At 39.0% G+C, this 576716-nt stretch overlaps 2 protein-coding genes and 1 pseudogene across 2 annotated transcripts; 2 read left to right on the top strand and 1 right to left on the bottom strand.

Moving 5' to 3' along the window:
- Nucleotides 1-68405: 68405 nt before the first annotated feature.
- Nucleotides 68406-73975, top strand: SCG2 (secretogranin II). The gene is made up of 2 exons (XM_065880747.1): nucleotides 68406-68503; nucleotides 71689-73975. Exon 2 carries the CDS (start codon nucleotides 71703-71705, stop codon nucleotides 73551-73553), a length of 1851 nt encoding a protein of 616 aa, XP_065736819.1. The 5' UTR covers nucleotides 68406-68503; nucleotides 71689-71702; the 3' UTR covers nucleotides 73554-73975.
- Nucleotides 73976-309416: 235441 nt separating this feature from the next.
- Nucleotides 309417-309537, top strand: LOC136126156 (small nucleolar RNA SNORA70; annotated as a pseudogene).
- Nucleotides 309538-534175: 224638 nt separating this feature from the next.
- On the bottom strand, nucleotides 534176-537352 carry KCNE4 (potassium voltage-gated channel subfamily E regulatory subunit 4). The gene is made up of 2 exons (XM_065880858.1): nucleotides 537297-537352; nucleotides 534176-536748 (listed from the first exon to the last, which is right to left on the bottom strand). The coding sequence occupies exon 2, from the start codon at nucleotides 536720-536722 to the stop codon at nucleotides 536198-536200; it is 525 nt and encodes a 174-aa protein (XP_065736930.1). The 5' UTR covers nucleotides 536723-536748; nucleotides 537297-537352; the 3' UTR covers nucleotides 534176-536197.
- Nucleotides 537353-576716: the final 39364 nt, after the last annotated feature.

The raw sequence follows: 576716 nt of genomic DNA, 5'->3' as shown, positions 1-576716 counted from the left end.
TGCACTGAATCTGTAGGTTGCTGTAGGTAGTATAGACATTTTCACAATATTGATTCTTCCAATCCAAGAACGTGGTATATTTCTCCATCTATTTATGTCATCTTTGATTTCTTTCATCAGTGTTTTATAGTTTTCTGAGTAGAAGTCTTTCACCTCCTTAGGCAGATTTATTCCTAGGTATTTTATTCTTTTTGTTGCAATGGTGAATGGGAGTGTTTCTTTAATTTCTCTTTCTGATTTTTCATTGTTGGTGTATAGGAATGCCAGGGATTTCTGTGCATTAATTTTGTATCCTGCAACCTTATGAAATATACTGATTAGTTCTAGTAGTTTTCTGGTGGCATCTTTAGGATTCTGTATGTATAGTATCATGTCATTGCCAAATAGTGACAGTTTTACTTCTTCTTTTGCAATTCGTATTCCTTTTATTTCTTTTTCTTCTCTGATTGCTGTGTCTAGGACGTCCAAAACTATGTTGAATAAGAGTGGTGAGAGTGGACATCCTTGCCTTTTCCTGATTCTAGTGTAAATGCTTTCAGTTTTTCACCATTGAGAATGATGTTTGCTGTGGGTTTGTCATATACAGCCTTTATTATGTTGAGGTAGGTCCCCTCTATGCCCACGTTCTGGAGAGTTTTTATCATAAATGGGTGTTGAATTTTGTCAAAAGCTTTTTCTGCATCTATTGAGATGATCATATGGTTTTTCTTCTTCGATTTGTTAATATGGTGCATCACATTGGTTGATTTGTATATATTGAAGAATCCTTGTGTCCCTGGGATAAATCCCACTTGATCATGGTGTATGATCCTTTTAATGTGTTGCTGGTTTCTGTTTGCTAGTATTTTGTTGAGAATTTTTTCATCCATATTCATCAGTGATATTGGTCTGTAATTTTCTTTTTTTGTAGTATCTTTGTCTGGTTTTGGTATCAGGGTGATTGTGGCCTCATAGAATGAATTTAGGAGTGTTCCTTCCTCTGCAATTTTTTGGAAGCATTTGAGAAGGATGGGTGTTAGCTCTTCTCTAAATGTTTGATAGAATTCACCTGTGAAGCCATCTGATCCTGGACTTTTGTTTGTTGGAAGATTTTTAATCACAGTTTCAATTTCATTACTTGTGATTGGTCTGTTCATATTTTCTATTTCTTCCTGTTTCAGTCTTGGAAGGTTATACCTTTCTAAGAATTTGTCCATTTCTTCCAGGTTTTCCATTTTACTGGCATAGAGTTGCTTGTAGTAGTCTATTAAGATGGTTTGTATTTCTGCGGTGTTTGTTTTAACTTCTCCTTTTTCATTTCTAATTTTATTGACATGAGTCCTCTCCCTCTTTTTCTTGATGAGTCTGGCTAATGGTTTATCAATTTTGTTTATCTTCTCAAAGAACCAGCTTTTACTTTTAGTGATCTTTACTATTGTTTTATTTGTTTCTATTTCATTTATTTCTGCTCTGATCTTTATGATTTCTTTTATTCTGCTAACTTTGGGTTTTGTTTGCTCTTCTTTCTCTAACTGCTTTAGGTGTAAGGTTAGATTGTTTATTTGAGATTTTTCTTGTTTCTTGAGGTAGGCTTGTATAGCTATAAACTTCCCTCTTAGAACTGCTTTTGCTGCATGTCTTAGGTTTTGGATCGTCATGTTTTCATTGTCATTTGTCTCTAGGTATTTTTTGATTTCCTCTTTGATTTCTTCAGTGATCTCTTGGTTATTTGGTAACGTATTATTTAGCCTCCATGTGTTTGTGTTTTTTACATTTTTTTCCCCTGTAGTTCACCTCTAATCTCATAGCATTGTGGTTAGTAAAGATGCTGGATATGATTTCAATTTTCTTAAATTTACTGAGGCTTGATTTGTGACCCAAGATGTGATCTATCCTAGAGAATGTTCCGTGTGCACTTGAGAAGAAATTGTAATCTGCTGTTTTTGGATGGAATGTCCTATAAATATCAATTAAATCTGTCTGGTCTATTGTGTCATCTAAAGCTTCTGTTTCCTTATTTTGGATGATCTGTCCATTGGTGTAACAGAGGTGTTAAAGTCCCCCACTATTAATGTGTTACTGTCAATTTCCTCTTTTATAGCTGTTAGCACTTGCCTTATGTATTGAGGTGCTCCTATGTTGGGTGCATATATATTTATAATTGTTATATCTTCTTGGATTGATCCCTTGATCATTATGTAGTGTCCTTCCTTGTCTCTTGTAACATTCTTTATTTTAATGTCTATTTTATCTGATATGAATATTGCTACTCTAGCTTTCTTTTGATTTCCATTTGTATGGAATATCTTTTTCCATTCCCTCATTTTCAGTCTGTATGTGTCCCTAGGTCTGAAGTGGGTGTCTTGTAGACAGCATATATATGGGTCTTGTTTTTGTATCCATTCAGCAAGCCTGTGTCTTTTGGTTGGAGCATTTAATCCATTCATGTTTAAGGTAATTATCGATATATATGTTTCTATGACCATTTTCTTAATTGTTTTGGGTTTGCTTTGTAGGTCCTTTTCTTCTGTTGTGTTTCCCACTTAGAGAAGTTCCTTTAGCATTTGTTGTAGAGCTGGTTTGGTGGTGCTGAATTCTCTTAGCTTTTGCTTGTATGTAAAGCTTTTGATTTCTCCATCAAATCTGAATGAGATCCTTGCTGGCTAGAGTAATCTTGGTTGTAGGTTCTTCCCTTTCATCACTTTAAGTATATTGTGCCACTCCCTTCTGGCTTGTAGATTTTCTGCTGAGAAATCAGCAATTAACATTATGGGAGTCCTCTTGCATGTTATTTGTCATTTTTTCCTTGCTACTTTCAATAATTTTTCTTTGTCTTTAATTTTTGCCAGTTTGATTACTATGTGTCTTGGTGTGTTTCTCTTTGGGTTTATCCTGTATGGGACTCTCTGAACTTCCTGGACTTGGGTGGCTGTTTCCTTTCCCATGTTAGGGAAATTTTCGACTCTAATCTATCCAAGTATTTTCTCAGGCCCTTTCTCTCTCTCTTCTCCTTCTGGGACCCCTGTAATGTGAATGTTGTTGCGTTTAATGTTGTCCCAGTGGTCTCTTAGACTGTCTTCATTTCTTTTCATTCCTTTTTCTTTATTCTGTTCTGCAGCAGTGAATTCCACCATTCTGTTTTCCAGGTCACTTATCCGTTCTTCTGCCTCAGTTATTCTGCTATTGATTCCTTCTATGTAGTTTTCATTTCAGTTATTGTATTGCTCATCTCTGTTTGTTTGTTCTTTAATTCTTCTAGGTCTTTGTTAAACATTTCTTGCATCTTCTCAATCTTTGCCTCCATTCTTTTTCTGAGGTCCTGGATCATCTTCACTATCATTATTCTGAATTCTTTTTCTGGAAGGTTGCCTATCTCCACTTCATTTAGTTGTTTTTCTGGGGTTTTATCTTGTTCCTTCATCTGGTACATAGCCCTCTGCCTTTTCATCTTGTCTATCTTTCTGTGAATGTGGTCTTTGTTCCACAGGCTGCAGGATTGTAATTCTTCTTGCTTCTGTTATCTGACCTCTGGTGGATGAGTCTATCTAAGAGGCTTGTGCAAGTTTCCTGATAGGAGGGACTGGTGGTGGGTAGAGCTGACTGTTGCTCTAGTGGGCAGAGTTCAGTAAAACTTTAATCCACTTGACTGTTGATGGGTGGGGCTGTTTTTCCTCCCTGTTGATTGTTTGGCCTGAGGCAACCCAACACTGGAGCCTACCAGGTCTCTTTGGTGGGGCTAATGGCGGACTCTGGGAGGGCTCATGCCAAGGAGTACTTCCCAGAACTTCTGCTGCCAGTGTCCTTGTCCCTACGGTGAGCAACATCCACCACCCGCCTCTGCAGGAGCCCCTCCAACACTAGCAGGTAGGTCTGGTTCAGTCTCCCTTGGGGTCACTGCTCCTTCTCCTGGGTCCTGATGCACACACTACTTTGTGTGTGCCCTCCAAGAGTGGAGTCTCTGTTTCCCCCATTCCTGTCGAAGTCCTGCAGTCAAATCCCGCTAGTCTTCAAAGTCTGATTCTCTAGAATTCCTCCTCCCGTTGCCGGACCCCCAGGTTGGGCACCTGACGTGGGGCCTAGAACCTTCACTCCAGTGGGTGGACTTCTGTGGTATAAGTGTTCTCCCATCTGTGAGTCACCCACCCAGCATTTATGGGATTTGATTTTACTGTGATTGCGCCCCTTGTACCGTCTCATTGTGGTTTCTCCTTTGTCTTTGGATGTGGGGTGTCTTTTTTGGTGAGTTCCAGTGTCTTCCTGTTGATGATTGTCCAGCAGCTAGTTGTGATTCTGGTGTTGTCACAAGAGGAAGTAAGAGCACGTCCTTCTACTCTGCCATCTTGGTTCCTAATCCATACTCTCATTTCTTATAATAAATGTTGTGTTCTTAAAAGAATTGCCACCATAATTCACAAACAGTTGTTGAACTCATACTGTGTGAGAAGAAAGATGATATGTATGCAATGAGAATGCAAACATTTCTAAGGCAAGTCTTGGCTTTTAACGAGCTCACAGCCAGATAATCACAGAAACAAATATTGAAATACAAGTCTACCAGGAGATTAGTAGAGGTGCTGATAATACCATCTGGACTGAATACCTGGCTGAACCCCATTAAGGCCTCTCTATAAAGTCCTAGGATTCTGTAGAACAGGTGCAGAGTTCTACTTGTGTTGCAGCTGCCCAAGACAAGATTCATATATAAGTTCCCTTGTTTATTAAATCTGCCACCTACCAGTCGGGAGCTGTCTGCCTCTTTCTTTGGTCTCTCCTTGCCCTCTGTGTGCAGGGGCCAGTTTTGAATTTCACCTGGGGAACTCTTGAGGGTGCAAACCAACAGTGTGCTGAGAGAATAATAATAATAATTGATAATAATAATATATAATGTATATTATAATATATAATAATAATAATGTCTGAGCAGAGTCTTGAAGAAAGTGAAGTTTGCCAAGCAAAAGAAGGGACCAGGGACACACAGAGCAAAGGGAACTACGTGTGTACCAAATTAATTATTTCTGTGGGGTGTCTTGCCTAATACTGAGAAGCATTTTGCAAGCCAAAGAATTCCAGGGGTATATCTCTCAACATTACCTGTGTTTTTTTTGTTTGTTTTTGTTTTTGTTTTGCAGTTCACGGGCCTCTCACTGTTGTGGCCTCTCCCGTTGCGGAGCACAGGCTCAGCGGCCATGGCTCATGGGCCCAGCTGCTCCGCGGCATGTGGGATCTTCCCAGACCGGGGCACGAACCCGTGTCCCCTGTATCGGCAGGTGGACTCTCAACCACTGTGCCACCAGGGAAGCCCCTGTTTGTTTTTATCAGATTATTTCCTCCTCTTCATTAATTTTCCTTCCCTCCCCCCCCATTATGGTAGCAAGTACTTTACACAAAAACTCTTTAAAATGTTTTTCCCCATGCATTTCATTTTTTTGCTGTGTGAATCTTTACAGGTAAAATGTCCCCTGATGTCTTCTGTCCTTGGAAAAGGAAAAGACTGGTGGTACTTTATATCTACAGCCTCCAGGACTGACATTTTCTTAATCTCTCTTCTCATTGTCTCAGGCTCCCTCTTTTCTAATACTATCATGTTCTTATTCTGGTTGTTTGACCACACTCAGTGCCTGCAATATTGAGTATGTTGTCTGTGATCCCTGTGGCACATGAACTTTTTAGTGTCTACCAATGCCATGCACTGAGCTTGGATGATTAAAAAAATGGTTTTTGCCTTTTTGGGGAATATTTTCTCCCATTTGGTAGAGTTGTGCTCATTCAATCAACATGCAAATTTATTCTGTTTGTTCTTCAGATCCCTGGCATTGCAGGCAAATCTTTTGTTAATTAGAGGTTAGATTGCATTTCTTCTTTATAGGCACTCAACTTTCTGTTTTAAAGAAATGTGATTCCATTCCCACAATAAATGCAACCAAGAACTCTGAGTCAGTCTCAACCAGCTGTACAGTGACAGGGGTGAAGTGTTGCTGATGTTTTTCAAAGACCATAGAAAGATTAGCTGAATATGTTTTCCAAGTTGTTCTCTTTTCTCCCATGGATCTCTGAATTATCTGCACTTACTTGAATGAGGGAGAAAGATTGTTTACTTCCCTTGAAGGCTTTTACATTCTTGGTCCTTTATTCAGTTACAACTATATCACATTTTTTTTTTTTTATAGCAAATGCACCTAAAGGTGAGGAGGGCTACACAATTTTCTCAAGGTGTCACATCTTATGTAAAGTAAGCAAGTTATGACTTTGGGAAAGATACTTAACCCTCCTTGCATGTTTCCTCATCAGTAACATGGGGATAAAAATAGTACCTAACTCAGATGTTCATTCAGCTTAAAATGGCTATATCTATCTGAAAAATCCAGATTGTTCTCTGAGATTTGCTCACACTGTTCTGAAACTATTAGGAAATTTGTCTTGTAAGCTATAGTGCTTTGCAAAGACCTGTTAGAACATGTTGGATAATCCTGTGTTCAAACAAATGTGCCCCATATTCTTAACTAGCTTGCTTGGGAAAAAGGTTAATTAGATAAATGTTTGGAATAATGTTGCGTCATGCTAATCTTCTTCTAGAGAGTGACTGGAACTTTTAATCAATGCCAGAATGGATTTTGTTATTAAAATGGTTGGAAAGGAAGGTGTGCTTTTGCACTTGAGCAGAGGAGACACTCAACAGATGTATACTGAACTGAAGTGGAGACTTCATGGAGTCATTGGCTTCTCTGCCCATTGCAGAGACATTGCAGAATGAGAGTCTAGCCCAGGGCTGTGTACCTACCAACCACTTAGCAAGGGTTGATTATATGATGGATTTGTATTTGGTTATTTGTTTATTTTTAAATTTTTATTTTATATTGGAATATAGTTGATTAACAATGTTGTGTTAGTTTCAGGTGTACAGCAAAGTGATTCAGTTATACATATACATGTATCTATTCTTTTTCAAGTTCTTTTCCTATTTAAGTTATTACAGAATATTGATGTATTTGGTTATTAAATCAGCATGCATAGGGTTTCTGAGACAGTTCTCACCTTTATCATTCATATATAGCAAATTGTATACACTTACGCCTTTTACATTTTGGCCCAAACATTTTATTTTATTTTTCTCAATCTAAGTTTTCTGGTTTTATTGAGATATAATTAACATACAGCACTGTATAAGCTTAAGATGTACAGTATAATGATTTGACTAACATTTATTGTGGAATGATGGCCACAATATGTTTAGTGAACATCCATCATCTCATTTAGGTGCCAAAAAACAGAAAAAAAGTTTTTTTCCTTGTGATGAGAACTCTTAGGATTGAGCCTCTTAACAACTTTCAAATGTACCATCCAATGATGTTAACTATAGTTATCACATTGTACATTACACCCCTAGCAATTATTTATGCTATAATTGGAAGTTTGTACCTTTGACCACCTTCATTTAATTTCCCCACCCCACCCCTGCCTCCAGTAAGCACAAATCTGCTCTCTTTTTCTATGAGTTTGCTTATTTGTTTTTTGGAGTTCATGTGTAGGTAAGATCTGTCTGACTTGTTTCATTTAGCATACTGTTCTCAAGATCCAACCATGTTGTCCCAAGTGGCAAATGGCAGGGCGTCCTTTTTTAATGGTTGAATAATACTCCATTGTGTAAATATCACAACTTCTTTACCTATTTATTCGTCCATGGACTCTTAGTTTATTTCCATGTGTTGGCTATTGTAAATAATGCTGCTATGAACATGGAGGTGTGGATATCTCTTCAACATAGTGTTTTTGTTTCCTTTGGCTATGTTCCTGGAAGTGGAATTGCTGGATCATACGATAGTTCTGTTTTTAATTTTTTGAGGATCCTCCATACTATTTTCCATAGTGGCTGCACCAATTTACAATCCCATCAATGGTGCACAAGGATTCCCTTTTCTCCACATATTTGCCAGCATTTGTTATCTCTCGTCTTTTTTATGAGTTGGCTTAAACATTTTAAAGTGGAAATTTAAGGTAATTCCCTGGTGGTCCAGTGGGTAGAGCTCCTCATGTCCACTGCAGGGGGCGTGGGTTTGATCCCTGGTTGGGGAACTAAGATCCTTCAAGCCACGTGGCGTGGCCAATAATAAATAAATAAATAACATAAATAATAAAGTGGAAACTTAAAGTATGCTCAGGTCAAGTTATTCAGGTTCATTACTAATTTTCTACTGAGATTAAATAGACACTAGTAGCAGAGTTGTAATCAGATCTACTGAGATGATTCAGTTTGAAGTAATCAGCATCTCTACCTAAAGTTAGATCTTTAAAAATGACCCATATTCCATATTTTGTGTGTGAGCATGTGTGAACTTTTCACTCTAAGGATTAGAGTATATGATAATGAAAGACATTCTTTCATTGTTAATTGCAAAAAAACAAAAAAAATCACCTACCTAGTGTAAAAAACTAGGCTATAGTGAGCATTTTTATCCTTAGGTGTCTTAGTGCACATCCACTAGAGCAGCCTAAAAGAGGGATAAGTTCCATAACTTCCAAAAAGAAAGCGAAGTGTTATTAATTTTTGTCTTTGTTCAGAGAAAACAAAAGTTATGTTTGACTCATAACTTCAGTAATTATATCTGTTACCACTAGAATAATAGTCTCTGGCTCGGAGCGTCAACAGTTAAGCTCTATAGTAATCAATTCCAATGTCCTCTTTAGGGAAACATTGAACAGTTTGGTTTTGACTGATTGAAAATTTCTCTAAGAATTCTTAAAACACCAATCCATTATTTCATTTTCTTACCTGTTTTCTCAACCCTAGTTCAGATCTTGACTGTCTAGTAGGTAAACCATTGCAATGATCTGCTCAGTAATCCTAGTGTTTACCTCCTCCAAGCTAGAGTTCCTGATATACTCTGTAATGTAACAGGCATTTTGTCTTGTTCATCACCACTGGCTCAATACCTAGAGTAATGTCGTACATAGCTGGCACTCAACATGTTTTGCTGAGTAAAAAAATATCTGATTACAATAGCCCCATATTTACCCCTACCCCTCAAAACACCAAATTTTAATGTTTCCCCATTGCATTTACAGAATTAAGTCCTTGGTTCAGCATTCAAGGCCCACCCTAATCTAACTCCAATCTAACTATCTCATCTCATTTCCCATCTGTTATAGACTGCATTCCACGTCACACCCACTCCTTCCTCCATGTTCCAGTTAGATCTAGAAGTTCCCTATTTCCTGAACATGCTCTTCTACTGCCCTGACCTTTGTTCATGTCCTTATTATTGCCTCGAATACTCTTTATCCTAAATCCACATATTAAGTACTACCTACCTTTCAAGGCTCAGCCCAAATAGCACTTCTGTGTTCCATGGCGGTTTCATACTTCTTCTGGTCTTTTCATCATAGAGCATACCTGCCCATGTACATGTCACTGTCCTCCCCCTACAATGTAAACTCCACACCTTGTATATTTCTATTTCTGACTGACTGGCTCAGAAATAAAGACACCAGAGTTGCTCAGATAAATATTGTTGAGTGTAATAATATCCACCAACCTGCCCCAAAATATCTCCATTAAATTTAGATTTTGAGGGGCTTTCAGAAACAGTGGCTTTAATTAGAATAAAGCACTATGTTGTTTTAGATTCCCTGGGAAAGATATCACACTAATTCTTTAGTATCTCACTTTGGATTAGTTAGTCTGACTAAGCAATTCTATGTCCAGAAACACTCATCTATAAGCCAGGCCTTATTGAAATTATATACAGAAGGGGTTCTCAATACCGGGTAGTCATCAAAATCACCTGGGATATTTTAAAACTCTAACATCCTGAAGGTTCTGATTGGGTAGGTCTATGAGCAGGACCAGGAAAGATTGTTTGTGAACAGCTCTGTGATGATTCTAGTGTTAGACTGGTTTGGGAACTAAAAGGTTAGAGAATTTGATGAAAGAAATATTTCTAGGAAGTATGTGGGTAGGAATAACATAAAAGAACTGAGTATTCTGGGTTTGAGGAATGAAAAGGAGGCAGGATGAAAATTAAAGAAAAGGTGAAGGAAAATACACTCACTCATTGAACAAGTTCTCTGAATTGCCCAACCCAGTGGTAGATGGCGGGGATGTCATGGTGAGCAAGGACTTTGCTCTCACTGATGTTTCCTAGTAAGGAAGTTAAATGATCCATGCCTTGAAAAGGAAGAATACTTGGTAATTTTGTGGCAAATGGCAGGACCATCTGACTCAGGGTGTGTATAGTCAGGGGGTGGGGGTGAGGGAGGCCATCCAGAGGAAATGGGAGTTAAGTGGAGATGTGAAGTAAGAGTAGGCATAAGATAGGGGCTGAGGAAGACAAAGAGTGTCATGTGAGTTGAGGAGGCCATAACAAACACAGAATACCTGAGAAACAAAAAACCTCATAAAGGCTGGAAGGTGAGGGCAGAGCAGGGAAGGGCTAAGGAGGAAGGGGATGTGAGACACTCACATCAGAGTGATGTTAGAAGATGAACATTCTGACTTCAAAGTGAAGAATGGATTTTTACAAGGCTCTGCAGCAGTCACCCAAGTGAGAGATAATGGTTTGAGCCAGGGTGGTGGCAGTGATGATGGGAAAGGTGGAGAGGGACTCAGGAGGTGGATTGCAGAGGATTTGGAATAGGTCAAAGAGTAGGAGGACTCAGGGATGCATCTCACACCTCTGACTTGGACAATCCCAAGGATGAGGTTGCCATTCTCAAGGAACGTGAAGAGGTACATATTTGGCAATGGGAAGGAAGATGATTATTTTAAATCACATGATTTTTTTAAGGCTTTTTCAAAATTATTTTTATTTTATTTATATATTTTTTATTTTTTAAAATACAAAAACTTATGATTTCAATCCCACTACTGGGCACATACCCTGAGAAAACCATAATTGAAAAAGAGACGTATCACAATGTTCATTGCAGCACTATTTGCAGTAGCCAGGACATGGAACCAACCTAAGTGTCCATCGACAGATGAATGGATAAAGAAGATGTGGCACATATAAACAATGGAATATTACTCAACCATAAAAAGAAATGAAATTGAGTTATTTGTAGTGAGGTGGATGGACCTAGAGTCATCATACAGAGTGAAGTAAAGCAGAAAGAGAAAAACAAATACCGTATGCTAATGCATATATATGGAACCTTAAAAAAAAATGGCACCGATGAACCTAGTTGCAGGGCAGGAATAAAGAGATAGACATAGAAAATGGACTTGAGGAGACGGGGTGGAAGGGGGAGGCTGTGGTGAAGTGAGAGTAGCATCGACATATATACACCACCAATGTAACATAGCTAGTGGGAAGCAGCAGAGCACAGGGAGATCAACTCGGTGCTTTGCGATGACCTAGAGGGGTGGGATAGGGAGGATGGGAGGGAGGCTCAAGAGGGAGGGGATATGGGGACATGTGTATACATATGGCTGATTCACTTTGGTGTACAACAGAAACTAACACAGTGTTGTGAAGCAATTATATTCCAATAAAAATCTATTAAAGAAAATTATGATCATTTTAGTTTCTGATATCTTGAGTTAGAGTGGCCCATGAGACACTGTCAAGTTACTGAATATGCTATTGAATAAATGGTCCTGAATTTTAGAAGACATTTGGATCAAACAAGCAGTTTGAAAGTCATCAGCATAATTAAATTAATAATAAAAATTACCATTGGAGGGCTTACTACATACAAGCATTGTTAAGTGCTTTATATTCGTTATCTCTTTTTTCATAACAGCTCTACAAGGTAAATGCTATTATCCCTTTCAAACAAATATGGAAATTGAGGCTTACAGAGGTTAAGTAACTTGCCTAAGTTACATAAATAATGCTTACCATAAATAATGGTAAAATCTAGAATTAAGCCCAGATAGTCTATTCCGTAATGCACTCAGCTACATACCACCCAGATGATCACTGAGAGCATTAGAATAAGTGGTATCTCCCAGGAAGTTTATAATATAACAAGAGAACTCTGCAAGAAGCCTGAGATCCCCCAGTACCACAGGGATGGACAGAGGATGTAGGAACAACCTGTGAAGCAGAAAGGAAGCGACAGTGGAGTGAACAATAGTGTGGCCAATGCTGCCAAGATGTCAAGTGGGAAATGGCCTGGAGGGTGACTTGGGTTAAGTGATGAGGGGGTTGTTAGTAAGCACGGTGAGGCTGTTTTAGAGGCATGGTGAGAGTAGATGCCAGGTTTAATGGTTTGGGGTGTGATTGGAGACAAGGAAGAAGAGACGGGAAGTGGAGACTACTCTTTCAGGAAGTTTGTCTGTGACGGAGAGAACACAGAAAGCATGAAAGTGGGTAGGGATGTAGGGTAAAGGGAGAATTTTTCTTTTAAAGAAAATAGCTAGAGATGAGCATGCTGATGGAATCACATATTATTAGGATTAAGTTGGTAGTGAAGGAGAGATTGAAAATAGGGTAGCAAGGGGGCATACCGGCAGACGGATAAAGAGAGAAAGGACAGGATCGGTAATAGAGGTAAAAGGGTTTACTGTATTTAGGATCAGGAACAACTTTTCCATCATCACAGGAAGGAAGAACAGCTGGGGGCAGATGTAAGTACGTTTGCAGAATCGGTTTAGAAAATTCATGGAGCTCTTGTCTGACGGTACCAATTTCCCCTGTAATTTTCAGAGAGTGAGAGGGAGATGTGAGCGTTAGGGTATGGAATGCCATGGAAGATTAGACTATCCCCTCTGGGAAGACATGACTGAATGAACTGTCAGGAGGTATTAGTGCCCAACCTGTCAAAATGGCATGAATGAGCATTCCTCATGCATGCTGCACGGTTCTGTCAGCAGAGCCTAGTGGTCAGGCTGCAGGAGAGGTGAACGGTGAGACTGCACTAAAATTCAGGCATGATTACCTGCTTCTATCATACTCACGATTCTCCCTTCCTCCTTGCTAACAGAGCCCCGTTTTTGTTTAGGTGACCACTCTCCTCACTTTAGGCATATTCTTCAAGGGAGGCTGGTCCTGATTCGTCTCAACCAACCATGGTGGTCCTTGTCAATGACTGATTTGGGCAAAGGCATGAGCGTGTGATGAAGTCTAAGCAATGAGGTGGATTCCACAGACAGGAAAATGTTTTCTTCTAAAAAGAGAGAGAAGGAAGAGATGGTCACTTTTCTACCTTGGGATGCTGTCTTGCCTGCAGGTGCTGCTTGGAAGTAGCCTGAAAGCAAGGTGACGTATGAGGATGCAGGGTTCAAAGGTAGAACTGGGTCCTCGTTAACATAATTGAACTAGTGGCCTTCTTTTTATGTGAGATAATTACCTTACTGCTTATGTCATTTTGAATAGGAGTTTTGCTATTTGAATCTGATACACAAGATGAGCACATTGGAAAGGTAGTGGTACAAAAGACATTGAGGATATTGGCTAGATCCTGCTTGAGGTGATGGACCCTGCAGTCTAAGATGGAGAGGGAAGGAAGTGATGACAGGAGAGGGCTGAGAGAATGTAAGGGCTCTTGGCCTGGAAGTCACAAAGAAGTCAAAGAGATAATGCCTTAGGAGTAGTGGAGTGAGAAAGATGGAGAAACTGGAGAGAGGAGAAGAACTGAACTTATTCAGATACTTTGGGATGTTCCTAACATTGTCATATTTGAAGATCCATTTGTTTCTTTATTTTAGTGACTGTGAGTATCCCCACAAAAGATTTAGTATGGAATCTTGTCAGCAGAAGTGAGAGAGGCAAGAGTGTCTTGTCACCTTTCATATGTTTTGGAAATAAAGAAGAAAATGGTATCTTTTAGAAAACATTTGTGGGGAGAAGAGCTTTTAATAGGGAGCTACGAACTGTATATTTCCACCCAGACTCCAAGCCAACTGGACAAGATGGTAATTAGCAAGACACACTATTGTTCACTCTTACACACTTCATAGCCCAAGCTTGATTCACAGAAACTACAAAACAGAATAGTTACTTGCTTTTAACTTCCTTTTAACTTCAATCTAACTACTTCAATTAACTAACTTCAATTAACTACTATCCTTTTAACTTCAAATCCTTTGCATTTCTTAAAACAAAGAAACCAACATTTTTAATTAAATACACAACTCATATAAAAGGTAAAATAGCCTATGAAAGATATATAAGAAGAGATATTTAAGGTATAATTTGTTTGGAAAACAAAAGTAAAATTAAATAAAAAAGGTCAACTCTGAGCACCCTCGATTTCTACCACAAGTAACTTGGAGCAGCCTCACTTGATTTATCTTCAGTAGTCTTCTCATTTTATTTTAGGGATGTCCTCTGAGACCATTTGGTCTTTCTCAGTGAGGTTTTCTTAGAACAAGCCTCCAGGCTCAGTGTAAAAGCTGAAAACTGCTGGCCCCTAGTGCAGCCCTCTCAACAATTTTGTTTGGCCACCACTGAAAAGTAAATATTTTACAGTTGAATGTCCTTAGGCAGGAAAGGCCAGTGACATTTGACCACATTTGTCAAAACTCCTTTATCTGTGAGAACCCAGAGACACTTGAGTCTGAGACCTCTGTTTCCCAGTAAGGGATAAGCTGTTTTCTGGCACATCTTAAAATATAGAACATGTGGAATATTAGAGGTGAAAGAGATCTTGTCAGAGATATGGGATATGTTGGGGTATTTGGTGAAAAGGGAAATGAGACCCAGAGGGATTAAGCAAATTAATCCCAGAGCTGTTTGGAAACTTGGGTTTCACAAGGAAGAGACTCATTACCCCCCATGTAGCTTCCATTCCTAAGACTATACATATAGTCATTACTCCATGGACACAAGTGTCAGTGTCATGGTGCACAGGCAGTACATTATGGTGGTTAAGAACATGGATTTTTGTGCCAGATTAAAACATCATCCCATTACCTACTATGTGTGTGAGCTTCCTGATCTGACAAATGGGAGTAATAGCTGTATCTGCCTCATAAGCTTTTTGCAAATACTGACTGAGTTAATAAATATAAAGCTCTTAGAATAGTTTCTGGCACTCAGTAAGTACTGAGTGTTGATTATTATCATTCATTCATTTATTAAGCATTGAAAGAACATTTTCTACGTTCAAGGCACTGTAGTAGGTCCTGAATATTCAACTGTGGACTAGACAGTGCCATTCTTCAAGGAGCTAACAATCTAGTAGTGTGGGTACTCTGACACTACCAAAGCTTAATGCAAAGGCTAGCTTTCAACATTAGGTGGGAGCCTCATCTCTTCATATCAGGTGTCATTTCTTTTAAAAAAAAAACTACTGTAAAGAAAAAGGTAAAATTGGCAAACATGTTTTAGTAATGAAATGCATTTTTCTGTGTGTCTGATAAGGCAGTTGAAATTGAAGTCTTTTGAGAAAATCACCTAAAAACTGCACATACTGACTTGATAAAGCTCCTATTTCTAGGGATATGGCCTATTTCACATTGGAAATGTGAAGGATAGTGAGTGCCCAGTATTTTTTTTTAAAAGATATATCCCTTCTTTAATGCAAACTGAAATCCTCTTAATTCCAGGTTGTCTTATTAAGTTAGGAAATGTGGGGTGGAGTAGGGGAAGTGGTTATCAAGGCCTTAGAGCCTGAGGTCCCTGTTACTTCATACAGCAGACAGTGTGCTCTCAAACCTAACATCCTGTTTGGTCCAAGCAGGTCACATGACTCCAGGAAGGCCAATCAGGGCTAATGAGATTCATTCCTGGCAAGTGGTTTGTATTATCAGGAGAGCCTTGGGACTGTAAAGCTAACAGATGGATCCTACTAACATGCTCTGAGTCCTGAATTAAGCCACACTTGAAACCACAGCACTGTTCTGTTATGTGAGTCAATATATTCCCTCTCTGTAAACCTATTAGGCTTGGGTTTGATGTTTTTGTAAGCAACTTTGGCGGACTCCCTGAACTTAATAGTTTTAAACAAATGTTTTAAAAGTAAACATATAGTGGCCTGAATGTATCAATAGAAACCTGTCCATTTGTAAATAATCAGACTTATTTGCATACAGCTGGATGGACTCTACCCTATCCAGAGAGTAATCTGAACCATTGGCTTTGACTTGAGATAAGGAGAATAAAGAACATAGGTTCCATGTTCAGGCCGACTGCGCCAAAAACTTGAGAATTCCTGAAGGTACAGCAAGAAATTAAACTTGAAAGTATACAACGTGGCATTATAAGACATTCTTTTATGGAAGCAACTTGCTGTGGCAATTTTGGACTGGCATAATTGACTCTGGAGACAGACCTCCTGGGCGTGGATCCTGTTTGGCCACTTATTAGTAGTGAGATCTTGCACAGGTTATTTCATTTTTCTGTGCCTCAGTTTCCTCATCTGTAAAAAGGGATAATAATAGCACCTATTTAAAGGAGGTTTTACGAACCACATTTGCAAAATATATTATAGATGCCATATAATTTTTTTTAATTACAGATATATAAGGTAATAAACCAGACCTATGAATACTGACACATCTTCTCCCCAACATGACACTATTTGGCCTGAAATAGAATACAAAGCAGTGACCCCAAAGTTCAGTGCAACTCTGATTCTTCCTTCAGACCACCTGGGCTATTGAGACACCGAACTTTGGGTTTCTATGATGAACAATGATGGATTCAAGAGCCCAATCAACTCACACTACTACATTTCTGGAAGCTTAGGCCCATCTTTTGCAAGGTCTGCTTGCTGGTTCATGACTAAGACATGATGAAAAAAATTCACTTGAGGCCAGTGGTCATTTTCACCTGGCCAGTCTTGGTGACCTGTTGACTCAAAAGTAATAGAGTCATTGCTCAAAAAGATATTGACAATAATATTTTAATAAGTACTAAAGAAAATTTTTTGGCTAATTCTGCCTCATGTGACCACGGAATAAGTAGATGTTTTCATTACCATGTGCACCTTTTCAACATGTTTTGAGACATTTCAATTCATTCCAAGATCCCTGAAACCATTTGACATTTATAGTTAGGTTCACTTATCTTTATCTTTACCTGTGTCATTTTCCCTTGTGGATGTCAAATCCCACTTTGTTTTAGCCTTTGAAAGGGAACAAAGCTTTGATAACCCAGAAAAACAGCCTAAAACTATTTTCTTTTTTTTTTTAATTTATTTTTATTTATTTCTTTGTGGCTGCATTTGGTCTTGGTTGCTGCGCGCAGGCTTTCTATAGTTGTGGCGAGCTGGGGCTACTCTTTGTTGCAGTGCACGGGCTTCTTATTGCTGTGGCTTCTCTTGTTGCGGAGCATGGGCTCTAGGTGCGCAGGCTTCAGTAGTTGTGGCACATGGGCTCAGTAGTTGTGGCCCGTGGGCTCTAGAGTGCAGGTTCAGTAGTTGTGGCACACGGGCTTAGTTACTCCGTGGCCTGTGGGATCTTCCCAGACCAGGGCTTGAACCCATGTTTCCTGCATTGGCAGGCAGATTCTTAACCACTGTGCCACCAGGGAAGCCCCTAAAACTACTTTCAATAGTGTTGCTTCATTACTATATTATAGGTAAGGTAAACAAGATTCAACAGGTACAATAGTATTAAAAAGTATCTAATAAGATCAACTTCTTTTCGTGCAGCATACTGAATTGCACCCTTTTTAATAAAGTTCACAGAAATAAGCAAATATCTTTTTTTTTTTTTTTTTTTTTTTTTTTTTTTTTTTTTTTGCGGTACGCGGGCCTCTCACTGTTGTGGCCTCTCCCGTTGCGGAGCACAGGCTCCGGACGCGCAGGCTCAGTGGCCATGGCTCACGGGCCCAGCCGCTCCGCGGCATGTGGGATCCTCCCAGACCGGGGCACGAACCCGTGTCCCCTGCATCGGCAGGCGGACTCTCAACCACTGCGCCACCAGGGAAGCCCAGCAAATATCTTTTAAATTGTGTTTTTGTATTAGACTTCTACAATCCATACTAATATTTAAAAGAGCTATCAGTTTATAAACTGAGAAACTGTCAAATAAAATGGAAAGAGATAAAATGTTTTATTGCTAATATATGACTTCACATGTTGAGTCAATTATTCTCTTTGCTAATTTGAGTAGCTTTAGCTTTTCTGGTTACTTAGATTGACTTTCTCTGTCTTCATTTTACCCTCCTTCTATTTAGAGAAGTTAGAAAGCTAGGATTATGCTTCAATATGGCAGAGGAGTAAGACATGGACATCACCTTCCTCCCCACAAATACCTCAAAAATACATCTACATGTGGAACAACTCCTACAAAACACCTACTGAAAGCTGGCAGAAGACCTCAGACTTCCCAAAAGGCAAGAAACTCCCCATGTACCTAAGTAGGGCAAAAGAAAAAACAAAAAACAGAGACAAAAGAATAGGGATGGGACCTGCACCTCTGGGAGGGAGCCGTGAAGGAGGAAAAGTTTCCACACACTAGGAAGCCCCTTCACTGGTGGAGACGTGGGGTGGGTGGGGGTAAGCTTTGGAGCCACGGAGGAGAGTGCAGCAACAGGGGTGCAGAGGGCAAAGTGGAGAGATTCCTGCACAGAGGATGGGTGCTGACCAGCACTCACCAGCCTGAGGGGCTTGTCTGCTCACCCACTGGGGAAGGTGGGGGCTGGGAGCTGAGGCTTGGGCTTTGGAGATCAGATCCCAGGGAGAGGACTGTGGTTGGCTGTGTGAACACAGCCTGAAGGGGTCTAGTACATCACAGCTAACAGGGAGGGAGTCTGGGAAAAGGTCTGGAACTGTCTAAGAATCAAGACACCATTGTTTTAGGATGCGTGAGGAGAGGAGATTCAGAACACTGCCTAAACGAGCTTCAGAGATGGGCACGAGCCACAGCTATCACCATGGACACCAGAGATGGGCATGAAATGCTAAGGCTGCTGCTGCAGCAACTAAGAATCCTGTGTGCAAGCACAGGTCACGATCCACACCTCCACTCCCAGGAGACTGTGCAGCCTGCCATTTCCAAGGTCCCATGATCCAGGGACAACTTCCCCAGGAGAACTCACACTGCGCCTCAGGCTGGTACAAAGTCACACCAGCCTCTGTCACCGCAGGCTCACTCTGCATTCTGTACCCCTCCCTCCCCCCAGCCTGAGTGGGCCAGAGTCCCCTAATAAGCCGCTCCTTTAGCCCCCTCCTGTCTTGGCTAAGAACAGACTCCAGAGGGCGACTTACATGCAGAGGCAGGGCCAAACCCAAAGCTGAACCCCAGGAGCCGTGTGAACAAAGAAAAGAAAGGGAAATTTCTCTGTGCAGCCTCAGGAGCAGTGGATAAAATCAGTACACTCAACCTGATGTACCCGGCATCTGAGAAATACATGAATAGACAATGAATCATCCCAAAATTGAGGCGGTGGACTTTGGGAGCAACTGTACACTTGGGGTTTGCTCTATGCAACAGACTAGTTTCTGATTTTTATGTTTATCTTAGTATAGCTTTTAGTGCTTGATATCATTGGTAGATTTGTTTATTGGTTTGGTTGCTCTCTTCTTTTTTTATTACTTTTAATTTTTTTATTTTAATATTTATTTTAATAATGTTATTTATATAATTTTATTAATTTTTTTTTTGTTCTTTCTTTTTTTCTCCCTTTTCTTCTGAGCTGTGTGGCTGACAGGATTTTGATGCTCCAGCAGGGTGTCAGGCCTGAGCCTCTGAGGTGGGAGAGCCGAGTTCAGGACACCAGACCACCAGAGACCTCCCAGCCCCAAGTAATATCAATCAGTGAGAGGTCTCCCAGAGAACTCCAACTCAATGCTAAGACCCATCTCCACTCAACAACTAGCAAGCTCCAGTGCTGGACACCCCATATGAAACAACTAGCAAGTCAGAGACACAACCCCACCTGTTAGCAGAGAGGCTGCCTAAAATCATAATAAGTTCACAGACCCCCAAAACACACCATTGGATGTGGTTCTGCCCACCAGAGATATAAGATCCAGCCTCATCCACCAGAACACAGGCACCAGACCCCTCCACCAGGAAGCCTACACAACTCACTGAAGCAACGTTACCCACTGGGGGCAGACACCAAAAACAATGGAAACTACAAACCTGCAGCCTGTGAAAAGGAGACCCCAAACACAGTAGGTTAAGCAAAATGAGAAGACAGAAAACTATGCAGCAGATGAAGGAGCAAAGTAAAAGCCCACCAGATCAAACAAATGAAGAGGAAATAGGCAGTCTACCTGAAAAAGAGTTCAGAGTATGATAATAAAGTTGATCCAAAATCTTGGAAATAGAATGGAGAAAATTCAAAAAATGTTTAACAAGGACCTAGAAGAATTAAGAGCAAACAATGATGAACAACACAATAAATGGAATTAAAATTTTTCTAGAAGGAATCAATAGCAGAATAACAGAGACAGAAAACAGATAAGTGACCTGGAAGATAAAATAGTGGAAATAACTACTGCAGAGGAGAATAAAGAAAAAAGAATGAAAAGAATTGAGGACAGTCTCAGAGACCTCTGGGACAACATTAAACACACCAACATTCAAATTATAGGGGTCCCAGAAGAAAAGAAAAAGAAAGGGACTGAGAATATATTTGAAGAAATTATAGTTGAAAACTTCTCTAATATGGGAAAGGAAATAGTCAAATCCAGGAAGCACAGAGAGTCCCATACAGAATAAATCCAAGGAGAAACACTCCACGACACATATCAAACTATCAAAAATTAAATACAAGCAAAAATATTAAAAGCAGCAAGGGAAAAACAACAAATAACATAAAAGGGAATCCCCATAAGGTTAACAGCTGATCTTTCAGAAGAAACTCTGCAAGCCAGAAGGGAGTGGCAGGGCATATTTAAAGTGATGAAAGGGAAAAACCTACAACCAAGATTACTCTACTCAGGAAAGATCTCATTCAGATTTGATGGAGAAATCAAAACATTTACAAACAAGACATGCAAAAGCTAAGAGAATTCAGCACCACCAAACCAGCCTTACAACAAATGCTAAAGAACTTCTCCAGGCAGGAAACACAAGAGAAGGAAAAGACCTACAAAAACAAACCCAAAACAATTAAGAAACTAGTAATAGGAACATACATATTGATAATTACTTTAAATGTAAATGGATTAAAGGCTCCAATCAAAAGACATAGACTGGCTGAATGGATACAAAAATAAGACCCGTATATATGCTGTCTACAAGAGACCCACTTCAGACCTAGGGACATTAGAGACTGAAAGTGAGGGGATGGAAAAAGATATTCCATGCAAATGGAAATCAAAGGAAAGCTGGAGTAGCAATTCTCATATCAGATAAAATCGACTTTAAAATAAAGACTATAATAAGAGACCAAGAAGGACACTACATAATGATAAAGGGATCAATCCAAGAAGAAGATATAACAATTGGAAATATTTATGCACCCAACATAGGAGCACCTCAATACATAAGGCAAATGCTAACAGCCATAAAAGGGGAAATCAACAGTAACACAATCATAGTAGGTGACTTTAACACCTCACTTTCACCAATGGAGAGATCATCCAAAATAAAAATAAATAAGGAAACACAAGCTTTAAATGATACATTAAACAAGATGGACTGAATTGATATTTATAGGACATTCCATCCCCAAACAGCAGAATACATTTTCTTCTCAAGTGCTCATGGAACATTCTCCAGGATAGATCATAGCTTGGGTCATAAATCAAGCCTTCGTAAATTTAAGAAAATTGAAATTGTATCAAGTATCTTTTCCGACTACAACACTATGAGACTAGATATCAATTACAGGAAAAAAAACTGTAAAAAATACAAACACATGGAGGCTAAACAATGCACTACTAAATAACCAAGAGATCACTGAAGAAATCAAAGTGGAAATTTAAAAATGCCTAGAAACAAATGACAATGAAAACACGACGACCCAAAACCTATGGGATGTAGTAAAAGCAGTTCTAAGAGGGAAGTTTATTGCAATACATTCCTACCTCAAGAATAAAGAAATATCTCAAATAAAAAACCTAACCTTACACCAGAAGCAACTAAGAAAGAGCAAAAAACCCCAAAATTAGCATAAGGAAAGAAATTATAAAGATCAGATCAGAAATAAATGAAAAACAAATGAAGGAAATGATAGCAAAGATCAATAAAACTAAAAGCTGGTTCTTTGAGAAGATAAACAAAATTGATAAACCATTAGCCAGACTCATCAAGAAAAAAAGGGAGAAGGCTCAAATCAACAGAATTTGAAATGAAAAAGAAGAAACAACTGACACTGCAGAAATAAAAAAGGCTCATGAGAGATTATTACAAGCAACTATATGCCAATAAAATAGACAACCAGGAAGAAATGGACAGATTCTTAGAAAAGCACAACTTTCCGAGACTGAACCAGGAAGAAATAAAAAATATAAACTAACCAATCACAAGCACTGATATTGAAACTGTGATTAAAAATCTTCCAACAAACAAAAGCCCAGGACCAGATGGCTTCACAGGGGAATTCTATCAAACATTTAGAGAAGAGCTAACACCTATACCTCTCAAACTCTTCCAAGATATAGCAGAGGGAGGAACAGTTCCAAACTCATTCTATGAGGCCACCATCACCCTAATACTAAAACCAGACAAAGATGTCACAAAAAAAGAAAACTACAGACCAATATCACTGATGAACATAGATGCAAATATCCTCAACAAAATACTAGCAAACAGAATCCAACAGCACTATAAAAGGTTCATACACCATAATCAAGTGGGGTCTAGCCCAGGAATGCAAGGATACTTCAATATACACAAATCAATCAATGTGATACACCATATTAACAAACTGAAGGATAAAAAACATACAATAATCTCAATAGATGCAGAAAAAGCTCTGGACAAATTTCAACACCCATTTATGATTAAACCCTTCAGAAAGTAGGCATAGAGGGAACTTACTTCAACATGATAAAGGCCATATATGACACAGCCACAGCCAACATCATTTTCAGTGGTGAAAAACTGAAACCATTTCCACTAAGATCAGGATAAAGACAAGGTTGCCCACTCTCACCACTATTATTCAACATAGTTATGGAAGTTTTAGCTAAAGCAAGCAGGGAAGAAAAAGAAATAAAAGAAATCCAAATCAGGAAAGAAGATTTAAAACTGTCACTGTTTGCAGATGACATGATACTATGCATAGAGAATTCTAAAGATGCTACCAGAAAACTACTAGAGCTAATCAATGAATTTGGTAAAGTAGCAGGATAGGAAATTAATACATAGAAATCTCTTGCATTTGTATACACTAATGATGAAAAATCTGAAAGAGAAATTAAGGAGACACTCCCATTTACCACTGCAACAATAAAAATAATATACCTAGGAATAAACCTACCAAAGGAGACAAAAGACCTGTATGCAGAAATTAAAGATGATACAAACAGATGGAGGGATAGACCATGTTCTTGGATTGGAAGAATCAGCATTGTGAAAATGATTACACTACCCAAAGCAATCTACAGATTTAATACAATCCCTAGCAAACTAACAATGTCATTTTTCACAGAACTAGAACAAAAAATTTCACAATTTGTACAGAAACATAAAAGACCCCAAATAGCCAAAACAATCTTGAGAAAGAAAAATGGAGCTGGAGGAATCAGTCTCCCTGACTATACTACAAAGCTACAGTAATCAAGACAGTATGGTACTGGCAGAAAAAGAGAAATATGGATCAATGGAACAGGATAGAAAGCCCAGAGATAAACCCAGGCACATTTGGTCACTTTATCTTTGATAAAGGAGGCAAAATATACAATGGAGAAAAGACAGCCTCTTCAATAAGTGGTGCTGGGAAAACTGGACAGCTACATGTAAAAGAATGAAATAAGAGTACTCCCTAACACCATACACAAAAATAAACTCAAAATGGATTAAATACCTAAATGTACGGCCAGACACTATCAAACTCTTAGAGGAAAACATAGGCAGAACACTCTATGACATAAATCACAGCAAGATCCTTTTTGACCCACCTCCTAGAGAAATGGAAATAAAAGTAAAAATAAACAAATAGGACCTAATGAAACCAAAAGCTTTGCACAGCAAAATTAACCATAAACAAGATGAAAAGACATCCCTCAGAGTGGGAGAAAATATTTGCAAACAATGCAACTGACAAAAGATTAATCTCCAAAATATACAAGCAGTTCATGCAGCTTAATATCTAAAAAGAAACAACCAATCCAAAAATGGGCAGAAGACCTAAATAGACATTTCTCCAAAGAAGATATACAGATTTCCAACAAATACATGAAAGGATGCTCAACATCACTAATCATTAGAGAAACGCAAGTCAAAACTACAATGAGGTATCTCCACACACCGGTCAGAATGGCCATCATCAAAAAATCTACAAACAATAAATGCTGGAGTGGGTGTGGAGAAAAGGGAACCCTGTTGCACTGCTGGTGGGAAGGTAAATTGATACAGCCACTATGGAGAACAGTATGGAGATTCCTTAAAAATCTAAAAATAGAACTACCATATGACTCAGCAATCCCACTACTGGGCATATACCCTGAGAAAACCATAACTCAAAAGGAGTCATGTACCACAATGTTCATTGCAGCTCTATTTACAATAGGCAGGACATGGAAGCAACCTAAGTGTCCATGGACAGATGATTGGATAAAGGAGATGTGGCACACTTATACAATTGAATATTATTTAACCAGAAAAAAACCCGAAACTGAGTTATTTGTAGTGAGGTGAATGGACCTAGAGACTGTCACACAGAGTGAAGTAAGTCAAAAGAGAAAAACAAATACTGTATGCTAACACATACATATGGAATCTAAAGAACAACAAAAAAAGGTTCTGAAGAACCTAAGGAGAAGACAGGATTAAAGACGCTGACATAGAGAGTGGACTTGAGTACACGAGGAGGGGGAAGTGTAAGCTGGGACAAAGTGAGAGAGTGCCATTGACCTATATACATTGCCAAATGTTAAATTGATAGCTAGTAGGAAGCAGCCGCATAGCACAGGGAGATCAGCTCAGTGCTCTGTGACCACCTAGAAGGAGGGTGGTTGGGAGACACAAGAGGGAGAGGATATGAGGATATATGTATATGTATAGCTGATTCACTTTGTTATACAGCAGAAACTAACACAACATTGTAAAGCAATTATGTTCTAACAGATGTTAAAAAAACAAAAAGAAAGCTAAAAATGTGACATTACCTTGACTCTTTTGCAGTTAGGGTCCTGAACACCGAATAGATTCAGTTATTCGATAAAATTTTGTGAGCTCTAAAAGGCAGAAATATGGGGTTTGTCATCTTGCAGTAGAGTATAGATGGACATAATTGCTAAATCAATATTAGCAATGGCTGGATTCTACATCTCACCCTGGTCACTAGCTTTGTGGATGCAAGTAGCTTTGAAATTAGCAGCAGTTGAGATGGCTGTAGCAGTATCTGACCTCTGCATCACATTTACAATGATGGGAACCTGGAACCAAACTTCTCCAGTCTTTAAACTGATTTTTTAAGTATTTAATCTTCCTTATTACCTATAGTAATTTCATAGTTGATTCTCATATTAAATATTAAATATTTATTAAATATTTTATTAAATATTTATTAAATATTAGTAAAGCTTAATGTATTTCCTATTTTTAAAATAACATATAAATAGTGGTTCTACTGTTTCCTCTAGTTCCTAATTGATTGTCTTATGCACAGTCCTTGATGTGTCCACCCATGTTTGGAAACCTATGGCTTAGAGGACAATCTTTGTTGGCCAACTATTTTACCTTTTATATAAAAATTTATGGCATTTATTGACACAGAATATTCCATTATTGGATAAAGAAGATGTGGTATATATGTACAATGGAATATTACTCAGCCATAGAAAGAATGAAATAATGCCATTTGCAGCAACATGGATGGACCTAGAGATTATCATACTAAGTGAAGTGAGCCAGACAGAGAAAGGTAAATATCATATGATACGACTTATATGTGGAATCTGAAAAAAAAAAGATGCAAATGAACTTATTCACAAAACAGAGATAGACCCACAGGCATAGAAAACAAACTTATGGTTACCAAAGGGGAAGGGGTGGGAGAGATAAATTAGGAGGATGGGATTAACATATACACACTACTATATATAAAATAGATAACCAACAAGGACCTACCATATAGCACAGGGAACTATACTCAAAATACTGTAATAACCTATAAGGGAAAAGAATCTGAAAAAGAATATATATATATGTGTATATCTATATATATTATATCTATATAATATATATATAGCTGAATCACTGTACTATACACCTGAAACTAACACAACATTGGAAATCAACTACAATAAAAACAAAAATAAAACAAAAAGAATATTTTAATTCTCACCTCTAAGAACCATGGTTGCTCTCACATTTATTCATTTAATAAATATGTATTAATAAATATGTAAATAAATAAATATGTATTCATTAAATAAATATGTAATAAATATACTATGAGTAATTTTAGGCTCTGAAGATATGTGAGTGAAGAAAACAAAATTCCTGTCCTCATAGAGCTTGCATTCTGGTCTGTATGTGAGCAAACAGACCAGAAACAAAGAAGCAAATATTTAATATGTCAGATAAGTGCTAGAGGGTAAAATAAAGCAGGTTAAGGGGGAAGCGAGTGCCAAGTACAGAAATGTGCTGGAGCCGCTCACGTGGGCTCTCAAGAGCCCATTGTGTGCATGTCTTCCCAAGTCAGCACTCAGTGATGTCATGTTGGCAGACTGAAATTGGCCACGATGGGGGTATTTATAGCATGGAAATGAACAAATGTAGAAATCAGGACTTTTTTTCCCAGAGAACTAATAGTTAAACATTTACCAGCACATTACTGGATAAGAGTGAGTGGTTCTATGTTATATAGGCTGATTAGAGCAGCCATCATTGGGCAGAGATAAGAAGGCAGTGAGGGAGTGAGTCATATTGATATCAGAGGTCAGGATGAACAGCATTCTTGGAAGAGGGAACAACAAGACCTTTGATAGTATAATTGGAGAAAGAAAAAAAATCTTCCACACTGGAGCAGTGTGAAATGGAGGCAACAATTGTGGGAGGTGTTGTAGGAAATGTAGACGGGGCGGGATCATGTCAAGTCAGAGTTTGCTGCTTCATAGCAACCATGGGCTGAAGTTGAATAGCACAATCTGCTTTGAGAAAGATATGTGCTCTGCAGGTTGCAAGAATCCCATTACTTGTATTTCACCAAGCTCACCTGCTTCCCTGGTTTAAGTTTTCTACCTGGCCCCTCTAGGTGTATTGACCCTATTCAATAGCATTTTCTTCCCTCTATATTATAGCACATATTTTATGCTGCCTTGTGTGTGTGTGTGTTTTCAGTCAGTGCAAACAGTTTCCTTAACTCAACTAAAACAAGGACTGTCTTTTTAGTACTTGGAACAATGCCCTTCATGCAGTTGGTGTTTAATACATGTTTGTTGAATAAAATAGGACTAAGGCTCTGTATTTATACTGGTACCTTCTCAGGATGTGCTAACCAATTTTCCTCTATTTAGTGAAATCCTTATTTTCTCCCAAAATTCTGAGCCTGAACTTATGATCCAGGTTTCATTAACATTTATAGTATATATTTTAAGCTATTAAAGTTTACCTTCAAGTGATAATTATACCACTTTACATATAGTATTAGGATCTCAAAATAGCATAAATCTTTTCCCCTCCTAACCTCTGTGCTATTATATTATATGTTACTTTCACATGTATTATAAACCACACTACATTGTTATTTTTGTTTTTATAGTCAATTATCTTTTAAGGAGACAATAATAAACTATATCTTATATATTTACCCATGTAGTTACCATATCTGAACTCTTCATTCTTTTGTGTAGATTCATATTTATACATTTCCATCTGGTATCATTTTTCTTCTGCCTGAAGGACTTTCTTTAATATTTCTTATAGTGAGCGTTTGCTGATGAAAAATTATGTCAGCTTTTGTACGTGTGCAAAAAATCTTTATCTTGTCTTTGCTATTTTTTTTCTTAACATCTCTGACCTTGAATCTCTCACATTGTACTTAATTATCCCATATTTGTTCAGAGCATCCTTCCTCCAAACTGTCTCCAGTATCTTAATTTCCTTGCCTTTGAAGCAGAACAAATCATATTTTCCACTTATCACGCTGAAGTGTTCAGAGAGTTAAGAAAATTATGTGAAAATGTGGAAATAGAAAAAAGGCATTTGTTATGAACAGAATGTTCACCCCCCACCCCCAGTTTGTATGTTGAAGCCTTAACTCCCAATGTGATGGTATTTGGAGATAGGGCCTTTGTGAGGTAATTAGGGTTAGAGGAGGTTATGAAGGTGGGGCCCTCATGATAGGATTAATGTCCTTATAAGAAGAGGTACTGGGAGCTTGCTCCCTCTTTCTCTCACTGAGTGCACAGAAAGGGCTCAGTGATGGCTGCCTGCAAGTCAAATCAAGTTAAGAGAAGAGGCTTCAGAATGAAACCGACCTTTGCTGGCACTTTCACCTTGGACTTCTAGCCTCTAGAACTCTAAGGAATAAATTTCTGTAGTTTAAACTACTCAGACTATGGCATTTTGTTATGGCTGTGAAGCTAAGATAGCATTACTGTTTTTTTCAGTGCAATATTGCATATTTCTAGCAGACCCACCTCTCCTGGGGACTATCTAATTATCCAGGGGGGTATATCTTTGTTAAACTTCCTATTTCCTATTAATTAGGGATTTTCACAACCTTGTAAAAGTAGATATTAACTGATAGCGTTGCAGATTAGTGTTCGGGGCAAAGCAAGTAATTCCTACCCATAAAGTAGAGCAACCATTGGGTTACCATTTATTGCCTAGTAGGACATTTAGAGTTTTGAAACTATTGGCAAATTTATTTTAGCTTTCTATGGAGTGTCTGACTCTGCTTCCCTATTTATTTATTTAACATCTTTATTGGAGTATAATTGCTTTACAATGGTGTGTTAGTTTCTGCTTTATAACAAAGTGAATCAGCTATACATATACATATATCCCCATATCCCATCCCTCTTGCCTCTCCCTTCCACCCTCCTTATCCCACCCCTCTAGGTGGTCACAAAGCACTGAACTGATCTCCCTGTGCTATGCAGCTGCTTCCCACTAGCTATCTATTTTACATTTGGTAGTGTGTATATGTCAATGCTACTCTCACTTCACCCCAGCTTACCCTTCCCCCTCCCTGTGTCCTCAAATCCATTCTCTATGTTGGCATCTTTATTCCTGTTGTGCCCCTAGGTTCTTCTGAACCTTCTTTTTTTTTTTTTTAGATTCCATGTATATGGGTTAGCATACAATATTTGTTTTTCTCTTTCTGACTTACTTCACTCTGTATGACAGTCTCTAGGTCCATCCACCTCACTACAAATAACTCATCTTTGTTTCTTTTTATGGTTGAGTAGTATTCCATTGTATATAAGTGCCACATCTTCTATACACATTCGTCTGTCGATGGACACTCAGGTTGCTTCTATGTCCTGGCTATTGTAAATAGAGCTGCAATGAACATTGTGGTACATGACTCTTTTTGAATTATGGTTTTCTCAAGGTATATGCCCAGTAGTGGGATTGCTGGTTCATATAGTAGTTTTATTTTTAGTTTTTTAAGGAACCTCCATACTGTTCTCCATAGTGGCTGTGCCAAGTTACATTCCCACTAACAGTGCAAGAGGGTTTCCTTTTCTCCACACCCTCTCCAGCATTTACTGTTTGTACATTGTTTGATGATGGCCATTCTGACCAGTGTGAAGTGATATCTCATTGTAGTTTTGATTTGCATTTCTCTAATGATTAGTGATGTTGAGCATCCTTTCATGTATTTGTTGGAAATCTGTATATCTTCTTTGGAGAAATGTCTATTTAGGTCTTCTGCCCATTTTTGGATTGGGTTGTTTGTTTTTTTGAAACTGAGCTGCATGAGCACCTTGTATATTTTGGAGATTAATCTGTTGTTAGTTGCTTCCTTTGCAAGTATTTACTCCCATTCTGAGGGTTGTCTTTTCATCTTGTTTATGGTTTCCTTTGCTGTGCAAAAGCTTTTGTTTCATTAGGTCCCATTTGTTTATTTTTGTTTTTATTTCCATTTCTCTAGGAGATGGGTCAAAAAGGATCTTGCTGTGATTTATGTAACAGAGTGTTCTGCCTATGTTTTCCTCTAAGAGTTTGATAGTGTCTGGCCTTACATTTAGGTCTTTAATCCATTTTGAGTTTATTTTTGTGTATGGTGTTAGGGAGTGTGCTAATTTCATTCTTTTACATGTAGCTGTCCAGTTTCCTAACACCACTTATTGAAGAGGCTATCTTTTCTCCATTGTATATCTTGCCTCCTTTATCAAAGATAGAGTGACCAAATGTGCCTGGGTTTATCTCTGGGCTTTCTATCCTGTTCCACTGATCTATATTTCTGTTTTCCTGCCAGTACCATACTGTCTTGATTACTGTAGCTTTGTAGTACAGTCTAAAGTCAGGGAGCCTGAATCCTCTTCTCCATTTTTCTTCTCAAGATTGCTTTGGCTATCGGGGGTTATTGTGTTTCCATACAAATTGTGAAAATTTTTGTTCTAGTTCTGTGAAAAATGCCATTGGTAGCTTGATAGGGATTGCTTTGAATCTGAAGATTGCTTTGGGTAGTATAATCATTTTCACAATGTTGATTCTTCCAATCCAAGAGCATAGGTATATATCTCCATCTGTTTGGATCATCTTTAATTTGTTTCATCAGTGTCTTATTGTTTTCTGCATACAGGTCTTTTGTCTCCTTAGGTAGGTTTATTCCTAGATATTTTATTATTTTTGTTGCAGTGGTAAATGGGAGTGTTTCCTTAATTTCTCTTTCAAATTTTTCATTATTTGTGTATAGGCATGCAAGAGATTTCTGTGCATTAATTTTGTATCCTGTTACTTTACCAAATTAATTGATTAGCTCTAGTAGTTTTCTGGTAGCATCTTTAGGATTCTCTATGTATAGTATCATGTCATCTACATTGACAGTTCTTCTTTTCTGATTTGTATTCCTTTTATTTCTTTTTCTTCTCTGATTGTTGTAGCTAAAACTTCCAGTACTATGTTGAATAATAGTGGTGAGAGTGGGCATCCTTGTCCTGTTCCTGATTTTTGAGGAAAAGTTTTCTGTTTTTCACCATTGAGAATGCTGTCATATATGGCCTTTATTGCTGAGGTAAGTTCCCTCTATGCCTACCCTCTGAAGGGTTTTATCATAAATGGGTGTTGAATTTTATCAAAAGATTTTTCTGCATCTACTGGGATGATCATAAGTTTTTTCTCCTTTAACTTGTTCATATGGTTTATCACCCTGATTGATTTGTGTATATTGAAGAATCCTTGCATTCCTGGATAAACTCCACTTCATCATGGTGTATGATCCTTTTAATGTGCTGTTGGATTCTGTTTGCTAGTATTTTGTTGAGGATTTTTGCATCTATGTTCATCAGTGATATTGGCTGCTAGTTTTCTTTTTTTGTGACATCTTTGTCTGGTTTTGGCATTAGGGTGATGGTGGCCTCGTAGAATGAGTTTGGGGGTATTCCTTCCTCTGCTGTATTTTGGAAGAGTTTGAGAAGGATAGTTGTTAGTGCTTCTCTAAATGTTTCATAGAATACGTTTGTGAAGCAATCTGGTCCTGGGCTTTTGTTTGTTGGAAGGTTTTTAACCACAGTTTCAATTTCAGTGCTTCTGATTGGTCTGTTTATATTTCTTCCTGGTTCAGTCTCAGAAGGTTGTGCTTTTCTAAGAATTTGTCCATTTCTTCCAGGTTGTCCATTTTATTGTCATAAAGTTGCTTGTAGTAATCTTTCATGAGCCTTTGTATTTCTGCAGGGTCAGTTGTTACTTCACATTTTTCATTTCTAATTCTGTTGATTTGAGTCCTCTCCCTTTTTTTTCTTGATTAGTCTGGCTAATGTTTTATAAATTTTGTTTATCTTCTCAAAGAACCAGCTTTAAGTTTTATTGATCTTTGCTATCATTTCCGTCATTTGTTTTTCATTTATTTCTGATCTAATCTTTATGATTTCTTTCCTTCTGCTAACTTTGGGGGTTTTTTGTTCTTCTTTCTCTAATTGCTTTAAGTGTAAGTTTAGGTTGTTTATTTGAGATGTTTCTTGTTTCTTGAGGTAGGATTGTATGGTGATAAACTTGACTCTTAGAACTTCTTTTGCTACATTCCAGAGGTTTTGGGTCATCGTGTTTTCATTGTCATTTGTTTTTAGGCATTTTTTGATTTCCTCTTTGATTTCTTCAGTGATTTCTTGATTATTAGTAGTGTATTGTTGGGGCTTCCCTCGTGGCGCAGTGGTTGAGAGTCTGCCTGCCGATGCAGGGGACACGGGTTCATGCCCCGGTCTGGGAAGATCCCACATGCCGCGGAGCTGCTAGGCCATGGCCATTGAGCCTGCGCGTCTGGAGCCTGTGCTCCGCAATGGGAGAGGTCACAACAGTGAGAGGCCTGCGTACCGCAAAAAAAAAAAAAAAAAAAAAAGAGTAGTGTATTGTTTAGTCTCCATGTTTTTGTATTTTTTACAGATTTTTTCCTGTGCTTGATTTGTAGTCTCATAGCGTTGTGGTTGGAAAAGATACTTTATACGATTTCAATTTTCTTAAATTTCCCAGGCTTGATTTGTGACCCAAGCTATGATCTATCCTGGAGAATGTTCCATGAGCACTTGAGAAGAAAGTGTATTCTGTTGTTTTTGGGTGGAATGTCCTATAAATATCAATTAAGTCCATCTTGTTTGATGCATCATTTAAAGCTTGTGTTTCCTTATTTATTTTTATTTTGGATGATCTGTCCATTGGTGTACGTGGGGTGTTAAAGTCCCCTACTATGATTGTTTTACTGTCGATTTCCCCTTTTATGGCTGTTAGCATTTGCCTTATGCATTGAGGTGCTCCTATGTTGGGTGCATAAATATTTACAATTGTTATATCTTCTTCTTGGATCGATCCCTGTATCATTATGTAGTGTCTTTCTTGGTCTCTTATAATAGTCTTTATTTTAAAGTCTATTTTATCTGATATGAGAATTGCTACTCCAGCTTTCCTTTGATTTCCATTTGCATGGAATATCTTTTTCCATCCCCTCACTTTCAGTCTGTATGTGTCCCTAGGTCTGAAGTGGGTCTCTTGTAGACAACATATATACATGTCTTTTTTTTGTATCCATTCAGCCAGTCTATGTCTTTTGTTGGAGTGTTTAATTCATTTACATTTAAGGTAGTTATCGATATGTATGTTCCTATTACCATTTTCTTAATTGTTTTGGGTTTGTTTTTGTAGGTCTTTTCCTTCTCTTGTGTTTCCTGCCTAGAGAAGATCTTTTAGCATTTGTTGTAAAGCTGGTTTGGTGGTGCTGAATTCTCTTAGCTTTTGCTTGTCTGTAAAGGTTTTGACTTCTCAGTCAAATCTGAATGAGATGCTTGCTGGGTAGAGCAAATTTGGTTTTAGGTTTTTCCCTTTCATTACTTTAAATATGTCCTGCCACTCCTTTCTGGTTTGCAGAATTTCTACTGAAAGAACAGCATTAAACTTTTGGGGATTTGCTTGTATGTTATTTGTTGCTTTTCCCTTGCTGCTTTTAATATTTTTTGTTTTTGTTTAATTTTTGATTGTTTGATTAATATGTGTCTTGGTGTGTTTCCCTTTGGATTTATCCGGTATGGCACTCTGCACTACCTGCACTTGATTGCCTATTTTCTTACCCATTTTATGTACATTTCCAACTATAATCTCTTAAAATATCTTCTAAGTCCTTTTTTTTCTCTTCTTCTTCTGGAACCCCTATAATTCGAATGTTGGTGTGTTTAATGTTGTCCTAGAAGTCTCTGAGACTGTCCTCAGTTCTTTTCATTCTTTTTTCTTCATTCCGCTCTGCAGTAGTTATTTCCACTATTTTATCTTCCAGGTTACGTATCTGTTCTTCTGCCTCAGTAATTCTGCTATCGATTCCTTCTAGAGTATTTCTAATTTCATTTATTGTGTTGTTCATCATTGTTTGTTTGCCCTTTAGTTCTTCTAGGTCCTTGTTAAACATTTCTTGTATTTTCCTCATTCTATTTCTAAGATTTTGGGTCATCTTTACTACCATCACTCTGAATTCTTTTTCAGGTAGACGGCCTATTTCTTCTTCATTTGTTTGGCCTGGTTGGTTTTACCTTGCTGCTTCATCTGCTGCTTATTTCTCTGTCTTCTCATTTTCCTTAACTTACTGTGTTTGGGGTCTCCTTTTCACAGGCTGCAGGTTCGTAGTTTCCATTGTTTTTGGTGTCTGCCCCCAGTGGGTAATGTTGGTTCAGTGAGTTATGGAGGCTTCCTGGTGGATGGGACTGGTGCCTGTGTTCTGGTGGATAAGGCTGTATCTTGTCTTTCTGATGGGCAGGACCATGTCCGGTGGTGTGTTTTCAGGAGTGTGTGAACTTATGGTTTTAGGCAGCCTCTCTGCTGATGGGTGGGTTTGTGTTCCTATCTTACTAGTTGTTTGGCATAGGTTGTCCAGCACTGTAGCTTGCTGGTTGTTGAGTGGAGCTGGGTCTTAACGTTGAGATGGAGATATCTGGAAGAGCTTTCGCCATTTGATATTACATGGGGCCGGGAAGTCTCTGGTGGGCCAATGTCCTGAACTCGGCTCTCCCAACTCAGAGGCTCAGGTCAGACACCTGGCCAAGCATGAAGCCTCTATCAGCCACATGGCTCAGAAGAAAAGGGAGAAAAAAAAAAAAGAGAGAAAGAAAATAAATATATAAAAATAAAAATTATTAAAATAAAAATATTATTTAAAAAAAGTAATTAAGAAAAAGAGAAAAAGGAAGAAGAGAGCAAGCAAACCAAAAAACAAATCCTCCAGTGATAAGTGCTAAAATCTATGCAAAATAAATAAATAATTGAAATACTGACAGACAGATCCCTAGGATAAATGGTAAAAGCAAAGCTATACAGTCCAAATCAGACAAAGAACCATACACATACACACTCACAAAGAGAGAAAAAGGAAAAAAAATATGTATATATATTTTTTTAAAAAAAGGAAGAGAGCAACCTAATCAATAAACAAATCTACCAATGATAATAAGCTCTAAATACTAAACTAAGATAAACTTAAAACCAGAAACAAATTAGATGCAGAAAGCAAACCCCAAGTCTACAGTTGCTCCCAAAGTCCACTGCCTCAATTTTGGGGTGATTCATTGTCTATTCAGTTATTCCACAGAAGCAGGGTACATCAAGTTGACTATGGAGATTCAGTCTGCTGCTCCTGAGGCTGCTGGGGGAGAGTTCCCTTTCTCTTCTTTGTTTGCACAGCTCCTGGGGTTCAGCTTTGGATTTGGCCCCGGCTCTGCATGTAGGTCGCCTGAGGGCATCTGTTCTTAGCCCAGGCACGATGAGGTTAAAGGAGCAGCTGATTGGGGGGCTCTGGCTCACTCAGGCTGGGGGGAGGGAGGGGTACGGATGCGGGGCGAGCCTGAGGCGGCAGAGGCCAGCGTGACGTTGCACCAGCCTGAGACACATGGTGTGTTCTCCCGGGGAAGTTGTCCCTGGATCACGGGACCCTGGCAATGGCAGCCTGCACAGGCTCCAGGAGGGGAGGTGTAGATAGTGACCTGTGCTTGCACACAGGCTTCTTGGTGGCGGCAGCAGCAGCCTTAGCATCTCATGCCCGTCTCTGGGGTCCGCGCTGTTAGCCACGGCTCGTGCCCGTCTCTGGAGCTCCTTTAAGCAGCGCTCTTAATCCCCTCTCCTCGCACACCACGAAACAATGGTCTCTTGCCCCCTTCAGGCTGTGTTCACGCCGCCAACCCCAGTCCTCTCCCAGCATTCCGACCGAAGCCCGAGCCTCAGCTCCCAGCCCTGCCCGCCCCGGCGGGTGAGCAGACAAGCCTCTCGGCCTGGTGAGTGCCAGTCGGCACCGATCCTCTGTGCAGGAATCTCTCCGTTTTGCCCTCCGCACCCCTGTTGCCATGCTCTCCTCCACGGCTCCGAAGCTTCCCCCTCCGCCATCCCAAGTCTCTGCCCCCGAAGGGGCTTCTAGTGTGTGAAAACCTTTCCTCCTTCACAGCTTCCTCCCACTGGTGCAGGTTCCGTCCCTATTCTTTTGTCTCTGTTTTTTCTTCTGCCCTACCCATGTACGTGGGGAGTTAGTTTCTTGCGTTTTGGGAAGTCTGAGATCTTCTGCCAGCATTCAGTAGTTGTTCTGTAGGAGTTATTCCACATGTAGATGTATTTTTAATGTATTTGTAGGGATACAGGGGATCTCCATGTCTTACTCCTCCGCCATCTTGAAGGTCCCTCTACTTCCTTTTTTACTGAGTCAGTATCTTATTGGCTCACTCATTTATTAATGAGTGAATGGAAAATTTGACATGTGTTCATTTTGTGTTTATATGAGAATCAGGTTTTTAACTTTTTTGAAAATTATACTTTATTAGGAACATTAATGAACTCGTGTTTAGAGAAATCTCTGGCTGAAATATGTTGCCTCGTTGATATTCATTATAAGAAGGGCACTTGTAAGAGTCACGATTCCTTCCTGAATGGTCTCTAACCTTCTATTTCATAGTTTAGTGTCTTTCATGTACCTTGGTAGCCATTCTAGAGATTATCTTTTTAGTAGCATACAAGGAAAATCTGGGGCATTAAGGTCTGCTCTCTGACAGACCATGACATGCTTCAGCTGCTTTTTGACTTCTGAAAAATAAACTTTTCACTAATGGTTATCTTTCTTTACAGGGCAAATGAGGTGTTTTAAATTGAGTGTACTGAAATAGGACATTCTATTCACTGCCAATCTGCCAAAATGTTTAAAACAGATAAAATGTCACCAGAGTGATTTGGGGTTGTTAAATTTGTTATTTCTTTAGTTTCACAAATTAATGGAAACAAATCAAATGTCAATCACTCTTAAGGTAGCTTATTCTACCCCAGTCAAACTATGAGATGCCTGTCAGGGTAAATTGTAGAGACAAAGAGTGCTTGGTGACATGGTAAATTATGATGATTTTAGTTTTTTTTCTTTCATTCTTGTTTCAACACTGAACTGAATTTATAGATTTCTTCTATGGGTTAGAAAAGAAACAAACTCATGAAGTTAAGGTAGAACAGTCAATTCCTTAATGCTGAATTTCAGGTCTAAGTTATTAAAAGTCTTTGGAGTTGAACAATAGGCTGTGGGTAATTTATTAATCCTGTGTAAATAGTTCTCTTTTCTTTGCACAAATCTAACTGAAGTGACTCTTGGTGATTAATAATAAATTACTAAATCTTCTCACACTCAGGCTATTCTGTGTCATCACATATATCATAACTGCCCACGACTGGAAGCATTATCCGAGTGATAGCCACATACTTACAGTTAAGAATCATAGGTACAGTGGAAATGCATTCCCTATAATATTGATTCCCAAGTAACTGTAGACATGATCTTCACCTTTCCAGAGGTTACATTCTAGAAGAGGATATAATCATTAAACAAGTAATTAAATTGTGAGGAAGGCTATGATCTGAGAGTGCAGAGGGCTAGGGAGCATGACCTGTTCTCTCAGGCTCAGTGCTTCTTACATTGTTCTGTCATAATCTTTTTCGTTTTCTCTTTTCTTTCGCCCAACTACTGAAACAGATTAATCACTAGTTACCTAATGCCTACTACATACTTAGCACTGGGCCGGCTGAGAATTATGAATGCCCTGATCTTTGATGATTAGTAGAATAGAAACAAAGTCCATCAACACCCAAGGGTGCCTACCCCAGGAGGAAGGACAAATGAGTAGAAGACATAATGAATATAGTAGATGCATACCAGTGAAGGAACAGAACTCCATCAATTTCATGTGCTATTTGCAGCTGAGAAAGAGAGGGACCACTGTGTGCTTATGTGATAAAGAAGAGATTCATGGGGGAGGTAGGACATGAAACAGGCAAAGAAAGGTGGAGAGAAGATCGTTATCAGAGCCATTCGGGGGAAGAGGGACAGCATTTTATTTAACTAACACTTTTAGAATGCCTATTATGTTCCAGGATCTGGTCTAAGTGATTTAGAAATGCTACCTCATTTTTTTAAAATATTTTTTCTTATTTTTAAAAAAACTTTTATTTTATTTTTGGCTTCATTGGGTTTTCCTTGCTGCGTGTGGGCTTTCTCTAGTTGTGGAAAGTTGGGGCTACTCTTTGTTGCAGTGCACGGGCTTTTCATTGCGGTGGCTTCTCTTGTTGCGGAGCGCGGGCTCTAGGCGCGTGGGCTTCAGTAGTTGTGGCTCACGGGCTCAGTAGTTGTGGCTCGGGGGCTTAGTTAATCCATGGCATGTGGATCTTTCTGGACCAGGGCTCGAACCCAAGTCCCCTGCATTGGCAAGTGGACTCTGAACCACTGCGCCACCAGGGAAGTCCCTAGAAATGCTAACTCATTTAATCCTCATAATAACCCTATGAAATATAATCACGTTCATCTTACAGATGAGAATATCTGAAGCATAGAGAGGTTAAGAAGACTGTTCAGGTTATGTAGCTGTAAGTGGCAAGGTAGACTTTACAGCTGGGAATTACAACTGCTGTGCTTTTAACCACTGTACCCTGTTGCCTCCCCAGCATTAAACAAGACACAGTGTTTGGGAAAAAACCTTAGCTATAGGGAATCGGTTAAATTGTGGGTGTGTTGAGATGATGAGACATCCAGGTGGACTATCAGGTGCCACTTGGGCATGCAAGCTGGGGCTTGTTTTGAAGACAGAAACCTGGAATAACAGATTGGGAAGTGAGTCATCTGCCAAGTAGTATACAGGTGAAGCAAGGAATATTCTGTATAGTTAGCGATCCTTCATTGTGCTCAGATGGAACACTTGCTAAATTCTGCCTACTGGACAGTCCTTAAGCAGAAAGGGGCATTTCCATTGTCTTTTAGGGCATGCCACTTATAGAGAGACTGCAAATCAAAATGAGGGAGAATGCAAAGATATTTGTAGCTGTGGAAAATACCCATCGGGTGATATCAATCTGTACTGTATTACTGTGTCCGAGGTCAACATAAACATAGTCACTACTGGGGAGAGGCTGTCTGAGGAGCCGAGAAGCTTCTATTTTAGCTATTTCTTGTTTTGCTTTGAGAGCAGAGCCTCAGGTTGTTGAAGGAAATGGTTTCCGGACCTTTTTCAAAGTCACTGCAAGTGAAATTGTTAGAGTGTTGAACTGCTGCTATCATTATTCTGATTAACAATTCAAAACCTGAATTTGAATTATTCATGGTGTTTAAATAACTTATCAACATGAACAAAAGTGATGTGAAACTGTTGCAATTAGAAAAGCTTACTTAAAGCTTGTAGGCAAATATCGTTAATTAAGTAATATTGCCTGCTGGAGATGGAGTTTCCAGGAACCAAAGAGAAATTGGAGAAATGGAAGTCCAAGAGGGTGAAAAAGAGTCGGTGGAAGGGCCCTTTGTGTTATCTCATGGTTTAGAATGCTTGAGGAGGTATTAGCAGGGGTCTTAGCAGGCCTACTACTGCCTTAGGAGAATCTAGTTAATTAGCAAAACAAAAGTTAGAACAGAATTCATTCAACTTTCAGTTACTTGCTGGAAGACTGACGGGAATGGTGGTGCTGACACAAAAATAAAAGTAGCAGAGGGAACATCCGCCCCGCAGGCAGGAGAACTAGGCTAAGGGTGGACGGGACCAGAGCTCAAGAGTGTGGCGTCTGAGCACTTAGAGAAATCCTGAAGATCCCTTGTTGTATTTCATATGCTGTTTCTCCGTTTCCTTTGGGAACCATATTATTCTGAAGTCCTCCAAAGTGAGGAAGAGGTTTAGGGGAGATAGGAGACAACTCCATGAATAAGCATGATCAAAAAAAGCCAGGGCTTCCCTGGTGGCGCAGTGGTTGGGAATCCGCCTGCCAATGCAGGGGACTCGGGTTCGAGCCCTGGTCCGGGAAGATCCCACATGCCGCGGAGCAACTAAGCCCGTGTGCCACAACTACTGAGCCTGCGCTCTAGAGCCTGCGTGCCACAACTACTGAAGCCTGTGCGCCTAGAGCCCGTGCTCTGCAACAAGAGAAGCCACCGCCATGAGAAGCCCGCGCACCACGATGAAGAGTAGCCCCGCTCTCTGCAACCGGAGAAAGCCAGTGCGCAGCAACGAAGACCCAATGCGGCCAAAGATAAATAAATAAATGTATGTAAAAAAACAAAAAAACAAACGGTTAGGATAGTAACTTTAAAAAAAAAAAAAAAAGCCAAAAACAAAAAAAATTTATCATGTGCTACTAAGATTGAGTCTGAAGCTCCAAAGCCAAATATTACTTATTCCTTGTTTCTTAAAGAGCTCACAGTCATGCTGGGCAGGCAGAAAAGCAGATGGAGGGTCATGGGTGGGGCAGTAGAGGCATGAACGAGGTGCTGAGAAAGCACAGCAGAGGGGTACAGCTGTCTGAGGGCCCAGAGTCTGAAGAAACTCAAGGTTACCAGTGTTGGGGGCCCACATGGATTGAATAGATAAGTGGCTAGACCAGTCAGTGTTCTTGGTTTCCAGCAACACATACCAATGCTGGTTAACTTAAGCAGCAATTAATGGAAGGCAGCTCCTTTAAACAATGGGAATTGTAGCGATAAGCTTGGCAAACTGGCAAAACCAGGGGATATTGGAAGATAAGGTCAAGGTGAAGTCACTTCACCACACTAGTCAGTGTGGGTAGCCACCACTGTCTCTTCCCAAATACGATGCTTGTCACCATGCCACTGACTTGCACTCCACATCCTTGAAAACCTTTAACTGTTCCTGCTTCACTGAAACTGTCACCAAGATTCAAAGTGCTCAGTGCTGCTTGGCTAAATTCAGTCAAATGCCCCAAACCCAGATGCCATGGGAAAAGTTGAAAATGTCTCATCCCCCTTGTTTTACTGGTGTGGCTCCTTTCCAAGCCTGCCTCCCACCTATTTGGGAATTCTCTCACATGCTAAGGATGTTTGATTCCTGGGTGGCCAACGTTTTCACCAGCATCCTCTTCCAGCCCAGTGTCTTGTCCTTCAGCTATGGAGCATTAAGGCTGGCTGAACAGACAATAGGACACTTGTATGCACCCTACTTCTTGGGAGATACCTTCTTTCTCTCCTGAACAAGCTTCTATTATATCCAGGAGTTGAGAAGAAACATGTCCTCCATGAAACATTGTCATATGCAGACATTTTGAACTTCTCAGCTAAAATTCTAACATGAATCTCCTAACCTGAGCTAATTCTACAAGGACCAGCAAAGGAGCCAGACTGTCACTCCTCCTTCCTTGTGTTGCTGCTTTACTGCTCTGATTCACTCTTGCCCTTCCGACAGAGCCAAGGTAGTGCAAAGTTGTGAACCAACTGTATTAGTTTGCTGGGGCTGCTGTAACAAAGTACTGAAAACTGAGTGGCATAAACAACAGAAATTTGTCTCACTGTTCTGAAGGCTAGAAGTCCAAGGTCAAGATGTCAGCAAGGTTGGTTTCTTCTGAGGACTGTGAAGGAGAAGTTTCTTCCATGCTTCCCTCCTAGTTTCCTGTGGTTTCATGACAGTCTTTGGTGTTCCTTGGCTGATAAATGCATCACCCTTATCTCTGCCCTCATGTTCATTTAGCCTCTTTCCTGTGCACGTCTTTCTCCAAATTCCCCCCTTTTAAAGCACACTCGTCATAATGGATTATGGGTGGACTCTGTTCCAGTATGACCTCATCTTAACTAATTATATCTGCAATAACCCTATTTCCGAATAAGTTCTCATTCTGAGGTATGGGAAGTTAGGACTTCAACATATGAATTTTTAGGGACACAATTCTACCCATAACTCCAGCCATCTAATCTACCAGTCAAATAAATAAGCTGCTCTGTTTAGAAAAATTTAGCCAGAGTTTAGTCAAGAATGCAGTTAATGAGTAAGCCTATTGTCTGGTCAGCAAGAATGGAAAGTTCTATGGTGTGTAAAGCATGGCTAAATCAAAAACCCTTGAGTAAGATCTAAGTGATTTATTGTACATGGACATGCTAAATTAAAACTTGAAACAAAACAACCAACAAGCAAGCAAACAAGCAAGCGAGTAGAAGTAATAAAACTAAATAGCTCTTGGGAGGGTCTGGTCTATGGTCTAAACAGAACATTTTAGCTGAATCTTTTTTATTTTTAAATTAATTAATTAATTAATTAATTAATTTTTGGCTGTGTTGGGTCTTCGTTTCTGTGCGAGGGCTTTCTCTAGTTGTGGCAAGTGGGGGCCACTCTTCATCGCGATGCACAGGCCTCTCACTGTCGCGGCCTCTCTTGTTGCGGAGCACAAGCTCCAGACGCACAGGCTCAGTAGTTATGGCTCATGGGCCTAGCTGCTCCGCGGTATGTGGGATCTTCCCAGAACAGGGCTCAAACCTGTGTCACCTGCATTGGCAGGCAGACTCTCAACCACTGCGCCACCAGGGAAGCACTAGCTGAATCTTAGACTCTAGATCTTCTACCCTATCAGTGCCTGACTTCACTAATACCTATTGAGTGGATCTGTGCTAAAAAGGTTGCGTATATATATTTCTAATAGAATTAGAAAATTATAATTTTTAAAACACTCCTTCTATTATGTTAATCTCCAGTCAAACACCTCTAGTTTTCACCATTTTAATACTAAGTTGTTCTGTTGACTTTCAAGACTTCACTTTCTGGCCTCACCAAGGCTATTCAACCTTATTTCGTATTTGTCAACTATTTTCTGCTCTAGTCAGATGCCTTCCTTATACCAAACACTAATCATTGGCTTTCTTCAGCCTCTATTCTTTCCCTTTCCCTGTTAGAATCTTTCCATACTCTTAAGGCCCCATTCAAGAATATGCAGCCTTTCTTCTTCCCATTATGTTATTGTTGGTGGACTTTTCCACTGAAATCCAAATGGCATTCTAAACCTCCAAATATCTCAACTGTGTTGTGAACTAAAATCTGTCAAGTGCTCCAGTCATGACACCATAGAGAGTTTATAAGCTCTTCAACTGAAAGGAGATGGCTTTATACCCACCTCTTGAATTTCCCTCAATTTCAACTTAGCATTGAACACAATCAACCATCAATGGGTCCTTAGTTGGAAGTCATTTTTTGGTTAAAACCTGACCTTTCCTCCCAAATACCATGAATGGGGAAGCATGACTGAAGTAGCTACCATGGTGTCTTTGAGAAAACTCTATATGATAGATATCTAGCAGATTATGCACTCCAATAATAATAATGCAATAATATGAGAAATGAAAGATTTAAAAATAAGTGAGCCAAGCATTATGACATTGAAAAAAAGAGTAGAAGAGAATGAAATTTCCTTAACTTGATTAAATTTGGAAAAAGCCTATGGTGATATTATATATAATAGAGAAGCTATAATGTATTACATCTAAGACCAGAAAAAAGACAAAGATCCTTATACCAGCACTTGTGTTTTCAGAGCACTGGAAGTCCTTCCCCATGTGAAAGTGATATAAGGTCTTAGGAAAAGAAATAAAATTGTTGTTATTTGCAGGTGATATACACTAATCTAACATAATGCAATCACATCAACATACAAACTTTTTGAACTAACAAAGGGATTCAGTAAGTTTAAGGATATAAAATTAAACTCCAAATAGCAATCAGTTTTCTTCTATACTACTACCAAATATAATATAATGAAAATTTAAATACCGTTTATAATAGCAACAAAACCCATAAAGTATTTAGGAATTAACTTTTGCAAAAAGACATAAACTTTTAAACTAAGTACACTGAAAATTATATACATAAATGAAGAGACATTTATTTGGATGTAATGACTTAAATTCTCACAAATTAATCTTTAAATTTAATGAATACGATTCAACTTTCCATTTGGACATTAAAAAGAACTTGATAAACCTCTAAAATTGATCTTGGAGAAGGAGAATCCAAGAATACCTAAGTTAACCTTTAAAACATTGAGTGCATACTAGCCTTTCCAGAAATCAGAATATCCTACAGTGCTGTTACAATTAAAATGTATGGCATATATTCAAGAATAGATATATAGAGCAGTGAAATACAATGAAAAGCTGAGAAAGAGTCCCATGAATGTATAGAACTTCATATACTACAATAAATGTGGTACCATAAACCAAAGGGGAATTGACAGATGGTTTAGTAGGTGAGATTGGGAAAAGTGGCTCATTAAATGGAGAAAAATAAAACTGGATTTTTACTAATACCACAACTAAAGGTGAACCTTAAAGGGATTAAAGACCTAGACATAAGTGGGAAAACTATAAACTTAAGAGTAAAAAAAAAAAAAAAAAGCAAACCAACTTTGTGACACAGGGGTAAAGGAAATCTTTTAAAATAAAACCTTGAATGACTACCTTAGGATAAAAAATGTTAAATTCAATGACATCCAAATTAAGGATTTATGTTCAGCAAAGAACACTATAGACAAAGGTTATAGTTGGCAGAAGGGGATAAGACAGTTGCAGTGTTTAACACTGACAAGGGATTAATATCCATACTCTACAAGGCAACTCTACAACCACAAAAGAAAAAGAGGTAAAAGATATAAATAGAAAATTTAACCAGAAGAGGAAATCCAAAAGCCCATCAAACACATGGAAGATTGTTCAAATTCATTAGTAATCAGATAAATGCAAATTAACTTAATGAGATAACACTTTACACATATTAGTTTGGCAAAAAGTGGGAAGCTGGAAGATGCCAAAGGCTTGGCTAGGATGGGAATGTGAAGATAGAGGAGTTCTTAGCCTCTGGAGAGCAATCTGGCCATCAGAAAAATAAGAATATGCACAGATATAAAGGGCTATGCACAGGGATGTCTTCTGTGGCATTGTTTGCAATGATGGAGAGTTGAAAGCAATCAGAGGACCCATCACTAAGTCAGTGGCCAGGTAAGGTGTGGGCATTTATACTGCACGGATTAGATGCATGCGTAGCAACTAAACCATAGAGGTACAGTGATGAGTGAAAAAAAAAAGTGCAAGAAATGCAAGGAGGCATCTAACACAATAACATGCACGTAAATTAAAAATACATGCATATAAAACAATAAGCCCATTTTGTAAGAATACAAACAAACAAAAAGATAAACATTAAACATATTAGTATGCTTGCCAATGGGAAGGTGGCAGGAGTTGGGGAATGGGAATGGAGAACGGGGATAAAAGGGAATTAAAAAAAAAAACAAACTTGCCTTCTAGGAGAGGCAAGCTACTTAATTGGGTTTGGAGAGAGGATCATTTGATGTTATGCTCTCAGGCTGTCAATTAGGAGACAACAAGAGAGGTGTTTGGATGCGTCATCTCCCTGGGCTCATCATCTCTGAGGCTGGAAATAGAATCCGGAGCTTGGGAGCCTGCGTCTCACAGATGGGGTCAGAGGTGCTGGATGTTGGGCTTCTAATTGGACATGCTGTGTCAGAGAGCAGAGCAGGGGCTTCCAAAGAAATGCACAGGATGTATGTTTAGCCTCTGTGACGCATTTTAAAGAGAAAGCAAGAATCAACAGTGACACTCTTGCATCCTGTGATTAAGCCCTGGGAGTTGGCTATCAGCACTGTTATTTTATAGTTACAGTTATGTCAACCATCACTCAGACTGTGTTCTGAAATGCCCTTGGGCATCAACGGAATGGCCATATTTCCCAAAACACTCTGCAATGTCCTAAGGGCTTGCTGAGAACACAGATGCCTTCTTTCAGACAAATATTAAAAGTAAGCTCCTATTATAATCAACAGTGCTGTATTACATACTTGAAAGTTGCTAAGAGACCTGATCTTAAATGTTCTCACCACAGAAAAGAAATGATAATTACGTGATGTGACAGAGGTGTTTTAATGTTATGGTTGTAATCATGTTGCCATAGATAAATGTATCAAATCAACACTTTGTATACCTTAAACTTATACAATGTTATATCTCAATTATATTGCAATAATAATTAAATAAATAATAAAAAATAAACACACACACATACACACACAAAGGAAGTTCCTGACTACTTATGACTTTCTCCTTGGCAAAGTGGAGCCCCCATGTCCTGCCCCCTCATTCATGCATAATTTTACCATCCTCATGTTGCCCCAGTGGTAGAAACCCTCAGGTGAGGTTAGTGGCTATGGAGGCTCACTCAGGGTAGAGCATACTAAAATGTTGATTCAACTGTCAGTTTGACTATGCCTCTCCAAGCCCCCAGACCCTCTCAACAAGTCATTGATGCCTTTAACCTACAGACCAGTGAGCCAAACCTAACTGGAATTAGGCTTATCTCACCTAAGCCTAATTGATGGGCTAGTTGATGGGCTTTGAGGCTGGTCCTACTGCCGCTCACCTGGAAGCCTCTCTGTCTTGGAGGAGCTCTGCGTAACTTTCTGCTTCATTCTTCCTGTGTAGTTTTGCAAGTTCTTTTCCTGGGACTGGGATATTGGTTCTTTTTCTTAGAGCATCTCTCAAAAGCTAGGCACTGGGAAACAAAAGGAAGCACAGACAGATATAGAACTTTCTCTTAGGAAGCTTACAATCTAGTGGAGGAATCACAGGAATGACCAAGAAAAGTCCTATGACAGTAAGTGTGTTGAAGTATACCCAAGGATATGTTTTCATCAGGTATGGTAAGACAGCAGACTTGGAAAAGATTGTCTTGAAAGAAGGTTTTTTTCTCCCCCAGTTTTATTGAGATATTTCTGACATATAGCAGTGTATAGGTGTAAGGCGTACAGCATAACGATTTGACTTACATCTACCACAAAATTATTATCACAATAAGTTTCATTTACATCCATCATCTCATATAGATATTAAAAAAAACAGAAAAAATCTTTTCATAAGTATAAGAAGTTTATACTCACAGATCCCTAAAACCAGAGACACCACATACCAGGAAGGGCCACATGGGGAAGGATTAGGGTCAGTCAGGAGGCAGAGAAGGGGAAAGGGCAGAGCATGGCCCAGAGACTTTATTGGGGTTTTGATTGGAAGGAATGGGGTGAGGCAACGTAGATATTCTGAGCAAGTTTAGGGTTGAACAATTTGAATAATTTTGGTGAGCTTTGGATGGTAGGTCCCAAATTGCCCAGTACCTGGTTATAGGGTGATTATTAAATTACCCCAGTGCAGGGGGAATACTGATTTGGTATGTGAAAGTTTGATGAGGGAGACAGTAGGGTATAGGCTCTGGATTGGTTGGTTTCTATATCAAAGGCACACTTCCAAGGGGAGTCATTTACTGTCTCTAGGAGCTAGCTATCCCTGAAAGGGGCAGTCTCTCTAGGACCAAAAATGTCAGAGCATCAATAATACAGAAAATAAGAAAATATAGCTAATACAATAGGAAACTGGATTCTTTGAGAGTCTGTGAAACAACAACCTATTTTAACCTGGGGTGTCAGGGATGGCTTCTGATAAGAAATGATGAGTAAAGGGAAAGCTACATACTGAATGGAAGTTAATTAGGAGGGCTTAGGAGATATGCTCCATATTTAGGAAATGGCATGTGCAAAGGTCCTGGGGTGGTAGAAAGCCCTGAATGATTGAGGAACAGAAAGGTAAGACTGGAGTGAAAAGAGATGGATCTTGGGAGACGAGCAGGGGCAGGCTGCACAGGAACTGGTGAGCAGTGTTAGGAGTTAGGATATTAATTTGAGAGCAGTGGCTAGCCACTGAAGGATTTTCAGTAGGCGATGGTCAAGAATTCATACTCCACCTGCTTGGTTGGTCTCTCATACTTCCCCTGGATATGAGCAGAGCCCTCCTCTGTGTAAGTTGATCCTGTTGCTCTCCCTCTAGATACGAGGATCACCATCAGCTCTGGCACATTCCTGATTTGGAATATCACTGACTTACCCCTACCTCATCCAGCAGATGGAAATTCCTTAGACAAACAGCTGACCAACCATGCCTGTGTTTGCTCTTCCTGGCCACCTTTACAGCAGCGGCCCCCGATATTTTCGGCACCAGGGACTGGTTTCATAGAAGACAATTTTTCCATGGAAGGGAGGAATGATTTGGGGATGATTCAAGCACATAACATTGACTGTGCACTTTATTTCTATTACACTGTAATACAAAATGAAATAATTATACAACTCGCCATAATGCTGACGGGAGGTGGAGCTCAGGCGGTAATGACGGCAATGGGGAGCGGCTGTAAATACAGATGAGGCTTTGCCTGCTTGCTGCTCACCTCCTGCTGTACAGCCCACTTCCCCCTGCTTTACAGCACAGCCTGGGCCAGTGCCCCAGCTCCCTCTGCACAGCTCTGGTCTTCCTGTCTTAGTCCATGTAGCTGCCATCCCAGCAAACAGAGGGGCATTCTAGTGGGGTTACTTTAGTCAAATTTGCAAAATGTTGAATGACTTGTTGAAAAGCAGCCCTTCTGTCTGGAAGCACTCTCTCCTCCTAAGACACCCCAGCTAATGAATGAGAGATTGGTATGCAGGGGAGCACAGAGCTGAAATCAGACTGGCTTTTCTCCATTAAAAATGCATAAATAATAAATCAGCAAGGCTTTCATGCAATTAGATGTGAAACCTAATTTGGACCAGTAAGGTGTAAGGCCAATAGCTCCATGTGTCCAATCATAAAATTGCAGAAGGGTAAGTCCCACAGTGGTCTTGAGATTCATTTCTCATTCTTAAGAGTCCTGTGCCTACAGTACAGAAGGAACTTGATCTTCTGTATCTGGTTCACCTGCCATCCCAACCTGATTTGCTTTAACTCTTCTCTGGGTACTTCTAGATTATTTGCTCTGGTCTAACCTTTGAAGAAAACACATGAGTGGGTGAGAGTGGGAGGCACCCAGGCAGTGGAGGAGTGCACCCTGAAGTAGCCCAGGGGGCAAGAGGGGCAGTTGACAGTCTCCCCTGTGCTGGAACAGCAACATCACCTGGGCTGGTGGTGGTGTCTCTTGGCCTGGAGGCACCTGGCAGAGGTTGGAAGCTCAGCTCCCACTAGAGGGCTCTTCCTAGTTAAAGTATTGGGAAGCTTAAATGCGAGTCATGCAATGGAAAGAACACAGGACTTGGAGAGAGAAGACCCATGTTTGGATCTCTGTTCTGCCACATTCCACTTCTGTAACTCTGGTAAAAACAACAGAGATTTTCTCTCTCCTTATAGAACGAGAAGGGTGGGGTGGGTTCCTCTCCAGTGGAGAGCTACCTTCACTGGACGTGCGGAGAGTCTCTTTCTGCCGACTTTGCCCCCGCCCTGGCTCCAGCTGGAGGTCTCTCAGCTCTTAGGCTACTCCAGAGTCTGAACTTCCCTTAGTTAAAAGCTGGAGGCTGTAAACATTCTCATTAGAATGCAAATTAATTCTCTACACAGCTGCCCAAGTTGTTTTCCTGTGTTGTCATTTATTTCCTTTCTCTCCTTAGAAAGTGTGACAATAGGGCTTCCCTGGTGGCGAAGTGGTTAAGAATCCGCCTGCCAATGCAGGGAACACGGGTTCGAGCCCTAGTCTGGGAAGATCCCACATGTTGCAGAGCAACTAAGCCCGTGCGCCAGAACTACTGAGCCTCCACTCTAAAGCCCGCGAGCCACAACTACTGAGCCCATGTGCCACAACTACTGAAGCCTGCGTGCCGAAAGGGGGTGCTTCACAACAAGGGAAGCCACTGCAATGAGAAGCCCATGCACCACAGCAAAGAGTAGTCCCCGCTCGCCCCAACTAGAGAAAAGCCCGGGTGCAGAAACAAAGACCCAGTGCAGCCAAAAATAAAATAAATAAATTAATTAATTTAAAAAAACACCATTCACTTTATTTAAAAAAAGAAAGTGTGACAATAATGAAGCCCAAGCCCTTTCACCTGGCATTCCAAGGGTGGGAGGTCTCTGTCAAGACGCTAGACTTGCATAGCATGCCAGGCAGTTTAGGGATGTGGTTAGGAGGCAGGCAGCTCCTCCCCTTAGTAAATTCCCGAGCCTGGGAACACTGCTGGATTTGTTCCCCTTTATGTTTCTTCTCTGTAAAGTGAGAATAAGGATACGTATCTCATGAGTTTATTATAAGGATTAAATATTATAACTTATTTTTAAAAACTTCCTGTGGTTGGAACAGGAAAACATTTAATAAATGTTAGTTTTCGTGGTGACAAACAAAATCTATTTTTTCCTACAGACCTGTTTTCTCCCCATTCTGTATCTTGCTCATATCTCTGTCTTTCTTCAAAGCCCTGTTCAAATGCCAACATATACGTGAAGCCTTTCTTGAATTTTGGGAGAATTAATAACTCCTACTCCTCTTGGCCCTTTCCTTGTGACTCTCTTGAGAATGTATTTTTATTCTGTTTTTTTCTGACAATGATTTATGCATGTGCCTTTGTCATCCACCTTCATGCACCCACCCTCTCTCCCACCCACTAGACTGTGAGCTATAAGAGGGCAGGGAACACAGCTCATTCCTTCCTGAATAATTCAGTCAGTTCAATAAACATTTGATGAATGAGCAAGTGACTGAATGAATGCATGAGTGGAAGGTTACTCAAATGACACTTTCTGTCATTATCACAGATTAGTTTAATCAGGGAGCAGGGCTTCAAGAAACTCAAATTTCAAAGTGATTGGTACTCATGGGAAGCTAAGGTCTGAGGTTCGCAATGCAGCCATGGAGGGACAGGCCTGTGTCAGACCAAGGAAAGTATAGGGTGCCCAAACAAGTACTACTTCATTTTTTTTTAACTTAAAGAAATATGCTCTGTGGCCTTGGTTTGTGTTGATGGTGACAAGTAATCCCAAGAGAAATGATGACAAGCACAGCCTGATGAAAATCTGATCCATCTAGTTGGATTTGGCACCCCTGAGTAATGGTGGCTCTTGAAGGAGGGAATTGCTTCTATCAAAGATTCATGGGGTGAAGTGGGAGGATGTGGGAGAACACATTCACTGTGTAGGCTATGTAAGATCCAGTTATACAAAACCGGGTTCCAGCAATCCCCAATTAGATTTAAATTTGTTCAGTGGGAATTCCACTTTAATTTAAAAGACGGTCACCAAATTCTCAAGCAAATTTATTTCGCTTAAATAATCACATTTTTGGGTGGGATAAAATAGTGAGACTGTGAGGGTGAAAACTGTAATCTCAGTTCTGATAGGGGGTTGAGAGTTCTTATCGCTGTCTGGCATAATTGCAAGGTGCCAGCTCTCATCTACAGCTCTAGCTCCAGGGCAGCAAACAGCAGCTAGTCGTAGGGGAAGTTTTTTGAGAATCTTTGGAGAGCTTTTCCATTTCCATGGCTTCTGGGAAATCACCATCAGTGACGCCACCAATGGGATGCTCTTGACATTTTAACTCTTTTACTATGTTCTTTTCATGCTCCATTCCAGTAGTTTTTGTCAACTTCTCAGCATTCACTTTAATCAGACCTGGCAGACTCATCCCAAGTCTCCAGAAACTCAACAAAAGGCCTCCCTCTCCAGTTTCCTGACCTTGAACTCACTGATTTCTCCAGGTTCTACTCACCACTGAATCCCCTCCTTCAGAGTCTGCTCCTTTAACTTCTAACTCAAACCCTTCCTCTCGTCCTGTTCCCTGGTGTTCATGGTTGATGTAGGATGATTTTTCTTGGCTCCAATCTAGCCTTGTGCTGAAATGCTACCTGCACATGCTTCTGTATTTCCAGATTCTGGGACCCAGGGCAAGGAGGGTCAGACGTGGTGTTCAGCCCAGGGTACCAGGAAGCCCAGTCCCCAATCCCAGTCCCCTGATTGCCTAGGAAATGGGGTCAGTCTACTTCTTATCTTTTTCTCCCTTAAGCAGGGGCTGGTTGTTATAGAAGAAAAAAGCATTAAGATCTCATAATATGCCAGACACTTTGCATTTATTACAGTTTTCCACTTAATCCTCCCGGCGTCCTTGTAAGGATAGGAAACATTAAGTTGTAAAGCCAGATATATAGCCCAGGTAGAATGATCACAGGTCACTTGTGTCTCTTCATGACACCCTCTGAGCCTCATTGTCCTCATCAACAAGATAGTGATGACATTAGTTTGAATCACATAATATTGTCTACATTCAACAATTTTTTATGGAAAAATGACAATTTCAGAGAGTTCAACATATAAGATTCCCTACCTTACAGGTTAGTTGTAAAGATACAGTGATTGTCAAGTGTGTGGCACATAGTAAACTTAATAAACATTAGCTATTCTCACTACACCATACCCTTCATTTTCCTAGTTTATCATTTTGTGTACGTTTCTATGGCTTTCTGCCCCCTTTATCACAGTTATAGCAGTATCCCTAGTATTTGGCATATAGTAGGAATTCAATAAATACTTATTGGATTGGATTTGATCGAATTTGCGAAGAAAAACAAAGCAAAACCTGTGCTGTATTCTATGAATTCCAGAGTAGATGTCATTTGCAACCAATAATTGTATCCATCAAATTCTGAGCCATCCATATTGGTGTATGGTATGTACTTTACCTTTTCTCGTCCAAGAATACCTGAAAAGTGGTTATCTCAGTGTTCTATTGTGGCTACTTGATAAAAACTGCGAGATCACGATTCCAAGGCCCAACGAGGAGGATATTCTGATAAGCAGAGGAAATCTTGGCTTCTGGCAATCCCTTTCTTACTCTTAAAATACATTCATTCTTGTACTGGGTTTATTATCTTTGGGTTTGGGAGACAAAGCTAATCCCTGGAACTTGCAGGGTCTTCTGGAGAAGCACAGGTGTGGGGAAAGAGACCCTGGACACAGAGACGAGGCTCCAGAATGGCCACATACCCTGTGGGTCATGTGCAGAGTATGGGACCAGCCTGCTCTTTAGACAATTGAAGAAAGCTCTGTGTAAAGATCCAGCCTGCTTGGGAGGCTGAGGCGAAGCAAATGCTTTGATTCTCCTGGCAGCTTCAAACCGTCTTAGACAACTTCACACTTCCTGCTATCTGAAATCTTCTCCAGCCCTCCTATACAGAGCTAACTGTGGTCTCTCTCCACCCACTGCTTCTTGTGTGTACATTTACCCCAGCCCATTACATTTAGCTATGTATAGATGTTTCCCCAAAAGCCATTTTCGCCACTAGACGCCATGTGGGCAGCCCCTGCATCTTGTTCATGTTCTATCCTCGATACCTAATGCAGTGCTCGGCAACAAGAAAATATACAGTAAATGTTTGCTAATAATGACAGTACTACTACCACTAATAGTACTATGTTTATTAAATGCTTACGGTTCTGGTCGAATTTGCACAAAACCCTACGAGGTGCCTAATATCATGATTTCTGTTTTATGAAGGAGGAAGCAGAGGCGCAAAGAGAACAGCCTGATCAGGCCTCCACAGCTGGTAAGTGGCAGAAGCAGGGCTCAAACCCAGGAGGTCTGGCGCCAGAACTTGCCCGTTAACTGCCTCTCCCTCCTTTTAACAGATGAATGATTCTTGACTTTTAGCTAAGATGAAGAGTAATGAAGCATAGTTCAGAAGGAAGGAATTCACCGTGGTAGGAGAAAAGCAGGATTTTATCTACTTGCCTTTCGACTGCTGCTGTCAAAAGACCCCCCAAGCCCTACTTCGGTTGATGGATACTAGCGAGACAAACACAGGCAATTTAGAGATTTCAGAGTTGAGGTCAGGAAATAAAAGCCCAAAAGGGACTCTGAAGCCTCTCATTCCCTCAGAACACTCTAATTGCCTCAGCCACCAAGATGGCCGGGAGCCTTCGGGACAGCAGTCATTTCGGGGTTTGTGGGTGAAGCACCATCCCTGGTTCCTCTGAAACGCAGCTGCTGCGTTGTCTGCCCCATCAGCATCATGCAGTTCTCCCATCAGGAAAAGGCACCGAAGTGTCATGACCTTTCAGCCTCGTTCCTGAGTCTCATTAGGACAGAGCCCGGGGATGAATGTAATGAACGGCCGCGCCTCTATGAAGGCATAATGGGAAAATTGCTTCCACTGTGCCCCTTCGTGCTGGGCTGTGCGGAGATGCTGATGATTAAACCGTGAACCTGGCCTTGGGCTGAGGCAGCGGCAGCCTGGGCCTGAAAAGAAGTGTTCGCTTTCATTCATGTCTGCCTCTCAGCCCCAGCAAAGCATGACTCACGTCTTATTCCCTATAGCCGTGTGTGTTTTGACTTTCGATTCATCTGTCCGAGGCCACGCCGGGCTTGGCTGCCTGTGCCAGCAGTAGTCTCCCAGAAGAAACTCCACCTCCGCCGGCTGGAGAGCGGAACTTCCTGCCAGCATTTACGAAAACACTTGCGTTTCTTCTCTTCGCTCTAATTGAGGCGAGGTAGCAAAATGACTTGCCTTGAAGCAGGGTCCAAAAATCAATTCTAATCGCATTGGTATGAAGGAAATGATTTCTTTGCTTGGTTACCATCTTAAAATTCAGGGATCGGAAGCTCGGTTTCAGTGAATTCCCAGGGATTGGGAGGTGAATAATAATTAGGCAGCCTGACCGCAGAATGCCTCAAACTTTCCAGAGCATTTCTACAACTATTACGTAACTGGATTCTTGCAGCAACTGTCTGAGGCCCTCAGCCTAGGTCATAGTACCCTCATTTGACAAATGAAGAAGCCGGGGCCCAGAGAGGTTGAGTGATTTGCCTGAAGCCACACAGTTAGACAGAAGCCCAGCATTCTATCTCCTGCCATATGTAACTGCTGCCTGTTGAATCTGTTCTGAGTCAAGTTTTACTGTGGAACTGAAATATTTTTAAAATTAAAATCAAATATTTTGGTCACCGAGTATAGCATTCTCAGAGGTGGGAAGTGGAGGAGGGCAATGCAACGATACCACCAAAAGTTCTGGACCCCAAAATGAGGACTAAACCTCACTGAAGGTTAAATTACAGAGTAACACAAAATTTCCCAAAATAATTGTCAATCGAAGAATTGTTCTTGTCTCTAAGCATTATCAGTACTATTATTTTCTTAATATTATATTTTCTATATTTAAGAAAAAAATATAGAAAATTTTGTTCTATAATTTCTTCTTTTGTTAAGCTTAAATATAAGGAGGTATCACTGCTTCAATTTGAAAATTTTATCACCTACATAAATAGGAGGCAACCCAAACCATAAAGTCAATAAAAATATAAAGTTGTTAATAAATGTCTTGTTAGACCCTACAACCTACAGAGAACTCTGAGCCTAAGACCAAAAAGGGAAGATTACCAAGTATTAGAAACGTGGTAAAAACAGACTAGTCCTCAACTGAAATCTTCTTTATATAACCAAGAAATTTGTGCAACGAATACATTTCAGGCTATGACATTCAGCATTACTTGATGCTATGCCTACACGTGGCATAAAATCACTTCCAATAGTGCTGTGGATATGCTTTCCATACATTGGGAAACATAGATGCATCTAATTGGCTCCTTTGAGAACAGGAGTCCCAGGAAAAAGAAGGACAAGATCCTCACTGCAAATTCATCTCATCATTCTTCTCTGGGTAAGTCTATGACAGCAAGGTTATAGACATTCAAGTTACAATATGTCCCAAACCAGTTGATTTCAATATTTGTATCAGTCAGGACAGGCTAAGTTATAGATGGTAACAAACAACACTCCCAAAACCAATAAAACAACTTTATTTCTTGCTCACACTACATGGCCATGAAAGGTCTGGAAGGCAACTCTGAACATTGCTGACTGTCACTCAGGGACCAGGCTATGTCTCAAACTTTGCCTGTTGCTGTGGTGAGGGAAAGTGAACTCTGTCATATGTCCTTTCTGGCTCACAGGCTAGGACTTTCATAGGGTCTCACCCCATCATTAGAGTCCAAGAAGTTTAATTCTAAATATGCTCAGAAGAAGGAAGAATCAGAAATATTTTGTGAAGAGTACTAAGAGCTACAATAATAAAAAAATTAAAGTCGCATATTCACTTGAGCATCTGTATATGGCTCTGGAGCTGCCTGATTAAAAAACACACTATAATATACATATAAATATTTGTATTCCCTTTCATGGGATTCAATGGACCTCAAGTTAAAAATCTATGCTCTAATAAATGAAGTAACTGCAAACATTATTTTTAAAGAACCAAAATAGTAGCGAAGAGGGGTAGAACATTTTCCGAGCAAGGAGAGTGATGTGAATGAAAATGGGTCTGAAGAGATTAAGTATATCTTCTGGTAGAAAGGTTTACACAACTGAAACAGAAAACCTAAGGATGTGAGACTGGAGAGATTTGGGGGAACATTAAGAAAAAAAATCAGTGAGAAACCTTGGACTATGGAAAGTTAACTTATTTGGTATCAGTTGAGCAGGGGAGACTCATAATGGAAAAATGTTGAAAGATAATTTGCTACTGTGTTTTTAAGGATTAAGCCCCATGGTTTGTACTTAGTAGGCAATTAATATAAACTGGCTGTTTGATTTTGTTTTAAATCAAACACACCTGTCATTCAGTCAACAGTATTTCTTGAGTGCTGGCTCAGATTAGAAACAGAAATTATTTTCCTTAAGATGCAAACACCTAAGTTCCTGGAGGAAAAGGACATGTGTGGAAGGAGATTAGTGATAAACCTAATCTCCTGCTGGGGAGAGATTCTTAGAAAAACCAGATATAAGAGGATGTGAAAATGGATGGATGAATAAGAAAGGAGCAACTGGGAAGACTTATCAATGGTTGGGGAAAGGAGAGGGGCAAGGGAGTGGAGAGGGAGAAAGTGCAGGAATGAGCTGAGGACATAATGATTCCATGGTTGAAACCAAGGGGCAGAGATGATAATTAATCAGGTGATACCATTGAGAAGGAGATAAGAGATCGGAGAGAATTTGGTTGGCTTGATATGTTTATTTGTAGATGTTATTATTTTTAAGGTTGGTTTGGATGGCTTTTGGGTATAGGGTAAGAGAAAAAAGGATCCTTGGCTTCATGTCCTCAAAGAGATTATTGTCAGCTGGGAAGAGAGTAATCTAAGAATTTCCCAAACAAATGTTGCATTTCAACTGTAATAAGTACTAACCAGGAGAGATAATGTGGTCCATGAGAGAATATTTTGCTAAGAGGTTCCCAGATGATGCTGATATTCTGATCTGGGACCACACTTTGAGGATCTCTACTCTAACATGTACTTTACATCACTCCACTTATAGTTCAAACAGCTTCAGTGTCAAAGTAGTTAGATGATTTGACTTGTGCACTAAATTCTGGACCAAAAAATCCTAGAAAAATATTGACTGTGATGTGGAATACAGACACAATGGCTGGATTTGGGGGAGAAGGTTTTAGGTTTTAGGAGATTATTTTCAGCTCTGTACCTTATATTATATATGCAAGTGCCCTATCTCTAGAACTGATATATTGATTTTATCAAAACAACACTCTAAAATCTATGCAAAGGCTAAGTGAACTGTAAAAGTCATCTGGTAAGGCAGTGGGAGCCCCGGACACAAAATGCTAAACTTAACTGTAATAATGCTAAACTTTGATCTTAAAGACTCTCCTACATCTTACTGGGCTTCTTATTAAAAGGAAGGGTAGGAGTATGTAGTTGGGTTGTTTCCAAACAGAAAATATCCCTATTAAAACATTTACATGTAAATCCTTAAAGTGTTGATTCACAAAACAATTATGCCAGGAGAACTTGAAAGATTGAGACATTCAGTGTTGTTTTAGGTAAAGTAATTAACTTCTAGTGCACAAACTTCATTCTCCCAAAGCCCACTAAAGGAGCAGATGCTCAAACATGCGTGGTATTAGATTAAGAGAATGGTACTTTCTCTTCCTCCAAGCACCAGCTGGTTCCAGAATCCAAAGGCAATGGAGAAGAAAGCCTAAATTTATTTGGTTTAAGTGGTTCTCACTGAGGGTTTATGAGAAAGATCATACTTTAGTACCTAGAAGACAAATGCAAAAATAATTTCACAGCTGATCCTCATTTCACAAAGAAAAGAGGCGCAGGGTCCAAGGGTTAGAAGGGCCTTAAATGTTATCTAGTCCATATAGGGCCACCAGTAATGTGGTATCTTGATAAGAAGAGCAAAAAAATTACAAAGAATAAACAAATACTAGAATTATAAGTAGCTTACTTTTCTTTATGTATAATTTAAAATTTTAATTCAAATACTAGAAAATGTTTTACAAAATAAGGGAAAGAGTAGAAAAACATAGAGTGCCCCTATAATGAAAGAAAATTTTTCTTAAAAAAATTTTAAACATAATTTGCTAGCAGTACCTGAAGCTCAAACAAATAAAGGCAGTTCATTTGCATAAGGACACTTTGAAAGGATTAAAAAAATCCAAAATGGAGTGTGTGAAGCTTTGACAGTAGAAATAATAAAAGGTTAACTCAATTGAACACAATATGTTTTCGGCCAGCCATTGTCCAAGGCCTCTTAGAAACTAATGATTTTGTCTGGAAAACTAGGTAGTTACAGTATTAAGTATACCAGTTACTGATTTATACGTTCTCTGACAGGCTCTGCTTTTGCAAGAGAAGTGAAAAAACATTTTACTCTTCTTTGATAGTGAGTTTTTTTGCGGTACGCGGGCCTCTCACTGTTGTGACTTCTCCTGTTGTGGAGCACAGGCTCCGGACGCGCAGGCTCAGCGGCTATGGCTCACGGGTCCAGCCGCTGTGCGGCATGTGGGATCTTCCTGGATCGGAGCACGAACCTGTGTCCCCTGCATTGGCAGGCGGACTCTCAACCACTGCGCCACCAGGGAAGCCCTGATAGTGAGTTTTTTAAAAAAATCATCTATGTTAGGAAAGAACATTTATTAGTAAAAAATTGTACTCTAAAAGAAAGGAGTTTAAGTAAATTTTAGAAGCAACGCATCAGGATGGTAAAGAGTCAACAAGGAGTATAACGAAGAAAAATAAAAATAAGGGAAGAGAGGAAAACAGGTGAGGAATGAGCAATGAAAAGTAACCCAGTGCAGACCACCCCTATCCCCTGGCAAGTGCTGGAGGACCTTAGGTCACATATGCTGCAGACATGATCCTCCATGAAAGTCTTGTCTTCCAAGGGAGAGAAAGATGAGGGAGGAGGTTAGAGTCAGAGAAGAGGGGAGAGAAAGAGGAGAAGGCAGATGTATAGGCCTTCTGGATCTTAATAGCTTTCATATAAATTGAAACAAAATGAGAAGTGTAATGGAGTGGAAGAGAGATATTTTCAAACTGAAGGAATACTAAGGCAGAAGACTGCATGTAAAAATGATAGGAACATCAGAATCTGGTCTAAATGAAATATGAAATTGAATAACAAAGGACAAAATGATTAAGATTTAAGAAAATCTGATCATAAAATGAAATTTAGTCCATTCTAATTATTTAGATTTAAGTTGTGAATGATTAGCTTGATATTAGCACCACGGTGAGGATGCAAGCTAATTTAGTAAAAACCATTATCATAACACAGGACATAATTACTTTGAAAATGTCCAAGATATAGAGCTTTGCTTCTTGGAGGCAATGATAATTGCCAGTTTAGACCTACCAGAAAATTAAAATTTTGTGAAGAACGTTTAAAAAGATCTTACCTCAAGCTTAGTGATAAAAAGATTTATGTTATCTTTAATATACATACTCTAAAAGATTTCACATCAACATGAAGTTTGCTTTCTCTATGCATATTGCACTTTAACTTCTTCTCCAAATAAATTTCTATTAGAGAAAATAGTTCCCTTTAGAGCAAATAAGTACTGGCAAAAAATTAATGACTTCTAGAGATATGCTAAATATAACTCACTGAAAAATCTGTAAAACACAGGCCACTGAATAGAATTTCCAAATTCAAGAACTACTCTCTTATTTGGAACACATTATAATATGCCCCATAGCATCAAGGAAGTGATCTGATGTCGACTCTTGTTTTCCATTTTTGCTGCCACAGATAGGAGTCTAAGCCTGTGCCATCTGAGCAGTGACCAGGAGAAACAATTGGGACAACCCCTGAGGAATTTTGTCAAAGTGACTATATTCTAGACTTGGATCTTTAATTATTGGATCCATGCCATGGTCATTTCTGTATTCCTATCACCTAGCAGAGTGCCTAAATCATAGTCTTTATTATGGAAACACCTTTGGAAAGAACTAGGTTCAAATCTTACCTCTATCAATTATGAGGGAGGAAACAGTAGCCAATTTAGTTATTTCTGAGTTTCAGTTTCTTCAACTGCAGAATGGAGACAAAAATAACTATATATTAGAGTTGACATGAGGGCTAAATTAGGTTGCTGAAGCTCCAAGTACAGTGCCTGGAATGTAATGGAACTCAGTAAATTATAGGTGTTTATCATAGTCTATAGTAGGCAAGAATTCAGTTACTCACATATGGCTCATAGTTCTCCAACTCCTTTAGCTGATGGAGCCAGTGCATCCCAGTGGCTGCCTCCTGACATCTCACTTCTACTTGGAGCTTTTGAATGAGGTTTTATATGGATTTTGGGTGATTAAAGACATTCTCAGGAAAGAGGTTGACTATGGGACCTTGGAAGAACTATAGCTTCTAGTCCTTGCCAGAAAGCTTAGTTCCACATATATGCACTAGCCTGATCAAGAGTGACTTCCTTACAGAACAAAGATGGCAGAGTAGAAGGACGTGCTCTCACACCCTCTTGCAAGAACACCAGAATCACAACTAACTGCCGAACAATCATTGACAGGAAGACACTGGAACTCACCAAAAAAGATACCCCACATCCAAATACAAAGAAGCCTCAATGAGATGGTAAGAGGGGTGCAATCACAATAAAATCAAATCGCATAACTGCTGGGTGGGTGACTCACAAACTGGAGAACATTTATACCACAGAAGTCCACACATTGGAGTGAAGGTTCTGAGCCAAACATCAGGCTTCTGAATCTGGGGGTCTGGCAAAAGGAGGAGGAATTCCTAGAGAATCAGACTTTGAAGGCTAGTGGGATTTCAATGCAGGACTCTGACAGGACTGGAGGAAACATAGACTCCACTCTTGGAGGGCACACACAAAGCAGTGTGCACATTGGGACCAAGGGGAAGGAGCAGTGACCCCCTAGGAGACTGAACCAGACCTGCCTTCTAGTGTTGGAGGGTCTCCTGCAGAGGTGGGGGATGGCTGTGTCTCACCATGAGGACAAGGACACTGGCAGCAGAAGTTCTGGGAAATACTCCTTGGCATAAGCCCTCCCAGAGTCTGCCATTTGCCCCACCAAAGAGCCCCGGTAGACTCCAGTGTTTGGTTGCCTCAAGCCAAACAACCAACAGGGAGAGAACCCAGCCCCACCCATCAGCAGTCAAGCAAATTAAAGTTTTACTGAGCTCTGCCCACTAGAGCCAGCTCTATCCACCACCAGTCCCTCCATCAGGAAACTTGCAAAGCCATCTTAGATAGCCTCATCCACCAGAGAGCAGACAACAGCAAGAAGAACTACAATCCTGCAGCCAGTGGAACAAAAAGCACATTCACAGAAAGGTAGACAAGATGAAAAGGCAGAGGGCTATGTACCAGATGAAGGAACAAGACAAAACTCAAGAAAAACAACTAAATGAAGTGGAGATAGGCATCCTTCCAGAAAAAGAATTCAGAATAATGATAGTGAAGATGATCCAGGACCTCAGAAAAAGAATGGAGGCAAAGATTGAGAAGACGCAAGAAATGTTTAACAAAGACCTAGAAGAATTAAAGAACAAACAAACAGAGATGAACAATACAATAAGTGAAATGAAAACTACACTAGAAGGAATCAATAGCAGAATAACTGAGGCAGAAGAACGGATAAGTGACCTGGAAGACAGAAGGGTGGAATTCACTGTTGCGGAACAGAATAAAGGAAAAAGAATTGAAAGAAATAAAGACAGCCTAAGAGACCTCTGGGACAACATTAAACAGAACAACATTTGCATTGTAGGGGTCCCAGAAGGAGAAGAGGGAGAGAAAGGACGAGAGAAAATATTTGAAGAGGTTATACTCGAAAATTTCCCTAGCATGGGAAAAGAAATAGCCATCCAAGTCCAGGAAGTGCAGAGAGTCCCATACAGGAAAAACCCAAGGAGAAATGTGCCAAGATATGTAATATTCAAATTGGCAAAAAATTAAGACAAAGGAAACTTATTGAGGGCAGCATGGGAAAAACGACAAGTAATATACAAGGGAACTCCCATAAGGTTAACAGCTGATTTCTCAACAGAAACTCTACAAGCCAGAAGAGAGTGGCATCATATACTTAAAGTGATGAAAGGGAAGAATGTACAACCAAGATTACTCTACCCAGCAAGGATCTCATTCAGATTCAATGGAGAAATCAAAAGCTTTACAGACAAGTAAAAGCTAAGAGAATTCAGCACCAACAAATTAGCTCTATAACAAATGCTAAAGGAACTTCTCTAAGTGGGAAACAGAGACAAGAAAAGGACCTACAAAAACACACCCAAAACAATTCAGAAAATGGTCATAGGAACATACATATCGATAATTACCTTAAGCGTGAATGGATTAAATGTTCCAACCAAAAGACACAGGCTTGCTGAATGGATACAAAAACAAGACCCATCTATACGCTGTTTCCAAGAGACTCACTTCTGCCCTAGGAACACATACAGGCTGAAAGTGAGGAGATGGAAAAAGATATTCCATGCAAATGGAAATCAAAAGAAAGCTAGAGTAGCAATACTCGTATCAGATAAAATAGACTTTAAAATAAAGAATGTTACAAGAAACAAGGAAGGACACTATGGAATGATCAAGGGATCAATCCAAGAAGAAGATAAAACAATTACAAATATATATGTACCCTCCATAGGAGCACCTCAATACATAAGGCAACTGCAAACAGCTAAAAAAGAGGAAATCGACAGTAACACAATAATAGTAGGGGACTTTAACACCTCACTTACACCAATGGACAGATCATCCAAAATGAAAATAAATAAGGAAAGAGAAGCTTTAAATGACATAATAGACCAGATAGATTTAATGGATATTTATAGGACTTTCCAACCAAAAACAGCCTATTACACTTTCTTCTCAAGTGCACATGGAACATTCTCCAGGATAGGTCATACCCTGGGTCACAAATCAAGCCTCAGTAAATTTAAGAAAATTGAAATCCTATCAAGCATTTTTTCTGACCACAACGTTATGAGATTAGAAATGAATTACAGGGGATAAAATGTAAAAAACCACAAACACATGGAGGCTAAAAAATACGTTACTATATAACCAAGAGATCACTGAAGAAATCAAAGAGGAAATCAAAAAATACCTAGAGACAAATGACAATGAAAACACGTCAATCCAAAGCCTATGGCATGCGGCAAAAGCAGTTCTAAGCGGGAAGTTTATAGCTATACAAGCTTATCTCAAGAAACAAGAAAAATTTCAAACAATCTAACGTTACGCCTAAAGCAATTAGAGAAAGAACAAACAAAACCCAAAGTTAGCAGAAGGAAAGAAATCATAAAGATCAGAGCAGAAATAAATGAAATAGAAACAAAGAAAACAATAGCAAAGATCAATAAAACTAAAAGCTGGTTCTTTGAGAAGTTAAACAAAATTGATAAACCATTAGCCAGACTCATCAAGAAAAAGAGGGAGAGGACTCATACCAATAAAATTAGAAATGAAAAAGAAGTTACCACACACTCCACAGAAATACAAAGCATTCTAAGAGACTACTACAAGCAACTCTATGTGAATAAAATGGACAACCTGGAAGAAATGGACAAATTCTTAGAAAGGTATAACCTTCCAAGACTGAACCAGGAAGAAATAGAAAATATGAACAGAACAATCACAAGTAATGAAATTGAAACTGTGATTAAAAATCTTCCCACAAACAAAAGTCCAGGACCAGATGGCTTCACAGGTGAATTCTATCAAACATTTAGAGAAGAGCTAACACCCATCCTTCACAAACTCTTTCAAAAAATTGCAGAGGAAGGAACATTCCCAAACTCATTCTATGAGGCCACCATCACCCTGATATCAAAACCAGACAAAGATACTACAAAAAAAGAAAATTACAGACCAATATCACTGATGACTATAGATGCAAAAATCCTCAACAGAATACTAGCAAAAAGAATCCAACAACACATTAAAAGGATCACACACCATGATCAAGTGTGATTTATTCCAGGGATGCAGGGATTCTTCAATATGCTGAAATCAATCAATATGATACACCATATTAACAAATTGAAGAATAAAAACCATGTGATCATCTCAAGAGATGCAGAAAAAGCTTTTGACAAAATTCAACACCCATTTATCATAAAATCTCTCCAGAGAGTAGGCATAGAGGGAACATACCTCAACATAATAAAGGCCATATATGACAAACCCACAGCAAACATCATTCTCAATGGTGAAAAACTGAAAGCATTTCCTCTAAGATCAGGAACGAGATAAGGATGTACACTCTCACCACTATTTTTCAACATAGTTTTGGAAGTCCTAGCCATGGCAATCAGAGAGGAAAAAGAAATAAAAGGAATACAAATTGGAAAAGAAGTAAAACTGTCACTGTTGGCAGATGACATGGTACTATACATATATAATCCTAAAGATGCCATCAGAAAAGTACTAGAACTAATCAATGAATTTGGTAAAATGGCAGGATACAAAATTAATGCACAGAAATCTCTGGCATTCATAAATACTAATGATGAATAATCTGAAAGAGAAATTAAGGAAACACTCCCATTTACCATTGCAACAAAAAGAATAATACCTAGAAATAAATTTACCTAGAGAGACAAAAGACCTGTATGCAGAAAACTATAAGACACTGATGAAAGAAATTAAAGATGATACCAACCAATGGAGAGATATACCATGTTCTTGGATTGGAAGAATCAATATTGTGAAAATGACTATACCACCCAAAGCAATCTACAGATTTAATGCAATCCCTATCAAATTACTAATGGAATTTTTTACAGAACCAGAACAAAAAATCTTAAAATTTGTACAGAGACACAAAGGACCCTGAATAGCCAAAGCAGTATTGAGGGAAAAAAGTGGAGCTGGAGGAATCAGACTCCCTGTCTTCAGACTATACTACAAAGCTACATTAATCAAGACAATATGGTTCTGGCACAAAAACAGAAATATAGATCAGTGGAAGAAGATAGAAAGCCCAGAGAGAAACCCACGCACCTATGGTCAACTAATCTACAACAAAGGAGGCAAGGATATACAGTGGAGAAAAGACAATCTCTTCAATAAGTGGTGCTGGGAAAACTGGACAGCTACATGTAAAAGAATGAAATTAGAACACTCCCTAAAACCGTACACAAAAATAAATGCAAAATGGATTCGAGACCTAAATGTAAGACTGGACACTATAAAACTCTTAGAGGAAAACATAGGAAGAACACTCTTTGATATAAATCACAGCAAGATCTTTTTTGATCTACCTCCTAGAGTAATAGAAATAAAAACTAAAATAAACACATGTGACCTAATGAAACTTAAAAGCTTTTGCACAGCAAAGGAAATCATAAACAAGACAAAAAGACAACCATCAGAATGGGAGAAAATATTTGCAAATGAATCAACAGATAAAGGATTAATCTCCAAAATATATTAACAGCTCATGCAGCTCAATATTAAAAAAAAAAAACAACCCAATCCAAAAATGGGCAGAAGACCTAAATAGACATTTCTCCAAAGAAGACAAACAGATGGCCAAGAGACACATGAAAAGCTGCTCAAAATCACTAATTATTAGAGAAATGCAAATCAAAACTACAATGAGGTATCACCTCACACCAGTTAGAATGGGCATCATCAGAAAATCTACAAACAACAAAAATCTACAAACAAACAAATCTACAAACAACCCCTGGAGAGGGTGTGGAGAAATGGGAACCCTCTTGTACTGTTGGTGGCAATGTAAATTGATATAGCTACTATGGAGAACAGTATGGAGGTTCCTTCAAAAACTAAAAATAGAACTACCATATGATCCAGCAATCCCACTACTTGGCATATACCCAGAGAAAACCATAATTCAAAAAGACACATGCACCACAATGTTCATTGTAGCACTATTTACAATAGCCAGGTCTTGGAAGCAACCTAAATGCACATCGACAGACGAATGGATAAAGAAGATATGGTACATATATACAATGATATATTACTCAGCCATAAAAAGGAACGAATCTGGGTCATTTGTGGAGACGTGGATGGATCTAGAGACCATCGTACAGCATGAAATAAGTCAGAAAGAGAAAACAAATATCGTATATTAACACATATATGTGGAATCTAGAAAAATGGTGCAGATGAACCAGTTTGCAGGGCAGAAATTGAGACACAGAGGTAGAGAAAAAACGTATGGACACCAAGGGGAGAAAGCTGGGTGGTGGGGGTGTGATGAACTGGGCGATTGGGATTGACATGTATATAATGATGTGTATAAACTGGAGAACTAATAAGAACCTGCTGTATAAAAAAATAAATAAAATAAAATTGAAAAATTAAAAAAAAAACCTACTCTCTTAGCAACTTTCAAGTATACAATATTGTTAATTTTGGTCATTACACTGTGCATTACATCCCCAGAATCTATTCATCTTGTTAAAAAAAAAAAAAAAAGAGCGACTTCCTTGAGTGTTGTTGAGACCTCTGCTGAACCTACTCAACCCTCTAAGAGTAACCTTGTGGAATTTTCTGAGGCTGTGTTGATACTGGTTGGTTCCACTGGCCACACAGAACTACTGGAAAGCAAGTCAGGTGAAACTCAGAGTGGCTTATCTTTGTCAAGATTTAAAAAAATATTATCATGTGTGTAAACTAACAAAGATGTCTGCAAATGAGCTGATTTCATTGAGGTAGTGCTTGAGAAATGAGATTTGTTAACTCAGGTCTCTTCAACTTGGTGCTTAACCTTGCTCGAAAATCCCATCATGAGGCATAAATAGATTAGACAAATTGGCCACAGGACTCCAGTTTAAGCCTGTATGAGTTCCATGTCAATCCACAAATGATGGTCTACCACTCATTAGGAATCAAATAGATTTACCAGGAGATCAAAGAGAGAGAATGAAGGGCTACTTTTCCCAAGATTATTTTTTTTCCTAAGGTTTTAAACGATCTCTATTTCCTTGAGGAGTCCAAGAGTATTGTGGTTTACCTAGCATCGTTAGATATCATTAAGTAAAACCTGGTAATGAGAAATCTCAGCTCAGGCTTCTTTTCCCAGGACCCCCACCGAATTTCTAGATTGAGCCGTGCTCCCTGCTGTCTGTTCTGGCTGACATCTTTCTTAGTACTTTCCAATTTATAAAAGTCAAAATAATCTGTTTGTCTCTCATCCCCACCAGGCCAAAGGATCCTCAAAAGAAAAAAAGAGCATATATATATGTATATATATACATATAAATATGTATGTCGTCATCTTTATATCTGGCAGTTAGTAGGCATTACAACTTACTGAATGGATAAATCAGTGGCTGATTATTCATTTAACAGAGACAAAAGGGATCTCTTATACAGCAAGATTCTTTTGTATACTTAAATTATATTTCAAAATATACTGTTATTAGGAGAATCATATCTTTAATGAAATGAAGTTAAAAATTTAGACTTATATAAATTATTAAAATATATAATCAGGTTACCTGGTAAAGCACAGGAATGATTATGAACTGCAAGTCTGAAAGGTTGGAGTTGGAAGTATTATATTATTCCCTAAACTGGTCCCATTTATGGAAGGTATTCAATTCATCTGATTCAACTGGAGAAGGAAAATATTCATAGTATAACTTTAGTTACAAATGAATTACAGTTACATATGTGTCACACTTTCCTCAAACAGTGAATGTTTTTTTTTCTTATTGGAAGTATTTTCAACTTCTGAACTTCCCTTTTTGAGATCAAATGTTGTAAAAGATGCCGACAGATTCATATAAAATTATTAATTACTAGACCTGAGACCTTAAAAATACTTCAAAATTATATTGAGGCTCTAAAGCAAAATTCCAACTCATTAGAGCCTTAAAGGTAACTCACATAAAAAAGAGAAAACTTTTTTATTCAAATAAATATGGTTTTAAAAACAATGCTCCTTGTGGTTATGATATAAAATATGATTTCATATTCATAATGTGTCTTCTGTTCCTCTTGGAGCATACTGAGGAATGGTAATGTAATTTCTTTGTGACCACTGAAGGAAAAAAAAAAATAGTCCTTGTCTGTAAAACTTTCTTATAACGATGATTACAACAGCAACAGCAATAGGAAACACTTATCACAAGCTATTAGAACATAGACGAGATTATATTGCAATTAGCCATGTCTACCTGATGGATTTTTCTTTCTAAGGGAAATTGTGCAAAGCATTTTATTTCAAGCCTCAAAGATTTTGATAAAAGAAAAAAAAGGAAACTGCAGTTTTTGCCACAAAAAGACAGGTGGCGTAAGCATGCAACATTTTTTTTTTTTTTTTTTTTTTTTTAAGATATATAAAGTGCTTATTTTGTCTCTGAAGAAGCTCGCCTATGCTCGGGTTTGTGGCTGAGCCGGTGACGTCAGTGTGGCAGTGCGGTGTCAGGCGCGGCGGCTCCCTATAAGCCGAGGAGCTGTCCGGGTGCTGAAACGGTCCGAGCAGCTCACGCAGCGGGCCACGAGGAACGTGCTGTGGACGTTCTCTGCCATATAAAAAAGAGGTAAGACTGCCTTTCCCTTTGATTTACTTGAAAGTTCTAAATTGCGTGTTCTCTCCTTAATTCTTAGCTAAGAAGAAAAAGACCAATTGGCAAGCTTGTGTCTATAGAATAGCTGAACAGCGACCTGCTGCTCATCAGCCAATGTAAGGACACTATGTATGTGTACGTACATATGATTGAATCTGTGATTTACACCACTTGCTGTTAGGCATTTACTAACCATAGTGCTATTTACATAATCATATATAAGAAGCATGAAAAAGTTTAGGATATTTGTGTCAATACACATTATTAATGTAAAGTTAACCAAGCCTGATATTTTGTTTCTTTCCTTAATTTATTGTTTCTTCCCCTAAGAACCAGATACAAGGCCAAGGATATAATTTATATGCTTAATATTCTTAACAGTAGGTTTCCAATGATTCAAAGGCTGTTAAACACGTTAGTGATAGAAGTAACCAATTTTGGAATTAGGTTTTTTTTTCCCTTTGACATTTACCTTGCAAGAGCTCAAAGTTAACTAACTATATAAAATTATTTGCCCAATTGGTATACTCTGAAAAGGCTTACGTTATTATTTCCTAGTTTTAGTCCTAGGAAGGTAAGATTAGAATGGGCTTCCTTGTTTATTCAGGGTGCAATATTATCTTGGGTTACAGGTTGGATATGACCATGGATTACAGAGAGATCATAATTTGGAATGTATGAGGAAACCATTGATAACTGTAAAAACTATTATTATTATGCTTTGGTTGAAAGAGGTTGTGCAATATTTTGCTAAATATTTTGAATGGGACAAATGTTTCTTTTTTCTGCATCCTAACTAGTTGAATTGCTCAAATTTGATATATCCAACTGCATTTAATGCTCTAGTCTAATTTCAATAGAAAAGACAGTTTAACTTACAAGGCTTTAGTTCAAACTCTATAAAATATTAGAGCTGTTGAAACCACCGTCACTACTTAGATGAGCTGCTACCTGGGAAAGAAATCCCTTGGGTCTTACTCAAAGGCAATAACTATGTCATCCAAACTGAATCTGAATAAATGACCAAACAGTAGCTCTTGTTAGGCTGTGGTTTAAATAGCTGCATTGGGTATTTTGCCCCAACTCCACAGCGAAGCCCACCTACAAGATAATGATTTTAAAGACCAGCACATAACCCATCTGTTAAATATACTTCAGGTTAATGGTCTCAAAGAAAATAAGTTCACTAAGATTCTTAAAACTACTAGTCCAAATGCCAATGTTGAAAATTGATTTCCAAATCTAAATTAATCCTGAAATAGTATAAAGAAGAATGCATAATGTACTTTTACTCAAACCTAAGAATTTATGAATACAATTTCCTTTAGTAAACATTGATTCATAGCAAATATTTTAGAAATTTTCTCTGACATGCCTTTAAAGATTTTCCTTTCAGTAAATTAAGTAGTCAAGTTAATGGGGATCTTTGAAATAAATGTATATATTTACTAACTAATTTTAATAATCATTTTAATAAATAAATATGTGCTAAAGAAATTTCTATAATTACAACTTTTTTTTAGGTTCTAAAAACTGAGAACATTATTTAAATACCAATATAATCCAGTGAACAATGATATTTTCTACAATTGATGTCTAAGCTAGTAGATAATTGTACCTACATAACTTAGCTTATATATCACAAAACCATAATTCAGGTAAAATATCATGAACAAACATAAAATTCTTTTACATTTACTTTATTTGTAACAAAAATTGCAACCTAAACCTATTAAAATAGGTTTAAATGCTATCAATGCCAAAAGTAATACATGTAAAAACTAATCCTTTTGCTAATTCATACGTGAGACTATCAGGGCTTGGAGGAAAAAAATGAATGAAAAATTTTAAGTAGGAAGAATTCAACACATTGTCTGTATTTATCTAAATTGGGAGTTTCATAGTGGTTATTTTAAGATATTCTAACAGTATGAGTCATTTAAGATTTCATAGGTCCACACCCAAATAGACACAGACATAAGTCAAGCTGAATCGGAACACTCAGAAGTTCAGAAATAGACTGGTTAAGAAAGCTTATGTTCTCTCTGTAGCATCTGTTATTATTTACTATACACTCTTGAGGGCTGAGGAAAAATATAACCACGATTGCATTTTACAAGACAGTCACAATAAAATTATTAGAAGAAATATGGAGTGCAGATATTTTTAAACAGTTTATATTTTAGTACATTTACACTGAAATAAACTTCACTGGATATCATGGATTTATTACTTTTTGTAACTCTGGCTATTGTGCTTGTGTGTCCTGACAATACTCTGTGTGTTATTACATGTCAATCAAGATGAGTAATTATAAAATACCAGACTTCTAAATTAAATATTTTGGAATTCAATGGGTAAATAAATACTGCTTTGGGGATATTTAAAGAAAAACTTCATTAGGTTTACCTACTAGCTGGAACTTGAGATGACCCATATTCTGGAGGTCATTAAGGTATAGACCTTCCAAAATTAATAGTATGATTCAGTGGCAGAGTGAGAACAAGTTATTTCTGAAAATGTATGTGAATGGGACTCATCCACAAGATAATTCAGTATGATTAACATTAACATGGTGTATCACTTCATCATATATAGTAATGTCACTGCTGCTTTCTGTGTTTCTACAACAAATTAGATGGACAATTCAGGAAGTAAATCACATGCTTTTTGATAAGGAGATAACTCTGTGTGTGTGTGTGTGTGTGTGTGTGTGTGTGTACATGCATGTTTTAAGTTAAGCCAGCTAATTTTTTTGCCAGTGATTTCAGAAGGAATGCTATACAAGATAACTAAGACTCATCTTGGAAAGTCTTTATTTAACAGAAACAATGCATACTACAAAACAAACAACATGTTTTATAAATTAAAAAATAAAATTTGAGAAACTTCCTATCAGTGATTTTGCTATTATTTAAACCAAGAGAATGCCATACAAATTTGATGCAAATGGCTAACAATTTTGCTAAAGATTCCTGTGGTTAGCTTGCGAGGATTGTGTAGGAAATATTTATAGATTTTAAAAAGAGTCATCCTAAATTAATGTGGAATAATGTCTACTATGGTTTCTTTTTCCCTTCAATGGTCAATAACCTCTTTTGCTATAGCGTCTATTAGTCTGTTTCATTTGTGTTAACTCCTGTTTTCTGTGCTTTAAGGAAATCTTTCAAACATGGCAGAAGCTAAGACTCACTGGCTTGGAGCAGCCCTGTCTCTCATCTCTTTAATTTTCCTCCTCTCTGAGGCTGAAGCAGCTTCATTTCAGAGAAACAAGCTGCTTCAGAAGGAACCAGATATCAAATTGGAAAATGTCCAAAGGTTTCCCAGTCCTGAAATGATCAGGGCTTTGGAGTACATAGAAAAGCTCCGACAACAAGCTCACAAAGAAGAAAGCAGCCTAGACTACAATCCCTACCAAGGTGTCTCTGTTCCCCTTCAACAAAAAGAAAATGGTGACTTGCCAGAAAGTTCAAGGGATTCCCTGAGTGAAGATGAGTGGATGAAGATAATACTTGAAGCTTTGAGACAGGCTGAAAATGAGCCCCAGTCTGCACCAAAAGAAAACAAGCCCTATACCTTGAATTCAGAAAAGAACTTTCCAATGGACATGCCTGATGATTATGAGACTCAACAGTGGCCGGAGAGAAAGCTCAAGCACATGAGATTCCCTCCTACATATGAAGAGAATTCCAGGGACAACCCCTTTAAACGCACAAATGAAATAGTAGAGGAACAATATACTCCTCAAAGCCTTGCTACGTTGGAATCTGTCTTCCAAGAGCTGGGGAAACTGACGGGACCAAACAACCAAAAGCGTGAGAGGGTTGATGAGGAGCAAAAACTTTACACAGATGATGAAGATGATATCTACAAGGCTAATAACATTGCCTATGAAGACGTGGTTGGGGGAGAAGATTGGAACCCAGTAGAGGAAAAAATAGAGAGTCAAACCCAGGAAGAGGTAAGAGACAGCAAAGAGAATATAGAAAAAAATGAACAAATCAATGATGAAATGAAGCGTTCAGGGCAGCTGGGCCTCCAGGATGAAGATTTCCAGAAAGAGAATAAAGACCAACTCTCAGATGATGTCTCCAAAGTAATTGCCTATCTGAAAAGGTTAGTGAATGTTGCGGGAAGTGGGAGGTCACAGAATGGGGAAAACGGGGAAAGAGCAACCAGGCTTTTTGAGAAAGCACTTGATTCCCAATCTATTTATCAGCTGATTGAAATCTCAAGGAATTTACAAATACCCCCTGAAGACTTAATTGACATGCTCAAAACTGGAGAGAAGCCAAATGTATCAGTGGAACCAGAGCAGGAGCTTGAAATTCCCCTTGACCCTCAAGACATCTCAGAGGTCGACTTAGACCATCCAGATCTGTTCCAAAATAAGATGCTCTCCAAGAATGGCTACCCCAAAACACCTGGTCGTGCTGTGGCAGAGGCTCTACCAGATGGGCTCAGTGTTGAGGACATTTTAAATCTTTTAGGGATGGAAAATGCAGCAAATCAAAAGCCTCCATATTTTCCTAATCAGTATAACCGAGAGAAGGTTCTGTCAAGACTCCCCTATGGTCCTGGAAGGTCTAAAGCAAACCAACTTCCCAAAGCTGTCTGGATGCCAGATGTTGAAAACAGACAAATGGCATATGAAAAGCTGAACGACAAGGATCAAGAATTAGGAGAGTACTTGGCCAAGATGCTAGTTAAATATCCTGAGATCATGAATTCAAACCAAGTGAAGCGAGTTCCTAGTCAAGGCTCATCTGAAGATGATCTACAGGAAGAGAACCAAATCGAGCAGGCCCTCAAAGAGCGTTTGAATCAACACAGCTCACAGGAGACTGACAAACTGGCCTTGGTAAGCAAAAGGCTCCCTGTGGGGTCCCCGAAGAGTGACGATACCCCCAACAGACAGTACTTGGATGAAGATCTGCTAATGAAAGTGCTGGAATACCTCAACCAAGAAAAGGCAGAAAAGGGAAGGGAGCATATTGCTAAGAGAGCAATGGAAAATATGTAAGCAGCTTTCATTAATTACCCTACTTTCACCCCTCCCACCCCAAGCAAACACCAACATTTCTCTTTAGTGTGTTGACTTCTATCTTGTTCACACTGTTATACCTTTAAATGATGTACAGGCAGGTGATTCCATTTCACTGGGGTGTCTACTTCACTAGCTCTGAGCTGTTCTCTTGTGTATGGATATGTGTAAATGTTATGACTTCTGAGTAAAAATACTAATCATATCCCTTATTCAAGAAAGATATCTATGATAGTGTTTAATAGTGTATCTAATGGCTGTGGCATTGTTGATGCTCACATATGACAAAGAGTGTCCTATAATTCTCTTGAAAGTTTTTAATACTTATTGAATTATTTTGTTACTGTCTGTAGTGTTTTGTGGAGTATTGGAGCAAAAAAAAATAAAGCATTATAAATATATAGTTTTATTTATAAGGCCTTTTCTATTGTGTGTTTTGTTGTTGATTAATAAATGTTATTTCTGGACAACTGTGGGTTATTCATTCTGGAAAACCAGAGACGGTGACTATGGAGCAAGCAGCATGGAGCTAAAAGAGAAAATCATCACCTTCCACAGTCTATCCAGGTAAGAAATAAGGAATTTAAACATATGGCCATACTACACATTTGTAGAATGCAACATCCTCTAGCAGCCCACTACCTAATGCTTGCCTGTAGTTTTTCTCATATTTATGATTATGGAATAAGACTTTTGGTATCATATTTATACCTTTTACCCTTGATTTATATAAATGCAAACATTTAAGTCTTCCATAACCAGCACTGAAAAAGAAGAGATATGTACGGGGCAGTCAGAAACAGTTATAGCAATCTACTATATTGGAAGCAATCTACCTATTCTCACGTCACCCTGGTCCCCAGAAGACAAGGCAGCTACTATTTTGTATGGTTTGAGAGGGGCCAAAGGATCCCCAAACTGACTGTCAGGTAAGTGAATGGCTTAGGCACAGGGGGAATACCTCAGCTGCCCTCTCTCTTGTCCACGTGTTAGAGAGAATCCTGAGTGGGCTAAGCAGTACATAATTGTCATGATGTGCGTCACTTCAGGGGTAGATGCTATCAGCATCCTGACATATCAACAGGGAATCGACAACAACAGCAGCAAGAAAATATATAGAGCAACAAAGCAACAGTGGTCGTAAAAAACCAAGGAAATAAATCAGAGTTGCTATTTACTGAATATTTATTTTGCACCAGGCACGATACTAAACACTTTATCTCATTCAGTTTGTACTGTATCACTGTCAAGCGTCACTTATTATCACCCTTTTACATCAGAAAAAGCAAAACTCAGAAAGTTTAAATAACTTCTCCCAAGTCACCCATTATTATAAATTGCCAAAGCCTGTGTTCTTAACCACTTTACTACACTGCCTCTCTGGGGAGGGCCGTTTCAGCTGAGGGATGGGGCATTGGATGTGGGGTGGTGGGAGGCTTATGTAGTCTCAGTATGGGTCACTTCCAAGGGAGGCCAGTGTGTGTGTGTGTGTGTGTGTGTGTGTCATAGGTGGGGGGGGGGGGGGGAGGGACAATCCTGGAATGATTAAAAGGCAATGAAAAGGCCCTGCACACCTTGGGGAAAACACTGAATGTAGGGTTTCCTATTTTGTAATTTTGCCCAGACTCTTTTCTGTCCAATTATCATACACTTTCGTGGAATTCTAGAATCTATAATCTAAGGCCTTAGAGGGGAATTGTCTCTACAGTGTTTCTGATAAGTGGTTTTTACTCAAATGCCTCATGGGGCAGTACTATGGATTCAAGATTATGGAAAGATCCAGGATATTTGTACAGCTTAAAGTCTAAGTACATATTTATATGCCATGCTTTGCAGATGTTCACATACACCACCTGCCCATTACATTTTCTCTTTGATTTTCTGTTTCATGCAGCCAGCCACACCTAGTACCCTAAATCAGTCACGTGACTCTCTCCACGCTTGCCCTAAGCAAAATGAGACCTTGACACATGTCCACCCAACAGACACTTGCCTTCACTGTGATGTGTGAATGTTCTACGGGGAGGTCAGAAAGTGAGAGCAAGTTAATTGACACAACACAGCTGATGAGGCCCCAGGCTAGGATTTGCACACACATTAGTGGGCTGGCAAACCCTGCACTCATTCTGCTACACTGTGCTGCTTTTTCTCAAAGTCTCAGTTACAGTTGAAATTCCCTGATTCTCTAACAGTGACATTTCTGGCATCAGGATTGGCAGTTGGGGAAATATATTAATTTGGGATATATATTCTTTACCTGACTTCTCTCAGACACTAGTCAGCAAGCATCTTTGCCTTTTTGCAGCATCACCATATACCCAGCTATTGAGTCATCAGATTTATTTATTTCTGATCTAAAGGTATTTTTTCATAAGTGTTTTAGTACATTGCTTACTAGCATAAGAAATTAAGCTCTAAGTATCATTCAAGGATGTGGATGACAAACTAGTTGGGATTAGGGCAACACTGCCCTTTTCCCTGGCAAGAAGCCTCCTTCAGCAGAAGTCAGGAAGTAGCTTGAGCCCTCCTCACAAATGCCCCCTACAGGCCACCGTTGGAAGGGTGCACTACAACTGTACCCCTTTGTAGGAGTCCATGCCTTGACAGGAGTCAGATGGCCTAGCACTCTGTATGCTTTCGGCAAGACCACCACCTACCAACCCTTCCCTTCCTTCAACACTCCCAGCCTTTTGACCCTACCTATTTTGGGCACAGTTAGGACTAAGCTGATGGTGTCCTTTATAACAAGACTTCCAAGTCATCCCTCATTTCCCATACTGACACCTCCAAACTTTGTATATCACTTCTTTGGACCCCAATTCCCACTCTGTCCCATATCCTATATCTTTTTTCATTTGTCTTTGATACTCAAGGTCAGTCATCAGCAAAATCCCCTGCATCCTCAAACTCTTCTGTGAATGTTTTTTTTAACCTTCTTTCTCTGGGGAAAACCTACCTCTCCTCTGAGGTTCCTGTTTCCCCTGAAACTCTCTTTCTCCTCTTTGCTGCTTACAGTACATCTTCTCTCTTACATAAAAACATCCGACTTTGAATCTCATGCCATCACTTACTACCCACCCTTTACCCCCCACTGTTGCAGACATCTACTGCCCCAGGTCACTTACCCTCACGCATTAAATATAGGTCCTAATCACTGTCACTTTTTCTAGCACTGCTACTGTGTTCATACTTGTTGTTTTCAATATTCATAAAGATGATCTTTCCAATATTTTCCAGGCTCCATCCTCCATCAGCTATTCACTTGCATGGTTATGCCCTTGCTCTTTTTCTTACTAATAACTGCAACGTATCCTAAAACTGAATTCCAAACATTTTACTCTAACAACCACCTTCTATATTTCCATGGTACTGCCTCTAGTACCTTAATACCAGTAATCCCCCACACCCACCAAAAATGTAACCTATGGATCCTACCATCTTTCCACTCTCTCTTATCCCCTTTATTCTTCACCACCCACGTTGCCAAGTTTAAATTTCATGGTTCATCATTATAGTCATTCCTTTGTAAACATTAACTCCCTTCTGTCTCTTGTGTTTCATTGTAACTTCTTTGCTAAACATTCTAGCAAAGTCCAATTCTAGTAAAGTCCAATTCTCCACCCACTCTTACCTTCTCTCCTACAACTGCATGATCTGGCTCTGAGTTTCCTAGCACTCTCTTCATTACTCTCTTTTCTGCCTGCACTGGCTTTCTCACTGTTCCTTGAATATGCTTCAAGAGTTTTGCAATTGCTGTTTCCTCCTTCAGAAGTGCTATTTCCCCAAATATCTGCATGGTTTTCCCTCTTACTTCCTTCAAGTTTTCTGTACAAATATTGACTTCTTGATGCCACTCTTTCTAAAATTTCAACTCCTACACACTTTTCCTGTCTCCATTCATTGCCTGGTTTTTTATCCTTAGCACTTTTATCTACCATTCTTAATTTTCACTTTTATTTTTTTTATTGTCTACTCCTCAACCACTAGCATGTAATCTCCCTGAGGGTAGGTATTGTTTGTTTTATTCATTGTGGTATCTCTAGCTTCCTAGAACAGTTACTGGAATATAAAAAATGTACAGAAAATAGATATTGACCAAATGAATGAATTGAGAATGAAGAAATAAGGGAGAAAAGATAGGGGAGAAGGAAGAATGGAACTTGACTTTAAATTTAGAATAGTGGGACTAGGAACCAAGATGGCAGAGTAGAAGGACGTGCTCTCACTCCCTCTTGTGAGAACACCAGAAGCACAACTAGCTGTTGGACAATCATTGACAGGAAGACACCGGAACTCACCAAAAAAGATACCCCACATCCAAAAACAAAGGAGAAGCCACAATGAGACGGTAGGATTGGCGCAATCACAGTAAAATCAAACCTCATAACTGCTGGGTGGGTGACTCACAGATGGGAGAACACTTATACCACAGAAGTCCACCCACTGGAATGAAGGTGCTGAGCCCCACAACAGGCTTCCCAACCTGGCGGTCTGGCAACAGGAGGAAGAATTTCTAGAGAATCAGACTTTGAAGCCTGGTGGGATTTGATTGCAGGACTTCAACAGGACTGGGGAAAACAGAGACTCCACTCTTGGAGGGCACACACATAGTAGTATGCACATTGGGATCCAGCGGAAGGAGCAGTGACCCCAGGGGAGACTGAACCAGACCTACCTGCTAGTGTTGGAGGGTCTCCTGCAGAGGTGGGGGGTGGCTGTGACTCACTGTGGGGACAAGGACACTGGCAGCAGAAGTTCTGGGAAATACTCCTTGGCATGAGCCCTCGCAGAGTCTGTCATTAGACCCAACAAAGAGCCCAAGTAGACTCCAGTGTTGGGTTGCCTCAGACCAAACAACCAACAGGGAAGGAACCCAGCCCCACCCATCAGCAGTCAAGTGGATTAAAGTTTTACTGAGCACAACCCAACAGAGCAACAGTCAGCTCTACCCACCACCAGTCCCTCCCATTAGGAAACTTACACAAGCCTCTTAGAGAGCCTCATCCACCAGAGGGCAGACAACAGAAGCAAGAACTACAACCCTGCAGCCCGTGGAACAAAAACACATTCACAGAAAGATAGACAAGATGAAAAGGCAGAGAGCTATGTACCAGATGAAGGAACAAGATAAAACCCCAGAAAAACAACTAAATGAAGTGGAGATAGGCAACCTTCCAGGAAAAAAATTCAGAATAATGATAGTGAAGATGATCCAGGACCTCAGAAAAAGAATGGAGGCAAAGATTGGGAAGATGCAAGAAATGTTTAACAAAGACCTAGAAGAATTAAAGAACAAACAAACAGAGATGAGCAATACAATAACTGAAATGAAAACTACACTAGAAGGAATCAATAGCAGAATAACTGAGGCAGAAGAACGGATAAGTGACCTGGAAAACAGAATGGTGGAATTCACTGTTGCTGAACAGAATAAAGAAAAAAGAATGAAAAGAAATGAAGACAGCCTAAGAGACCTCTGGGACAACATTAAACAGAACAGCATTCACATTGTAGGGGTCCCAGAAGGAGAAGAGGGAGAGAAAGGACGAGAGAAAATATTTGAAGAGGTTATACTCGAAAATTTCCCTAGCATGGGAAAAGAAATCGCCACCCAAGTCCAGGAAGTGCAGTGAGTCACATACAGGATAAACCCAAGGAGAAACACAATGAGACACATAGTAATCAAATTGGCAAGAATTAAAGACAAAGAAAAATTATTGAAAGCAGCAAGGAAAAAAATGACAAATAACATGCAAGAGAACTCCCATAAGTTAACAGCTGATTTCTCAGCAAAAAAGCTACAAGCCAGAAGAGAGTGGCATGATATACTTAAAGTGATGAAAGGGAAGAAACTACAACCAAGATTACTCTACCCAGCAAGGATCTCATTCAGATTCGATGGAGAAATCAAAAGCTTTACAGACAAGTAAAAGCTAAGAGAATTCAGCACCAACAAATTAGCTCTATAACAAATGTTAAAGGAACTTCTCTAAGTGCGAACCACAAGAGAAGAAAAGGACCTACAAAAACAAACCCAGGACAATTAAGAAAATGGTCATAGGAACATACATATCGATAACTACCTTAAACGTGAATGGATTAAATGCTCCAAGTAAAAGACATAGGCTTGCTGAATGGATACAAAAACAAGACCCAGGGCTTCCCTGGTGGCACAGTGGTTGAGAGTCTGCCTGTCGATGCAGGGGACACGGGTTTGTGCCCAGGTCTGGGAAGATCCCACACGCCATGGAGTGGCTGGGCCCGTGAGCCATGGCCACTGAGCCTCTGCATCCGGAGCCTGTGCTCTGCAACGGGAGAGGCCACAACAGTGAGAGACCCGCATACTGCAAAAAAAAAAAAGAAATGAAGTACAGGGAAGAAAACGTAAAAAACACAAACACATGGAAGCTAAACAATATGTTACTAAATAACTAAGAGATCACTGAAGAAATCAAAGAGGAAATCAAAATATACCTAGATACAAATGACAATGAAAACACGATGATCCAAAACCTATGGGATGCAGCAAAGGCAGTTCTAAGAGGGAAGATTATAGCTATACAAGCCTACCTCAAGAAACAAGAAAAATCTCAAATAAAAAATCTAACCTTACACTTAAAGGAACTAGAGAAAGAAGAACAAACAAAACCCAAAGTTAGCAGAAGGAAAGAAATCAAAAAAATCAAGCAGAAATAAATGAAATACAAACAAAGAAAACAATAGCAAATATCAATACAACTAAAAGCTGGTTCTTTGAGAAGATAAACAAAATTGATTAGCCAGACTCATCAAGAAAAAGAGGGAGAGGAGTCAAATCAATAAATTAGGAATGAAAAAGGAGAAGTTACAACAGACACTGCAGAAATACAAAACATCCTAAGAGACTACTACAAACAACTTTATGCGAATAAAATGGACAACCTGGAAGAAATGGACAAATTCTTAGAAAGGTATAACCTTCCAAGACTGAACCAGGAAGAAATAGAAAATATGAACAGAACAATCACAAGTAATGAAATTGAAACTGTGATTAAAAAATCTTCCCACAAACAGAAGTCCAGGACCAGATGGCTTCACAGGTGAATTCTATCAAACATTTAGAAAAGAGCTAGCACCCATCCTTCTCAAACTCTTCTAAAATATTGTGGAGGAAGGGACATTCCCAAACTCATTCTATGAGTCCACCATCACCCTGATACCAAAACCAGACAAAGATACTACAAAAAAACCATACAGACCAACATCACTGATGAATATAGATGCAAAAATCTTCAACAAAATACTAGCAAACAGAATCCAACAACACATTAAAGGAATCATACACCATGATCAAGTGGGATTTATCCCAGGGATGCAAGGATTCTTCAATATACGCAAATCAGTTAATGTGATACACCATATTAACAAATTGAAGAAGAAAAACCATATGATTATCTCAATAGATGCAGAAAAAGCTTTTGACAAAATTCAACACCCATTTATGATAAAAACTCTCCAGAAAGTGGGCATAGAGGGAACCTACCTCAACATAATAAAGACCATATATGACAAACCCACAGCAAACATCATTCTCAATGGTGAAAAAGTGAAAGCATTTCCTCTAAGATCAGGAATGAGACAAGGATGTCCACTCTCACCACTGTTTTTCAACATAGTTTTGGAAGTCCTAGCCATGGCAATCAGAGAAGAAAAAGAAATAAAAGGAATACAAATTGGAAAAGAAGAAGTAAAACTGTCACTGTCTGCAGATGGCGTGATACTATACATAGATAATCCTTAAGATGCCACCAGAAAACTTCTAGAGCTAATCAATGAATTTGGTAAAGTGACAGGATACAAAATTAATGTACAGAAATCTCTTGCATTTCTATACACTAATGATGAAAAATCTGAAAGAGAAATTAAGGAAACACTCCCATTTACCATTGTAACAATAACAATCAAACACCTAGGAATAAACCTACCTAGAGAGACAAAAGACCTGTATGCAGAAAACTATAAGACACTGGTAAAAGAAATTAAAGATGATACCAACAGATTGAGAGATATACCATGTTCCTGGATTGCAAGAATGAATATTGTGAAAATGACTATACTACCCAAATCAACCTACAGATTCAATGCAATCCCTATCAAATTACTAATGGAATTTTTTACAGAACTAGAACAAAATATCTTAAAATTTGTATGGAGACACAAAAGACCCCGAATAGCCAAAGCAGTACTGAGGGAGAAAAGTGGAGCTGGAGGAATCAGACTCCCTGTCTTCAGACTATGCTACAAAGCCACAGTCATCAGTACAATATGGTAGTGGCACAAAAACAGAATTATAGATCAATGGAACAAGATAGAAAACCCAGAGATAAACCCATGCACCTATGGTCAACTAATCTACAACAAAGGAGGCAAGGATATACAATGGAGAAAGGAGAGTCTCTTCAATAAGTGGTGCTGAGAAAACTGGACAGCTACATGTAAAAGAATGAAATTAGAACACTTCCTAAAACCATACACAAAAATAAACTCAAAATGGATTCAAGACCTAAATGTAAGCCTGGACACTATAAAACACTTAGAGGAAAACAGGAAGAACACTCTTTGACCTAAGTCACAGCAAGATCTTTTTTGATCCACTTCCTAGAGTAATGGCAATAAAAACAAAAATAACAAATGGGACCTACTGAAACTTAAAACCTTTTGCTCAGCAAAGGAAATCATAAACAAGATGAAAAGACAACCCTTAGAATGAGAGAAAATATTTGCAGATGAATCAATGGACAAAGGAGATTAATCTCCAAAATATATAAACAGCTCATGCAGCTCAATATTAAAGAAACAAGCAACCCCGTCCAAAAATGGGCAGAAGACCTAAATAGACATTTCTCCAAAGAAGACATACAGTTGGCCAAGAAATACATGAAAAAGTGCTTAACATAACTAATTATTAGAGAAATGCAAATCAAAACTACAATGAGGTATCACCTCACAGCAGCTAGAATGGGCATTATCAGAATATCTACAAACAACAAATGCTGGAGAGGCTGTGGAGAAAAGGGAACCCTCTTGCACTGTTGGTGGGAATGTAAATTGATACAGCCATTATGGAGAACAGTATGGAGGTTCCTTAGAAAACTAAAAATAGAATTACCATATGATCCAGCAATCCCACTACTGGGCATATATCCATAGAAAACCATAATTCAAAAAGACACATGCACCCCAATTTTCATTGCAGCACTATTTACAATAGCCAGGTCATGGAAGCAACCTAAATGCCCATCGGCAGACGAATGGTTAAAGAAGATGTGGTACATATATACAATGGAATATTACTCAGCTGTAAAAGGAAGGAAATTGGGTCATTTGTTGAGACATGGATGGATCTAGAGACTGTCATACAGAGTGACATAAGTCAGAAAGTGAAAAACAAATAACGTATATTGACACATGTATGTGGAACCTAGAAAAATAGTACAGATGAACTGGTTTGCAGGGCAGAATTTGAGACACAGATGTAGAGAAGAAACGTATAGACACCAAGGGGGGAAAGCAGCAGGGTGGGGATGGTTGTGTGATGAATTGGGAGATTGGGATTGACATGTATACACTGATGTGTATAAAATTGATGACTAATAAGAACCTACTGTATAAAAAAGTAAATAAATTAAAATTAAAAAGAACAAAAAACTAATACTAAACTTTCTTTGGGTTATTTGTATGGAAATATGTTAATATAATCATTTCAGACATTGCATGAAATTCCTAAAAATCTTATATGTTCTGGTATAATGTTAAAGTCATAATTCTAGTTATTATTTTAAAATGTATATCTCAGAAATAACTAAATTTCCTTGTCAATTGCATTATTATGAACTTTCATCAAATCTTTAACTGTGGTCATTTTTAAGTCTTTTGTCATTTACAGACAATTTTGGGTATACTCTGATGCTTTTGCAAAAATGTTCCTATAAAAGGGTTTCATCTTCAAGGAATTCATGGAAAAGACTCTGACAAGTACAGGTTTCTGGTAACTGACTATACTGCTGAACTGAATGAATAAGCATTTTCAGAACTCTAATGGAAAACTGATGAATTCGTTAAAGTGCTAACAAAAGATCAAGATGAAAAAAAATTAATTACATGGGACTGAGTGAACTGATGAGGATGATTATAATTTTTGTGACTTTCTCTTTGAATAAAAAAAAATTTAAAAAAAATTTAGAACAGAGAAACAAGGTAAATCTTTGTTGAAAAAATAAATATCAAATTTATTATATCAATACAAATTTGATTAGACTCATTTTAAATTTTTCAGAGTGAAATTAATGAAAATTAATAACATCAGTAAAGTAAATTTTTACAGAATAAAATTAATGAAATAAAACTTTTTGATCCAGATTTCAATATCTTTCTTTGCCAAGTCTTTTACCTTTGCCTAAAGGAAACGTAGCAGCAGCTTTGGAACTCAATTACCTCTGTACCTTAGCATTCACAGAAACGGGATAGGTAAGAGCTGTCAGCTTGTGACAACCGGCCCCAGATATCTTTTTCAGTTTAACTTATGCATTATCAGAAGGGCTGATGCCATGATTAGGCAATCCTCTAAAATGCCATAGTTCTCTACCATTACAAAATTATAGTTATTTTGGTATTTTTATCAATATAGGTGAGAATTATAGTTATTTTACCCCATACAAGAAAAAAAATCACTGCTATTATAAATGCTATGGAAATTGGTCACATGCTGATATAAGTTATGCTAGCCCAAATACGTAGCTATTACGGCTAATGATATTTATGCTGCAACTATTCTTCCTGACGGTTGGAAGGCTAGGAAGTCCCATGGGCTTTGATGAGGGAACTTCTGAAGGGTGAAAAGAACCAGGGACTGAAAAGCCAGTGGAGTTTTCCTGGCAGATTTAAGCCTTTTGATTTGGAACAAAGATGACAATCTGTCTGCAAGTGTTCAGACAGTGTCTACCTTCTAAGGGGTTTATTACAGCAATCATTAGCAAGTTTCTTTTTCTGGAGGGCCAAAGCCACATGTGTATTTATAGTTAATTTCCATATCATTTACATATGGCTACATCCACTCCACTTTCCATTCTCAAGACCTTTTCAAGTAAGAATGTATTGTTTTGGTAGTGTATATATGTCCATGCCACTCTCTCACTTTGTCCCAGCTTACCCTTCCCCCTCCCTGTGTCCTCAAGTCCATTCTCTATGTCTGTGTCTTTATTCCTGTCCTGCCCCTAGGTTCTTCAAAACCATTTTTTTGTTTGTTTTAGATTCCATATATATGTGTTAGCATATGGTATTTGTTTTTCTCTTTCTGACTTCACTCTGTATGACAGTCTCTAGGCCCATCCACTCACTACAAATAACTCAATTTGTTTCTTTTTATGACTGAGTAATATTCTATTGTATATATGTGCCACATCTTCTTTACCCATTCCTCTGTCGATGGACAGTTAGGTTGCTTCCATGTCTTGGCTGTTGTAAACAGAGATGCAACGAACCTTGTGGTACATGACTCTTTGAATTATGGTTTTCTCAGGGTATATGCCCAGTAGTGGGATTGCTGGGTCGTATGGTAGTACTAGTTTTAGTTTTTTAAGGAACCTTCATACTGTTCTCCATAGTGGCTGTATCACTTTACATTCCCACCAACAGTGCAAGAGGGTTCCCTTTTCTCCACACCCTATCCAGAATTTATTGTTTGTAGAGTTTTTGATGATGGCCATTCTGACCGGTGTGAGGTGATACCTCATTGTAGTTTTGATTTGCATTTCTCTAATGATTAGTGATGTTGAGCATCCTTTCATATGTTTGCTGGCAATCTGTATATCTTCTCTGGAGAAATGTATAGCTAGTGGGAAGCAGCCACATAGCACAGGGAGATCAGCTCAGTGCTTTGTGACCACCTAGAGGGATGAGATAGGGAGGGTGGGAGGGAGACACAAGACGGAAGAGAAATGGGGATATATGTATGTGTATAGCTGATTCACTTTGTTATAAAGCAGAAACTGACACACTATTGTAAAGCAATTATACTCCAATAAAGATGTTTAAAAATGTATTGTTTATGCCTTGAGGTTTGTTATTTTATCAGATTCCTTTTTTTTTCTTGATGACCTTTTATTAAATCATTATCATTGTTGTGACTTCTAAATGTCATCGGGGAACACTGGGTGGTAGGGTAGAAGGTCTTGGTGAAGATGGGCTATAAGGTTCATGCTAAGACAAAATGATGTAAGAGCCGCGTTGGTACTTCCTGTTGCTCCAGCACATATTTATATCTTGATGCTTTTGCTTCCTCAGCCTGCTGGAGTCTTCCAACATTTTAGTCATTTTTCAAGGCTTAGTGTACATGCTGCCACCTCCATTAAGAGTGCACTGACTGCTCCTTTTTCTTAGCTCTCACGGTGATTTTCTTTTACCCTTGTTGCAATATTTCTTTTTCTCTTGGTCTTGCTACATAGCGATGGCTAGTCATGTTGACCTCTCTGTTTCACCTGTTAAATTATAAGCTCTCTGAAGTCAGAGGCTTGCTCTGAATCCCCTCTCTATATCCTCTACGATGCCCAACCCATGGCTCTTTCATGTGAGTCGCTCAGTGTACATGTGTTGAATGAATGAGAAGATGTTATCTAGCATACCTTCCTCTTTGCTGTCTTGTGTTTTTTGGAGTCTGTGCATGGACCTCTGTAACTTCAGCTCAATTTAATAGAAAAGAAAAACGTGCCTACTGTGCATCCCACATGGTCATCTGAAGGGCTTTTTAGCCTTGGTGTTTTCAGAACATCTGAAATCCCAGAATAGTACCATGGTTTATGCTTCAAACAGTATCAAATTTAATATTTACCTTAGTTTGAGTTTGAACCCGACTGTAGCTCCCCACACTGGTATCCCTTTTTAACTGGCAGTTTTCTAATCCTGAGGTCTAGAAACACAAGTTTGCTATTTTAAACAATTAAGTTTTTACACATGTTTTACAGGGTGAGTTTGGCCCACCACGTAATAGTAGCCTTTCTAATGTTGGCTGGCATATCAATTCCTGTATCATACCTCAAAGAGCATTCAGACTTCAGTTCCAGAAAGTCCCTCTGACCTGATAGATTGGAACATTTACTTGGAGAAGAGGCTTTGGATCTAATAAATGAAACAAAACAAAGCTGAGTAAAATTCTGGCCTTGTGATTTATTTGATCAGACACTTAATCTAGCTGGATCTGAGGAAGGGATAATACTTACCTTACAAGGTTATTGTGAGGATTTATCAGCAATGTGTGCGAAGTGGCTTTGCAGTGCCCAGACCAAAGTAATTGCTAAATATACAAGGTAGAATTTCCCAGTCAATTAATCAACAACTATTATTAACCATTTGCAATGTGTAAATCCTAGTATTAGACATTATGTAGAGAGAGGGATATAAAGGATACATATAATGTATTTCCACAAAAACAGACCACACTCTGAAGGCACTTTTACTCCATTTACAAACAGGATTATTTCTCATGCTGTGGCTATTTTGAGAAAGTGATTTGTGATTAAGCAACAAGTTCTGATTCCATCTGTCATGAGTTCCAATTTAACTGGGGCCATTTCACGGGAATTGGAATATTCAGAAGTCTGTGGGTGGTATGAACCAACACTTCAGGTTTATTTTAAGCTTAAAATTGCAAATCATGCTAAAGTTCCCCAATATGGGCAGGGAAAACTGACAGATCAAGTTCCAATTTCATATATTGTCCTTTCTGCACACTGCCCAAATCTTTTTTTTAAACAAATTTTCAATGAGATAACGAAGACTTTAATCTGATTTTATTTGTTCTCTACATTCCAATGATGATACAATGATAAACTAACCCCTATAGGTTTAACATGAATAGTTAATAACCACGGTGTGTTTAAAAAGCCACATACATTTTAAAGGAAACAACAGAATTATTTCTTCTTGGTCTTCCCATTCATAGGCATTACACAGTAAGCTGACTTAAAAAATAAATAAAGCAGAAGCCCCTTCCCCGTTCCCCTTTTTGGTAACCCCACAATTCAATTCATTCTGAACCAACAGGTTGCTATGGTAGCAGGAGAGTCAGGGTTACAGCACCACTCTGCAGTGTGAAATAAGCACCGCTAGCGCTGGAGTCGCTTCAAAATTCATGAGACTGGTGGAAGCAATTTTGTGCTTTAACCTTCAGGCTTCTTGCATCTCTAGGAAAATAAAAATAAGAAGGCTGCAGTGCCAACCTGAGCCTCTTTGGCGGTTTAGCGGCCTTTCCAGAGTGTTGGATGGAGTAAGCCACGATGTGTGCTTTCTATTTACTGAGTTTAAGATCTGATCCTGATGAGACTCACATTATTATAGGAAAGTTACATGTGACAAAACATAATGAGAAGAGTTTCTAATTTTGTGTTCTATACTTCTATTCATTACCAGCCAGAGCTAAACTAAAGGTTTTATTTTTAAAATGCGTATGTTCAACAGATACACTGCGACTGTATTATAATTGGAATGGTTGGAGCACAGAATTCAATATAATATAAAGTGCTCACTTTTGAGTCTGCCCATTATGTGAAAACTGCCTTCTTAATATATGTAAATCTATGTGATATATATAATATATGTGATAAGAGATGTGAATATATATTATGTACAGGCACATAATATATGCGCATTTAAAAGGCATTTTTCACATAATGAACAGACTCATGCGATAAACTCCACATATGTTAATCTTACATGTACACATATGCAAATATACATAAGTATATTGTTTATTTATTTTGCTTCTTTAAAGTCTTAACAAGTTTAATAATTGCTAATATCACTTAATATACTCTCCCCATTCTCTCCTCATAAGGAATTGTTGTCTCTCCTTTACCCAGCTGAAATCCTAACCTCTCCTGTGAATGCAGCTGTGACTATAAAATTAAAGAAAAATAGCTATAAAAAGATAGGTAAGCCAAGAGACCAGCCTGATTTCTTAAATGCACTGTTTATTCTTACTTGCCAAGAATTGGAAGTATCTTGGGACTAAGGGTGCCTTGGAGCTAGAGATATGTTGTGTCTAGTCCATTAGACTACCTCTGTGGAAGTGCTCAAATAGGGACTTCAGGGGAGGAGATGTACCACCGTGATGCTCTATACCTCAGTGACCTGGCATATTCCATTCCCTCCATCTGGATGGTCCTCCATTTTGTCTTTCTACCAACCTTCTGTTCATTCTTTAAGATGTGACCTTGTGAAGCCTTTTCAGACACGGCTTTGTCCTACTTCCCTCCCTGTGTACCCTGCCTTCACTGTCTTCCCAGATTTAGTCTTTTCCTTCTTTGTAGTAACTGCTCCTTCACCAGCACCTACTGTATTCTACTGTAATTATCTATTTCTATGTAACTTGATGATAAAATATTGAGCTTCTTAAAAACAGGGAACATGTAGTAAGGAACTGTGTATTTTTTGTTTGTTTGTTTTTGTATGCTCAGCACCCCACTCCTTCTTTCTTCTGGTCACACCACCACACCTTGCCTCTCCCCATTTCATATGTATGTGTTGGGGCTGGTAACTGTGGTACCTCCCCACCTGCAACCACACAACCACACGGCATCCGGAGTTTGTTCAATCATGCTACTCCATCGTCTTAGTTATGGCTTAGGGATGGGCATGTGATCCCAGCTGGGCTAATCAGGGTTCTTCCCTAAGAATTTATATATGATGCTATGAGAGAGAATTATTAGGACTTTGAATATTTTATGCCTGCATATGTCTATTGCCTTGTCGGACTCCCAAGCCTGAGGCTGATGAAAGACATGGCAGAAAGAGGAATGTGTCCAGGGGAAATTGAAATGAGACTTAATTGACCAGGGACTACTACCAATCACTGACAAAACTTAGAGAGATCAGATTATGAGTGAGATCAGCCTGGAAAACCAGCAAGGCAAGCAGCCATTGGTTGGACAAGCGCCATTGTCCCAGGGTGTCAGTAAAGTTCTCCAGGAAGCAGGCCCTGAGATGGAGGTAAGGGTTCAAAATATTTATTGAGGGGTAATACTCCTGAGAGAAAAAGGGAGTGTTGGTTTGTGCCCTTAGGAGCTGCCCAGGTGAAATCTGAAACTGGCCCCCATACACAGAGGGCAAGGAAGGACCAAAGAAAGAGGCAAACCACACCAGGTTTGTAGGTGGCAGTTTTAATAAGCTAGGGAAAGTTGTCTCGAGAGCTGCAAGATGGGTAGATCTCCACCCCAACCTGCCAGAATCTTAAAAGTCTATATAGAGGCCTTAATTGTGCTCAGTCATGTCGTAAGTCCAGATGGGCTCACAATGCCCTACTCTTTCAAGGTTACATGCTTGGAAAACTCCCACTGTGGGAATGGTGGGCAGAAAGTATGTTCCAAGGACAGTCCCGCACTCAGACATTGATCAAGACCACCCAAAAAAAGCAGGACCCCAGCCTGAAAGTTGAGTCTGACACCTGAAGGAGTTAACATCTGGAGGCTGTCAGCTAATGTCTTGCAAATAGGCAGAAAGTTGTTTCTTGCAGTGAGATCTGGGAGCTGCACCTCTGTGTCTGAAACACTTGAAAACAAGAGGGAGATGATGACACTGCAGAGGATTCTAATTATTTCCTGGGGTTTCTAGGGGTTCCTAGGACACATATGTCTTCCTCTGACCCTACAGACACCATCTTAAGGAGAAAATCTGATGAGGTAGGAGATGATCTAAGAGACCTAGTTTTTTTTTTTTTTTTTTTTTTTAAACAGGATTTTTTTAGATAGTAATTTTTGGGTTAGGGTCTGTTACTGCCCTTTTTCAAGGGGTGGGAGGCTTGTTTGTTTGTTCGTTTGTTTTTTGCGGTACGCGGGCCTCTCACTGTTGTGGCCTCTCCCGTTGAGGAGCACAGGCTCCCGACACGCAGGCCCAGCAGCCATGGCTCATGGGCCCAGCCGCTCCATGGCATGTGGGATCTTCCCGGACCGGGTCACGAACCCGTGTCCCCTGCATCGGCAGGCGGACTCTCAACCACTGCAGCACCAGGGAAGCCCAGAGACCTAGTATTTTTAACAACTGGAAGGTTATTTCCTGAAGAGACTGTTCAAATGATTGTATTGGATATTAGGTTAATTTGTTTTTCTGGTAATCCAGTAACGAGGGCTCAGGAGAATGACTGAATTAGTTATAGCAAAATAAAGATTTTTATTCTTTCTCATCACAAAGAAATAGCAATTGAATTTTGTGACCCTATCATCAGTGTTATTTTTACTGTCAGATTCATAATGTAGTGCTAGCAAATGGTTACAGAGAAGACCATCTTAGCTGTGAGTGTGTGCAAAGTACTTTCAGGGGATGGTTAATTTTAAGATTTTACATAATTTTAACTTTTTTTTTTTTGGTTGGGAGTGTTGTGGGAAAGAAAAAAAATTGCTACTTCTTGTTCCTTTCCTCTGATAATGTGTTTCTTCCCCTGTATATATATTGTAAATCAACAACAGAGCGTAACAAAGAAAATTGGGTCCTTGCAGTGAAAGCATGTTGGAGGGTAACTCTCACCTGAGGGTGTCAAAGTGACTTATTGATGACATGTTACGTGTTGTATTTCGTGTGCTCTGACTGCATCCCAGGACACAGCAAAAAATTAGTCTGGCTGACTTCTCTGTAATGGATGCAACAACTGAAGTCATGTGACGAGGTCAAACTGCAAGAGAAATAATAGCAGAGTGTTGGAGCTGAAACCAGGAGAATGAGAACTTTACTTTCTGCTTCATTCAATTCATTCATTTTACAATCATTCATTATTGTTTGTTTATTAAATGTAGGGCACTAACTGTTAGGATGACAAAGACAAAACATACAGTTTTGCCTTTGAGGGGCTCACAATCCAGTTATGTCAACTGCCCTATGAAAGTGTTTATTTGGAAAAAATTATAAAATAGAGCTATGTGTAAATTACTATAGAGCAAGAAGAATTAGACATTTAGGGGATAGTCTGTGAAACAGTTTCAAATTTGTCTGGTTCATGAAGTAAATACAATAACTTGATGTGGACAAACGAAACAAAACAAACACATGAAATCAAATCAAACAAAATAAAAGAAAGCTGACCTAGGTTATAGGCACACCTGTAAAGTCCTAGTCACTTGTATCCAAACTGCTGAGGCACTTTTTGGTGTCCTCCCCAGCCTTCATGCGTCATGACTCTCCCTTTATCCTCTTTGAGGATTCTGGGTCTATATAAAAAATCCTGGGAATTGGGGTCTTGAAATAACAAGGTGCTGTGTTAGCCAAGAAGCTGGTCCTGTTTTCTGCAGGAGGAGAGTCTGCAAGGTGGATATGAGTTGCTGCCTCTGGACCTTTACCTCTTCCTGTGTCTTAGCCCAGTGCTTCTCATACTTTAATGTACACACAAATCACCTGGGTATCTTGTACAAATGCAAGCTCTGGTTCAGAAGGTCTGGGGTGGGGCCTGAGATTTTACATTCTAACAGGCTCCTCCATGGGGCTGATGTGGCTGGTCTGAGTTCTATAGTTTGAATAGCAAGCCCAGAATCATACTGACCCTATAAGTAGTCTGGGGAAACAGAGACATAATGGATTTTCTTGGGCATCATGAGATTTCCTATTTTCTGCCCTTTCTCTTCCTGGGACCCCTTTCTGGCTTTTATTTGTACCTAGTGTCTTCTATACACACCTTTATCTTCTTCCTCTAAGAACAATGGTGAGGAATTGGAAGGTCTGAGTCCATGTCTCGATCACAATTACCTGTGTAATTTTTTAGGTTGCTCCAGTCTCAGTTTCCTCAATTGTAAAAAATAATCAGGCATCAGATAATTTATAGACTCATCCACTTTGCATATTTATGGATCTGTGAATGCCTTGCCTTTGAGGACACTATTGTCATTTTATACTGTTGTATCAATTCTTCTCCAGGAGGATCGCATTGGATTTACTCTTATCTCTAATGGTAGAATGAGGTTGAAATCCCTGATAATGGATTGCCCCTAACAGCAAATATGTGGTGAGTGGGATGGATGCCCTTCTTAATGTATCTGAACTTTTAGTATAGAAGCTGTCTCTTCTTCCAAACGGTGCAGCTGGTGGTTTTGGATGGGAATAAGAAAAGAGGAAGTGGTGCTACTGTTTTTTTGAGGAATAGCATCATTCAGGCTTCTCTCCTTAAGAGTGATAGGGAGGCTGTGGATGTGAAAGTGCAAAAGTCCTGAAGGCATATATTCATGGTTCTAGAATGATATCCTGACTCTGTGGGAATCATATCTACTTAGTGTAAAAGGAACAAATAAGTGACTCATGAAATCTTCAATAGGTCATTGAGAATCAGGAAGCACAGCATCTTCTGCTATTAAGTTCACAGAATTGAGTCATCCAATCACACATGCTGCAAGTTGAATATGTTCTCTGTCCCCAGTCTGTCTACCTCATTCGGATGAGCAACTTCCTGCGATCACTGGGGACAAAGAATTCTTCCAGTGATGAGAAGGTTGATAAGAACATGGAGCTATCCAACCCAAAGGGACATTAAGAAGGAAATAAAGGAGGATGGATATTTCCCATACTTTTCCCATCTGTCGCACACATATTGCCTCCACAAGACTGAGGACAATGTCTGTGCCTTATATGTATGTGTCTTTGACCATATTCAGTCCTTAAACATTTTATATGCAGTGGAATATTAACAGGGATACCTTGGGGTTGAGGGCTTATACCCTTTGTAACCAACACACTAGTCTTCAAAGGGAAGGAAATTGTAGCTGCTGGGACAGAAAGCCTAAGTCTGAAAGCCACAAGTGAGTCTCATCCCAGTGGCTTTCATGGTAATTTATGCCTAGTTCTGTTCCCTGCCACTAGACCCTGAGTCCTTGATCTCTGCTAATGGGTCAAGAGCTGAGAATGAGCTATCAGGGTGGGGGTGAGGGGCACAAAATAGAAGACCCTATGTCCCAGTTTACCCAGAGCAGTGCAGGTTTGAGCCTATTGTCCTCGTGTCTTACCTGTTTAACATTTCCTTGAGTTTTCCATTTTTAATGAAGCTTTCTAATGAGAACTTACATTTAAATATGCTGGGGTGAGTTTTGCAGACCCTCCGCTGTGTGCTTCCAACTGCTGTCACGGTCACATAGTTGTGAGATTCCTGTGTAGAGAACAGAGTTCTTTAACACGTGGTTAAATCTGAAAGACAATCGGAAGTTAACTCGTTTCTCCTTTCCCAACCGTTTCTAGATGCAGTGTAACAAACACTTTTCTTTCAAAGACAGCATGGAGGATGCTTCCTGATAACAAAGTACATTCGAACACAAGAGATTCGGGGAGGCTAACTCTTCCCAGTGTCAGATGGTGGTGGGAGAAGGATTCGAAGCTGTTGCACTTGCCAGCTTTGTTGTGCCACCCAGTGATGCTATGACCTTAGCTGTGATCTGGGCAATTCAAATGGTTGCCGGACTGCCATTTGGTGCGGGTTCGGGTCAGTGGAAAAACTCCAAAAACTATAGGTTATGTGACCATGAAATATACACGAGGAAGAGATACTAATCTATTCTGCCATAGAATGCTTGGAAAGTTACTGGAACATTCTTATTATGGTGGTTTTATAACTTATCCTATGTTGCAAGTCAACAACTGCTTTCTTCTGATGAGTTAAAAAATTTCTATAATAAGCCTTAAAAACAGAAATGAGCTAATGAATGAGGAGTGCATGCTTAATAATAAATTAGCCGCTAAGTTTCTATTTCTCAAGAAAGTTGTGATGATCTTTTAATTTGCTTAAAATGTTGCCCATGTTTTTCACTTACCACGGGAACTCTCATAATAAAACTGACCATAAGAGAGCCAGGAGGCACAAATCTTTTGAGGTAACATCAGCAACTATTTTATTTTTATTTTTGTTTTTTGAATTTTTATTGAAACATAGTTGATTTACAATGTTGTGTTAGTTTCAGGCCTACAGCAAAGTGATTCAGTTATACGCACACATATATATATGTGTGTGTATGTATATAATTTGTTTTTAGATTCTTTTTCCACTATAGGCTAGTAGAAGATATTGAATAGAGTTCCCTGTGTCCTTATTCATTATCTATGCCATATATAGTAGTGTGTATATTTTTATCCCAAACTCCTAATTTATCCCTCCCTCCCTTCCCCCCTTTGTTAACCATAAGTTTGTTTTCTATGTCTTAGAGTCTATTTCTGTTTGGTAAATAAGTTCATTTGCATCCTTTTTTTTTTTAGATTCCACATACAAGCGATATCATATGACATTTGTCCTTTTCTGTCCGACTTACTTCACTCAGTGTGATAATCTCTAGATCTGTTCATGGTCTGCAACTATTTTAAAAATCAGTAATTATTTTTTGGGAACTGTGTCCCAGATCAATGTCTTTATATGTGTAGCTGAAGATTTAGGCACATATCATGATTTTTCATTTAGATCAAGTTACTGCATTTTTAAATTAATCTAACTCATTTTAAATTCCAGGTAATAGTTGCCAATGTGTTGGCTTCATGAGCAGAAGGACATTGCAAATAATTTATTACAGTATAATATCAGTATTATTAAGTATTTTGATAGAAAACAGTTAATTTAATCCCAATATTTTGGTATTTCTGATATCTTTTCCCCTCTGAAGCCATGGGTATTTAAGCCTTTAAATACACTTCCCTCACTGCAGTTTAGTGAATTTTCAGGAAGGAACAGAGTTTAGCACAGTTTCCAGAGCAACAAGGCCTAGGTTGGGAAGTGGCACAGTGTCACATCTGCCTCCTTCTCTTGGTCAGACCAAAGCATGAAGCCAGCTCAGAGGCCAGGGGTGGAAAGAGAGGCTCCACATTCTGATGGAAGGGGTTGCAAAGCCACATTGCAGAGGGACCTAGATGTAGAGAAGGCACTATTTGTTGCCATTTTATCAAACTGCCACAATCTCCTCTTGAAAGTTATACCCACGAATATTATAGATTCTATGTCCTAAATGTGTCTTAAATGAATATTCTTTCCACTCCCATGGCATGGTCATGGATTAGGGAAGCCTCATCCTCTCTCTCTTTAACAGATTCTTTGCTGCTCTCTTTGCATCCAATTTGACTCTGCTCCATACCATCATCTCTAGCCTGATTTACACCTAATCTGAATATGTCACTCCACTGTTTAAAAGTTTTTAATAGTTCCTCACAATCTATGAGACAGAGTCCAGAATTATTTTGGCATTGTAAAGTGCTTCATGGTCTTATACCTGTCTCTGTTTCCAGACTTCTCTTCTGCCACTCTCTAAAACGCATCTTTACACTACTGCTGATTTCCCTACTAACTCTCCAAATATGCTATGATTTCTTATTGTATTTGGACTTTACAGATACTGTACCATTGCATGAAAAAAACCCCTCACTACCCCCAACTCCTTAACCCAATAATTTTCCTGTTTGCAAACACTTATCCTTCAAGGTCTAGCTTATGTGTCATCTCTTCCAGGAAGCCTTCCATATACCCTCAGATTTTGAGGACCCTCTTCTGTGTGCTCAATACTCTTTGGAATAATTCTGTGATAGCAGTTATCATGCTGTATCACAATTAATGAGTTACTTCTCTGACTTGCCTGCTGGACTATGAGATCACGGAGGGCAAGAACTATGTCTTAGATTTCTGATTATCTAGTTCTTAATACAGTTGACTAACCTGCAGTTATTTTTGTTGTGTTTTCTTCCAAGAGAAATGAAATTAGAATAAATGTAATTACACAGAGGGTAGACAATTTAAATTAACTGCTTTGAATTATACCTACTCTCTCCCTTGTAATTAATTATTGCTTCTAGAAATCCATTTAAAATTTATCAAACAAGGTGATAATGCAATTTTTCAGCAAAGGAGATGATTACTTGTGCTTGTAAGTAGAACAGTAGCTCAACTATTAGTTCAAGTTTTATTCTACAGCATTTAAAATTCAGGTCAGTTCTTTGATTTGTGCACTGACGGTTTTCTTCTATGAAACAAAATGTGGGTTCTCTAAAGATTTTTTTTTCTGATTCTAGTGGGAGGGAGGTGGTAATTCTTTTATATCCAATATAAGAAAAAAGTGTTACAAATATGTTTTTAAAATTTTAATATTATATCATGTATTATTTCAAAAAATGAAAACTCATCACCCAGACTTAATTGATGATATCATTTTGTTATATGTGAATCTTAACTCTTTTATAAAGGAAATGTTACAAACATATCCAAAAGCCTCCCCCATTCAATTCTTTTCATTCTCCCCTAGATATAATAATTTATTCATTCATTTGTTTATTCAAAGATAATTATTGAGTACCTACAATTTGTCAGGAACTCTTCTAGGCATGGGGAATACCTGTAAATAAGTCCCTGTCCTCGTGAAATGTATAGTCTAATTTTTTATTGTAGCCTTCACTTAGCAAATTGATGCATGTCATACCAATGTGTGTGTTTATATATATTTACCATGTGCATATATATGTTAATAAATGATATATGTTATATCTTGTATACATTAAAAGTCATGTAGTTAATTAACATATAAAGTTAACATTCATTATATTAAATGACATATTCTATAAGTGATATACTACCTGAATATCTTTTTCAACTTTTTCCATCGTAATTATATAGTGTGATTTTCCTTCTTGATTCTACTTAGTTCATTCATTTCGTAGTATTTCATAATATGCTCAGACCAGAGCATATAATGTCTCCATTCCCCCCCGGTGGATAATAAGGTTGTTTTCACTGTTTTGGTATCACAAATGGTACATGCACATCTCTGAATATGTCTCTTTGTCATATGAGTGAGTTTCTCTTGGACAGCAGCATAGACATGAATTGCTGGGTCGAAAGGCATGTACAACCTCAACTTCTAGAGCTTGCCTTACAAAATGGCTGGAACAATTCACAGTCTTATCGACAATGCATGATTCTGCTTTCCTCACATCACTACCAACACCCTACTGATTTTTTCCCCCAATGTTACGGGTGACTTGAAAATATTTACATTGTTTACTGGTCACTTAATTTTCTCTTCTGAGAAATTCCTGTTTATATTTTCGTTCAGTTTCCTATAGAACTATTTGTCTTTTTCATATTGATTTGTATGCTTTGTTTTACTTTATTTTAAAAATAAATTATGGATTTTCATAATTAATGGTTATAAATGTTTAAAATACCTTTGTTCTTTTAATTTATCTTTTAACTTTATGATGTTTTATGTTGTGCATAGGTTTTTAATTTTTAAAGTAGTTTAATTTTAGTGTTTTCTTCTTTATGGTTTGTACATTTTGCTTTTTGTTTATTAAATTTCCTAATTTTTATGAAAATTCCCTAATTTTTCCCTAAAATTTCTATATTTTTTCTTAAAAGTGTTGCTTACATTTAGGTTTTTAGCATATCTGGATTTTTAAAAATAATATATTAGATAAGGATCTAACATTATCCTTTACATGTAGAGATCTACTTATCCCAACATTTTACTTTGGCAAATCCATATTTTCTCCTGTGCTTTGCAATGCCACATCGAATTTTCTTAGGTTTCCCTTTCCCTTTAATGATCCAAGGTCTTGATGGTTCAATCTTGAGTCATTGTATTTGTGTTTGAAGTACAGTCATCCCTTGGTATCCATGTGGGATTGGTTTCAGACTACCCTACAAATACCAAAATCCACAGATGCTCTAATCCCTTATATTAAATGGAGTAGTATTTGCATATAACCTATGCACATCCTCTCATATACTTTAAATCATCTCTAGATTACTTATAGTACCTAATACAATGTAAATGTTATGTAAATAGTTGCTGGTACATGACAATTCAAGTTTTGCTTTATGGGAATTTCTGGAATTTTAAAAAATTATTTTTGATCTGTGGTTGGTTGACTCCACAAATGTGGAACTCAGGAATACACAACACAGGTGGTATTGTAGAACTTCCTCTACTCTGAATATAACTTGGGTCTTTTTTGCTTCTTAGAGGTTTGAGTAAACTTGGCTGAAATCCTCTTAACTTGGGTGAATTTTCCATCCTCTTGATTTATTCTTTTTTATTCATACAAGCTAGTTCGTTTCTTTTCTTATCAGTTGTAAATTCTCTTCCCAAGTGTCCCATGTTCCTTGCTATTTTTACTAGTGGCTTGAGTTGTTGAGTAGAGGGATCATTCCATCTATGTCACAGCACCCCACATCCATGGAGATGGGCCCATTCATTCTGTGATAATGCATTCATACTCCCTTCCCTTTCAAAGTCGGTGATTTAGACTTGTGACACACAGCTCTGGGACATGTAGTTCAGTCCCCTGCTTTACCTGCTTTACTCTCAGATGCCTCCCTTAGAATCTTGGTGAATAATGTTTCAGAATATTGCATTACAAACTCTTATTTTAAGTTATTAATATGCTCCTCTAGAAACTGCTGTTGCACTCAAAGGAACTGACTTAGAAGTTTTTTGGATACAACTCTCTGAATGGAGTGGTTAATATTCAATGGCTGTGTTAGTTTTATATTGCTACATAAAAATTACCACAAATTTAGTAGAGTAAAATGACATGTTTTTTATGTTACACTTTCCATGGCATAGTTGGGTTCTCTGTTCAGGGTCTCACCAGCTGAAATCAAAGTGTCAGCAGAGCTAACATCCCATCTGGAGCTTGAGGTCCTCTTCTGCACTCCTTCAGATTGTTTTTAGAATTAAGTTCTTTGTGGTTGTAGGACTGAGGTCCCAGTTTTCTTGGTCATTGTTGACCGGGGGTTGTTCTCAGCTCCTTGAGGTTTCCCTCAGTTTCTAAATATGTAGCCTCTCCATAGACTATTTACAACACAGCTATCTGTTTTCTTCGAAGCCAGTAGTAGCACATCTCTTGGAGCTTCATCTTCTTTTAGAGAGCACACTTGAATAGTTAGACCCACCAGGATAACCTCCTTTTAATTAACTTATCGCCCATTTATTAGTAACCTAATCACAGCAGCAATAGTCTACACTGTTCAATACATCACTCATACTCAAGGGGAGGGAATTATGCAAGTGAGAACTCCAAGGAGTGGGAACCTTGAGGGCCATCTTGAAATTTGGTTTACCAAAATAGGCTTGCATTCTAAATCCAGTTTCCTTATATTTTGAACACTTGAGTAAGGTTTACTCTCCCTGGCAGGGTTTTTGAGGAAAGACCATTAGATATCACCCTTCCTCCCTGCTCGATTTCTTTTCCAACACATTGAGAAAGCAAACAAAAGAGCCAGCATATGTAGAAACAACGTCACCTTCATTACTTGTAAGTTTAATCGTAAGAATGTAGCTTAGTGACAGAACCAAATAAACTTTTTATCTCCTTTCCTCACCCAATTTAGACTTTGGGACTACTTGTCCAAGGGCAGATTTTGATCTGGAAAGAAATCATTGCCTCACACCAGTCTAGGATGGAAGAAGAAGGGGAAAGAGACACAAATCCCCACGCTTATGGTTTTTGGTAGATTAATTCCACCCAAGACCTATAATTATTACTCACCAACAAGTAACTGGATCTATTTCCAGAGAAAGTTTTGTGACAGAGGCTTAAAGTGTTTGAGAAAAATTCTTCCTCATGGAAACCAGAGCACAGGGGAGAGAAGTTTCGCTCTAATACTTATTTATGCTTTCAGTGTGTTTCTAAGGATCAGATTTTCCTAAGCTGAATAATTTGAAAATAATAATACATACCTTTTCTCTTCCAACTAAAACCCTAGAAGAACTTGCTGCTTATTGCTGATCAAGTGAGACAAAGAAAACTATTTGGGAAATGTTTACTTCAAAGAGCATAAAAATTTCACAGAAGAATGGGCAACATAAATATTAGATGACATCAATCCAGGATGCATTGAAGCATGGCCAGGATTTCTTAGAATGTGCAGGAGGTGCTCTTTGGGTCCATATTTGAATGCTGAGGGGAGAACTAGCTCATTAGAACTCAAGGTAGAGGAATTATTGTTTCATCCTCACTGCTCTCCCATCTCTGAGCAAGAGGAACAATCTATTTTCTCTGTATAGAAACTTACTTCTGTAGTCCAAAGTGATTTTAACTTATCACCAAACTGAATTAAAATGACATTGGCAAAAATAGTGATTATTTTGCTCTGCTCCAGACTGCCAACAAGAGGAAAATTAGATTTCTTTGGACTTAGAAATGGAAAGAGAGAAAATACTTATATAACTCTGGTCCACTCACTTCACTTTCCTGTCTAATTCTCAGTCTCTTTATTTGTGAAATAGTAAAAATATCCTCACTATTCAACAGGTTTATTACCAGGGCAAAGTTAATAAATATGAAAGTTATATAATTATAATTTATTATCAATTAATATGTGAATCCACATTTCTAAAATCTTTCTTAAAACATTGATGTTTGAAGGGTATATTAATTCTATAAAACTTTGATTTAGATCATTTTTAACTTCCATCTGACAAGGTATGAAAATTTCTCTTGAACTTCGCAAGGGATTAAAAAGATTTTTTAGTGCTTAAGCTAAACTTGTAATTTGGACTTTTACATTTCTTTATGATTTCCTTCCTTCAATTTTAGTAGTGCATGACACAGTTATCTATATGCCACTTTCTCCTAAATTCAACAGATTTTAAAATTTTCAATTCGAGTCTGTGGCATGAGAAACAAAGACAGCTTGGACCTGAAGACTCCCAAAAGACTGACGCCTTCTGGATAAGAAAGGAAACCTATTTGCAAAACTCCTATTGATATTGATGTCAATATTCACCTTTGTAGTTTAGGGTTAAGTGTTTTCCATTCCATTATCCATCTCTCAAACTTTGAAAATTTAATTCAGATCCCTTAAGGATGAGTTTATTTGGTTTACTGCCTTCCCTTTGGCATAATTTGAATTCTTGAGTCATGACTCAGAAGGTGTCCAGAATGTTAACAAAATTCAATAATCTTTGATTAACCAATTTTCTTGAGGATTTCAGAAAATCAAGGACAGGCTGGAAATATTATTCACAAAACAAATACTCTGGGATGTTTACACAAGAGCCTCAAGAAGAGAGAACAAAATGGTATTCAGGATTTCAAAGTTCCTTCCACCTTCTGAACTGATAAAGGAAATAAAGAGGCAAGCAATTCATCAGACTAGGCAAGACCATAGACCTAATGCTTTACTTGTCTACCTAACTGCCAAAGCATCCAGGAGAAAATAATTAAAACTAATTGAAAACTGTAATTAAGGCATTATGTATTTACTATAAAACACACATGCAAACGTAAAAAATAATTTAAAAAACTACATTAAATTGGCTGTTAAATCAAATAAGTCATGTAAATCAAGCCCTTGGGTATCTGCTTGCTTGATAACTTCCAAGCTAAACTTGCAAGTTTGTCTCAATTTGTTCAGTTTTCTTGACCTATGGGTGAGTACTTCATAGGTGTATGCTAATTTTACTAGCAAAGTGTTTTCCTGAGCAAGATTTATTTTGTGCTTTCATTCATTTAGCCAGCATTTATTAAGTACCTGTGGTGTATAAGGTACCGCACTAAAAGCTTTGTGATGATTTCCATGTGAAAATGGATAGGCCCTTTTAAACAACAGTTTTTACAGAAGGCACATTACTTTATTAACACCATATCCTGCAATAGTATAAAGAATTACTTTTTAGCTTCCAGGACAATCTTCAAGTGATACCTACAACATGTCAAAATAAATAGCCTATCTCTTAAAGCAGAATATCTCAGGTGAGAAATGAAATATTTAGAATCCTTTAAGCGTGAGAATTTCTGTTAGCAGGGATCATTCAGAACCACCCACCAAGACCAGGCCATCCATTCAATCATTCATTCATTGATTAACTTAATAAATATAAATGGATACAGAGTATATGGCAGGAACTGTTGCTTCTGAGATACAACCGTGACCCAGGCACAGCCCCTGTCTTCAGATAGTCCAGGTAAATGGGCATTTGTAAGGATTTTATAATGCAGTCTGGCAAGTGGTACAACAGTGGTGGGTATAAGGTATCACAGAGGTTCCCAGGTGTGATGTGGACCACAGTCTTGGGTCTCAGGGTAAGCTTCCTGAAGAATATTTAAGTAATAATAAGGAATATCTAAGTCAAGTCAATAGTGGTGTAATCCAGGTGATGGGGAGGAAAAGTGTAGCTCTAAGAAGGAATAGGGCTTCCCTGGTGGTGCAGTGGTTGAGAGTCCGCCTGCCCATGCAGGGGACACAGGTTCGAGCCCCGGTCCGGGAAGATCCCACATGCTGCGGAGCGGCTGGGCCCATGCGCCATGGCCGCTGAGCCTGCGTGTTCCGCAACGGGAGAGGCCACAACAGTGAGAGGCCCGCATACCGAAAAAAAAAAAAAAGAAAGAATAACATGCAGAAAGTCCTAAATTGAGAGAGAATATGATGCATATTCAGACTCTGCCAGAAATTCAGTACGCTTGAGCATAGTATTGGTGAGGCAGGTACTGGCAATGTTGAGAAATGAAGCTGAAGAGTTGGCAGTGTAGGATGAAGGGCCCCTTTTGAGCAGGCTAAGCTATTTGACTTTTATCCTGAGAGCAAAAGGGAGCAACACTCTGAATACTGGAGCTGATCACCTCTTTTGTGCCCGGCACTGTCCAGGCACTGCTGGAAATTCTAATAACGTGAAAGATCTATTCTGTGGCCCCTGAAGAGCCTCTGAGTTAGCTGGGGTGATAGGAGAAACAAACAAAATAATTAGTGAACAGTTTCCAACATTAACCAAATACTGGGCCAGCTATGTGGCTCCGACCACCAAGAGTTGCATTGTGGGTGAAAATTGAAGAGGGAGAGGTCAGTGGGGCTGAATGAGGTGGTGGGACACCCATATTTAGAGAATTAATTTCCATGTGGGTTCATACTGTTTACTGTTCTTCAAGCCAAAGAACTTAGTATCCTCCAGTTTTTTTTGGTCTGCATAAGACATCATACAAGCTCTGGCCCTTCCACTTGCAATGGTTGCCCCTCCAACTGCCTTCTCTAACTAGCCTAACCAGCTTGAACTTTGTGAAGTGTTAAAACATGTGTTTAGTGTTGTTGTTGCTGGTTTTCTTTTTTAAGTTTTCATTTCCTTTTCATAGAAGGGTGTCCAGATCATACAGCTAGAAAATAATTGGATTTGGGTTAAATTCTTACCCCAAGAGTCAGGGTGAAGAACACAGGGTTTAGGAGACCCCATATTATGAAAGCAGCTGTTGAGTTCCTCATTATGGCCCATTGTTTTCTTTTCCCCATGATTCACCAGATTTCTATACTATTTTTAAGCCTTTGACTCAGTAGCAGCTATTTTCTGATCAAAGTAGTCCTCATTCTCACTGCGTGATTACCTAATAAAATAGAATACAAGGAAAGTAATTAATCAAAGTCATAGTGGTTGCCTGGAATGCCCCCAGCCACGGTTGCAATGCAGAAACAACCTTCCAGTAAGAGGGCTATCTCTTATGGATGGTGTGTGCTCTTATGTCCTTGGATTATTATTCTGTGCTGTTCAGTAAAAACCACCAAATTGCCTTCTTCGCAATCACTCTGAAAAAAAAATTGTTCCATTAGAGGACATTCCCACAAGCCCTGATTCAACTGCATTGTTGAATCTATTATTTTTGAGGAGGACCTGAAACACAGGTCTCATTTAAAAGATTCTCCATGGTTTGCATTTTACCTTCATTGGTTACTTTGGCTTCCTATAATCTGTCTGAATATTAACACATTGTTTCATTTATATTTTTTTCCTTCATGTACAATTTCTTGGTATTTCTCTAAGAAATGTCAATATCTAATCCTGCTTGATCTATGAAAAGTTTTCTTTCACTTGTGTTAGTCAATGGTCTGAAATGACTGGACTCATGGAACATAACTCTAGTGATAAACTCTAACGATAGCTTGGGTTCATAAGGAGAATCTTCTAGGTGATTACAGCCAGGCTGCTTATTAATTCATCTTTGCAACATTACAAGTCAAATAATTATATATTGGCAAAATTGTTTGTATAAGTTATTCAATATTCCTAATTCTAAGTTAGAGATGAGTGTGTATGTATTAGAGGCATAGAGTCCTTAAACTCAGTTCCTCCCTTCCCAATTCTAGGTGTAATACGTGCTTGCAAGAACCTGAAAGCCCAGTGGGAATGTTTATAAATGGCCAGGTGAGTCTCTTTTATTCACTAAAGTGCAGGGTTTCTGGTTGTATTAAAAAAGGTGGAGTATTCTCTTTTCTGCCTTCCACCTGAAATTGAAAACAGCCAGACAAATGGGGCAGGGACAGACTGATTTACTCACCAGTGTATGGGCAGAGAAGTGAAGAGGAGAGGAGAGGGAGGGAGAGGGGAAGGGAGGGAGGGAAGAGAGAGGGAGAGAGAGGAAAAAGAGAGAGAGAGAAAGCAGATGGAAAGACACAAAATCTCCCTTTTGTCCTTGATTTTCTCTAAACCATTAGGTGAGTCACTCCTCCTCCCACACATGGAAGCAGTAAGTGATCAGTAAACACTGATGATGGAAATGGCCACTCCAAGATGCAAACTGCAGAGAGAAGAGAGGAAGCTCTATCACCTTTAAAATGAGAGGTCTAGCACTTCATGACCCACAATAAGAGAATAAAGGAGTCAATTCCGCTCCTCTTGGACCCTGCAGGTTTTCCTTCTTCTTGCGTGCATGGCAAGCAAAAGCAACAATCCTAACCCTCTCTCACTCAGGCAGGAGATTTATTACTCTTACCCAAAGGATGTATATTACAAACAAATACTATATGCATTACCAAGGTGATATTACCAAACTTGATTTTGAATTTTATTTGAATAGAACATAATTCCTTACTCTAATGGGTGACTCTCATGCAGCGTCAATATATTGCTGAAGAAGACTGTGGAATGTGATGATCCTGGCATTTTCCAGTTTTAATCTGTCTCCTCCGGCTGACTTGCTGAGGGCCCGCAGGTGAAAATTCCAGAAAGAAAAAAGGAACAATGATTCAAGGGGAACATGACCTACATCACCAAACAAAGTCTATGGCAGGATGGGATGGAGAGAAAGGTGCTGATTGCTAATTGTGGTCTAACTAAATAATAGGTATGGATTCAAAAATAGGCAGAGAAGGGGGATACCCACAAACATAATTTTAGGACTTTTGCAAAGGCCTCTCTGTTCCCCAGATACTACATCCATCTGTTCACTGGTATTCTACTAGCAACAAAAGGAGCAACAAAGACTTATATGGTGCTTACTTTATGTCAGGCAGCATTCTAGCAGCATATATATATATATATATATATATATATAAAATATACTTAATTATCATAACAACCTTTTAAATGGTTATGATAATTCCCATTTTATGAATGAGGCAACTGAGACACACAGCTAGTAAGGGGCAGAAGCAAAATTTAAACCCACATGACTAGCCCATTGTATTGTCTAGGCTTTCACCACCTTGATGTACTCTAAATGGAAATTTCCCCAGGGCAGGGAGCTTATTGTCTGAGATTCACACCAAAGGGTAAATGACTTATATTGGCTTCTCACCAAAAAGGAGGTATGAATGCAAGGGAGATAGACCCTTGGGACATTTACACTTTGGTTTCTGGTATTTTCAAATTTCTATTAGGGCAACTTTGAGTCATGTTATTTAGAAATGTGTTTTTAAATTTCTAAATATTTAAAGGTTTTTAAAAAGTTATTTAAAAAAATAGATTTCAAACTTTATTGCCTTGTGTTGAAAATGCACTTCTTGGGTGTTTATTGGGACTTATTTTGTGACTGAGAATTTTATTTTTTAGTGGTTTTTGCAAGGTTCCATGTATGTTCTTTATTTTTATTATTTATTTATTTAACATCTTTATTGGAGCATAATTGCTTTACAATGTTGCATTAGTTTCTGCTGTATAACAAAGTGAATCAGCTATATGTATACATATATCCCCATATCCCCTCTCTCTTACATCTCCCTCCCATCTTCCCTATCCCACTCCTCTAGGTGGTTACAAAGCACTGAGTTGATCTCCCTGTGCTATGAGGCTTCATGTATGTTCCTTAGATCAAGCTTGTCAATTGTGTTATGTTAATTGGGTGTTATGGATAACAATATACATGTTAACCTGTAATTTTGGAAGATACATTAAATAACTGGTTTTGTTTGTTAGCCAGAAGAATTTGGAATTTACTTCTTCTCCCTTTATGCATAAAGATGAAATATTCTGATCTCTGATAGAATCATTATTCTAAAACAATATGTATGAATTATATTTTTCATGTCAGTATGGAATTATTTTTACTTATCCTCCTTGAGATTTAGTCTATTCTGAATCTGAATCTTCCCTTTATGTCTTTTAATACAGTAGTTAAAATTGTAGACTTCAGGGCTTCCCTGGTGGTGCAGTGGTTGAGAGTCCACCTGCCGATGCAGGGGACACAGGTTCGTGCCCCGGACCAGGAAGATCCCACATGCCTTGGAGCAGCTGGGCCCGTGAGCCATGGCCGCTGAGCCTGCGCGTCTGGAGCCTGTGCTCCGCAACGGGAGAGGCCACAACAGTGAGAGGCCTGCGTACCGCAAAATAATAATAATAATAATAAAATATTAAAACAAACAGATATAAATGGGAAAAATATCTATAACAAAACAAAATGCATTCAAGAAATTTCACAATTTCTTGAATTTCTCATTGTGCTATATGAGATCTCGTTTTCAGAGCCCGTGTTGCTTCTCTGCCGTTAGGACTTTTCTTTGCCCTGTTAAGCCTTCATATTGCCATTGGATTGACATCTACTGAGAAAATCAGCAGTGTGTCTGTGGTCCCGGAACTGTTACTTCCCTTGATGGCCAAATGATTTGCAGAAACTCGGTGGAGGATACTGCTTCTTGAAATTTTGAAATCCCTGGCCTATATCTCGTTAATGTTTACTTGTTTTCTGTGAGACTTTGGCCATGCATCATTGACATTTTATGTTATGTCATTTCAATTAATAGAACAACTGGCATTCTTCTTTTGGCAACGGGGGATCAACTTTAAATCACTCAGCCCACGTGGACAGTCAAGTATGACAGGATCCCGGGGTATGAAGCTCTCTGGTGTCTGTTGTATAAACACTCAGCAAACAGATAATAATGGGGGAATAATTAACTTGGGAGCTGCCAGAATTCACTGTTGTTTAAAAGCTCTGCACAAGGGCCTGTGTAGGAGGCAACATGATGAAATGGAAAGAAATTGGAGCAGATAGGTCAGATTTTAAATCCTGGTCCCTTCCTTAACTGATGTATGTCCTCAGGGAAATGAAGTATGTATATTATCCAAACTTTACTTTCCTCATCTGTAAAATAGATATATCATGTATCTCTTGTAGGATTGAAGTAAAGAATAAATGTTAAAAAATATAAGAAGGCACCTGGATTATATTAGATTTTTATTAATTTAGTTCTTCTTGTAGGCTGCTCTCGTAGGAAGCTGCATTTCTTGAGGTGTGTTATTCTTCTTTCTCGACCATTGGATGCTCATTTGTAAAATTTAAAGGTGGAACTAAAAAATTTGTAAGGTTTCTTTTGGCTTTAATATCAGTTATCAAAGTTACAGTTCTCGAAAAACTCAAATATAAATGAATATTCAGAATAAAGTTATAATTGAAATATAAGGCTACACATTTTTAGTTATTTTTAAAACTTCAAAAATAACATGTGAAAGGCCTTTAAAAATTAAAACAATTTGAAAGTAAAAAGAGAGAGAGAGAGAAAGGAAATTCCTCATAACCCATATTACTGGACTCGTCTCACCATGGGAAAACAGCTGTACCAGTTATGTTGGGGTAGAACATTAAATTTTTTTTTCTGTATAGCTTCTCTCACATACACATAGACACACACAAGCATATATATAGTATTATATACTACATACAAACATAATTTTAAGAAAACACAAATCAGATTATTTTATACATATTATTCCCCAGCTCCTTCCATTTTCTGTTACACATTTTTTTTTAGCATATGGCTTTTATCCTCAAGTTCACTACATCATCTAAGAAAGCTACTGGAGCTCTAGCCATTGCATCCCTATTGCAGAGAAGAAGAAAGAGATGGGAAGAATGTAAAAACAAGTTAAGAGACTGAGCCAGTCCCCTTTAACTTTTGTATATACAGCTTTGGCTATCTCTCTTGCAAGGAAGACTAATAGAGTACATTTCTATTTCAAGTGAAATAGAAGTTCAATCAGTAAAGAAAAAGAAGAGAATGGATGTTGGTTAGCTCATATAATAGTCATGATTGGAGATGCTTTAATCAGTCTTCCTCTCTATATATCTTTCTCATTCTTTTGCCTGATGCAGAGTATTCCATAGAATGGATCTACCACACATTATACAACCATTAGACTATTATAGATTATTAGGTTGTTTCCAGTTTTCTATTGCAAATAATACTAACATTGACATCTTCAAACAAATATCTGTATGCATGTGTCTTGGGCAATTTTGTAGGTTAGATATCTAAAATTGGAATTTCTAGGTTGAAAGATAATGTGTACTTTAATTTTGTTATATAACACCAAACTATAGTAGCAATGTTTAGTTTATATTTTCTATCAGAATCTACAATTTCCTATTTGCCTGTATATGTGCCTATGCTGGGTATTATCAGCCTGTTCTATTTTTGCCAGTCTGATGGTATCTGTTGTTTTAATTTGCATTTACCTGATTACTTGCTAGGTTAAACCCGAGTTACTTGGGTTTTGTATTTTATCTTCTGGGAATTACCTATTCATCTGTTTTGCCCATTTTTCTATTAGCTTGTTGACCTTCTTCTTACTAGGAGCTCTTTATATATCCTAGATATCATTATTGTGTCTCCTCCTTATGTTGCCTGTTTTTCCTTTCAGTCATCAGTTGGTTACTACATTTGCTTATCATTTTTCTGTGTGTGAATAATTTTTAAAATTTTATATAATCAAATATTTCAGTCCTTTCTTATATGACATTTTTGGCAGTTATTCTGGTAACCTTTCTTATCTCCACAGTTTTAAATGTGTTCTCTGATATTTTCTTCTAGTATTCTTATGGTATTCATTCTTTTTTTTTACTTTTAGTTCTTTGATTCATCTAGAAATTCTTTGTTTGCAGTGTGATGTAAGAAATCTCATTTTTTCTATATATCTATATCTCATCAATATCTACATGTGTGTATATATGAGTGTGTGTGTATACACACACACATTTCCAAGTAGATGGCTAATGGCTACAACACCATTTAGTATAGAAGACTTTCTTTTCCTAGAGATTTGAAATATAGCTATTTGTATATTAGCATGCATATGTGGGTTTGTTTCTATTAGTTTACTTCTGAGTCAAAACTCTATTTTAAAAATTACCATAGTCTTATCATTTGCTTTGGTATATGTTAGAGCAAGTGGCTACATGTATTTGTTGCTCCTTGACAAAATTTTCATGCCCATTTTTGCACGTTTTTCTCTTCTAGATGAATTTGAGAAACTGCTTACCAAGTTTTATACCCTATTTATAAACATAATGTGTCTCCTCAGAATATCTTTCATGCTCTTCATAAAAGTAATGCACAAGTTTACTGGGATCATTTTCTGGGTGTTTCATAGTTTTTGTTACTATTATTATTGTAATCTTTTTGTTCCATTACATTTTCTAACTGATTATTGCTAATATAATAAAAAGCAATAAATTCTGTCCAGTTCTTTCTTTTTTAATTGAGGTATAGTTGTTTTACAATGTTGTGTTAGTTTCTACTGTACAGTGAAGTGAATTAGCTATATGTATACGTATATCCTCTCTTCTTTGGATCTCCTTCCCATTTAGGTCACCACAGAGCACTGAGTAGAGTTCCCTGTACTATATAGCAGGTTCTCATTAGTTATCTATTTTAGACCTATTGGTGTATATATGTCAATCTCAATCTCCCAATTCATCTCACTTCTGTACAGTTTTAAAACTTTCTTATTAGTTCTTATAGGATTTTTTTTCTCATTAAATTCACTTGGGTCTTCTAGGTAGACAGTCATATCATCTAAATAATGAGCTTTTGATTCATTGTTTCTAAAGTGAATAAATACCCTTATATTTTTTCTTCTCTTTTCCATTGGCCAGGACTGCCAACAGAATGTCAAAGAGCAATAGTGATGGTGGGCATTCTTATCATCTTTCTGATTTTGATGAACATGCTTCACATGTTTTACCAATAGGTAAAACATTTGCTCTCAATTTCTCTTAGGCATTGTTTATACAATAAGTAAGTTTCTTTTTTTTTTTTTTTTTTGCAGTACACGGGAGTCTCACCGCTGCGGCCCCTCCCGTTGCGGAGCACAGGCTCCGGACGCGCAGGCCCAGCGCCCACGGCCCACGGGCCCAGCTGCTCCGCGGCACGTGGGATCCTCCCGGACCGGGGCACGAACCCGCGTTCCCTGCATCTGCAGGCGGACTCCCAACCACTGCGCCACCAGGGAAGCCCAGTAAGTTTCTTTTTATTTCTCATTTGTTAATATCAATTTCAAAAATAGAAACATGTTGAATTTTATCAAATACTGAGTAGAATCTAGTAAGATCTTTTAGAATGATTATATGGATATCTATATCCATATAATAACATATATGTTAATTTGTTAATGAATGTAATGTAATTGCTCCATAATTTTCTTTTTTTTTTTCTTTCTATTTTTGTGGTTTTTGTATCAGGGTTACAGTAGTTTTGTTGAATAAGTTGGAAAATAGTCTATCAATTTTTAAAATTCTGGATCAGAATATAGAAATTTATACAATATGGGTATTATGTTTTCCATGAAGATTTGGGAAAATCTGGGTATGAAATTATGAGTCTGATGCCTTTAACAAAATTTAGTTGTCATTTGACCAACTTTCCATTTTCTCCAGCGTCTATTCATCTATCCATGATTTCTATACTTCTTATTGAGTTAAGTATATATTTACTTATATATATTAATTTATATATAATACATGTATATTTATATATAAACTTTCTGAGAAAATCATCCTTTTTGTATATATTTTCAAAAATTTCAGCATAACTCTGTATAGAGTATTCTCTTATGACTTAAGGAGTCTTACCTGTATCTGCAGATGGGTTCCCCAAGACCTTAGTTATTCTGTGATTCTGTTGGGAAAACTTCCCTTTCCTGGTGAACCTCTTTGTTTGCCTGCATGGAGTTCCTTCGAATGTGAACCACTCCCTTAGAATACGAGCTGTCTCCCACAGGAAGCAGGTTCCTTTTTTTTTTTTTTTAATAAATTTATTTATTTTTTACTTTTATTTTTTCCTGTGTTGGGTCTTTGTTGCTGCGTGCGGGCTTTCTCTGGTTGCCGCGAGCAGGGGTTACTCTTTGTTGCGGTGCGCGGGCTTCTCATTGCAGTGGCTTCTCTTGTTGCGGAGCAGGGGCTCTAGGCATGCAGGCTTCAGTAGTTGTGGCATGCGGGCTCAGTAGTTGTGGCACGCGCGCTCTAGAGCACAGGCTCAGTAGTTGTGGTGCACAGGCTTAGTTGCTCCGTGGCATGTGGGATATTCCCGGGCCAGGGCTCAAACCCGTGTCCCCTGCACTGGAAGGTGGATCCTTAACCACTGTGCCACCAGGGAAGCCCCAAGAAACAGGTTCTTAAGAGCAGGGACTTCTGCCTGCTTGGCACACAGTACACACTCATTAGTATTTGTTGGTGAGTAAATGTTGCAGATCATTGCCAACTGTTCCATCTTCTGACAACTTTTCTGCCTTTTTTGGAGCTGCAGCAACTATGTTTTTATATTTCTTTTGTGACTGTAATGGGATTTGGGATAGAGGAGCACATGTTCTCAACTATCACACAGCAGTGCATGGTGCAGGGCACCATGCAATCTTTCTGGTGGTTTAATGCCTAGCAATAAAGACACACTGTTCCCTTAGGAACAGTGTTTGCCTTTCCTTTTCATTTTATCCCTCCCCCTCCCACAATTCTCAGAAGAGTCATATATTAAAAGATAACTCCATTGAGAGATTATCTTAATGCTCCTTATCAACTTAATTCTTTATCAATAGTCCCTGGTGATCTTAACTGTTCTTAATGATCATTCCCTCACTCTTTTGAAGTAGAACTCTGTTTATTCCTTTCTTTCAAAATTCTCGCACCATTTCTTCAAATACCACGCTTCCTTTACAGTGTGACAAGATCTGGCTTCCAAATTGAAAAGTGCATATTCTTGGTTAACCAGGCCTCCCTTGTAGCTCTATTCTGATCATTAATGAAGAAAACAAAAATTCCCACATTAGAGAATGTGTGAAGCTAAAGGCCACATTATTCAAAAAGAAACAGGCAGCCAAGAAAGTAAGCAAACAAACAGACCAAATTCACAAAAATATAAATGGTTAATGAATTTGGGTATGGTGTATACGTGATCTCTATGTCAGGGGTCCCCCCACCTGTTAGGAACAGGGCTTCACAGCAGGAGGTGAGTGGCAGGCTAGTAAGAGAAGCTTCATCTGCCGTTCCCCATCGCTCACATTCCCGCCTGAACCATCAACCCCCCAACCCCACCCCACGGTGCAAGGAAAAATTGTCTTCCATGAAACCTGTCCCTGGTGCCAAAAATGTTGGGGACTGCTGCTCTATGCAATTTTTGCAACTTTTCTGTACATGTGAAATTACATCACAATGAAAAGTTACTAAAAACAGCAAGCAAACATCATCTAAACACCATATATAGGAAACCACCAGAGTTTATCAATTAGGTTGGAAGAACTTTTCTTCTTCGCCATCCCCTGGCATTTATAACCAGCTGTTACGCTGTAGACTGGAGCTTAGTCCCAGGCTTCAGAGGTGGAGGGAGTTAGGTGTCACTACTCGGGAAGATACCAGGCAAACACAGAAAAATCTGGGAGATAACAAGGGTAATCCTCTTTGACACTCTCTGCCCGACCTCAGAAATCCTTCTCTCCATTACAAGTTAGACTCTAGGAATTCCTTGGTAGTCCAGTGGTTAGGACTCCGTGCTTCCACTGCGGGGGGCCCGGGTTTGATCCATGCTTGGGGAACTAAGATCCTGAATGCCGTGTGGTGTGGCCAAAAAATTGAAAAAAGAAAAGATACGTTCTGTGATTAAATGAGAATCATCTGAAATGAAAGAATGTAGTCTTGTTTCCCTGCTAATTGTCATTTTTGTATTATAGTTCCCTGGGTATCAGAGTAATTCCCAATTCTTCCCACTTAGTCTTCTTATTTTAAAGCCATGGGACTAAGAGTGAAGGCTAATGGCTCCATATGAAGTGCTGCAGCCGGCCACAGCTTCTTCAGAGACAAAACTGCTGGTAGAAGATAGTACATATATTGTGAACTTTTAGCTGCATGGGGAGAAGATGGAGGTATCCAGCTTCCAAAACACTCCAAATGTGCTCTATATGTGCTCACAGAGCCTGAGAGGTTGCTAGATGTGAAGAATAATCTTACAAAAGGGTCTTACGCGAAAGGTAAAAAAGAGGGAAGACTTTTAAGGAACCTCGATACTGCTCTCCATAGTGGCTGTATCAATTTACATTCCCACCAACAGTGCAAAAGGGTTCCCTTTTCTCCACACCCTCTCCAGCATTTATTGTTTGTAGACTTTTTGATGATGGCCATTCTGACTGGTGTGGGGTGATACCTCATTGTAGTTTTGATTTGCATTTCTCTGATAATTAGTGATGGTGAGCATTTTTTCATGTGCCTCTTGGCCATCTGTATGTCTTCTTCGGTGAAATGTTTCTTCAGGTCTTCTGCCCATTTCTTAATTGGGTTGTTTGTTTATTGAGCTCCATGGACCTAGAGTCTGTCATACAGAGTGAAGTAAGCCAGAAAGAGAAAAACAAATATCGTATGTTAATGCATATATGTGGAATCTAGAAAAATGGTGCAGAAGAACCTATTCGTAGGGCAGGAGTAGAGACGTTGACATAGAGAATGGACATGTGGACCCAGGGGGGGAAGGGGAGGGTGGGATGAATTGGGAGATTAGATTTGGCATAAATACACTACCATGTGTAAAGCAGATGGCTAGTGGGAACCTGCTGTATAGCACGGGGAACTCACCTCGGTGCTCTGTGGTGACCTAGATGGGTGGGATGGGGGGCGGAGGGAGGTCCAAGAGGGAGGGGATATAGGTATACATATAGCTGATTCACTTCATTGTACAGCAGAAAGTAATAACATTGTAAAGCAATTTTACTGCAATTAAAAAAAAAAAGAGGGGAGAGCCATCACTGGCTGCTGGGTGGCCTCATTCGGGCAGCTGCTCCATATTAAGCCACTGGAAAGGGGAAACAGACACAACTACACCATCCGTAGAGGGGGCTAGCATGAAAGAGAAATGAAATAAATGGATGATGGCTCAGTTTCCATATGCACAAAGCTGCCCTTCTCTGAGGCTAAGCCTAGCCCTCCAGTTCCCCTGTCACATCCTGAAGGGGAGGTGTGAGCTGGAGACAACCATTGAAGCAGAGCCATATCCTGCTTTGAGCACACTGCCTTTCCATCAAATTCCATGGAAATACTGACAGTAGGGCACAGGGTGAATATTGTTTCGAAGATTGCTTTCCGGAGGAAATCAGGCTCCAAAAGAAAGTTTGATGGAAAAAAACATTATTCTTTGAAGCCAGGCTGAATACTGATGCTCTGTTGAGAGTTTTATTTTGACATTTTAAGATGATGAAAGATGATCCATCAACGGTAAAGAGCTTTCTTTTCCATGGCAAAAGCAATCTGATAAACAGGACTTGAGATGAAGAAAACGATCAGTTGAATGCATATCACTTACAGAAATAGCAAAACAAAACAAAAAGCAAGTACTTGAAGCTATTTTTTTTTTTTACAGGAGTTTTGGAATCTGGTTCCTCTGGTGCCTCAGCTGCATAGATTTACCTGGAATTCACTTGGTATGTCCCTCCAGTCTAATCCTTGTGAATGAATGATCAACGTATAAAATTGAATTGAATAGCTGAACTGTGATTCTGTTCACAGGACACTGTAAGTTCTGTAATGTGACATCTCCTGTGCCTTCTTTCACTGCTGTATCTCCACCTCTGAGTACAACAGTGACTTGCACAGCTCAACGAATATGTTGAATAAGTGACTCGGCTCTGAGGTTCCTACTGAAGCTCTACTCTCCAGACCTAAGGTCAGAGGCTGGGACACCCCCTCCTCCTGGTCTTCTGAGGAGTGGAGCTCAGCAAACCAACAGCTTTCAAAAACATTCTTCCCAAATTCTCCCTCAATTTCCAGCGTTCTAACCTTTCCCCTCCACCTCCTTATTACAGATGAAAGGTTTAAGAGTTGGCTGATCGTGATCACTTAATTAGAAATTTTAACTTTGTAGTCTCCCTTGAATCTACTGTTTTCACGCGTCACCTAACACGGAGACAGAAACAATCTCATTATAATACAGCATACGGTGTCGTAGAAATTTAATTTGCATTTCACTAACTATGGGTAGATTCAACATTTAAAAATATCGACAGGTCTCATGTGTTTTTTTCTGTGTGTGCGCCTGTGTTTGAGAACTATCTTTTCGTATCCTTAGCCAAATTTTGTGTTTGACCTTTCCTTACTGACTTGTAAAAGCTCTTTGTGTGTTAGAGAATAAGTTCTTTGTACTATGTCCAGGAGGAACAGAATCTATATTTTATTCATGTATCCCTTGACATGTAATAGGTAAATATTTGTTAAATGAATGAATTAATATGTATTGCAAATATTGTCCACAGGGAAATTTTCACTTGTAATTCTCTTCATTTGCATCATGAAACCAGGGTAATAGGGCTACTAGCAACATGAAAATAGAGATAAAGACTGTGTACATTTGAATCAATAATCATTTCCAATACTCCTAAGGTAAACATGGACCTTCTGCTTACCTTTATTAACAATAAAATATTCAACTGACCTATGAGCATATAGATTTTTGATTATCTGGTCCACTCTGAAAAAGCTTGGTGGTATTTTCCTGTAAACAAATATAGAGCATTATTAGTAATAGCTGGAATTACTGAGTACATGTTCTGTGCCAGACCCAGTGCTAAATGCTTTACACATATAGCAAAGAAACTCTATTTTGGAGCTTCCCTTATCAGTAAACTGATTTCTTTTCCTGATCTCCTTTTACCTTTATGGTCCCAGAGAGGTGGGCAAGTTGAATGCCACTTCCAAAAGGAAGATATGACATTGCAATGTTCCTTCCAGACAAAGAAAAGAGGTAAAGAGCCTGTGTGAAGAGAGCATTGTTGGAGGATGACATATGCTTTAATAGCTCTCTCCGGACCAAAGTTCCAAGGAGGACAAGGGTGAGAAGGGTATTATATGGGTTGAGATACATTTGAAACAAGGACTCTGATCCCATTCTCTCTTTGAAACCGTGGGAGGAAGCTGCTACGCAAGTGGCCCTATATGTTCAAGGGAATGATGGCATAAAATGGAGTAGAGTGCTAGCCAGACAAGCTAGCTTTCTTTCTTTCTTTTTTTTCTGGCTGTGCTGTGTGGCATGTGGAATCTTAGTACCCCAACCAGGGATCAAACCCATGCCCTCTGCAATGGAAGTGAGGAGTCTTAACCACTGGACCACCAGGGAAGTCCCCAAGTTAACTTTCTCGAGCTGTACTTACCTCCAGTGGAGCATGCAAGGGACCCATAAGTTCCTAGAAGTGAAGGTGAATCTGGCCTCTGTACCCTGACACTAAATAAATCTCAGAGACAGAGTTTTGGTTGAAGTAGAAAAGAATAACTTTATTGCTTTGCCAGGCAAAAGGGGCCCTCAAAACTGTGTGTCTCAATGTGGAGGGGTTAGTGAGAAGTTTCATGGTAATGGTTCAGAGAGGATGTGATCAGCTCGTGGACATTCTCCTGACTGGTTGGTGGTGAGGTAAGTGGGAGTCAGCGTCATCAACCTTCTGGCTCCAGCCAGTCTGGGGTCTACTTCTCCCACCTGGTGGGGGCTTCAGTATCTGCAAAACAGCTCAAAGATATTGTTACGTGTATCTTTTGAGGGGGAACAAAGACGCTGCCCCAAGGCTGCACTGTTGTCTCTCGACTCCTCCTCCTTTGTCACCCACATCCCCTCCCTTCCCTAATTAGCAACTGTTTGAACCTGCCCTTTGGAACTCAGGGACTGTCACGGAGGTTGAATGATGCCTATTTCCTGTAATCAAGAAATGGGGGACACAGAAAGGCTTTTGTGCCCAGGAGCCCCACAGGATCCTGCTTGGAATCAGGAGCCCTTATCTGGTGGTAAGGAGAAGAGCTAAGAGTTTTCTAGAGTAGCCAGAGACAGAAAAATATGGGAGTCACAACCAGGTGTCGTAGCAAACCTGCACACTGAAGCAGGGCTCGGGAAGCAAAGCACGTCTTGACTGAATCAAAGAAATAGATCACAACTGTGTCAGTTTCAGATGCGCAGCGGACGCAGTAAAGGATGCCCCCAACCAGGGACCCTAATGAAACAGGAGGGAAGGGGGAAGCACAACGTTTAAAAGAATGACATAGCCCTAGGACATAACATAAACTGATTAGAACCAAATAGGTCCAAGATGGCAGACGAGTCGACTTCCACGAGACTTTGAGCCTCAGTATACGCTCACTGTAACACATCAGCACACTAAGTGACACGCCCACAGGCGCCATGACAGTTCCAAGGCCGACAATAAAAGATCAAAAAGTGGGCAGTGGCCCTATTTCTGGAAATCCCCGTCCCTTCCTCAAAATAGCTGGAATACTCCTCCCACTCATTAGCCTATGAAATTACCCACCCCTATAAAAACTGACAACCCCATACCCTGGTGCCACTCTCGCCTTCTGAGATGGCCCACACTCTGTCTGTGAAGTGTCTTTCTCCCTAAATAAATCCACTTCTTACCCATCACTTTGTCTCTCACTGAATTCTTTCTTCAATGAGACATCAAGAACCTGAGCTTCATTAAGTCCTGAGACCAGGTGTGTGATCTCAGTTAAAAGACCGTGGGTTCAAGTCCCAATATGGGTTTTGGCCAGGTTCAAGTCTCAGCACGTGGGTTCAAGTTCCATCTGAGTTACATGGTTTCACTATCACTGGTACCTCCACCAGAGCCCAAGCCTGGGCAAGACCAGCTCAACCACTATGCAATAGAGAGAGATCAGGAAATACCACAGCTAAGCATTTTCTCCATCTTCCCCGCAAATGTAAGTCTCCCTGGAAATCCATCTTGCAAAAGAGAAGGAGGGTGGGAAGATTCAACAATGTTTACATGAAATATGCTGTGTTATTCAAGAGACTCTTAAACTGGAAAGAATTGAGATCTTTGAGAGCAGAGTTTAGTGTTTTATTATGCTGCAGTTGTTTCTTTAAGCCCCCCCCCCCACCCCGTACTCATGGTGGATTAGGCGTGGGGATCCTTAGGGAAGAAGATTTCAATCAGTTATGGAAATAAGAGCTTACTTTGCTCAGCTCATCGAGTAGTGCTGCCTGAATGCTTATTTGCAACCCTGGTCCACCAAGCATCTCTAATTCTTACCAAAAGTCTGTTACTTGGGTGTTTTACAAATGAAGATACTGAGATTTAGAGAGATTAAGTGATTTTATATGTCTACTCAGCAAGCCAAATGGCTAAATCTACAGTCAAACAAAAATTGGTAGACTTGTAATCCCTACAGCATTTTGTGAACTGTTATGTGAACTATTGCAACAGTAGGCAATCATGTTCCCAGGGCTTCGGGTGCTTTCAGATTTAGCGCCGTGGCAGCAGAGTAACCTGGAAATGGTCTGTTCAGCTTAGAGGGAATGTTTTGAGTTTGAGCTCTGTTGCTGATGTAGCTTGGTGCTGTGGAGTTAGGAACTGTTTTTGGCCAGCCATCAGGGCGGAAACGCGTGGGAACACACGGCGTGTTTGTTGGGCTCCTACCCTGGCTGAATGTGGTGCACGTGCTCCTATTGAGGATGAAACGCCTGCTGGAGAGATAGCCAATGGGTTAATTGTGCACATTCACGGGTGAGTCAGCCCATAATTGCTGACACCAATATGTTTGCTGTTGCTGCCTCAGGGGCTTGGTGTGTGAGTCAGATGATGGCTATGAGGAGAAAGTTGGCCTTATTTCCTGAAATCTTAGCAACTGTATAATAAATTATTGAACTTGGTCTGAGATCAAAATCACTTTAGGGAAAAAATGTAAAAGCCAGAATGAAAAACTTGTGATTAATATCTCTCTATGCCTTGTGAGGTAACTGAATTGAACAGCTAACCGTAATATAACCAGCTATTAGTTTTTATGAAGGTGAATGCAATCAGCTTAACCTAATTTAAAATCTCAGTTTTCCTTCCCCAAGCATATATTTTTTATTTACAGCCTCAGAATGAACCTTAGGAAACCAGTGAAGCCCTCAAGCCTGCAGTAATTGCATAGGTCACCCATGGCAAAACAGGTGGTTCTATTCAGCCTGCTGGTATCTTGTGGATTTCTTCATCCTTTTTTTTAAAAATATTTATTTATTTATGTGGTTGTACCAGGTCTTAGTTGTGGCAGGTGGGCTCCTTTACTTGTGGCAGGTGGGCTCCTTAGTTGTGGCATATGAACTCTTAGTAGCGGCATGCATGTGGGCTCTAGTTCCCTGACCAGGGATCAAACCTGGACCCCCCCAGGGATCAAACCTGGACTCCCTGCATTGGGAGTGCGGAGTCTTATCCACTTATCCACTGCACCACCAGGGAAGTCCCTCTGCATCCTTTTTGATTTACTTTTATTTTTTGAATATGTAAAGCACTTAGGTGATTCAAAAGGCCTTTGAAAAGGTATATCCATAGAATTATCATTTTCAGTCCTAGCCCTCACACCCTTATCCCACTCACTCCCATAGGTAGCCATGTTCATTTGTTTTATCAATGTTTTTGTTTTATAACACACAAAAGCAACATGGAAACAAAGCGTCCATCAACAGATGAATGGGTAAAAAAGAAAAAAAACTGGTATATATAAACAATGGACTATTATTAGATCTTAAGAAAGAAGGAAACCCTGCCCTTTACACAACACAGATGAACCCGGAGGACATCATGCCAAGTGTAGTAAGTCAGTCACAGAAGTACAAATACTGCATGATTCCACTTATATGAGGTATCTAAATAGTAAAACTCAGGAATTCCCTGGCGGTCCAGTGGTTCGGACTCCGTGCTTTCACTGCTGAGGACCTGAGTTCGATCCGTGGTAGAGGAACTAAGATCCCACAAGCCATGTGGAGTGGCCAATAAAATAAAATAATCAAACTCACAGAAGCAGAGAATACAATAGTGATTGCCAGAAGCTGGGGGTGGGGATGGGGGAAGCAGGGAGTTTTTGTTCAGTGGGTGTGAAGTTTTAGTTTGCTAGATGAATAAACTCTAGAGATCCGCTCTACAACATAGTGGTTAAGGTTGACAATATGTATTGTGCATTTCAAAATTTAAGAGGGTAGATGGCATGCTAACTGTTCTTATCAAAGCAAACAAAACAAAACAAAAACAAATGGATACATGGAAACTTTGGGAGGTGCTGGATATGTCAATGAGTTTGACTGTGGTGTTGGTATTAAGGTTGTTTGCATACGCCCAAACTCTTAGAATTGTATGTATTAAATATGATCAGTTCTTTGTATATCAGTTATATCTCAATAAAACTGATTTTAAAAAAAAAAAGTAGCATAGGCATTATTTTGTATCTTGCCTTTTTTTTTTTTTTTTTTTTTTTGCTGTACGCGGGCCTCTCACTGTTGTGGCCTCTTCCGTTGCGGAGCACAGGCTCCGGACACGCAGGCTCAGCGGTTACGGCTCACAGGCCCAGCCGCTCCGCAGCATGTGGGATTTTCCCGGACCGGGGCACGAACCCGCGTCCGCTGCATCGGCAGGCGGACTCCCAACCACTGCGCCACCAGGGAGGCCTGTATCTTGCCTTTTTAACCTTACAATATATATCGGAATCCACTTTGTACCCATCCTTAAAGTTCTTCCTCTTTTTTTTTTTTTTTTTAACAGCTGCAAAGTACTTCATTGTGTGGATGTACCATATTTAATTCAACAGGTCCCCAGTTATTGCATATTTGGATTGTTTTCAATTTTTTTGTAACTGTACACGATACCTCAATGAATAACCTTATTTTTGTTGTTTCCTTTTGTGGAGGTATGCCCTCAGGTAGATTCCTAGCATTGGGATTGCTAGGTCATAGGGTAAATGCACGTGATTTTGTAAAAATCTGCTGGCTGCCCAGCTTAGGTTAGTACCATTTTATATAGAGTTCAGCAACATATCAGCAACATATGACAATACTGTCTGTCACCTCAAACCTGGCCAGGAGGGTGTCTCTCACCCTTTTGCTTTTTGCTAATCTGAGAGGAGAGATGTGGTATCTCAGTATTGTGTTGTGCATTTATTTTACCATAAGCAAAATTGGGCATCTTTTCTGGTTTACATGTTCATTTGTGTCTTTTTTTATGGAGCTATATATTTATGTCTTCTGTTCATTTTTGTACCTTAGTCCCTTTGCACCGGCTCTTCCCTCTGCTTAGATCACACATGAATAGACCTTCACTCATCAAGTTACCCAAATTACCCCCACCTACTCTCCTTTCATATTATTTAGCTTGATTTTTTCATAGCACCTATTAGTATCTGAGATTGTTCACTTATTGATTCATATCTAATATATGTACGAATGGATTATGGATCACGGATGAATGAATGGATTGATTTACTATCTTTACTTACCGGCATGCAAGTTTCATGAAAATTGGAATCCTATCTCGTTCGCTACTGCATCGTCAGCCCACAGCTAAATGCCTGACATTGGTTGGTGCTCAATGAATAGTTGTTGAAGGAATGAATGCGTTGTTTCAGAAACTGGATGGGACTGAGTTGGCTTCTTGCAGGTTACTGTACCTGAAACTGGCAAGGCTAAGCAGGAAAACTTACAAGCTTCAATAATTCTTTTCCAGCTGGTGTGTATTTACAGATCGAGTTGAGCATTTTTATTCCGGCTTTCTTTGCTGAAAACCAAGGATGATGGCGAAAAGCTGGCATAGGGTTTGATCCCAGTGGGCTCCTGTTTATGTAACCAGTACTTGTTTCCCCAGTGTTTCACCACAGAAGTTTTTCCTCTCAAGACTAGGGGTGTTTTGCAGAGGTGCATCTGTCCTTTCAAATATTTGCTCGTCTTCCTGCTGGTGCCCATCTCAGTTGCTAAGACAGTTTCTATGGGAAAGGCCCGCCAGCCAAGTGAGGATTACATACAGTAAATATTTTAAACAGATGAACTTGACATAGGAGCATCTGCTTTTCACCAAGCAGAAGGCGTGAGTGTACTGGGATCAGATTGGCAACTTCAGCAGCATTTTGAACCCTTGCTATGGGCTGCAATGACTGGCTTTGGGGTTTTTGCCATTGGCCTTTGTGGTGAAAAAGTCCATTCATAGTGTGTGTGCATTTAAGAACATTCCAACTTACTGAAAGGATATATAGAAGCTATTTTACAAAGTGAAAGGTTGGCAGACATTTTACAATAAAAAGATGATGTAAAACCAGCTGGAATCCTGCTACTGATTGCTTGAAAAGTGAGATTCCTGTTAGACTTTAGATGTTAAGAAAAAAAGGCTGTTACAGAGAAGAAATGCAGAAAGGCTTGGTTTGGCTTGATGGTTTATCATGCAGATCAAAGGTTAGGTTCTTTCCATGATCTAGCATAGGGACCCTGAAGAGTTTTCAGCCACTTTCACTGACAGCTATGGTCATCAGACATTCTCCAGAGCCACAGATGTACTTACCTAGTTTTCTCTGTAAAGTGGTTATTGCAGTCTTTCCCTGCCAGTTCCACATATTCCTTCCACCAATGCTAGAAGCCATTTATACACTAGCCAGATAACACTTTTTTGTACAGAAAGTGAAGCTAATCTCAATTAACAATTGAAAATTTGCAGCTTGGTGATACTCAAGTACTAAGACCTTATAAATACCCTTAACCGCAGCTTATACATGTGAAGCCAGCTCTCACCTCTTCTTCAATTTTCTTTCTTTCTTTCTTTCTTTTTTTTTTTACAGTATTGAGATAAGAGTTGCTTTCTTTATATATCTTACAGTTCCTTTTGGAATCTCCTAGAGATTTCTGGGACCTCCAGTCACCCTCTTTTACCTTTATTCCAAAGAGTTATATTTTGACCCCAGTTGTATGAGGACTTAAAGAGCAGTGGCTTAAGTTCAGAGTTCTCCAGCTCATGGCAAGGATCATGTATGCTCTGCTCTCCTTTATTCCTTTTCAATCAACAAATATTTTTTGATCACTGTCATGTGCAAAATAACCGTGGCGGGTGTTACAGCAGACAAAGACAGCTAAGGTGGCTGACGATGAACTCATGCTCCAGCAAGTTTTGAAAAATACTTCCAGCACTCAGTGTACTTTTTCATCCTTCTAGGATTTCTGCCGTTTCCCAGGTTCGCTGCAGCCTTCTCTAGTATTATGTTATGACACAATACACATGCCTGTGTGTACATGAATAAGTGTCAAATTGTATTTTGAGTAGAGTATCCAGGGAAGTTGGGAATCATAGTTATATCAGTCATGCGTCTGACTTTATTTCTGATCCTGGTCTGATCCTGGATTTAAATGAATTATAGGACATCTATACCACAAAATACAATGTAGCTATCTGGAATGAAAATTCAACCTTATATTTAATAATGTGAAATATATACACGCTTTACTGTTGATTGAAGAATAGTAAATTATAAAATATGTTTCAGGATGACACCTTTTGTAAAAAGAATATATATATATGTGTGTGTGTGTACATATGTACATGTATGCACATGAAGAGGATGTAGTTCATTTACATGTTTATATGTACCTATTTATATTTCCTAAGATAAGTCTAGAATGTTATAGATAAAATGTTAATGATGGCTATCACTGACAGGTAGCATCACAGAAGATTAAGACTTTTCCTAACATTTTCCTCCAAGAAATTTCCACAATGGATGTGCATTTTGTGTAATGGAGGCATAAGTAGGTAATCGGGTTAAAGATATGGGGACATAGGGACATATAAGAGTTTGAGGAGAGTTCCATGTCTCAGTGAATCTTCTCATGTACATATCTGAGTCCTCTTTAGGACCTACTCCCCAGAGGAAGGAAAGAGATGGCATCTCAGAACTCAGCTCTCTTTAATGAAACAGTGATATATCCAGTCATTTTCCAGCAGTTAACCTTTCCTCTCTAAAATTGACTTTTTAAATTCAGAGAGTACCTACAGTTCTTTCATACTGAAATCTATGCAGGAAAACACACACACACACACACACACACACACACATACACGCACAGTAGAGTGTGAAATGGATAAGACAGGGAAATATCTCTGAAGCTCTTCTTGCAAAGTTTTGTCAAGAGAGAGTGTCTGTCGCACTCTGCCTTGGTCTCGGCTAGGTTTGCTGTTCGAGTAAACGCCGGCAGTTACTCTCCTTTTCTGCAGTATCCCCAGGTTGCCAAAGGGCTTTGAAAGCTGGGAGAGACTCACCAGTTACAATGGTGTTCACAGTAGCAATGTTTATTTTCCCCCAAGACGATATTCCTGGCTTTGCATAGATTTGCCCTTTTCAATGAACCATGTCCTCTAAATGTCACCTTGCTTCCATTCAGCATGGCCAGTGTTCTGACTGTCCAGGGGCCTCCAGGAACAGCCAGCAGATTGATGGCTTGTTGAAATCTCCCTCATTACCTTTCACTGTACGTTCCTTTCATGAGGGATCTCTTGTGTGCTGAACGCAGAGCTCCTTTGTGTGCGTGCTGTGAAATAAAATCTCAGATAACGTGTGAGGTGATTTTCTAATATTCTCTCTCCCACCCCATTATCCCTGCAATGTGACCTCGGAGTTAACTGTTTATTTAATTAGAAAAGCTCAGCTTAGGGACACTAATTGGTGAAGGATGAAAAGTAAAGGACGTTAGCATGTTTAAACAAAGAAAAAGGTGTGCGTGTGTGGTGGGTGTGTATCAGGAAAGAACACTCTTGAAAAACTAGTACTGGAAAGTATATATTTTTATGTTGTAAGAGATTGCTTTTATTATCATTTACCTTAAAAAAAAAGAAGGAAAATTGCTTCTCTGCTATAATTTTTTACCCCAAAGATGCTCCTAAGACATTTGCCAAATTTTTAAAAATATAAATATACAGGTTAGAGTCAGCTTCTCTAGAGCAACTCCTATTTAAATCGAATTCAGTATACTCTTCTCCAGTTACATATGCAAAAACCTCGAGCTCACACCAACTCCTTTTCCTTTAAACATCAGCCATTTTTTGCAGTAGCACTTGAAGAACTCTGCATTCAAAATTCTCACCTTAAAGAAGGTTCTGGGTTCCTCTATTATTGTTGTCCTGATCTCCTCACCTGCCCCCATCTCTCTGTGGGGATGAGCCGTAGTTGAGTGAGGGAGCATTTTCATGGGCCATGTTGTTTGGGAGAAGAATGTTGACCGTCACAAACAAAGGAGTTGGGACCTGGGGCCGTCAAGACTGTGGCTGCTTCAGCTCTCGCCTCCTTTCTCTGTGGATGCTCTCTCTATGTCTCTCTCACAAGGATTCAGTGCTAAGGAGACCGGGAGCAGGATAAGCAAAGTGCGATGCATACATGCAATAGGATACCATTCAGCAATTAAAAGGAATAAAATACTGGTACATGCTACAACATGGATGAACCAGCACCATGCTAAGCGAGAGAAGCCAGCCACAAAAGACCACATATTGTATAATATGAATCCATTTACATGAAATATCTAGAAAAGACAAATCTATAGAGACAGAAAGTAGATTAGTGCACTCTTGGGACTTCACCGGGACAGAAGTGTGGCCATAAACAGGCATAAGAGATCTTTTGAGGTTTATGGAAATGTTCTAAAATTGGATTATAATGATGGCTGCACAAATCTGTAGGTTTACTAAAAATCATTGAATTGTACACTGAATATGAATAAATTTTAGGGTATATAAATTACACCTTCAACAAAGCTGATTCAAGAAATTAGAAGTGGGCTTCCCTCATGGTGCAGTGGTGAAGAATCCGCCTGCCAATGCGGGGGACACGGGTTTGAGCCCTGGTCTGGGAAGATCCCACATGCCGCAGAGCAACTAAGCCCATGAGCCACAACTACTGAGCCCCCATGCCACAACTACTGAAGTCCGCGTGCCTAGAGCCTGTGCTCCGCAACAAGAGAAGCCACCGTAGTGAGAAGCCTACACCGCAATGAAGAGTGGCCCCCCACTCGCCGCAACTAGAGAAAGCCCATGCACAGCAACAAAGACCCAGCGCAGCCAAAAAGAAGAAAAGAAGAAAGAAAAAAATTAGAAGTAAATTTCTAATGGAAAAAGAGAAGACCTGGAGGCCGTCCACTCTGGGGACAGTTCCACGGGGGGTGCTTGGATGGTCCACCTAGACCTGCTGTGCTCTGGCTGGGGGCCAAACCCCAGATGTTGCTGCTTCTTGCTAAATGGTGCTTATTTTTCATCTTGGCTTTACGAGAAAATCAAGACAGGGGGTCCCAAGGTACTAAGTGCTCAAGGTACAAAGATAAATTTGATATCTTTGGCTTGTTTCTTATCCTTACGGAGATCTGTGGTATGGGAGTCAGATATGTAAACATTCTTTCTGAAGAGTAACCAGTGCTCAGGAGCGGCTGTCCTGCAGGATGGAATTCTGAAAGGCCTCTTACAGGCACTGGGGGAAAGGGGAAAGGATTCATTAGAAATTCATTTAAGGTCCAGTTGATTTGTGTATTTTCTTATCATTTAATTTGTAATTTTTGTTTCAGAAGCAAATATTCATGTTGTCCAAATTTCTGATTGACCTTGATGTAGAGAGACTGATGGGGAAAGTATGATGGGTTCGATTTTTATATCAAATCATCAGACATGGAGAAATATCTTTTAGAAGTGTTAAAATAAATGTTCCTACTGTATATTTAAAATACCAAACATACAGTAGGAATACTCATTTGAGCTGTCAGTGAATGAGAAGTAAGTGGCCAGGTGGAAAAGGCAGAAGTGAGAAAAGTAGAGTAGATACATTTTTGTTCTTTCTGCATGCCACCTTCCCACTCTTTTTACTCCTTGCCATCTCACCCCCTCTCCCTCAACTCACCCCCAATATCTCCTATCAAGGTTGGGTCCTGATTCACGGTAGATAATCAGGGAACTCTTACCTCTGGCACAGAGGTGGATTCAGGGGTAGGTGCAGGGCTCAAGCTGTGCTAATCGGAGTTCTCATTGAAATTTAACATAATTGGCTCTCTTTTTTAGTATCGGGAGCCATAATCATGTAGTTTTATGGCTACCAGCAGCCATATTTTCCTTTGCATGGAGAAAGGCTGTCTGTGGAGTGGTGCTTACTGATGGAGAGAAGCAGGGCAGAGACATGTGATGAGGTAACAGAAAGGGGGGTGGCTGTTGGCTTGTGACATCATTCAAAGCCCTGCGCACCAAGCAATAAGCACCACTGCCCACTCACCTTTATTTTAAACCTTCTCTACTTTTGGTTGAGCTTCTGTTACCTATGATTTGGAAATCTTAACTAATTTGAAAGGCTTATAAATGGAAAGAATGCCCTTCCCTGAGCCTGCCAGCATGAATGGTCATGGGCTCCTTAGGGAACGGGAAGAGCAGGTGATGAGAGGCAGCATGGCAATTGCTTCAACCGGGGTATGGTTGTGAGGGGCTCTGATATGTCCCATCACTCTTATTCTGTTTAGCTTCTCTTGAGCCTTCCGCTGCAAGATACCTTGCAGTCTCGAGTCACCGGGAAAGGGAAGGACCTCATTGCTTTGGGAAGCAGTGGGGAAGGATACACGATCCTCTCCTGTCTAAGAGGTGGCTCTCCATGGTTATGGTGGCAGCACCCATGGTAGAAACAGAACTACGTTCTCTGAGTGGTATTTAGATGCACATGTTTCTTTCCCTTCATAAGGAAGCTGCCAGGGTTTGTCTTCTCCACAAGCAAGGTGAGAGAAGTGAAGTTTTCTTCTTTCCGACTGGCCTTAGAGGGGCTCATGGCGGGAGTTGGAAGAACAAAGTATCTTTCGCTCTTGAAATCAATGCAGGAAGGCATTGCATATTCCAACAAGGTCATATGGAAACTAGGAACCCCTAGAACAAGGTGGTGAGAAAGTAGCTCTTTAGGAGACCTGAGGGTAGGACATTCACTCCTTGTACAATCTGAGGTGAAGGTGTCTTAGTGTTGTTGATTAAGTGTTGACTAAGAAGTGGGTCATCTTATTTTGTCAAAGGACTGGGACTGACCAGTGCTTTTCAACGTTTGAACTACAGATTGCCTTCATCGGAATCACCAATATCCTTATTAACTATAGATTCCTGGGCTTTACCCAAAAACTACTGGGGGATGTGTGATATTATGATTTATAAGAAATCTCCCCAAACCCTTGGAACTTCCTGCGTGATAAGAGCAATGCAAGCATCTTTTGTCATAATATTTGGTCTCTTGTCCTCAATTCCCGGAATTGCTTCAGATGAATTAGGTGTCATTATTCATAACAAGCCACTTTCTACTGCAACGGGGCTTATGATAATAAGGTGACTCTTGGAAAGTACCTAAGGATGGGGGCTTGTTGCCAGGGGGAAGCAACCATAAATAGTGTTGGAACTCTCAGTCCTACTTCCCTGACCTCCAGGAAGGAGAGAAGGGCTGGAGGTTGAACCAGTTATTGATGGCCAATGACTTAATCAATCGTGCCTATGTTGTAATGAAGCCTCCATTAAAAACCTAAAGGATGAGCTTCAAAGAGCTTCAGGGTTGTTAAACAAGGGGGGAGAACAGTGCACCTGGAGAGGGCATAGAAGCTCCATGTCCTTTCCCCATACCTTGTTCTGTGCATCTCTTCCATCTGACTGTTTCTTAGTTACATCCTACTATAATAAACTGATAATGTAAGTAAAATGATTCTTTGAGTTCTGTGAGCCACTCTGGCAAATTAATCAAGTCCAAGGGGGTTCTTGGACTCTGCAATCTACAGCCAGTGGAAGCACAAGTGATAACCTAGGCTTGAAGCTGGCTTCTGAAGTTGGGGAAGGGGTACAGTCTTGTCGGGCTGAGCCCTTAACCTGTGAAATCTGATGCTGTCTTCATGTAGACAGTGTCAGAGTTGAGTTGAATTGTAGGACACCAAGCTGGTGTCAGAGCTTTGCTTGGTGGGGTGGGAATCAATTCCCTCTGCACATCAAAATTAGTGACTAGAATCTGTAGGGTGTGTCTTGAAAATGTGGGCTGTTAACAAGCTCTCCAGGTGATTCTATTATGTACATGAACATTTGAGAACAACTAGCAGAGACTCTGGTATGGGTTCATGATTCAGGTTAGGGAACTCAAGAGGTATTGCTCTCTGAGTAAAAATTTCCCCTGTTTACTCACAAAGGGGGCTCTCTAGAACCACACCCCTTTTAGTCTGAAAAGCACAGGAAGTATAGCAAATTGAAAAGTCTCCACCACACACGTGCAGTGGATAGGCAATGCTTGTATGTTTCAGATAAGATGATCGGACTTGATTGTTCAGCAAGCTCACTGGCTTGGGAGCCAGTTCTTAAAAATGCACCAGGGACATGACAGCTGGGGAGCTTTGCAGGCAGTGAGGATGCCACTATTCTAATTCTTAGGCTTCACACCTTGGATTTTGTGTAGACATTGTATAATGAAATTCATTACGCTAAACACAAACGCTTCACTTTATTTTTTTCTCCTTTTCATATCAGGGCATGCAGATATAAGCAAAATCCAGGAACCAGAAAAACAAAAAGTACTGAAATATTATGTAACTCTCTGCCCTCTTATGATTAAACAGGTTCACAGAGTTCAAGCTCTGGAGGTGTTTTCTGTCCATCAGACAAATAAAGCTCTCTCTATCAAGGTAGTATCTAATACAATTATTTTCAGCTTCTCAAACAAACACACAAGACAAAGAAACAAATAACTCCTGTCCCCATGAAGCAGCGGCCAAGGTCTGATCGTGAAAATGACAACTGAATGGCTGTCGACACTGCCTTTTCCCCTGAGTTTGCCTGGTAATTTCTTTTCTCATGAATGACAAATGGAGAGGCAGCTGATGCAGCAAATAGGATTCAAAACCCCATTAATACCGGTGACTCATCGGCCAGATTCTTTTCCCATATCTGAAAATGTCAGGAAATTAAAAAGACACCGTGGCATCTCCCAGAGACAAGTCCCATGTCAGAGCCGTAATCACTTCTAAATATTCTTGGCCTCATTTGGAAATTGGCTGTCACCTGGGACATGGCCTAGTTTGTAGTCCTATCCACGGGAGCAGGAGAGACTACCCATCTCACCGAATAAACCACCAATCAGCCCTCCCGCAGAGCTGACATTGTGAGCCTGGGGGTGTTGACACTTACTATGAGATAAAATGGATAGGACAACTACACGTGTTCTGGGTACCCGGCTTGGCTTCTTTAAGGGCATCAGGAAAGAGAGTAATAGGTGAGGGCTGAAGTTACATGAACCCCTCGTTTAACTGAACACATTTTTTTTGTTCCTTGTATAAAATATAGGTAGAGAGGGATTTTTTTATTATTATTTTTTTAATTAATTGATTAATTTTATAGTTAAGTCCTTGTTGGTTATCTATTTAAATATAACAGTGTGTACATGTCAATAGAGAGGGATATTTAGAAACGTCTGGATAATTTTGTTTTGATTTTTAGTCTTTCCCTGAAGAGTTAATGCTAACCATTGTCTTCCCAATTGCTTGAAACTCTATAATCTTATTTTAATTCAACTACCCTTTCAGCCTACAATAGCGGGGAGCAGTCACTTTGTGTGTATAGGATGAACAAAAATAAATCTTTGGAAAACAAAATTTCAAATCCTTATTGCAAAACTGGAATGATAAGGATATCTAGAATGGTAATGTGGCTCACATAGTTGTTAGGTTCTTTGGCTATAACTCATTTAATAAACTTATTTTTTGATTGGCATCCCAAACCAGGAACTTGAATGACATGAATCACTACGGGAAGTCCCTGTTCAGGAGGAAAAAAGATATGTATATGAACATCTGTACCAGAGCATGGGCTGTGGGAATCAGGGAAAGTGTAGGGGAATTTGTAGCATTTGAGCCATACTTTGATGAAGCGGCAGCATGGGGGCATGTGGGGATGGTGAGTAAAGCCCTTCTGGGGGCAGTGCAGGAGGAGAGGCTTACAAGTTGGAAAACAGTCAGGCTGAGAGGTTTGGGATCTCATGGGGAAGTGTAATTGGAATGGTGAATTATAGAAAGTGTCTGGGGGGTGGAAATTTACCTCTCTACCCCTCTTGCGTTCTTGAGGCAGGACTAATAATAAAATTGACATAAGACAGATTAACAGGAGAAAAAGAAACACATTTTAATTTGTGTGCATGGAGGTCTCAGGTAAATGGAACCTTCAGAAGCGGCCAAATCAGGCAGCTTTTCTACTTTTTAGACAAAGAGGCGATAAATTTGTGAGCGATTGGCAAGACAAAGAAACTCAGGTTTTCAGGTGCTCAATTAATGAAGAATCCAAACAAGTTTGTAATTGGGGCAGTAAATTAAAGAAGTAACAAGGTTTGTTTATATTGGGTTCTTGGTTTGAATTACCTATCTGTAGTGATAAGAGTGTCCTTCTACCTCCAGATGCAGGGAGTAAGTACATCTTTCACATGAGAGATTTATTTCCTGCTTGTAGGGAGACAGAAAGGAGGGTCAGAGTGTCCCTTTTTCATTGGCCTTTTCTTAAGTAACTCTAATTCCTACTGTATAGCACAAGGAACTCTGCTCAGTATTCTGTAATAACCTAAATGGGAAAAGAATTTGAAAAAGAATAGATACATGTATATGTAAATATAACTGAATCACTTTGCTGTATACCTGAAACTAACACATTGTTAATCAGCTATACTCCAATATAAAATAAAAATTAAAAAACCCCAAATAATCAGTATGTCATTGTGGCATATTTTGGAGTGACCCTCTCTGAGCCCCAACAAAAGACCCTAAAGCTGAAGGGAGCAATTTATGTGTCATTTCACAGTCAATGAAACATCATTGAAAGTTTCTCATCAGAGATAAGAGGGTTCTCTTATTTGTTCATTCATTTGCCTGATATTTGTTGAGCTCCTACTATATGCATTCATAGTCATTGTTGATAAAGAAGTGAAAAACAGGATGCCCTATCTATCTCAGATTTGGGGAAAGAGTAGAGAAGACAGATAAGAAGCAAACAGAAAATACACACAATCCAGGAGAGTATGTAAGTGCTATTTAGGTAAGAGGTCAGGGGAGACTTTTGGGAGTTGATTCTTTCCATCAAAGTCCTGAAAAAAGTGAGGGAGTGAGTAAGTCATATATGTCTTAAGGAAGGTCATTTCAGCAAATGCTAAGGCCCTGAGGTGGGAGCTTATGCTTGAGGAAGAGCAAGGAAACTGCTACGTCTAGAATAGAATGAACAGGAATAAACAGAAGGAAATAATGTCCAAGACAACTGGGGGGGGGGGTGTCAGATCTTTCTGCTATTTAATGGGCTCTGGCTTTACCCTGGAGTAAAGCCAGGAGTCACTGGAAGATTTTGAGTACAAAAGCCAATATGTCTGAGTTGTTTCTAAAGCATCCCTCTAGCTTGTCTCTTGAGAATAGATTTTAGAAAGACAAGGACAGGATGATGAAGAGCAGTTAGGAGACTACTGCAATAATTCAAAAGAGAGGTCCTGGTGGGTTAAACCCGGGTAGCAGGGAGAAGGCAATGAGAAGTGGTCAGATTCTGGATACAATTTGAAGGAAGAGCCAACAAGACCTGCTGATACATTGAATGCGTGAAGTGAGAGGAAGAAAATGGTCAATAATTACTCCACAGTTTTGTCTTGAATAAAAACTAAACGAATGTAGTTGGGATAACTGAGTTGAGAAAAACTGTGCAAGGATAGGTTTGGGGGGGTCAGGAATTTGGCCTGGGCAAGTGGGGTACAAGAAAACTATTAACCACCCAAGTGGAGACATGGATGGAGCAGGGAGTTTAGGGGGAGAAGCAAAGGCTGTGTATATACATTCAGGAGTTAACAGTGTATACATGACATTTCAAACATGGGTGTGTGTGCTCATTTGTGGATTGAGAAAAGATGTAGAAGCTTCCAAAACTGAACTGATGATATTTCAAACTTTAAGAGCCAAGGAAACGAGGACTATCCATCCATAGATCCTGAAAAGGAGAAATATTTGGATAAAGGAGGAACTAAGAATAGAGTGGGGTTCCTACCAATTCCAATGAGAGAATCATTATCATCGTCACCCTTTAAGAAGTGGTCCTAAGTTTACACAGCTTGTAAAGGGCAGTGCCCATACTCCTAACCATTATCCTATTCTGCTTCTAATAGAGTTAAGAGTTACCTGTACTGAGTGGAAACACACAAAAGCATTTTGTTTTATAACTAAGTTTTTGAGTTCCAAAGTCAAAAGCTATGCTTGGTTAGTGAGTCTGCTCCACTATTGCTGGAAATCCAGGTGGAAACTCAATAATCCTGGCACTGCATCAAAGAGTGAAGAGCTCACCTTGAGGTTCCAGAATAAGATTTTTTAAAAAATTTTATTTTATACTGGAGCATAATTGATTAACAATGTTGTATTCATTTCAGGTGTACAGCAAAGTGATTCAGTTATACATATATATGTATCTATTCTTTTTAAAAGTATTTTCCCATTTAGGTTATTACAGAATATTGAGCACCTTTCCCTGTGCTATTCAGTAGGACCTTGCTGGTTATCTATTTTATATTTTTGGTTATCTATTTTAAATATAGCAGTGTGTACATGTCAATCCCAAACTCCCGATCTATCTCTTCCCAGAACCCTTCCCTCCTGGTAGCCATAAGTTCATTCTCTAAGTCTTGTGAGTCTGTTTCTGTTTTGTTAATAAGTTCATTTGTATCATTTTTTTTTAGATTCCACATATAAGTGATATCATATGATATTTGTCTTTCTCTGACTTTCTTCACTTAGTATGATAATCTCCAGGTCCATCAATGTTGCTGCGAATGGCATTATTTCATTCTTTTTAATGGCTGAGTAATATTCCATTGTATATATGTACCACATCCTCTTTATCCATTCATCTGTCAATGGACATTTAGGTTGCTTCCATGTCTTGGCTATTGTAAACAGTGCTGCAATGAACTTTGGGGTGCATGTATCCTTAACTAGATTTTAACAGTAAAATACATTGTACTATTTTTATATATATATAAAACTAGTCTTCTATTAATTATTGGTCAATTGAAACCACTATAGTACGAAACTAAGATTCATTTTATTCCATTGGGACAGTGAAGACATTGGGCTGCTAATTATATTGAGGCGTAAATAGATATAGTGTCCTGCTTTTACCATCTGGAATGTTCATCTCCATGTCTTGTTTTTCCAACAACCTGAGCTGACTTGTCTCCAGTTTGGTCCTGCACTGCTGGACCCACTGAATGACCTGGGGCAAGTCACTAAACATCTTTGGGCTGCAATATACTCCTCTAAAAATTAGGGGTCATATAAATGAGATCATTTTCAAGACCCCATTCCATCTCTAGCATCCACATCTCACTATTTCTGGCAAATTTATTCATGTATCGAATTCCTGCAATACGGTGCATGATTCCCCAGTGCTGTGTCTGTCAAACCCTGTATTACTTTAAAATATGAATGCTGAAGATATCAGCTTTGCAGATAATTTTAAATGCTCCAAATCAGATTGAACAATTTCTGAAACCTGATGATCTTTCTAAATTTCCTTCTGGCTTTAATTTTCTAGGCACAGGAAAAATACCAACCTCTCCCTCCTTGAGACACTCAGAACACGTTATCTCTGTTTTGCTTAGGACATTAAAAAAAATTCTTTGCACCTACACACGTTAAGTATTTGCATCAGGAAAGTGTGGCTGAACGACAATCTCCTTATATCTTCCAAACCCAGTGTATCAGATTGCTATGGCTGCCATAACAAAGTGCCAAACCACAGACTGGCAGCTTAGACAACAAAGATTCATCTTCTCACAATTCTGGAGGCTAAAAGTCTGAGATCAAGGTGTTGGCAGTATTGGTTTCTTTTGAGGACTTTCTCCTTGGCTAGTAGATCGCCACATTTTCCCTGTGTCTTTTCCTGGTTTTCCATCTGTAGGTTTATGTCCTAATCTCTTTTAATAAGGACACCAGTCATACTGAATTAGAGTCCACCCTAAAGACCTCATTTTAATTTGATTACCTCTTTAAAGACCCCACCTCCAAATATAGTCAGATTCTGAGGTATTGGGGATAAGGGCTGCAACACGTAAATTTTGGGGGGACACAGTTCAACCCATAAGACCCAATTCCCTACATGATCCTGCGTCTGTCTACCACAGTGCCAACTGTTCAGCTTCCATCTCTGAGAAGTTGCACGTGTGCTCCAGCTGATCTATAGGTAAGGCAGCACTCATAAATAACATTAGAAATAAAAGAAATTAAAAACTGACCATTATAATTGAGTCAGTACTCATACTCATCTACCAAGATGTGCTTCATTCTGACTTCTGGTCTTTATGGAGCTTTGCGGCTCTCACCTAAAAGCAGATGGTATATTTTTCATGAGAAAAATTATGGTCTGCTTTAGGGCACCATTTTGCCCTGAAAGGAGTTCTGCTGCTTTGAAACACAGCATTTCATTTGCTCTTTTGGAAGTATATGCCATATCACTTACCTGATGCTTAAAGGTAAACCCATAAAAATCATGACCCTTTTCATACCTGGTGAAAGCTATAATCCATTTAACATGGTACCTAATTTCTGGAAACCATACCAAAACTTGGCTGATTACATTGCCTTAAAAACTGTGTTCCCTTAAAAAACCATTACAGCTCTCCCATCTGAAATTCTCTAAAACACTTTGGAGCCTCTTAGAGAACTTTAAGCCTGAGGAAACTGTTAAGAAGAGTGTTTCCATATTTTGAACTAAAGGTGTTATTTTAATGGCATTTGGGGTACAGCAAATGAGTATAGTTGTATTCATGTTTCAGTTTATGTCCCGTTCTTGGAGTAAGAAGATCAGAGCTTAAGTAGCAGCTAGGCTTGGACCTCAGGAAATAAGCTCAACCACTTTTGAGCCTTAATTCCTGAAATCAGAATTGTGTCACTCCTACCTCTTGGATGGCTGAATAACAAAGCGACACAATTTTTTATTGTTTATGAGCTGATGAATTGGCTGGTTCAGCTGATCTCATCTAGACTTGCTTGTGTGTCCGTGGTCAGCTGTTACAGTTCTAGGAGAGCCACAGCTGGGCAACTCAGCCCTGTTCTCTGTGTTATCTCATCTTCTTTTCTCAGACAAAGGTGGAGGAACTAGAGGGAGAGCAGAGAATGCAAGGTCTTTCGATGCGTTGGCCCAGAACTGGCACCTCGTCCCTTCTACCTTCTATTGTCCAAGCAGGTTAAAAGCCAGCCCAATTCTGCAGCCATGTTATGTTGATGATCTCAACACTAACCCTAATCCTGACTCTACCCCTTTCTGGGCATCATCATTTCCACTTCTGGCTGCATCCTGTATCAACCTCCACTGCCAAAATTCAAATTCAGATATGGCTCATGAACTTCTGCTACATCACTTCCCCTTCCTTACCCCTCTCACGTCTCCACAGACACCTGCTCCCTCCCATACCTCTCCCACTTGCCCTGGGAAGAGGAACAGGAGAGAAGACTCTAGCTCTCGACTGGAGGAACTTCAAAGTCATCTGACAATGGGCGTGGATACAGGGAGGAATTAGAATTGGGACCATTTTTGCGATCTACCACAGAGAATAATTGCATAGTAAAGCCCATTTTGCCCTATGACTTATGACCACTATTCTTCTTATGATCTCGATGTACATAGTAAAAATATTTCTCATGATTTGATTCTAGTTTCTTGCCTTTATTAGATTTGGAAACCACGTAGAAAAGTTTTTACTCTACAAAGTTTCTATTTGGTGTTTTTGGTCACTTCTAATTGAAAAAAATACTGCATTAAAAAAAATTGTGAGGTTTGGGATGACCCAGGGGAAATTTTAAAAGATTTACTAGGCACTTCATGGAACATACTTTATAGCTGCAACATAAACATAGTGAAAAGTGTACACTTTATTCTTTCTCTTCTTGGGAAGTTCGTTATTATTTCCATTTCATTGTATTTGAATTGAAATTGTAAACTTCATATTCCTCTAATAGTAAACATACTGAGTGGAAAATTTCAAGTTTAGCCATTTCTCCTGCTTGATAGCATAATTTGTATTGTAAGTCATTGATAGTTAATGAACTGCTTGGACTATTAAACCAGAGGATCACAGAATACATGTATTTGCCACATATGATTTAAATCCCAGCTCTTTTCAAGAGCTCCTAGTTATTTACAATGAAATAAATCTATAGTTAAGTCCTTTAAATAATTATAGAAGCAAGAATAGGGGCCAAAAGTGAAAATGGAAAAAAATCTGAACCAATGGAATTACTGTAAATTAGCATTAAATTAGCTTTATGCTTCATAATTAGAAAGTTCAATTTATTCTCTAGAACAATGAGTGATCTTATCCAAGGGTTACTAATATAGTAGATTTTCAAGTAATTTGCTGTTAACAACTGTTAACGTTGTTGAATTATTTCCGTTTAAAAATATAAATAGGAAGGAATTGCTTTCACCCACTTACTCTCTTGGGTGGGAAAGAAAAGCATGGTATACAATTAGGTTGCTATTATTTATCTGTTGGAGTTGGGCTACATTTAAAATTTTAAAAAGTCATCTTATACAATTGTCACAGTGGTAGAAAGATTGAAAGCTGCTACTCCAAATGGTGGAGATTCTTTGTGCATGAACAGTTAACGCATATTTGTTCTTTGCGTTAATTTGAGATTGCAGGAGAATATCATAAATTTTCAGGATGTCACAGCTGTGCAAGGATCACCCATAAGAGATGATATAATGGCCAGCAGCAGCAGATAGAATACTAATGATATCACCACCACCTGGAATAGAACACTTAAAAAAATACACTGTTTTTTTAGAGCAGTTTTAGGTTCACAGAAAAATTAAGAGGAAGGTACAGAGGTTTCCGATATACACCATGCCCACCCCCACATGCATAGCCTGGTCCATTATCAATGTACCCCACCAGAGTGGCACATTTGTTAAAACTGATAAAATTATATTGACCCAAATTATCACCCAGAGTCCATAGTTTCCATTAGGATTCACTCTCAGTGTTGTACAGCCTATGAGTTTGGAAAATTTTATAGTGATATGTATTTACCATTATAATGTCATCTGGCATAGTTTCACTGCCCTAAAAATCCTCTATAAGCCACCTATTCATGTCTCCCTATCCCCTGGTAATTCTGATTCTTTTTTTTACTGCCTCCATAGTTTTGACTTTCCAGAATATCATATAATTGGAATCCTACAGTATGTAGCTTTTTAATTGGCTTCTTTCACCTTGCAATATGCATTTAAGATTCCTCCATGTCTTTTCATGGCTTGATAGCTCATTTCTTTTTAGTATTGAATAATATTTAATTACCTAGATGTACCACAGTTTATCCATCACCTACTGAAGGATATCTTAGCTGCTTCCAAGTTTTGGTAATTGTGAATAAAAATGCTATATACATCTGTGTGCAGATTTTGGTGTGGATGGAAGTTTTCAACTCCTTTGTGTAAATACCAAAGGGCACGATTTCTGGATAGTATGGTAAAAGTATGTTTAATTTTGTAGCAAACCACCCCACTGTCTTCTGAAGTGACTGCATCATTTTGTGTTTCCATCAGCAATGAATGAGAGTTCCTGCTGCTCCGATTCCTTGCCAGCATTTGGTGTTGTCACTGGATTTTGGCCGTTCTAATAAATGCATAGGTGTATATCTCATTGTTTTAATTCCCATTTCCCTAATGACATGTGATGTGGGACCTCTTTTAATATGCTGTTTGCCATCTGTATATCTTCTTTGGTGAGGTGTCTACTGAGGTTTTTGCCCCATTTTTTAATAAGGTTGTTTGTTTTCTTACTGTTGAGTTTTAAGTGTTCTTTGCGTATTTTAAATAACAGTCCTTTGTCAAATGTGTCACTTGCAAATATTTTCTCCCAGTATATAGCTTTTCATTCTCTTGACAGGGTCTTTTGCAAAGAAATTTTTAATTTTCATCAAGTCCAGCTTATCAATTCTTTCTTTCATGGCTATGTTTGGTGTTTTATCTAAAATGTCATTTGCCAAACTCAGGGTCATCCAGATTTTCTTCTAAGCTATATTCTTGGAGTTTTAGACTTTTACATTTTACATTAGGTCTGTCATCCATTCTGAGTTAATTTTTGTGAAGTCTGTGTCTAGATTCATTGTCTTTGCATGTCAATACCCAGTTGTTACAGCACCATTTGTTGGAAAGACTACATTGCTCCATTGTATTGCTTTTCTCTTTTGTCAAAGATCAGTTGGATATATTTACATGGGTTTATTTCTGGGTTCTTTTTTCTGTTCCATTGATCTACTTATCTGGTCTTTCTCCAGCACAGTACCACAGTGACTTAGTTGCTGTAGCTTTATAGTAAGTCTTGAAGTTGGCTAGTGTCAGTTCTCCAACTTTGTTCTTCTACTTCAATATTGTATTGGCCATTCTGGGTCTTCTCCTTCTCCATATAAATTTTAGAAGCAGTTTGTCAATTTCCACAAAATAACTTGCTGGGATTCTGATTTGGATTGCATTGAATTTATAGATCAAGTTGGGAAGTACTGTTATCTTGATGATATTGAGTCTTTTTATCCATAAACATGGAATCTCTCTATATTTCATTTAGTTCTTTGATTTCTTTCATCAGAATTTAGTAGTTTTCTTCATATAGATCTTGTACATATTTTGTTAGATAAGTACCTAACTATTTCATTTTTGGGGGTGCTAATGTACATGGTACTTTGGTTTTAATTTCAAATTCCACTTATTCATTGCTGTTATATAGGAAGGTGATTGACTTTTGTATGTTAACCTTGTATCCTGCAACCTTGCTGCATAGATGATCATGTCATATGTAAACAAAGAGTTTTATTTCTTCCTTCCCAACTTATTACCTTTTCTTTTCTCTTCTCTTCTCTTCTCTTTTCTGTTCTTATTGCATTAGCTAGGACTTCTACCATGATGTTGAAAATCAGTGGTGAGAGGGAACATCCTTGACTGATCCTTACATTAGTGGGAAAGCTTGGAGTTTCTCACCATTAATTATGATGGTCACTGTAGGTTTTTTGTAGATATTTATCAAGTTGAAGAAATTCTTCTCTATTCCTAGTTTACTGAGAGTTTTTATCATGAATGGGTATTGAATTTCATTAAATATTTCTCTGCCAACTGTTGATATGATCATGTGATTTTTCTCCTTTAGCTTGTTGATATGATGAATTACATTATCTTTGAATGTCGATCCAGGCTTGCACACCTGGGATAAATTCCACTTGGTCATGGTATATAATTATATATTCCATGGTATGTAATTATATATACCATGGTATATCATTCTTTTAATACATTGTTGGATTTGATTTGCTAATATTTTGTTGAGGATTTTTGCATCTATGTCCATGAGAGCTATCGGTCTGTAATGTTCTTATACTATTTTTATCTGGTTTTAGTATTCAGGCAATACTGGCTTCATAAAATGAGTCTGGAAGTATTTTCCCTGCTTCTATTTTCAGGAAGAGATTTTAAAGAATTGGTATAATTTCTTCTCTAAAAGTTAGGTAGAATTCACCAGTGAACCCATCTGAGTCTGTACTTTCTCTTTTGTAAGGTTATTAATTATCTTTAAAAATTAACTAATTAATTAATTAATTTTGGCTGTGTTGGGTCTGCGCTGCTGTGCGTGGGCTTTTCTATGTTTGTGGTGAGAGGGGGCTACTCTTCGTTGTGGTGCATGGCCTTCTCATTTTGGTGGCTTCTCTTTTGCAGAGCATCGGCTCTAGGCACACAGGCTTCAGTAGTTGTGGTATGTGTGAGCACAGTAGTTGTGGCTTGCAGGCTCTAGAATGCAGGCTCAGTAGTTGTGGTGCAAGGGCTTAGTTGCTCCATGGCATGTGGGATCTTCCCAGAGCAGGGATTGAACCTGTGTCCCCTGCATTGGCAGTTGGATTCTTAACCACTGTGCCACCAGGGAAGTCCTGGAAGGTTATTAATTATTGATTCAATTTTTTTAATAGACATAGACCTTTTCAGATTATCCATTACTTCTTTTTATTTATTTATTTATTTATTTATTTATTTATTTATTTATGGTGTGTTAGGTCTTCGTTTCTGTGCGAGGGCTTTCTCCAGTTGCAGCAAGCGGGGGCCACTCTTCATTGCGGTGCACAGCCCTCTCACTGTCGCAGCCTCTCTTGTTGCGGAGCACAGGCTCCAGACGCACAGGCTCAGTAGTTGTGGCTCACGGGCCTAGTTGCTCTGCGGCATGTGGGATCTTCCCAGACCAGGGCTCGAACCCGTGTCCCCTGAATCGGCACGCAGATTCTCAACCACTGTGCCACCAGGGAAGCCCCAATCCATTACTTCTTGTATGAGTTTTGGCAGATTGTGTCTTTCAAGGGATTGTTCCTTTTCATCTAAGTTATCAAATTTGTGTCCTTAGAGTCATTCATAATATTCTTTTTGAGGCTTTTAATGTCCAAGGGGTCTGTAGTGATGTCTCTTCCTTTATTTCTAATTTTACCAATTTGTATCCTTTCCCCGTTTTTCTTTGTTAGCCCAGCTAGAAGCTTATTGATTTTACTGATATGTTCAAAACACCAGATTTTGGTTTCATTGATTTTCTCTATTGATTTCCCTTTTTCAGTTTTATTGATTTCTGCTTTAATTTTTATTATTTATCTTCCTCTGCTTACTATGGATTTAATTTGCTCTTTTTTCTAGTTTCTGAATGTAGAAACTTAGATTATTTATTATAGATATTTCTTCTTTTTCCAACATATGCATTCAATTCTGTAAAATTTCCTCTAAACCCTGCTTTTGCTACATCCCACAAATTTTGGTACGTTGTGCTTTTATTTTCATTTAGTCAAAAATATTTAAAAATTTCTCTTGGGATTTCTTCTTTGACTCACATATTATCTTAAAATGTATTGTTTAGTCTCCAGTATTTGGGATTTGTCCAGATATCTTTCTGCTATTGATTTCTAGTTTAATTCCATTGTGGTATGATTTCTATTTTAAAATATTTGCTAACATATGTTTTATGGCTCAGAAGGCAATTTATCTTGGTGAATGTTCTTTATAAGCTTGAGAAGAATATGTAGTCTCCTGTTGGATGAAGTAGTCTATAGATGTCCATTATTATTAGTTGATTGATAGTTGTTGAGTTCAGTTATATCTGTACTGTCTTTCTGCCTGCTGGATCTGTCCATTTATGATAAAGGGGATGTTGAAGTCTCCAACTATAATAGTGGATTCATCTATTTCTCCTTAAAGTTCTATTAGTTTTTGTTTCATGTGTTCTGATGATTTGTTTTTGGTGCATACACATGCACCTAGAAGACATGGTGTTATGTCTTTTTTGGAGAGTAGACCTTTTTATTATTATGTGATGTTTCTCTTTATCCCTGACAACTTTCTGTATTCTGAAGTCTGCTTTGTCTGAAATTCATATAGCTACTCCCAATTTCTTTTGATTTAATATTAGCATGGCACATCCCTTTCCATATATTTACTTTTAATTTATATGCGTCTATATTTAAAGTGCTTTTTTTGTAGTGAGTTTCTTGTAAAGTGATATGTCTTATAAACATAGAGTGGAATTTCTTTTTTGATTCACTCTTGGTGCCTTTACACTATTGATGTTCAAAGTTATTATTGACATAGATTAATATCTGCCATAATTGTTACTGTTTTCTATTTTTTGCTCTTGTTCTTGTCTTTCCCTTGTTTTTGGCTTTTGTGGTTTTGATCAAGCATTTTATATAATTCCATTTTCTTATCTTTCTTAGCATATTAGTATACTTCCTTTTCAACTTTTTTTGGTCTTGGAGTTTACAATAGACATTTAAAATTAATTCAAGTTTACTTTCAAATAATACTATGCCAATTCATGGGTAGTGTGTATGCCTTATAGTGATAAAATAATCCTAACTTCTTCTGTCCATTGTAACATTGCTGTCTTTTATTTCACTAATGAATAAGTGTACACACACACACACACTCAAATAAAATGTTGCTATTATCATTTTGAACAAACTTATATCTTAGATCAATTAAGAATAAGAGAAATAGAAGTTTTGTTTTACCTTCACTTATTCTTTCTTCAATGCTCTTCCTTTCTTTATGTAGATCTGAGGTTCTGACCTATGTCATTTTCCTTCTCTTTGCAGAACTTCTTTTAACATTTTTTGCAAAGCAGTTCTACTGGTAAAAAATTCCCTCACTTTTTGTTTGCCTGAGAGATTCCTCTTCATCACATTTTAAGGATAATTTCACAGGGCACATAATGCTAGATTTTTTTTCTTTCTTTCTTCTTTGCGGTACGCGGACCTCTCACTGCTGTGGCCTCTCCCGTTGTGGAACACAGGCTCCGGACGCTCAGGCTCAGCGGCCATGGCTCACGGGCCCAGCCGCTCCGCAGCATGTGGGATCTTCCCGGACTGGGGCACGAACCCGCGTCCCCTGAATCAGCAGGCGGACTCTCAACCACTGCACCACCAGGGAAGCCCTATAATACTAGATTGATGGGTTTTTTTTCTCTCAACATTTTAGATATTTCACTCCCCTCTTCTTTCTGAGAAGTCAAATATAATTTTTATCTTTGTTCCTCTATAGTTAAGAAATTTTTTCCTCTGGCTTCTTTCAGGATTTTTTCTTTATCTTTGATTTTCTGTAGTTTGAAAATATCCCCGGGTATAGCTTTTTTTTGGCATTTATTCTCCTTGATGCTCTCTGAGCTTCCTGGATCTGTAATTTGGTGTGGCATTTATTTGGGGAAATTCTTAGTCATTATTTTTTCAAGCATTTCTTCTGTTCCTTTCTCTATTTCTTTTCCTTCTGGTATTCCCATTATGTGTATGTTACACATTTTGTAGTTGTCTCACAGTTCTTGAATATTCTGTGTCTTTTCTCAGTTTTCTGCTCTTTGCATTTCAGTTTTGGAGGTTTCTGTTGTGATATCTTCAAGCTTGAAAATTCTTTCTTCAGCTGTGTTCAGTCTACTAATAAGCTTGTCAAAGGCATTCTTTATTTCTGCAACAGTATTTTTGATTTCTAGCATTTCTTTGGGTCCTTTCTTAGTATTTCTATCTCTGCTTATATTGCCCATCTGATATTTCTTGCTGTCTACTTTAAATATTAGTGCCCTTAGCATATTAATCATAGTTGTTTTAAATTCCTAGTTTGATAATTCTAACATCCCTACTATATCTGGGGCAGGTTCTCATACTTTCACTGTTTTTGTAAACTGTGCTTTTAAAAGTACATTTTGTCATTTTTGTCTTGATAGCTGGACACTGTGTACTAGGTAAAAAGAACTACTGTAAATAGACCTTTAGTAATGTGGTGGTATATTCTGGGGGGAAGGAAAGTGTTCTATAGGTCTATAAGTAGGTCTTAATCTTTTAGTGAAACCCTGTGTGTTTCTGGGCTGTAAATTTTATATGTGCATCTCAGTTACCCCTCCCTCTTAGCTGGAACACGTTGGCTAGAGTAGGGCTGGAGTTGGCTATTTCCCTTCTCCCACACGAAAGACCAGAGGGAACTAGAGTTCGATGTTCCTCAACATCGAAGGCTACAGCCAGCTAGAGTTGGCTATTTTTCTTTCCCCAAGTCAGTTTGGCTCTGATAAAACCCCGGTAGGTTGGCCTCTGGATAAATAGTTTCTTCTAAGGGCAGACTTTGGTAAAAGAATAGGATGGTCTGGCATATTTCAAAATCATTGCTTTTCCCTTCCCACTGCCAAAAGTATGAGAAGATTTTTCTCCAGTTTTCTCTGAGAAAACATGGTACAGCCCCAGGAGGTAAAATTCACAAGAACTTGGGGTCTCCCTGATGACTGAAACCCTATAGAGTTTTTATCTGTTGGACTTGTCCACACTGAGCCTCCGGCAATTCATCAATTACAGTTTAGGTTTTCCTTCCCCAGCATTGGTTCCTGTGGAGGTTTCAGCTAGAAGGTTTCTGCTCCAGTAAGCTGGGATTCTTCGTATTTGACTGTGAGTCATTCCAATTTTGGAGGCGGTGGTTTGCCCTCTGACCTATTTTTCTTACAGGTCTAAGAAGAGTTGATGGTTTTTCAGTTTGTTCCGCTTTTTACTTGTTGCTAGGACAGAGTGGTGACTTCTAAGCCGTTCCAGAAACCAGAGTATGTAAAATATGTTTCAAAAGAGTTTTCTCCTCCTTACTTCACCTGAACCTCACAAATCTGTAAGCATTCTAACAAGGTATTTTCTTCACTTCACCAACAAGGAATACAAACCCAGAGATATGAAATACCTTGCAGAAAGTAATGCTGTCTCTCAAGCTTTCAGGAATGGGAACCAGTCTGACTATTTTGGCTCAGGAAATTTCTGGACTGCTTGAAATGAGTTTTGTTTTATCTTGGTGGAGACCGAAGCCCTTCATCTGAGACTCTTCTTGATTGGCTCAAACCAGCTGTGGTCTGGGAGAGTTGTTCATACCCATTTTAAATGGTGAGCCATAAGCTTCATCTGTCAGCAGCAGCTGATCATGGCAGAGACTCTCACGGCCCAAGCTGTCTCTCTGCCCAGGTCATTAATATTCTGAGAAGGTATTCTGAGGAGGTTCCCAGGGCTGGACTGAAAGAGATAAGGTATTTCCCCCAAATGGTCAAAGTTTTGCCAGAATGACTGACTCTAAAAGCTGACTGATAATTAAAAGGGATGTCCTACCATGTCACAATGTATCTGGACCTCATTACTAAGATGTCACTAGCTGGAAGAAACTAGAGAACAAAGAATTATGGTTTCTCTAACTTGTTTTTTCTAATGATTCACTGGACAGATAATTATTGAATTTAAAGCATTTTTAAGGCCTAAAATGAAAAACTTCATCTAAAGCAAGAGAAAGCAGATGATGTTCATGTAGAAGAGAAGCAGCTCAGAGTCATACACAGCTGTATTGCTTTCTCTCCTGCCACAGGTGGAATTTGATTATGTCTGTGATTCATTTTTCAAATGACACATCCTTAACATCATGGTGTAACTCCAAGCTTTTGGTGACAATGATGCTGTTTTTTTTTTTGTCCTAGAAATAATGCTGCCTTCTACTTACTCAGGAAACTAATTCAATGACAAACTAAAGTGTAAGGTTCTGAATTGGTACCAAGAATTTACTTAAGAACTAGGGAAAAGCCATGAGAATAATAAAAGTATTTATAAAAGTAATGAAATGATGCCAGAAGGTAATAATTCTTAGATTATGTCAATATCAGATCTGTTTTTGGATAGAGGTATAGTGTGTTAGTTTAAATAATCACCTTTGGCACCAGCCACATGTGAATTTAAATTCTTAATTACTGTGTGAGATCAGGAATTATTTTACTTTTTCTTTTTTAAACTCAGATAATAGTATTTATCTTAAGGGACTGTTGTAGGGATTAGATGAGATTATATAAAGATGATAGAAGTAAATCTCTCACCACAGTCCTAGGCATGCAGTAAGTACTTAATAACTGATAAGAAAAAAACAAGCAATCATATGCAATGAAGGATGTGGGCCTCGTATTAGGATTTTCTGATTATCACGTGCATGATTTTGAAGATATTAAATGAAATACAAGACATCCAGAAATATTGGTACTTAAACTTGGAAATTACTGTATGATACTCTTAACATCAACATATGCTTCCCTCCATTTTTACCTTCTCTGGTGCTTTCTTCAGCTGCCGATAAATGGTAGGAAATGTAAATGATAAGGTCAAAAGTGGCAATTCTTTCTCTCTCTCTCATGACAAATGGCATATAATCTACTAGGGCTATTTGAACAAAATGTACTATCTTCAAGCTCTCAACAGGCAAAAACTAAAAGTAAAAGGAGGGGAGTAAGCAGCTGGGTTTAGAATTTAAAGTGTGGACAAAAATTCATAAGGCTTGGAAATTATTAGTGCTTCAGTATCATGGTATTTTTTTAAGGTTGTTTATATGAGGGTAGAAGGCTGGTATTTCAACCTATGACTTCATAGCAAGATTTTTTTTTTTTTTTTTTTTTTTTTTTGCGGTACGTGGGCCTCTCACTGTTGTGGCCTCTCCCGTTGCGGAGCACAGGCTCCGGACACGCAGGCTCAGCAGCCATGGCTCACGGGCCCAGCCGCTCTGCGGCATGTGGGATCTTCCCGGACTGGGGCACGAACCTGCATCCCCTGCATCGGCAGGCGGACTCTCAACCACTGCGCCACCAGGGAAGCCCCATAACAAGATTTTGTCTTTCTGTCCTTCCTCTGTTAGGGATTGCTCTTCCCCTGTGCCAGAGGTGGTGTTTTAAATGATTACCAGGCAGTTAACAGAGGAAACACTGGCACCTGATATTTGCCTGATTCACTGCTTTATAAGAGGTAAATATTAGGCAATAAGCAAGCTGGGAAATGTTTATGGGAAAAGCAAGCACAGATACGGAAGTCAGGAGTCCTGGTTTATGTATTGGGCCCTGCTTTGTCACTCCAGCTTTGTCACTTCCCATCTTTGAGTAACAATAACTAGAGGCTCCTTTCTGAGAAACATTTCTTATCACAAATTAGCGATGCAACGTGAGCTGAGCTTTGCTAGAAAATTGGAGTCTTGGCAGGAAATCCACGGAAGGGGAACACCTGAATTGAGGATGGGGGAGGAAGTCTTCAGACCTCTGTCAACCTTGTGACAGACACCAAAAGTCAGCGGGTAGTGAACTTCATATCCACTTTAGGATTCAGTAGACTTTTCACTGAGGGACAAGGCCAGACAGTATGACCTCTTTAATTGTCAGAGAAGGTCAGATGGATGGGTCAGTTGGGTGCCCTGTCTTCACAGTGCTTCCCCCTTTGACTGGCACAATTCTGTCACTCTGAGAGTGTGTTAGAATTTTAAACATGGTTCTTGCTGTACTACCTATTAACATTCTTGGACTGTGTTGGCTGTTGAACTTTCCAAGCAACCCCAGATCTAATGACAACTTCACATTATGGGATTTTTAGGCTAAACAAGGTAAACTAATTGTACTTTATTAATTGTCTGTACTGACAAGGTGTAACCATTATAGTAAGCTGAATTAGCCATCAGCTGATGGCCTGGAATAGATTATAATTTTATTTTAAAAAATCCTCCATTCATAACATATGTAAGTCTATGAAAAATATTAATTAAATTTATTTATTTATTTATTTTTTGTGGTACATGGGCCTCTCACTGTTGTGGCCTCTCCCATTGCGGAGCACAGGCTCCGGACGCGCAGGCTCAGCAGCCATGGCTCACAGGCCCAGCCGCTCCGCGGCATGTGAGATCGTCCCGGACCAGGGCACGAACCTGTGTCCCCTGCATCGGCAGGCGGACTCTCAACCACTGCGCCACCAGGGAAGCCCTAAATTTAATTTATTTATTTATTTATTTTTTTTGCGGTACGCGGGCCTCTCACTGTTGTGGCCTCTCCCGTTGCGGAGCACAGGCTCCGGACGCGCAGGCTCAGCGGCCATGGCTCACGGGCCCAGCCGCTCCGCGGCATGTGGGATCTTCCCGGACCGGGGCACGAACCCGTGTCCCCTGCATCGGCAGGCGGACTCTCAACCACTGCGCCACCAGGGAAGCCCTTAATTTATTTTTAAATAAAGTATTGGGAACCACCACAGTCTATTCTCTGGTATCTATATACTTCCTAAAACAAAGCAGTTCTTTCCCACAAGTGTTGAAGTGGATTGAGAGATTCCATGCATGTGAATCTCCTTTGCCAAGATCTTACCGTCTTAATAATTTTCAAACACTTTAAGGAGATCCCTGTATGGAACATTAGTATTAAGGAATACCAGTCTTATAAACCAAATGCAGTATGTCATAGCTTTTCTGTATGCACATGCTAGGATTCAGGGGATCTAATTTTAGCTATTATATATCAGAGTATTGGCCATATCTAATAGAATTATGCATTAGGTTTTGTAATTGTTCTTGATGTGGATATAACCAGTGAAGCATTCCAAAATCCAAAAGTTATACATATAAAAAATAAACTAGCTACATGGACAATATACTCCTGGGATTGAGAAGGGCTGAGATTGAGAATAAATTTCTAATTACCTGCCAGTTCCCAAGCGTTGCGGTTATTTAAAATTTTTGTAAATTTTCTCTTGTTCTGTTTTTAATGATGTTTCTTACCTTTAATTAGCTGGTGTCTGCTAGTGTTTGCTTAAGTCCCCACATTTCCAATGACCCCTATGGACAGGATACTTCAGAATAATGAGTCAGGGATGTGTTGTTATTCCGTGCAAAATGATGACATTTTTGGTGCTTAGGGTAGCCTTTCTGGATTCAACTGAATGTACAAATAGATGTTCTCAGCTGAAATGAAGGTGGGGTTCCTTAACGCCAAGCCACTTTAGCATCTTGTGTGCGACGTCCTTCCTCTGATCTAGAAATCTATATTCTTTCTGTCATTCTGTCTTCCTGTACCAGAGCAAAAATGAGATCAACCCAGCCAGAATTGGCAGATAGATTTGAAGGACCACCTCCATTTCTGATTACAGCACCTCTTGTTGAATCTGGAAAGAATATATCTTTATCTCCATCTCTGGAAATTATAAAGTAATATTCAGATACTCGTTGTTTCCAAAAACAACATCAATGGTTCCAGTCATGCTTCCTATATGAGGATCCTGATCATTAGTTATAGCCACAGAGGTACTATCAATACTTTCTGGGATGAAGACAGATATAAACAAACCAAAAAACCAAGGAGTGTAACATTTCCTTGATTCTTGCACTCACTCTACATAGGAATAGAAACCATTCCTTCCTTCAAAATAGATTCACTGAAATTACAAATGATTTCTGATGTGGAAACATCTATTGAATTCCTATTGGTTCAGGATAGCAAGCTAAATCAAAAAGCAGCACTGAGGAGACTATTGCTAAACCTAATCAAATTCAACCCCCAACTGTAACTCTTCAGAGAGGTAAATGCTGATTGAACCAATTGAAATAATCAGCCATCTTCCTCTGATTAGAGAGAAAAGAGAGAGCTGACAAAAACGGTGATTATATTGGCCTTAGATTAGGTTGGTGCTTAGATCCTTTACTCAGATAAACTCTATTGAACAACTTGTACTTTCTTAAGGAATCACAAAGACAAGAGACGAGTTATAGTCCTGTGTGATGCTGAACAAACTGGCGTTAAGTCATGATTCATGAGACTTTAGCTTTGGGAATTGCAAAGTCTTTTTTCATATTCAGAAATTAAAGGTAAAGACATTTTAATAGTTGTGATCCTAAGGAACAACAAAAAAAGTACTTTTATACTATGTTGATTTTTTTATGTTCTAAATTATATGGAATAAATGATTAAAATTTATAAACTATTTGCTTTAAATCTAAAGGAAGTAATTTTCTAGCAGCTTTAACCCTGAGCTAGAAATTAGAAGTATGGAAAGACTTATTTATTTGATTTAAAAAATAACTGCCATAGTGAGGTGGATGGACTTAGAGTCTGTCATATAGAGTGAAGTTAAGTCAGAAAGAGAAAAACAAATACCGTATGCTAACATATGTACATGGAATCTAAAAAAAAAAAAAAAAGGTTCTGAAGAACCTAGGGGCAGGACAGGACTAAAGATGCAGATGTGGAGAGTGGATCTGAGGACACAGGGAGCGGGAGGGGTGGGCTGGGATGAGGTGAGAGAGTGGCATGGACATATACACACTACCAAATGTAGAATGGATGGCTGCTGGGAAGCAGCTGCATAGCACAGGGAGATCAGCTCGGTGCTTTGTGACCACCTAGAGGGGTGGGATAGGGAGGGTGGGAAGGAGACACAAGAGGGAGGGGATATGGGGATAAATGTATACATACGGCTGATTCACTTAGTTATACAGCAGAAGCTAATGTACCATTGTAGAGTAATTATACTCCAATAAAGATGTTGAAAAAAAAAGAACTGCCTTTGTTAAAAAGCCTAGGATACAAGCACTAAGGCATCATTAAGTATAAAAAATATTTAGGCCAAGAGATGACAGTGGTAATGCAAAGAAGAAACCAGGGCAGTTGAAAAACAGCACTCAAATAATGGTGCCTCATTAGTACATCGAAACAGTCAGATTTTTAAATAATGGTCTAAAGCAGAAACTAGGCCGCTTGATTCACACTGGGGCAAGGGTTATAAAGATGAGGCTCTTCCACAAGAGAAACATTTTTAGAGCAAAAACCTTGGCTCTGTTTTCTTGTATTATGAACAAACGAACAAAAAATGGGTGGCACAGTGCCACAACTAGAGAAAAGTGTGATTTCTGAGGCTGCCAGGATTAAAATTATAGCAAGCCTTAAATAAATTCAACAAATATATTGTATGTATAGAGTATTGGGCAGTTTTTGACTGATGCTCAACATTTAAATCCAATAGTATCCCAATGTCTTTAGGGAAGGGGTGGTTACATTTCCTTCCTTCTGTGTCTTTGAGTGGAAGGATAATTGCTTCTGCATGCCTTGATCTGTAAAGCTGAGAGACCTGTAGCATTCATCTTCTCCTTGCTTCCAAAGGAGTGGGTATATGACCTAACTTTGACTGATTGGATACTTTCTTCCAGGACTTTGAATTTTGAGAGTGTGAATCAAGGGCAGAAGAAACAGCGGAATAGACTTCTTTTTGGTGACAATGATGGAGAAATCATCATACAGATTTTGCTATGAGCAACTATATATTTCAAAGGCCTAACCCTCTCATGCTCCCTTACAATCTGGTCCTTCTACTTCCATCAATTCTGTGAGACCCTGAATTCTTTCCAATCACTTCCCTTTTGCCTAAGAGTCCACTTCTGTTTCTTGTGCTGTGGAACCATAACTATTCCACTGTGGGAGTGAAACGTCGCCAAACTGCAGGGTTAAGCCCCAATGCAATGAGCTCCAAGTTTCCCTGAGGAGTAGGGGTTATTGCATTTTGAAAGCTCATGGAGATGTTTTAAGAATGAAAGCACTTTGAAAGGAGATGCATAATATTAGTATACATGGACCTTTGATGCCTGATAGTGGTTCTTAACAGGGGATGAACTGCTCCTGGAAAATTTAAAACCTCCTGAAACACAAATAGCCTAGTCCCTACAGGATAGAGAATAGAAACCTATCTTTATACCCAAAGACATATACAGAAGAACACTGTAGTCTTGCTTTATTAGGTAGGAGCTCTTACTGATCCTTTCCACATCTCTTTACTTAAATGTTTACATAATATCTGTCAGAGCAGGGCAGAATGAAATGACAGCATGCATCCAAAATCGGAAAATGTCTAGAAATCATGCAGCCCACCCTATTCTCTTTCTTTTTTTTGTAAAATTAATTAATTAATTATTTTTGGCTGGTTTGCGTCTTTGTTGCTGTGTGCGGGCTTTCTCTAGTGGCGATGAGTGGAGGCTACCTTCGTTGCAGTGCACGGGCTTGTCGTTGCGGTGGCTTCTCTTGTTGAGGAGCACAGGCTCTAGGCACACGGGCTTCCGTAGTTCTGGCACACGGCTTCAGTAGTTGTGGCTCACACGTTCTAGAGCACAGGCTCAGTAGTTGTGGTGCACGGGCTTAGTTGTTCTGCAGCATGTGGGATCTTCCTGGGCCAGGGCTTGAACCCGTGTCCCCTGCCTTGGCAGGTGGATTCTAACCACTGCACCACCAGGGAAGCCCAGTCCACCCCATTTTCTGATGTTGTAATTCCCTCTATAACACATTCTGAGCAGTTGTGTTGTTGATTTAACACCTACCTTTAGTTATTGAATGTTCACTACCTCACAAGGCAGACTGCTGTGCTACATAACAGCTGTATTTATTAGAATGTTTCTTTTGACTTTGAGCCTGAATATATTTTCTTTCAAATTTTATGTATTTTTTTATCATAAAATTTATCTCTGGAGATACAAAAAATAGTTTACTTCAAATACTTGCTCATGACCTTGTAAATCCTTTTTTCTTTTTATATCTGTATCACTATTGATTAGAGATTAAAAATTAAAATTGGGGCAGCACAGATGACATAATCTAATACACAGAAAATCCTAAGAAAGCCACTAAAAATGATTAAAACTAATAAACAAATTCAGCAAGATTGCAGGATATAAGATCAATATTAAAAAATCAGTTCTATTTCTATATAGTAGCAAGGAGCAATCCAGAAATTAAATTAAGAAAACGATTCCACTTATAATATCATCAAAAATAATAAAAAGCTAAGGATAAATTTAATAAAAGAAGGGGAAATCTTGTACATTGAAAATTACAAAAGATTGTTGAAATAAATGAAAGAATATCTAAATATGTCTATGAAGTCTTTTGACATCTCAGTTTAATGGATCAGAAGACTTAAGTTGTTAAAGTGGCAATGCTCCTTGAATTGATCTATAAATTCAACACAATCTTTATTAAAATGCTAGTTGATTTTTTGCAGAAATTGACATGCAGATCCTAAAACTTATTTGGAATGTAAGGGACCCAAGATAACCAGAACTATATTGGAAACAGAAGAAAGTTGTAAGGTTCCCCCTTCCTGATATAAAAATGTAATATGAAGCTACAGTAATAAAGACAGAGTGGTACTGGCATAAAGATAGACATTTAAATCAATGAAATAAAATTGGCAGTACAGAAATAAACACCTACATTTTTGGTCCATTGATTTTCAATAGGAGTGCTAAGACAATTCAATGGGGGAAAAAAAATCTTTTCAACAAACAGTACTGGTATAAATGAATAACCACTTGCAAAATGATGAAGTTGGACCCCTACGTTACTTACACACAAAAGTTAACTCAAAATGGATTATAAACCTAAATGTTAAATTTTAAAATATAAAATTCTTAAAAGAAAATATAATATTAAATTTCTGTGACCTTTGGTGAAGCCATGCTTCTTTAGATATGACACCAAAAACAGTGTGAAAAAGCAAAAATAGATACATTGGACTTTGTTAATATTGAAAACTTTGTGCTGCAAATGACAGCATCAAAAAAGTGAAAAGGCAATTATGGAATGGGAGAAAATATTTTCAAGTCATATATCTGATAATGGACTCATATTCAGGATATATGAAGAACTCTTACAACCCAATGATAAAAACAAAAGTAGTTCAATTTCAAAAATGGGAAAAGGATACCTGTTCTCCAAAAGACATTATACAAATATGAAAAGTGCTTATTAGCCAGTAGGGAAATTCAAATCAAAACCACAATGAGATACCATTTCACACCCACTAGGATGGCTGTTATTAAAAAGACAGTGTAGCAAGTGTTAGAATGTGGAGAAATTTTGGAACTCTCATACACTGCTTGTGGGTGTAACTGCTGTGGAAAACAATTTAGCAGGTTCTCAAAATCTTAAACGTGGAGTTTTATGACTTAACCATTCCACTAACAAGTATATATCCAAAAAAAATATGCCCCCACAAAAATTTGTACACGAATGTTCATAGTGGCAATATTCACAGTAGTCCAAAGGTCAAATGACCCGCTGTCTATCAACTGATGAATAGATAAATTAAATGTGGTATATCCACGTACCCATGTGATGGAATATTATTCAACCATAAAAAGGAATGAAAATATTCATACACCAGTGTTCAGAAACAACATTATTCAAGACAGCAAAAAGTGGAAACAACCCAATATTTTTTGGAGCAAGAGATGAATGGATAAACAAAAGAGGCATATATATTCAATGGAATATTTTTCAGCCTTAAAAATGAACACCAGGGCTTCCCTGATGGCGCAGTGGTTGAGAGTCCGCCTGCCGATGCAGGGGACACGGGTTCGTGCCCCGGTCTGGGAAGATCCCACATGCCGCGGAGCAGCTGGGCCCGTGAGCCATGGCAGCTGAGCCTGCGCATCCGGAGCCTGTGCTCCGCAACGGGAGAGGCCACAGCAGTGAGAGGCCCGCGTACCGCAAAAAAAAAAAAAAAAAGAACACCATTCTGATACATGCTACATCATAGACGAACCTTGAACACATTATGCTAATGGAATAAGCCAGACACAAAAGACCGTATATTGTATGATTCCATTTATATGAAATGTTCAGAATAGCTAATTCTATGAAGAAAATTAGAATGGTGGTTTCCTGGGGGAGCTGAGGGAGGAAATGGGGAGTGGATGCTAACGGGTATGGGATTTTCTTTTTGGAGTGGTCCAATGCTCTTAGATTAGATTTTGGGGTTGCACGACTCTGTGAATACACCAAAAACTGTTGAGTCAACTCAATACTTCAAATACTCAATACTTTAAATCGGTGAATTTTAGGTATGTGAATTATATCTTATTTAAAATATATTAAAAACAAAAAGCAAACAAAAATGGGGCAGGACCAAGAACAGATCTTTCAATAGGCTAGATACAGAAAAAGGCTATCTCCATCACCCTGTGTCATTTCTTTGCAGCCTCACCACATTTTGTAATTACTTTGCTTGTTTGCTTATTATTGCCTCTTTTGTTCACTAACCTCTGAGTTCCTTGAGGACAGGGATTATTTATGTCCTGTTTATCATTGTTTCCTCAGCATAAATACAGTGCTGGAACTTATAGGTACCCAATAAAGATCTGTTATTGTTGGTAGGTCAACTGAAAGCTACTTCTAAGCTGAAATGAATACAGTAAGCAACTTACGCAGGAATGTTTTCCAAGTGGTTGAGAACCCACTTTGCCAGTCTAAACTTCTCTATGCTGCTCATGAAAATATTTCGAGAGCCCACATTAACAGCCATGTAAATATTTGCTATCCACAATATCGTACTGCAACAATAATAAAGTGAAATGAGCTGAGTTAACCTAATGTTCTCAATGAGCCTGAAACAGCATAAGAGTTTCACATGATTGAATGGCTGAATTTATTAAAGCGTTCAAGAGGCTAAGAGAACAGTACATCTGAAAAGAGTTTTTCACACAGTCCCTAGACCAGATTCCCATAGTATTGACATGCTAATAATGAGAACGTTATCTTAAACACGCACAGTGTTGTTCATTTTACAAAAATCTTTCACATATATCTTCATTTGGCCAATAGTCAAGTGAGTATAAGTCCAACCAGAAATCTAAACAACAGACTAGAGCTCCCCTCCTAGGAAAGAGTCTAAAGATTCTAATCACTGTATAAAAATGGGATAATGCTATCAGACGTCAGTAATGGGAACCCTGCATTAACCGCCCATTTTTTAAACTTCTCAGGGACACTGCAAACCCTGGAATAAAGATCCATGCTTCTCTCTTTTGTCTTATACTTTTCTGGATTCTTATGGCATCCTTTGATATAGATCATCTATACATCATCATCTTCTGTCAAAGCCTTCTTTTAGAATCCATGTATTACTCAACATTCTTTGATAATAGGAGTATCTCCAGGTGGTTCTCTTCTCCTGTCCAGTTACACATCACCCATGGTTGACTCACCATTATTGTGGCTACAGTTTCCTAGTGGTGGGACATTATTGCCATTTGGAATGAACAAATATGTGAAATGATTAATTGACTCCAACCTCTAAGTGCGACAGACCAAATGCTGCTCATTCTCAAGACCATTTGATTGGCTGGTAAACGTTTCCTAAGCCTGTAGCTTGACAGGTACAGCTGTATTTATAAGGAATTCCACAGAAACCTCGACACTGTCTAGAAAGAATAAGATTTACTAAAGTCTTCACTTCTACATGAATAAATGCCCAAGATCTATAACTGAGACAGACCTCATGCTGGTTTCCTCATAGTTATTTTAAAAATTAAAGAAGTGCTTTGAATCCCTTGAACAGTGAAGGTGGGGGTCAGAATTGAATCTCTTCAACACTTTGTTGTTTTGATGGTCATTACTTGACTTGTGTTTGGCAGGAAAGGGATACAAGAAGTTAGAATGACTTCTTCTTGATCATAAACCTAAGAGGTTATAAAGAATAAAGCTTTAATTCAACCTAGATTTTCCTTCCCAAACACACAATAATCAAGTCCCCCCCACCCCTTGGCCCTTGTAGAATGACTACCATAGGAAAAGGAATCAATGAAATCTCCTGCTGAACAGAATTATTTTGGGGGTAAAATTTTTTATTAAACAATTCAACCAAATAGTGTTCTTTGCACCATCCCTTTAGATGTGAAAATTGCTCTGTTCTACAGAATACTTCTTTGCAATGGTATTTGACTGTACTGGCATTCTGATATTCTATTTCTGTTTCATGGTATTAATAACTCTTTCTTCCTAGAGAAAATGTTAACAAGGATGAAATTACTTTAAGTTGCTCTGTGATCTCTGAGTACAATATTAAAAGGGATATGACTATTTTATGACTTGGTTTTGGTATGTTACTGTTTCTTTTCCCAAGTTGATTATTATATAGTAGTGGGGAAATTGTTCACTCTTTTCTTTCATAGCAAATAAAGTGATGATATAAGCTGTGGAAATGAGCACTGGATTTGAGGTCAGAAAAGCAGAAGTCAAATCCTACCTCTGGCACCTACTAACTGTGCAAGCTTGAAAAATCCACTTAAATTCCATGGGTTCTGATTTCTTCATCTGGAGACCATAGACCCCGCCTAATAGAGAGAGGTGCTATTAGAAACTTAAATGCCATAATGAAAGTGAAAACTCTGGAAACTAGAAAGCACAAATAAGTATTATGTGGCTTTATTATTATGAACAGGTTACCTTCTAAAGGTTCATTTTTCAGTTAGTTATTTGGAACACAAAAGATATTATTTCATAGAAAGTGTACTATACAGAAGAGATTTTCATGTCTATTCAGGTGGTGGAGACCTGAAAGGCATAGTGCTTTTTGAAAGACACCACGAAGTACTGACGTATTTAGTTCCATCATAGGAAACAGTAATGTTCAATAATGGAAGATGTGAATTAAGTATATGTATGTAATATCAAATCTCAATCACGAGCACGTGCTTCCATGAAAGGAGCTTTATCCATGTACATCGTGAGTTCCTTGTCTAATCATCATCGGTGCCTTATTATCTGCTAGGCTAATTGCAGATAGGAAGCAATGGTTGGCAAAGATTTAAAAAATATCAATGGAAAATTTTTAATCAACAATATATTCCAAGTATATGGATTCTACTTAAACTCCCTCCCCCATCTCTCCACACCACTGTGTCTGAGCCAGGACTAACTTGTGAATCATCATTAAGTGGGAGCAGAGATTGAGAAGTACCATCATAAAGGGTGATTATGTACCCAGGCCAGCTCACAGACATCTATTTAATACATAACGTGGCTGTTCTAACAGCAATAACAGTTATTTTATAACTGTATAAAACCAGAGTTTTCAGATTAGAAAATGCTGGTTTTTGAAACGATGATGAGGATAAATTCTAATCATCTTTATGGGTGCTTTTAGGATTAAAGAAAAGCAGCTTATAAAGTCTTTCCTTACATAATAATGAAAACCACTGAGATTGAAAGCCCTAAGAAAGTTACTATTGTTGCTCTTGTTAGAAAGAAATATTCTTGTTAGTCCAGTGAAGACTTGGTTAATGTAAAAATTATACTGTTTCTTTTCTTCCCTCTCTCCTACTACCTCATCATCTAACACTTAAACATATATATTATTCCTTAAATCTGTGGGCCTTTCAGTCAAATAATTCACTGGAATGGAAGAGTCAGACTCCAAAACATGCCTTTCATTTAGGACAATTTAAGAATCTAGCTTCCATCTCTTACTGACACTCACCAATTAATTACTAAGCCATGGAGGTGAGAAGTCAAATTGTTTTCTTTGGGAATGTTTCAGTTTCCATGGCTTGTGCATGAGTTTTTCATCAAGCTTTGCCTTCCTCTCCTCATGACCACAAGCCATCATGGCATAAAACATCTCATGGTCACGTAAAGGTCACAAAAATGGTGTCAGGAGACTAAATTCGGATCCCAGTACTGCCTCATTAAACTTGTAACTCCACTTATGAGGACGTTGGCCTCCTTATATTTAATATAAGAGGACAAGACTTAGGGATGCTCTCATACTGATCCAGATCTGTGCTCCATCCTGCATAAGCACTGGGACCCTGGGCCTTGAAGAGCTTAGCTCTCCTCCTATCTATTGTACTCAAAGGCTCAGATGCATATCAAGATGTCCTAAGTTCTTTAAATATTCTGAAATACATGTGTCATTCATGGATTTCTCTAATTACAACAGACACAAGGCTTTAGTGTGAGATAGCCAATCACACTGATAATGTCAAAATTTGCCAAAAGATGAGCTCTCCTAGGGTGGTGCTGAAAAGAGGGAGAACAATAAAAGTGGTAACTTAGGGACAAAAATAGTAACGGTAACTTACGCAGGAAAAAGAATGGTCATGAAATCATGGTCTAATGAAGGATAAAGTGTGCTATGTGTTGCCCTTCTCTTTTTTTTTTTTTTTTTTTGTGCGGTACGCGGGCCTCTCACTGTTGTGGCCTCTCCCGTTGCGGAGCACAGGCCCTGCACGCGCAGGCCCAGCGGCCATGGCTCACGGGCCCAGCCGCTCCGCGGCATGTGGGATCTTCCCGGACCGGGTCACGAACACGTGTCCCCTGCATCGGCAGGCGGACCCTCAACCACTGCGCCACCAGGGAAGCCCGTTGCCCTTCTCTTAATCAAACTACTTAGGGTCCTGTGACTTTCTGCAGATGGAAACAAAAGGCAACTAAGACATGTACTTTTAAAATGTAAGTATGACATAGTAAGAAGCTGTGTTAAAGACTGAATTACTTTTGAAATTCTTCATGTCCTCTCTGTATCAGAATTAATATCAATGCCCTTTGCCATGTGACTCTGAAGTACCACCAGTAGAGTGGTTGGAATCCTTTTTCCAACCCCGTGATGTTGGAGTGGACTTTGTGATTTACTTCAACTAATAGAATGTGAGTGGAAGTGTCAGTGCCAGTTCAAGACTGAGCCCTGCATTCTGTGATTTGTCATGGGAATATGCCCTTCATTGCTACTGGTCCAAGGAGAATAAGAGCCAAGTGGAACAGAAGTGAACCCGATCTATAATTTTCAATCAAGCCCAGACTACCTGAAGCCCAATACAAAGCTATTCCAGTCATCCCACAAATTTGTAAGCAAGGAAAATAAATGCTTGAGGTCTGCAAGTCTTGCATTTTGAGGTCACTTTTTACCCAGCCTTACCATGACCATAATTGACCAAAGCACTTAGAGAATTTTATTTAATATGTTAGAAGATAGAGTTAACTATCAATAAATTAGGTAATAAGTCTACCTCGTTTTCTTTCTTCTTCCCTATCTCCCTGTGCTCTTCCCTTTCTTCCTCTCCCTTCTTGCTTTTCTTCCACAAACATTTGTCTACTAAGTGTCCACAACTGTGCTGGCTGAGAAAAAACAGCTGATACAACCCCTGTCCTTAAGAAATGTGAGAGATATAATAAGTGTTATGAAGAAGCAGTGTAACAGAGATGCTTACACCTGAGGAAGTTAACCTATTCTGGAGAGTTTCCCAGAGGGCAGGAGAGTTCAAGATAAAGGACAAGCATCAGAGAGGAGGAGGGAAGAGAAACTTTCCAGGAGATATAAAAGCATGCACAAATATTTTGAGACAGGGAAAAGCAGGTTTTAAGAGCAAACAAACAAACATCATCATCAACAACAACAACAAAAACAGAGTACAATGGAAGGCAGAGAAAGGCAGGGTAAGTGGTGCCAGAAACAGGGAAGTAGACAGGTTTGTAGTTCTTGGTAGGCATTTTGGGCTGTTTTCATAGATGAATTGAGATTCATTGGAGAATTTGAAGCCCAATGTGCTTTGGTCTTTGGGTTTTAAAAACAGCCTCTGGCCTCAGAGTAGAGAGCTGATTGGAAGAGGGAAAGGGTGGACCCAGAGGGTTGCAGGCTTTGGCAGTGGAGTGAGTGCAGTGTTCTTGGCTTGCCTAGGAGGAAGGCAGCAGAAATGGTGAGCAGTGGTTGAAATTGAGAGACATGTAGGCATATAAGAGGATTGAACATGGAGGTTGAAGAGGAAAAAATAGTTAAGGATGCCTCTGGCTTGTTCAAGTTGGTGGAATTGGTGCCTTTTCCTGAGTAAGAGAACGCTAGATTAGGAGCAGATGTTGCTGGGGAGGTCATGAGTTCATACCTGAATTTGTTGGGTTTGATGTATGTATGAGGCATCTAGTAGAGTGTTGAGGCCAGAGACCAATGTGCTCTAAATCGATTGAATGGGAATAAACCCTAGAACGGAGTGCCACCCTACCTTCGAACCCCTGACTAATCCCGTGCTTGAAAAAAATATCTATCCAAATGAATATAGTACTAAATACACAAAATATGATAACTGAAATGCTCAGAAATTTTTTTTATTAAATAAATTAGTTTTTTGATGTAGTCTTCAGTTTCTCTGGAAGTTAATAGAATAAACCCAGAAAGATGCTAAGGGATCTAGAAAACAGGGATCCAATACAGGAGAAAGGCAAATGGAACTCTAAGGTGGATGGTTAAGATGACACCTGTGCAGAAGCCAGAGGGGAAATTGGAGCAGAAGGGTAGACCCCTGAGGAAGATGTCTCTAAGGGAAACAAATTGACAGAATATTTAACGAGTGTAAATATATTGAAACTTTCAGTCTAGTAGAGGATCAAAAAGAATTAGCAAAAGTACTTAGAAAGTTCAGCTAACAACAACAATAAAAAGGATAATGACTAAATCCACCAGAGGAAAAATGATGACAGTATATACTGTGTAACTTAACTGGGAATGAAATCTAAATAGTTATAATTATGTAATCAGTGAGAATCAATTTAATTTGAAATGGTGATATAACTACTTTGGGAAGATGGAAGATGGTCGAAGGACTTGCAAGAGAGTTAGTGTACCATTTTTTAAGGAGAGAATTTAATATAAAGCATATAAGACTGGAAAAAGCATAAATAGCTTTGTAATTATGTTATTAAAACTCTTGAGCTACTAACCAGAAGAAATAGCTAAAAGAAGTAATAATGCATGCCAACAAAAAGGAATAAGGGGAGAAGAGGCGAAGGAATACTGTTTTAGTCATAAACCAGGTAGTATTTGACTTTAGAAGTTAGGTGCCTGCATTACTTTTTTAAAAAAAACATACATTTTAAAAAGCAAAAGCAGAAGCAGTTGTTAGGCTTCTGGTAGGTACAATTTTCTTTTACTGGAGTATTTTGGTTGAGCATGAATTTGTAATTTAAACACTCCAACAACCTATGCTTCGACTATTAAATTCTTCAGTGCAGGGAACAGCTTCTATTTCAGAAGGGCAAGAATGATAACCAGTGAACTTGAATCTTCCTTAAAAGCAGTCAAAATACCTGCCAGAGAACAACACCTGTCAGTCAAACTTTGGAGTTCACACCTCTTCCCTGGCCAGCACCCATGTCCTCTTCTCCTTCTTATGCACACACATGGGAATTTGTCCAGCTGTTCCCTCTCTGCCACCACCCGCTTCTCCACATCAGTCCACCCTTGGCCCACTGCTGCTGTGACACATGTAAAATTTTTCCAGCTTCTGGTCTCCCAGCTGTCTCTGAATTAAGCAAGAAAACCCCTTTTGGTGTTTTGGGCTTTTTATATCTCCCTTCTACAGGGAGTTACAAAAATAGCAAACGTCAGGAGAATGACTGGGCTCTAAGTATCTCACAGAGTAAGTTCTAGCCCCAGCAGTCTTGGTGTTCCTTAAACAGTAACAGAGCTAAGTTTGATAATATCCTACCATTTCCTTGGTTCCATTCTGAGAAGTCCTAGGGCTGCCTGCCCTGAAAACTCTTGAGCAGACCAGTGTCATTTTTCTGTGTCATTTTCAGTTTTATTCTGAAATGAATGAACTCTTGTCATTCAACACATATCACATTATTCATGTAGTTGCAAGCACACTAGTCTCCTGACTGTCACTAGAACACATCAAACACCCTCCCGCCTCAGGGTCCCGTCTATCTGGACCCTTCCTCTCGTGGAAAGCCACATGAGGCCATGCCTCACTTCCTTCAGATCTTTTCCCAGCCATCACCTTGTTTATGAGGCCTTTCCTGACCACTCTATTTAAAAGTACAACCCTTTTTGAGCACTCTCTCCACCGCACCCATACCACTTACTGCCATTTAAGTTTAATATGTACTTATTTTTTTATTGCCTGTCTTTCACTTAGAAGGAAAATACGTGACAGCAAGAAATTTTGACCATTTTGTATCCCAAGTGTCTACAACAGTTTCTAGTATAGGCACTTAATAAGTATTTTTTGAATAAATGAAATAATATCAATTATTAATAGATCTTAATTGGTCCAGTGAATAGTACAACTTTTAAAGCATTTTCCAACAAATAAAGATAATAAACGTGAGAAATACCTTAGATTAATTCAAAATATGCATACTTCTAATCCCAGGTTCAAACATTAGATGCTGCAAGAGGGAAAATGCCCATTTTCTAATACAGTAGTGGGTAGTCAACAAGTATTTAGTGAATGACACTGTGGAAGTGGTGCATGGCTTTGGGACACTGTTGGCAGGTCCTTAGAATGTTAAGCATGGACTTACCATAAGAACCAGAGATCCACTCCTAGGTATCTACCCAATGAAGCTGAAAGAATATGTCCATACAAAAACTGGTGCATGAATGTTATTCGTAAGAGCCCCAAAGTGGAAACAACCCAAATATCCATCAACTGATGAATGGATAAACACAATGTGGAATAGCTGTACAGTGGAATATTATTGGGCCATAAAGAGGAATAAAGTACAGATACATACAACAATGTGGATGAACCTTAACTACATTATGCTAAGTAAAAGGATCCAGTCAGAAAAGACCACTTATTGTATGATTCCATTTATATGAAATATACAGAATAGGCAAATTCATAGAGACAGAAAATAGATTAATGGTTGCCAGGCACTAGGGGGAGAATACATGGGAGTGACTGTTAATGGGAATAGAGTTTCTTTTTGAGATAATAAAAATGTTCTTGACTTAGAGCAGGGTGATGGTTGTACAACTTTATGAATATACAAAAACGACTGCATTGTACACTTTAAAAGGGTAATTTTTATGTAATATGGACTATATCTCAATAAAGCTGCTCTTATTTATTTATTATTATTACTATTTTTTGCGGTACGCGGGCCTCTCACTGCTGTGGCCTCTTCCGTTGCGGAGCACAGGCTCCGGACGTGCAGGCTCAGCGGCCGTGGCTCACGGGCCCAGCCGCTCCGCGGCATGTGGGATCTTCCCGGACCGGGGCACGAACCCGTGTCCCCTGCATCGGCAGGCGGATTCTCAACCACTGTGCCACCAGGGAAGCCCAAAGCTGTTATTTTTTAAAAAGAAATATTCAACAAATAAAATAGACTTTGGTGACATATTAAGTGTAAAGGATGAAGGCAAGGGTAAAGTAGAAGGAACTTGAGTCTTTCAGTTTGTATAACTGAAGAGAGGATGGTGATATTTTCCCAAAGTAACTTTAGGAAATAAAAGGGAATAGGCAGGGAGATACCAGGAAAAAAATGGGGAGCTGGACAAAGGATGCCTATGGGAAATACATCTATGGGTGGAGTGAATAGCGGAGACGTCTTTGTTTTGTTAAAGTAATTTGAAAAATTATTGCAGGAGGGGAATAAATGATGGAAAATGTACACTGCTTTTTAAAAATATAATCAAAATAGTCAAATTCGGTTAAGAAGGCAAATATAAGTTGCCCAGCCAAGAAATATATAGACAGAAATAACAACAACAACAGAAAAGTCATTTGGAAGGAATAGGTTCGAAATGGCACAGCTTCAGTGTAGAGAATTATTTTGGCCCATGAAACAGTTAATATTTTGTCACATTCCACTGGGTAAATTGCATGGGCAAAATTGAAAAAGGAGTTCAAGTAAAATTTGATCTTTAAAGACTTTATGGATTAGAGGCTTGGAAGAAATATTCTCAGGCATAAACATGCAGATCTTATATACCTGGTGCCAATACTATCAGCTTTAGAAGCTGATAAGAGCACAGATACTTTGAATAAAATTGACCTCAAGTTGCATGGTTACCACTATGGACTGCTCCTGACCTAGCTCACCTCACTGCTGTTTGCATCTGTGCAGGGATAGAACAAAGGAGTTTGAACTTGATCTGTCTCCAGTTCTGGATTCTGAAGCTGAGTCCTCCTTCCCAGGACTCCTCCATGTTCACATGGTGTCTTTGAGCCATGAGTACTACCCCTCAATCCCTGTAGTGCAAGGATGGTCTGTTAGAAGAGGTTGGAGCTGATATTTCTATTTTTATGCAGGAAACTGTATCCCTTTCCAATCGGGTGATCTCTTCCATGCCCCACAGGCCAATCCAAAGTAGTATGAAAGAACCACATGACTTCAAACCATTGCTCTACACTGAATACCTGTCTTCAAAGCAATGTTAACAGTTATCAATGCTTAGGTATCCACTATATGTCAAATAGAATATAAAACTGAAGTTCAGTCACTCAACTTATGCAGGCCACATGGCTGGTAAAGAGTAGAACTGGAATTAGACCCAGGGGCACCAACGCCAGTCATACTCTTTTCACTGCATCATGCTGTTTGTCCACTGAGAATCCCTGTTAGCAATAGCAAACATCTTGGTTTCCCCCGCACATTTTTGCCGGAGCATTATTCCAAAACAGGGCTGTCATTCTACTCAGAAACCCACAGTGCTCTACACCTCCCAGAAACACCGTATTAGTCCCACAGCCCATTAACACTGCTGCCCTTAAGCACTGTAGCATCTAAACCATTTAAACAGAATTCCATCCTGAGATGGATTTCATCCATCTTTTCAGCAGTAGTTTCCTTTTCTTTCCAAACTGCCCTTCAGCAACCCAGCCTTGCATATCTAACACCCTTGATGTTTGGTACACTGCTGGTAGAACCAAGTTCACGTTCCATTTAGGGACCATTTTATGCAGAAGCATTCAAACTCAACTTTGTGATTTTGGGGACTTGAAACACAAAGAAAATAACTGGCAATACATGATTAACACTGAATAATTCAGAATTAATCAAAATGTATTTTAAGCAGAATGTCTAAGCTAACACATTTAGAGTATGAGCTATGTGCGCAGAAAAAAGTGAGGAGTTTTTAAGTTCAAACACATTTAGAATCAGTATTTTAATTGTAGCAACACTTCACAGTCTTTTCATTTTCTTTGTCTCCCACGGATGTATTTCCTCCCAACTCCTGATATTTTAATTTTTCTCTGTGGTAGTATTTATTTTAAGCTGTACTATCATGCAGTTTCTTCTCCTTTCTCCACATCAACAGAGAGGTATGTGGCAGCACAAGCCTACAGAGCTAAGCGTGTGGCCAGAGGCAAAGCGAGCAGACATTTCTAGGGACGGGAGGTTGTGCAGAGGAAATGCAGTTCTATAAATGTGAGTGGAAGACCGAGGAAGCAACAGGGTGCTGTACCCCAGGAAAAGTCGGGACCCCATGAAGCCTGGTCTCTGAAAGCTACAGCAAGTCCCCTACATATGAACAAGATCTGTTCTGAGAGTGCGTTTGTAAGTCCAGTTTGTTCGTAAGTCCAACAAAGTTAGCCTAGGTGCCCAACTAACAAAATTGGCTATACAGTACTGCACTGTAACGGGTTTATAATACTTTTCACACAAATAATACATAAAAAGTAAACAAACACAAAAAATAAAGAAGACATTTTTAGTCTCGCAGCACAGGACCTTGAAAAGTACAGCAGTCCAGCACAACAGCTGGCATCCAGGGGCTGGCATCGAGCGAACAGGCAAGAAGGGTTACTGACTGGAGGAGGGAGAGGAGGTGGGAGGTGGTAGAGCTGAAGGATCATCAGCAACAGGAGACGGAGGGCAAACTGCACGTCACAATGTAAGCCAGACATGTGAACTAACAGGTGATTGGACATGCAAACGCATGTTCGCATCTTTGAAAGTTTGCAACTTGAAGGTTCGTATGTACACGACTTATTGTGTTACATACAAAGGAGTATCATCAAGCAAGTGAGAGTAATAAAAATAGTCATATTATTTGTTTATCTATTAAAAACATAATTTATAATTCATAACCATACTTTGCAGTGTCCCCTTTCTCACATTACTCTTCATTCTAGAATTCTCTTATCTCCTTCAACTATATCAACACATCTATTTCCCCCTTGTTTAGTTCTCAACTCCCCTCCCGATACCCAAGGTGCTCATCAAATGGTGTTTGCCCTTTACTTTCTTACCGTGCCTTCTCACTTTTCCTATCCTCTCCCGCTGTCCCCAATCCTATTTCCCCCGGTTGGCATCACTTGTCTACTACAGAGAACTGTACTTCTGTGGAGTATGGAAATGAAGTCCCTATACCATGAAAGCTACCAAGTCTTGAGATGCCGGATGTCATAATTACTTTTCCCAGTGGCCTTTCCTTCTAATGGACAAGGCTCTGTCCTTATAGAATCAACAACTCAGGTGCTTCCAACAAAACTTTATTGACTGCTCACTTAGGCTGTAAGCAAAAAATAGTTCAAAGCCCCTTCTCTTGTGTAATTGCCTGAAGTCATAGCTTATATATTTGGTTTGAAGCGGAGCTGGACCTCAAACGGGAAGAGAGTTGTAGACAAATACATTTATAGAAGCCAAAGACTTTCCTATATTTCCTAGTTACCTATTTTAGCCAAATCTTACCTGCAAAAAAACTCAGTAATGAGGTGAATTGAAATTTAAACCACATGTTCCAGAAAGCCTTCTACTCCGGGTATGAGCCCATAATCTTCCAATCTGTTAAAATATTTAGAAATACACTTAAAATACTTAAACATATGTTAAAATAATATCATATAAGCTGGATGAGCATGACTGGGAACTTATTATGCAATTATGATCAGGCCCCAAGGCAAGTATAGTAAAATCAGCTATTAGGGAACAGATTAGTCACCAGTTAGGTGTGCAAACTTGGGCAAGTAACTTCTCTGAATTTTTTAGTTTTTTAACTTCAAAGTGAAGGGTTAGATAATCTGGTCTCTGTGAATCTTTTCAGCTACCAGATTTTATTATTTTAAGTTACGTGGGTTGTTTTCAGCTCTCGTTTTCATGTCACCTCTAATAAACTTCTAAAGTTTTCCTACTTCCTCCTCTATATGTTTTGATCTGAAAAGAAAAAGAGAATCTAATCTACATTTATTATGCCAGGGAGAAGATCCAGAGGCAACTGGAAGATTAATATCCTTATCCCTAATTACTTTAACAAATGTTGATTTCCCCTGCTATTTTTCTGGACTACCTCTAGCTTTTTATATTTCCAGTACAGTTTAATTTTAAAGCACGTGACATTTTATAAACCTTTGAAGGTTATATTTTCTGTCTGTGTGTGTCTCAAAGAATTATTTTTGTTTTCATTATGTGTTCATGTTGCTTAGTTAAAGGCATTAACAACCGCCTTAACTTCGTATGTTCATGAGGCCCCTTTCAAAAGGCCTTATCCTGGTAGTCTGCAGAATGATAGATGAGGTTACTAAACTGCTGAAATGCTAAAATAAATCTTAGTAAGATTTACAATACAATTACGTAACCTCAAAAGTGAGGGTTCTAAAGGTACCTATTGCAGAAATCTTCTTACCCCAGCTAATTATCTCTATTAATGGATTCATACACTGAATTACTGAAGTTGCTCTTCTGTCACCCCTCTCTAATGCGGGGAAGTAGTTTATGAAGTTACTTCTTGCAGTTGACCAAACTGAAGCAACAGTATTGATATGCAAATTATTTATCTATATTTTAAAAGAATTATTAATTTTCCCTTAACGGCAGTAAGATTAGGGATCTCTGAGACTCTCCAGCCACATGGATTGAATTAGAGTAAACCATGTATACAGGCTTGTTTGGGTTTGACCAGTAATTCCACTTACACAAAATTTTGCTTCATCTTAGGTAATAGAATGCAACCAGTTACCAGATAAATGGAAATAATATTTTGAGGCTATAGGACCTAGCCATATTGAAAAATGACTGCTGATACTCCTACTTTTTGGGGGGCCCTCTTTTTTCTTCTTCAGCACTCTTTTCCATAATATAGGAATGACATGGCTGCCTGCAGTAGATTGCAAAAATGTCCACAGATTCTTCCCTTGCCTCTGTCCTCCACCTTTGTGATGTGACTTTGTAGCCCCTTCTATCTAGCAGTGAAATCTATTGCTTCAATCTTTGGATCTGGGCTGGTCTTGTGACTTGCTTTGACCAAAGGAATGTTGTGGAAGCAACGTTGTTCCAGTGCTCAGCCTAGAACCAAAAATATGTTTCATGTTTCCACTTGCTCTTGGATTCCTGTGTACATCATTTGAGCAAACTTGGGCAAGCCTGCTGTAGGATGAGTACATATGCAGAATCGAGCCAAGGCTCCAGAAATGTGACCTAAAGCAGCCCAAAATGTCCCAAACTAGCCTAGATCAGAAGATTCACTCAGCTGAGCTCAATCTACTTGGACACCCACAGAAATACGAGCTCAACTAGTGGTTGTTGTTCATGCTTGTAAGTTTTGAGGAGGTTCTGAAAGGAGCAAGTGATAACTAACACGATGCCCCAAGTTCCAGACTGGGATATCCCCCCATAGTTTATTTTCACCTAAAGCGTCTCAATTTTTAAACGTATAGTTCATATGTCTTGTCAACCCAAACTCTCCAAATGGATTAGTTAAAACAAGCTGAGCTGAGAGAGTAAGTTCCTATAAGACGTAAATGACTCTCCCAGAAACAAGTTGCACTTAAAAATGGAACTTTCGGGCTTCCCTGGTGGCACAGTGGTTGAGAATCTGCCTGCCAATGCTGGGGACACGGGTTCGAGCCCTGGTCTGGGAAGATCCCACATGCCGTGAAGCAAGTGGGCCCGTGAGCCACAATTACTGAGCCTGCGCGTTCGGAGCCTGTGCTCTGCAACAAGAGAGGCCGCGATAGTGAGAGGCCCGCGTACCGCCAAGAAGAGTGACCCCCGCTTGCCACAACTAGAGAAAGCCCTCACACAGAAACGAAGACCCAACACAGCCATAACTAACTAACTAAATAAATTTTAAAAATGGAACTTTCCCAAGTTAATCTTGTTAGAATTTGGGGATGACACATAGACTATTCCTCCTTCCCCCAAAACACTTCCAGGGTAGATAGTGACAAATGGGGAATAGACATTGGCCACTCTGCCATCTTAGTTTTCATTTCCCTTAATATATGATCTCTATTAGGGAAGGTAGAATATATTGATTTTTAATATTTTATTACCTTTTTAACACATTTTGAAGCTAAAGCATTCTCTCCAATTAATGCATTTAGTTTTTAATGAAACGAGTTGTTTTTTATTGAAAAAGAATAATGCATGCCACCCAAGAAAAGCTTACTAACATTATTCCTTTTGCAAACATTCATCGAGCACTTATTTTAGGCTAGGTATTGTTCTAAATTTGTACACATTGACTTGGCTCACTCTTACAGCAATATTATGCGGGAGATAATATTATTTTCATGTTTTGCAGATGAGGAAACTGAGGCACAGAAGGGCTAGTTGACTTACCCAAGGTCCACAGGTCCCAGAGCCCAAGGTCCAACCCCAGTATTCTACTGTGTAGAATACACCCAGCATCATACAAACAAATATCACAGCTGTTAACAGTGTATATTTCACTCATCTTTATATACTTTGGATTTTCTTAATATAGTAAACAGTTTTAGACAAACACAATAAATGCATTGCAGTATTTGGTACATACCTTATTTTATCAAAGACATGTATAAAATATTGACCCCAGGTATCTCGTCCCTAATTTTTATGTATCCTTTAATGAGTACAGTTTTGTAGGACCTAGATAGTTTCTGGAGCCATTCTCAATCTAACTCAGAGCTTGATCATAGCTTTAATTGATAATATAGAGTAATAGCTCTTTGCTGTGTACATCTTGGAGGACTGATGGGATGATTTTGCACAGAGTGTTTCTCAAGAACAGAAAACTATAGTGTTATATTTCAACACATCTTATTCTTTGTACTATTTTTATCACTGAGTTGAGTGGCAGGCAGATAATGAACTCACTCTTAAAATGATGAAGCTCAATCATCTATTTTAGACAATGAATCGGTCATTCTGTAATGTTCAATGTTAATTTAAATGCAGAGTTTGCTGCAGGAAGAAACCTTCTCTGCCTTTATAAAAGCAGAAACATTTACCAGTAAAATAGACCTTCTATGCAAGAGCTGTAAGGCAATGAGATTCACCACTGTGGTAGCATTATAACATTCCTCAGGAGAAAAACTGAATTCAGTTAATTGGTCACATTTACAGCCCATGCAACATCTGCACTTAAGTTATTAAGCATCACTAACGTTCTAGAATCTCCCCCGGAAAGCTAGGAGCCAAGCTGCTTTGCAGGCTCTCAGTGGTGACTCATCTTAGACCTAATGACAGAGACACAGAAGGCAAAAAAGCTGGCTTCACTGTACCTGTTCCTGTCCTGCTGCTGGAGAGATCTGTCTGTTAGCAAAGTCTGGGGTAAAAGTGACACCCACAACAAAGACTCACAAAAACTGGAGGCCTTGGCAAATGCCATCCATGTTTCCTGGTCAGCAAGAGTTTGTGGGAATTTGGAACAAGTTCTAAGATTAAAACAAGACTCTGTGGTATTACTATTTAGAGTGGAGACATTACATAGCAGTTACATAATGACACCAACTGTCTAACTACCACACCAGCCCAGCCGGCAGGACTAGCTCTAGATAGCAATTATCTAGTTCTTTTTTTTCTTTTTTTAATTGTATTTTATTTATTTATTTTTTATACAACAGGTTCTTATTAGTTATATTTTATACATATGAGTGTATACATGTCAATCCCAATCTCCCAATTCATCCCCCCCACCACCACCACTTTCCCCCCTTGGTGTCCATACGTTTGTTCTCTACATCTGTGTCTCCATTTCTGCCCTGCAAACCAGTTCATCTGTAGCAATTATCTAGTTCTACTTCAAGAGATTTAAATTCATTTTACTGAGCCCTTTGTTAGGATGGACCGATGCAATCGTAGTCATTTCTTATCTGATCCCTTGGGTTCTAAGGCCATGGGTTCACAAACATAAAGTCTCAAGTACTTCCCTTGACCTTGATAAGCTTCAAGCACCTCAGTGACCAGCACTAGTAAAGACTGTGAACTCTGGACCCAGATTTCCTGAGATGAATTCTGGCTCTGCCACTTACTAGCTGTATGGACTTGGGGATGAAAAGTAAACTCAGTGTCTCTATTTCCTCATCTGTAAAATGGGGATAATAATACCTACCTCACAGGGTTGTTTATGAGATTAGTGCATGTAAAGTACTTGGAACAGTACTGAGCCTGTGGAAGTCGTCCAATATTTTTTTCTATTATCATAGTAATTATTATGGGCAGAGTGAGAGTGATGATGCCTGCATTGCCATATCATTTTCAGGATTAAGTGAGATAATGTACGTCAAATGTTCAGCATGCTGCTAAACATAAACTAGGTACCCAAGGAGAATGACTGATAATGGCTATCCTTTGCTATGCGTTTACTGGGTGTCAGTCATCATAAAAGTACTTTACATACATCCTCCCAACAACGCTTTGAGGTAGGTATTGGTAGCACCACTATTTTACTGAGGAAATAATTGAGGTATAGTAAATTAAGTAATTTGACGAAAGACAGGGAAAAACTGGATGTATTAGTTAAGATAATGTGAGCCGCTATAAAAAAAATAAACCCATAGCTCTTAGTGTTTAACATAATAGGATGTTATTTCTTATGTAAAATCCTGAATGGGTGATCCTTGGTGGGAAACCCTCCTCCAAGCAGTGGTCCAGAGATCCAAGTTCCTTCTGTGCTGCGTTTTCAGTCTTTTACACGTGCCCTCCAAGGTCACTATGCTTGTCTACCTCAAGGAAGCAGAAGGGAAAAAGACATGGTGAATCACACAAGGTTAAGGGAAAGCCCAAGGCACATGGCACTTATGTTCATACTTCATTGCTAGACTTTAGCTATAGCCACACTTAACTGCAAGGAAAACCAGCGTATATAGTCTAGCTGTGTGCCAAGGAAGCATAGGGTTTGGTGATAAGCCAGCCATGTCTGCCGTGATGACAGGGATGGGACTCAAATCCAGGGATTTGGACCCCAAGCAATTGACTCTCTTTGTGTCTTTATGTCTCCTCCTTTTCCAAAAAGGCACTTGGAAGCTATAAAACATCATAAAAAGGCAAGTTGTCATCCCCATCCTTAGCTCAGCTTCCGTAGAGCTGAATCCTCTGACCCCACTGTAATATAATTTAAATTAAAAATATGTTCCTAGAGCAGGATCATCAAAAAACAGCTTTAATGATCTGATTCATAAGTACTCTATGTGGCTTCTTAAACTCCATAGCCTTAGATTAACATTTTCCATTCACCAGAATTCACTCTTTGGATCTGCCATCTACTGGGCATTTCTATATTTTCAGATTATGTCTACAAAATACTAAATTCGTTGAATCAACCTTATCCAAAATTCTATTTTTGAAAGGGCTTTAACCGAAAAACAGCAAACAAAAACCAGTAGGGAGGGAATTTTTGATTATGAATTTTAGAGGTTGTATTTCCAGCCCGTGACATTTAGGTTTGCCCAGAATTAGATTGCCCTTCTATTGAAATCACTTATTGGGAATTGTTTTGGCCCCAGGCTGCATTCACTTGTTTGAGAATACAAAAATGTCTATAAATATCATGGGCAAACCATTTCAGAAATCAAATAGAACATAGTACCCAGCTGTGTCTAGTGCCAACCTTACCTAAACGAGTTACACTTAAAAAGGCTCTGCAAGATTATTTGGGGTCTTGTGGATCCACTTTCAGTCATCTCATTCTTCTAGCTCTATATCACCTTGTGGTAAGAATCAGGACTAACAGGTTGATATTTTGTTCTTAGTAGTATGTCCCTTGGTTACCATCCAACATAAAAGGAGAGCTTGAAAATAGTGAAAAATTTTCCTCTTCTAGGGTGTGACATTTTGGAAAAGTTTACTCCATATATCACAATACCAGCATAACATTCTTCCAAAGAAGAGCAGGCTTAAATAATGAGTAAAAGTGAAAACCAAGAGGAGTGGTTCTTCAAGGTTAATCCTGGCCACTGTGGCTGATGGATTTTTAGATAAAGAAATACCTATGAGGCAGCATGCAGTCCCATTCAGGAAAGAGATGGAATCACATGAGGTCAGGGAGACCATCTCCCAGTGCAGGACAGACCAGCTCTTCATCCTCAGTGTGTGGCCTGGCTTCTACAAAATATTCATCCTCCTCTGGAATGGGAGAAGAACAAACCAATATCATCTCTGCTGGGCTGAGAGGTTTCCTTCCCTCAGTAGAAAATGAGAACCATAGAGAGTTGTTCTTACATAGAACATTTGCCTTTAGGAATGTTGAGAAAAAAATGAGTGTGAGAACCAAAGGTAATTTTCAGATATGCCCTCTTTTTCATTTTCAACTGGTGGTACTTTTTGGAAATATTCAAAAGTGGAGTTGGTGGAGACCTTTTGGAAGGAGGAGATAAATCACACTGTCCTCTACCTTGGAGATTCTGACACGCCCTCCCAAACTGTGCTCTCCTTGTCTGTCCTTATCACCATCATTCCCATACCCTTCAATGAGGTCGTTGTTACTGTCCCTCAGGAAAGTAGAAAAAAATAAGAGTCACTTTAGGTAGCTCTCATTCTCATTGCTAATTCAGAATTTTTCATTGTTTCCCACATGAATAATAAACTTCTTCAATAGCTTATGTTAGGAGGCAACATACAGTATTGTGTCTTCTTGGCCAGGACTCATCCTTAGCAAAATCAGGTAGAATGAAAAAAATGTGTTAATTTTCCTTCATTCATCTTTCCCAGTTCCCTGCTGGGTTTGCCAGACAAACAACCTGTCTATTTTCAGTCTGGCTATAGGATTATGTGACCTAAATGCCATAGAAGTCCAGGGAAGGGTGGTATTAATTGAGGCACATGTATTTGTGAAAAACATCAAGCAGGAGGGCTTGAGACTAATATATTTGAATGGCTACAGTGGAGTGGGGGGACATCTCCAATTTACTCTTCAAATACATCTCAGATCCATTCACTCTTCACGGCCATCAACCATAATTTTGAACGGATAGCCAACTGATTGACTTTCAGATGAAAGTGGTGAAAAGCTTTATAACGACATCTGAAATAAATGTTGAGTCATTAAAAACATAGTGAAAGAATCTCATTTATATTCCATAAAGTGTCATTCTTATTATTATGAAGAAGAAAGCAATTTTTGTCATTATGCAAATAATGTCTGGTAAAGAAAACTGAACCAAGCTCTGATTCTCTTTTACCTCGGTGTTTTATAGCAGGGGTCCCCAAACCCCAGGCTGAGGACAGGTACCAGTCAGAGGCCAGTTAGGAACCGGGCCTCACAGTAGGAGGTGAGCTGTGGAAGAGCAAGCGAAACTTCATCTGCCTCTCCCCATTGCTCCACGTCACTCGTGTTACCGCCTGAACCATTCCCCTACCCCTACCCCACCCCTACCCCCATCTGTGGAAAAACTGTCTTCCACGAAACTGGTCCATGGTGGCAAAAAGTTTAGGGACCACTGTTTTATAGAACTAAGGAGATTCAAATAGAGCTCCAAATACAAAGGCCTGATACTTTAGTGTTTTAAATTAAGATTTAATGATCATTTCCTGATTATACAACTAAGTCATATGAGAAATAAGAATATATCAAAGAGTATTCTTAATACAATGGAGAAAAGACAGCTGGGATAAGTGGTGCTGGGAACACTGGACAGCTACATGTAAAAGAATGAAATTAGAACACTCCTTAACACCATACACAAAAATAAACTCAAAATGGATTAAAGACCTAAATGTAAATCTAGACACTATAAAACTCTTAGAGGAAGTCATAGGCAGAACACTCTATGACATCAATCACAGCAAGATCCTTTTTGACCCACCTCCTAGAGAAATGGTAATAAAAACAAATGGGACCTAATGAAATTTAAAAGCGTTGGCACAGCAAAGGAAACCATAAACAAGACAAAAAGACAACCTTCATAATGGGGGAAAATATTTGCCAATGAAGCAACTGACAAAGGATTAACCTCCAAAATATACAAGCAGCTCATGCAGCTCAATATCGAAAAAACAAACAACCTAGTCAAAAAATGGGCAGAAGACCTAAATAGACATTTCTCCAAAGAAGATATACAGATTGCCAACAAACACATGAAAGGATGCTCAACATCACTAATCATTAGAGAAATGTAAATCAAAACTACAATGAGGTATCACCTCACACTGGTCAGAATGGCCATTATCGAAATGTCTACAAACAATAAATGCTGGAGAGGGTGTGGAGAAAAGGGAACCCTTTTGCACTGTTGGTGGGAATGTAAACTGATACAGCCACTATGGAGAACAGTATGGAGGTTCCTTAAAAAACTAAAATTAGAACTACCATGTGACCCAGCAATCCCACTACTGGGCATATACCCTGAGAAAACCATAATTCAAAAAGAGTCACGTACCACAATGTTCATTGCAGCTCTGTTTACAATAGCCAGGACATGGAAGCAACCTAAGTGTCTATCAACCAATGAATGGATAAAGAAGATGTGGCATATATATACAACAGAATATTACTCAGCCACAAAAAGAAATGAGGTTGAGCTATATGTAGTGAGGTGGATGGACCTAGAGTCTGTCATACAGAGTGAAGTAAGTCAGAAAGAGAAAAGCAAATGCTATATGCTAACATATATATATATATATATATATATGGAATGTAAAAATATATATATATAGTTCTGAAGAACCTAGGGGCAGGACAGGAGTAAAGACACAGACATAGAGAATGGACTTGAGGACACGGGGAGGGGGAAGGGTAAGCTGGGACGAAGTGAGAGAGTGGCATGGACATATATACACTACCAAATGTAAAATAGATAGCTAGTGGGAAGCAGCCGCATAGCACAGGGAGATCAGCTCGGTGCTTTGTGTCCACCTAGAGGGGTGGGATAGGGAGGGTGGGAGGGTGACACAAGAGGGAGGAGATATGAGGACGTATGTATATGTATAGCTGATTCACTTTGTTATACAGCAGGAACTAACACACCATTGTATAGTAATTATACTCCAATAAAGATGTTAAAAAAAAAAGTATTCTTAAATAAAGGGAGAAAGAGGGACCTCCCTGGTGGTCCAGTGGTTAAGACTCCATGCTTCCACTGCAGGAGGAACGGGTTCTGTCCCTGGTTGGGGAAGTAAGATCCTGCATGCTGTGTGGCCAAAAAAAAAAAAACCACAAAAAAGCGCAAAACACTAGAGAGTGGGGGGTGGGAAATAGAAATCATTGGATCTCTCACTCTTAGAAATGACTCTCTGTAATAAATACTTTGGTAATCTTCCCAGAGCCCTTCTTCCGGGCTACGCACTTATGCCCCAATTATTGAGAATGTGCAGTTGACAGCTTGTAGTTTTGCCCCTCACTGGAAATTGCACTTAGCTTCCGGGAATTGCTTTAGCAAGCTTACATCCCCTTCTGGGGGCAGTTCTAGCCGGTGGCTGGTTGATGCAGTTATACAAAATTCTGGCTCCATTGCCTAAATTTGGAATAACTCTGAAGGGCCTTTCCAGTTCCAGAATATCCCGTGGGGTTGTTGGAAGCATCGATTGTGACCACATTGCAGGTCAGCTTCTCTCTCTGCCCAATCCTGCTTCCCTCACTTCCATACAGGTGTATCTGAGAGCTCTCCCCAATGAACTTTGTGCAGGCAAAGTCTGTCTATAGGAACTCAGTCTAAGAAAACATGTGTCAACATTTTGGTGTATTTTCCCAGTGTATATTTTACAAAACCGGGATCATAGTGAATTTATAATTTTGTATTCTGTTTCTTTTTTTTTAATTGAAGCATAGTTAATTTACAATGTTGTGTTAGTTTCAAGTATACAGCAAAGTGATTCAGTTATACATATATATAAATACACACATATATATATTCTTTTTCAGATTCTTTTCCATTATAGGCTATGACAAGATATTGAGTACAGTTCCCTGTGCTATGCAGTAGGGCCTTGTTGTCAGTTTCTCTTTTTAATGTCATATTTTGAGCATTTAATTTTGTTGACTCCTTTTTAAGTATATGTTATTTAGTAATTCTATCATATTTCAATAAATGGATGTGCCATATTTATTCAACCACTCTTTGTTCAATATTTATGTTCTCAATTATTCAACCACTCTTTGTGGTTTATTTATGCAACCACTCTTTGTTCAATATTTATGTTGTTCTCAATTATTCCATATTATAAATAATACTATGATGACATCAAATGGTTTTGTTTTTATTTTTTGGCCGCATCGCTTGGCGAGCAGGATCTTAGTTCCCCGACCAGGGATTGAACCCATGTCCCTTGCGTTGGAAGCACAGAGTCCTAACCACTGGACTGTCAGGGAATTCCCCTCAGTTTTATACATAAATCTTTGACTATTTCAGTTTATTTCATGAGGATACATCCCCAGAAGAGGAAGTACTGAGTCCAAGAATGTGAACCCTGTCAAGAATCTCAACAGATGTTGCTCAATTGCTTTCCAGAAATATTTTTGATATTTTCAATAGATTTATATTTCTACTACCACTTAGGATAGTATTGGTCTCATCATGCTCTTGCCGGAATTGAGTATTTATTATTATACTTAATTTCACTTCGGGCAGTGTTCTTTAACACCAAAATGTTACTCCTGGGTTGAAGTCTAAAATCGACCTTTTCATCTGACTATACCCCCTCTTCTCAGATTCCTGAAAACTTCTTACCTCCACTGTTTTTCAGTACTCTGCTGTAGGTCCGTGTCATAAAATCTGTATATCAGTGCCATGTTACTGCAGTTTCCTTTACGTTATATTAAAATCATTTATGGAGACTTTGTTAATTTCTTGATATTATTAATCTTTATATATTCCCCAGCACCTGGTATGAGCCCTCGTATATAAAAAGTGTACAATAAAAATGCTTTGTAAAATAATTCATTGTCAGTGACCATCAGCTTTGCAACTATGTAACTTGCTCACTTTGTGATTCAAAGAACTAACGTAAATCATCAAAGTATCCAATTAGCTATCTACTGGTCTTTCTCCATTATAGATGCAGAAGAGGCAACTGTAAACCATTTCAATGGGCAAGTCCTTAGATGCTAATATATTTTGTTTTCTATGTTTGGTCCTGAGACAAGACAACTGTTGGTTCTTGAAGAGTTCAAAACAGAAGCCACAAAGAATATGATTTTCCCATTTATTTACTTATTTATCATAATATATTTCCATAAATTTATGATCCTAAAGTTATGGTCTTGGATTTATATCTTAGTGGTAATTAACATACCATTCACATAGTTGAGTAAACATCTAGTGATATTTGTTTGGCAACTAAGTAAATTCTATTTTGAGCAACTCAAGTTGCCAGTCCATACCTGAAAAAGATTAATGAGTTAACTAAATTGTGGTGGCTGCGTTTCTCAGGCCACATGGAACTGTATTTTAAGCAGCTCAAACCAGATTCTCCCAACACGCATTTCTCATTCAAGGGGAAAATCCAAAAATCTGCTCTGTTTTCAAGAACGTCAAATTGCAGTTTCCTGTCCTGACTCAGATCTCATTCTAGACACTTATTGAGTTCTTTGAAGATAATTCATATTGGCTAAACTCAATGAAGCAATGCAGAACTCCTACACAATACACTTTAGTACAAAATAATTAACTTCGGGGCTCTACTTTCAGTGGGTGAGCAGACTAATTTTCTTATCCAATATTCAAAAACTCTGTAAGTGTTGGATAGTAGAAATTCATTTTTGAAAGCCAGTGTTGGATTTACGGTATTTTTATTTACAAGTTTAGCAGTGGTTATATGGCAGTAAAAATAATTTATAGAACAAAGACTTTCCACTCCCTCCAGTCCGAGGAATGTAAAACTGCTGTGGGTCATTTTGTGATAAATTTAAGATTGGTAGGAATTTAAGACCAAAGTGAGGAAACTCAAGGATAAGAATTACAATCATTTTCTCAAAGTGACTTCCATGAGTCTGTAAGCACCAAGATTAAATGCCTTTACTGTAAACCCCTTAAGTCTCTCTTTTTTAATTTCTATGCAAATAGAAACACAGGCAAGAGAGAAATTAGTTGCCTTCAATAATCAAAACAAATCAAAGTGCTAATAAAATAAGGGTAGAAGACGTAGATAGAAACTCCATCCCAGGAACGTAAATGGCTGGAATCATAACACCAAAATACTATTGCGCTTTATTAATCTAGGCTCATCCATAAAAATCTTTCAATAGCAGTTGCCTGTACTTTGGTAAGCTTTAATATTTAAAACTCTTGCAAGGAGAGTGGTGAGATAAATCCAAGTTTGTATTATAAATGCTTATATATTGGCTCACATTGGTGAAATTTTTAAAAGATGTCTAAAATGAGAACGTGACATGACTATAGAATGTAAATTGACTTGCTTTTAGAATTAGATAAGGAGGCAAAAACTTGTAGAAACACCAATACAAACCATAGTATCCTGTTGTGGACATATGAACTTGAAATCGTAGAGTAAAAGACTGAGTTATTTCTTAAAGCTTTCGTAATTAAGAAATAACTGCTGGCTTACGTGAAGAATTCATGATATTACTCAAACACATCATAATGTTATGATTCTTTCATTTAATCAACCTATTAAAACAAGACAGTTTATTCATAACATACTGTGTCAGAACACATGAACGATATTGTATTTGGTGGAAATGAGTGGCTAATCATCCCTAAATCAATAGCACCTATTTGCCATCTTTGGTTCCAGTTGACTATCACACATCGTGAACCTAACACATTCTGAGTTTACAGACTTTTGTATTATGAATAATTCTTTAATATCACTACTGCTCTTGTAACAGTCCATTGTTTTTAAGTGTCTCGAGTAGGGCAGAACCAAAAAGTAGGGATACTGTAGGAAGAAATGTTCCTTCTCTCTTAACCCATAAAAATTACAGTAAATATCCACCATTCCCCTAGGGGTGGGAAACTTCATATAGATAAAGATAAATCTAAGTTTACCAAACTATCTTTAGAGAGAAATGATTTGAATAATTATAAAAAATAATTTAGATTCAGTTATCTTAGATACAATATTCACCTAAGATTGACCTTTCAAGAAACCCAGTAAAATATATAAAATAGATAAACAACAAGGGCCTATTATATAGCACAGGGAACTATACTCAATATCTTGCAATAACCTATAACAGAGGGCTTCCCTAGTGACATAGTGGTTAAGAATCTGCCAATGCAGGGGACACGGATTCAAGCCCTGGTCCAGGAAGGTCCCACATGCCACGGAGCAACTAAGCCTGTGTGCCACAACTACTGAGCCTGTGTTCTAGAGCCCGCAAGCCACAATTACTGAGCCCATGTGCCACCACTACTGAAGCCCATGCACCTAGAACCTGTGCTCTGCAACAAGAGAAGCCACTGCAATGAGAAGCCCGTGCACCACAACAAAGAGTAGCTCTCGCTCGCTGCAACTAAAGAAGGCCCATGGGCAGCAACAAGGACTCAACACAGCAATAAATAAATAAATAAATTTATGAAAAAAAACTATAATGGAAAAGAATATGAAAAATAATATATATGTAAATATACATATATCTCTAACCAAATCACTTTTCTGTACACCTGAAACATTGTAAATCAACTATACTTCAATGAAAAGAAATCAAGAATAGAAACAAAGAAACCCAGTAAATGTGCTTCTCCAAAGAATCAGAATTTTTACTCTGATTGCTAACCAAGATTTAGCTTTCTAATTCCTCTCTCAAAGTTTCTCTGGACTCTGCATCGCATCACACACATACACACACACACACACACACACACACACACACACACACAAACACACAGAGCTGTTGTTGATGATATAAGTATTTCAACAGACAAAGGCTATATGTTTCAGGAAACCAGAACAAAGATTAAAAAGGAGAGACTTAAGCATGGGAGATTTCTTTGGAGCCCTCAATTGTCAATTGAAAACATTCTACTGTACCTCTAGGCAGGCCTAGAAAGTCGGGGCTTGGCAAAATTTGCCTCTTCAATCCCATGTTACTTAGTTTTTCACCTACAGTGTAGCAGCCACAAGGAATTAAATTATTTGGAACAATTCACTGTAAGGCAGTAATGACTTGGAATTTGAATAGGGACTATGGTAGGCAGAATAATGCCCCTCGCCAAAGATGTCCAAGCCCTAATCTCTGGAACCTGTGAATATGTCAGGTTAAATGCCAAAGGGAAAATAAGGTTGTGGATGAAATTAGGATTGCTAATCAGCTGACTTTAAATTGGGAGAGTATCTTGGATTATCTAGGTGGACCCAATGAAATCACAAGGGTTGTTAAATGCAGGAGAGGGAGGCAGAAGAATCAGAGTCAGAGATAAAGTGATAACAGAAACAAGGTTGGAGTAATGCAGTGTGAGAAGTACTAGACCTCCACTGCTGGCATTGAGGATGGAGGAAAACGGCCATGAGCTAAGGCATGTGAGCAGCCTCTAAAAGCTGAAAAGGTAAGAAAATAGATTCTCCACCAAAGCCTCCAGAAGGAAACACAACCTTGCTGATGCATTGATCTTATCCCAGTGAGACTCATGTCAGTATTTTGACAAACAGAACTGTAACGTATTAACTTTGTACGTGAAAATATTAACTTTGTAACTGTGTACTTTGTACAAGTTACTAAGTATATGGTAACTTGTTATAGTAATATTAGGAAATTAAAATGAATAGATTTTGGTATCAAGTGTGGGTGTGCTGCTCTAACAAATGCCGAAAAAAAAAATGTGGATGAGGTTTTGGAACTGGGCTGTGGGAAGAGGCTAAAAGAATTTTGAGGAGCACTGTAGAAAATTCCTAGATTGCCTTACACAGACTATAAGTAGAAATATGAATGTTAATGACTCTGCTCGTGAAAGTGTGGAAGGAAATGAACATGTTACTGCAAAATGGAGAAAAGAGGACCTTTGTTTTATAGTGGCAGAAAACGTAGTAGCATTGTGTCTTACAATTTTGTGGAAAGCAGAACTTGTAAATGATGAAATTGAGGAGATTTCCAAGCAGTGTGTTGAAGACATGGCCTTGTGTCTTCTTGCTGCTGGTAGTAAAATTTGAGAGAAAAAAGATAAATGGAGGAAAAAACTGTTAAATAATAGTAGCCAGGACTTGATGATATGATAAATTCTCAGCCTATACATATTGCAAACAATCAGGGTGTTCAGTACTACAAAAGGTTCTCTGAAGAGATTAAGATTATATACTCCCAGTCATCTCAGCATAAGCCGAAAACTGACATGGGTTTATCTAGGAAAGGTATATTGAGCAGCTTCTTGTCTGATGGAGTGAATACTTGTGACATACACAGGAAACCCACAAGTTTCTGAACAATTTTATATAGCAGAAACCAGCTTAGGCTGAAAAAGACAGAGAGAATATGAAGTGAAAGTGGATGGTAGAAAATGAAGAGGGAATTCAGTGGCTTCAGCAATAAACAAACCAGAAACAATGAAGTAGATGCTAGTTTATAGGTAGAATTCACCTGAAAATGTCATAGTTTATTCTTTTCTTCGAAAGTTCGATTCAAAGACTCTTGGAAGCAGGAGGAACTAGTAGACAATGAGCTCAATTCCCTTAAAAAAACATCAGACAACGGTGGAGAAAAAATAAAAACGTGAGTTTGTAAATATTTGGGTGATTATATATTGGTGCTATTTAAGACAATAGCAATTATATGACAATTCCATGGAAAAATATGAAAGCTTTTAGTTTAACCAATATTTATCATTTTTTATGTTGGAATAGACAATCCCAGAATGGAACTGTTCTGTAATAAGCCTGATATGCAAGAATATAAAATGACAAAATGTTTGTAGACAGATTAAGGATGTGATGACTTTTTTTTTTTTTACTTTTATTTTTTAACGGTTTTTTTTTATTGTGGTAAAAGTCACATAATATAAAACATACTACTTTAACCATATTTAACTGTACAGGTCAGCGGCACTAAGTACATTCACACTGTTGTACAACTCTCACCATCATCCATCCCTTGAATTTCTCACCTTCCTAAACTGAAACTCTGTCCCCATTAAACACTAACTCCCCACTCACTCTCCTCCCTTCCCCAGTCCCCGGCCCCTGGCATCCACCAATGTACTTTCTGACTCTACGAATTTGACTATTCTAGGTATCTTGTATAAGTGGAATCAAACAGTATTTGTCTGCACCTAATGTATATTGGAATGCATTTTTAAAGTTAATATATGTCCTGCAAACAAATTGTAGGACAATCTTTTTTTTTTTCCCTGTGCGATACAGTAGGCAACCAGTCATTGCTAAATTCTTCAGCTGAAGGAGAGACAGTCTTTGTTTAAAAGAAGAGTGGAAGCAATTCTTTCAAATAGTTTTATTTGTTTGAACTTCCTCCCTCCACTCTTTGGATTCCTAATATAAAAACAGCTAACATTTGTTACATCTCAGGTCCCATGCTTTACACAATTTGGATATCTTATTTCATACATTTTCACAAGACATAATAAGGGATGTATCATCACCTCTGTTTTTCAGATGAGGAAATTAAGTAACTCGTCTATTGTGGTAAGGGGCAAAGTAGGAATTTTAATTCAACTCTATGCAATTCTGGAAGCACGGCTTTTAGCTACCACATTATCCTTCTTTTGTAGCATCTGAACATTAACTGCTTGTAGTCAAAGATCCCTTACATACCTAGAGAGTAGCATGTCACTTCTGAAGTACAGGTTTCCCAATATAGTAAATATGCATAATATCTTCTTTATAATATTTGTGCTTGAGTTTAGGGAGACTAACTGAATTAAATAGAAAATGCTCTAAGTTGAGACCAATTGGCTATGTGCCTTCAAAAATAAATAGTAGTAATAGTTAATATTTATTGTCTATATGTTATGACCCCAAAACTGGGCCAAGGGCTTTTCATACTTCATCTTATTTAACCTTCACTCATGAGGGATCCTATTTTACAAGAGAAAGAAGCTGAGGCATAGAAAGCTCATCAATCAGCCTGAGATCACACAGCTGATTATAATTGTGAGTCCAGTTTCCAGACCCATACTGAAACCACTATTATTTCCTACTTTGTGTAGCTACATGCGTATAGTCTTGCATAGGACAAAATATGGCAAGTTAGACAATCTGCTCAGTTTTTGTTCTATTTAAACGTTGGGTGGGATTCAAAAGAAGAAAAACGTAATTGTGTAGTACAGAGAGGGCATGATGTTTTGTGCCTGAAATATTCTTTGGCAGCTCAAAGTAAGTTCCAGATGGTCCCTGACTGGGCTAATACCTCATAATCTTTCAATGTTGAGTAAGTTTTCCTTGCTTTATTTGTCTGAACCACCTTAAAATCCTGGGACAATTTTCCCCTCATCTATTTTCAACAGGTTGGTATTATTGTTTCCCCAATCTATATCAAAGTGCAGCTGGTGCCACAGATCAATGTGGGCCCCTGAGTCATGAAAAGTGGGTACTTAGCAACCAGATCAGATAAGCACAGGGTGTTCCATGTTTAATGGCATGATTGGCCTTCCAAATCATTTGTTAACATTTTAGACTCTAAATTGTTCTAAAAACAGTTCAGATTAGGAAATAGATAGGAAAATAATTTCTAATCATAGTCTAACTGGCAAATGTTATGGTCTGAAATTTACCTCAATATTTTCATGTTTTTTTTTCCCTTCCAGATATTGGAAGTGACTTTTGCTACATCATAATCACAGATTTCAAAGGTTGACTCAATATTTTCCTGTTCTTATTTTCTTCTTCATGTTAGAGAAACAAGAAAGGAGTTGTTGTTGCTAGGAAAATACTAATAGCCACCAACTGGTTTCCTGACATTTGAGCAAGCTTAGAAGTCCATCAATAGTATATTATGAATCAAAGCTGTTTCAGATAATTTCACAGCCACATCAATCACTGACTGTTCTTGACAAACTGCAAAGGGAAAAATACTCATAATATTCTACGGTATACCTCCCAGGCTCCCACCTGGAGAATCAGAATTTCTATTAGCTTCCATGTCACTGACATGCACCCATAAGAAGAGAACCTCTGAGAAAATGTCAATATACATCAAACTAGGTTATTGAAAAGAAAGCTATGTCTTAAAACCGATAGGCAGATCAGGCAACTTCCTATGCAGTATAATATACATGACACCATCAGAGAGATTCTCACCTGAAATTCTTCTCCATGGTTTTGCCCACAAAGTTACAACTCCCACAGTTCTTTGGATTAAGATGTGGAAGGTATTTGTTAAAATGGAAATATCTGATGGGGTAATACCTGAGTTGATGCAATGACAAATACCAAGGCAGTGCAAGTTTTCAAGGGAAGGAGATCTGAGACTGGAAAGAGAATCAGGAGAAGTACCACACTGGGAAATGGGGATGGAGGAGAAATCAGAGACTGGTCTGAGATCCTTGGGAAACTGGGGGTGAGGTGAGGGACTGGATTGAATGGGAAATAAAGAGAGAAGGGACAACAGAGGGAGAGACAGGCAGAGGGTAAGAGTTTGGGAAGAAACACTAGACAAACTGGCAAATCCAAAATTTTGTCAAGAGTTAAGCTTGAATACATAGAGTTGTCAAGTGGGCAATTTGATCAAGAGGCTTAAACTTGTTCATACCGTTGATTTAGTAATTCTATTTTGAAGATTTGGGTCTAGTAAAATGACCCTAAATATAGAAAATTCACATTATTATTTATGATACCAAACACTTGGCAACCAGCAAAATGTCCAACCATGGGTTGATCATTGAATGAACTGTGTTTATGTACTCAATTAAATCTTGCAAATACTTTGAAAGCTATGTTTCAAAGAATATACAACAAAAATATGTATAAGGTTGAGTTTAATAAGAAAAATACAAAATTGAATACATAGAGTAATTGTTACAATAAAAATGCATTAACATATTGACTGGGGCAAATCAGGCTTTTAAGTGAGTGTGTTTTGGTGAAGTGAGTTATAAATGATTAACCCCCCATCATTATTTCATTTGACAATCTATATTTTTCAAATGCTCTTTAAAAAGCCAGTATTATTTTTGTAATGGAAATAATTCAAGTATCAACATCACTATGATCCCAAGGCTAGACCCCAAGACTTGAGTTTAATCAATGACAACAATCCCAGAGGGAAGAGAGATCCCTTAGATCAAGAATATAAGATTAACTCTCCTAGTAGAGTTTTCTGTTTGTTTGTTTGTTTGTTTTTTTAAACATCTTTATTGGGGTATAATTGCTTTACAATGGTGTGTTAGTTTCTGCTTTATAACAAAGTGAATCAGTTATACATATACATATGTTCCCATATGTCTTCCCTCTTGCGTCTCCCTCCCTCCCACTCTCCCTATCCCACCCCTCCAGGCTGTCACAAAGCACCGAGCTAATATCCCTGTGCCTTGCGGCTGCTTCCCCCTAGCTATCTACCTTACTACGTTTGTTAGTGTGTGTATGTCCATGACTCTCTCTCGCCCTGTCAAAGCTCACCCGTCCCCCTCCCCATATCCTCAAGTCCGTTCTCCAGTAGGTCTGCGTCTTTATTCCTGTCTTACCCCTACGTTCTTCATGACATTTTTATCCCTTAAATTCCATATATATGTGTTAGCATATGGTATTTGTCTTTTTCTTTTTGACTTACTTCACTCTGTATGACAGACTCTAGGTCTATCCATCTCATTACAAATAACTCAATTTCATTTCTTTTTAAGGCTGAGTAATATTCTATTGTATATATGTGCCACATCTTCTTTATCCATTCATCCGATGATGGGCCCTTAGGTTGTTTCCATCTCCGGGCTATTGTAAATAGGGCTGCAATGAACATTTTGGTACATGACTCTTTTTGAATTTTGGTTTTCTCAGGGTATATGCCCAGTAGTGGGATTGCTGGGTCGTATGGTAATTCTATTTGTAGTTTTTTAAGGAACCTCCATACTGTTCTCCATAGTGGCTGAACCAATTCACATTCCCACCAGCAGTGCAAGAGGGTTCCCTTTCCTCCACACCCTCTCCAGCATTTATTGTTTCTAGATTTTTTGATGATGGCCATTCTGACTGGTGTGAGATGATATCTCATTGTAGTTTTGATTTGCATTTCTCTAATGATTAATGATGTTGAGCATTCTTTCATGTGTTTGTTGGCATTCTGTATATCTTCTTTGGAGAAATGTCTATTTAGGTCTCCTGCCCATTTTTGGATGGGGTTGTTTGTTTTTTTGTTATTGAGCTGCATGAGCTGCTTGTAAATTTGGGAGATTAATCCTTTGTCAGTTGCTTCATTTGCAAATATTTTCTCCCATTCTGAGGGTTGTCTTTTGGTCTTGATTATGGTTTCCTTTGCTGTGCAAAACTTTGAAGTTTCATTAGGTCCCATTTGTTTATTTCTGTTTTTATTTCCATTACTCTAGGAGGTGGGTCAGAAAGGATCTTGCTGTGATTTATGTCATAGAGTGTTCTGCCTATGTTTTCCTCTAAAAGTTTGATAGTTTCTGGCCTTACATTTAGGTCTTTAATCCATTTTGAGCTTATTTTTGTGTATGGTATTAGGGAGTGATCTAATCTCAGACTTTTACATGTACCTGTCCAGTTTTCCCAGCACCATTTATTGAAGAGGCTGTCCTTTCTCCACTGTACATTCCTGCCACCTTTATCAAAGATAAGGTGGCCATATGTGCATGGGTTTATCTCTGGGCTTTCTATCCTGTTCTATTGATCTATCTTTCTGTTTTTGTGCCAGTACCACACTGTCTTGATTACTGTAGCTTTGTAGTATAGTCTGAAGTCAGGGAGCCTGATTCCTCCAGCTCCTTTTTTCGTACTCAAGATTGCTTTGGCTATTCGGGGTCTTTTGTGTTTCCATACAAATTGCGAAATTTTTTGTTCTAGTTCTGTGAAAAATGCCAGTGGTAGTTTGATAGGGATTGCATTGAATCTGTAGATTGCTTTGGGTAGTAGAGTCATTTTCACAATGTTGATTCTTCCCATCCAGGAACATGGTATATCTCTCCATCTATTTGTATCATCTTTAATTTCTTTCATCAGTGTCTTATAATTTTCTGCATACAGGTCTTTCGTATCCTTAGGTAGGTTTATTCCTAGATATTTTATTCTTTTTGTTGCAATGGTAAATGGGAGTGTTTCCTTGATTTCACTTTCAGATTTTTCATCATTAGTATATAGGAATGCCAGAGATTTCTGTGCATTAATTTTGTATCCTGCTACTTTACCAAATTCATTGATTAGCTCTAGTAGTTTTCTGGTAGCATCTTTAGGATTCTCTATGTATAGTATCATGTCATCTGCAAACAGTGACAGCTTTACTTCTTTTCCGATTTGGATTCCTTTTATTTCCTTTTCTTCTCTGATTACTGTGGCTAAAACTTCCAAAACTATGTTGAATAAGAGTGGTGAGAGTGGGCAACCTTGTCTTGTTCCTGATCTTAGTGGAAATGCTTTCAGTTTTTCACCATTGAGGATGATGTTTGCTGTGGGCTTGTCATATATTGCCTTTATTATGTTGAGGAAAGTTCCCTCTATGCCTACTTTCTGCAGGGTTTTTATCATAAATGGGTGTTGAATTTTGTCGAAAGCTTTCTCTGCATCTATTGAGATGATCATATGGTTTTTCTCCTTCAATTTGTTAATATGGTTTAACACATTGATAGATTTGCATATATTGAAGAATCCTTGCATTCCTGGAATAAACCCCACTTGATCATGGTGTATGATCCTTTTAATGTGCTGTTGGATTCTGTTTGCTAGTATTTTGTTGAGGATTTTTGCATCTATGTTCATCAGTGATATTGGCCTGTATTTTCTTTCTTTGTGACATCCTTGTCTGGTTTTGGTATCATGGTGATGGTGGCCTCGTAGAAGGAATTTGGGAGTGTTCCTCCCTCTGCTATATTTTGGAAGAGTTCGAGAAGGATAGGTGTTAGCTTTTCTCTAAACGTTTGATAGAATTCACCTGTGAAGCCATCTGGTCCTGGGCTTTTGTTTGTTGGAAGATTTTTAATCACAGTTTCAATTTCAGTGCTTGTGATTGGTCTGTTCATATTTTCTATTTCTTCCTGATTCAGTCTTGGCAGGTTGTGCATTTCTAAGAATTTGTCCATTTCTTCCAGATTGTCCATTTTATTGGCATAGAGTTGCTTGTAGTAATCTCTCATGATCTTTTTTATTTCTGCAGTGTCAGTTGTTACTTCTCCTTTTTCATTTCTAATTCTATTGATTTGAGTCTTCTCACTTTTTTTCTTGATGAGTCTGGCTAGTGGTTTATCTATTTTGTTTATCTTCTCAAAGAACCAGCTTTTAGTTTTATTGATCTTTGCTATCGTTTCCTTCATTTCTTTTTCATTTATTTCTGCTCTGATCTTTATGATTTCTTTCCTTCTGCTAGCTTTGGGGTTTTTTTGTTCTCCTTTCTCTAATTGCTTGAGGTGCAAGGTTAGGTTGTTTATTCGAGATGTTTCCTCCTTCTTAAGGTGGGCTTGTATTGCTATAAACTTCCCCCTTAGAACTGCTTTTGCTGCATCCCATAGGTTTTGGGTCGTTGTGTCTCCATTGTCATTTGTTTCTAGGTATTTTTTTATTTCCTCTTTGATTTCTTCAGTGATCACTTCATTATTAAGTAGTGTATTGTTTAGCCTCCATGTGTTTGTATTTTTTACAGATCTTTTCCTGTAATTGATATCTAGTCTCATGGCGTTGAGGTCAGAAAAGATACTTGATATGATTTCAATTTTCTTAAATTTACCAAGGCTTGATTCGTGACCCAAGATATGATGTATCCTGGAGAATGTTCCATGAGCACTTGAGAAAAATGTGTATTCTGTTGTTTTTGGATGGAGTGTCCTATAAATATCAATTAAGTCCATCTTGTTTAATGTATCATTTAAAGCTTGTGTTTCCTTATTTATTTTCATTTTGGATGATCTGTCCATGGGTGAAAGTGGGGTGTTAAAGTCCCCTACTATGAGTGTGTTACTGTCGATCTCCTCTTTTATGGCTGTTAGTATTTGCCTTATGTATTGAGGTGCTCCTATGTTGGGTGCATAAATATTTACAATTGTTATATCTTCTTCTTGGATCGATCCCTTGATCATTATGTAGTGTCCTTCTTTGTCTCTTTTAATAGTCCTTATTTAAAGTCTATTTTGTCTGATATGAGAATTGCTACTCCAGCTTTCTTTTGGTTTCCATTTGCATGAAATATCTTTTTCCATCCCCTTACTTTCAGTCTGTATGTGTCTCTAGGTCTGAAGTGGGTCTCTTGTAGACAGCATATATACGGGTCTTGTTTTTGTATCCATTCAGCCAATCTGTGTCTTTTGGTGGGAGCATTTAGTCCATTTACATTTAAGGTAATTATCGATATGTATGTTCCTATTCCCATTTTCTATATTGTTTTGGGTTCGTTATTATAGGTCTTTTCCTTCTCTTGTGTTTCTTGTCTAGAGAAGTTCCTTTAGCAGTTGTTGTAAAGGTGGTTTGGTGGTGCTGAACTCTCTCAGCTTTTGCTTGTCTGTAAAGGTTTTAATTTCTCCATCAAATCTGAATGAGATCCTTGCTGGGTAGGGTAGTCTTGGTTGCAGGTGTTTCTGCTTCATCACTTTCAGTATGTCCTGCCACTCCCTTCTGGCTTGTAGGGTTTCTGCTGAGAGATCAGCTGTTAACCTTATGGGGATTCCCTTGTGTGTTATTTGTTGTTTTTCCCTTGCTGCTTTTAATATGTTTTCTTTGTATTTAATTTTTGACAGTTTGATTAATATGTGTCTTGGCTTATTTCTCCTTGTATTTATCCTGTATGGGACTCTCTGTGCTTCCTGGACTTAACTATTTCCTTTCCCATATTAGGGAAGTTTTCAACTATAATCTCTTCAAATATTTTCTCAGTCCCTTTCTTTTTCTCTTCTTCTTCTGGAACCCCTATAATTCAAATGTTGGTGCGTTTAATGTTGTTCCAGAGGTCTCTGAGACTGTCCTCAGTTCTTTTCATTCTTTTTTCTTTATTCTGCTCTGCAGTAGTTATTTCCACTATTTTATCTTCCAGGTCACTTATCCGTTCTTCTGCCTCAGTTATTCTGCTACTGATCCCATCTAGAGTACTTTTAATTTCATTTATTGCGTTGTTCATCATTGCTTGTCTCATCTTTACTTCTTCTAGGTCCTTGTTAACTGTTTCTTGCATTTTGTCCATTCTACTTCCAAGATTTTGGATCATCCTTACTATCATTATTCTGAATTCTTTTTCAGGTAGACTGCCTATTTCCTCTTCATTTGTTAGGTCTGGTGCATTTTTATCTTGCTCCTTCACCTGCTGTGTGTTTTTCTGTCTTCTCATTTTGCTTATCTTACTGTGTTTGGGGTCTCCTTTTTGCAGGCTGCACGTTCGTAGTTCCCGTTGTTTTTGATGTCTGTCTCCAGTGGCTAAGGTTGTTTCAGTGGGTTGTGTAGGCTTCCTGGTGGAGGGGACTAGTGCCTGTGTTCTGGTGGATGAGGCTGGATCTTGTCTCTCTAGTGGGCAGGTTCACATCTGGTGGTGTGTTTTGGGGTGTCTGTGGCCTTATTATGATTTTAGGCAGCCTCTCTTCTAATGGGTGGGGTTGTGTTCCTGTTTTGCTAGTTGTTTGGCATAGGTTGTCCAGCACTGTGGCTTGCTGGTCGTTGAGTGAAGCTGGGTGCTGGTGTTAAGATGGAGGTCTGTGGGAGATTTCCGCCGTTTAATATTATGTGGAGCTGGGAGGTCTCTTGTTGACCAGTGTCCTGAAGTTGGCTCTCCTACCTCAGAGGCAGAGCCCTGACTCCTGGCTGGAGCACCAAGAGCCTTTCATCCACACGGCTCAGAGTGAAAGGGAGAAAACGTAGAGGTCTCTTGTTGACCAGTGTCCTGAAGTTGGCTCTCCTACCTCAGAGGCAGAGCCCTGACTCCTGGCTGGAGCACCAAGAGCCTTTCATCCACACGGCTCAGAGTGAAAGTGAGAAAACGTAGAGAGAATTAGTAGCTGTATGAGGAAAGAAAGAAGGAAAGGAGGAAAGGAAGAAAGGAAGAAAGAAGCAAAGAAGGAAAGAATGGAGGGAGGGAGGGAGGGAGGAAGGAAGGAGGGAAAGAAGGAAAAAAGACAGAAAGAAAGAAGATACAGTAAAAATAAAATAAAGTATAATATAGTTATTGAATTAAAAAATATTAAAAAAAAAAAAAGGGACGGATAGAACCTTAGGACAAATGTTGGAAGCAAAGCTATACAGAGAAAATTTTACACAGAAGCATATACATACACCTTCACAAAAAGAGGTAAAGGGGGAAAAATCATAAATCTTGCTCTCAGAGACCACCTCCTCAATTTGGGGTGATTCGTTGTCTAAAGGAGGGAAGGAAGGAAGGAAAGAAAGAAAGAAAGAACGAAGGTAAAGTATAATAAAGTTATTACAATTAAAAGTAATTACTAAGAAAAAAATTAAAAAAAAAAAACCATGGACGGATAGAGCCCTAGGATAAATGGTGGAAGCAAGAGTATACAGACAAGATCTCACACAGAAGCATACACGCACACATTCACAAAAAGAGGAAAAGGGAAAAAAATCATAGATCTCGCTCCTAAATTCCACCTCTTCAATTTGGGATCATTCCTTGTCTATTCAGGTATTCCACAGATGCAGGGTATATCAAGTTGATTGTGGAGCTTTAATCCGCTGCTTCTGAGGCTGCTGGGAGAGATTTCCCTTTCTCTTCTTTGTTCTCACAGCTCACAGGGGCTCAGCTTTGGATTTGGCCCTGCCTCTGTGTGTAGGTCGCTGGAGGGCGTCTGTTTTTTGCTCAGACAGGACGAGGTTAAAGGAGCCGCTGATTGGGGGGGGCTCCCTTAGTAGAGTTTCTAAAAAAGAATTTAAAAATTACTACTAACACATGGAAAAAGAACACATTAGGATTGTTGTATCAGATCAATTAATTGTGCTCTGTCAGGCAAAAAAAATGGAAATGTAGCCGGGTTTTGGTGGGAGTTGCAATGTCTTCAGAATCATTATTCAAAATTTGCCTAAAATTTATCCAGAAAAATAGGTCCTATTGTAAGGGTAAGGTGGGGACACTTAAATCATCTGTCGTCTTGGGAGGCCAATACTAAGCTGACCTTGATAGTAAGGAGATGAGCAGTTATTGTTACCGCAATTGGATTTGTTAGGATAGGAGACAGAAATAGGGCTAGATCTATTTTCTTCCTTAAGAGATTTGACATTTTAAAAGATATCTCTGCCAGGGGAGAATGTGGTGAAGGCTGCTCTTTTATAGTGAAAATTTTAGAGAAAAACATGCTGCGTGATGATCCATGTGACAGTGCCGGCCTATTTAAATGAGGACAAGGTAGTATTTTAATGCTGAAAGGAGCCTAGGAGTATATCCAATATTTCAGAGGAAAAGTGTTTACATTTGTAGGTGAAATTATTCTTTTCAATACTCATAGATGGGCTGGGCCATCACTGAAATGGCAGGCAGCATGCAGAGTGTGGTGGACATTGGAATTAGGCAGAGCTGGGTTTGAATCCCTTATCCATTGCCTTCATAAACATAGTTATACCTTTGAGCATCAATTTGTCTATAAAAGCAAATAATAGCAATATTGACTAGGGACAGTGCCAAATACTTTATATGCATTGACTCATTTAATTCTTATGTTGACTCCATGAGGAAAGTACCATTATGGATAAATGAAGCCAAGTCTGTAAGGCAGTTGGCACATTCCACAGCACATATAAAGGGACATCATAAATGTAATCCCTTTCCCTTAACAGTAACACAATCCTGGCCCACAACCCACCATTACATGAAGAGTGAGTGGTTTGTTAGAGTGTGTAGCTTTTGCTGTTTTCTACCCACTTGGACAAATTTGAATAATTTTCATTTTACTGAAAGCAGATCCTGAGACAAGGATTTGGAGGCAAGTAGTTAATTTGGAGGACTGGAGAAGTAATAAAGGAAAAGGGGAAAATTCAACAAAGGGTACATTAATAAGTGAGTCACTGCTTTGGGTGTTCAGGTCTCAATCCTACTGGGGCCCTTCCTCAAGGCTATTTAAATACCTCAGAGTATCTTTCTAGGAGGTGAGGGAGCTAGAGAATTTATGTCACTGCTTCAGGGTCACCCCAGGGCCATTCATTCTCCTGACTTTTGTTTTTCTCCATACTCACTTTGAGGAAGCTCCCATACTTAGAAAAGCAACAGGCCAGTGGCCAAAGGGGTGAGCAGAAGGAACATTCACAGCTTCTGCTATAGCTATTACATGACAACCTAATGTAATAGGAAAGTGTTAGGCTTACTCTGGAGGGAAAGGGTTACCAAATTTCAGTAATTCTACATTTACTTCATTTGAGTAGCCCAGATTTCTAATGGCATATGCTTTGCACAGACTCAGCAGAAATCACACCACATTTTGCAGTTACATGAGACGTAGGCACAGAGGGACCATTTAACAAGTTATTCTAGCTGTTAAGAACAAACAGTTAAGCAAATAGACCTGCTGCTGCTTGCCCCCAGCTGTGTGCCCCAGCCAAGGACACAAGACTCTGAAGCATTAGACAAGGGTGTCATGAAGAAGAGAATGACAGCAGAGAGATGGTAGGAGAAAAAGAGAAAGAAACATGGTTTAAGAACCCAGAGGCAAATGGAATTCAGGGCCCTGAAGAACCTGGAAAACAGGCTCTCTGGTAATAGCATAACCATCAAGCAACAAATTCACTTTCCAAATAATGCAATGGCCAAAAGGCAATAAGTATTTGCAACCAGGCGGGTAAACATGCTGAAACAATGGCTCTTGAAGTCTGACAAACCCTGTGTTATGTCAGGATAAAGGTCGAAAGCAATTGGCCAGGACTTTTTACAGCAGGAGATTCAAATTAATACCCATTATGCTAGTCTTCCAGCAAACTGGACATAAAGGGAAGACCCAGTGTGGGGGATTGAGAAGTAGTTAATAGGACAATTAAGGGAGAAATATAGGTCCTATGGAATGAACTGGCAGTCCAATTCATTCACTGACTCTACAAAAAATGAAGAAGACATGGTCCTTGATCTTAAGAAGCTCGTGCTTCTTAAGTAGGGGAGGCAGATATGCAAGTAGACAATTCTAATCCCCTCTGATAAATGCCACAGTACTGTTAAAAAGAGAATACATTGATATAACAGAGGAGGAACAGTTAATTAGGGCCATGAGAGGTCCGGGAAAGCACCCTCTTGTTGCTAATGCCTTATTGGATATTAGAAGTAGACTCAGCATAAATATTAATTGCTTTGCTGTACCCCTGAAATTAACACAACATTGTAAATCCACTATACTTCAATAAACAAATACTTAATTGGGGATATGGGCTGGATGGATTAGCTTGTAAATAGAGAGGGTATCAAATGCATGGTGCTCTGTTAAATATTCCCTCTTTACAGTGAAGACGAGAACAAGGACAAGATATAGCCCTCTCGGAAGTGAGACACCATCACAGTGGCAAACAAAGCTAAATAAGCCAACATATGGTATCACGTCCCATGGATGTAAAATGAGTCCACTGTTCAATAATAAAATTTCTTTACTCTAGCTTCTAATAGTATGTTTCAAAATTTTTTCAACATTTTCCAGGGAAAGACGGAGTTGCCTTCACTCATTATTGATTTTTTCATATTTAATATATTAAATATTAAAAGCTTCAAAGTTTTGGGACTTCCCTGGTAGAGCAGTGGCAGTTAAGAATCTACCTGCCAATGCAGGGGACACGGGTTCGATCCCTGGTCCGGGAAGATCCCACATGACACGGAGCAGCGAAGCCCATGCACCACAACTACTGAGCCTGTGTACCATAACTACTGAAGCCCACGCGCCTAGAGCCTATGTTCCACAACAAGAGAAGCCACGGCAATGAGAAGCCCACACACCACAACGAAGAGTAGCCCCCGCTCGCCACAATTAGAGAAAGCAACTGCGTGGCAACAAAGACCCAACACAGCCAAAAATAAATGAATAAAACAAATTAAAAAAAAAAAAAAGAGCTCCAAAGCTTTGGGAATACTGGTATACCACCCCTTTATGACCCAAGGAGATGTGGACTCAGGATGAGAAGGGACATTTGAGAGAAACATCTCTATCTTGAGATGTGTATGTATGTGTGTGTGTGTGTGTGTGTGTGTGTGTGTGTGTGTGCAGCATCTGGAGAGATTACCTATCAATCTCTCTTCCACTAAAAACTTCACTTGCACTCAAAGGACAACAAACTTTGTTTAGCCAAGCCCACTTTCCCTAATCAGAGAGATGTAAGGGAGGTTCTTTTTGGTGTAAACAGTAGGAGGGACACAATGGTGCCCACTTTAATAAATTGCATCATCTAACGGATGTTAGGGTGTGTTCCAGTCAGCTGGCTGGAGTACTGAGACAGTTTCTTCAACCAGGATACAACAAATCCATTATTAAGGGACCAGGAAACAGCCTGGCTGCAGCTTAAGTGCATCCTGATGCTATCAGCTATTACATGGGGGCAGACACAAGTATGTCAAAAGTCCCCTGGGACTCTGGGTGGAGGCGTATAACACCCAGCCCCCACTCTCTCCTTGACATTGGGAGTCAGAGCAGCCCGAGGAACTATGGCTATACATTAGGAAGAGATGAGATGGGACTAGAACAGGGAGACAGCTAGCAACATTAACTTAAGGATAGCATCAAACTAATTTGATGAGCTCCATCTTATGGTAATTTACCCCCAGTCAACTTAGACCTGTATTTTGACTGTACTTTATTTTTGGATATCGTGGTCTGGGATGTCCTAAATAAGGATTTAGGGGAAAAAAAAAAACGTGTATAAATGTAACAGTTTAAAATTTGTTTAAATATGAAAAAAAATCATGAGTGAAGTCAACTTTTGCCTTCTCTGGAAAATGTTCAAAAGAAATTTAAATGTACTATTTGTGGTTAGAATAAAGGAATTCTATTATTCAACAATAGTCTATATATACAGAGTCACTAAAGAAAGCTTGGAGAAAAATTTAAACTCAGCTGAATTCATTTGAAGATTCCACATAAATGGTTAAGGAGGCCAAAAGTCTTAAAAGTGCTTCTTATATTTTATGTGTATATGAACTACCTAGGCATCTTGCTAAATGCAGTAGGTCTTGGGTAAAGCACAAGAATCTGTATTCGTAATATGGTGGATTTCTAACATCTCTAACAGGCAGATGATATTGGTAGGGGGGACATACTTTAAGTAGCAAGGGTCTAAGGTGAGAGCTGGTCTATGCCTCTCCACCATGGACTTTCAGTGCTGTGCCACTCTGACAATGTGACTTTGTGCAGAAAAAGAACTTTGACATCGTTGTGCTAATAGGAATATCTGCAAGAAGTCAATAGCAGAAAGTACAAGGGACTTGGCGGCTGTAAAATCTGGGATTGATTCTAAGCTTTACACTTATTAATCGTGTGACCCCAAATGAGTCATTTAACCTTGCTGAGACTCAGTTTCTGTAGTTGTAAAATGTGTAGAATAACCTATCTTCCTACATCTGGGATAGTTTTTAAGATCAAATGGTAGTGGCCAACATTAATTGTGTGCTTAGTATTTGTCAGTCACTGTGATAAGCCCTTTAAATACATTAATTCACTTAATCTTCCCAATAATCCAATGAATTAAATACTACTATTATTGTAGCCTCCCCAAGGGTATGTAGGGCACCTGTATATATTCACAATTTGATTTTAAAATGCATTATGAAGTTCACAAAGAACGCAACTGAAGATTCAGAATAAGGGGTAGAGAATAGGAACTTATGTATTGTTTATTGCCCAGTCAGAGCATGTGGAGATTTTTTTTTGTACTGTCTAGGCACTTTCTCTTCCTGTTCAGGTCAAGAAATCTTTTCTTCATGTCCTTTATTGTTAAATGTACCACTCCTGGCAGTTTAATATCTCCCAGCACAGGAAAAAGATAACCCTGCCATCTCTGTTAATTTTCCTCGCTGCATATAAACTTACCTCAAACTTAGTGGCTTAAAACAACACTCGTTTATAAGCTCATGGTTCTCTAGGTCAGAAGTACAGTTAAAGCATGGCTGAGTCCTTTGCTCAGGTATCACACGCTGAAATCAGAGTGTTGGCTGTGCTGTATTCCTTTCTGCAGGATATGGGGCAAATCTGTTTCGGAGCTCCTTCAGGTAGTTGTGAGGGTCACACCAATGAGTGTTCCTTGCAGCTGCTGGACTAAGATCTTTATTTGCATGCTGGCTGTCAGTCAGGGGCTGGTCTCAGCTCCTAGTAGCCACCAATTCCTTGCTACATGGCTCCTTCTATAAGTCCTTTCAACATTTTGAAACGTTTTTGTCAAGAAGAGACCAGTCACTTTTAAGATCTGGTCTGGCTCACAGAGGATAATCTCCCTTTCTTAAAGTCAGCTTTGTCATATAGCATAACCTTATCACAGGGGAAAATTGATCATATTTACAGTCCTAATGATTATGCAGATTATGTACACCAAGGGGCAGGAATCTTGGGGGCCAGCCAGAATTCTGACTATATCATCATGGTTCTTTGGAACTATTTGTATTTAAACAATACATATCATCTTGTCTTTGTATCTTTATACCTTTCTACAACCATTTATTTAATTATGGTTATATAATGATTATATAAGGTTATATATTATATATAGGAAAAACGGCACATCACAAGTGCAAGGAGAACAATGATAATATGGTTGATATCTCACTAGAAAGAATGATAGTCAGAAGACGTTGGAAAAAGTGGTGTAAAAAAATGACATCAACCCAGAGTTTAATATCCAGCAAACATAGCCTTCAGGAATGAGTGTTGATAAAGATATTTTCAGATAAAATGTTGATTAAAATTCTGATAAAGATATTTTCAGAAGCAGAGAGAATTAATTACCAACACACAGATTAACATTACAAGAAATGCTAAGGAAAATTCTTTAGGCTGAGGCTCGGGCTTCGGTCGGATCGCAGGGAGAGGACTGGGGTTGGTGGCGTGAACACAGCCTGAAGGGGATTAGTGCGCCAGGGCTAGCTGGGAGGGAGTCGGGAAAAGGTCTGGAGCTGCCGAAGAGGCAAGAGACTTTTTCTTCCCTCTTTGTTTCCTGGTGCGCGAGGGGAGGGGATTAAGAGCGCTGCTTAAAGGAGCTCCAGAGACCGGCGCGAGCTGCAGTGATCAGTGCGGACCCCAGAGACGGGCATGAGACGCTAAGGCTGCTGCTGCCGCCACAAAGAAGCCTGTGTGTGAGCACAGGTCACTATCCACACCCCCCTTCCGGGGAGCCTGTGCAGCCCGCCACTGCCAGGGTCCCGGGATCCAGGGACAACTTCCCCGGGAGAACACACGGTGCGCCTCAGGCTGGTGCAACGTCACGCTGGCCTCTGCCGCCGCAGGCCCGCCCCGCACTCCATGCCCCTCCCTTCCCCCCGGCCTGGTTGAGCCAGATCCCCCGAATCAGCTGCTCCTTTAACCCCATCCTGTCTGAGCGAAGAACAGACGCCCTCAGGTGACCTACATGCAGAGGCGGGTCCAAATCCAAAGCTGAACCACGGGAGCTGTGCGAACAAAGAAGAGAAAGAGAAATGCCTCCCAGCAGCCTCAGGAGCAGCGGATTAAATCTCCACAATCAACTTGATGTACCCTGTAACTAAGGAGCACCTGAAATGACAACGAATCATCCCAAATTGAAGAGGTGGACTTTGGAAGCAACGAGATATATAATATATATATATATTTTTTCCCTTTTTCTCTTTTTGTAAGTGTGAATGTGTATGCTTCTGTGTGTGATTTTGTCTGTATAGCTTTTACCATTTGTCCTAGGGTTCTGTCTTTTTTTTTTTTTAGTAGAGTTTTTAGTGCTTGTTATCACTGGTGGATTTGTTTTTTGGTTTGGTCTCTCTCCTCTTTCTTTTTTTTTAATAATTATTTTCTATTTGTTATTTTAATAACTTTTATTTTATTTTATTTTATCTTCTTCTTTCATTCTTTCTTTTTTTTCTCCCTTTTATTCTGAGGCATGTGGATGACAGGCTCTTGGTGCTCCAGCCAGGCTTCAAGGCTATGCCTCTGAGGTGGGAGAGCCCAGTTCAGGACATTGGTCCACAAGAGACCTCCCAGCTACACGTAATATCAAAAGCTGAAAAGCTCCCAGAGATCTCCATCTCAACGCCAAGACCCAGCTCCACTCAATGACCAGCAAGCTCCAGTGCTGAGCATCCTATTCCAAACAACTAGCAAGACAGGGACACTACCCCACCCATTAGAAGAGAGGCTGCCTAAAATCATAATAAGGCCACAGACACCCCAAAACACACCACCAGATGTGGACCTGTCCACCAGAAAGACAAGATCAAGCCTCATCCACCAGAACACAGGCACTAGTCCCCTCCACCAGGAAGCCTACACAACCCACTGAATAAACCTTAGCCACTGGGGGCAGACACCAAAAACAACGGGAACTACGAACATGCAGCCTGCGGAAAGTAGACCCCAAATACAGTAAGTTAAGCAAAATGAGAAGACAGAGAAACAGCAGATGTAGGAGGAAGGTAAAAACCAACCAGACGAAACAAATAAAGAGGAAATAGGCAGTCGACCTGAAAAATAATTCAGAATAATGATAGTAAAGATGATCCAAAATTTTGGAAACAGAATGGAGAAAATACCTGAAACATTTAAGAAGGACCTAGAAGAACTAAAGAGCAAGCAAACAGTGATGAACAACGTAATAAATGAAATTAAAAATTCTCTAGAAGGGATCAATAGCAGAATAACTAAGGCAAAATAACGGATATGTGACCTGGAATATAAAATATTGGAAATAACTACTGCAGAACAGAATAAAGAAAAGAAAGAAAAGAATTGAGGACAGTCTGAGAGACCTCTGGGACAACATTAAACGCACCAACTTTCGAATTACAGGGGTCCCAGAAGAAGTAAAAAAGAAAGGGACTGAGAAAATATTTGAAGAGATTACAGTTGAAAACTCCCCTAATATGGGAAACGAAATAGTTAATCAACTCCAGGAAGCACAGACAGTCTCACAGAGGATAAATCCAAGGAGAAACATGCCAAGACACATATTAAGCAAACTATCAAAAATTAAATAAAAAGAAAAAATATTAAAAGCAGCAAGGGAAAAACAGCAAATAATATACAAGGGAATCCCCATAAGGTTAACAGCTGATCTTTCAGAAGAAACTGCAAGCCAGAAGGGAGTGGCAGGACATATTTAAAGTGATGAAGGGGAAAAACCTACAACCAAGATTACTCTACCCAGCAAGGATCTCATTCAGATTTGACAGAGAAATTAAAAGCTTTACAGACAAGCAAAAGCTAAGAGAATTCAGCACCACCAAACCAGCTTTACAACAAATGCTAAAGGAACTTCTCTAGGCAGGAAACACAAGAGAAGGAAAAGACACACAATAATGAATCCAAAACAATTAAGAAAATGGTCATGGGAACATACATATCAATAATATCCTTAAATGTAAATGGATTAAATGCTCCAAACAAAAGACATAGACTGCCTGAATGGATACAAAAACAAGACCCGTACATATGTTGCATACAAGAGACCAACTTCAGACCTAGGGACACATATAGACTGAAAGTGAGGGGATGGAAAAAGATATTCCACGTGAAAGGAAATCAGAAGAAAGCTGGAGTAGCAGTTCTCATATCAGACAAAATAGACTTTAAAATAAAGACTATTACAAGAGACAAAGAAGGCCACTACATAACGATCAAGGGATCAATCCAAGAAGATATAACACATGTAAGTATTTATGCACCCAACATAGGAGCACCTCAATACATAAGGCAAATACTAACAGCCACAAAAGGGGAAATTGACAGTAACACAATCATAGTAGGGGACTTTAACACCCCACTTTCACCCATGGACAGATCAACCAAAATGAAAACAAATAAGGAAACACAAGCTTTAAATGATACATTAAAGAAGATGGACTTAATTGATATTTATAGGACATTCCATCCAAAAACAACAGAATACAATTTCTTCTCAAGTGCTCATGGAACATTCTCCAGGTTAGATCATATCTTGGGTCACAAATCAAGCCTTGGTAAATTTAAGAAAATTGAAATCATATCAAGTATCTTTTCTGACCACAACACTATGAGACTAGATATCAATTACTGGAAAAAATCTGTAAAAAATACAAACACATGGAGGCTAAACAATACACTACTTAATAACCAAGAGATCACTGAAGAAATCAAAGAGGAAATCAAAAAACACCTAGAAACAAATGAAAATGAAAACACGATGACTCAAAATCTATGGGATGCAGCAAAAGCAGTTCTAAGAGGGAACTTTATAGCAATACAATCCTACCTTAAGAGACAAGAAACATCTCAAATAAACAACCTAAACCTACACCTAAAGGAATTAGAGAAAGAGGACCAAAAAAAAAAAAAAACCCCCAAAGTTAGCAGAAGGAAAGAAATCATAAAGATCAGAGCAGAAATAAATGAAAAAGAAATGAAGGAAACTATAGCAAAGATCAATAAAAGTAAAAGCTGGTTCTTTGAGAAGATAAACAAAATTGATAAACCATTAGCCAGACTCATCAAGAAAAAAAGGGAGAAGGCTCAAATCAATAGAATTAGAAATGAAAAAGAAGAAGTAACAACTGACACTGCAGAAATACAAAGGATCATGAGAGATTACTGCAAGCAACTCTATGCCAATAAAATGGACAACCTGGAAGAAATGGACAAATTCTTAGAAATACACAACCTGCCAAGACTGAATCAGGAAGAAATAGAAAATATGAACAGACCAATCACAAGCACTGAAACTGAGACAGTGATTAGAAATCTTCCAACAAACAAGAGTCCAGGACCAGATGACTTCACAGGTGAATTCTATCAAACATTTAGAGAAGATCTAACACCTATCCTTCTCAAACTCTTCTGAAATATAGCAGAGGGAAAAACAGTCCCAAACTCATTCTACAAGGCCACCATCACCTTGATACCAAAACCAGACAAAGATGTCACAAAGAAAGAAAACTACAGGCCAATATTAATGATGAACAGAGATGCAAAAATCCTCAACAAAATACTAGCAAACAGAATCCAACAGCACATTAAAAGGATCATACACCATGATCAAGTGGGGTTTACCCCAGGAATGCAAGGATTCTTCAATATATGCAAATCAATCAACGTGATACACCATATTAACAAATTGAAGGAGAAAAAACATATGATCATTTCAATGGATGCAGAGAAAGCTTTTGACACAATTCAACACCCATTTATGATCAAAACCCTCCAGAAAGTAGACATAAAGGGAACTTACCTCAACATAATAAGGGCCATATATGACAAACCCACAGCCAACATCATTCTCAATGGTGAAAAACTGAAACCATTTCCACTAAGATCAAGAAAAAGATAAGGTTGCCCACTCTTACCACTATTATTCAACATAGTTTTGGAAGTTTTAGCCACAGCAATCAGAGAAGAAAAAGAAATAAAAGGAATATAAATTGGAATAGAAGAAGTAAAGCTGTCACTGTTTGCAGATGACATGATACTATACATAGAGAATCCTAAAGATGCTACCAGAAAACTCCTAGTGCAAATCAATGAATTTGGTAAAGTAGCAGGATATAAAATTAATGCACAGAAATCTCTTGCATTCCTATATACGAATGATGAAAAATCTGAAAGTGGAATTAAGAAAACACTCCCATTTACCATTTCAATAAAAATAATAAAATATCTAGGAATAAACCTACCTAAGGAGACAAAAGACCTGTATGCAGAAAATTATAAGACACTGATGAAAGAAATTAAAGGTGATACAAATAGACGGAGAGATATACCATGTTCTTGGATTGGAAGAATCGACATTGTGAAAGTGACTATACTTCCCAAAGCAATCCACAGATTCAATGTAATCCCTGTCAAACTACCACTGGCATTTTCCACAGAAATAGAACAAAAAATTTCACAATTTGTATGGAAACACAAAAGACCCTGCATAGCCAATGCAATCTTGAGAAAGGAAAACAAAGCTGGAGGAATCAGGCTCCCTGACTTCAGACTATTCTACAAAGCTACAGTCATCAAGACAGTATGATACTGGCACAAAAACAGAAATATAGATCAATGGAACAGGATAGAAAGCCCAGAGATAAACCCACACACATATGGTCACCTTATCTTTGATAAAGGAGGCAAGACTATACAGTGGAGAAAAGACAGCCTCTTTAATAAGTGGTGCTGGGAAGACTGGACAGCTACAGGTAAAAGAATGAAATTAGAGCACTCCCTAACACCATACACAAAAATAAACTCAAAATGGATTAAAGACCTAAATATAAGGCCAGACACTATTAAACTCTTAGAGGAAAACATAGGCAGAACACTCTATGACATAAATCACAGCAAGATCCTTTTTGACCTACCTCCTAGAGAAATGGAAATAAAAATAAACAAATGGGACCTAATGAAACTTAAAAGCTTTTGCCCAGCAAAGGAATCCATAAACAAGATGAAAAGACAACCCTCAGAATGGGAGAAAATATTTGCAAATGAAGCAAGGATTAATCTCCAAAATTGACAAGCAGCTCATGAAGTTTAATGTCATAAAAACAAACAACCCAATCCAAAAATAGGCAGAAGACCTAGATAGACATTTCTCCAAAGAAGATATACAGATTGCCAACAAACACATGAAAGAATGCTCAACATCATTAATCATTAGAGAAATACAAATCAAAACTACAATGAGATATCATCTCACACCGGTCAGAATGGCCATCATCAAAAAATCTATAAACAATAAATGCTGGAGAGGGTGTGGAGAAAGGGAACCCTGTTGCACTGTTGGTGGGAATGTAAATTGATACAGCCACTATGGAGAACAGTATGGAGGTTCCTTAAAAAACTAAAAATAGAACTACCATATGACCCAGCAATCCCACTACTGGGCATATACCCTGAGAAAACCATAATTCAAAAAGAGTCATGTACCACAATGTTCATTGCAGCCCTATTTACAATAGCCAGTACATGGAAGCAACCTAAGTTTCCATCAACAGATGAATGGGTAAAGAAGGTGTGACACATATATACAATGGAATATCACTCAGCCATAAAAAGAAACAAAATTGAGTTATTTGTAGTGAGGTGGATGGACCTAGAGTCTGTCATACAGAGTCAAGTAAGTCAGAAAGAGAAAAACAAATACCGTATGCTAACACATATATATGGAATCTAAAAAAAAAAAAAAAAAAGAAATGGTCATAAAGAACCTAGGGGCAAGAAGGGAATAAAGACACAGACTATTATAGTATGGACTTGAGAATTTGGGGAGGGGGAAGGGTAAGCTGTGACAAAGTGAGAGAGTGGCATGGACATATATACACTACCAAATTTAAAGTAGATATCTAGTGGGAAGCAGCGGCATAGCACAGGGAGATCATCTCGGTGCTTTGTGACCACCTAGAGGGGTGGGATAGGGAAGGTGGGAGGGAGGGAGACTCAGGAAGGAAGAGATATGGGGATATATGTATATGTATAACTGATTCACTTTGTTTTAAAGCAGAAACTAACACACCATTGTAAAGCAAATATACTTTAATAAAGATGTTAAAAAAAAACAAAAACAAATATAGGAGACATTGTGTTATGACTAGCTAGAGTGGAGTGTCCTCACTGATCACCTAGGGCACTCAGTGGAAACAACACCAGAGGATCATGCCTTCATACTAAAGCTATACTTGCTCCAAAGTAAAGGCTGATCTAGAACCCACCATAAAAAAGTTAAAACTCAAGGCTTGAGACAATCGAGCTAATCAGCAAGAAATTTAATTGTTGGCCAGAACATAGTTTAATACTCTTTAAAGGACAACAACCATAATTTAGACATGCAAAATGTAAAATCATGATACCTAAGGATGAAATGTCAAGAAGTAGACCATTGTGACCTATAAGCAGGAGGAAAAAGAGTCAGCAGCTACAAATCCAGAAATAAGATAGTTAATAGAATTGTATGACAGAGATTCTTAAATGGCTATTATAAATATGCCCAAAGAATCACAAAAAAACATGATGATAATGAGAAGACAAATGGAGGATATGAACACCAAACAGAAATTCTAAAGATGAAAATCACAGTATCTGAAATGTAAAATTCACCGTTTTAAAAAGCATTTGACTAAGTTCAGCATGCATGATAAAATATCTCAGCAAATTAGGAATAAAAGTTAACCTCCTCAACCTGTTACAGGGCATTATGAGAAGTCAATAGCTAACATCATACTTAATGGTGAAGGACTGAATACTTTCCCCCATTAAGACTGAAACTAGGCAAGGATATCAACTGTCACACATTCTATTCAGCATTACATTGGACATGATAACATATGAAATAAATAAATAAATCGTTGGTGAAGTCTGTGACTTACTTCTTGCACTGAGCCTCAACTGGTTTCACAGTAAATACAAAAGTCATAGAATGTTCCCTCCAGAAACAGATAGCGAATTTCCAATCCTCTCCTCCTATTTATGAAGAATCTATGATGTGCCTCATTGCTACAAGGAAACATAGTTCATATATGTTAGGATGATAATGTATTAAAACATATTTCAGTGTTGTTTTTTTTTTTTATGTTTTTGTATTTGTATCAATGTGACCTTCCCCTCCTCCATCCCCGTTCTTTCAGAGATATCCATTTGCCTTGGGAGGATTAGGTTTGTTAAAGCTGCGATACAAAGAGAGAGAGGAGTCATTCAGCTCTTGCATACAAATTAGAATTTTTGAGTCTGCAGCAATAAAATTATCTTAGAAGCCAGGCTTCATAGAAAGAGAAAGTAATTTTTAAAATTTCTTTAGAGATCATTAACATATTATGAGCTAGGTCTGACAGATTAGATCACAGAATTTCTTCCGTAATGTAGAGACAAGATTGATTCTGCCATTAAGACTGCACTGTGAGGCCTGGTGTTCCCAGGAAGATGAATGGTGATCAGTGATACATTTGAGTATAGTCCATGACAGAAAGGGAGATGAGATGGAAACCTGCCTCTATGTTCTGGTCAAGTGTGGAAAGGAGAAGAAAACAGTGAGAGATGAATTAGCTTTTGCTACATAGTAAGCTGCCTCAAAATTTACTGTCTTAAAAACTACAATCATTTATTTAGTACATGAGTCTGCAGGTTACAAATTTGGTTGAGCTCAACTAGGTAGTTTTAGTCTTGGCTGTGCTTACTCTCAAGTCTGTGATTAGATACTAGGTTGACTGGCGGGTCTAGGATGGCCTCAGATGGACCACCCTCTCTCCATTTTCCAACTTCTTCCCTGTTCCAGCCAGCCAACCTGGCTTGTTCATATTGTGGTGGCAGTGTTCCAAGAAAAAGGGCTGAGGCACTAAGGGCTTTCGTGGCCTACAGTCAGAAATGACATCACTTCTGCTACATTTTATTGGTCAAAGCAAATCACAAGGCCAACCCAGATTCAAGAGGTAGACAAAGAGACCTTACCTTTTGATGGGAAGGGCTTCAAAGTCACATTGCAAAGGAGCATGAAGGGGAATAATAGTGGCATTTTTATAGATAATTTTCCACAATGGTCACGTTCCCCTCTACTATTCTGTGCCTCTTCTTCCTGCTATCAGAGGGTGTGGATAAATAGGATGAAAGGACGATGAAAACCGTAGAGCCTTGTCCTGATTCATGTTTGGGTCTCTAAAAGGAGACCCCAGCACTGACTTGGGGAGGCTAAGATTAGCAGCATGAGATGCTGAGTCAGAAGGAAGTTCTGGGTCTAACCCTCTGAATTCTCTCTTGAGTCCTTGGTGATAATAGTGGAAGGTATCCAAGAGTTTCAATGTGCCCTGTTGAGGTATACTAAAGAGAGCAGATGGCGCTGGGCAGTAACCTCCCAGACAGGTCATTATGCTGGAGTCCAAATGAGGCTTCGTTGAAGGCTGTGGGATCATGAGCTAGGTCAGGCATCAAGTGAGCATCACCCCCAGACTTCACGGTGGTACCATCACCAGCAAGAATCCAGGTGGGTTGGGTCAGCAGATAAGACCATGATACCCGACTATACTGAGAGAAGATAAACCACAAGCCAACAGGCTGCAGAGTTTAGTAGACAATTCCACCAAGTCTGAGCAGTGACCAGTAGACGTGGGAAGATTCCATTGCTACTGAGGGATATGGTCTGAATGTATCCCCTCAAAATTCATATGTTGACATCGTAACCCCCAAGATGATGGTATTCAGAGGCAGGGCCTTTGGGAGATGATTAGTTCGTGAGGGAGGAGCCCTCATGAGTGAGATTAGTGTCCTTATAAAAGAGGCCTGAGAAACCTCCCTTGTCCCTTCTACTTCATGAGGTTACAGCAGGCCCCACCACCAAAGGACACAGTAGACTCCCTATCCGTGCATCTTTAGGGGAGTGGGAAGGAAGACTGGCCATTTATCTCAAAGTCACTGCTTAAACCAGAAGAGACTGAGATTTTGTTAGGTTTAAATTGCTTTCTTGCCCCACTCAGAAGAAGCAGCAGAGGAAGACTACGTCAAAAAAAAAAAAGTTTTGAAAACTATATTTTCTTTGTGCAATTAGTTTATAGAACAGTCGAGCTGAGTAAGGTACAAATGTGACAAGATCTGATTTGTCTTCAATCACTGACTTCAACCACATTCAGTTAAATCAACCTTTCAGGTAGAACCCATAGATTTCTTGTCACTTTCAACTAATAACTAGTCTAATCCAAATAACTTCATGGTCTTGGAGGTGGTCAAATTTTCTGAACTGGGACATAAAACATATTAATTATAAAAGAAAAATATTAATAAATTGGACTCTATTAAAATTAAGAACTTTATCAAGTTCATCAAGAGACATTATTAAAAGGAAATGAAAAGATAACTGACAGAGAGGAGAGGTTGTTCACTAAATGGAATAGTGGAATTCATACTTGAGTATATAAAGAATTCATGTAAATTGGTAAGAACAAGAAATTAATAAAAAAAATGGACAAAAGATTAAATAGACACTTCACAAAAGATAATATTCAGATGGCCAATAAACACATGCAAGTTTGCTTACTTTCATTATTCATCAGGAAAATGCAAATTTAAATTACCATGAATATTATTACCAATCCAGTGGAATAGCTAAAATAAAATAGAAACTATCAAGTGTAAAATGAAGATGTGGAACAACAGAACTGCTCACAAACAGCTACTGCTCTCTAGAAAACCTCATTGATTACTTATCTCAAAACCAAATATATGACCCAAACATCTTAATACTGAGTACATATTCACCAGAAAAGTAAATATATTTTCACCAAAACACATATACATATATATGTATACATATATACATATATGGAATATACATTGAAGCATTATTTTTGATATCTCCAAACAGAAAGTTATTCTTATGCCCATAGTAGAATACATTGTGGTATATTCACACAAAAGAATATTTTCCAGTGATGAGAATTACCAATATCTGTAAAAGCATGAATGATTCTCACACACATCATATTGAGTGGATGAAGCAAGACCCCCAATAAAATGTATTATTCCATTTGTATCAAGTACAAAAACAAGTAAAACGAATGTATGTTGTTTGAAGTCAGGATATTGGTTACTCTTTGGGGAGCTGGCTTGGAGAGTGGAAGGGAGCAAGGGGTGTCTGGGAAACTGGAAATATTCTGTTTCTGATCTGAACACCAGTGTGTTCAATTTGTGAAAATTCAGCAATCTGTACACTCAAGTGAACTTTTCAGTATGTTTATTACATTTCAATAGAAAGCTTTTCAAAATCTGATCTAGGCCATTTGAAAACTGCAATCTCTTACTTCCTCATCTTTCCTCCAACCCAGTGTCTTTTTTTTAAATTAATTTATTTAATTTATTTATTTTTGGCTGCCTTGGGTCTTTGTTGCTGCGCGCGGGCTTTCTCTAGCTGCGGCGAGTGGGGACTACTCTTCGTTGCGGTGTGCGGGCTTCTCATTGCGGTGGCTTCTCCCGTTACGGAGCACGGGCTCTAGGCATGCGGGCTTCAGCAGTTGTGGCTCGCGGGCTCTAGAGCATGGGCTCTAGAACACAGGCTCAGTAGTTGTGGCACAGGGGCTTAGTGGCTCCGCGGCATGTGGGATCTTCCCGGACCAGGGCTGAAACCCGTGTGCCCTGCATTGGCAGGTGGATTCTTAACCACTGCGCCACCAGGGAAATCCCAATGCAGTGTCTTTTAACCTGAAGTTAGAAGGTCCTGAGTAGAGGTGGAGATATGGTCTACTTTCTCAAGGCACCTGTGCTTTCTGTGCTAGTTCTAGCTCTCTGGATTTGGAGAGATGGAAGATAAGATGAAAGAAAAGCAGGCAACATTTTTTTTTTTCCTTAGCTGACCATATGATTGCACTATTGTTGACAGCCATTGCTTTTCTGGCCTTTATGATCATCTCTGATACCCCTGGTGCAGCAGGCAAAACGCTGGCTCTCACGGGCACACATGTGAGTCAATCTGGTGCTGAACCTGTGAGGTTTCCCAGTGGACAAGTTCCCTGGCACAGGAGATATAGTTTTGCCCCTTTCATCATTACTCCCGACGTTTACCCCCAGAGTCACACCCCACAGCCTCTACCCTCTTCTCCCAGGGTTCCCGGCCAGCAGAAAGATTCCTCAAGCCTGCTTGCCTTCGGCAGTTCTGCTTATAACCCATAGGAGAAAAGCATCCTCTCCAAACCAAGTTGCTCTTTCTCTCCAGCTTGCCATTTATCTCCCACTATCTCCACCCCTGGTAGGTTAGATTGGGTCAGAATAGTCTAAATTTATGTCCAATTTGAAAATGCCACCCAGTCTCATAGTCACTCCAGATTTATGAATGGCTTTCTTTTTTTTTTTCGGTACGCGGGCCTCTCACTGTTGTGGCCTCTCCCGCTGCACAGCACAGGCTCCGGACGCGCAGGCTCAGCGGCCATGGCGCACGGGCCCAGCCGCTCCGCGGCTGAATGGCTTTCTTGAACCTTTCAGTGGTAGACAGAAGAGCGGCCCCACAGATTCGTCCATATCCTAATCCCCAGAACCTATGTCTATAGTATGCTACAAGGCATGGGGGATTAACATTGCAGATGGAAATATGATGGTTAATCAGCTGAACTTTAGATAAAGAGATTGTTCTGGCTTATCCCAGTGTGTCCAGTGTAATCACAAGGGTCCTTAAATGGAAAAGAGGGTGGCAGCAGTCAGTGTGAGAGTGGTGCAATGCTAAAACAACTTGATCAGCCATTGCTGGCTGTGAGCTGGAAGGGGTCCACAATCCAAGGGATACAGGCAGCCTCTGGAAGCTAGAAAAGGCAAGAAAACAGATTTTCCTCCTAGAGCCTCCAGAAAGGAACGCAGCTCTGCCAACACCTTAATTTAAGCACGGTGAAACCCATTTCAGACTTCTGACCTCCAGAACTATAAGTGTGTTGTTTTAAATCACTAGGTTTGTGGAAGTTAGTTACAGCAGCAGTAGGAAACTCATGCAACCTGTCTCTTACCTTGAAAGGAGGATGGAAATCATCCCCTCCCCAAAGTTACGTACTTTCTCTAGGTAGGGTCCAAGCTTTTCTCTTCCTCCATCTCTGCTCCTAAGTCCCCTTTCCTTTTATCTCCTGGAGGGAATAGGGAGGGAGGGAGTAGGTATTGAGACAGTGGTCGGGGGTAGCAGGGTCTGTCTTGCTACATCTTGGCAGGTTCTAGAGAGGATGTCAGGTCCTCACCTGCAGGTCTTTTTAGGATGCAGAGTCGCTTCCAGGCTCTCAAATCTTGCTTTGGTCCACTGTCTCTAATTCTGGGCCAACAGTGTAAGTCAGTCCAACAACATGCTGTCAGATTTGCATCCTGATGGGTGAGATGCACTTTAAAAAATTTTGACCACATACTGCATACATAAGCTACACTGTTTGAGGCACAGATTCAAAGCAGTTCTTTCCTGACATTAATAATTTATTTTTATATTTTAGTGATGAATATACATACATAGGTTAAAAGTCTAATATCATTATGATGCCAATCATTTAAAATAGAAGTACCTTAGAGGCTGCGCCTGGGTATACATCCAAAGAAAATAAAAACGCTAATTCAAAAAGATACATGCACCCCAATGTTCATAGCAGCACTATTTACAATAGCTGAGATATGATGCTTAATATCAACCTAAGTGTCCATCAACAGATGAATGGATAAAGAAGATATGGTATATATACAATGGAATATTACTCAGCCATAAAAGAGAATGAAATTTTGCCATTTGCAACAACATGGATGGACCTGGAGGGTATGCTTAGTGAAATAAGTCAGAGAAAGATGAATACTGTACGTTACCACTTACATGTGGAATCTAAAAAATAATATAAATAAATAAATATAACAAAATAGAAACAGGCTCACAGATATAGAGAACTAGTGATTACCAGTGTGGAGAGGGAAGCGGGGGCAAGATAAGGATAAAGGATTAAGAGATATCAACTATTTTGTATAAAATAAATAAGCTACGAGGATATACTGTACAGCACTGGGAATATAGCCAATATTTTATAATAATTTTAAATGGAGTATAATCTATAAAATATTGAATCGCTATGTTGTACACCTGAAATTAATATAATACTGTGAATCAACTATACTTAATATAAAAAATATAAAATAGAAGAACCTTGCCCATTTCCCAAGAAGACTCATCCAATATCCAGCCTGATTAGTACATGCTGAAAGCTGGACAGCTCAGGGGGCTGGATGTCTGGCTTCCAGTATTCAGATTTTCATTCATTACCCTGTTTTTAGCTCAGTGACCGATTGCTCCCTCAGCTTGCCTTGGAGAGTTACCTATCTCAGGGTGTGGTATGTGAGTTTGGGGATGTGAGAGCTCAACGAACCATGCCCAATGTTTTCAGCTCCACTCTATGTCCTGGACTTGATTTGGAAGATTCTAGTCCCTTCTATCCCCGAGCCTTTGAGGATTCTATAGCATGAATCAGCTTGCCTATTATTGTCATTCTCTCTTCCCCCAACAGACAGTTTGATTTTAAGCATCTCTACTCTGCTAAATCAGTTATGACTCATCCATCTATTTTCCAACCTTCAAGATTCTGTTGACAATCTCGCCTGCTGTCATCTCTTCTCCTGATCACTTGTCTTTGTATAAAGACACAAAATTGTATGCCTTATATCCTTTTACTGTTATTGATAGGGTTCTGGGATGGAGCAGAGATAAGCATATGTGATCCATCTGCCTTATGCATCTGCAAGTCTCCTGTCTTTGTTTCTTTAAATCCTTCTTAAGTCGTGTATGAATATTACTTGCAGGAAATGGTGCAAACATAGCAATTCTACTTCTTTGATAAAAACAAGCCATTTCTCCCATTTTGAACTTCTTCAAGAATACCCATAATCTAATGCAATTCAAGAAATCTATAAAGCTTGTGTGCTTCCAGTAGCAGTTTATATAAAGTGGCAAGAGTGCGCTGAGTGGGTCAGGTTGTAGAACCTGGTTGCCATGGTCACAGGCTCTATATAAAAGGAGCAAACAATATCAAAATGGGTCTGCTTCTTAAAGGGCACACTTTTGCTATTGGCAGTTAAAGGGACATAAATAAATCAAATTCTTGCTTTTGACAAGCAGGTACTAAAAGAAAACTAAAATATAATCTTTCAGGACTTGATTTTAGTTGACTTTCAGAGAATATTTATTTCTATACAAAAGAGACTGACTTCATTTTTAAATTAGTTATAGATAAGTCCTTTGGTGAATAAGGATCCTAAGATCTTTTCTCTGCTCATTTGCACTTAATAGTAATGACTAGTAACATCAAAGGTAGATTTATATTATGTCACACAGATGGTAACTTCAATTTGGGATATCCAAGACTTTTTTTTTTAATTTTAGTTTTTATTTCATTTTGATAAAAACACTTAAATAAGATCTACTTCCTCAGCAGAATTTTAAGTGTACAATGTAATATTCTTCATTATGGAAACAATGTTGTACAGCAGATCTCTAGAAATTACTCATTTTTCATTACAGAAACTGTATACTCAGTGATTTTTAACAACTCCCCATTTCTTTCAAATGACTTTCAAATGACTCATTAGTCACCAGCCAACCAATCATTTGTCTCCAAAGATCCTTCCTCTGTACTTTGACTCAGAGAACCTGGAAAATTCTGATGTGATGCTTTAGAAAAATGTAGTAAAATTTAAATCAGAGCATATGCAACAGAATGCATTCTAGGCTTCTAGAGAGGTACATGAGGTAAATATAATTCTCCAGTTAGATTAGTTTCTGTTTTCAATTGGGGGAATTGGATATCCCAAATTGAAGTTACCATCAGTGTGACATAACATAAGTCTACCTTTGATGTTAATAGTCATTAATATTAAATGCTAATGATCAAAGAAAATATCTTAGGACCCTTATTCACCAAAGGAACTTTAATTAATCAAAAATTTGTTCTCCAATTTATCACCTACTCACAACTTCCCCCAATTTCTGAGACATATAGAATAGCATAAATCTAAATAAATATTCCAACATTTATCCCAGGCAAAAATTATATAATACAGAATATATAATTATATAATAACGGAACTCAGAAAACAAGTCATTTTTACTTTGGAGCCTGTTGGTCTCTAGATGAACGGAATGATGAGTTCCCTCTGGTGGTGAACTTTGCAATAATAATAATTGAACAAATGTTATTGTTTAACCCTAAAACTGATGGAATTTAAAGGATCTTTGAATTGTCAACAGTTGTGTCATCCAAATTACCATTTAGATTCTTTCTCAGTCTCTAGACTAGGGAAATAGATCAACATAGAATATTTATTCATTTATTTTACTAGAGTCATCTGACACTTAAAGTAAAAAGCTGGCTCAGAAATCCAGTGATACTGTTTTCTCATGTACAGCTTCTCTGAAAATTTGTAGAATCATTCATTCATTCACGCACTCAGGTACTGAGTGTCTTTTATGCAGGAACATTGGAATTCTTGTGGGGTGGGGCCGCGGTGCCAAGGAATTGATATTTCTGCATCATTGCCATACTTCATTGGCATAAACCTACACATACATATTGTCTTTGTGGTAGCTGGGGACAGGATTTACTGCCCTCAACTTCTCTTCTTTTATTTGCAGCCAATAAGATTTTATCCTGTTCCCTTGTGTTTGTATAAAGACATAAAACTGTAAACCTTATTTCCTTTATTGTTATTGAAAAGACTTCTGGAATGAGGTAAATACACATGATCAGACTGCCTTGTATGTCTTCTCTTACCATTTTAATTAAAAATGTATTTTTATACAATATTGGGAAGAGACAATACAAATCTTACATTTGGCCTTGAAAAGCATAAAATTGAAACATCTAATATAGGCAGCCTTACAAAGTATGGTATGGTAAGTTTTCCCCACAGCAGCAGCTTTCCTTTTCTAGCCCCAAATTTAGAGCCTTGAATGCAGGCTCAGTCATTCAGTTTACATATATACAAAAAACAAACAAACAAACAAAAAAACTAGAATGAAAACTCTGAATTAAAACTTACTCAAGATTCAATCAATTTATAGCCCTTTGGTTAAATTATTTAATTTACCCTGTAAATATATTTATTAAAATGAAAAATAATTCTAGGATATTACTGAAAGGAAAAGAGCAAACATTTTAAAGCACCAAGATTTTTCTGAAAACAAAATGTCATTGAGAAGCATATATTGTCTTGCAGGGTAATTGTGTGCACTTGTTAGACACTCAGAAAACAGTTTTTATTGTTTTTAGATTAAAACATGCTGGGCTACCTTGATGTTTCTCTTTCTCAAATGACATTTTTAAAGTTACAACTGGATCCTGTCAATATGTCTAACAAAAAAATATCTGTCTTTGATAGGATAATTATGTGAAGGTAAAGTAGAGTCCATAAAAACAAGAAAGACACATATGGAATCACATGCTGTCAGAACTGTGGAAAGAAAAGAAAGTTGTTTTGGTGAGAATTGAAAAGTAGTCTTCCCTTCATTTCCCCCCTTGTCAGAGTAGGGTAAAGGTTGAGAGGTATATAATTTAAAGTTTTATGTATCACATCATATATATCAGAAATGTAGACAATCAGGGCTTGAAGCTGAGTACAGTGGTTCCAAGAGCTGTCTGTGCATCAAAATAACCTGGGAATTATTAAAATTATAGACTCCTGAGACTCCTCCCTTCCCTGCCACCCTGGAGATTTTAATTCAACAAGTCAGAATGAGGCCAAGGCATCTATGCATTTGACAAGTGTCCTCCAATGATTCTGAAGCAGTGGGTCCACTGAGCAACATTTAAGTACCATTCCCCTTCATGGCTCCCCCTCCTTGACTCAATGTTACCTCCAAATAACGATAACTGTATTGTATTACCACTTTGTCAGAAAGTCCTTCCTTGCCTATCCTAAATGAGGAAAACTCCCCTATCACTCTCCAGTGTATCAGTCAGGACAGGCTTGGTTGTGTTTTGGTAACAAACAGCTCCACATTTTTATTAGTTTTAAACAACAAAAGTTATTTTTTACTCACATAAACTTTTCATAAACTTAAAGTCCACGTAATTTTCACCCAAGCCACCTTCTATGTGGTGACCCAGCACTCCAGTCTCCTGTCTCCATATCAACATGTGCTTTCCTGATTGCCACATAAAAGGGAGAAATGCTGGAGAGTCAAATAATAGCAATCCAATAGTGCAGCCTGACAGTCACATAAGTATTCTACTTATATTTTATCATCCAGAATTAGTCAAATGGCCATGCATGAGGGTAAAGAAGTAAACCTATGTATACTTAGAACTACAAGAGAACCAGATATTCATTAGTAATGTTTATCATATGATACTTAATTTTTGCCTGTCAAACATTTTTTGATAATATCATATATCTACTTGCTTATTTGCTTATTGTCTGTTCTCTCAAAATGGCAAAATTTTCGAGGTCAGGATCTTTATTTTGTTTTACCACCAGTGACTGTTACTCTGCCTGGCACATAGTAAACACTCAAAGAAATTGTTGAATGAATGAATAGATGAAGACAGAGAGCTGTCTAGTAGGATTCTGTGAGTTATTTAAACTAGGTTAGTAGGGAAAAAAAAAAAAAACCCAGAGACAGTAACTGTTTATTCCTTTAGCCTGGGAGAATTAGATAATTAAACATTTATTGAGTACCTGTATTTTCTAAGGATTGCAAAACTGATTGAACCAATATAATCACAACCCAAATTCAGAGTATGTGTCAGTAAAGAAGAAGATAAAATACTAAAATCTTGTCATTTAATGATAAACTGGCAGTGATTATCTGTTCTATGAAAGCTTTTTTTTTCAAGACAATTCTCAAGACTCTTCTTAACAGCAATCTCCCCAGGAAAACTTAAAATATGGTTCAATTTACACATGAGCTCTTAGGAATATATCTACAAAGTCAACCATGGCTGTAGTAATACTTTCATTCTATAGAGGTTCTCAACAAGAGAAAGGAAATCCAGTCATAGAACTTTAGGAGCCATTTCGGTTCTCCAGCATATTTCATCTCATTTGGAAACTCCCTCTAGTGTCTAAGAAGAATAAAGTTCATTGATAGTGGTAGAGAACACAACCATCAATTTGAAAGAAGCAAATGAAACATTTTGAATATGATTTTGAAGAGGAGAGAAGTATTTTAATTGTAAAATAGTTATGTGTTAAAATTATATTTCTAAGATATTTTTCTTTTTTTTCAGCTTTATTGAGGTATAACTGACAAATAAAACTGTAAGACATTTAAAGTGTACAACTTGATTCGGTATATGTACACATTGTGAAAGGATTCTTTCTGTCAAGTGAATCAACACATCCATCACCTCACATATTTACCTTTTTACCTTTTTTTTTTTTGTGGTGAGAACATTTAAGTTCTATTCTAAGTTTTAAATTTTTTTAGTAATGTTTTTGCTAAACAACATTTAAAATCTGAAAGGAAATGTGCACAATGGCTTATTAGTTCATTAACTGTATACAATTTATGCACGTGGTTAGAAATTCAAGGACAATGGGAAGACACAAAACTAAGACAGAAAGGTGTCCTTCTCTCCACCTTCAATTTAATTCCTATTAAAGTCTCCTAATCAATTTCAGGAAAAGCAAACAAACAAAATCATATGCATCTTTCAGCAGGTAGAATGTAGAATGTTGTCTTTTAAAAAAAATCTGTGTAAAAGGGATCAAACTCTACAAAGTATAGTTTGCTTTTATCAGGAGTATGGTGATATTTTGAGGGTGAAGTAGAAAAATACTGAAACCAGAGCAGTCTGACATGCAGTAGGACATTTTGACTAAGTCATTTTGACATGACATTTTGACAGCAATGACATTTTAATGGATCATTTTATCTTGACCACATAAAGCAACTGCTTTAAAATGTAAAATCAGTGTTTTATTACCAAATAAGGTGTGCAGACCAGACATCCCTGAATCTTCCTCACCTTTGAGCAGTATATCCCATGATACCTTCCTACCTTCCTTGGATGTGCATTTCTGTGTTGTGCATATTTTTTATTCTTCCCAATTTAACTGATAATAAGTATTTTTACCATTGCAATAAAAACAGAAGGACATTTTAAAGATTCTTGGTAGGCTTTTTCACTGTGTTTTCTCACAGTATACTTTGGAGCTGAAGCATTACTAGATGTATACAGTGGTCCCCCCCTGATTATCTGAAAAACTTTAAAAGAAGGTATCTCAAGGAAGCTGCTCTGGGGTGAGCTGTAGCTCAGTTCAAATGCAATAAAGCTCTGAACCAAAGATTAATTCTAGATCTAGCCATAAATCAAAACCAAAGACAACTGTGATACATTTCATAGCAAATTGTCAATTACAAATTGGCACTAGCAAAATCATTAGATCATTATTCTGTCTCCAAAAAAATATAATAAAACACAACTTCAGAAAATGGTACTCGTTAACCATTGGACAAAAGATTGATGGAGAGAATTTAATGATCGATCTGTGGGAAAGCTGTCATATCACTATGAGCGAATCTTATACACTACAATGTGAATTGCATACATAGAGGATGTCATTTTTGGAGGTGTGTACTGCAGTGGCTCTAATGCATGATTTCTACACAATAGCCCTATTACTAGATGTTTGAAGTGTGGGTCCGCAGACCTTCTTCTTCTCCATTTAAATTCTCTATCCCTTCTCAGTATTGGTTTTGAGATGGACAAGTCTGAGAAGGTGCTGATAAATTCATGTGCCTAAAATTTTCATTTATGTGTTTAACGAAATGGGAAATTTTTTTAAAAATTAAGAATGCTAAGCCAATGTTACTTAATAGCCCATTCTTTTGTTGGTGGTGGTGGTGTTTTTTTTTTTGGTGTTGTTGTTTTGCGGTACGTGGGCCTCTCATTGTTGTGGCCTCTCCCGTTGCGACAGGCTCCGGACGCACAGGCTCAGCAGCCATAGCTCACAGGCCCAGCTGCTCCGCGGCATGTGGGATCTTCCCAGACCGGGGTACGAACCCGTGTCCCCTGCATCGGCAGGTGGACTCTCAACCACTGCACCACCAAGGAAGCCCAATAGCCCATTCTTGAAATCTGTTGATTCCAGGGCAAATTTTATGGCAATGGTCTGCCATAATGTCTTTAAAAGTTTTAACACACCTCAGGACATTTGTCTCTGCTTCAAGAGAGCAAACAAAAAGCACTCAAAAAAAAAAAAAGCAAGCAGAAACACGATTGTCCCCTTGTGCTGAAATGGCTCAGCCTTGCTCAAAGCCCACCGGTGGGTGGGGGGGAGGCAGATGGCTAAGTGGTACAGTTCACAGTCTGCATGGCCACCGAAATTTCTGTGGCCTAAAGAAAGAGGGCGTCATCCTGTAACTGTAAAATCAGATAACGTTCACTTCTGATTCTTAAATTGCTACACCCTAAGCCCCTCCAGACCTAACTTCAATGGACACAAAAATGTTCCTCTCAGGGGGCTTCCCTGGTGGCGCGAGTGGTTGAGAGTCCGCCTGCCGATGCAGGGGACACGGATCCATGCCCCGGTCCGGGAGGATCCCACATACCGCGGAGCGGCTGGGCCTGTGAGCCTATGGCCGCTCAATTTGCGCGTCCGGAGCCTGTGCTCCGCAATGGGAGAGGCTACAACAGTGAGAGGCCCGTGCACCGCAAAAAAAATAATAATAATAATAAAAATGTTCCACTCAAATGTATCTCCTATTTTCTTGGCCAAATGTCTGCCCCAGGACCTTTGTCTATTGTCTCTTTTCTCTGCTCCTATCTACTTGTCCTGCCACCCACTTCACAGCTGCCCCTGTGCTATATGACCCTTGTACGAACCTTGTCTGGTGGGGACCACTGCCGCGGAAGGTAATGGTACTGATTCCTCTGCTGTGGCTTCCAAATAACAGTGCTGGCCCTTCTCATTCTTCACACCACAGTTAAACCCAGGTGAAACTTTTAACTAGACTTCCTGAAGGCTTGGGAGAGAAAGAGAGAGGGGAGGGATAGAAAGAGGGCAGGGGGAGAGAGAGAGAGAGAGATTGAGAGAGAAAGAGAGAGAGAGATGCATGCCACCACTCCATTCCCCACCAAAACAAAACACACACACACACACACACACACACACACACACACACAAGAAGCCTTAAAAAGATTATCCCCAGATTACATGCTATGCCATAAAAATATTCTTAACAACAACAAAGAGACCAATATTACATGGACCCCATTCTCTTAGTTTGATAAAACACATTTAGAAATCAGAAATACAAAGAAATTGCAAAAAAAACCCATACATTTTTAAAAATTAATTAACTAATTTTGGGCTGCATTGGGTCTTCATTGCTGTGCGCGGGCTTTCACTAGTTGTGGAGAGCAGGGGCTACTCTTTGTTGCGGTGAGTGGGCTTCTCATTGCGGTGGCTTATTTTGTTGTGGAGCACAGGCTCTAGGTACATGGGCTTCAGTAGTTGTGGCACATGGGCTCAGTAACTGTGGCTCGCAGGCTCTAGAGCACAGGCTCAGTAGTTGTGGTGCACGGGCTGATTTGCTCCGTGGCATGTAGGTTCTTCCCGGACCAGGGCTCGAAGCCATGTTCCCTGCAGTGGCAGGCAGATTCTTAACCACTGCGCCTCCAGGGTGGTCCCCTCATACATTTCTATATTTAAAAATCCTCACACTCCTAAATAATCTATGAGTTTAACAAAAAATCATCATAAAAATTATAAAATATATAGCACTAAATGAATAACATCGAAATTAGCATATATCAAATGATAGGAGATGTAGCCAAAACTGTTCTTATAATTAGCTCAAGAAACCCTGAACAATCTGAATGGATGAAGTGGTAAACATAACAAAACTCCTGCTTCATTTAGGGAGCAATGCCAAGTAGTTAGGGTTTTTTACAGATAAGTTTTGCCAAACCTTCTGGAACTAATAATCTTTATACACATTGTTGCTGAGATCTGCAAAGGTCATACCTCATCTCCTTCTGTTATCATTTCTTTTTTGAGCCTATCTGTGAACTCTTGTTTTAGAGAAGCCACAATTTATTTAATGTATGTGGTTTCATACAGAATTATTTACTGAAAACTTTTAATCATTTCAGATAATACTAATGTGTATCTTAGTCTGTCTTTGCTTATCGTTTCTCTTCTTTCTTCTTGAAATATTTTCCCCTTAAGTCCTAAGCTGGCTTGTTTTGTTTTGTTTTAAATTGTTGCTTCTCATGTTTGAATGAGGGTTTCTTCCTGGTTTCCGAGAGAGGAGAGTTGGGAAGGAACCAAAGGGTGCTGACAGCTTAGACTTTGGTTCCTTGGTCTGTTGTCTGTGAATATTTTCTCATCAACATTCCTCACCAGGGAGTTTAATTCTACTCAGAGCAGGTGATCTTCCTAGCTTAGATTCAAGTCCCACGTGTGACCAGCCTTGGTGGGTTGCACAACACCTACCATTTCTCCATGCTTTTGCCACGCCATCAGCCTTACTGCAACAATGCCCTGTCTTCTCTCTTCTTGCAGCCCGCCCCTCCTGCCCCTCCAAGATGTCAAAAGAGTGCAAGGAAGTTTGCACAGCCTGTCCCTGGTCCCCGAAGAATCAGGATTTCTGCTCCACATCTGCAGTGGCAGGTGACATGCGTCCTCACTTCGACCCGTTAAACTGCTTATCTTCATTTGTATGGCTTGGGGTTACAGTGTTTCATATTTTTAATGAAGAAGAAATTTCTTTGTTTTCTATTCTCTTGGTTCCATTTGTATGGCTTGGGGTTACAGTGTTTCATATTTTTAATGAAGAAGAAATTTCTTTGTTTTCTATTCTCTTGGTTCCATTTGTATGGCTTGGGGTTACAGTGTTTCATATTTTTAATGAAGAAGAAATTTCTTTGTTTTCTATTCTCTTGGTTCCTTTTGTTGGATTCAGGCAGGAGAGGGAAGAAGAGATATGCTTATACCACCACCTAAAACTGGGAGACCCATCATTGTCGTAGTGACCTAGGACTGTAAGGCATAAGGATTTTCTATCTCACAGATCCACACCTAAGTAATATGTCCCAGGGAGATGGTGTAAGAAATTTTGCCTTTTATTTAATTTAGGGAATTTATTTAAGAAGTAGAATAAAATATGAGTTAGGGCTGGGTGTATGTCACTACTAATTTTTAAAAAGTGATCTTAAGCCAGATCAAAATGTTCTCATAGCTGGGTCAAAACAGCCTCATCATAATGTCCTTGACATTAAAGCAAGCATATCAAAACACAGAAGCATCCAAATGTCATGTGCCTGCTGGTAAAGTGCTGAGTGGAGACTGTGGGGGGAATGAACTTTATTCTCTTGTAGGCATGAGCATCTCATTCCAAAGAAATAGGTTCATAATCTCGAAGCAGGTGTCATAAAGGTTGCTTGTCACACATATAAACTTTTCCAAACTCCTACTGGGTTTGCACAAAGGTTTGAAAAGAATATCAACCATGACTCTGCTTGTGCTTCACCAGGCCCTTGGTTAGGACTATTAGGTTTATCCTAAATAATTACAAAAAATACCAAAACCACATCTCTCTTTCTTAATGCACATCTGCCTCTGGGCATGTTGGAGGTCATTTTGCAGAGTTACTGAGAGACAGAATTCGTTAAGGTTGACCTGCCAGTGATGACTAATCACAAACTTGGAAATCAGGATTCCCATTGGGACAGTGGGCTAGTTTTACATGTGATTAATGTGGGTAGTTTACTTTAGATGTTCGTTAAAAAATCCCTGACTCAAAATACCGCTCTTACTGTCCTTCCTCCTATCCCTTAAATCTCCATACTGTCATTCCTTAAATTATAGGCATCTGAAGTGTTCTTTGAATTGAATAGAAGGGATACATAGTGAAAAAGAGAAGAGCATGGCTCTTGGAATCAGACAACTCTAAGTTCAAATTCTGACTTTGTTGTTTACTAATTGTTCAAATCTCAATTTCCCCAATTGTATGAAGCAGGAATAATAACAACTACCTTGTAATATTGTCAAGAGGAGTAAGTAAAATAGTTATGTATGTTCATTATGGTTAGCTGTGAAAACATATAAACAGAATCACATACTTGCATAGTTAAAAGCATAAGCCTTCCTGTTGCTATAGTAATTCCAAGGGCACATCTGTACCAAGGTCCACAAACACAATTATGTTAGCAAAACGCTTCGACAGTTACACTTTACTTTGAATACTTCAAGTTGACGTCTGAAAGTCCTTTGAGCAAAAGTATTTTTTAAAAAGTCTTATTTCTATCAGAAGAGCACACTATCCTCCAACTGTTCCTCAGAAAATACAGGAAATGAGGGCTTCCCTGGTGGTGCAGTGGTTGAGAGTCCACCTGCCAATGCAGGGGACATGGGTTTGTGCCCTGGTCCGGGAAGATCCCACATGCCACGGAGCGGCTGGGCCCGTGAGCCATGGCCGCTGAGCCTGCACGTCCGGAGCCTGTGCTCCGCAACGGGAGAGGCCACAACGGTGAGAGGCCCATGTACCGCAAAAAAAAAAAAAAAAAAAAGAACCAAATAAAAATTCTAGAACTGAAAAGTTTAACATCTGAAATGAAAAATTCAACAAATAGGCTTAATAGAAAATTGGAGAGCACAGAAGAAAGGATTGATAAACTTGAAAACTTTTCAGTTTGAAAAACAGAGATAAAATAATTGAAATTAAGATGCTCAAGCCTCAATGACCTTTGGGAAATATCAATTTGTCTCATATATTTGTAAATGGAATCTCAGACAAAGAGGGTAAGAGAATGGTACGAAAAAAATCTTGAAGATATAGTAGTCTAATTTCCCTAATGTAGGGAAAAACATCAACCTACAGACCAAAAAAGCTTAACAGATCCCAGCTAGTTAAATAAAAAGAATCCACAGCTAAATTACATCATAGTCAAGCTGCTGAAAATGAAACAAAACAAAAATCCTGAAATCAGTTAGGAAAAACATGACACATTACTTACAGTGAAGAGTATTTGAATTAAGGCCAACTTCTCATCAGAAATATAAAAGGAGAGAAAATTGTAGAATGACAACTTTAAAATGCTGAAAGAAAAAAAAAATCAACCCAGAATTCTATGTCCAAGAATAATATCATTCATACATGAGGGTGAAACACTTAGTTCTCAGATAAACAAAAGCTGAGAGAATTTGTCACCAACACACCTGCATTGCAATAAATAGTTAAGAAAATTCTTCAAGTTGTAAGAAATCATACCATATGGAAAATCAAATATACAAGAAATAATGAACACAAGAAACAGTAAATAAGTGGACTAATATAAAAAACTAGTCTATCATTTTCCTCTTAATTTCCTTAAATGAAAATGTCTATCTAAAACAAAAGAATAATGTCATTGCAGGGAGTGAATTTTAAAGGTATATAGAAGTAAATGTAATACTACAATAGCAGGAATGAAGGGGTAAATAGAATTATATTATGATAAGGTTTTTGTTTGCTTTTTGTTGCATAGCATGTGGCATCTTAGTTCCCTGCCCAGGGGTCAAACGTGCACCCTGTGCATTGGAGGTGCAGAGGCCTAACCACTGAACCACCAGTGAAGTCCCTATGATAAGGTTCTTATGTTAAGAAGTGGTAAGAGTAAACTGTGAAGTGTGGAGTAATACCTAAAATAGAAAAATATTAAATCTAAGTATATTTTGTTAAGTATGCATGTTATAGTCCTCAGAGCTAACATTTAAAAATGTAATACATGAAGTGAGTTTTAAAACTAATAAAGGAATCAAATGGAATAATTAAAAAGTTGAGTCACCCAAATAAAGGCAAGAAAAGGATAGCAAAGGAACAACAGCAACAAAGCAAACAAAAAAAACCAGATGGGACAAATAGAAGACAAATAGCAATATGGTAGATTAACTCCCACCATAACAAAAATTATACTAAATGTAAATGGACTATATATTCCAATTAAAAGGAGGAGATGGGGATATTGGAATAAAAACAAGACCCAAATATGTTGAGCTGCACAAGATGTTCCTTAAATATAATGACACTGAAGATCTAAAAGTAAATCTTCAAGTTGAAAGTTGAAAAAAGATAGACCATGCATACAGTCAGCATTAGAAAGCAAACATAAATGAGTATACTAATATCAGACAAAATTGTCTTTAAGAAAAGTAGTATTACCAGGAGAGACATTTCATAATGATAAGCAAAAAATAACAATTTTAAATGTGGAAGCCTATGATGATGGAGATTTAAAATATATAAAGAAAAACAATCCTCTCTCAGTAAATATTTTTTGAAAATAGGTTCATGATAAAGAAGTTATGAATACAGATTTAACCAACTTGACCTAATTGACATTTACAGAACACTATACCTGCAACTTCAGAATAAACATATTTCCAAGTGCATATGAAACCTTCATAATATTTGACGAGTTGTAAAATAAGTCTTCACCTATATATAGCAAAATGAATTATTCTCTGACAACAATGAAATTATATTAGAAACAAAAAAGTAATCTAGAAAATCTTGAAATAATTCAAAGTTAACAAACTTGTAAATAACTCATGGTTCAAAGTAGAAATCACAATGGAACTTTAAAAATATTTTAACTAAAATAAAATAAGAGCACACTATTTTAAAATGTGTGGGATTTCACTAAAGCCATGCTTAGATGAAAATTTATAGCTTTAATTGCCGAAACTGGAAAAAAAATTGTTTAAAAACAATGATCTGTTTCTATCTCAAGAAGCTGGAAAAAGAAGAGCAAATTATTTAAACTTGTACATAGAAAAAAAGAAGTAATAAATATAAAAGCAATAAATAATACAATAGAGAAAAGACAAAAAATAGAGAAAAATCAATCAAAACAAACACTGGTTCTTTAAAAGGAACAATAAAGTTGATCAACCCCCGGCAAAACTGATAAATCATCAATTGATAATAGAAATTCTCAGCAAAATAAGAAAAGGAACTTTCACAATTTGATAAAGTGCATATAAGAAATATTTACAGCTAACATCATACCTAATCATGCTACACTGAACACTTTATTACTAAATTTGAGAAAAGAACAAGAATACCTGCCCTTACCACCTTTAGTAAGCATTGTATTGGAGGTCTTAGCAAATGTAATAAGGCAAGAAAATGAAACAAAAGGCATAACCCTTTTTAAACAATAATCAAAACTGTCTTTATTCACAAACCACATAATTGTCCTCACAGAATGTCCTAAGGAATCTAAAAAATATTATTAGAATTAATAAGTAGATTTTACTTAGCTAAGAAGTAATATATACAGTTTATATGCAAACATCAACTGTATTTGTGTATATTAGAGAAGAAACCTTGGAAAATAAAATTAAAGACTCATTCTATTTAAAAAAGCATAAAAATTTAAATATCGAGAATAAATTTAACAAAAGGTATGCCACAATTCTACACTGCTGAGATAAATTAAAGCTAAATAAATGAAGAGCTATACCAAGTTCATATATTTGAACACTCAATACTGTTAAGATGTTCTTTCTATCTAAATTGATCTCTATAAGCAGCAATCCAATCAATGACATAGTGGGCTTTATTGAAATATGGAAATACAAAGACCCTAGTATAGCCAAAACAATTTTGAAAGAAAAATCAAAATTGCAGGGGTTATACTTCATGATTTCAAGACTTAGTGCAAAACTTCAGTAGTCAAGACAGTGTGGTATTTATATGAGGTTATATAATTAAATCAATGGAACAAAATCGAGTCCAGAAATAGACCCACAAGTATATGATGAATTGATTTTGACAAAAATGTCAAAGCAATTTAATACGGTAAGAAGAATCTCTTCAACAAATGATGATACAACTGAATATTATCAAGGAGAACAAGTGCCTCACTCACTCACAAAAGTTAATTCAAGGTGAATCATAGACCTAAAGGTAAAGTGAAAACTATAATGCTTCTAAAAGAAAATGACAACCATAAAACCCTGCAATCTTGATAAAGGCAGATATAAATAGACAATAAATGCACTAAACATAGAAGAAAAATTCATAAATTGGACTTTGTCAAAAGTAAAAATCTCCTGCTCATCAAAAGATCATTAAGAAAACAGAAAGGCAGGACAAAATTAGAAGAAAATATTCATAGTATATCTCATGAAGACCTTGTATCCAGAATATATTAAGAACTCTTACAACTCAAAAGTTTGTTCTGTAAACAGATTCTTCACAAACTAAATTATATAAATGGTTATTAAGGACATGAAAAGATTCACTATCACTAGCCATTGGAAAAGTGTGTATTAAAACTACAATCAGCACATTACACATATTAGAATGACTAAAATTTTAAAGATTAACAACCTCAAATGTTGGTGAAGATGTGGAACATCTGGAAATCTTGAAATCTTATCATTGCTGGCTGGAGTGTAGATGATAAAGCCATTGTTGAAGAACTGTCATCTACTGTTTTTTTTAAGTTAAACATGTCATGCTATGACTCGGCATTTCCACCTCTAGGCATGAATTTACCCAAGAGAAATGAAAATATATGTCCACAAGAAGGCTAGTACATGCCTTTACTTTACTCTTACTCTAAAATGAAAACAATCTAAATGTCTATCAACAGATGAATGGATAGACAAATTGTGGTATATTCGTATTACTTCTCAGCAACAAATATGAACAAATTGCTGATACATTAAGCAAGATGGATGCGCTTCATGTACATTATGTTGAGTTAAAGAAACCAAACACAAAATAGTACACACTGTATGCTGTCATTGTTAGGAAGTCTCAGGAAAGGTGAAAGTCATCTATAGTGATAGAAATTATACTAGTGACTCTTAGAGCAGGGAATGGGGTGAGGAAGTACTAATTAATTGCAAAGAGTCATGAGTGGACTTTCTAGGTTAAATAAATAGTCTGTATGTTGCTGGATTAGGGACTACATGATATATACATTTCTCAAATATCATCAAACTTTATACTTAAAATATCTACAATTTATTCTATGTACTATTTAAGTTCTATGTCAGTGTAGTTTACCGAATGAAAAAATAAAAATCAAATAGCACAGTAGCTAGCATACAGCATTAATAAATATTTATTAGTTTAACAAATAACTTAGCTTTTGCTAGGTGCTTCGAGATAAGAAGATGGAATGACCAATTTTCCTCGTTCTATCTTTCATGTCTTTTCAGTTCTCAAAATTTTAGGTGCAAAATGCTACCCCACATAACTTTGTTACACTCACAATACAGAGAGTTATACAGACAGAAACAGAAGAGTCAGGGAAGTTGCCAGAACAACTCTAGCCCAAATTTCCCTGAGAAATACCATCAAAGCATTAATAATAATGTTTCATTCACCTCTATATACCTGACACATGTTAGAGAAGCCAGCATGTAACCAGGTTGATGAATCACAGTGAATGAATGAATGAAGGAGTGAATGACAGTCCATATAGCTAATATTAACTACGACTTTATAGTAGTTAGGCTGAATTCTCAAACACTGTTGGCTCATGTGCTCAAGGGTTTAATCAATTTGGCTATACTCCTCACTACTCTTGTCTATGACGACACATAAGCAAGGGAAACAGACCTACTTTTTTTGGATAGATTTTCATGTCCTATTTAATATGGTCCCCACTGAATATTTGTCAAATGTCGACAAATATCACATCTGTCCTTGTACTCAGCTTGCTCTGAATAATCTTTCAGAGTAGAACAGACCTCAGAGACTAATTTGACTCCTTCATTTTCAGATTAAAACCCTTGGCCTCAAAAAGTGAATTGTTTGGGATTACACAGAGTGCTGATAGAAAATCCAATTCTATTAAAATCCTAGTTTGGTATTTTTACTGGCCTGAAATGCTCACTATTAGAGAAAAAAAGAATCTCTCACCATCATTTAGAAAGAGAGAAAGAGAGAGAAGGGGGGAAGGAAGGAAAGAAAGAAGAAGGAAGGAAGGAAGGAAAGGAAGAGAAGGAGGGAGAGATAGAGGGAGGGAGAGAGGGAAGAAAGAGAGAAAGCAAGCAAGCAAGTCCTTCCTTGGCTTGCCAAAGCCCTATCACAAAGATAGGAAGAATGAAAGGCCCAGGGAGTAGGAATACAGCAGTCATTTCAGAGCCTAGTTCTCCAATGTTTTGCTTGCTTCCAGACGCTGTTCTTTAAGATTAGTCCAAATCCCTTCCAGGGCTGTGTGACTGTGCTAATTAATTGTTAACTTTAGCCTTGTATTAAAAAGCTGCAGGGCTGGAAGCCAAAAGAGGAGCATTAAAATATTAAACAGCCCTTAAGCCTAGGGCACACGCTGATTAGCAACAGGAGGCAGAAAGACTATTTCCCCTGGTACTGAGTGGCTAAATTAAGGAAACTGAGTTTGTCACACTCCTTTTGAAATGCTCCTTCTGACTTGTTTCCATTTTCAAAGGCTGGACATCAAAGAATCAGAGCCCCCTCGTCAGCACCATTTTGGATCATCCAGCTCCCTATCATACATACTTACAGTGCCTTGAGAATGATGTGATCATTTCCAAATGAGGCCAAAATTCATTAGATTAAGTGAAAATTGGGGGTGAAACAGATTTAATGCCATTCTTTGCATGGAGCTAAAGTACGATTGAATCCATAAAAAGACCAACGAAATAGGCTCAAATGTAGCCACCCTGCAACCCGTGGTAGATACTACTAAATGGTAGTGTGTTGATTTTGATAATTAACTAGGAATTTCATTTGTCTCCTTGCTGGCTGATAAACTACAGATCAGAGGAAATTCTGGCAGAGGAAGAGGAACAGAAAATGCTTTAGCAAAGACAGTTTGATGCCCTTTGCTCTCATTGACTCATATTTTGAAAATTGTGTTGGGGACTAAGGGAGATATTTCAATAATATTAATGTTGACTGGGGTGAATCATTGTTCTCTGCATGTCATTAAAAGGCAGTGGGTGGAAATATACAATGTGCCTCTTGCCAGAGACTAAAGTCTTAGGAGGGAGAACTTGGTATGTCCCGCTTGTTCTAAAAAGAAAGGGGAAAAAAGTATTAGAGAGATCCTTAAGCAAGTATATGCTATGTTCTCATAAAGAGTTTCTGTGAGAATTTTCATCTCATCTTTGACAATACTTCTAATCATATTCTGAGTGCATTTACAAATATCCAGTGAAAACTAGTTTATTTTTCAAATGGAGATGCTTTCACTTTGATTTGGGGCACTGGAATAGAAAGGTACAATTTTCTTATAGAACAAAGTCACCCAGTAACTGTAAGCCACAAGAACACATCTCCAAGAAAAATGATGCTCTTCAAAACATTGCATCTGTCAGTCTCTGGGTAAGAAGTCATTCGCTCCTTATTGGGCCCACCATGTAACCCATGCTGTGTCGTATGATGTATGACAGGAACTGTTTTGAGGGCTTTACAAATAGTAAGTCATTTAATCTTCATAACATCTCCATGAGGTGAGAACTGATATTGTCCCCATTTCACAGAGTGCAATGAGCCTTGCTGTGGATAACGAACTTGCTCAAATTGCACAGCTGGTAAGGATTGGAATTGAGATTCAGACCAGATTGACTGGCTCCAGAGTCCATGTTCTTAAACGTAATACCTTCCCAATGTCATCCTGACAGATTAGAAAATTAGGTTGGAAAGAAAGATTTTCCTTGCACTGACAAGCTTTGAACCATGAATGCCAGTGATGCCTGCTTACTTTTAGAATCACTCATACAGCTGTGGATTACTAAACGCTTGAACTCCTATTTGCCCATTAGTAAAATGGGATAACAACACCTAAGCTTTAATGTTACTGAGAAGATTAAATAATTTAGGGTATAGGTAAAGTGCCTAAAATTTAGTTTAGCAAATCTTTATGTTTGTTGTACCTTTACCAGATGCTGGGGAGACACATATGAGTGAGACATGGCCCATAGGTTGTTGGTTCCAAATGGTAGTCCTCAGGCCATAACCACCAGCTTGGGTGATGTCAGAAATGCACAGTCACCAGGATTCTTGTCAGAAATGCACAATCTCAGCCACGGCTCCAGACCCACAAAAGCAAAATCTACATCTTTAACACCATCCCCAGTAATTTGTGGGCATATTAACATTTGAGAAGCACAAGATGATAAACTCATGGTTCACTGCCTGCCAGTTTGTTTGCCTATTTCTCTGTAACCTATATGTACAAGGTCCTCTCAAACAGGATTCTCTGGGAAAGTACTAATTTCAAATACTTCGTTTTTTTTTTTTTCAGTACGCGGGCCTCTCACTGTTGTGGCCTCTCCCGTTGTGGAGCACAGGCTCCGACGTGCAGGCTCAGCGGCCATGGCTCACGGGCCTAGCCGCTCTGCGGCATGTGGGATCTTCCCGGACCGGGGCACGAACCCGTGTCCCCTGCATCGGCAGGCGGACTCTCAACCACTGTGCCACCAGGGACAAGCGTTCTGGTCTCATGTTTGGAAAAACTGATTTGTGTATACGTTTTGTGTCTCAACATTTTCCAAATTTTTTATGCTACAAAAATGCCTTTAATCTTAACTAATAATTCCATCTTCTGCTCCGTCTGTCTTGGTTCTGCCTGGCCACATTCCTGAGGGGGTTTTCTGGGGGCCGGCCTTGGGATACAGTGCTAGATCTCATGGTAGAGTTACACAATGCAGTCTTCTTTGGAGCACTCAATTCCGTCTCCCAGAGCCCCTCAATGGGGCAGGGAAGCCTCGAATCAAATACACACAGAGTTTCAAAAGTTAAAATACAGCCAAAAAACTGAAATACCAGTTCATATCATTAAGAAAGTACAGTGGGATAAGGAGATAAACAAGTAAAAAAGGAGCCATAGAAATAGATATGCAACATGGGAGAGGGTTTTGAGATCATCCAAGACCCTGGAGGAGCTCCAGAAAGCACAGTTTCTTAGGAAAAAGAAACAAATGCTGTTTCCTGGTGGACAATGGTATAAATCAGAACAAAAGGAAAAACCACAAGATATTTCTTGGAGGTGAAATGGCCCCAGGGATGGGATTGCATTTGGGGTACCTTAAAAAAGAATATCTGAAAGTTACTCTCAGCAATAGATTGCTATGAATGACAGGTCCACAGACAAGTTCACCAAATCCTACAGTCTATCTATGCTGAATTTCCCCCCTTATACCTTTAAAGTACAACTAAAACTAAACATTGCAGTTTGATATGCAAAGAGCACTGGTCTGGGACTCAGGAGAACCTAAGTTATTCATGGCTCTGCCGTCACCTGGCATTTAACCTCTTTGTGTCTCAGTGTTCTCATCTCTTAAATATGACAGTTTGACAAGTTGGTCTCCACAACTGCTCCAATTCTAAGGTTCTCTGATTTAAAGATTTCACAATCATCCTCCTTGCAAGGCGCCCCAGGCCCCAGAGCCACTTCTTCTTGCTAATGAACCACACCTGTGGTCCACATTTGCTCATTTCTGCTCAGAGTATTCAGCACACAGAGCATCACCACAGTTCTTTGTCGTTTTAGCTTGTTAGAATACAGTAGCTCCTGCTGCAAGGAAGAAGTGAAGGAATCTGTTGGGTTTGGGGGGGAAAAAGAGAGAATTAGCATTAGGAGAACGAAATGAAGAGAAGAAAGAGAGAGAAAAATGGAAATGAAGAGTAGTCAGAATGTTCCAGAGAAGTATGGCCCTGATCAGGGGAGAAAGATTACCATTAGGAGGGAAGGAAAGAAGGATGGAAGGAGGGAAGGAAGGAAGGAAAGAAGGAAGGAAGGGGAGAAGGAAGGAAAGAAGAGAGGAAGGGAGGGAGGGAGGAAAGAAAGAACCGAAGTGTCAGAGAGGAGGGAGGGAAAGACAGAGTCCAAGTAGGTGTCAAGTAAAGGGAGTAGTCATTTAATTTATCCCATCCTCATTTCTACCTGTGCAGTAGACATATACCTCAAAACCCAAAACACAAGCCTTGTTAGAAAACAGTGACCCAAGCAATGATGTTGCTTAATGAAGACGAAATTGGCTTCTTACATCTAATGTTCTTTTCAGTGAAATGGCCCAATTTTGCTTTTGAAGATAATGCCAACTTCCCTTCTCCCTCCCAGGAGAATTTGCTGTTTTCATTTGGTATCTTGAATAGTCCTTGCTGCTACAAAAGGCAGAGTTCACATTTATTTAAGAAAAGTGCTTATTTCATGTGGTTTGACACGAGTGGTGTTTTAGCTGGAAGCCCAGAGCCACAATCGATTTCAAGGAAACCAGGTGCTATTGACAGAGTACTTCCTGCTACACTTTCTAGAAGCAAGAAATTCTGCTGAAAACAAGATATGCTGGCGTCTGTCAAAGGAGCAGCTGGCAAAGAAATTAAAATATGATGGGGGAGCCAAGACCTGCATCCCTCCCATGCTTTGACGTAAAGTTATTGTTTGATCTTGAGAAAGTCAAACTCTGAACATTAGCTTCCATACAAAAGGATGGAAAAATATCAGGACTTATTTCCTCAAGGATGTTGCAAGTTTCCATCAATCTCCTTAGAAATATGCATTGTCTTAGTACCTATGACTTTCTCCTTCCTGATATTCTCCACCAAATAAGCAATATTTTCCTCTCACTTTTGAAAGGCTTGAAAATTGCTTTACCTTGATATGTCATTTCCAATTCAATTTGAAGAAAATCAAATATTTCAGTAATATAAGGAGAGATCTTACTGCATAGGAATTGGAAAAAAATAAAAAACCTTGAAACTTTACTTCGTCTTCAAGAGAGAGACTAATCAGAATTGATACAATGGTTACATTATAGAATTCAGAGAGAGAAAATTGGCTTCTTTCTTTTATATTTCACTGTAAGTAGGAATTGCCCAGTACAATATTCAATTGACATAACAATTTTGTACATATAATGGTACTTCTAAAGTATTTAAACTGAGTTGGTTTTATTTAAATCCTTGTTTACATGGTAACTCTACTTAGTAAATCTTTTTTTTTTTTTCTCCGGAGTGAAAGCAGCAGAAGAATATCAGGCAATAGTTTGGGCAAATTATCACAAAATTTGAACGTGGAGTCTTAATTTCTAAGATTTCTCACCAAATCCTGTAATTAGAACAGGAAAGAGATCTTAGAAAGAGATCTTAGAGAACATTTTCCTCAAATTTTTATTTCACAAATAGAAAAATTTTAATTCATAAAATCAAGTTAATTGCTTTCAGTTATATGAACAATATATGAAAGTGTCAGAATTTGAAACCCCTTTTCATTAAATTATCCTGTCTCATTGAAAGAGGTTCCTTATTACTAGTGAGAAAAATATATTTCCACGGATAGTTCCAAGATGGGTTGGGGTTTACAATGGCCACAGTCAACTCTTGACATGAACCAAGAGGAAGTTGTAAGCTACTTTGTATCGATAAAAATGAAGAAAAAAATGTCTAACAGTAAAAAAAGGATATTAGTAGGGCAACATTATTGGCTCTTTTTTTGTTGTTGCTTGCTGCTCTTTCCCTCCCTACACTAACAATGTGGCACTTTAACTAGGGGACCTCTGATTGCTGTTCCCTTAATATAAGCAACGCCTTCTCCAACTGCTACTTTCAACTTCTCCCTTATCATCCAGGACTTCCAACAACTCACTCTTTTGCTGGAGTCACATCCTTCCAGGTCATCTTCTTGGCAGAGGTTCAACTTACGATAACCCTAAGCAGGCTCTATTCTAGGGTTCCATATCTGGTGAGAGGGAATCATACATCTCTAGTCCACATTCAGTAGAAGTACAGCTCACTCCCAATGCAACCTTCTCTCTCTTTGCTCTGCCATCTCCAGCCAGTCTCCTACCTAGAGTAGATTCACCACTACCTGAATCCCCAAATTCAATGTCAAACTCTCTGAGCAGTTCTCTTGATGCTTTTTCTCTCACTGAGCTTTAAGTGAAAGAGATGCACTCCCTCATCTCTTTAGGGCGAGGTTGCACAGCACAACAAAGGCCTTCTCTATAAAGTCCTCATTGCAGGCCACTTCCATCTCTTTTCATTAACTCATCTGAGCTTTGGGTTTTAGTTTATAAAATGGAGACAATCATATCATCAAACTTTCAATAGTGTTCTGAGGATTACATGAGATTAATAATGTGTCAGTGCTTTGCAAAGCATAACCTGCTAGACACATTTCAATTATTACTATAACATTAATTATTTCTCATTGTAGAGTCATCCAAAAATTCAGCTAATTTTTAATCAAATATAGATCCGATATTTGCCCCCAAGCCTCTCTCTATCTCTTTACCGACTTCCTTCATTCTTGTTTCTTCCCTAAAATCCAACCCCATTTTAAATGTGCTAGTGGTTAAAGTACAAAGATATGGATGTACTGAAACAGTCTGTAATTTGCAAATCCCCACATAAATCTCTGATTTCAGGGTTTTCTAATCGAACCAATGAAATCAGCATATTTGTCTGGCAGAGTTAAGCTCAGCCTGGGACTAATCATTTTCCCCTTCATTATATAACGCTGATGTGCTTGGAGAAGAGAAAAAAGATGTTATTATGATTTCAGTTGTTACAGATGGTGTTTTCTTCATTCTTTCAAAATACTTTTGGTTTTGGAGTAAAAAAAAAAAACAACAATATAGCATTACCCAACATGGCACAATAAAAAAGAAATCTAGTAAGATTCATGTGCCTTCTCACATGAAGTAATGAGGGTTAACAAATTGAGGAGGAAAGCCAATAGTTATATAATACACTGGTATTATGCTTTAAGGAAAACATAAATATATGATAAATTTGCTTCATATCCACAGACCAATCAGTGTTTAGCTCTACCGAGCCTTTAAAATATAGATTGGGTGCTTGTAGACTCCATCATATCCACTGAACCCGAAGAATAAATAGCTTGTGCAAAGCAACTTCTATTTGTTTCTTGTAGACCATCAGAGCTAGGAAACAAAGTGATTATCATTGACCAGTTGGTGGCAAGATTAATTCTTTTATCTAGCTTTGGGTAGTGGTTAATAACACAGGCTCTAAAGAAGAACTGCCTGGGACTTCCCTGGTGGTGCAGTGGTTAAGAATCCGCTTGTCAATGCAGGGGACACGGGTTCGATCCCTGGTCGGGGAAGATCCCACATGCCACAGAGCAACTAAGCCCCTGTGCCACAGCTACAGAGTCTGCGCTCTAGAACCTGCGAGCCACAACTACTGAAGCCTGCATGCCTAGACCCCATGGTACGCAACAAGAGAAGCCACCACAATGAGAAGCCCACGCACCACCGTGAAGAGCAGCCCCCACTCTCCACAACTACAGAAAAGCCCACGCACAGCAACAAAGAGCCAACATAGCCATAAATAAATAAATAAATAAATGTATAAGAAAAATGAACTGCCTGACAAATTCTGGGTTACTACCTATGCGACCTCAGGCAAATTCCTTAACCTTCTCGTGTCTCAGCTTTACCTGCAAAAATAGGGCTATCTTACCTGTAAAATAGGATTGCTATGACTACAAAATTGACTCAATAGATATAAATGATGGAAGATAAGACAAAACAATAGGCTCAGCTCTTCTGGTACTTACAGGTCTGGGAGACAGACATTAAAACACATATATAGGGCTTCCCTGGTGGTGCAGTGGTTGAGAGTCCGCCTGCTGATTCAGGAGACATGGGTTCGTGCCCCGGTCCGGGAAGATCCCACATGCCGCGGAGCAGCTGGGCCCGTGAGCCATGGCCGCTGAGCCTGCGCGTCCGGAGCCTGTGCTCCGCAACGGGAGAGGCCGCAACAGTGAGAGGCCCGTGTACCGCAAAAAAAACAAAACAAAAAAACCCCCACATATATAGAATGTGTAATATGTGTTAAAAAGAGAGATATAATGAGATATAAAAGAGAGCGTCAGAGCCAGGAAGTTGGAGAAATGTTTCCTGAGTATGTGCTGACTTGGCTAAGATATGAAAGATAAGTAGGAGATAGGAGGAGAGAACATTCTAGGCAAAGGGAAAAGCCTGTGCACAAGTTCACTTGTAAGAATGTGAGAATGTGCTGGCTCAGGTGAACCATAATGGATTAAGGTTGATGGCAAAGGAAATGGAAAGAAGTCAATAATGGGACATACTTAGAGGTGAAATCTCTGGGACTTGGGTTGAATAAGATATACAGGGAGAAGGAAGTATCAGGAGTTTTTCTAAGACTCTGGAATATAAACCAGGTTGACTGGTGATAGCATTCACTAAAACATGAAAGGTGATGCCTGAGATTTTTATTCTATTATTTATTTTTAAAAGGTATATGCTGAGACTATGTCTCATCCATTATATAGCCTTTACTAGCGGTGAAAGGGAATAGGTGATTAACACTATTTGAACCTCCGTACTATGGCCAGGGACCATGTTGGCTCTTGTAACACACAGGAATGCTGCAACTTTGAGTAACAAAAAAATGTGAGAAACAGTAGCTTTATCAGATAAGGGGCTATTGATTTCACATGATAAATCTTGAGAAAACTACTCGAGGTCAGCTCTAGCTGCTCAAGAGTATCATGAAGGAACCAGACCTTTGCTTGTTTCCTTCTGTGCCTTGTGTGTTTTTGTTTTTTTTTTTTCTTTTTGTTTTTTGTGGTTCGCGGGCCTCTCACTGTTGTGGCCTCTCCTGTTGCGGAGCACAGGCTCCGGACGCGCAGGCTCAGCGGCCATGGCTCACGGGCCCAGCCACTCCGCGGCATGTGGGATCTTCCCGGACCGGGGCACGAACCCGTGTGCCCTGCATCGGCAGGCGGACTCTCAACCACTGTGCCACCAGGGAAGCCCAGTGTGTGTTTTTATACTCATGGTTCTGAAACGGCTGCTCCACCTCCAGGCATAAAATCATCCTCCCAAACAGGAAGAAAACGGTAGGACCAAATCTTTGTTATTTTATGAGAAGGAAAGAGAGACTTCCATGTACAACCCATTGAAAGGTGAAAGGTGGTTAGAAAGAAGAGGATTTGGAACAGCAGTGGATTAGCCAACCAACAGTTTCTGCCACAGTTCTTTTGCATATTTTAGTTAATTTAATCTTTATATTACCCCAGTACATATTTGGAGACAGAAGTTTAGAGATTTTAAGTATTTTACTTGAAATTAATCTGCAAAATCAGTCATAAAGCTGGGGTTCAAACTTTGTACTCCTCAACCCTAAGGCCCACATGCTACCAATCACTCCACACTGTATAAATAGCTTAAAACAAATTCTAGATCAAGTAAGTTAAAAGACAGAAGCAAATTATTTTATACCATAGTGTATGGAGACCATTTGAAGGTATAATCATAAGAGTATATGATTTTTTTGTCTGGTCTAAGGACACACATATATACATTAAGTACAATGTATAATGACATCCTGAAAAGCCCTCAGTGAGGTTAACAAGGTAACTTTGATGGCTTCTGTTTTACCAGTTTTATTCCATAGTAAAATCTTAGAGGAAAGACACATTGCTAATAAACCTGTGTAATAAGAAGAGCTGAAAAATAGCATCTGTGTTTGGAACCGATGGACAACTCCTTGCAAAGCATAAATTGCTAAAAAGTAATAATGATAATTAATGTGGAGATTTAAAAGAAAAAGTAAACTTGTGAGTGAAAGAGCAAGTACATATTTATTCCATGTGTTTTGTGTCCTCTAAGGATATACGTTTTTCTCTGGTATATAGAAAATGGGGTTTGCATTTAGCTTTTTAATGTAAAACTTGAAATGTGCAAATCACATTGTCAACTTAATGCCTGCTTTGAATGTGTATTTTGAAAGCTAAAATTACCATCAACACTCTCTACCTGACTATATTTGTGGTTTAAATCAGAGGGAATATTTTGTCCATTTATCCCAGCTGCCAAGTGCTGCCATTCCTGCTGGGGAAAAAAAAAAAAAAAATATATATATATATATATATATATATATATATATATATAATCAGAAATAATCCAATTTGTTTTGCTCCTATTTTTGTAAATGAAAACATTATTAAGTAAGAGACAGGATAGGAAGGGAGATTTGCTAATTGCTATCCAAAATCAGTTTGATTCAGCTGGGATAGAATAATTCCTTCTCCAAATCTCTGGGTGTCTAGAGCACAATCTACGTAGGAGGCTGCCCAAACCTTCACCTCATGAAGACAAAGCTTTTGTAAGTGAAAATGGAAACTTCTAACGTGGGGTGGAAAATACCTATAGGTAAAATTTTGTCACAGCAAGTACCATTTCAAAAAGTAATTCTGCCAATAAACATTTTTCCCCGTTTTTTTTTCAAGTTTTATTCCATAAGTGAGGAAGGTGAGAAGAGAGCTACCATTTTTTGGAGTTCCTTCTATATTTCAGTTACTGCAACTCCTGGTTTATTCCCCTTTTATAGATAAGAAAACTGAATCTTTGGTTATGTGACTTGTTCAAAGTTATGTGATTCATCAGCAGAAGTACTAAAACTTGAACTGAGGTATGGATGACTTCAAATCATTCTGTATAAGCCAGTCTAACAGAGCTCACAACTTTCATTAGAAGAGGTGGGGAAGGAAAGGTTAAATGTGTGAGAGTGAACAAGGCTATGGTGTAGGAAAAATGGGAATTTACCTAAGGATTCATAGAGATAGCTAGAAAGAGGTCAGAACTCTGGACAGCTCTAGACTGCTTTGGAAGGTCCTTTCTGACTCTTTTCTCTCCAACACAATCTGTTTTGTTCTTTTTATAGCAATAGCTCTCAGTATTGCTTAAATTCTAATATTACTTGCATACGCAATGTAATTGCAACATGGGGACGCAACGTGGTATATTGGATACGGAGTTTGGTTTGGGCTTGAATTTGTAACTTATAGTGAGATATTAAGCAAATCACATAATATGATTTTGTCTCCTCTATCCTCATAAATAAGGCACATATATTAATTAATGAAACAATAGAGTCTAATTTTAGGCCCAGCACATTGCAATAGGTACTCAGAGCAATATTACTTTCTCCTCCCCTCCCCCATGTCCCCTTTTCAAGGAAAAGTCTATGCAGTAGTCAGGTTTCATTTGGTTACAAGTGACAGAAAAAACAGAAAGACAGTTGAAACTAGATTAAGCAAAATAAAGAACTTCATTGATTCATGTAATTGAAAAATCAAAAGGGAATATTTTCCTTCAGGCATAGCTCAGTCTAGGGGTACATGGCTCTTGTGCTCTCCATCTCTCAACTAGGGTCATTCCACATGAGAAATCTTTCATGATTGCTCCAGCAGAAAAGGCAGGATTGTAATGGGGATCCCTTTGCTTTCTGCATTCCCAAGCCTTGGAGAAGTTGCTGATTAACAGTCATTCCTTTACTCATCATCCACCAGTGGTAAAGCTATTTTTACCAAGAAATCTGTTTTTTATGGGAGTGCTTATTCCTTTGTGGTAGTACCACAGAGAAAAAATGTGAGGGGGGACTCAGTTACTAGAAAAAGAGGGAAGGGATGCTAAGTAGGTAGGAACAACCAATGGCCACTTCAAGGGGTTCCCTGTATATCTCTGATTTGGAGGAATTTGGATTCCTTTCAGAAAAAGAAGAAAATCAATAACTCTTGAATATCTTAGATTTTTTAAAACTTTACCTTCGATATAATCCATTAATATTTGATTAAGTAAATGAAGTCCTCAGAACCTAAAAGCACACTGTAGTTCCAGTGAAGTGAGGCCCTAGTAGAAGAAGGATGATGTGAACTTGACAGGAACAGCATGGCTAGTGTTATTATCCCTGAAGTCCCAGCTCTCTTTTGATATAAGGACCAGGTCCTGTGAAGAGTCAAGCCCTGATGAACTCTTAGCAGATCGGGTTACATCAAGTTCTCAGCAACAGCCTTCTCTGATGCAAGCTCTTTCCCTAAAGGACTTAACACTGTGATGTCATTTTGGTTGTGTTTCATAGCAGTAGAAAGCTCAGGCTAAGAAAATCTGAGATAAACCGTGAAATATTAGGCAAATCACATAACCTAATTTTGTCTCCTCTCTCCTCCCAAAAGGCTAAGGTTAGTGTCTGGCATATAGTTAAGAGCTCAATAACCCTTATCTCCTTCTTCCACAAAGCTATGAAATTATCATCACTTACTCTTGGTGAGAAGTTAGCCTCTATGACATCATAACCAGAGCAGGCTATAAACCGTGCCTTTGCTATCACCATCTGTGAGTGTAAGGTATCGTTCTGGTAGAGATGGTCCTGGGAACAGAGCTCTTACCCTACCACAACTTCTCAATTTGGTGCTGCACTGCATCCACCCACCCACCCGATAAGTCATTATAGCAAGAATACATTTTTCGTTTTTACATTTTTAGTCTTTTTTTTCACTTGATAGCATTTTGCAAAGTTTAAAAAATATGTAAACCAGTCAAATAAGGACAAATACTGCATGATTCCCCTCATGAGTTTCCTAAAATAGTCAAACTCATAGAAGCAAAGAATAGAATGGTGATTACCAGGGGCTGAGAGGAGGGGAAAATGGGGAATTGTTCAAATGGCATAAACTTTCAGTTATGCAAGATGAATAAGTTTAGAGATCTGCTGTAGAGCATAGCACCTATCAACACCACTATATTGTGCACTTAAAAATTTAAGATGGTAGAGATCTCACATTGTGTTCTTATGTCCCCTCCTCAAAACAAACATACTCACACACAAAACACAAAACAACAAAAGGACTCAAAATGTTTAGAGGTGTTGGATGTGTCTATTACCTTGATTGTGATGATAATTTCATGAATGTATATAGATGTCCAAAATCATTAAATCATATACATTACATATGTGCTTGTATACCGATTAGGTTGTTAAAAAAATAAAATAAATGAAAATATCTTTAAAAAAAAAAGAAGACAAGTGCGTAAGATTATATCTAGATACCAGGCCTGGACAGCCATTCTTAAAATCTACCATCAATTTGGATGCAATTCACTTATATAATTACCTAGTTCCATACTGGACTTGCCCTTTAGTGCATTTCCTAAGTACCTAACTGGGAATTCCCTGGTGGTCCGGTGGTTAGGACTCTGTGCTTTCACTGCCGAGGGCACGGTTCAATCTCTAGTAGGGGAACCAAGTCTTGTGGGGTGGCCAAGGAAAAAAAAACCAAAACCCACAAATATTTACCTGTTTTCAGGCACTCTTCTTGCGAGCCCTTGTTCAATTGTCTCCCTACCTGTTAGCCCAGATTCCTGATTCACTCTGGATCCTATTGTTCTCCAATTCTCAGAAATAGAAAATTATGTCCAGTTTTTACCACCGATCAACCTGTCAGCGGTATACCTCTACCCACTGGAAAAAATTAATATAATGCACACATAGAGACTAGCATTAGGTATAGGAAGCTGGAGGCAATCCACAGATTCTTCAGTGCCCTTTCAGTCTGTTCAGGTTTGTGCTTGGTAGGGAGATTTGCCACCCTGTCTCAGAGCCCCCTTTAGCAGTGGGAAGTGTACTCAGCAGATGGTCTCCAGTTGTCAGCTCCTTTAGAGTCTGTCCTGACTTCAGAGAGCCTCTTTGCCCAGAGACAGACTCTTCCCAGAGTCACCTGCATCTTGCCCAGTGCAGGGCACACTGATAGTTAATACTTGCTCCAGAGCTCCCCCTCCAATTGCCAAGACTTTGTCAGGCCTGTATCAATGTTCAGCTTCATTCTCTGCCCATTTCTTCTTCCTCTTGTTTCCCTTCTCAGGTTTTGATGTCTAATTTTTCACCCCTTACTTACCTCAGTGTCTGTTTCTGTTGAGTCCAGCTGCCACAAACCTCAGTCCTTTTAACCACCTGACCAAAACATCACACCCAAATAATCCCTGTACTTCCCAATAACAGATAAGTTTAATGAAATTCCATTATTTTCTAAAAAGAGTAGTTTAGTAAATCCTATAACATCTGCTATATGGAAATTTTATGCATATTTGGTAGTATGGTTTCTGCTCAGTAAGTCAATTCTAACTTTTCAGTGTAGGGATAACACAACTGACACTTGTATTTGCATATTGTATAATGCAAAGCAAACTAATATTCAAGCCATGGCTGTATCTTTTTAGTGACAATTAGAAACACAGATTCATCACCATCATAATCAACATACGATATTTCAGTCAAATGTCTTAAGAGCTATAACTGCAAAGGAAAGCACAAATATCTTTTTTTGTGTGAAAAAAATGTCTTTTTTTATAGCATACATATTTCTGTAATAAGCTTTTTCCAAATATCACCCTGGAGCGACATATTATTTCTGCTAGGAGTCTAATGTATCTTTTCCAGTTTTAGTAATGAATGCAGAAGCAATTATGTTAGAGCTGAACAATTTGGCCCATCATTAGGTAATATAAGCAGAACCCATCACAATAAACATAACTACAGTAAAAAAAAAATCGAAGCAAGAAAAAACAGTTTCAAAGCCATGGATTGTCCACTTCATTAAAAAAAAAGGAATTAATCATTAAAGCAAATATCCCTGAGATCGCAGGCATAGGCCACCTAAGAATTCCTTTTCAGCTTTTGAATTTGTTTCACCACATCATTTAGCCTCTGCAATTCTCTATTCTGGTTCTGATGGTGTTCTTAAACACTCATTTATTTGTGATGAACACTGTTAATAATAATAAAGATATAACACTAGACATTTATATGGGGACTTGCGATTTACATTTTCACAAATATTACCTCATCAAATCTTTTTGGACCTGAAAGTCATGAACCTCTTTGCTTGCCTCAACACAACATGCAAGGAAGTGGTAAAAGTGTTCTTCACGTTCATATAGTTTGTCCAGATCATACTGCCTTGCTTCCTTCTCAGAACTATCATAGCACTTATTGAAAGAACTATTTATTTTTTCCTTTAGTCATTTATTTTCTGGTATTCCAACTTAAAGGATACACTGAGTATCCTCACCTCGATAAACCTAAAGGGGGCAGGAACTCTATCACTGGAGACACATTTTTCTTTTCTGTTTATTATTGTTGAGTTCATTGTAGAAGCTTGAACTACATTTCCTCCTCTTCTTGACCCAACTGCCTACTTTTTATTCAGGATTCTCTGCTAGGGACTTCTTTTATGAAGTTTCTTCAATGCTATGCCCCAGAGTGGCCCTGTTATGTTATCAATCCAATTCTCCCATCCAGTGTTCACATTTAGTGTAGTGAATATTAACTGTCTACACCATTGGCAAAGAGCAAACTATGGTGTCAAAAACATGTTGCTTTTGCCATTCTCTTCCTGAGTGATGTATATTGTAAAGGAACTAATAAGTTAATTACTTGTCATTTAGTGTATTATTAAGGAGAAATACTTCAATAATTTAGTAGACACATATTAAAGAAAAAATCTGTAAATTTGTATCTCCTTTGTGGATTTATTACATTTGGTGAATAATTTTGGGGGACTTAAATTTCAACTGACTTAAGATGGAAAATTATTTAGGAAAATCAAGGTGGTACTCAAAGACAGAAATAAAGAAATGCCTCATAAATGCATATAATATACAGTTTAAATAGGAATGATGATTCTCCTCAGTGGCATACCTTGGTTAGCTGTTCTTAGCACCTGAGAGGAAAGTCCCTTCAGGGGTCTAGACTCTTCCAAACATTCATCCCCATTGAAATTATTTGTTTCTCTCCTTTAGCCCAACTTCCTTCTTTTATTTTTTCTTTAACTATGCCCTCTGGAGCTCCCATTTCATCATAGCAAACCAAAATCGTACGACCTTATACTCTTCATGATGCAGTCCTCTCATATTCTGCATTAAATGAAACATGGCATGCCTCAGAAGACTCCACCCCTGAAGCTGCCTTCTTTCCTGGAAAGCAACATTCTCACTGCTCATGGTAAGGAAAGGAGGCCACTTTTCTTCTTCTTCAAGATGGCTTCCAGACAATTATGCTTCCATCTTCATATGAAACCCTCTATTCCTTTGATGCTCATGCCACAAACTACCTTAGTTTGAGTCATGGAACCTTTCCAACAGTCTTCCTCCCCCCCAGTTCTTGCCATGATTCGTAAGTTCATTGTAGAAGCTTGAACTACATTTCCTCTTCTTCTTGACCCAACTGACTACTTTTTATTCAGGATGCTCTGCTAGGGACTTCTTACATGAAGTTACATTATCATTATATGATAAGTATAAGTTATCATTCTAGATGATTTTATCTGAACTTTCAAGACTCTGAACTTTTAGTCACTTGACTTCTTCATATCTAATGACCTTCTCCTCAATTCCATGTCAACCATTTACTTTCATGGTCATAACCTGGATCCTGTCATCATCCAGAAGTTTCCTCACTCTGAGATTAGAATAAAAAGACAAAAATTAGTTACATCTCTCTCTGACAATAGTCACCTCTCTACTCAGCTTTCTCATTCAACTACTCCAAAGATCTTGCTTCTTATCAGAACCTCTAATACATAGACATTTGTTATTCTTTCATATACTTTATCCTATTTCTGCTTTCACTTTCTTTCCTCTGTGGTTTAGAAGGCAAGATCACTGTATCAATTATGGTATTGGATGCATTCATTTTACAGCTCCAGATTCATCTTCTATGCTTCTCCATCTTTTTCTATTCCTCAAGCTGTATCAGCCAAATAAGGGATGGCCACGGAAACTGGTAAAAAGACTGGTGATAAAGGTTAAATTATTTAATGATGGAACTAAATATGGGATTTAAAGTGACTGACAAGAAAAATGTATTATATGCCCTGACAATATAGAAATTATAACAGCTAAAAAAACTGGAGGGAAAGACATTGAAGGCAGAATAAATTTGCTGATGTATTATTTGTAAGAGTTGTGTGCAAAAGGATCTTATTTAAAGCCAATAAATCAAGTAATTAAGCTAGAAGAATATTTAATAGTGCAAAATCAAATAGTAAGAAAAACATTATTGATTAAAATAGGATGGCACTCATACATGAACATACAGCTGACCTATGGACCAGAATAGAAAGCTCAGAAATAGACCCAAATACATGCCAGAACTCAGTGGTAAAACTGGACCCTCAGATCACTGGCAAAAGTTTAGGTTTCACTCTGATGTTATACATCATTTCACTGTATTTTAAAAATAATTTTTAAACCACATGGATATAATACCTGGTTAAAAATTAAACAAAATAATCCAACATTTTACATTTTTTTCAAAGTTAGAAAAAATGCTATGAAAGAAGGTAATATAATGCTGTAACATAAAATGAAGGAACCTTAATCAATCTGGGATCAGCAAAGTCTTCCCTAAGGAAATGATTTGTAAGTTGAGTTTCTGTGGAGGGAAAGTACATCCAGGAACTGAGATGTACTTTTGCTCCAGCAAAAGCAGTGAGAGCAAGAGTGATCTGTGATGAAACTGCTGAGGTATACATGAGTCAGACAAGGCAGGGCCTCATAGGACCTTGACACATTAAGGACTTTATCTTAGGAAGCTATGGGTGAGAACCATGATCAAATTGAAATCATCACTCTGACTACAACTTGGAGACAGTTTGGAGGGTACAGGAACAGATGTAAGGCTATTGTAGTCTTCCAGGCAAGACATAATTATAGTTTGTGTTAGACTGATGGCCACAGAGATAAAGTATAGATCTGATAGATGGTCACCTGAATTATTAAAGCTACTGCTTATTGTCTGTTAATATTTTCATTTAAGTGGGGAATGGGGAAAAAAATCTTGCCAGACAGACTACTACCATGTTGAACCAAAGAAAACTGGCAATATGTTCTTTGGGAAATTACTGAATCATACTAAACATATAAAAATATATTATCCCAAAATTTTATCATTTTTAATCATGTGCCGTATCTTGGTGGGTTTTTTTAATGCTATGCATGATATCCCAGCAGAATTACTCAAGTTAATGGGGCCTCTGCTGTCTTCCACACATAGCTTTCAAGATGGGCCTGAACAAGGGCAGCCTAAAGAATGAAAGAGTGAGAAATAAAAGACTGATTGTAAGGATTATGTGACAGGCTTGAGAAGGAAGGGCACATATCACTTCCACCCCAAGTCCACTGACCAAAACTGAGGCACAATGCCCCATCTGGTTGAAAAAGTGGCTGGGAAGCCTCTTTCGTTATAGGAGAGCACAAATCTGGTGAAGTATTATCTATCTCCAAGAAAACATTATTTTTGCATCCTTGGAAAATAAATGTATAATCATCATATTGAAGGACCTAGATATCCATTTCTAATTCAATCTGACTTCAGGAAACTCTCAATTCAAAACCAGCAGCCTGTAGATACATACAATTGTTGGAGCTCCTGATAAAATCCTAATTACATTTCCAGGCATGTCATCTGACATTGTTTATCTTAGGTATAAATTTCCTCTGGCCAGTGTACAGCAACAGCAAGTGTCCAACAGTGAATATATTCAAGACTCTCAGCTGGAAATCACAGTACACCCTCTGACCCGAGATTCACATCTCTCCCATATGCAAAATACCATCATACTGCTCTCAGAAATCACCAAAATCTCATCCTGTTATAGTGTCTGACTCATGCTTAATATTCAGGATCTCATTACCTAAATCAGCCCAGGTGTAGATGAGACTCTTCAATGCAATTCATCAAATACAGCTCCTCCTGGAAATTCCCTGGTGGTCTAGTGGTTAGGATTCCATTCTTCCACTGCAGAGGGAATGGGTTCCACCCCTGGCCAAGGAGATCCCACATTCTCGGGGTACGGCCAAAAAAAACCAAATACACCTCCTCCATTAAAGTTCTTCTACATCTGCATCCCTGAGATGTCAGAGACAGGTTATCCGCTCTCCACACCTTCAACATGCAATGCTGAAACATGCTGGCACTGCAATGGACATTCCTACTCAAAAGAGAAGAGGAAGACAAGGGGCTTGTTGCAGTCACTGGCCCATAGTAATTCTAAAATCGAGCCAGGTGCACGTTACTCTGTGTTTGATTAGCACTCAGTTCTCCCTCAGAGTGGTTCTTTGTATCCCTTCCCTTTGCCCTCTGGTCTCTTGGCTCTGCTTTGCTGAGTCATCCTCCCTTTTTTTATAAGAAAGGTCTGTGTTCTTAACTGAGTAGTTTTCTCAGCCTACTGACTGTCCATAAAAGGGTTGGGGCACTGAAGCCTCTTTTCATCTCGGACTCTTTTTGCCCTTGTCAGTCCAAGCTGATAGTGCCAAAACAAAGCGAGAGAGTGGCATGGACATATACACACTACCAAATGTAAAATAGATAGCTAGTGGGAAGCAGCCGCATAGCACAGGGAGATCAGCTCGGTGCTTTGTGACCACCTAGAGGGGTGGGATAGGGAGGGTGGGAGGGAGGGAGATGCAAGAGGGAAGAGATATGGGAACATATGTATATGTATAACTGATTCACTTTGTTATAAAGCAGAAACCAGCACACCATTGTAAAGCAATTATACTCCAATAAAGATGTAAAAAAAAAAAAGTAGGTTGAAAAATAAGATATTTTCAAAAAACATATTAAATTAGCATGGAGAAAAGTGTCTTAGATCTCCAAGCACCTCCTTCAAAGTTTAGTGTTATTTATAATTTGTACTTCATACAAAAGGGAAGATAAAATAATTCACCTCTATAAATTATGAATTATTTAGATAATCAAAAATATAAAGGATATTAATGCTTATTTGCTAATCATTTTAATAAATAAAATATTTATACAAATATAGATGAGGCCACTCATCTATATTTACCCTATTTACCTTTCCCCACTCTAATTTCTTGTTTCCTTCTCCCTCCCTAGGCACCATATAGCTTAGTAGTTAAAAACATAGAATGATTACTTTCCATATTTACCTTTTCCAAGCTGTGTAATCTTGCACAAAATACTTAACCTCCTTGTGCCTCAGTTCCCTCAGATGTAACATGGAAGTAATAGTATTTACTGTATGCACTATATATATGGTATTGCATTGGCACTCAGAAAGTACCATATAAGTATAAGTTAGTATTATTGTTCAGTGCTTAGGATAACTAGGAGCTTCTAACTGGACCTGTTAGTGAGATAAGAATTCCTTTCCCAAACAGCCAGTGAGGAGTTGGAATGGAGCAAGTCTACCAGTTCTTTAACACCCACTCTTCACAGTCCTACACTTCATGGTCTGCCAATATATGCTAATTGTCTCACTGAATGGTTAGAGTCATTTCAGAAGTAATTCTTGGTATAGAAGGGGAAAATTAGAACTCTCACTAACTTGTATTTACCCTGACAACTCAAAGCGAATAGACCCATGACTCTACCCATCCCGTGAGGATGACTCAACCTTCCCCTTAACAGAGAACTTACTCCCTAAGGCCATCATCTTCCTTTCATTTCCATGCAATTAATCTAGAGCAGCATCGCCATAATTCCCTTAGATGTCCACTCAGTGTTGACTACATCATAGAGCAATCAGTGGAGAAAAAGCACTCCAGGTCTCAAGGCCAAGGATGACAAGGCAGCCCCTAGATTATTTTTTCTTTTCAATATCCACATCACTCTGGCTTGTAGGAATATCTGTTATATAAAGTAGTGGACTAGTTAGCTTAGCATACTTATACATTTGTTATAGAGAGTCAATTTCTGAACTACATCTAAATCCACAATGGGAAACAAAAATATCTCTTCTGATTAGAATTTTAAAATAACTCTGGTGCTACAGAGATAGTATCACATGTAAAATTCATTTAATGTGTAATTCATGAGTGAACCATTACAGTGAAAAGTTGAGTCAGAAGGTCCAAAATGTTACAGGTCACCGATGATTTGTAAATTTTATCAGAAAAATACTTTTAAAAGAGACTAAAGTATTAATAGTGTTTGTAAATAATTGGGAAATGACCAGAGATTTGCTGGTTATTCCAGGTGGTTTAGAATAATGATTAAGAGCATAGGGTCTGTAGCCACACTACTTGGGTTTAATCTTGGTTATGTCATTTACTAGCTACAGTGAATGCTAACAGCAATTCACTTAGATCCTCTTACATACATTTGAAAGGTTCTTTGTGCATAGCCTCCAGCTTCTATGTGCTTTTCTTTTAAAGGCATGTGCTTGTGACTCCCTTTAGAGAAAAGGGCCCAAGAAGACTACAAAAGCCTCCTTCTTACCAGACCTGTTAGAAAGCTTGCTTAAGAATTCATCCTTCTAGGTGGTGGACTTACTGAGTGGACTAGATTGTGAAAATCCACACCTATGCCTTGAAGTTGAGCAAACTCTGCAATTTATACTCAAGAGATACCTTCATAATCAGACGAGGGCTGAGATTTTGTTGAAACTGTACCCTTCTTGGCTTCTTGGCTTATTTTTCCTGCTTCCCCCACTCCCTTACCCATGAATCCTTGGAACACTTTCTGAATAAGTCACTTGCACAAACAAATCTTCATCTTGGGGCTCTCCAACTGAAAAATCTGAACTAAGACACTCTCTAGGTGATCTTGGGCAAGCAACTTAACCACTCTGCTAAATCCAGTTTCCTTGGAAAATAAGAGGGATGATAGGGTAATTATGAAGAATAATAGGAGATGAAGTATATGAAGAACACACTGCACTGCCTGGTACATGGTGAGCACTCACAAAATGTTAACTATCAATTTTATGGCAAAGCATTTAAAGGTTATTGGACTTAAATATGAGTCATGATTTTCTTTTGATCAAAATGATTAGTATTCCAAACTTTCTGACCTTTCCTATAATGGCAAATGGCTTCTAACACTGTTACCTTGCAGATATTTCTGAAAAATATAAACACATTCTATCTGTCTTTTCAAGGTAAAGACATTTTAATAGAAAGGGGGAAACTTATGTAACAGAAAGATCATTTTGAAAAAGAATATTTAAAATATTTTTATCACTATGCTGAAAGTAAAGTATCACTCATAAAAATGTCACATCTGAATATTTACAAACTTGGAACAGAATTTTCAATTTAACAATTTTCAAAAGAGTTTCAATGATTTCTTCATTCAATTTTAACAATATAAAAAATGTAATTCCTTCTGATTAGTGCTCAAGGACAACATTTACATCATGAATGAAGGAAATTTACTCCAAAATTTAAAGAAAAAAAACCTTTGTCTAATTTAATGTGGGAATTAAAGTGAGCATTATTATTCAGCAAGCACGATCAGTAATGTGATTTTTTTCATTTGTATCGAAATTTCTTCATGAGATATAATTATAGCACTTATTAAAACAATTGTTAAACTTCTAGAACTTCAAATTGTTATATCAAAAGTATTAATCCAAGATTTTAAGATATATTTAATCCTATTTATTCCACTTAAACATACTTAAGAATATTTTAGTGAGAGCAAAAATTATTTTATAATATAAAATATAATTTACTGTATTATGATATTGTTTATTTAGTCTTTACCCAGTTCTTACTAAATTTAATTGTTGTATATGGCTTATAATTTTAATATAGTTATATAAATAATATTTGCCAATTATTTATTTAGAGACATAGTTAAATAGATAAAGAAAAAGAGAGAAAGATTTTTTATTCCTCGAAAGTTTGTGTGACCAAAAGTTTGGTGGACTAAGCTGTTTCTAAAATTCTAAAGATCCAAAAGACTGACCTCAACACCCCACTGAAAAAACAGATTGTCAGAGTTGATCATAAGACAATTGTCTACAGCAAATCTGTTTTAAGTATAAAGACTTATATAGTTTAAAAGTAAAGCAATGGAGAAAGATGTACCATAGTAACACTAACCAAAAGAAATCTAGACGAATTATATTAATTTTAGTCAAAGCTAACTTTAGAACAAAGAAAGCCATCAGGAGTAAGAGGACCACTACATAATGATAAAGGAGTCAATTTTTCTAGAGTATATAATAATTATAACTTTATATACACCTAACAACAAAGCATCAAAATATATTAAGCAAAACTGATTGAACTGAAAGGAAAAATAGACAAATCCACTGTTAAAGTGGAGACTATAGTAGTTGGAGACTTCAACCATTTGTCAGTAATTGAAAGATCAAATGGGCAGAGAATCAGTATGTATAGGTGACTTGACTATCACTATCAACCAACTTGATCTAACTGATATTTATAGACTACTCTAATCAATTATAGCAGAACACACAATCTTCTCAAAATTTTTTGGAACATTCACTGAGATAGACTGCATTCTGGGCCATGAAACATACCTTAACAAATTTAAAACACTAGTAATCATATAAAATGTATTATCTGGCCAAAGTGGAATTAAACTAGAAATCAAGAATTAAAAAAAAAAATAGTTGGAAAAATCCCCAACTATTTGGAAATGAAACAAAACTCTCCTAAATAATTCATGGGTCAAAGAAGAAGTCTCAAGGTAAATTTCTAAATATTTTGAACTTAGTAAAAATGAAGATACAAATTACCAAAATTGGTGGGGTGCAGTGAAAGCACTTCTTATAGGGAAATTTATAGCATGCATTTAATATACTATAAAAGAAGAAATATCTAAAATCAATAATAATCTTATACCTTAGAAAAGTAGAGGAAGAACCCTTAAAGCATAACATATGTAGAAGAAAAGATATAATAAAACTAGATCAGAAATAAATGAAATTTATAACAAGTAAACAATAAAGAAAATCAATGAAATCAATACTTGGTTCTTTGAAAACATAAACAAATTTGATAAACTTCTAGTTAGACTAACCAAGAAAAAGAGAAAGGAGCCATAAATTACCAATATAATAAATTAAAGATGGGTCATCACAATTGATCTTATGAACATTAAACCTATAATAAAGGAATAATGTGAATAAGTCTATGCCCATAAATTTGATAAATGAAATGAGCCAATTCCTACACAAACTACCAAAATGCACACAAGGAGGCATAGATTACCAGAATAAGTTCTTTATCTATTAAATAAGTTGAATCAATAATTAATAATCTTCCAAAAAAGAATTCTCCAAGCCCAGATTATTTCACTGGTGCATTCTACTAAACTTTTAAGAAAGAAATAAAACCTATTCTCTACAATTCATTCCAGACAATAGAAGCAGAGGAAACATTTTATAATTCATTTTATGAGCCAGCATTACTCTATTACCAAAACCAGATAAAGAAATTACAAGACAGGAACACAGACTAGGATCTCTCATAAATAATCAATAACAAAATCCTGGAAATAATAAGTGACATAAGATACAAAGCAAGGTCACAGGATATAAGGTTGATAAAAGTTGCTTTCTTATATACCAGCAATGGGCAATTAGAATTGGAAATAAATAAAAAATTCAGTAGCACCAAAAAGAAAGGAAGAAGAAAGAAAGAAATGAAAGAAAGAAAGAAAGAAAGAGAAAGAAAGAAAGAGAGGAAGGGTGGTGGAGGGAGGGAGGGAAAGAGAAAGAGTGAAAGTGAAATATGTACAGGACCTGAATGCAAAAAAACTACAAAAAATGATGGAAGAAGTAAAACTAGATCTAAATAAATGTACAGAGATTACATGTTCACTTGAGTTGGGACATGGAATAGTTAGTAGAAGACTAAATATCTAAGATGTATTCTTTTCCAACTCAATCTATAGATCCAAAGCAATCCCCATCAAATTTCAGCAAGCATTTTTGTATATATCATCAAAATGATTCTAAAGTTATATGGAAAGGCAAAGCACCAAGAATATCCAACACAATACTGAAAAAGAACAAAATCAAAGGACTCACAACCTGACTTCAAGACAGCACAAAGATTATGTATTAACGACAGTGTGATACTGGCAAAAGAACAAGTGCATAGATCAATGGAAGAGAATTGAGAGGCTAAAAATAGACCCATACCAATATAATTAACGAATTTTGGCAAAGTGCAAAGGCAATCCAGTAGAGACAGAATAGTATTTTTGATAAATGATACTGGAATAATTGAATGTCCATATCCAAAAATATAAACCTCAACACATACCTTATATCTTACACAAAAGTTGTGCATCTTACACAGGATGCTTCATAGATCTAAATGTCAAATGGGAAGAAAATATAGATCTCTCATGCAGAGGAATTACAAATAATTTACGTAGATGGGTCACCCACAAGGAAATGGAGCATAAAGCTCCACTCCTTAAGTGTGCACTGCATATATTGACTTCCTTCTAAAGATGACATTTGGAAATGGGGGTGAAGGTAACTTTACAAAGAAGAAATCTGACAAACACTACCTCAGCCAGTGATGAGGTCAACATCAACAATAAGTCATATTGATGGTATGCATCCTTGATACACTGTGATAAGAATTGTACTTTAACTCTGTGGTCTTCCCCCTCACCCCCAAATAGTCCCTGTCTAACCCTGAGAGAAATATCAGACAATTCCTGATTGAGGTACATTCTACCAAAAACATGACCAGTACTCCTAACTGTCAGGGTGATGTATACATGGAAATCTGAGAAACTGTCACAGCCAAGAGGAGCCTGAGGAGACTTGTTGACTAAAAATAATATGGTATCCTAGATGGGATCCTGAAGTAGAAAAAGGACATTAGGTAAAAACTAAGCAAATCTGAATAAAGTGTGGACTTCAATTAACAGTAGGGTTACAAAATTATTTCACAAATTGTGACAAATGTACCACAATAACACTAGATATTAATAATAGGGGAAAGTTGGTGCAGGGTATGAGGAAACTTTTTGTACTGTCTTTGCAATTTTTCTGTAAATCTAAACTATTTTTAAATACAAAGTTTATTTTAAAAACTTTTAAAAAGAGCTAATAAAAATAATAAGTAGAAAAATACTTTTGAAAATTAAGCAACATACTGCTAAATAACTCATGGATAAAATAAGAAATCACAATGGAAATTAGAACATATTTTGAAATGACTAATAATGAACATAACTACATAACTAACATTGTAGGACGTAAATAAAGCTTTGTTTTATGATGTTAAAAGAACAAGGAAGTCTGAGAACAACTGCATAATCTAAATATCCATCCAAAAAAATGTGAAAAGAAAAATAGAAAAACAAATTCTGAGTAAAAGGGAGAGAATAATAAATAACCATGGCAGAATTTGTGAAATAGAAAGTTAGCATATATTAGAGGCTCAATAGAACCAAAAATTTGGTTTTGAAAAAATTAATAAAACTTATAAACCCTTAACAAATCTGATCTAGAACAAAGAAGAAACAAATAACAAAAATCAGGAGTAAAAAATGTGTATCACAGAAATCCTAGACATTAGAAATATAATAAGTGATTATCCTGACCAACTTCATGCCAATAACATTTAAAATGTAGATGAAGTAGACAAATACCTAGAAAAGCACAAGTTTCTAAAACTGAAGCACAAGAAAAAGAAAATCTGATCTGTTCTATAGCTATTAAAGAAATTGAATTTGTAATTAAAACTTTCCCACAACAAATCAGCAGGCCCAGATGGCCTCCCTGATAATTTCAACAAAACATTTAGGGAAAAAAATAACTCAAACACATCAGGGAATTAAGAAAAGAAGAAACATTTCTCAACTAACTTTATGAGGTCAGCATAACCTTGATTCTAAAACTTGAAAAGACTTTACCAGAAAAGAAAATTAAAAACAAAGATCTCAAATGAATATAGATGCAAAAATTCTAAACAAAGTATTATCAAATAAAGTACAATAATTTATAAAATCATCACCAAGTTGGGTTAATTTGTTAGCCACAGTTGGCTTAATATTTTTAAGTGTATCAATATATTTTACCACATTAAAATCAAATAAAAGGAGAAAATCATATAATAATTTCAATTAAGGCAGAAAAAGCACTTGCAAAATTCAACACTGATTTATAATTTTATAAAAATGCATAAACAGGGAAGGAAACTTTTAAAATCTGATAAAGAAAACCTACATTAAAAAAAAAAAAAAACTACAGGGCTTCCCTGGTGGTGCAGTGGTTGAGAGTCCGCCTGCTGATGCAGGGGACACGGGTTCATGCCCCGGTCTGGGAAGATCCCACATGCCACGGAGCGGCTGGGCCCGTGAGCCATGGCTGCTGAGCCTGCGCGTCTGGAGCCTGTGCTCCGCAACGGGAGAGGCCACAACAGTGAGAGTCCCGCGTACCACAGAAAGCAACAACAACAACAACAAAAGAAAACTACAACACTAACAATGAATTATTTGAAAGAAAACCGAGAAAACAATTCATTTGTAATAGCATCAAAAATAATAATTACTTAGGAATAAACTTAACAAAGGGGAAAGAATGTATACTGAAACTGTAAAACATTGATGAAAGTAATTAAAGTGCACACAAATATATGGAAAGATACCTCATGGATGGAAGAATTAATATGCTAAAATATCCATATTACCCAAAGAAATCTACAGATTCAGTGCAATCCTATCAAAATTTCACTGGCATTTTTTTTCACAGAAATAGAAAAAACAATGCTAAAAATTTATATGGAACCACAAGAGACCCTGAATAGCCAAAGCAATATTGAGCAAGAAGAACAGAGCCAGAGGCATCAAACTTCTGACTTCAAAATATATTACAAAGATTCAATAATCAAAACAGCATGACATTGGCATAAAACAGATGTAAAGACCAATGAAAGAGAATAGAAAGCTCAGAAATAACCCCGTGCATATAAAGTCAACTGATCTTTGAAAAGAATGCCAAGAATACATAATGCAGAAATGTTAGTTTCTTCAATAAATGATGTTGGGAAAACTGGATATTCATGCACAAAAGAATGAAATTGGACTGTTATTTCACAGTATACACAACAATCAACTCAAAATGAATTAAATACTGAAACATAAGACTTGAACCTGTAAAACTACTAAAAAAAGGTGGGGGAAAGCTTCTGGACATTGGTTTTGACAATGATTTCTTGGATATGAGACTAAAATCCCAGGTAACTAAACCAAAAATAGACTTCTACACAGTTAAGGGTAAAAAAAAACTTCTACATAGTAAAAGAAACAAATAAAATGAAAAGGCAATTTATAGCATGGGGAGAAATATTTGCAAACCTTACATGTGATAAAGGGTTAATATTCAAAATATATAAGGAACTCCTACAATTCAATAGCAGGAAAACAAATAACCCAATTTTAAAATGGGCAAAGAAACTGAATAGACATTTCTCTGAAGAAGGCATGCAAATGGCCAGCAGGTATATTAAAGGGTGCTAAAAACGCCATTAATCGTCAAGGAAATCCAAATCAAAACAGTGAGGTATCACCTCACACCTGTTAGAATGGATTTATCAAAACCCAAAAGATAAATATTGGTCAGGATGTGAAGAAAAGGGAACCCTTGTTCAGTGTCGGTAGGAATGTAAATTGGTGAAGCCATTATGGAGAACAGGAGGTTTTCTTGGAGGTTCCTCAGGAAACTAAAAATAGAACTACCATATGATCCACAAATCCTACTTCTGAGTATAAATCCACAGGAATTGAAATCAGGATCTTGAGGAGACATTTGCATTTCAATGTTCATTGCAGAATTATTTGCAATAGCCAAGACTTAAAAACATTTAGCATGGAAACAACCCAAGTGTCCATTGACTGATGAATGGATAATGAAATGTGGTATACACACAGAATCGAATAGTATAAGAGAAATAAGAGAGGACGATTTTATGGAGCTTGTATGACCAGCAAGCATATCACTGAACTTGAAATACTCACTTGTTGACCCCCCTTTTTTTTTTTTTTTTTTGCAGTACGCAGGCCTCTCACTGTTGTGTCCTCTCCTGTTGTGGAGCACAGGCTCCGGATGCACAGGCTCAGCGGCCATGGCTCACGGGCCCAGCCGCTCCGCGGCATGTGGGATCTTCCCGGACCGGGGCACAAACCCGTATTCCCTGCATCGGCAGGCAGACTCTCAACCACTGTGCCACCAGGGAAGCCCCTTGTTGACCCCTTTTAATTGTGTATGAAGCTTGAAGAACATGTCCAAAGCTGGAAGCTTGAGCACCTGGGCACATGTTGATGGGCAAGAGTTTAAGACAGTAGTTGGCTGGCTGCATATTAAAATCATCTTGGACCTCATTGTTGGAAATTCTGAACGAATTTCTTGGTATGGGGTGAGACACAGTAGTGTTTTTAGAAGCTCCCAGGTGATTTGGTATAAAACTGGTCTAAGGGTGCTGTTCTCCTTTTGCTTCATCTCCCCCAGGAAGACTTGTGCTATGGGGACATGGTGAGAAGTTCTTATTAATAAGGTCTTCTGCCACTTGCCTGCATTCACTGGGTTTCCAGTGTTAATGTTTTTATTTCTTAGCTCTATCAAGAGTTTCTATATTAATTTAAAAGGGAAGTAAAGCCATAAAACAAATAGCATTAAGTTACCTCTACATTTTTTTAGGACATTTTGGTGTGTAGATTTATTTTGCTTTGGTTTTTCTTTCATTGTTTCTCCTACATTTTATCATCTGTCTTCATTTTAATGCCCCAAGTTTCTTGATTTGAAACTCCTCATTTTTATTATTTATTCATTTCATAGTACTTTTAATGTTTGTTGTGTCTTGTTTTAAATTATTTTACAACCTTCTGGTTTCTTATAATCTAGTTTTTTATTTTCTTTTCATCACTCAAAAGTTGATACTTTCATTATGTGTCTTGGGCCCCTTAATTTTTAATAGCTCTGGTTTTAGCTTCCTACGTCCTTTTCCATTTAAGTTTCATTTTATTCTCAGCCATTTTAAGTGTCAATCTTTATTTTTTCTTACTTTTCCACCCCTTACCCAAGGAAGGAGAGAAAAATATCTTCATGGTGGTTATCCTTTCATTTCCCCTTTAAAGGTTTCCCACCTGGTCCAATGTTGGCTCTACAAAATATCTTACTCCTCATTTCTCAGGATACTCATGACAAGCCAGTTACTCAGGACAACTGTGATTCTACCCGTTTGATGTGTCAAAAAATACTGGAACAGTGCTTTCCTTGACATCTTATATTTACCAGTCTTTTCAGAGAGTACTAAATTTTGGAACCAATGGTCTTAACATATGGAACTATTGAACTTAGGAGAAGGCATGCCACCCAAAAGGAGGTGGAAGAGGCTGTAGTTTGATTACATGACAGTAAGAAACCCAAGGCAAAATTTCTCCTGGCTTTCATGAAGATTCCCTGCTGGTACATTTCCCCAAGAGAACAACAGTATCAGCTTCCTAGTATCAGGTTCCTACTCTCTGTTATGCATTCACTGGCCTTTACTATAAATCTAATTTGGTTATTGTTTTTTTCCTTTATAAAATGATAGGAGAAGCTTTCTGGTTTGTGAGTCTTCTCATTTCCATCCTCCAGTACTGATGTGGTGGGAATGCTTGTCAGAGCTGACATAATTGCCAGCAGGTTGTGGTTTTAGATGGATCCATCTGGACTTCTGCAAAGTGATTCTCATTGTTCCATTTTCTCCTTAGTGGAGATTCCATGACTGATGAGACTGCTGGAGTCCAGGGAGAACGGAATGATCATCCTAGTCTTTGGCCCTGGGTCTTTTCCTCCTTTGGAAGACATCTCGAGACTTTGGGGAGTGGCTGAGATGGGCTTCTCTTATTTGTTGTCCATCTTCCCAAGGTGGAGAAATAGTATTGGGGGAAACATTAAAGTCTTTAAATGTAGACTTAGTCATTCTTCAGGCTTTGGGTCATTATAGCCTGTGTTGCGGAAACCTTATTGCTAACAATACATTGCTTTAGTTCAAGACGTATGTTACAATCAAGACCACACGACCCAGCAGCCAAAAATAATTTTAAAGTAGCTGAAATCATTTGCTCACACTTAATATAAACCACAAAGGAACACAAAACACACGTTTAACGGCAACACTCTTACTTTCTCCCCTTTTTCATACATATCACATCCCACAGCTGCTTGGACCAACTCTCTCTCATGGCTTCAACTTCCTTGCTACCTAACGAGCGTTACCTCCTTGTTACTTAATGAATGAAGATGTTCATTTCTCCCCTCGCCCCCGGCTCCTCATCCCCTTGCCTTTATTATGAGGAAAGGCATAGCCTCCATTTTAAGGAGGTGGTAGCGCTAGTCTAGCAATTATGACTCTTCTTGAAAAGTTAAAAGAGGCATAGGAGAGAAAAATTATGAACACTCAACAATGAGTTGTTTTTATCTTGTCACAACCCTTTTAATTGGGGAGAGCTTGTTTGTTCTATATTGGCAAATACACGAGTCTGTTTTTTCTTTCCCCTTTGGTGACATTTTCTCCTCAACCGCACAATACAAGGGATAAGATTTCCCACCCTGTCTCATAAAGTGACTCTTTCTCGGTTCCTTCCTCTTGAGGTCCTCACCTGCCCCCTTTCATTTTACAAGGGCAGTCTGTGAGAACTCTCTTCACCTGGCTGACTAACCAAAGAGCCTTGCCCTGTGAAGGTGACTTGATCTAGAACCTACTCCATTTTGAGAAGCTGGTTAACTGCTATGTGCTAAGATTAATTTGGCCACTCAACTGGCAAGGATGGGTGTAGCTTATGCTATGATACAGTGGAATGTATGCTATATTAACTAGAATGTACTAAATCATGAGAAGGCCATGATTGTAATATTTCTGGTCTGATAGATTCTCTGGTGCATCCTTCCCAAGGACCAAGATCTCTCCCCAAATGTGGTTAATTGAACCCTAAATGTACGACGGCTTTTCTCATTTGAGGAAGAGTAAGGGCATTTCAAATGGAATATCTTGCTGGGTTATCCCAACCACTGAGGTTATTGGAAATGTATTTTTGTCATTTTAATTTTCAGATAAGAATATGGAGGACTGGAGAGACAGAATAACTTGTCAAAGGTTACAAGTTACAGGTAGCAGAGGAGGTATTAAAACCTCAGCAGTCTGACTCAGAGGCAACATTCTTACCAACAACCTACACTGAACAGGGTAACAATTCTGATCTCGCAGTCCAAGAGGTTGCCTCCAAGCTCCTAAGCTGGAATCCATTCCATTCCTTCTAACCCCGATTTCTTTCTTAAATTGGATACTATTTTCCTCAATACTCCATATGCACATTCTGTCTCCTTAGGTATACAGTAATATTTCAGTGACGTTTTATTCTCCAGGTTGGACTAAATTTCAGTTCTTTTGAGGTAATCAATGAAGTAGAAGTTTCCGGTCAACAAGAGACCTAGAGACCAAGTGGTCTGTTGTCTCTCTATTCTCTATTTAAAACAGCATTACATGACATTTAGTTACCACCTTATAGACTTTAGGACTTGGCTTTCTTTTGAAAAAGTTTTTTCTTACCTGAGAAGAGATGGGACACCACTTCACATCCCAACTTCTAGAGGAGGAACACAAGATTTTGCCCTTAGCTGGGTATTTTATTCCACAGTGGGACATATTCTGGCCCCTTTAATAACTCCAATTCTAGCAGAAATGACTGGCAGTAATGAGACCAAATCACAATTCCATTAGCTCTTTTGAGAAGGGTTCTTTTAGCAGATTCCTCTCTGGTTACTTAGTACCAACATTTTAAAAGCAAGCTGGCATAATTTTTGGATAAAGATTACTCAAAGTACTGACATTTCATTCATTGAAATAAGAACTCACAGCTCTTGGTGTGAATAAATTGAGAATAGTACCTAACTATAACAATTTGTCTTTTCCATCTCTCTCTCTCTTTTTTTTTTTTCTTGAAAGGGAAACTGTAAAAATCATTAAGTATAGGGCAAGTGGCAAGGGGTCTTCATGCCTGTGACTAGAAATTTGATGAGTCCTCTTGGGAAAGTATCATGGTGAAACTATCTCTAGAACCCTGAAACTTAAGATCTTGGCAGATGTTTTGAGGACTAACTTGAAGTACCTACACAATGGATATTTGATTTTCCAGGGAAAATTCCTCCAACAAAGTTATTCAAAGTGCGATCCAATAAACACCCATCTTAGGATCACCTGAAGGTCTGGTTTCAAACATAGATCCTTGGACCCCTGCCCACATCTCTTGAAACACAATCTCTGGGAGTGGATCTTAAGAATCTACATTTTTAGCAAAAGTTCCTTAGGTGATTCTTCAGCACATTAAAATTTGAGAAACCTTTTCTTTTTTTTTTTTTTTGGAGGGATAGTAGTGTCAACTTAATGGAAAATCCCTCACTGTATGTACTACTAAGGAAAATGTGGTAATGAATGGAAGTGTGTCCAGGGGAAAATCTGGAAGGAACTGTGCTTATTTCTCTAAGCTTCAGCCTAATGTCATAGTCCATGGTTAAGGTAGATATTTTGGCTTAGTTAGAAAGTGATTATTTTCTCTAGACCTTAATTGTTAGTTTAATAGTTGGCAATTGTTAGCATTGATGGCGAGAAGGAGCTGAGAGGAATGAGATACCAAAGTCAGGTTTTTAACTCTACTGATAGATTTCCTGTCTGAGGAAAGTTTTAAACTTGGTATAGTAAGAAAAAATTTCCCCTCTTACATATCTTAGCCATGGATTGTTGTAACATGAAATCATTTTTGTGCATTCCATGTTTGTTCAAATGTGGAGGTCACCTAGTTGATAAGAACTATTGAACAGCTAACATGAAATCTTGGCCAGGTGAAAAACCCTTGCGAATCAAAACTCCAAAGTCCGAATGGCAAATTACCAAATTTAAATCTTATTGTAAACTCACTATTGGGTACTCAAACTCCATTAAGAAAAAATATTGTGGGAGAACATGTCTTGACTATCAGAACGAGTAATGAGACAAATTCTGAGAGGTGTTTACCCATTTGTGATTCTGGAGAGTGGAGTTTAAGGTTACTTAATGAGAAATCTGTCAAGAATATTATAATAATGCAGAGGTTCCCAAACTTTCTCAGTCCAGCATGTCCTCCGTGTCTCAGTAATTCTTTCATAGTGTTCCTGGGTCCAAAGTAGTACATAACACTTCTGTTTATAAAGTAGTTTGGTCCAGACGACTTGATAATAGCTATCCAACAGCATTTGACAGATGTTGCGGTGTTTCTCTTGAAAATGTAAAAAATCCCTCAGCGTCCCTGTGTATTTGATGCAGCACCTCGGGACCCCCACCTCTGACAGATCTGAGAACCACAAAAATAGTGTTTACAGCATTTATTGTTCTTTTCCTGCCTTTGTGAATGATAGGTGAATATGATCAATTACAGACATTTAACTGATGAGAGTTTATAGGAACTTCTTAAACCCACCCTAAGTAACAAGGTGCATCACACCACTGAACAGTACAGAGTATAAGTGATGACTTCTGGTCCTTCTTCTATCCTGCTGACTTAAAATATTTTTAAGTACTATACTCTCATCCCTTTCTCCCTCATCTCAGGAAATTCAACATGTTCAAAACTGTCTTGCTTTTTCTTCTGTGTTCCTAATCTTGGTGGATGACACCACCATCCACCTTTGAAGCTGGAAACCCTGTGCTCACCTATGCTTTCCCTTCCCCAACATGTTCTACACTGGTGGACAAGTCTTGTTGATTCATCTTCCTTTAAAATGCTTATATCCATTCTCTCATTTTCACCCTTAGTTTATCACTGTATAAGTTTCCAGTTTTGGTGTCTTCCTGCAGCCAATTTTTTCTCTCTACAATATCCTTTTTATAAAAATTGCTAGAATGAAGCTTTCTAAAGACACAAATCTGATTATATCACTCATTCTCTTACTTAAAGCCCTTCAGTAACTCCTTGAATCTATCTCTCTACTGGTTGAGTCTAATTCCCTCAGCATTAGCCATGCCTTCATCTTAGGCCTCATTTCTAAGAAATCTGTGCACTGCCCTTCCTCTCATCAGCTCTACTTGTGCAGTGACCCCATTTGAACTCTGCTACCGATTATGCTAATCCACTAACAACTACTATTAGAGACCAGGCCAAGCAAGCCTCTTGTTTTGCTCATTTTGTCTCTTGGCAAGGTCTTCTTTCCTCCATGTGCTTCCCATTTTGCCACTTATGATTCTTTCTTTTAAATACACATATTTAGTATAAATATTTCTGTAAGTCACTCCTTGTCGTCTTGGGAACAAAATTGATTCTAAGTAATAAGCATACAAGCTCTAACTTATTACTAATGCTTCCCAGGTACTATGCCAAGAGAAATGGACAGCTGATAGTAGCCATGAATATTGACTAGAAAAAGTAATGCTTCTGAGTTATAAATCAATCAATAGGAAATTCCCATCCTGGGAATTAGGAGGTAGAAGAACAGCCTCACACTGATGCTTCACCCCTGGACCACAGGAGCCTCACTCAGGGTATGTAATCAAGATTACGTCTGTTTATCTGTTGAGCCATCCAAGAGGGTAAAATTTTCAATGCAATAAGCATTTACTGAGCACCTGTGCTTTGGCAGGTACTCTGCTAAGCGCTGGCAACACCGATCTAAGATGCTTCTCCTGCCTTGAGCAAAGTCACACGCAGTGGGAAAGAAGATGTGTGCCAGTCAAACCAGCCTCAGCCCGGTAGTTGGCAAGGATAGTCAGTACAAAGAGTAAAGTCCTTGAGAAATGGAAAGGTAGCTCAAGACTGTTCAAAAGCACTTTATTGCCCATGAGAAAAACATTTGGCATTTCCTTTGGAAAGCTAAACTTGTTAGTACATTTAAAAATGAATAGCTGGAGAAAGAACATCCATTTGTAGTTCTGTTTTTATAAGCAAATCTCAAATGCAGGTTAACAAAGATTGTAACTTCCTTAACTCAGTTATCTATGCCTTTGGGAAAACTTTCTTTTCAAACCACAAAATCACACATATACTGGGCCCCAGAGCGTCTAGGAAGAAATTATGTAAAACACAGCCTTGAAAACGTACTGCAAAATCACACCAGGGGTCAGAGATCCACAACATCTAGCCTAGCTTCCAATGTTTAACTCGCACCACCCACTTTGGTCTAAACACTGATTGTTATAACAGTATTTCAGGGCATTGTTTCACTAGGATTAGATTTAGAGAGTCAGTGTGATTCAACAATAGGAGGAAGAATTTCATGTACTTTTTTCCTTATCCTTCTATAATCCCTGATAATTCATAATGTGTGACCCATTCCTGGGGCACTGAGCTCTCTCCTCTTGAGGTTCCCCCCCTTTCAGACACCAGTGTGAGTTTTTCGTTTTCTTCTATTTAAGGTGAAACCCTGCAGAAAATGAGAGTCACAAGTTTCTAGCCTGAGATACATGAAAACAGAGAAGAGTAGGAGTCACACTGGGAAGAGTTAAAGGACAGATTATCACCAATGGGTGATGGGGGAAAACCAAAGGTCAGCATCTCCTGCCTCATGAGAGGGACTGTGTGTGAGGGTCTCATTTTCATCTGCCTTAAAATTCTGACTTCTCCACAGTAAGACTTCTTTCAGGCTTTGAATCAGTGAGAGTTTATATTCTCATAAATAACTGAAGTAGAAAGAAAGAGATATTGATTCTAGCTTCATATCATGAAGTAGAAAAAAACATCAATAAGAGTATCAGGTACATGATCTCTAAAATATTCATTGTTAACAGACCAAACGGAAGAAGCTGGGATAACCATAGCAACACTGAAACATACAAGCCATAAATTCTGCAAAATAGATAAACCAGCAGCAGCTGACTACAGTGGAGAGCAAAAAAAATTATTCAAAATTATGCTTTTAGCATGAGATTCTGGTGTCAATTATTTTCTCAGCTAAATAAAGAGGCTGCAATTAGGAATTAAGAACTCAGTTTAATGAGTTCATCATCTCTGTGTTCTTCCAGATTGGAGAATAAAGGGAAACAAATGTTACGGAAAGATTAGAATGAAGAGGAAATTGTAAATATTAAGTTACTTCCATGTGAATCAACTTTATGTTTTCTATGCTGAAGAAGGTCTTGCTTACTTCTCTGTGCCTTTTGTAATCTTTTACTCTCTTTTGTTGGCAGATATTCTACCTCTGCCATGAAACTTTCCCCAATTCACCAGCCCACCTGAGGTCTCTTCTCTCTAAACACGCATAGTACACACAGTCCATTCTACCCATGAAACGTTAATTATACTATACTATACTTTGGATTGGAGAGGTCTGCAAAGAAATGGAATGAGGGCAACTGATTTCTGGGAGTAAAAGGATTCAGAGGAAATTTCAACCCTCCCACCCCTGATTCTCAGTCTGGCCTACATTCTTCTCCCCACTGCTTTTTCCCCAAGAAAACTATCTTTCCAAATCATTAAGACACTTTCCAACATCTTATATTCTTGGTGAAATTCTGCATCCTGTTTGAAATTAGAAAGTGTCATAGTCTCTTATGCATGATAAGCATAGAGTCAGAGACGTAATTTCTGACCTTTGCTTGGTCAGGACTATGCATCTAAGATGTTTGTCCTGTGTATTAATGCTAGGTTTTGGGGAGGAAGACATGTCTACTGAATAGGATCATTGGCACCAAGGTGTTGGTGGCAAGTTTGATTGGCTAGAAAACAGATTTTCACTTCTCAGGAGGACTTGAGGTCCCAGATTATATCAACAAAGCCAAAACCAATGTTTCCTTTTCCCTTATGGCAATATTGGGTCTCTATTGCTTTTTATGGGCTATACATCATTATATAATGGGCAAGGGGAGTTATTGAATTGGAAGGGGAATACGAAGACAGTTATGATAGAGAGAAAATCTTATATGAAAATTCTGAAGTTTATAAATCTTGGAGATTTTGTATACTTCATTACCTTAATCTTGTAACTAGAAGATTACCACTACTGGGTACAGAGCTGGGAATGATGACTCCTGTGGTTAACAGCATTTTTCAGCAATTTATAAATGTTCTTATTGTGTTTCTTATGTATGATACACCTTCCTATTGTGATCAGAAGCTTTAAGGATAGGGATACTATCTCTGTTATTTTAATAAGGTCTTATCTTTAGCAGAGTTCAGGAAATATGGTTAGATGGCCAACAGATGACTGAAGGTGATAAAGAATGGGATGATAAATTCTTAACAACAACAAAATTTTAATCTGATCTTCAAGTTCTCATCTTAAGTTTTTTTATATTCTACAGTACAATTTTGGGAATGTTTAAATTTTGATGTGGACTCATATATAGGAAATGGCCATTGTAGTAGAAGAATCTTCTCCATTGTGGCTCTGGCTTTATCACAGGGAACAAAAGGATCCCTACATGAAGTTAAACTATTAAAATAGAATGATCATCTGGAAAGATAAATATTTAAAGAAGACCTTATCTAAATCATACAGTTACGAAGTTTAAATGCACAGAGTAACTTCATCAGATCTCAGAGGAACAGAATTTGATGATATACTTTCATTAAGTTAGAAAAAAATAGAGTTTCAGAAAAATATATAGAGAAATATTACTTTGCAGAGTGGATAAATGGAAAGGAGGGTTTGATATTGGTGAAATGCTTCATAAGATTTCTCATTTAGTTGCACAGCCATCCTAAGAGTGCAGAAATGATTTTTTCCTCTTAGGAGTGAGACAACAGAGATTCACGGAGATTAAAAGACTTGTCCAAGCCGGTAGTGAAGAACAATTTTGAACCCTGATTTAGTGATCCCGAGTCTAATTTGTTTTGTGACATGCACGGCTACCAAAAACTCATTATCTCAAAAGATGGCTCACCCTTACAACATAATTGTGTGCAAAGAGGTTTTGGAAAATTTTCTGAAAGATAATTCCAAAATGGATTCTTAAGGAAATTTAGGAATATAGTGTTAATATATACTCTTATGATGTCACAGAGGAAAGCCATAAATTCCCATAAAGCATGCCTTGGTGCTACTGAGAAAGACTGTGTAGCATGGCATCACTTGCCCAACACAGGATGACATTTCTAAGGTTCTTAGAAAGGATCATAAGAATGAGCTTCAGAACTTTTTCTAGATGAAGTCAGAAATCACTTCAATAACACCTGAGACAAATTCCAAGCATAAGTCTAATTATCAGAACAAAGGGCAGGGAGGTGGCAGAGTGAGGAAAGACTTGGAAAGGAAAAAGGCATAAAATTGGAGGGATCCTCTCTGCTAGATGTCCATCGTGTTTGTTCTTCAGGCAACACGGGTGTTATTACTTCTTAATATCTATACTAGGCTCCTAGATTCTGCCTTTTTTGCTACCATTTCTGTTGTATATTCTAGAGCCTCCTGAGGCCATGCAATTTGGAATCATATTATTTCCTATATTTATAGTTTATCTTTAGTGTTTCCTTTATGAAAACTTCTAGTCTTTGTCTTCCGAAGCCTTCACTTTTGTTATATTTGGAAAATCCTGACGGATGGCATTATAAAACCTAATGTAATATAGTCAATAGATGTTCTATTATTTACTTAAAACTCACAACATTGCATTGGGGTTTCCCTTCCTGTTCAGAGCTAAACCCAGCTAAACCAGCTGCTGCTCAGAGAATGCTCTAGTCAGAAATAGCCTCAGGTTTACTTAGCTTTGAGCCTGGAGGAGGCCCAAGGGCTCCTGCGTCAGCCCCAAAATGGAGTCCCACAGGATCCCAAGAGAATAATGCCTCCTAGTCATGAGCCACTTGGGGTCAGGAAATGCCGTAGCTCATTTAGCGCTATTTTCTGTGAATTTTTTTTTTATTATAGAAGTAATGCATATTCATGAGAACATTTTGGAAATAGTAAAGATGAAAATAGGAATAAAATTAAAACCATGCATAACCTCACCACCTAGGGATAATTACTGAGAGTTTGTTGATGGATGTTTATATTTTTAGTGCGTATAATATGTAGGGCTTTTTTTTTTCAGAATTGAAATTCACCTCACCTATCATTCAATAGTATTCTTCTATAAAATGAATTTTAGTGGTATATAATATTGCACTATACAGGAAACACAAATAGTTCATGTAGCAAAACTACCTTGCGTAAGGCATTTGGCTGGAATGGCAGGATGCCATTTTAACCCTATGACTTTCCCTACAAGGATTTTCCAGATACGAGAATAAAAGTATCGTGTTTGAGATGACAGTTCAAAAGCCTCCGCCTGGTTATATAGATTATATGGAAGAAAGATATTGAATGATTACTTGCCAAGCCAGTTTTTACTTTCACTCCTATGCCCTCACCCCTACCTCTCAGCCCACAAAAGCAAAATACTCTTTTAGACCAGAGAAGGATGGGAAGCGTTAGATGCTGGTGAGAGTGGAAAAGGGGCTCTGCCCCCTGCCCCCATCTCACAGCCAGTAGTTAGCCTCAAGCAAGGGAGACAACTGAATCTAGAAAAGTTTGTGAACCTGAGAATTGAGGAGTCTGTGCTCCTCTCTCAGTCTAGAATTTAGAAGTAGCAACCCTAGCGGATGGAATTCCCAGAGCCACTTTGGCTACAGAAAGGCCAGAGGTAGGTATCCTCAGCTTCAGAAACGTGAAGAGACACAGCCAAATCTTCCCTGTGTCCTGAGAAGGGGGTGAAAGACCATTCTTTCATAATTTCCATGTCCTTTTTGATTGTTTTGTTTCCTAATATTATGATCCAAAATCTGGCATGAGGCAAAGGATGACCAGATATCTTTTTAATATCATAGCAAAACATTGAATAACACTTGCTTAAGGATTGTTTAATTCTCTAAGGAATTATACCTATGTCTGACTTACTATTTGCTATTGGTTAGGGCTCAGACTCTGTGAAGGTATATGTTAACTTGTAGATGCCTGTCAAATCTTACATTAAAAGCTTAATTCACATATATTTTCTCTTTTGTACTAAAGTTACTGAAAGTAGGCTTTTACCAGATTGCTACCTCAATCATATCTTATAGGTTTTGCTGTGATGGTGCTTTTATTTTTATTGTCGGCAATTGTTCTAAGCAAGTGTCCAGGCTGGGTTTCTCCAATTGCCATGCAGACCCTGGAGTGCTCACTGGTTTACCCAGAAGGTTCTGGGGATGATGTCTGCTTCTCTTGCTACCTCCCATTTTCTTCCAGTTTCAATCTTTCCTTCTCTTCCAGCTTGCCCACTGAAATAACTGTTTCTTCTCTGCAGAATGTCTCAGAAATATTAGCTTATTTACAGAGGAAGCTAAGACTGGCATGAGTTCATTAACCATTACTAGGCTCAGGTCACCTGTTCTTATCATATCTCCTATCCTCAGGGAATCTGGATTCTTTCATTAGAATTCTACAGAACCAAGATTCCTTGGGCACATATTTAAAAATAATGATCAAAAGACAGACCAAAGAGAAGGCAATTTATCATCCATCATGTGAGAGCAATCAGTGTTTTGACAAATGGCCACGTGACCAGTGCCTCTGGAATATAAGTAATTCACAAAGCAACCCACAACACTACCCTCGTGTGTAATATTATCTCCAGTGGCAACTTGAAAAGGATATTTCTCTGTGCAACGTTGAGCTGTAGAGTCAGACAGATCTGACTGCAAATTCTGGCCTCACTACTTACGGTTTGCTTTTCAAAGGTTCGAATGAAAAGTACATAGCTCAGTATATGGCCCTTTCAGGTGCTAAATAAATAGTAAGTATGATTGTCTTTATTCTAACATTAACATGTTGGTGGCCTGCATACCTAAAATATGCCACGGAGAAAGCTAAATTCTGTAGCATAAATATCCTTTTGAAATGGTCATGTGACTCAAAACTCTATTTTATAAAAAGTGAAAGAAAATTTACTAGTATGTTCTTTCTTCCATTAAGTGAAAAATTACATTGAATCAGACTTCAACTCCCTCCCCTTCCAAATTATAATAGAAGATAAGGTGCCTTTCATCTAAACTAGAAAGAACATTGGAAAAATGGATATCCAATTTGATGGGGCAATATTTCTTTTATCTTGTTCTAAACAGCAGTAGTTATTAGGACCACAAAGTAGCTGCTCATTAGACAGAAAAGAGATCCTGATCTGAACTGTCACTAAGAACTTGGCTCAAAAATGGGTACTGAGAAACGTGCCCATGTGGCTGCCTGCAGTTGAGCATAGATTGGCATGATGCTGTGAGAGCGTCTAAGGAACTTTATAACCTTTTCGGATGTCCTTAGAGACTGTTATCTCTATTCACACAAAAAGTTCCAGGGTGGAATCATCATACTTGAGTCAAGAAAGATATCCTAGTCCAGTTTTCTCATTTCATAGATGAAAGAAATAAAAAGTTAAGAAAATTGCCCAAGGTCACATAATTAACTCCAAAATGTCTCCATGATTACCCCCATCAATGTTTGGCAATTCACCTTTAGAGTCTTTCCTTTAGTCCTTATTAAAATGCAGGTATGCCCAGGAGACATGATATCTGCAATTTGCATAACTGAAGAGTGAGTATTCAATGAAACCTCCAGGAAAGAGAATAGGCTGTGTGGAATGAGCCACAGACCATTTGTGGCAAAGGGACATGCAGAACTGGAGAGAATAGTGATGGGGAAAAGAAACAGACAGACATCTGAATGTGGGCAGAAGCACAATCAAGGAAGAAGCCAGAAACCCCGTATCTTCTTTGTAAGTTCTCCGGGATGACTGTGATGATTGATACTGATTTTTCTAAGGACTTCCTAACATTTTTGTATGTCATCTAAAAGTCTGACTGATTTCCTTTTTTCTTAACGCTGGCTAAAGAAAATGCAGAAGCATATCTTTGCTTTTTCTAAAACAGGGTAAAACATAAAATGCACCGTGGTTCAAAAGTGCTGGTATTGCCTGAGCTCAAATTCCACCTATTAGGTATTGTGGTTGCTTTGAAACGTGTCTGAAACTTGTTTGATATGTCTCCCATTAAGAGGCAAGGTTTATGCCCCATCTTGGTCAATCTCTGCTACCTTCAGTGACTCCTTTGTGAAAAACAGACTGTGGTGGCGATGGCTGTGTGTCACTTCTGCAGCTGGGTCAGAAAATGTTGTGCAGCCTCAATTTGATTCTTTCCAGACACTTGCTTTAAGTGATACCAGCCACTATGTAAGAAATCCCTCTTCACCAAGACTAAATACTGATGAGATCACGTGCAGGTGCCCCAGCTTCCAGCCTACAGCGAGCATCAGTTGCCTGCCACATGAGTGCACCACCTCGGATGCCCAGCTTAGTGAAGCCTTCAGATGACCTCAATGCCAGCTGATATGTAACTCCAACCCCAAGTGAGAACTGCTAAGCTGCATCCTTCCTGCATTCCTGACATAGAAAATCATAAACAGAAAAAAAACCGTCGTTTACACTACTATGTTTTGGGGTTATTTGTTACATAACAGTAGTAACTGAAACAGATATGTTTCCTTGGGTTGTGTACGTTAATATTCCTCAGTCTCTCTGTCCTTGTGAACATAAGAAGGATGATCACTGATCTAGAATATTCCATCCATGTTTTTATCTGCTCCTCTCTTAGACCACCTTTTTTCATTAAAAATAAATTCTCTACATACCACACCTTCCATTCACAATAAAGCAAATGAGGAAATGAAAAAAATCATCAACAGATTGACATAACCAAATTTACTTTGACATTATAATCAAAAGGAAAAACAATTTTCAAAAGAAAGAACCCCGGAAAGACTCTTTAGAATTCCATGACATTTCATGTGATGGTTGGACGTTCTCTAGGTTATGAGGTGAAAACTCTATTGTGGGTACAGATCCCAGGTGATGCTGATGTGCTGGTCCCTGAACCATACATTGAGTGGAAAGGCTAAAACAGCACTGTGTAATTGATTTTCTGCAAAAATAGTAGGAATATTCTTTATCTGCACTGTTCAGTTCAGTAGCCACTGGCCACACTTGGCTATGAGTCCTTAAAATGTGGCCAAGGCAACTGAGGGACTAATGGGTTAATTAAAATTAAAATTTAAATAGCCAAATGTGGCAAGTAGCTACTATATTGGTAGCACAATTCTAGAACTTGATTGCTAATCAAGTTCACAGCTTGGTACCTAAAGTGATAAGGAACTTTCTGCCTGACTCAGCTCACTCCACTCACAGCATTACAATTTTAACCCAACTGGTAGTAAATCTGATCTGTAACTACAGAGAACAGGCATAGTAGGCAGAATAATCACCCCTCACCCCTGCAAAATAGCCACTTTCTAAATCCCAGGATGTATCACTATGTTATATTATGCAGCGAAGGGAAATTAAGGTTGAAAATGGAATTAAAATTGCTAATCAGCAGATAAAAAGCTTATCCTGGATTATATATGCTGTGCCAATATAATCACAAGGGCCGTTAAAGAGGAGAAAAGAGGAAGAGGATGGTCAGAGGATGGCGGTAGGGACAGAGAAATGCTACATTACTGACTTTGAAAATGGAGAAAAGGGGACATGAGCCAAGGAATGCGAGCAGCCTTTAGAAACCAGAAAAAAACAAGGAAATGGAGTAGTACCTAGAGCATCCAGCAGGAATGCAGCCCGGCTGACACTTTGATTTTAACCCATTAATACCCATGTCAGACTTCTAACGTCCAGCACTGTAAGATAATAAATTTGTATTGTTCTAAGCTGCTGAGTTGTAGGTAATGTGTTAGGGCAGCAATGGAAAATGAAGTACACAGTAAATGTAGCCTCTTATCCAGAGGGAAATCTGGACAGCATTATTCTGTTTCCCTGATAGTTTTCTTCTCACTTTAAACCTCCCTGCGTTCTCCAACAACTGCTCAAATGTTATGGATCCATCTCCCCAGACCATTCTGATCGGTGTCCTTTGGACAGAAATCTGCTTGGCTGACATGGCACTTACAGCATGTCACCCAGCATGGGACACAAAGGTCCATCTGTAGGGACTATACACACTACCTGGACCTTATTTCTATCTATAAAGGCTAAGAATCTCTTAGCTTTGGGGGGAGACACGTTATTGAATAAGCAGAGCTTTCAGTTAACCAACTCCCTCACCCTCACACACTCTTATTTCACATGTAAAACAATACCTGCCCCAATTCTCTAGTAATATTTTGTCCATCATCTAGTGTGTAAAACGATTATGGGATTTGGATTCCAAGGTATCTGCTCTCTCTTTCAACTTTTTGTTTTCTACAAATTTGACTTTTGTCCTATTCATATCCTCATCCAGGTAATTAACAAAGCCCTGGAAGAGGGCAGGCATGAGGACAGGGCTCTGTGACACAACCTTCAGACTCCCTCTGGCTTCATTTACTCATTCCTCGAAATAGAATGAGTACCTGCAGTTGGGTGACCAGTTGTCCCGACTTGCTTGAGGTGGAGGAGTTTTCTGGGATTAGGGACTTTCGGTGTTAAAACTGGGACAATCTTGGGCAAACAGGAGTCCTTGGCCACCTTACACTTCAGTGTGCCTCATTTTGTGTTGGGCACTAGAAAAGGAACCCAAAATAAAGTGCAGACTCTACTGTCGAGAATCTCACAAGCTAGAATCCAGTTTTCCCCAAACTTTCTTGAGATTTCCTTTTATGTTCTACTTTTCCCTGACAGCCAAGAAGACTGATTTAGTTTTACTCTCTGTAGTTTATGTTAAGAAAAAATAGATATGTCCAGGTTTTTCCTTTTCAAAGTATACCCACTTACCACTTGGGAATTATATTCAGCTCCTAGTTGCAGTAACAAGAAACTTCAAAATAGTGAAAAGTTATCTTTTTCTCATGTAACTAGAAATGTGGAAGAGGCTGCTTAGGGCTCTTATAATAGTTCCATGATGGAATCAGGGGTCCAGACTCTTTCTCTCTTTCAACCCAGCCATCTTTGCTTGTGTTTTTCTTCTCATGGTTATAAAGGGGGTGATCCATGTTTCTGTTTTAGGTAGGAAGACAGAATAGAGCAAGGGACAATTAGAGCATGCCAGCCAAAGAGAGGCTCCTATTAAGGACTTCTTTTTTCTCAATGCCCTACCCAACAAATTTCACTTGCATCTCATCGAGCAGAATTTAGTTGTTTAATGGATTTTACCTGCAAAAAGCCTGGGAGGTACCTTTTTTTTTTAGCTGGACACATTGCTATCATCACCACCACCTCTCAATAATTAATTATATCATTGAGAAAGAAGGGGGAATTAGATATTGGGTATTCAGCTATCCAAAGCAGACTGTCTCTCTTAAAACTGTGACCCTGTTCCTCCTCATGAAATCTCTCCTGTCAAATGCCTTTTTGAAATCTGTTTTCACACTGTCAGTGAGACACTGCTAATCTACTGTTGTAATTATAATTCTATCATCAAGATCTGTAGGCAACTCCAGCTAAACTAATGGAATTGCGTGAATTTATAAATGACCGGAAACAGGATGGCTATCACTTAATATTTACAATCTAGAAACTAAAGTAACCAAGTTATTTTTCACAGCTCAGTTATTTGTTTTACATCCAGAGTGATATTATTTAAGGAAAACTGCAGCTATTAAAGCAAAGTTATTATTAAGCATGTAAATATTTTAAATTACATATTTAAAGGGAATATAAAGACATTTTATTAGTCTGTTTTGAGTAATGTGTATCATATCATTAAAACAGAAATACTGTTTTAGACACTGTATTTCTTTGAGGTTAAGCTAGCACCATTCCCTTCAAATGTACCCACTAAAACAGGGACATCACCTGACCTTTCTGTGAAAGCTGAGTAATTACTTGGTTATAAAGCATCAAGTAGCTTAGCTAAAAGATGCAGTCATGGGCTTGTGCCATTTCAACACTTAACTAAAGATTTTTAAGTAGAGCTGTTTTAACTAAAAAGGTACTTGGTATGTGGAACCCATTGTTAAACTACACTTGTCATGCTTCAGTTGGAATAAAAGTGAAGTTGAGGAAGAGAACAATGAAGTATGGTTCCTGGACCTCTTGTTCCCACAGGTAAATAAACCCCTTATAATCTATATCTAATTTAAGTAATGCATTCAGGTAATGCATTACTGACGCTATTGGTACTAGTGATTATAACCACCTTTCATTTTGATGTGCCACGCATTGTGAGAGGAATGTTAATCCGTTATCTCTAACCCACATGGCACATGTATGGCAGAGACATAATCTCCATTTTACAGTTAAGGAAACTAAAGTCAGAAAAGTCATGTAACTTGCCCAATGCCATGATTCAAACTTATGTGCATGAGTCTCCAAAGCATAGCCTGTCTTTCCAGGACACTTTTCTGCCTTATTCACTGGTCCTGTGAGAGGCCTTCAGCCAACAGATTGTCTGAGTATTTGTTGTTTCTCTTTTAGAGCCTTAAAAAAGCACCAGACTTAGAGAAGGAAAAGCCAATTGAGAATCTTGACTCGATTTGACTCTTACCAGCTGTGTGCGCCTGGATTTGTCTTTTCAGTTCTCTGAGCCTCAATGTCCTCAACTGCAAAGTGGTATTATAATATCTAGAAATATCAATAGTAGTATCTACCATATAAAGTTGTTGATAGAATTAAAGAAGATAACATGTTTAAGATAGGGAAAATAGTAGTTACTCAATTAATATTGTTTGAATCACATACTTATCACTGCAGGGGAAAAAGAGAGGTAAAGAGATAGAACCAAAATTTACAGAGTTTATAATTAAATGACTTACACTTATGTAACTTATTAGGAAAGTCAACATAGTTGGAGGTTAATTTATTTGACTAACTTCTTAACTGTCTTTATGATATCAGTGAGGTCTAAAGGAATGGGATTTTGGAGAAATGAGTTTTATTAGGACAGTGTGGTATAATAGAAAAATCATAACCTTTAGAATTAGCGGGTGGGGGAACCAGGATTTGAACTTAGGATATGAACTTCTGTATGAAGTTCATAGGGTGGTGGGGCACCTGGTGGCAATATAGAAATGGTGACCTGGGATTTAAGGAGAATGTAGTTCTGAAAGACAGTATAAAGAAATACCAACTTTATAATATTGTTTAGAGGAGACAGACTTAATGGATTAACGGGCCAATCAAAGCTTGGGATCTCCAGAAGCAGGCATTTAGATGGAGTTTTGGATGCAAGCTATTTATTAAGGATCAACACCAGTGAAAGGAAAAGAGAATAAGCAGAAATGAGCAGAGGATGAAATTAAACTGGGTTCAACTGGGTTCAAAATATTGGCAAATCCAACAAGTATGGCTCGTCAGACTGCCCCACGTGGAGCAGAAATGGCCAGGCCTTTCTACATCCCACAATGTAGAAGCATCCCTAGGAAAATTATATCTCATTTGAGGTGCTTATTTACAGACCCTAAAAATCATGAGATTAGATATGAGTTTTAGACGCTTCTCCATCATTCTACCATCTCTGACCTTGAATGTGTCACTTGAAGACGTAATCCTTAACAGTTTCCCTATCTATAGGGATTTGGCCTCCATGATCTCTGAATTTCATTTAGTCCCTAATATTCTGCAGTTCTATGGTTTTATTCATTTGTTTATTCAACATGCATTTACTGAAGGCTACTATACTGTGGCAGCCACTTCTGGGCATGTAGGGAATACCAGTGAAGACCATTGACAAAGCTCTGTGCCCTGGTTGAGTGGATATCCTAATGGTTTTAAAGTTCTCTTCATTATGAGAGGAAGCAATGAGGTAAGAACTAAAATTCTTTAGTTAAATCACTATAACATTCCATAATACTGCTTCAAAGCAGAGGAATTTTGTATTGCAGGTGCCAGGGAAAATATATTCTAAAAGTAATTTAACAACTTATTTACTGGGTCATATCGTAGCTTCCACACGCTGTTCAATCAGTAAGATATCCTTTCCACCTTTTTTCTATGAGAGCTAATAAAATTATTGACAATCTTTCCTTGCTGGCAAAGGCCAGGAAGAAAATTAAGGTCCAGAGGGAGGAAAATAAAATACATTTTCAGAAATTTGGACTGAAAACATGTCAATGCTCTTCTCAGTGATTCATCCAGAAAGTTATTAAAACCACAATCATAACACAATATATGGCAACAAGTGAAGAATATTTCACTTTATCTCATGTGTGCCTCAATATTACATTTTTCATTTCTGCTGTTGTGACGGCGGGGGGGGTAGAAAACATTCCATGAACCTGTCATTTAACTACTGCATATTCCTTTTAAATTAGACCAACAATCCTATTTGTGCTAGCTAGTTGATTAAAAAGTTAGGTAAAGCCAAGAATATTTTTTGAGGGAAGGGGGGTCTTGATTTATTAGGATTTAATCACTCAACTTAAATGAATGTTAAATTAACAAATGGGTTTTTGACAGCATGATTGTAATGTGTGATTCAACAATAATAAACTCCTTTTTTCAAAAAAAAGATAAAAGCTCATGACCTCAAGTTATGAACCAGATTTAGGAAAATCATTCTAGCATATTTCAACATCTTATTGAGTTTTTGTTTTCCTAGTTGGAGCAGAGGAGACAGCATGAACTCTGCCCAAATGTTGCTGCTGCTTCCTTGGTTCATGTCCCAGTGAAACTCATCTCATCCTCTGGGCCCTGAAGAACTTGATTCTGGCCCAGAAATGTGTCCTTCTCTGGCAGAAGCTCAGCTAGATCTGAGGCTGACTGCGTTTCCAGTCCTGTCCGTGATTAGTGGAATGCATCAAGATCACACATATGGAGGAATCCAATTCTAGAAATGGCAGACTGGGTAATCCAGACTGGCTTTCCTGCTGAGAACAACTAGCAAAGTTGAACAACAAAAATCCACTTGAAGGTATTAAACAGCTACTAAAACAGTGAAGAACTACAGAGCCAAGAGCCCAGAGAAGAAGAAAACCCAGAGAGGTGAGCCAGGCAGGAGGCGGCTTGTGCCTAGAGATGTGTGTGAGTCCCTGGGAGACTGAGATGTGGATAAGAGCATCAGGCAGAATCACACAGGGCAGGTGGATCAGAAGTGAATTTCAGGTTCCACATAGGAGTGGAGGCCTGAGAGAAACACCCAGAATCATGGTTGGGACCACAAAGGGCTATCACCCAAGACAGAACCACAAATAGAAGTCCATAGTCCATAGAGAGTAAAGACCAGCATGGAATGTGTTCCATCTCTGATTGCATGAGGTAATGTGAGAGACTGCCAATGCCTTTCTTCTCCTTCCAGAAACAAACTCATACTACAGAAGACACAGTGCAGGCTTCTATTTGTATGAAGTCCCAAACAGGCACAACTCATTTATGGTATAGGAAGTCAGCACGATTGCCTTGGAGGATGAGCATGGGTGGTGATTGGAAGAGGAACTGAGGCACTTCTGGGGAGCTGATTAGTTTCTATTTCTTAATTTGGATGGTGCTTACATGAGACTAAGAATTTTGTGATAGTTCTCCAAGCCTCCAGATCTCACTGACACCACAATGAGTCTATCCAGTCGAGTAGATGAAGTTCCCTGCAAACTACTCCTACTTAGAGTAGCTTTGTGCAGTTTCCACCTTGCTGTCCTGTGAAGATGAGCAGTCCATCTGCCTTGCCCATGAGCTTAGAGCTTCTCAGACTTCCCCTGACACCAAGAGGTGCTATTCCTTTCTCTGTTAGGCAAAGAGTACAAACCAGCTCCCCAAAGCTGTTCCTGTGCCCGTCTCCCCGCTAGGGCTGCTATATTTAGCTACTAAAATTCTAAGATGCACAATTAAATTTAAATTTCAGATAAACAACTAATAATACCTTTAGTATAATGTGTCCCAAATTTACATAGGGGACATATCTATGCCAAAAATAAATTATTTATCTTAAATTTAACTGGGCATCCTGTATTTTCTCTGACAACCCTACTCCCAGCCCATTTCCTTTGCTCTTTGGATGGAGGGAGGTGGGACGAACAATAAAGTGTCTGCTAAAGGAAGCACACACCACTTTAACTGTTTTTTTCTCTTTCTCCTATATTGAATTAAACATTAGTTTTAACGAACATGCAAGAAGATGTGAATACGATTTTAAGATTCAAAACCAGTGACATGTGCTTCCATTATCATTATGATCCAACATAGCAGAAACTCTCTAACCTCAAAAGTAGAGAGGGCTGCTTATATTTTTCTCCTTTTTTCAAAGATGGACAAGATCCCCTTGTGGTCTGGCCCGAGTTGTCAAATATAGTAACCACTAGCCACTTGTGGCTATTTAAATTTAAATTAATTAAAGTTCAACTAAATTAAAAAGTCCTTAGTCTCACCAGCTACATTTCAAGCACTCAGTAGCCACATGTGTCTAATGCTACCCTGTTAGACAGTGTTAATTAGAAAACATTTCTATTAATGCAGGACATCCTATTGGACAGCACTGCTCTAGATCATCTATCTTATTAACATCTGATTATGCAGACAGAAGTGACAAGTGGGGTGTCAAGCACTGTGTTTTTGAGGCTGCCCAGGGAAGAGGTCTTTCCATTCAGCAGCACCTAGCTTCACCTGGCATCTTTTCTTGGGGCTTTCTTTTATTGTCTGCAGTGGCAAAACTGTGTCTAGATTTTACACATATTAGAAGTATTTTTCACTAAGGTTTCCTTGGGAACTCACACATATATTACCAAATCACAGTTCTTGGTCTGAGACTTCTGGAGAGGTGGAAAGGTCTCCGGGGTGGGAATCAAGAGGTGAGGGTTCTAGTAGCTTCTCTGCCATTGTCCATCCTGAAACCTGGATCAAGGCACTTCCCTCTCTGGGTTTCATATTTCCTTCCATAAAGGCACATTTTGTTCTCATTAAAATAAAACTCAAAACTGAAACTTGAAAAAACTAATATTATCATCTCCAGAGTGAAATTCAATCTAAGTGATTTTTTTCATTGTGTGATTACCTCTGAAAACACCAAGTTTCTCCCAGTGTGAATTTCCCAAAAGTAAAGCAATATTCACTCCTCGGAAGAGTAATGGCCTCAGAATTCAAAAACTGGGCCTGATACTTCCAGATCTGGATTTTGGTTTATTATTTCAGTCTGGCCTGAGTGTCCTGGAAAAGAGCCTGGAATTGAAATGTGAAGGCATTGATTTAAACCTGACTGTGAAATATTAAATACAATTACTTAACCACTTTAGACTTCAGTTTCCTCTTTAGTAAAACAGAGGTAATAACAGCAGTATCATATATTTATTAAGATGATTAAATTAGGTAACATGGTGAGAATGCTAATGGGAATAAAGCAGTAGAAAATATTAATAAATAGAATATGTTATTGATAATGATTTTTCCTCTCTTTTGTGCAATAGAAAAAAAAGATAAAATAGTATTGATTCCATTAATTTCAACTCAGCTATAAGTGCTGCCCAATATCAAGTATTATGTACTATCTAATTAGGAAAACACTTTTATATTCTTAAAATATTGTACTTAATATTGACCAGAAAGGTACACAGTATCTCTTTGTTTATCCACTAATGTACTCTGTTGATGAAAATTTGTCACCTTCTAAAAATTTCTCAGATAAATATTTCAGTTATCAATTGCAAGATAAACTATCCACAAACTTAGCAGCTTAAAACAACAATTTATTATTATTTATCACCATTATGTATGTTAGCTATCTCAACTGGAAGGTTCCCACTTTGGGTCTCTCATTGTGCTGCAGTCAGCTGTGGTTACAGTCAGCTGAAAGTTCAACTGGGTTGAAATGTTATTTAAAAAGACCAGAAACTGATAGTAGTTAAAGAAGTAAAAACAGATTTTTTATTAAGAAACTATTGCAATGGGGAAAAGAAACCTTGGTAGAGAATTAGATTCAGTTCCGAACACTACAAGAACAAGTGTGGATTTGTAGTAAACTGTGGGACCTGGGTGAGGGGAAATTACTAGGATGTTACTGGAAAATTACTAAGAGAGGACATCAAGAATAGAAGGAATTCTTGCTAAACTGACCAAACAGGATTCTTTCTGAGGGCAGACCAGAGCGATCAGATATCAAGAGTACGGAATGAGGAATTTGATTAGATATCAAGAGTGATCAGATATCAAGGCAGGGGGAGGAGGATTCTCTCCAAACTGACTTTGCAGTATTCTTGCTAATACTGGGTTTTGCAGGTCTGGCAAGGATGAGGCCAAGGCTGAAGGCTGACCTAGAAGAGGACTCTGAAGAGCTTGACTAATGTTTGGTTAAGGAGAGTCTTTGCCAATGTCCCAGATGGGTCACCTGAATGACTGTCAGTTTGTGATGACTGTAGGCTGGGAGTCCAACAGGGGCAGTTAAATCACCAAAAGTGGCTTCTCCAGGTGGCTTGAGCTTCTCACAGCATGCTGTCTGGGTTCTAAGAGAGAGTGTCCAAAGATCAATCATTCCAAGAGACTTGGGCAGAAGCTGCAAGTCTTCTTATGACCTGGCCTCAGAAGTCTTAGAAAGTCATATCCAACGCATGTTACTGGTCAACAAGTCACTAGGATCAGCCTAGATTCAAGAGGAAGGAAATTATCCTCTTCACCTCTTGAAGTGAGGAACAGAGGGAAAGAACTAATGCCAGTCATCTTTGGAGACTATCACGATATCCACACTTCAGCTTGTACACTGTCCAGTGACTTCTACACCCTAGTGTCTGAAACTTCAGAAACAGAAGGCAGAGGAAACTCAAACAGTTCGCCTATATCCATACAACTTGACAGGAAGTACTCTCAAAATCATGTTTCTTTTGGTAAATGGGTATGGATGTTCCAATGAGAGCTAAACAAAGTTGAAAATATGATAAAGCTGCTCACTACATCAGAAACATACCTCCCACATCTCTGACCAGAGTTTGAAATGTATCTAGTTAGTTCAGAGAAACACCCAAATACATGTCAAAGACATCTCATTCCTTGCCGCTACATAGAATTAAGCATCAGATGCTTTTATAATTTTAAATGTATGTATCCCTTAGTAACATTGCCAGATAAAATGCACTATGTCCACTTAAATTTGAATTTCAAATAGATAACAAATATTGTTTTAGAATAAGCATATTCCAGTTATTGCATGGAACATGCTTATGCTAAAAATAATTTACTGTTTTTATGAAATTCAAATTTAACTGGGCATCCTGTACTTGTATGTGCTAAATCTGCAACACTATCCCCAAATAATATTATGTTTTTTTCAGACATTTTCCTCAAGTATATCAAGTGAAGAATAACTTTTACATTTAGTTTCAAAATTACAGTATTTTACTAAATCCCCAGTATAATTCAATCCTTCCCTGCATCTAGGTAATCTATACCTAACTAAAAATAATCAAGGGCAAATTGATTATGAGCTTTCTGTAGGAATGAGGCCAGGCAGATAGATATCAAGGATACACGGAACGCTTTCTTAAAGACATTGAGATAAATGTTATTTAATGTTTCCCAGTAACTTTAGCATCATGACACATTTGCAGAATTAGTAAAGACTTTTTTCCCCTTGGCAACCATAAATTCCACCTTGTTACAATTAATGTTATTTTCTTCTCTTTTGGGTAGAGATGAAAACAGCTGGTCACCACATGAAAATACTTCATCTATTTAAAGGCAAATGTTATCTCTGAGCTTTCTCTTTTTCGGGCCAAATTACGTCTGCTCATTTATCTTCTTTGGTTCTAGTTCCAACCCTTTTATCATTTTTGTTTTTCTCTTCTGGCACCCGGTAAATTTTCCACATTTCTAAAACTATACAGATTGAAATGAGATCTTATAATTTAATAAGACCTTAGTAATAAATATAACCATACATATTGATTTGTTTATATAATTCTGATCTTTAAATATACTATTTTAAATGCATAAATTATATTTAAAATGCATTGACCAAATATAGCTAAAAGCCAATAGATAAACTAAAGTGGAATTCTATAAAAGTCAAATAATACCAAAGAAGTCAGTAAAAGAGAAACAGGGGAACAAAAGACAGAAGTAATGACTGAAAATAAATAATAAGCCACCTAAAATAATAAGATAAAAGAAGGTCTAAATCCAACCATAGCAATAATTACATAAATATTAATATACTAACACTCCAATTAAAAGGTAGAGACACTCAGAATGAATCATAAAGCAAGACTCAACTAGATGATGTCTATAAGAGATACTCTTTAATATAAAGATACCGGTAGGTTGAATAAATGGATGGAAAGTCTATATATAGTCTATACTATACATGCTATACAGCATGAAAACAGAAAGCATAAGAAGGCTGGAGGGGCTATTTTAATATCGGAAAAAAGACTTCAAGACAAATATATTATCTATAAAGAGGAATATCTCATAATGATAAAAGGGTAAATTCTTCTCAAGACCTAAAAAATTTAAATGTTAGCACTTAAGAACACACTTCCTATATACGAATCAAAAATTGACAAATTAAAGAGGTAAGTAGACAGTTCTGTGACGATAGTAGGAGACTTTAACACCAATTGTTCAACAATTTATAGGATTTAGTAGACCAAAAAATTCCTGTAAAAATAGAGGATCTAAACAACACTGTCAACAATCTTGATCTTATTGATATTTACAGAACACTACACTCAACCATAGAAGAATACACATCCTTTGTACTTTCACCAATGTAGACCATATGCTGGGTCATAAAATCAGTCTCAATAAATTGAAAAGAATTGAAATCATGTAGAGGTTATCCTCTGACAACATGATTAAGTTAACGTGCATAGACATTGTCTTTCAGAAATTTTCGTTATCATTCACATTTTCCCACTTTTATTAACACAGTTTACGTTTTCCTCTGGGTACAACCATCCTGCTTATTTGGGCATTTCTTCAATGAACCCAGGCTCATTAATACTTTCAGGTATCTTCCTATGGGACACTCCCTTCTATTTGAATGTTCTTTATAAATTAAAGAATACAACTTGCTTGATAGTGCACAGTCAATATGCATGAACTGGCATAAAAGAAAACACCAACAGTCTCTTAAATTGCAGCTCCAATGTCCTGTCTTGGACCACATCAAACTCTGCAGCATTTGGTACATGGAAGCATCATTTTCTTGGACACTCTTACCCTTGACCATGGCTTTCATAACACAGTGTTACCTATGGTCTCTAACCAACCTTCCCTCTCTACCTCATGGATCCCCACCCCCTGATTCTCTCCTTGGAACTCTTCTCCCTGTGTATTTCCCCAAAAGAATCTCATCATCCCTGTACCTTCCACCCTATTTATGCAGATCAATTTCATTTTTACATTTAGTTCCAATCTTCTTCTTGAGCTTCAAGTTCATGATCCCCATGTGGCTGTGTTGTGCATATACACCCTACACTATAATTCCATATGTGGAAGAAATAATGATATTTCTAGACTTCTCTTCGTTAAGTTGCCTGAAGCTTACTCTGAGTACCCAGGCCTGTGGGAAATCAACCTCAGTCGTTATTGCCATTTCTTGCTCCATGAAGATAAGGCACAGTCCCAAATCATCTGGAAGCCTTTCCAGTCATCTCTCATGAGGCTTTTGAATGCCATTTGAATGTGAGATGCCTTTTGAATGCCCTCTGTCTCAGATCACAGGTTTCATCAAGTAGAGCTGCATTACTGTTTACAGACTACATACACTTGGGGCAGAATAATATTTAGTACATCTAGATACCCCACCCCCAGTCTAGGTCCTACTTCCTCAGGCAAATCTTGTCCTCCACCCCAAAGTGCTGACAGATAGCAGCTCTAGATCTCCACCTCTCTGCACAATCCATAAACCTTCAACTTCTTCCAAGTGTGAGGAACAAAATCATTTATCTTCTTTTCTTGACCTCAAAAACACTTAATCCTTCTATTTGTTCTTTCTCTGGGACAGGCAGCATTACCTCTTCAATAAACTTGGGCTTTGTACAATAAAGAACGTGTAACAGTTTTTGAGCAGTATTTGATTTCTGCTGGACAAAAAAAAATTTCTGGGGCAAGGAAATGCTGAAGTTTGTCTGTTTGCTAGAACAAGAAAGTGAGGAAAATACACGGTGGGCACTTATAGATCAAGATCTCAGCAAATTATAGAGTGCTTTCTTGATGACTTCTCCTACCATAAGCATTTATAGACAATTCACTTTGTGCCAGATATCTAATTTATTCATCACACCCTTCTTCTGTAACATAGACATACTTCTATCCTCTTACATCATCATTTTTTTCAGCTAACATTTATTGTGCATCTCCTGTGTGTTAAAAATTTTATAAGAAGTAACTAATTTCATGCCTGCAACAACCTTATGTCAGAATTGCTATTATTATCCTTATTTTGAGATGGAGACACTTAAGTTTAGAAAGACTAAGCCACATACACAAGCAGTAAGTAGCAGAGTTAGGATTTTAAATTCAAGATGATTAACACCAGCAACATCTCTCTTAACTCTTAACCACCACGCAATATGGCCCTTCTCCTTCATATGTTACATATATTTTCATGTATATCCAGAATTGACCTGAAAACAATTCTTTTTCCTGTTTCCCTGTTTCTGTTATTGATACCACTAATCCTAGGTTCTTGGAGTTCCCACTCTGAAATTATGTTTGACTTCTCTTGCTCCATCCAGATTCAGTCTTAGAAGTGCTACCTGAACCATACCTCTTCAATTTTTCCTCTTCTCCATTTTTTTCAGATTCTTATGATATTTTTATTCAACTGTTCTGATATCTCCCAAATGCTTTCTGGGTTTCTCATCTCTCCTTTCTCTAGTTCATCCTACATACTGTGCAAAGGAATCCTCACTAAGACACACATCCGGTTACTACCCCATTGTCAACTAAACTTGTCCTACATGTTTTGTTCTAGATATCAAGTCCCTGCAGTACTTCTGAGCCTGCTTTTCCATTCTGACCTCTTGCATTATCCTCTACCCACTTATTTCATGTCACGGTGAATGTTGGCTATTAACAACTTCCTGAGTATAATCTTCAGCCCCTCTTCATTCTTTGCTTGTGTACCTGTTATTTTCTCTCTTGGAAATACCCAAATATCCATTCTCTCTCCAAGGATCATATTAAATCCCCGTAACCTACTTCAGAAAAAAGTTTTTGGAAAAGATTACTGGTGCTCGCCTATGTCCAGTGCTCCTTTCTTTCCTGGACACACAGAAACACTATATTCACCAGCCTTTTGCAGTTAAACAGCCACACGACTAGTTCCAGCCAGCGAAATGTAGGTGGAAATAAGATCCCACATGCTGTGCGGTGCTGCCAAAAAAAATGTTTTTAAATAACAATGGAATAAAATAAATTTTTTAAAAATCAAGGCAGATGTAATGAATCATAATTCTCTTTTAAAAGTCTGACTAAGAGAACTTCCCTGGCGGTCTGTGGTTAAGATTCTGGGCTTTCACTGCCGAGGGCTCAGGTTCGATGCCTGGTCGGGGAACTAAGATCCCACAAGCCATGTGGCCATAAGTAAACACAACTTTCTAAATTCCCCTTTTCCAAGTATAATTTTCTCTCCTTTAAATCCAGAAATTTACTTAAAGTTTTCTCACGGCAAGTCTTATGCCATGTATGATAGTTATTTGTTTAGTTATCTAATCCTCTACACGAATAAGTAAGTCCCTATTGGTCAAAAGGCTGTCTCTTAATCACTTTTTATTGAATTCCTACTATTTGAGAGGCACTAAGCTTCGGTGTCCATTATGTGAATAATAGTACACACTTAATGAATGCTTCTTAAATTGAAAATAATATGATATTTGGAATAAGAGAAAGAGGATCCATAATTCATTCAGGTAAAGTCATAATCTCAGCAAATTAAAAGAAACATTGCCTATTTCTCCTTAAGGCTGTGATTTATATTCAACAAAACCAAATTACAGAAGTATCACAATTTTAGATCTAAAAATATTTGACACTATAGATTTTGCATACTATCAAACTCCTGGAACTCTACAATGTCAAAATCTTTCTTTTACTCTCTAGAATTTAACTCATAATCCTCAGTATAATTATCATCTCAGGTGGCATGTACATAATTAGATAGCAAAGGCAGAATTAGACAATGAACAAGAGATAATAAAAGGAACAAAATCACCCTCTAGTTTGATTGAGATCTCTATGCGAGCAAAATGTATATGTGATATTCTCTTAAATGGCTTGAGTGAGATTGATTTCACTCATTTCTGCCTTTTCACAGAGTTAGGTGTATTGGGTACGGTTCAGGGCAGAATCTAATAGAATTTGTGACATGCCAATTCAATCACCTACTGCTGTAGTTGTAAACATTCATCCATTTTAATTGCCCAGAATTTATTTAGCTGTTAATAAGAGATCAATAAGCCAATAAATATTTATTGAGCACTTGCTATGTCAAATCTGTACAGGAACATTGACTCCGGGCAATTAAAAGGAATTGGTGAATTACTAGTCCTTGAAGAAAAGGCCATAAAGTATTGAAATAACCTGATAGACAATTTTCGAGGGGAAAAGAAAATTCTGTTGAGAGATGAGAACACAGTGTCCATAGAAGTTCATTGAGATATATCTTCTGTTAAGAAAAAAACTCTTCACAGTGTCAAGATGATCTGTTACCCCAGGAATGAATCAGAAATTAAGGCAAAGACCATAAATAATTAAATATAATGTATGTCTATAAAGCTCTTTAAAAAAAAAAAAGAAGTAGAAGTAGAGTGTTTGATTCAGGTCCTTGAGAATCAGGAGGCAGGTTGTTTCCACCTGCGGACTCACTGAGGGACACTGGGCAACTCAATTTGCCGATTCTGGGTGTATTATGTTCTCTGTTGAAAGGCATGGAAACAAACTCTGGAGTCTCTTAAGAAAAACAATAAATTTAGTGGAAGGATACTGACTACCTCTAGAATCAAGAAAAATATTGAGCCAACAGGGTTTAAGAGGAAGAGGACTTGTGGGTAACTGCCAGGGTCACAGGAGCAGGAACTCAGGGGCAGTGTCTCTAGAACTCTGACGTGAAAGGGCTTGGTCACAACCAGCTTCCATCCTCCTATCACCCTGGAATGGAGACCCTTTTCAGCCTCACTTGGGTCTAGGTTTGAGCTGGTAAGGTACCCATTTGGCATTCCTCTGGATATTCTGGTTACCAAAGAAGGACAAAAGGGGAATAATATTGGGCTCCCTAAAACCATACTGAGCCCCAATTTTCTCATCTCCTTTAAAGCAATGAGTCTAGACTAGAAGAGCTCTTGGATCCCTTAAAACTTTCATATTACTTGATTTCTTTCATTAAAGACAAAAAGTCCCATACACCTAAGATCTATTTTAGGAGGTACATTAATCAATGGCAATTGAAAGAAATACCCAGATTTGAAAGAACCAAAAAGACACATACTACACATAGTAATTTGTTTGTCACTAATTAGTTGTGTGATCATGGGTAAACCCCTTAAGAATTTCAGTGCTCAACTAAAGTACAAATATCCTAAATAGATTGATATGAAGCCCATTATTCATCTAAGATTCTACATCAAATCGACATAGCCTTAACCATAAACACCTGACTTCCTATAGGGTCGTCTAGAATAAACATTTTGCATCCTAAGTTATTTTCTGTTTTGATCCCAGATTTTAACACTTCTACTTAAACTACTGGTAAAAACTCTCTAACATTAGACCACTTTTTCTAATAAAATGAGGGATTAATTGCTTCTGCAGGCAAGCGCTATAATCCACACAAGCAGAGGTTTTAAATTCAAATGGTTTTTATGAGAACACAGCTCTAGATAGACCATGCAGCCTTAAGTATGTGACAGCTAAAAATAGCAGTAAGTGCACAAGGGTAGAGGTTTGATGTTTGGAGGTAAAACATCAGAATGTATTTTGAACTGAATGATGCCATCTGTTCTACATCAAACAACCATAAAAGACAAACATTTTGATGTTTTTATGCTGTGTTCACTCACCTTTCCTCTTCAAACCATCTCAATTACAATGTTCCTTCCAGAAGCAGGGATTGTTCCTCCCCTCAATTCTGCCAGGCCTATTTTAGGCTCTGTCTTTCAGTGTGAAATTATCTGGCTGCTTGTGTACCCAAGGATCATCTACTGGGTTTGAAATTAGCCTTCAGAATAGCGCTTTATACTTTTATTTTTTTTTAAGATAATAGATGATGTTCATTTTTGTGATTGCAAAGCACATACTCGTAGGAAATTTGGAAAGTAAGGAAAAACAGATCATCTCCAGTATTAAATACTATTTATAAAGATATCCCCTTCTACTAGTGGATGTGTATGTGTGTGTGGTGTGTAACATTTAAAAGTTGAATCATACAGAAAGTAGTCTTTATGTTTTTAATGGCTGTATGGTACTCCTCCCTAGGGATTATTTACTAGTTTTCAAACTGCTTTGGAAGACTCTTCTCAACAGTAAAAAATTGATAAAAACAAGCATTATTCCTAAAACATGAGCTGAATACATATTGAAATTAATAAAGCAGCTTATTAAAATCTTTCCATACTCCTCAGTTTTTCAGTCTCCACCTAAAAAGACTCAATGTCTTTTCTGCTGATAAAATCTATGCTGAAGATTGGCCAACTCTTACTGTAAAAAACCGAAGAAAAGGAAAACATAAGTATTTCTTATAATTTACTTAGTCAACTGCCATTGGATGATAAGTTAACATTTTAAATGGGTTTTAGACAATGATCTGGTTAGAACTAAAAATGCTGGTATATCTACCATTACACATCAAGCTTAAACTACTTACAGATGCTTATATAAGAGACGAAAAGGAAAAGGAAAAATAATTTCTGATCCTGAGAATTAGGAGAAGGGCACAAACACATACACGCAACACACGCACACACACACATTAGCGACAGAATTAACTCAACAAGACCTTCAAGGAATGAAGATCAATATGTGATTATTTCTGCCCAGAGGTATATACTAAAGCCATGAGTGATATTTGTATTAACAGACTAATTATTAATCTTTTACTATAGACGTCTTTAAAGTCTTCACCTCCTCCTCCTACTTCTGAAAAGGGTTATCGGTTCCTTTATTTGGCTACAAGGATAAATGACAGATTTGGGCAGAGTTTTGAAGAAGTGGTTGGAAAATGGGATTTTGGTGAGGTTTTACTTTGGATTGTGTGCTGTAATTTTCTTCTACCTTTGCTTCCCACCTAAACCAGATCTTTAGTAAAGATCTACATTATAACTAAAAGCTTTTGGATTCCGGTAGTTTTTCTTAGGGATGCATTGATGTACTGGATTGACCTTGATGCAAGAGTAAGTGCTCTCTGCCTACAATACTTTTTTGAAATTTGGATGGTTGAGAATTTCCAGTAAATGTGTAATTCTGTCCCTGAGGAATGGTGCAGTAAAGTATAAACAGAAAACGGAAGTAAAAATCACAGAATGAGCAGTTAGAAAATTGAAAAGCCAGTGTCTTTGGGTACATCACTTAAACTCTGCTTCAGATTTATTATCTGTAAAATGGGGGAAATAATCTTTGAAACTTATTTACCCTGATTTTTTGTGAGTAATCAATGGGAGAATATTTTTAATTGCTTTGTAGACTAGTGAGTGCCTCATAGTGTAAATGTTTATAACTGTTTATAATGAAGACTATCTGTTATTAGTATTTCCCAGTTGGGATCCCTTTGCTTCTCTGATAGTCTATCACTAATATCTCTTTTAAAGTCTGCTGCTCATAAATTGGACCAGAGATGTCTTGAATAAATATCCTCTGTTGGCAACCCTGTTTCTCCTCATTCACACTCTGTCCATCTCTACCCTACTCCACGCCCAGCGCCTAGGGAGATTGACCCAATTGGATTGTACTTCAATGGGCTCCCTGTCTTCTCTTCAACTTCTCTGCTTTCTGGAGGCACCGGCAGAAGACCAGAGGGTGGAAGGAGAATGAGGGGACAGTATTCATTCCCTGCTTTCCTCTGTCTGGTTATTGTGGGCTGACTGTGTCTCTTCTTCAGAGAACAGGTCCTGTCTGGGGGCCTCTCCATACAACTGCTCTTTCCAGGGTCCGGTCACTGCTTCTTCCATTTGCCCCTTCAGACCTAGTGGTGTTTGCTGCTCCTCACTTTTACCAGCCCCGAGGCACTTCACTGTCCCTTGTTTCCTTAAATCTTGTCCATGCCTTTGTAAATAGTCCCTTTATTAAATCTCTTCAAATTACTCCATTTAAATGTGCCATCTGTGTTTCTTCCCAAACCCCAATTGGTACAGGTCTCACCACCAAATATATTTATATCTTCATCTGTTTTTCTCCCTTAATCTTTCATCATCAATCCCTCTAACCAGAGTCTATATTGTTTTCCAGCCAGTGTTCCGGTTCTAGTTTCAAAAAAAGACAATTTTATTTTGTAATGGGGAAGTTTATGCTTTTCTTCTGTATTACACAGAAGTATACAAGTGAAAAGCTATAAAAGAAGAACCTCAAATATGAAACATTACACAAATGCAAGTGATTGAAAATTTCCCCAAAACATATAACCATATCCCTCCTATTACTTCACCATATCCACTCTCACTAGTACAATCACACACACACACACACACACACACGCACGCATGCACCTGATTCGAAGTAGGTGACAGGCCCAGAACAGTGGCCTCACTAAGTTGCAACCTTGGTTTTTAAGGAGTAGATATGTCTGCTGCCTACCCAACTCTTCCAAATGCTCAGGAAATAAGGAGAAGAACCCTGCCAACCTAGTATGCAAATACACAGTCAGGAGTATGCACAGAGGAGAGTACAAGATAGGAAGAAAGTGGTGGATACCACTTGTTTGTGGCTATACATGGAACACCTCCCAGAAATAGCTAGACAGAATGATTTTGGTTTTTTAGGGTTCTGGATTGTCTGCAAAAGTAGAAGAGCATTAACACTATAAAAAGATCACCTTTCCAAAGAACTGGGAAAACAAAAGTTCTATAAGTTTGAGATGGCAGAGGAAAAATAATGAGAACAAAAGAAGCATAGCATGATCCCTCAACACCAACGAACCTTCAGAAAGGAAGTGGGGAAAACTGCTCTATGATAGTCACTGAAATGGTCAGGACCCTCTCCAGAGTATGATATGGTAGGAGAGAAGGGCACATGTTTTCTCCAAAGCTTGCTAATGAATCATGTTTAGGTTTAGGATACCCTGGTCAGACTCTCTGGCTGATTTAATGGTCTATTGCTATTTAATGTTTTCATTACATTTTCAAGGAGTACAAAAGTTCATCCTTTTTAAAAGGCCAAGGGTGCACAGAATGTCTACAACACAATTACGAAAGGGACAAAATGGGAATATTTTCAAAGCCATAGAGAGAAAATAAGTTAACAAAGATTTCAAATTGTTCTACTAAAACTCCAGGACATAATTTTCTCAGTTAACAGATGAATAGAAGGCTGATCACCACCAATCTCTCTTCTACCTGGTAAATGGGGATAAAAAACTGAAATGATGTTCCAACTACCAAAACAGGAAAAAGCCCCAACTAACAAACAGATGTCACATAAATGTCAGGGTGATTGAGAACGAGAACACGCACCTGCTTCCATACTCAGAATTTAAAGCCAGTTACTTAACTCATCATAATGTTCTCAGAATGCTTGAGTTTCTTCAGCTCATGTGCATCCCACGTTGCTTCACTCTATCTACATGGATGCTCTGTATTGTGTATTGTACTCTGATGAGAGTTGAATCACCTGTCACTACTTACTGTTGACTTCAGCCAAACATCCTTATCTCTAAGCCCATCTCAACACATCCCTAAATAGAAAGTCTCGGTACCATAAATTCCACCTTCAAGCACTGATACCTTGGGCTAAGGACTGTCCCTTCAGGAGTTCTCAATTCAACTGCCCAGTGAAGCCCAGGGCAGCATTTTTTGTGTGTGTGTGGTACGCGGGCCTCTCCCGTTGCGGAGCACAGGCTCCGGACGCGCAGGCTCAGCGGCCATGGCTCACGGGCCCAGCCGCTCCGCGGCACGTGGGATCTTCCCGGACCGGGGCACGAACCCGTGTTCCCTGCATCGGCAGGCAGACTCTCAACCCCTGCGCAGGGCAGCATTTTGTTCTACAAAATCGTTGACATGAGTTAATGAAAGAACTGGAGCTCCACGACTTTGTTTCTCTCCAAGCCCTCATCTCTACCGCCTCACCTACTCAGAGCTCCTAGGGCTTACAACTTGAAAATCACTTCTCTAAGCCACTAAAGGATTGATTTCTCACATTGTCCAAAGACATGAGGCTAAAATACAACAGATAAATGCATTAGGAATTAGAGATAGAGAAATAGGGAGAAATATCCAGAAGAAAATAAAACTAATGTTTTTGCTTTCCTAAAACACGCCAAGTAGCATGTCACTCACTTTATATACATAATCTCATTTATTCTTAACCTCATCAGGCAGGGATTTTTATCTTCATTTTCCAGGTAAAGGAAACAAACTCAGGAGATTTGGGTAAATAACCCAAAAGGCTACGGCTGGTAACTAAACACAAGAAATTGAGCCCAGGTCTATATCCCAAAGACTCTGTTCTTTCCATAGAGTCCTCCAGTTTCCCAAAGACTATGCTATTACTTCTGGAGATTTAAAAAAATAAATAAATAAAATACTAGTTTCAGGTCAGAGAATATTCTTATCGATTCATTAAATAGTTAACTAAAGGCGAACATTTTTAGTTTAAATTTGTATAAGACTTTATAAAAACAGTTCATTTTGGCTTAGTTATAATTAGTTCTTTCAAAAAATAACACTTTAATTTAGAACTCAGTGTGTTGGTTGTAGTTTAAGAAACAGGGTGCCAGGTCAAGAGTCAGATCTGGATCCTGGATCTCAGTCTATCATGTGCAGGTTGTATGATATCAGATAAGTAACTAGCTTCCCTAAACCTTAGTTTGGTGTATGAAAAATGAGGAGTTGGACCACACTAGAAGAATTTCTTGAAGCTGATTGACCCTGATTCATGGCGGTATGAGAAGTGGGAGCCACAGCACTGTTTCAGAAATCCAGTAAATGACTTTCAAAAAATCCAATGCTTGTTTAGGATAACATCAGAAAGGCCAATGCAATGGTGTATGGACAAAAATTAATTTATCTTGCTAGTCTTTTAAATGTATCTAGTAGAATATAAATCCCATATTAATTTGATGTATATCATCATCTGCTTTTAAATACATGAAAACGTTTTTCATTAAAAGGCAGAAATATGGTATGGTCCCTTTATAGCTTTGACTCCTACTCCCATTCTACTTCCCATAAAGAATCTTATCCCAAATAAATATATTTTGTGCTTAGAAATATTTTATTGATCATTATATAAATTTCCTCTGTAATAACAATATGTATATAAGTGAAATTTATTTTTTCCAAAGGTTCTTTCTAAGGTTCTGTGTGTTAAATTTTTTTCTTCTGGGTTGAATTGTCATTACAACTACTAGAAATACACAATTAACCAAAACAACATGATCACATCATAAAATCTGATATTTTTTAAACATAAATTTTTACTCAAAATGCGTTTACACGAATGATACATATATATGAGGTTTTTTCCTAATTAGCTCATGTATCTGTGAATGAGAATTGCTTAATTATAGAATAAATTATAGCCCAGCATCAATATTATTTCTATTTTTCATTTCTAGGAATGCAAGCTCTGAGAAATATTGTTCTCAAAAATATGTCGCTGAGAATGGAAGTTTCATTAGAACAATTTCATCCAACTCTTTAAACCCCATTATAGTTCCATGCTAAAAATCACACAGTGATATCTCATCAAAAATTGCTTTTATGTTCAATTAATTGGCAACTCAAATCCCTCCTTCAAGTTTGTTGAAATAGTTTAAAAATTGGGAACAATCTTACTTACAAAATTATTTGTTATCCATCTTTGGAGTAATTTCTCAGTTTACCACAGAAGGTTTACTAAGCTCTGTAAAATGACTATTAAATGTACTCATGACTAGGAGTGATACGCAAATATTAGCTTAGAGTAAGATATGTAGTCAACCAGTCCAATTGGACTAGATGCAGGCCTCAGTGCTAGAGCAGGGCCTTACAGACACCTAATTGTGCAGGGTATTAACCTTACGGTTGCTGGATCATGAAGAAGTCTTACAGGTCTCAGGTCCCAGGGGAGGGCTGGGGTAGGTCCACTCTAGGATTCAGAGAGGTAAATATTTATCAACCAATTTGAAAGTATGTCAATATTTTAACAAAAGAATGACTTCCTGTTATGCTTTCCTTCAAGAACTGTTTATTACAATTTGAGTAATTGTTTATTACTCAAACAACTGTTTATTACTCAGAAAGGGTGGAGAAAATTGAAATGTTACATTTCACCTTTGCCAGTACAATTTTTTTTGCAAGATATGCCAACTGATTTTAATGTTACAAAATGTTACTTAGTACAGTTTCAGATCCACATTGCAACTTAGCTTTTTTAAAATTAATTTTTATTGGAGTATAGTTGATTTACAGTGTTGTGTTAGTTTCTGCTGTACAGCAAAGTGAATCAGTTATACATGTACATATATTCACAATTTTTTGGACTCTTTTCCCATATAGGTCATTACAGAGTATTGAGTGGAGTTACCTGTGCTGTACGATAGGTAGTAGGTTCTTATTAGTTATCTATTTTATATAGTGTGTATATTTTTGATAAAATACTTTTGTCTTATTCTGTTTTCGATATTTTCACCATAACTTTGGAGCTGCTGATTTAGCTCAATCACTTTATAGACAATATCGACATCTAATCTTATTGAAAAAGCCAGTCCTAATTTTCAGCAAAACCAGACTAACTTTTTGGCAGGAAAAGTCTAACCTTCTCTTTTCAATTTAAATGACTGCATTGAGATGCCTTCCCATGATGGCCATCTCATTTCCTGACACTAATTTTAACACTAATGGATAAAACATGGCACTTGGCCATGTTGAAATAAGGCACAGTGCCCTCCAGTGCTTTTCACCAATCATCTTTGTCTTTGCTTCACTCTAAAGGGAACCCCTCCCCAGAGGGACACATTCTGTAGCAATAGCCAAGGGATGGGAGAAGAGAGGTCATTAGAAGGAAATATCAGCATTCCTGTCTTCTCTTTCTTAAGTGTATGTGAATTCTGGCTATGTCCACATGAGTCAAGTTATCCCATATCTAACTCCATGCTTTACACTTAAAAACACAGAGCTGGACTTCAGGATTTCAAATTGTCCATTTGTTTTTGGTCTGGAGGTTTGTACATCCAAAAGTACAATGTAATAGTCGAAAACATGCTAGATGAATGGGAGATATGCCTTTCTTTGCTAAGTGGAAGGAAGGAGACTGTGAAAAGGGAAGGTAAAAAAGGAAAAACAACCAGATGTTTTGACCATTACAAGCTTGTTCTCCTAATTTAGAATACAAGTTAGGGATCTGGAAATTCCTTATTCATTCTTAGGTAACTCTTACGAAGTTTCAGTGTACCTCTTGAGGTACGTGGGCTCCAGTCTGAAGGCTACTAGACTAGATGGTCTTTAGAATTTTCCTTTTGGGGGTCATGTTTTAGACAAGATCTTAATCATTTTCTCTAATGTAATCATAGCCGAAAATTTGAAGCAAAAATTCCATCAAGGACTATGTTGGCCAAAATAGGCTATCCTGCACATAGACACTTGGGCTGCTGCTGTGAACTGCTTTCAGTGGTGGAAACAAGTTTTCCCGTGGGTCATTCCCACTCTCCCTCAGGAACAAATTTGTCAGGTGCTGGTAAAAGGAACCATAGCCTCTGGAATACAACAGAACAAAGCTCTATGGCAACTATAGTAATAAGATGGGCGTCCTGATATTCTGGATCAGACACAAAAACAAGTAGAGGATGCCGTGAGGTTACAAGCCTGTGTACTTAGCCCAGTAGGAGATGTCACAGAAAGAGACTGTGCTAATTCTTGAAGGATGAGTAAAAGAGTTACCCAGGTGACAGAGATGGGGGTGGCTGGAGATAGAAGTGTGTGGGGCGGGGTGGGGGGGAGTAGGTAATAGTATGCAACAATATGCAAATAATCCACATGATGTGCTAGATAAGGCAAGGATAGGTCTATTTTATTCCTGGCCTCTCAAATTCAATAAACCTCGATGGAGTCACTAAGGTCCTGGGTCAAAACTCTGAGCCTTGCTTCATCAAAATCATTTCATTTCATGGAATCTAAGAAGCAGTTGATTTCAGACATGTTAAGACATGGTGAAAACAAGAAGAAACCATGTATGATTTGGCAGTTCACTTGGGGATGGTTGACTAAGTTCTGGCTGTCTGATTTATAACAACCCATCACATGACTGAGAAATAAATCAGATGGGAAATACGGAGACTTTTCTAGGAATGGCATGTTCGTGTCCATGTCCCAGAAGGATCCTCCTTGCTATCTCTCTTGATAAGTAAATGCCTGGGAAACTCTATCAGGCGTCTGAAGGTTGCCAAGTGATTGAAAATCAGAGCAAAGGGATTCAGTTGATCTTGACCATAGTTTGCATTTTCAACAATGGATAATACAAATTTGATGGGTTAGTTTTACTTCACTCCTGGAGACCTCATTCTAACAGCTGGAATGTCTATATCTGACTGATTCATGGTTTTTGATAAATATATTAGACACATATATGTCCTTGGAAAATATGGATGCATTTTTGAATAGGCATATCCATAATTTTCATAAATCGTGTTATTAAGTTTTTTTCAAAAGCTTGCTAGATGACAACGTAAAATGGTACAGTCACTATGGAAAGCAGTTTGACAGTTCCTCAGTAAGTTAAACAATAATTTGCCTTATGACCCAGAAATTCCACTCCTGGGCCTATACCCAAAAGAACTGAAAACAGGTGTTCAGACAAAAACTTGAGCACAAGTATATATAGCAGCACTATTCACAATAACCAAAGGTGACAACAACCCAAATGTCCATCAACTGATTAATGGGTAAACAAAACGTGGTGTACTCATACGATGGAATATTATTCAGTCATAGAGAGGAATAAAGTGCTAGTACGGGCTACAAAATGGAGGAGCCTTGAGAATGTTACACTAACTGAAAAAAGCTAGGCACAAAAGGTCACATGTTGTATGATTCCATTTACTTGAAATATCTAGACAAGTCCAAAGAGACATAATGCAGGTTGGAGGTTAACAGTGCCTGGGGGAGAGAAGAATGGGAAGCGACTGCTTAATGGACATGGATTTCCTTTGGAGTGATGAAATATTCTGAAACTCAATAGCAGTGATGGTTGCTCAACATTATGAATGTACTAAATGTCACTGAATTTTACACTTTAACCTGGTTAAAATAGATTTTATATTATGTGGAGTTTACCACAATTTTTAAAAATCACACATAAAAAAAACACTTGCTAGATATCTCAATCCTTCTTTCTCCCACTCAGGAACAAATTACCAAACTCTACGTTACTTTTAAAATGCCATTTGTGTTTAAGAACAGCATTACTTCTTATTTAACAAGGGACAAAACAAAAAGACCTGAATTACCCACATTTAACCTCTACAGGAGGGACTTCCCTGGCGGTCCAGTGATTAGGACTACGTGCTTCCAGTGCAGAAGGTACAGGTGCCATCCCTGATCGGGGAACTAAGATCCCACATGCCATGTGGCACAGCCAAAACACACACACACACACACAAGTCTATAGGAAATAACAGAATATCATAAGCTGGATGGATATATAAATGCCCATTACCAGGGGTTGATAGAATTGATCTTTCTCCCTCTCAAGGGGATGATGACGTTAGCGAAACTCTTCTGTTAAAAGCAGGATACATCGCCCCCTTTTAAACTCTCTCCTCCATATAGCTCCGATTACACTGGTTTCTGATGTGATTCTTTTTTGGGGGTTTCACTTAGATAATATTATTTTGATTTATGCAATTCTTCAAGCTCTTCAATGTATGTTTTTAATTTGCTTGGCTTTTAGGCAGAGCAGAATCTATCAAGGGAAATGAAAAACAAGATCAACACTTCTCTGTTGCTGTGTAGAGCCTCTTGACTGTGTCCTGCACTATTTGACAGTATTTGGGGATGGTTTGTGGAGCAGGTGATAAGTGTGTGTACATTACATCAATGTTAGTGCAGGGTTCCAACAAGAGACAGAGAGAAAGTGTGCTGCTTACGTACCAGCAATTTTAAAGGCACGAAGGTCTGAAGAAGACTGAAAACAATACTCTTCAACAGGCAGGTTAGAAACAGGAGCAATTTAGATTGTTGAAGGTAAAGTAACCTTTTGTTCCAAATTATTAATTAAGGATGATTTTTTTTAAAGCTCATGAAATAAGATACAAACCTGACCAGTCTTCAAATAAAAGCAAAACAAAACAAAAAATTTCTTGGCCTTATCACAAGCTCTTGCTCTTTATTTAATTTCCAATAAAACAGAAAACTGGAACCATTCTGAGTAAAAAGCACATTTTTCTTCTCTTAAAAGAATCAGATGTGTTCTATGGGTTTCTATGAAAATGGCAGTTCAGGTGTCATCTCCTTCTATTTTGCCAGAATTTCTTGAATGGATTACTTAAATTTACTAATCCTGGTCATAACATGACCAGCTCACTGAGTTATTGTGAGCATAAAATTAAATAACTATAACAATTGCTGACATGTACTGAATATCTGTTATGTGTCAGGCACAGTTTTAAGCACTTCACATGTATTATTCTTCATATCAACCTCACTAGGTGGACCCTATTAATATCCCGGTTTGAGGGTAAATAATTCACCCAAAACCACACAGCTAGCAAGTGCTTGGACCAGAATTTGGAGCAGACAGTCTGGCTTCAGAATTTGTGCCCTTTGACAACTCTGCTATGTCTCATGGTGTCCCGCAGACAGGATGTACTTTGGGACATTGGCTCCTTTCCTCCCTATTTGTAGAACTGTGACAGCAGCTTTGCAGATACCAGTCTTCAGGTGGTGACAACAGAATCTTAAAGAACAAATGTTATTTCACCTCTGATTTTCATAGATCTGAACCCCATTCTGAAGGAAGAGATTTTACTAAGCTATTCTCCACCTGGACAAGGGATGGTAAGGCAGGAGAAGAGAGCTGGCCAGAGTAGCAGTAGTAGCAATAAGCGGCTGTTTCCTGAGGCTGCCCATGCCAATACGGAGCAGACCAGCAGGACATGCTTCAGGACAGAGCAGAACAGCAGGTCACTGGGAGCACTGAGAAGCTGGGAAACAACAGGAGGTGAAAAGATAGTGCTTTACCAGCCATACTGTAGTTGAGGCAAAAAAAAAAAAAAAAATAATCACTAGCAGTGAACCTCTCTTTATTTAAAATTGTGCTATTTTTGATTTTTAGAAATTTTGCATTAAAATTTTAGTCGTCTTGATCACTGAGTTTTTTGGTGCAATGTGAATACCTCACTTGCCTCACCCTAGTCCCAGCCTTGACACTGCTCTTGTTGCCGGATGACCTGGGTTTTCTGCTGACCCTTCAACATAGCTGCAGGTACTTGAGCAAACTCCTTGACTTGTGTTCTCACCTATGGAATGGACATAAACCCCCTCCACCACAGAAGGCTTTGGTGATAATCAAAGGAGCTGATGTGGCAGAAGTGCTTTGGGCTATATAGATGTGAGTGAGAGGGAAATAATGCAAAAATGTATTACTCCCTGTACAGTTAGACTAGAAATGAGTGGTGCCCCAAGTGGACCACTGGTGACAGAGAGGGAGAGGGAAATACTCTGATGAAAAGAGACCATACCCTCAGGTGAGGAGGGTCTAGAAGGAAGACCTGCTGACCCTTCCATCTGCCCTGGTCAAAGTAGAGACCCTGGAGCAGGGGCTTCTGCTTTAGCAGTTACATATTCCTTCTCTCACTTCCTTATAGCTCTAGTTTATTCTCCAGGGACTTTTCTAGGGCCTCTAATCCCCAGCCTTAAAGGAGTTAGACTGTACCAAGTAAAATTATTGACAAAGATCTAAGTCCTGACCCACTGTCCTTGTGTTGATGCACTAATGGCTGAAAGGGTCACCAGATGTTTCTTCTTACCCATTTCAACCCAGCCTCTCAGGACTGGCCGGGGGTGGGGGAACCTCAATCTCCTTTTACTGCAGGGACTTAACGCATACCTTCCTGGTAAACTACAAGAAGGAGTTTGTGGATGAGGGTGTAAATGAATAAACAAGGTAAAAAATTTTCGGAAGGGTCAAAACAATGTCTACCATCATCATATTATTTCTAAATTATTCCAAGATGACTTGTGCAAAAAGCACAATTTTAAAAAATCAGATAACACCACATCCATTTTGGTGTATTTGTCCTATTTTTAGTTTTTGAATGAATGTCCCCCAACTTTGAGTAATCTAGTCCCCTTCTCTATAGCTAAGATGCTGAAATGGAGGCCAGAGGAAGGGCTGATGAGTTTCAGATTGTTGGAAAAAATAAGCTTGTGCGCAAGAGTCAAGGGTCTCAGAACAAACTGGCGACTTGACGGGTGGCTGAAGGCAGAGTCTACTAAGCAGATCTTTGTTTGGACGCTTGCTTCTGCTGCTACATTTACAGCCAGTGGAACGACTTGATTGGGTGCTATAAATTATTGAGAATGTGTCCTCAGATTAGTCCTTCACCCACTGTATTGTGTCAATTCGTTTAACCATTCAAGACTAAGGCAAGGTGGAAAGAAATCCTAAGTTAGACTTCCAATTGAATTTTCCTTTTTTTTTTTTTTTTTGCGGTACGCACAGCCTCAGCGGCCATGGCTCACGGGCCCAGCCGCTCCGCGGCTTGTGGGATCTTCCCGGACCGGGGCACGAACCCGTGTCCCCTGCATCGGCAGGCAGACTCTCAACCACTGCACCACCAGGGAAGCCCCTGCATTTTCTTTTTCTTTTTTTCACTTTTTTGTTTACATTGACATTTAAAAAATTTTTTAAATTTAATTTAATTTATTTTTTTATACAGCAGGTTCTTATTAGTCATAAATTTTATACACATCAGTGTATACATGTCGATCCCAATCGCCCAATTCATCACACCACCATCCCCACCCCTCCATGGCTTTCCCCACTTGGTGTCCATACGTTTTTTCTCTACATCTGAGTCTCTACTTCTGCCCTGCGAACCGGTTCATCTATATCATCTTTCTAGGTTTCACATACATGCATTAATATACGATATTTGTTTTTCTTTTTCTGACTTACTTCACTCTGTATGACAGTCTCTAGGTCCATCCACGTCTCAACAAAAGACTCAATTTCGTTCCTTTTTATGGCTGAGGAATACTCCATTGTATATATGTACCACATCTTCTTTACCCATTTGTCTGTCAATGGGCAATTAGGTTGCTTCAATGACCTGGCTATTGTAAATAGTGCTGCAATGAACATTGGGGTGCATGTGTCTTTTTGAATTATGGTTTTCTATGGATATATGCCCAGTAGTGGGACTGTTGGATCATATGGTAATTCTATTTTTAGTTTTTTAAGGACCCTCCATACTGTTCTCCATAGTGGCTGTATCAATTTACATTCCCACCAACAGTGCAAAAGGGTTCCCTTTCTCCACATTCTCTCCAGCATTTGTTGTTTGTAGATTTTCTGATGATGCCCATTCTAACTGGTGTGAGGTGATACCTCACTGTAGTTTTGATTTGCATTTCTCTAATAATTAGTGATGCTGAGCAGCTTTTCATGTGCTTCTTGGCCATCTGTATGTCTTCTTCGGAGAAATGTCTATTTAGGTCTTATGCCCATTTTTGGATTGGGTTGTTTGTTTCTTTAATATTGAGCTGCATGAGCTGTTTATATATTTTGGAGATTAATCCTTTGTCTGTTGATTTGTTTGCAAATATTTTCTCCCATTCTGAGGGTTGTCTTTTCGTCTTGTTTATGGTTTCCTTTGCTGTGCAAAAGCTTTTAAGCTTCATTAGGTCTCATTTATTTATTTTTGTTTCTATTTCCATTACTCTAGGAGGTGGATCAAAAAAGATCTTGCTGTGATTTATGTCAAAAAGTGTTCTTCCTGTTTTCCTCTAAGAGTTTTATAGTGTCTGGTATTACATTTAGGTCTTGAATCCATTTTGAATGTATTTTTGTGTATGTTATTAGGGAGTGTTCTAATTTCATTCTTTTACACGTAGCTGCCCAGTTTTCCCAGCACCACTTATTGAAGAGACTGTCTTTTCTCCATTGTATATCCTTGCCTCATTTGTCATAGATTAGTTGACCATAGGTGCATGGGTTTGTCTATGGGCTTTCTATCTTGTTCCATTGATCTATGTTTCTGTTTTTGTGCCAGTACCATATTGTAGTGATGACTATAGCTTTGTAGTATAGTCTGAAGTCAGGGAGTCTGATTCCTCCAGCTCTGTTTTGTTCCCTCAAGACTGCTTTGGCTACTCGGGGTCTTTTGTGTCTCCACATAAATTTTAAGATTTTTTGTTCTAGTTCCATAAAAAATGCCATTGGTAATTTGATAGGGATTGCATTGAATCTGTAGATTGCTTTCGGTAGTATAGTCATTTTCACAATATTGATTCTTCCAATCCAAGAACATGGTATATCTCTCCATCTGTTGGTATCATCTTTAATTTCTTTCATCAGTGTCATAGTTTTCTGCATACAGGTCTTTTGTCTCCCTAGGTAGGTTTATTCCTAGGCATTTTATTCCTTTTGTTGCAATGGTAAATGGGAGTGTTTCCTTAATTTCTCTTTCAGATTTTTCATCATTAGTGTACAGGAATGCAAGAGATTTCTGTGCATTAATTTTGTATCCTGCAACTTTACCAAATTCATCGATTAGCTCTAGAAGTTTTCTGGTGGCATCTTAAGGATTATCTATGTATAGTATCACGTCATCTGTAGACAGTGACAGTTTTACTTCTTCTTTTCCAATTTGTATTCCTTTTATTTCCTTTTCTTCTCTGCTTGCCATGGCTAGAACTTCCAAAACTGTGTTGAATAATAGTGGTGAGAGTGGGCATCCTTGTCTTTTTCCTGATCTTAGAGGAAATGCTTTCAGTTTTTCACCGTTGAGAATGATGTTGGCTGTGGGTTTGTCATATATGGCCTTTATTATGTTGAGGCAGGCTCCCTCTATGCCCACTTTCTGGAGAGTTTTTATCATAAATGGGTGTGGAATTTTGTCAAAAGCTTTTTCTGTATCTACTGAGATGATCATATGGTTTTTATTCTTCAATTTGTTAATATGGTGTATCACATTGATTGATTTGCATATATTGAAGAATCCTTGCATCCCTGGGATAAATCCCACTTGATCATGGTGTATGATCCTTTTAATGTGTTGCTGGATTCTGTTTGCTAGTATTTTGTTGAGGATTTTTCCATCTATATTCATCAGTGATATTGGTCTGTAATCTTCTGTTTTTGTAGTATCTTTGCCTGGTTTTGGTATCAGGATGATGGTGGGCTCATAGAATGAGTTTGGGAGTGTTCCTCCTGCAATTTTTTGGAAGAGTTTGAGAGAGGTGGGTGTTAGCTCTTCTCTAAAGGTTTGATAGGATTCACCTGTGAAGCCATCTGGTCCTGGACTCTTGTTTGTTAGAAGATTTTAAATCACAGTTTCAATTTCATTACTTGTGATTGGTCTGTTCATATTTTCTGCTTCTTCCTGGTTCAGTCTTAGAAGGTTATATCTTTCTAAGAATTTGTCCATTTCTTCCAGGTTGTCCATTTTTTTGGCATAGAGTTGCTTGTAGTAGTCTCTTAGGATGCTTTGTATTTCTGCGGTGTCTATTGTAACTTCTCCTGTTTCATTTCCAATTTTATTGATTTGAGTCCTCTCCCTCCTTTTCTTGATGAGTCTGGCTAATGGTTTATCAATTTTGTTTATCTTCTCAAATAACCAGGTTTTAGTTGTATTGATCTTTGCTATTGTTTTCTTTGTTTGTATTTCATTTATTTCCGCTCTGATCTTTATGATTTCTTTCCTTCTGCTAACTTGGGTTTTGTTTGTTCTTCTTTCTCTAGTTCCTTTAGGTGTAAGGTTAGATTGTTTATTTGAGATTTTTCTTGTTTCTTGAGGTAGGCTTGTATTGGTATAAACTTCCTTCTTAGAACTGCTTTTGCTGCATCCCATAGGTTTTGGATCATCGTGTGTTCATTGCCATTTGTCTCTAGGTATTTTTTGATTTCCTCTTTGCTTTCTTCAGTGATCTCTTGGTTATTTAATAACGTATTGTTTAGCCTCCATGTGTTTGTGTGTTTTACGATTTTTCCCCTGTAATTCATTTCTAATCACATAGTATTGTGGTCAGAAAAGATGCTTGATAGGATTTCAATTTTCTTAAATTTACTGAGGCTTGATTTGTGACCCAAGATGTGATCTATCCTGGAGAATGTTCCATGAGCACTTGAGAAGAAAGTGTAATCTGCTGTTTTTGGATGGTATGTCCTATAAATATCATTTAAATCTATCTGGTCTATTGTGTCATTTAAAGCTTCTGTTTCTTTATTTATTTTCATTTTGGATGATCTGTCCACTGGTGTAAGTGAGGTGTTAAAGTCCCCCACTATTATTGTGTTACTGTCAATTTCCTCTTTTATAGCTGTTAGCAGTTGCTTTATGTATTGATGTGCTCCTATGTTGGGTGCATATATATTTATACTTGTTATATCTTCTTCTTGGATTGACCCCTTGATCGTTATGTAGCGTCCTTCCTTGTCTCCTGTAACATTCTTTATTTTAAAGTCTATTTTATCTGATATGAGTATTGCTACTCCAGCCTTCTTTTGATTTACATTTGCATGGAATATCTTTTCCCATCCCCTCACTTTCACCAACTGAATTTTCATATGCTGTATTCCTCTGTTTCAAGGACTGCATTAGTAAATCCTACAGCTGATTTCTATATTTCAGCTGCATCCCGCAGACCTGACATCGAGTCTGTGCTCCTGTTAGGAATGACACAGTTTACTTCTAACGCACTGACTTTTCATATGGATAGTCAATATACATATTGTTAGAAAAATAAGTCATAACTCTCTCTATCTCTGGAAGTGCTTCAGGATCTGTCTTCACTAATATTATACAGTTAATCACAACAGAAAATGGGAAGGAGGCTAATGAACTTATTCATGACTGGATAAATAAAGATATCAGATAAACAAGTAAGCAGCTCTGCCCAGGGCCAACTACATGGAGTTTGCAGGGTTCTCCTGGCTACAGAGTTTTTCCTGAAATATGCATACATGAGGACAAACAGAGATTGAGGCAGAAGATTCTAAGCATCTGATTCTAAGCTCCTTGATGAAAAATGTTCTGCTTTAGCATAGGAGAAAGGGATTAAGCAATGGAACATCTTCTAGGCTTCCTAAGGTGTCTAAATTTGAACTGCTCTAGCAGCTTAGCTACAGCCAACTACAGTGTTATCCAAACATCTTCAAATCCAGACTTCTCACTGTCATTATGAACCCTCTATCAACTGAACAAAGAATAAGTAAATACCTGTGCCTAGTCTTCTTCATTCAGTCATTCCTCGAATACCCATTGAGTGCCTACTTGTGTTAGTAATCTATTGCCCCATAAAAAATGATCCATTTGCAGCCAAGTAAATCAACCGTGCTCTTTTCTACATGGGGGTCTGGCGTGTAATGGCTGCAAAGAACAGTCTCCTCAGTAGTGCCTGTAAGGGTTGCTCTCATGGACCTTGGAAACAGCCCTTTCCAGTAGTCATTTGTGACTGGCATGCTGTCCCCAATCTAGGCTCCAGACAGGTATGCATGGTGCCTTTGGAAAGCCCCAGGGCACAGTGGCCAGGGTCCATATTGGCCAAATCATAATGTGAATCCGCACCAAGCTGCAGAGCAAGGAGCATGTGATTGAGGCCCTGCACAGGGCCAAGGTCAAGTTCCCTGGCCGCCAGAAGAGCCACATTTCCAAGAAGTGGGGATTCACTAAGCTTAATATAGATGAATTTGAAAACATTGTGGCAGAAAAGCGGCTCATCCCAGATGGCTGTGGGGTCAAACACATCCCTAATTGTGGCCCCTGGACACATGGCGGGCCCTGCACTGACAGCCTTGATGCCATCCCCTCCTCATGCATGCCCACCAATAAATCCTACTTTCCTGTCAAAAAAAAAAAAAAGTCCAAACCTGGGTGGCTTAAAGCAATAAACATTGATTATCTCACATTTTCTTTAGGTCAGATATCTGAGCACAGCTTACCTGGGTCCTCTGCTCCAGAATCTCTCACAGACTGTAAAGAAGGCATCTGTGGCTATAGTCATCTCAAGGCTTGACTGGGGAAGGACTTACCTCCAAGCTCATGTAGTTTTTGGCATCCCCAATTTCCTTGTAAGCTGTTGTCGAGAAGCCACCCTCGGTTTCTTGCTCCATGGGCTTCTCCAATATGGCAGCCTGTTCATTGAACATGTAAGCCAAGAAAACAAGAGTGAGAGTCTGTTAGCAAGAGAGGGGTCAAAATCTTTTGTAACGTAATCATAAATGTGACACGCCATTTTTCTGTCCATATGCTATTGTCCGAAGCAAGGCACTAACTAGGTCCTTCCTACATTCAAGGGTAGGGGATTACACAAGGAGGTGAATACTAAGTCAGGGGCATCACTGGAAGCCAGGGCAGAAGTCACCAACCACACTTCTCTAAGGCAGACTCTGTGCTTTGTGATGAAAATAAGATGATGAACCAGAAAAATAAGGCTGTCTCCCTCCTGAAGCTCACTGTATGGGTTTGAGATACTGAATCATGAAACTCCAGGAGACATCTGTAATACGGAGACAAGGGAAAAAGCAGGAGGGTAGAGAGATTCAGCCATACTTTCTTAGAGGTCCTTAGAGGTCAGGTGGATGAATGAGAAGTGGGTCTCTGAAAATTCCTTTAGAACTCGCTAGGGCAATTTCCAGTATAGATGGAGTATATGGATGCTAACAGGAAGTAATTAAAAAGGCACAAAATAACTTCTCTAATAAAACTGCTGCTTAAAATCTCTTTACAAGAAGAAAATGCCTTTCATGTCTTAATTACAAATGTGTTCTAATGCAAATAGTTCTGAAACTGGTCATAGCTTGTCACACGGTCAAACTAAAGTGCAAATACCTGGATGTCAGATTCTCCATGAAAGCAAATTTGGTAGGGGAGGCCCCTGCCATGGTGGGGAATCTCAAGAACAAGGGGAACTTGGTGGGTTGCTATTTTTCTCATTATTTCAGAGAGTAGTTCCTGCTTGCAAAATAGGGGTAACAGTAGTGCTTTATGTGACAGGGAGAATAATGACCCCTTCCAAAGATGTGCACACCCTAATCCCCAGACTTTGTGACTATGTTACTTTACATGGCAAAAGGGACTTTTCAGATTGAGTAAGATTATGAACCTTGAAATGGGACAATTATCCTGGATTATCTTTGTGGATACAATTTAGTCACGGGAGTCCTTAAAGTGGAAGAGGAAGGCAGAAGAGCAGGAGAGGGAGATGCAAAGAGAGAAGGGGCAGGAGAAATTCAAAGCATGAAGATGGAGGAAGAGAGCAAAAATCAAGGAATGTGGGTGGCCTCTGGGAGCTGGGAAGAGTCCTAAGCCATTAGACAACAAGGACATGGAGACCTCAGTCCCACCACTGAAGACACTCAATTCTGCCACAACCCGAATGAGCAGGGAAATGGATTCTCCCCTAGAGCCTCCAGAAGGAATGCAGCCCTGCAGGCACTGATTTTAGCCCCATGAGATCCAACTCAGACTTCTGACATACAGAACTGTAAGATAATAAATCTGTGTCATTTTAAGCTAAGTTTGTGGTAATTCATCATGATGGCAAAAGAAAACTAATATCCTTACTCATTGGATTCTTTTAAGGACTCAAATCATTAATATATATTGAGAGTACTGGAAATGCATCTGGCACACAGTTAGCAAGCACTGTGCACATGTTTCCCATTATTGTGACCTTGCAACCTGGGAGTTCTGAGCTGATAGATGGAAAAATATGGCCCAGCTGAAAAAAAAAAAAAAAGGCTGAAGGAATGTCTCCACATACTGTCTATTTCCAAATAAATCTCCTTTAATGATCACATGTGTCATGGAATAAGCTGCAGGTTCCTCATGCCAGAGCCTGAAAGGAAGGTGACCAGTGAACAATATTTTTAGTACTACCCAGTAAACTGAATAAAGGGCCACTGGCCTTTCATGATCTATCATTCTATTTTTTTCATTCTGGTAAAGTAATTTTCTCTGGATTTAGAGTAATACATTTAGCATTGAAATAAGACTTGAACCATCTGTCAAACCTAAAAACAAATCTATTTCATGATGCGTGTTCATCTTATTATTGCCAGAATATATTTTTTCTCCTTTTTTTCTGTTTATTCACCACCTTATTCACCACCATATGCCCAGCACTTACATTGCCAACACCAACCAAAGAGCTGCTAACTGAATGAGGTAGAATCACTGCAAAAAATATTAGGGTTTTTTTTTTAACCCTACTTATCTTTCAACTCAGCTCCTGTAGTTACTAACAAATCATCAGGATCAAGAATCTTGCAGGTAGAAAGGGAAACCAAGATCTTTAGGACCAGTCCTATCATCAGGGAGTTTATAAACTTGTGGAGAGATTAAAATGCATGCCAAAGAATAACTGGCAATACAGGGGTCTCAAGAATCAAGAAAGCCACTTTGCTTTCCATCCTTCTGACTACTTTCAGAAGAAATCCTCACTTTCATGCTAGGGTGCCCTCTCAGTTCTTCTCATACTTGGTTTGTCTCGTCTATGCCACCCAGAGAAGAAGCCTCAGGCTGAGAGACCCAGGCTGGCCCAGTATAGCTGAAATTTAATTACATTTTTTGGCTCCTGCTGTATTTATTTCCATAGATACCTTCTGTTTATGGCAAGTGAAACACTTTTCTATTTTTAGTAGTGGTCTATTCTTTTAAAATTACTTCACTTAAAGTTTTAAAAAGTGAGTCCTATTTCAATTTGTTTAAAGTGAATACTGCCCCAGATGGTTCACTGACATGGCAACAATTATAAAAGTGCTATAAGAATAACTAAACTTTGGGATAACAAAATGGAGTGTGTGGTAGAGGCATAGGTATAGTATCTGAGAGGAGGGTGTCACTATAGTCAACTTGGTTGGTCAGGTTCTGAGAGGCCATGATGGAAGGAAGTGGAGTCTGGTGCTGGGTTTGCCACGGGTGAGGATATGGTTGTATAGATGCAGGAGTGGGAAGTCTGAACCAAAGCAGGAATGGCCTTAGATGGCAGTAAGCAGAGCATTTCCACTAAGGTACAGGTGTGTGGGGGCTAAGTTGTGACAGATGAACCTTAATGAGGTTGTAGAAAACCTTTCATTACAAGCTCTCCTCCATTGCCTCAACTAAAAACTGCTTCTTCTCTCCAGAAGCTGACCCAGAACTAGCTCCCAGGTGCCCGATGATGGTGCAATGTAAGGAGGCCCTTCCTATACTCTGGGATCCTGTGTCACTGCACTGCTGTGGTTGATGGAGTCGCTGGCGGCTCTTTCACACACCTCAAACCTTCTGCTGTACAGCCCATCAGCAAAGGCTATAGAGCCCTCTGATGTGTTAATATCAATATTCACTTTATTTATATACCATCTGGACCATTTGCAATGTGGAGCTAACCAGTATCTCCCTCACTTTCAAGAGTCTGCAACTCTAGGAGATGTCACTGAGTTCAACAAGAATACTCATGGTTTGTTTAGAACGTGTGAGCTAAAAAAGTCCTGTTTTATATCTAGGAATCTCCCAATAGCCATTCTAAAATTAATCATGTATGCCTGTACTTAATAGTAATGGAAGGGCTGAATCTCCTGGGGTGGAGACATGGACGCAGCTGGCAGGTTTAGGATTTTAAATTTCATATATTTTAAATTCCTTTGTTTAAAGAGTACATGTCTTTAAAGTATAAAGAATGCAAGTGTTAGATCTCAGGATTGATATTTTTAGCCTAAAGCATTAAGGAAGGTACCGTCTCTCTCCACCTGCAAAGACACCTTCAGTCCTCCTGATCACGAGACACGGCTATTTCATTTCTTAATGCTAAGGAGGGGGATGATGAGAATCCCAGCAGGGAAAACGTGGGAGCTCAGCTGGCTTAGTGTCCTGGAAGAGTAGGACCTTGCTGACTGTGTTATGAGAAGGGAAAGAGGAAGTCTTTGAAACCAGAGATTTGGTTTTCCTGACATCACCTATCACTAGGGACGGAAGTCTTTGGATTCAGGCATTATATCTCCACTGTTCGTATCCTCTGAAAAGTATCACAAGGTACAGTGGCATCTTAGCATGAATCATAAACCCCTCAGAGTCATCATGGGGCAGAAGATACATATAAAACTGATAGACAAGAGGCTTAAGAGAGAATCAGTACATGAGAAAACCAGTGTTTAATGAGCTTACTTTGAATGCCTGGTGAAGAGGCAGGCGTGATGTACACGGTATTTTACAATAATATAGTATGGGCACTGAAAGGACACCTCAACCTAGTCAGAATATGCACAGGCCCTCAACAGCTGGTAGGGCTACAATGGTACATTCTGACTGAGCACCAGTACTAAGAAGGGGGGGCATCATTTAGGAGGGCGCCCCAAGGACATACTCTAAGAGCTCATGTAATATGCACTCATTCAAGATAGAGAATACTTACTGAGTTACTACCGTGTACAATGTATTGTACCAAGTGTGTGTGTGTGGTGGGGGGAATTTTCAAAAGGACTGCGCTTTATATCTAGGCATTGTGCATTACCATAACAAATAAGGTTTAGGGCGTTCTTGTTTAACTCTATATTCGATAGTGTACTTAGCGATAAAAAAAGCAGTAAAGGGATGTCACTGTAGGAAACTGTCAACAGTACGTGGACCCACTGCCCCCTACCTCAGCTCTATGCACGTCTGTGGGCTGTAACAGCGATAACTCATTCTCTCAGGGGTTCTGTTTAGCTTGGGCTGCCTCCCACTGAGCTCGTTAGGTCATGAACTTCATGGAGATCCACTAGGAAGAAGACCCATCTGACCCCACATGATGAGAAACAAGTGACAACCTGGTCTCCTCAGACAAATTCTTTTGTCTTAAGCTCTGGTCTTTCCATCTATTTAAAGTTGTAAAATTAACAAGCAGCTTCCCTTTTAGGCTGTCATTTGAGGCTAGTGTTTTCAGAAAAGCTGATGTAGAAAAGCGACAAATGACACAGGGGTTAAAAATTACCAACCATGTTAGAATGATACACTAAAATTGTCATTAAAATGTCATATTTCTCCCAGTGGATGATTAAAAGCATGTTGTCTTCCTGAGACACTGGAGAAATGGTGAGACAGGAAATTTTCTGCTCAACTACTGATCAGTCAGCCTAGAGAAAAGTCATTTCAATTGAGCCACCAGGTTGCAGAAGATAGAAGAGGAATCTTTTGGGCCACAAAGTTATATCATGGACATCCACTATTTTTGCATATCTAGCATTTGTTACCTATTCTTTTGGCAAAGGCACCTAATTTTCCTTGGGGACTAAACCTCTCCTACTTTCAAGTCCAAATTTCTCCATCTCTGACTCCAAAGATAGGCATATGACTCAGGCCATGTTCAGCAAAATATTGCATCCACTTGGACACGGTGACTTCTATAGAGATGGGTACATGAGTCAAGTGAGAGCAATAAGAGTTAATAAGACTCAACCTTGAGTCCTTTTTTTAGAACAGTAGGAGGGGAGTCTTCATTCCACTAGGTTTACTGAGTGGATAGGACGTCAGCCTAGCATCACTGGCAAACATTCTGCCACCATAAGGAGAGCCCAAAGTTTGGGTGAAATAAAGAAGCTCTAATGGCAACTTCTAAATATCTGGACTGAACCCTTGGAGTTAACGTAGAACTTGAACTAAACACCCTTTATATTTAAATTAATTTGAAAGGACTTTCTAAACAATTCAGGTTATTTTTGCCAAGAGCATTTGTATCTGCTTATTCTAGGTAACAAGTTGAAAGTCTTGGTTAAAAAATTTTAGATTTCGAAATTTGAGAGATGGGAGCATTCCCAATGGCCCTGAACTTTCTCCTTAGGCAACAGCCAATTGTTCTGGTCCTGAATAAGATTTGGAGCTGTGAAGAGGTGGACAAGCAGACGAAAATGCCTAAATGCCACCAAGAGTGGTCTACCCTAAAGCAGGAAAGTCTAACTATTGACACAGAGACATCAAGCCTAATTCAGCAAAGTCATCTGTGATTTTTTTTTTCCAGTCTTTGGAGCAGCACAAAACAGTGAACTATTCTGCAAATCACTCCTTACTATATTCTCTCTTTCTGAGTTAATTTTATATCCCATCTTTTTATTGACAAACTCTATCCTGAGGGACAAGAAATAACACCATCACTGTCTATCAAGGTATCTGGTATTTAGGGAAATCTTTAAAAGCATGGAAGAAAATTAGAAATGTGTGATAAAGAATGCATTGTCCTACAGCTGTTAATTATGGGTCTGACAGAAAAGAAAAGATTTCCATATAAATAAATTTTTTTAAAGGACTGATTCTTATCAGGAGGATGAGAATAACCATAATGGAATGGAAACATCCACTCTGATGGACTGGAGGACCAACAGTAACAAATCTATATCTTCCTATGTTATCAACTCTCTGCTTGTAGACAAATAAAAGGATATTGGAATGTTTTCTTTTTTTGTTTTCTTCAATTTATCTTGTTTTAGCATTTGATCAACATAGAATTAAAGGTGAGACCACTGGAATCACTGAGGAAGCAGTAAAGTGTGAATTCTAGAGGTAGATTAACTGATCTTGGCTCAGCCAATGACCACTTGTGTGGATTTAGACAAGTGCCTTAACCGTTCTGAGCCTTTGTTTCTTCATTTATGCAATGGGAAACATTACCAGCCACACCAGTGTATAGGGGATTTAAATAAATACTACATATAAAACATGGAACTTTTTAAGGGCTCAATAAATATTTCTCATTACTATTCTTACTACTGTTAGCAGCTCGAATCCCTCAGGCAGGAGCTGATATCCCACAGTGGTTTAAGGGTCTTAGCCCAGAATTACTCAGATGAGTTGTGAGTGCAGGTCTAGAACTCAGGTTTCTAGATTCAAAGATCTGTGCATTTAATTCCCACCTTCAAAATATTCTATTTGCATCATATTTTTAACTACAGTTGGGAAACTCCAGATATTTCCTTTAAAAACACAGGTTATGTCAATACGTAAGGCAAATACTAACAGCCATAAAAGGGGAAATTGACAGTAACACATTCATAGTAGGGGACTTTAACACCCCACTTTCACCCATGGACAGATCATCCAAAATGAAAATAAATAAGGAAACACAAGCTTTAAATGATACATTAAACAAGATGGACTTAATTGATATTTATAGGACACTCCATCCAAAAACAACAGAATACACATTTTTCTCAAGTGCTCATGGAACATTCTCCAGGATAGATCATATCTTGGGTCACAAATCAAGCCTTGGTAAATTTAAGAAAATTGAAATTGTATCAAGTATCTTTTCTGACCACAACGCCATGAGACTAGATATCAATTACAGGAAAAGATCTGTAAAATATACAAACACATGGAGGCTAAACAATACACTACTTAATAATGAAGTGATCACTGAAGAAATCAAAGAGGAAATAAAAAAATACCTAGAAACAAATGACAATGGAGACACAACGACCCAAAACCTATGGGATGCAGCAAACGCAGTTCTAAGAAGGAAGTTTATACCAATACAAGCCCACCTTAAGAAGCAGGAAACATCTCGAATAAACAACCTAACCTCAAGCAATTAGAGAAAGAAGAACAAAAAAGCCCCAAAGCTAGCAGAAGGAAAGAAATCATAAAAATCAGATCAGAAATAAATGAAAAAGAAACGAAGGAAACGATAGCAAAGATCAATAAAACTAAAAGCTGGTTCTTTGAGAAGATAAACAAAATAGATAAACCACTAGCCAGACTCATCAAGAAAAAAAGGGAGAAGACTCAAATCAATAGAATTAGAAATGAGAAAGGAGAAATAACAACTGACACTGCAGAAATAAAAAAAATCATGAGAGATTACTACAAGCAACTCTATGCCAATAAAATGGACAATCTGGAAGAAATGGACAAATTCTTAGAAATGCACAACCTGCCAAGACTGAATCAGGAAGAAATAGAAAATATGAACAGACCAATCACAAGCACTGAAATTGAAACTGTGATTAAAAATCTTCCAACAAACAAAAGCCCAGGACCAGATGGCTTCACAGGTGAATTCTATCAAACGTTTAGAGAAGAGCTAACACCTATCCTTCTCGAACTCTTCCAAAATATAGCAGAGGGAGGAACACTCCCAAATTCCTTCTATGAGGCCACCATCACCTTGATACCAAAACCAGACAAGGATGTCACAAAGAAAGAAAACTACAGGCCAATATCACTGATGAACATAGATGCAAAAATCCTCAACAAAATACTAGCAAACAGAATCCAACAGCACATTAAAAGGATCATACACCATGATCAAGTGGGGTTTATTCCAGAAATGCAAGGATTCTTCAATATACGCAAATCTATCAATGTGATAAACCATATTAACAAATTGAAGGAGAAAAACCATATGATCATCTCAATAGATGCAGAGAAAGCTTTCGACAAAATTCAACACCCATTTATGATAAAAACCCTCCAGAAAGTAGGCATAGAGGGAACTTTCCTCAACATAATAAAGACCATATATGACAAGCCCACAGCAAACATCATCCTCAATGGTGAAAAACTGAAAGCATTTCCACTAAGATCAGGAACAAGACAAGGTTGCCCACTCTCACCACTCTTATTCAACATAGTTTTGGAAGTTTTAGCCACAGCAATCAGAGAAGAAAAGGAAATAAAAGGAATCCAAATTGGAAAAGAAGAAGTAAAGCTGTCACTGTTTGCAGATGACATGATACTATTCATAGAGAATCCTAAAGATGCTACCAGAAAACTACTAGAGCTAATCAATGAATTTGGTAAAGTAGCAGGGTACAAAATTAATGCACAGAAATCTCTGGCATTCCTATATACTAATGATGAAAAATCTGAAAGTGAAATCAAGAAAACACTCCCATTTACCATTGCAACAAAAAGAATAAAATATCTAGGAATAAACCTACCTAAGGATACGAAAGACCTGTATGCAGAAAATTATAAGACACTGATGAAAGAAATTAAAGATGATACAAATAGATGGAGAGATATACCATGTTCTTGGATGGGAAGAATCAACATTGTGAAAATGACTCTACTACCCAAAGCAATCTACAGATTCAATGCAATCCCTATCAAACTACCACTGGCATTTTTCACAGAACTAGAACAAAAAATTTCACAATTTGTATGGAAACACAAAAGACCCCGAATAGCCAAAGCAATCTTGAGAACGAAAAAAGGAGCTGGAGGAATCAGGCTCCCTGACTTCAGACTATACTACAAAGCTACAGTAATCAAGACAGTATGGTACTGGCACAAAAACAGAAAGATAGATCAGTGGAACAGGATAGAAAGCCCAGAGATAAACCCACGCACATATGGACACCTTATCTTTGATAAAGGAGGCAGGAATGTACAGTGGAGAAAGGACAGCCTCTTCAATAAATGGTGCTGGGAAAACTGGACAGGTACATGTAAAAGTATGAGATTAGATCACTCCCTAACACCATACACAAAAATAAGCTCAAAATGGATTAAAGACCTAAATGTAAGGCCAGAAACTATCAAACTCTTAGAGGGAAACATAGGAAGAACACTCTATGACATAAATCACAGCAAGATCCTTTCTGACCCACCTCCTAGAGTAATGGAAATAAAAACAAAAATAAACAAATGGGACCTAATGAAACTTCAAAGCTTTTGCACAGCAAAGGAAACCATAATCAAGACCAAAAGACAACCCTCAGAATGGGAGAAAACATTTGCAAATGAAGCAACTGACAAAGGATTAATCTCCAAAATTTACAAGCAGCTCATGCAGCTCAATAACAAAAAAACAAACAACCCCATCCAAAAATGGGCAGAAGACCTAAACAGACATTTCTCCAAAGAAGATATACAGAATGCCAACAAACACATGAAAGAATGCTCAACATCATTAATCATTAGAGAAATGCAAATCAAAACTACAATGAGATATCATCTCACACCAGTCAGAATGGCCATCATCAAAAAATCTAGAAACAATAAATGCTGGAGAGGGTGTGGAGAAAAGGGGACACTCTTGCACTGCTGGTGGGAATGTGAATTGGTTCAGCCACTATGGAGAACAGTATGGAGGTTCCTTAAAAAACTACAAATAGAATTACCATATGACCCAGCAATCCCACTACTGGGCATATACCCTGAGAAAACCAAAATTCAAAAAGAGTCATGTACCAAAATGTTCATTGCAGCCCTATTTACAATAGCCAGTACATGGAAGCAACCTAAGTTTCCATCAACAGATGAATGGATAAAGAAGGTGTGACACATATACACAATGGAATATTACTCAGCCTTAAAAAGAAATGAAATTGAGTTATTTGTAATGAGATGGATAGACCTAGAGTCTGTCATACAGAGTGAAGTAAGTCAGAAAGAAAAAGACAAATACCGTATGCTAACACATATATATGGAATTTAAGGGAAAAAAATGTCATGAAGAACCTAGGGATAAGACAGGAATAGAGGCGCGGACCTACTGGAGAACGGACTTGAGGATATGGGGAGGGGGAAGGGTGAATTTTGACAGGGCGAGAGAGAGTCATGGACATATACACACTAACAAGCGTAGTAAGGTAGATAGCTAGGGGGAAGCAGCCGCAAGGCACAGGGATATTAGCTCGGGGCTTTGGGACAGCCTGGAGGGGTGGGATGGGGAGAGTGGGAGGGAGGGAGATGCAAGAGGGAAGACACATGGGAGCATATGTATATGTATAGCTGATTCACTTTGTTATAAAGCAGAAACTAACACACTATTGTAAAGCAATTATACCCCAATAAAGATGTTAAAAAAAATAAAAAATAAAAAAATAAAAACACAGGTTATGGAGGAGCTTCAAGACGGCAGAGGAGTAAGACGCGGAGATCACCTTCCTCCCCACAAATACATCAGAATTACATCTACATGTGGAAAAGCTCCTACAGAACACCTACTGGCAGAAGACCTCAGACCTCCCAAAAGGCAAGAAACTCCCCACATACCTGGGTAGGGCAAAAGAAAAAACAGAGACAAAAGAAGAGGGACGGGACCTGCACCAGTGGGAGGGAGCTGTGAAGGAGGAAAGGTTTCCACATACTAGAAGCCCCTTCGTGGGCAGAGACTGCGAGTGGCGGAGAGGGGAAGCTTCGAGGCCGCGGAGGAGAGCGCAGCAACACGGATGCGGAGGGCAAAGCAGAGAGATTCCCGCACAGAGGATCAGGGCCGACCAGCACTCACCAGCCCGAGAGGCTTGTCTGCTCACCCGCCGGGGCGGGCGGGGCTGGGAGCTGAGGCTCGGGCTTCAGTCGGAGCGCCGGGAGAGGACTGCGTTGGTGGCGTGAACACAGCCTGCAGGGGGTTAGTGCGCCACGGCTAGCCGGGAGGGAGTCCGGGAAAAGGTCTGGAGCTGCCAAAGAGGCAAGAGACTTTGTCTTCCCTCTTTGTTTCCTGGTGCGCGAGGAGAGGGGATTAAGAGCGCTGCTTAATGGTGCTCCAGAGATGGGCCGTGAGCCGCGGCTAACAGCGCGGACCCCAGAGACGGGCATGAGATGCTAAGGCTGCTGCTGCTGCCACCAAGAAGCCTGTGTGCGAGCACAGGTCACTAGCCACACCCCACTTCCGGGGAACCGGTGCAGCCCGCCACTGCCAGGGTCCTGTGATCCAGGGACAACTTCCCTGGGAGAACGCACAGCGCGCTGCAGGCTAGTGCAAAGTCACGCCGGCCTCTGCCGCTGCAGGCTCGCCCTGCACTCCATGCCCCTCCTGCCCGCCGGCCTGAGTGAGCCAGAACCCCCGAAGCAGCTGCTCCTGTTTTTTTTTTTTTTTTTGCTGTACACGGGCCTCTCACTGTTGTGGCCTCTCCCGTTGCGGAGCACAGGATCCGGACGCGCAGGCTCAGCGGCCACGGCTCACGGGCCCAGGCGCTCCGTGGCATATGTGGGATCTTCCCGGACCGGGGCACGCACGAACACGTGTCCCCTGCATTGACAGGCGGGCTCTCAACCACTGCGCCCACCAGGGAAGCCCGCAGCTGCTCCTTTAACCCCGTCCTGTCTGAGCGAAGAACAGACGCCCTCCAGCGACCTACATGCACAGGCGGGGCCAAATCCAAAGCTGAACCCCGGGAGCTGTGCGAACAAAGAAGGGAAAGGGAAATCTCTCCCAGCAGCCTCAGAAGCAGTGGATTAAAGTTCCACTATCAACTTGATGTACCTGCATCTGTGGAATACATGAATAGACAACGAATCATCCCAAATTGATGAGGTGGACTTTGGGAGCAAAGATATATTATTTTTTCCCCTTTTTCTCTTTTTGTTAGTGTGTATATGTATGCTTCTGTGTGTGATTTTGTCTGTATAGCTTTGCTTTTACCATATGTCCTAGGGTTCTGTATGTCTTTTTTTTTTTATTACTTAAAAAATTTTATTTTTCTCAATAATTATTTATTTTTTTATTTTAATAACCTTTATTTTATTTTATCTTCTTTCTTTCTTTCTTTCTTTTTCTCCCTTTTATTCCACCCATGTGGAGGACAGGTTCTTAGTGCTCCAGCCAGGCGTCAGGGCTGTGCCGCTGAGGTGGGAGAGCCAAGTTCAGGACACTGGTCCACAAGAGACCTCCCAGCTTGACGTAATATCAAACGGTGAAAATCTCCCAGAGATCGCCATCTCAACGCCAAGACCCAGCTCTACTCAATGACCAGCAAACTACATTGCAGGACAACGTATGCCAAACTACTAGCAAGACAGGAAAACAACCCCATCCATTAGCAGAGAGGCTGCCTAAAATCACAGTAAGGCCACAGACACCCCAAAACAGACCACCAGATGTGGACCTGCCCATCAGAGAGACAAGATCCAGCTTCATCCACCACAACACAGGCACTAGTCCCCTCCACGAAGAAGCCCACACAACCCACAGAACCAACCTTAGCCACTGGGAATAGACACCAAAAGCAACAGAAACCATGAACCTGCAGCCTGTGAAAAGGAGACCACAAACACAGTAAGTTAAGCAAAATGAGAAGACAGAGAAACACACAGCAGATGAAGAAGCAAGTCAAAAACCCACCAGACCTAACAAATGAAGAGGAAATAGGCAGTCTACCTGAAAAAGAATTGAGAATAATGATAGTAAAGATGATCCAAAATCTTGGAAATAGAATACACAAAATACAAGAAACGTTTAACAAGGACATAGAAGAACTACAGAGCAAACAAACAGAGATGAACAACACAATAAATGAAATTAAAAATTCTCTAGAAGGGATCAATAGCAGAATAACTGAGGCAAAAGAACGGATAAGTGACCTGGAAGACAAAATAGTGGAAATAGCTACTGCAGAGCAGAATAAAGAAAAAAGAATTAAAAGAGTTGAGGACAGTCTCAGAGACCTCTAAGACAACATTAAACGCACCAATATTCAAATTATAGGGGTTGCCGAAGAAGAAGAGAAAAACAAAGGGACTAATAAAATATTTGAAGAGATTGTAGTTGAAAACTTCCCTAATATGGGAAAGGAAATAGTTAATCAAGTCCAGGAAGGACAGAGAGTCCCATACAGGACAAATCCAAGGAGAAACACCGCAAGACACATATTAATCAAATGATCAAAAACAAAGAAGAAATATTAAAAGCAGCAGGGGAAAAGCAACAAGTAACACATAAGGGAATCCCCATAAGGTTAACAGCTGATCTTTAAGCAGAAGCTCTGCAAGCCAGAAGGGACTGGCAGGACATATTTAAAGTGATGAAAGAGAAAAACCTACAACCAAGATTACTGTACCCAGCAAGGATCTCATTCAGATTTGACAGAGAAATTAAAAGCTTTAGAGACAAGCAAAAGCTAAGAAAATTCAGCACCAACAAACCAGCTTTACAACAAATGCTAAAGGAGTTCTCTAGGCAGGAAACACAAGAGAAGGGAAAGACCTACAATAATAAAACCAAAACAATTAAGAAAATGGTAATAGGAACATACATATCGATAATTACCTTAAATGTAAATGGACTAAATGCTCCAACCAAAAGACATAGATTGGCTGAATGGATACAGAAACAAGACCTGTAAATATGCTGTCTACAAGAGACCCACTTCAGACCTAGGGACACATATAGACTGAAAGTGAGGGGATGGAAAAAGATATTCCATGCAAATGGAAGTCAAAAGAAGGCTGGAGTAGCAATTCTCATATCAGACAAAATAGACATTAGAACAAATACTATTACAAGAGACAAAGAAGGACACTACATAATGATCAAGGTATCGATCCAAAAAGAAGATATAACAATTGTAAAGATTTATGCACCCAACATAGGGCACCTCAATACATAAGGCAAATACTAACAGCCATAAAAGGGGAAATCGGCAGTAACACATTCATAGTAGGGGACTTTAACACCCCACTTTCACCAATGGACAGATCATCCAAAATGAAAATAAATAAGGAAACACAAGCTTTAAATGATACATTAAACAAGATGGACTTAATTGATATTTATAGGACATTCCACCCCAAAACAACAGAATACATATTATTCTCAAGTGCACATGGAACATTGTCCAGGATAGATCATATCTTGGGTCACAAATCAAGCCTTGGTAAATATAAGAAAATTGAAATTGTATCAAGTGTCTTTCCCGACAACAACGCTATGAGACTAGATATCAATTACAGGAAAATATCCATAAGAAATACAAACACATGGAGGCTAAACAACACACTACTTAATAACCAATATATCACTGAAGAAAACAAAGAGGAAATCAAAAAATACCTAGAAACAAATGACAATGAAAACACAACAACCCAAAACGTATGGGATGCAGCAAAAGCAGTTCTAAGAGTGAAGTATATAGCTATACAAGCCTACCTTAGGAAACAAGAAACATCTCAAATAAACAACATAACTTTACACCTAAAGCAATTACAGAAAGAACAAAAATACCCCAAAGGTAGCAGAAGAAATCATAAAGATCAGATCAGAAATAAATGAAAAATAAATGAAGGAAATGATAGCAAACATCAATAAAACTAAAAGCTGGTTCTTTCAGAAGATAAACAAAATTGATAAACCATTAGCCAGACTTATCAAGAAAAAAAGGGAGAAGACTCAAATCAATAGAATTAGAAATAAAAAACGAGAAGTAACAACTGACACTGCAGAAATACAAATGATTATGAGACATTAATACAAGGAACTATATGCCAATAAAATGGACAACCTGGAAGAAATGGAAAAATTCTTAGAAATGCACAACCTTCTGAGACTGAACCAGGAAGAAATAGAAAATATGAAAAGACAATCACAAGCACTGAAACTGAAACTATGATTTAAAATCTTCCAACAGACAAAAGCCCAGGACCAGATGGCTTCACAGGCAAATTCTATCGAACATTTAGAGAAGAGCTAACACCTATGCTTCTCAAACTCTCCCAAAATATAGCAGAGGGAGGAACATTCCCAAACTCATTCTACGAGGCCATCATCATTCTGATACCCAAAGCAGACAAAGATGTCACAAAGAAAGAAAACTACAGGCCAATATCACTGATGAACATAGATGCAAAAATCCTCAACAAAATACTAGCAAGCAGAACCCAACAGCACATTAAGAGGATCATACACTATGATCAAGTGCGGTTTATCCCAGGAATGCAAGGATTCTTTAATATATGCAAATCAATCAACGTGATACACCATATTAAAAAACTGAAGAATAAAAACCATATGATCATATCAACAGATACAGAGAAACCTTTCGACAAAATTCAACACACATTTATGATAAAAACCCTGCAGAAAGTAGGCATAGAGGGAACTTTCCTCAACATAATAAAGGCTATATATGACAAACCCACAGCCAACATTGTCCTCAATGGTGAAAAACTGAAACCATATCCACTAAGATCAGGAACAAGACAAGGTTGCCAATCTCAACACTCTTATTCAACATAGTTTTGGAAGTTTTAGCCACAGCAATCAGAGAAGAAAAGGAAAAAAAAGGAATCCAAATCAGAAAAGAAGAAGTAAAGCTGTCATTGTTTGCAGGTGACATGATACTATACATAGAAAATCCTAAAGATGCTACCAGAAAACTACTAGAGCTAATCAATGAATTTGGTAAAGTAGCAGGGTACAAAATTAATGCACAGAAATCTCTGGCATTCTTATACACTAATGATGAAAAATCTGAAACTGAAATCAAGAAAACACTCCCATTTACCATTGCAACAAAAAGAATAAAATATCTAGGAATAAACCTACCTAAGGAGACAAAAGACCTGTATGCAGAAAATTATAAGACACTGATGAAAGAAATTAAAGATGATACAAATAGATGGAGGGATATACCATGTTCTTGGAATGGAAGAATCAACATTGTGAAAATAACTCTACTACCCAAAGCAATCTACAGATTCAATGCAATCCCTATCAAACTACCACTGGCATTTTTCACAGAACTAGAACAAAAAATTTTACAATTTGCATGGAAACACAAAAGACCCTGAATAGCCAAAGCAATCTTGAGAATGAAAAACGGAGCTGGAGGAATCAGGCTCCCTGACTTCAGACTATACTACAAAGGTACAATAACTAAGATAGTATGGTACTGGCACAAAAACAGAAATATAGATCAATGGAGCAGGATAGAAAGCCCAGAGATAAACTCATGCACACATGGTCACCTTATCTTTGATAAAGTAGGCAAGAATATACAGTGGAGAAAAGACAGCCTCTTCAATAGGTGGTGCTGGGAAAACTGGACAGCTACATGTAAAATAATGAAATTAGAACACTCCCTAACACCATACACACAAACAAACTCAAAATGGATTAAAGACCTAAATGTAAGGCCACACACTATAAAACTCTTAGAGGAAAACATAGGCAGAACACTCTATGACATAAACCACAGCAAGATCCTTTGAACCACCTCCTAGAGAAATGGAAATAAAAACAAAAATAAACAAATGGGACCTAATGAAACTTCAAAGCTTTGCACAGCAAAGGAAACCTTAAACAAGATGAAATGACAACCCTCAGAATGGGAGAAAATATTTGCAAACAAAGCAACTGACAAAGGATTAATCTCCAAAACATACAAGCAACTCATGCAGATCAATATCAAAAAAACAAACAACCCAATCCAAAAATGGGCAGAAGACCTAAATATACTTTTATCCAAAGAAGGTATACAGATTGCCTACAGACACATGAAAGAATGCTTAATATCATTAATTATTAGAGAAATGCAAATCAAAACTACAATGAGATATCATCTCTCACTGGTCAGAATGGCCATCATCAAAAAATCTACAAACAATAAATGCTGGAGAGGGTATGGAGAAAAGGGAACCCTTTTGCACTGTTGGTGGGAGTGTAAATTGATACAGCCACCGTGGAGAACAGTATGGAGGTTCCTTAAAAAAGTAAAAATAGAACTACCATATGACCCAGCAATCCCACTACTGGGCATATACCCTGAGAAAACCGTAATTCAGAAAGAGTCATGTACCAAAATGTTCATTGAAGCCCTATTTACAATAGCCAGGACATGGAAGCAACCTAAGTGTCCATCAACAGATGAATGGATAAAGAAGATGTGGCACATATATACAATGGAATATTAGCCATAAAAAGGAACAAAACTGAGTTATTGGTAGTGAGGTGGATGGACCTCAAGACTGTCATACAGAGTGAAGTAAGTCAGAAAGAGAAAAACAAATACCGTATGCTAACACATATATATGGAATCTAAAAAAAAAAAGAAAGAAAACAAATGGTCAGAAGAACCTAGGGACAAGATGAGAATAAAGATGCACTAGAGAACTGACTTGAGGATACGTGGAGGGGGAAGGGTAATGTGGGACCAAGTGAGAGAGTGGCATGGACATATATACACTACCAAACGTAAGATAGATAGCTAATGGGAAGCAGCCGCATAGCACAGGGAGATCAGCTCGGTGCTTTGTGACCACCTAGAGGGGTGGGATAGGGAGGGTGGGAGGGAGGGAGAGGCAAGAGAGAAGAGATATGGGAACATATGTATATGTATAACTAATTCACTTTGTTATAAAGCGGAAACTAACACACCATTGTAAAGCAATTATACTCCAATAAGGGTGTTTAAAAAAAAAAAGGTTATGGAAAATACTGTTGGAAATAAAAATACAGATGATAATTTAAATCTGTTAAATTGCAAAGAGTCATAAAAGGATAAGAATATTTAAACCTGCAATTAATGTGATAAAAAATTCTATGCCATACACCAAGGAGATAATCAATTATGAATTTCCCCAGAATATTTGGGGAAACTGTCAGGCTGACTGATAAGACAACTCCTTTACTAAAATTCTGGAGGCAAATTTCCCTGGAAGAAAGAAATTACAAGAATAGCAAGACAGAGACAGGTAGAAATCTTAATTAAGCCTTCACCTGATGTTATATAAGTGTCTTTGTTGCCTAATTTGTTTTCTTGGCTTCTTAGGAGCTCTCCACCAAGGCCCACCTTCCCCATAAAGAACTTTATTCTCACATTTCAAACTTTTCCTCCTCCTTATTCCTCTCTCCCATTCCTCACACCAAATTTACACATGAGGCATCCCGTTTCCTCTGGACTCTGTTGGGTGATAACTGTTCAAGCTCAGGTACTACTCTGGGTTAACTGTGTGACAGGAGCTAAGGGCTCTGCGTGCCACCCTCTCAGGACATATCTGCATCGCACATGAGTATTCTAGAAGCTCAGGGTCTTAACCCAAAGGAAGAAAGTTAATGAGAGAAACTTCAGGTAAGTGTGAAGGGAAGGGTAAAGACAGAGTAGCTGATGGCAAAGCTCGTTAACAGTAAAAATCCCTCACTTGGATAAAATGGACAGCTGCTTACTGTAACATCTCATGGACATTTTCTGGAAGTTGGGAAAGATAGTTTTACCTTTAGTTAACCCCAGAATTCATTCCTATATCCACATACTGAATTTGATTTGAATCTAGGTCTCTATAAAATGTCCTTACCTGGAGCCTAATTACTCTCAGCCAAATTACACCAAGCTCAGCTGATTGGCTATGAGTATGAATAATATTTTTATTATTTTCCAAAATGAATGCATATTTTCTTTAACATATCTCAGATTTCTTTAAAAGTGTTCAGAAGCAGCATTTAATGTTCTCCTTCAACACTGCCTTTGAGATTCAGATACTATGAATACATACCAGAAACCAGTCAGCTCTGGACCAGGTGTGTACAGATCCCTAGCCCATCACACTTACTGCTGAACGTTTGTATAAGAGAGGGATAGTTTAATTTTTTTTTTAACATATTTACAAATGTAGAAAATCAAATTCTTCATTTTGGCAAATGTATCTAAGGCTCATATTGGAACAATAATATTTAGTATAGACTTTCAAGCTAGTGCATGATGGTATTTTTAATGATTCCTTTAATGATCGGATTAGTGAAATAAAATCAGAATTAAGATTTTATTTTAACAGAATTAAGCAGAGATATAATTTTCCCCTTTCACACCACTGGGATCTTTAATACATAAAAACAGTCTGCTCGGCCAAGATGGGGACAGTGCTGTCTTAAGAAGATACCAGTGAATTTTGAAAATATTTTCCATGCCCATGAGAGGGACACATAGAGCAAGACTAATTGATAAAACATAACAGTTATCAACTCACCATGGAACTTTGGCTGTATATTCATTGCCAAGGGAATGCCTTTAGGATGCTGGATCAGAGAAACTACTTTATTCCCCAATGTAACCAGTAGGCATAATAGCTCTAAGACAATCCCTACTCTTCAAAACAAGATGGCAATAAAGAATTAATTGGATTTTGTGAAATATGTAAGAAATATCCATTCAAGTTAGTATTTTTGGCCAAAACTCTCAGACTTGGCCAGACAATTATACTTGTTGGAGACAGTTGAAAACTCAAGGTTATTTAAGGGAAATTCTGGTGTCCAAAAGAAGCCTCTTCCCTCTAAGGGCTAGTGGAAAACCTTTTGTTTCTGATAAAATATTTTTCCTGCATGTCTGTTAGAATCTCATAAATAGTTATGATCAATTCCTTTGGTTGCTTAAATATAATGTTGTTTGTTTCAGAAATCTAGAACTTTATATGGGTTTGTATAAAAATTCTTGATTAGAGGAGTTTTGATCAAGATATCAAATTTAATTCCTCAATCCCAATAGTTCTGAAACAGAATGGTAGGAAAGCAAAATTATAATTTAATTTTTCACTTAATTTTGTATGTGCCTAGGTATAAGAAGTAAGAATTCAATCAAATGAAGAGATGCTCCAAATGGTCTTAGTCCTGTCCTGGGCAATCCCTGGGCCTTCAGACCTGGAAAGAATTATGGGGTCAAGCAACAGCATGAATCAGATGGCTTGGAACTTCCAGCTCAGTGTGAACCCATAGGCCCCATTCAGGAGAGAAAATCCAGCCACCCAGTTCAGCATCAGCAGCCAGAATAAGACTGGACTCCTTTGGGTTTGATCTGGATTAGAATCACAGGAGTTGGCTCAGAATTTAACCATCCATGTAAGTAAAGCAGAGTTTCAGCTCTTCTGAATTCTCAGTGAGAGTTCATACTTCAGGCACTGTGCATAGCAGACACCTTCTGGCTCTTAATTGTTTAAAATCTCTAGCATTTAAAACATACACAGGGCTACTCAACTGAGGAAACAGATTCATCCTCAGTGACAAAATCAGCTAATCAGCTTTCACACACACCTGTGAATATCTGGGATCATGTGCCCTCAGCCTAGGTGTCAGTAAGACTGTTTTTCCCCATTTATCACTTGCTTAAGATCCAGTCTCTTAAGATCACTTCTTCTTCCTCATTTGGTCTCAAGCAGCTGACCCATATGAGCTGCATCCCTATTCCCTTGCTCTACTGGCTTCCAACTAGGCTTGAGCCGCAAGGGGACGGAGATGTTAAAGCAAGAGAAGGGGGCTTGGAGTATTCTCCTGCCCCCTGGCCCCGGTTTCAGCACTGTGGTTCTGGTTGGGGTTGTAGAGCTGCTCCTCCTCCACCACTACCGGGCTCCGGTGATACTATTTTCTCCCCTGGACCTCAGGCCTAGGGATGATATTGACCTCCCTCTGTTGCTAGCCTCTGAGAACTTCATCATCCTTTGCTTATTTCTTAACCTTACCCTCACCTCTTAAATAATACCTGAATGTAAATCTCTTCAATTGAACTATCAGAATGGAATTATTTTTCCTGCCAGGAATCTTTTATACTTTAAAGTATTCAATAGATGCTTTCATTTCAATGAAGGATCGTTAAATAAAATTACATTGTGGACCAAGCAGGAATTATTACAATTATGTGAAATAACCAAGGATGATGTAAAACAATGGTAGGCTTTATGAAAATAGTAGAGTTTATTCCCTTTAACCCATTCATATTCAACTTTTTTTTCTAAAAGAATATAAAGCTGAGGGGAGCCAGCTTGAGGTCACTGAATCGGGATATGTGAAAGCTACATTAAGAGATTTGCTCTCATATTAATATGGAGTTTTAGAAGCCCAAGATTATTTAAAACATGGAGTGAGTTAAGGATAGTTTACCACTGAAACCCAATTCTAGCTTAATTAATATTGGCACTTTTTGCACTGTAATTCTTGATATAAAAACATCAGTTAATTTTATACTAGGGAAGGAAGACTAGAATGAAAAATAATGCACTTAGAAGGAATTGAAATACCAGTTTTTTATAAGGTGGCCATCAGCATTGTTTTACCTACCCCATCACCATAAAGATTGTTTCTGGTTTCCAGGAAAAGGGAGACCATTGTTGATAAATTGTAGCTAAATTCACCAAACTAAAAATAATTACTTTTCCAGCAGTAGCATGTATTAAGGAGACATGAAATAATAGAGCACAGCTAATAAATATATTAAAGTTAACCTTCAAGTCTATGCAGATGGCTATACTTAATTGGTTACATAACAACATGAGGCTCAGTCATAAATTAGTAGGATATCAAATCTAATTGTAATCCATTCTAGTTGATATCCATCTTTTATTCAGTCAGTTGAACCAAAGGAAGAGCTTCATATAATACAAATATAGCTATGGTATTGAATGAGTTGGACTTCAAAGCTACAGGCAGAAAGAAACTTTATTCTATCTCTCCACTGCTACCTTCAGTTTACTCTACGAATCATTCTTTCCCACCCCCTGCAAGAAAACAGAAATAGATCTCATGGATTTTCTGGTCATTTTCCAATATTAAAAAGCTCAACCCAATCTAATATTAAAATTCGTATATCACCTCTAAGTTAACGTTTCTCTCTGCTCTTGCTTAGAATTGACTCAGGCTTGAAAACCTGCTCTAGGTTGTGGGTAGGGAGCTGGTTGGCTTCTTCTGTCTTCCTAGTTTCCCTTCCTCTCTAGTCTCTTAGCTGCTGTTCCTCTGGAATCAGGTCCAGAAGTTAAGAAGAATTAGTGGGAAAGAGAAGAGTCTTGAGATTTCAATCTGACTTTGAAGGTCCTGGGTACCTCTTTCTCTCATAGAGTGTTTTCTGGGTTCTTTGATGATCTGACCTCTCAGGGGACCTATCCCCAGCATAGGAAGTACTTATATAAACTTCTACTCAGGTCCTGGATTCCAGTGGTCCAGCTATCCACATGGGCCTCTGTATTAGTCAGTGTCCTCCAGAGAAACAAAACCAATAGGATACATAGAAAAAGATGATATATAAATTCATAGATACATAGACATATAGATATCTGTATTTCTTATAAGGAATTGGCTGTGCAATTATGAAGGCTGAGAAGTCCCAGGATCTGCAGTCAGCAAGCTGGAGGCACAGGAGAGCTGAAGGTTTAGTTCCAATCTGAGTGTGAAGGCCTGAGAACGAGGAGAGGCTATGGTATAACTTCCAGTCTGGACTCCAGCATTCTTGAGACCCAAGAAGAGCCAATTTTTCAATTCAAGTCCAAAGGCAGGAAAACAGCAATGTCCAGCTCAGTCAGTCTTTCTCAGTTTTTTTTTAATATTGTTGTTCTATTTAGGTCTTCAATTAATTTGGATGAGGCCCACTCACGTTGGGTAGAGCAATCTGATTTACTTCATCTGTAGATTCAAATGGTGATATCACCCAGAAACACCCAGAATAATGTTTGACCAAATGTCTAGGCACCCCATGGCACAGTCAAGTTGACACACAAAATTAATCTTCACAGCCTCTTAGGCTGAGACTCCTTTACCATGACAAACGTCTTGCTCTTATCATTGGTCTTTGTGTTTTAAGGAAAACTCCTGTCCTTGTTTTGCCATTGATGAATGTGTAACTCGCACCCACTGAACCCCTTTCCACATGCCCTGTTTTTGGATCAGTTCCAGACAGCCTCTCATGCTGATGTCTCCAGGAGAGATCAGGCACCTGTGCCTGCATCTACCCTTGGGGACACATGCTTTTCCAAGTAGTTCCACAAATGTAACTTTCCTCTGGGGAGGAGAAAAGAAACGCACAGCACTTCAATGAGAACTCTCTTCAAAGGTGTTTCCACCATCAATTTTCTTGAAATGAATCTTCCACTTACAAAAAAGTCCTGGTTCTTGAAGATAGGCTAATGGTCGCAGAACTAGTTTTAGGTGATCCCCTTGACAAGTGTTGCACTGATGACCTAGTACCTTATTTTGGGATGTAAGTATTAGCTGTTATTGTTATTCTCAGCTTCGGGTCCACAGCTGAACTCTAAGACCAAAAGAGTCTCATTTTAGTGTCCTGTTACAGACATGGCTTTGCCTTTGGGCAAGGTGTGCCATTCTTATAGAAAGAGAATTGTGAGTTGGAAATTCACCCTAAAAATTTTCTTCTACACATTTCTACTTACATTTCAGGGTTCTTGTGAAGATCTAATGGGATAAATATTGTGAAGAGTATATAACAGAATACACGTTTTAATCTGTTTCAAAAGTAGCTTCCAAGTTTTAAAAGGTAAAACTAAGTGACATTGTTCTCTCTGAGCTCTTATACAGAATGCATAGATAGCAGATAAGAGAATAAAAGAGAACAATCTCAAAGTCTACTTCCATCACTCCAGAATCCAGGGAGAGGCAGAGTTGAAGTTCTCACCACTCCAGGCAGGAAAGACATGAGGTAATGAGGAAGAGTGGATGCTACTAAGTATCATCCCTGAAGCCTATGGTTTCAACAGAGGCAAGGGCAAGTCAAAGACTGCAACATTAGTTCTATAACTCTGGGTTGCTGCTTGAGTGAGAAGCCAGTTTATCTGTTGTTTCTGGGGTAACTGAGTTTAGCCTTCCCTCTTATCAAGGGCAATTATACCTGCATGAGCCAAGAAATGCAGCCCCTTTATTTTATATCACTGTAGTCAACTATACCCTTACAATCCAATTACGACATTTTCATCTATATCCCAGTTACTGCACTATAACAAAGTTTTATCTTATTCCTGATAATATGAAGTCTACATGTTTCATGGAAGTTAGGGGACAACCTGGTAACTAAAGGAAGAAAGTCTCATTCCAAAGTAGTATTTTCTTAGAGATCTAGAATTCAAAAAAGGAAGATTGTCCAGAGAACCCTACCAAACCAAGGCGTAGGTAGTTTAAATTCCCGCAGTACATTTTTAGAGACTAGGTCACTTTATCTGTGAGTAGCTAATCCTACTTCCTCAGAGTCAGTAGTTCACTGTTTTCAGTGTTTTCCGTCCCTAGGGATAGTAATGGTACTTAATATGAACACTACTTCACCAGATACATGCATTTACAATCTCTAAAATGGGTCCTACTGTATTTAATCAAAAAATATTGTTTGAGCAGTGAAAGTGATAGTTCTAGGTGAAGAGGATACAAAATTGACAAAGAGATTGTCCCTGCTTTCAAGGAACTCATGATCATTTGAGGAAACAAATACTCCATGTACTATAACATGATATGCAGGTATATTCATGGGGCACTAGGTTTAAAGTGTGGTGAGGATTCTGAGAGTAGGCATGTTGTGGCCTTCAAATCTGACATTTGAAGAAAAGCAGAATTTCTGCAAACAGCTGAGGGAAAGGATATCCTGGGAGAGATAACGTATATACTCAATGGTAAAATTGCTTAGAAATCCAACACTTAAAATGTTGATGTCATGAGATAGGATTTCAACTGCCTCTTTGTCAGGCACACATTTTACTAATGAGAATTCTCATTTTCACATAATTCAGGGAACTTTATCATCTTCGATTATTGTTTCCCTCTGCCAGAAAAATGAATACGTTACTTATTCTCCCTGCTTTACTTGTAGGAAGTCTCACTTTATTTCAGCCAGATCTTTTATGTTCCATAGGTTTAACAGTTTAGTAGGTACTTTCCATACTTCCATGTCTTCAAATGTGTTATTCATTTTTCTTGAAATACCCTTTCTTTCACTCATCACATACTTCCTGTTCTTTGTACATTTTGCTTCTATTTATCATTGTAGATTTCCCATAAAGATTCCTATTCTAAGAAGCTTTCCTTTACCACTTCCCTTCCATAAGAAGTTGATGCTTCTCCTGGGTACCCCAGACCACCTTGTACATATAACTTTCATAGCACTTATCACTCTTTACTATTACCAATGGTTTGTCTAGCTCCTTTATGCTTGTTCTGCTCATGTATAATCATCTTCATCTCTGATTCCATAGTGATTATCACAGGGCCCAGCACACAAAAGGTAACTCTTATTTGTTGATGAATAAATGATGTGAAAGAAATGAAATCAAAATCCAACACTTCCCACAAATCCAATGCTCTTTTAGTTCCTTTATGGTAAACTATCTCAAAAATTACTTGTTTTCTTAAGTACCAGTGTAATCAAAGTATATCTTGATTATTGAAAGTGTTGTATTTTTTAGTTCCTAGGAATATATGCCCATGCTCTTCAAGTGCTCTCTCTGTGGACTGAACATAGAATCATAATCCAAAAATATCTCAACGGGCTGGAGTAAAGACTGAATGTAAGATGTTGAAACCTGACGGAGATAAATTTAAACTTCTGTACAGCTACATGATTTGGGAGGGACAAAACTCAGCAGGAGAATAGCTGAAAAAGACTTAAAAGTTAATTTAAAGGTAACTGTGGGCTTTGTATAGATCTGGAGTATGATTTGTCCCATGAAAAAGCTAACACAATCTTCAGTTATATTAATAAAAATATTGTTTCTAAAATGAGGAAGATAAAAATCTTATTCTACTGTATTCTGATTAAACTACACTCTGAAGTAATTGTCCTTAGACTGGAATATAAATTACCTCTGGGAATATACAAGACTTGAAAGGGAACAAGCACATGAATATTTTAAGTGGAATCAATTTCCAGATCATCACCATCCATATTTATTCTTTTCACAACTAATTTTTCTGAGAAAGTGACTATGGTCCAGATTCCTCTCTGCCCCCACCCCCATCATCATTTTCCTGTGTTACAAAAGAAAGACATAGCTCTCACTCACCCACAGTCTTGTGTTGCTCAAAGGTTTAAAACACTTCAAAGAAAGAAAAAAGAAAGAAAGAAAAAAGACAATTAGGTCCCATTTGTTTATTTTTGTTTTTATTTTCATTACTCTAGGAGGTGGATCAAAAAACATCTTGCTGTGATTTATGTCAAAGAGTGTTCTGCCTATGTTTTCCTCTAAGAGTTTTATAGTGTCTGGCCCTACATTTAGGTCTTTAATCCATTTCAAGGTTTCTTTTTTGTATGGTGCTAGAAAGTGTTCTAATTTCATTCTTTTACATGTAGCTGTCCAGTTTTCCCACCACCACTTATTGAAGAGACTGTCTTTTATCCACTGTACATTCTTGCCTCCTTTGTTGTAGATTAGTTGACCATAGGTGAGTTTATTTCTGGGCTTTCTCTCCTATTCCATTAATCTGTATTTCTGTTTTTGTGCCAGTACCATACTGTTGTGATGACTGTAGCTTTGTAGTATAGTCTGAAGTCAGGGAGTCTGATTACTCCAGCTCTGTTTTTCTTTCTCAGGTTTGCTTTAGCTATTTAGGGTCTTTTGTGTTTCCATATAAATTTTGATCTTTTGTTCTAGTTCTGTGAAAAATGCCATTGGTAATTTGATAGAGATTGTATTGAATTTGTAGATTTCCTTGGGCAGTATAGTCATTTTAACAATATTGATTCTTCCAGTCCAAGAACTTGGTATATCCTTCCATCTGTTTTTGTCATCTCCAATTTCTCTTTTTTTTTTAACATCTTTATTGCAGTATAATTGCTTTACAATGGTGTGTTAGTTTCTGCTTTATAACAGAGTGAATCAGTTATACATATACATATGTTCTCATATCTCTTCCCTCTTGTGTCTCCCTCCCTCCCACCCTCCCTATCCCACCCCTCTAGGTGGTCACAAAGCACCCAGCTGATCTCCCTGTGCTATGCGGCTGTTTCTCACTAGCTATCTAGTTTACATTTGGTAGTGTATATACTTCCATGCCACTCTCTCACTTGGTCCCATGTTACCTTTCCCCCTCCCCATATCCTCAAGTCCATTCTCTAGTAGGTCTGTGTCTTTATTCCCATCTTACCCCTAGGTTCATCTCCAATTTCTTTCACCAGCATCTTAGTTTTCAGAGTAGAGGTCTTTGGTCTCCTTAGGTAGGTTTATTCCTAGGTATTTTATTTGTTTTGATGCCATGGTAAATGGGTTTGTTTTCTTAATCTCTCTGATCTTTTGTTGTTAGTGTATAGGAATGCAAGAAATTTCTGTGCATTAATTTTGTATCCTTCAACTTTACTGAATTCATTAAGGAGCTCTAGTAGTTTTCTGGTAACATCTTTAGGATTTTCTATGTATAATATCATGTCATCTGCAAACAGTGACAGTTTTACTTCTTCTTTTCCAATCTGGATTCCTTTCTTGTGAGAATGTAAATTAGTACAACCACTGTGGAGAACGGTATGGAGGTTCCTTAAAAAACTAAAAATAGAACTACCATATGATTCAGCAACCCCACTCCTGGGCATATATCTGGAGAAAGCCATAATCTGAAAGGATACATGCACCCTAGTGTTCATTGCAGCACTATTTACAATAGCTGAGACATGGAAGCAACCTAAATGTCCATCAACAGAGGAATGGGTAAAGAAGATGTGGTACATATACAATGGAATATTACTCAGCCACAAAAAAGAATGAAATGATGCCATTTGCAACAATATAGATGGACCTAGAGACTATCACACTAAGTGAAGTAAGCCAGACAAAGATAAATATCATATGATATCACTCATATGTGGGATCTAATTAAAAAAAAAGAAAAGAAAAGAAACAAATAAACTTATTTACAAAACAGAAACAGACTTACAGTTACCAAAGGGGAAATGTGGGTGGGGGTGGGGGAAGGGATAAATCAGAACCTTGGGATGAACAAATACACTAATATGTATTGATATAAGATAGATAACCAACAAGGATCTGTTGTATAGCACAGGGAACTCTACTCATTATTCTGTGATAACCTATATGAGAAAAGAATCTAAAAAAGAATGAATATATGTATGTGTATAACTAAATCACTTTGCTGTACACCTGAAACTAACACAACATTGTAAATCAACTGTACTCCAATTTAAAAAAAGAATTTAAAAAATACAATTAAAAATCAAAAAAAAATTAGACAAATCCTTCATTCAAGGGTAAGTAATTCATTAAAATATCATCCCCATCTATCTTAAAAAGTACTTACAGTAGGGCTTCCCTGGTTGTGCAGTGGTTGAGAGTCTGCCTGCAGATTCAGAGGACGCGGATTCGTGCCCCGGTCCGGGAAGATCCCACATGCCGTGGAGCGGCTGGGCCCGTGAGCCATGGCTGCTGAGTCTGCGCGTCCGGAGCCTGTGCTCCGCAACGGGAGAGGCCACAACGGTGAGAGGCCCGCGTACCGAATAAAAAAAAAAGTACTTACAATAAATATTTACCTTTTTGTTTACTAATCGTGTATTAAAATTTGTACTACATTTATGCTTTTACAAGTGGTATACTGACATTATTGTGTTATATACTCATATAAATTTTTAATACATAAATCCTTATCACAAGAAATAAATAATTAGATTTCATGATTGCAGAGAAGAATTAGTGTCATTAATATATGATATTAAGTAAAAAAGTATATTACATTAGGATAAAATTCTGTGGAGGAAATAAAATAAAATTATGGCTTCAAGGAGAAATAAGAGTGAGTCTAAATCATCAACAAAATACAAATGTATGTGTGTATGTTCAAAATGAATAATGGTGGGTATTAAATCACCTTGATGTTCACATTCCTTTTGATACATTAAAAAGAATGATGTAACAATTTTATCTTTAAAATCAATGCCTCTAATATACTGGAAATTACATCCACTACAACTATTTATACTTATGATGAAAAAGTTTCAAATGTCTACCTAAAAATGTTCAAAGGAGTACATACTTTTTCAAAGTTCTTTTAGGTAGCACACGAGCAAAAATATCCTTTGCCCTGGTGAATCTCATTTAATACTGAGCATAACACTTCAAAGGGTGTAGAAAGAAACTAAAAGATGTTCAAGAATCACAGGGTGGAAAAAGGACTTGAAATCATCGCATATTGAGAATTCTTAAAAAAAAAAAGGGTCAAAACAATGAGTACTTATCTAGGAGAGGAAAAGAATTTATAGGCACATAAGAGTGATCTTTAACTTCTTGAGAATCTGTGTTTATAGCTTACAGGGCAGGTGAAGGACTAATGGGTGAAAAATATTTCAGATATTTCAGCTCTTATTTTAATTTCCTTCAGGGTAGAGGGTCTTTCATTTACCACTATATACACAGTGCTGTGGTGCAATCCTTGGCAAATAATAGGCACACAAGTATTTGTTAAAAGAATGAGTGAACATAGTATGAGAAACAATTTCCTATGATTAAATTTTCCCAAAGAATAAATGGACTGCCACAAGAGTTGACTTCAGGGGAGGTGCTCAATTTTAAGTTTAAAGGGGATTAACACAATAGAGTGCTGTTAGCTGAGATAGATTTATAGGGTCACCTCCAACTTTCCTCTTCTGGGATTCATGATATGATTTCTTTTACATCAGGAAGAACTCTATATTAGGACACAAAATCTTTACCAGAAAAAAAGAATTGCACTTTTTACATACATACTTTTAAGAGATAGAGATTGTTTTCTTTGCCCAACATTAACAAGAATAGTTTCTGTGTTAAATAAAAGTCACTCTAATATTGTTAGGGAATGTTGAGTTTGAGGTGGACATCACTAACTTAATTGGGACAACTTCAATAATTAGAATAAATTATAACCTTAAGAGTTGGACAGCTGTGTTAATGGCTTTCTAATCACGTCTGTGACTCACTAATTCGATAATTATGGCCAATATACTGAATTTTCCATCAGGGTTATCTTAACTGGATCCAATTAAGGAAGGCATCTGGATGCCTCTTGAAATAAGCAGCAGAAATTAGATAGAAAGAGGACCGTCTATGCCATTTATTTCCAGAGGACATAGAAATTCTTTTTTCATTTTTATACTGGAAAATTCTCTTGAACGTTTTTGGTAAGAAATTTTTATGTTTTCTCTAGTAAACAACAAAGTGAGATAAATATCTAGATGATATAATTTAAGCTGATAGAAGTCCACACAGAAACCCTGACCCTTTGAAACTTCAGATGCCTCTAATCCATCCTGGTCCATCCACTCTGATTTCTTCCCATCTGTTTTAACCATGGCTTACTGGGTTCCTGGACTCCTATAACCTGGGGTGGAGAACCTGCATGCTAGTGAAGAGATGCTTATTCATCTGATACCATGGACAGCTCCCCCTCCTTTTCCCAAGTAAAGAATTAACAATAAAATTCATTTTGTTTCTCTCTCTTCTAAAAAGCTTCTAAAAAGTAAGGTTAGGTTTTCAACCAAGCCAAGGTGTAAACCCAAACTTCAAGAGTTCTATATCTTTAGTGAACTTTTCTATAAGAAAATACAAGAATTCTATAAACAGCTTTGACAGCTGCAGACCAGTTAGCTCAGGTAACCATCTTTCCAGGTATCTCTCTGAAGACTCCATTTTGAAAGTCAGTACTTCTCACCAGAGTAATACATATCATAATCTCCCTCACTCTATACCATATTATCATTATTTTTTCTTTTAATGCAGAGATGTTATTGGAGTTTTTTCCCAATCTGCCTCTGTAAAAAGAAATGTAAGTGAATCTGGAAGTCTGGGCCCATGCCCTAGTTTTACTGCTGACAAATTGTGTTTCCATGACTTTTCTGAACTTTAGTTTTATACATTTTTCATAATAAGAGGATAGCAGCTGCTATGTACTGGCTACACGTGAGTATTACATCCCTGATACCAATAATAATATGAATAATATAAGACAAAGTTACAGATAAAGAATGGCCAACTAATTTTATTTTCTTTTTTTTAAATAAATAAATAAATTTATTTATTTATTTATTTATTTTTGGCTGTGTTGGGTCTTCCCTGCTGCACGCAGGCTTTCTCTAGTTGGGACAAGTGGGGGCTACTCTTCGTTGAGGTGCACGGGCTTCTCAACGCTGTGGTTTCTCTCATTGCAGAGCACGGGCTCTAGGAGTGCAGGCTTCAGCAGTTGTGGCACATGGGACCAGTAGTTGTGGCTCGCAAGCTCTAGAGCATAGGCTCAGTAGTTTTGGCACATGGGCTTAGTTGTTCTGCAGCATGTGGGATCTTCCCAGACCAGGGATCGAACCCGTGTCTATTGCATTGGCAGGCAGATTTTTAACCACTGCACCATCAGGGATATCCTTAATTTTATTTTCTTGACCTGTCCTCTACTTTTCCTTTCCACTCTTTTCAGGACATCCTACCATTTCATGTTTATATTTAAAATTGTCTCTTCATTTTTTTCTCCACCAGGAATATTAAATATTCAGGGAATAAAAATCTTCATTTTTTTTCTCCACAGTGGTCTATAAACTGTCAATTGTCCCTTCCTTGTAACAGAAAAAAACTATAGAATTCTTTTGTTTTATCCCTTCAAACCAATGATAATTCCTCTGCCAAAATAATCATCTGTTCTGAGTATCTGCTTTCTCACCTGTCTTAGAGCTCCTGTTGGTACATTGTACTCCTTTTTGAACTTTTCTGCTACATAAGCACAAAATAAGGCAGGGAACAAAAATCCTGGTGCCCAGGTCTCCGTGACCCCACTTATCAATCTCTGAGAGCACAGAGATGTTACTCTCCCCTTGAAAATTGTCTGGTCTATTTGTTGTTCTCTAATTATTTCATTAGCTTACCTGAACCAAAGTCAAGTTGTTGGAATGAGTGGTCATTTTTCTATCACAATACTGGCTTTATTCTCATCTCTATTCCTTCCCCGTCCCATCTCCCATAATTCTTTCTTAAAAGGGAGCATGTTGAAGATTAAAGGACACAGAGAGTGAAGCCAGAACAACAGTATTTGAATTCTATCTCCACTGCTTGCCTGAGAAGTGACCTTGGACAAGCTATTTACTCTTCTTAAGCTGTTTCCTCACCTGTATAATGATGATAAAACCAGCTAACCAGGGACTTCCCTGGCGGCACAGTGGTTAAGAGTTCAATCTTAACATTGAACAGTTCAATCCCTTGAACTGTTCCCATTGAACAGTTCCCATTGAACAGTTCAATCCCCTTAACAATGCACAGTTCAATCCCTGGTCTGGGAAGTTCCCACATGCTGCAGAGCAACTAAGCCCGTGCGCCACAACTACTGAGCCTGCGTTCTAGAGCCCACGTACTACAGCTACTGAGCCCACGTGCCACAACTACTGAAGCCTGTGCACCTAGAGTCCATGCTCCACAATAAGAGACGCACTGCAAGGAAGACCCAATGCAGCCAAAAATAAATAAATATTTTTAAAAAAACAGCTAACTTAAAATAACATGGGTAAAGACATCTTTAGAAACCACAATAAATGACAGTTGACTTTGTACCAAGTATGATTCTGAGTGTTTTCTGGTCAAGTGGAGTGTTATTGAAAAATATAATCTATAGTAAAGATAATCATCTATATTACAGAGGTTATATGATTATAATGTCTCCAAACACTTTCTTTATAAGCAGTATCTTACGGGTAAAACATGAAAGATTGGTACACAGCAACATAATAAGACTAGAGAGTAAATCTGATAAAACATTTGATGCTATATTATATAATTATATAATTACATAATTATGTATTCAATAATGTCCTAAAAAAAGGACAAAATGTTTTAAAATAAAATAATTTTGAAATTCGCAGTGAACAATGTCAATGATTTCCCCATAGTTTAAAAAGATATTAATCCTCAGGATTTTTTCTTTTTTTGTTAGCATTTACAAAAATAGATTATCATAGAAGATGTTTTGGATATATCACTACTTAACTATTCTAAGTTAATTGTTAGTATTATCCTTTGAGAAACAAAACAGAATATATATAATCAGACTACAATGCTATCAGTTAATTAAATTTCCCCTTTCTTTATAGACTAGTCAACATCAATAGTATTCAATGATCATTTACACTGTCACACATTTGTTAATAACACATATTTGTGCTTTTTTACAATCAGTATTTTGAGACTTCTGGACATGAGGTATTTACTATTCACTCACTCCCAAGAACATACACAAAATATTTCTATAGAATGGGGCTTTTTGAAAATCTGCTCCTTTTCAGTAAACCAATTTTCACCATTTAATGTTACTTAACTACAGCTTGAAGTACACCTACAATTCATACACATTTTACAAATAATTGGAATATTAGTATGTAAATATTATATGCAATTCTGGGTGAGGGCAAAAGCAGTTACACAACTGCCACAAGCAAGACAGTATGTTTATGCAGGCTTTGAGGATGAATAATGCAGGAGGCAAGTAGATAGATGGGGAAAGGAAACATCTCAAATGGAAGGAGATACAATGTTGAATTTGGATGTCTATATAAACCTATTCTAGCTCTCTATGTCAAAATTATACATCCTTATAAAGAGGGTTAATATTACCTTAGAGTAACTTAAAGAGAGAAGAATGAGATCATTCATCCACAGTGGTATTTGTCATAGACAACTGAGATGTACAACCTTTCAGCAATACCATTCGGTTCTCACAATACCATGTTGTGGTAAGTTGCAAAAGCATTACAACCTCCAGTTAAATAAATGTACAAAGTAAGAAAATAATTCATCAACATTATTGATAAAAACTTTAACAATAGAGCAGGGAAATTTGCCCACCATATCATGCATCCTGAGTTGCCTCCAAGATAGGTATTTCAGAATTATACAACTCAACATTTTTGAAGAAAATGGAAAAATTATGGGAAATATTCTGTTCCTCCATTTTTAGTTTAGTTATAGACACTCAGGAAAGTATTTAATAATTTCACTTGGGATTGCTTAGAAAAAATTATTTTAAAATTTAAAAAATCAATGAGAAATGAGTCAAATCAAAAAAAGTGAAAAAGGTGATAGAGAGAGAGAGAGATAGACAGATATTCTCAACTTGAAAAAAAAATAGTGGAAACTGGTTCCACGAACTCCATCAGCTCCCTTTTGGATTAAATGAGACTTTTCATTCACAGAATAAATAGATGTAATAATCTGCCTAGAGAAAAATGACACAGTATATCCACCACTGTCTATTAGGAGTCTCCCTTAAAAATCTAATGGGATTCCTTCAGCTCTAATAGAGGAGTCCCACTGAATATTCCCTTCTCTGAAATAGACACAACTTTAAAAACAGTAAGAAGGGGCTTCTATAGTGGCGCAGTGGTTGAGAGTCCGCCTGCCGATGCAGGGGACACGGGTTCGTGCCCTGGTCCGGGAAGATCCCACATGCCGCGGAGCGGCTGGGCCCGTGAGCCATGGCCGCTGAGCCTGCGCGTCTGGAGCCTGTGCTCCGCAACGGGAGAGGCCACAACAGTGAGAGGCCCGCTTACCGCAAAAAAAATAAAAAACAGTAAGAAGATATCTACACCCCCCAGATTGTCCTCAGTTCTCACTTTGTCTCAGCTGCATATACATACTTTCAGAATCATTTTTTCATGCTCATGTTTTCCTATAAAAATTTTAGCCACAGAGTAAAGCACCCCAATTATTCAACTTGATATTTTACTTTTTATTATAAAAATAACACATTAATTATGTAGAATGTAGAAATTAGGAAAAGGTACAAAGGATAAATAAAAATCACCCATAATCTTACCATATACTATTAACAGTTGATGAGTTTAAAATTATATTTTTCAACCACCTTAGAAGGCAGCCATGATATAATGTAAAAAGCTTGACTTGGACTCCAAATTTGTCTCATTTCTCCATACAATAAGATACTTTCATAAAGTGGATAAATAAATGAGTCTAATCTACAAGTATAATCAGATATATCAAAAAGCATTGTGTTGTGAGGAATAAAACAAGTTCAAAAAATATATTTGGTCTGAGGCCATTTCTGTACCTTTTAAAACAGGGTATTAATGTCTCTGTATGTCATCTGTGAATACCTAATAGGCAAAAAAAAAGACAACCACATAAGAAGGGTACTTCAAGATAGTGAGGATCTTTGGGAAAGAGGAGATGAGAATGGAGGGTTGGGGTGTGAACTGTATTGGGAAAATTTCACCTCTAAAAAGTGATACAGGCATGTGATGGAAATACTATCTTGGTAGTGGTAAATAGTTCACTGGTGTCTGTGTATACCAAAACTTAACAAATGATACATTTTAAATATACACACTTATATGTAATATATGTCAACTGTAACTCAATAAAGCTGTTAAAACGCAAAAGCAGGGCTTCCCTGGTGGCGCAGTGGTTGAGAGTCCGCCTGCCGATGCAGGGGACACGGGTTCGTGCCCCGGTCTGGGAAGATCCCACATGCCGCGGAGCGGCTGGGCCCGTGAGCCATGGCCGCTGAGCCTGCGCGTCCGGAGCCTGTGCTCCGCAGAGGGAGAGGTCACAACGGTGAGAGGCCCGCATACCGCAAAAAAAAAAAAAAAAAAAAAAAAGCAAAAGCAAAAAGTGACATAAAGAAAACATGGTAAAAGATAATATAATAGATCTGAATTGTGGTACATGGTTGTCTGTAATATCTTTTTCAATACTTCTTGGTATGCCTTAAATATTTTATAAATAAATAGAAAATGCTATTTTGTCTGGAAAGCAGAAATAAATATAAAATGATAAAAGCTTATTCTTTATTTTTTTAATCTAAAAGAAGTACCACTTTACAAAATTTGTATGTGGTGGGTGATGGCAAACAAAAGTGCAGTTTCTAGAATTAAAACTGAGACACAACTTCAGGGGAGCCTCAAGAAATGTGGTGTTTGTGCTTCAATGTTATTTGAGGTTCAATTTTACTCTACAGAGGAGAATATTTGCCTCTTTTTGTCAAGGGCAAGAGGTACATTGTATGTTTCTATATACTTCATTTAGCTTGGAAATTTCCCTGACAGTCAACAAAACTTGTCAACACCACAGTCTTCATCTAAACTCAGTGGCTTGCTGCCTTTGGCTGTCTTAGTCTCCTGCCTCAGTATCCGTTCCTCGGCATCTTTACCCCATCTGATCTTTTATGTGTATCCCCATCAGAGAAATCTCCCTGCAGGTTCCTGTTTCCCATCCATGAAACTGGATATTGCAAGTAACTATTACTAGAACTGTTATATGATTAAATAAATGAACACACATGAAGCAGTGAAAGCAATGCCTAGGACATAGTAGGCACATGAGAAATGCTATTTACATATTATTACTTTGTTTAAAAATATTATGCATAAAATATGTCTAAACATATAAAAATATTATTTTGTTAAATTAGTAACACTCTTCCTCACTCTGAGAAACATCTAGAAGTTGTTCATGGTTTCCAACATCAAGTCTAACCTTCTGATTCCTCCATCCAAAGCTCCATCAAAGCTCCATCACTGCTTTAATGATTTTTACCACTTTTTTGGGCAAAAATTGCTATAGCCAAGTCTATACTATTTTCATTCTGATTAGCTGGGCATTTTTTTTACTCTTTCCTCATCTAACTTTTCTGAAACCTCCTCCATAAAAATTCTCAGGCCTGAAAATCACTTTATTCTCTACTTTAAAATCTACTTGCTTCTAGTATCTGAACATGTTGAACTTTGGAACACACACATAAAAGAGAGAAGCAAAATAAGGTGGTATAATGTGTTTTTCCAGTTACAATGTAAGCTCTTTAAGAGAAAACACTCTCTTTCTGCATTTTAGGATTCCATGTTTGACACAAAACTCAACAGGTAGTGGGGACTAATGATGGCTAAAAATCCTGGTGGGGAAATGATTGTTTGAAAAGTGAGGATTATCTCATTCAAACTAGTTTAGGTTACATTTGGACTCACTACTTAGCTCATCATTTCTAATCCTGTTTACTTCTTTATTTCAAGATCAAGTTTCTGAACTTTTCTCCAAGTTAAGTAACTTGCCCAGGGATTGACCTCTATGATACATCGTAGAGCCAGGGTTCAAAGCCAGGATTATTTCACTATAGAACTCACTGTACAACTGCCTCTTCTTGCAGGCCCCTGCGTGGAGCACGGTCCACTTTTCCTAAGGGAACGGTGGATTCTGTAAATGCTCATCATTTTCAGTCCTCTGCTTTCTCATTTCAAGGTCAAGGTTCTGAATTTTTCTCTAAGACTGCCTCTTGGTCTGGAGTGAAATCAGTCAGTCTTACTGGTCAGGGTGAAGCCAAGGTGCTTACACTCCCAAGAGAATGTGTGAAGGGGAAGCTGAGAGATGGAATGTATTAGAACATGTTTGAGTTCAGTCTTCACCTCTACAGGCTGTTTCAGTCCAGTCCCCAGAACCCTCACTACAGGCAGACAGACACATAGATACCTATAATACTTAAAAAGGTAATCAAGCCAAACTAAGTCCTCTACACAGCAATTCTAAATTCAGTCTTAGAAAATTATCATTTTTCAGTGTTGTTCTCAAAAGTTTGCATATTGCCGTGAGTGGAAATTTCTAAAGCAACTTGTCAAATTCTTTGGGCTTAGATATTTCACTGCTATGTATGCAATGGAAACCCTGAGTTCCTGACAGCTAGCAGAAGAGGCAGCTGAAGTCATTATCTCCTCGTTACACCTCTGAGGGCTACGAGGTGAGCTCCTGGGATTAGGTTCACAAACCTAGAGAGGCTATGGATTCTCTATTGCCTCCTTCTTGTTTACGTGCAATTAAACAGCTGTGCTTCCAAAACGGGGTGCATTTGGCCAAATTCTCTTAGGCGCCCAGCAGAGGGGCTCTGTGGTGTTGAAAGAGTATACTTTCCATCTCAATTATGCTTTAAAAAGACAAATGCTGAACCTAAACAAATATGCCTAAATATTTAACAGTGGCACTGAGGATGCTTAAGAAGGCAATACTTAGCGATCTAGATCCATGGTTCTCAAAACCACAATAATAGCCACAAAAAATAAAATCAAACTGCACAATAGAATCATCTGGAAGTTTTATAAAAGCTTCAGTGCTTGGGACCCATATGTACACGTTCTCTCATCTAGATACTATAAGAAAAATAAATTAAACCCTGAGCTTACCTATAGTAACTTTACTACCAGTCTCGTCAGTTAAAAATCATAGTTTAGGGCTTCCCTGGTGGCGCACTGGTTGAGAGTCCGCCTGCCGATGCAGGGGACACAGGTTCGTGCCCCGGTCCGGGAAGATCCCACATGCCGCGGAGCGGCTGGGCCCGTGAGCCATGGCCACTGAGCCTGCACGTCTGGAGGCTGTGCTCCGCAACGGGAGAGGCCACAACAGTGAGAGGCCCGCGTACCGCAAAAAAACCCCAACCAAACAAACAAACAAAAAATCATAGTTTAAAAGACCCCTGGCTTTCACTTGAATGATGTGGAATTAAGCTCACCCAGAATTTCTTCATCTGGAGTTGTAATGGCTGCAGAGTGTGCCAGGACTTCTGGCCATTTTGGCAACACAAGCATTGCCCGTGGCCTCTCTGACCAGCATCTTCTTAGCTACTGAGGTTTTATCTATTAATCACGCCAGACTTAGAAGAAAAATTGGTGTGCTAGAACAAAGGCGTCGCTTCTCTATAAGCTCCGAGAGTGAAAGAATGTTTGTGATGGACAAAGTAAAAAGAAGAATAGGTTATACTTACACACTCTGGACATGTCACAAGTCTGAAACAATAAGACACTTTTTTCCCAATTATTAGGAAACTAATAACCACCGAATGTTTACCATGTGCCATGCAATGACATATATATAAAATCTCAAATAATCTTCAAAAAAGCTATGTGAGGGTTATATATTAAGATATTATATATTAAGAATATAATACATTTCTTTTTTTTAACATCTTTATTGCAGTATAACTGCTTTACAGTTGTGTGTTAGTTTCTGCTTTATAACAAAGTGAATCAGTTACACATATACATATATCCCCACAACTCTTCCCTCTTGCATCTCCCTCTATCCCACCCTCCCTATCTGACCCCTCTACGTGGTCACAAAGCACCAAGCTGATCACCCTGTGCTATGAGGCTGCTTCCCACTAGCTATCTGTTTTACATTTGGTAGTGTACATATGTCCATACCACTGTCTCACTCTGTCCCATGTTACCCTTCCCCCTCCATGTATCCTCAAGTCCATTCTCTAGTAGGTCTGCGTCTTTATTCCCTTCTTGCCCCTAGGTTCTTCATGTCAATTTTATTCTTGTTTTTTAGATTCCATATATATGTGTTAGCATACGGTATTTGTTTTTCTCTGACTTACTTCACTCTGTATGACAGACAGTTTATTTTTGTATATGGTGTTAGGGAGTGTTCTAATTTCATTCTTTTACATGTAGCTGTCCAGTTTTCCCAGCACCACTTATTGAAGAGGCTGTCTTTTCTCCATTGTATAAAGAATATAATATATTCTTAATTCTCACTTTATGAATGAAAGAAAATTGAAAATCAGAGAATTTATCACTCCTTCAAGGTTCCATACTTAGAGATTGGTAGAGTAAGAAAGCAAAAGAGTACTGCTTGATTTAGATATTTCTTCTTTTTCTATAACACTGTTTTCTCCCCAAACAAGAAATGTTTTTTCCCCTTAATTATTCCCTGGAAGCCTAGGCTTATGTCTAGGATTGATTTTACACTTAGTATTTTCTGTGTACCATCCATTCTTTATGAAATCCAGAAAGCAGTTACCACCTGCGATACCATGGACATATGAAGCTCAGACATTTCAAGAAACCCTACCGTTGGGAGGGCGTGTTGTTAACTGAGCCCCAGCTGCCACTCAACTGTATCCACCCGTTGCTTTGCACCAAGACCATGCTTCCCCCAAGCTGCACCCAGCCAATGACTGAATGTGATGGAGATATTAGTGCCGACCCATTCCTGCCTGAAGTGGGACTCTTCCAATGGGCAATGTTTGCTCAGGGACCACATGTCAGCATGACCAAAACTTCTTCAAACCTGTGTTGCAGTCTGGAGCTCCTCCCACATCATCCTCTCTTCTCCCCTTTCACAGAACTTCACCACCGTCTGCCTATTCCTGCTCCTTCACCCTCTATCCCATTTGTTAGTCATTTCTCCCAACAAATCCCTTGGCATTTAATCCCATCATAGAGGCTGCTTCTCAGAGGACCTGAACCAATACTTTTTCTCTCTCAATATCTGTCTCTCGATCTCTCTCTCCTCCTCAACCCCCCTTTTGACCTCCCTTTCCCCCTCTCCCTGTCCCATTCCCTGCCCTTCCCCATTGCCCTCCCCCCTCTTCATTTCTTCGACTGATTGAGCTCTAAGTCTTTCGAGTCAACTGTGTTATTCTTTATAACTCCATTTCAATTGCTCCTGTTGAGACTGCATGATCGTAATAGACCTGCCTGGTCTTCGGCCACTGTGTCCCTCCTGTCTGGCCAGTTATTTTTTTCAAATGAAAAACTGATTCTATTACAATAATTTGTAAGCCCCTTTGGTGACTTCTCATCTTCTGCAGGATAAGACCAAAGACCTTGAATGACACCCTAAGTCCTCTTTTCACCTGGCCCTGCCCCCCTCACCAGCGTTGGCATCTAAACTCCAGTCAGACTGAAGTACTGTTTCCTGTCATTTCATGCCTCTGGACATGGAATGTGGGTTTTCTCCTACCTAAAATCCCCACATCCATCCACTTGTCAGAGAATATAAGAACATTTTTAATTAGTGAGAGAAAGTGATTTTGTCATAACCTTCCATGAGTTTGTTTTTGTAAAGTTTGCATAGTAAGTCTAAAAAATGTTTTTTCCAATTCATATGATTTGATCCAATGATCCTTTAAGAAATTTATCCCATAGACACAATAAAAAATGTACAAGAAGATTTGTACACAAGGCCCACTCATCACAGTGTTAATTGTAATAACAAAATTGTGGAATAATCTAAAGGCTCAATAAAAGTAGATTGATTAAATAAATAAATAACTGGCCAACGACGAAGTGGAAATACATGTAGCCAACAAATATGAAATTTAAAAAGGATAATGTCTTAGAAAACTGTTTATATTAAATAAAAAAATAAAATTTAAACACTCCATGCCTTAGGTGGCTCAATTTTAAAGTACCTAGGTATCCATATCTATGAATATACATATATAAACAACAACTGAAAAGATTTACATCTTCCTGGGAAAGCAGAAAGCATGGGTGTCCCTGCTTTACTTTTTCTATTTTTTCTATTTTCCAATTTTTCTCCCGTAAACTTATTCTAGTTTATAATCAGAAAAAGTAGCCAAGCTAAATATTATTTTCAAAACCTCTTAATAAAACTTTCTGCTAGTGATCACAACAACATGCCAGTAATAGCATTCACCATAAACCTTAGCAAAATTCATTTTTATAGAGAGGAGAATATTCCCTTCAATAAGAAAAGGAAAAATATCGAAAAACATTCTCAGATTAAAGAATAGACTATGATATCACCTAAAGTTTTGGAGGTGTGGAGTTTTGGAGGAAGAGACTTTTTTTAGGTTTTTGGAGTTTGGGAGGTTTTGGAGTTTTTTTAGGTTTTTGGAGTTTTGGAGGAAGAGACTTTTTTTAGGTTTTATAACACCAGTAAATTCAAAAAAGACTCACAGACTAAAGAATAAATGTTTAATCGTACCTGAAGAATGACAAAAATAGTGCCTTATAAATTAAAAGCAAGTCTTTGAGTTTAAGCTTATACAACAGTGTTTGACATTAATAATACATAATAAATCGTTATTCACAGGTAAGCACATTTAATTTTTAAGTGTGTATTTATTGAGAAAATTAGTATTTGTTCATATGACCAATTGCTAGTCTTTCTCCTTTTGAGAAAAAATAAACAACAACAACAAAAAAAACACATTGCTAACTGATAACAAAACTTACTTAAAAAGTTATTTTCATTTTCTTTTCATTGTGGGTTATTTTCCTTACTCTGAGCAAACTAAAGCAACTGTTTGGATTTTGTTTTCCTTTCTTTCACGTGATTGACAAAAGCATGATTTTCCATTTTCAAAGTAATAAAACAGGAAACAGGATCAATAAAGTAAACCTTCTCACAGCCCAGTAATCTCTCTATGACGTGAAGAGCTTTTTTACCTGCCTGGATCCAATTTAATTCCAACAATTAGCCAAAGTGCATTTTGCAGAATCTCAAAAATAGAGGTATGGTTAAAAAGAAGTGGAGGCAAGAATATACAGTGAAGAAAAGACAGCCTCTTCAATAAGTGGTGCTGGGAAAACTGGACAGCTACATGTAAATGAATGAAATGAGAACACTCTCTAACACCATACAGAAAAATAAACTCAAAATGGATTAAAGACCTAAATGTAAGGTCAGACACTATCAAACTCTTAGAGGAAAACATAGACAGGACACTCTATGACATAAATCACAGCAAGATCCTTTTTGACCTACCTCCTAGAGAAATGGAAATAAAAACAAAAATAAACAAGTGGCACATAATGAAACTTAAATGCTTTTGCACAGCAAAGGAAACCATAAACAAGACAAAAAGACAACCCTCAGAACAAGAGAAAATATTTGCAAATGAAGCAACTGACAAAGGATTAATCTCCAAAATATACAAGCATCTCATACAGCTCAATATCATAAAAACAAACAACCCAATCCAAAAATGGGCAGAAGACCTAAATAGACATTTCTCCAAAAAAGATATACAGATTGCCAACAAACACATGAAACGATGCTCAACATCACTAATCATTAGAGAAATGCAAATCAAAACTACAATGAGGGACTTCCCTGGTGGCGCAGTGGATAAGACTCTGTGCTCCCAATGCAGGGGGCCCGGGTTTGATCCCTGGTCCGGGAACTGGATCCCACATGCATGCCGCAACTAAGAGTTTGCATGCCACAACTAAGGAGCCCGTGTGCTGCAAGTAAGACCCGGTGCAACCAAATGAATAAATAAATACTTTAAAAAAAAAAAAACTACAATGAGTTTTCAACTCACACCAGTCAGAATGGTCATCATCAAAAAATCTACAAACAATAAATGCTGGAGAGGGTGTGGAGAAAAGGGAACCCTCTTACACTGTTGGTGGGAATGTAAACTGATACAGCCACTATGGAGGAGAGTAGAACTACCATATGACCCAGCAATCCCACTACTGGGCGTATACCCTGAGAAAACCATAATTCAAAAAGAGTCATGTACCACAATGTTCATTGCAGCACTATTTACAATAGCCAGGACATGGAAGCAACCTAAGTGTCCACTGAAAGATGAATGGATAAAGAAGATGTGGCACATATATACAATGGAATATTACTCAGCTATAAAAAGAAACAAAATTAAGTTATTTGTAATGAGGTGGATGGACCTAGAGTCTGTCGTACAGAGTGAAGTAAGTCAGAAAGAGAAAAACAAATACCGTATGCTTACACATATATATGGAATTAAAAAAAAAAAGGTTCTGAAGAACCTAGGGGAAGGACAGGGATAAAGACATAGGTGTAGAGAATGCACTTGAGGACACGGGGCGGGGGAAGGATAAGCTGGGACAAAGTGAGAGTGGCATTGGCATATATACACTGCCAAATGTAAGATAGATAGCTAGTAGGAAGCAGCCACATAGTAAAGGGAGATCAGCTCGGTGCTTTGTGACCACCTAGAGGGGTGGGATAGGGAGGGTGGGAGAGAGACACAAGAGGGAGGGGATATGAGGATATATATATATCCCTTGATTTCACATTTGCTTGCACTTTGTCAACTCTTCAAAACAGGAGCAGAAGATGGAAGGAGTGGACAGAGGAATTATATATGCTCTGGAGTTCCAGGATTTCAGAGGAATATTGAAGGACCTTTCACACTTTTCTTTGGAAAATAAAGAATTTTCTACTTCACTGAAAATAAATAAAGAAGTAAAGACAATTAAATGGGTGGTATTTGAAAACTGGGAGTCTCCTAGGCTATTATTTAAATGCAATAGAACATTATTGCCAAGTCTTTATCAGTGAGGTATTTATATCAATCTTTTTAATAAAATAAAGACAAAAACATGCGTAGATATATTTACAAAGTGTATTTACAAAGTTATATATATATATATTTATATATATATTTACACACACACACATAATTTTACTAAGCCTGATCATAGTTTGCAAAGAGTAAATCCCTGGCCTCCCCCGGTATGCCTATGATGGCTAAGAGCTGGCAGGGACAGCTGCACCTCTCTTTTCTTGTGGTACTGGCTGGGGTGATTTAACTGGGGCTGGAGGACTCACGACAGTTGCCCTCACAGATGCATAGGTGCCTGGGTGTTGACTGTCACACGAGATAACTCAGTTCTCTTCCACATGCTCTCTCCTTTTGTGGACAGTCATCATTCAATAATCTAGCCTAAACTTTTGTACATGGTGTCTGGCTTCTAAGAGGACAAAATGGAAGTTTGCACAAGGTCTCTTAAGGCCTAGATCTGGAACTGGTAGTATAGCATATGCATCATAATCTATTGGCCAAATGAGTCACAAGATCAGCCAAGTTTGAGGGACGCAAGGCATTGTTGGTGGTCATCTTTGGAGACTAGCCACCCCCAAGATCTTACTAGCATGACATTTTTCTCCCAAGGAGCTAAAAGTTATCTGCCATATCAGGGTTGATAATTCTAAGGAAAATACAAAATGATTCAAGAAATTTTCTAGTAGCATAAAACCTCAATGAATTTGGAGAATGATATTTTTCTATTCAGTTGACCTTTCTTGTTAACTGAAAGCTGACTCAATTTATTTCTGTTATCTGTTGTTCAGGTTGTGTATTATTAGCTTCTTAGTCCTCTTCCGTTCACCATTATTCATATACTCATGCAACAAAAGTTTATTGAGCATCTTTTCAGTGCTAAGTAGGAACTGTTCCAAATGCTGGAAATGCAACAGTAAAAAAAACAGACAAACACTCTACCCTCAAGGGTCTTATATTCTGGAGGAGAAGTAAAATAATAAACCAGTAATTAGATATATATATGATATGTCAAGTAGCAATAAGTACCATGAAGAAAGATATACGGGGTAAGGGGATAGGAAAAGACTATTTTTAGGAAGAATGATTAGGGAAAATCTCTCCTGAAAAGCTGCATCTGAGCAGAAACCATAAAAGAAGTGAGAGAATGATCCCTGTGTGTTTCTTGGGAGATTGGAATAATTTGAGGCAGATGAAATAGCAGGTGTAAAGGTCTTAAGGCAGGAGCCTGCAAGGAAGCTAGTGTGGCTGGAGCAGTGTATGAAGGGAGAGGGATGGGGCCAAAGAGGTATCAGAGGGCCAGACCATGTAGGCCTTGCAGGACAGGGCAAAGACAGGATTTTACTCTGAGGGAAGTAGGGGGCCACTGCAGGTCTTGAGAAGAGGTGTATAATGATCTGACTTACATTTTAAAAGGATCGTGTTGGCTGCTGTGTAGAGAATAGCAGGTCAAGGGGGCAGTGGGGGATCTGTTGGGAGGATACTGCAGCAGTACAAGTGAGACATGATATGGACTGGGTGTAGGGATTTACTATTACAGGTAATAAGACATGGTTAGATTCCCAGTCTATTTTGAAGATAGATCCAATGGGCTAGGCTAATGGATTGAATGTGGAGTGCATGAAGAAGAGAGAAAGTAAGCATGTCTCCAGAGTTGTCAGCCTGAGAAACGGAGCAGGTGACGTGCAATTGACTGAGATGGGCACCATCTTTAATTTCACCTTTTTTGAAAAATACCTCCCTAAAATGTACTACACTTCATTACTACTTTATTAACTATGAGCACAGAGAAAATGTCAATCTCCGCTGTTTACCTGATGCTACAAGAGGCTCAGGACCATTATTTTAAATACATATCACCAATGTATACAGAATGTGATGTCTTGTGAGTTATTCTTGAGTCTGTACTGACAACATAGCAGACGTCAAGAGTGGCTTTAAAGAGAATTCTAAAAAATAATCAGCTTTTGCAAGCTTGTTTGGAGGTCATTATTTTTTCCCCTTGAAATAGAGAACAGAGAAAAAAAATTAATGTGTGGTTCTGTTGAGTTATAATTTGTTGTTTTATTTAATGATACTTAGCTTATCACTGACCAATTCATTAATGTGTAAAATACATCTTGATATATGACCAGGATAAAACAAGGGGGACTCTAATCTAGAAGTCACTAGGGTAACATTCTTCTGAAACTTAACATTGCTTCTTCCGAGTCAGTGATTTCAACCACCTCATTTTTTGTTTTGTGAGATTTGCATTCCTTCACCAAATTTAATATGATAAGATGCTATTAAAATAACAGGAGACAAAAATTAATAGCAGGAGAAAAGACCAGGAAAGTAGCACTAAAAGCACCTGATCACCTTGGTCTCATTTCATAAGGCTACAGCATATTACCTGTAGTCCTTGAGAAAGAATTGAGGGAGGAAAATTGGCAAGAGTTCCTATAAGGCTCTCATGGAGGTAGTAACATATTATCCCTTTCTTCCAGTATTCCTCAGCTGCTGAGAAATACCCTGGTAAACCTTGGCGAAGGCTCAGCGCTGTCATTTTCACAGTGGGAACAACATTGCTTGCTTTCTTGGATATCAGCAGTGGTCACTCCCCCGAGGAGATGCTGGCTACTTCACAGGTCTGCTTTTAAGCCCTGTACTCTCTCATTGTAGAAAGTTCTCCCATTATAATTTTTACCACCTGCTTCTAATATTCAGGCTGAGACTGTCTCAGTGGGGAGCCTGGCACAATATTTGAACAGATCAGCCAAACTGCCCCCACATGCCTTGCTGACCCCAACATACCTTTCTTCCATCCTCAAAACAAAATCTATTCTCCCAACTCAGCACTCAGTGAAAGAAGTACCCAGGACATAAGGATAACTATGAAATTTGACTAGTTTAACAGAAATACATTTTCTCTAAGGTCAGACATGTACATTTTTATTGATAGCATTAATTCAAACAAAATAGAGAACGAGGCAATTCATTTAGAAGAAAGGGAGGATTTAAATTCAGATTTCCAAACATGTTTATTTTATTTTGAGACCTACCAATGCACAAAAACATAGATTGGTAGAATTTCTATTTTACTAAAAGACCTTTAAGATCCATACTTTGCAATATTATAAATCATTTATACAGCAAATGCTTTGTACAGAGAGATGTACCTGACATTATGTGGGTAGATTTATGCAGTCTAGTGAGGGAGTGTATTAATTTTCTATTGCTGATATAACAAATTACCATAAATATAGTGGCTCAAAACAATTTGAATTTATTATTCTACAACTCTGGAAATCAGAACACAGGTCTTGCTGGCTAAAATAAAAGTGTCATCAGGAGGACTATGCTGCTTTCCGGATGCTCTAGAAAAAATCTGTTCTCTTGCCTTTTCCAGCTCCTAGAGGCTGCCTACACTCCTTGGCTCTGAGCCCTCTTCCTTTATCTTCAAAGTCAGCAATATTGCATATCCCTCTTCCTTAATTATATATCCCTTTGACCTCAGCTAGAAAATCCACTTTTAAGGATTTATGTGATTAGGTTGAACTCACCTGAATAATCCAAGGTACTCTCCCCATTTCAAGGTCCTTAACTTTAATCACATCTACAAACTCCCTTTTGCCACATAAGATACCTTATTCTCAGGTTCCCATAATTAGGGTGTAGACATCTCTAGAGGGTCACTATTCTGCTTTCAACAGAGAAGCATAATAGAGTGAGACTAGAGGTTAATCTTCATATGAAATAGTGTTAAGTCCTCAAGTTTCTTTGTAATTATTAACATTTAATGGGAATGAAAAAGAAAATGCACAAACATTTTCTTGCCACAATTTGGATGGAATTTTGAGACCTGGAAGAAATGGACAAATTCTTAGAAAAGCACAGCCTTCCAAGACTGAACCAGGAAGGAATAGAAAATATAAGCAGACCAATCACAAGCACTGAAATTGAAACTGTGATTAAAAATCTTCCAACAAACAAAAGTCCAGGACCACATGGCTTCACAGGCAAGTTCTATCAAATATTTAGAGAACAGCTAACACAAATTCTTCTCAAAATCTTCCAAAATATAGCAGAGGGCGGGACACTCCCAAACTCACTCTACAAGGCCACCATCACCCTGATACCCAAACCAGACAAAGATGTTACAAAAAAAAGAAAACTACAGGCCAATATCTCTGATGAACATAGATTCAAAAATCCTCAACAAAATGGCAGCAAACAGAATCCAACAGCACATTAAAAGGATCATACACCATGATCAACAGGGGTTTATTCCAAGAATGCAAGGATTCTTCAATATACGCAAATCAATCAATGCGATACACCATATTAACAAACTGAAGAAGAAAAACCATATGATCATCTCAATAGATGCAGAAAAAGCTTCTGACAAAATTCAACACCCATTTATGATAAAAACTCTCCAGAAAGTAAGCATAGAGGGAACTTATCTCAGCATAATAAAGGCCATATATACCCACAGCCAACATTGTTATCAAAGGTGAAAAACTGAAACCATTTCCACTAAGATCAGGAACAAGACAAGGTTGCCCACTCTCACCACTATTATTCAACATAGTTTTGGAAGTTTTAGCCACAGCAATCAGAGAAGAAGAAGAAATAAAAGGAATCCAAATCAGAAAAGAAGAAGTAAAACTGTCACTGTTTGCACATAACATGATACTATACACAGAGAATCTTAAAGATACTACCAGAAAACTGCTGGAACTAATCAATGAATTTGGTAAAGTAGCAGGGTACAAAATTAATGCACAGAAGTCTCTTACATTCCTATACACTAATGATGAAAAATCTGAAAGTGAAATTAAGGAAGCACTCCCATTTACCATTGCAACAAAAAGAATAAAATACCTGGGAATAAACCTACCTAAGGAGACAAAAGACCTGTGTGCAGAAAACTATAAGAAACTGAAGAAAGAAATTAAAGATGATACAAATGGATGGAGGGATATACCATGTTATTGGATTGGAAAAATCAACATTGTGAAAATGACTATACTACCCAAAGCAATCTACAGATTCAATGCAATCCCTATCAAACTGCCAATGGCATTTTTCACAAAACTAGAACAAAAATTTCACAGTTTGTATGGAAACACAAAAGACCCCGAATAGCCAAAGCAATCTTGAGAACGAAAAATGGAGCTGGAGGAAACAGGCTCCCTGTCTTTGGACTATACTACAAAGCTACAGTAATCAAGACAGTATGGTACTGGCACAAAAACAGAAATATAGATCAACGGAGCAGGATAGAAAGCCCAGAGATAAACCCACGCACATATGGTCACCTTATCTTTGATAAAGAAGGCAAGAATATACAATGGAGAAAAGGCAGCCTCTTCAATAAGTGGTGCTGGGAAAACTGGACAGCTACATGTAAAAGAATGAAATTAGAACACTTCCTAACACCATACACAAAAATAAACTCAAAATGGATTAAGGACCTAAATGTAAGGCCAGACATTATGAAACTCTTAGAGGAAAACATAGGCAGACACTCTATGACATAAATCACAGCAAGATCCTTTTTGACCCACCTCCTAGAGAAATGGAAATAAAAATAAACAAATGGGACCTAATGAAACTTAAAAGCTTTTGTACAGTAAAGGAAACTATAAGCAAGATGAAAGGACAGCCTTCAGAATGGGAGAAAATATTTGCAAATGAAGCAACTGACAAAGGAGTAATCTCCAAAATATACAAGCAGCTCATGCAGCTCAATAACAAAAAAACAATCCAGTCCAAAAATGGGCAGATGATCTAAATAGATATTTCTCCAAAGACATACAGATTGCCAACAAACACATGAAAAGATCCTCAATATCACTAATCATTAGAGAAATGCAAATCAAAACTACAATGAGGTATCACCTCACACCGGTCAGAATGGCCATCATCAAGAAATCTACAAACAATAAATGCTGGAGAGGGTGTGGAGAAAAGGGAACCCTCTTGCACTGTTGGTGGGAATGTAAATTGATACAGCCACTATGGAGAACAGTATGGAGGTTCCTTAAACAACTAAAAATAGAACTACCATATGACCCAGCAATCCCAGTACTGGGCATATACCCTGAAAAAACCATAATTCAAAAAGAGTCATGTACCACAATGTTCACTGAAGCACTATTTACAATAGCCAGGACATGGCAACAACCTAAGTGTCCATCAACAGATGAATGGGTAAAGAAGATGTGGCACATATATACAATGGAATATTACTCAGCCATAAAAAGAAATGATACTGAGTTATTTGTAGTGAGGTGGGTGGACCTAAAGGCTGTCATACAGAGTGAAGTAAATCAGAAAGAGAAAAACAAATATTGTATGCTAACACATATATATGGAATCTAAAAAGAAAACAAACTGGTTCTGAAGAACCTAGGGGCAGGAAAGGAATAAAGACACAGACATAGATAATGGACTTGCAGACACAGGGAGGGGGAAGGGTAAGCTGGGATGAAGTGAGAGAGTGGCATGGACATATACATACTACCAAATGTAAAATAGATAGCTAGTGGGAAGCAGCCGCATAGCACAGGGAGATCAGCTCAGCGCTCTGTGACCACCTAGAGGGGTGGAATAGGGAGTGTGGGAAGGAGACGCAAGAGGGAGGGGATATGGGGATATATGTATATGTATAGCTGACTCACTTTGTTATACAGCAGCAACGAACACAACAATGTAAAGCAATTATACTCCAATAAAGATGTTAAAAAAAAAAACTTGGGAAGAATATAAAAAGATATCTACAATACATTTGAAATTCATGGACAATAAGTGCTAGAAAAGAACTCTGAGGAAAAAGAAATAATTGAAGGCTGATGGGACTTGCAAAGGTGGATTGATCTATATTTTAAAAGACAGATAGGATGGAGTCAGAAAAATGAAAGGATAGTAGAATGAAAGCATGTAGGTGGAAATGCACATGGCAGGTTCGGGGGCAATGAGAAATCAGACTGGCTGCAGCAGTGAGTTTGGGGAAAGAAAAGGCCTTAGGACAGTATTGGACAAAAGACTGGGCTGAAACCTGTTATTCAAGGCCAAGATGTTTAAATTTTATCTATAGGGCTAGGGAGATCCTAAAGACTTTCAGCCTTGTTTAGTGGTGGAAAGAATAAAATAATCAGATGTTTTATTAAAAAAAATTATTTGATGTATCTGACAAATGAGGAAAATCTGGAGTCAAATAGCCTATGTAAGTGTCCTCAACACTTAAGCTCATGGTGATAAGCATGTTTTAATGGAGGGTATAGGTATGAAAATGAATTGATGAATGGGTAGCAGCTTGAGGAAGAAAACTGCTTGGAATACTCTGGGTGAACAAAACAAATTCAAGAAGCAAAAAGTTTTTTAATGAGCCCATGGTTTAGAACCTGTAGGGCTGAGAGATTAAGAACACCACTGACAGAAGAAAAGAAAGAGAGAGAGGAAAACTGATGGAGAATAGAGAAAGTTTATTTTTAGATACATTTAATGACAAAGCACTCAAATGAAAATGCCCACCAGACACACAGGGCTGTGGGAACAGATGTCAAGAGAGGTTGGGATTAGAGATGTCATTCTTAGAGAGCAGGAGGGACAGATGCTATGGAGAGGGGGGAGGAGGTCAGTCTTTGAGTAGGGAGAAAACCATAGAGTAACCAAGAGGAGAAGTACAAGTGTGAAATGTGCTGAGAAATCAAGGCTGAGGGTCCTCAGTTGAGCCATCCATATGTCTGGTATGCTTTGCAAAGACAGCTTTAATAGGGGGTGTAGCCATCAGAGCAAAACAGGAAGGAATGGGGTGATGGAGGAAGGGCAGAGGGGAACTGACATCTCCTCTGGCTCCCAGCCTTGTAAAAAATTTTAATGTCATTGAAGTAAAAGAAATAGAGCAAAGATCAGACCTGCTACATTTTAACTGGGTCAGCTTAATTGCCAACAAAAACTTTAAAAGCAAATGAAAGCTGAATAAGAGAATAGTGGTGAATTTGAGTCACAAATGGAGAATCCTAGAGAGATGCAAAGGTCTTTTTATCTTTTGGGTGTTCTGATTATTTTTTAGATACAGCATATGTGGGTTGATTTAAATAGTCAGCTATAAACCCACTATGTTAAAATAATTTTTTTAATTCCTTTAGAATAATATTCAATTACTGATAAATTCTCAAACAGGTTATAAAGAAGCTATAGAGAGCATGTCTGATTTTTTGTGATGTATTAAAAGTAAGTATTAACAAACAAGTCTCATGGTACAGTCTGAGCTGCCCTTTCATTCAATAAATAATTACTGAGAGCTTGCTGTGTACCAGGCACTGGGGTTATAATACTGAACTACTGAATAAAACACAGCTCTTACTCTAGTGAGATTTGGACTCAAGGCAGGGGTGGAGGCAGCTGTGGATAAATAACAACAAACAATAAACAAATAACATGCCAAGTCATGATTACTACTATGAAAAAGACTGAGTGAAGGAGACAGAGAGTGAAAGGGGCTATTTTTATAGGGGAATCAGAGAAAGCCTCAGGTGACATTTCAGCAAAGACAGAAAGAGAGTGAAGAGGTGGGCAAACCATGCAAAACATTCCAGGCAGAAGACATATCTGGTACAAAAGCTCCGAGATGATGAGAGAGACGCCAGTGTAGCTGTATGTGTGGGAATCAGGGCAGAGGTGGGGTCAGGGGAATGGTAGAGAATGAGTGACGGTAGAGCTGAGTGACACTGGGAGGTGGCAGATCATGGGGAAGTTGGCAGAATCTTTGGATTTAACTGTCAGTGAGACAGACATCCAACCCATAAAGAATTTTGAGTGGAGGAGTGGCTTGACTCAGCTTTAAAAGGATAACCCTGGCTGCTACATGAAGAATCCACTCTGTAAAAGGGAGGGCCAAAGATGGAACTAGGAAGACCAGCTAGCAGGCTGCTGCTGAGATGGGCAAAGGATGGAGGTGTCCTGGACCAGGGCTATAATAGTGGTGGTGGTGAGAAGTAGTTGAATTTCAGTTATAGTTGGAAGGTAAAACCAACAGGATTAGCTAATAAACTAGATTTTAAATGTGAGATAAAAAGACAAGTCATGGATGATTTCAACATTTTGAGAATGGAGTTATCATTGACTTGAATTTGGAAGACTGAGGAATAACAGGTTTTGGAAGAGGTGGTGTATTAGTTTCCTGTGACGACCATAACAAATTGTCACAAACTAGGTGTCTTTTAAAACATCAGAAATTTATTCTTTCACAGCTCTGGGGGCCAGCAGTCTGAAATCGAAGCGTTGGTAAGGCCACATTCCCTCCAAAGACTCTATGGGAAAATACATCTTGGCTTCTTCCAGCTTCTGATGGCTCCGGATGGTCCTTGACTCGTGGCAGCATAATTCTGATGTCTTCTCTCATCTTCCCATGGCCTTTTTCCTTGTGTCTCTGTATTCTTCTCTTCTGTCTCCAAGGACATTTGTCATTGGCTGCAGGGCCCACCCTAATCCAGGGTGATCTCGTCTTGAAGTCTTTACCTTAAATATATTTTCAAAGTCTTTTATTTCAAATGAGGTCACTTTCTGAGATGCTAGGTAGATGTAACTTTAGGGGAAACATCATTAAACTCCTACAGGTAAGAAACAAAGAGTTCTACTTGGGCATGCAACATTTAAGATACCTCTTAGATATTCTAGTAGAGATGCCAGGTGGGCTGTTGAATTTCATTTCCAGTTCAAAGGGGTATGTTTCTATTATGATAGTTACCAAAATATCTAAAACATATATTTTTCAGACTGAAACATAAGTCAGAAATCCATTTTTCTAACTTCTCAATATAAAAATATTTTCTTAGAAAAGGCCTGAAGAATAGAAGCAAAGCAAATTCATAATAAATAAGATACACAATATTTAAAAACCTCTGTACTTGAGGATAACACTTTGTGAAACTAGAATCTTTGTCTTTTCTGGAGCCATTAAACAAGGAAAAGGACAATGTAAAATCAGCAGTGTACATACTCTTGTGCCAAGAATTGCATATTACACAGCACAATAAATTCTCTGATGTTCCACTGCCATAAAGTTTCGTTCTAGATTCATACTGTTCACATTTCATCTCCTGCGCACTGATCTCTAAAGAGAAACAAATTAAAGCTGAGAGAGTCTCAAATCTCAGCCCTTCGGGCACGAAAATTGTCTCTACTAGGAATATCTAAGAAGTTGAAAAACAAAACCTCTCTTCAATAGGAAAACAGTCACAGAATAAAAGAGGAAAATCAAATCTGTATGAGAAGTAAAATAAACACAATTATTATCAGCTTGAAGTATAACATGCTGAATTTTGCAAAATGTTGAAACTTTTATAATGTTATTCATAAAAATACTTTAAAATATATTCTACGCTATTATATAAGGTTTAGAATAACTCCACTTGACCTAACATAGAAATAACCAGTAAACTCTTTCAACTAGTCTTGTCAACTATTCTGATTAATAGAATAATCTGTTTTTTTTTATAATGTTACTACGGAAATCATGCATGAGTTTACATTTCAAAGTATCTGAATAGAATAAAGTCAGACAACACTAAAGCTTAGGCTGTGTGTAATTTGACTTTCTTTAGTAATGTTTCATTCCTTTAGTATCTTATAGTGGCTCAAGTGTCACCACTGTGAATACGTTATTGCGTTAATAAAATATGGAAACAGATAATGATTATAATTCAGAGGATGCCAACCCAACAGAGCTTTCTGCATACTGTGTAAGATACACATCATGATCTTAAAATGAATCCTCTCACTGAAAGAGGTTTGCTTTTTGTTTTCATTTGTGTTTCTTTCCTAAAACAGATGCTAGAAAGAGCAGATGACTACTTCCCATGCTTCTTTAGCCTAACTCCAGCTCCAACCCATCCACCTCTCCTGCAGAGGCCCACAAATAGATGGGGTCTAAGGGTACCAGTAATAGAGCTATTGCAGGAGTCTTTCCTCTGTGGGCTAGGTGGGAACCTGATGGAAGAAACTGAAGAGGCTCCAAGGATCTGAATGCCATGGTATTTAAAGAACTTGGCTCCAGAAGATCCCTGTACTCTGCAGAAGAGGTGAACATTCACAGGATAAGGGTACCAGGTCTTTCTATCTATTAAAAAACTGGTCTGAATTTTCTATATTCCCAGTAGTGGGAAAGGGAGAGGAGCCCGGGAAACAGAGAAAACAGGCTCTCTTTGGTGCCTCTACAGGGACAGCTGGCTGCCACTCTAGAGACATCTCTTTTCTGATACATGGAGTCTTTTTAGTTAGAAGTGAACCTGGATGACCAAGTAAGAGTCATTCACATAAGGGGGGTTGGCAGCTGTGAAGAAGAACAAAGAGAATGTCTGGATTTGGCCCTAATGAAACAGAGTTGCTGGTGGAGACAGAAAATAACTTGAATAACATAATAAGAATGCTCAGTGCAAATCAAGATAAGAAAAAGAGGTTTTCTGGAATAAAAAAAAACCAAAAAAATAGTGATTTTGAAATTTGGAATTTTTAAAAAATATTAGTAAATAAATTAAGGTAGATGATAACTGTTAAGATCTGAATTTTTTGTCTCAAAAGTCAGCAATCCCATTACTGGTCATATACCCTGAGAAAACCATAATTCAAAAAGAGACATGTACCACAATGTTCATTGCAGCACTATTTACAATAGCCAGGACGTGGAAGCAACCGAAGTGTCCATCGACAGGTGAATGGATAAAGAAGATGTGGCACATATATACAATGGAATATAACTCAGCCATAAAAAGAAACGAAATTGAGTTATTTGTAGTGAGCTGGATGGGCCTAGAGTCTGTCATACAGAGTGAAGTAAGTCAGAAAGAGAAAAACAAATAGCATATGCTAACACATATATATGGAATCTAAAAAAAAAAATAGTTCTGACGAACCTAGGGGCAGGACAGGAATAAAGACGCAGACGTAGAGGGGGGGAAGACGTAGGGAGGGGGAAGGGTAAGGTGGGGGACGAAGTGAGAGAGTAGTATTGGCATATATACACTACCAAATGTAAAACAGATAGCTAGTGGGAAGCAGCTGCACAGCACAGGGAGATCAGCTCGGTGCTTTGTGATCATCTAGAGGGGTGGGATTGGGACAGTGGGAGGGAGACGCAAGAGGGAGGGGATATGGGGATATATGTATACGTAGAGCTGATTCACTTTGTTATACAGCAGAAACTAACACACCATTGTAAAGCAATTATACTCCAATAAAGATGTTAAAAAAATAAATAAAGTGGGGTATTAACTCTGGGGACAATAAAATATCAACGTTTCTGGGAGGGTAGGGAGATAAACAAGCATAGCACAGAGGATTTTTAGGGCAATGCAAATATGCTGTATAACTTTATAATTACGGCTATATGCCATTATACAGTGGTCCCGACCCATAGAATGTATAACACCAAGAGTGAACCAACTCTAAGGTAAACTGTGGGCTTTGGTTGATCATGATGCAGCAGTGTAGGTTCATCCTTGCTTACAAAATATAATGTGCTGAAGAGTGACGCTGGTAATGGGGAAGGTTCTTCACGTGGGAGGCAAGGCAGCGGGTATAGTGGAAATCTGTGTACCGTCCTCTCAATTTTGTTTTAAACCTAAAATTGCTTTTAAAAAGTTGTCTGTAAAAAAAAAAATCAAATTAAAGAAAGACACAGGTAGAAATAATTAAGGAAGATTTAAGAGACCTGAAGGAGAGATCCAAGACACCAAAGCAACACAACTATCAGAAGGAGAAAAAGAAACAGAGGAAGAACAATAATTTATAATAGAAGCACATTCTCACATCTGAAGAAAGACACAATTTCTTTCATTTTCTCATACATGAAATGATCCTGGTCTTCAGTACAACTTGCAGGTTTTAAAACAGGAGCTCTTAAATGGAAACTAGCAGTGCAGGTGCAAGTTCTGGACATACATTAATTATTTATGGGACACGGTGGAGCCATCTTCCACAGAGGTAATTCATACACAACACACAGACCACAAGTACATTCCTAAAACTTCTGGGAAATTAAGAATTCTACATAGATAACCTGCTTCTGAGCAACTCTATATGGAATTCTTTATCTGGATATGGTCTCAGATGGCTTTAAAGTTGCCCACTCTCTGATTCACCAAAAAATTAAAGATTTTTTAAAACCTCAAAAATCAAGGCAGTGATTTTAGTTCTGAGTTAATCTCTAAGGAGGCTATGGCCAATAGTCTTCCCCCAAGAAACTACTGAAGTCAGGATGTTGATAATATGCATTCATTAGGTTTGGTGAAAATCCAAGGGCACCTGATCTGAAGATCAGAAAGAAGCCCAGGCCCCATCCTAACAATGACCTCAAAGTTTCTCAATGATCCACAAAAGGCAAAGCCAACGAGAGCCAACTTCTTATAAGGATTCTGCAGTATTAAGTTAGCCAAATTTGAAAGAAAAAGTGTGGTATTCACGTTCAAAGTTTATATAGTTCTCTATGTTCACTCTTCCAGTGTTTGGGTACTACACAGCTGCAACTGATCATGATGTTAAATTTATAAAAGCAATGTATTTTAGCTATTTTGTATTGTTTACAGCACATATGTCTTATCTAGTATAGAGTTTTTTAAATAAAATTGTTGAAATACATAGAGAAAATAGAGTTTATCTTTTTCTATAAAGCAGTTTGAAGTATATTGTTTGACCTGGCTACATCTAAAAAAACCTTAGTGTACTGGTGCTGCATAAAGATTAAACAAGTGGATTATTTTTCTTGAGTGAACACTGCTCTGGTTTTTGAGGGAGTGTTTCTTTTCTCTGTGTTCTGTATTATAGTGGAAAGAGACTTTTTCAAGATAAACAGGGTTTCATGAAACTTTCCATCTATGGAAAGAAAAAGACTTCCAAAATGCTTTTGGAAACTAATGTTATGGAAACTAAACCACATGTTTCAACAAAATAAATCTTTACTAACCCTTTAAACAGGAAGAAAATATAGACATTTTTTAAAATTTAAAAACTGCCCTATGAATCAGAGCTTAGAATTAGTACTAGTTAAAGGTTCCCAGACCTAGTGAAATTTTCAGCACAATTAATGTTTCCTTACCTGGTTTTGAAAGGCAACTATTCCAGATTACCTCTATACTTTTCCTTATCACCCAAGGAAAACATTCCAAAGCTCCACTTTCAGTCAAACTAGGTATACTAGTGACCACAGTAGTTTCTTCTGCATCCCCAGGGAGGCACCCCACGACACAATTCAGCACTAAAGCTGCAGAATTCATGATGGAGAATCTGGGGGCCAGGGATCCTATCACCATGGCTAGACTACAAGTAAGAAAGCCCCCTCCAACTCCCCAGTGTATTTTTGGAAGAAATACTTATCATCAAAATTTCACTTCTGTTTTAAATTTTTTTTAATTACAACATTTAAACCACTCTTTTCAGAGGATTTGAAAATACTTAGAAGCACAAAGAAGAAAATGTATATGATTTATAATCCTATTCTCCAAGGACAATCACTTTTAACATGTTACTAATATATACCTCTAGTATTTTTATACAGACTTCTACAGTTTTATTAACAAAATTGAGCTCACACTGTATATATTATCCTATAATTTTGTTTTTCTTATTTGGCAATAAATCTTAAACATGCTTCCATGTCATTAATTTTTCAAGAACACAGCATTGCAATTTCCTATAAGAACTTAAAGGAGCATAATTTTTGGCTAAATTTTTAGAGCAACTCTCTACAGAGCATATTTTTTAAGCAACTCTATTTTGCTATTATAAATAAGACTAAAATGAACGTCCTTATAGGTATATTTCATGGTATATTCATGAATAACTCTGTGTTATTTGACAAAACCACTTTCCCTTTCAGTCCCTCTACATGGTCTTCACATCACACATTCCTCAGTTTCTTTGATGTTCATGCCATCAGATTGTACCACACCATTGTCAGTCAGGACTCTTAGCTGAAAGAGAGGGAGTAAATTCTGGCTAACTTATGCCAAAAAGTGAACTTACAGGTAGTTTACAGAACCCATAGGAAGACTAGAGGATTCACGGGAGGCACAATTCTGGCCCCATGAACCTACTTCTGTCTCCACTGCTATACAGATTATCCACAGCTTCCACCCCGGTCTCACTGAGACTGGATACTGGAGACTGGATAATGGTGCTGCTGGAGGCAGCTGCTGCCATCACCATTTCTAGAATGGATGCAGCAGCCCCACATTTCTTCATTTCCCCAACTTATACTGCAAACTCTAGCAGGTGTGTCTGATTATCAGAGCACAGGTTATGGTATCATATTCATAGCCATGATGTATCTTGGAGATAGACCTACCTTATAAGGTCAGAGAACCCTCGGGAAAACAAGGGACTCATATTTCACACAGTCTTCTTTTCCATTTCTTTTCCTATCAGTAGTTTGATGTTATCAGCATCTGTGTGGATCTAACACCTTGACTTCTAGGTTTCCTGGTCTTCTAACTTCCAAAGATCTATTCCTTCACCTCACCTTAGCCACCATCTCTGTAGTCATCTCCTTGACCTTGTCATTATTATTATCTGCATCATCCCTGAAATCTTGACTTCAAGTACCATGACCACCATTTCCTGTCTTTATCTGCTCTAGTATAACCATTCCACCTGTTCTTTAGCTCCCCTCAAGTCCTCTGACTCATTCATTATGTCATGTGCCAGTTATCTAATGCTGCATAACAAATCACTCCAAAATTTAATGGCTTAAAACAGAAAAGGTTTGTTATGTCATAGTTTCTGTGGGTAAGGAACCTGGACATGGCTTAGCTGGGACCTCCAGGTTAGGGCTTTTCACAGAGGCCTCAATCAAGAGGTTGGTCACAGCCATGGTCTCATCTAAAGGCTTGACTGGTGGAGGATCTGCTTCTAAATTGTTGGCAGGATTCACTTCCTTGAAGGCTATTGGACTGAGGACCTCAATTTCTCACTGGCTGTTGGTGAGAGGCCAGTCTAAATTCCTGGCCATGTGGACCTCTCCATAGGGCATTTCACAACAGGGTAGCTTACCTTATCAGAGCAGGAAAATGAGAAGAGAGATGGTACTACTAAGATAGAAATCACAGTCTTCTGTAACCTAATCTCAGAAATGACACTCAATCTTCTTAGCTATACTCTATTTGAGGAGAAAGTCCCTAGGTTCAGTCTACACACAAGGTAAGGGAATTGCACAAGGGTGTAAATACCAGGAAGTTTGTATAATTAGAAGCCATTACAGAAGGTGCTTACCACATAAAATCATCAGCCATTTCTTCTGAGGCTTCACACGGATAAGCTTGCACTGCTCCATCCTTCTTGTCATTGCCTGCCCCTTTCTTCCAGCACTGGCACGCTAAGGAAAGCCCCAAGCTTGTTTAGACCCAGCTACATATCTGTGATGCACCCAAGCAGCTGATCATTGGTGAGAAAATTACACAACAGTGCTGTTATTCCTTATAATTTATGATCATAAACCTCAAAAGATCAACCAACACAGCCCAACAATCATATTATACTGCTTTAATTCATCTACTCTCTCACTCACTCAAACTATTTTGCATCTTATACTCCCTTCTTCAACACCTGCACTCTATCCAACCATCTTACTCACAGCCAATAGCCTGGCCTCATACTCTTTTGATTTAAAGAAAAGAAAAAGCAGTGCCTTCATCTTCCCGCCAGCAAAATTCATCATCTCACATCTTTTCTCATAATTTCTCCTGTTACATCGAACAAAATGTCACTGCTCTCAACAATGGCCCACACCTCCAGTAATGCTCGGAATACCATCTTTCTCCACATTTCCAAAAATTCACCTTCTGTAATTACTCCTTCTCTCTCTTACGTCTTCAATGGCTGCCCCACTACTGAATCATTACTATCAACATAAAAATTGGCTGCTGTCTTAGTCAGTTTAGTTTGCTATAACAAATTACCATAGATTGGTGGCTTAAACAGCAAACATTTCTCACAGTTTGGAAGGCTGGGAAGTTCAAGATCAAGGTGCTAGCAGATTTAATGTCTGGTTAGAGCCCTCTTCATTGTTCATAGATGACCCTCTTCTCTCTGTATCTTCACATGGTAGAAGAGATGATGGAGCTCTCTGGAGTCTCTTACAAAAGCACTAATCCCAACTATGAGGGCTTGGCCTCGTAACCTAATCACCTTCCAAAGGCCCCACCTCCAGATACCATCACGTTAGAGATAAGGTTTCAACATAGAATGTTGAGTGCTGAACACAAACATTTAGTCTATAGAACCAATTCACTTAAAAAAATAAAACCTGTCTCCAAGGATCTGACCCTGTCACTTTCCTTTCTTCTATATACATATTATACATTTCTTTGTAGATATGTAAAAAAGAGATATTTTGTTAATATCTTTAACATTTATATAGCAATGATATCCAACTTTTTATCTTCGGGCCTGGTTTCTTCCTATAATTCTTGCGTCATATATTCAACTGTCTCTTTAATGCATGTATGTCTAATAGGCATCGCAAATGTAACAGGGCCAAAGTAAAACTCTTAATCCCCTCCCTGCTGCCCCTGCAACCTACTCTTCTTCTGGAATTGCCATCATACAGCTGCTCAAGTTAAATATTTAAGTGTTGTCCTAAATTCCTTTAAGTTTCCTCATGTTAAATCCATCAGCATGTCATGTCTACCCAAATTTGAAATATAACCTGTATCCATTTTTTCTCTATTTTCATTGCCCCTCACACTTGTCTAGGTCATCATCACCTTTCCACTGGACTCTGTAATAGCTTCCTAATTGGTGTCTCTCCTGCCTCTCTTGCTCCCTGTATAATGCATTCTTCATACAACATCACAAATAGGACTTTAAAAGTGAAAGCCAGATAATGTCATTTCCATATTTAAAAATTACCAATGGTTTTCTGATGTATTTTTAATAAACTTCCAGCTTCTGACCTTGGTTTACAAAGCCTTACATGATCCGGGCCCTACCTACCTCCCCACACTCATTTAACGACGCTCTTCTCCTTGTTCACCACACGTTGACCATTCTTATTCCTATATTTGAGCCTTTGTATTAGCTGTTCCTCCTCCTGAAATGCTCCTTCCATAAGTGCAAAAGGCCAGTGCCCTCTGTTCATTCAGATGTCTGCTTTCAGCTGAGGCATTATGGATGTGATCTCATCCAAAAGGATTCCCTGATATATCCCATCTAAAGTAACCACTTAGCAGCCCCTTCCAACCAACCTATTTACATTACTGCATAGCATGGATCATTATCTGATTTTTTTTCTTTTTTGCTGATTTATTTTGCCTTATTTTTTGTCCCTGTGGAATATAAGCACCATGAGAGGAAGCCCTTGCTTGTCTTGCTTACCATTCCATCCCCAGTGCCCAGAGCAGTACCTGGCACAGAAAAAGGATTCAATAAGTATCTACTGAATAAATGATCATCTTCGCAAGAAACTTTCTCAAGAAAGAGAATTACAAGGTCAAATAATACAACAATGCCTCTTTAGAAACCTTTATTTCAGAGAATCTGGTCACTTTCAGCAAACCAGAACTTTGTCTGAACTTCCAACTGCAGTGTTGGGCAACACAAAGCAGGAAGATGATGATGCCTGTCCCTGACACACAAAATACTACCATGGCATCCTGTTACCTGCGCACAAGCTCTTTCACTTCTAATCCCTAAACCTGACTTTTGTCTAGAAGATTGATGGGACCCAAAACACTTGCTTTAAAATGTCTAGAGAAGATTCCTTCCATCTTGCTCTTCAGTATCCTTTTCCACGGCCCTTCAGTTCCTGCATTAAACTCAATGCTTTGCTCCCTCGTAAGCACAGAAAATGAAAGTAAACAAGAAGTTAGAAGTACTCTTACATTTTTGGTTTTTAATTTTGAAAGGAAAGGAGAAAAATTCTACCACATTCTTTCATTCATTCAACTAACATTTTTGAGAACCTACTCTGTGTCAGGCACTGGTCTATAACTTGACAGTGAAGAAAACTGGATTTTGACAAATCATGCCTTTTCAAGTTAAATTATGTAGTTCCTTCCAACAGAAAAGGACTTCCTCTTCCCATAGTTGATAACACTTGTCCTACTGAGTCAACAAGACCTAAAGCTGTCACTGACTCCCTACTTTACTCATTAGACATGAACTGTGGGTTAAGAAATGAGAACAAAAGATTTAATTACTTTAAAAAGGCTTTTGTTTCATTTCCTGAGGACAAGGATACTTCTCATACTCTACTATATTCTGTACAGCACAGCCTAGTGTCATGTGGAGTCGCTTAACCCATTTGTGCTGAATTGTTAGATGCATATTTTAAAAACACATGAGTATCTTTATGAGGAATATATCTCTTCAAATTGATGGTGTCTTATAACTATAAATTGTGTTTTTCCTTTCTTAGTGGCACATGAAAGAAATAGTGCATCTTACAACCAATAATGTCTTAGATTCAACAAAGTGCTATAATAATACTGAGTGATTCACATTTCAAAAGTATAACCCAGATGTTAATAGAGTGAGTAGATGATACCCTTGGGGTAAGGAGAAGGAAAGTGTGCATGAGACATCTCTCTCGGTATGGTTAGTTCTGCTCTCTGCACTTGAATGTGGACATAAAAGTATTCCAACAGGCTTCCTTAGCTTTTCTGCTTTCTTCTGTGAAACAACACATCTGGATGAGTCCAAGCTCTGAATCGATACTAGCACCATGACCTTAGAAAGTCTTTTAACTTTATCGTTCTTTTTTTTTTCCTGTTATATAAATTATGGAAACTCCTTCACAAAGTTGTACTTAAATGAATTAAGCCATGTAAAGTACTCTGAACAGTTCCTCGCAGAGGAAACCATCAATAAGTATTTTTTTTCCTCCCTTTTTCTTTCTGGAGCATATCAAGTTCTTCCCTCACCTTTTCCACTTCCCAGGACCCACGCAAGCGGGAAGAGATATGGGAACATATGTATATATATAACTGATTCATTGTGTTGTGAAGCAGAAACTAACACACCATTGTAAAGCAATTATACTCCAATAAAGATGTAAAAAAAAAAAAAGGAAATAGAAGATATACTGGGAGGAACCATCTTTTCCACACCATATAGTGGGAAGGCTGGTCTCCAAAGTCAGAGAAACTGTATCCTGGTAAAGGCTCTAGTGTAGGGTTTCTCATCCTTGGCAATATTGACATTTGGGGCCAGTTAATTTTTTGCTGTGTGGGGGACTATCTTGACATTGCAGAAGTTTTAGCAGCATCCCTGGCCTCTACCCACAAGATGCCAGTAGCACCACCCCCGAAGCTGTGACAATCAACTATGTCTCCATAATTCCCAAATATCTCTTGGGAGCAAAATTGCTCCCTTCCCCCATTGGCAACCACTGAGCTGGTGTTTGCCAGCTGGTCACTTGGGCATTTTCTCTATCTTTAAAATAAGAATGATGGGGGCTTCCCTGGTGGTGCAGTGGTTGAGAATCTGGCTGCCAATGCAGGGGACACATGATACCTGGTCCAGGAAGATCCCACTTGCCTCGGAGCAACTAAGCCCGTGTGCCACAACTACTGAGCCTGCACTCTAGAGCCTGCGAGCCACAACTACTGAGTCTGTGAGCCACAATGACAGAAGCCCATGCACCTAGAGCCCATGCCCTGCAACAAGAGAAGACACTGTAATGAGAAGCCCATGCACCGCAACGAAGAGTAGCCCCCGCTCGCCACAACTAGAGAAAGCCCGCACACAGCAAGGAAGACCCAACACAGCCAAAAAATAAAAATAAATTAATTAATTAAATAAGAATGATAATGTTACATCAAACAGTTCTGAGGATGAGCCACTGTGCGGGGAAATCTATTTCCGTACTCTAAGGTCTCTGTGACCCAAATGGAGATTCTGTTTCTCATTTTCTAGCTACAAGTGTAGCTTTACTGTGTATGTTGAGGGATAGTTGGTGCTCTCATGAAGCTGAAATGAGGCATAGCTAAAAAGAATTATCACACTACAGACAGCTAGAAACAAGTTGTCGTTAACGAGGAGTGTGGAGTTTTCTAACAGATATAGAGTAATCCAGTAAGCAAAGCCAACGCCTCCTGAAGGCCAGGCTCAGAGCCACACCAGCATGGGATTATGTTGAGGGCAGATCTTAAAATCTATAAGCCTGAAATAAGCCACCTCCAAGGTTACAAAATGGCAGTACTGAGAACAGTTATAGAAGGGTAATCTTTGTCATATTTACCTCTTTATGTATACAATGTGTGTGTGTGTATATATATTCATTTTATATATATATAATGTATAAAGAGGTGCAAACAGAACTGATTTGGGCAAAAAGGTGGTCATCAACTTTCTCCTATCACCCCTCCCAGTACCCTTCTCCCCACTGGGATGCTTCATCCCTACCTCTGGAACCCAGTGTCCCTGCCCACCATGACTCAGAATCCCCCTCTCTCTCTCTCCATACTTCACCACAGCACTTCCTTGCAGTAATTCCATTAAATCAACTTCCTGACTCAAATGGATCTGATGAGAACTCAGTAAGTTTTACTCCTCCTTTCCCGAAGTAGTACATTCCTTCTAAAATCACACTGTTATCTAACCAACAGAAAAAAGCTTTTCTTATATAATTTGCTCCATAGTGGAAAGGCAATCACTTTGAAAAATCAAAAGAGCTGGATTTACCAATATTTTTTCTGATTCTTGTGTTCACTCTGTAAAGGTTCTTCTGGTGCAAAAGAGTCAAATTCCTCCTGAAAGTGTTATGCCATTACCAGAGTTATGATTAACTCTCATCTCTGAATTCAAACACACACACACACACACACACACACACACACACACACACAATATGGGGATTCATTTTTAAATGACAACATTATTTTTAATCCAGCTATGTTGTCTGGTTAAAGTAGAGGAATATCAATAAATCTATGTCTTCTAGACCAAATGGCTGAAAGGATGAACATTTCCAGTGTTTCTCTGAATGTTATTGACATCAGAACAACTCTGACTTCATATGTAATGATACTCATTGGACTCATTCACCAAGTACTCGCCTCTATCACAGACTAAGTACTTAAAATGTATTGTCTCACTTAAATATCTTTTGACTCCAAATGCCACTGACTGACATCCTTTACAAAGAAGCTATTGTACTTATATTTGTGTCTAAATTTTAGAGTTTGTTTTTGCGCTGACATTACTTTTATCAAATCGTTCATTTATTGTACTGTATAAAAACAAAGAGTAGGTAATTTGATGAACACCGATTAGTTTAAAGAATGCTTCGATAATATCTTCCCATAAACTTTTCTCTTGCTGATGTTTTGTGACACACAGCCTCTGCAAATATTGCAATCACCATGTACTGCTTTTCATTGAGACTTGTTTTGGGAAAAAAGAAGAATTTAACAGGACATATTTTTGCTAGAATTAGAAAATAAAAGATTGAGACTTAAATCTGGCTTTGTCATGTTTCTTTTTTCTTTTTTTTTTTTTTTTTTTTTGCGGTACACGGGCCTCTCACTGCTGTGGCCTCTCCCGTTGCGGAGCGCAGGCTCCGGATGCGCAGGCCCAGTGGCCGTGGCTCACGGGCCCAGCCGCTCTGCGGCATGTGGGATCTTCCCAGACCGGGGCACGAATCCGCATCCCCTGCTTCGGCAAGTGGACTCTCAACCGCTGTGCCACCAGGGAAGCCCCTGTCACGTTTCTTTAAGTGCTTTTGCTCCAAGGGGTTTAAAGAGTTTGACAATCTGTCAATGTCCTAAGATAGTAAATGAGTAATGTACCCCAGACCAGTCTTAGAAGAAATGAAAGTGGGAGAGAAGAGATGAGGAAAAGCAAAAAGAAGGTTCCCCACCCCACATGAAAATATTGTCATATACCCATCAGGGGCTTAAATTCCCCCATTAAAATGCAATTTCCCTAACAGGAGCAACAACATATTTTATCCATTCCAAGATACTTTTATATTTTCCCGTTTCTAAAATCTGAATGTATTTTACAATCAATGTCAATGTGTACATTTAACTTAGGAATAATCCCTCTGCCCCCAACAAAAAGCTATAAAATCGGGGACATTGCTTATAATTAATGACATCTTAGTATCAAAGAAATATAAAAGTTAAAATAGCTTGGAAATTAGTTTAACAGAGAGAGAGGAGGAGCTTCCAGAAGGTTTATGAACCAAGAAACATTCATAAATAGGTTTTTTTATTGTTTCTTTCTATTATTCTGGAAATTATCTTCATAGGCAAGAGAACTTACTGTCACTTTTTGCAATTGTTATTATTTCCTAATAAGAAGTGAAATGTGATATATGATGCTACTGTACAGAATGAGGAAATGTATAGTTTCCATCAGTTGCATAACAGCATTGATCAGAGTAGGAATTGAAAGAATTTTTTTAAAACCTCCTCAGCTTGATTACAGCATGTGTCTGTTTGCCTCAAGATTCTTATGCTAGAAAATGTAAAAGAAAAAGGAGTACTACGAAGCTTGTGCATACGAAGGTTCTACTTTCATTCTGAAAAGTCATGAGTGTTTTCTCTTTGTGGAAAGGGTCTTACCTTCCTAGAATACATAAAGCCAGCAAAGCCAAAGCAATACCATGTGTCTTCCAACCTGGAAATACATCCGACAATGTGGCTCTTTCTTGAGAGAAGACACTTGAAAACGGCAAGGACTTCAGCAAAACTTGGAGATGTCCCAACCCAAGAGCTTTGTATATTCAGCATGGAAGAAGGGGCTGGTGGTGAAAGCCAGACTGTCCTTCTGTCCAAGTGCCCACTCAGGGAGAAAAGTTTGGAGACAAAAAACTTTCTAATGATGGAGCAAGAGCCTGTGCAGGCTGCAGCCAAAGGGCTGTAGAGAGGTGCAGACACGCAGAAAACCAAAGGTTCTTGAAGGTCCTGTAGTTCAGACCTCAGTAAATGTGACATAACGATTCACAATCTTTTCCCAGCTGACATGGATTCAAGAATGAGGACTCTGCAGAAATAACCTCACAGACTTTTGGACAAAGGAAATCTATTCATTTATTCAAATGTTTAATGACTATTTCTTGTGTGCCGGGTACCAGCCTAAGCACTGGGGATACAGCACTGAACAAAGCAGTCAGGATGCCTGTCTATGGCACTTGCATTTACTAGGAAAAGTGATGTGATGAAGAATCTTTAAATTTGTATTGTTCTTCCCTCTCTGCTCTCTCCTGACAAGGCAGACTCTGGGGGCTTCAATTCCTTTTCTTGATTTTCACAGAAATGGAACCATTTAGTACATACTCTAGCATCTTTCATTCATCATTTGACAGTCATCTGATGAATGTTACAATAGTTTGCTCTTTTTAGTGCTGTGTAGTTTCTTATTGTGTGAATACACAACAATTTATCTACTGTGCTATTATGGACATTTGGGTTGTTTCCAATTTTCTGCTTTAATGAATTAGTCTACGATGAACATTTTTTTGCATCTCACTAGAATTTAATAATAATGTTGTGGTTTCATTTTATTCTTTATCGTTACTTTTTATTAAGGAAAGTAATACTAGTTTTCTGTTTGAAATAGTAATAAACTTTTCCTGTTAAATTTAATCTGAAAAAAGATTTAATCTATAGAAAAATATTACATAAATCTTTATAGATTAAGGAATATATTTGTTCAAGTCACAAAGGAAACAGCCAAAAGACCGATGTTTGAAGAAGTGTTCCAGGACAATAATAATTGGTAGCTAGAAATGAAAAGGTTTAGAGAATAAATACTATGGGAATTTAGCAAACAAAAGGATTACAAGGGGCTCGAGCAAATGCAAAGCCTTTGGATTTCGTTGGATTGTGAATACCTTGAAGGAGAGAATGGTATCTCATTCACATTGACATGTCCATCACCTGAAAAAAGTACCTGACCCCAAAACTCGCTCCATGAACATGGGCTATGTCTGTACCTGAGGAACAGAATCCTCTAAGGAGAAATCACAGGGTAGACTCCTGGCAGGGGAAACAATGTGATAAAAAGAAAAGACAGGCAAGAAGAAGTAATGTTCACAAAATGAAGAGAACAAACTGACTCAAGAAGATCCTTATAGGGTAGCAGCAAAGGATAACAGTGAGAAGGGAGGGGTGAGGCCAGACATGGGGCTAAGGAGGCGTAAAGTTGAGTTACAGATCCCATCTTCATGGACTGTAGTCAGACAGTTAATTTTGTAGACTACACACTTGAATGTTTTCCTCACTATGGGAACTCGAAAAACATGAAGTACTTTATCAGTAGACAGCAGCTCAAAGGAAGCCTCTGAAAGTTCCATAGCAAGCGGGGGCCTAGTCAGCTTATCACCTTCCTCTTTATCGGAAGAGCTCTCTGCAAAGTCTCAGACGTTGATTGCAGTTTGCACTCTTGTTCTTCACGAGCAGGAATGTTTTCAAAATGAAGTACACACTGCTGCTGCCTGACTCACATGTTCCAGGAACTTTGCTTCCAGACAAGAAATTTAGTCTTTGTGTTCCCTTTTTTTACAGTCCATGAACATCTCATATTTCATCTGAATGGGGAAGTTCTCCAAGAAGAGTCCCCCTCCCATAACGCAGCTGACATTGATTTAGAAGGGACTAATTAAGTTTAAAGCTAGTCAGAAATATATGAGGCTTTAGACCGTGAAATATCTTCTCATCAAATGTGCATTTTGCAAAAGCAGACATGCTGCAAAATTCTGCATCTCTTGTTAGGAGTGTGCTTAATGGTGTAAACAGATATCTTAATCTCCCCGCAATAATTATTCTTACGGGCTCTACGAGTCATAATCAGCTTTGTCATCTCCACGAAGTGCAAACTTAAAAATATAACAAATAAGGACAGTACTAAACCCTGTGTGCTGGCAATAACACATCTCATCAATGCATCAGTGTAGCACTGATTTGGGGTACACACAGAGCAAGCTGCTGCCTCCCACACAGGCTGGGGATTAGAACCAGGGCCCAGAGCAGCCCCAGGTAATGACTAGAAGGCAGTGCCTGCAGAATTTAGACTTAGGAACTCTGGGCTTTTCCCACTCTGAATTATATGACCTGAGGCAAGATGTTTCACTTACCTGCAACCTTCATTGTACAGGTAAGGAACTGAGATGCTCCAAAGAACGTTTCAGCTCTAGTATTTCAGGCTAGACCTTCTGGTACAGTGAGGCAGTGGACATCTCGTGGGTCGCCCCTTGTACTCAGCTAGCATAAATCTTGCCGAGATATGTTTCTGAGTCATCAGAATTATCATCCTCACCTCATATTTCATGCAGGATGATGATGTTTCTGACACATTAGCAAGACGTGCATTTGGAGCTGCTTTTCCCAACAGTGCATAAAAGGTTTGCATGGTCCAGCCTTATTCTTGGCCACCATTCACCTGGGAATAAATGTAAAGGGGTGAAAAAATGACCATGTGATAAAAATGCTAGGGGAAACGTGTGTATTATTTTCTGCTTATTATTCATATAGTAAAAGCTCTCAAAAATGCTACAGTAAAGAAATCCTCAAATTCCACTTCCTTCAATTTCTTTCACCAGGAGCCTTCCCTCTCTTCTGCCATAGCCCTGCCCCACTCTCAGAACATTATTGTTCTGTCACAGTTTGAGAGATGCTACTGCTTTCTGCTCTATTAAAAGACTGAAAGAGAAGAGGTCAATGCAGGTTGGAAAAATTAACAGCATATAAAAGAATTTGTTCTGGTGGGTTTTAGAATCCCACTCATTTTTCTAAGGATTAGACAAGAAAGAAAAGGTTTAAATGAGGTGAAAAGATGAGAGTTGGGGAAAACTCCAGATTGAATCACATAGCCAAAAGTAGTCTGGATTCTCCCCTAGAACTGGGAAGTAACTAAATGGGGAAGTCGCAAGAGAACAAATGCAAAGAAGCACTGATAATTGTATGAAAATGTATTCTTCCTCACTAGTACTCTGAGTAGCGCATATTAACATAATATTGAGACACCATTATTTATTCTTTCAGATTGGCAAAGGTTTAAAAGAGTGCTAAGGATCATGATTAAGGAGAGTGTAAATAGGTATCACCTCAATGACGGGGAACTTGGACATACAACTAAATGCCTCCAAAAATGCATGTTTCGGGCTTCCCTGGTGGCGCAGTGGTTGAGCGTCCGCCTGCCGATGCAGGGGACACGGGTTCGTGCCCCGGTCCGGGAGGATCCCACATGCCGCGGAGCGGCTGGGCCCGTGAGCCATGGCCGCTGAGCCTGCGTGTCCGGGGCCTGTGCTCCTCAACGGGAGAGGCCACAACGGTGAGAGGCCCACGTACCACAAAAAAAAAAAAAAAAAAAAAAAAAATGCATGTTTCACTTAACGTAGAAATTCCACTTTGGGGGAATGTATCCTAAGGAATTAATCAGGCAAATGCACAAAGATGTGTATAAAGTTGTTTACCGCAGTATAATTTATGAGTGAAAAACGGAAATGCTGAAAAATGGAAAGCCATTTAAATGTTCATTTAAAGGTGACTGATGACATGGACCTTATTTCTATTAAAAGTTACTGTGGAAAGATATATTTACTCGATGGAAAGTGTTTAGGATGCATTATTAAATAACAGGAAGCGGATTTACAATATAATGAGTGCTTTGATAAGATATTTATAAATGTGTGTGATGATATACAGTCTACTGTTAACAGTGATTATTTCTGGGGGCTAGAGTTACAGCCACCTCCTGTTTATATTATATGATTCTTCTAATTTTTCTAAAACAAAACGTATTACTTATACAATAAAATAAATTCAGTTTTTTAAAAAGAAAGAAAATTCCGATTTGGAAGTAGGAGCAGTACAAAAGATTCTATAACAACTTTTCAGCCCCCAAATGTTGAGGATTTTCTGAGGCCCCCTCAAATGTACCACACAGAATACAAGCAGCAAAAATAAATCCTCATTTTTCATTACAAGTCTCATGAGATTTCTTTTGAAAATGAATCTCATTACAAAATAAAGAAGCTTTTTAAAAACTAGCTAGAGCTTAAAAATCTTTTAGCCTGACTCTGATTTTACAGATGTGAGGAGAAGGCTCCATGACCTTGAAACGATCACAGAGCTGGTTAAACAATCACAAACCTGAAGCTGGCTCCAGTCTTGACTGGAGTCGAAACTGTCCAAGTTCTTTCAACCATAGCCCTACAGACCAAAGCAGTTCATGTATATATTTAACAAAATAGAGCCAATGTTAAAAGAAATATTCATTTGAGAACTATTCAGAACAATGGAATAGGTATGCAATGAAAAAGCAGTTGTCATTAACAACATCAGTTTCTGCTCACCTCTATGTCATTTTAGCTATATATATTATTTTTGTTTTATTTTTAAAAATAACTTTTTTTCAGGAATAAAAGGTAAGTCACAGAAAGAATATATGCTCGCTGTATAGGGTTTAGAAAATATAGCTAGACCCCAAAACGAACTTGCCCCTCCACTGACAGCAGTGATACCCAGAAAGCACCTGTCACAGCTCTTCCCTCCGAGTCAAAGGAAGAAACAGCAACCCTTGGGGAGAGGACCTTCACCTGCTGCAGTCCAGGTGACCACTTTAAAACTGCTCATGGGGCTTCCCTGGTGGCGCAGTGGTTGGGAGTCCACCTGCCGATACAGGGGACACGGGTTTGGGAAGATTCCCACATGCCGCGGAGCGGCTGGGCCCGTGAGCCATGGACGCTGAGCCTGCGCATCCGGAGCCTGTGCTCCGCAACGGGAGAGGCCACAGCAGTGAGAGGCCCGCGTAACGCCAAAAAAAAACTGTTCATGGCATGAAAGATTTGGAATGCCATCTAAGAATCCACCCAGAAGCTGGAGAGGGTGTAGATTAGGCTGTGATGACAGTGTCCATCTCAGTGGCCACTGAAGCCTGCTCTGCTCACCCCTGTGTCCACAGAGTCAGTGGCAGCTCCGCTCCTTGTGGCCTTCTCTCCAGGACCCGGCTGGTGGTGCGGCCTGTCTGGGATACACCAGATAAAGGCGTTCTTGACCTTTTTTCCTGCTGTGGACTCCTGGCAATTTTGTGAAGCTTACGGACCTTTCCCAGAGCAATATTTTTAAACATAATAAAATCACATTCATTTTCTCTGATTCAGGATCAGTGGTCAGTGGCCCTCTGTCAGCACGGGGTTTCAGCTCTAGCCAAGTGAATTTCATTTCCCCAAATGTAAATGTTTTGCTGCCCCATCTGGACCTGATTCTTGGACTTCAGACAAATATCAGTCAAGGCCATGCCTGCCTTGTGAGGAGGTGTGACAGTGGATGACAGGACTGGCCAGAGAGAAGGCAAAGGCTTTTCTCCCAAAACACAGGGGATAACTGGGTGGGGAGTGCTATGGGGACGAGCTGGCGTATTAGGGGGGCACTCACTTGCTTATGACACTTTCTTGTTCAAAATAACGTAGCTGCCTTAATGTTATAAAAACAAAACAAAAATGCAAAACAAACAAACATGAAAGTCACCCGAGATCCCATTTGAGCTTTTTGTTCTATGTATCAAAAGTATACATATTTATTTTAGAAAAACAGGATTATGTTCCATCTACTTTTTTTTTTTTTTTTCTTTTTTGTGGTAAGCAGGCCTCTCACTGTTGTGGTCTCTCCCATTGTGGAGCACAGGCTCCAGACGCGCAGGCTCAGCGGCCATGGCTCACGGGCCCAGCCGCTCTGCAGCATGTGGGATCCTCCTGGACCGGGGCATGAACCCGTGTCCCCTGCATCGGCAGGCGGACTCTCAACCACTGCACCACCAGGGAAGCCCTCCATCTACTTTTAACTTTGGCAATTCTACTATTGAGAAGTTCACCTTTTTTCGTTTTAATTTATAAGAGCTCTTTACATCTAACGAGAGTCACTCTTGTTCATGCTGCAAACGTTTTTCCCAGTTTGCTGTTTAGCTTCTTATTTTGTTTACGGTCTTTGCTTTATTTTTATGTAGTAAAATATCTCATTATTTTCCTTTAAGGTTTCTGCCTGTTTTCTCACGGCCATTTACTCTTAGAAAAAGTGTCAATCTACTTCACATTCAACTCTATGCTTCTTTTTATTTTCTGATATTATCGTTAATGCCAATCAGAATCCCTCAGACAATCTGAAGTTCAGATGTAGCAATGTCCTTGATCTTAAAATGGGAATGATCAATAGTTTTGCAACTATAAAGTAAAAACTTGCCAGTCTAGTGATTGTGGGGGGATTGGAGACTGAAAGCCAGGAATGAAGTAAGCTGGAGTTAAGAAATACAATCAAAGGCCAGAAAATGAGTGAAAAATAACTGATGTACAATTACACGCTGCATCACGTGTGATACCAAGCATCAAGAGTGATGCTAAAACATTTAGTTAAAAACCCTAATATTTTCAACTATTCGAATGTTATTTTCAATATATTTAGATGTGAAATTGTTTTCTATTTTATTCTGCCTCTTGGCACTTTATCAGCATTGTAGGTTGTGTCCACTAACTTCAAATTATTTATCTGTGATCCACACGTAAATTGGGCCTGAGCTTATTTATCAATCCTCAACTCACAGTTAGACTAAGCTATATGTGTGCCACAGGAGGTTTAACTGAAATGTTTAAAATATATGTTCAGCATTTAGGGAAGGAGATTGAGTGATGTTTCAGGTAAGGGCAGAGAAAGAGAATCACAGGAGGCAGCCCTGCTTTTTCCACCCTCCTCTACTATCCAGAACAATTCCAATCTAGCCCCATGCTTGCATAAACCAGAGCAGTTAACCGTATCCAGCCTCTCTGAATGGAATTTATTCCATTTGCCCTCTGGGGAGTCAAGTAGGTAAACTACTCTGTCTGAGAGTTCTCCTAAACACTATTTTCTCTGGGGACTTTTGAACCCCTTTATAAATCAGAGCTATTTGATTGACCCACCATTTAATTTAGTTCTATTTCAAGCTTAAACAATATTTCAATTTGTTACTTATGGAAAATGATAGTACAGTCATTAGGAACGGTTTGCATTCCATGGCTTGTTTTCTGTTTCCAACGGGGGCGGTGGGTAACAGGTTTTAGAGACCCTTTTGCTCCTAACACTTTAAACACCTTCTGAGTTGTACCAAGTCCTAAAAGAGTCAGTTAACTAGATGCATATGTTTAAAAAGGGGAAGGAAAAAACATTTTCAGGGACACTCATTTGCTGAACGTTGATAGGCATTTATTGGGTTGGCCAAAAAGTTCGTTCAGGTTTCTCTGTACTATCTTATATGATATTTTTCAGGCTTGGTTGCTTCCCTTGTATATTTATGTCCCCTATGGAAGGGAAATGAGGGGTAAGTGCAGGGCTCTTTCCTCTTTGCCTCCGTTTAGTATCCAGAGCTGCTTTCTGATTCAGCTTTCTCCAAAGACAGAAAATCATTCCTCTCGCTCAAAGTTACACAAATTTTTCTTAAGCTCACTTTCTCTCTCAGCAATATTCAGACATGGTTATTCCAGCTGTGTCTTAGGTAGTTACAAAAAAAACGTGCTCCCAGTGCGTTTGTAGAGAACATTTTCAATAACAAAGGAAGTGTTTTCTCTTACTCTGAATATGGTTTTCATCATCTCATGGTGTGGCCCTTAAAGAGAAAATGAGCTTGGTGACTTAGAACCAGTGAGTGTGCCCTCCTGTGTTGGTCAAGTTTGACTCACTAATCTCACAACGGTCTGTCACCAGATCTTCATACTTATTCACACTTTCTACATTATTCAGAGTCTCCAAAACACTGTTTGCATTGTTGCAGTAGCCGACCCATTGGAAAGCAATTAACATTTTCCAAATAGAGTTATGCACATGTCTGTCGCTGGATTTGCCTAGCCTATGACATATCTCTGTCCCATATTAACTCCAAAAACTGAAAAAGAAGACTTATAGAGACACACGGGCATTCTAACAAAACCAAAACACAGAAGAAAAGTAAAGTAGAGATATTCTAGGGAAGAATGTCCTGGTTACTGAAACTTTCTTGCTGGTTTTCTTGAGGAAAACTTTCATAACTCTTTATGATAAGAATAATTTAACCACATCCTGACTGATCCCTTATTTCTCAGGGCTAAGTTCAACTTTGCCCTCCCATTTATGAAGACCGTGGGATTCTCTAGAAATTTAATCCAAAAAAATAATCAGTCAAGGAAAGAGAAAACATTCAGCCAAAGGAGATAATGCCAAGGATCAGTTTTCAGGCTAGATTTGTCCAAAAAGAAAGTAATTAAAAATTGAATTAAAATAATTAATCTTTACTCAGAAAGAAGAAAGGAATTTTAAACCTTCCAAAATTAGATTTAATGTGTAACAGAAAGACTATGAGTTTGCAAGTTAGCAGAACTGTGTCCCCTCAGTTTTTTAGTTGTAGGACCTGCAGCAAGAAATTCAACCTTTCTGGGTCTCAGTTTTCTTCTTTGTAAAAGAGGAAAATTAATAACTACTCCACAGGGTTAGTATAAGTATTAAATAAGAATTAGTATTTACTCCCTATATCAGTTTTCTATCACTATATAACAAATCATCCCAACACCATTTCTCACAAGTCTTCAGGATGGCTGGATGGTCTCACATGGGTTTGCTCCTATGGCTGTATCCATCTAGTGGGTCCACTAGAGCCAGAGAGTCTGTGATGTCCTCACCCTCATGTCCAAGGCTTGATGGGTGTGGCTGGAAGGCTGGGACCTCTCTCTTCACATGGTCTCTCATCATTCAGTAGGTTAGCCCATTTTTATTTACATGGCTTCTACGACCCAAGAAAGTGAAGGCAGAAGCTTCAAAGCATCTTGAAGCTTATGCTCTAGAACTTATCAGCCACATTCTATTGGTCAAAGCAAGTTATAAGGCCAGCTAAGGTTTAAGGCAGAGAAAAGGATCTACCTCTAGAAGGGAAGAGTGGTAGGATCACACTGCAAAGAGTGTAAACATAGGGAAGTGCTATTCATTGGAGCCGTTATTATAATGACCTTCCTTCTGCCTTGTAGTCTAGAAGCCCTGATTTCAAATTGTGTTAAGTTTGGCGGAGGCTTTTATAATCCTGTTGACTGGAAACTGTGGGAAATTATTACAGTAATGGCACCCAGTGTATCACACCTCTCTGTACCCATGCCTTCGTATATCCCCCTTCCACACTGACTCTGGACTTGGCTGTGAGACTTGCTTTGGCCCATGGGACATCAGCAAGTAGAACACAGCAGAAGCTTGATAAAAGCTTGTGCATTGAGTCTTGTTCTCTTGGAACTCCACCTTGAGACGGTCATGCCATAAAGAAACCTGGAATCAAAGAACAAGTAGCAAGACGATTTCACCTGAACCCCAGCTGCAGAAGCTTCAACAGCTGGAAGCAGCTGCATGAGTAAAAGTCGAGATAAGACAAGCAGAAGGACCACCCAGTCAACCCATGGAATCATAAAACTAATAAAATATACTTCTTTTAAGCCACTGAGTTTGGGTATATCTTGTAACATAACAACAGATAAATGAAACAGAGTCCACAAATATTCTAGCCAAAGGGTAACCTATAATCACTAGTAAATACCAGCCTCACTGTCAAATCACTAACTCATTTCATGATTTTACACATATCACAGAATCACATAATTTTAGCAGAGATAATATAATCTAGTGGTCTTCAAAATATCTTTTAGCTATAGAACTCTTTTTAAAAACTTCTTTCTTGTGTATTTTAAAAAAAGAGATACCTTGTTAGGATAAATTCATTTTTTTTGGTCCAGATTTATAGCATTTGCTTATAAAGTCATTTAATGAAAACACAATTTCCTTTTTTAATACAAAACTGTAAACCCAGGCTCTTAGATGGCGATGAAACAACTCTTGCAGTTTAAGATTACAATTAATCAATATATTTTCTTTTGGCAAAATGATATAATGGAAATCCTTATTCAAGACAGAGAAGTAGTTGTAGATATTAAAGATTATTTCACTATTTGCCTTGAAATCTCAGGATACCAAGTGGTCAGGAGAAGTATTATAATTTATTTCTACTCAGAAAAATAAGAACCCATGAGTACAAGCAAATAATTGATTGTTAGCCTCCGTAAGTTTATATTTAAAATATATGACATTTGGTGATGTAAAAATTACTATCTTGAAAGAGCATAAACCCTATGTAAAAATAAAATTTAAATCAAATGTTTGTGAAGCTTTTGTAGAACCTCTTTGGAACTCTGCTATTCTTTGGAATTCATTTTTGAAACTACTGAACACACAGAAACTGGTTTCTCTTTGTTTTTGATTTTGTTCAAAACTGAAGGAGGCTGACTGGACATTTAAAAAAAATGATTTCTTCCAGGTTTCAGATGTCAGTGCATCCTCAAAATGATTCGTTGGGCTATTTAAAGAATGTTCCTGTTATTCCCTTTTTCATTTGTCAAGAATTTTAAAAAAAGATTTTTAAAAATTGGGAAAGGAACTACTTAGCAAAACAAACATCACTATTAAAGTCGAATGGTATTTTTTGACTCATTTGTGTAAATTAGCAACATACTTGAAGTTTCAGCAGCGTGTCTGGATTTTGTCAGCTCAGCCAGTGAGAACGTGCTCTCTTGAAAGCTTGGTTTTACCTTCACCTCTGTTTTTTCCAGGGCTGAGGGTTTAGCGACAGGAGGCTGTGTGCTCCTCATCCAGTTTTAATGAACCCTTTGCTTCCAAAGGGGAAGCCTGACAAAAGACAAGTCTTTAAGTAAGCCAGGTAATTCAGCCATTTGATTGGCTTCTAGAAGGAATGAAAGGGTTCTGCTAAGGGCATGGAATGATCAATGTGGTTATTTCTGTGCTGCTACAGTGCAAGGCTCAACAGCACAAGCGGGAGAAACAATTGATTTCCATTCCAAGACATCAGCAGTGAGACGCAACGACATCAACAAAAATGTAGAAGAAATACGTACCTAGAATCTAAGAAATCTGAAATTTTTAAATTACTGTTGCCTGAGTAGAAGGGAGGGTAGAAGGAAAGTCATAATGGGAAATGTCAGGAATTATTCATTCATTCAAAAATATTTACTGAGCTTCTATCTATGTGCAGCCACTGGGTCCACCACTTAGGATACAGCGATATACAAGACAGACATGGTCCCCATCCTCTTTGTGTACACAAAAGGACACAAGAGTGAGAAAGCAAGAGGAAAACACCTAGAAGAGAATTTTCAAAACTCTGACACTAGCTGTGGATGATATATGGACATGACTGTTTAGGACACATTTCTAATTCCCCTATAATCCTTTACACATATTTACCGTGTATTGAAGGGTGAATGGAAGTAATGAGGTGAGGTCACGATGTTCTTGAGTATAGCTCTCTGGCCTTTTGGACATGAACCCCACCCCAAGACACACTCTGAGACGGAAATCTGTCTCTAACGACAGGTCACAAGGCTGGTGTACAAACCAGGATACCAATTTATTAATTTACACTAAGAAATATAACTGTTTGGGCTTTCCTGGTGGCGCAGTGGTTGAGGGTCCGCCTGCCGATGTAGGGGACATGGGTTCGTGCCCCGGTCTGGGAAGATCCCACATGCCACGGAGCGGCTGGGCCCGTGAGCCATGGCCGCTGAGCCTGTGCGTCCGGAGCCTGTGCTCCGCGGCGGGAGGGGCCACAACAGTGAGAGGCCCGCGTACCGCAAAAAAAAAAGGAAATATAACTGTTAGATAAGCCAACACAAATAAAGTATTATCTTGCAGCAGGTAGAGCCACATGAGAAACCAAACTATGAACAGAAAGGTGATTTTTAGGCAGCATTCTCCATTAAGATAGCATGCACCCAACTTCCTTACTACAAGGCCACTCTTGCCTGTGAGATTATGGGGTAGCTCTTGGTTTGGGTCATCACTGATGCTTCTGCAATTAGCCCATCTCCACTCTTGTGACAGAAAACACTGCCCTGTCATAAGGATGGGCATAACCATGCGTAGCTAATCAGGGCACTTCCATCCCCTGAGCCAAAGGAATCAGTTTAGGGGTGGGCACATGACCCGAATCTAGCCAATCAGTGTTCACTTCCAGGATGTCCCCACCAAGGCTAGGAGCAAAGACCTCTCTGTCTTCTTGGGAATATTAATTGTTGCTCTCCTCACTTCCTCCCCACTCTGAGTCATCCTTAAAATCTTTTAATATTTCAGCATTAAGGAACATGGTTCTTCAGAAACACTTGGTAATATCCTTTACACCTCTGTACTGTTTTTTTGTTGTTCTTTTTGTGAAGGATTCCTTAAGAAACAGCAGGAATCTAGTCCCTGTTGCAGAATATTTTGCACAGTCACTTGAGTAAAAAAATTCTGGGGCTTCCCTGGTGGCGCAGTGGTTGAGAGTCCGCCTGCCGATGCAGGGGACACGGGTTCGTGCCCCAGCCTGGGAAGATCCCACATGCCGCGGAGCGGCTGGGCCCGTGAGCCATGGCCGCTGAGCCTGCGCGTCTGGAGCCTGTGCTCCACAACGGGAGAGGCCACAAGGGTGAGAGGCCCGCGTACCACAAAGAAAAAAAAAATTCTGAAAGCATTCTCTTAGGGAGTACCCGCGATGCTCCAGGCAGGGTACAGACCTGCAATTTAGGGCTAAGCAAACACACATACACACAGAGAAGTGCGAAAACGTCCCTGCCCTTTCTGACCATAAGGTCCAGTGGAAAGATAAACTTTATTTTTTTTTACTTTTATAAAAACAAATACGTACTTATAAACACTAAGGAGCATAAAGAAAAGAAAATTTATAAAGAAAAGCTTCATGGTGTAATAAAAATGTGTAAACAAAGTTGCCATGGTTTCTTGACTAAGTTACTGAACTCCCTTTGCCTTGGCTTCCTCATTTGTAAAATCGAACACTAGAATATACCTCAGAATGTGGCTGTGGAGATTAAATATGAAGTGCTTCGAAGAGAGCCCTGGTTGGTGGTCAGTCAATTTTAGTCATGACTAATACTATCATCAACAACAACAACGTCATTATTTGAGGAAGGGAACCAGGCCTGGCCTGGAGGTGGGGAAGCCTTCCCTGAGGAAGAAACTTTTAGTTAAATTGTGAAGGATTGGCAAGAGTTTATTTAGCAGAAGGGTGGAGAAACAGCAGCATAGCTGTAGGAGAAGCCCGACGGATAGCACATATGGAACTTAGAGAAAATGAGAGAAGGCCAGTGAGTTCAGAGCATAGTACAGGAGAGGGTATCGAGGCTGGAGAGGGGCCTGTCCATGGGTCATATAGGATAGTGAGGTGAAAAGCAAATGATATAATCAAATTTGCATTTTAAACATCACCGTTATGGACTGGATGTCTGTGACCCCCCAAAAGTCCTCTGATGCAGTTCTAACCCTCAGTGGAATAGTATTAGGAGGTGGGGTCTTTGGAAAGTAATTAGATTTAGATGAGGTCACAAGGTGCCCCCCCCCATCATGGGGGGCTTCTTATCAGAAAAGGAAGAGACACCAGAGCTCTCTCTCCACTGTGTGAGGCCACTGCGAGAAGTCACCTTGACCTTTGGCTTCTCAGCCTCCAGAACTGCGAGAAATAAATGTTGCTTAAATGATCCAGTCTGTGGTATTTGTTATAGCAGCCTGGGTTGGGCCAGCACGGGTAAGGAAAACCTTTTATCACGACATAATCGTCACCTGCATAGGGCAGTGGCAGTGGGTATGAAAGAGAGAGATCCAAGAGCTAGTTGGGGGTCAAAACCCTGGGACTTGAGGAGGGTTGGCTATGGGAGCCAAGAGTGAGGGATGTCAGGGGCTTCTAGGTTACAGGTTTCTTGATGGAATCGGGTGGAGAGTGATGCCATTGACTGAGAGGAAACTGGAAGAGGACTGGGTGGAGGAAGGAAAGGGGAGCCAGAGAAGTGTCTGGTAAACGGACAAGAGACTCATGGTGGTTGAGAGTAGACTCCAGAAGACAGAAATAATGGAGTTTCCCAAGGTCACTGAAACCCTGCTCCTGATAAAACATCACAGATGAACTCAAGGTTTGTCATGACCCTTCCTAGAGACCAGCTTTGGGTCCTCAAAGTAACCTCCTGTGAAGAATGCTTCCTGTCTCTGCCTCCCTGTGGTTTCCCTTACATAACAAGGCATTCCTTCAAGAAAACTGGTGTCCCAGATTCCATGGAGCAGCGGGAGGCTGTGTGAAATGTCCTGCCCCCAGGAAAATAATATCAGAACAAGAAGCTGTTGACCCCAGGGGAGCTTTCACTGGCCAAGCCCACAGTTGACCCAACCACGTTCTCCCAGCAGCCTTTATCACCCAATGCCTCTGAAAGTAGAGTCCGACACCCCTACTTCTGACTCGTGGGCAAAACTGACGCCACCCTGGATTACTAAGATGCCTGAACATAAAATATTCCTTGAAGAAATGCCATGTTATTGTGTTTAAGTATAAAGCATTTATTGTTTTACAAGAATAAGTTAACAACATATTTCATGGTGGAGTCCCAGAAAGAAAGCTTTAAGGAGTAGAAAAATAATCACTTGAAATCAGCATGTCAAGGTTTTAATGAAATGAAAATTATATGTGGCATCAGTCTCAAACTGGCATCCTTAGATAAGTCTGCCCCCAAAGTGTTTTTTTTTAATAACTTGAATTAGTTGCCAACATTTAAAAATTCATAAATTCCAGGTGAATATCAGGGCTTTCAGCTTTTCTTTAAAATGGAAAGTCCTGGCAAAGCTGGGCTCACTCTCACACATGACAATGAGCTGAAGCTCCTAAGCATGGATGTCAGTTCCCTGGTCCATCCCAGTGCTCAGCACTCCTTGGGGTGTCCCACATACTAAGGCTGAGTAGCTCTGCTCTTTTTATCATGTTAGCCCTGTTATTTTTCTTAAACATCATGAAAGTGTATATTTCTTCTACCTATGTCTCTACCAAAAGTGGAAAAATTAAAACTACTGAAAGCTCAACATGACCAATCTGGCCTCGAATACTTTTATGGTCTGTTTATCATTATCAGTTTGGGAAATCAAAAGTTCCAAGGAAACAGTATCCCTAGAAAGAAGTCAAAGTCAGCCACTGCCATGAAAAGAAAAACTTGGATTCAGGCATCTTTTCCTTTCAAGTCTCCTGACTTGAGTTTCCAATCAAAGACCTAAACGGTCGTGGATCACCTCCCCCCACCACCATGAGACCCACCCCACTGATCCCTCTGGATTAAGAAAATAGCTGAAGATTCCGTTTTTTCTACATATACCTTGGTAAGAAAAATGCCCTGTGAAAGTTTGGCTAAATAATTTTTTCTACTTTTTTATTATAGAATTGGCTCTGTAGCAAAGAAAGTAAGTTTTCTGACTTCATGAGGAAACAAATAATATCGGTTTTCAGGGAAGAAAGCAAGCTTGTTTGGTTGTCTTTAATGATAAACTCATATACATTATAAGTAAGATACTGTTTTAATGAGTTCTACCACAGTGGGCTGGTTCAGAAGTGATTGGCAATAAAGAAATAAGTGTAAATAGAGAAGATGAGCTTTTATTTGTCTATAATTTATAGAGTATTATTAGAAAAAATAAGCAGAGAATATCTGAAAGAAAAAAAATCTGGGATAATTATCAAATCTAAAAACCACAGATGGTGGCAAAAATTCAAATTCTACACCTCTCCTTCTCATCCCCAATGCTGAGTGTGAGAAAAAATTCGGGGGAACTAGGTAGTTAAATTTTGACAATTCTCAGGGTGCTTCAAAATAAATCTTCCCCTGGGAAATTGATAATCCCTTAAATTTGTAAAAAGTAAACTATAACATACATTCAGAAAAAATACACGTCTTAAGTCTACAACTCAGTAAATTACTACACAGTCAACATACCCATGTAACCACCACATGGACCAAGAAATAGAACAGTGACTCCTTCCTGCTCCCCAAAAGTAACTATTTACCTGACTTGTAACTCCTTAGATTTCTCTTGCCTGGTTTTTGAAGTTCAAATGAAGTCACATAGAATGTGTTCCTTTGTGAATGGCTTCTTTTGCTTAATATCATCTTTGACAGATTTATCTGTATTGTTATGTGTACCCGTGTATTAATTTTCACTACTGTATAGTACACCATTGTGTGAATATACCACAGCTTTGTTATTCATTTTAATATTGATGGACCTTTGGACTTTTCCCAGTTTGGGGAGGTTATGAAATAATACTATAATGAACATCCTTAGGCAAGTCTCCTGCTTCACATGTACATGAGTATGTATCTGTTGAGAGTAGATTTGCTTTGTCATAACATGTGTATTTGTCCAGCGACAACAGACAATGCTCAGTTTTCCAGTGTGGTTCTACGAGAAGTGTGAGAGTGTTCCATTTTTTCACACTTGGTATAGTCATTCTGATTAATTTTACCTATTCTGGTAGTTATACAAAGGTATCTCATCATGATTGCCATTGTATTTTCCTGATTATTTATGACATTGAGCACCTTTTCAAATGGGTTTTGGCCATTTTGACATCCCCCTTTGTGAAGTAACTTTTCGCATCTATCACCAGGCCCCCCTTTTTAAACTCAGGTTGTCTCTTTTTTATGAATTTGTAGGAAGTCTTTACACATTCTCTATAAAAGCCCATTGTCAGTTTTATGTGTAGCAATTATCTTTTCCCACACTGTAGTTTACCTTCTCACTCTCTCAATTTTTAAAAGAATAAAAATCATCTTAATTTTAAAGTAAATTAATTTATTAAATTTTTCTTTATATTAGTGGTTTTATATCCTGTTTAAGAAATCTTTTCCTCTCTAAAAATTATGAAAATATTCTCCTATATTATCCTTTACAATCATTATTGGTTTTTTCTTGCATAATTAGATTTAAATGCATCTGGAATTGATTTTGTATGTGAAGAGTTCAAATTTTCTTCTTTTACGTAAGGATATCCAATTAACGCAGTAGAATTTATTGAAAAGACCATTGTTTTCCCACCATTCTGAAGTGCCACATTTGTCATAAATTAAATGTGGATTAGTCTTAGTTATTCTAGCTTATATTAAGTCAAGTTCAGTAGAAGATGTCCTCTCAACTTTTTCTTCTTCTTCAAGTTTATCTTATATTCTTGGTTCTTTCAGTTTCCATGTAGGTATATAAACATATATGCACACGTTACAAACATACATACATACCATCTGTTGGGATTTTGATTCTGATTGCACTGACTATATAGATTGAGAGAATTGACATTTTTATGATTGATGTTTATATTCTAGTGCACATAGTTTTTAAAATTTTACTTTCTTTTGGTGACTAGTATATATAAATATAACATTGTATTATTCTTATATCCAAAAAATTGTTAAAATCACATTAACTCTAATAATTTATCTGTAGAGTCTTTCAGATGTTCTACTTACACAATCATTCAGTATGCAAACTCTGATGGTTGTACTTCTTTTTTTCCACTTCTATGACTTTTGTTTCATTTCTTGCCTTATTGCCCTGTCTTGGACCTTCAGGACAATGTTAAATAGAAGTGTTGATAGTGATCATCTATTCCTCATTACTGTCTCAGAAGGGAAGTTATCAATATTTCAACAGTAAATATGATGTCTGCTTTTTTTTTTTTGGTAGATATTCTTTATCAGAATAGGGAATATTCTTTCATTACTGGTTCTCAGAGGGTGTTTTTTAAAATAACAAATGGGTGTTGAATTTTTTTCAAATGCTTTTTCTATACTTATTGAACAAAGATAGTTATGATAGTTATTTTATTCTGAAAATGTAGTGAAATACATTGATTAATGTTTGAATGACAAAATAGTTTGTGTTCTTGGAATAAACGACACTTGGTTGCAATGTAATTTTTTATATCATGGAATTTGGATGGCTAAATTATGGAATAGTCATAATCTATATTCATGAGAGATATTGGTTTATAATTTTCCTCTCTTAACCATGTCTTTATCACTAGTACTAGTATCAGTTATATTGGTCTCACAAAACACGTTGAGAAGTATTTGTTTTCTGTTCTCTATAAGAGTTCATGTAAAATCGATGTTATTTGTTTTTGTACCTGGAGTTTTCTTTGTGGGAAAGTTTCTAAGTACAAATGCTATAATAAATTGAGTTTCCTTTTTGCCTGTGTCAGCTTTGGTTAAGTGGCGTTTTCTAGGATTTATCAATTTCATCTAAAATTTTGATATACTAGCATAAAGTTGGTTATAATATCCTCTTAAGTCTTTTAAATGTCTGTAGAATTTGAAGTGATGCCCCCCAATTAATTCCTAAGTTGGTTTTCTGTACCTTCTCTCATTTTACTTATCAGTCTCATCAGATATTAATCAATTTATTCTTTTGAAAGAATTGACTCAGTGCTTTGTTGATCTTCTCTCTTATATGATCGTTTTAAAATTCATTAAATTCTGATATCATTATTATTTCCTTCCTTTTCTTTACTATTGGTTTAATTTGCTGGTGTTTTCTTAGTTCATGCAATGGAAGTTTTGTTTTGTTTTGTTTACCCTTTAGCAGAAATATATCTTCATTTCCTCTGATTTCTTTTGAGATTTTCTCTTTAAAGCTGGTTAAAAGCAGTTTTTCTGAAAAGTGCTTATGTGAGGATTTCTTCTTACTTCCTTTTTGGAGAGTGCTTTTTGAATAAGTCTTGATATTTTTTATCAGTTAATGCTCTCAACTATTATCTCGTCAAAAATTTATTTTGCTCTATTCTCTTTCTCATCTCCTTTTTACAATTTTAGTTATGCATATATTAGATGTTTTCACTATAGCCCATATGTCTCTTCCTTGGTATTCTATATTTTCTATCCCTTTGTCTCTCTATACTGCAGTCTATGTATTATATTTTGATTTATCTTCTAGTTCACTCATTCGCTTTTCAGCTGTGATTAATCTGCTATTAAATCCATCCATTGAATTATTAATTTATGTTTCATATTTTTTGGTTCTAAGACTTTCATTTTATTCTTTTCTACATACAGTTTCCTGTCCTCTGTCAAGATTCTCTATCTTTTATATCCTTGACACATTAAACATAGCTGTTTTAAAGTCTGTGTATGTGTCCATTATCTGAATGTCCTGTGCGCCATTTTCTGCTACTTATTGTTTCCTGTGATTTCAGAGCCCATTTTATTTTCTGTTCATATGATGATTGGTTATTTTTACTTGTATAGTTGATGTTACGTATGAAAAATTGAAGAGATAATTTGAGGCTCTAGATGTTATTGTCCACCAGAGTTATAAATTATTAGAAATTCCAAATCTCCTTCATCTAATCAGAGGTTAGGATGATGTAAAACATACTCCAGCCACTATGAAAACTGGTTTATGTCCAGCTCATTCTTACCCTCAGCATATATCCCTTTAAAGTCCCAACAAAACTCTGGAAATTTGTTAGGGATTTTTCTCCTTGTCAGGCCCTGGACTTCAACTTTTGCCCTTCATTCTTTTGAATATTTCAAAAGTAATTCTTAGTTTCCCAGTTTTTCTATCATCTTCATTGGATTTGTCAGGTACCTTTAGGAAGAAAAAATTAAGCTCTTTGTCTCACCTCTCTGGGATTTCTTACTTTCTCACATCTTGGCTCTTCACTTCCTTGGACCATCTCCTGTACTTTCAACCAGATACTTTAAAGAAATATTTTGTTTTGTTCTACTTCTCTAGCCAAGAGCCTGTTTGCAAATGCAAATTTAACATTTTATATAAATATATATGTCCAATCCACTATTGCTTAAAAATAGGTCCTCAATGATCTCCTTTATCAATCAGACCTTAAACTCCTCTCTTAATATTAATAAGGCATGGAGCCTTGGGGTAAGAGGTGGGACATATAGATTCAGATGATTACATTATGTCTATAAAAATTCATATTTGGACTATTACATAGGTAGCATGTCATGATGTAATTACAATATAAAACAAGGCATGTAGATATTATTTATGTGTTTACATATTCTTCATCTATGTTTTCCTACATGGATAGAACATGTACCTTGTCAGTCTTGTTTACCACTCTATTCCCAACACCCTTTAGGTACACAACAAATATTTGTTTAATTAATGAATTAAAAAATAGCTTATACGTCTTCTATAATGTTACATAGCCAAGAATTAAGTATAATCTTTTTAAGACATGTATTGATAATGCTTCCTATGAGATATCAAAGATGGTCAGCAATGAGAAATATAGCTGTTGCTACCTAATAGCAAATTAGCTATGGTAAGGAAAACAAACCAACCCCACCTTTCTGTTTTCACAGCCGCTGCATTATTTCCAACTCTCTTTATCTCTTACCTGGATTATTGCAATATTCTCCAATTAACTTGTCTCTATGCCTATAGTCTTGCTTCTCTCCAAATCTATCCACCGGAGTTCTTCCGAGTCCATTTTCTATTACACAGATAGGATCGGGTCACTGTTTTTGGACTTTAACTTGAAAGCAATGGGAATATCCTTCAAATGCTCAGCAGGGCACTCAAGACCCTCATAAACTGTGACAGGAATGTGGCTGATAGGAGGAATTCGATACGTATTTGTTGAACGACTAGCTTCAGCTCGCCTTCCTCATCTCTCCTACTACACCCTGCCAAGTACCATCGCTGCAAGAAAACTCATACTTCTCTAAACAGTTCATGCATTTTCATGTATGTTTTTGTCCTAACCTAACCTAGCATTTCCAACTACTCAGTCTTCAAGGCTACACTGTATGGTCCACCAATTCATCCCCAGTTCCCCTGTAGAGATTAACCATTGCTTTACTATTTAAACTCTCTTTGCACTCTTAAACTAACCTATGTTATTATATCACATCTTATGTTACCCTTATTTGTTCAATATTTCTCCATTTTATTTTCAAGCTATTTCAGAATTTTTACCTTAGAATTGCTAGAATATTTAGAATTTATGTATCCATTCCTTATGTTACTAACTCTGTATATACCCATAGTAGGCACTTAATGAATGGTCACTGAATAAATAAATCAAAGGAAGGCCTACAATCATGATAAATTGAAATTATTAGCTTGAGATCCATGAGTAAAAGCAGCAGAGATATTTAAAGGGGAAAATTACGATAGAAAATGTTAATGGAGAAAATTTTTTCCAGTAACTTCATCTTTCTCTGGTCACGAAGTGGCTCCAATTCTTAGTGTCAAAATTAGGATACCCAGATTCCATGTTCCAAGGGGCCATAGATTGAGAGTCACAGGTCTCACCTGTATGACTTCTGTGACTGCTGCCATTCTGAAGTGAGGGAAAATGTTGGTAAGTTGAGAGATTTAGCGTCCACACCAACCTACAAGATAAATAAATCTCAGGGAATGGCCACACTCTCAGAAGAGTTGTCTTTTTTTTTCTTTACTGGCCTTTAGGCTTCAAACACTTTAATGCCACTACACATCACCATGAACAACCTATCAGATCATATCAAATCAACACGGGCCAGTAAAGGTCTTTGAAAACTGGAGTATTTAACATTTTTAATAAATCATTTTTAACTCTGAAGACAAAAGGAAAGTGGCCCTGACATGGACCAGAGAAGCACAAATACTGTAAATCTGCTTCAAATATCGGCTCATCTTCACTTTCACCACCATAAAAGTGACTTCCAGGAATAGCCAGTTTAGTTGAGCATCGTGGGAATGAAAGCTTAATAGTGTCAGGTCAAACAACTACCCTAGGATCCTCTCTTCATTTCTAGGGCCTTTCCTTCAGGATGTACTACGAGGCTCAAGTCCAAACTCAGAGCCAAGAGGGTCACAGATCCACACATACATTGGGCATTTAGTTGGAGGCAGGACCACAGGAGTGAATAGACTCAAAGTTGGAACTGATTTTATGAGAATTTCCAATCAACTCTTATCAGATGTATCAAAATTCAACCTCTATTCAAATAGTCCCAATAAGGACATCATCACATCCTGAAACCTGCATTTTTGAAGGACTCTGAATGGCAGGATATTCTTTAATTTTACACCAATATTTGTCCACATTAACCTCCAATGGTTAGTCTCTGTACTTATGCAGACTGTTCCTCCAGCCTCTCTTTCTGATGACTGGCTGGTGGCTTGGCTCATTCATCTTGGTCGGAGTCAGTGCCTGATTTATTAGCAATCACTTACTAAATGTTCCTGAATGAATGAAGAGACAAATAAATGAATTTCAAAGACCTTTTCTCTCTTGGATAATTAGTCCATCTCTCTACCAAAGCCTTTAGCTGTCATCCATCTGGGCATGAAGCAAGTTAGGATCTTTAATTTTCAAAACATAGACCCATGAGGGCAGGAATCTGTGTCTATTTTGTTCACTGATGTATCCCAAATATCTAGAATGGTACCAGACATCTTTTAGGTACTCAGTAAACACTTTTCATAAATAAATAACAAAATGCCCTTTGTCCCCATGCTTATCCTTTGTTTACTAATAACACAATATACAAAACTCTCCATACTTTGCAGAGACTTTAATCTAAAATTGTTATTCAGTTCCTTCCAAAAACCTCATTGAGATAATTTATTTTTGAATGCTAAAGGACGTAATAACCATTTATTTCTTCTCTGAAATTCCTTAGTTCTCTCCCAGTATAAATTGAACACCAGAAAGCTACTAGACTACATTATTTTTTACATACCATATAAATGTCTTCCAGAACAAAAATTAACCTAATACCATATGCTTCTAAGTAGATTTAGAATATGAAGTAGTCATAGGAAAAATGCATGTAAAACTTGTGTAAAATTGCCATTGAAGAGATTTTCAATTAAGTTCCTAACTGTAAACAAACCCACAAAATAAATTTCTCTCAGAATAATGTGCTAAAATTTTTTTGACTTGCCTAGAAAATGGCATGCTTCATTTATCAGACAATAAAAGTTATACAAGCCATTATGTTTTGGTTTGTTTTCTTGCTTCTTATTTCATTGAGGAAACAGATGATCTCAGAAAAGAATGACAACATTTGACCACCAAATCTAGCCATCCACTGCATCAGCATCCTCGCTCTTGCCTCTCCTTCCTGTTAAAGTTATGAAATGATCGCCTTCTGCTCTAAGACACCCACTTACTTTACCTTGAACACCACACTCTTGTTTACTCAAAGACTTTATGTCTGTCATTATTACGTTCTCTTATGCATTACCACTGTTTTTCTCTCTCTCTCCACTGTATACTTCCATATCCATACAAACAAGCTGAAATATCTCCCATGTTAAATATATATTTTTTAAACCCTTCACAATTCTCCTTCAATCCTGCTCCATTTCTCTGATTTTTCTATCAGAACTCCTTAAACAGTTATCTACACTTGATTTATCTATTTTTTTTTTTTACCTTTTATTCTCTCCTTAATCCTGTTCAATCAGACTTTTGTCCCAATTACTCCCGATCGTCAGATTCAATGAATCTCATCTTTCTAGACCTCTCAGCAGCATCTATATATCTGATATCCTCCTTTTTGAAACAAGTTAGTACTTTGGCTTTAGGAAGGCTGTACTCTCTTGATGTGTTCCTATAATTTGACCATTCCTTCTCCATCTCCTCTTTTGGATCTTCCTTCTTCCCTCAGCTGTAAATGTTGAAGGGCCCCTAGACTCAGCCCCAGTCTTCTTTATCCCTCATCTACATCTCATCTACCTGCTCTCCTTAAATGATCTCATCCTGCCCCACAGTTTTAAATATGATCTACATGCTGATAACTCCAGAACTTTATATCTGAGCTACCACTTCTCTAAACTTCAGAGTAACATATCCTACTGATCACTAACCATCTCTTCTTGGATACTAATAGACAAGCTTAACATGTCAACCGAACTCTTGTTAGATATGTGATTCATAACCGGAGATGATTTTCCGGTATCCAAACACAAAGCTTGTTCACAATGTCAGTGGAGTTAAGGAAACACCGGAGTTTCAGAAACAGTGAAGTCTGTTAAGCCAACGCAGATTCCAGTATTTATTCTTTATATGCCAACATTAAAACACGATTTGCTTCACAGAGCAACTGAGACTTAAAATGGACTTTTACAAATAACAGAGCTGCTGTGAGCTGTTGGCTTAATACACAAATGCCCTCAAACAAAGCTTGGAAAACATGCTTAAAATCAGAGCTGGCTAGAGGTCCAGAGGCTCTATAATCCAGTAATCCAATTTGTAATTTTGTTTCAGGCAAAGTGGTATAGTACATGTAGTGACTTTCTTGTTCTACCTTCGTCTTTCCTCTGTACCATCACACCCGCCATCCCTAAAGCACGGCTGACCTTGAGCCTATGTTCCAGTTGTCTCTCTATTGAAAATACCACCATGGAACACCCTCCTCAGGGTCGGTCTGCACAGGCGGCCAGGAGGTCACCAAAGGCTTCTTGTCTCTTGCTTTCCTGCCCCATCACTGACTCCTATCACTGTGGTGCACCTCTGTGCCTCTCCAAGCCATAAACAAGGTGATCATCTCAGTAGGGTTCATGGGAAAAAACAGATTCCTGAAATTTTCTCTGTGCTTCCAGATGGCATTTGTACTTTTGACCATGGCCTTCTGGAGACAATGTTCCTCACCATTCCTGCCTAACTCAGGGAAAGGCCATGAGAGTGGGCAGCCACGGGGTCAGGCACATAACACCAGTTAGGATAATCAGTCTGGCAGGGTATCATTAACTCTCTCGGGCAAAGAGAGTCTACATAGGCCTCCAGCCTGATGTTTAAAGAAAGCAGAAATGCCAAGAAGGATTTTAATCCATGACCACAATCAAAAGTGAAGACTAAGATAGGCATATTGGCATCAAGTCCACTGGAAACAATGTACTCTAGAAGTCACTGCAAGTGCTAGGGGTTTCACTGACTTTGAAATACCTATACAACCAGAGTCTAAAGGACTTACCAGCATGGATTTTGCACACTCCAAAGAATCACTGTCTTACACCTACATAAACAGAGTCATAAAACTACAGAGTTCCTGAATCCTGAATGCCCTATCTGAATTGTTATCTGCAGAATATATCAACCACCCAAGCACAGAATAATCAATCTTAAGATTTTTCCAGAGGTCAGAGTGAGGGGAACATGAATTTAAGAGCAATTTTTTTTTGCTGCCTAGAATTTCTCAAAACTACTATAAATTACCTAAGTCTCCTATAATTAATAGGCTTTCTCAGAGTTTTATGAGCTCTCAACATGGCCTTTTCAGTTCCTATTAAAGAAGAGTTAACTTCTGAGAGACAATAAATTAATTAAAAGTCTTTAAAAGTGTGGTAACTTAAGGATTGCTTTGTGTTTCCATAGATTCTTGAAGAGTAATAATAGCTAACTAAAAATACTCAACAGAAATTTTTGCTTCACAAATTTGATCATTATTTTAGGGGGCAAATCCTGACAATAGTTTTAACATAATAAGAAAGTTATTTAAGTGAGTTTGTTGAATTACACCTATGCTTATTATACTTGCCCCTCCCCAGTGCCAAGATTTATACTATAAGTTATTGTTATTATTTTTTGTTGTGTTGCTCTTGTTTCATTGTTACTGTTACTGTTTCTGTTGTTGTTGCTGCTTTGTCACAGCTCTGTAACTTGGGGAATTGCCTCTGGGAATAGTTGCCACCAAATCTAGAGACATACAAACGATGGGAAAAATATTTTAGGGAGTAAGTATAATCCCTTCACTCAAATGGCCTATAAAAGTTACCAGTAATTCTTGGCCCATCTAAAATATTTACACAGGAGATCCTAGAAGACATGGGAAAATGCATCATTTAATAATATCCAAAAAGTATGTAAAATGTTCATGTAGAAAGTCTTAAGATTCTGATAGGGAAATATAAGGAGACTCTTGTGTAAATAATTTTGCTTGGAAATCCAGAGGTGCTATGGATGGAAAGATATGGGTGGAATTCTAGGAATTCCCTCAGTACTACTGTACATTCAAGCTAATATTGTACATTCGTCTGGAGGATTTATATTTATATTGAATGTCAATATAAACCAAAACAATTTTTTTCCTGGCAATCCAGATATGAAAAGTTTTCTCTACCAAGGGCCCCCAGGAAGGTTAAATTCATTGAATTACAGATGTGTTCTTCTTTCAAATGCTTCCTCCCTCAGACTGAGCAAGACCCAGTCAATCCCCTGTTCCACGTGGTGTTCCAGGTGTGGTGAAGGAGCAATGGGCCAGCGATCTGTGCTTAAAGCTCAAATAGTTACTGAATTGAAAGCTAAGTTAACTCCTCACACTTTGTCCTCCAAGCAGATGATTTTAGAGTTGTGCAAATGATTCAGGGAGAGGCTTGCCAAGCAGGACTTGATTAGCTCATTTAAGGCACTGATCATTCAGGAGATGTTTATAAAATCCAGAGATTTGCTCATCTGTCCTCTGCCCAGAATCTCATTGCACCTGACATTTCAGTAGATTTAAAAGCCTTGAGGGAGACTGAATGCTTACTCTAGCTGATATTTACTTTCAAAAAGTCATAGCTGTGTTTATGCTCCCTTATTGCTGCACAATAAATAATAGCCTTGTGAAAAGCAGTGAAATCAGATAGGAAAATATGACAGTCAGTGTTGTATCAGGGACCCAGCAGCCCAGCAGCCCAGAGCTCCCAAAACACATCTGCTTTTCTTTGTGGTATATGGCAGGCCGAGGGGAGGTGCCAATTTTCTGGGTTCATCTCCTGGTGTTAGAGCCAAGTCCATACAGGTCTGATGATGGCCATGACCACCTGGGATGGGTTGATGGCACTTAGGTCCTGCCACATGCAAGAAGCTTATTACCACGGGCTCTGGAATCAAATGAACTGGGCTTTGGATCCTGGCTCTAACACTTGCAGCTTTGTGACCCTGAAAAAGTGACTTAACCTTTCTAAGCCTCCATTTTTTTCATTCAAAGGAATATCAGTGCTTACCTGTAGAATTATCATGAAAGCTACATGAGAAAATATGTGCACAAACGAAATATCAAAAATGTTTGTTACTGTGTTTCAAATAAAAATGAATCTAAAAGTTTTATATAAAGTTAAAGAGGTGAAACAGTATATAAAGAGGTGAAACAGTAGCACTTCCTTGGACTTTTGAGGTCCAAGCCATAGAGATGAATCAGTTCACTTAGTCTCGCAGAGACAAAACATTCTGTCTAATGGCCTGTGGGTCTGAAATGTTACATTATAAAAATATTTTTATTTATGTTTGCTTTTCCATAAGGAAAAGAATCCCACCTAAATGAATGGGAAGTATAGCACTATATTTGAGATTAATCAAGGCAACATGAGTAGATAGCACTGCAGTCCAGAGATCAGGTCCTTGGTCAGTTGCTCTCATCATTAATGCTGGTTTACAGGCACTGCATGGAGTTGAAAGGACATCCATTGGTAATCAGTAAGCCTGGATCTGAATCATTTGGGTAAGTATTAACCCCAACCTCAGTCCTTCCATCAGTGGATTGTAATAATCATGCTTCCCCTTTTCTACCTCCTAGAGACTGTGTGCGTCACTCTCAGTGAGAAATCATATAATTGAGAGCCCTTTGGGAGAAATAAGTGCTAGAAGTGTCATGTACAACATGATAAATATAATTAAAACTGCTGTATGTTATATATGAAAGTTGTTAAAAGAGTAAATCCTAAGTTCTCATCACAAGGAAAAATTTGTTTTCTATTTCTTTAACTTTGTATCTATTATGAGATGATTGATGTTCACTAAACTTATCGTGGTAATCACTTCATGATGCATATAAGACAAATCATTATGCTGTATACCTTCGATTAATACAGTGTTGTATGCCAGTTATATCTCAATAAAACTGGAAGAAAATAAATAAATAGGAAAGCCCTTTGGAAATTGCAATGCATATTGATAATGTAAGACCTTATCATCCATGCAAAAAGAATTCAGACAAAGGAGAGATCAATTCAAGACCAAACCAATCCCTTAACTATAACATTGTCTCCCTGTTTAACCCAGATCATAATAAATGTAGAACGCACTACGATTGACAACATCTAGAGGCACACCTTGACTGTCATTAAGGCTTAAATTAGTTTCCTATGGCTGCCATAATAAATGGCTTAAAGCAACAGATACGTATTCTCTTACAATCTAGGAGCTCAGATATCTAAGATCAAGGTGTCAGGAGGGTTGTACTCGCTCCAAAGGTCCTTAAGAAGAATACATGTCTCGGCTTTTCCAAATTGTGATGGCTCCAGGTGTTCTTGGCTTGTGGCCACATGACTCCAAATCACTGATTGTATGGTCATATTGCCTCTTCTTCTGACTGTCTCCTCTGAGTGTCTCTTATTAGAGCACTTGTCATTGGATTTAGGATCCACACAGATAACCCAGGATGATCTCATCTCAAAATCCTTAACTTAATTACATTTGCAAATGCCCTTTTGCCAAATAAGCCCATATTCACTTGTTCTGTGAATTAGAACTTAAACCTATCTTTTTGGAAGCCACCATTCAACCTACTACTAGGTTCAATTACATATTTAAAAGTATTAAACTGTTTAGGTATCATGATCTTAACATATCAAATAGCCACAATATACTCAGCCTTTACCCTGTTCTACTCTGTTAAGGTCAGATGTAACTATGTCTCCTTGTAAGACAAAACAAACAGGAAACAATTCTGTTATCAGAAAATGAGTGAAGAAATATTAACCACAAAGCAGGCATGGAAAAACATTGGAAAACAAAGGTCTTTCTGTGGGTTGGTGTATTGGTTTGCTAGGGATGTCGTAACAAAGTACACAGACTAGGGGGCTTAAACAACATAAATTTATTTTCTCACAGTTCTGGAGGCCAGAAGTCCAGGAGAAAGGTGTCAGCACAGTTGGTTTCCTCTGAGGCCTCTCCCCTTGGCTTGTCAGTAGCCATCTTCTCCCTGTATCTTCACGTGGTCTTCCCTCCTGAATCTGCGTCCAAATTTCCTCTTCTAAAAAGGACACCAGCCATATGGGATTAGGGCCCACCCTAATGACCTCTTTTAGCTTATTTACCTCTTTAAAGTCATAGTCTGAGGTACTGAGTGTTAGTACTTCGACATACAGATTATAGGGGAACACAACTCAGCCCGTAACAGTCAGCAAATATAGAGCCAGATAGTAAATATTTTCAGCTGTGCCTGTCATTTGATCTTTGTTACAACTGCTCAACTCCGCCACTTAGTGTGAGAGCAGCCAGAGACGATACAAACAAACGTGTATGGTTGTGTTTCAAAAAAACAAGCAAAGCAAAAATTGAGAGGATGAGATTCAAGAAAGGAAGGTAATTGAGTGGCCTTCTAGCTTCTGTATTCCACACCTGAGAGAGGATTTCGTAGTCTCAGGGACACTGAGTTCCCAGGCACAGGTGCTTCATGAAGACAATGACGTGAGTGCTCCAGGGTAGTCTTGGTTTGTTTTATCTTTCCTTTTTTAAAAAACTTTCTGTACTGTGTTATGAAACACACAACATAAAATTTACCACCTTAACCTTTTTTTTTTTTTTTTTTTTTTTTTTTTTTTTTTGCGGTACGCGGGCCTCTCACTGCTGTGGCCTCTCCCGTTGCGGAGCACAGGCTCCAGACGCGCAGGCTCAGCGGCCATGGCTCACGGGCCCAGCCGCTCTGTGGCATGTGGGATCTTCCTGGACCGGGACACGAACCTGTGCCCCCTGCATCGGCAGGCGGACTCTCAACCACTGTGCCACCAGGGAAGCCCTCACCTGAACCATTTTTAAGTGTACAGTAAATTAGTGATAACCACATTCATATTGTTGTGCATTGGATCTCTAGAACTTTTAATCTGGCAAAACTGGAACTCTGTGCCAATTAACCAACAACCCCCCATCTTCCCCTCCCCCAGCTCCTGGCAACCACCATTCTACTTTCTGTCTCTATGAGTTTGACTACTTTAGAGACTTCATGTAAGTAGAATCATACAGCATTTTTCTTTTTATGACTGGCTTATTTCACCTAGCCTAATGTCCTCAAGGTTCATCCAGGTTGTAGTATATGATAGGACTGCCTTCTTTTTTTAAGGCGGAATGATATTCCACTATATGTACATACCACATTGCTTTATCCATTTATCTGTTGATAGACACTTGGGTTACTTCCACCTCTTGGCTACTGTGAATAATGCTGCAATGACCATGAGTGTGCAAATATCCCTTTCAGATCTTGTTTTCAATTATTTTGGGTATATACCAAGAAGTGGGAAAGTGTTGCTTTTCAGATATGCCTGATTTTTATCAGCAAGGAAAAATGTCTTCATACTGCCATTTTGGCAATGGGCTTGTTTCTCTACACTCTTGAGTAATAGACCTTGTGGCCTTGATGACATGGGATGCTGCGAAACAAGCAAAGAGAAATATCCTCCTAGAAACTCGTTTTTCCTCTTGACTTCTTCTAAAGGCCCATTAACATTAACAGCCCTGAGATGTGGAGAAAACTTCCCTCTTAAGTAGAAAAATATTTTAGGGAAAAGAAGAGACTGTGAAGGAATTGGATTTCTAGGACCTTCTTAATTGAGCTTGAAATTTTGCATAGAGGACTAATTTAATTTTCCAAGGTCTTTGGGGAATCTTTGCAATAATTAAACTGGAACTAAGGATACATAAGTTGAAGAAGAAAATAAGAGTTTCCACTTGCTGGATGAGAAACTGAAACAAATAGCATTCCAGCCAGCAATGGTGTACAGCGTGAGGTGTACGAGAAGGCCTTATCTAATACCTATGGAAGGCCTGTTAACCAAGAGCCTAGCTATATTGCCTCTTAATCCCAGAGTGGTTAGGGAGCAATGAGAATCACTACTATTTTTGAAAAAGAGAGTAGAAACTAGAATGATACTTGCGTTGACTCTTCCTATTGTGAGGGAGAGCAACCCAACTCAAACCAGTGTCATCATGGCTTCTATAACCAAAAATGTCCAAATGCACAAGAGGCTTGGGCACAGCACGACTGAGGTCTCATGATGTCACCAGGTCGCAGTCTCTCTCACTACCTCTTAGAGAAGCTTTTCCACATGGCAAGCACTATACCACTAAAATCTCAACACACACTTGGCACCTCCACCAGAAAGGAAGTACCTTCCCTGACAGCTCTAGCATAAAAGCTCCAATAACAGCTCTCGTTGGTATAACTTGGGCCACATGTTTATCACCAAACCTACCACTGGGATAGCCAGCAGAGGAAACAGGAGTTCTGCTTCAGAAAATGAGAGAAGAAATATTACCTACCAGAAAACAGAGCACTTGCAATGGTTTCAGCTAAGGGTAAGACGGGCTGTTCTCTGTAGCCTCCGTCAGCTCAGACCTACCTTCCTTAGTAAACTCACTCAATGCCACAGTTCTTGGCCACTGTGACTCTATCACTTTATCACTTAGTAAACTCACTCAATGCCACAGTTCTTGGCCACTGTGACTCTATCACTTTATCACTTAGTAAACTCACTCAATGCCACAGTTCTTGGCCACTGTGACTCTATCACTTTATCACTTAGTAAACTCACTCAATGCCACAGTTCTTGGCCACTGTGACTCTATCACTTTATCACTTAGTAAACTCACTCAATGCCACAGTTCTTGGCCACTGTGACTCTATCCCTGAAAGGGAGCATCTGTGCAGCTTGGGGTTTCCACTTGGTGGGAAAGAATATAAATCAGTCCCTTGTTAGAGGGAGCGGGTTTCTTTAAATGGAAGTCACTGGGTTTTTTGCTCAATACATGGATTTTATTATTGTTGATAATGATAATTTCATAACCTAAAGTGCAGTAAAGCGGAGGTACACTAGGGCGATGAGAAAAGGCCTCTCTGAGGAGGTGGCATTAGAGTCGAGATTTGTGTGAAGAGAAGGGCGAACCACACCGCGATCCGGGGGAAGAACATTCCAAGTTCAGAAATGTCAGGTCCAAAGTCTGAGATGACCCTGGGGTATTTGGTGTCAGAAAGAAGGCACATGCCTGGGGCACCAGTCAAAGGAGACCCCACTGAGCCCTACGTGGTCCTGGCTGGTCTGACCCCCTTCACTCTCGGACTCATCACTTGCTATTCTGCCCTGCATCCTCCATGCAGGTCTTGCCTCGTCACAGTTTTCCTATTACTTCAGGCATGCTTCAGCCTCAGGAACATTCTGCTGGCTCTTCTCTCTGCCTGGAATGCTCTTCTGTTCATATTTGCCTGTCCAACTCCATCATTCCTTCAAGTCTTTGCTCAAATTTTACCTGACTCCCCTGCTTAAAATTACATCATACTCTCTCTCCCACCAGCTCCCCTCCATGCCCCCGGTAGCCTTTTCCTGCTCTATTTTTTCCTTTCCATTTATCTCCTTCTAATACACAATATGACATATATTTATTGTTTATTCCCTCTTCCTCCAACAGAATAGAAGCTCCACGAGAGAAGATTTTTGTTTTGTTCACTGACGTATCCCAAGTATCCAGGACTCTACCTGGTAAATAATAACTGCTTAAATAAATAAATTTCTTAATGAAAGAGAGGAAGGAGAAGGAGAAAAATATTTGTCTTCCCAATGTTGTTTTCTTACCATGAAACTATAGTCTGCATTTTCATTCTGCAGCCCCACTTCTGCCTCCAATCCCTGAAGTCTGGTATGTATTTTAAAGCCTTATGCTCTGAATATTAGACTTGAATATAATTGCAATAGATTGCCCTGAGAAGAGGCCAAATCCCATTATAACCACTTTCAGGAACTGTCCCATTTCTTTTACTGCCCTAGAATTGTAATATGCAGAATGCTACTGGAAGAAAGTAGGCCACGGGCCAAGGACTGGAAATATTTTAGTTGTTGGTATTGTTAAGCTGGGATGTTTTGTTGTGATAATATTGAATGTGAGAGAATTTTAGATGGTTTTTTTTTTAATTTAAAAATTTTACTTTGGGAGAGCTATTCCTAACATCCTAGCACAGATCATAGTATCTGTCAAAATTTATACAAAACCTGAACACTGAAGTCCTCAGTTTAAAAACAGGCCATAGTAGGGTTCGTTCCTTCTTATAGCTCCATGTGGCTTCTTTCTTTGATTTTTCCTAACTTACAGGATATGTATTTCCTAGAGGAATAAGACTTTTTTATCTGCCCATCACAACAATGGGGTAGGGTAAATCAGAAGGATAGATACTTCATTATTATAAGATCTAACATTAAGATCAGTCTTGATAACATTTTACACAAAATTCCCTGAGGAAGCCAAGAAGAAATTTCTACAGATATTTTTTTATGTGTACTGACGTTAGGGCAAGGGTTAGCATAAAATAAATTTATAAAAGGTTACGGCTGTGTATATGTTGCTAACAAGGGGGAAGGGGGAAAACCGATTCCCAAGATCCTTAAGAACCAGAATAAAATACAGGCATAGGACTTCCTCATTCTCCAAATTGGAAACATCTGTGTTGTCCAAGTTCTCACTTTTTCCCATAATCAAAGGGGCAGCTCCTGAAACAGTGGGGTGTTTTGAAAGCATACCAGGCTCTTTGAAACAATAATGTAGGATGTCCTGAATTTAGGATGTCCTAGGTATTTTTGACTCTTCTGGGATATAGGACTAATTATCCATCATCAGTGGCCCCAATTATTTTGATTATAGAGATTAAATCAATTAAAAAGTAGCATATTTATTTTAAAATACTATATCATAAATTATATTTTGTATACTTTTTTTTTCTGTGTTGGCAACTATTTACACAGCATTTATTTATTTATTTTTAACATCTTTATTGGAGTATAATTGCTTTACAATGGTGTGTTAGTTTCTGCTGTATAACAAAGTGAATCACATATACATATATCCCCATATCTCCTCCCTCTTGCATCTCCCTCCCACCCTCCCTATCCCACCCCTCTAGGTGGTCACAAAGCACCGAGATGCTCTCCCTCTGCTATACAGCTGCTTCCCACTAGCTATCTATTTTACATTTGGTAGTGTATATATGTCCATGCCACTCTCTCACTTCATCCCAGCTTACCCTTCCCTCTCCCTGTGTCCTCAAGTCCATTCTCTATGTCTGCATCTTTATTCCTGTCCTGCCCCTACGTTCTTCAGAACCTTCTTTTTTCTTTTTTAGATTCCATATATATGTGTTAGCATACGGTATTTGTTTTTCTCTTTCTGACTTACTTCACTCTTTTTGACAGTCTCTAGGTCCATCCACCTCACTACAAATAACTCAATTTCGTTTCTTTTTATGGCTGAGTAATATTCCATTGTATACATGTGCCACATCTTCTTTATCCATTCATCTGTTGATGGACACTTAGGTTGCTTCCATGTGTATACTTTTAAGAAAGAAAAACTAATTAAACTCTAACCAGTGTTTTCTCATCACTTATGATATTTATACTTATAGGTCTAAGAATTTATTGTATGTCATTCTTATGCACATATATGTATATAAGTGAAATAAAATGTGAGCAAGATAAATTGGTTAAGATATTTCTAAAAGATCTTCTCATTCAGAGTTCAATCTTTTGAATAAATTCTCAGCATAGAGTTTTGGTGATGTGACACTCTCAAAGAGTTCACTACTATCTCTGGATTTTCTGCTAATCCTCTGGCATCTATTCTGAAAGCTTCGTTATTGTTACTTTCTTCATGTTACCAAGTTATCAACTGAAAGTTTTCAGACAAATAAAACTCAGGTCCTTTGTCAAATGGTCTACGTACAGTTTGTTGATGGCAGCTTCCAGGGACTGCCATTGTTTTTTCACCCCAATAGGCATTATAACCAAGTTTGCTTATATGCAAGTAGTAAAAACTATATCTTTTGATCGACAGCAATTGTAAGACACTATCAACTATAAGATGCATCCTGTATTCAAAGATGTTGAAATGTAAAAAAAGAAGTGCATGTTTGAATTAATGAAATAAAATAATTCTTCTATCATTCTGTACTATCCTAACCATTTAAATGACAAGATGGGAAGAAAAGATCCTGGGAAAATAATCAACATTCTAGGAAATATTTGCTGAATTTTTAAAATTTAAATAACCTAGCATGGCCATATTCACCCAAGCACATACTTCATTGTGTACAAATTCAATACTAATGCTTTAGAATCTGCTTTCTCAAAACTGCAGGTCTCAAAAGCACTTGCATTCATTTTCTGAACCATCAGTGTTGATGAAAACTATGTAAAAATGAAGGAGCAATAAAAGAACTTACAGATCCTTACCAAGTAATGAGAGTCTTAGACCATGAAGCCTTCATTAACCAAATCACCTCCAGCAAAGCAATAACAGTGAATTTCAACTGCAGCTCAAATTTCTTAATAACTTAGTCACCTCAAATCCGTTTTAGAAGTAGGTGGGGATAAATTGTAAATAAATTAAAAGGCTTATCACATTTCTTCATAACATTCTTCAGGAGTTTAAGATTATATTTTGCATTACTAAAACCCAACCTGCTCTTCTGTTAAATGTGATCAGTTTTAGTAAATAAGTACCAACATTTTTATCACAATTATTGACCTCAACTGAATTGGCAAATGGAATTTGGGGGCAAAGGACATATTATTCAAGTGGATAATTTTCCTTGAGACCTGAAGTATTGTACCGCTTATTGGAGTTCTTGGAAACAAATGGAAAATATTTACAAACCCATAATTTTTAGTATGTTCTTACTCCTTCCGGAAAGGACTAAGCACATGGTAAATGAAACAGAACCCGTATTTCTTTCCACTCAGCTTGGCACAAAATGTACTGGTATTTAGATGAGCAATAATATTTGAGGATTTCCTCCCTCAAACATGTTAATTATGAACAGTACCAAGTATCAAACAACATGGTAGTACTGCATGGGATTAAAGGAGTATTCTGCCGATACAAGGCTTGCGCTCGTGCTCAAAGCATTATAGCATCTTACATTTTCTCGTTAATCTCTCCACACCCTCTCAGCGCATGAAAATGGTTTTGTTCGTTGTTGTTCATTGGGAGCACCAATGAACCATATTACTATGTCATTAACCAAAACAGCAAAGGAATATTAGAATTGCATAGAAAATGAAACTCGGGTGGTGGTAACTACCAGGCCTAATAAACCCACACATACTTTTATATATTGAATATTTAATAGTTACAGGGCACAATATTAGATTCTGAAAACATTGTGCAGTAGTTTCCTTTTTCCTATGGATAAGAATTTTAAACTCTCCTGAACTAGAGAAGCCCAGAGGAAGCCCAGAGGAAAGCTAAGATGAGTTTGGTTATGGACTTCAAAGCTACAAGTGACTAAAAGAGCTTGTCCTCTTCTCTTATATTACAGATAAGGAAACTGAAGCTCCATGAGGCTGAGTGTTGCCCATGATAGATGGAAGAACTGAAACCAAAGGCAGGTTTCTGGGCTCCCAAACCAGTACCCCTGCCCCTTCTCCATATAGAATACGTGATGGGAGAACCTCAGAGACGTGTCCATTGCTAAAGACTGCAATTTCCTTAAAGGCCTAACTTGATCGACCTAGAAAAAAACTAGACTTGACATTCTGAGGATATTAGATGCCTAAACACTAAGAGTCAGAATGCATCTGAATCAAACAATTCTTAACAAAAAAAATTAACATCAACTTAGGACTCCTTAGTAGCTCTAAAGCTCACTACCGACATTAATTAGCAATCCTACACAATATCCCTTTGAGGTAAGCTAAGCATTATTAGCTTTGCAGAACAGATGAGGGATCTAGCTATACATTTTATGTGTTTGTTGTCAAGAGCCCTAGCTACTAAAATCAGAGATGTGCCCCAAATCCAATCACGCCAAAGAAAGTGGTGGGAGTCTAAGAGCACTAATTTCCGAGTCTGGTTTTCAGTTTACACTGATGCCACAGTGCTGGTTCACGATTAATTTTAGGCTAGCAGTCATGTCCAGCTCGTTGCCTGCAAAACCAGTCAGTCGACAGGTATCTATCCATCCCCAGCTGATGCCACACTGTGTAGAGGCTGGTCATCTAGGAGGGAACCAGACAAACCGAGAACCCTGCCTGACTGGAGCTTCCCATGGAGCCCTGCCTCCACCGTTTGTCACACTTTTCTTAGCACTAACTTGTGACTAAGAGAGATGCAAAAGTGGGAAATATGTTTTTATGATCTATTATTATCTCTAATCATGACCATAAAACTTCCAACCAAGATTTCCGACCCACCTACTAAGTGCATTACCCTGTGCAGTGTGCTAGGAATTAAGCAGTACCTTCCAGGTGGCTGATGGCTTGGTGACCTGCCTTCTACTAGGAGTTTACTTATGGCAAGTTCGAAAACTTTTTTTTAATAAAAAAAAGATAACAAGGCAGGTGGTTTGCACTCATGATGGAAGCTCATAGTTACTAAATGGTTGCTGTGTCCTAGGAATTTAAATAGATAATTTTTTTATTATTTTCACAACCCTATGAGGTAGGTATTATTGACACCATTTCATAAATGGGGAAACTGAGGCACATAGGTGAAATAACTTACCCTAGTGTAGAGCCAGGATTCAAACCTAAGCCTGTCTGCTACAAAAGTCCATGCTCTTATCTACTGCTGCTGTGCTCCCAACAAGAAAGACAACGGAAATAAGAACAGAGATGTACTCCACCTTTACTCCCAGCTCCTGTATCAAAATCAGACTAGCTCTCTCTTAGGCAAAACCAACTAAGAGATGAACAGTAATAGAAGTCAGGTCTAGTCTCACCACACTAAACAACACAGAGGAGATTAATTCTAGGAACTGTTTAGACTGAAGAGAAACTAGATGACGATTATGATAACATGCTACTATGAAGGCTAAAAAAACATGGGAGAAGAGCTGTTGCCCATAACGGCTTTCATAAACCTGCCAAATATTCTAAATGGAGCACTAAACCTCTGTGTATTAGGTCCACGTTTGTAAGTAAAAGCCATAGGGCTTTAAAATTAATGCCATCTTCTTCTAAGCTTTGAATTACTAAACCACAGTTTACTGAGTGAATACTATAGTTCACATGGTGGTTAAGAGCCACGGCTGTAGATTCCAGCTCTGCCACTTGCCATCTGTGTGGTGTGCTGTGACTTAGTTAAATACTATGAACCCGTTTTCTCCTCTAGAATGAGTGAGTATTCACCCCTACATCTCAGGATTGCTGGGGGAATTAAAGGAATTGTTGATATAAAGCAATTGGCACCTAATCTGCATTCAATTAGTGTTATTATTATTAGTCATTGCATGGCCATGTACGAAATGTTATAGAGTGATGCAGTAAACTGTAAGAGGTGGTCCTTTCCATCAAGGAACCTATACTCTATTCGATAAGATGAGACTGACAGACAAATCAGGGTGTGGACCACACGAGACAACCCAAGGGAAGTGCTAAACAGTGTAACTACTATGCACCAACACTTCAGAGACCTTCGTGTACACGCTGATCCCCAGGGATCTTGTTAAAATGCAGTTGCTGTTTCAGTGGGTCTGGGGTGGAGCCTGAACGTCCACATTTCTGACAAGCTCTCATGTGATGCTCCATGTTACTCGTTCATGGATCACACTTTGAATAGTGAGGCTGTGGATGTCCAGAGGTGGGAGGGGGCTGTCAAGTAAGGGCTGGGGCAGTAAGCTTTGGAAGAGGGATGGAAATTGAGCTAAGGCTTGAAAGATAAATGCGGCATGGACACCTCAAAAAGAGATAGGTGACCTAGGCATGGGAATGTCACGATAGAAAGACAGAAAGGCAGGAAGACAAGTGGGACAATCAGGAAACACTCAGTTGGTTGACAAAGCCTGTACTCGTGAACCCTCTGTGGGGTGTAGAGCAGCAGTAGTTTCCATCTCAGACAGTAGCTCTCAATGCTCATTGGGCACCAGAACCTTGTGGGCAGCTTACAGAATACAGATAGCTGAGCCCCACCCACAGAGATTCTGATTTAGCTGATCTGACTTAATCAAACTTTAGGAGTTCATATTGCAAATATGGAGGAAAAAAATATGGCACATAACCAGTAAGCAAGCACGCATCATGAAAATCTGCCATGCTGCTACTTCATGAGTACAGTCAATATCTCAGAATCTCTTAACTAGTTGATGAGTTCTGAGCTATGGGGAAATTGAGGTAAATTGTATCCTGTGATTCACCCTGTCTGCATGGCCCATTAGTGCTGCATAAATAACTTTGGAAAGATTTATTAATGCCAAAGTTATGTTATTTTATTTCTAATCATCTATACCTCTGAGGTGATGGCTTGTTTATTATTTGATATATACTTTCAATAACTTTCAGCAGTTGATAGTACACCATTCACTATTAACTTTTTTTTTAATCTTAAATATAGGCTCCCCATTTTCCCTCTGTTGTCTGGAAGGATGTCAACCCCTTTCCACAATTTCTCAGAAATATTGGCTTGTTTCAAAGTTCTTGGAAAAATCCAGGAAACAGGTCACAAGACCCTGCTGATTTGAATGCCCCAGATTTTCCAGATATTCTGAAAGAAATTCATTCCTTTTTCTAATTTGTCATTCTTACAAAACTAAATCAGTCCCCAAACAATAATTCATCATTGATCTTTCTGTAGAGGACGAAGAAGATATTAAGTTTGTCTGCCTTTAAATCACCTTCTATAATTAGACTTCCCTTCCTCAACGTGAGAGATGTAAATTTTTACATAATTACTCTCTTCTATTTAACAGTCTAAATAACTTTGTGAATCTTGCATGTCCCTTACCAAGTGATCTCCTGTTTAGCTGGAGCACTCCTAAAATAACACAGTTTCCGTGACCCATGAACGACATTGAATATATATTTCCCAGTACACGTTCTTGGATAACGCTTCTCTGAAGTCTTTTTGGTTCTCTAGTATGAGTGAGACAATTGGGAAAATGTAGGAAGACAGAGGTTGAATATCAAGAGAGAGGGAGACAGGGAAGCAGGGAGAGCAGGAGGGAGGGAGAAAAGGAGGAAGAACGGAAGAAAGAAAAATCAAAATCCCCATGTTCATTGTGTGAGAAGCGTGGATTTGGGGAGAAATCTTGAGTAAAATATTTCAACAGAAAAATAAGACTGCCAAATTATACCTATATTCTTGCTAGAGATATTCATTTGCCTTTTTGACTTTGAACAAGGCTAATGGCTACGACATCTTTAAGTTTCTTATGAAATGAATGTGAGTGTATAAGACACTGCAACACTAGAAAAGGCAATAATAGAAGCCTCTAATTGGAGGAGCTAGATTCTAAATGTGGCTTCTAATTGCAAAAAAACTCTTCTATGAGAAAATATAATGTTGTAGCTCTTGAATCAACATTTCCACAAAAATATGACGACTTAAATTTGAAGACAGACACTAACAAATGATTTCATACCGCCTTGGTCCATTCAGGCAGCTATAACAAAATATCACAGATTGAGTAGCTTATAAATGACAAAAATTAATTGTTCACAGTTCTGGAAGCTAAAATTCTGAGATCAGGGTGCCAGCATGGTCAGGTAAGGGCAGTCTTCTGGGTTGAAGACTTCTTGCTGTATCCTTAAATGGTGGAAGGGACAAGCCAGCTCTCTGGGGTCTCTTTTATAAGAACACTGATCCCATTCATGAGCACTCTAACCTCATGACCTAATCACCTCCCAAAGGCCCCACCTCCATCTCGGGCATTAGGTTTTCAATATATGAGTTTGTTTTTTTTTTTTAACTGGTGGGGGGCATAAATATTCAGAACATAGCCCACATACACAAAAGTTTAGAAGGTTTGTAAACTTTTCACAATATTATGTTTTTCTCCATCTCAAAGGTGAAATGGTAGAAGAAAATGAGTTCCTTTTAAAACAGTAGCAATAGCTAACACATTGAGCACTTACTATGTGCTAAATGCTGTGCCACTTGCTTTACATACATCATCCCATTTGACCTTCACAATAGCCTCGTGAGATTGGCATTATTTATAGATATAGAAAATGAGTCTTACTAGAGATGTTGGACAACCTGACCAAGATCAAATATTTTGTTAGCCATGGAACCAGAATTTGATCCCAGGCATGCCAGGAGTCCATGATCTTAGCCAGTCTGTTAAATAAAATTGACATAAATCACATACCTTATATTTCAAATACTCGTGCATGATACTTCTTTCTTTATATTCCTTTCAAGGAGGAAACACAAATAAAATCTATCCAAATGATAGCGCTTATCCATTTGGAAATCACTAGTCAATGACAAAGAAAAACCTTTGTGCATATGAATTCATATCAACGCTATTAGTCAAAACAAAGGCCAAAACAAAGGCCATTTTGTTTGAAGTTCACCTTTCTATTAATGAAACACTAAAATGTCCTCTAAGACAAATTTAGAATTCCTAGAACAGCCTGACCTTTAATATTTATGTCATAACACAAATGTACTTTGGGTATCATTATCATATTATTGGTGTATTTCCATTGTTCATCCTTCTCTGTTCATCAATCAGGCAAACATCCCGTAAACAGCTAAATTTATACAGAAATATAAATAGGATGGAGTTCATTGGTTATTCACCAAAATATCGAGATCTGTGGGGAGAAATTTATGTTACAAAAACTGTGGCTTGAGGAGTAAACTTTCTCAGTTGCTATCATTTTATCTCAAGTTTAATTTTCTTTTTCTTAGGTAGACCATGAAATTAAGAGATTAAAAAGAAAAATAAAGAGTTTAAAGGAAGAGTGAATTGCTTCATGATTTCAACAACTAGGAACTTTTGAGATGAAATAGAAGTAAGAGGTTATCTAATAGTAATAACTTTTGCTGGCTTTGTTTTATTTTTGAGAGTTTGCCATGTACTAAACCCTTTACACGAGTTATTATTAATTTGGGTTTCCCAGAGCAGACTCTAAAACAAAGACTCAAATGTATGTGGTTCATTTGCAAGGTGTAGGAAAAACAGAAAGGGGGTAGAGCAATGAGAAGGGAAAGGAAAGCAGACAATAAAATGTACATTATCGGGCTTCCCTGGTGGCGCAGTGGTTGAGAGTCCGCCTGCTGATGCAGGGGACGTGGGTTCGTGCCCTGGTCTGGGAAGATCCCACATGCCGTGGAGCGGCTGGGCCCGTGAGCCATGGCCGCTGGGCCTGCGTGTCCGGAGCCTGTGCTCCGCAGCGGGAGAGGCCACAAGAGTGAGAGGCCCGCGTACCGCAAAAAAAAAAAAAAAAAAAAATGTACATTATCAAGCCAGTTACCATAGCAGAGATGGAAGTTTAATCCTGCAGGAAAAGCATTATAAAACACATGCCTCGCAGTTATCCTGCCTGAAGGGTGAGGGAGCTGAGATATTTACACACCAATTCCCTTCAGTCATTATTTGTGAGATGCTCCTTGGGCATTAATTCCCTGGCACCTCAGAGCTGCATGCTTCCACAGCTTCAGAGAAAGCCTCAGGCAAAGAGATGTAGAGAGAGACCAATGGAAGGTGACCTGCAAGCATGAAATTAGGAGCCTCAAGAACTTTAGGCAATAAACATACACGTTTGATACAGACGACCTAATTTAACTTCTTACAATAATCTCAATAACTATGAGTTTGACGGTATCATTATCCCCATTTTAAAGATGAGGACATTGGGGCTCAGAGACATTGAGTGACTTACCTGTGGCCACACAGCAAATAAAAGGCAGAGCTTGCTTCACAGTAGGTAATCTGACTCCAGAGTCTGTAATCTTAGACAATTACTCTGTACACTCTTCCAAAAGTTACTGTCTAAAAAGCTAACTCCACAAATTCCCCAAGGAAAAATATGCCTATATCCTGTTTTCACCAGCCAAGAAGATCTGATAGAGATTTACTTTCAACACCTTCCATTAGGAAAATACTAAGTTTTTTTCCTAGCACAATTTTCTGGCACTTAGTAAGTACTGAATTAATGACGAATAAGTCTATAAGGTTAGCCATAAATACATGTGTTCATACACTTATTTTCAAAGAATCCTCCTAGCTTCCTATTGAAAAAGACGTCACATAAATTCCGTTATTTAGTTATATTATGCTGACCATTCCTCCCATTTGCAGGTCCACAGCTTTCTATGAAGAACACTCAAGCAGTACTAAAAGGCTCAAGGAAATTTCCACATGGGCTCCCAGACCATCCCATCCACAGACTGTTTTTCCTTCTGCCCATATCTTCATCTGTGTGTGGATCCTCCACACGCACTGGGCACCATTACTCCTTACAGGCATTTCCCATATTTCCTCCAGGCACCACCACTAATGCATGGCAGCCCCACAGTACCAAGCTGCATGGTGTTTGCGTGGAAGCAGGAGAGGACAGAAATAGCACTGCCCTGTTTGCCAATATCTTGTATGGCGTAGTTACTAGAAATACTTCTCTGGGTATTTACTCTCAGTTTTCTCATTCCCCAGGACCCAGACGGGAGTCCACAGTACTGAGCCGAAGGGAAAGCTACTAGGCTGGTTCTATGATGACTAAGGAGCTGTTCTAGGGCTGAGCTTGTGCTACTTGACTCCCTGAGCATGAGCCCTTTCCTGTCCTTCCAGGTTTGGGGATGCTCAGCAGTCAGTTTGCCCTTGTCTAACCCCAATGTTACAATAGTATCCAGCTGAGCCCACCTGCCCCTGCCATGCCTCAATTTATACTTGGTTGAACGCATTGGGTTAACATTTTATGCACGATTTACATATGCCACATTGTATATGAGATTAGAAATATAATCTAATAATGTTGTTTCTGGCTGACATTTGCCTCAATCTCTCTCTAACCTTCTAATTTGTCATTCACTGTATCTACAAATACACTCAGAATACGTGCATAACCAAGAATAAATTTTTTAAGCTTAAAAATATTTTTTCAAAATTTTCCCAGAACCTGTATTATGAGATCTGGAAAATCCACAAAATTTGCTTTTTTGACCTAATCATCTGATACCAAGAACATTCTAATGAAAGATACAAAAGAGGGATTATACTTTAGCCCAAAGGAATGAGTCTAAAGATGAAATTTCAGGCTTGAAGCAAATACATGGCAGTGACATTTGGAGCAGAACTTTCCCTGACATTTCTCAAATGTGTAGCTAAACTCCAGCTCCAACTATAAGTGAAGCTTAACGTGAATGAAGAGTTCTATCTTAAATGTTGACCTTTTCAAGCCAAATGATAATTTGCTCTTTTAAAGTGATGATCTTTAAGTGCCAAAAATTAAAGAACAGTCACCAAAAAGTTTCTTCTTTCAGAAAGATTAGTCTCCCAAATTCAAAAGTCCAGAAGAAGTCCTGGGCTTCTACCAAGGTTTAATCCAGCAGTTAATGTAATTCAAAGGTCTGATTTCCTCCCATCATTCTACTGTATCAGCTGTGGGGTGAGTTTCATCCTCAGCTTGGCTCTCCTCACAGTAATGAAATGGATGAATTAATTCCAGACTTTACATCTTCATAAGCACTAATCAAAGTGTTATGGGGTGAACGGTGTCCCTCCAAAATACATATTTCAAAACCCCTAACTCCCAGTACCTCAGAGTGTGAGACAGGTCCTTTAAAGAGGTAATTAGTTTAAAATAAAGCTGTTTATGGTGAGCCCTTATCCAAACTGACTGTTGTCCTTAAAAGAAGAGGAAAGTTGGACACACAAGAGATACCAGGGGTTAATGTGCAAAGAGGAAAGACCATGTGGGGACATAGCAAGAAGGCGGCCATCTGCAAGCCAAGGTAAGAGGCCTCAGGAGAAACCAAACCTGCTGACACATGATCTGGAACTTCTAACCTCCATAACTGTGAGAAAATAAATTCCTGTTACTTAAGCCACCTGGGCTATGGTATTGTGTTATGGCAGCCCTAGCAATCTAATACACAAAGAAAGAGAGAGACTTTTCTTGTAGCTGCTGCAAAAGAAAAGAAATATCTTTTCCCAAGAACAACAGCAAACATCTCCATTATATTATATTAGTTCTGATTAGTTATTTAAGGGATAGAATAGATCCATTTGCCTTGGCTACTCAGGGCCCACTTCTAGAGCACAGGTAAAGTCAATTTCACCCAAATCAAGGCATAAGAATAGTTTCCCCTGAGTGGTTCCCCAGTGAAATTTACACTGGGTACAGTTTCCAGAAAGAGGAGACACAGACACTGAGCACTGCAGCTCAAGACTGAGTATCTTTCCCAGACCCATATTGAGTCAGCAACAGTTTTTCAACCCAGGTTTGCTTCACTCCATAGTCTAGTGTCCTCCACACCTTGCACCACCTCTCCAGTGTGGAGAAGCATCTTCTACTTCTTTTCCTAGTTTCAGAAAGCTCGGAGAGAAACGGGCTTATGAATGGAGAAAGGAGGACTGTTTACCCCAGCAGTGCCCAAAAAAAATTTTTTAAGCCATATAAAATGTTAGAAGAAAAAAAGTAACCTCACCCATAAAGCACAATTAAGGGAAATTTGGTTTTTAAAAAAAAGCTCTATACTATGCAACAAGACATGAAGCATCTTTTAAACTGTCATCTGAGGAAGTAATGTTCATGAGTGGTTCTGAGATCAATACAGCATTCTCTTTGTGTTTTCTCCATCCTCCTTTCTTTCCACTAACATGAGGGAGAATAAAGTGCTTTGGTCAGTTATATATGGGAGAAAATACATTTCTTTGACCCACACAGCTCATAAAACCTTTTCAGAACAACTCTTGTGTCAAGTGGAACTTCTCTTCTAACCTTGGCTCTGGTCCACTTACCAGGAAAGCTCTTTCATTTCTACATTAACAAAGGATGTTACTGAGGACTGCCTGGAGTTCTTGTTGGACTTTGAAATATGAGGAATTATAAAAAGTTTGTCATACCTTTCCCGAATGCTTGCATTATCCAAATGCTGGCTCAGAATGAAGGCTCAGAATGAGATCCCAGAATGGAAGGACACTGAGGCTTGTCAGTTGCTCATCCTTAGAAGGGCAAGCGTGTTGTCTCGCTTTCGTGGGAAGTGACAACCCCCGACCCTGTGTGAGTCCCACTGTGCCACAGCTGCTTTTAGATTTCAAGGTGTACATAATTCAATCTGTTCATCCCTAATGAATACAAGTTTTCTTACCCCTGATCACAAAGGGCTTTGGCTTGTTCAGTTCTATTTTCAATAACACAAATTTTTCTTTGAACACAGCCACTAACTGGTCATCAGGCAGGTCTCAGTAATGGGCATTTTTCTCAGTCTCTCTGCAACCTCTAACCTTCCCTCAGATCTTTATGAGCCAAGCGATAAATCCTTTTTACTGCTATGGGGGAGAAAATAGTAGTCATGGAGGAAAGGTGAGCAGAGACATGCTGGAAACGCCCCATCTGTATGCCTGCAAAGGCTCTGACAAAGTCCTTTGCTTTCTGTAATAGTTATCAACATCTGAGGTGGAGACGGAGGGGGAATAAGCTTTTTGTTGTTATCCAAGATAGGATTTTTCCCTTACACTGTAATACTGTTGAAATATAAAACAACATGAAACGGTGATGGCAAGAGATCTAGAACAGAAATCCAGAAATTCTAGCCCTGATTGTGTTCTAACCTGCTGGCTTCAAGTTCTTTATCATAAAATGGGGGAGTCCATTCTGGCTTTCAGTCTATCAAACAAATGTTTATTGAATCTCTGTTTCATGTCAGGCATGATGCAAACATCCTGACTTAGAAAATACATTCAGTGCCAACCTCAAACAGCCTATAGCCCCACAGGGGAAGGTAAGTAAGCAGACACCTGTCGTACAGAGGCGTTAGTGCTATGATAAAATTTACCATAGAGTATTGGGTGATAGGCATCATATATTATTAAAATTTACATTAATATGTAAATAAAAGTTCACACATGGTATTAATAACTTTATTTTAATTAAAGATAATCCTAGGGTAGAATCCCAAGTTTGTAGACACTAATGGTAAAGCAGTGCTTTCAAAATCAAACTTTCTAAGGACAATTAAGGGAGACCTTCAAGATGGCGGAGGATTAAGACGTGGAGATCACCTTTCTCACCAAAAATACATCAGAAATACATCTACATGTGGAACAACACCTACAGAACACCTACTGAACGCTGGCAGAAGACCTCAGACTCCCCAGATATCAAGAAACTCCCCCACGTACCTGGGTAGGGAAAAAGAAACAAAAGAATAGGGACAGGACTTGCACCTCTAGGAGGGAGCTGTGAAGGAGGAAAGGTTTTCACACACTAGGAGCCCCTTCGCGGGCGGAGACTGCGGGTGGCGGAGCGGGGGAGCTTCGAAGCCGCGGAGGAGAGCACAGCAACAGGGGTGCGGAGGGCAAAGCGGAGAGATTCCAGCGCAGAGGATCGGGCTGACCGGCACTCACCAGGCCGAGAGGATTGTCTGCTCACCCGCCGGGGCGGGCGGGGCTGGGAGCTGAGGCTCGGGCTTCGGTCGGAGCGCCGGGAGAGGACTGGGGTTGGCGGCGTGAACACAGCCTGCAGGGGCTTAGTGCACCACGGCTAGCCGGGAGGGAGTCCGGGAAAAGGTCTGGACCTGCCGAAGAGGCAGGAGACTTTTTCTTCCCTCTTTGTTTCCTGGTGCGCGAGGAGAGGGGATTCAGAGCGCTGCTTAAAGGAGCTCCAGACACGGGCGCGAGCCGCGGCTAAAAGCGCGAACCCCAGAGACGGGCATGAGACGCTAAGGCTGCTGCTGCCGCCACCAAGAAGCCTGTGTGCGAGCACAGGTCACTGTCCACACCCCGCTTCCGGGGAGCCTGTGCAGCCCGCCACCGCCAGGGTCCCGGGATCCAGGGACAACTTCCCCGGGAGAACGCACGGCGCACCTCAGGCTGCTGCAACGTCATGCTGGCCTCTGCCGCCGCAGGCCCGCCCCGCACTCCGTGCTCCTCCCTCCCCCCCGGCCTGAGTGAGCCAGAGTCCCCGAAGCAGTAGCGCCTTTAACCCCGTCCTGTCTGAGCGAAGAATAGATGCCCTCAGGCGACCTACACACAGAGGCGGGGCCAAATCCAAAGCTGAACCCTGGGAGCTGTGAGAAGAAGAGAAAGGGAAATCTCCCCCAGCAGCCTCAGGAGCAGCGGATTAAAGCTCCACAATCAACTTGATGTACCCTGCATCTCTGGAATAACTGAATACACAATGAATCATCCCAAAACTGAGGCAGTGAACTTTGGCAGCAACTGTAGAATTGGGTTGGCTTTCTGCATCTAGTTTATTTCTGGTCTTATGTTTATCTTAGTGTCGTATTCAGAGTTTATTATCATTGGTAGATTTCTTTATTGATTTATTTGCTCTCTTCCTTTTTTTTAATATACAGATTTTTTTTTTCTGAGTATGTATGTGTAGTTCTTTGTGTGATTTTGTCTGTATAGCTTTGCTTTTACCATTTGTCCTAGGGATCTGTCTGTTCTTTTTTGGGGGGGGATAGTTTTTAGCACTTGTTTTCATTGGTGGACATTCTTTTTGGTTTGGTGGCTCTCTTCTTTCTTTCTTTCCTTCTTTCTTTCTTTTTCTTTTTTTATTACTTTTAAATATTTTAATTTTTAATAATTTTTATTTTAATAACTTTATTTTATTTTACTTTTTTCTTTCTTTCTTTTTTTCTCCCTTTTCTTCTGAGCCATGTGACTGACAGGGGCTTGGCACTCCAGCCAGGTGTCATTCTGGTACCGCTAAGGTGGGAGAGCTGAGTTCAGGACATTGGACCACCAGAGACCTCTGGGCCCCATGTAATATCAAACAGTGAAAACTCTCCCAGAGATCTCCATCTCAACACTAAGGCCCAGCTCCACTCAATGACCAGCTAGCTACAGTGCTCGACACCCTATGCCAAACAACTAGCAAGACAGGAACACAACCCCACCCATTAGCAGAGAGGCTGCCTAAAATCACAATAAGGCCACAGACACCCCAAAACACACCACCAGACACGGTCCTGCCCACCAGAAAGACAAGATCCAGCTTCATCCACCAGAACACATGCACCAGACCCCTCCACCAGAAAGCCTACACAACCCATAGAACAAAATTTACCCATTGGGGGCAGACACCAAAAACAACGAGAGCCACAAACCTGCAGCTTGCGAAAAAGAGACCCCAAACACAGTAAGTGAAGCAAAATGAGAAGACAGAGAAACAAACAGCAGATGAAGGAGCAAGGTAGAAACCCACCAGACCAAATGAAGACGAAATAGGCAGTCTACCTGAAAATGAATTCAGAGTAATGATAGTAAAGATGATGCAAAATCTTGGAAATGGAATGGAGAAAATACAAGAAACAACGAGGACCTAGAAGAACTAAAGAGCAAACAAACAATGATGAACAACACAATAAATGAATTTAAAATTCTCTAGAAGGAATCAATAGCAGAATCACTGAGGCAGAAGAACGGATAAGCAACCAGGAAGATAAAATAGTGGAAATAACGATGGCAGAGCAGAATAAAGAAAACAGAACGAAAAGAGTTGAGGACAGTCTCAGAGACCTCTGGGACAACATTAACACACCAACATTCAAATTATAGGGGTCCCAGAAGAAGAGAAAAAGAAAGGGAGTGAGAAAATATCTGAAGAAATTATACTTGAAAACTTCCCTAATATGGGAAAGGAAATAGTCAATCAAGCCCAGGAAGCACAGAGAGTCCCATACAGGATAAATCCAAGGATAAACATGCAAAGACACATATTAATCAAACTATCAAAATTAAATACAAAGAAAATATATTAAAAGTAACAAGGGAAAAGCAACAAATAACATACAAGGGAATCCCCATTAGGTTAACAGCTGATCTTTCAGCAGAAACTCTGCAAGCCAGAAGGGAGTGGCAGGACATATTTAAAGTGATGAAAGGGAAACGACAACCAAGATTACTCTACCCAGCAGGATCTCATTCAGATACAATGGAGAAATTAAAACCTTTACAGACAAGCAAAAGCTAAGAGAATTCAACAACACCAAACCATCTGTACAACAAGTGCTAAAGGAGCTTCTCTAGTCAGGAAGCACAAGAGAAGGAAAAGAACTACAGTAACAAACACAAAACAATTAAGAAAATGGTAACAGGAACACACATGTCAGTAACTACCTTAAATGTAAATGGATTAAATGCTCCAACCAAAAGACATAGACTTGCTGAATGGATACAAAAACGAGACCTGTATATATGCTGTCTACAAGAGACACACTTCAAACCTAGGGACACATACGTATTTAAAGTGACAGGATAGAAAAAGATACTCCATGCAAAAGGAAATAAAAAGAAAGCTGGAGTAGCAATTCTCATATCAGAAAATATAGACTTTAAAATAAAGACTATTGCAAAAGACAAAGAAGAAAACTACATAATGATCAAGGGACCAATCCAAGAAGAAGACATAACAATTGTAAATATTTCTGCACCCAACATAGGAGCACCTCAATATATAAGGCAAATACTAACAGCCATAAAAGGGGAAATTGACAGTAACACAATCATACTAGGAGAATTTAACACCCCACTTTCACCAATGGACAGATCATCCAAAATAAAAAAAAAATAAGGAAACACAAGCTATAAATGATACGTTAAACAGGATGGACTTAATTGATATTTATGGACATTCCATCCAAAAACAACAGAATACACTTTCTTCTCAAGGGTTCATGGAACATTCTCCAGGATAGATTGTATCTTGGGTCACATATCAAGCCTTGGTAAATTTAAGAAAATTGAAATAGAATCAAGTGTCTTTTCTGACCACAACTCTATGAGACTAGATATCAATTACAGGGAAAAATCTGTAAAAAACACAGACAAATGGAGGTATAAAAATACACTACTAAATAACCAAAAGATCGGTGAAGAAATCAAGAGGAAATAAAAAAATACCTAGAAACAAATGACAATGAAAACACGATGACCCAAAACCTACGGGATGCAGCAAAAGCAGTTCTAAGAGGGAAGTTTATCACAATACAATCCTACCTCAAGAAACAAGAAATAAACAACCTAACCTTACACCTAAAGCAATTAGATCAAGAAGAACAACAGCAAAAAGAAAAACCGCAAAGGTAGCAGAAGGAAAGAAATCATAAAGATCAGATCAGAAATAAGTGAAAAAGAAATGAAGGAAACAATAGCAAAGATCAATAAAACTAAAAGCTGGTTCTTTGAGAAGATAAACAAAATTGATAAACCATTAGCCAGACTCATCAAGAAAAACGGGGGAAAGAGTCAAATCAATACAATTAGAAATGAAAAAGGAGAAGTAAAAACTGGCACTGCAGAAATACACAGGACAATGAAAGAATACTATAAGTAACTCTATGCCAATAAAATGGACACCCTGGAAGAAATAGACAAATTCTTAGAAAAGCACAACCTTCCAAGACTGAACCAGGAAGAAATAGAAAATATAAACAGACCAATCACAAGCACTGAAATTGAGACTGTGATTAAAAATCTTCCAACAAACAAAAGCCCAAGACCAGATGGCTTCACAAGCGAATTCTATCAAACATTTAGAGAAGAGCTAACACCTATCCTTCTCAAACTCTTCCAAAATATAGCAGAGGCAAGAACACTCCTCAATGCATACTATGAGGCCACCATCACCCTGACACCAAAATGAGACAAAGATGTCACAAAGAAAGAAAACTACAGGCCAATATCACTGATGAACATAGGTGCAAATATCCTCAAGAAAATAGTAGCAAACAGAATCCAACAGCACATTCAAAGGATCATACACCATGATCAAGTGGGGTTTACCCCAGGAATGCAAGGATTCTTCAATATATGCAAATCAATCAACATGATACACCATATTCACAAATTGAAGGAGAAAACCCAGATGATTATCTCAATACACGCAGAAAAAGCTTTTGACAAAATTCAACACACATTTATGATTAAAACCCTCCAGAAAGTAGGCATAGAGAGAACTTACCTCAACATAATAAGGGCCATATATGACAAACCCACAGCCAACATCATTCTCAATGGTTAAAAACTGAAACCATTTCCTCTAAGATCACAAACAAGGCAAGGTTGGTCCATTCTCACCACTATTATTCAACATAGTTTTGGAAGTTTTAGTCTCAGCAATCAGAGAAGAAAAAGAAATAAGAGGAATCCAAATCGGACAAGAGGAAGTAAAGCTCTCACTGTTTGCAGATGACATGATACTATACATAGAGAATCCTAAAGATGCTACCGGAAAACTACTACAGCTAATCAATGAATTCGGTAAAGTAGCAGGATACAAAATTAATACACAGAAATCTCTTGCATTCCTATACACTAATGATGAAAAATCTGAAAGAGAAATTAAGGAAACATTCCCATATACCATTGTAACAAAAAGAATAAAATACCTTGGAATAAACCTACCTAAGGAGACAAAAACCTGCATGCAAAAAACTATAAGACACTGATGAAAGAAATTAAAGATGATACAAACAGATGGAGAGATATACCATGTTCTTGGATTGGAAGAATCAACATTGTCAAAATGACTATACTACCCAAAAAAATCAACAGATTCAATGCAATCCCTATTAAGCCACCAGTGGCATTTTTCACAGAACTAGAACAAAAAATTTCACAATTTGTATGGAAACACAAAAGACCTCGAATAGCCAAAGCGATCTTGAGAAAGAAAAACGGAGTTGGAGCAATCAGGCTCCTGGACTTCAGACTATACTACAAATTTACAGTAATCAAGACAGTATGGTACTGGCACAAAAACAGAAAGATAGCTCAATGGAACAGGATAGAAAGCCCAGAGATAAACCCATGCTCATATGGTCACCTTATCTTTGATAAAGGAGGCAAGAATATACAATGAAGAAAAGACAGCCTCTTCAATAAGTGGTGCTGGGAAAACTGGACAGCTACATGTAAAAGAATAAAATTAGAACACTCCTTAAAACCATACACAAAAATTAAGTCAAAGTGGATTAAAGACCTAAATGTAAGGCCAGACACTATAAAACTCTTAGAGGAAAACACAGGCAGAACACTCTATGACATAAACCACAGCAAGATCCTTTTTGACCCACATCCTAGAGAAATGGAAATAAAAACAAAAATAAACAAATGGGACCTAATGAAACTTAAAAGCTTTTGCACAGCAAAGGAAAACATAAACAAGACGAAAAGACAACCCCCAGAATGAGAGAAAATATTTGCAAACGAAGCAACCTTCAAAGGATTAATCTCCAAAATCTACAAGCAGCTCATGCAGCTCAATATCAAAAAAACAAACAACCCAATCCAAAAATGGCCAGAAGACCTAAATAGACATTTCTCCAAAGAAGATATACAGATTGCCAACAAACACATGAAAGGATGCTCAACCTCACTAATCATTAGAGAAACGCAGATCAAAACTACAATGAGGTGTCACCTCACACCAGTCAGAATGGCCATCATCAAAAAATCTACAAACAATAAATGCTGGCGAGGGTGTGGAGAAAAGGGAACCCTCTTGCACTGCTGGTGGGAATTTAAATTGATACAGCCACTATGGAGCACAGTATGGACGTTCCTTAAAAAACTAAAAATAGAACTACCATATGATCTAGCAATCCCACTACTGGGCATATTCCCTGAGAAAACCATAATTCAAAGAGAGTCATGTACCAAAATGTTCATTGCAGCTCTATTTACAATAGCCCGGAGATGGAAACAACCTATGTGCCCATCACTGAATGAATGGATAAAGAAGGTGTGGCACATATATGCAATGGAATATTACTCAGCTATAAAAAGAAACGAAACTGAGCTATTTGTAATGAGGTGGATGCACCTAGAGTCTGTCATACAAAGTGAAGTAAGTCAGATAGAGAAAGACAAATACCGTATGCTAACACATATATGTGGAATTGAAGGAAAAAAATGTCATGAAGAACCTAGGGGTAAGACAGGAATAAAGACACCAACCTACTAGAGAATTGACTTGAGGATATGGGGAGGGGGAAGGGTAAGCTGTGACAAAGTGAGAGAGTGGCATGGACATATATATACTACCAAACGTAAAATAGATAGCTAGTGGGAAGCAGCCGCATAGCACAGGGAGATCAGCTCGGTGCTTTGTGACCACCTAGAGGGGTGGGATAGGGAGGGTGGGAGAGAGGGAGACGCCAGAGGGAAAAGATATGGGAACATATGTATATGTATAACTGATTCACTTTGTTATAAAGCAGAAACTAACACACCATTGTAAAGCAATTATACTCCAATAAAGATGTAAAAAAATAAAATAAAGACAATTAAATTTTATAATCAGAACTTTTCAAAATAGAATGCTTATGAATTACGATTCAATATATGAAAACAGAGTAGTTAAATTTTTTAAAACCTGGAATGTACGTCAGATGGCATTCCTTTACACCATACCCAGAATGTATAAGTGGAAACTCTTCTATAGATTCATACAATTTCCAGATTGACTACTTCTAGGACCATATCATAAAAGATACTAGTTTATTTCAACTCTAACATTTTAATAGTAATATATTTTCTTTGAAATCCTGTTTTGCAAAACATTTCCATTAACTAGCTTCAGTGCAGAAATCCAAAATCTGACATGGAATTAAATATATTATGCCCATAAATCTCAATTTTTATATCATAGTAACTGTAATTGCCACTCAGAATAAAACACACACACACACACACATACACACACACAAATATATTCTTCAGTTGATATTAGTAAACACTAATATTCCAGTTCTCTTTTGCTGTATTTTTTTACTATTAGCTTTTGAAATTTAAATACATGCTTCTATCTACCCACCCACTCACTCCAGAAATCCACCAATCTAGAATATGTTTTGGCATAAAAAAAAAGTTCAATCCCCCATCTTTCTAGAACCTGGGGTTTTGATATTATACAAGACTTTAAACTTTTTAAAAAAATTAATCCAACCTCTGGCACAAGCCTCTTTCCAGTTATTGGGGTGTGGCTTCTTACCCTAAGTTAAATTTCTGTCTTTGAGCTTAATGTTCAGCTGGGTGGAAAAATAATAAGAAGAAGAATTGCGTTAAAACAGTTTGATACATATTTCATTATTCAGTTTAGACACAAGCCGAATGGTGTCACCCTGTCTTCTAGCAAAAAAATAAATAAACAAACAAACCATCACAATCTCCAAATGCAAATTAGTCACATCTTATATTTTTTTTTGCCATACGTATCTTAATTGCTTGTTTGGAAGGCACATTTTCAAAGCCATAGGTTTGAAGATTATACATTTGAGGCACCCCAAGCTAGCTTTTTCTTTTCAGATAATAAAATCCTTTCACCTGCAAACCAGTACAAGTTAAAATGGAGCTGCCTAAATTTCAGCATCTATTCAAGGTCTCTTGCTAAATTAAGGTTCTTTGTTTAAAATAGCAATAATTCTTCCACCTCTGGGCTCTTTGTAATCTAAGCTTACTGTGAAGAAAGAGTTATTCCATTTTGATCTAATTTCCAACAGCTCAAAGGTTAAGGATAGGAAAGTGGAGGAGTTAATTTCAGTAAAAAGACTTTTTCTGGAAAGAAATTTTTGGTCCATTTACTATAGGTTGGCAGCCCCCACTGGTCATTATTTCTAGGAGAGCCATGCTCAGGACTCAAGAGACTTTAGAGATAATGCCCTGAGAGCTTAATCTGATACTGAGGCAATCTGATCCATGACTCCTTGCCACCCCAAAGGAGAGAGATTTGTGCTCATGAGAGCTTGGTACAGGGGTGATTTTAAGTATAGACACAAACTATGGAATTTTCTGGGGTATGTTTGAGCACTCACTTTCCAAGTTGCCAGGAGTGTGTGTGTGTGTGTGTGTGTGTGTGTACCACAGTTATATTTTCATGATTGTGGTCCTGCAGAGGGACTGAGGCAAGTGCCTTCTATAAAGTGTGAGGATTTGGTCTTTAGCTCTTGGGGGATTTTTCTGAAAATCTGAGATTTTTCCCCCGATGGTCCTCAATGCTTACGTTTTACAACTTCTCCTGAATATCTCTTAATCTCATAACAACTTTCCAGGTAGTCCTTCCCATTTTACAGGTGAGGAGACTGCGACACATAGAGTTAATTCACTTTCCCATGGCCCCACAAATAATAGTGATAGGTTTGCAAGTCCAGGCAAACTCTGGAGACTGTACCCTCAAGAACTAAGCATAACTCTACACACTGCGTGGAGGAACTGTTCTCTCTACCCTGCTCTGAGTATATACCAGGATAATCACCCTGTTCCCAGTATATCCCAGAATATCCAAGGCACATAATGGGTGACCCTTCTCTGAAAAATCTGAATGGCCCTAAATAAAAGTCCCCTGTAGAAGGGAAAACTGGACAATGAAGAACATTGCAGTCAGCTAACATCTCTCAAGTGTACAGAGCTACAAATCAGTGTGATAGGCTTCACTCTTAAATGTGAAAAATCACAGATTACCAAGTACTTGAAATGCAAAAATGTGAAAGAAAAATATAAAGACCTGGAAAAAACAGTCAGTATTCCAACTAGAAGAGCACTTCAAAAGTATAGAGTGATAACAGAAGACATTGCATCCATAAAGCAAAACCAGGGTGCTATATAAAAGAAATAATCATACCAAATAGTATGAAAAATATATTCAACCCAGCAGAAGAGAAAGCATAGATGATAAATTAGCAAATTATAAAAAGAGGACTATATAAACGGCTAATATCATTAGTAGTGAGAGAAATGAGAATTAAAACCACTCTGTAATACAATGTCACAATCATTAAATTGGGGAAATTTTTAAAGTGTTGACAAGGACGTGAAGTGACAGAAGCTCTGGAAGAGGGAGAGTAAATATGTAAACTGTCTTTGAAAGCAGTATCTTGCCAAGTTGCAGCTAAGCACATCTTATGACTAGCAATTCTACTCTTAGGTATGAAGCCCAGAAAAACTCGTAAACATGTACACAAGGAGCCTTGTGCAAGAATGTTCATGGTAGAATTGTTTGAAATAACAGAAAAGAAAAACTGGAAAAACCCAAAATATCCATTAAGAGGAATGTGGATTAGTAAAATGTAGTATAGTCATACAATGGGAACTATGAAAATGAATAAATGAGTTCCATGAATTAACCTCACAAACAATTTTGAGCAAAAAAAAGCAAGTTATGTGGCAATTCTTACAGTATGATGCCATTTATATAAAACATTTAAGAATATAAAACAATATGTAAGGGAAAATTGTAGTAAAACCATAAAAGTCTACATAGCAGTGATAAACACCAATACAGATACCTCTGGAAAGGAAAAGGAGGCACTGTAATTGGGAAATTATTCACAAGGGGCTACGACTCTATTTGTAGTGATTTTTTAAAATCAGGTGGCATGTCGTATTCGTTATGTTTTTCTCTATACCTCTTCGTGTGTCAGATTTTTTTTAAATAAACAATTACAAAATAAAAAATCCAGAAATTTAAAAAATGTAGTAGACAACATTTTAAATTAAATAGAAGGATTGGAATATAAGGTAAATATAATCTTTCATAAAGAAAAATAAGGATAATGAAAATTTTAAAGTGTAAAACATTAAAATTACAGGCAAACCCAACATCTAACTAATAGGAATTTGAGACAGGAAGCAGAGAGAAATCAAGAGGAAGAAATTAGCAAATAGATAATACAGAAAACAAAAAAAAAGAAACTTCTAGAACGGAAGGACATGGACTTTCAAAGTAAGCAGGTTCAGAAAAAAAAGAATGAAAAAATCCACGCTAAACACTGTGAAATTCAAGTACTCTAAAAATACTAAAATGTCCAGAAAGGAAAGATAGGTAACACAGAGCAAAATTCAAAATAGAGTTGAAATTTTCAGCAGCAAAACTGCTTGCTGAAAAATAATTGAACTAGGCCTTCAAATGATTTTCAATTAAAATTCTATATTTCAACTATTGATCAAATGTCAGAGTGGAACTGCAGGAACTCAAAAAGTTAAGTTAGGTGAGAAAAAATATCTTAGTGAAGCAGATGAGTTTACTAGCATTATTTCATTATTTAACTATGTACAGATATCACCTATATACAAATTAAGTAAACTAAAATTAATTAAAACAAAAATGCATATCAAGAAAGCTCTGCATATAATTTTAAGGGGTTTACAAAGAACCTAAAACACATTCATAGGCCACATGGAGCACCAGGGGCTCTAGGTCAAGGAAAAAGTAAAAAGAGGTGTCAGAGGAGATGAAGGAGAGGGCATAGGCAGAAGGTTTGCTTTTGACAAAAAAAAAAAAAAAAAAAAATGAGCACAACTTTAATGGTCATGAATGAAAATGGAGGTGGCTGGATATGGATGCTGCTTAGATGGCAGAAATCGAAGGAATCCCCATGTGAATATGAAGACGGGGATGAAAGTGAAGAAAGAGGGAACAGAGGTCTTGAGCAGCGCATAAAAGGAAACCTTACAATTAGAATTCTCCTCTCTCTTCTGAAACTGGTTTTGTGTCGACTGACCCTTGTGCAATGTTATAACGAGGGTTACATCACAGAGTAGGCTGGTGGGGACTGAGGCTTAAGCCCCTTCACCACAGTCTCTCTCCAAGTCATCCTAGATAAACATCCGAATAACCATCTGCAAACAAACCTTAAAATCTATGCCGTCTATACCTTCAAGACAAGTCCTCTACTCCTTTCTTTCAAAAACTTTGCCCCTAAGCCTATCCTATTCAGAGATTTTGAGAATTTCATTAATTGGTATAACCAGAAATCAAATATTTGTGATCAGGAAACAGATCTGATTTTTTGAGCACTGGGAATAAAAGTCCTGGCTCACGCACAGAGGCCACTCTCTCCCAGATTCTCCAGTACAATCAGTCCACATCCTTCTGCCAACAAAACAAAAATTTCAACTGGGAGAAGGGTGCTAGCTAGAACTTTGTTACTTGGCCAATCTAGACAGCAGGAAATGTCCCAAAGCATGCCCTTCCATGTACTGACAAAGCCCCTCTTTGCAGAAGAAGGACGGGTTACCATCAGTCAAGGGGCCCCTGAGTAGATCAACCCATCTGAGGGAGCTGTCCGGAGACACTGTGTCCCCTTGGGAAAAACCCCTGACCCCTCCTTTAATTTGAAAACTCTTCACCATCTCGAAGGACAGGAAGTTGAGTTCAGTCTGTTACAAATCTTCATGATGTTAATTGAATTAGATAGGAAAATAGCTTTGTAATTGACCTTTGTCACGATTCTCAGTTAAAATTTTAGATGAATATAAATTCAACTGGCTAGATTAGAAAATAAATATAAAAATGAGGGTCTCCCCATTCCAGGTCATGCCACACTGAGGATAGAAATCACCCCCTTTTTTAATCTTTGTATGCCTCTGGGCCTTGCATAGTGTCATTAATGTTAACCACTAGGGTAGGCAACTGTCCTTCCCAGCTGGCTGAAATGCCAGAAAACTCTGCAAGTTGGATTTGCTGACAGAACTGGCTGGTGAAAAGTGCTGGAGGAGGTATACTTTTTGAAAGTCACTGCCACGCTGATGGAAATGCTTAAACATAATAAAAACAGCTCCTAAAAAGTTTGAACATTAGGAAGCCAAAACAATCTGTCTACTACAGTTTCCAGAGGCAGCCATCCAATTACAGTTTTTGTACTCATTTCACAACTCTGCATCTTTCTGTTCTTGTTGTTGGGACTTTCTAAAGAAATGAATTTTAATCAGCAAAATAAAAGATGAATGATTTCAATTCGAGGTCTTACAAAATCATTTTGAACATAAAAGGGCTAAGTGGAATTTCAAAGGCAGCGAGAGAAAGACGTTAACAGGTGAATACAAATTTTTTTCCAACACATTCAATCTGTAAATATTTATTAAGCTTCTACCAAGATCCAGTCACTATATTAGGCACCAGGCATTGTGTTAGTTTCTGGGCAATGTGATAAACACTGAATCTACACCAGAAAACAGGCCAAAAGACCCATAATGAAGAGATTTAACAAACATTTACATTCTGCTATGTCTTTCTTTGCAGTAGTTGTATAAACTCTAGCCATACAAAGTAACCAGCTTGGTGATGTCAAAGTAGGAAAAACAAGGCTCTTAGACACTAATGAGCTCTTCCAGCTCTTGAAGTTCTTTTGATCTTAATCTCAGTTTCTCCTATAGTACATTCCAAATTGTGACATTTAACTCTTTGTCAAACTGACTTTAGACATGTTCTGCATGTAACTCCCACAGATACTCTGCTTTCTAATTAGTATCCACTGTGCCCATCTTTAAGCACTCTCCTTTGGTTATGAGACTGAGCCCAGAAAAGAGGTGCAGGAAATGAAAGCCGACTTGGGGACTCCGGGTGGTATTTGAGCCTCATTGTTGATTTCCTCCCCTCCGCACCTCAGTCACCTGATGAAATCCCACCCTCTCACTGCTTCCCCTCTTTCCTAGAGATTTGCCCCCTTAATAAGGAGGGTCCAAGAGCAGGTCTGACAGCAGTCACTGGAGTCTGGTCCTCGCGGGGCTTCCGGGGCACACAGGTACAGGAAAAAGAACTAGGGTTTGGAGTGACCCAGCTTGTCTTGAGTTCTAGTTCTTATTTATTGGTGGCTGTATAATTCTGGATGAGCCAAACTGACTTCTCTGAGACTCGTCCTCATTTGTAAACTACGGATAAAAATGCCCATCTCATAAGATGCTAAGGTGACCCCGTGAGTTAATACACTTGAAGCAGTTATCACAGTGCTGAGCTTATAGTAGGTTCTTGGACAGTTTTCTTCCCTTTTATTCCCCACTTCTTTCTACTGATACCAGTAGCTTCTTTGGGCATCAGGAGCCCTCTTCACTATGAGTTAGGTCCACCCAGTAGCCTGTATTTTTCTATGTCCTCCTTTTAGATCTTCTCCTTTTCTTCTTGGAGCCTAGGTGAGTCCCTTCCATATTCTAATCTTTTTTTAAAATACATGTAACAACTTTATTGAGATACATACCATACAATTCAACCATTTAACATGTACCATTCAATGTTTTCTAGCATATTCAAAGACATGTGCAACCATCACAGTAGTCAATTTTTGAATATTTGTATCGTTTCAAAAAGAAACCTTTATCAGTCATTCCTCATTTCTTCCCCAGTCTCCTTTTCCTAGACAACCATTAATCTACTTTCCGTCTCTATAGATTTACCTATTATGAACATTCCTATATGGAATCATACAATATGTGGTCTTTTCTAACTAGTTTCTTTCATTTACCATAATGTTTCAAGGTTCATCCAAGTGGAAGCATGTATCAGTACTTCATTACTTTTTATTACCCAATAATATTCGATTGTATGGATATACCACATTTTGTTTATCCATTCATGAGTTGATGCACATTGACTTGTTTCAACATTTTGGCTATTATGAACAATGCTACTCTGAACATTCATGTACAATATTTTGTATGAACATATTTTTCATTTCTCTTGGGTATATACTTAAGAGTGGAATACCTAGGACATATAACTCTTATTTTAACTTTTTTAGGAACAGCCACTGTTTTTAAAAACAGCTGTACTATTTTACATTCCTATCAAAAGAGTACAAGTGTTCAAATTTTTCTACATTCTTTTCAACACAACATTTACTATCTGTCTATTTATTATAACCATTGTAGTGAGTGAAAAGTTGTATTTCATGTGGGTTTGATTTGCACTTTTCTAACAAGTAATGATGTTGGGCATTTTTTCATGGATTTATTAGTCATTTATATACCTTCTTTGGGTAAATGTCTATTTAGATCCTTTACCCATTTTTAAATTTAGTTTCTCATGTTTTTATTTTTGAATTTTAAGAGCTCTTTATATATTCTATATACAGCTCTCATATATCAGATATATGATTTTCAATTATTTTCTTCTATTCTGTGGGTTTTCTTTTCACTTTCTTCATGGTATATTTTGAAGCACCAAAGTTTTTAATTTTGATGAAATCCAATTTATCTTCTTTTTCTTTTGCTGTGTGTACTGTTGGTGTCATATTTAAGAAGGCTTTGCCTAACCCAAGACCATGAAGATTTACTCCTATACTCTCTTTTAAAGTGTTTTACAGTTTAGCCTTTACATTTAGTCTGTGATTCATCTTGAGTTAATATTTGTGCACTGTATACGGAAGAGATCTGCCTTTGTTCTTTTGCAAGTATATATCCAGTTATTCCAGCATTTGAAAGATTATTTTCCTCCATTGAATTTTCTTGACATCCCTGTCAAAATCAATTGACCATAAATCTAAGAATTTTGGAACTCCTAATGTTCCATTGATCCACATGGCTATCTTTTTTCCAGTACCATATTGTCTTGATTACTGTAGCTTTGTAATAAGTTTTGAAGTCAGAAAGCGTGAGTCCTCCAAATTTGTTTTTCTGGTTTTGAGATTGTTTCTATCCTGGGTTATTTGTATTTCCACAGGAATTTTATAATCATCTTGTCAATTTCTGTAACAAAAAAAATCTCAGCTGGTATTTTGAAAAGGATTGTGTTGACTCTTTAGATCAAATTGTATTTAAAAGTACTGTCACCTTAACAATATTTAACCTATCCATCTATGAGCATAGGATATCTATTTCCATTTATTTCTTTATTTCAAAGATGTTTTGTAGTTTTTAGAGTATGAATTTTGCATTTTTGTTAAATTTAGTCCTAAGTACCATTTTCCCTCCAATGCCATTAAAAATGAATTTGTTTTCTTAATTTCATTTTTCACTGCTAGCCTATGGAAATGCAATTGATTTTTATATATATTTTATACCTTGTGTAACTCATTTACTAGTTTTAGTTAATTTTTACTGGTTTTCTTATACTTTTTTATGTATTAGATAATGTCGTCTGCAAACAGAAATTATTTTATTTCTTCCTTTCCAATCTGGATGCCTTTTATAGCTTTTTATTGTCAATTGTCCTGGCTAGAATCTCCAGTACAATGTTGAATAGAAGTAGCAATAGTGAATCCTTGTATTATTCCTTATCCTAGGGAGAAAGCATTCAGTCTCTCACCATTAAGTATGATGCTAGTTGTGGGTTTTTCATAGATGTTCCTTATTAAGTTGAGGAAGCTCCCTTCCATTTCTAGTGTGTTCAGTGTTTTTATCATGAAAAGGTGTCGGACTTTTTCAAATGCTCCTCTGTGTCTATTGAGATTATAGTGTGGTTTTTGCCCTTTATTCTATCAATATGGTTCAATGCATTCATTGATCATCAAATGTTAAACTAACCTTGCACTTCTGGGACAAAGCTCACTTGATCATGGTGTATAATTCTTTTTAGTTGAAGAATTCCATTTTCTAGTATTTTACTGAGGATTTTTTATCTATGATCATAAAAGATACTCGTCTGTAAATTTATTGTGATGTTTTGACTGGCCTCGTAGAATGAGACATGAAGGATTCTCTCCTCTTCTATTTTTTAGAGAAGTTTTGGAAGGATTGGTTTTAATTATTCTTTAAACATTTGGTAGAATACACCAGTGAAGCCATGTGGGCCTGAGCTTTTCTTTGTGGGAAGCTTTTTGATTATTGACTCAATCTCTTTATTTATTACATTAGTTCCTAGAGCTACTATAACAAAGTATCACAAATTGGGTAGCTTAAAACACCAGTCATATTGGAGTAAAGCTCACCCTATTTCAGTATGACCTTATCTTAATTTAATTAATTACATCTATAATGACCCCATTTCCAAATAAGGTCACATTCTGAGCTACTAGGAGTTAGGACATCAACATTTCTCTCAGGGGATTCATTCAAACACTTGTTTTGGATCTATACAGATTTTCTATTTCTTCTTCAGTTAGTTTCAGTAGTTTGTATCTTTTAGGAAATTTCTTCTTTTCATCTAAATTATTTAATTGTTAATATGCAGATGTTCATAGTTTTCCACTATAATTCCTTTTACTTATTGTGAGGTTGGCAGTAATGCTCCCTTTTCTTTCCTGATGTAAGTAATTTAAGTCTTCTCTTTTTTTTTTTTTTTTTTCTCTTGGTCATTCTGGCTAAAGATTTTGTTGATCTTTTCAAAAAACTAACTTTTGGTTTTGTTGATTCTATTTTATTAATTTTATTCCATTCCATTCTCCACTTTATTCATTTTCACTCTAATATTTACTATTCTCTTTGTCTGCTTACTTTAGATTTTGTTTTCCTTTCTTTCTCCAGTGTTTTAAAGTGGAAGTTTAAGTTATTGATTTGAGATATTTACAGCAATAAATTTCCCTCTAAACACTGCTTTAGCTGCATCTCGTAAGTTTTGTTATGTTGTGTTTTTATTTTCATTCATCTCAGAGTATTTTTTAATTTTCTTTGTGGTTTCTTCTTTCACCCATTGGTTATTTAGGTATATTTTGTTTAATTTCAACTTTTTGTAAATATATCAAATTTTTTCTGTTATTAATTTCTAATTTCATTTTGTGGTTGGAAAACATATTTTGTATGGTTTTGATCATTTTACATTTATCTATGATTGTTTTATAATACAGCATATGGTCTATCCTGGAGAATGTTTAGTGTGCACTTGAGAAGAATATGTATTCAAGCATTGTTGGGTTTGTGTTCCATAGATGTCTGTTATGTCTACTTGGTTTATAGTGTTGTTCAATCTTCTATTTACTTATTGGTCTTCTGTCTCATTGCTCTATCTATTATTTAAAGTGAGGTACTGAAATCTCCAAGTATTATTGTTGAATTGCCTATTTCTCCCTTTAATTCTGTCAGTTGTTTTGTGTATTTTCAGACTCTGTTGTTAAGAGCATATATGGTTATGACTGTTATATCTTCTTGATGGATTAACATTTTGATCATTATAAAATGTCCTTAGACTCTACTATTAACCAATTTCTTCCCTTAGTTCAAAGTTTTCCATTTGCACATTATATTTTACCACATATTTTATAATATTATGATTGATATTTTTTCACAGCAACCCTTTTTATGAAATCCTAAAATATGTCAGTGTATCTCTGTTACGAGCTGGATTGTGTCCCTCCAAAATTAATATGCTGAAGTTCTAACCCCCAGTAACTCAGAATGTAACTGTATTTGGCAATGTCTTTAAAGAGGTAATTAAGTGAAAATGAAGTCATTAGAGTGGACCCTAATCCAACACGACTGGTGTCCTTATAAGAAGAGGAGATCAGGAGCCTAGACCAGTCTCGTGGGATCATCCAATGTCCTATATTCAAAAACTCCCCTTGAAGCAGCAGTGAGAAGCCCTAAGATTTCCTGGACTCCTGTCTCCCTCCTGGTCCTAAGGCTCAGTACTGCCTACAAAGGCAGAGGGAGTCCTCAAATTCCAAAGTCAGAAATCTTCAGTATCAAATGATGATTCTGCATTTTACTATGTGGCCCTGAGCAAGCTAAATGACTTTTATAGTTTTCATAGTCTGTAATGACAAGGTTAACAATTTTACCTACCTTGTTTTGCTCAACTATTGAAAGAATACAATAAACAGTTTAAGGCATGTAAAGCTTTATTCTCAGTAGAAGCTGGATATTATAATAATTACTATTATTGCTTCTACTTAATCCATGTTCTCCTTCTACTCATAACCCAGGCATCCTGACCTACAAAATATGTTGCCTATGTTTCCCTGCCACAATAACTTAAAAATAAAAGGACTGCCTATTCCCTCTCAATTATGTCACAGAATCCCCAGGGGATTCTCATGAATAAGTATTTTCAGTTGTAATACAACATCTGCTATTTTTCTTCTCCTGTTCAGACTCTTTTAACGTATCTGTTCTTCTGTTCTCCAGGCTTGTCATCAAGGGTGTCCATGCTAACAGAGCTATCTTCCTTTGTCCCCAAAGCTGTCAGACCCATAATCCATGCTCACACTGCTGACCATCAGGTGCACTAGGTGCCGCTGTCAGAAACATGAGCGTGGTTGGTTCACTTAAACACTTACAATGTTGATAAAACTCCATCCCTTATCAGCCTTCCCTGCTGATTTCCTAGGACTACTCCAAACACTGAATCACTGGCATTAATTGCCTCAGGGTGAGAGCAAGTATGTACATCCTGCAACCAAGGGGGGCAATTTTCAAAGAGATCAGTGACAAAGTTTCAAAGAGATCTATTAGCAAGCAATATTCCAGAAATGCAGATTTTCTAAATTCCCTTTTCATAACGTGAGCAGAACTATAAACCTGATCATAGAGTTTAATAAAGGCTATCTTGTGTGTATGAATGAAAAAAATGACCTAACAGTTGAAGTCCTTTGTTTATTCAGATGCTGTGCTATAAAGTATCTTAAACTGTTATACAAGTGAAGCTGAATTCATGACCTAGTGACTTAAACAAACAACTTCATGGTTAGCTAACCAACTAAGGCTTAGTTCGCAAGTAGTATTTAATCTGATTATACCCTGGTGTTTATAACACAGGATAGATTCCTGTTGAGTTTTCCTGCCTCTCTTCCTGAATATCACAGTTCCTCCTTCATTGCCATTTAACATAAGGAGATAAAAATTATTTTGTTATCAAAATAGTAATAATACAATTATTTTGTTAGCAAAATGCTTGTTGAGCATATATGAAGCATATTTGATTTTGAAGCATATTTGAATAATTGTGAGAAGTCATAAAATATATAATTCATAAACGATACATATTGGTAATCACTTCAGATATAACTGAAGGCAAAAACATGATTTTTTTCTCTTTTCCCATCTTAGGTTGAATTTTTTGTTTATAACCCACTATAAAAATTCAGTACAACTTCTAATATTTTAAAATATTGGTTGATAATTTCCTGTATCCTTGCCACAATTGTTTACAACCAGGTCGAATTAAATAAAAGTGCCTCTGACAATTCTAAACCTAAAATCAGAACTCGGAGACTTTTTCTTCCGTACGGACCTTTTAAAGTTTGGAAGATAATTGACCTAAACAATTGAGTCAAGAAACTAGAAAAAGAACAGCAAAGTAATTCAAAATAAAGTAGAAGAGAAGAGATAAACACAGTAGCATAAATAAAATAGAAACATTTTTTGTTAAAAAAATAGTATTTATTTTTTAAACCAGGTGGTTGTTTTGAAAGATATAACATAGAAAATCCTGTGGTAAAAGTGCACAAGAAGAAAGAGACACAAATAGCAATATTGGAATGAAAATATGTCAAAACTCAGACACAGTAGACACCTTTAAAATAAAGATATTACTGTGAAAGACTATATAGTTCAGTGATTTACAAATCTTAAATGAAATAAAAATAATTTAAAAATATAAACTAACAAAATTGACTTAAGAAGAATTAGAGAACCCAAAGGAACCAGAAATAAATAAATTGGATTGGTAGTCAGAAACCACCTCCCAAGAGGCTCTAAGTCTAAAGGCTTGAGAGAAGATTTTCCACAAGGAAGAGAAATTTTCAACCTTATACAAACCATACCAACAAAGAGAAAAAGAGGGTGATATACAAAACACATTTCATGCAGCTAGTATATTCCTCAATATAGAGAGGAGAAAGAGAAAGAGAGGAAAAAGAGAGAGGGAAGGAGTAGGAGGAGGGAATATCAAATGCAGGGTCTGATCTGTTAGTGGGACCCTGTGGGGAGGGGACGCGGTTCACCAGTTGACTGCCAATGGTTGTGAGACAACAGAGAAGGTAGGAAAAGGGAATTTTTTCCTCTTAGTTACAGTCTGGATTCCCTTTTAATGTTTTTCTGAGAGCGTCAAGTAAAATATTCAATTCCTTCTTAATAACTTTGGGCTACTGAAATTTGTTTTTTAAAAAATGACTGTAAATACTAAGTGAAACAAGTCAGACTGAGAAAACCAAATACCGTATGACATCACTTACATGTAGAATCTAAAAAAGCCCAACTCAGAAAAACAGGGAGTAGAAGTAATTGTTAGGGGCATAGGAGGTGGTAAGGGAAATGGGGAGCTATTGGTCAAAGAGTACAAACTTCCATTTATAAGATTAACAAGTTCTAGAGATCTAATGTACAGTATTGTGATTATAGCTAATAATATTGTATCATATACTTGAATGTTCTCACTACAAAAAAGAAATGGTAATTATGTGACATGATGGAGATGTTAGCTAATGCTATTGTGGTAATCATTTTGCAATATACAAATGTATCAAATTGACACTTTGTACATCTTAAACTCATATAATTTTATGTCAACTGTATCTCAATAAATCTGGGGGGAAAAGTGACTATATAAAGAAACTGACTGGTTGGAGGGCCAGGAAGATTTATTCAGGTTATAAAATGTAATGTACTGATTAGAAATAGTAAGACTCCCTCTCCCCTTTTTGAATTATTCCTTACATTGCTAAAGTAGAGTTGTCAAGGTCCAATGAACTTACAGGAAAAATAATCTATTATTCTAAATTATAAAATACTTAATGCATATGAAATAATATGTACATATGTATATTCATATGTGTGTATATAATATAAACATACGGTGTACATACTATTAACTTTTAAGAAAAAAATGCCAATATCTTACAAGGGACCTGTGTTTCTTAAACTTCTCTACTTCCCCATCTATCTGAATTTTCTGCTTATCATATCATGCTTTTTACTATAGTTTACCATTCTCCCAAAACACTATGTTGATAACGTCTTCACATCTTTCAACTTCATATAAATTGAATCTCCATCTTGCTTTTTCAAGCATTATGTTTTTGAATATAACTATATTGGTAGTTATGTTTCTTCCATTTTCATTGCTGTAGAATATTCCACTGTCTAAATATTCTACAAGTTATTTATACGTTTTAATTTTGAGGAATATTTGGCATGCTTCCAGTTTTTAGGGTGTTTGGAACAACCGGCTATGAAAAATTATTTTATATCATCCAGAAGTGCATATGTGCAAGTTTATCATAGGCATAGACCTGAAAGATGAAGTTCTGTGTCAAAAATCATGTAAATTTCAGTTTTTACAAAACAATACTAAATTGTTTCTAAATAGTTTTACCAATTTATGTTCTAACCAGCATTTCATGAGTTCCTGCTCTTTAACATTAGATGTTTTAATTTTTGTGACCCTGATGTTCACTAAAACAAAATTGTAATGTTATTGGCTTTTCCCTGATAACTAACAAGGTTGGCACATTCTTCATATGTTTTCTTGTCATTAATAGATGCCAAAACATCGTTTAGAAGAATTTCTCTAGAAAGAAATCTTCCGTAGTAATGAGCAACCACTCCTCAGTGTCCTGCCAAGCTAGGGCACATTCAACTCACACTTTAGCAAAAGTCTCTGGCCTCCAGCAAAGATTCAGGGAGCTCCTCCAAGACAAGGCTTCTCCAGAAACCCTACTTGCCCCTCCTACAGAACCTTCTCAAAATATAGGCCCCAAGTGCCAACCCCAAGAGCTAGTGCAGAAACCAACCAGCCGAGGGAAGTCTTTCTGAGGATACTTCCTGACTCTGAACAACAAACAAAACAATCAAGCAGGCCTTGGTGCCATCAGTGTCTGAAAAACAAAATGCACTTTCTGCCATGGTCTTACAAGAAGATTGTGTGGAGAAGCTTGAGGTCAGGTTTAACAGATGAAACTTGAGCTTGTGTCTATACATCATGGGAAGTAGTTTAACATGAAGACATCTATTTCCCAATGCAAAACCCTGTCATAGTTATGAAAAAATTATACTTTGCAGAATTAACATTATCTATACCAGGAAAGCTTACATTTTCTACCAGTTCAAATTCTATTTAGTAGCATTTTATTCTCAAAAACATTTATATTCCACTACTTCTATTTTTTTGTATTTATGTATTTATTTATGTATATGTAAATTTATTTATTACCAACATTCTGGATTGTATAGTGGAAAAACAAAATGGTTGATTCTGAAATGACCCTGTCTTCCATGTGTTTAACAAGATCTTCATTGCATGTTAATTGCTTCAACTCCTTACCTATGTTTTATTTTATTTATTTAGCTTTTGTTAAAGATGATTTTTTTAATTTAACTTTTTTAAATATTTTAATTTGATGGGAGTAGAGTTGATTTACAACATTGTATTAGTTTCAGGTGTAAAGAAAAGTGATTTAGCTATACATACACATATATCCATTCTTTTTCAGATTCTTTTCTCATATAGGTTATCACAGAATATTGAGTAGAGTTCCCTGTGCTATACAGTAGGTCCTTGCTGATTATCTGTTTTGTATATAGTAGTGTATATATGTTAATCCCAAACTCCTAATTTATCCCCCTCCCCACATTTCCCTTTGGTAACCATAATTTTACTTTTGAAGTCTGTGAGTTTGTTTCTGTTTTATAAATAAGTTCATTTGTATCATTTTTTTAGCTTCCACATGTAAGTTATATGGTATTTGTCATTGACTCCACTTAGTATGATAATCTCTAGGTCCATCCATGTTGTTGCAAATGGCATTATTTTATTCTTTTTTATGGCTGAGTAGTATTCCATTGTGTATATGTACCACATCTTCTTTATCCATACCTCTGTCAATTGTCATTTAGACTGCTTCCATATCTATCCTGAGAAAGAAAAATGGAGCTAGAGGAATCAGGCTCCCTGACTTCAGACTATATTATAAAGCTACAGTAATCAAAACACTATGGTACCAGAACAAAAACAGAAATATAGATCAGTGGAACGGGATAGAAAGAAATAAACCCATACACCTATGGTTAATTAATCTATGACAAAGGAGGCCAGAATATCCAATGGAGAAAAGACAGACTCTTCAATATGTGGTGCTGGGGAAACTGGACAGCTACATGTAAAAGAATGAAATTAGGACATTCTCTAACACCATATACAAAAACAAACTCAAAATAGATCAAAGCCTTAAATGTAAGACTGGATACTATAAAACTCTTAGAAGCAAACATAGGCAGAACACTGTTTGACATACATCGCAGCAATATCTTTTTGGATCCACTTCCTAGAGTAATGAAAATAGGAACAAAAATAAACAAATGGGACCTAATGAAACTTAGAAGTTTTTGCACAGCAAAGGAAATCTACTTCTATTTTTTAAAAGCTAATTTTTACTAAAGTTGAAAATATTGACATTAGAGAAAGCAAGACCTCAAAAGAAAAAAGAAAACAAAAGATTGTTCTGAGATACTTCCAAAATTATTGTATCAGTTTCACTCCCATCATCAGTGAAGAAGTTCCTGTTTTTCTACATTCTCTTGGGTGATCTGGGCAAATCACTTAACCACACTTGGCAGGTGAGGAATAGTTCATTGTGGTTCTAATCTTGCCTTATTCATTAACAGAAATAATGTTGTGAGATTTAAATTCTGTGGACTGCAGATTACTACATGCATTTTCTGGTAACTTCTCAGATACAGCAGCAACAGGTTAAATAAGAGCAAAAGAGATGAGATGCTTAAAAAAGAAAAAGATGGAAACTAAAGTTTAGTAAGCACCAACTATGCTTCATGAGCCAATGGTTTACTTGCATTATTGAAGGCAATCCTCATACATCCTTGTGAGATGTAGAAAACCCCATTTTAACAGGAAAGGAAACGATACTCAAAGAGATTAAGAACCTCTCAAGGTCAGTGGTAGTCAGTGATTTCTTGTCACTATCACACTGGCTGTAACACTAAAGATCATCCTTTTACCATGTTTCCTTCTACAGAAAATCCTTAATACATTACAGATGATGTTTGTAAAATGAATTGATATTGTTATGGTAAAGATGCTAACATCCAAATTTTTCTTTTTATCTTAGAACTTAAGTTATAAGAAATAAGAAATTCTTTATGAGAAGAAAACTAGAATTCAATTTTTTCTGGTTAATATCACTGCAGACAGCAAACACAGAAAAATAAATTAGGATGTGAAGACATCTTTGATCAGATACTTTGCATGGGTGTGTGTGTGTGTGTGTGTGTGTGTGTGTGTATTTCTAAGTTTTGATCAAGTCTCAGATGCTCAATTTTAGAGTAATGACCTCAGGCAGCTCATTTAATCAATTATAAATGTTAGAATTACATATTTTATAATAAACGTTTTCTAAAGTACACCAAAATCAGATAAATGAGATAACAAAGCAGTAAGTAGATTAAGGCTATATCTAACATGCTACACGGTTCTAGCCTTGTATAAGAATGCACAGGGTTTTAATCATACTTTGTAATTCTTATTTTATTTTTACTCCAAAAGAGACCAAAAAATGGAAAAATATATTTATCAATGCAAAAGAATTCAGAAACCGTCTTTTAAGAAGCTGAGGAAAAACTTGGGAAAATTATGTCGTTTTTATAACAATTGATTTTCAAATTTTGTTTTGTAGGCCTTTTTTCCCAGAAATAATTTCTGCTATAAATGTAAGTGATATGAGTGTTCCAGTTAAGACACTGGAATCCATTTTCTCAGAAATTGCAGTTGTAACTCCAATTGCATGAAGATCATTCTCATATATTTCACTGTTTTAATATTTGGACCTATGTTTTAATGCTTTTGTTCTTTATGTAAGATTTTCATTTATTGGTTTCTGGAAATAAGAATCTAGAGAATTTCCTGCCAGAACTTCTGACAGCTGGATGGTTCCTTTGCTCAAATTTGATACAAGGTTGATGAGACCATTGGAATCTTGTTTTTTAAATAAAAAAACTCTAAACTTTGATATTTCACACACTAGCCTAAAACCCTCCATGTGAGTAGTTAGGTATCTAAATATAGACTCTGTACCAGAAAATATCAGACACCAGAGGTTAATTTTAAATCTTAAATAATTGAAGATTTATGGCTTGTTGATAAGTATTTATCTTAATTAATCCACAATTAGGAATGAAATTAAAATTCTGCGCAGATCCATCAAAAGGATTATCAAGAAAACTGATTGGCTAGTCCCACATTCTGCCATAGCACAGCCTAAACAAAGATTTATATGCACATGGGCCTGCCTCAGGGCCCTAAAATAGAAAGGGCAGGCTGAAATGCAGAGGTAATGAAGGTAATAAAAATAATCAAGTGAACAATCTAATCAATTCATAATTGCAGTACTTTTCTTACATACAAAATATGACCTTATAATGATAAAATGGACTTTTTAGCTGTAAGAACTTTTTTTTAACATCTTTATTGGAGTATAATTGCTTTACAATGGTGTGTTAGTTTCTGCTTTATAACAAAGTGAATCAGCTATATGTATACATATATCCCCATATCTCCTCCCTCTTATGTTTCCCTCCCATCTTCCCCATCCCACCCCTCCCAGTGGTTACAAAGCGTCGAGCTGACTTCCCTGTGCTATGAGACTTCTTTCCACTAGATATCTATTTTACATTTGATACTGTATATATGTCCAGGCCACTCTCTCACTTCGTCCCAGCTTACCCTTCCCTGACCCCGTGTCCTCAAGTCCATTCTCTACATGTGTAACTTTATTCCTCTCTTGCCCCTAGGTTCCTCAGAACCATTTTTTTTTGTTTTGGATTCCATATATATGTGTCAGCATACAGTATTTGTTTTTCTCTTTCTGACTTTCTTCACTCTGTATGACAGACTCTAGGTCCACCCAACTCACTACAAATAACTCAATATCGTTTCATTTTATGGCTGAGTAATATTCCATTGTATATATGTGCCACATCTACTTTATCCAATCATCTGTCGATGGACACTTAGGTTGTTTCCATCTCTGGGCTATTGTAAATAGAGCTGCAATGAACATTGTGGTACGTGACTCTTTTTGAATTATGGTTTTCTCAGGGTATATGTCCAGTAGTGGGACTGCTGGGTCATATGGTAGTTCTATTTTTAGTTTTTTTAAGGAACCTCCATACTGTGCTCCATAGTGGCTGTACCAATTCACATTCCCACCAGCAGTGCAAGAGGGTTCGCTTTTCTCCACACCCTCGCCAGCATTTATTGTTTGTAGAGCTTTTGATGATGGCCATTCTGACTGGTGTGAGGTGACACCTCATTGTAGTTTTGATTTGCATTTCTCTAATGATTAGTGAGGTTGAGCATCCTTTCATGTGTTTGTTGGCAATCTGTATATCTTCTTTGGAGAAATGTCTATTTAGGTCTTCTGCCCATTTTTGGATTGGGTTGTTTGTTTTTTTAATATTGAGCTGCATGAACTGCTTGTAGATTTTGGAGATTAATCCTTTGAAGGTTGCTTCGTTTGCAAATATTTTCTCTCATTCTGGGGGCTGTCTTTTCGTCTTGTTTATGGTTTCCTTTGCTGTGGAAAGGCTTCTAAGTTTCATTAGATCCCATTTGTTTATTTTTGTCTTTATTTCCATTTCTCTAGGAGGTGGGTCAAAAAGGATGTTGCTGTGATTTATGTCATAGAGTGTTTGCCTATGTTTTCCTCTAAGAGCTTTATAGTGTCTAGCCTTACATTTAGGTCTTTAATCCATTTTGAGTTTCTTTTTCTGTATGGTATTAAGGAGTGTTCTAATTTCACTCTTTTACACATAGCTGTCCAGTTTTCCCAGCACCACTTATTGAAGAGGCTGTCTTTTCTCAATTGTATGTTCTTGCCTCCTTTATCAAAAATAAGGTGACCATATGTGCGTGGGTTTATCTCTGGGCTTTCTATCCTGTTCCACTGATCTATATATCTGTTTTTGTGCCAGTACCATACTGTCTTGATTACTGTAGCTTTGTAGTATAGTCTGAAGTCAGGGAGCCTGATTCCTTCAGCTCCTTTTTTCTTTCTCCAGATTGCTTTGGCTATTCGGGGTCTTTTGTGTTTCCATACAAATTGTGCAATTCTTTGTTCTAGTTCTGTGGAAAATGCCATTGGTAGTTTGATAGGGTTTGCATTAATACTGTAGATTGCTTTGGGTAGTATAATCATTTTCACAAAGTTGATTCTTCCAATCGAAGAACATGGTACATCTCTCCATCTGTTTGTACCATCCTTAATTTCTTTCATCAGTGTCTTATAGTTTTCTGCAAACAGGTTTTTTGTCTCCTTAAGGAGGTTTATTCCTAGGTATTTTACTCTTTTTGTTCCTTAATTTCTCTTTCAGACTTTTCATCATTAGTGTATAAGAATGCAACAGATTTCTGTGCATTAATTTTGTATCCTGCTACTTTACCAAATTCATTGATTGTATCTAGTATTTTTCTGGTAGCATCTTAGGATTCTCTATGTATAGTATCATGTCATCTGCAAACAGTGACAGCTTTACTTCTTTTCTGATTTGGATTCCTTTTATTTATTTTTCTTCTCTGATTGCTGTGGCTAGAACTTCCAAAGCTAGGTTGAATAATAGTGGTGGGAGTGGACAACCTTGTCTTATTCCTGATCTTAGAGGAAATGGTTTCACTTTTTCACCATTGAGAATGATGTTGGCTGTGGGTTTGTCATATATGTTCTTTATTATGTTGAGGTAAGTTTCCTCTCTGCCTACTTTCTGGAGGGTTTTTGTCATGAATGGGTGTTGAATTTTGTTGAAAGATTTTTCTGCATCTATTGATAGATTTTCTCCTTCAATTTGTTAATATGGTTTATCACACTGATTGATTTGCATATATTGAAGAATCCTTGCATTCCTGGGATAAACCCCACTTGATCATGGTGTATGATCCTTTGAATGTGTTTTTGGATTCTGTTTGCTAGTATTTTCTTGAGGATTTTTGCACCTATGTTCATCAGTGATATTGGCCTGTAGTCTTCTTTCTTTGTGACATCTTTGTATGCTTTTGGTATCAGGGTGATGGTGGCCTCGCAAAATGAGTTTGGGAGTGTTTCTCCCTCTGCTATTTTGGAAGAGTTTGAGAAGGATATGTATTACCTCTTCTCTGAATGTTTGATAGAATTCACCTGTAAAGCCATCTGGTCGTCAGCTTTTGTTTGCTGGAAGATTTTTAAGCACAGCCTCAATTTCAGTGTTGGTAATTGGTCTGTTTATATTTTCTATTTCTTCCTGGTTCAGTCTCGGAAGGTTGTGCTTTTCTGAGAATTTGTCCATTTCTTCCAGGTTGTCCATTTTATTGGCATAGAGTTGCTTGTAGTAATGTCTCATGATCCTTTGTATTTCTGCAGTGTCAGTTGTTACTTCTCCTTTTTCATTTCTAGTTCTATTGATTTGAGTTCTCCCTTATTTTCTTGATGAGTTGGCTAACGGTTTATCAATTTTGTTTATCTCCTCAAAGAACCAGCTTTTAGTTTAATCATCTTTGTTACTGTTTCCTTCATTTCTTTTTCATTTATTTCTGATCTGATTTTTATGATTCCTTTCCTTCTGCTAACTTTTGGGGTTTTTTCTTCTTCTTTCTTTAATTGCTTTAGGTATAAGGTTAGGTTGTTTATTTGAGATATTTCTTGTTTCTTTAGGTAGGATTGTATTGCTATAAGCTTCCCTCTTCGAACTGCTTTTGTTGCATCCCATAGGTTTTGGGTCATCGTGTTTTCATTGTCATTTTTTCCTAGGTATTATTTGATTTCCACTTTGAATTCTTCACTGATCTCTTGATTATTTAGTAGTATATTGTTTAGCCTCCATGCATGTGATTTTTTACAGGTTTTTTTCCTGTAATTGATATCTAGTCTCATAGTGATGTGGTTGGAAAAGATACTTGATATGATTTCAATTTTCTGAAATTTACCAAGGCTTGATTTGTGACCCAAGATATGATCTAACCTGGAGAATGTTCCATGAGCCCTTGAGAAGAAAGTGTATTCTGTTGTTTTTGGATGGAATGTCCTATAAATATCAATTAAGTCCATTGCGTTTAATGTATCATTTAAAGCTTGTGTTTCCTTATTTATTTCCATTTTGGTTGATCTGTCCATTGGTGAAAGTGGGGTGTTGAAGTCCCCTACTATGATTGTGTTACTCTCTATTTCCCATTTTATGGCTGTTAGCATTTGCCTATGTATTGAGGTGCTCCTAAGTTGGGTGCATAAATATTTGCAATTGTTATATCTTTTTCTTGGATTGATCCTTTGACCATTATGTAGTGTCCTTCTTTGTCTCTTCTAGTAGTCTTTATTTTAGTCTATTTTGTCTGATATGAGAATTGCTACTCCAGCTTTCTTTTCATCTCCATTTGCATGGAATATTTTTTCCATCCCCTCACTTTCAGTCTGTATGTGTCCCTAGGTCTGAAGTGTGTCTCTGTAGACAGCATATATATAGGTCTTGTTTTTGTATCCATTCAGCCAGTCTATGTCTTTTAGTTGGAGCATTTAATCCATTTACATTTAAGCTAGTTATCGATATGTATGTTCCTGTTACCATTTTCTTAACTGTTTTGGGTTTATCATTGTAGGTCTTTTCCTTCTCTTGTGTTTCCTGCCTAGAGAAGTTCCTTTAGCATTTGTTGTAAAGCTGGTTTGGTGGTGCTGAATTCTCTTAGCTTTTGCTTGCCTGTAAAGGTCTTAATATCTCCATCGTATCTGAATGAGATCCTTGCTGTGTAGAGTAATCTTGGTTGCAGGTTTTTCCCTTTCATCACTTTCAATATGTCCTGCCACTCCCTTCTGGCTTGCAGAGTTTCGGCTAAAAGATGAGCTGTTAACCTTATGGGAATTCCCTTTTATATTATTTGTTGATTTTCCCTTGCTGCTTTTAATATTTTTTCTTTGTATTTAATTTTTGATAGTCTGATTTATATGTGTTTTTGCATGTTTTTCCTTGGATATATTCTGTATGGGACTCTCTGTTCTTCTTGGACTTGACTGTTTCCTTTCCATATTAAGGAAGTTTTCAACTACAATCTCTTCTAAATATTTTCTCACTCCCTTTCTTTTTCTCTTCTTCTTCTGGGACCCCTATAGCTAGAATATTGGTGAGTTAATGTTGTCCCAGAGGTCTCTGAGACTCTCCTCAACTTTTTGTTCTTTTTTCTTTATTCTGCTCTGCCATAGTTATTTCCACTATTTTAACTTCCTTGTCACTTATCCATTCTTCTTCCTCAGTGATTCTGCTATTGATTCCTTCTAGAAAATTTTTAATTTCATTTATTGGGTTTTTCATCATTGTTTATTTGCTGTTCAGTTCTTCTAGGTCCCTGTTAAACATTTCTTGTATTTTCTCCATTCTATTTCCAAGATTTGGGATCATCTTTACTATCATTACTCTGAATTCTTTTTCTGGTAGACTGTCTGTTTCCTCTTCATTTGTTTGGTCTGGTGGGGATTTACCTTGCTCCTTCATCTGCTGTGTGTTTTTGTGTCTTTTCATTTTACTTCACTTACTGTGTTTGGGTCTCTTTTTCGCAGGCTGCAGGCTCATGGTTCTCGTTGTTTTTGGTGCCTGCCCCCAACTGGTAAATTTGTTTCTATGGGTTATGTAGGCTTCCTGGTGGAGGGATCTGGTGCCTGTGTTCTGGTGGATGAAGCTGGATCTTGTCTTTCTGGTGGGCAGGACCGTGTCTGGTGGTGTGTTTTGGGGTGTCTGTGGCCTTATTGTGATTTTAGGCAGCCTCTCTACTAATGGGTGGGGTTGTGTTCCTGTCTGGCTTTTTGTTTGGCATAGGGTGTCCAGCACTGTAGATTGCTGGTCATTGAGTGGAACTGGGTCTTAGTGTTGAGAGGGCAATCTCTGGGAGAGCTTTCGCTGTTTGATATTACATGGAGCTTGGAGATCTCTGGTGGACCAATGTCCTGAACTTGGTTCTCCCACCTCAGAGGCACAGGCCTGACACCCAGCCGGAGCACCAAGAACCTTTCAGCCACATGGCTGCTGGGTGACTATGGATTCCACAAAAAGCACTGAATGAAAAGTTGAAAAGCTGAGCACAATTTTCATTAGTCTGTGGAACTTCTTCCTCAGAGTGGGACCTGGAAGCTTTCTGAACCCCATCCTTTTGGGTTTTTAGGGAGGCTTCATTTCCACCTCCACTTTCCTCCTTAGAGGTCAGGAGGATGGACAGGCATAAGAAATTTAATAAGTAAAAATGACTGTTGTCCTCTTCCAACTTGGGAATATATATACTTATTCCAGCGATACTGCTATAGCTCAAAGCACTCTGCTTTTCAAACTGCTTTCAGGCATGGTTGTGTGGTGGTGCACAGACTCACATACACACACATACATCTAACCCATTTCTTATAGTGCTATCTCCCTTTTGTCCAAAAGATTATTAGCTAGCTTGATTATCCAGGTTAGAACCAAGAATCAAATCCAGGGCTTCCCTGGTGGCGCAGTGGTTGAGAGTCCGCCTGCCGATGCAGGGGACACGGGTTCGTGCCCCGGTCCAGGAGGGTCCCATGTGCCGCAGAGCGGCTAGGTCCGTGAGCAGTGGCCGCTGAGCCTGCGCGTCCAGAGCCTGTGCTCCGCAACGGGAGAGGCCACAACAGTGAGAGGCCCACGTACCGCAAAAAAAAAAAAAAAAGAAAAGAATCAAATCCAGCATAAATTCTAAAAGTCTAATCCATCCTCAAAAAATAAAAATCTACCACTATTTTGAGTGTTTTAGGATGACGATTCCAAAGAAAAACTCAAAAGTGTTTTCCAGTTTGAAAACTGATTTTGGATCATAGGTATAAGCCTCCTACCTTAAAGGAATGCTTATTTATATTCAGAGGTTCAAGCAAGTTTGTGGATTTTTTTTTAATCAGTTACAAGGCCTACATGGTAAGAGTTGATATAGTCTATCATATCTTCTTGAAAGAGAGGGATTCGGAATAACTCTAAGAATCTTTTTTATGATGGTTTATGACCACTGCCAGTGGGTAAAATGAGATCTACTAAAATTTTTAAACACAAGCGTTTGCAAGCATAGTTAATTAGCATATATGCTAGGTAGGCAATAAAAGGGAATGGGGAATTTCAGTGATCAGAGGAGATTTGTACGCATAGCTATTGTGTCACTCAGCTGAAGGGTGTATGCAATGAACTCTGCAAATCTGGTTCATTGCATTGTGTGTAAGGAAGAAACCAAGATGGTGAGATTTCTTCATGGTCATATCCTTAGTCACTAGTGCCAACGTATAGAACATTTTCGATGAAGTTGGAGCACAAAATTTTAGCCTGTGTTAATTCAATCAGATGGCTCATTCTCAAATTTCAAAGCGATTCATTGCACCACATACTTCCTTAGATCAAGAGCCCTTTGGCCTCAAAGACTTTGGAAATAAATACCTCTGAAGACCCACCATGTCAGCCCCTCCAGTAGCTCATTCCGTTGGCCTCTAAGCAGCCATACAACATATCAATACATTTACTATGCTAAACTACCCTAAGCTCAATGGAGAATCCTGGATTTGAAGCATTGCAGGTCTATCTCACAATTTTAGAAGAGGTTGCACTAAAAAAATACTTGTTGAACATGTCACTGTGAATCAGGCTTTAATTTTCTATGGGAAAATTCCATGAGCATATCTCAGGATGTGCCCAAATTTTCAAGTGTCTGTCCTATCATTATTGCTCAGTTTCAAGAAAAATTCATTTTACTGGGAAAAACACTTCTGCTCATGTGTCAGTCAGGACTCATTATTTTGCAAGTGAAAGAGGATGAGGGGAAAGCCTGGGAGAAAAAGATTCATTCTCTCTCAACCACCAGGGGCTTAACTGCCTCTGGACTGCTGCAAACCCACCCCATGCCAGTCACTGTGGCAAGGGAAGTGCCCTGTGCTTTACCCATTCAGAGTCCACCCCTGAACCTAAGCTATGGGTGGTAACAATCCCTTGATGTGGATGAAAAAGAGATCAAGATGTAAATGAGAAGGCAACAACGAAGTGTTTCACTGATCAAGAAAATGCTTATCTCTTGTAATTTCTTCTTCCACATGGCTGTCTTCTAAACAATGCTTAGGATACCTGGGTTTCTTGAAAGTACCTTCGCTTTCATGAAACTGCTGAGTTAAAAACTAAAGAGTCATCATCTGAGATTTAAGCTTGGAATTAGGATGGAGATGCATGTTACATGAATACATAGTCCACCTCTCAAGAACTATTTAATATCAGCAGTCTCAGTTCACTAGGCAATAATCACCAGACCAAAAAAATGAACATTTTGACAAATAAAGTTGATAAGCTTTTCTAGGCCTATTACTAAAATCTCACCTTGTTTTAGTTAACAGACTATATTTCACTAGTGTTTTCAATACATATCTCTAGGACTAGGACACACATTCATCACATGGCTCACAATGAGAGCACTCCTCGATTTTAGGACATTCTCAGAATCTCTGACTACTCAGGGAGCTTCATGGAAGGTAGATATTTTCTATAGGAAAGAGTCAGACTCAGTCTTAGAAAGACCTGCCTGTGGTTAATAGTTCTATGATCTGCTTCATCTGGAAAAATTTGCTGAGGATATCTGTAGATTCTTCTTCCCCAAGATCCTGAGATCTAGCTGGGGTGGTGGGAAGATTTGACCATTCTGAGCCCAAATGAGAGTGGGAGAGAAAGGATCTGAAGAGTGGGGTCTCTTACTATTATTATTTTGCTGGGAAGAATGAGTCTAGGCATCCCACCATTCAAAAGAGCCCATCCATATTCTTAGGTTAAGATAAGAAAAAACTGTGACTCTAAGGAATAAGAGGTAGTGATGTCATAGATCTCATTCAGTAAAACTATCTCTCTCTGTAGTCCCATTTACAAAATAAATTTGAAGGCACAGAGATTACTTTCTATGTGTCAGAACACATGCTTCTTTCCAATAAGTTCTTCAAAAACTATCTTAGTTTACTCCTGCAGTCAGTAAGCTCATATTATAGACTCTCGGAAGATTAGAGGAATGAGACATCGCAATACTATCATCAGTTTCAAGCTAGCTGTTCCACTAAATAAACACATTCTAATAGGAAGAACTCACCTAATTCTGGTTGAATTGTGGGCCAAAATCCCGTTTACACAGTCAGGATGTTGTCTAGGTCAGTATCTAAATCCTCAAGAATAAGATTTAACCATGTTTGGTTAAGTTTGAATATCAAAGGATCCAAATACCATTATGCAGCAATATAAATATGCAGTGACATCTTAAAACATCAAAGCCAAGCATTTGGAGATGATGTAAAAGAAGAATAAAAAAGGATTTTCAGGGCTTGATAATCTGCCGATTTTCTGTGCGTAGCATTCTCTATAATTTGAATTTTCAAGGTTTCCTCATCAAGCAAATAATTTTATAATATATCAGAAAGTCATATATATATGTGTGTGTGTGTTTATATACATACATATACATATATACACATAAACATATGTATGTAGGTATAAATAAATCACTTTTCTAATAGTTACATAGAGAAGGAATTCCTTGATCAGTTTTCTTTAGGCTAAATTAAGGCTCCATTTCCCTACTAGTTTTCAAAGACCAGCGTGTGCACTGTGGATATTAGGAAGAACATTGGCATAGCAGTCAGGATTTCAGGATTCTGAGCTCTGTTCTAGCTCTGCACTGTTCAGTCAGTAGTGGGACAGCCCCAAATTGGAATAACAAAGAGCCATCTCAGCCCCTTGGCTCCAGTGGGCTTGGCTCAGCCTCTGTTTATGCTGCATCTAAGCCCAGCTTCTCCCTCTGCCCAATCCTGCTTCCCTCACACTCTCACAGGTGTTGCTTCAGAACACACTCTCCAATAAATTTTGTGTCTGCAAAATTCAATCTCAGAGAAAAACAAATATCGTATGCTAAGGCACATATATGGAACCTAAAAACAGCAGACGAACCTAGTGGCAGGGCAGGAATAAAGACGCAGGTGTAAAGAACGGACGTGAGGACACAAGGGGGGAAGGGGAAGCTGGGACGAAGTGAGAGGGTAGCATTGGTGTATATACACTACCAAACGTAAAACGGACGGCTAGTGGGAAGCTGCTGCATAGCACAGGGAGATCAGGTCGATGCTTTGTGACGACCTAGAGGGGGTAGGATAGGAAGGGGATGTGGGGATATATGTATACATATAGCTGACTTACTTTGTTGTACAGCAAAAACTAACAGAATATTTTAAAGCAATTATACTCCAATAAAGATTTTTTTTTTAAGTGGAAAAAAAAAAAAATCAGTTTCCTTGAAAACTCAACTAGAACACCGTCCAAAGCAGGTTGGTGGTCATCTAAAGAAGAACCGGATTCACAAGGATCCTCAATATAATTTCACTGACAGCATTATTTTAAAAAATACTGGCAGTGTGCTTTATATATAAGTTCATTTAAAAGCCAAAGAGGAATCAGAAAATGTATTATATCCAGGATCTAGAAAGACCTCAGCACATAGTAAGTGCTCAGTAAATAACTGTAGAATAATTGAATCAATACTGCTTTCACCAAATCAGTGGCTAAAGGATAAGCTGAGGTTAAAACCAGAGGGCCTTGGCCAAAAGCTTTTAACTTCCCTCCAAGGGCTCCTCAATCCCTCCCTCCCTCAGGGGACTAGGTCAAATCATAGTTTAATCCTGAGGCCAACACTGCTGATAGAACAATTGCACCACCAACTTGGGAGTCACTTCTAACTCCAGAAGGAGCTCTTTTTCATTAAATGAAATAATCTAAAGAAAGCATTTTGCTTTCCCAAATCAAAATACTAGATCTTTCTAAATGTATTTGTTTAAATTTGGAAATATACATCTAGAGGTTTGGAGGGGAGGAGGACAAAGGGGAGGAGGAAGGGAGATGAGGGTTCTGGTGGTGTGTGTCTCTTCTTTTTTATTATTTGGTTTGGACAGGAAATGCGTGCCTCTAATGATTGGAAGCAGCTGTGGGCTGTGACATCTGGGGTAAGAATAAAACAGAAGTTCCTGAAGATGCAGCCCTTGAAGCAAATCCCTTAGTTCTTTGCTGTTCCATCCTAAACCTCCCCAGCACACGCTGCATCCCCTTTCCCTCCCATATGTAAATGATGTAATTGCGCAGGAGACAAATTTCACTTGGGAAAGTTTCAGGAAGGAAAGAACCTGGCTGAAGGGATGATGCAGGCTCAGATGGGTCCTGAACAGGGTGGGAGTTCACCAGGAAGTGACCTTTCAGACTCCTGTCATCATAGAGTGGTAATCCTATAGCTACAGTGCACACCTGCAGGATTACCACATTGCATCAATCAGGAACAAGCTAAATTATGCTGCGGTAACAAATGAACCCAAAATCTCAAGAATATTTTCTTCTCATATGATCCCTGGGCATCAGGTGTCAGTTCCCATCTGCCTTTACTCCTGGATATAAAGAGAAGGAGCAGCCCATACTGAGGACGTTGTTAGGCTCACAAAAGAGGGAAGACAGAGGGAGATGGCTAACCAAGAGCTGTCTCTTAGAGCTTTCACATGAAAGTGATGCGTGTCACTTTTGTCCACTTCATTGGTCAAAGTAAATCACATGGTGACATCTGAGCTCAGCAGGATGGGGAAATATAACCCTCCCCTCCCGTAGGCAGGGACACCAAAAGTCACGTGGTCAGACCACCCAAATAGTAAGTGGCAGAGTGGGGATTCTACCAAAATCTTTATCAGACCTCTTGCTACTGCAGTGTATTCTCCCCTGCTCAGCACAGTGCCTGGCACCAAGCAGCCACATCCAATAAATACCCGTCTGAATGAATTAAGTGAACAAAAAAGTGAATGAGTTACTAAATGACTGTAGAGACTCAATTCTGCCCAGGTTTTACCTTAGCAATGCTAATTTATGGAAAAGACCTATTGGCTTTCATTGAGAAAGGTCTTTTACAAAGTAACTCTCTATGTCACCTTCCGCAGTTCTCATGAGGACAAGTCATCGCTGGCAAAACTGTCAATACAAATAAGCCAAAGAAACGGTGTCAACATTCAGAGGTTCCATTTTTATAGTTAAAAAGAGGCACCAGGGAGGCTGGCCAGCTTACATTCTGAACTGGAGCCAAAAAGCTATTGCAGTAGCATGCATCAAGACTCTGTGTACTTTTCCATTGTGAGAGATTGAGCTACTGGGTAATATTTCCAGCCTGGCCTTTCTGTGACAGCTCAAACCAGAGTTTAACAATTTGTAAGAAAAATCTTAAGTGGCATGTCCAATGTACACTATACTCCCCAGTTGACTGAGGACAACTGGGTTTAATACTAACTCTACATGGCACAACTGTAAAGGGGCTGCCACTGGACAGGAGCCCTTCCCAGCCTGACCATGCCCCAACGAGGGCTTCTTTTTTTTTTTTTTTTTTTGGTACGCGGGCCTCTCACTGCTGTGGCCTCTCCCGTTGCGGAGCGCAGGCTCCGGACGCGCAGGCTCAGCGGCCATGGCTCACGGGCCCAGAAGCTCCACGGCACGTGGGATCTTCCTGGACCAGGGCACGAACCCGTGTCCCCTGCATCGGCAGGCGGACTCTCAACCACTGCGCCACCAGGGAAGCCCTAACCTTGTACACTTTTAAGTCACGCGTAGCTCAGTAGTTATTTATGCTCCAGATGGTAACCCAAATCTTTTCCCCTTAATGCTTCTCGCATGTGCTGTCTCCCCACACAACACATGGAGAAAGGAATGGCACCCAGGCACCAGTGTTGAGTGTCATTTCCCCTTCCCACCTTGGGGAGCAGAGACACTGTCCATCCGTAGCCCCATCAAGTTGCTTGGCAAAAAGATCTCAGCACTCAGTTCAATAGAACTTTCCCTGATGATGGAAATGTTCCATATCCGCATTGTCCAATTTGGTAGCCACTCGCTACAAGTGGCTATCAAGCGCTTGAAATGAAGCCATGAAAAGACTGAAGTTACTATTTAAGTTGAAATTGAAATTTAATTTTAGATGTGACCAGTGGCTATCGTATCAGAAAATGCCACTCTGGATAAGTTCGTGCTCTGGCCTCAGCCCTGGATTTTGTGATCAATCTGCTCTTTCCAAGGTTTTGAATCCTGAAGCAGGAATGTTACATAACCTCTCTGAGCCTCAGTTTATACACTTATCCGCTATACAGTTAAAGTTATTTCTATCCTGTAGGTTTTGGTGAGGCATATATGTAATAATAATGGCAGCCTGTTTTACTTCGCTCAGGCTGTTATAACAAAATACCATAGTGGATGGCCTGAACAACCGAAACTTATTTTCTCATAGTTCTGGAGGCTGGAAGTCCAAGATCAAGGTGCTGACAAATTCAAGTCTTGATGAAGCCCTCTTCCTGGTTTACGGCTTACAGATGGCCACTTTCTTACTGTATCTTCACATGGGAGGGAGGGATGGGGGAAGATAGAGAGGGTGGGGGCAGGGGAGGGAGATCTCAGGTCTCTTATTCTTCTTATAAGGACAATGATCTCATCATGGGAGCCCTACCCTCATGACTTCATCTTAATCTCATTACATCCCAAAGGTCTCACCCCCAAATACTATCACTTTAGGGGCTAGGGGTTCCATATATTAATTTGGTGGGTAAACAAACATTCTGTTCATAGCACCCAGTGAGAAGAAAAGCTAATTACTTTTCACATAGACACAATGAAGAAGTGATTCTAAGTTACGTTTGGGTAGTCAGCACTGTGGACTGAAATGGCATTGATGTTGACCTCGAATTCTACCAGCTCATGGCTTTAGGAAGCCGTCTAAAAGATGTGGATGGGATTTACCCTCAGCATGTCCAAACCATACCTACAAACTGCTGGACATTGTCATCCTACAGGGACAGGAAAAGAGAGCTGATTTCCACAGACCCTGATGAGTTGAGAGAGAACAGCAGGATTATGAATTGGACTCATTTGTCTGAACTTCAGCTCTGTGCCAACTCTCTCAGAATGAATAAAATTGAGAAAAGGAACCTGAAAACATAGCCATGACAGGTTAATAGGATTTAGACAACTCTATCTCCTTAACTTTGCAAGGGAAGCCTGGCAATATATGGAATTCAAGCATCATGCTAGGTTGACTAAAACAGTTGTGTGTTATTTAAGTCACCGCACCTGAACTTCAAAGACATAGGTCACAGCTGCTTCCCCCATATGTCCTAAAATTTCTAAAGAATTGGCTGGCACACAGACGGGGGGCAATCTGGTAGCAAGAGGTTCTCCTTTTGAATTTGCCTGTGCATGGTAAGTGCCCAGTTTTTATTTAGATTGTATTTTCTTTGCAGTGGGGCTGATGGAATTCAAATGGGGCTGAAGCCTTTTCAAGCCATACCTTTGCTCCAACACTTGTGTATCTGAAATGAACAAGAACTTGAATGGCTAGGTGATAGGCAGTCCAACATACTCTATATGCTCTATGACATTGTGGGATGTTTCTTTTTCTGTTATTTTCCTTTTCCTTTCTTTTTTTTTTTTTTTCTTTTTTGGCAGAAGTAAAAGATAAACAGGAGAATCAGGAATAACCTATTACTAGAACATTATGGGGGGGGTCCTTCAAGATGGTGGAGGAGTAAGATGTGGAGATCACCTTCCTCCCCACAAATACATCAAAAATACATCTACACGTGGAACAACTCCTACAGAACACCTACTGAACGCTGGCAGAAGACCTCAGACCTCCCAAAAGGCAAGAAACTCTCCACGTACCTGGGTAGGGCAAAAGAAAAAAGAAAAAACAGACAAAAGAATAGGGATGGGGCCTGCACCTCTGGGAGGGAGCTGTGAAGAAGGAAAGGTTTCCACACACTAGGAAGCCCCTTTGCGGGCGGAGACTGCGGGTGGCAGAGGGGGAAAGCTTCAGAGCCGCGGAGGAGAGCGTAGCAACAGGGGTGTGGAGGGCAAAGCGGAGAGATTCCCGCACAGAGGATCAGGGCCGACCGGCACTCACCAGGCCGAGAGGCTTCTCTGCTCACCCGCCGGGGCGGGCGGGGCTGGGAGCTGAGGCTCGGGCTTCGGTCAGATCGCAGGGAGAGGACTGGGGTTGGCTGCGTGAACACAGCCTGAAGGGGGCTAGTGCACCACGGCTAGCCGGGAGGGAGTCCAGGTAAAAGTCTGGACCTGCCGAAGAGGCAAGAGACCATGGTTATGGGGTGCGTGACGAGAGGGGATTCAGAGCACCACCTAAATGAGCTCCAGACACAGGTGCAAGCCATGGCCATCAGCGTGGATCCCAGAGACGGGCGTGAGACGCTAAGGCTGCTGCTGCCGCCACCAAGAAGCCTATGTGCGAGCACAGGTCACTGTCCACACCTCCCCTCCCGGGAGCCTGTGCAGCCCGCCACTGCCAGGGCCCCGTGATCCAGGGACAGCTCCCCCGGGAGAACAAACGGCACGCCTCAGGCTGGTGCAACATCACGCCGGCCTCTGCCGCCGCAGGCCCGCCACTCCGTGCCCCTCCCCCCCTCCCGGCCTGAGAGAGTCAGAGCCCTGGAATCAGCTGCTACTTTAACCCCGTCCTGTCTGAGCCGGAACAGATGCCCTCAGGCGACCTACATGCAGAGGTGGGGCCAAATCCAAAGCTGAACCCCAGGAGCTGTGTGAACGAAGAAGAGAAGGGGAAATCTCTCCCAGCAGCCTCAGGAGCAGTGGATTAAATCTCCACAGTCAACTTGATGTACCCTGAATATCTGGAACACCTGAATACACCTGAATACATCCCAAACACCTGAATACATCCCAAAATTCAGGCATTAGACTTTAGGAACAGCTGTAGACTTGGGGTTTCCTTTCTGCATCTAATTGGTTTCTGGTTTTATGTTTATCTTAGTTTAGTATTGAGAGCTTATTATCATTGGTAGATTTGTTTATTGCTCTCTTCCTTTATATATATTTTTTGTTTCCTTTTCTCTTTTTGTGGGTGTATATGTGTATGCTTCTTTGTGTGATTTTTGTCTGTATAGGTTTGCTTTTACTATTTGTCCGAGGTTTCTGTCTGTCAATTTTTTCTTTGTATAGTTTTTAGTGCTTGTTAACATTGGTGCATTTCTTTATTGGTTTGGTTGCTCTCTTCTTTTTTTTAATTACGTTTTTATATTTATAATTTTAATAATTTTTTTATTTTAATAACTTTATTTTATTTATTTGTTTGTTTTCTCCCCCTTTTCTTCTGAACTGTGTGGCTGACAGGGTCTTGGTGCTCTGGCCAGGTGTCAAGCCTGAGCCTCTGAGGTGGCAGAGCCAAGTTCAGGACATTGGTCCACCAGAGACCTCCCAGCCCCATGTAATATCAGTCGGCGAGAGCTCTACAAGAGATCTCCGTCTCAACGCTAAGACCCAGCTCCACTCAATGACCAGCAAGCTACAGTGCTGGACACCCTATGCCAAACAAAAAGCCAGACAGGAACACAACCCCACCCATTAGCAGAGAGGCTGCCTAAAATCACAATAAGGCCACAGTCACCCCAAAACACACCACCGGACGCGGTCCTTCCCACCAGAAAGACAAGATCCAGCCTCATCCACCAGAACACACACACCAGACCCCTCCACCAGGAAGCCTACACAACCCGCAGAACCAAATTTACCCACTAGGGGCAGACACCAAGAACAACGAGAACCACAAATCTGCAGCCTGTGAAAAAGAGACCCCAAACACAGTGAGAGAAGCAAAATGTAAAGACATAAAAACACACAGCAGATGAAGGAGCAAGGTAAAAACCCACCAGACCAAACAAATGAAGAGGAAATACGCAGTCTACCTGAAAAAGAAGTAAGAGTAATGATAGTAAAGATGATCCCAAATCTTGGAAATAGAATGGAGAAAATACAAGAAATGTTTTACAGGGACCTAGAAGAACTAAACAGCAAACAAACAATGATGGACAACCCAATAAATGAAACTGAAAATTCTCTAGAAGTGCTCAATAGCAGAATCACTGAGGAAGAAGAACTGATAAGTGACCAGGAAGATAAAATAGTGGAAATAACTATGGCAGAGCAGAATAAAGAAAAAAGAACAAAAAGAGTTGAGGAGAGTCTCAGAGACCTCTGGGACAACACTAAACACACCAACATTTGAATTATAGGGGTCCCAGAAGAAGAAGAGAAAAAGAAAGGGTCTGAGAAAATATCTGAAGAGATTATAGTTGAAAACTTCCTTAATATGGAAAGGAAATAGTCAAGCCCAGGAAGCACTGAGAGTCCCATACAGAATAAACCCAAGGAGAAACATGCCAAAACACATATTAATCAGGCTAACAAAAATTAATTACAAAGAAAAAATATTAAAAGCAGCAAGGGAAAAGCAACAAATAACATAAAAGGGAATCCCAATAAGGTTAACAGCTGATCTTTCAGCAGAAAATCTGCAGGCCAGAAAGGAGTGGCAGGACGTATTTAAAGTGATGAAAGGGAAGAAACTTCAACCAAGATTACTCTACACAGCAAGGATCTCACTCAGATTCGAGAAATTAAAATATTTACAGACAAGCAAAAGCTATGAGAATTCAGCACCACCAAACCAGCTTTACAACAAATGCTAAAGAACTTCTCTAGGCAGGAAACACAAGAGAAGGAAAAGACCTATAAAAACAAATGCAAACAACTAAGAAAACTGTAATAGGAACAAACATATTGATAATTACCTTAAATGTAAATGGAATAAATGCTCCAACCAAAAGACATAGAATGGCGGAATGGATACAAAAACAAGACCCACATATATGCTGTCTACAAGAGACCCCCTTCAGACTAAGGGACACATACACTGAAAGTGAGGGGATGGAAAAAGATATTCCATTCAAATGGACATCAAAAGAAAGCTGGAGTAGCATTTCTCTTATCAGACAAAATAGACTTTAAGATAAATACTATTATAAGAGACAAAGAAGATCACTACATAATGATCAAGGGATCGATCCAAAAAGAAGATATAACAGTTGTAAATATTTATGCACCCAACATAGGAGCACCTCAATACATAAGGCAAATGCTAACAGCCATAAAAGGGGAAATTGACAGTAACCCAATCATATCAGGGGACTTTAAAACCCCACTTTCACCGATGCAAAGATAATCCAAAATAAAAATAAATAAGGAAACACAAGCTTTAAATGACACATTAAACAAGATGGACTTAATTGATATTTATAGGGCATTCCACCCAAAAACAACAGAATGCACTTTCTTCTCAAGTGCTCATGGAACATTCTCCAGGATAACTCATATCTTGGGTCACAAATCAAGCCTTCATAAATTTAAGAAAATGGAAATCATATCAAGTATCTTTTCCGACCACAACATTATAAGACAAGATATCAATTACAGGAAAAATTCTGTAAAAAATACAAACACATGGAGGCTAGACAATACACTACTAAATAACCAAGAGATCACTGAAGATATCAAAGTGGAAATCAAAAAATACCTAGAAACAAATGACAATGAAAACACGATGACCCAAAACCTATGGGATGCAGCAAAAGCAGTTCTAAGAGGGAAGTTTATCACAATACAATCCTACCTCAAGAAACAAGAAACATCTCAAATAAACAACCTAACCTTACACCTAAAGCAATTAGAGAAAGAAGAACAAAAAAACCTCAAAGTTAGCAGAAGGAAAGAAATCATAAAGATCAGATCGGAAATAAATGAAATGAAATGAAGAAAATGATAGCAAAGATCAAAAAAACTAAAAGCTGGCACTTTGAGAAGATAAACAAAATTGATAAGACATTAGCCAGACTCATCACGAAAAAAGGGGAGAAGACTCAAATCAATAGAATTAGAAATGAAAAAGAAGAAATAACAACTGACACTGCAGAAATACAAAGGATCATGAGACATTACTACAAGCAACTCTATGCCAATAAAAAGGACAACCTAGAAGAAATGGAAAATTTCTTAGAAAAGCAGAACCTTCCGAGACTGAACCAGGAAGAAATAGAAAATATAAACAGACCAATCAAAAGCACTGAAGTTGAAACTGGGATTAAAAATCTTCCAACAAACAAAAGCCAAGGACCAGATGGCTTCACAGGTGAATTATATCAAACATTTAGAGAAGAGCTAACACCTATCCTTCTCAAACTCTTCCAAAATAGAGCAAAGGGAGGAACATTCCCAAACTCATTCTATGAGGCCACCATCACCCTGATACCAAAACCAGAAAAAGATGTCACAAAAAAAGAAAACTACAGAACAATATCACTGATGAACATAGGTGCAAATATCCTCAACAAAATGCTAGCAAACAGAATCCAACAGCACACTCAAAGGATATACACCATGTTCAAGTGGGGTTCATCCAAGATATGCAAGGATTCTTCAATATACAGAAATCAATCAATGTGATACACCATATTAACAAACTGAAGGAGAAAAACTATACAATCATCTCAATAAACGCAGAAAAATCTTGCAACAAAATTCAACACCCATTTATGATAAAAACTCTCCAGAGGGCTTCCCTGGTGGTGCAGTGGTTGAGAGTCCACCTGCCGATGCAGGGGACGCGGGTTCGTGCCCCGGTCCGGGAAGATCACACATGCCGCGGAGCGGCTGGGCCCGTGAGCCATGGCCGCTGAGCCTGCGCGTCCGGAGCCTGTGCTCTGCAACAGGAGAGGCCACAACAGTGAGAGGCCCACGTACCGCAAAAAAAAAAAAAAAAACAACTCTCCAGAAAGTAGGCATAGAGGGAACTTACCTCAGTATAAGAAAGGCCATATATGACAAACCCACAGCCAACATCATTCTCAATGGTGAAAAACTGAAACCATTTCCACTAAGATCAGGAACAAGACAAGGTTTCCCACTCTCACCACTATTGTTCAATATAGTTTTGGAAGTTTCAGCCACAGCAATTAGGGAAGAAAAAGAAATAAAAGGAATCCAAACTGGAAAAGTAGAAGTAAAGCTGTCACTGTTTGCAGATGACATGATACTATACATAAAGAATCCTAAAGATGCTACCAGAAAACTGTTAGGACTAATCAATGAATTTGGTAAAATAGAAGGATACGAAATTAATGCACAGAAATCTCTTGCATTTCTATACACTAATGATGAAAAATCTGAAAGATTAAGGAAACACTCCCATTTACCATTGCAACAAAAAAGAATAAAATATCTAGGAATAAACCTCCCTAAGGAGACAAAAGACCTGTATGCAGAAAACTATAAGACACTGCTGAAAGAAAGTAAAGATGATACAAACAGTTGGAGAGATATACCATGTTATTGGATTGGAAGAATTAACATTGTGAAAATGACTATCTACCCAAAGTAATCTACAGATTCAGTGCAATCCCTATCAAACCACCAATGTCATTTTTCACAGACCTAGAACAAAAAATTTCACCATTTGTATGGAAACACAAAAGACCCCAAATTTCCAAAGCAATCTTGAGAAAGAAAAATGGAGCTGGAGGAATCAGGCTCCCTGGCTTCAGACTATACTACAAAGTTACAGTAATCAAGACAGTATGGTACTGGCACAAAAACAGAAATATAGATCAAGGGAACAGTACAGAAAGCCCAGGGATAAACCCAAGTATATATGGTCACCTTATCTTTGATAAAGGAGGCAAGAATATACAATGAAGAAAAGACAGCCTCTTCAATAAGTGGTGCTGGGAAAACTGGACAGCTATGTGTAAAAGAATGAAATTAGAACACTCTTTAACACCATACACAAAAATAAACTCAAAGTGGATTAAAGATCTAAATGTAAGGCTAGATACTATAAATCTCTTAGAGGAAAACATAGGCAGAACACTCTATGACATAAATCACAGCAAGATCCTTTTTGACCTACCTCCTAGAGAAATGGAAATAAAAACAAAAATAAACAAATGGGACCTAATGAAACTTAAAAGTTTTTGCACAGCAAAGGAATCCGTAAACAAGATGAAAAGACAACCCTTAGAATGAGAGAAAATATTTGCAAACCAAGCAACTGACAAAGGATTAATCTCCAAAATCTACTCAAAATCTACTGCAGCTCATGCAGCTCAATATCAGAAAATCAAAAAACCCAATCCAAAAATGGGCAGAAGACCTAAATAGACATTTCTCCAAAAAAGATACACAGATTGCCAACATACACATGTAAGGATGCTCAACATCACTAATCATTAGAGAAATGCAAATCAAAACTACAATAAGGTATCACCTCACACCGGTCAGAATGGCCATCATCAAGAAATCTACAAACAATAAATGCTGGAGAGGGTGTGGAGAAAAGGGAACCCTCTTGCACTGTTGGTGGGAATGTAAATTGATACAGCCACTATGGAGAACGGTATGGAGGTTCCTTAAAAAACGAAAAATAGAACTACCATATTACCCAGCAATCCCACTACTGGGCATATACCCTGAGAAAACCATAATTCGAAAAGAGTCATGTACCACAATGTTCACTGCAGCTCTATTTACAATAGCCAGGACATGGAAGCAACCTAAGTGTCCATCGACAGATGAATGGATAAAGAAGACGTGGCACATATATACAATGGAATATTACTCAGCCATAAAAAGAAATGAAATTGAGTTATTTGTAGTGAGGTGGATGGACCTAGAGTCTCTCATACAGAGTGAAGTAAGTCAGAAAGAGAAAAACAAACACCATATGCTAACACATATACATGGAATCTAAAAAGAAAACAAACTGGTTCTGAAGAACCTAGGGGCAGGAAAGGAATAAAGACACAGACGTAGATAATGGACTTGCAGACACAGGGAGGGGGAAGGGGAAGCTGGGATGAAATGAGAGAGTGGCATGGACATATACATATTACCAAATGTAAAATAGATAGCTAGTGGGAAGCAGCCGCATAGCACACGGAGATCAGCTCAGTGCTTTGTGACCACCTAGAGGGGTGGGATAGGGAGAGTGGGAGGGAGACACAAGAGGGAGAAGATATGGGGATATATGTATATGTATAGCTGATTCACTTTGTTATACAGGAGAAACTAACCCACCATTGTAAAGCAATTATATTCCAGTAAAGATGTTTAAAAAAAGAACATTATGAAGAAAATCCCCAAATTCTTCTGTTTAAATGTTGTGAAAGAGACTTATTTAGAAATTGAATCATTTTTGAGCATTTCTCAGAACAAACACACTTTCAGAGAATCAAGAGATCATTACTTCCCATCTTCAAAACTGCTGTGTGCCACTAATGTATTTTCCTGTGGGGGAAATTATCCCAAGGAGGAAAGAGGTCATCAGTTTATACCATGGTTGACTTAGACATGCCTGAATTGATTTCCTGGGAATGAATGAAAAGCAATTCATCCACCTTATCAGCAACAGAGTTTGTGAATGAATCAAGCATGTGCCTCTTTTTTTTTAACATCTTTATTGGAATATAATTGCTTTACAATGGTGTGTTAGTTTCTGTTGTATAACCAAGTGAGTCGGCTATACGTATACATATATCCCCATATCCTCTCCCTCTTGCGTCTCCTTCCCACCCTCCCTATCCCACACCTCTGGGTGGTCACAAAGCAGAGATGATCTCCCTGTGCTAAAGCATGTGCCTCTTGATGAGACTTGAGTGATTAATACCATCGGAGAAAGGATTAATGCAAACATCATCTATTTTTATAGCTATCCTGAAATAACCCCGTGGGAATGTTGTGAACCTGGTACAGGTCACCAAGTGAAGAAAGTCAAAGCCCAGTTCCCCCTGCAAGAATGATCTTGGCTACTTGTCAACAAGAAAGAGCTCTCGCGACAAGACTCTTTACTGAGGAAACTGTCTGAGTTTGCCAATTACCAGAATGTCATCTGGGGAGAGCGTGCTATTCAGGGAATCCAGTGGGCAGAGTCTGTATGAACGTATTTGCAGGTGATTTACTCTATGCATTGTTCAATGGTTTTGCCTCTGCTCTTTGACATGGGAGGAATCAGCAGAACTGGAATGTGGCTACTGCCTTTTATATTCAACTTGGAAAGTTTCAACATTGTGTGTATCATCTCATGGAAGCCCTCATTTATTTTTTTAGAAAGTGTTCCAAAATGATCATACTACATCACTGATATAACACCATTCCTTACCTAGGCCTTGGAGATCAGCTCAGGCATCACCTGCTCCAAAAATTCTTCTGATAACCCCTCACTTCTCCCCCCTCCCAAATTTCCACACTTACACTCCCAGCAGCCCATGGTAACCTGGGTTTTCCTGCGTCACAGACCTCACCACAGTGTAGAGAAATTTCCTGCTTAGATATCCTTTTCCACAATGGACTGGAAGCCTCTCCAGGCTGGGGTCTGTGTCTCCTTCTTCCTGTGTCTCCGTGCAGAGCTCTGTGCCTGGCACAAAGCAGGTTCTCTGCAGCTGTTAGTTGAGCTCAAATGAATTGAGACCCTTGAGGATGGGATTTCCCAGTGCTGCAAATAGGCTATTTTAAGTCCCCTTCCTATGTGAAATAAAAGGAGGCTTTCACAGCCATTAAATCTCCTATGAGCCATTTCTCAAAACTAAAATATTTTTATATGTATTTTCGGCTAACCCCTGGTGCTTTCCGGTCTTCAGCCAAAGCTGTTCTGCATGCTGTGACCCATTCCTTCTTTTCAAGTATCTCGATACTTGTTTTTTTTGAATCTCCATGGTGTTTTTCCTTCTACAAATTATGTTTCCCTTTGGACTTCTTTCCTCTGGCCCATGAAAGTAAAGTTTGCCTAGCATTCCTGATTTTTACAGGAAGCCCTAAGAAAAAAATAGAGAGCTATGCTCCATGTTTTAAATAACGTTCATTTGTCTGGTGATTATCTACCATTGCAGTATCGTACTAAAATTCAATAGAAAATGTTTTGACAGAATACGTTGCCTATTTATGAAAATGCAAAATTTTATTTAAATGTTGACAACGTGTAAAAGAAAATTCAGGTTGAGTATCTTGGGGAAGTAATTTGCCGTCCCAAAGATGAGCAAGGTACAAAGGGGAAAGTATATAATCAACTCAAAATATAATCAAAATTAGAGAGTGCCTTACAATTGTAGATCTAAAAGGTGCTTCTTAATATGTGAACCTTTCTGTCCCTGTGATATTAGACTGGGATTTAAGTCCTGTGAAGGCAGGGACCGTGTTTGTCTTGCTTACTCCTCTTTCCAGCTTTCAGCATAGCACCTGGCTTATAGGGGGGTCTCAGTATTTGTTAAGCAAATTAATGTCTTTCTGAATTAGTAAGTGGGTAGATCTACAGAAGAGGGTCCAAGTAGATGAAAATACTACCTACTTCCTTCATATACTTCAATATAGCACTGGAAATAGAAATATTCTCAATCCAAATGAATCAAACCTTCCAACAATGCATCTACCAGACACTGAGATCATGTGAAAATTATGCATAAAATAAAGTCAAAAGATTGGTCCTTGTCCTCAAGGCAATACTCTCTAGCTATGGACCCCATACACCCATGAAATGCAATAAGAAAGACAGTAAACTCTTCTGTCCTTCCATTTTAAACACTTAACCAGGGAAAACTATACATGACGAAGTACCTACATTCCATGGTTTTATTTTTAACAGAATACTTATGAGGAAAAATAAATATTTCTCCAACTTCCAGTTTAAAACTGAGAAGCTGGCTGTGCCTAGGACACTAGAGATGAGAAAAGTGCAGAAATGGGAACTTCTAATCGGAGGAATAATCTTTAGCTGTATAATCTGAAATACTACCAGTAATGGTAGGAGTTAACACTTACTGGGCTTATTTGTAGCCACATGGATGCAGCTAAAGATTATACTAAGTGAAATAAGACAGAAAGAGAAAGACAGATACCGTATGATATCACTTATATGTGGAATCTAAAATATAACACAAATGAACAGAAACAGAATCAGGGACATAGAGAATAGACTGGTGGTTGTCAAGGGGAAGGAGGAGGTTGGATTGGGAGGTTGGGATTAGCAGATGCAAACTGGTATATATAGAATGGATAAACAACTAGGTCCTACTGTATAGCACAGGGAATTATATTCAATATCCTGGGATAAACCATAATGGAAAAGAATATGAAAAAGGATGTATATATATGTATAACTGAATCGCTTTGCTATACAGCAGTAATTAATATAACATTGTAATTCAACTATACTTCAATAAAAAATAAATTTTAAAAATAAAAATAAAAAATACATACTGGGCTTAACAAGAACCAAACCAAGAACTTTTCCCTATTCATTTACTGCTCCCAACCACCCCATGAAACAGCTGTTATTAATTTATTATCAGAATTTTAGATTGTTTTTTTTAAGTGGAGGATCAGAATGGATAACTGTTAAAGGTTATGGAAGCTAATTTGTCAAGTTTAACTTATTCAAGGTGCTGTGGTCACTGAGTGGGCTGGGCCCGGATCTGAACACAGGTGGTCAGACATCAGGGCTCACCTTCTACCGCTGCAGGTAGTGATAACCAAGGCTTGCACTGGGCTCTACAGCTGGTCGGTGCTGTCACTTCCAGAGCTCCACTGAGCTTCCTAACAACTTGGGAGGTATCAGTTATGTCATCAGCTTATAGATGAGAAAATGAACGCACAGAAAGTTCAAGGAACTTCTCAAAACTACAGAATATGTACCTGGAGACACCAAATCCTGACATCTTTTTACTACAGCACAGTGCCTCTCAAATGACAAGTATGTGTCATCTTTCTGTCACAAAATTTCGGGAAGGCCTAAGCTTCCAGAAAATGTTGACCTTCAAGATGATCACATGAACCAAAGCAAAGAGAACCACAGTTGCAGCTTGATGATATTTTTTCTTAATTAATGGGCATTCATTTCCTCCATCTACCTCTCTTGCAATGACCGCTACTCTTTGGCATCTGAGCTGCCCAAATCTCCCCTGTAGGTTTTCATGCACTGGAAATAAGTGTAGAGAACCAAGCAGTGTCTTAGGAGCCCAGCAGGCATCGGAAGCCATGTCTTGCATTCCAGCAGCTGTCTCAAGTGGGAAGAATTTTTGGTAATCTCTCCTCAGAGGTTTTAAGTCTTTGATTAAGTAAATTCTTCAAGACAGCACAAGATCCATGTGGTTTATGTTTTACATAAATCATATAATGGGGACCTGATAACATTCCAGTTACTCTTTGCAGTTGCTCAGAGAAATGACGTCCCTTCTGAAATGCACTAGCCAGGAAAGAATGCCGTGTTCTGGTGAGGCGGGCTGAAGGCTGCCATGTGATTTAGATAAAAGATTTCCAATGAGCATCTGAGTCACAAATCATTTATTTAATGATTTAAAATTATCAGGAAGCATCCGCCCCCCCAACCCAAAATGTGAAACACTGATAAGGTCTAAAGAAAAAACCAAGTTAAACACAATTTATTAGCTTATCAACCTCCTATTAATTTTGCAGTTGTCATCATCAACAGAATCAAATCACAGCTTCCCACAGTGCTGGGAAAACTGGGAAAATGAAGATAAAGTACCTGACCTCAGAGAACTCAGACTACAGCAGACACTATTCCTTCTACCTCATTTTCCCTACCTGAGAGGTTTTCCCCAAATCAGAAGTTTGGATTGGAGATTGTTCTCAGAGTTGACAACCCTGCTGTCAGGGGTCTCCAGAGAAGCAGAACCAACTGGATACATATAGATATATATAAGAGGAGTTTTATTATAGGAATTAGCTTATGCTCTTATGGAGGCTAAGAAGTCCCTCGAACTACCATCTGCACTCATAGAACCAGGAAAGCCTGGGGTGTAGTTCAGCCCGAGGGCAAAGGCTTGAGAACCAAGGGTCTGCTGGTGTCAGTCCTAGAGTCTGAAGGTCTGAGAACCAGGAGCTCTGATGTCCAAGGGAAGGAGAGATGGACATCCCAGCTTAAAAAGTGAGTTTGCCCTTCCTCCACCTTTTTCCATTGGAGTCCTCAATAGATTGGATGATGCCCACCCACATTGGTGAAGGTGATCTTTATTCAGTCTACAGATTCAAGTGCTATTCTCTTCCAGAAACATCCTCACAGACACACTCAGAAATTATGTTTTATCAGCTACCTGGGCATCCCTTAGCCCAGTCTAGTTGGCACAAAAAATTAACCATCATAGAGACCATATTTAAGAGATCCTATTCAGTTCAAATTAAGTCCCCAGAGAGCCTCTTCTGGTTGACCCATCTATTCCCTGCTCTCTAAATGTTGGAATTCTACAGTCTTTTATTTTTAGAAATATGTAACTGGAAAGGCCCTCAAGAGATCTTCAGCTCTGGTATCCTGCTTCACAAAGGTTTGTAACTTAGTTTTGGGAGACCTCAAGAACTTAATCCATAATTTTCTCTTGCGGATTAGGTTTTTTATGGGCTCCAATGGTCTAACAAAACACTCTTTCCAGAAAATTAAAGCCATGTTCTGTTGGATTCTATACAGTTTGGGAATACTGTTAACTTTTTATATCTGAGAAAACAATCATGTAGTCTTCACTGCCTTTTCTTTCATAAGACAACTGTCTTAGTTAAATTCCTTCTGTAGGCAAGTAACAGAAACCAACTTCAGCCACCTTCACAAAGAATTTGTTACAAGGATGTGGGGATATTACATACTCTGTAAGGGTACTGATCCTAAACATCAGGGAAGGACTAGAACTACAAAGTGGAAGGACTCTATAACCAAGGTGACCCCCCCTATCAGTAGCAAGTAGATAGAATACAGACAGAAGCCAGACTCCCCAGGTTCAAGTCCCTATTTTACCACAGGCAGCTGCTTTCAGAGAAGAAGGTCCTTTGTCACAAACCCCACCCCTCGCTCATGGCCAAATCATATACTCCTTTCTGAACTCCCGGCAGGTCCATTACACTTCCCTAAATGTTGTCACTGAAGTACAGAACAAACTTCAGGGGCAGAATTAGAGAAATGCACTATCCTTCACCTATAAATCTTGATACTATACATCAATGAGAAGCACTCATGGAGTTTATATATATAGCTAATGTCACTACACTGACTAGGTAACTGAGCTACACGGGGAAGAGAGGGAGCTGATAGTTACTGAGCACGCGTTATGCCAGACACTATACAAAATGTTATCTCTTTTAATCTTGTGAGGTAGGTGTGGCTAACTTTTCTAATGTTTTATTTTCTTATCTGAAAATTGAGGGTAAAATGTTTGGCCATGGTCACCCATTTCTACGGATTGAATGTTGTGTCCCCCCGAGAATTCCTGTGTTGAAGCCCTCATCCCCAATGTAGTGGTATTTGGAGGTGGGCCTTAGATGAGGTCATGAGTGTGAAGCCCCCATAACAGGATTGGTGCCCTTCATAAGATGCAGAGACCAGAGCTTTTTCTCTCTCTACCATGTGAGGATACAGCAAAGAAAGTGGCCATCTATAAACCAGGATAAGGGCCCTTACCAAGAACTCAACCAAGCTGGTACCCTGATCTCAGGCTCCAGCCTCAAAACTGTGAGAAATAAATGTTTGTTGTTTAAGCCACCAATCTATGGTGAGTTATTACAGCAGCCCAAACTGACTAAAGACACCCATTAAGACAGGCATGTCTACAGACCACGTCACCATTTCTTGTTAGTTCCTGATTTTCAGTCTTTGGGTTGATAGATAGTAAATAGGCGAATGCAGAGCACTGACTCTTGTTACTCAACAATAAATTGTCCTCCTCCGCATGGGCAAAAAACTTTAATTATCAAACTTTTTGGTGGTGCTTAAGGTAAGGAGAGGGAAGAATATTCCAGTTTAACTCCAGGTAGCGCCAGAGCCGCACTCTGATCCTGACAAGCTGGCCAAGCAATGTTCTGGACAGGAAGCACCTTCCCTGAAGTTCTTCAAGCAGACCCTTAATCTCTCCTACAATTAATGTTTTATAATCATAATCGTGCTCTGTGCCTCATTCTTCTTCTCCATATGGTGAGGAAAATTATGAGTCCTACCTCATGATGGGATAGTGAAGTTATGTAAGATCATCTAAGCAAAGGATTTGGAACCAGCATTGATACATGACATATACCTAAAATGTTAGCTGCTCTTCTTGGTGTTAATGAAAAAGAACACTTTATTTCTAAGTAGCTTGGTGTAACGCATCATCGCCCTGAAGGGAGAGGTACAGCAATTTCCCTTCTTATTCTACAATCATCTGAAACTGTCTGTGAGGCTCATATCATCTGGTCACAGAGCCATCCTCCTAATCGCTACTCTGTGCCCATATAGGTAGACCAGTAGGTCTCAACCTTATCATCCTGGAAGCCCCCTGAGGTCCACCATGATTCCCTAAATCCATTCCCCAGGCCCCTTCAGGGAAACAGACTCTCGCATTTCTGAATATCTTGGAGTGTGGCACTAACAGCTCTTTTGTTCTGGACTATCTTGTCAAGTATGTTTGTATAGTAAATAGCTTTGGAACAGAGAGATAGTGATGCCCTCCAGAGCAAAGGGCAGATTTGCCAACTTTCCAGTTAATAAAGATAATATCTCCCTCTAGAGCAAAGAACAAGTTACTTGCAGCTCATTTTAAAAGATTCAGGTTCCAAACTTTGGGCTCCTCAGGTGTGATGCAAGCCCACTACATGCTCAGTACCGACTTGGGTCCTTCCCTATTTAACCCCCGTGGGACCTGGGGGAGAGGTGACCAAAGTAAACATGACACTCATGATGCTTGCTGTGCTGTGAGTGGATAATAAAGTGCTCTGTCTCTGACCTAGAAGTTTCACGTCTTCTGCCATCATCCATGACGTTGTGGCAGACAAGCTTGTTAATTTACAAGTGGGGTTAAAACCGCAGACCCTACATAGTCCTGACAGCCTCTAAAGAACAAAGTAACAAGACAGACACAAACATAAGCTTTCCATCTTTACCCTAGCTTCCTATAACTCCTGAAGGCTCTTAGGAGGGGTATCTGGGTACAGTGGCCCAGTAGGTAAAAGAAGATAATTCATTCAAGAAAAATAAAGAGCTGCTGAGAATTGCAGTTTGCTATCTGCAGAACCCTTGAAAATAACCTCCACTGGTTTTAGAGTGAAAAACACGAGCTTGCATTTTCTTAAAACTTGTTCCACTCTTGACACACGGGTACTTTTATGTTCTTTCAGATTCTTCAAGAGCTTTTCCATGACTTTTAAAAACCCTCACAATTAAAGAATAACTAAATGAATGTATACCAAAAACTAAAGTATCCTAGCAAGCAGTTTCTCTTTGGTGATATGAAACAGAGTTTTTTTCTTAATTACTAGCCACTACTGGCCATTCTAGCATAGTTTTGAATTCATTTAATGAATCAAGATGCTTTTAGCTCAGGTAACAAAATACCATGATTCAAACTGTCTTAAGGAACAGGAAAACTTCTTATCTCACACACACACACACAAAGTCCAGAGTTAAGGTGAGCTCCAGATGTGCTACATCAGGACTCTACCTCTATTTCTCTGTAATTCCCTTGGCTCAGCCCTTCTCCAACTGGTGAAGATGGCTGCAGGGACTTAAAGCATCTTATACAATTAATTTTGTAACCAGAGAAGGGATTTTTGTTTCATGAGAAGAAAACCTTTCCCAGTGGCACCTAACAGACTTCTTCTTAACATCTCACAGTCCGGAATAGAGGCACTCACCCATTCTTAAACTAACCACTGGCAAGTGGAATGGGCTGCCTTTGGTTTACACTCAGCATCATCTTACACTTGCTAAATTCTAGGTTTAGAAGGGAACAAATGAGAATAAAAATTGACATTAAAGCTTGATTTTAAGAATTCTGTGATTTTTCCTCTAGAATTATAGCATTCTGTACTATTCTTATTGTCCTTACCACATTTTTTTCAGCCAGCCAGCCATTCAAGAAGTGTTTATTGAGTGTCAAGCATGTGCCAGGCATTGCCCTAATTGCTGAGATACAGAAGTGAACAAGACAGAGTCCCTGCTCTCATGGAGCACACATTCTTCTGACTTGTATTAGAGTTGTTTTGGTACTGTATCAGTCACAGTTCTCCAGAGAAACAGGACCAACAGGAGACAGATAGATAGATGATAGGTAGTTGATAGATAGATAGATAGATAGATGATAGAGAGATGATAGATTGATAGATAGATAGATAGATAGATAGATAGATAGATAGATAGATTTTAAGAAACTGGCTCACTCAATTGTGGGGACTGGCAAATCTGAAATCTGTAGAGCAGACCAGCAGGCTGGAAACTCAGGTAAGAGTTGGTGCAGTTTTTAGGCAGAATTTTTTCTTATTTGGGAAACCTCAGTGTTTGCTCTTAGGGCTTTCAACCAATTGGATGAGACCCACCCACATTAACAAGGTTGATCTCCTTAAAATCAACTTATTGTACATGTTAACTACATTTACAAAATACCTTTACAGCAACATCTGGATTAGTGTTTGTTTAAATAACTGGGCACTATATTCTAGCGAAGTTTATACATCGAACCAATCATCACAGATGCCTTGTTTATCTCAAGGCCAGCTTCTTGAAAAACAGGTTACGTCATATACCTCTCAGTCTGTAAACCCCACAGAACTTCACACAGTGCTTTGCAGCTAGCAGATGTTCAAGAAACATGTGCCATTGGGTTCCTTAAGCTCAATTTTATGCCACATGCTCTGTCTGCACGTCTATGAATGAGAAGGGAAGTTCACATCAAAGAGGATCACCCAGAATTGAAGCAAGATCATGAACCAGAAAGCAAAGGCAACCACGCCCAACCCCATCCACTCAGTCTGATCTAAAGACTCTCTTTGGAGTCACACACCCCATCTTACTCAGGAGCACATCCCAGACCATCACCAATGTCAAGGAATTAGATCCCACTAAAAAATGCTACTAAGTACACCACAGGCCTTTTTTGGGAAATGAATTTAAGCCTAGGGCTTAAGGGGCTTCATTTTTTCCCATCTGATCCTGATCTGTTCTTGAGGCATTTGATCTGCTTCTTTTCATAAAGCAGATGTTCCTGGAGAGATCGCACAGGGAGCCAGGCACCGGAGACAGTCCTCTGATCTGCATGTGTCTCCACTGGCCACCCATGGGTCACCAGGCAAACTGTGGCCTCTGTGAGTCAGAATCTGGCATTTCCAAGCATTCCATACGCCTAATATCTTACGGCATCTCCCCCCACCCCCAATCCTTAAGGAGAAATACACTTGCAATGTGTTCTCCTGGTATGTATGCAGTAGACTGATCCACAAGGCATTTTGTATAAATGGTTTTCTCCATGAAGTTAATCTAGACAGACTCTCAAGTCTTGACCCTCTGTACCCCAAGTTAAGAAAGATAAAAGCTAATCAGTCTTAACTGAGCACCTACCCTAAGCCAGGCACTGAACAAGGCACATATACATATTTAATCTCCCTTCAAACTTTACGAAGTATCGTTATAGCCATGATATAAATGAGGAAATTGAAACCAGGTGTAATTCAGGGAACAGATTTCAAGTCAAAGAAAAAGGCAAAGTTATTTAAGTGTGGTCACAACACCTTGGTTTTCTCACTGATTGAACAAACTAATCATAAGATAACTATTTGTACTTACTAGCTGAACAGACTATAATGCAGTTTAACTCAGAGTATTCTGAAGTATCCAGACTTTTCCAAAGCAAATAGGGCAAGTTAGTTTTGAGGGGTTTTTGTTGTGGTTGTTGTAGTTTTTAACATGTAAGGAGTGATGTGTGTGTGGAGTGGAAAGTGAATATAAACATTTTAAATAAAATTCTTTTCTGAAAGTATGTAAATCTGCCATTGAATAGAAGCGACACTGAAGTCTCTATTTAAAAGGATATTGATTTCTTGACCTGTTTTCCAAAGCCACATTCTCTTTCAAGGAGAATCGTCAGGCATGGCCCCATGCCTCAAAACATAAGGCCCTATTAAATAAGAATTAAATGAATTAGCCAATGAAAAAAGCATATTCCCTAGTAGGTCTCCAGTCAAGTCGGTTCATACCACAGAAAATTCCTCTGCTCACAAGCTGAGAAAGTAAATCAATCAAGACTTGGCTCTTACCTCAGTGAGCTGTTGAACGAAATGGATGGATGAATGAAATTCTCAAGTCGTGGAGGCTACTTCACGGAATGCTGCCCAAAAAATAGCACCAGAAAAGCAAAAAGACAGTCCTCAGAATGAGAGAAAATATTTGCAAATTATAGACCTGATAAGGGCTTGTATCTAGAATACATAAAGAACCCTTGAAACTCAACAACAAAAAGATAAATAACCCAATTAAAAATGAATGAGTTTCAGTAAAATAGATAGCTAGGGGGAAGCAGCCACATAGCACAGGGAGATCAGCTGAGTGCTTTATAGCCACCTAGAGGGGTGGGATAGGGAGGGTGGGAGGGAGATGCAAGGGGGAGGAGATATGGGGATATATGTATAGCTGATTCACTTTGTTATACAGCAGAAACTAACACACCATTGTAAAGCAATTATACTCCAATAAAGATGTTAAAAAAAAACGAATGAGCAAATCATCTGACCAGGGATTTCTCTACAGAAGAAATCTGAATGTCCAGTAAGCACATTAAAACACATTCAATGTGACTGGCCAGTAAGGAAGTGAAAATCAAAACTGCCATGAGATATCACTTCACATCCAGCTAGGATGGCCATGATCAAAGGGACAATAACAAGTGTCAGTGAATATGCAGAGAAACTGGAACTCTCAGACACTGCTGGTAAGAATGTAAAATAGGGTAGCCATTTTGGAAAACAGTTTGGCAGGTTCCCAAAATATTAAACACAGAATTACCAGCAATTTCACTCCTAAATACTTACCAAGAGGAACGAATACACATGCCTGCACCAAAATACACAAAGGTTCAGAGCAGCATTATTCATAATAGCTAAAAAGGGGAAACAGCCCAAATGTCCATCAAATGATGAATGGATAAATAACATGTGATATATCTATATAATTGAATATTATTTGTCAAGCAAAGGAATAAAGCACTAATACTTGCTACAAGGATGAACCTTGAAAACATTATGCTAAGTGAAAGAAGCCAGTCACGAAAGACTACACAATGTATGACTCCATATACACAAAATGCCCAGAATAGGTTAATCTATATTAACAGAATAAATTAGTGGTTGCCTAGGGCTTGAGACCAGAGGTTTGGGGAGAAATGGGGAGCGACTAGTAATCGATACAGGGATTTTTTTTGCAGGGGAGTAATGAAACTGTTGTAAGATTGATTATGATAATTGGTTGTACAGCTCTGTGAATATACTAAAAAACATTTAAATAAATAAATTTTATGGTATATGAATTAGGTCTCGATTAAGTTGTTTTATTTAAAAAGTCATTTAAAAAATTGAGGATAGAGCTGCCAGGCTGCTGGGCCTCTGCTGCTTCGGGTCACCCAGGCTCGGGTAAGGCAGCCTCCCACCAGCTCGGCTCGGGTTCGTCTGTCCCAGGCGGTGGGTCTCTGACGGCCTTAGGCTCGTGCAGCCCTCGGCTTCCCGCCTTCAGGCCGAGGGTTTGGATACTGAGGGGTGGGGAAGGAAGCTTCCTTAAGGAATAGTTTATATACAATAAGCTACACTCATTTCAAGGGTACAATTTGGGAGCCTTCCGGTAAGATGGCGGAAGAGTAAGACGCGGAGATCACCTTCCTCCCCACAGATACACCAGAAATACATCTACACGTGTAACATCTCCTACAGAACACCTACTGAACGCTGGCAGAAGACCTCAGACCTCCCAAAAGACAAGAAACTCCCCACGTACCTGGGTAGGGCAAAAGAAAAAACAGAGACAAAAGAATAAGGACGGTACCTGCACCAGTGGGAGGGAGCTGTGAAGGAGGAAAGGTTTTCACACACTAGGAAGCCCCTTCGCGGGCGGAGACTGGAGTGGCGGAGGGGGGAAGCTTCGGAGCCGCGGAGGAGAGCACAGCAACAGAGGTGCGGAGGGCAAAGCGGAGAGATTCCCGCACAGAGGATCAGGGCCGACCGGCACTCACCAGGCCGAGAGGCTTGTCTGCTCACCCGCCGGGCCGGGCGGGGCTGGGAGCTGAGGCTCGGGCTTCGGTCGGAGCGCCGGGAGAGGACTGGGGTTGGCGGCGTGAACACAGCCTGCAGGGCGTTAGTGCGCCACGGCTAGCCGGTAGGGAAAATGTCTGGACCTGCCGAAGAGGCAAGAGGCTTTTTCTTCCCTCTTTGTTTCCTGGTGCGCGAGGGGAGGGGATTAAGAGCGCTGCTTAAAGGAGCTCCAGAGACGGGCGCAGGCGCGGCTAAAAGCGCGGACCCCAGAGACGGGCATGAGACAGTTGCTGCTGCCGCCACCAAGAAGCCTATGTGCGAGCACAGGTCAGTGCCCACACCCCGTTCCGGGGAGCCTGTGCAGCCCGCCACTGCCAGGGCCCCAGGATCGAGGGACAACTCCCCCGGGAGATCGCACGGCGCGCCTAACGCTGGTGCAACGTCACGCCGGTCTCTGCCGCCGCAGGCCCGCCCCGCACTCCGCGCCCCTCCCTCCTCCCAGCCTCAGTGAGCCGGAGCCCCCGAATCAGCGGCTCCTTTAACCCCGTCCTGTCTGAGCGAAGAACAGACGCCCTCTGGTGACCTACACGCAGAGGCAGGGCCAAATCCAAAGCTAAGCCCCAGGGAGCTGTGTGAACAAAGAAGAGAAAGGGAAATCTCCCCCAGCAGCCTCAGAAGCAGCGGATTAAAGCTCCACAATCAACTTGATGTACCTGCATCTGTGGAATACCTGAATAGACTACAATTCATCCCAAATTGAGGAGGTGGACTTTGAGAGCAAGATTTATGATTTTTTCCCCTTTTCCTCTTTTTGTGAGTGTGTATGTGTATGCTTCTGTGTGAGATTTTGTCTGTATAGCTTTGCTTCCACCATTTGTCTTAGGGTTCTATCCGTCCGTTTTTTTGTACTGTTCTGTTTTTGTTTTTCAAATTTTTTTCTTAATAATTATTTTTTATTTTAATAACTTTATTATATTTTATCTTTATTTTATTTTACGTTATCTTCTTCCTTTTTTCCTTCTTTCCCTCCTTCCTCCCTCCCTCCCTCCCTCCTTTCTTTCTTTCTTTCTTTCTTTCTACTTCTACTAATTCTTTCTTTCTACTTTTTCTCCCTTTTATTCTGAGCCATGTGGATGAAAGGCTCTTGGTGCTGCAGCCAGGAGTCAGTGCTCTGCCTCTGAGGTGGGAGAGCCAACGTCAGGTCACTGGTCCACAAGAGACATCCCAGCTCCACATAATATCAAACGGTGAAAATCTCCCAGAGATCTCCATCTCAACACCAGCACCCAGCTTCACTCAATGACCAGCAAGCTACAGTGCTGGACATCCTATGCCAAACAACTAGCAAGACAGGAACACAACCCCACCCATTAGCAGACAGGCTGCCTAAAGTCATAATAAGCCCACAGACACCCCAAAACACACCACCAAACGTGGACCTGCCCACCAAAATGACAAGATCCAGCCTCATCCACCAGAACACAGGCACTAGTCCCCTCCACCAGGAAACCTACACAACCCACTGAACCAACCTTAGCCACTGGGAACAGACACCAAAAACAACGGGAACTATGAACCTGCAGCCTGCAAAAAGGAGACTCCAAACACAGTAAGATAAGCAAAATGAGAAAACAGAAAAACACACAGCAGATGAAGGAGCAAGAAAAAAACCCACCAGACCTAAAAAGTGAAGAGGAAATAGGCAGTCTACCTGAAAAAGAATTCAGAATAATGATAGTAAAGATGATCCAAAATCTTGGAAATAGAATAGACAAAATGCAAGAAACATTTAACAAAGACCTAGAAGAACTAAAGATGAAACAAACAACGATGAACAACACAATAAATGAAATTTAAAATACTCTAGATGGGATCAATAGCAGAATAACTGAGGTAGAAGAACGGATAAGTGACCTAGAAGATAAACTAGTGGAAATAACTACTGCAGAGCAGAATAAAGAAGAAAGAATGAAAAGAACTGAGGACAGTCTCAGAGACCTCTGGGACACCATTAAACGCACCAACATCCGAATTATAGCGGTTCCAGAAGAAGAAGAGAAAAAGAAAGGGACTGAGAAAATATTTGAAGAGATTATAGTTGAAAACTTCCCTAATATGGGAAAGGAAATAGTTAATCAAGTCCAGGAAGCACAGAGAGTCCCATACAGGATAAATCCAAGGAGAAATATGCCAAGACACATATTAATCAAACTGTCAAAAATTAAATACAAAGAAAATATATTAAAAGCAGCAAGGGAAGAACAACAAATAACACACAAGGGAATCCCCCTAAAGTTAACAGCTGATCTTTCAGCAGAAACTCTGCAACCAGAAGGGACTGGCAGGACATATTTAAAGTGATGAAGGAGAAAAACCTGCAACCAAGATTACTCTACCCAGCAAGGATCTCATTCAGATTTGATGGAGAATTTAAAACATTTCCAGACAAGCAAAAGCTGAGAGAGTTCAGCACCACCAAACCAGCTTTACAACAACTGCTAAAGGAACTTCTCTAGGCAAGAAACACAAGAGAAGGAAAGGACCTACAATAACGACCCCAAAACAATTAAGAAAATGGGAATAGGAACATACATATCGATAATTACCTTAAATGTAAATGGACTAAATGCTCCCACGAAAAGACACAGATTAGCTGAATGGATACAAAAACAAGACCCTTATATTTGTTGTCTACAAGAGACCCACATCAGACCTACAGACACGTACAGACTGAAAGTAAGGGGATGGAAAAAGATATTTCATGCAAATCGAAACCCAAAGAAAGCTGGAGCATCAATTCTCATATCAGACAAAATAGATTTTAAAATAAAGAATATTACAAGAGACAAAGAAGGACACTACATATTGATCAAGGGATTGATCCAAGAAGGAGATATAACAATTGTAAATATTTATGCACCCAATATAGGAGCACCTCAATACATAAGGCAAATACTAACAGCCGTAAAAGGGGAAATCAACAGTAACACATACATAGTAGGGGACTTTAACACCCCACTTTCACCCATGGACAGATCATCCAAAATGAAAATAAATAAGGAAACACAAACTTTAAATGATACATTAAACAAAATGGACTTAATTGATATTAATAGGACATTCCATCCAAAAACAACAGAATACACATTTTTCTCAAGGGCTCATGGAACATTCTCCAGGATAGATCATATCTTAGGTCACAAGTCAAGCCTTGGTAAATTTAAGAAAATTGAAATTGTATCAAGTATCTTTTCTGACCACAATACTATGAGACTAGATATCAATTACAGGAAAAGATCTGTAAAAAATACAAACACATGGAGGCTAAACAATACACTACTTAATAACGAAGTGATCACTGAAGAAATCAAAGAGGAAATTAAAGAATACCTAGAAACAAATGACAATGGAGACATGACGACCCACAACCTATGGGATGCAGCAAAAGCAGTTCTAGGAGGGAAGTTAATAGCAATACAATCCTACCTTAAGAAACAGGAAACATCTCGAATAAACAGCCTAACCTTGCAGCTAAAGCAATTAGAGAAAGAAGAACAAAAAAAACCCCAAAGTTAGCAGAAGGAAAGAAATCATAAAAATCAGATCAGAAATAAATGAAAAAGAAATGAAGGAAACGATAGCAAAGACCAATAAAACTAAAAGCTGGTTCTTTGAGAAGATAAACAAAATTGATAAACCATTAGCCAGACTCACCAAGAAAAAAATGGAGAAGACTCAAATCAATAGAATTAGAAATGAAAAAGGAGAAGTAACAACTGACACTGAAGAAATACAAAAGATCATGAGAGACTACTACAAGCAACTTTATTTCAATAAAATGGACACCCTGGAAGAAATGGACAAATTCTTAGAAATGTACAAGCTGCCAAGACTGAATCAGGAAGAAATAGAAAATATGAACAGACCAATCACAAGCACTTAAGTTGAAACTGTGATTAAAAATCTTCCAACAAACAAAAACGTAGGACCAGATGGCTTCACAGGCGAATTCTATCAAACATTTAGAGAAGAGCTAACATCTATCCTTCTCAAACTCTTCCCAAATATAGCAGAGGGAGGAACACTCCCAAACTCATTCTATGAGGCCACCATCACCTTGATACCAAAACCAGACAAGGATGTCACAGAGAAAACTACAGACCAATATCACTGATGAACATAGATGCAAAAATCCTCAACAAAATACGAGCGAACAGAATCCAACAGCACATTAAAAGGATCATACACCATGATTAACTGGGGTTTATTCCAGGAATGCAAGGGTTCTTTAATATACGCAAATCAATCAATGTGATAAACCATATTAAAAAATTGAAGGAGAAAAACCACATGATCATCTCAATAGATGCAAAGAAAGCTTTTGACAAAATGCAACACCCATTTATGATAAAAACCCCGCAGAAAGTAGGCATAGAGGGAACTTTCCTCAACATAATAAAGGCCATATATGACAAACCCACAGCCAACATCGTCCTCAATGGTGAAAAACTGAAAGCATTTCTACTAAGATCAGGAACAAGACAAGGTTGTCCACTCTCACCACTCTTATTCAACATAGTTTTGGAAGTTTTAGCCACAGCAATCAGAGAAGAAAAGGAAATAAAAGGAATCCAAATCGGAAAAGAAGAAGTAAAGCTGTCACTGTTTGCAGATGACATGATACTATACATAGAGAATCCTAAAGATGCTACCAGAAAACTACTAGAGCTAATCAATGAATTTGGTGAAGTAGCAGGATACAAAATTAATGCACAGAAATCTCTGGCATTCCTATACACTAATGATGAAAAATCTGAAAGTGAAATCAAGAAAACACTCCCATTTACCATTGCAACAAAAAGAATAAAATATCTAGAAATAAACCTACCTAAGGAGACAAAAGACCTGTATGCAGAAAATTATAAGACACTGATGAAAGAAATTAAAGGTGATACAAATAGATGGAGAGACATACCAGGTTCTTGGATTGGAAGAATCAACATTGTGGAAATGACTCTACTACCCAAAGCAATCTACAGATTCATTGCAATCCCTATCAAACTACCACTGGCATTTTTCACAGAACTAGAACAAAAAATTTCACAATATGTATGGAAACACAAAAGACCCCGAATAGCCAAAGCAATCTTGAGAACGAAAAATGGAGCTGGAGGAATCAGGCTCCCTGACTTCAGACTATACTACAAAGCTACAGTAATCAAGACAGTATGATACTGGCACAAAAACAGAAAGATAGATCAATGGAGCAGGATAGAAAGCCCAGAGATAAACCCACGCACATATGGTCACCTTATCTTTGATAAAGGAGGCAGGAATGTACAGTGGAGAAAGGACAGCCTCTTCAATAAGTGGTGCTGGAAAAACTGGACAGGTACATGTAAAAGTATGAGATTAGATCACTCCCTAACACCATACACAAAAATAAGCTCAAAATGGATTGAAGACCTAAATGTAAGGCCAGAAACTATCAAACTCTTAGAGGAAATCATAGGTAGGACACTCTATGACATAAATCACAGCAAGATCCTTTCTGACCCACCTCCTAGAGAAATGGAAATAAAATAAACAAGTGGGACCTAATGAAACTTCAAAGCTTTTGCACAGCAAAGGAAACCATAAACAAGACCAAAAGACAACCCTCAGAATGGGAGAAAGTATTTGCAAGTGAAACAGCTGACAAAAGATTAATCTCCAAAATTTATAAGCAACTCATGCAGCTCAATAACAAAAAAACAAACAACCCAATCCAAAAATGGGCAGAAGACCTAAATAGACATTTCTCCAAAGAAGATATACAGACTGCCAACAAACACATGAAAGAATGCTCAACATCATTAATCATTAGAGAAATGCAAATCAAAACTACAATGAGATATCATCTCACACCAGTCAGAATGGCCATCATCAAAAAATCTAGAAATAATAAATGCTGGAGGGGGTGAGGAGAAAAGGGAACCCTCTTGCACTGTTGGTGGGAATGTAAATTGATACAGCCACTGTGGAGAACAGTATGGAGGTTCCTTAAAAAACTACAAATAGAACTACCATATGACCCAGCAATCCCACTACTGGGCATATACTCTGAGAAAACCATAATTCAAAAAGAGTCATGTACCAAAATGTTCATTGCAGCTCTATTTACAATAGCCTGGAGATGGAAACAACCTAAGTGTCCACCATCGGATGAATGGATAAAGAAGATGTGACACATATATACAATGGGATATTACTCAGCCATAAAAAGAAACGAAATTGAGCTATTTGTGGGTGGGTAGACCTAGAGTCTCTCATACAGAGTGAATTAAGTCAGAAAGAGAAGGACAAATACTGTATGCTAACACATATGTATGGAATTTAAGAAAAAAAATGTCATGAAGAACCTAGGGTAAGACAGGAATAGACACCGACCTACTAGAGAATGGACTTGAGGATATGGGGAGGGAGAAGTGTAAGCTGTGACAAAGCGAGAGAGAGGCATGGACATATATACACTACCAAACGTAAGGTAGATAGCCAGTGGGAAGTACCACATAGCACAGGGAGATCAGCTCGGTGCTTTGTGACAGCCTGGAGGGGTGGGGTAGGGAGGGTAGGAGGGAGGGAGACGCAAGAGGGAAGAGATACGGGAACATATGTATATGTATAACTGATTCACTTTGTCATAAAGCATAAACTAGCACACCATTGTAAAGCAATTATACTCCAATAAAGATGTAAACATATAAATAATTAAAAATAAAAAAAATTAAAAATTGAGGATAGCCTGAAAAAAAAAACATGAGATTTTTATCCCGAGAATCTAAATAGAATTTTTCAGAGTAGAATACATCATCTTTATGCAATTTGGCTTTATTGAAGTGGTTATACTGTTAATAGTTTTTGGATGATAAGTTAGATCATTCTTGTTCTCAACACCCTAATCTGTAGAAAGAAGAATATGGTAGTATTCTACAGTAATGATTTCTTAGTGAATTTCTATAGCAATATATCCATCTTAGCTACCAATTTTACTATCACTTACTTAATATACTTTTAAATCAAGTAAATTTCCTGTTAAAAATACATATATTTAAAAGAAAAATTATATTCTTATTATAATTAGAAAACTAGTTTCACTTGCCATAAATAAAAGACGACTGTCAAGCAGAATAAAAATAAATCAATATTTTTAAATTTTAGAGAGCCAAGTGTTGCTATCAGAAGACTCTAAGCCCATGACCTGTTATCTTTTTTGTTAAAATGAGAGATTAATACAGAGGAGTATTAAAATCTAGTGCAATAGAATGACACTATGAAAAAATAAAAAAGAACTTAAAATGAAATCATCTATGCAAGCTAGTGTTATTTAACCCTATATCCATGAACCACCTGAAGCTATCTCTTAACCGTCTGCCTGAAATTTTGATGAAGGTGTAACTGGTTAGTGGGTGTCTTGTCTCTAAATTGCAACTCCAGATCCAGGTGCCTTCCATCTTTTGGCTCCACTAGAGTCCTCTGTACCCAACTGAAAGAGCAATCATGGGGAAGGCACATCCACTTTCTAAAACTCCTGGCTCAGGATCAATAAACATCACTTCTGTTCACAGTCCCTTGATGAGAATTAATCATATGGTCACTCCTAGATGCAAGAGAGGCTGTGAAATATGGTCCCTACCTGGACCATTATTTCCCAGGACAGAAACTCCACACCACAGAAGGGGAGCAGACATTGGGGTGGACAGCTCTCTGGGCCACGACCCAAGATAACTCTGGGATTCTTGTAAAGATAAGCCATTATCTAAGGCTGAAATGACTTTTGAAAGGATGCCAGGAGTGTCATATGCCTTGTAAGATACTGAACCTGAGGAAATAGATTTATTCAATGGGACACTACTTAAAAATAAATAGCCACTAAAAAGAAAAAACATCTAAACCAAGCAGGCAATTTTATATTCTTTAAGTTAAAGGGACTCCAGAGAGCATCTCCTTATCACACAAAACATTTCACCCAGAACAAATGCTTGAAGAGCAGGCACATACGTTGCCTCCCCTTTGAGACTGACCTCCTCAGGCTTCATTATCAGGTTAGTTATGTCCCTCTCTTCCTTACCATCAGCAGCAAAATCTTCTTGTGGTTAAACTAAAGCAGAGAAAAATTAAGAAACACAGGCTGCCTGCCTCACTTAGTGGTAAACTGTAAAAGGTCTCAGACACCATTACTTCTAAATCAATATAAAAGCATTTCTAGGCTATCCATTGCTCTCAGGAAATCGGTCCTGATGGAGAGCTCTTCCAGTTAGAGAATTGTATCCTTTTTACATCAAAAACTTGTTTTCAAAAATTAAAACACTAAATTTGTTACATACTTCATACCTGTTAAAGAAGAAAACCAATATTTTTTAAACGTGTCATGTAATATCATGTGTTGTGTACTTCATACCTTTTAAACCAGAAAGCCTTGGAACGGCATGCACTCTTTTCCTGATGACTCAGGGATTACCAAGAACATTCATGTAATTCAGGACCTTCTTCACCTCACATTAATGACCAAGACTGGGGTAGCTTGGGAATCCTTATGGCTTCTCTGGCTCTTCCCACATAAGGCTGTCCCAGTCTCTCCTCACTTCTCTGCTCCTGCCAGGAATGGCTCCTTTCTTGCCTAGAGATTTGCTCATTATCTGCTGTTGGTTTGAAACAAAATATCAAAACTGCTAAGAGCATTTTGACTTTAACATTACACAGAAATCCTAAATAAAAGACTTGTGCTTGAGTCCATCTCAGAATCTTTAGCATATATTACATGACACTGCTTTTAGCTCTTCAGAGTTCTCGCAAGCTCAGTTTAGTTTTTTTTGTTCCATATAGCCAAGTGATTAGACAGCTGAGTTCCAAGTAAATGGTCTGGTTGACTATGTTCTCGTTATCTGTTAGTTAGGACTCTTTCATTTGCAAGTACCCAAGGCCAAATCAAATTGGCTTAAGCAAAATAGGGAATGTATTGACTCATACAGCTGAAAAGTCCATCTACTTCAGGCATGGCCAGATCCAGGTGCTTAAATAATACTGTCAAAGCTCCATGTCTCAACATCTTTGGCTCTACTTTCTGCCATGTTGCCTTTGATCTCAGACAAAGTCGGCTACCAGCATCTATGGCTTTACATACTACCAGTTTGCCAATCCCAACAGAAACTACATAGCATACCTTCTTTTTGGTAGTTGAACAAAAGTCTTAATGATTTTCATTGGCCAGATTCTGTCACATGACCATGCTTGAACCACTCACAGTGATTGATTGGCCAGGCTTTGATCAGGTACCCAACCCTGGAATTCAATCCATCCAAAACTACTCGGACTGAGAATAGGGAAAATTAAGGTTAATTCCATAAGATGAAATCAAATTGCTATTAGTAGAAGAGAGGACAGATGCTGGGCAGGCCAAAAAAATAAAATAAAAAGAGATGTCGGGCTTCCCTGGTGGCGCAGTGGTTGAGAGTCCACCTGCCGATGCAGGGGACATGGGCTCGTGCCCCGGTCCGGGGACAGTGAGAGGCCCGCGTACTGCAAAAAAAAAAAAGAGATGTCCACTGAAGTTTATTACAGTACATTTAATCTAGGTTTCTAGAGGTTCAAAAACGAGGATATTTTTGAATAATCATTTTGCTGTGAGTCTTTCCTGTTAGTAACACTCCTAACAATTTTCTGTACGCAGGAAGATAAACTTGGCCCTAAAATATACAAAATACCTCTGATATTGGGCCTTTTTAAATAGAGCATATTTCTATTTCCTGATTACAGCATGTTTCCATCATCACCCTTATAATAATTTTCACACTTTTTCTCTCACTTGAAGTAAAAATTTCAGTGTGAAATTTCTCTCCTGTCTTCAATGTCATTATGTTAGCAGTTTTTCAGCCTTTATAAGTCTTTCTGGAATACCATTTTCTCCTAAAACAGGAAGTATGAGAGCCAAAAATAATCTTTCCTTTTAGCCTAGTAGCTCTCCAGTGAGTGTTTCTGAAAGCTTTAATAAAAGGCACGATTAGCAGCCAGGACACTCCAAGCTGGTACTGCACAGAAGTATCTGTTAAATTCCTTTGGGTATCCATCTCACAGTCAGATGTCCCCTCCCTTTGGGGAGACTGTTTCCACAAGGAATGGGCTTGGTTATACCCTTGGCATCAACTAGGATCTTCCCAGATGCTGAAGGGATGCACAGAGTCCAGCCCCACTCAGTTCTGTGGCCAGCATGCTTACATGGTGAGAATCGGCGAGGCACCCTCCCACACATCCCGCCCACCCACCTCCATAAATCCTACCATGGTGTAGGGGCCAGGAAACAGATCTGTTCTCTATTCAAAGGCCGTGGAGACAAGAACTCCCAAAGTTATTGCGTCAGATCACCATTCTGTAACTACGTTGTGCGTTCTTCCTTGACTCCACCTGGCAAGGGGTCACAGCATCTCTTGGCGTCATCCGCCTCCCTGTGGTTCTGGGGGAAGAACACAGCACTTGCAGTAGGAAGACTGGGGTTTGAAACCTGATCCTGCCACTTAGCAGCAGAAGGATCATGCCTATTCACCTCGGCAGGTCTCTTCTCTCTCTTTTCTGACCACAGTCCCTGTTGTCTTTTAGAGCTCCTCCCTTACCCCACCATTGTGCTTGTGGTCCAGGGCTCTCCCTGAGCCTAAGCCAATCAAAACATCTGCATCCCTCTGGCCACAGCCACTGGTTCAGGGATGGGCCCTGGTCTAAGACAGTTGGGCATAAGTAAGTCAGAGCAGTTTGCAAGAGCTACTCTTTCCTGCTGGACTTGAAGCTGACTTGCCACATTTTCCTGGGATATTCCTTGTTTTAAGATGGAAAAAATATCCAGGGAAGCCCCTTCATCCCAGACAAACCAGAGTGGTTGTTCACCCTAGTTGTGAGCACTGGGTGTGAGGGCTGGAGCTGTTGCAGCCATTTTGTTACTACATGAAACCTGATAATGAAGCCAGCACAAAGAAAAAGGAGCTGACAGACGGAGAGAAATCAGTTCCTGGTCACATGTTCCAACCTCTGGATCTAGCCATACCTGCATAGCCCTTGGAACCTCTCATTATAAGAGCCAATACATTCTCTTTTTGCCTAAGCCAGCTTAACTTGGATTTCCTGACACTTGTAACAGAAAGACTGCTCACTAATATGTCAGTTATATATTACACAGGTTACTTAACTTCTCCAAACAGCAGTTAGTTCATCTGTAAAACTAGAATGATATTTCCTGAAGAGTAAAGGAGACAACAGTGTCAAGTGTCTGTCTCAGTGCTTGGCATGCAGTTTTGTTTACTTCCCCTTTACAAGCTAGAGCACTCAAACTCTAAAGACTGAAGGCTGGAAAGGAAATAAAGATGTAGTTGTTCCATAGTTCATTATTCAAATAGGGAAACTGAGACACAGATGAAAACTAACTTAGGTAAAGCCCTTCAGCTAGTGACAAAGTCAGAAGTAGGGCCAGGCTCCCTGAGTTCTGCCTAGTGCTAGTTCTACCACATCGTGAACCTGAAATCTCATTGTCTCTTCTGAGAGGGCCAGTTTGCTGATGCAAAGAGGGGGACAAGTCTTTCACAGTCCAAGGAGACTCCACCCAAACATGATAATTATGGCACACCAGGGGCAGTACCAGGAGCTGGCCCAGAACAAGGGCTCTCCTGACCAGTCTTCCTAACTAGACATCAGTTCAGTGTCCTCATAGGTCACTGGCAACATGGCTCTTCTCCCACTCCAGAGCACATGTGCCAACAAGAAGAAGTCATCTTCTGAAGTGAAGACTTGAATGAAAGGCTGGGGGACCCATTCTTCTGCCAAACACTTAATAATAAAACATATCAACAAGCAACTGGTCATTGCAAGGCTCAGAAGCTACCTTTAGACGTCATTTTATTCTTAGGAAAGTAAAATTCATTCTCAATACGGAGCTCCCAGCTGTGTTTGTAAATGCCTTTCCAAAAGCAAATGACACTAGGAGGGAAAAAAAATGAAGAAGAAAGACTATAACAACAGCTTACCACCTGGATTTGGGATGGGGGTGGGGAGAGGGCAAAGAAGGCTGGCCACCTTGTTGTCACCTGAGGGGGCTGTCCAGTGCTCAGCTCGTCTGTTCTCTCCTTCTGCAGTTTGGAGTCATGGCCAGGGACCCACCGAGGTGTCAGGAGGTGAAGCCCGACTGTCTGCTATGCAGGTGATTTATTTACCCTGTCCACAGCCTCCTCTCTTACAGCCTAGCTGGTTTTACTTTAAGCTGACTTGAGATCCTAAAAGGAATATTCTCCTTGACTGCCGCATGTTTGGGAGGGAGACTGGGACAGAGTGGCCAAGTGATTCCCCCAGGATTGCTGGGCTTGAGTCCAGCTGCTTCAAAAAAATCTTGGAGGAATGTACAGTACTGAACTAAAGGAATACTCCTCTCCATAGACTAGCAGTATAACCACTGTGCATTGAAATGTGTCTGCCAGGCTCTTGAGGGCAGGGACCATTACTGGTTCGCTCACCAAGTATCATAAGACTACGTGTAAGGCACATAACAAGTTGAGTGAGTGTGAGTTTCATGTGTGTGGTGTTTACGGGTCCATTTCATCACATTTCTCAGCCCTATACATTCTGGACCAATTGACAAATAGATAAAAGAGTCAGATCATGATCCAAGCATCAGGAGCTGGCCCAGAACAAGGGCTCACCTGACCAGTCTTCCTAACTAGGCATCAGTTCAGTATCCTCACAGGTCATTGGCAACATGGCTCTTTATCCCCAGTAAAGCTGGATTAGAGGCCTTGGCTTGAGCCCAGGGCCAAAAGAAACTCCTTCCTCCTTCTTGTTACCCTCCCAGCTGAGCCTGCTGACCCAGGGACAGGCAGGCAGAACAGCTGGACACCTGCCTGCCTCACTCCCAACAGGTTCTGCCATGGTGAGCCTTCCCCAGGGAGAAGAGGAGGCCTCTGAGCACACAGCTCTGAGGCAAAGAGCCATTAAGGACCTGAGTGTGATGTGCTACCTGGTTTCCTTTCCTCATCCAACCGGTTAGATAAATCACACTTTATCCCAGGAGAAGGAGGAAGAAGTTACAGGAGTGCAGAAGGATTTTGCCCACTGCATTGTCAAGGATTTTGACAACATTGCCCTTGGAGTTCTAAAAGCAGACCCACCTTACAGGTGAAAGTGGCCCCTCACTAGGACTCTAAGCTCTCCAGTAAATAAACTCCTTAAAGAGGGCTCTCAAATGAGCCCACCTTGTCCTCAAGTCCACATGAGAGCAAAAAGCCGCACAGTAAACCTCTCATACCACTTTGTACTCTGCCATGCTTCACCAAATTATTTAATTTTCACGTTTTCAGAATAAAGAAACAAAATTTTTCATTTAAAAAGTGTAAAGATTAGCAGCCCTGTTTCAAAACATCTAATAATCAGCCCAAAAAGGCACCAGCAATCTGAGGGGAGGCGGGTGACCACAGTCATGGAGATCCCTCCCTGATGAGCCCAGGTTTAGGGTCAGACTTATGGGGAAACTACAGGTGCTTAATTAAGCCTCAGGACGCCTCCCTCACACGGGCCCTGGGGGGGAGAGGTGAGACTCTAAGAATGTCACATGCTGATATGTTTTTGGAAAATTTACAAAGATAAGTTAAATTAACCCCAAGTGGTTAACACCACTGTCTGTTTCCACTCTGATATCTCCCCCATGTTGAGTGGTATTGGAGTGGCCATGGATATTTGGAGATCTGGCTAGAGAAAAATTGACATAGGAATACTGTACATTGGTTTGGGCTTAGCAGTAATACATGTATGTAGTTTGCAGTCACTTCCAGGTATCGTTAAGTTATTGTTAACAGGAGTATTTTAAAATTTATTTTTCATTAACATTTTTCTTGGGATAATTGTAGATCCACATGCAGTTGTAAGAAATAACACAAAGATCCCTTGTACACTTTGCCCAGTTTCCCCTAATGATAACAGTTTGCAAAACAACGGTCTAACATCACAACCAGATATTAACTTTGATACAATCCACTTATATTCAGATTCCCAGTTTTACTTGTATTCATTCTTATGTGTGTATGTGTGTATTAAGTTCCAACAATCTACCACCTGCATAGGTTCATGAATCTATTACCATAGCTAAGGTACTTAACAGTTCCAAAGCCACAAAAGTCCCCATGTCATCCCTTTATAACCACACCCAGCTCTCCTTCTCCCCCTTTCTTTCTCCCTAACCCCAAGCAACTACTCATCAGTCTTCCGTCTCGAAAATTTTGTCATTTCAAATGCTATATAAATTGAATCATATAGTATGTAACCCTTTGGAATTAGCTTTTTACACTCTGCATTATTCCCTTGGATCCATGCATGTCATTGCATATATCAATCATTCATTCCTTTTTACTTCTGTGTAATGTTCCATGGATTGGCTGTACATAGTTGTCTGCCTGCAACTGACTGTTGAAGGACATCTGCTGCACTGATTCCAGCTGTTGTGAACATTTATGTACAAATTTTTGTGTGAACGTAAGCCTTTATTTCTCTGGGATAAATTTCCAGACATGCAATTGCTGTGTCATATGATGGTTGTTTGTTCATTTAAAAGAAAAACTGACAAACTCTTTTCCAGAGTTGCTGTACTATTTAACATTCCCATCAGCAAGGTATGAGCGGTCCAGTTTCTCTGCATCCTCAGCAGCATTTGGTATTATCATTTTTTTTTAATTTTAACTCTTCTGATGTGCAGCAGTATCTCATTTTGATCTTAATTTGTGTTTGATCTTAATTTGTGTTGTGTTTCTAATGTCTAATGATGTCAAACACATTTTCATGTGCTTATTTGCCATTTGTATATCTTCTTCAGTGAAATGTCTGTGTCAGTCTTCTGTTCATTTTATAATAAGATTGTTTTTTCTACTGTTGCATTTTGAGAGTTCTGTACATATTCTTGATAATAATCCTTTGTCAGATAATGTAGTTTGTGAATATATTCTCTCCATCTGTAATTTGTCTTTTCATCCTCTTCACTTGAACTTTTATAGAGAAAAAGTTTGTAATTTTGATCTTTTCAATTTATCAATTTTTTCTTTTGTGGATTCTCTCAGTCCATTCAGGCTGCTATAACACAATACCACAGACTAGGTATTTCTATAAACAACAGAAATTTATTTCTCACACTTCTGGAGGCTGGGAAGTCCAAGGTCAAGGTGCCAGTATGGTGCGACTCTGGTGACGGCCCACTTCCTGGTTCATAGCTGGTGCCTTCACCCTGTATCTTCACATGGTGAAAGGAACTAGGGATCTCTGTGGGGCCTTTTTCATTAGGCACCGATCCCATTCATGACCACCCTAATGACCTAAACACCTCCCAAAGCTCCCACCTATTAATCCATCACCTTTGAGCGCTAGGATTTCAACATATGAATTTGGGGTTGACACAAACATTGAGACCATAGTATGGGTCATCCTGTCTGTGTCAAGACCAGGAATATTTTTAATGTCTACATTGCCAATTAATTCATCAAGAAGCATGATATTATTGTGCAAAGCAAAGGTTATGGGGCAACATAAATGTGTCCCAAGCCACCAACATGAGGAAATAAGTGGGTATGAAGGAAAGCAAGATTTGAAATGTACAGTGTGAGAAGCAAATCTTTAGAAAATTTTTACCATCATCAGCTGTGCAAAACTGTAAACAGAAGATTTCTGTTTTCATTAATACCTAGTAAAATTAGTAAAAAACTATTAAGACTAAAAATAGAACCTGGTTAATCATGTGAGAAGACTGGATTATCTTTCTATTATTTCTACAGATTGTATTATAAAACTGTTGCCATATAGAGAGGTCAAAGAGAATGCAGCCCAGAAACACACATAAGAAGAGAGTTTTCATGGCGGTATGAAGGGTAACTAATTAATAAAAGGTATTGTTATGTTTCTGAATTTTTGTGATGTTTCTGCTGCCAGGTGTTCAAAATTTATAATTTGCTGTGATTTCTTATTCTATATATCTATTTGTGTTTGTAACTATTATTGTGGTCTTCCTATTAAAGTAGGGCCCCCAGGTTAAATAAGCCTCAGGTCCCACAAAACCTAGATCAGCCCCTGACCATGTGTTAATTGTTTAGTTGCCAGATCATGAGATGTTCTGAGGTGTCCCAAGGGAGGTGGCCATGGGAGAGGGAGAGAGATGGTCCAAGAGTACCCACTAGGCTTAGAAGAGTACTTACTTACCAACTAGTAGACAAATATTTCAATGTTTTAACTGGTACGCTCCTGCTGACGAAGCCCAGCTAAATATAAGCCCTGGCCCTTGCTCTTATGTAAGTGCTTTATTGGGGTAGTAGAAACTGGGCAAGGAACCAGCGGCCTTCAACGTCAGGCAATTCTTGCAAAAAATAATAAATTTGCCCCTTGAAGTGTTCAACAGAAACTTTAGAAGAAAAGCACTGAATTTTAAGGTCAGTGGCCCGGAATAAGTAATAATAAGAACATTATAAATCACTAATAGTTATTAAGCCAGATGGTTTCAGCTACTTTCTTCCCCCCAAGACTCCTGTGTCAGGCATGCAACAAACTAGAAATGAACTCCTGCTTTTATGGAATCTTTCTAGTCACTGTCCCTGCCCCCACTACTCCAAGTCATTGGATAGGCTGCCAAAAGTGATGAGCAGCTTCATTCAACCACAGTGAGATATACTGTGCTCAGGCACTGGGGTAGGGGATTTTTCTATTTAACCTCATTTAAGCCGCTGTGTATGCAAAGCCCCTCAGGTCAGCCATGGCTCTCACTTCTTTCCAGGATCCCCTAGAGATGACCCACAGAGTCCAAGACTTGTATGGAGCAGTTTGACAACAAGCAACCTAAAGGAAACAGCACTTAGCTAAAAGGCAAACATCGCCAGGTAATCACACTGAGCATACCGAGTGACATCATTTAACTTCCAGCCTCAGTTTTCCTATAACCTAACCTAACGATGCCTCTTTGAAGTACTCTGGGACTAGCCTCTCCACCTTCTTTGAGGCTCTTCAGATGCAAAGTCAAAGTGGAATCCCAGTCCTGCCATGCACCTATCACGTGAGCTTGGGCAAGCCACTCTCTCCATCTGTGGCTTGGTGGTTAGTGATGCCTTGCTTGCAGTGTGGTTCCTTGGCTTAAGGAAGAACATGTGAATGAAACATAAGCAGAGACCTTAGAGCTTAGCAAATTCTCAATAAAAAGTAACTACTGCCAAATCTTGTACATTTTTAAACCATCAACTAACAGGAAATGATATTCAACATTGAGGCTGACGTTTATTGTCTGTAAAGTAGCAGTGCGTTCCATTCCTATCGGTTGTTTACTATCATGGGACAAGACTATTATTGGAACTAGTATAAATGCTCAAATTTTCATTTCCAGTTTGCTATTTATCTTCAAAGTTATCTATGCGCTAGACAAAAGAAGGTCTTTCGCTTCATTGCATCCGTGTCTGAACAATGTTGGGGAGTGATTACTTAAAGAGTTCTTAAAATTACAAAGATATATTCACAGACATGTAAATGCTTTGTTAAACCTTGAGTTAAGATGTGAAATCAGCAAGGTACCGTTTCCAGTATTGATGAAGAAAAGATGTAGTAAGCAAATTAGCAATATAGACAAGATTTCAAGGATGAAGTTTTCACTTCAAAAGATTCCTGAATTTTTTAAAACAATAGCATACTCTAAGTGCTAACCTTACCTTTTTAGTAATTTTTTCATGAGCACAGGCCCAGAAAAGGTTACTTTCGGTACTTTTAGCACTTTTAGTATGAGAACTTGAGAGTAACAGAGCTGCGCTGGGAAGTGGCTGTGGAGCAGGGGAACACATATGATGAGCTTTACCATCTAAGACACAGATTCAAATCTGGGTTAAAGGACCTATTCGCTTTAAGTTCTCTCACCCTGTTTTCTCATCGGTAAAATCAAAATAGTGCTTCATATCAGAATTATAAGAAATTAAGGTATGTCAAGAACCCCAATATTTTCTTATTCAAATAATAATTGTTTTAAAATATTTCTAATTCAATCGGATTTTTTCACACCAATTATGCTAATGATAAAGTTTTAACTTATGTAGTTAGCAGATGACACATCATGATGTCTGGATAACTTCTTATATTAAAACCTTGGGAAAGTATAAATCTATTTGAAAAGATATTCTATTGAGATATTTTGGGCCACAGTTAGTTACTTTAACTTCTCTCTTGAAAAAACTGTTCCAAATTTGATCTAAAAAATAGTTCCCCTGATAACTATAAATATCGGAGCCCAACCTATGTTCCTTGTGGAGGCAAAATTCCTGCCAATCTCTCTGACACTCTTGCTGACAGAAAGTCTGAAAAATCCAGGCCAATAATGCTTCACAGTATTTCTTTTTTCCATTCCGTTACACAAATCCAGTAGGGTCTCAGGGAAGGTAATCAAATATAAAAAAACTATCATCATAAAGATTTACATTTTTAAAAATCTTGTTAGTCCATTTCAGGAACTTGGCTTATCTTGAACACTTTGAGCATGTTTCAAAGACATAGCAAAAATATCTAAGTCATCCATGTAGCTGGCAGATTCAAATCCTCACACAATGATAAGATAATGGAACTTTTAAATAAACCAAATGGTTTTCTTGGCCAAACCTTTTTTCTGAATCATGTGACAATGGGTTTAATGCAACTGACCAAGGTGGTTTGGGTTTTATCTTCATGTTCTCAAAGGACTTAATGGGAACTGGGTGTTGACAATTTGCCCGGCAGGATTTTTATAGTGTGGTGTCACGGGCAGGCAAACTGGCACTCGGCAGCCTAGTTAGCATAATTCTGATCCGCACGTCCCATGAGGCAGTCCTTCCAGTCAAGGGTGGAGTCAAAGAAGTCAGCAGACCAAAGTCAAAGCCAGATGGAAAATCACAGACTCGACAACACAAATGTCCATTTTCCCAAGAATAAAAACACGCCCAGGCACACATAAGCTACCTTTCTGACTTCTGAGACGTGCAGCAAGTGTGAGTCGAGGAGGTGGGAACGGGAAGTCACCTTGGATCAGACTATCTTTGCTCCAGGAAGTTCACCAGAAATGGCCCTTTATAAACAATTTTAAAAGCAAGTGTCTTTCAGCTGTTCTGGGGTGGGGGGGAAGTTCAGGAGTGTTGTTGGGCTTTGCGGTAGCCTCGGGCTCGAATCTTATTGGCAATCAAAAGGGTTGTGTCCCTTCTAATTAACCAGCTTGAAACTATGAGATAATTCAGGGTCTAAGGACCCTTCTATGAGATAAGGAAGTGCTTCCAGACACCTCCCTTTTAGGTTCAAAGTTTCAGGCTCAGCCTGTTTAGATTGAAGCCAATCATAAGAAAATAAAACAACCAAATAGGAAACTTCCCAGAAGTAGGAACTTGGATTCCAGTTGGGTGGCCTGGGTTAAACACTAGAGCCTCAGTACTAAGAACCTTTGATGGCTGATGATGTCATGGGACCCTTCCTAGCTAGTCACCATGGAAGCCTGAGAGTGTCCTCAAGGCAGAGTCAGCTTAAAACCTTCAGAGCCCTTAAATACTGAGAAGGGTTATGTTTCCCAACCAATCACCATTCCTGCCCTAAATGTCATTCAAAGTAATCATTATACTAAGCCGTAAAATAAGGGTAAGAAGGTCCAAGAGTTAGAGGCTAGCCAATAATGCTTATTTGATGCTTCTATTAAATCTTTCAAAAGAACCTTTTACCTCAATTTTTGTGCACCCCAATTGTAGTCTGGATTTTGAGTTATCCAGCCTTGCCTTGAGGGAAATGGTCAACTGTTTGGGAACTCAAAGGTTTACAGCCTTGGAGTCCTGGACCTATGTTTGTCTAAAGAGTCCAGAGCAAAATGGACACTCAAGGAGTAGGAGTCCTCTCACGTACGGTGTGTTTTGTAAGCAAAGTCCTTCCTGGGTCCCTCAGGCTTGCACTGGGTCATCACATATCCTGTTTCCAGCAACGCCTTGGAGACAGCGAGACCAAGGTTGTGGCAATATTCCAAGCAAGAGAAAATGTAGGCTGAAACTAAGGCAGAGGAATGAAAAGAAAGCATTGGACAGAGAAATATTGTGAATAGAAAATCAAGAGACTTTTTGGTGGGTTGGGATAGTGAGTAAGGGGGACACTTAAGAATAAGTAAGTGTTTTTCATTTGGGTTACAGGGATGATGGTAACGCTACCAATCAAGATAGAAATTATAAGAGGAGGTGAAGGAGATAGGTGAGAGGATGAAGAGAGATGTGGTGATTTGGGTTTATGGCATGTTGACCTTGTTGACTCTCTCTCTCCAGGTAGATCTGGATGTCCCTGGGGGCAGGGACACGGATGTGGATCTATAACTTATGAGAAGGAAGACTGAGAGTCACGCAGATGGTTGAAGATAAGGAGCCTATAGGTAAAATATATCTTTTTTAATATAGTATATACAAACCACATTTTTAATATCTCTAAAGAGTAATTTGGTCATCATAATGTGATGTTGTCTTTAAGTTTACTGCATATTTTTCTTTCCAAAAAAGTCGATCTTAAAAAAGGGGGTTGAAAAAAATTAACCATGAACCTGGTTCATGTTTCTCCAAAGTCTGCTTTCAGCTCTGGCTGTGCATACAGATCCCTGATCAGCCCTAACAACAAGAATAAGTGGGTGCAGCTCTTATCAGCTTTCTCACCTATAATGAGATGCTGAGTCCCAAGAAAATACAACTCAGCAAAAGAAATTGGATCTGCCAGAGGATGTGTGAAGACAGGAAGTAAGTTTCATCGTGCCCACTTAACAGGACAAATCATTCTGTAGATTAATGATGTCTATCTTTTCTAAGCCAGACACATTTTAGGATACTGGTAGTTTTCCTCTCAAGCCAATATTTTTCAATTTTCATAACACAAAATTTGTTTTAAGTACATTTCTTTCTTGTTTCTAACTTAGGGTACCTGGCTAAGGATTTCCTCTCTCTGAGCCTTGCCCCTTCAGCAAAAGATGAAGGTACTAGGGAAAGTGATCCGGGCAGTCTCTTCTCATCCTAATGTCCTAGTATTAAAAGTTAATGTCAAAAGGGTATCTCTTTAATAAATGGATCACTGCAGTTTTGTTATCCATTCAGAGCCTGCTTTCCTTTTACTATGTAACTGAGATATCAGACGATACCTCTATGTGTCTTGATATCTATATAAGATTGCAACAAAATCACAATTCCAAACCCTGGGAACATCCTAACCCATCTTCCATAATTTCTGCAAACTCCTGGGAGAGCTCTGGTCTCATGAGAACTTCTGGCATTAACCTTGACTTTCTCAGTTGATGAATCAACTTGCCATTTTATATCTGCCCCCTACCCATTGATCAAGATGTGAAACTCAACCTTTTCCTCCATTTCCTCAACTCCTAAAGGGAAATGGGGAGGTGACTTTACTACAGATTTGAAAGGAATACAAGGAGTGTAAACAGAAAACTAAACAGTCCATGTGAAAATTAGGCATCTCCACTCTCCACTTGAGAAGTCACCTGCCTACTGGGCATTTCCACTGGCCAGTTCACCTCTGTGGTACCCAGTCTCACTCTGAGAGTCTCACTCTGTTCCTCTGAGAGCAGAACAATTTTTAATTTTCTTTCTCTGAGCACTTTTAACTGTCTCTTTTATCACTTTCGCTCTGTTTTATTTACCTCAGGCTCTTTCTCACCTGCTATCCCAAATGTCTTAGTAGACAGAAAACAAAGACAGTTTTCTCCCTAAGAAGAAGTCAACTGCCAACTGCTAAAAGAATATATTTTTCACACAAACTCTCCCAACACACACAATGGTAATGGCAGCCCTGCTGCTATATTAAGAGCTGTCATATTTCCGTAGCTCCCACACACATTCCAAGAAGCTCTCATTGTCTGGTTCACAAAATGTCCCTGGCCAGATGTTCAGCATCAAAGACATAAGAACCTTGCAAGTTCTAACAAGCCAGAAAAGGGTTGACGTTTCCCTCCATGGAAAATAGCACTGGCCTTCAACAGGACAGACATTCCCGATTGGTAAGCTACAGCTTACTCTTGGGTTGGGAGTCTTTGTGGGGGGAAGTTGTAGGATGTTTACAAATTAAAGCCCATGTTTAAAACCATTCAAATACTTCCAAAAATTAAAGTTATATCTGAAGACCATGAGTATGGTTCTTTCCATAAATTTCTAAAGTCAGTAACTATGATTTTGGTGCATACAGGGGGCTGTACCAAGTAATATCTCCCCTTGACCAACCTGGCAAATCATCCCAGTTAAACTGGTTATTATTTTAGTCACTTATTTATCACCAGGGGTGAGTCTTATTTTGGGAGTGTATGTAATTTTATAAAATTTACCTTCTTTTCCACAAACTTTTTCGACAAGGAGCCATATATGATTTTTGTCCTTGTTATTGTTACCTAGTATTGCATGTTCCTATGTGAAGTATCATTGATTTTATTTTCTTAATTGTTTTTTCTCGACTTTTTAATCAATAATCTAAATTGGTTTTTGATGTCAACAAATTAGCTCAATTCTGATTCTTGATAGAACTTCAAAAGCATTTTCTAGACTCACAAATAACCCCTACACCTTAAAACAAATAATATTTAAACATAATTTCAATAAATAGATTTTAAAGTGTATTATAGACTTCTACAACTTCAGAATATCAATTTTCAAACTATATTTGAACATACATGAACGTATGCAAAAGTGAAATTTCAGAACGTTGATTACAGAATTACGTGAAAATTTATGTCTCAATACTTGCAATTTTGCTTACATAGACTTTGTTTTCGAATTTTCGGATTCAATTTAGTTTTTAATGTTCTTAAAAATGCAGTCAACCTAAGAACTTTTTTGAAAAGCCAATTTTTCTGCAACCAAAGAAGGGCTATAATCTTCTTAAGTATCTTGCATTTAAGTAGATTTAAATTTTTATGACATTTATTTTCTCATCATAATGGACAGGACTTTGATTAAAGCCAGAAGGCCATCAGACTCACAAAACAAACATAGAAGTCCAAGAAATGTGTGAGGCCCTATTTAAGCAATCTACTGAGGATTATCTTAAACTTGAATCTGTGAGACCTGATCTTTCTCCTCCTCTTCTCAGATGACTTGTTTTCATGCTCAAGTTAGCAAAAGAAGCAATGGTGCCAAGTAAACTGAGCCCGGCACCTTGCAAAAACATCCATCTCACAGAGAAAAGGATTTGAACATTTCTAAGCAATTCCAAGTGCAAAGAAAAGAGCAGAGTCCTTTTATGAAATCAGTCTCAGCAGTACAGACAAAATTCAAGAAGCTACTAGTTACAACATCTCACAGTGAACAGCTAACGCCAAAACCCCACATGGTACTACTCATCCCTTATTTAACCAGCCAGTCTGAAAACTCTCTGCGTGTTTGGAAAATAATTCTAAGAGTAAGCTCCCTGACATAATGGCATATGGCATAGAGATAACTATAATTTAAAATAGGATTAAATGCAAAGAATTTCATTACCAGATGATGGATTTATAGGTGTTAGTGGGTTGGAGCACAAGACAGACAACAGTTTGAGTTGGACTGAGGTTTTAAAGAATTAAAGGTGAGTTGGAAGTTACAAAACTGCCCATGAGGTCATTTAGAAGCCTTCCACCCAGCAGAGAAGGTGCATTCAACATAACACAGGCACTAACTGAAGAAAAACAGAACAATGTCATCCTTATGCCCCACCATTGGAGACTGTGCGGTAGGCTGATTCTAATGTATCAAATGGCGGTGATAGTAATATGGACCCTGTATGGATCCTATGAGGATTGACTGAGGCCATGTCTAACAAGCACCTGCCATACAGTAAATATAAAGAAAAGGAGGTGGTGGGAGGAAGAGCAGGGGAAGTGGGAGCGGAAGAAGGAGAAGAGGCTTGATATTGTGAAAATGAGTATCTGGGTTTCTATTCCATCAGTGGTACTCTGGGAATACGCATTGCTCTGTAGTATGGTTACTGATTTAGAGGTTGAGCTTGTCTGCTAAAGTGGACGGGAATCACTGCCTCCTAGAAGGATGCCTAGTGCATAGTAGCTGTTCAGAGGATATTACTGAACAGGTGGCAAATGACAGCCCAGGCATGCTCAGTGATGCCCGGCAGCACATGGCCATCCAACCAGCGTTGCTGGAAGATCTCGATTCCTGGGTCCTGGCTGCTGCACACACTCCTTCTGTCAACCAAGGAGATGGGCTCCGATGAGACACTCTTGCAAATATCAGCTCTGCCTCTTTAAATTTTCCTGGCCTTTTTAAGTCTCTGGATAGCTGCCACTTTATGCAAGAGAGAACTGAAGTGAAATGTATCCTCCAGTAACTTTAGAAGAGGTTGTGAGAGGTTTCTGGCTAATTGTAGTGCTCAGTAACTTCTGTTAATGGTGCCTTTCCCATCAGACGTGCTGTGAGTAATGGGATATGGCAGCCTTCGTTTCATTACCCAGTCTGAGGACGCCCAAGAGTAGTGCCAAGAGTCGCTCAGTCTCCAGCCCGCTGCCCTTCCCTCCCCAGTATCCACTTTGCAGACATGGAGGAAAGGCTTCCAGCTCTTCTAAGTTTGATCTCTCTTGGATGGCAGTTGGGAGGAAATCATGGCAGTACAGAGTAGTGGTTAGGGGCATGGGGATGGAGCTGAGATTCAAATAATGTCTCCCCTGTGTATGAGCTGAGCGGCTTTGGGCAGTATTACTGACTGAATTGTGTCCCCTCAAAAATTCTTATGTTGAAGCCCTAGCCTTCCAATATGACTGTATTTGCAAATAGGGCCTTTAAAGTGGTAATTAAGGTTAAATAAGGTCATAAGAATGGAGCCCTAATCCAACGTGACTGATGGCCTTACAAGAAGAGGAAAAGACATCAGAGATGGGAGTGCACAGAGAAAAGGCCATGTGAGGACACAGAAGGTGGCCATCTGCAAGCCAAAGAGAGAGGCCTCAGGAGAAGCCATACCTGCAACACCTTGACCTTTGACTTTCAGCCTCCAGAACTGTAAGAAAATTAATTTCTGTTGTTGAAACCCCCCAGTCTGGTTTGTTTTGTTTTGTTTTGTTCTTTTGTCATGGCAGCCTGAGCAGACCAAGACAGGTAGATTTTCAATCTCAGTCTCAGGTGTCCTCTACAAATGGAGATAGTCATAGACTCTGCCTCAATGGGCTAGTGTGAGGATCGCAGGAGGTGAGGTCTGTAAGATGCTGGGCCAGTACCTGACACAGAGAAAGGGCTCCACACTCATGAGGCATTGATTTTACTAACACAACTCATCCATTTTTAAAATGCATCATATGAGGTCCAGAGAAGTTAAGTCACAACTCAGAGCCGTTAGGTATTTGACAAGCCTGGCTTGGGAGCCAGGACCCTCAGGGTCAGGACTTAAGGGAATGGGACTGATGGCTATGTCATCAGTATCTAATGTTATCTAGTTCATCCCCCGTACAACAGCTCCCTACATTTCTCATTCCTAACAGCAGTGTAGAGTAGTGGTTAGGGACACCGGATGAGGGTTCTGACCAAGGCCAAGGTGCTGTTCCAGGGGCTGGGAATTAGGAGGTGAATGAGACAGACAAGTTCCCTGCTGTCACAGGGTGAAGTTCTGCCAGCAGGGGGCAGATGTTGACTAGCATCACAGAAGCACGATCACTTCAGAGAAGGATAACTAAGGTACGCTGCTGGAGAGTGACTGCCGAGAGGGTGACAGCGAAGACCTCTCCGAGGAGAAGTCTCTCCAGCCAAGACCTAAAAAATGAGAAAGAACCAGGCCAGACAAGAGCTAGGGGAAGGGAGTTTAGGCTCCAGGAACGGGACGTACAGAGTCTGTGAAGCAGAAACAAGCTGAGACACTTCAGAAATAGTAAGAAGGAATTGTGATCGTTAGCTTGTCTTCAACATGGCTTATTGATCTTCTTCTTCTACCTAGAAACCTGGTTTACTCACAGATTAATGTCCAAGAGGTGTTCATTATCATGAGAGAAAAGAAGAAGAATCCATGCATCCTTTTCCAATTTAACTGAAACCCAAAGTGAGGGCTGATTTCAAAGGGAAAAATCAAAAGAAAGGGAAGGTGGTGGCAGGAATTGGCCAGTGTGAGCAGAGACGGAAACCGTGCAAATACACATAGTGCCTCGGAGCTGGGGAGGGCCTTGGAGACTACCTGCCTCATTTTGAAGATGAGGAGACAGGCCATGAGGGTTCAAGGACCTGATTAAAGGCACATGTAAGACAGTAGCAGAACCAGGACTGGAACGCAGGCCTCCCAACTCTTCAGGCAAACAAGAGGCTCATTTCCCCCTTCTGGTCAATATTTCCCTAAGGGTCTGTGGGGTGCAAAGCTGGGGTACAGTGACTCAAGCCAGAGACTGATGCCTACACTTCAGGGGCTTATGATAAGAGTAAGGTTTAGAGGAACCAAGTAAGTTGCCTACGGTTGCACAAGTATAAAGTAGTAGGACGTGCTTAAAACTATAGTCTGTCTGCTTTCGACACCTGAACTCTTAATTATGTGTTCAGCAAGGTGGTTTTTTGGTAGCTGTCAATCATACACACAGGTTCATTCCTGATGCTTAGAGGAAGTCACCGCTGTGACTTAAGGATGAAAATCAACAAAGGCAAACTCTCCTGAAAGTATAGGCTCTTGGTAAACTAAGCCAAAATCCAAAACACCTTAGGAAGTTACCAAGACTGAAGGACTCTCACTCAGCCTTTCCGATTCAGCTCCCCAGGAAGAAGCCTCTTTTGATCTTTTCCTTTGCATCTTCCATTTTCCCCCAGCCATGAGGATTACCTGTCCCTCGTGCTGCTCCAGCCCCTTGCACCTGCCTTCATTCTATATGTATTAGAAATTCTTATTCTAACATATTAGACATTAGAAAATTATTCTGAGTTAGAAATAAAATAAAACATCTCTTGGGAAATCCAAGAAAATCAAAACTTCTGACATGAAGCAAAAGCCATTGGAACCCAACATTCTGACAGCTCTCCACCGCAGGCCGAGGCTGTGACTATGCCTCCTCATTGTGTCTCTTCACTTTTTAACATTCACGACCCTGTGGATGTTAAAACAACATTCTGATGGGCACAACATTGTGCCCATCAGAAACAAGGTAAAGGGCGGCTTAGGAAAAAGTATGACTAAAGGGCATTGGTAGCCCTGAGACCAAAAACTCTCTGCAGACTCTGATCCAAAAGTCAGACCATTTTTGTTCCTACTAAGAAATAAAGATCCAGATGTAAGCACCTTTAGATTCATACTTTTAAATCCTCAAGAACCATGCTCTGTTTCCACAGCTCTGTTTTACATGCTTGTTTTATGAGCCTCTTGATGCAAATCTAAACCTTGAACGTTCTTCCACAAACCATTAATATTTGAAATATAATTCAAGGAACAGGCTGTGTGGCAATCAAGTGCTAGCATCCAGAACTGATGAAAACCAAAGGAGTGTTTAGAAGAAGTGCCTGCAGGCTGGGGCTGTAGGAGCAAACTCCTCCCATCACCATGGTAACACACACAGAGGTAGCACAGCCCCAAGATCGCATTCCCTCCTTTCTCCTCTAAAACTGAAGATCATTTAAGGTTACCTAGAAAGGAATAAAAATGAAAAAATAAAGGAGAGAAGCCAGGAAGGAAAATTTTAAGGTGTATATGATTCCCTAGACATTGACACCCATCATAGAAACTCATAGCTCCCTAAGAAAATTTCCATCTATTTTTCCTCATTTGTGGATTCTCTCTCAGGTGAAAAGGTCAACTACTCTTTCCATGCTTGCTCAACCTTGGATTTGTGTGTTAATATCAACTAACCAATATCTATTTTGTTGAGTACATTGTGTTTACAGAGCACTATGTGGAATTGTAAAAGATGGAGAAAATACAATGCCACAGCATCAGGGTGAGAAATTTTGATTTATTAAGTTTAATTTTTTTAATTGAGAAATAAAATAAACACTCTTGAAATCATTTAAGGATGTTCCTGTTGTAGATAATCTCCAAAGAGGGTTTCATCATTTCCTTCCCTTTCTACAGGCATGTTGCTCCACTCTTCAAGAGGGGGAGTCTATTTCCCCTACCCTTCTAACTGGGCCAGCTTTGTGACTTGCTTTTGACCAGTATAGCAGAAGTGATATTCTGGGGCTTCTGAGTCCAGGCTTTAAGAGGAAACATAGCTTCTGCTCACTCTCTATGAGGAGCCAGACATCATGTATCAAATAAGTCCAATTACTCTCAAACCACCATGCTGTGGGGAAGCCCAAGCTAGCCAGAGAGAGAGAGACCCTACTAGCTCCCAGCTATTCCAGCCATCTCAAGCAATGCACCAGATTTAGGAATAAAGAAGCCACCCTGGATGTTCTGGCCCTAGTAGACCCACAAGAAGAACCACACAGCAGAGCCCAGCCCGAATTGCAGAAACTTGAGAATTAAAGAATTGTTGTTGTTTTAAGCTACAAAGTTTTGGGATTCACGTGGGGTGATTTGGAAAACAGCAAGAGATAACTGAACCAACTCCAAAGCAACATAGTAACTTGATATCTGGTAATGCATTTAAATGTTATAAAAGGGGTTTTTTTGGAGACTGGGGGCTTAAATGTCATTCACTGTTCTAAAAATTTGCATGTGTTAATTCATTTAAACTTCACAATGACCTACATGAAGAACATACCGTTATTATTCCCATTTTACAGGCACAGGGAGGTTGCCTGTCCAAGCAGTTAGTGATAAATTTAAGATTCAAAAGCAAATAGTTGCAGGCTCCAGATCCACGGACATAACCACTGCACTCTGTAGTCGCTCACGGTAGAGGAGACTTTGGGGTTGAATTGGCAGGTAACACAGTACAAAAATTGCCAAAATGAGAGGACTGCTCCTGGCAAGAGGAATAGCATAAGTCTTGGGTCAGACATAGGAATGTATAAGACATATAGACAGAATGAGAGGGCTGGTTTAGGAAGAACAGAGAAATCTACATAAAGAGGCATTAATAAGAGTCTCAACCAACCGGTAACAGTCTGAAAGTCAAGCTAAGGATATCTAGCTAAGACTTTGCCCTGTTGTGATTGGCCATCTGTCTGGAGGCATGACACTGGTGTTCTGCCTTTTACTTGTTTGGTGTTTTAGAGCAGGGTTTCTCAAACTTTGCTGCCACATTTGCAGAACCTGGGGAAATTTTAAAGCTCTCAATGTCCAGGCTTCACTCCAGATCACCTACGCCAAAATCCTTGGGAGTAGACCCAGATATCAATAGTTTTTTTAACCTCCCCAGATGATCCCAGTAACGTAGACTAGTTTGAGAACTAGTCTTAGGTATCTACACTTTTCCGCTCTAGGAGTAAATGACTCAAATGGTAATGATGCTTTGAACTTCTCAGCAGTCTAAGAACACCCTCTCTAATATATGCCATCTCAGAATGCCCACTGTGGGGACTTTACGTGTGACAGTGGACCTGAACCTGGAGGATTTTTCAGCTCACCTAAAAGCTTCCATCTGTTACTGGCACGGTGGATGACTGATTATCCATTTTGATTATGCCTTATTACAGTAGTAACATAATTAATGAAAATCACCACATTTTATTTTTTTTTAAAGAACGGTGATAAAAATTAATCACGCTACAGCAAGTCCCCAACACCTACCTCCTCAGTGATAAAAATTAATCACGCTACAGCAAGTCCCCAACACCTACCTCCTCGGTGATAAAAATTAATCACGCTACAGCAAGTCCCCAGCACCTACCTCCTGAACAGACTGAGCAAGAGAACACAATATTCACTGTAACCTCTTCTTGACTGATTTGACTTGACTTTCAAACAGAACCCAGCGAAGGTAAGAAGAAAAGAGGAAAAACCATTCATCTCCTCCAGAACAAAGAAGAGAAAGGATGAGTAGAACCCAGGATTTTTGCAACAGAGGAAGCATTAGACACCCACACACTCAAAACCTGACCCCACCATTCCCCTCTCAGAACCGAAGGTGTTTAGAAATAATATACTGGGGAACCGGATTGCTGACATGGCCAGTCGAGTAGCTGTACCTTCCTTTCCTCTTGCTCAGTTCCCATAAAATGCAGAAAAGATTATTTTAATAAAAAGAAAATCATAATAGCAGTAGAAAGCAATAAAGAATATCATTAGTAGATCAAAAATTTCTAGGAATATATTAAAGAAGGAAGACTGGTGATATTAGACTGAGGATAAAAAAAGACTAGAGAAAATCAAAGCACTGTGTAAGAGAACACTGTTCTGGACTGGTTCTAAGAGTGCTCTAACTTCGATCAATAGCTGTAAAGAGTAAGAGGAAGCCCAGACATCAGTGGGGTAATTAATTGAATAATTGCATCTAAAAGTTAGGCATTATTATCCTTCATCCCATTTCCATGCACATGTAATGAAACGTGTATGCAGATAATAAAAATTTATAGCACAGTGAATATTTGTCAGTAATCACAATAGAGTGAACAGGTAAAATTTCCCTATTAAAAGACAAAAAGCCCCATACTGAGTTAAAAATATCCATTTTCCATTTACAAAAAACACACCCTGAGAAAAATGAAACAACAAGACGTGGGATAGAGAGGGTGGGAGGGAGACGCAAGAGGGAGGAGATATGGGGATATATATATATATGTATAGCTGATTCACTTTGTTATAAAGCAGAAACTAACACACCATTGTAAAGCAATTATATTCCAATAAAGATGTTAAAAAATTAATAATTAAAAAAAAAGATACTATTTTTTTCTCTAGAACTACCATATCTATTAAGTACATATGGAGTTGCAGTCCACAGTTGGAGTCTTGTTTTGGTGTGATCAGACCTAGTGATGTAACTCTGCCTATGTCATTAAAATAATACAATTTAACCTCTCTGAGCTCTGCCTCTTTAAAATAATGGAATTGGTTGACCACTGGTTCTCAAAGTCTGGTCTCCCAACTCAGCAGTATTAGTGTTACCTTGGGACTGGTTAGAAATGCAAGTTCTTAGACCCCATGCCAAAACTACTGAATCATAGATTCTGGGAGTGGGACCCAGAGATGTGGGTTATAACAGGCCCTTCAGGCTTTTTCTCTTTTGAAAAAAATTAACGTCAATGCCCATCCCAAAAGAAAATCTTTTTTCATTTCAGCCAGGTTTCCTTTTGAACTTCCATAAGCCATACCCAGTATTCGATACTCACTTTATAACCCCCAAAATTTTTTCTTGCAATTTGAAGTGTTTCCAAGTTTGGAGATTTAAAAAATATTTTGCACTTTTCTCTCCTGCTGCTCTCTTGGTGCTAAATGATAAGTATACTTGATCACACTTTATAAGCTAATTCGTGATGGTAATTTCCAGCCTCTTTCCTGTAAATTTCCTCATATCCTGAGTACCTATTTTTCGTGGTTGGCTCCATATTAACAGTGCCTGCCTTCAGAGACCCTCTCTCCCCCAGGGTTCTCTAGCGTTTCACACAATATTAAACAAAGAATGCAAATCCCCACTCCCATAGGGAAACGCAGCTGCCTCAACGACAAGACACGTGCATGACTCAACAAGACAATACAAGCACCACCACGTGAGACAAAGGAGGAACCACATGAGGGACGTGAGGGACTCCTGGAGGATACCATTAGCCTGAAGGCCGAGGGGAATCCAAATAGGACATGTGTGCACAATTGCAAATCTTCTCTTGCTGTTCCCGAGTATTAAAAACTGAATTTCAAATTTTCAACTAAAAATTCTATTCTCTTTCCACAGTCCCAGCACTTGGATGCTGCCTCTTCCTCTTTCCCAACACTGCTCCCACTATCTACTTCCAAGTCACCATAACCTCATGCCTGGACATTGCTGTGCCCTTCTGAGTTGCCTTCTGTTTTTCCAGTGAAGACTTGATATTGACCAGGTTTTTTCAATGGGTGGAGGTGTACACTGTTTTCGAAAGGACATTTTAAAGTTCTTTAGGGTGGTCCGTGAGGAGCTGCCTAATGTGACAGATGAGAGTGGTTAGTGCCAAACTCTCTGTGCACTTTCTCTTATAACTTTTCATTCTCAGAATAGAACTGAGTCTTCCAGGAATATTCAATTGGGATAACTTAGATGTATGTCGGTCCAGCTACCCCGTTTGGAGGCAATCTTCTCCGTCATCTGGGAAATATTTTTTTTAAGTGGATAAAGTTTCAGTGTAAGAACCCATTTGTGACAGCTATCTCATGGAAGCTGTAAACTTTTTTTAGGTCTTTGTTTACTTGTCCTTAAAAATAATTTGGCAGGAAAGAAGCTAGCTCACTTTAGGACCTGAGGGTTATTGTGGGTAGCATGGTTTTATTTGAATAATTTTAATATTCTGCAGAACTCTCTGGCTCCCAGAGCAATAGAAAAATCAGATGTGTTAACAAAACTAACGGACTGGCAGTAACCAGGATCAGAGGTTGTGAATTTAATTACAAAAAGTGACATCCAAGAAATTAATGAATCAGTGTCTCAGAATATGGTCAGCAGTGGTGATATCCAGGTCAACATCATGACCAATGAAACAGATCAACATTCATCAAGAAATTACTTTGTAATCACAATAGTATATGTCCTCATCTAAAGACTGGACATGGGGTTAGGCTAACTGTTTCCTAAGGCCCTTCCAGCCGTAATCTTCTATTATTTCTGTGATTTCACAACATCCTTGAGGTAGAGCTGATTATCATCCAAACCACTTGCAGATTTTTTGACCTAGATGCTAGATGAGTTTCCAAAGTACAACCCGGAAGACCGGTGTTAGGTCTACTACTCAGTCAGGATTTTGCTGCAACTATAGACATTGCAGTTTTATCAGAAGTCTTAAAATCTTTACAAAAGATTTAGATGCCACTAAACCACAAGCAATCAACAAGTAATGGAACGTGGTAAAGCTATAAATTTGGAGAAAAACAGGACCTTTGTTAAAGTACCATTACTCGGCTTGTAAAGTCATTCATATGGCTCTTGCTAGAAGATGGTGTTCCCACCATCTCATATAAATGGTGAGGAAAAACTTGAAAAGAGCCAACTAATTGAAAATGTCCAAGTTTAAGTAAACTCCTTGGAGAAAACCACTTACGTAATGTGATTTATGGGGTTCTGGGGAAGGTCAACCATACCAAAAACACTACCTACCCTAATCAGCCTTCCACGGGCCTCACATTCTCCTGTGAGTCATTCTTCTTTGATCTTAGTCCTTTGATTAGACACTTATTAAAACTTTGAGATGTTATCAACCATTACCACCTTAAGATAAATTACGTTTTATCAGATTAACTACTCACACATTCATCAGGAGAGGAGAATGCGAACAGGTAAATGTTGGAATGGAGGAAGAATTAATCCATCTCTAGAGCCTGCAAAGGGCACCAGGGGAAAGATGGAGTGCCATAGTAAGGAATCCTGAGATCCTAAAGTAAAGGGAGAGAAATAAAGCGAGTGTAGAAGTAGGGAGAAAGAGAAGGAAACCAGCACTTGATACAGAGCTACTGTGTGCTGGCCATGCTTCTAGAAACTTTACATTTATTCTTTCATTTTATCCTCAGAATAACCTACTACTTAGATATTATTAATAATAAATGTATAAGTTTATAGAGCTAACAAATGGTAGAATCTGGATATAAACTAACTCCAGAGCCTGGGCATGTTTCCCTCCATACAAGGCTTCCTCCACACAATTCAGAAACCTTATCTCTAGGTCTTGTGCTCTCCGCAGTGCCCAGCACAGTGCTTTGCTACTTATTAAGTGCAGGCCCTTGAGGAAAAAAGGAATGGAAACACCAAAAGCCAAATTTACCTCCTCCCCAATTGTGCTTTAATCCAATGGTTTTCAAATTTTGCTTTTAACCGTGAAAACGTGTTTTCAAAATAACCTTAAGCAAAACCTACTCCACGCACCATGGTAGCCCAAAGCCAATTCACCAAACCACATGGTTGCCATGTGAAAGCTTCAAAACCACTGCAGAAAAGATGTGAACAAAAACTCCACAAGTAAGAATATATGAATGACCACTAAACACATGAAAAGTTGCTCAAAATCATTCGTCACCAGAGAAATACATATTAAAGCAACAGTATAAAACTACTACACACCTACTTGAAAAGCTAAAATTTAAAAGACTATGTTCCCAAGAAACCTAAAAAAGACTTGTATTGTACATGAATGTGCGTTACAGCTCTATTCAAATTACCAAACACTGGAAACATCCCAAATCCATCCAAGGGGAATGAATTAAACAATTTTGTTATACAATTTTGGAATACTACTTACCGATAAAACGAACTACTGATACACACAGCTATGGGGTTGAATCTCAAAAATATTATGCTGTGTGAAAAAAACCAGAGACAACAAAGTTCAGATGGTATGTTTCATTTATATGAATTTCTAGAACAAGCAAAACTAACCTCAGTGATAGAAATCAGAATGGTGATTGATTCTGAAAGTGTGTGTGGGATATTGGCAGAAAAGGGCATGAGGAAACTTTCTGGGGTGATGGAAATATTCTGGATCTTCATTTGGTTGTTTGCAACTGTCAAAATTCTTGAAGTGAGGGCTTCCCTGGTGGCGCAGTGGTTGAGAGTCCGCCTGACGATGCAGGGGACACGGGTTCTTGCCCCGGTCCGGGAAGATCCCACATGCCGCGGAGCGGCTGCTACCGTGAGCCATGACCGCTGAGCCTGCGCGTCCGAAAGCCTGTGCTCCGCAATGGGAGAGGCCACAACAGTGAGAGGCCCGCGTACCGCAAAAAAAAAAAAAAAAAAAAAAAAAAAAAAAAAAATTCTTGAAGTGAAAGGTGAAGATCTGTGCATTTTGTGGTATGTAAAAGATACATCAATTAAAAAGAACAGTACGGTGGAGAGAAAAATAAATAAATAAACAAATAAAAGACTAGGTTAACAACGAAGTGGAACAACTAGAACTCTTAAAACATTGCTAGTGGAAATGCAAAACGGTACGGCCGTTTTAGAAAACAGTTTTGTGGGTTTTTTATAGTTAGATCATTATCACATATGAGCCAGCAATTTCACTCCTAAGTATTTACCGAAGAGAAATGAAAATACATGTCTACACCAAGACTTGTAAATGAATGTTCATGGCAGCTTTAGCAATAAGCACCCCAAATTAGAAACAGGCCAAATGTCCACGAACAGGTGAATGGGTAAACAAAAGTGGTATACCATACCATGAAATACTAATCAGCCATTAAAAGGAAAAAACTGTGGATACACACAACAATATGGATGAATTTCAACATTCTGATTGACAGAAGGTGGACACAAAAGCGTATACTGTGTGATTCCCCTTATATGAAATTCTAGAAAAGGGAAATCTAATTTGCAGTGATTGAAAGCAGATTAGTCGTTGTCTAAGGTTGGAGTGTGGGATGAGGAAGGACTGTGAAGGGGTACAGTGTTTGGGGCTGATGATGGTATTCTATATCTTAATCATGGGATGGTTTCTTGGATTCATAAATTGGTCAAAACGCAAAGAACTTACAAAATGTACACATTTTACTTCAATAAGGTTAGATTTTTTTTAAATGCCACCATAATTACCAAGGAATTGTTGAGGCAGAACTGGGCCCAATTATATAATCACTCAAGTGACATTTTGGTTGTTTCCCTTCGTTGAATTTTTTATATCTTCCAGTCTCCAGCTCAGCTCCGCTCTCCTCTACAGCCCGATGAAGGATGGTAACTCCATCTGTCATACTAACTTTCAGCCGACTTCGTTACAAAAATACCCCAGGACCAAAGCCAGAGCTAATGAACATCTTAGACCACTTGGAAGAAGAAAGGCTATTTTTTGGCTTAGGATAATTGAGCTTCACTTCAAATCAGAGTCTAAGCTATTTTCTCTGTACTGAATCCAAATCACTCAAATTCCTGAAATCCATCCATGGTTGTTGTCTACCTGTTGCCAAAATATACTGATGAAAAGTGAAACATTCAGCCAGTTGTGTGAATTCTTTGTCCTGAAATCTCAAAGCTCAGCTATTTGGCAGCATAGCAGAACAGCTGGGCAGTCAACTGATGTTTCTGCTGTGGATTGAGAAGCCGTAGAATTATGCAGATAAGGTCTTTGGCAAAAATCAAAACACAAAGGCCCAATGCCAATGTCCCTCACGGTTGACCAAGTGGGATCCATAGCGTTTGAATCATGGAAGTTTGGATCATAAATGAATCCTGTCCAACTGCCTCTGTTTACAGATAAAGAAATTGAGGCAACTCCTATTCATCCTTTAAAACCTTGATCAAACGCCATCTCCTCTAGAGAGTCTTTCTCCACCCGTCCAGGCTGCTCTCTACTCTGGCTCCCACAGCAGACTAATACTGTTTTCTAGTACTTGCCCCATCACATTCAATTTGCTTGTACATCTGTCTCTCCACTTATATTGTAAACTACCTCAGTATAGGACTATGAGCTTTTACACCCAAATTCTAGCACATAGAGGGTGCTCAAAGAGTGATTATTGGGTGAACTTGGGTTGAGAATCTGAACAAACTTGTACTCCAAATACATTCTTTCTCCATACCCATATGGTAATGAAATGGTGGCAGTGGAATTCAGAGATTCCAGTCCTAGGCACTAAAAACCGAGCATCTTAAGGTTTCATGTTCTTTAGACAAAGAGAACACTAATAAAGTGAGTTGTAATAAGCCAGCATTGTTCCTGGTATATTACAGGAATATTGTAATTTAGGGAAATTAAAATACATTAGTAAGTATTTGTTATATTAATATCAATTTAAATGTAATAGTAATAGTAACTAACATTTGAATGTTTACCTTATTTGAGGCACTATTCTGAGAACTATATGTGTATGTATTTATTCATTTAACATAATTAGAAAGCATATATTTTTAGATTCTTTTTTTATTTTTTATACAATTTTTAAAGGTTACTTTCCATTTACAGTTATTACAAAATATTGGCTATATTCCCCATATTGTACAATACATCATTGAGCCTATCTTACACCCAATAGTCTGTACCTCCCACTTCCCCACCCCTATGTTGTTCCTCCCTCCCACCCACTGGTAACTACTGTATCTGGAGTCTGCCTCTTTTTTGTTATATTTGCTAGATTGTTGTTTATTTTAGATTTCACATATAGGTGATATCATACAGTATTTGTCTTTCTCTGTCTGACTTATTTCACTTAGCATAATGCACTCCCAGTCCATCCATGTTGCTCTGTTCTTTTTTTATGGCTGAGTAGTATTCCATTGTAAATATATATACACTACATCCTCTTTATCCATTCATCTGTTAATGGACACTTAGTTTGCTTCCATATCTTGGCAACTGTAAATAATGCTGCTATGAACTTTGGGGAGAGAGTATGTATTTTATGCTTATCACTAAAACTATATGGAACTTGATTTTACATTTCGAGACTGATCCTTATGTCTCCTCCAACTGTGACTAAACGAAAAAGAAAGGTGATGAATTTTAACTAAACTTAATTGTGGTATTCATATATCAGGGGTTCTCAACCCCCCGGCCATGGGCCATTACTGGTCCACAGCCTGTTAGGAACCAGGCCACACAGCAGGAGGTGAGCAGTGGGCAAGAGAGTAAAGCTTCATCTACCGCTCCCCATCGCTCCCCATTGCTCTCCATCGCTCCCCATTGCTTGCATTACTGCCTGAACCATCACCCGCATTACAGCCTGAACCATCACCCCCATTGCTCACATTACCTCTTGAACCATCGCCCCCCCTCCTCCCCACCCTGTCCATGGAAAAATTGTCTCCCACAAAACAAGTCCCTGGAGCCAAAAAGTTTGGGGACTGCTGATATATATATATATATACACACACACACACACAATCATTATATATGTATATATACACATATGTCTGCTTGATTTGATATATATATCAAATCATTATGTTGTACATCTTAAACTTATACCATGTTATATGTCAATTATATTTCAATAAAACTGGAAAAATAAATGGACTAGCAAGCAAAAATTTTTAATTAAAAATAAAGAAAAGGGCTTCCCTGGTGGTGCAGTGGTTGAGAGTCCACCTGCCGATGCAGGGGACACGGGTTCGTGCCCCAGTCCGGGAAGATCCCACATGCCGCGGAGCGGCTGGGTCCGTGAGTCATGGCCACTGAGCTTGCGCGTCCAGAGCCTGTGCTCCGCAACGGGAGAGGCCACAACAGTGAGAGGCCTGTGTACCGCAAAAAAAAAAAAAAAAAAAAAAGAAAAAAAAAGAAAAAAGAAAAAGAAAGAAATATTTTAAATGACAGTAGTTGAAATTTCCCTAACAATCTTTGTTTTCAGATTTCATGCCCACAGCCTATCGTAACTTTCCATTTTTAAAAATCAGACTTACTTAGAAAACTGAAAGTATTCTTTCTTTAGAAGCCAAATTGTTCTTCTGAAATGACATTTTAATTAACAGTGTAAGGGGCTAAAAGCATGAGGGTTACATTTCTTTCAATGAAAACATGCACTTTAAAATCTAGAAAAACTGTGCTTAGAGTGAATTTATATGAAGCAAGTGTTCCCAAACCTTGGCCCAAAATATTTCCTTGTCTGTGTTGTCTGTCACCATGGAGCTGGGGAAGATTCAGTAAATAAGACAGAGTATGAACCTGACAAAATGAAATCTAACCAGGAGGACTGGGCTGGAAGTTTCCATAAAAATGAAAATAAAAAGCAAAGGAATTGGTTTCTTTCCATGAAAGACTTAAATTCTATTGAACTGGTCCAATAATAAGCCCCTTGGCATAACAAAATTTTTTAAATTTCTTTTTTAATTCAAAAAAAGATGTTTCCAAGCACTTTGAAGGTACTATCTAGTCATCATTGTTAGATACTTAATATTTCCAACCCTAAAAATGTGTCTTGTTTTTCTCTGAATCATTCAGAGCACTAGAACAAAATGATCTTATACACAAGACTCAAAAACGAATGTTTATTGAATTAATGAATACATTAATCCAAATGACTGTTCCCTTTTCCAGTCACTTTTCTGTATCTACAATAAGCCCTGCAGTGACTATTCTATACAGATAGACCGCTGCTAACTTTCCTACCCAAAGAGCATCTCAGTCTCTCTTCAAGCCACTTCTGGTCTCAGGCAAGCATCTCAGAGTCTCCCTCTTTCCTCTTTGACCTACCTGGTCCTTGACCATCTCAGGTCTCCAGTTGTTCCTCTGGACCACAGTCTTTATGCCCACCACAGGAAGATCATCTGGGGAATGGCAATCTCAGTCCATGGCCTCATTTCATTTCTAACCTGTATTATAATAGTACTGCTCTGTCTCTGTTGAATGATCCTTAGAGGACATTAGAGATAATTTGGGTGGTAGTTCAGAATTTTAAAAAGTTTTACAGCTTTCCCGACTGGTTATAAGTTGTCAAACTCATGAAAAATGTGAGCTGCAGATAAAACCCCATATGAATGCTCTTAAAACAGAAAAAAAATAATTACATAATATTACATTTTGTGGAAAGTGAGAGAAGACTCTATAATGGAGAAAAGAAGCCTCTATAATGGAAAACAACACCTGCATTTCCATCCAGCGGATATGAGTTCAAATCCTAACTATGCTCCTTATTAGTAATTTGACTTTGGACACTTCTTGGAATCTCTCACGTGTACAATGAATGTCATAGAGCCATTGTAAGGAATGAATGAGATTACATGTTGAAAGGGATTAAAGACATAGAATGGGCATTCGATAAATATTAATTGACCTACAACACATACAATTTAAGAAGCAAAGGAAGTGACCATTGAAACTACGAACCCTAAACTCTTATGATATCTCTGGTTGAATTTGGGGGGTATAACACAAAAAGCAATTTTATTTTTCACCTCAGTAATATATTCTCATGACAACTTTAGTCAGGAGTAGGGTTGACTAAATACAGTGTCTCTTACTTGGGGAACATAGAAGGATAGCATAGAAGTACAATTGCTTTTTGAACAGCAACAACCACAATACAGAGAAAGCACTCATCTATTTTATAGCCAAGTTCAGAAGAGGCACATTATGTTTATGGGAATTCAAGTGTGTGTGTGTGTGTGTGTGTGTGTGTGCGTGCACGTGTATGTGTGTGTGAGAGAGAGAGAGGGTCCCCCTATGTCCTTCCACTAAAGTCACCCTTAGACTGTGTTACCCAGAGATTGGGAGACCATGACCAAAGCACTCTGAGAAACCACAGAAGTTTAAATTTTAAGAGCAGTTAAGGGGCTTCCAAGGATAAATTTGCCTTATTCTCTGATTTTAGAACCTAATCCCTGAGGTAGAATCAGACCCACTTCCTATGAAAAATATTGGTTTCAGTAATAAATTACAAACATTTGATATTCACATGCCAGTTCTAGATTTTTTCCTTATTTTTGTCTTCGTTTTAATAGTATGATTTGATTTATCTGAAGAGCAAAATTATATTTTACCTTTTTAACTGAAATATAGTAATATCTCTTCAGATGATTTTTCAGCTGTCAAAGTCCAAATACTTAAGCATTATCACCACAAGATAAAGCCATTCATTAAATTACAAGGAAAGGGTCAAAATAACTTGACTTCATCTGTGGCTCTTGGTGGAGCAATGTTCCCCTTGTCTATAACATCTGTCCCTGGGCAACCTAAAGCCATTTACCATGTTGAAGATTGCCACCTTCTTTGTGTGTGATTTTGCAGGATGATGTACTCCTCTTCATGGACCAAGAAACACAAAGAAGATTTTAATGTTATTTGTAATGTTGCTTTTTATTGTGGTGGAAGCCCATGATGTGACCATGAAGTTTGTAGCACTATGTAATCTCCACTAGAACAATTTTTTTTACATTATTCACTCACTTATTTAAAGGTAGTTTGAATCACAACTAATACAGGTAAAATACTCGATAGCCATTTTCTCAACAACCAGAAATTAAATACAATGACATATAAAAATATCTTGACTTCATTATGACATTTTCTATATAAAAAAGCACAATTACATAAAATCATACACCCAATCAATTTTCAAGCACCTAGAAAAATTGAGTTCCTGAGCAAAAATCACTTTGGGGAAATACAAAATTCAGGGCAATTCTAGATAAAAGGTCACCCTATTATCTTTGGTGCTTCTTTATGTAATCTGCAGAGAAAACCATGGCAAGGCAGAGATTTGGCAGCAAAATATTTGTGTTCCGCCTCCTGCAGTGGGAAAGAGAAAGTTGTGTTCATTTTACTCCCCTGAATCAGCCCTATAACACATATTCTCCAGGCAACTTCTCCAGGCTGGCTTAATACCTACCCTGGGTGTCTTTAATGGAGATCCATTATAAACTTGGGAAAACATCAGCCCCTACAGAAACACACCTAGGAAGGAACTCCATCAGCCCATACTACCAAAGGGAGTAAAAGTAGATTTGCAACCTAAACTAAGTAGCAATTAATGGCAAGTAAAAAAGAATATGAGCTCTGAATAGCTCCAAATCCATGCATGATCCACACTATACTTTGCTTTTCACAGCCAATCTTCTCAAAGGGTTAGTTTATAATGAGTGACCTATTATTCCTCAATAGTCTTTTATACCTGTCATATCTCCACCCCACTACTCTACAGATTCTGCATTTTATAGATACTAACCACCTGCAAGTCATCAAAAGAAGCTTCTTTCCCTCCATCTCTCCATGGTGGACCTTCTCTTCTCTCTAGAAAAATCTATGCTTACTCAGCTCCTGGGCATCCTGCCATTCTGATTTTACTTCTTGGACCGCTCCTGCTGTTTCTGCCCCTCTTCCTCCAACCCCAAAGAAGTAGCTGGTTCCCGAATGACTGCCCTTTGCCCTCTTCTCCATCCCCACTGATCCTTGGCTATTTCAGCCACGTTCAGGGTTTCGAGTCCACGTATTCATGTGCATGGCTCCCAGCGCTGTCTCGAGGTCCAACATCTCTCAAAAGTTCTCATACTTATTTTCCAAATACTTTCTGGATATCATGTCAACACCAACTCAAAACGTACAACATGATAGATAGAGCCTTTCCAGGATGTACTGCCCGTTTTTATTGTTTGCGCCTCCACTGTCTCAATTACGCAGACTCAAAACATTAGAGTCATCTTTCATTCCCACCCTCTTCTTCATCTCTAACATTGAAGGAGCTGTGAAATCTCATCAATTTCAACTCCTCCTTATTTCTAGCTTCTATGTCTCCATTTCACCTGCCATTGCCCCAGTCCAGGCACCTCTCACCTGTCACCAGGAATCCTGTTTTCTTTACCTCCCTCCTCTGTCTTCTTTGATTTATCTTACAGAATGGGGAAGATTCTAAATACCAGGATGACAGAGATTGGATTTTTTTTACACAGCCAGTGCCTAGCACGTGCAATCCTAAATATTAAACTACCTTTTATGTAAGCACAGCTCTGCTCATGTTATCTTTTCCTCTTTCAACATTTCTCTGGTCCTCAGTATTTTCCTGATTAAAGAAATACTTTGGGGGTAAATAATGACCATGTTGATGGAAAGAGGTTACAGAGAGGGCCTGGAATATAAGGTAAAGGATAGACACATCGGTAGAAATGTAAGTTGGGGGACAGGTTTACGAGGAAAGGTAGTGAGTTTGAGTTTCGACGACAGGAATTTGAAGTGCTCATGGGACATCAGGTGAATAGAGCCACAGGCATTGGTGCCCATGAGAGATGTCTAGGCTAGAACTGAATGAGTGAGACTTGGAGAGAGAGAGAGACAGTAGAGCAGGTTGTCCGTGGCATCAACTCTGTAACCGGATTGCTGGGCTCAAATCCCAGTTCTGCTGCTCACTCTGTGAACCTTCTCAATGTTCTCAATCTCTCTATGCCTCACTTTTCTCACTTTTAGAATGGGCTTAAAAATCCCTACATCTTAAATTTTCATGAGAATTAAATATCATGAGAACAATGACCGGCACTCGGTAAGCACTAGACAGGTGGTTGTTATAATGATTTACATATTAGTTGAAGATTTGAGAGTGAATGAGATCCCCCAAGGAGAAAACATGATACAAAGAAAAGAACATGATAAGAGAGACTCCTGAGGAATTCCAGCGCACACTAGGTACTAACCGCAAAATAATAACATATGATTCTGGCTCTCACAAGGTGTATAATCCTGTGGGAAAGAGTATAAATTCCGCTGTAACTGAGGCATGAGGATAGTTTGATGGGAATATAAAAAGAAGAAAATTTTGAAAAAGAAACAGAACCTCTCTATCCAAGCACCATGTCCCTTTCTTTGGGAGAAGTTCTAAGTGAAAAAGGAAGATCGAGATGAGCGAGAAATCATTCCTTCCGTATCAGGGCGAAGAATATAAAAATAATCATCAGTGAGGTGTCTATTGGTTTCCGCATCATGTGCAGCCCCAATCTGGAGCTGGACTTTCAGGCTTTACCTGCGAGGATCATTGCCAGGAACCTAGGCGCACCAGTCCTGGGAGCACTATGCACTGGGGGCCTGCCAGTGACCCGCTCTGGCGCTGGAGCTAAGCCAAAACATGCAAAAAATAAAACCGAAAGCCAAACTCCATTCAGCTGTGTGCAGGACAATTACATTCAACCCTGTTTGATTATTTCCCTCCTCCTATTTACAGCTTCTTCCCTTTCATGAAAGTTTCCATTAATGTCGCATTGCACTGCTTTGGGGGAATGTGTTTACTTCTGCCTGCTCAGATCCATCCTTCCACAAAGGGAGGAAGTGCCAGGAAAAAAGAAGCTGCTTCTCAGCAGGGGTTGTGGGACCGGTAAATAGAGGCAGTACCAGTGACTCAGTGCTACTCAGAGAAGAGCAAGTTGAGGAGCTCAAGGGAGAAGACCCTCTAGGTATTTTGTTTTCACTAAGCCATGGCAAAGGCCTCCATGGCCATACCCACCATGGGGGTTAGAACCAACCATTAGGAGACCTGGGTTGTAACCCCACTTCTGCTCCTGTCTCCCCCTGTGACTTTGAACACGTCACTTAACTACTAGGAGTCTAAATTTCCCCATCATTAAACATAGGGGATGGGTTAGAGAATCTAGAAGTCACCTTCCAACATTCTGTCTCTTTAATATGATCATACTCTGTATTAATCTGATGGGGAAAGTTATGCTGAAACTGCAAGGAACCCCAAAGTCTCAGTATTTACCAAAACTTAGATTATTGCTGCTTCCTGTAAAGCCAGCTGTAAGTTTGGGCAACTCCCCAGAGCAATTGACTTCTGTGCAGTAACTCACTCTTCCAGGCTGACACAGGCTTTACCTATTATTCATACCATCTGGAACATATGGTCTCATTGATAACATGCAGGTAAAGAGGGCACCTAGAGAATCATATATGGGCTTTTCCCTGACTCAGCTCACGCGTGACGTACATCACTTCCACTCAGTTTATGTCAAGCAGAATGAGTTACATCCCTGCTCTACCCCTGGTGGTAGGGGAAGAGGGGCAAGAGAAGGGGTTGAGAAGTGGAAATTTCTGTGTTCTCAGAAGGGGAGAAGAACTGGATATTGATGAATGCTAGTGATGTCTACATACAGCCTCCTATCCAAGACAAAGAGATTAGTGTCCCTATAAGAAGACTTTGTATTTTTCCAGCTGCTTCCTAAGCAGTTCTGACAACGTTTTGAAGTCAGGAGGGAAGATATTACTATCTCCATTTTACTAGTCAGGAAACATGAAATGTGTCCAGAAGGTTGAGCAACATGTGTAATGTCACAGAGTCGCCGAATGCCTGGGACGGGACTAGATTCTGAGTCTCTCTGCTTCCTAGTGATTTAAAGAACACCAGATTGTATATCAAAAGACCTTCATTGGAACCCTGATCATTCATTACATTGACCTACAACTTCCTTGAGCCTAAAATTTCATACGTACATTAAGAGTATTAGAGACCTAGCTCAGAGTTTCCTTGGGACGATTAAATAAGATCATCAAGGGGGAAGCACCCATCACAGAGCAAAGCAAATATTAGGTAAACAGTATATTTTGTCCATTTAATAACACCACTGTGCCCTCAAACTGTTCAAAGATACAAGCTGTGTATTCTGACATCCAGAAGACCCTGCACACAGAAATTCTCAACTAATGTTATAAATTAACCAGAATCAGAGGTATTTTTATTGGAACTTGTCTACATGGAAACTATGACCTCTTGGGGGACTGGGCAGGTGTTACATTTTCCCCAGCATCTAGTGAAGTACCTAGAAGAAAGTAGAAGCTTAAAGCACAGGATTGTAACAACTGGGTGAAGTATATGCTTGGCACGTAGTAAGAGCTTATTATGCATTGTGGTTACTCGGTTTTTCCTTCCTTTTGTGTAATGCAAGGAAGTGAGAGGGGATAACAGGGAGGGAGGTTGGGAAAAGAGATGTTATGGACTGAATATTTGCATCCCCCCAACATTCATATGTTGAATCTAGTCCCTAGTGTGATGGAATTTGGAGATAGGGCCTTTGAAGGTCATTAGGTCATGAAGGTGGAGCCCTCATGAATGAGATTAGTGCTCTTACAAGAAGAGGCCAGAGAGCTAGCTTGCTCTCCTTCGGCCACATGAGGACACAATTAGAAGTCAGCCACCTGCAGACCAGAAGAGGGTCCTCACCAGAGCACATCCATGCTAGCACTTCCAGAACTGTGAGAAATAAATTTCTGCTGTCTCTCCACCAACCAGAATATGGTACTTTGTTACAGCAGCCAGAATTGACCAAGACGAGAGAGAACTTGTCATTCACTATCTCGGAACAGGGGGTGAAAACCATTAAGGACAGAAAAATGTATAGCTACTTATGTGAAGGACTCTTTGACCATGTTTCTTAGCAAAAAAAAAAAAAAAAAAATTCAACGTAAGAAAATAAATTCCTAGAGTTGGGAGAACGAACTCTTGCCCCATATTGAATGGAGCACGGGAAGTGCAAGGAGAATGATGGGTGATGGGGCTGTGCAGGGTGGTGTGTGTGTGTGTGTGTGTGTCTGTTCTCCCTGCGTCCCCTCCTCCGTGCCATGAATGGAGGCTGCTGCCGGCTCAAAGCTTGCTGTCTGAGTCAAGGACCAAATCCCAACTTCATAAAGTCGCCGTAATGATTCAGTGCCATGTGGCCTTCACGTGGGCTCCTTCAAACAAGTGACCTTGGCTGGCTATCTCCATGGTAACAGCTCACATCCCAAACTGTTCCTTCCTATGTGGGAGGAAACATTTCAGAAATGAGGAAAGGCAGAACTGAACAGTGGTTTTTCTCTCTTATGACCCTTCTCCTCTGGCAAATTGTGTCCTTTCCCTGAACATCACTGTCTCCTGAGGAAACCGTGCACAGAAGAGGAGGTTTCAGCAACTTTATTTGCAGTGTATGCCCAGGATACATTTTTAAAAGGAGGAGCCTGGAGCTGCTTTTCCGTTAGTTCCTTTTAAGTTTCATGCTGTGTTCAGCATTGCTCAGGATGCTTTTCATTAGCAGCTCCCCAAAGAGGAAGGCCTACATGTCCTCCTGTTGAAAGACAGAGCCTGCATGTCAGAGAGGATGGGTACCTTCCCCGGAGCTACAGAGCAACATGGCAGCCTCTACTGAAGCTCCACTTCCGCCCTGCCTTCCTGTGGTCCAGCCCCTGCCTGAGTCACCATCCTGGTTAGTCAGCTGACATGGGTCTCTCCAGCCCTAGACTCCACCTCCTGTCCCATGACCCATGATACTCCCTGTGATTTCCTCCAACAGGGTGCCTGGATTCTGGGTGAAATGATTAAGTAAATGTATGCTCTCAAACAAGAGAATTCATTACATTGTAAGCTCAATGTTCTGTCTGTTCCACTATGTCTAGGATCAGAGCAGCGTTTTATAGGATGATAAATGACCCTTCTTCAGCTGAGCCCTGAAAGTGCATGCCTGACCACAAAACCCTCCAGTTGCAGCTCTCAAATGTACCATGGGGTCTACTTTCCAACCAGAATCACAGGCCAAGAGCACTCACTCCTTGGCCCAGCTTCAGCCTTTCCTGGTAGTTTTGATCCCATGACTCTGCCCATGAAAGAAATCTTTTTCTCTGCAGCATCCCTGCCTGACTTTGACGTACAAAGGTGTAATTAGAACAGCATGGAGCAAGCAGGACGATCCATTTACCTCATCCCTAACATTTAAGTGCTTTAAAATATGGTTCTAATATCCTAGGTGCATGGGGCCAAATTCCCTTCTCAGTTTCTCACATGCATGAGTAAATCCACACAGACTAAACCCCTTGGGCCTTAGGTTCTGCTTAGAAGTTTTTTTGTTGTTTTTTTTTTGTTTTTTGTTTTTTTTTAAGAAAACAAATATTCCGTTAAAACGACATAGTGTACTCTGCATATTTTTAGGACAATTAGAGTTTAGAATTCCCTTTTCCTCCGCCCATGGTAAAAAGTTTTTTCCTTAACTATTTCCTCCCCCAGAATGACATTGAGCCGGGATAAATTGAAGAGCTTCCTTGTCTTTTAAAATAATCTTCTCATCTTACACTGTCAAAGTACCAACTGGTGGATTGAGATGCTTGATATGGGAAGCATCCAGGCTCCCCTGTACCTTTGCCAGATAAATCCTTTAGGGAGACAGTTATTTGTGAACCTAAGGGAAACATTTACTTCAAACAGGAAAACCAAACACACAGGAAACGGAGAAACATAAACGTCAGGCCACTGTCTACCATCTGCTTAATTCCAAATGGGTCACCGGTTTGGGTAATTTTTCTTTGGCGTTTCCAACTGTGCAAATAAAATCTTAAAGGAAACAGGCTGGCTGTGCTCAGAGCTATAGCAAGACCAGGGGGAGGAACCTAGACAGTCAGTCTTCATGTGGAGGTGACGGTGAGAGGAGAGAGGGCCAGCCCTAACTCATGGCATGTGTGCTTAGGTACGTTCGTAAGCTTGTGTGTACACAAAAATCTCCCTCCCCATTATGTATATGTGTATACGAATGTATATACAACATCTATATACAGCAGTTCCCTGCCCATCAGTCTGTGCCGCTGTGGCCACGTATGGATAATATTTGTCCAGGCAACATGTAAATCAAAGGTTTTCTTGCAACCAAATTTGGAGGAACATCTTCACAACAGTTGCCATGTCACTGCATGTTCACCCCACGGCCACCAAATTTTAAAACAGAAGTGGACGTAAGACCTATGTACAGCTTACTTTTTATTCAGTGCAAAGCATATCAAAGGAAGGAAGAACCTAGCCCTGCTCACTTTATGATTTAGGCAGAAATAAGATACGCCTTCATGGGAGTCTGACTTGGAAGATGACCCAGATTCAGAGATGGCTTGGAAAAATGCATCTGGGTTGTCTTCGAAATTAGGAGTTATATTGACGGATCAAAGAAAACTCATAACTTCCTAGGGAAAATGTGTTTATTTAAATTAAAAAATACTGTGAAAATTACAAACTGTTAAATACAGAAGACAATTTTGTACAACTTAATAGAATAAGAAGGAAGTATATACATCACTTTTTAATAGGCGCAGATAGACTTGCACCAAACTTCAGGATTAAGCAATGGAAAATGTGACAACGCACATGTCCATCGCAGTAACGTTTCAGAATTCAAGTGATTCCAGGCAAGGGGCCAAACTTAACTTGGCTTCTTTCACCTTAAACAGCCCCCTTTGGAGTAAATCCACACTCTGAATTTTAAAGTGAACGGGGGACCTTTTTTCCCCCAAACATAAATTTCCTCTAGCACTGTGTTAAGGCGAACTGATAAACCAGCTCCTACACTGTTAACCCTTCCATGGGAACAGTAGTTATTGCTGTCTCCAATCCAGGGAGAGCGTATTAAAAAAAAAAAGAAAAAAAAAAAGTTTCTGTTTTTACTAGAATTAAATTTGACCTTTTGGTGTGTTTCTCTTCTGCCTTGTCTTCAAGGGCCTAAAGAGTCTACTGCAAAGCGACTGACCACAGGAATACAGGGAAACATTACCAAGCATTCCTGAGCATTTTCTCTTAGATGTCTCATTCCCTTAACTGGAGCGTTAATAGTCCACTCCCCAGACAGCCCTGCAGAGTAAAATGTGGTATCTGCCTCTTTGATTCACTGCTGGGAAAGTGACGGCAGGGAATGGTTAGTGATTCACCCTGGATTTCCCAGCTACATGTGTTCTCCGTCTCCAACTGCCCCTTTAAGTAAGCAGATCCTTTTTCAGACTAACTGGCCAAGGGGGAAATATTTTGTCCAAACTTCCTCACACCAGGCCATGTAGGATTTATCACAGAGTCTTAAAATCTAAAGACATCCTCCCAGCCCTCTGGGGATCTAGATCATCAGGAATCTCAGGAAGGCAGTAAGCCTCTGGATGACATGCCCAGGACCACACAGCAAATCAGATTCGGGGCTTGGTATTAAGAAACAGAGAACTTGGACCCCAGCTCTGCACAATCTCACCGGAGTATGCCCTTCTAAGTCTCAGCTACGTGAAGAAATGCCATGTTGTGGAGGCCCACATTATATCCTCTCCCAGCTCAGAAAACTGGGCTGGGAAAAAAAAAGCAGCAGCGGAGCTAACGGTTTGGGTTTGTTCAACCTCACCATCACCCCTTCTGGAAAGATTGGGAAGCTTCCCTGCATGGTCATGCGGAGTGCAGGTTAGATTCTGGGGAAGCCCTTCCAAGCAAAAAAGATGTCATGTCAGCATGGGATGCTGGATGGTCCCAGATCAGAGTTCAAAGTCACAGGTTAGACAAAGGGTCAAAATAGCAGATTAGTTTTATAATCCCAGCCAACGAACGTTAACAGGTTTAAAAATTGCCTATTGTTTCCTTACAGAATGCAAATGGACCAGATTCAGATCTCCAGCTCCCTCCCATCAAAAGTCCTCCGTCAAATATCCCCCCTTTAACCCAAAAGACCTCTAAAAGCAGCTCTGTAACCCCAGGGGGAACTAAAGCCACAGGTTCACATTAGAGGTACTTACAGCCAATCAGATGTAGAAGAACAAAGCTCTAGGCAAATTGTCAAATGGAAACTAGTCCCTCAGGTTGCCCTAGGCATTTGGCAGCCCTGGGAGTGGGCAGATGTTGCAGGTGTAACCCAGGGCATCCCGTGAGGAGACAACCGCAAGCACATCGACCTGCCGAATTCTGCACAGGAACCCCGACCCCCAGATCCCAAGGAAAGGTACACACTGCGCATCTTCAGGGCTGTTTCAGCCGCCCGTCCACACCACAGGCGCGTCGTGGACTGCGGGCTGCTGCTGGCTCCGCCTGAGACTTGTCCCCCACCCCCCACCCCCATTCAGGGGCTTGCCGAGGGTCTCCTGAAAGCGGCAGTTGCCCTGCAAAGGTGAAACCAGACGCAAAAAGTGCCCTTCCTCGCTCTAAGGGTGCTGGCTGATGGGGCCTCCTCCAGAGGTCCCGGGGGTGCTAGGAGTTCTGGTGGATGTTCTCCGAGGAGCCTTCGCTGCTTTCGTTGAGGGGCGTCTCCGAAGTCTCCTCCAGCTCGTCGTCCGCCGCCTCCTCCTGGATGGTGAGGTGCACGTCGGGCGAGGAGGACTCGGAACTCACGCTGTCTCCTTCCACGGAGCAGAGGGTGCAGGACAGGGCGGGCGCCACGCTCTCCTGCAGCACGTTCAGTACCATGGGCACCTGCACCGACCTCAGGCCGGACGTGGTGGGCAGCGGCTTCATGGCCTCCCCCCAGAGCCTCTCTTCGTCTTTGTACAGCAGCAGGAGGCTGGATTTCTTCTCCCGCCTCTTGGATTTCACGTAGCCCAGCATGATTCCAATCAAGAAAATGCCGTAGAAGGACATGACCACCAGGACGTAGAAGTATTCGTTGCCGTTGCCGTTGCCGCTGCCGCTGCCGCTGCCCGGCACATGGGACTCGAGGGGGCCGCTGGGGGCTGCGGTGCTGGCATGCGTGCTGTTCAGAGGCTCCATCTTCAGCATTGAAGCTCTGCTCACACAGCCAGGGTCTGGGGAGAAACGTGCAGGTAAGAACTCTCCCACGGGGCGGCCACAGCACAGGGAGGAAGGAGGGCGAGCACGAGATTTGTGGAACTGCAATATCAAAAAAGCGTAAAGCTGCGAGGAGAAATAGCTGCAAGAGGTCCCACCAAACAGTTAACAGGGGTCAGCTGTGAGGAGCTGCGGTGCGTGCGGACACGGGGAGGTGGGAGGGGATGAGAGGAAGACTTTTAGTTTTCGTGTATACATGTCCATCATATTTTTATTTCATAAAGGGAGCATGTAAAAAGCTTCGCTTTTATCATTTTAAAAGAAAAAAAATCAGTGTAAGACAAGGGTGCATAGAGAAAAGAAATAACGTCTTAATCACGGGGAAACTTTTTGAACTGACTGAGCAGAAAAAAATGTTTGCATTTTGCTTTCAAACGTGAAACTATTTTTAATTCAGGACAAAATTTCCTTAGGGAAAAAAGAAAGGAAAAGAAAACTGCATCTACACATTGCTAGAAATATCCTTTCATTATGTTTCCGAAGCAAAGCAGCGTTGCTAACTTACCAAGGGCTGGCAAATTTGTCCCAAGTCCTGAATTCCTAGATCGTCAAGTCCAAGAGACTTCTTGCTCCGTGTGCGGCTCGGCGCTCTGACAGTTCCGCTGCGGCCCTTGGGATATACAGTCAAGAAATACATCGTCACGTGTTCAGGGAGGAAAATTTACAAGAGGTTGGTCGTGGCAGAGTGAACAGTGAACTCACAGCACGGCAGTTCAACTCACTGAACTTTGCAGCTGTGAACAGAAAAAGACTGGGAAGCAGGAACAGCTTCCCACCCTGCCAGCACCCAGCCAAAGTTTTCAGGTGGCCATGAAAAAGGAGAAAACAATGTACCCAGCTGGAACTGTTCCCCCAAAGTCCACTCTCATTGAAAATTAGATCACGCTTCATCTCTCTCTTGGGGAATAACCATGATGTCTCTCAAGGTTTTCAGAGACAGACAAATACCATAATCTAGATAAAAGATAGTTGCAAGCAAGCACAGGATTTACTGTCAGGGAACCAGGGCTTAAGTTTCAGCTCTTCCGCTGACTATGCAAATGTAATAAATCCTCACTGAACCTTTCCTTACCTCAGGTTCCTGATCTGTGAAACTGTTGGACGTAGGGGGCTTCAAAATGTAGAATTATATGAACTGTGCGAGCTTTTGAGTCCCTGTCAGCTTAATCATTCTAAGATTTAAGGCTGGTGAGTGTGGGTTAGCCCTTTAAAAACACAGAGAGATTCTACCTGTCTTCTGCATCATAATCTCCTAACGCTCATAAATCTATTCTTTTAACAATAATAGATATATATCTTCCAGATGCTTTCCAATAGTCTGTGTGAAGTGGAAACAGGTTACAGCGCAAGATACTGCAGGCAAATTTTTCTCCAGTTCTACGACGCATAACTGCTCCTCCGGGGCATCACACAGAGACATTCACACATCTCTCTGCTGTCAGGGGAGGAGCAGGGATTCTTCTGGTGAAGCAACTGAGCACAGTTCAAGCTTTTAAAACCTAGCAGACCCTGTGTTAAAAAGGTCACAGAGATCAAAACTGGTGAAGGCAGGGCTCCACTGGTGGCGCAGTGGTTGAGAGTCCGCCTGCCGATGCAGGGGACGTGGGTTTGTGCCCCGGTCTGGGAAGATCCCACATGCCGGGGAGCGGCTGGGCCCGTGAGCCATGGCCGCTGAGCCTGCGCATCCGGAACCTGTGCTCCGCAGCGGGAGAGGCCACAGCAGTGAGAGGCCCGCGAACCGCAAAAAAAAAAAAAAAAAAAAAATGGCGAAGGGATTGAAGACTTTGGTGTCAGTCCGTCTGCTGCCCGGGATGCTTATTCTGAGAAGCTTTCATCCTAAATTGAAGTAAAGCAGGAAGAATGCTCTGCCCCCAGTTGCCTGTGGCCTGTGAATTGCAGCCAGACTCTCTTGGGGAATCTACTCCAGGGAAGACATCTCTTGTGGTCCTGCTGTTGTTAAATTGAAGCTGAAGGGAAACATGGTACCATCCCTCTGCTCCAACAGGCACATATACAGCCCAAGCATGGGGACTTCCGCTGCTGCTACATGAACCCACTGGGGTAGCGCCTGGCTCTAATTCTATTTGGACACCTGTGGAAAAAGCAGTATGAGGAGTGCACGTTGCTGTTTTCCCCACTGGTCTACTCACCTTGTGGTTTGGGTGGTGCTGGCCCATAAGTCCCCAGCTGGCTATCAGGTATCGATAGCTGACCATTTCAACTCCAAGATCATCCATACACTGGAACTTTGCTCACACCAGTAAAGACATCCCCAGAGTTACATCTACTTAAAAAGCTCCACAGCTACCTTGGTCAAGGTAGACATGGCCTTTTCAACCTGTACTTATTTAAGTACCTGAAGGCTTTCTTCTTCAGCTATGCCTACAGTGGTTTGCCAGGGACACCAGAACAAGAGAGACCCATGAAAGTAATGCCTGTTGATCTTGTAGTGTTGATTATGTACCCTGGGATGTATGAGATTAAACATCACCCAGGGATGGTCAAACATTGCAATTTGGAAGCTTTGAGGAGGCAGAGAGGAGGTGGGAAAGGGGTTACCAGACTTAAGGAACAAGGAAGTACAAAGCCTGGTGCCAAGGAGCCAAACAGAGGTTGAAGTTTCGAACAAGATAAATCTTCAAAACCAAGCCAACAGTCCCAAGATGGTAAAACCAAGAAAAGACATGGATGTATCTAGAATGGCATCCAAAGGATAAAGCAATACAGGGACATAGGAAGAACACAATCCATTGCAGGTGTCACGGAGGGAACAACCCAAGTGAAACTCTGCTGGAGGCCTGCTTGGTGTCCCTGCTGCCTCTGGGACCTCGTGCTGACTCCTACATATGTTTCTCTTACAGTTAAGTGAAATGATGCAAGTAAAGCACTTAGCACCGTATCTGGAAGAATGTGTACGCTCAGTCTATGCTATTTGTTGTCACTGTTGACAGTGTCCTGTTGTTACCAAGGGCTTCAGTTTGCTTCCTGATTGGACATGTGCCTGTCTTCATATTTTTCATTGTTGCTCTTTTCTCTCCCACCAAGGACGGAATTTAAGATGTAAGTCTTGCAGCCTCACAACACGAAGCTCAGTCTTCTCTCCAGCCCTCGCTCATAAAAATATTATGAGAATTATGGCAGTGAATAATGACATAAATAGTCAGGGAGGAAAGAAAAGCATCTAGAAAGTGCACTCTATCAGGGCAAGGATGGGGACACACAAGAATTATTGATTACATCTACTTTATACCATAGTATCAAGAGACAGCAATGTTAAAGAAATAAATCCTTTCTGCAAATATTTTCTCCTAGTCTGTGGCTTTCCATTTTCTTAGCAGTGTCTTTTTGAAGAGCAAACATTTCTTGATACTGATAAGTCCAACTTATCAAATTTTTTTCTGATTTGTGTTTTTTGTATCCTAAAAAAATATTGTATAAACCAAGGTCACAAAGATTTTCTCCCATTTTTCTCCTTGAAGTTTTATAGCTTTAGCTCTTACATTTAGGTTCACGATCCATTTCAAGTTAATTTTTGTATATAATGCAAGGTATGCGTCAAAGTTTATTTTCTTTTTTTATATGGGTGTCCAATTGCTCCAGCACCATTGGTTGAAAAGACTACCCTTTTTCCCATTGAATTATCTTGGAACCTTGTCAAAAATCAGTTAACCATTTAATTGGTCCATTTCTGAACTCTTTAATCTGTTCCGTGGATCTATCTATCTATCCTTGCATCAGTGTCATGCTCTTTTGATAAATCCATTTTGAACTGGGATTTTTCATGAGTCTAAAATATGCTGCGGTCCATCCCTAGCTAAGTGTCTATTGTGAACCAGGCATTGGGAGAGGCTTTGCTTACTTCAACCCTGTGTGGTAAGTATCACCATAACTATTCCATAAATAAGGAAACTGAAGGTTAGAGAGACTAAGTAAATTGCTCAAGACCACCTCACTAGTAGTAGAGTTAGGATTTGACCACAGGTCTGCAGGTCTGTATAATTCCAGAACCCATTCTCTTTCCACTACCCTTTGTCTCACTCAATGGGAACCAGGAAAGGAACTGAGAAAGAGTAGAAGATAAAAGATGATGGGGCTTCCCTGGTGGCGCAGTGGTTGGGAGTCCGCCTGCCGATACAGGGGACACGGGTTCGTGCCCCGGTCCGGGAAGATCCCACATGCCGCGGAGCGGCTGGGCCCGTGAGCCATGGCTGCTGAGCCTGCGTGTCCGGAGCCTGTGCTCCGCAACGGGAGAGGCCACAACAGTGAAAGGCCTGCGTACCACACACACAAAAAAAATAGCATGGATTTGGAAGAAACACTTTATCACTGCATGTTCGCATTTATGTTTGAGTATCTGACCATCTAGGGATTCACTTTTTTAAAAGTTTTATGAAGACTCAAAAGAAGTTTAAAAAATACTTTTTTTTTTTTAATTTTAATTTTTTTTTTTTTTTTTTTTGCCGCTCCGCAGCATGTGGGATCTTCCCGGACGGGGGCACGATCCCGTGTCCTCTGCATCAGCAGGCGGACTCTCAACCACTGCACCACCGGGAAGCCCCATGCTATCTTAATTGTTGGAGGCTAAACCAACCTTAATATATTCTGGAAGTTATCAGTGAGCTAGTAATAACTTTATCCTAGGTTCATATTTTCTATAATGAAACAATTTCCCTTTTGCTTATATATACAAATGATTTCTAGTCTTGTTTTGATTTTTTTCCCCAACTTTATCATGACAAACAACTTTCTCCAGAGCTTTAAGTTTTTAAATTTCCTGGTAACATCATTTTCACCCGACGACCCAAGGGTCCCTGACCACACATCTCTGAAATTATGTTAGCAGCTTCTGTGACTAAACAAACTCCGTGCTGGGATAATAGTGCAGTGGTGAATCTCATCAGATTAAACGTAAATCTGGAGTCCAGAGATCTGACCCAGCTCAGCCCCACCCATGCTACGTGACTGGCTCAGTTGCATAATTTCTCTGTGTTTCAGTTTTAGCCCCCTCAGGCATGTCAAGAGTAGGAAAATTAATTGTCTCAAGATACTCAAAAATGTCCCATAATCCATGAGGCCATCCCTGTCCTGAGGAGACAGTAAGGAACAGAACAGAACAAGATGTGGGATAACCAGGCTGCAGAGCTGGTAGAGTGTTAAAAAATGAAACCCTCAATGCCCACCCTAATTTTGTTTTTCCCAGAAACCCTTTCTGAAAAACTGTGTCTGGGAACTCTTGCAGTGGTCATTCCTCCTAAAGCCCTGAGTCACCCTCCCTAGACACATACATTTTAGCATTTCTATCACTTGGAGTAAAACAGGACTGGGTATCTTATAGTGTTTAAGAAGACCTCCAGTCCCTCCTGTAATACCAGCTATGTCTCAGGGGGACGTGGCTGTAGGCAGATCCTGCTTGGACATCACCCAAAAGAGATTAGGATGAAAGAGTGCAGAATGCCTGAAATTAAAGAGTGCCTGGTAAGTCTGCCATTAACTTGCCTTTGCTATTTATTATTCAGACTATTTTTCACCTGGTATTTATTTAACAAATACTTGCGTAGTGCCTAAAATGTCTCAGAAACTGCTCTAAGCACTTTACAAATTTTATCTTATTTAATCTTCCTAAACTTTCTAGGAGACAGGCTTTATTATCATCCATTTTATACAGATCAGGAAACTGAGGCACAGAGTGGATAGAGTAGGCTGCCCAACATCGCACAGTTAGTACATGTCAGAGCTGGCATCGGAAGCCAGGGCTGAGACTTTGAACCCAGAGTCTTTGGTTCCAACACCTATACCATGCGGTCTCTTCTAGTTATTGAGTTTTTGCACTATGCAACGGAACTGTAGTAGGTGAGAGAAAAGAGAGAGACAGACAGACAGAGAGTCTAAGTGCTCCCTACAGCCTACAACTTGCTGGACACAGAGGACTGGGCTCATTTCCACACCTGGGAAAACCAGAAGGGGACTATGGCCCCAGCTCTGGAGAGAGGTTCCTGAGTTAGGGAAGCCCATGCTTCCAGAGTTTGTCAGGAAAAAGATATGGGAGTGTTTCGGATAGGCCAGATGTGTGCCACACAGAAGGGAGCACACAGACCTGGGATACGGCTAGCTCTTGTCCAAGGCGACAGCCCAGAGGCTAAGAAAGGAGATGCATTCCCCACATCCAAAGGAAGTGCCTGGAATGGGGTCAGAGGTCATAGCCCTGTCCACCAATGGACAAGGCCCAAGGCCCAAGGCCCAAGGCGTAAGGGGGAACATAGAAGGGGGAGGGGATGTAGCAAAAGAAGCTTTAACTTTAAATGAACTTGAGGATTTTTGACCATGATGTGGGAATGAACATTTTAATTACTGAACTGAAGCTGTTTGGGGAAACTAGGGGCAGCCAGGGGATTTTTATTACCTAAGAGAGACCAGAAAAGTTGTGGGATCTGCACCCAGATTTCCATCACAGGGCAGGGGAGGAGCTGGCCCTAGAGAAGGAGTCTGAAGAAGCTGTGGGACTCAACATAAAGGCTTGCTTTACGATGACACCCTGCAAGTCCTGCTTGTTTATCACAAGATTATGTGTGCAAAATGCTTGGATCTGTGCCTAGAACTAGCAAGAGTTCATTTATCATAAATATTAAAGAACATTAGAAAAATGCAGAAAGACAATATTTGGGGCACTCCGTGGCATTATCCATCTTAAATTTAAGTTGAAGAACCATAAGTGGTTGTTCACTATTTTATTCCCGGCACCTAGAAGGGTACTTGGCCCACAGTAGACCTTCTAGAAATATTTGTTGAATGAATAACAGAAGGAAGGTGCTAAGTACTCTTCACAGACTTTCTCATTTAATTTTCACAAGAGCCCACCCAATAGGGCTACCATGAGCAGAATTTTATAAACGTGGAGACCTATTGAAATCTCGCCAGACACGTACTCCATTTCTGGGACACACACTACTCAGTGGCTGTGGGTCACTTCCTCTGACCACAGCTAATAAAGAGGTCAGGACCAGCTTCAGAGCATGATGGAAAAAGTGTGCTAATAAAGGGTTTCAGGGATTTCAGCTGAGGAGGGCAAAGCTGACTCTCTTTAAAAGGAAGGTTTTGAAGCCCTTAAAAGATTTTCTTACACCTTCCAAGTACCAGATTATCAGATGATACCACAGAATCCAATAAAAACTGAGAGGTGGACTCCAGTTAATAATACAGTACTGTATACTTAAAAGTGGTTGAGAGTAGATCTTAAGCATTTTCACCACACACACAAAGTTAACTATGTTACCTATGCGAGGTGATAGATGGGTTAATTACCTTGCTCTTGGAAATCATTCAAATTATATGTGTATCAAAGTATCACCTTGTACACTTTAAATGTATACAATTATATTTGTCAATTATTCCTCAGTAAAGTTTAAAGAATAAAATTAAGAGATGAAGCTGGAGTCCAAAGCACCGGGCAGCCCAAGGCCAACAGGCCATGAAGAGCCACAGCCATGGCTGTACAAGCAGTCAGGGTCTACCCTGCTCATTAAGGAAAGCTCACCCAGCAATGTCAGGCAGGCAGGCTTTGCCTATCTGGTCACCACTGGAACCCAAAGATACCAAAGCCAGCTCTTCACACACGGTAGCAATTGGAAGGAGTGGCACACGGCCTCCCACAAGCGACCAAGGAGAAAGAAGACCTGGACACTGGATGGCTGAGAGAGAAGCATTCCTTCTGAGCTCAAAAAATACTTCACTCCTGCCCATAAGCAAGAAGTAGTGTCCGAAAAGATTATCCCTGCTGAATAGTGAGCATGAGGATAGGAGAATGTAGCCCCAGCCTGCCAGGGGAGTCCTGGGGAGTGAGGAAGTCACATGATAAATTGGGTAGACTCAGAGCTAGATGTCTCAGATTAATATTCCCAGAAATTTCAGCCAAACCCATGTCATGGTCCTGGGCCCACGCTCGACTATGCATAACGTCGATTCATGATATATTCACTTGGCCTATAACCGTTCATTTATTCATTCGCTGATTTGTTTAGTCAAATAAATACATATGGCCTGCAACCTTAACTAATACATGTTTCATAAAATTAAAGGATCAAAACAACAACAAAAAAGTGATCGATTGCAAAGAAATAAGTCAAAATAAAAATGAGCGATGCACAACAGCAGCTGGCGTTGGGACTTTGTCAGGTCCTAAGTTTCTTGGCTGAATAATGCTGGCTTCCTCTTTGAACAAGACCGAACATTTGTCTACAATGAATCACACTCCAGCTCCCAGCAGCGCAGACGCAGGGCTGGGATCTCAGAGTGCTGGATCACCATGGCGCTCCTTAGACTCCAGCGATTGCCTAGCGTGAGAGCAGTAGGGCTAATTAGCCCTGCCATGACAGTATGACTAGCAACGCAAGCCCAACCTCCAGAAGGCCAGGCCCTTGAGGCAAGTCTCCTGGGAAAGGAACTCTTCTTTTTTTTTTCTTTTTTTTCTATAAGAAAAAAATATCTGAGGATCATTTGAAACTGTACTCTATGCCTTCACTTTTATTTCTGGTGTAAAGGGTCAAGTTTTTCCTCTGGAGTAGGAGGGCAAATTTTAGCTCTTCCATCAGTCTAAGAAAAGGTTGGTTAGATTATCCAAGCCACCTAGGCATACAAAGAAAAATAATAATCACCGTAGCAGCAAAGAATGGGTAGAAGAGCAACAAAGTGTTTAGAAACACAGATTCCAGAATCAGATGCCTGCACTTGAGTCCCACTTTCTGCTACTCACCAGCTGTGTGGCCCTAGGCAATTTATTTAACCCATCTGTGCCTTGATTAAGGTTGTAAGGACTAAATTAGATCATGTATAAGCACTTTGCACATTGTCTGGCACCTACTAAGCACTCCATAACTTAGCTATTACTATTAGTCCTGACCAGGGCAGGGCAATGTGCCTAACATTTTTAATTGAGATATCATTTGCACACCATAAAATTCATCATTTTAAAGTGTACAATTCAGTGGTTTTTAACTTATTCATAATGTTCTGCAACCATCACCACTATCTAATTCCAGAACATTTTCATCATTCCAAAAACAAGCCCTACACCCAATACCAGTCACCCCATTCCCACTCCCCACAACCACCAGTCGTCTTTCTGTCTCTATGAATTTGCTTATTCTGAACATTTCCTAGAAATAGAATCACACAATATGTGGTTCTTTGTGACTGACTTCTTTCACTTAGCATAATGTCTTCAAGGTTCATCCATGTCATAACATGTATCAGTACTTCCTTCTTTTTACGGCTGAATAATATTCCATCGTATGGATATACCACATTTTGTTTATGCATTCATGGATATTTGGGTTGTTTCCACTTTATGTCTATTGTGAATAATGTTGCTCTAAATATATATGCATAGGTTCTTGTTTGAACATATGTTTTCAGTTCTTTGGGGTATATACCTAGGAGTGGAATTGCTGGATCATATAGGAATTCTAAGTTCAATTTTTCAAAGTACCACCAAACTGTTTTCCACAGAGGCTACACAACATTACATTCTTAACAACAATTTTTGAGGGTTCCGGTTGATTTACATCCTCATCAACACTTGTTATTTTTCTGTATTTGATTATAACTATCCTAGTGGTTATGAAGTAGTTTCTCATTGTGGTTTTGATATGCATTTCCCTAATGACTAGAGATATTTAGCATCTTTTTATATGCTTATTGGCCATTTATGTATCTTCTTTGAGAAATGTCCATCCAAGTCTTTTGCCCATTTTTTTTTAATTGGGTTCTTTGTCTTTTTATTGCTGTGTTGTAAGAATGCTTTATACTTTCTGGATAATAAAACCTTATCAGATATATGGTTTGCAAACATTTTCTCCCATTCTGTGAGTTGCCTTTTCATATTCTCGTTAGTGCCTTTCATGCACAAAAGTTTTTAATTTTGATGAAGTCCAGTTAATCTCTTTTTCCTTTTGTTGCCTGTGTTTTTGGTATCATATCTAAGAAATTGCTGTCCTGTCCAAGGTCAAAAAGATTTACACCTGTATTTCCTTCTAAAATTTTATAGTTTTAGCTCTTACATTTAGTTCCTTGATTCATTTTTTATTTAATTTTTGTATATGGTGTAAGGTAGAGGTTCAAATTCATATTTTTGCATTTAAATATCCAGTTGTCCAAACACCATTTGTTGAAAAGACTATTCCTTCCCCCAATGAATGGGCTTGGTACCCTTGTGGAAAATCAATTGACCATAAGTGTATGAGTTTAATTTGGGGCTCTCAATTCCATTCCATTCCACTGATCTTATATATCTAGCCTAATGCCAGTACCATATTGTTTTGAACTCTGTACCTTTTGTAGTAAGATTTGAAATCAGGAAGTGTAAGTCTTCCAATTTTGTTACTCTTTCTTACAATTGTTTTGGCTATTCTGGGTGCCTTGTAGTTTCATATGAATTTTAGAGGATCAGCTTGTCTATGTCTGAAAAAAAAGACAGTTGGAATTGTGAAAGTGATTTTATTGAAACCATAGGTCAGTTTGGGGAGTATTGCCATCTTAACAATATCAAGTCTTCCAATCTATGAACAGAGGATGACTTTCCATTTATTTACCTCTTCTTTGATTTCTTACAACAAGCTTCACAGTTTTCAGTGAAGAAGCTTTGCACTTCATTTGGTAAATTTATTACTAAATATTTTATTCTTTTTGCTGCTATGGTAAATGGAATCGATTTTTTCATTTTATTTTCAGGTTGTTCGTTGCTAGAGTATAGAAATACAATCAATTTTACATATAGTTTTTATATCCTGCACCCATGTTGAATTTGTTTATTAGTTCTAACACGTTTTTTAGTGAATTTCTTAAATATCTCTCCATATACAATGATATCATCTGCAGATAGAGATCTCTTTACTTCCTCCTTTTCAATCTGGATGATCTTTATTTCCTTCCCTTGTCTACATGTTTGGGACTTCTTGTTTGTTTACTGAACTCTCTGGATTAACTCTGTACCATCTGTATCCTTTGTCATGTGTGGCCACTGAAGTCTCTACTCAGTTGGTTTAGTGGTTAGCTAGTGACTGGACAGAGATTTATCTTACTTAAACTCCTAGAACCAATAAATTTCCTATTCTTTACCATAGGGTTCTGTGTGCATGTTAGGGCACACATTCAACACTTAGCAGGCAATTTACAACTCTGCCTTGGCCTTCACTTCCCACTTGCACAGAGCCTCGCAGTCAGCCAGAGGTGAGAGTTTAGGGCCTATTTAAGAGTTTCCTGAGCATGCCCCTCCCCCTATGCGTATGATTTTCTAGATTCCCAGGAAGAGGTCAGAGCTTTTCAAAGCCCCTGTGAATAGCTCATTCCTCAGTTTTTTTTCTTTTAAGTTTTTATTTCTGTTTTTTGGAGGGGGGTTTGTAAGTTTATTATTTGCCCCAAACATTATTCACTGCCTGAGGCAGTCACGAAGTTAATCAATTGTCTCTAATTGTTTCAACAAGTTCTTCTGGATAAAAAGCTTTCCTCACTGGATAAGTTCTAAGTTAAGAAACTAAAGACAGCCTTGCAAATAGTGTTTCCCATGAAACAACCAGAAAGGTAAAATAATGACAGTTCTCTAGAAATGAGGCTTTGAAGGAGCTCCCATCCCTCTCTGCTCCCTCTGGTGGCTGCCAGACTACTAGATTTCAGTGCGATTTCATTTTCAGGCTGTTAATTTTTTTTAATAGATTTATTTTTTTGGATATAGACCATTTTTAAAGTCTTTATTGAATTTGTTACAACATTGTTTCTGTTTTATGTTTTGGCTTTTTGGCCCCGAGGCATGTGGGATCCTAGCTCCCCAACCAGGGATCGAACCCACACCCCCTTTATTGGAAGTCTTAACCACGGGACCACCAGGGAAGTCCCTAGGCTGTTAATTTTTAAGGCTACTGTACAACTGAAGAAGAAGATGGGAATAAGGCAACTTAAAACACCATAAAGCTTGCTGTTCGTACTGAGATTCAGCCATCTTTCTTGAACATACACTTCCCAGATTGCTGCAAGACTTTGGCTAGTTTCCAGAGTTCTGAAAAAGTCAATTCTGACCACAGTGCCAGATTTCCTGTGGCTTTTGTGGAGGAGAGAATTTTCAGAGGCCCTTACTCTGCAATTTTCAATGACATCTCTTCTGCCTAGCATTATGTATGCAGTATAGCATTGTGGTCAGAGCTTGGGATCTGCCAGCCAGACTGCCTGGGTTCAAATCTCATCTCTACCAGTTACTAGCTGTGTCACCTTGCTAGGTCAAGTTCCTCAAATTCTCTGTTGAGAACTACCTCAATTTCCTTCTCCAGGAAGTAGAGATATAAGAATAGTATCTACTGCATAGGATTGTCATAAGGGATTAAGAGTTAACACGTGAAGAAAATCTAGTACAGTGCCTGGCATGTAGTAACTACTTAATAAATATCAGTATTATTGACACTGCTGTTCTTATTATCTCATTCCTCAGCGCACTGCTAGGGGAAGTGCTATCACTCTATCCTTTGACAAATGAAGAAAGGGGAGCAGAAAGAGGTTAAGGAGCTTGCCAGGGGTCACGTAGCTAGTAGTCCCCACTGTGCTGCTACAAACCAAGGTGCATGGTGATCCCCAAGTTTATGTCTTCATATGCCACTGACCAGCCATAAAAGGAGTCAGGGTCTGGTGGCAAATATAATAAAGACTGAGCTCCACAGCTGTGAACACTATGATCCCCCAAGGACTGGAGTCTCCCATTGCACCTTTCTTTTCTCAGTACAGAGGGTCCCCAAGTTATAAAAGTTCAACTATAATTTTTCAGCTTTACAATGGTGTGAAAGTAATATACATCCAGTAGGAACCAGACTTTAAATTCTGAATTTTGATCTGTTTCCCGGGGCTAGCAAATATATGGTAAGATACTCTCTCCTGAGGCTGGGCAGTGGCAGCTAGCCACAGTTCCCAGTCAGCCAAGCAAGCATGAGAAGTAAAAAGGAATACCTCCTTAGCTCCCAACCCATCAGGGACCCAAATGCCTTTAGAGCATGGGCAGCTAGAAAACCTAGTGGGAATGGTCCAGGGGTCTTGCTGGGGCTGGCAAGGGCTGGGATGCTTCTGATATTCAGTCACCCGCAAGGAGTGTGGCCCAGACCAGCAAGAAATGAAAAAGAAAAAACAGTTGGGAGGGTATTGCTCTACTCCTGGGAAGGGGACTTTAGCGGCATCAGTGAGAAGACGAAGAAGGAGCTGGACGTGAATGATTTGATGGGGTCATGCCCCAGGCAGATCAAACTGTGCTTTGTTTTTTTTTTCTTCTTCTGAAATCATCTTCAGGGCACCGATGCTCACTTCCTTCCCACCACTTGTTCCGTTCAATCCCCTCAAGTGGGCAAGTGTAGCTATGAGAGCATCACCTTCAGGGCATGGAAGGTAAGCACCCTGAAAGATGAGAGAGGACTAATGCATCCTAAACCTCTAAGTGTTTAGGCTTAGAGAAGATGGGCAGACCTTGGGAAACTGAGACCTCGGGAAACTAAGGGACCAGGGTCTGGATTCCTGGGCTCCAGGTCACCCTCTCCCACACTGGAGCCACGGGCAACATCTTAGGAGGACCAAGCCCCTGTGAAGAGCAGTGAAGAACATCCTGCCACGTTAGGGCTAACTTGAGGGGCACTGAGGGTGACCCCGCACCATAACAGCTCAGACACAGGCTGCCCTTTGCTTGAGGTGGAACACCGCTCTGCCATGCTTCCAGACCTCACTGGCACCTTGCAGGCCATCTAATGAGAGGGGTAATTGCCACCTGCACCTCAAAACTTTTTTCCAAATCACTCAGCCAGTCAGACAGGCTTCTACAAACTACCCACCAACCACCACTGTATACATGGAGCTGGGTGGTATGTAGGTGTAGGAGGAATCATCCATCAACCTACCTTGAAGCTGGACTGGGGCACCCTAGAGCACAGCAACAGGTGTGGAAAGACAGGAAGGAGGTAGAAGGAAACATTAAAGTTTGCTAAGCTGGGCAAAGACAGAAGTTGGAAGGAGAAGCTCATTTGGAAGAGAAATGGTGTGTTCCCTGTGGGCACAAGTGCAAGCTGTCTCGTGTTGTACAGGAAGCTCTCAAATAGTAACATGCCTCTGAGCAGCCATTTCCCAGCTCCCCGTACTGTTCACTCTGGACCACTGTCTCCATTCCCACACCGTCACCTGCTCTATACCTTCAAAGCCTAATTCAAGTGCCAGGACCTTGTACCACCCGCATAACCACACCTCCTCTTCCTTTAGCCTGAGACAGCTCCCCTCTCCGCTCTGCACAGCGCTTTGCTTATGGCTGACTTACGGCTCTGCAGATGGGCCTCTATTTTGTGAAGCAACATGTGTCTACCAGGGTACAAACGCCTGACTGTAGGGGTGACATCTTATTCATGCTTGTTTCCCCCCGTAGAACCCAGCCCAGGGCCCAATTATATTTACATCATATATTTATTGACCTAATCAATTACTCAGTATTTGACACCTTTCTGGACAAAGAGCTTCCTCACAACATGGCTGGTTGTCAAAACGTTCTTACATCAGCCCCAGACTGCAACTCTGTAGCCTCTGACCACTGCTTTCCCCCTTGTGACTATCTTAGAATGCTTTCCTTCATCTTCAACATGATAGCCAACAAATATTTAAGTCAACATTCATCCCTTGCCCACCCCCACCAAAGCTCTCTTCCTCTTCTAAACTTACTCATAGTCTGAAAGGGGTCATAAGCTTGACTCAGTAACTAGATACTAGGAAGAAGAAAAAAAAAAAGCAAAAACTGAGTTCAAAGACAGTGAATAACTTGGACTGGTTTGAGGTTTGGATGAGATCCAGCTCCCTGATTCCACGATTCATTCTCAGGGAAGAAAGACACAAGTCCTTGGAATGCTCAGAGGAAACAGTGGATTTCTGTCACCCCCTAAAAGAGCACCCAAGGAAGAACAGTTCTGTAACTGGACACAGCAGTCTGGTGATGCTTTCAGCTCCCCAGCGGTGGAGTGGAGTTTTTCTGCAGACCAATACTACCTTAGTGGAGCCATGGAGACCTAATGGAAGCGTATGTTTTACTAAACAGGTGGAAGGGACCTTAGAGTTCATCTAATCCAGCCCTTCCCATTTGCAGGCAAGAAGACTGAGGTCCCCAAAAAAGAAATGAATTAAACAGCTCCAGATGTATCTTCAGAAATCTAAATTTCCAACATTACTAACTGGGCTCATGTCCAGCCCCCTGCAATTATAATTTCAGGCAAAAACAGAATGTCTCCTCCTTCACCTGCTCAGGGATACTTCACATCCTCACCAAAGTACAGAAACTCAAGACTAGCATTAAAAAATGCCTTAGGGCCTCCCCGGTGGCGCAGTGGTTGAGAGTCCGCCTGCCGATGCAGGGGACGCAGGTTCGTGCCGCGGTCTGGGAAGATCCCACATGCCGCGGAGCGGCTGGGCCCGTGAGCCATGGCCGCTGAGCCTGCGCGTCCGGAGCCGGTGCTCCGCAACGGGAGAGGCCACAATGGTGAGAGGCCCGCGTACGGCAAAAAAAAAAAAAAAAAATTGCTTTAAATGATGTCTTCAGCTCCATTGAAGCCTACAGGTTATACAAGTTGTTGTGATGTTCATGTTCTTAGGTTGACATATAGCTTCATGAATGTTAATTATGTTCTTTTAATTTACAACATATCCATACATTATATATTCTAATAAGTATAAAATGTAATATGTTTAAAAGATCATAAAGGAAACACTGTGTGAGTGACTTCTATCAACATTCTTTCCTCCAAGAAAAGGGGAGAGAGGGAGACAGGAGAACATTTACAAGGGTTTTTCCCAGAAAAGAAGGGCATTTTGAGAAGGCTGTTCAAACATTGTTTTTTTATGACCATACAATGTGCACAATAGACATTACAGACCCCACTCCAGGGGTGAGTATATCTTTCGCAAATATTATTTAGTAGAATGTTTTTATACCTGACAGGTTAATGATGTGTTTTTAAGCCACATCAAAATATCGTGTATCCGTCATGGCGACCAGAACAAAGGGTGTTCTCATAGGTCAGCAATAAGCCAAAGGGCTTTTCCTGCTCTCTTTTGCCAATACAGCATCTCACTGGGGGGACATGAGGGGAGAAATTTAAGAGAAGGACAGAAGGAATAAAGTATGGCAGGAAGAAGCTGGAGAAAGAAAGTCTACCAGAAGAAAAAAAAGAAAACACATGGGATACTTCACAGCAGTTAAAATGAATACACTAGTGACACACACATCAACACGTAAATCTCAAAAATATAACACTAGACGTTGAAAGCAAATTGCAGAATGATACATACAATGTATCATCTATCTAAACTTTAAAAGCTTGTAAAACAATACTGTAAGTTGTTGGTGGATAAGAACATGACAGTAAAAGTATAAAAACTTGCAAAGGAGTGGTGATCACCCAATCAGGCTGGTGGTTACTTCTGGGGAGGAGAAAGGAGAGAGGAAAGAAAGGAACATAGCTTATATAAGAGTATGAAGGTGACTTCAGTTGACCTTGTATGGTTCTGCTTCTTAAGCTGGATGGTAAATACATATGTATCTGATAAATTAGTATGTCTTTTTGTATGACTGAGTGAAATATTCCATAACCAAAAAAACTAAGTCAAAGTTATCCCAAAAGAACTGGAACACCTCTCCCACCTTCCTCTCTTTCTCACTATCTGTTGATCTATACATGGTACATATTTTACATAATATAACATATATACGTATAATAAGAGTGAGAGAAGAGCACAAATAGGTAAGTAAGATGATAGAGGATAATTTGGTAGGTAAGACTGATAGATAAACAGATGATAGATAATAGCTGCTGATGACAGATAAATAACAGCGAGATTGATGATGATAAAATAGAGCAATAGATGATTAAAAATTGAGCACCAGAGAGATGGAAGATAGATAAGGTTGGATAGGATTATTTTTATGTGCCAAGTGCTTTTCATGACTATCTTATCTAATACTTACAATGACCCATCTTACAGATGAGAAAACTGAGGCACAGAGAACCTATGCTCACAAAGCTGTGGGGTAGCAGATGCCCAAATCCAGCCCAGGTGAACCTGCCCCCAGCACTACGCTGATTTCCTGCTCCATGATGCCACCTGGAATAAAGGGGCCAAGGAGCATTCAAAGGTTCTGGTCCTTCCTTTAGAGATCCAGAGAGAGGGGAGCTTGAGAAATTTTTTTTAAGTAAATAAAAATAAATAATATAAATAAAACAAGCTGCTCTTCAGGCAGACAGGAAAACCATCCCCCAGGATCTATCTATCCACTGTCATCCTGATTTCTGCCCACAGCACAGTGAGGTCTGGCCCTCTTCCTCACTGTCCCATGGAAGACACCCTGTCTCTTCACACGCACAGATAACTGCAGAGAGCATCTTAGTTGTCAACAGTTGTGCATCACAAATCTTCTCTCCCATTTTAACTCACATCAGTTGACACTTCTGCACCAAAATATAGATGCTTTTCTGCATTTACAAAACCGAAAGTCCTGTGAACAGTGATGAAGCAAGCTGGGGAGGCCTTTTTGGAGGAAAATCTACTTTCCTGGACCAAAACGAATGATTAGCTGCATTGCCCCAAAGGCTCAGGGTCAAACCCCGTATGGGCAGTGATTCAGTAGGAAACCTCACCATCCTGGTACCTTCACAACTATTTGTCATTTTAAAAACCAACAGTGACACAAAATAGCTGGAGAGAAAATACATTCTTAGAAAAATTTGATCTGAGACTGAAGTTCAAAAAAGAATTCTCAAAATTCATATCTGTAGTGGCTTAACAAACAGGCTTATTCTTATTTGAAAATTGTGTAGGTTGTTTGGGATTAAAACCTTAAAACACATGCCATTTAACCATCTGCTTTGTGTTTTCTCTTAGTATTAAAGTTGTGGTTAAATGATCCATATTTTACATTTAAATATTTGGAAACACGGCCAAGAGTCATTAAGAAAACCATACACTTAGCTCCCCATTTCCTCTGACTAATTTTTAGAACACTTTTGTCTACACCTTTCCTGAAGAACAATCCTTAATCACACCTAAGACAGATATGTTCATTTCAATGATTTCAATAACAGAAGAAATGAAACTCATATTGCCAGACTACAGGTACGAGAGATAATCTAATCGAACAATTTCATTCTGCAGAAAATCTCTGAGGCACAGATAGTCATTTTGCAAACCTACATGGGAGAAGCTGACCTTTGCTCGTGCACATCCTCCTGCAGGGCTCACCAACGTAAGTATTTGCCCTCAGTAATACTAGGTTAGACAGATGGGGCACTTCTACAAGGCTTAAACTGTGTCATTTCCTTAGGCATTTTCCCCTCTTGCTTTGACTAAGGTCGAGAATGCCATCAACTTGAGTGTTCGCGACTTAAGGAGCCAACACTGCACGCTTAGTTTGATGACCATGCAACACCCTTTGTTGTGGTTGATTGTGGCAAAGATAACTTGTGCTTTCCTTCCACTGTATAGAGCTTTTCTTGGGAAATGACTGCCAACTCAGGATGATGTCTCCGGCACTTTTACACCCGGTAGGGTCAGTTCTCAGCAATGAAGCATGAACGAAAGTGATGAATATCACATCTCAGCTTACTATGGGTAAGAGTCCAGTGTGCCTTATCCCTGAATCACTCCATGGAAAGCCGGATGCCTAAACCCACTGTGGACTCTATGAGTGAGCGATAACTTCTACTGTGGTAAGCCACTGAAGTTTGAAAGTTTAGCTTTACAGCAACTTGCCTTATTATTAACACATGGATCAAATGAGAAACATCTCAGAAACGTAAGAATATTGATCTATCCCAAGCCAGTAAATTACATGGAGGCCCTGTCTACATGTTCTGCTTCTTGACGAAAAGATGAGATTGCAGCTCCCAAGGCTGTGCCATCAGAGCCCTCACCTAAGAAACAGCAAGATCCAACTCAGATCAGCCCCGGGAAACGCCCTGGAGAACCACTCTGGATGATTCTGCTTAGTCGTTCAAGATACAGCACCCAGAGTGTGTCAGCACGACAGCCCCAGAATGATTTTTACCTTTCCTTAAGAGGAGGAAAGAATGTAGAGGAGATTAAGATACACAAATCATTCTGCTCTTAAATGTCTAGAAGTCCCTTAAGCCCTCTGTTTTACCCCAGGAAATAATGAAAGGCTTAGCTAAAAATGCTCTTTCTTAAAAGGTTCCAAGTTTTTCGTGTCTGGACTTTTCAATTGGTTCCTTCAACTTCATCAGACAGATCACTATTAAGATCAGAAGGAAAACAAGTCAAAAAGCCATTGAATTCATTTCGAACATAACCCGCGGAGGAAATGGCTACGTAAATACAGCCCTAGCTTAAAGCCCTCTGTTTGCTCAGCTGTGTTTATTTACATTAAATATTGGCCCTAACCAGCTCCAGTATTTACTGCTCACCTGAACTTGGGGTTCTTCGTTGAAGAGAAATCAGAAGAATGACTTAAATGCTTATGATGTGCTTACTGGCATCTGAATTCACTTGAACCCCCCAAAGTTTGTTCCAGGGGTTCCCCAAAAGTTTGGCCTCAGAGACTTGAAGCTTCAGCCAGCCTTGAAGCAAAGACCAGTACTTTTCGAATGTTTTTTTTAGCACTGGAGCCCATATTTCTAGGGAGAGTTTACACAGAACCCAAATAAATGTAATAGGCAAATTCCCAGCTGCTATAATTGAAGCAGGGTTGGGGGTCCCAGAGACCCCCCACCTTTGGGTTGCAAAGGTACATCCGATTCAATCCCTTTCTGTTACCAAGAAAGAAACTGAGGCCCAGTGACATGCCTATACCCACTCAGCAAGTGAGTGGCTGGGCCAGGACTGTACAGCATCAGTCCTGCACAGTCTGCTTCTTTCCAGACAATGGGCTGCTTCTCACACTGCTTCTTCTCCAGGTGTGTTCACGCACTCTCTGTCTACGAACTTTCTTCCTAAGTTGCGAGATTTCTACAGATGCTTGTCTTCTGGTTCTGAGGTCAATTCATGCAGCCATCTCTGCTGAAAACACCCAGGGTCCTGGTGTACAGAAGGCTCACACAAAGGTGGTCAGCGTGTCCTTGGCATGGGAGCTCTCCCCGTGAGGCCAGCCCCTCCCTTTCCTTCTTCTGGTAACTGTGGTTCATACAAGCCCTCGAGAGCTTGCATACTGGTTCTGCAAGCAAAGAAACACCACTTCTTGGAGATAGAAGGGCTCCTGGAGATCATCTAGATTCTGCACCAACGGCCTCATTTTACAAATGGGAAAACTTTATGTCCTGGCATCTTATAAACTGAAGAATACTTCAGAGATCTAAATAGCCGAGTCTTCCAGGCCACGTGGAATAGAAAGGGGCTTTTCAAGCATGAACCACCTATCGGAATTACTAGGGTTGCTTAGTAAAATTGTATATTCAGGGATGGAGTATGAATCTGCATTTTTACCAACCATTTCAGATGAATCTTCTGCAAATGTCACTAGAATAGTGGGAAAAGCATAATCATTCGTGGGAAGTAGACTTGTGTTCAACCCAGCTCTTCAATCACCTAAGTAGTATGTGGGACCAAACCACTTAAGCTTCCATGTGTCCCATGACAGGGCTGTGATGTTCTGGGGGGTAGTGGTGGGCAAAATCCTAATAAAATACTAACCTAGAAGAAGGAGCTTCCATGCCTTCTGGGAAGGTTCTCTGGCCCCTGTTCAAATACCCTGAGTCAGTTAGTTCAGGCCTCTGGACCAACTCCCTACTGCAGCGGAGTGGAGCCCTTCAGGGCAGCTGACCTGTCTCCATCAGTCACACATCACCTTCCTCCCCGCAGGCACAGTCCTGAGGTTCTGATGCCTGGACTCAGCTTTATCAACCTGAGGCTGTCCGAATGAATCTCTTCTCTGCCGTCCATTTTACTCTCCCCTTTCTTCTCACGCCTTTTTTTTTTTTTTAACAACAAGGCACGCTCGTAAACAGTAAGCTGCCAGACAAATGTACACCACCGTTATTATTACTATAAGCCCTGAAGGAGTTGTAAGAGGCAGCTTACAACTCAGCTAGAGAGAAGGGCGCCACACTTGAGCCACAATTTAAGATGGAAGCTGGTATAAGACCATGTTGAAAGTGGTGAGACAGAGAATCACCCAAAGATACTGTGGGTTCAAATGTAAGACCCGAAACCGTAAAGCTCATGGAAACAAACACAGGCAGAACACCCTTTGTCAGGAGTCATAGCATTCACGGGATCCTGGTTTTCATTTATTTGCCGGACCAAAGTTGCAGGAAGCTGAGAGGTCACCTGAGCCCAGTGCCTCTTTTAACAGATGAGGGAAACAGAAATCTAGAAGGTGACTTGCCCAAGGTCACCACCTCCTGGGCTTCACCACCACTTCACCCCACCCCACATGGTCCTCCTCCAATGGTTGAGATCATCCTGGTCAAAAGCAAGTTTATCTCTACTAAGATGCAACTGAGGTAACTTGACCATACACCCCAGCTGTGTGGGATGATTCCAGTTTACATATATTGATAATCATTAACAGTATTTCCTTTTCATTACCAAAAGGGTCCCAGCTTGAACACCACATTACATGGTCACCCAAAGCTTAGGGATCTGATTACAATTCTCCCCATTCTCCCTCAGTGGTAAAAATTAATTTGTTTCTGAATTCTAGCCTTCACAAAATTATATAATCCTACTGCACAAAAGCCTGCAAACTGGCCATCCACAGGCCAGGCACTGCTCAGAAGTGTATTTGGGGACTGTTTTAAAATTCTCTAAAATGGTTGAGTTAACATTTTTAATTTGAGAAATCACTTAAAACCTGGATTGGGCAACCTCTCTTGGAAACTTAGGTCTGCTTCACGGAGGCCATATTTCCTCCTGCCTGTCCCAGACTCTCTTTCAACACAGCCCTCACACCCACCACACTGTGTGTTGCTTACACGTTAACTTCCTGCTGTGCGGGCTTCAAGTCTGTGGTCCCTACATTTATACAAACTTATACATGCTATGGGTTGAACTGTGTCCCCCCCCAAAAATTCATATGTTGAAGTCTTGACCCCAGTATCTCAGAATGTAACCTTACCTGGAAATACGTTTGTTGCAAATATAACTAGTTAAGATGAGGTTTTTAGGTTGGGCCTCTAATCCAGCATGACTGGTGTCCTTTGAAAAAGGGGGATTTTGGACACAGACACATATACGTAAAAGAATACCATGTGAATACGAAAGCAGAGATCAAGGTGATGTGTCACACACCAAGGAACACCAAGGATGGCCAACCAGCAAACCACCAGAAGCTACGGGAGAGGCCTGGGACACATTCTCCCTCAGCCTCCAGAAGGAACCAGCCCTGCCCAGACCTGGATCTCACACTTCTGGCCTCCAGAGCTGTGAGACAATAAACACCTCTTATGTCATCCAGCTTGTGGTATTTTGTTTGGCAGCCCTGGTAAACTAATACATTTATATAAACTTACATAAACCTGTGATTCTCAGTCAGGGGCGATTTTGTACCCAGAGAATCTGGCAACGTCAGGAGACATTTTTGGACCTCACAACCTGGGGCTAGTGGTCCTACGCTCATCTAGTGGATAGAGTCTGGGGACCCTGCTAAACATCCTACAAGGCACAGGAGAGACCCCAGCAACAGAGAACTATTCAGGCCCAAACGTCAATAGTGCCAAGATTGAGAAACCCCGAATTAGTGGACCTTGATCCCCTCCTTTGTTTCCTGCACGGGCAGGGTCAGATTTATGCCCAGCTCACAGGTTAAAAAGACAGAAGCAGGCAAGAGAGGCACGCTCTGATTTAAAACCACAGCAGAGCAATCGGGGGTTTGTAAAGCGCCTTCCTAACTGTGCCAGCCCATTTCTCACTATGGCTCGCTCCACAATTTTTCATTAGGCAGCTATTTGCCAAGCCCTGACTGTGTGCTGGGCGTGGTGCTAGGGGATGCAGCAGAACACCAGACAGGAACAACCCTGTGCCCCTGGGGCAGGAATTTTTTTAAAGAATTTTTTTGCATGCATGCATTCATTTAATCCTCCCCAAGTCCTATAGGATATGATACCATTATCCCCATTTTGCAGATTTATGAAATGGGGTTAATTAACGTGCCAGCATTTCAACCCTGGCGTTTTCAGAGCCTTTATTTTACCCTTATACCACACGGACATCCCAGCAGGTCAGTCAGCTGAACCCCAGAACTAATGTCCCCCCTTTCCATCCTGTCATTTTATCCCAGGGCACGCCTCCTAAAGCTCTCACTCTTCGGTCTAGAAACTCTGAAAATGCCCATTATCACCTCTTTTGTCATGCTGATCCCAGCGTGTTCTGTCTGGCAAAAGGGATTGAGACTAAACGTAATCAAGATCCTCTCATTCTGTGAAATTACCAGGCTATTCACGTCCCACATCGTGAAACTGGAAACAGGAGAAATTATTCCCAGGCTTTCAGCCTGATGCATTCCTTCCTTATTCAAATTCTTGTTATAAGTATTTGAGAAATGGGCGCAGTCAGCTGTAAATGGACACTGACTTCATCTCACCTCAGTTTTCCGTCAATAGACTAGGGCACCACGACCCGGACATCACACAGGGGTTACATTCATATGTAAATAACAAATGCTGATGCAGGATTCTACAGGGCGGTCAGCAGGGACCACCTCTCATTTAAGGGGTGGAACTTCTTGTTCCACTGCCAGGGCTTCAAATAGGGGTTCTCGAACTGTGTGACACTTACCTCTCAGTGTTTTCATTTCCCCTCCTGTAAAACAGGGGAAATAATAACCCCAATACAAGTAAAACCCTTGCAGCAGCGCCTGGCACATAGTAAGTGCTCAGTAAGTGTCAGCCATTAATAGTAGACAACTGCTTCCGTCCTGGGTGATTTTGATCAGCTTTCTGATCTGTAAAATGGGAACAATACATGATACCCTCTCCACAGCATCAATAAAACTTTGTGAGACTTAAGTGGAAACGCTGATTCAAAATCAATTTGTAAATTGCAAGTACTATACGAACTGTTGACTTAAAAAAATATGCACAACGTGAGAGTTGCGAGTTAAGTTTCATTTGGGGCAAAAAGGAGGACTGCAGCCCAGGGGAGAGAGCATTTCAGATAGCTCTGAGAAACTGCTCCAAGGAGGCAAGGGGAGGAGCCAGGGTACATAGGAGTTTTGCAACAAAAGGGCAGGTAGTCAGGATGTCAAAAGATTATTGTTGATTAAAGAAAACCAGATATCTCAAGTTAAGGGATTTAGCGCTTTTCTGTGTATGGGAAGATGCAAGACTCTGGGCTCACTGAAATCACTCCTTTGATATGCACCTCAGCTCTCTGGAGCCAGTATCCTGTATTTTCACCTCCTGAGTTCCCTCAGGGCTCACCGCAGGGAGTGGCTGCCGTCTGAAGGCTGGCTGCTAGATGGCAGGTATTCTTTCCTTCCTGAGTTTCCTTAGGGTTCACCAGCCCACGTTGAGGGGTGCAATCGCTGACGACTGTAACATCCTTTGTTTATTGATATGGCAGGAAATATTACATTTATAAATATTCCATTCCATTTATAAATATTCCATTTATCAAAATGGAAAGGTATTGGCGTCCTGGTTCTCTGTGAGGGATGCGAATAAGGTCCTAGCTCCCACGTACAGGCATCAGCAGGAAATTCAATACAGAACTCTACCCCTTAACTCCCAGACTAAGTCCTGAGATTCATCAGATGCGTTCCAGAGCTTGCTTGCTCTTGCACACCGACCCCTCTACCGCCTGACTTGGCCATGTCTCTTTCTACCTCCAAGATGATTTTGTCTCGGCGCCCTTCCCTGTCACTGAGCATTGGTTGGAGCCCTACCTGGATACTCTGAGAAATTTCAGTGCCTGTACATCTCAGGCAAATATTCTTGAGGCCCTATTCCTTTCCTCTCCAAAGCCCATACAAATATTCTTACCCTCCGCTGAAGCTTCCATCCTCCACAAATCATTAGTTTCCTGCATCTATAAATAAAGTTTTGATTCTCCAGATAACCTGCTTCACACTCAATCCAGAGAAAACCATTTCAGTCCCTTGCAAAGATGGTCCTCCCCCTCCATCACCCTCTAAAAATGCCTGCTCAGAAGATGGACAACTAGGGGCTTCCCTGATGGCACAGTGGTTGGGAGTCCACCCGCTGATGCAGGGGGCACAGGTTCGTGTCCCGGTCCAGGAAGATCCCACATGCCACAGAGTGGATGGGCCCGTGAGCCATGGCCGCTGAGCCTGCGCGTCTGGAGCCTGTGCTCCACAATGGGAGAGGCCACAGCAGTGAGAGGCCCGCGTACCGCAAAAAAAAAAAAAAAAAAAAGAAGATGGACAACCTCATAGCCAGCCAGTCTCTTAGTCTGGGTAACCCAAGTTCTTCTCTAACCTGGGTTCTCCAGAAGACATGCTTCTGTGAGAAAACACTATTTGGGGAAAGCTCATGGGAGGCCCCAAACACCCTAGAAATGATGTAAGTGAACCTAAATCCTAGACGTCCAAGGAGTCAATTCGAAGGACTCAACATTGTCTAGGAAACCACAACCCCCAAACTCCCACGACCACCCAACCTCCTATGCACCTTGGTTTTAACTAACTCTTGATGAGAAACAGACCATTGCAGAGGGCTACCATTTGGAAAGGAAACAATGGAAGTTGGCACAGCAAAGTGCTTTCAAAAAAGACAAACTGCACCCACTATTATATTATTTGTTCATTCTGTCTTCTAGGTTGGCTCTTCGAGAAAAGGGCACATAAAGCACTTAAGGCATTTGGTGCATTGTCTGGTTTCTTCTGCCAGGATTCATCCGGGCCTCCTGTGAAGGAGGTCTGTACTTCTCTGTCACTCCGGCTCTACTGGAGACAATGATGGCTTGTCTGCTGTCCTTTGCTTGTGTCAGAGCTGGGCAGCTTGCAACAAGATCACCTGAAGACATGGATTCTATCTGCCTAGACTTGGACTAGCTGGCATCCAACCAAATGTGCCAGAAATTTGTGGAAGAAACACATTTCTTTAAGAAATGCAGAGTGTAAGATACAGACTAATCAGGTAGCAAAGCAAATATAGGCTTCTCTCCTCCTGTTTAACAAATGCAATCCTACAGTGCTGTCCTTTACACTAGGATTGGTCAGAACTTGTCTGCATTGGACTGACAATTGCCTCTCGTCCCATTAACAAGTTAAAAGCAAATGAGGCCTGATAAACAGAACCCCAAGGCGAGCCAGGAGTCCAGCAAACTCATGTGGTCCTCACCAGAGTGAAGAGAGGGTGCGTGCCATCCTAACGCGATCTGGAGAAAAGTGAGAGCACAAAAAACTCTTGAATTAAATTCATTCCATCAAAGGAAGGGCTTTGCAAATACCAACAAGGCATGTTCCAGTTTTCTGTTGCTGCATGACAAACCACCCCAAACAGCAGTTTAATACAATAACCATCTCATATTATTTATTACATGATGTTTGCAGGGTTGACCGGGCTCCACTAGGTGGTCCTGCTGCACTTGAGGTCCCTCCAAGGATGCCGTCAGAGACCATCTTGAAGCCTCATCCACTCACACAATTGGTGCCTTGGCTGGGAAGGACCAAACAGTTGGGGGTGAATAGCTGGTAATCCTCGAACATCTCTCTCTACCTCTAGGTGGTCTCTCCACATGATCCCTCCCTGTGCGGTGGCTTCAGCGTAGGATGTCCTTCTTGGGTGGCTGCTCAGGGCTGTGAAGGCCTGGGGAAAGGGAGCAAGAAAGAGACCCAGAGAGAGACAGAGAGCGAGCGAGGTGGATGCTGTATTGCCTTTTATGATGTAGCCTTGAAAGTTGTGCAGGGGGGCCTCCACTGCATTCTACTGGTTAGAAATCAGCCACTAGGGACTTCCCTGGTGGTCCAGTGGTTAGGACTCCTTGTTTCCACTGCAGGGGGGCGCAGGTTCCATCCCTGGTCGGGGAACTAAGATCCCGCGTTCAGTGCAGCACATCCAAAAAAAAAAATTGATATCTGTCACTAAAATGGCCCATAGTCAAGGGAAATTAGACCCACTTGTTGATGGAAGGGATGTCAAAGAATTTGCAGACATGATTTAAACCCACCACAGTGATTTCCAACCCTTACGCTATGGAATCACCTGGGGAGCTTTTGCAACTGCAGCTGCCCAGGCCACATTCCAACCAAATTAGAATCTCTCAGAGTGGAACCCAGGTAAGGATTTCTTACCATAAACCCAAGTTTAAGAGCCACTGCTTTAGACAATAGCGGTATTCTTGTTCAGCGTGCAAAATAAAAAACCTACCTAAAACTTACCTCTAGTGACACTCGGCAAACCTTTAGCAAACCTCAAATCACCCTAATGATTCTCCACCTCAGCAAACCCAATGCCGGCCTTTCGTGATAAATATTTTTAAATGTCTTCATTATGTTCTGAATTAAAACTCATAGGTAATACAACTTGCCTATACACATAATGTCCAAAAATATTACTATATTAACCTAGCTATCATTAAAAGTAAAATAGAGAAAGGCAATTCGTAACATAATTATAGGAATATCATTAAGTAAATATTCAGACCTGATGGTATTAGGCATAAGGCGATCAGAATGCTTTGCACTATATGCAGACCCACCGCGAATGTGACAGCTACAAATGCAGACTGACACGGATACATTGTGCTGGGGACTCAAGTGCAAAAGGCAGCTTTAACATCATTAGTGTGATTTTCTAAAACTAATAAAGCAACTGTGCTAGTCTGCTAGGACTACTATAATAAAAGACCATAATCCAGATGGCTTAAACAAGAGAAATGTATTTTCTTTCTTTTATTTATTTATTTTTTTTTTTGCGGTACGCGGGCCTCTCACTGTTGCGGCCTCTCCCATTGCGGAGCACAGGCTCCGGACGCGCAGGCTCAGCGGCCATGGCTCACGGGCCCAGCCCCTCCGCGGCATGTGGGATCTTCCCGGACCTGGGTACGAACCCGTGTCCCCGGCATCGGCAGGCGGACTCTCAACCACTGCGCCACCAGGGAAGCCCGATAAATGTATTTTCTAATAGCTCTGGAGGCTGGAAGTCCAAGATCAAGGTGTCGGCGGGTTTGGCTCCTTCTGAGGCTTCTCGTCTTGGCTTACAGATGGCCATCTTTCCTGTGTCATCCTTCTGTGTATCTGTGTCCTAATTTCTTCTTATAAGGACATCAGTCACACTGGACTAGGGTCCACCCAACGACCCCATTTTAACTTAATTATCTCTTTACAGGCCCTGTCTCTAAATACAGTCACATTCTGAGGTACTGAGGGTTAGGGCTTCAACATATGAATTTGAGGGGAACACAATCAGTTCATAAGAGAAACTAACTCTTCATAAAGTTCTAAACAGAACAAAGTAGTATAATCTCCCCTCAGTTTTCAAAGTAATTGCATTCCCATCAAATTTACTGTATATTATTAAAACTATGCCTTCCCAACAAATCCACATTATGTTTATATGTAAAATAGGGTTGGATTCTAGGCTCAGCTCAATAAAAACAGGTTTTCCACCTGTGTGAATGTCCCTTTGGGCATTTGACAATTATAAAGGCCAAGAGACAATTCATTTGTGCAGGACTGTGACACAGTCAGGCACCACCAGCTTCTTCCTACTAAATGCTAGTAACACTACCTCAATCACTGTGACATGAAAAATGCCCCCTATAGGGCAAAACTGGTTCCATCGAGGATGTTTTATTTAAAGGAACCCAAGGATGAATCGTAATCAGAATATTTCTCTTGTCAGAGAAGCGTCACCATCCCCTACTTTATTTGCTTAGTAAGATTTGATTTTGTGATTAGCTCTTCTAAAATTGGGGGCAAACTGTTACTGAGTTCAATACTTGAGCTTAACTGCAGGGCTGTCTGACATACTGGAAATCACCCAAGTCAAAGAGCATCCCAAACAAAAAATTGTTTGGGTTTTATGCTGTTCCAAATTAGCCACACTGATGAAAATCTGTCAGTTGGTCTAATAAATAGTCTAAAGTTGATGGCATGCAATAAGGGAGTAGAATTTCTTCCCTTATTACACTCTTGGGAAAAAAAATAAACTAAATTTGCCATTGATCTAATCTCCTAAAAATGTTTCAAAGCTTGAATGGTAATTTGAATTTTTGGTATGTATATACATAATTGAAAAAAGATCAAGAACAATATAAAGAAAAGGCTTCATTGTTTAATGAGTAATATCGTGCCCAAAATCCCAGAGTGAATCCAGCCCAGATTTGTCTGACTCCAGAGCCGTTCTCCACCTCCACTCAACATCCCAGATGGATGGGATGTCTGGGAAAAGGATGAAAACAAGGCAGGCACACAATGGATCATGTAGTATTTGTCCAACAAACCTCGAGAGGGTTCTCATGGCAGATGGAGCATGAAGGATGGTCCCCCCAAAGCACCTCATCTTCCATCACCTTTAGATTTCAGTTTATATTTGGACAAGACTCAAATTTCACTCATATTTTCAGTGTCTAGGTAGAGGGGAAAAAGACATACTAAAACGTATGCGCTTCAAACAATTGGGCTGAACAGAAACTTTAAAATTTTTAAATGTTGAATACATTATTGCTTTAATGATTAGATTTGATTGATAAATGGCCTGAATATCGACATTACTATTCCATGTTTAGCTCTTCCCTTCTCCAGAACACAAAAGAGTTGGGTCTTTTGAGACATGCCAAAGTAATTATATTTTTGCACAGCTGGAGACGAGACTATTCCACTTGACGAGGTATTGTCCACCAAGACCCCGTCTGTTCCTTCTCCCAGCATTCAGGAATTTCTTCCACAGAGAGAAGTGAGTAGGGCACAAAGTCTTAATATTGTTACCTCCTTTTAACTGATTTTCCTTTAATTACAGCTATTGATTTATTTACAGCATGAGAGAAATTATTTATGGTTGCGTCTATATGTTGAAAGATAACAGACACCTTATATTATACTAGCTCAAATAGTTTTTATAGTTTCCATGGCCAATGTGAATCATAGTGCAAGAGATGACAATAAGAGTTTGACCCACTTTTTGAATAAATGAATGGCTATGACAGATTAAAGCACGTAAAAACACTGGAAAAGTCAAAATGATCTGTGATGGTGAATATGGTGACAGACATGACAAGAGTCTCATCTGAATATTATCATCTAGGGAACAGAAATGGGGGTTTTCTTTTAGCAAAGGAATTCAAAACCATGTGTTTTGGACAATCTTTTTAGTCACAATTATTTGTATTTTGAGTCACTGAATGATTCTCAAGGACTTTAGTCTGGCCAGAAGAGATATTGATTATAAACCATTAAATGTATGTTACGGTACTTTGTATTTTGCCATCTCATTCTGAAACCCCAAGAGTCCCCACCACAGATTCTGTCCCTGTGGTACTGAGAAGGTCATAACAGTGTAGGATTAAAGAACAGGATCTTTGCCAATGGTGCGTAACCATTGCTCTCAGAGGTCCCACAGGTTTTCCTTGTGACCCTGAACCCATAGGATCATTGTGTACACGTTACCCAGCAGGGGTTATAAATGCTACAGGAGTTCAGAGATGACAGTAATCAAATAACATGGGATTTAACTAATCCCTTTTTTCCCTCCACTTCCACCTTCTCTGAAAACATTCAGGGATGCTGTCCATGATTGATTAGATCATGTGTGCATGGCTGATTCATCTAGGTCAATGTCATGAGAAAAATACCTGAAAAGTGTTCAATTACAATGCAATCATTATAGTCATAATGTAGTCAAAGTATTATGATAATTTTACAACAGCCAAATGGAATTTGAACAGTGTAACTCATCTTCCATCCAGGTCATTTTTATCATGCATGCCGCACTGACCATTTGGCAATGGATTTACGGGAACTGTTGAACATTATGTGATAGCCTGCACTGAGACTACCAAGGGAATTTGACATAAAAGGAAATATAACGGTTCATTTGTGGGCCCAACATTCGTAGATTCCCAAGACTTAAAAATTATTCTTCCATTCAGCACACATTCACTCAGCTGCTATGTTCCCCACACAGGACTATATAGCAGACATCAAAAGGCGAATAAGGCTTAGCTCTTGAGAAACACATCACTGAACCAGAAGAAAGACAAGAAAACAATGATCTATAAAATAATGTGACTGTCCCATATGGTAGTCCTACCCAAATGTCGCTACTGAGCACCTGTAATGTATTTAGGCTAAACTGAGGTATATGTAAGTATATAACATACACCAGATTTCAAAGAATTTATTATATCTTATTGGTAATTTTTACATTGATTACATATTGAAATGATATTTTTAGATATATTGAGTTAAATAAAACACATCATTAAAATTAACTTTGCATGGGTTTTTTTTACTGTTTTAATGTGGCTACTGGAAATTTTTAATTAAGTATCTGGTTCATGTTATATTTCTATTGGGCTGCACTGATATAATGTATGTGCTATATGTGTGGTATGTATAGAAAGAAAATTGTGCACAGAGGAAAAGGCAACAGATTCTGCTGGGCAGAGATTTTGACCTTTAATATTGGTCTTTAAGAGATTTCTCTGGAGGAGGCAAACCTTGAGGAGAAAACCAAAATGGAAGAAGCATGAGCAAAGTCACAGAGGCCTTGAAGAGCTTGATGTGTTTGTGGAATGGCAAGCAGGTTAGTATGTGTGTGGGGTGACGGGTGGAAGCAGGGAGCAGGAGACAGGCTGGGAAGGCGTGCGGAGGCCCACATGGGTAGGGTCTTATTTGCCATGGTAAAGACTCCAACTCCATCTGTGGACTAAGGAGCATCCCCAAAAGTCTTTAAGGAGGTGGTTGAATGGCCAGGTCTTGTTTATTCTGGGAGCAGAAAGAAGAGCTTGAAGAAGGAAGAAACCAGAGAAGAAAGACCATTCGAAAATTACACCAGGAATAATGAGAGCTTGAATAAGACCCATGATGGGAAGAGCAGAGAGGAGTGAGACTTGATAGGTAATTTTCAAAGCACCCAAGGATATGGTGCTTGCCTTGAAATCAGAAGGACAGATTTTTTTCCCCAAGCTAATGCTTATTTTCTATCTGCTAAATGCACTTATTATCAACCAATGACAAAGAATAAAACTGTTGACAATCATATTCATTCTTGGATTCTTTTGATTTTGTACCATATTTAGATTCTTTAGGGCCTTCTTTTCCCCATTCATCCTGAGTCCACTGAGGATTGTAAGAGCAACTACTTGCTCAGCCATCCCACATGGAGCACTTCCTCTTGAGTCAGGCCCTCCTTTTTTCTCATGCTGTGCTATCGTATCATTGAAAAAGGCTAATCCACGTGGCCAGGCCTGGACTTGAATTGCTCTTCACTTCCGCTTTCCCTTTGCACAAAGCCCACTGAAATCTGTTCTGTGATTCCTCTCTTGTTTACGTAATAGCTACCTCTGTCTTCTGTCATGTTTTCATTTTCCCTCGGGGAGAAAATGCTACTCTCCCCAGGATTCGTGAGAAAAAATGAGGAGCATAGTTCAATTGGCAGCAGTCAGAAGCAAACCTTGGAGTGTTCCAAGTAAGTAGCAAGTGATGAAGCTAATGAAAATGTTAGTGGAGGCTAAGAAAGATAGACGGAAGGCACCACCACAATAGTTTATCCCAATAAAAGGAGGTGGGAAGGGAAAGAGAAAAGTTTACTTTTATTGCAAGAAAAATAGTAGATGAAGTAAGTGGCTTCTTCAGCCACTGAAGACAGCCACTGGCTAGAGCTATAAAATTAAGAATCTTCATTTTTTTAAATCAGACCATATCTTTGTTCGTAAGAGTCTACTATATGATTGGTATTATCTTCAAATCTTCACAACACCCTTCTGAGTGGAACCTCTTAGGGGGTCATGCATAGCAAAACGTGATACTGAGTTATAAAGAGGAACATTCCATTTCTAGACATCTCAATTTATGACTCAAGTAGTGAAACCGCATGGTCTGCTCATAAGGAAAGTGTAGGGGATTCCATTCTCTAAAGTAAACATTCAAAAGAATTCTGAAATCAGCTACTGACCAGCCAGGATATCTTTAAAAAAACTGCTAGGGGCTGGGAAGCTGTAAAATGCCTAAATCCATCAAGGTTTGTTGGTTACAAGGAACAGAAAGTGACTCCTGCTACATTAAGTAAAAAAAAATAAAAATAAAAAAAAATACTGAAAGGCTATAGAATAATTCACAGAAATGCAGGAATAGCAGAGTGGTCAAAATTTCAGAAAATCCAGGAATCAGGAAAGCTCTGGAGAGCTAGGTAGCAGCAACCAAGGAACACTCCATTCAGGGCACTGCCATCAGGATACATGAGTTTAACCAAATTCTCTGGATTATTCTCTGTGATATCCACGTGCTAAGAAGAGAACGTCTTACCAGTGTAGCTTGGATCACCCATCCACTTCTGTCCAGGGAAGAGAGAAGTCCTTGACTGGCCATCCCTCCAAGCCTGAAAGCAACAGAGAAAATGTAGGTGAGTCCCCCAAAGGAAGAAGAAGGGGTGCTGTGAAGGCAAAAACAGGTGTCCTCTACAAGACCCGTGCCATTTCTTTATTTGTGCTCTTCACTATTCTAACTCTCTCATCTAAAACCTCCCACCCTCATGGTCTACCTTCAACCCACCTTCTTGAAGAAGCCTCCCCTGTATACTCCAACACTTATTGACCTCTTCCTCTTCTTAACACATACAAGTAGTCATTCACATAATCATTCACTTGACAATATCTTTGGGCCTTCACTATGTGCCCGGTACTCTATTAGGTACCTGTTCTGCAACTGACAGTCTTGCTTCTCCTCCCCGTGATATTCCAGGTATAACTGTTCGTATCTGAAAACTCGATTTAAGACTTAACAGCATGTATTGGTTGCTCATCAGTCTTTGATACTATGATAGGGATCAAGTTTGGGCCAAATGCTACAACCTAGATACAGGCTCTGAAATTTTTTTCATAACTATATGATACAACTAATAAAACCAAAGTAATTAGAGATATTTTCAAGACAGATCAATTCTAAGTGATAAAAGCAGAGATCCTCGGTTTACATTTAATTTGTAGTTATTAATCCGTTCAATAAACTAATATTATTGAATGTCTTTATTATATAGGACACTTTACTAGGCAGAGCTGATATTCAGCAGTATACACTGGTACACTTGGATCAGTTGTCGAAATAGTGAAAACTCCCATGCCAGCTGGCGAATAGCCACTGTCCCGAGCCTTCAAGTGCCCCATCACCACCCTAGCCAACCCCATTCCTATGGCACCTCTCCAGGACCCCTACATTCCCACAATCCAGTGACTAGGAGTTAATCTCTGGCACACAGCTCTGCTCCAGCCCTTAGGCCAGTGTCTGTTCTGATAAGTACCCTGTCATCCCTGTTGATAAATATTTTTAATATCACTTTGGTTCTAAGTACAGGAGTGGATACAAAAATGGGCAGGTCCTAAGGAGCTTATGTGTGGAGTACTACCAACCATAAAAAAGAACCAAGTGGATGAATCTCAAAAACATTGTGCTAAGTGAAAGAACCCAGACAAAAAAGAGTGCATACTGTATGATTCCATTTATATGAAGTTCTACATCAGAGAAAAACAAACTGTGATAAGATAAATCATCCCCGGGGTGAAATGGAGAAGAGGGTTATTGATTGGAAAGGGATCCAAAGAAAGTTTCAGCAGTGATGGAAATGTTTTACAGAGGAGGGGTGTTTAAAGTCTGTTCGCTTTATTGCATGTAAATTATCTATTTAAAAAAGCGCTTACTGTCCAATAAGGAAGATAATACCTCCAAAAATTAGTTTAACACTGGTCGGAAAGCCTAAGTCCCACAAGAGAGGCATAGCTAGAGCCTGCATAGCCAAGTGTTATAACCACCCTCTCTTGGGTTGTACAGCACTGTCTGGATTGAGATCTTGTTCTTGTGACAGGAAGAGTTATTTTAGCTCCCTCAGTTTTCTCATCTGCAAAATGGTGACAATAACAGTAGATACCTAAGGGGTTGTTGTGAGGGTCAAATGAGTTATCCATCGAAAACATTTAGAACATTTGGCACATAGTAGGTACATAATTAATGTTCACTATTAATAAAACAATTATTGGACTCCAGAGAAGGAAGGCCATGTTCAGCTGGGAGAACACTGAGGAAGCAGCGTTTGAGCTGAGTTTTGAAGAACTGTTTATACAATGTGGGCATGGGAAGATGGGAGGAAATTACATATATGTCGCTCACCTGGGTACTCCGTCCAAGAATTCTCTTCAGTGTCACTTTCTCATTATCCCTTTGGCTACGTTACCGCCCTCTCTAATTGCTCTCAGAGCTCCCAATACTCTCTTGTACAGCACTTATTATACTTGCATTTAATCAATAAATTAATTGATTAATATTTAAGTATTTATTCCATATGCATCACACTTCTCCAGCAGACCAGAAGCTGCAGGTGGTCAAGAGGTTTACTTTTATAGACCCAGGTCCTAGCACAGAAACTTGCAGAAATTATTATTATTCAATAAATTAATAAATACATTATCTTATATAAATCAAGTTATCATTTTACTCCATTCACCTCAATTTGGAGTATGTTTAGTGAACCAGTGGGCTGGGGTCCCTCCATGAGCTTAAGGGCTAGCTCTGCCACTTTCTCCAGGTGAACGCGGGACAAGCTAGGTCTTTATATTCTAATCTCCTGATATGCAGACTAGGGTATAGTAAGGGTTCATCTGCATAAATTTCTTGTTACATATAAAGGAATGTTTGTAAAGCATTTTGCACATTTTGTGATGTGCCTATCACATAGTAAGTGCTTAAAAAATGGTAGCATCAAGATCATTCCCTTCACCCAACCTAAGAGAGTGGCATCACTCTACCCATGATGCTGGTATGCATCAAAAAGTATCAAAGCACTCCTGACTATATGACTCCTCCTTCTCAAACTCCTCCCCCCAACTCCCAACTGACAGACTGCGGGATAAGGCTCAGTATGCTTTGTCTCCCTTGTACGTATCTTGCCCAAGAACACATTGCAAAAAAATCTACTCCAATACCAACCATTTGGCTTCCCTTTCCTTTTCCAACCCCAAGATTGTATCTTCCAATTTTTCAATAGTGAGTTAATAAGTTTTGCAAAAGCGTTTTAGAATTTACAGAAATCTCACACCTACTCTATCTCATTTTATATTTAAATCAACCTCATTATAACATTTTTCAATATGAGATAAGAAAATTAGAAAGAGGTAATATAATCCATCCCAGGACACAAAGAGAGCAAGGAGTAGGGCCAGGATTTCAAATCCAAGTCTTCCAGCTCTGAACCTTACATTCTTTGGCTTCTGGCCTAGAAGTAACTTTCTAGAAATTTCTACTGTAGGAGAAGAATTATATTTCTGAGTGTCTTTCAGTCTGGGTATGATGAGGCCCAATACCTGATTCCTTCTGACCCCAGGTCTAAGCTCCAGGGAAATCAGATGGTACTTGATAAGCACAGCCTGAGGCTTCAAGACTTTAATCAGTCACTGTCCTCGTATGAATTTTCTGGAGCAAGAACTCAGCTGAGTCAAGTCCAAGCTCCAGCAAGTAAACATCATTGGAAAAACTCCCACCTTGAAGAGGCGGTGAAACAGACTGTCACATTAGTGGAGAAAAATAAAGCACTAGGTATAACGGCCTCCAGAGTTGACCAGATAGGATCATCCAAACATTGCTGGACTCTGCTTCTATTTTTTTCTTCTGCATCAAATTTTACTCAGATCCAATGAGGTGGAGTTATTTCCTTTTTTTACGCTTGTTAATTATCTCCTTGGGTATATATATACACACACACACACACACACACACACACACATAAATATATATATATATTCAAGGCTAATTGTAAGAGTTCTTTTTACCTTAATAAGGATACTAAGTGAGGAGATAAATGTGAAAGTACCTAGGATTTTCAAGGCACATATGGGTACTTAATAAATGCTTATTAACCTGGAATCTGCTGAAGTTTCTTTCTGGGGCCTTTCAACTTTTCACAGCAGACACCAAGGTCTGCTTTTGTCCTAACCCTACCATGGAACTAAATATACCCATAATGCAGAGTTCTTTTGAAGCTTTAGTCCCTTGCTTAAGGATTTCTGACACATTAAAATACTATTAAGTAAAGTTTCAAAGTCAAAATAATCAGACAGCTTTTCACCACAAACTCTGGAGAAATAAAACTGCAAACAACTCATTAGAAAGGCTGAGAAGGATTCGATCCCTCCGGAGAAGTGTTGAAGTTCCTGGGAGAGGGCAACTTTAATTTATAAAGAGTTGTTAACATTCACTTACTCTAACAAAAGCCTTTAAACCTAGTAAGGCGCAGATACAGTATTTAAAATCAAGTCTGGAACGTCTCCCAGCCAGCTTCCGGGAAGATGGCGGAAGAGTAAGACGCAGAGATCACCTTCCTCCCCACAGATACACCAGAAATACATCTACACGTGGAACAACTCCTACAGAACACCTACTGAACTCTGGCAGAAGACCTCAGACCTCCTAAAAGGCAAGAAACCCCCCACTTACCCGGGTAGGGCAAAAGAAAAAAGAATAAACAGAGACAAAAGGATAGGGACGGGACGTGCACCAGTGGGAGGGAGCTGTGAAGGAGGAAAGGTTTTCACACACTAGGAGCCCCTTCGCGGGCGGAGACTGCGGGTGGCGGAGGAGGAAAGCTTCGGGGCCGCGGAGGAGAGCACAGCAACAGGGGTGCGGGGGGCAAAGCGGGGAGATTCCCGCACAGAGGATCAGGGCCGACCGGCACTCACCAGGCCGAGGCTTGTCTGCTCACCCGCCGGGGCGGGCGGGGCTGGGAGCTGAGGCTCGGGCTTCGTTCGGAGCGCCGGGAGAGGACTGGGGTTGGCGGCGTGAACACAGCCTGCAGGGGGTTAGTGCGCCACGGCTAGCCGGGAGGGAGTCCGGGAAAAGTCTGAACCTGCCGAAGAGGCAAGAGACTTTTTCTTACCTCTTTGTTTCCTGGTGCGCGAGGAGAGGGGATTAAGAGCGCTGCTTAAAGGAGCTCCAGAGACGGGCGCGAGCCGCGGCTAAAAGCGCTGACCCCAGAGACGGGCATGAGACGCTAAGGCTGCTGCTGCCGCCACCAAGAAGCCTGTGTGCGAGCACAGGTCACTGCCCACACCCCGCTTCCGGGGAGCCTGTGCAGCCCGCCACTGCCAGGGTCCCGGGATCCAGGGACAACTTCCCCGGGAGAACACACGGTGCGCCTCAGGCTGGTGCAGCATCACGCCGGCCTCTGCCGCCGCAGGCCCGCCCCGCACTCCGCGCCCCTCCCTCCCCCCCCCCGGCCTGAGTGAGCCAGAGCCCCCGAATCAGCGGCTCCTTTAGCCCCGTCCTGTCTGAGCGAAGAACAGACGCCCTCAGGTGACCTACACGCAGAGGCGGGGCCAAATCCAAAGCTGAGGCCCTGGGAGCTGTGAGCACAAAGAAGAGAAAGGGAAATCTCCCCCAGCAGCCTCAGAAGCAGCGGATTAAAGATCCACAATCAACTTGATGTCTGTGGAATACATGAATAGACAACGAATCATCCCAAATTGAGGACTTGGACTTTGAGAGCAAGATTTATGCTGTATAGCTTTGCTTCCACCATTTGTCCTACGGTTCTATCCGTCCGTTTTTTTGTTTTTGTATTTTTTTTCTTAATAATTACTTTTTTATTTTTATAACTTTACTATATTTTATCTTACTTTATTTTATTTTACTTTATCTTCTTCCTTTCTTTCATTTTTTCCTTCCTTCCCTCCTTCGTTCCTTACTTCCTCCCTCCCTCCCTCCTTTCTTTCTTTCTTTCTTTCCTTCTTTCTTTCTTTCTTTCTACTTCTACTAATTCTTCTTTCTACTTTTTCTCCCTTTTATTCTGAGCCGTGTGGATGAAAGGCTCTTGGTGCTGCAGCCAGGAATCAGTGCTGTGCCTCTGAGGTGGGAGAGCCAACTTCAGGACACTGGTCCACAAGAGACCTCCCAGCTCCACATAATATCAAGTGGAAAAAATCTCCCAGAGATCTCCATGTCAGCACCAGCACCCAGCTTCACTCAATGACCAGCAAGCTACAGTGCTGGACATCCTATGCCAAACAACTAGCAAGACAGGAACACAACCCCACCCATTAGCAGAGAGGCTGCCTAGAATCATAATAAGTCCACAGACACCCCAAAACACACAACCAGACGTGGACCTGCCCACCAGAAAGACAAGATCCAGCCTCATCCACCAGAACACAGGCACTAGTCCCCTCCACAAGAAAGCCTACACAACCCACTGAACCACCCTTAGCCACTGGGGACAGGCACCAAAATCAACGGGAACTATGAGCCTGCAGCCTGCAAAAAGGAGACCCCAAACACAGTAAGATAAGCAAAATGAGAAGACAGAAAAACACACAGCAGATGAAGGAGCAAGATAAAATCCCACCAGACCTAAAAAATGAAGAGGAAATAGGCAGTCTACCTGAAAAAGAATTCAGAATAATGATAGTAAAGATGATCCAAAATCTTGGAAATAGAATGGACAAAATGCAAGAAACATTTAACAAGGACCTAGAAGAACTAAAGATGAAACAAACAATGACGAACAACACAATAAATGAAATTAAAAATACTCTAGATGGGATCAATAGCAGAATAACTGAGGCAGAAGAACGTATAAGTGACCTGGAAGATAAAATCGTGGAAATAACTACTGCAGAGCAGAATAAAGAAAAAAGAATGAAAAGAACTGAGGACAGTCTCAGAGACCTCTGGGACAACATTAAACGGACCAACATTCGAATTATAGAGGTTCCAGAAGAAGAAGAGAAAATGAAAGGGACTGAGAAGATATTTGAAGAGATTATAGTTGAAAAC

This window comes from Phocoena phocoena, chromosome 7 (assembly GCF_963924675.1).
Source record: "Phocoena phocoena chromosome 7, mPhoPho1.1, whole genome shotgun sequence".
In the NCBI taxonomy this organism is placed as follows: Eukaryota; Metazoa; Chordata; class Mammalia; order Artiodactyla; family Phocoenidae; genus Phocoena; species Phocoena phocoena.
Note: the sequence above shows the minus strand (reverse complement) of the source record. Positions and strands in the feature narration are given on the sequence as shown.

Bases quoted from the DNA above. Each gene is read 5' to 3' on its own strand.
- SCG2 (XM_065880747.1), top strand. From the start codon at position 71,703: ATGGCAGAAGCTAAGACTCACTGGCTTGGAGCAGCCCTGTCTCTCATC.
- KCNE4 (XM_065880858.1), bottom strand. From the start codon at position 536,722: ATGCTGAAGATGGAGCCTCTGAACAGCACGCATGCCAGCACCGCAGCC.